This window comes from Hypoxylon trugodes, assembly GCF_022578975.1.
Source record: "Hypoxylon trugodes strain CBS 135444 unplaced genomic scaffold F4822scaffold_9, whole genome shotgun sequence".
Lineage (NCBI taxonomy): Eukaryota > Fungi > Ascomycota > Sordariomycetes > Xylariales > Hypoxylaceae > Hypoxylon > Hypoxylon trugodes.
Genome location: NW_026250024.1, coordinates 1,689,985 through 2,129,853, shown reverse-complemented (window position 1 = coordinate 2,129,853; position 439,869 = coordinate 1,689,985). Strand labels below are relative to the sequence as shown.

The window sequence follows — 439,869 nt, the reverse complement described above, 5'->3', positions numbered from 1 at the left end:
GCTCGGAAGCCAAGAGGTACATTAAATTTCATGAGTGGGACGGTGGACCCCCCACGAGCCGCCGTTGCGATGTAGTATACATTCATTAATGTAGAAGAGTCAGTTGCCATTATTCTATATCTCACTCTAGAACTTACTAGACAATGTCAAAAAAATGAGATGTAAAGATCTTATAGACAATTGGTCAAATGCACTTGAAAATTAACCTTAGCATATACATATAGTATCTGCATACGGGTAGGTACATATATGAAGGGTGATACCTTATCTCAGGGCTTCAATTGGATATAGGTACTTTAATAACAATGGGATAGATCTGGTTCGCTACAAGGCGTGCTATACAGCTCGCACGAGCCATCCAATGGAACCCTGTATTTTCTCGTATCCTTACCTAGGTACCATAATATGGTGGAAGGATTATATCTAGACTATATCTTAGGTAATACACCGCCGATAGATATCGTTAAGGATGCGCTCTAAGGATCTTATTGCTTCTAATGAGGATTTCCAGAACTTTACTGTAATTAATTGTGGCTGTTGTAATGAAATGTGTAATGAAATGGTAACTTGCATCGAATCTAATTTAAAACAGTCAGACTTGTCAACTGAAGTTTCTTAAGTGCTGTTATGTACATGCAGTTGTCCGTGGGATTCAATCGAAACTCTATCGTTTGAAATTTCAGGGTCTATACAGATCTAAGGTTAAGGAGGTGACAAGATTAACGTGGTACCTACAGTAGATTTGTTTCCCGTTTGTAAGTCCCAACTTTAAAAAAATTAAAGCGTGACAAGTTAAAGCCAATTTACCCATGCTCCATCATATACTAGAAACGCTGAGGTGATCTAGCCTAAAAAGGTATCATCGCTGATTCTAGATTTGCTAGGCAAGCTGCTAAGGTGGATAGAAACGGCTATCACGACTACATCTCTAGGCTTGATTAGCTGACTCTTGCCTTAGTGCCTTTCGTTTATGTCCACTCAGCTGCATATTGGAAATGACCCTGCGATACCTTCATTCTACCGTTCTACTACTCTACATGTACATCGTACACGAGAATATTGCTTAGACTAAGATTTCAATCTAAAACCTTCGCACTAAAGCCACGTAACTAGAAATGTTGTTAGTTAGCTAGCTGCTGACATCGTATGAACTAAGACTTTGTCAGATGCATTGATATCTATGTCAGTAGGTATTCCGCGGTTTTTTCAAACTGGGCTTCGTGGAGTGTAGGAGTTGGCTGCCTACTGCCTACATATTAACTAATCCGCATAGGTATTGTACCTCTCATCCTTCCTATCTGGAAAGGAAGAACATAACGCCATCCGCCTCATCGCGGCAAATTGGTGCTTATTCATAGCAATCGTTCGAGAATGATCGTGTTCTTATATGTTAAGAGACTCATTCGCTTATTAGCGTCCGTTAGGAATAGGAATTGGGAGTTGATGGTTTGATCCACAAGCCTCAAGCCTTTCTCTCACGGATGGATGCGCGTCGACAATTGCGTGAAAAATATCGAATAATCATGCGGATGTATCAATCCAAGAAAAGATCGAACATTTGCCAAGACAGGTTTTAATATCAGCGACAACGCCACTCAGGCCTCCGAGACAGGTGTACTGTAACTAGAATTTCTAGTTTACAGCCCGACTGAAACATGCCGACAAAGAGCTGATATTAATCTAGCGTCATGACCGGCGCCTTCGTACCACCGCTCTGGTTCCATATGATAGCGCTAGCATGAATAGACGAATTCCCTCAAGACACACGGCCGCTGTTCGGGTGCTACGGGTACTACAGGTACTACAAAACTTCCCGTGTAGCCGGGTCGAAATATCTTCATCTCTTTTGATTGAAGAGTTGATTTTCTTCGGCTAGCGGGCTGCTTAAACCCTAGTTCCCTCCAGGTATGAGCAGAAGATGGTTAAGTCCTTGTGCATCTGCAAGTCTGCATAGAGTGTGGGAGGGATACTGAATCTTGAGTGGCTAGTGCACAGCATATTGACGTGGCAATCCATATTAATCTTGAGATCGATTTGACGATGAGGGATGACAACTGGATCCCAGCCAACCAGTAAAGAGATACGCAGGTAGGCTTCTATGAAACCCACGTGATAATTTTTTATCGCCGACTCCCCGCTTGGTCTACGGCAGGAAGGTACTTGGTTAGCAGCCAGCTGAAGGAAGGACTTCTCTTTCCAATCCAATTTTTCAATTTAATTATTTGCGACAAGGAAGTGGGAAGCGGCGAAAAAAGCCCAGCCACCCCATTCTACTGTATCATTTTATTAGAGCGTAGCGCATTATGTGGGGCACAACCTTGACAGGCGGACAGGTTCAGCGACCGCTCAGCAGCTGGGCTCTCTGATTTTGGGCGGTTTTTATTATTATGAAGGTCCCCACAGCTGTAGACGGGATCTAAACAAAACATCGTTATACTCGACCTTCGAAACCGTCGCGACGGTATACCTATATACCTCAACCCTAATGAACGAACGAACTCTCACTTAGTATCAATTAAAGAGAGTTAATCTGAATGGACCCGAATATATGTAATTAGTCCATTATCTGCAAGATGATCCGTGAGCATCATCGCCGACGGAGCCCGGAATCCTCTCATCGTTGGACTCCAGAATCCTCTCGCCGGAGGCGCAAGGACGCGAGGGATTCTAGAGAACAGCTGATGCAGAGTCAACCAATTCCGGCGCCCATAGTACGATACGATGAACGCGCCGATCCAACAGACGAACGAACGCGTGCGCTGTCACCCCTTTCGTCTTCCTCCTCCACATCCTCCTCCCTCTTAAATATCTCTCGCCCGTCTGGAAGGTTTGGGCTTGGCAGATTCTTCACAGGCAATCGGAAGCAACATCGTGTTAAAAAGAAGCGAAGCCGTATCTTAAAATTTGGAAATTCTTCCTCATCCTCTGTGAATTCGGATCTCGCGTATGGAAGGGGTTACATCGAGCGTCGCAGGAGTCGCGGGGAGTTCAGTCCCCCAAGTAGTAGCCATGGGAGGCCTCAGATGTCGAAACGCGCACAAACGGACGAGGAGATACTTGAGTTAGGAAGAAAATTTGCTGAAATCGCGAGACAACAAAATGCCGAGGACCTTAGGGCGGCTGGGAGGACGCGGCCTTCGGCGCTGGTTGGTGCCGCTTCCGCCCTGAGTCATTTTCGCCGAACGAATAGTGGAAACTCGAATAGGGGGAGTGGAAGCTCCAAAATCCGCCGTGATTCTTCACCGGACGATTCTGAGTGGGAGTCCGCCTCCGACGACAACGATGAGTCTAGTGGCGAATTCGACTCTGGCCTCGCATATGGATCCAGCCATCATCTAGCAGGCCCTGCACCCAAATCTCCAAGTCCTCTCAACACCCCTCGACCTTTTTTCTCACCTCGTTCACCGCAATCCCCTCGATCACCTGTACCTCTTCTCTCACCGCGCCAAGACCAACCCCTCCATCGAAAACCTTCCGTAGTTGATCCAAGTCTCTTTGGACCCGTGAACTCTCTTCGCGGTTATGTCGAGGCTCCTTGCGGCTTCGAGAAGGTTGATCGGTCCACAATTACCGAACCGCGTCAACCATACGAACCTTCAATACCGCCTAGTGAAGCCGTGTCTGAATCCCGTCCATTACAACGGGTATATCCTGTCCCAACATCGGACCCGAGCCGGTTTGATGCACGGGGATCCGTTGTGTCTAGTCAACAGGATTTACCTATTCGGCCTCGGCCCGCTCCGGTACCCATACAACCTCCACCTTTACAACAGCCGAGGCCGATAGCACCCGTGTCTAGGAAAGTTCTTGATTCTGTGGATACAGATTCAAGATATTCAGACCGCGCAGCGTCTAAAAGTGCACTTGGTGAGGCTGCTGTTGGTGGGATTGCTGGGGCGGCGGTGAGTGCTCTATTGGGTTCTAGCCGCGGGGATAACCGCGACAAAAACGAAAACAGACGTGATCGCGATCGCGATCGCGACCGAGATCTTGGTCGTGACCTTGGCCGCGACTATGATCGGGATCGAGAGCATGAAGGTAAGCGCCGATCAAAGCGATCGGAGGCTGGCACCCAGGATGGACGAGGTGATAAACGCAAGAGTCGTGAGACTCTTCGTGAAACCCGTGAAGTTCGGGAGGTCCGTGACATTCGTAATGAGCGACCGGAAAAACGCCGAGAAAAGCATATTGAGCAGGAACGGGAGTCTGAACGAGAGAAAATTCGCCAGGAAAGGATAGCGGCGGAAGCGAAACGAGAATCCGAGGAGAAACGTGCTCGCGATAAATTCCAAGATGTTGTTGACGAATATAATCGATTACGTGACCAGGGTGGGAAAGACTGGGTGGACGACTGGAAACCTAAACGTGAGGATGGGCCAAAAAAGGAACGACGTGATGAGGATCTTTCTAAACGTCCCGAATCGCAACCAGAAAGTTATAAGCGTCTGGACGGCCCATCACATGCATCTCAAAAGGGCCCAATCGACCCATTCCAATTCCAAGTACCTGATGATGCTTTTCAAACTCCTCTTCACACGACACCGAAACGACCTTTAACGCCGAATGTGGTTACGGTGGATCGAGAACCGGATTTCTCTCGGTTTGAGCTTGATGAAGATGATATGCACCCTCCCGAGAGGTTGAGTCGCAAGGATTCCTATGAGCGAGAGCTTCGCGAGGCGCAGGCTTTGTACAGAGCTACTGAACACTCAACTGCTCCCGTAAGTGGGGCAGCATTCGCAGCCGCAGCCGCTGCAGTCATAGCCGAGGATCACCGTGGACGTAGTAGGAGCCGAGGTGGTGATGCTAGTTCCAGGAATCGATCGCGCCGGGCTGAGTCTCCGAGACGCCAGAGAGACATTGTTCAAGAAGACGCCAATCGCTATTACCGAGAGGCAGAACTTGCACGTCGAATTAAGGAGGATCAAGAAAGACGATCTGGTGCCAATGCCGAGTCTGTTGTGGATAAGTGGAAGCGAGACAAAGAGCCGAAGATCGTTGAAATCGCGGCACCTCCAGAGATGGATCATCCGACAAAGAAGAGCCCCTATGACAAGCCTAACGCTGATGTTCGCATTGATAATGTTTTGGAACATCCTCGTGAGCTTGTTCGCTTCCAAAGTCCTGAGGCTAAAGGCCTATTCCAGCCTCCTGTTTTTAGGGCACGTGATCCCTCTGCCGAGCGTGAGCGACCAATGCTTAATATTGTGCGACCGACGCCAGTCCCCACACCGAAGCCAGAAGAACAACGGCCCACGAGTGCATCCGCCGAATCGTCAAAGGAAGTGGATGCTTCTACTACTCGAGATATTACTGACGTGGTTGCTGATTCTCGGGACGAAGCTGTCCAAGCACCACCGACACCCAAGGCTGTCAGCTGGGGTGAGAATCAGACAAAACACTACGTGGTAGAAAGTCCGGAGAGAGAAGATGATCCATATTCTGGAGCTAAGATTGTGACGCCTGCCAAGTCACCAAGATCGCGACCGGGACGGAAGAGTGCTTGGGGCATTATCTCGGGAGCTATTGCTGGTGCTAGTAATGGGGCTTCGTCTTCGAATGTCCCAGACCTTAGTGTAGACACCAAGGAAACCGAAACCAGCCAGCGCTCGAGAGATCCTAAGAAGCCCAGGCACCGCAGGTCTGCATCTATAACTCAATTCGACGATAGCCCGCCTATTCCGGGTCCGAAGCCACCTAGCCCGAGAAGTGTGCAGATGCCAGGGACCTTTGCCGAAGATCCAGCTTTCACTGCCAACATAGCTGCTGCCCTTGAAGGTAGTGGTTTCGATCCTAACATTGTTATCAACGATGCAAACTTCCACAGGCGAGAATCGCCACCTAGCTCTAATGAATCGACTACATACCAACCGCCGTTCGTGGAATCGGTGACCGACCTGGGAATAATTGACGCGCCGCAAAACGGCCAGGACCATGGTTTTGTGATTGGAGAAGTAGAGACACCTTCCGACGAAAAGGACATACCCACGGAAAAGTCGCAAATTCTCTCTATGCTCAACAAACAGGAACGACGCAAGCAGGAGAAGGCCGCTGATCGGGATGGTGCCGAAAAGCCCGAGGTGGTTATTGATGAGAGTCGATCCCCGGAGACCCCACGGTCCACCGCCGACAATGACTGGGATTCCCCTTCGAGCAAAATAAGCAAAAAGGAAAGGAAGAGACGTGAGAAAGCCGCGAAAGCTCGGGCCTTGGAAGACGAAAAAGCCGCCAACGACGCATCGAGAAATGAGCAAGACCTTGAGGCAGAGTTCTTAGGAGCTGGTGTTGATGAAGAGGATGACTCTTCGCTCAGGAAGAAAAAGTCGAAGAAATCAAAGAAGGCTATTATTGTCCAAGAGGACTCGAGGCAACCTGACGTCTCTGATAGCTCGAAAGTCACAGTCCCAGTCGACGCTTTTCAGGATGTCCAAGACGCTAAGGCCGAAGAAAGCACCAAAGTCACTGTCCCGGTTGATGCCTTCCGGGATGTACAAGAAGCTAAGGATGCAAAGCTGGAAGACTCGCGGGACTCCCCGAAGAGGAGCAGGAAGGGATCCAAACGTGATGCGGAGGTATACGATTCGCCTTCGGTATCTACACCAAAGCCCGAGGTCTTCGGAGACAGGCCTAGGAAGTCCGTTGCTTCCGACGAATTTTCTAACCCTGACGACGAATGGGATATATCACGAAAGAGCGGCCGGAGGTCCAAGCGTGATCTTGAATCATACGATTCCCCCTATAGGTCGGCCCCAGCGTCGGAACTCTCTATGGAAAGCTCCTATAAAGTAATCGATACTGACAGTGTTCCCCCGACTGAGGAGGAATGGGACGCACCGAAGAAGAGCAAGAAGAAGTCAAAGCGCGACAGTGATATCTTCGATTCACCTTCCAGATCTGCGCCAGCTTCTGAGGCGTCTCTGGATCTCACTAGAAAGGCTACTGGCTCTGATACCGCTTCTCTGCCCGACGCTGAGCACGAATTACCGAAAAGGAATAGATGGAGCAAACGCTTTTCTGTCGATGATGAATTTGCGGCCCCAGTTATTCCCAGCCCGGACGATAGTGAGATGCCTAAAAAGTCAAAAAAGAAGTCTAAACGGGACTCGGCTGCATTTGACTCTCCTTCGCGGATAGAGCCTATTGCCGAAGATATTGTTGAAAGCCCCAAAGAGATATCCGGCCCTTTTAGTGACTGGCAAGGCGACAAGGTATTCCCTACTGAAGAGGCCGATACGCCGAAAAAGTCGAAGAAGAAATCTAAGCGTGGTTCTAATGTTTACGATGAATCACCTTCGACGCCGATCTCTCAATCTGCAGGTCTATCTGATGTTTCTCCGACTAGCTCGAAAAAGTCGAGGCAGGATGCCTTTCCCGATTCACCGTCGAGGTCCACCCCGACGACATCCGAAATAGGTGATGATGGTTCTCGAAAGAAGAGCAAGATGAAGAAGCGACGAAGCACTGCTGGCGATTTCCCCGGCGAAGAGGTCAATCGCGATGAAAGTGAGCCTCCCGATAGAGGAAGAGATCCATTCGGAATTTTGGATCGTGACGTCAGTTCGGTGGTGTCGGTTCCTACTGACCATCGCATAAGCCGACTCAAAGATGATATTGCGGATGATAACAAATCGGTTGTATCCGCCCCAGGCAGTCCTGATCGAAAGGATCGCAAAAGCTCCAAATCGGAAAAGGATAAGAGAAGTAGTGGGAACTCGAGCTTCTTTGATCGCTTCAAGTCTTCAATTGGTATAGCAGAGGACAAAGAGCGTGCACGAAAATCCGAAGAAGACAGGAGGAATTCTTTTTTAGGTAATGCCGACATCCTTGGCGCGGGTGTCGGCTCGACGAGCGTTGATGATACTCCATTTCAGGAGTCCCGCTCAAATGCCACCAATGCTCCCCTAGAAGAGGAAACCCAAACTGTCCCCTTCACTCCCGAAAGACAATCGACAAAACTGCTCGAAGCAGAGTTTATTGATCCTGAGATTGCCCCACGGGAAATTCGACCAGCCATAGATCCTAGATATGGCGACCTCCTACCTTTACCTCCAAGTCTCCCTGGGTCCCCTGTTTCCGAGCTTGGTGACAACTATCCTTCTCTCCCGGATAGTCGTCCTGAATCACCCGATCACGAACGACATCTACTTGAGATGCCTACGCACACTCGTCGACGTAGTACTTTGGAAACCCCCACAAGACCGAAAACACCAAGTCAAAGTGCAATACCTATTCAATTCCGTCTGGGACACAGACATACTCCTAGTAACGGGAAATCTTCCCCGACGGTATCACCAATTGTTGGTATACCGGAATGGGGAAGTGAACATAGACCCCGTTCTCGTCCAACTTCCTGGGAAGGCTCCCGGGAATTCAAACCCCTACTTCTTCTACAGAAAGCCTCGCGGGGATCTATTGGATCTATCGGATCGCCAGATGGAACGAGCTCTCCCGAAAGAGATGCTTCACCTAGTACAAAGCTTCAGGACGTGTGGCCTTCTGATTCTGACATTCGGCGAAACCGCTCCCGAGCATTGAGCCGCTTAACTCAATCTGAATCTCCTAACCGCAATATACAACTACGCGAAAACATATTTGCTAGCCCGGTGGAATCATTGCCTCAAGAATCTCCTAGAGAATCCGAATTTTCACATGAAGTCACGAGATCGCAGTTTTCTGAGGAGGCTTCGCACCATAAAGGTCGCAAGTTGGAAGAGTCTCACTTGCCGCCTCTTCCCGAACTATCTACTCTAGATTCTGTCGAAGACGTCCAATCCCCATCGCCAAAGTCCGTGCGCATGGAACCAGTACCTGCGGCTCCTAGTACAGATATTACCTTACCTCACGAAACGCGGGAATCTAGTGATGTTCAGATCACCTTGAGTCCGGCTGATTCACCGATTGAAAAGAAGACGCAATTAGATGACATCGCGGAAGACCTCCCTCAGGATGAAACCAAGACCGCTTTAACAGAAACGTTGGATCTTCCATCAGATGAGCTAGAAATCACGCCGGAGTTTGAAGACCGTGGCTTAGGCCAAGAGAAGGAAACTCTGGGGTCTTTGGAAGTTCCGGAAAATGATGTCCCAATTTCGGACGTCTCTGGAGTTAGGACGCCTGCATCGATTGAAACATTTAATACTGCTCAAAGTATAGCCGATGACAAACTAACATCGGAGCTTATACCCTCACTGGAACAGATTGAAGAGGATGACAAGGTACAGGATGCTAATCTTAGTGATGGCGAAGAAATGTTAGAGCTTTCAACCTACCTTGATGCGCTTCCTGCAATTCAAGAAGAAGGGAACTTGAGCGACGGTGAAGAAATGCTAGAACTCTCAACATATCTTGATGCCCTTCCTCACGTTGAACTAGAAGCTTCCTCTAGTGATGGCGCCTTAGAACAAGGTCCTGCCGCTGAGAAGACTGAAGAGCCTCTGGCGGTCGACGTTTCCGAAAAGGATGTGCTTCTTGTCTCAGAGCAGGATGCAGATAACGCTAAATCTATTGAGGACCCGCTCTCTGGACCAGCTACGGAAATTCAAGAGCTGCCCATTGAAGAAGCACTTAAAGAGGTTCCAGCTACAGTAGAGGAACAGCCTGAAGCTTCAAATGCTCAGCAGACTACGGGTACGACTTCGAAGAAGAGCAAATCTCAAGTTATAGAGCCCAGTTTAGACGAGCAGCCAATTGTACCAGATACTCGAGACGCTAGCTTGGATAAAGCTCCCGAGCAGCCGGTCGAAGACGTTACCCCTGCTAATGATCCTCCGGTTCCCGAAATTCAATTACCTACCGAAGAGACCCCTTCCGTTGTTCAAGAGTCTCCTGCCCATAAGGCCAAGCCGAGTACTATTGGCAAATCACCCATGCTTGAACCACAGGTTCCTACGACTAGTTTAGAACTGGCTACTGTTGAGCTAGAGCCGACGGCTATTGAGAAAGAGTTCGCGATTGAACCCGAAGAGGTTGCCCAACCAGAGGCCTCTAAAGTCGAGCCTGAAATTCCTTCGTTTGAATCGGAACCTACTGCTATCGAGAACGACGATGCTTCTACTCTGGTTTCGAAAGCTCCAACTTTTGATTCTGAGCTTACCACTGTCGAACCGGAAATGCCTGCTTCCATACCCGAGCCTCCAGCTCGGGAGTTAAAGCCGATTGTCGTTGAGCCGGTCGCCCCAAAGGCTGAAGCGAAGCCGGTTACGTCTAAACCTAAAGCTGGCGGATGGTGGAATGTGTTCGGCGGAATAGTGACAAATATTACCGGTGGTAAAGGGCAGAAAGAGACACCTACCGGCGAGCCAGGGGCCTCTACGATTAAGTCGGAAACTTCTACAACGAAACCGGAGATTCCTTCGTTTGAGTCAGAGCACACTGCTGTTGAATTAGATACTCCGCAGCCTTCGAAGATAGAATCGGAGACATCTAAATCTGAACTGGAAAATTTGGGAATTCCTGCCGCTCAAAAGGAAGGTCCTGATTTTGACGACGCACCTGTTCTCTTCCAGTCGCTCATCGAGTCAGAGTATGTTGACATCGAGGAGAAGCCATCCGTCGTCGAGAAGGGCGTTCCTTCTATTGAAAACGAGGCAACTTTGGTCGAAGAGCAGCAATCCTTCACCGGAAAAGAAACGGTCCCTGTTGAAACAGAGCCTGCTACCCTCGAAGAAAACAAGCTTGCGCCGCCTGCACCTATCCCGGATGAATCTGCTGACCTGGCAAAGAAAGTCACGAGGAAGCTGAGGGGCAAAAAATCAGTGTCGGAAATAGTACAGCATCTAGAGTCCGTTATCGCCCAGGGAGGCTCAAAGTCAGCAGAAGAGAAGGACATGGAAACTCGGGAGGTGCCGCCTATTGAACCCCAGCCCTCTAGTCAAGACCAGCCAGAAATTGTCACTTCCCAAGAGCCGATTGATGCCCAACCGAGCTTGCCTGATGAGACGCTAACCACCCCTAAGAAGTCCAAGAAAAAGAAGAAGGGGGAGAAGGCGCAGGTTGTGGAGCCCGAACTCTCAAGTCAGCAAATTCCCGATCCTGAGCAAGCAAGTCAACCCATTCCTGAAGAGCCACTAGTTGCCTCGACAACACAGGATGTTGAAGCGATACCACAAACTGAGGGCGAAGGACTCGAAAGCTCTTCGGCAAACCTTCCAGAGGTTCCAGCTAGCCGCGAAGACGCTACACATCAGCCGGAATTGCTACTTGAAGACAAATCAGCCAGCCAAAGCCAAGATATCCCCACGGAAAATTCTATAGAAGTTAGCGAAGCTAGTCGTGAGAATGAAGAAGTGTCTCAAGAAGTCATCGCGCCGAGCGAGCCGGTTGAACCAGTGCCAACTGAATCGAAGACCGATAGTCTCAGTGAGCAACAACCCATACTTCCTCCAAGTCCCGGGCAAGAGGAAGAATCATTCGAGATACCGAAACCGGTTTTGGAGGAAGCGCAGCTGCCTAGCCTTGATATAAAGCCTGAAGAGCCTGTGGAGGTTTCTGTTGTGCACGAGGACCTGAAAACTCAACAGGAACACGAAGGCCAACCCACTTTGATGGAGGCTAGCTCGGAAGGCCCCATTGAACAGGAATCAAGCGGCTCCAAATCATTGGAACACACCGACGTGGATGAATCATCGTTGCAGGTCGACGTACTTGGCGGTGAACACGCCAGGGACCAACAAGACCCTGCGTCAATCGATCCACTTGAGACTCCACTTTCCAAGCCCGAGTCGACTGAGAATTTGCAAGACAAGTCAGCAGTAGGAATCCAAGCGGTGGGGGAAACAGCAGATTTGGCCATCGTAACCGACGATGCTCAGCCGTCTGGTTCTAAAGATATCGTTGCCGAGGAATCTCGAGAAATGGCCCTGTCACCAGTGGAGTCCGTCAGCAAAAAGAAGAGCAAGAAGGGCAAGAAGAAGCGCCAGGATACCGTAGAAGTGGTTGACACCCCGGTAACCACTGAGGCGCCTCAAGAGGTTGCCCCTCCAGCGACTACCCCGGAAGACAACGTGGCCGACACCCCGGTCATTAGCGATGTTCCGGAAAAGCCCACTGAGGAGCCGATCCAGCCGGCCGATGACGATGCACATACTGAGCCGACAAGCACTGGTAAAAAGTCCAAGAAGAGTAAAAAGAAGCGCAAGAACTCTGAAGCCGCTGGTTTGATTGAGGAACTGGAAACACCAAAGACGGAAGAGCCACCTGTCGAATCTCAACCCGATGTAGAACCTGTGCAGGAGCCTGTTGTGGAACAGGTGGCGTTAACAGGTGGCGATGTTTTGCCCAAAGCGGATAGCTCAGATAAGAAATCCGAAGATGTGGCTGAAAAGACTCCCGAAGTTGTCGATGCAACTGCGTTGGGTGATGAACGCGAACCCTCCAAACCTGAGGAAGAGGTCGTTACCACAGAGGCTGGAATTGACGCGGCAGCTAGTGGCCAACTAGAAACAGAAGGAACCCAAGAGGCCGCGCCTGCAATTAGCAAAAAGCAAGCTAAAAAGGACAAGAAAAAGAAGAAGCGCGGTTCGACTCAAATTGAACCCGAGACTGAACTCGCCACTAGCGAGGTTACCCAGGATACGCCACAACCTTTGGAGGTGCAAACTGATGCGAACAACGAAGCACCCTCGCAAATTGAGCCTACCATCATTGACACGACTAGTAATGACGCACAGGTAAATCCGGTGCAAGAACTCACAGAGGATCTCTCGCCAACATCAAAAGAAATAAAGGACGACTCTAAGGAAGCCACAGAAGTGACAGAAACTCTTACTGTCGCCCTGGAACTCACAACCGAACCGGTCGCTATCTCTGATGAGCCTGAGCAGGCTAAAAAGGAAGACACTGAATTGATTTCGAGCCCAACCAGCAGCAAAAAATCGAAGAAAGGCAAGAAGAAGCGCCAAAGTGTCCAATTCACCGAACCCCCAGAGCAAGTCGCAATGGAGGCCCCAGTAGCTCCAGACGTCGAATTCCCTTCGTCTTCATCTGACGCATTCTTCAACAATGACTGGGCATCTACTGAGATGGCGCCCCCGCCAGCTTTCCACCAGGAACCCGACGATCACCCTGATGCTGCATCAAACAGTGTTGATGATTCGTCAAAGCTTGAACGTGAGTTTTCGCAGGATCAGCCAGTGGATCCATTAAATCAACTTCTCCACCACATTGAGTCTAAAATGCAATCAAACACTAATGGCAATGAAGAGGACAAGTCAATGCCTGAAGATACTAATGTACCTACAATAACCGAAGAACCTTCCATCCAGAGGGACACACAGAACACAGTTAACGCTCAGATTGATGAACCCAAAGTGGAAGTCGTGGAAGAAACTGCACCAGCCGATTTCCTTGGCAATGCCGAACAACTTGTGGATCAACCTGTAACAACCGAAAAGGAAGGCACAGAGGGCCAGATAACCGATGAGACGGTCGCCGTACAAGAGCCTGTACTCCAAGATGAATCGCAAGTTCCAGTTCTTGAAGATCAAGAGACTCTACCAAAAGAGCCTGATTCCGTAGATATTCCTCAGCCACTGGACGCCACCGAGCAACCCATGGAAATTCAGACAGGAGTGGTGCAACCTGATGAGTCAGCATTGGTTGCACCCACGACTGTTGAAGGTGAGCAGCCAACCGGTCACACAGAAGGCATTACGCCAAGTGATTCACATCCCGAAGTTTCCCCGCCGGCTGAAGATGCTGGCTCTGCCATCGTAGAAGAGGCCCCGGTTACTACGAAGAAAACCAAGAAAGACAAGAAGAAGCGCAAGAGTAAAGGCCAAAGCACACTTGACTCCACAGAAGGGGTATCAACCCCTACGGAAGAATTAAGTATCAATGTTCCTTCGTCGGAGCAAGCCGAACCACAACCAATTACACAAGAAGACCAGCCTGAACCAAGCCAAATTGTGCCAGATGTCCCGATAACTATAGAGCCCGAGGAGTTGATATCTCAACCTGAAGAATCTCAACCACAAGAACCCGAACCTCAATTATCCCAACCTCAAGAATCTCAATCCCAGGAGCCTCAACCTCAGGAAGATGCACTACAGAGCCCCGTATCAAAGAGGAGCAAGAAAAAGAAAAAGAAGAAGGGTAGCCAAGTACAAGAGGCCGAGCCATCCAATGTCCCAACAGAAGAGCCCATACTTGAGCAACCAGCTTCACCTGTTCGTGACAGCAGTGAGTCGCAAAATAAAGAGTCATCGGATTTACCATCTACCGAACAGGTTGAGGCCGACCAACCTCCTACTGAGCAGGAATCATCCGGTCAAACCGACCTACCTGCGCCTGAAGTAATTGAGCCAGTAGCAGACCTACCAGAAGCGCCCACCCAGGAAGTGCAAGCTCCCGAGCTACAACTACCAGATACTGTAGAAGTATCCGCTCAGCCAAAAGACGTTGAACTGGAACCGACCGTGGAGCCAATTGTCCAGGTTGAAGAGCCAGATGACAAGGTACCTATTGTAGAAACTGAGTCTGAAACTATCCCGAGTGGGGATATCACGGAGTCACGTGATCAGAAAGAACCATCTCAACAAGCTACTGATTCGACCGATAATGCAGCATTAGAGCAGGCGCCCATCATTGAGCTACCGACACCCAGCGAGGAAGTTTCTGAGGCCGTGAGCACACCCAAGTCTAAGAAGAATAAGAAAAAGAAGAAGCGTAACAGCCAAGCCAATTTAGACGATACGACATCTGTGCCAAACCAGGAACCGAGTCATGAGCCAACTCAAGACACGAGTCAAGATGCTCCCGAGCCAATCCAGGATATACACGCGCCTGTTAATGATGTGACAAGTCCCACAGAGGTTGCTGTCCCAGTAATCAGTGAAGATATCTCTACTGCAATCCCAGACAAGGCAAGCGAACCTGTTGAGTCAGCAAATACTGTGATTGAGCAAGATGTCTCTGAGCCTATCCCTGAAAATCTACCGGAGACCACTGTGGATGTCAATGACGTCACAGAGCCTGAGCCTGAGCCAAAATCTAGTGAGCCTACTCCCGATCAGCCAATTCTATCAACACAGGTCGAGGGGTTGGAGCCGCAGACGTCCTCGGGCGTTTCTAAAGAAGAGGCTAAAGAAGAATGTCAAGACAACACGCTCGCAATTTCCGAAGACTTTGAGAAGCCACAAGAGAGTCTAGAAAATCTGGCGGAAGATACGTCAACCGCGCTTCTTGATCAGCAGGCCGAAACAAATGTCACCACCCCAGTGGATACCCCCAAAGACGACGACATCAGCGGTTCTGTTTCAACCGAAAAGGGTAAAGAAGCTGAACTCAGCAGCATTCAGGAGGTTGTATCTCAGGAAGAGCCGAGCCAAATTTCTCCGGAAACTGCCGATAACGTAGAACAGCCAGAGGCTAGCACTTCTACTCCCCAACAGGAAACCAAAGATGTAGATACCGCCGATGTTGGGTCAACTAAGAAGAGTAAAAAGAGTAAGAAAAAGAAGAAGGCTAGCCGTGCGGATGATGCGCAGCCACAAGAAGAGCAGAGTCAAGTCGAGCCTGAACCCGCAACCGAGCAGATAACTGAGCCAATCACCGAACCAGTTGTTGAACCGACGATTGAATCAGCCGTCGAACCAGTCGCAGAACCAGTCATTGAGCCTGCGGTTGAGCAAGCGGTTGAACAAGCCGTTGATCTCGAAGCTGAACAAATAGCCGAACCTGACCTAGACAAGACGCCGGAGTCCGGAACACAGCCACCTGAAACTCCGAAAACTCCGAAAGATGAGGGTGTCGAGTCTATTCCTACCAAGAAGAGCAAAAAGGACAAGAAAAAGCAGCGTGCAAGCCTCCAGGAAGAAGCAATTCCTCAAGAAGCAATTCTTCAAGAAGAGCCAGCTCAAACTCCTAGCGAATCAATCGATGCTACGCCCGCGGTCGAAACCACAGAGGCGGAAAAGCCTGGTGTTCCAGAAAGCCCTCGGGATGAAGATACTCCAGATGTTACACCCAGCAAGAAAAGCAAAAAGAGCAAGAAGAAGAAGCGGGCAAGTACCATAGAGGCGGAAACTGAACCCGCGACACCGACAGAGTCAGAGCCACCCATTGTTGATCAGCCATCGGAGTTACCTACAGGAGCTAGTCATGACGCCACAACTGCCGAAAACGTCATTCTTGCTGAGGAGGGTATTTCGACCCGCCCTTCTGAGACACTTGGGGAACCTGCTAGTGTTGAGGAAACACCAGTTGTAGACACAAAAGACAATGTAGCCCTTGCCGAAGAAAAGTTGTCCACAACAGTGCAGCCAGCTGAGGTCGTCGAAGAGCAGGCCGCAAGGGAGCCACTGTTAGATTATAATGTCCACACGCCAGAGCCAATCTCTACCGATATCACAACGGAGTCTGATATCAATGAGCCTATCGCTGAAGTTGCCGCCGAACCTGAGGTTATCGACGATGTACCTGAAGAGCAAAGCAAAGATACTCTTCCGGTCATCCCCGAAGATCGGGAATCTCCATCTCCACATGAGCCTGTGCAGCCAGCTGAAAAGCCCGACGATGTCCTTCAAGACACTATCTCCGAACAACAGGTCGAATTGCAACAGCCCGAACAAGCCCATGAGTCAGAAGAGTCTTTGCAGTCAACGGAGTCTGTGCAACTCGAAGAGTCCCCGAAGCTAGAGGACCCCGTGCAGGTTGAAGAGCCCCCCAGGCCAGAAGAACCTACACAAACTGAAGAGCCCTTAATTGTGGATCCACCGCCAAAACCTGAAGAACGTGCAGAGACAGAAGGGGCCCAGCAACAGGGTGAACCTGCCCCAGCGGAGCCCCAATCTCGGGAGCCTTTGAAGACAGATGAGCCTGTGCAGCTAGAAGAGCCCATCCAACCTAAAGACACAGAGCCATCCGAAGAACTAGCGGTGGCTATTCAAATCGAGGAGACCCCAAGCTTCGAACAGACTCAACAAGTGGATGACTTCGTTCAACCTGAATTTTCCCGTGATGAGCCATCAGGAACAAGTGAATCTGTGCAATTAGAAAGCACCCCCTCTCAGAAGGACTCACAACAACTTGAGGAGCACGTACAAGCCGAAGAAACACCAAGGGTAGAGGATCTTGAAAAGTTGGGTGAATTTGTTCAGCCAGAATCTACGCCGCAGATAATTTCAGAAACACAAGAGCTTGTACAACCCAGTGATTCTGTTCAGCCGGAAGTTTCCACCCTACAGCCTTCAGAACCAGAGGAGATTGCACCGGTAAAAGAAATCACAACCACAGAAGAGCCTAAGCACTTAAATGAAATAGTCGAACCGGAATCTCTGCCACAACAGCTTGCGGAAACACAGGAGCTCGCGCAGCTAGACGAACCCCTACAGCCACAGGACCATGCAACCGAGCTATCAAAGCCGGAGGAGCCATCATTATCGGACATCCCAATTCCGGAGGAGCCTGCGCAGATGCCAGAACCCCCCAAGGTAGAAGAGCACACGCAGCTAGAACAGCCTCTGGAGTCAGAAAAATCTCTGGAACCTGAAAAGCTCGCAAAAACAGAAGAGACCATCGAGCCTGAAGAGGTTGCGCAGACGGAATCGATATCTCAAGAGCCCTTGACGCCAAAAGAGCCCGTGCATGTTGAAGAACCTTCGCAACCAGAGGAATCTTTGCAGCCACCTCCAAAACCAGATGATGCCGCGCTACTGGAATCTACACAGCTAGCAGAGCCTGTCCAACTAGCCAATGAACCGCCCGTCGTTCTGGATGAGCCCGAAATCGTATCGCCGAAGAAATCCAAGAAGGACAAAAAGAAAAAGAAGAAGGCTAGTCAGGCTGAGCCGGAACCCACACCGGAGGGCTCCCGATCGACTGAAGAGCCTCAAGCACAAGCGAGGACATTAACAGAAGAGCCTGTGGAGCAAGAAGCCGCCCAAGACATTCCAGTTCCATCCGAAAGCCTCCCTGTTGCAGAGGATCTTGCAACTGCTCCAAAAGACGACAAGGTCCCAGAAGACGTTCCGTCCTCTCCCGTGAGCAAAAAGTCGAAGAAAAAGAAGAAGCGAGCTAGTAAAGTTGAACCGGAGCTTGAACCAGAAATTACACCTATGTTAGAGGAAGCCACCGTGCAGTCATCGTCCCTTGAACAGACCCAGGAACCTCAACAAGTTGACAGTCAGCCAGCTGCCGACGATGCGGTGCCCACAACAGATGTTCCCATTTTGGAAGAGGTCGCCCCCGAGGTCCCTACGGGAGGAGAATCCGAGGAAAAGAACCGAACAAATGAGGTCGACGAAAAACTTCACCCGGAGACCTCCATTCCTTTGGAACCTCAGGAAGAGCGCACACCCATCGATGAGTCCCTAACCCAGGAAGTCGTGGAGCTACCTAGCAGCCAACCCAAGGCTGAAGAGCCCGTAGTCACTATAGAGGAGAATCCCGAAGAAGCCGCCCCTAAGGCTACCTACAGCAAGAAATCTAAAAAAGAGAAGCGCAAGGCAAAACAAGCAGCTTTGGCCGCCGAGGCCGAACTTGGACAAGGTTCACAGCTTGATACTGAATCTGCAACCCCCGAGGCGGCACCAGGTCACACAGAGCAGCCCGCAGAGCCGGTGACTACCATCGCGGAGGCAGAAAGCATCCCAGCGATAGACAAAACACCAGAGGATGTCGAGGAGAAGGACCTGCAGCCGCCAGCAGTAGATGAATCAACTCCTCAACTAGACCAAGGTCGCACCATAGTTCCCGTTCAAGAGCACGAAGAGAAACTCACCGAGCCCTTGGATCAAGAACAAATCGCGATCCCAAACGTCGCGCAAGAACCGGATATGTCTCAAACAGAGAACGTAGTCGAAGACTCACCTACGGACAACATTACTAGCGCTCCAACCAAGATTGTTGAAGGGTCAGTAGAGGATTTGCTTCAATCTCCTTCCAAAGATATTGAGGAAAACGACAAGGAGATCGTTGCTATTGATGTTCCTCTGGAGCCAAGCACCGAGGAGATCGCAGATTCCAAACTACAAACCGAAAGCCTACCAGATACGAAGCAGGATGAGGTGGTAGCCAGTGAACAACCCATTGTAGTAGAAGAACAGTTACCAGCGGAACCCAAGGACCTCACAGAACTCAGAAAGCTTCCCGAGACGAGCAATACCGAGCAACAAGAACAGATACCCACCGATCAAGAAGTCGAGTCTGAGGTTGTGCTACCAAAGGAACCAGAGCCTGAACCTTCTTCCCCGGTTTCACGGAAGAAGTCAAAGAAGAACAAGAAAAAGAAACCAGGCGCTAAACCAGAGCCGGAGCCAGCTTCGGGTACCCGAACGCCGTTGAATCGGGAATTTAGTGAGACTATTACAAGCGAGCCTATGACTCAGGAGCCAGAGAGCATCATAGCGAACGAGGGTGAGTGGCCAGAATCCCCGACGATATCCAAGAAAAACCAGAAACACCGCAAAGCGTCGGGCACTTCTACTCCTCTGGAGTCCATGGAAGATATAGCACACGCTCCTTCGGATACAATTAAAGAAGAGAACATCCCTGAAAACCCGACTCCGGAAGAGATTCTAGAAGTCGAAGGGCAAAGCTCTAAATCAAAGGAAATCCAGGAACAGGAAATCCTCTCCAAGTCGGCCCCCCAAGATCAAAATACTGAGGATGTCAATATCAGTCACTCTACCAAAGAGAATGTAGCAATTTCGGAGAACGATCAAGTAACCTCATCTGCACTTACAGAGGACGAGCAACTTGCACAGAACGATGAAGTGCCCGCGATACCTACGACACCTACGATACCCACGAGCGAGCCCGTACAAGAAAATCCTGTTCACGTCGAATCCTCGATGCTAACATCCCCACCTCGAACTCCTATAACTACCGCGCCACCTGCGATCGATGTCGACCTTTCGCCTGCCCAATTAAGTAGTCACGTAGAACACGACCGCCCATTCGATCAGTCATTGCAACCAGGCAAGAAGGCTAGAACCCGCTTGTCTAGTGATGCAACGATGATTCCCGAGCCCCTTTCAGCCCAAGCCGATGTTCCACCCCAAATCGTCGAGAGTTCGACCCACGAAGTCCCCGAAATCTCCGAACCCATACAAATTACGGAAGACCATGCAACCAAAACCGAAGACAATATTGCCGCTCCGCAAGATGTTACCCCCGCTCGAGAGATCGCAGCCTCGTATCTCGAAGCCAAACCCTTTTCAATAGGCGAAGAATATGGCACTGCTGAAGGGAACAAAACTACCAAATTGATTGGTACCTCTGGTCTACTTCCAGAAATCACGCCGCAAAGAGAGATTGCCGTTTCATACTTTGAAGGATACCATCCAATTGCGATTCCGAGCGAAGATAAAATGCTGGAAGACAAGATTAAAGAAGATACATTTGCTTCGGCGTTTGCATCGGGCAGAGACACTCCTGTCTCTCACCTAGAGTCACAAACTGGTCAGATAGTCCCAGAGCCGGTGGAAGAAAAGACACAATCAGTGGAACTTGAAGAAAGTAAACTACCAAGCCACATCCAAGATGCAGCCCCATCGGCACGCGAAGTCGCTGCAGACATTATGGAATCCCGCCCTAAATTATCCAAGAAAAAGGAGACGCCTAAAGACGAAGACTTAACAATTACTGAGGTTGATCCCGTCCTTTCTCCAACAAAGGCGTCGACACCTAGAAAGGGCAAAAAGGGAACGAAACAGAAGTCTCTAGAGAAGAGAATAGAAGATACGGACGATGTATCCGACGACGCGGCGCTCTGGAAAAGCTCCGAGGGCAAACCGTTGGAAGGCGCCCGACTAGACGCCGAACTCAGCGACTCTCCGATCGGACCAAGCACGGAGGTAGAAAATCAGAACAAAGCACCACCCTCCGATCCGATGGACATAGAACCATCAAGAAATCCATCGGTACAAGAAAGTGTCACTGAAACTGTCGAGAGTCCAATAGTAGGAAGAGAAGTCAAACGTGATCTACCAAAAGTTCGCGACACTGGTCACGATAATCCACCATTAAGAGAACTACCAACTACCGAAATCATCGAAAAATTAGATGATTTGGACACGTCAGAACGGGCAATCGAGTCTTCCGAACCGACAAAAGAACAGAAAGTTGAGGACGATTTATTCAAGTCTTTAAGTCCGAGACCTTCAACACAAGATTACTTGAGTCCCGGCCGGGCTTCTCCACGTGTTCTTGCCCCAGTAGAAGAGGAGACGCACGAAGAGCTAGAAAAGGAACAAAAAAGTCAAGAACTGGATACTAGTGACCAGGGCTCCATCATTATAGATCCCAACAGAGACAGTGGGTTTGTAACGGATTCACCAAATCCCATGCGGCGTAGTTTCGTGGACGACCTCAACTTGCGGGATAGCGGTGTGCATCTGCACGATACCCACGAAAGCACACCCCAGAAAAAAGCAGCACTAACGGAAGAGGAACGCGCCACCGTTCATACTCCTCTGCCCAATGAGAAACGAAGTAAAAAACTGGGGTTGTTGCAAAGCGAGACACCAAAACTGGAGACACCCAAAGCTCCAAGCTTAGAAGAAGAGCTGCGAAAATTGACGGATCCCAAAAAACCACGATCCGTGGGACAGCGAAGTGTATCGGAGAATATAAGTCGGGGCTCAACACCGCGAACGGAGGGTCAACCGATTCAGCCGAGACGATCTGCGTCTAATACGAGCATTTCGAGGTTGAGAACACCGGAGCCTCTGCAGTTTCGGCCTGAAAGTCCAGGCAGCTATTCTAGGATCCGCTCAGGCACCAACACGCCCCCGCTCAGACGCGTGGGCAAGCGAATGAGCGGTGACCTTAGATCGCTCAGTTCCAACCTCTCCAACGATTCCAATGGTAACCCATCAAGAGAAAATCTCCACCAGCCTAGCACCACACCTGTAGCTAACGAAGGCCGTGTCCGAGCCAAGGACATGACCGACGTATATGTAAGTAATAATAGCTAATATTCTTGTTTCCCTCCCTTGTATTCGCTAGACTAGACAAAATTTTACACGTCGAAGTCATGACGGCCGCCGTTCTATTTGCTGACCATTACATGCAGGATGGCTATGGCGAGGGCCGTATTGGCTCCCCACGGTCGCCAACGAGGCCACTAAGTAGTATGCGCCGTCGACAGAGCATGCAAGTATTAGAACTCGAATCGAGAGTGGAACAATTGGTAGCAGAAAATCGCGCGCTTACCGACGCGAAATCCCAAGCGGAGCGAAACCTCAATCAACACGCAGTCTCCGCCATCACTGAACGGGATGCCGAAATCGAAAGTCTCAAGGCATCACTCGAATGGCTACGTAAAGAAGTAACACGATTGACTGAAGTCAACGAGGGCCTCCACAGCGCCAACAATGTCCTCGCCCTTCAACACAATGAAAAATACGGCCGTCTCGAATCACAACATGCATCCGCATCCAAAGAACTCGAAGAGCATCGCTTCGCTCGTGGTCAATACACAAAAACATTACAAGAGAAAGACGCCGAAATTCAAGAACTACGCGCCCAACTCGAAGCGACCAAAGAGCAAGTCAGGGAAATGCAACGACAAATTCTCGCCCAAAAACCACCCGACGCCGATTTCCTCCGCCTTAAAGACGAGGATCACTTCGATCATCGGTGCCAACAGTTGTGTTCACACGTGCAACAATGGGTCCTTCGCTTCTCCAAGTTCTCTGATATGCGTGCTTGTCGATTGACAAGCGAAATCAATGATGAGAAGATCATCGACCGATTAGACAACTCAGTACTCGATGGCTCGGACGTCGATGACTATCTTAGCGACCGAGTAAGGCGGCGAGATATTTTCATGTCAATGACTATGAACATGATCTGGGAGTTTGTTTTCACGCGATACCTCTTCGGTATGGATCGAGAGCAACGACAAAAACTCAAGTCCCTCGAAAAACTTTTACAAGACGTGGGACCGCCACACGCTGTCCGCCAATGGCGTGCTGTGACTTTAACACTACTGTCTAGAAGACCAGCCTTCGGCGATCAACGAAACCAGGACACCGAAGCCGTTGTACAAGCCGTCTTCCAGACATTATCCATGATTCTACCACCACCTTCCAACATGGAGTCACAAATCCAATCACAACTTCGCCGTGTCATGCGCGAGGCAGTCGACCTCTCCGTCGAAATGCGAACACAAAAAGCCGAATACATGATGCTGCCACCGCTGCAGCCTGAATACGACGCCGACGGCGAACTAGCACGTACCGTTTCCTTCAACGCTGCGCTCATGAATGAACGGTCGGGCGATAACATCAGCAACGACGAGTACGAGGCTCAAGGTGCCGTTGTACGCACAGTACTCTTCCCTCTTGTCGTCAAGAAGGGCGATGACAATGGTGTTGGCGATGAAGAGATCGTCATCTGCCCGGCTCAAGTTCTCGTCGCGAAGCCTCCGCGCCACGCCACCGTCCGTATGGTCACCCCATCCTCCGAAGCTGGTGGCGTCCCACTATCTCGAGGCGCCACGCCTTCCGTCTCCGCACGCGGTGCACAAAGCACCGTCAGCCTACAAATGACGGACGCTCCTCTCCCAATCCCAACGCCTCCGCACGAGGATCAGTACCGCTAGAAGACGAAACAGACCTCGCGGACACATAAAACGGGCGATACCAGGGACAAGGGAAAAGAAAAGAAACATAAGTAATTGTAATAAAAGGCCAGGCCAGGCAGGGGAAGAAGACACAGGCCAGATGTTGATGAATACAATACGCGCGCACTAATGGAGGGGGCGGGGAAGCATGTTACAAATTTCCCTTTTATTCTTGTTTTTTCTTTGGCTCGTCATAAAAAAGAGAGATACGGACTTGGGGTCTCGTTCTGGAATTTGGTGATACCTGGCCGGCGTTACTTGCATTGGTTTTTGTTTCCAAGGAGCATGTCCCTCATACCGCCACCATTTTCACATATACATCGCATCTCATCTATCCGCATAACCTCATAACCTCGAGGGCGTTTCTGCTTGGAATTCCTCTCATGTTTCAAAAGGGAAACGGAAGTACGGAATGTTATAACGATGTCATGACCTAGGAAATTTTTTCTCTCCGACTCAAGATTTTCCCTTTTTTACTATTCCCTTCGACGATATGTAGTTACTCAGAATCAGAATTTTATATTGTTACAATAACTCTACCTAGATTGCTAAAGTTCTAAACGTGACGTGAAATTTAAATAGCCGCTAAAGCGCCTAGTACTTAAGCTTATTTATAGCCCTAAAGGTTAGATTTTTATCAACATCACCATATCAGGTACTCTTTACGTTAACTTATCTTGACATTAGTATTTTATTACAATCATCTCATCTTTAGATGTAGTGTAAATTTTCATAAATCCATAAAAATAAGTTGAAAAATGAGTACCCGAGTTCCATCTATTGTGGTATATTTGCCTTTCCTAACACCGTGTCTCATAATACTCCGCATGCCCCAGCCAAATATACAAAAAAAAAATTACAAAGTCCTGATCCACGAATTGCTTCATATCGTCGTCTAGATCCCAAGTTGTAGAAGAATAGACATCAAATAAATATTCATAATTTATCATATCCTCAAGTAGTCCAATTTGCAACAGTGAAATTCGGGTCGTGAAATCCTTGTATGACCAAGCCACCTGTTTGAGGGTCGTTGGGAAAGAGTGAGGTAACAGTAGGCTATATCTTGGTTAATAAGAAGTTCTAATTTGTCACATTTGCAAACCCTAAAGAACGAGAGTCATAATTTCAGGAAACATACCCAATCGATGGTGTCCATAATGGTGCCCTGGGCCATGCCCCTCAATCCCGCTGAGTGGATATTCTGTTGTCCTCCAAAATCTAAACTCGAGGTATCGCTCTCTGGACTTGAGTGGCTCGGCGGTAAGCTCCACAGTGCCTGTCCATCGGAAACACCAGCAAATACCATTTGCGGCCCTGGCACTGGGGGGCCAGCAGCCATTGGTGGGGTGTAGCCGGGCTCAGCCTTGGGTACATGTTGGGGCATTACCATGGGTGGTGGCGGCGGTGGTTGTTGAAGATGAGGAGGATTATGCATAGATTGCGAACTTCCCGCAACTACATTTTGTGCGGGGACGGCTCGCGAAAGAGTCGTCGGACCACGCATCTTGCGCATTCGCATGTATACCGCCGTCTTTCCTTGTATTTCGGATAGAATTTGTACAGCTTTGGTTTCAGGCGGGAGCCTGCGATCCATGTTGAAGACGTAGTCCAAGCACAACCATATTCGATCCGCGTGGTGAGACTGGGGGCGAAAATACACTTCGGTCGCCAACAGCAGCGCGATCTGATATTGGAAGTAAGCACCTAAATACCACGCCCAATCTCGAAAGTTGGGGTTAGTCTCAAGCTGAATCGCTAGCTCGACGATCATGATGCCAGATGTGATGAGGAGTTGATTCAGCCGTGGAGGCATAGGGTTGGCGGCATTAGAATGGTAGGGGTGTAATACCATGACGTGAAGGCGATATGTCAACAAATACATGACACATTTTGCATACCTTTGGATTGGTTGCGTAACATCCAGGAGATGGTCATATTTCTCTGTCATCCGTCGGCGGAAATTTTCTATTTTAGTGAGCACAGCCGTCAGTGTAGTCCGCCGAGTTTCGAGCCTCCTCCTATCGACCCATATGATACGCATCATCTCGTTGATTTCGAACCGTATTAAGGTAAGCGTGTTAGTGGTCCATACGTCTGCAGACTCCGGTGGCTTGACTGCATGTGTGAGATCATTTTCGTTGCAATTGATTGGCAATTTCGTATCATAGTCATCTCGTCGAATAACTGGTTTTGGTCCTTGTGCCTCGCAAGTCCGAATATCGAGGAAACATAATTGATGCCATATTAAGCGGCGAACGTGGGTTTCGAGCGGCGTAAGGCCGTATGCGTCTCCATCGCGATGTAGACCCATGCACTCAGCCATCCTTACTGCGGCCCCGACAAGCACTGAATGAGCTCTCGACACTTCACCCCTGCACAGAGGAAGCTGTTGCAAGGTTAACGCCGTAATTTCTTCCGTGGTAACAAAACTTACCATGTATATAATAAACGCTTGCATCGTTTCCACCTTAGTGGTTCGAAGGAAGTTTGCCTTGCTCAAAGCAGTTTCGGTGCCCAGTTTAAGACTAGCAACTAGATATGCTTTGGTATATCCGGTCAATTCGGGAAACATTGTGTTTTCATCCAAGCTGATTGCCCCACTGAACATGGCTCCAAAGATGACGGCTTGCATCGAGGGCCGGGGTTCAAATCCTAAATTGACTTCTTCCCAAAAACTCGCATAAGTAGCTTCCAGTGTCGGCCGATGAGCACAAGGAGCAATTGGATGGGCGGAAACAAAATATTGCTTGATCAGTCGGTCCGCGGCGGGCCTGAAAGGTATAAATTGGGCAATACTAGGCGATTCTCCTATTTGGCCGAAGAAGAAACCGCTGGTAGGAACAATGTATTGTTCGCCCGGTTTTAAAAACTCGGGTACTTCTTCCATTGAGGGCGGCGGGGGTTGTGAGTTCGCGATACCCGCTGATATCTAGTTTTCACGGTAAGTTGGCAACCTCATAACGATTATGCGCAGGTCGTACCTCTTCTGATATCCTCGGTCGCGAAAGCCCACCTATTCTTTCAGTTATGCGCATTTTGCCAATCTGAATCCCCAAGTCTATCATGTCACCAGCCCCATCTACGTCGTCTTCATACGTCACGTCTAAAGCTGCAAGCGGGGTAGCCTCTAGATCCTCGTCGTATTCGCCTGCAACATCGTCGGCCAGAATGCGTTGCTGCAACGTATTCTTCGAAGTCGTGGATTTCGCAACGTCACGCTCGAGTTCTCGTTCAAGAGTTCCTTGTTTTTCCTTGATTTCAGCAAGGCGCATCTGGCTGGCCTCGTCTAGTCGAGGGCCTATATACAGACAATCTCGGCCGGCCTTGATGCAATTTGTGCACGACGGACTTGTTTTGGAACATTTTAACTTTCTTCTTCGGCATTCTAAACAGCTTTATATGTACGAGGTGCAAGAAACAAAAGCATTAACTTCCCGGCGTACGTCTCCAGGTCCAGCCGGGAAGTCAATGTTTCGTTTCTAGGGTGCCTCGTACTTGGGAATTAGCATCCGCATTTCACATTGGCAAAGAAGGGAGAAGACTCAGGGGGGGTTAAAGCATGTTGGAAGTAGATATGCAAGCCTCAAAAACTTATCGCGGTCCTTGTTCCCCCATCAGGATAATATCTCCGTGCGAACATATCTCACCTATTAATCATGCGATTGCGCCGGCGAATAGGCTTTGCTTGCCAGCCGGACCGCGATTGGGCTTCCGGGTCTAAGCCGGCCACGTGTTCGGGTTGTTCCATGGCGAGGGGACGATGTGCTAAGCTGTTGGGAGAGCTGCCGGAGATCTCGGAGGATATAAAGAAATAGGCAAGCCCTAGTGCTGGTGATGCGCTGACGCCGCCCTGTGGATCGTCGCGTCGATCTCATAGGCCCATCTAGTCCCCCAGATTTCATGTCAGATCTCACCCAAACAATCGGGGATATTGGTATTGGTTAGTTGGGTATCGGGACCAATTTATTTGCTTCTTCGGATCAAAGAGGTATTCGTGGGTGGTTTTTTTTCCTCTTCCGACAATACGCGATACAAGAGAACGGGAAGGATACGGACGTAAAATAGCAGTGGTTCATTAGGTGTGTGGCGAGCGTCGCTCTATTATATGTGAATTAGATCTTAGATTAGGACCCCGATGAGGATCGCCGGCATCTGAGCATTAACAGTACATACATGTATGGCTATGTATGGTTATGTATAGCTATGGTACGCCTAGAAGGATTCAGGGCGCGTTGAGGGGGTGGTAATAAATGGTACCGGTCTCTTGGTGCCGTAGGCTCCCTTGCATGCAATCAGCGCCCATAAATGGATGCGACAGTGTTGTATGTCCTCCGTCGCCGCACTTGCTGCTCCTGCATGGCGGACTACCCACGAATAGTCGCAAAGGAACAAGCGAGACGCAGAAAGCGAGGGGAGTATGTAAGCAGGAAGAGGAAGAGAGAGACAAGGCTGCCTATAGTATCCACATATATGATCCAGCAGAGAGACAGACAAAAGATTGGTATTGGTATGTACTGGAGAGAGGTGGAGGAAGAGGGAAGAGAAATGAAAAAAAATGATTACCTAGGTAGGTACCAGAGTGACTTGGAGGCAGGCAACACGCTTAAGGTAGTGGGGTTACTTCAATGTTCTTTCTTTTCCTTTTCCCTTGTGCCTTCTCGCATATACATAGCGTCTATGTAAGTATTGTGCGACTTCCACATTTCTCTTCCAATTAAGCCACTGAGACACCAACTCTAGGTAGATTGGGGGAAGTTGCCTTACGAAATGTACCTACCTCTAGGCTAGATGAACGAATATCTTTAGCAGCTACACCCTAACTTAAGTAATATCAGGTACCGACCCGCCTGCTGCCTTCCATTCTATTTAAACTAGACCACTTAGTTAGACCTGCCTTAGTTTCAAGGTTAGTGGGCCGATGTGATAATCTTTCTCACTCGCTCTTCTCTTACTTCTGCCCATCCCACCCAGCTACCCGGATAGTGTATCCGATTGAACGGGGAAAGGGGTCTCAGGGAATAACCTTATGTACGAAATCCAAGCTAAGCCGTTTGTGGCCGCCAATGATGATCTCAACCAACATTTGAACCTTTCATAATGTTCTACTCCTTTTCCGTTTCCGTATATTGGCCATAACCCTGGAGGAAGAAAAGAAGAAAAAAAATCGATATGATTGGCCTCACTCGGGCGTGCCGAACTGTCCTCTAAAAGTATCGCACAAGCGAAAGCATTCCCAAAGTAGAGCCGAATCGAGCCACCTCTACATAAGTCGGCACGCTTCCCCTTATAGCCCCCCCCCCTTCCTATTGAGTCCTTTTACCGCATCGAGATGCTGTTGTAAACCCGCACCAAACCTTCGAGGAAACACCGGGGGGAGGCTGACGCTTAGTCAGTCACGTCGTAGACATACTGTGATCCCTTCTTTCTCTCGCTGTCTTTACTAACTGTCGTGTAACCAATGGTAATGTAATAATAAGCTCAACTCTTTCTAACGAAAACTCGAGGGCCCGACATAGACGCCAATCACCGCCCCCCTCTTTCGGTATCATTCACTGGTCCAATCGGCCAGGATCAGGCGACTCGACAATACATTACGTAGTCGAGTTCATATACCTCAATTTGTGATACCATCAAGACATTGTTCACATTAGTACCTTAGGTAAAGTACTGTTCGTATTTTATGTATATATACTTGGGGGTATATATCTACTATGTATATCCATACACCGGCGTGCGCGAATACGCCACACGCAACGGAATCCAAACACTTAAATGATCAACGTCTACCAAGTCGGCCCTCATCTCACGGGCGAACCTAACAACCGGCCTTGTCTCTGGCCCATCCCAGTTTCGGCCGGCGCCTCATCCGATTATTCTACTCTAATTTCGTGCGACCGCTAAGTTTCCGCCAGCGCCTAAGAGATATTGCTACCCGTACCATCTTCTCTCGACCCATCCGCCTTTGTAACAAAGACAGAAACCATCGCAGTCGGAGAGTCCTGCCGGGCCTGCCTTCGGGTAGATCCCTTGTAATATTGTGAAATAGCGCTTTTAAGGCTGCGCGTGGTACCATGCCGTCATGATTCCTTTGGAGGTGCTTAATGCACTGCGATATTAGTCTAAACGAAATCCTAGGTGAGACACTCGGCGAAACAGCAAACGCCATTGCTGCCTTGGTTGCTTTTGTAATCTCAAGCTTCCTGTGGTTCCGCCCCCCCCGTCTCGGTGAATGTCCTAGTGCTAACGCATCTAAAATTTTGATTGGGTTTATAGATCGACTCCTTGTGAGAGTTCTCAAGATCTCGGTGGAGAATTTAGTATTCCAAAATTCCCAACTATTGCCTTTGGCTTTTTCGTAGAAACCAAATATCTCTATAGCTAGTGCAGGATCGCCCGCACCAACGGCGAGATTTACGAGGGGGGTCGCTGGAGTTCTTGCTAAATTCCGAAATCCTTTGACTAGGAGCATTACGTCTTGCTCTCGTCCAAGCCTCTTAAGAAATTCACAAAGACCCTTCACATAATCGAAATGTCCCATCTGCCATAATGTTATACTGAGGCATTTATAGCAATCTCGATCGTCTTCATTTTGGATGGCTTGGCGTAATATTGTTTTCTCCTCAAAGGACAAACGATGCTTGACCAGAAAAATTTCACAGATTTCATGGTTTGAAATGGGCTCAGTCTCTCTGCCAGCTTCAAGTTGAGAGCAGACACTCGCTAGATAGTTCTCATCTATAATCGGCAATCTAGCCAGGAGTTGCAGCCAGCTAGATCGCATTTGGGGGTAGTTTAACTCCTTCGATCGCCTATGCGCCAAAATATGTTGAGTACATTTTTCAAATATGTGGGAGTGATTGGCCACATTGAGCCTTGCAAGGGGTCTAGCCATTTTATTGACCTGCCGGATCAACGTTGATGAGCGCTTGCATTTGGCCCCCGAGGCCATGAAGGCGTATAAATTCGCCAAAACGCTCGTAGACGTGTCGTCGAAGTAGCTACCTGGTATCCGCGCCATAGCTTCTGTGAAAATTCGCATGCTGTTAATTTGCAATTCGGATATTTTCTGTAGAATGTGGCCCCAAGCAAGGCAGTCCGAAGAGTCACGATCATGAAGCCCATGAGTTGAGCGACCGGACAGACCTGCAATTGTTGCTTCAAGAAGGCATAGCATGAAGTTATCGGCTGCTACCCTGTTTAGAGGTATCCCGTCGTTCGTATGTTGCGTGTCGAGGCCATTTCGGATACCTTCTAGTACGGCGCAGATGGTTTCGCCAGAGAAGAATCCATCGGCTAGATGGATTTCCCATGCGTCGCAAAAATGTGTGAAATTCGATCGCGTCGACGGCGAAGACAATAGGTCCCGTGAAATTCGAATCAACCCGACCTCGATAACTTCCACATGGGTGCTTTGGGCGTCCCAAAGAATTTTAGGTAGAGAATGCTCGGCAACCTCAGGTATATACGTCGTATTTCCCTCTCCTAAACTTTGTATAGATTCACCCGTATTTAAGCTTGTTACCGCGGCATTTGAGGATTTGAGGGTAGTTCCAGCAAGCCAATCTGTTATATGTTGTATCAAGTTCCGTTCTTGGGAGCTCTTATTTTGCTGGTGCCGAAGTCGTTCGTTCGGTGACGATGGTGGTTTCCATTGCCATTGTGATAGGTCGGGTAGGTTATCGAGTCCCCATAAAGGTGAGGCAGAATGTGATTGTTCAAAGCTCAACTCTCCCATGCGTCTTTTCCCCATACGTCTCCTGCTCTCCATCGGCCCGGGAACAGACGAGCCATATCGGGCAACCGTTCTCGACGTCACGCAGAATCGTTCGAAGGGAATGGCGAGGAGAGCCTCTGGGAGCCAGATGCTATCGTGTTGTGCATTGAGATGACGATGGGCGGCTCGACGACATTGCGAAGTCAAGACGGGAGACATAGGTGGTTTCCCTTTCGATGTAGGGAGGTATGGTAGTGTATAATCGCCGGTTCCGTATACATTTGGCGACAATGTATATGACTTGCGCCTAAGGCGTTTGAACGAATTTGAACGTCAGCCGTAAATTAAGAAGATTGGGTTAAAGAATTGAGGTGCAGCTTCGCAAACCCCGGAAACCAATTGGTTTGATTCTATTGGATCATGCTAACTCAAAACCCCCACATGGTGTATTCCGCGACCCCGACGAGATACCTTATGTAAGTTATATTACAGGGGACCCTCCCACCAAGCTTTAGCGATCGCGGGGTCATCAAGGCGAGACTTTGGCTGCTTCATCTGCACTTGCAAACACCTACCATCTACACACTCGGGTCTAATTCGAATCTGTTTACATATGTCTTTCATAATGGCCCACGACTTTGAGCCACTGAAGAATGATTTGATATTGAGGACAGCACGGGGTGTGTATAATATCATAATCATAATCAATCCGGGTGTATACTAACTTGAGATGTCGCATGATGTAGGTGAGGATGTAGAGCGTGCGCCAATATGGATCATGCGTCAAGGTATGCCCAATTGATATGATCTAGACAGAAGAACACCAATAATTGACTGTATTTAATTAGCTGGTCGATATTTACCAGAATATCACGAAGCCAAAGGCAATCGCGACTTTTTCGAATGCTGTCGAAATCCCGAAATCGCCTCGACCCTAACTCTACAACCCATTGAGCGATTCGCCGGTCTATTAGACGCCTCGATCATATTCTCCGACATTCTTGTGATACCCCAGGCTTTAGGAATGACTGTTGAAATGGTAGACAAGAAAGGACCACATTTCCCAGATCCCTTGAAGTCGCCTGACGACGGTCAATACGAGAAGGTTCTCAACAAGAACGTGGATGTCGCGGCCGAACTTGACTACGTTTACAAAGCGATAACATTAACACGAAAGAAACTGAAGGGCCGTGTACCTTTAATTGGCTTCTGTGGAGCTCCTTGGACCCTCTTCTGCTACATGGTTGAAGGTGGTGGAACGAAGCTCTTTATAGAGAGCAAGAAGTGGATATACAGACATCCCGAAGAGTCTGGGGCTCTGCTACAAAAGATTACAGAGGTTTGCGTCGAGTATCTAGCACTTCAGGTCCAGGCAGGGGCTCAGTTGATCCAAGTGTTTGATTCATGGGCGGGGGAGCTCTCACCCTCAACGTTCAAGATATTTAGTGAACCCTACCTAGCTTACATCTCGAAAAACCTACCGAGGAGGCTGAAGGAATTGGGCTTAGAAACAGTACCTATGATTGTATTTCCTAAGGGGGCCAACTACGCGCTAGATTCTGTTTGCAATCTAGGATACGATGTGGTGGGCTTAGATTGGCTTATCGACCCGGCAGAAGCTGTCAAAATTCGGGGGAAGAGGCGAGTTGTATTCCAAGGGAATGCGGACCCCGGTGTGTTATACGGGTCAAAAACAGCCATATCCGAGATGGTGAAAGCAATGGTTGGGGGTTTTGGAGGCGGTAAAAAAGGTTGGATTGCTAACTTGGGACACGGTATTACGCCACTCGTGAAACCGGATGATCTTAAGTTCTATCTTGAAGAAATCCAGCGCTTAACAAGTAGCTAATCAGAGTCCTCGCGATCTACGACGAGATATGCTCGGTGAGCGAACCGAAACTCGCCAAAATTCTACTCATTGGTCTGGGAAGCTCTGATCTAGATCTATTGTACTCCTATAGTTACTATTATTAGCGTGCTAGACAAAAAAGAAAAGTGAACAAGGAAGCGAGATATATGGTTACACTTACCACGATATTGACCAAGCCACTTTTCCACCTAAACTCCTACAAACTCTTTGGCTCTTGGGGTTGTCCGGAGCAACATCCGCCCAACAATGCTGATCGCCATCAAAGTCAATTAGGCGTTCCCGCAGGATCCTGACTGCCACTGCTTTTGCGAAACCCTTCCCACGCCATTCTTCTTCACAGTGCAAACTACTTAGTGAAGAGTCGGGGCCCAGCAAGGCCCAAGCAATAGGCGTACCGTCATCGCGGTAAACGGCCATACTTGGTAAAAGAACAATTGTTCGTCTATGCGGTTGTACAGCCCATTTGTTAGTAAATCCCCTCTCGGTAGCTGGCGAGAAAAATAAGGGAGCAATTTTGACTTACTCCTTCCTATTAATATTTGTCCTCGACAACATGAGCGGAATATCCTCTCTTTGAAACTTATCCCATCGCATATCTGTAGTAAGCGGGCTCTGCACATCCGGCAAGTTATCCAGCCGGAAAAGCCACTTGTCGTAAACAGACACATACGGAAACACGACACCGCGGTTCAACAACGCCAATCGTAGTACTTCACTCAACGTCCCCGCTAATATCGTCGAAGACCGCTCCCCTCCCACCTTCGCGAAATACGCATCACGCTCCTTCTTAACCTGGCGCAGAACCCGACGCGCGCATTCAGCCGCTGCTTCTTCCTTCTGCTCTTCGACTCCCCTCCCATTCTCATTCTTATCACCCTCACTAGCCGCCGAAGCCAGCGCGTCTGGGCGCCGTTCTAGCGACGAATATAACCATATCTGTGTCTCTGGCCCACGCGAAAGATCTAAATACGCAGCCGCAAAAGGCGTGTCTACGGAATCAATATCAGGTGTATTCGTCGCAGACGCAAATATAATGCGAGCATGCTCCGAAATTCCACCGGGGAATTGCGTAAACCGCAAGCGCCTTAGTAAAGGTAAAGCATGAGGAAGGTGATTTGTCGTTAGGAGTTGGATGAGGTTCTCCGGCGGCTGCGTGTATACGGCCACGTCGGTAGACATTTTGTCGTGGAGGAATTTCAATTGGAACAGGTGAGCGTATAATTAGGAACGAAGAAAACAAACAAAGCTAAGGAGGAGTTGCAACTAAAATAATGCATTTCATGGCGGACCGTTAAACTAATCGGCGTACTTGCAAATCTCCCCGGGCACCCCGACACCCCGGCATCGCCGGTTCGTCGTGACTCACGGTTATTCCGCGGTCGGAACCGGATGTGTCTCGGACTCACCATTCTTGGGATACGATATGTTTCGAAGCTACTTCATAGCATCTTTCAGTATCCTCGTAGATCTTAGAAAGAAGGTATACAAGTTTTATTTATACCTACGCTTAAATAAGCTCTTAGCATTACGTTCTATAACATCGTCATGGGGAATTCATTCTTCATCCAGGCGTAGAATTTCGTATGATAGAACCGCCTTATTAAGTCCAAAGTCAGCACACAATGAACAAAGCAAACCACCTTATGCAATAATGGAGCCAACGTTATACACGAAACTTGATTTTTCTCGGGCCTAATTCATGGGATTTGGTATCATAACAGCCCTCGCATTGCTTAAAGAACAACACCCCTAACTTCCGTAATCACCATTTTCCACGTCCATTTTCAACACAAAACCCTCCCCTACCCCCCGAGCAAAAATAAAAAGCGTAGAACCATAACTCCATGCTCGCCAACACCAATACATGCGCCTAATGGTATACCGGAAATCAGCAATGCTTAACCCCTCTTAAGACCTCGAAGCCTTGCTTTTAAGGGCTTTCTAAGCACCTTTAAAAAACTCCTTAGCCTTCGCCGCCAGGCCATTGGTCTGGCTCTTCTTGCTCCCAGGCACAGCGGATCCGTGTTCCTCGGTAGCAGCACCCATAGCCGCAGTCCCGTTAAGGTTCGACTTGGCAATCTCGGCTTCCTCGCTGCTTAGTCGGACGATGTTGGCAGCGCCGCCTCGACCGACATGTGTCGCGCCGTGGCTTGCTCGTCGCTCGATACTAAGCATTGAACATGTTAACATCTTCTAATTCTTAGGATTGTCTGGTTTGCGCCGTATTATTCTCATGTCTACTACCGCTACTAAATAATACAAAGTACGTAAGAGAGAGGTAAACTTACGGCCCAACGTCTTGCCGCGCACGCGTCTCAATAGGATCCTTATTCGGCGCCATGTTACCAGAGCCTCCGCGGCCAGTAGTGACGACCGAGGTCTTTAGAGTCGGGGTCTCGAGGTCGGCGGGCTGGATCTTGGGAGATCTGGCGGAATCGGCGATGTTGCCGGCGCCGCCTCGCCCAGTCGAGGTCATGTGTCCGGTCATTTTCGCGGCCGGGTGATAGAAGTAGGGACTGATGAAGTTGTAAATCGAATTGAGTTGTGAGGGTGAATTGTATTGTAAAGCGGCAGTTAAAGTAGGCTCGTGATAACAAAAGTAAGACAAATTGTAAATATGAAGTCGAGGACAAAGAAGTGCGCCTAGGTTGTTAAATGCGCAACTAGAAACACCTCCCTAGGAATTGCGCGATCTGTGTCGGGCAACAATACGGTCACTCGGTACAATTTTATGTGACTAACTTATATGTACCTTGATGTGTCAATGTGTGAGTGAGTCTGCAATAAGTTGATCCCCAAATTCTCAAATGATATATACAATGGATATCGTCACGGACAGGGCTTGTTTTAGGTACTTTTACGATCATGAGACGAATCAGAAATTTCCCGCCTTAAGCTACTAACCAGGGCACCTTACCAAAAAATTGAAGGCGCGCACCATTGAAACAACAATGTACATTCACTCCTACAAGGCAAGAAAAAAAAAGTTACATCACTCGTGCTCACAAAGAATTGAATCAACTAGAGGAAGGAAAGTTAGTGAGGTTCCACTTACAAGAAACCGGGCTGACCTTTTAGAGCCAACGGATGAGGTAACTAAGACGTAATAAAAACATCGGGTTCCAGCTGGCGCTAGCACGAGCTTTTTTCCTGATGGTGTCATTGTTCCTTCCCGTACCGAGTTTCGTTCTTGGCTTTCTTCAAGTAATAAGAACAATTGGAGTTAGTAAGGCACGAGGATATGTACCTTTCTCTCATTCCTTCCCTCTGGCTATACTTTTCACCTACTTATAGTTATCTTCCATTCCTACTAAGAAGAAACTATACTAAAGCCGGAACTTACCTACACATGGCCAAGATAGCCCAGCAAGCCCAGCCTTATCAGACAGACAGTCCCGAATTTTGACGAAGGCGGCCTAGCTCTAGTGATGTTTCTAGCAGATCGACTAACAAGAGTCTAGGCACCTTACCGGAGATATGGTTCACATTCCCCAGGATCGGGATCTGATACGAGAGATTATGATAAAGAAATCTGATCTGACCCCCATCCGAGCCGCTGGTTGGCCGGTGAGCTTCTCCTTCGCCTTGTCTTTTTTATCAGGACAAAGAAAAGTTGAACAATGTGATGATGCATGACAAGAAACATAGCCTTATCATAAGTGGAATATCGGATACGTCGATGTCAGTACTCTATTTATCTATTATACAGTGCCCAGGTATAAGTGTATATACGAAGAAGAATATCTATGTACCTACATACCGCCTAGGGAGGTACCTTGCAACCACCAGTCTGCCAGTCCGAGCTCGCATCTATATTGTCTGTCGATCAAACTCAAGTTCGCCATCAAAAATATCAGACGATTATTATCTGCACGGTTAATGTTAGTTAATACCACCTACTTACGTGGCCATGTAGATTAATCTATCCTTGATTCCGTGACAGCCAACCGGGGCGCGTCTGTCATCCCAACAATAAGGTAAAGTTACACCGTCTTTCTATACATAGTACTATATCCAAATCATCGGGGCGATCAATTTTCTGAGGCAAGTTTTTTTTCACACGTCGTCCATGTCTGCATGTCCACGCTACTTACTCATGTAGGTACTACACGTGCTACTTATTGCCCCCCCTTATCAGACTCGCCCGAATTATGTAAATGGGTTTCAAATGCCAATAGAGGGGGAAATGTCACTGTGATTGGTTTCGTAGGCCTCCTTTGGTTCGTTGTTTCGTGCCGCTCCGTACGTCTAAGGTGTGCCTACTAATCACAGATAATAAAAATTAGGTATTCATCAGTGGCATGAAAAAAGTTACTGCATGCTCCAGGAAACCAATGACGCGCATATCTTTTTTTTAAAATTCATCGCTTCCATACATCTCTGACCTTGTGCTTATAGCGGGTATATTGCAGAACCAAACCCTCGGTTTGCAAAACGTAACGTATAAACCTAGTCGACAAATAAATGCTAGGCTGCTCTGGGCAATTTAAAATTCGTCCCATTCGTCGCCTGACCTCGTTTTCTGTCGGCATCAAACCGGGATTTCTCTCTTTATTCCGTGCCAGGAATCTAAACTCCTTTCCCCCGTACGCCTCTTGTCGTAGGACGTATAGGTGCACGTGCTGTCGGGTGTATCATGATGTCGTAGGTCGCCCTACTCCAAGGCCAATCATAGCCGGATCTGATAGATGTCTCGTCCAAGGGAACTGACTTCGTCTATACCCGAATAACGCTTGAAAATGAATCCTAATTGTCGTCTTCATCGTCCGAACCTCGGCCCTTGCCCCCCTTTCCATCCTGTCCATCCTTCCTGATGGGGATTTTAACTCCTTGTACGGCGAAGCATTTGCTGAGGGCGGTGCTTTCGCAAACACCTGGGAATTTCTTCGCCGAATAGACCTGGAACTTTTCACTAAAAACCTGTGCCAAAACCGGTGCTCTGCCTCGGTTTAGAAGTTCAGCATCGCTGCCGCCGTTGGAAGTCGCATCTGGTCTTCGCAGGTTGATGAACGAAAATCGCAATCTGCACATCATGTAAGCGGGTGGCGGGTGGCTTGCGCTAAGTGACGTACCTAAACCAGCCTTCTGTTCGCACACTTAGATCCTGTAAAATAAACCAGATTCCTATCTTGTCTGTAGGATCTGTAAGGCGCGATGCACTAGCCGCAAGGCTACCAATAAGATTCCTCGTATACATGCCATTTGGCGACTGTGGTCCCATCAATCGATGTTGCGTCATCTGGTGTCCCGCAATGTCTTGGGAGAATCGGGGTCCAAACATTGATTGCGAGGGCAACTGAGGGACGCCCGGCACCATGTCGTTTCGGTAGCCACCCCCAGGATAACCATAGGCTTGGGGCTGCGGGGGGTAGCCGTATCCTAGACAAAATGTAAGAAATTGGACGTTCGGGAGCGCACGACAGTAATTAAGAGCATTTTTACCTTGGCCATATGGATCCGGCTGGTAGGGAGGCATCGCATGAGGATAAGCTGCACCTGGCTGCGCATAGTCCCGGTTTGACGGTACGATTGACTGGTACCCATAGCCCCCAGTCTGACTTCCTTCGATCACCTCGCGAAAAGAGGAAGCCTGAGTTGAGGAGATAGACGGCGACTGCTGAGAATGTTTGACAAGATTGACCTCCTTGTCTCCGTTCTCGGACCAGAGATCAACGTGTAACACATAATGCTGGTGTTCGACCTCACTGGGCTAAAATTAGTCGCTGTCTAAAACAAATTACGAGGCTGAGCTTTAACACACTTGCAATCTACCTCTTTGCCTGTGGTCTTGTCCATAACTACTAATCTTATACACGGTGGAGGGGTTATAGGCCGTCGATCCTGACAAGTCTTAGCCTTTCTTCAACAATGGGGAATTTAGAGGTGCATCTACCTTATCACCAAAACCACACATTCTTGCTCTGAGAGGTTGTTGGACAACTTCAAGTCTATGTCACTGGTCAGCCATGGGAAATGACAATTGCGTCCCATAAGAGCAATTGTTTGGGCCGCAGTATTACCTGTATTTTCTAGATGTGTCGGTACCCTCAATTGGCTGGGGAGCTGGTTTATCCTTCTCCTCAGCCCCGGGCTTGGAAGTAAGTGAATTGGAGCCAGGACCTCCCACGCCATTCTCTGTCGTACCTAGCTCAGCAGCCCGATCCCTCGGGCCAGGCATATTAGGAGGGGCCATATTCGTTCGTGGAGGAGGCATGTTCGCGCGGTGGGGGTTTGTGATGGGGTCTTGTTGGTAATTGAAAGGCATGGGAGGAGGTAGCTGGGCGTAACCTGGATGATGCGCAGAGGGACCAGACATCTCAGGCGGGAATGCCTGCGAATGGTGAACGGGCGGAGCTGGGTATCCTGAACTCATGTTGACTATGTTTCTCTAACACTTCCCCTTCAACGATATTACTCAGATTGTCCCTTCGAACTCGATGTAACTCGCGCGGTCGGGCTGACGGCGCGGGTTCTTTGCGCCCAAGAATTTACAAGCTGGGAGTCTAGAAATTACCACGGATGGAGGGTGGTTGTGTGGTCGGTGGGATGATGTCGAAGGTGAAAGGAGGGGAGAGTAAGGGACTTAAAGCGTAGAATATGCCGTGCTCGAAAACGTATAAGGTGGAGCGCCTATCCTCTAATAAGGATGTGAGCACTATATGTATATGGACCTGAGTAGGTAGATGATTGTGAATTGCAAATGTAGGGTGAGCGGTAAGCTGGTACTAAAGTTCATGCGACCAAAGAAAGGGTACCTCGGCGGTGGACCTTGCTAGACGGGTAATCCACAGTTTACCTTTCCAACGGGAACAAGGTATCTGTGTATGTACAAACTGGCGTGGCGTGGGCTTGGGAGAGTGGTGGGCGTGTGCGCGCAGGCGCGGGGAGTCTTGGTAACAGTAGTAGTGGTAGTAGTAGCACGGACGGTACGAGGGGACAGAGGGATCCGGACGGCTAATGGTTTAATGCTGCTTGTATGTATGGATAACGTCTAACGTCTACTAGCGTCTCTCTCTGGCTGTCTCAAAAAAAAAAAAAAGTTTGTTTACTATGCGATAGAATTAAGGTGGGATGATTGATTGATAATTTTTTTTGACTTGTTGGACTATGGAGAAACGTGGTTCGTGGTTGGAGAAAAAAAAGCATGTAAGACAAAGTCCCGCCCAGCAGCTTCAGGTCTCAAGGGACTTTACCTACAAACCGCCTGCTGTGATCAACCTGTAAACTGGGGACTGCTGGGAGAGGCGCAAACTTTATTAAAAGCAGAAGCGCCACCAGCCGATTGGAGGCAAGGGTCAAAAGGTTAGGTACATAAAGTAGACGCTGCAGAGAGACAAGCAGTAGCTTAGTTGAGCTTTTCGAGTGGGGATCGAAAGGGAAGGGGTATTGAAGTGGGGGGCGGGCTTCCGTGGCAGATTAAACATTGTATGTAGAGAGTGGAGGAGTAAAAAGGTGGATAGGTGGATTTACATGGGGACATGGGGGAGGAAGTATGTCTCCAAAGAGTATATGCTAGGAAGGTACGTGCCCTACGTGACACCTGCAACGGGTTAGCCTGGAAATTGTATGTAGGTACATCTTATACATCTTGTACCTATTATACGTAGAGTTGAAGCTAAAGCTACATATCCAATGTACCTAGCATAACGGCTAGCCCTGGTAGAAATGTAAAATGTGCTACTACGAACTACCTACATGTAGACGCTAGCATCCCCGGGAAGAAGGAATGGGTGCATCGGAACATTTACAAGGTTAGGGTAGATAGGTATATGTATGTATTGTTAAGAATAAAGAAGGGGGAAGCTACATAGGTATGTAGCTAACCAAAATAAGCATTATAGGTCCTATTATAATTACACGGGGTATGCCTGTTCGAATTGAGTTGACCATTTAAAGCTCGTGGCATCATGACAGTAGTTGGCCGTCATTATGCGACAAATTGAAAAACATCCAAACCTGCCGAATTAAGAGATTCGATTTTATGAGATATGAGAAAATACCTGTTCTTTAATTCCACAATACTACGTATTTACCTATACTATTATAGATTACGTTATAATGGGGGTATATCATTACATTGCCGATTACAATCGTCGAGGTTGATGTGGCGATGGAGAACGATCGGATGATTGGGTGCCGTATATTCGGAGTCGATGTAGGTTATCCCTTTTTGAAGCACTTCCTTTTTATCTACCTGCTAGATTGGTAGAGGAACAACAGGGAGGTCAGCCTGACATAAACAGAGCCTTGCCATCGCTAGTATAAGACAAGTACAGGGATCGAATGGGTGAGTGTCTGGACATGACTCGTAGCTGAGACGAGTTGCCTAGTTGTGTGGTTATAGACGGCTAACTATACTTGATATGATATGATAAATGCGCTATTGACAAGGCTATTCGGGGATACTATGGCAGTATGCTAGTAGACTTGGCAACTGAGCTGGCCTAGGTCCATCATGGCCTATCATGGCCCATCATGCGAAGAATACTTGGTGTATGATATACCTCTTAACACAGATCTTTAGACAAGATGCTTAAATTAACTACTAACCATTATACTACAGTATAATATATGACTAAGTGAGTGTCCATCTATGCCTTAATTCTCGATACCGCCTGTCGTGAATAGGAATACTCGTACGATAGATGCTGGCCATCTTTGACTAAAAAGAAAACCCAACATGCCCAGACTCCATCATGAACACTTCATACATATGTAGGTACCTGTTAATGTTCTAGAATCTACATATGCAAAGCCTAGGGTTCGCGGAGAAAGTATGTACCCATAATGTAGATGTAGGTATGTATAAGTTGACGATACGTTGCATTCGCGCCTCAAATCTTGGCTCTCTTTTTAAATGACTCTTATTATATTCATTGCTATTTATTTTGGTCATCTATTTCTACCGTAGGATGTGGCCGCTTTATTTCTTCTCTTTTTCTTTCGATGACCGGCCTACCAGATCTATCTATTAGACGGAATGGATGTATGTAGGCGTTACGGAGTCATACTTAATAATAGCAGACAAGACATCTCGCTGTATCCCTTGGTTCGCTTGAAAGCCCCGCATGCATACCACCTACATACCTGAACAGAGAGTACATTGGTATGTACATTGTCATTGTATCTCAGTGCATCGTGCGCCGGACCACTTCCCCCCCTCCCCCTATTTTCTCAGATCGACCGCTGCCACTACCTTGACATCGAAGAATGGCGCATCGCAACATCGATGTCATCGGCTTATTAGCAACATTGCCTCGCGGTCGCCCGAATTCTTGGAAACAAGGTAACTTACATACGTACATATAACCTAACGCGAGATCCTGGCTGCTGGATGCTGGATCGCCTTTTCTTTGGGTGGAATGGGTCGCGGAAGACCGAGCGTCGTTTTCCTTTGGGGCACGGGACTTGCTGGATCGGCTCTTTCGAGTAGCCCACCGTTGCGTCGATGTTACCATGCTATCTCGGGCCTTGTCTACCGAGTGCCACAGTCTGGGGTTTTCTGTCGCCTGTCAGTTTCTTCGCTTCTTCGCAAATCTCCCCGTCGATGAATAAGGTTGTCCGTCACTTCGTTGCCGCAGCCGTTATCACATGCAGGCCTAGGGGTATTTCTTATGTAGGTATGTATCTATGTACTTCTTAATATGTGTATTATTATGCTGTAATCTTGGCTTAAGGCTGTAGTCTAGGTATAAAATAATCAGTGCTTGACCTACATGAACCGAACCTTGGTTGATCAGATATCACTTGTTACAAAAGGACAGAAAGAGAACAAGAACCCTCGTCTACCAAGTCTACCTAGCAAGTCTTGGAAGCCTACTAGAGTACCGAAGTATGTGTTCTCTAACTACTATGCAGCTACCAAGGTAGGTAACAAGAAATACGACGGGATTGATTCATTCGTACCTACATACATCATATACGTTACCTTTACTACCTTCTCACTCGTCTATGTACTTCCCTTACAGCATCGCATTGCATCCCGAACCACCCCCGAACTTCGAGGGGTCACGATCCGTGATTGGCAAACAGGTGGAGATTCAGAGCCCAATGACATCCTTGTCAATGTATTTTTTCTTCAGTCGATTGATCGCTTTTTTTTTTCTTCGAAATACCTTACATAGGTACGTCCAAGCTAGACTTTCTATTTTCTTTTCTTTTTCTTCTTCTATTTTGTTACTATTCCTCAACTCCACTGTTTCCCGCTCTCCGCTAAGGCTTACGCCACGCGCCCCGAGCTGATACTAACAACCAACAGATCACTAGAAATATGTATATGACTTTTACTTTAGCGCCCATCCTTGTGGCCCTTGGAGTCCCGCCCCTGTAGTACACTAGTAGGTCTTGCTAGAGCTAGCTGGGGCTAGGCTGCTAATCACCGGGGACATAGGGGACATGCACATCCATGAGATTGACAAGAACGGCCAGAGCGCCAGAGCGGTAAGCTAGAGCCTACTTATCCACGCAGCGATCCACTATAGGCACTACAGACGGGACAACAATACGCCTTGCTTTACTATTACTTCTATCATGCGTCCATGTCCAAGCGGAGGGAGACCAAATGTGTCAAAGATACCAAAATTCGCCCCTTGTCCTATCCACCACATCGCTACCCATCATTACTATCTCATAACGAGATTCGTCATGCTTTGGACCATATGCATTTAAGATCTTCTGTATTGCGTTTATTATTATTTTTTTCTCTGGTTTGTTGGCCAGCCATGGATCTCTTGATTTCGTTTTTCTTTACGAGTCAGGCATGAACCGATCTGCCCCGTTGGTTAACTTAGGTGACGTTCCAGCGCATGCATTTGACATACATATATAACTATGCCTTGGTGGGTAGTATCTGATACATGCTAAGGGCCTAGGTGGTATTCTGTAGCTCCAGAAGTCGCTGTTATTGATCGACCGCCTACTAAATATTCGGCCGTGCCGTGCCGTTGGATTCGAAACCCGCGATTTTGGTATGAAAGTACCCATGCAGATTTCTTTTCTTTGCAAATGAGAATATTACATGGTGTGCTTTTTCCCCCCTTCGTTTTCCCATCTAAATCCCCTTCCCACGTCACTACCTTACCTAGGCCCTGGGCTGCTGGGTAACTTAGCAAAGGTTGCTTACCGCCCATCTGTCCATCTATTCCCACCTACTGTACACGATTTGGGGTTGCGTTACACCGGTAAGGCCGAGTGAACTACACGCATATACACACACATACCTACACCCTACATGCCTACATGCCTACTAGCCTCGTGTCGTTGTCATGAACTTTGTCCAACAGCACCTACCGAACCCCCAATTGCGGTAATTCGTCACCTAAAAGCCACCTCCAACACCCTACACCCAATAACTCGGTTCCCCTACCTAATAGTTCCCTAGTGCCTTACCATTTTCCCTTTCGTGCATACCTATCGCGCACTTAGATCGAGCGAAGGGATGGATGAGTGAGCAACTTACTCATTCCCTTTCCCCTATGTCCTTGTCCAACACACCTGGTGGCTAAATGGAGCTAAGTTTGAAGTTGACAACGCACCCCGCTAAGAGAAAGGAAAAGGTGCGGTCCGTGAGGCCGTGCCAACGTCCCAAAATATATCCATTACCTACACTACTAAACTCCACATACAATAAAGAAACTAGCAGGCAGAGCCTAGACTTAACACATACGAAACTTGAACCCCATCTGCAAGGGGAGGGCTTCGGTCCTTGGCACGCAAAGTCTTGCCCTCACCTAAAGTAGATATAGTACTCGATACAGCGCAGTAGATACACCGGTTATTGGACTGGGATACGGCCTAGACGATCGATCTATTGGAGCGTATATGACTTGTAAGGCGGCCCGATGCGGACGCGGCAGTCCGACTTGTGATCCCATCACAAACAGTGTTAATATTGGGCGATATAGTCACCTAGTACATGTAGTAAGGCTGAAGACATGAAAAAAAATCTTATAAAGATCATATCATATCATACATATACCCTGCCACTTATATACATACACATATCCCCAATCTAGAAATAAAAAAAGGCGGGCATATCTTCAACGTTACCAAAGGAATACCAGCAGTCAACCAACATTACCATTCCGCGTCCCAACCTACATAACCCGCCCGACAGGTCGGGTACGAAAGGAAGTAAGAAAAACGAAGGGCAAAGCAAAAACACCGCCCGTCCGGTACCGTCAGGCACATGGAGTCGCAATAATGAAAGGTTGCACAACATGACGACGACGCCGCCCGCTTGGAGGGAGGGGTTAGCGGTTTATTAGGTATTTCCCAAGCCTGTGGAACCTCTCGGCAAAAGGGGTCGTCCCATTGGGCTGGGAGTAAAAAAAGGAGGAGCCCTGGAAGACATAGCGTTGTAATGTGGACCTACCGCGCGATGGCGGCGTAGTATGGATGTAGTAGCTACAGGAGAAGCAAGTAAGCAAGCAAGCAAACAAACAAAAAAGCCAGATACCTAGGTATATCCATACAAAGAAAAACGCAAGCAAACTACCTAGTATATAGCCTAACAAGAAACGGGAAAAGATGGACGGAAAGAGGGAGAGGAAGGACCGTTCCGGACTATCCATACTTCAATAACGTAACATGCCGTCGTAATGATGCGCATGAAGCATGCGGAAATAGGTACATCGAGCAAGGGGATGTTTGTTGGCTAGATGCCATCGTGAGTAATCAAATATTAGGATGTAGAGCCCATATAGTAAGTGTTTTGTAGATGTTAATCGCCCGAGGAGTACCTCGGACTAGTAATTGTTATAAATTTTTTATTATAACTTCCGCGAATCTTGGATTAAAACTTCGGTTTTGATATCATCCACCACCCGCCACTTAAACCCGCCGCAATGTCCACACTCCATCCACCACCAGAGTCCCATTTCTAAATAACTAAATACAAGGAAGGTAGGTCCAAGACTTTGCATCGACCTCCAAATCCAGCTGCCTATGATCGAAAAAAATGTATGTTATCGTAATAGACAGACTTTGGAACCTCGGCGCCCTTGAACGCGATGATATGACTTCAAAAAAAAAAAAAACAAATTATTTTTCTCGCACTTTCATTGCTGAGATCCCTTTCTTCGCCCCTGTCCGTACTTTGAACAATATCGTATCCCATCGCGTCGTACAATAGATGATGCCCAACCAAAATCAAGAAACGCCACGCTCGCCCGCGCCTCGCCAGTAGAGCGGTGTACTGTTAAATAGTTCTTGCCGCGATTTTTGTGTTTTTTTACAGATGAAAATAGCAGATTCGATATGCCCATCCCTCTGAGGTTTATCTATTCTTGTTTCTAATAAGAACCAAATCGGGATGAATATAAAACGGTGGATGAAGACCGAATGGCCGTATTATTCCCGGAGACGCCATTGCCAGACTCCAATGTAATGCCGAAGGGCTGGCCCGTGTATGGAATTATGTGACTTAATCGTCTGCTAACTTAGCGAAGTGTTTAGACCAAAGCCATCCGACTAAGTTGTTGGGATCGTCTTGGTTTTTCGCGAGCCATAACTCGCCTTTTTCAGCTATGACGTCGAATATCTAGATGTATGATTTAGTAATAGTTTTCACCGTAGTAATTAGATATCACATACCTCTCCTGCCTGGTATGTCAAATAGGGATACCCGGCTTCATGTTTAGTAGTTTCGATATTGAATTCGAAGAGAGACGCTGCTAGCCATAGGACGTTATACCCATTTATAGGTTGTCGTTCCCGAGAGGATGCACGAGAGGATGCTTGAGATGGCCTTGGAAGACGCTCTTGACTATCGGAAGGAGGGAGTGCAGACTGGAACAATCCGGAGTAGCGCTGGTTTTCAGGTGATTGCTGCGGAGAGGGAAACATTGAATTGGAATGACGCCTCGAGTGCATGCCAGACTCTACGCTCTGCCTTGGGACACCAGTCGAATCGTAGCTATGGCCGGTTCCAGGTCGCACGGGTGCTGGCCCTGACGGCCGAGACATGCTGGCTGAGTCGGGGGTATGGAGTGAACCAGACCCTGGACGTGCCTGTATATTAATTCCGACATAATAATCGCGATAATTATAGTATGAATGGGGACTTGGAATAGAAGCAGTGGTCGGCGAAATGGTGAATTGACCACTATGGCGTTTCATGAAGTCAGGGGTAGGCAAACTCGGAGCCATGTCGCTGTTCAAAGACAATCCTCGGCCGCGAGCCGAAAGTTCAGATGGTCTCGGGCGGAGTCTTGCAAATGACTCGTCTGTGCTGGTCGACTGTGAAGGACGGCCTTTAGAAGCCGGATTTACAATACTGATAGTGTTGATTTGCTCATCCTGGAATTGGTAATCGCGCTGGAATGTAGAGATAATGTCGGCGATTTCTGGGACCTCAGGGTCCTCAAGTACCGTCTTCACTTTCTCCTTCCAGATAGAGAACCATCGAACCTGAATATTCACGAAATTCCCAAGGCAAATCTTGCCAACCTTTTCTGTTAAAGCGGAAAGCTTGGGTAGTTCCTTTTTAAGTGCTTCATTCAAAGCCTCGTATTGCTCAATGAAATCAGAGAGCTGCTTGTCGATTTTCTTACCGGTTTTCTTGAGTTGAACCGATTTTTCGTAGTCTAATCGGCGTTTAGCTCGTTTTTTCATCGCAAGTGATGGGTTGCCATATGACTTGATCACAAGCTCAAAGGGCTCGATCACTTGCTTTCGAACTTGTGAGAGCTGGAAGATTTGGTTAGCTTGGAAATGACGCAGATAGGAAAGGGGAAAAGAGAGGGGAGACTAACATGTTGCTCCAGTGCAACTTTTTCGATATCCCTCATAGACACGTTGAAGCGGACCCATTTGCTTTCGATTTCGGGATGAGGCGATGGTTGAAGTCTCATGACGAGTTCCATCGAAGACAAGTATTGCAGGAATACGTGAACGTATTCCGTAACTTGCCTTGTGTAAAATTCAACATCTCGCAAGACAACCTGTAGTCGAAGGTAGTCATCGCCAAACCTCTCATGGAGTTTAAGATACTCTGGATCTTCCGCTGGTTTGTTTGTGGCTTGTAATTTATCAACCCTTTTGCCGAAAGCCCTAGCAAAGCCAGCTCTGACATCGGACTCCTTGCGCTTTCTTCCAACTATTTGCCCAACTAATTCGAAATTCTTCTTTGTCTTGTTAATTTCCTCAATCGCATTCTCCAGATCAACCTTCGCGGACTCAAGGAATAGACGATCGGGATGGTCTGCCGGTGTTTCATGGAGAAGTTGAATAAGAAGATTTGGATATTTTGTAATCCTTTGCATTGGTTTGATCAGCAAGGAATCGAGATTCCACGCCTTGGTCAAATCTCTTGCAACTTCGTTACACTCATTCAACCAAAGTTTCACGATTGGATCTTCTTGGATCTGAATTAGTCGCTTGGCAGCATGATCACTATTTTTAAGGAAGGTTTCGTGTGCTGCCTTCATCTGTTCCATGTTCCGGATGAAAATTGGGCCGAGTGACGTTTGCCTGTCTTTACTGTCGCTCAAATGGCCAGTGGCTGTTACAGAAGGTGGCGAAAGATTTGTACCATCAGATGGATTTGGAGTGTCCCTTGGCAACTGAGTTCGGTGACCCTTGGGAGTATAAACACTCGAAACACCTTCCTTGAGCTCTGCTAAGAAACCCGAATGAAACTTGATGATCTGGTCGGTATTGCGGAAAATTAATTTAATTGTTCCGTCGTCAAGCTTTGGACAGGCTTCAGCTGTTCCTTTGTAGATTTCTTCGACGATATTCATATCCCTAACGAAAAATGCTTCGGTATCAATTAGTTCCTTTATAGTTTCGAGGCGTGTGAATAATCGTTTTCTTTCCTTTGACGAAAGTCCCGTGGCATCCTCAGTTTGATCAATGCTTTCTGCTAGAGTCTGCTGGCTATCTAAGAGAATGGTCTGAGAAGCGCTCTCGGAGATCTCCATGGAACCTTGGTAAACCGTACGAGAACCCGATTCGGATTGGTCAAAATCTTCACTCTCCCTTCGAGAAGGATCCAATGAAAACATGCTCTGATCATCTTTCCCAGGCTGAATATAGCTGCTAGGTCTTGTCTCATCGAAATATTCGCTCGTGGGTGCAGAACTACCAAGGCCACGCAGTGAAACCCCATCTGGAGGTGGTGGCGGAGCGTGGTCCGGTAATGCGGGGATAGAACTATTCTTACTTTCAGTATAATCTACGATGAAGCCATCCCCTGTGTTAAGCTCCGGAAGTTGGTGTGGAGGGTGCTGCGCTGACTCTGGGTCTTGAGGTCTGCTAGAAATCTCAGAACTGCAAGGCGTTTCCCTCGCGTCTCGTTCATACTGGTAGGGTTGCGATAGAGAGCTGGATTCCGATATTGAATGGCTGTCACGATAGGTAGAATCTTGGTTTTGTAAATCTCGATTCCTTATCTCATAGTCGGAGTAAGCTTCCTGGCTATTGATAGAATAATCAGTCCAAACAGTGGTTTGGCTAGCCCTGTTCATTGATTCCGAAGTCCTGGGTACCGTTAGACTTGGAGCTGTGCCCATTGTCCTCCGAGACTCCAAAGAGAAACGCGGGGCTTCCATGCTCTGTTGCTCCGGAATGTCCATATTATTGCCCTCCAATGTCTTTGGACTGGGGTCTCGAGGGATAGCCGCGGTGGGGTCCTTCATAATCGGGCCAACAAAGAACTCCTCGATCTCGCTAAGACCAGCACTTGGGCCGGGTAGTTCGTCATCTGGACTAAGTAAATTGCCATACGTCAAATTGCGAGACGGATCGGAAAGTTTAGGCTCTGAATCATCATCTCCCAAGTTCCGAGTATTAGAAAACGCCGTAAAAGTTGGCTCATCAATCTCACGCCTTGGTGACGAGAAATCTGAATCTCGGCCGATAATCGTTACTTTTGTGTGATATGACTGAGACGGAAGTGGTTGTGGAGAATATTCGTCGTCATCGTCTTGATACGAGCCTGGAATGGCATGATTCGTATGAGGCTCAATTGTAGTCGGGCTAGGCTCTATAGAGTGTGGTTTCATCGTAGAGGTATCTAATGAGACGTTGATAGAGAAGCCGTCGTCGTTAGGGCTTTCCTCTTCGAACGGAGACCGATATTCTATTTTCGAATATGTTGACTTGGCATAACCGTCATCATTATCAGTCTTACTGACATCTAGTCGCACAGGGATCTCTTGTACAGGCGGGTCGGTCTGTGGTTCATTGTCAAACTCCGTCGTATTCGAGATTGCTGAAGGGGGTGCTTCATCTTGATCCTCCGCGCTTCCTGGCGTTGGAAAGCTCCCGGGTATACCGAGTGTTGGAGAATCTTTTGGAATTGATATAGCCGCAACATTATCCACACTGGGTTTCCTAAGGTCTGTGGTAATTGTCAGTGCCGTTTGCTCTGGAGGCGATACCTCCGCGTCTATAGGGCTCTGATCAGAGTCATCTTCGAGGAATCGATTCTCTTCCTCAGGATCCAAGCGATTCTCCTGTTCCGCTCTACGCGCCTCTTCTAATCGCTGTTCTATTAGAATTTGTTCTTCTTTACGCTTCTCCTCGATAATCCGTTCGATTCTTGCTGCTTCAGCTGCAGCAGCAGCCGCCGCAGCAGCCTCGGCTTCCGCTTTCCGCCTCTTCTCCTCTTCAGCGGTCTTCCTGGCCGCAGCCTGGACCTCACTCGCTCGGACTGATTTTGTATACGATAGCTTGATCTGTTCTCGTCGTGATTCAAAATCAATTGGACCCATCGATATCTTCCGTCTTCGCGTTCCTGTTCCCTGTTCATTGAGCCTTGAACCTGGTCGCGAATCGAAGTGTGATGGTGAACGGCCCCTGTCGACGGCCTTCATTCTTGAACTGGCGGTGGTCGCTGTGGAGACGGGCTGGCGAGGCCGAGAGCTTCGTAGTTGCGGTGATAACTTCGGAGGGGCAGCCGAGATATAGGCGTTGAGCCTCGCGTTACTATTTGGAGTCACGGAACCTAATCGGTTTGGCTGTCGTGTCGCAGAACTGGAAGCACTGCTAGGTGTCTTTGCTCGTGCGACCGGTGTTGATTTGGTCGCTTTCCCTTGAATAACAGGTCGTCTCCGTGTGGACGGCGAATTTGATCGTGTCGACGTTGGACTAGAGGAGCCTGAAGGACTGTTGAGTTTTCGCACCGAGACGGGCAATCTCGAAGCCGTCGACGACGGGCCCCGTTCTATGTGGAGTTTTGGACGCGAAGGTTGAGGTGCTTTCGACGGTGCTGGGGCCGGTTTAGTTCCAGCGACGTCGCTGTGCGACCGGTTGTGGGCCTTAGTGGATTTTAGGCCTTTCGTCTCTGTGTCGTCATGAATCGCGGAACTTCCATTTGCGTTACGGTACCAATCACTTGGCGACGGTGGTTCCACGTCAGTATGTGAAAAACTTCTCTGGCGCAAATTATTCGAATTATGAATATTTGAATCGGATGTTCTCCTCGTTCGTACTCCCTCAATCCCAAAACCAGCCGTTCCAGCATCGAGTTCTGTGGGTGCTATCTCCCCGAATAAGAGACCGCGGGTTTGGGGAATCGGCGGGATCGAGTTTGGAGAAGCAATGGGGGAGAGATTGCCCAGGGACTTCGACCCTTGGTTGTGGGAAGCAACTGGGGCCCGTGGTTTCGCTATACGACTCGCAAAGGATTGTGAATTATTGGACAATTGGTCCTCCGGGACCGCTTTGTTCCTTTGCGTCGTTCGAATATCGGTCGGCGATCCAGACCCAGGCTCAATATCCCGCGTAACGGACGACCGTAACGCTGCATAGGATGGTTGGCCATTTGTGGGCGAAGATCCACTTACTCTACGATATCTAGCAGATGATGGCGACTCTCTAACTGGAATGCGTGGTATAGCCTTACGGGAACCGGGATTATTCGACTGTGCCGCGTTCTGGTCAAATCTTTTCTTCAAATCCTTTACGCTGGGTTGATGCCCGCTACGGCCCCCATATGGGGTTGTGGCTGTAGCCCTCGACTTCGAGGCACCATCGGGTTGTTTATCGTTGACGGGGGCGGATACGGAGCGTACACTGGGTCTCACATTAGGTCGTGCGGAAGCAGAAGCAATAGCGGGGTGTTTTGAAGCGGCTCCGGTTCCGTTTGCTCGTAGCGAGAGGTTTTGATCTTGCCTCGAGGCAGAAACGGTTGACGCCATCAATTCGTCGTGGGTCGGGTCTGGCACGGACGTATGGGCGCCACGGTAATTTCTATAGAAATCGTCCGGATCTACGACGGCCACGGGCTCGACACTCGTCGCGTTCGCATAGGCGGCGTGGAAATTGCTCGAGGCATAGGACGGGAATTCGGATTCGGGCGGAGGCAATAGGATGTGGTGCTGCTGATCGAAGTCGGGTTCGAAGTCGCGATCGTCGTCGTAGTCGGAGTCGTCGAATACTGCAGGGTTAGGGTTTGGACGATGATGGTGTTGGTGTTGGTAGTAGCGGTGGTAGTAGCGATTTTCTTGGTGTTGTGTTGGACTTGAACCTGACTGGGATTCAAAATTATGGGTTGCCAACGTCGCACCAAGGGGTTCCTCCTCTTCCTGCATCTTCTGGACATCACCCTGACATTCAGGCGCCGATAGACTATGTAAGTGTACAATACGACAAATGAAGGGAGTAGGTAGGTCAAGCCGAGCAAGGGTTCCGTCCCGGGCTACGTTGTCGAATAACGTTTTGCTTGCCCTGAACCCCGTTCCAGCCTAGGCTGCTTAGGCTTCGAGCCTCTAAGCAATTGGATGCCAATGAGCGAGCAGATGGGTGAGGTAGCAGCGAGAAGTGTGGGGGGTGGATAGGCACACACATACAAGCGTGCAGGCGTGGTCAGAGGAAATTTAGAAAGCCATTCGACGATACTAGACGGCAAGACCCGCCCCTGAAAAAGCTCGTAAGCTGTTTGGCCGTGTGGGATGTCTCCCGAGCTGATGCGCTGGCAACCTGGCATGCAAGGTGATTTGGTAGTTTGAATTGGTTTTTTACGTTTTACGTTTTTGGGGCGGGACGGGGGGAGACGAGAAGAAGCGGTACGGCTTCGATTGCTCAGGATGAACCTTATTAGCTAGGTACTTAGGTAATTACTAGGTACCTATCTTGGTACTCTTTCGGTGGAAGGAAAGCTGAATCTACCAACTAAAAGCTTACGCAGTTACTTAACTTCCTGACTTTGATCACTATCCGGCTAGGTGTGCTAGGCGTGCTAGGCATTTGGGGTACTAGTAACGAACGTGGTTAGCGTCCTCCACCTCGCATCGTATGGGATCGTCGTACATTGTAATAGGGCAACAGGGCAGCTAGGTACTAGCCCCATTCGCTGTTCCCTGGCTCTAAGACTCTCACGTCCGTGCCTTCTACTCCTCCTACCCAGCTGAGTAAGTTCATAAATAACTAACTGGGATCATGGTTGTAGGAGTTGTAAATTCGAGATACGAAAATGCCAGAGATCAAGATGATTAGTTCGGTGGTTTTTCTTTTTAGTTTCATCATTGCCTTGGAATTTTATCATATACAAGCAAGTTTCAAAACTGCGTTGTTTTATATGACGAAATCCTTTTGAATGGTGGAAAATATGATGAACTGTAGGCCATTTGCATGGTGATCGAACTGTCGGAGAACATGCCCCGGCCCGCTACGTATGGGTTGGTAGAACACTTATGTACCCTCTTCGTAAGAACATGGTACTTGATCATAAGGTAGGGAGATAATCGCAATACGGCCCATTCCAATGTTTATATAAGAGAGCAATATTATTTATTTGTTCTTCTTTCCACGGTGTTGAGTTCACATTTATATAATTTTAATTGGCATATCTACCTAGGTACCCAATAAACTCAAGTATCCAAGTCCATGTAAGTTATTAAGAAAAAAAGGTATATAAGCGGATACTTTGTGATATCGTGGCTGTTGCTAACACAGGCATATCCTAGGTCCGAATTTTCACATCGTCGATTTGACATATGGTAGGAAAAAATAATGACTAAAGTCGTCTTATGTGGTGTCAAGGTGTAGCAATACTATATGAGTGGTTGGTTAACCTCGCTATGAGCTTGGAGATATAGCCTATCCGTAAGCCTATCTTCTTGACACCACTCACTGTAACCAACCGAACGACAAGAAATTCAATTGCGTTTGGCGGATTTATTCTCCGTTTCCGGTGACTATTCGGTGCGTTGTACCTGTACCTGGGTCTCAGTTGACAACCTCAAGGGATAGAAACATTGGAGGAAGAAGCTGACCAGCGGGCGGTTGGCATACGGCATATACTCAGACAGGAGTGCATGCAGCCTGCATCTTTCCATCCCAACCAGTCGCTCTCCCACACTATCGGATAGCTTAATCAACTAGAGAAGCCACAATCTATACAAGACTCTTTTCTCTGGCTTGATGACAGAGTCATATATCAACTGACTACAACCATGACTAAGAGTGAAGGGCGTTGATCTCATTTAAAATATATATACTCAAGTAAGCGTGAAATATCAAATATGCAAATGGATGGCTAAATGTATTAAGCCTCGGTGCTGAAGAAGAAAGATGATGTGATCCAAGATTGGAGAGCAACCCCCTTTTGAAAACAACCCACCCTACATAGAACTTCACATTGGACCCCTACTACTACGACGACGGCCGGAATTGGAAACCTTTATTCGTCCCTAGCGTTTTCATCTTGCATGATAGTTCTCCTTTCGGGACATTCCAATGGATATTATAAAATGGCTCTCTTACGATGCTTTGCACCACATACGTTTCTTTTCTCCTACTGGGGAAGCTGTTAAGAATCCAGGGATGTACCTCTCAGGCGATGAGTTAAACCCGGTCGGCGCAAGTTAGCGAACCAATCCGGTATGACAGATCATGCGAATTAAATTGCGAGTCGTGGCTAGTAACTGGGCAAACAAGCTGTTACAATAACATGACCTCTCATATTTTTCTCTTCTTTCGATGTCCAACGAAAGTCTGACAGAGCCCAACCCAAATTCCGGCCGATCTCACCGGTCAAAAGGCTACCTTGGTGAGTAGTCGGCAAATGGAAGATTTTGGGAATTTTCACGGAGTAACATCGAAACCAGGGGGGGATGAAGAATTACCAACCATCCCTTGTAAAAATGTGAAAATTTGTCGAATCTCGGTCAAATTTATATGCTTGTCGACTTCAGAAACTCAATTTAAACCAGAGTAGTTGATATTTGTTTCAATAACATCTTTTGCGAATCAATTGCGTTAGATTGCGAAGAAGGATGAATTATCGAAAGTCAGGAATTTGATCAACTTAATTAGTCAGCACCTAAATTATTTAGTGCCCACTTTTGATATGGTCCAGAACCTTTGACGATGCACAGTGCTCTAGTGCTCTTTCCCCGTACCGGAGCCGCGCGGAACGGGTCCAAGCTTTCGCTGTTTAGAGTTCATACCGATGTACAACAGATCCATCAACTATTTCAACGCGTGCACAGGCATTGTACCTTTAGTCATACGCGTACAACCTTAATACATTCATCATTATACAGTCGCAATTATTACAATTATTACATAGAACCACCAGGATCTTCTCGTGTTATTGAACAAATAGTGCTTTTCTTCAAAATGACATGAGCATTGATTTTTGTCAGCATCAATACGATATGACTCCACAAGATGGCTCACCCAAAGAAGCGGAAGCGTGGGGGAACTACCAATGGCCATTCAGATAATGGGCTACCAATGAAGAAAAGGGGAACAGATTGTGAAAAGAATCAACCACCAATGCCTCCTCAAGCTCAACATTCCGTACTCAATCAATTCTATCCCCAAGTTTTGACATTGCGGAATTACGTTCTCTCGACACTGCCTGTTACTTCTAGGCTCCGAAGGAAGAAGGTATCTGCGGTCGGGATAATTAACAAAAATCCGGACTTACCTCCATCGGATATAGAACGGTCATTGGGAGTTGTGCTTGACACCACTCTTATCGGCATACAGGGCGAACTGAGGAGTCCGGAAGACACTTACTTGGAGGGGTGGAAGAATTTCTCCCAGAAAGGAGATGAGTCCTACGTCACTCTATCGAATGGCATTGCCGGTTTTGTCGAGACACAGGCACTTGTACGACCCAAATCCTTCCCGTCCTAATAAGACATATCTGCACACCATCATGTTGCAAGAAATGGGCTAATATAATGTCACATAGCTTTTAGAATATGTCGTAAGAACCCTATTCTCCAGAGAGAAAGCTGGCACATGGCCAAAGCATCTACTGTGCGAAGGCTTCAGCAGAAACCGTGGCTTAGGACTGCGTCTCGTCCGACCTAACCACAATTTTGAGACACTGAAGCAGCCACCATGGCCACAGCTCCTTGCCCTGATAGGCGACTCGGGCGAGCGCATCATGATAGACTTGCTTCTTGACTGCGCCATTTTCGTACCGGTGAAAGCGGGAGTCAATAATCTTTGTCAAATAAGTGGTAAGCTGCTTAAATTTTAGACGGTGAAGCATCAAAACTCATTCCAGACTAGGGAGACCATTGTCAAATGTTGAAGCGCTTGGCCGCGAAAAGTCCGGAATAGAGGCTGTGGATGACGTAGCAAAATCTCCGGCAGAAATTGCTTTTGTTCGTAACCGCATGCTCTATGCAAGAGCTGCTCTCAACGCCAAAGGAGTCGTCCACTTCGGACTGAGACATATTCGTACGGTATTCAGTCGTTAAACTTTTCAACAGGCTAACAATAAGTAGATGTATTGAATCGATCCCCCTATTGCCATCTTGATGATAAGGAAGAACATTCAACCGAGGACACACAGCGAATAACGCTACAGAATGATACACATACTCTCAGGGTTTTGATGTACATCTTCCCTCGTCAATTTAGGCTTCACAATGTTTTCACGTCTGAGGTCAATTTCAAAGAGACGTCTCAGCGGCTCAAAGACTATACTCTACGGGAAGAGGAGATTTTTGAAAAGTTCGGCCGGCTTAATGAGCCGACTACTCGAATCCGTACGCCCAAACGATTAAGAGGCACTGCCATAGAGTTAGTACGAAAATTACAGATTCTACATCAACGCTGCTCATACTCAAAGCTTCTGCAATATTACTGTCCTGTAAGTCAATATAGTCGTAAAAAGCCAATAGATACTGACTTTTTGGAGCTTCATGCTTCACTCGACCGTAGAGAATTGGAGCCAACTGAGGTTTCCAATACTCGTAAACTGTCGCGCAAAGTAGGCGTTTTGCGGACAAAGCCCGCACTACCATCACAGGCTCCAATACAGAGTGACCCGACGTCATCTGTTTTTGATCTGGAAACGCCGCCGGCGAAAATATCTGCCTTCTGCCAGGCAGTCTTAAAAAAGATCGTGCCAAATCAGTTTTGGGGCAGTGGATCCGTTGCCGAGCATAACGAGACAATGTTTCTGAAGAAAGTAAATCACTTCATATTGTTAAGACGCTTTGAAAGTATGTCGCTGCATGAAGTGTTACAGGGAATGAAGGTCAGTATTGTAGCATATACTTCGCTTGACGGTCGACCCCGCTAACTCTGAGAAGTTGACCGAGATAGACTGGCTTGCACCACCTTGGCTCAGGTCGAATAAAACCTCTCAGACGGATATTAAAAAGCGTCATGAACTTTTCGTTGAGTTCCTATACTTCCTGATTGACTCTCTGCTAATCCCACTCATACGTAGTAATTTCTACGTTACGGAGTCAAACGCCCATAAATATCGGTTATTCTTCTTTCGTCACGATGTTTGGCGCTATGTTGCGGAACCTGCGATGGCTTCGCTCAAAAGCAAAATGTTTTCTGAAGTCAACCTTGTTCGTGCTCGCCAGATACTTGACGCCCGTGCTCTCGGATTTAGCCAAGTTCGCTTGCTGCCGAAAGCGACTGGTATGCGACCCATCATGAACTTGCGTAAAAGGATTGCTATGCGAGGGAAGACGAAGGCACTGGGGCCCGGGATTAACAAAATCCTTGCGCCGGCTCACACAGTCCTACAACTTGAGAGGTTTGTCAACCCCGAGAAGTTAGGATCTACGATGTTTTCTGTCGGGGATATCTACAAGCGTGTAAAACCCTTCAAATCCAGAATACTCAAGCCTGGCACGAAGCTCTATTTTGCGAAACTTGACGTGCAAGCCGCTTTCGACACTATTCCTCAAGCAGCTATTGTCAGCTTACTCGCCTCAATACCCCAACAACGCCAATATCGAGTTTCGACTTACGTTGAAGTAGCGGCGAACCTGATAAGTCAAGCGGGAGATACTTCCAAGTCAAAGCCCATAAAAAGGTGGCCTTCCGCCGCAACAAGCAGCGATGATAATTCATCATTCATCCAGCTTCTTGAATCAGGGCAAGCGGCCACGAAGAGGAATACTGTGTTTGTTGACGGGTGGAAGAAGCACTATGAAACTAGCGACTTACTCCAACTTGTGGCCTCGCATATTCAGCAAAATCTCGTCAAAATCGGAAAGAAATTCTACAGGCAAAGGGAAGGCATCCCGCAAGGATCCATATTGTCATCGACGCTTTGCAATTATTTCTACGCCGATCTTGAAGTTCACGTCCTGCCATTTCTTAATTCTGAGGATTGCCTACTTCTGCGGCTAATTGATGATTTCCTCCTTATCACTACAGACAAACAGAAAGCTTCTCGATTTATAGATACAATGCATCGCGGCGTCCCCGAATATGGTGTCATTGTTAATCCACAAAAAACTCTTGTCAATTTTGACTTGAAGATCAGCGGGAAGCCCGTCGCCAAGTTAGTTGATGGGCAAGGCTTTCCTTACTGTGGTACTACTATCGAATGTAAGAACCTGGATATTTCTCGTGGCCGGGAAAAAGAACGAGAGACAAGTAAGTCTTCAATTTAGTTTCGTCGCGTTTCTTAGTAGTTAACATCGCCTAGACATCTATAACTCGCTTACGGTTGAGTTCTCTCGTACACCGGGGAGAACATTCCAACGAAAAGTTCTCAGTAAGTTATCATTTCGCCCCGAAGCTTATAGTTTTCCATTAAAACATTAATTTTACGATGCAGACGCCTTCAAGATCCAGAGCCACTTAATGTTCTTCGACTCAGAGCTCAACTCAGCTCCCACGATGCTGGGCAACATCTATAATGCATTTACCAAGACGGCTACCAAAATGTGGGCATACGCTCGTTGCTTGCCAGTGCAGAAACAGCCGCCTACGGCACTTATCATGCGTAAGCTTAGAACTCGAATGTTAGACATATGGTGCATGAAATGTGGCTAACCCTCGCCGCTAGAGACCATATCGCAATTAGTCGACACAGCTTACGTACTCCTCATCAGCAAGGTTCGTAAGCTCCGCTACCCAGGCTATACTTGTGACGTCAAGAAGCCTGAAGTCTCCTGGTGAGTTCGTTCTCCTATTATCGGAGACCACGCCTATGCTAACATATTAATTCTAGGCTTGCGTTTAACGCCTTTTGCAAGGTACTAGAGCGAAAGCAATCCAAGTACGGCGACACTCTTAGTTGGCTAAAAGCTGAGATCAAGAAGCTTAGCCAACATAAAGATATTCGAGAAAGAAGGGTCATGAAAGTTACTCGACCCTAAACGGGTTGTACATTAATGTATTGCTAATACCCTATTCAAGTGATCATAATAATGCCTAATGAAGATACCCCTTTGCCTTCTAATGTCCGAGCCGTTCTCTTGATATGCTATGCACTATGCCGCGTAGTCAAGTCTAAATGCTCAAACGCCAAGCCCCGTATCCCACCAATGCTTCCCCCAATACCATCTCGGCCAGAAATCCCTCTCATACCTCCAAACCCTACGGTCTTCCGTGGGACCGTAACCTAGCGCCCGGAAAACGGACACGGGAACTGGTTCGTATAACCATAACCCACAACGTCCGAAATCATCAATCAGCGCCCAACTCGTGGCCCACATCCACCCCAGCACAAATGCCAGGTTTCCTAACCGCCTTACCCAACGTGGCATACGTTCAATAAACGGCTTTACAACCGGGGCACGGCAAAGCGAAGATTGCAACGTAGTACCCACCCCCGCGAACACAAAAAACAGCGGCGGAAGCCACCACTTCGTATGCGTAGGCACGGTACTATAACTCCCCGAAGCATGCAAAAAGCCCGACGTCACAAACGCGCACAGCGCACCCGTAAGTCTAGCACTTGTACTCCCCGGGGTTCCGACGTATCCATTTCTTTGTAACCAGTTGGCCGGCGCCGCGAACCCGAAGCGGAAGGTCTGGTGCCACCAATCGCCCCAGAAACCCGCGAGTCCGCGGTCGAGAACGCGGGTGAAGGATCCGAAGGGCGTTGGTAGGAGGTGTGGATGTGCGCGGAATCCTAGGATTTGGGGGAGTGGGGGGAGGAAGACTAGGATTAGGTAGCCGAAGTTGAAGACTAGTTGGAGCGCGGATACGATGCCTAGGAATGAAAGGGCAGTGCGTTGCGCGGAGAGGGTTAGGGGGTGGAGGGTGGATAGGTGTGGTGGGAGGGGGAGGTTGTACTCGGGTCCTAGGATGAAGTAGGGGTCTGCTGTCATGTGGACTGCGCAGAGGTCTAGGAGGAGGTAGCTTGGGATCATGGTGAAGAAACAGGTTGTGAAGAAGTGCGTGTAGGAAAGCTGCCGTTCGTATCCTTGTTTGGTACGGTGCGGGCCGACGGTGTTTAGGGGGAGCTGGTACGGGCCTTGTTTAGGGGGTGGTGCGTAAGGTGGTATGCAGGGGATTGACCAGTTCCAGCCTAGTAACAAAAATTAATATGTCATTTAGTTTGGAGGTATGTAAACATGAATGCGACTTACCCGTCATTCGAAAAGTACTGACGATGTCGAATGCCCAGTCCAGTCGAGTCAAAAAGGGAGCGTCCGCTGGGTATTCCTGCCAATAATATTCAAATTCTTGTTTATCGGCTAACTCCTTAAGCTCGGACGATACTCGGATTCCATTTCCATTTCGCTCTAGCGGAGGCACTATATTTGGTGAGATTTCCTTTGCATTCTTTTTAGAGTCTTCATTTTGAAAGCTTTTTCTCTGTTGAACACTATCAGATAGTAGACTCTGCTCCTTGGTTGAAGATGAGTAAGCGCTCAGCTCATTATCTCCATCGTCCTTTCCGTTCTTCTGTTTCTTTTTCCTTCTAATGTCCACACGTTTAGCTTCCCACTGGGGTTTAGTCCAAACTAGTACAGTGAGATTCCACACGATACCCCAAGCGGCCGTAAGACCAACTCCATACGCAGAAGCAAAGTTATGGCTCGAGACGTTCAATATCATGTGGGTATTAAAAGCCACAACGCAAGCGAGGACAAGCCATCTAGCCTGGTATACCCATGGGCGATTTCTGTGCGGAATAGCCAAGTATAGAGTTGGCAAGATCCAAATGCCAAGGAAGTGTAAAGGGACTATGAAAGGTTTCGTGGTGCCGTTCAAAATATCGTCCCGAAACTTTGCGCGGTAGAGCTCTCGGTATGTAGCTGCTATATCCGCATTTTGCTGGGCCATATCTCAAGGGCCTTGGAAAATAAACTTCACCTCAGACTTTTGCTCGGCAACGCGCATCGCTTACTGATGTATGGCCAAAGCGGTGAAGTTTGATATTAAGACAGTTGGGCTGAGTCTAGCCTGTTTGTAAAGAAGTAAAAACAAAGGCTTAATATTTTGATAGTAACAGAACTGGGAGTTCATTAGGAAGTTGAAGATTTGATACGCAAAACAGAGAGAATGGAGTATTGAAGAATAATTATGTATTCGACGAAGCTTTTTTTTTTTTTTTTTTTTTTCGTTGACGTAGGTATAAGTTTGTTATACTTGTAATACAGCTTCGTCAAGTACTCCTTACTCACAATTCCAGGTCCTTTTACAGGGACCTTTTCACACTAAGGTATTGGGGTGGGTCTAGGGACCCGGTGCTGTGGCCCCCCACTCCCGTTGGAACTCATGATGCTCACATTGGATCCATGTGGTTGCCAATGATAGCTGTTACCTAGGTAGTCTGACTTAAAGGTTAAAAAATGGGTTGATTTTTTAATTCTATCTTCCAGTTGGATTTCATCAGCTGAGGCGACACTGACACTGTCTTACAATTTGTAACGGTTTTAAGTGTATCTTGGAAATGATCACACGAGAATTAGCTTGGAGGGGGGCAAACGCGGCACGGCAGATTTCATAGCGTTGGAAAACGAATGTTTTACTTTTTTTTCTGCACTAATTTTGAATGTGTACTCCTCTCGGTAACCATGACGTCAAATCGAAATTGTCAATCTTTCCTAAATACCTAGGTATACTACTTTATAGGGTGACGGTTGTCTGTATCTGATCGCTGTAAGATAAGCTTGCGTTTAATCTTTAGATCTTCCCTAGGGGATGATGCATGCAACGTTGAAGGATATTTGGTAGATCTAGCGTGGGGGTTCTAGAATCAAGCGAAACTATCGTAAGGATCTGAATTAGACAGATATAACGACCTAGGTACCTACAACCCGTAAATGAATACACACATAAGTACAATATCGTGATTCATCGCTTTCGATGCACGCAAATCATTCTGATGATGCCTTCGCTATGCTACAAAATCCAAACAGGAAATCCCCTCCTAAATCCGTAAACGCCTCCCATAGCCCACACGTAGTGACAGTAAAGCATCAACCCACGTACCAAGCCCAGAAACCACGACTCAGACGCCAAAGCATCCACGTTGCGCAGACTACCACCACGAGCAGCCCAAGTAAAATAGCACGTTGCAGTTCAAAGGCGTCTGCGGCTTCCATCTTCATAAGTTTCTTCTGCTTCGTGTGGAAGTACCATCTTTCCTTTCGCTCTCCATTAGTCGGTACCCGTGTCGGTGCCGACGTTCCCGGTTTGGTTTTATCAACCCATCCATACGGCTGTGGATGCTGTCGAAATAGTATGCGGTCTAGCCACGCTGGTAATAACCACGATGGCAGACGGCTATATCGCTCGGAGTTTTCTTGCATGCGTTTATCATGGTAATGGCAGTCGATGAGGTACAGGGATAAGAGGAATGAGAGGAAATGTATCGGGGTTAGGACTGCCTGTATGATTTGCCTTGTTAGTTGCGAATATAACAAAGATAGATACTTCTATAATAGCTCGACATAGTACATGTACGAAATGCATGGTTGTATCAGAAAGGCGGGCAAAACTCGCCTGTAAAATACTGGATTGCTTTCCCCTGCTAGCTTCAGGGCGAGACGCTGTCTTTGACGCCATGCTCACCCAGCCAAAGAACCCTGGAATTAATAGTGTGGGTACACAGCAGGGCTGTCAATATAATACCAGTAGTTGTGTAACTGGGATAGTTTCAATAGAAGTACCGCCAAAAATACCAAATATTTAGAGAATCAACTTCATTTCATAATCATCCAAGAAAAAGAGGAAAATAGGAGAATAAATACAACCCTAGGCCGATCCTAAACTCGGGATCCGCCCGGATCGCCGGGTACGAAGTTACTTAAAACTTACGAAAATTACGAGGGGACTTGCCTTCGATTGGATACCATCTTGCGACCATGACATGTCTTTTTCCAGCGACCTCTTGCCCTAACGATATAGTAAGCCGCGGGCCCGCGCCGCTCTCGCTTGCGTAGGTGCAAAGCCACTGAACCTGCGCTAGAACTTCATAACCCTTCCACGAATGTAACTATTCCTAGCGGAGTCAGCCTAGCCATTGCTACGATGTCTCATATTATAATTTTCTACATTGAAGATTGAGATAACAGGTAAATCCTTCAGATATCATGGTATTGGTCTAAATTGCGAGGATTTATAAGCGAGATAAAGGTTAAGTATCGGCATCGGTAAATAAAAAGCATACGCATGTGTCTCCTTTTTCCCTTCTTTTGAGAAATGCTCACTTTTCCCCTCCTATTTCTTTTTTTGCATGCACAATCCCACTCTCTAACTTCTGGTATTCGCAATGTCTAATACCAGGATGTCGGTTGCTCCAATTTTAGACAGTTCGTCCATTATCGGCGCAATCTTCTTCTTCTCAACCATGACACTCACAGCGACCCATCCCTCTTCCTCCAGTGAAGTTACTGTGGGCGCTCTCTTTCCTGGTGCGATCTTCGTTGCGGCCGCAAGACCGGTCCTCTCGACATTGTATTGACACAACACGTATCGTTGGGCAGTAATGACACCGCGAATTCGGGCAGCGATCAAGTCAACAAGTTCTTGATTGGAAGGCTTTCGCGACTTGATCAATATCGCAGAGGTTTCGACTACGGTATCGATTGGCTTTAGCCCCGCAGCCTTCATTGTCTCTCCAGATTCTGTGATGGTTAATAATGGATTTCTTAGTGGCCAAGACACTGGTTTGGGAAAACCTACCAACGAGATCGACAATTCCATCCGCCACGCCCAGGGCGCAGGCGGCCTCAACACTGCCACTCAACTCAATAATCTTGGTCCGTAATTTGCTGGTAAATTTGACCGGAGTGCCGTTAATTGTGTCGTTGCTAACATCCTGCTCCAATTCCAAGTTGGCAAAGTACTTTTGTGCCAGGTGCACAAAACTTGTACCGATATTTTTTCCAATTAGGTCCTTAGGCGAGTTATAGCTGCCGTTTTCAGGTACCTGAACCTGCAGCTTGCAGCCACCAAAGCCTAGCTCCATAACTGTTTCGCACCCTGAACCCCGCGAATTTCGTTCGGTTTCTTCTTCTGGGGTGATTTCTCCAGAGAATCTTCGCGCTCTATATAGCGCTCGCTGGCCAGCATCGTGCTCTTGCACTTGGTCCCATCCCGTGATTCCTAGATCAACTTGACCCTCTCCGACAAAGGTAGGTATGTCGGCGGCCGGGAGAAATATAAGAGCGATGGGGAGGTTCTTGACTAGGGCTATGTCAAGTCGGTTCTCTCGTCTGAATTGTATGTCTGCACCCTCCAGTAGGTTGAGGGTAGCTTGATTAAGTCGGCCCTCTGTCTGGTGAGTCAGCATCGTAGAATTGGGCGTTTCGAATCACAGTCGGGGCTTAACCTACTCTTGGGCACTGCAAACAATAACCGGCCTTCTAGGCTATGAGTGTTGATTAAAGAGTCAGCCATTGCACTAATGCCCTATAGTGATCTGTATTCTATCCAAACAGCGCGAAACAATCGGGGTAGACGAACTGGTTGACTAGATCCATGGTTGCGGTTTTGACTGGGCTTTGGGACGCAACCGGGTGTAACTGCGGGAGTGCGCAGGCTTTTTCGGTTCTGAATAGACCAATTGATATAGAATTTTATCGTATATATCCTACAAATCAGTGGTTGTATACTGCGATATTCTGATTGCGTCGCTTTGGCTGGTTTGAGTTTAGATGTTTAATTACTTTAATGAAGAATGGCAATTGATATTTTCAGATTTAGTCAAAATTCCATTGACCCCACGTTCCTGAATCGGAGCTCCCACTTCGCTGATTTACATATGGCGGGGCAGTGAGCTACAGGTACCTAACACTCAGGCTTGTACCAATTCCCCTAGTTACAATCCTAGATCTATAAACGTGGCATTTGCATGGTAGGATGATAGGACATCTGATTAAATTGAATATAACTAGCTGGTTTATATCCTTTTCATATTTATTAATAGATAAATTAAATAACTAGTTTTTCTTTGTATGTTAATGTGAATCCGGTCTATAAGGGTACTTGACGTCTTATGTAATATGTTAAAGTACCTAAAATGATGTACCTAAGCGAACCGACGCACCGGGACGCTGGCCGTGATCCGTGCCTGATACCCGGCGGAAGTCGCAAAGTAGCTTGGCCTTCTTGGTATAATCCGTGCCCAGCTGTGCCTAGCTGTACTAAATCAAGTAAGACAGCAATTGAGTTTCTAGGCTGTTGCCGCTTATCCGCTTTCTTCGATTTCAAAGCATGCTGCAACTTAAACTCTCCCTTCTTTTTTATTGTTTTATTCTCGATAAACCACGTTACTCAAGCTAATTCCTCATATGTATGGTAATTTCTACAAATCGGTATAATAGTAGAGAAATCGAAATTGGTTACACGAGAAAATGAGATGATAAGAAAACAGGATCCCGCACAGTTTGTCTAACGTCAGCACTTCGCAATCATATCTCGAGTCTACCAACGAAATTCACCTTCGTGTTTCACTTGTATCGTAATGCCGAGCCACACAAGGGTGGAGTGCCCTTGACGATCTATAGTCCAATCCTTGTCCCTTGGCATATTACAGTCTTGGGTCTTGGTTGTTCGCTAATAATTATCAATTGCTACCTACATATGTAACCTCCTAAACCTTGCCTGCCCTATGCATTTTCGCAATTCTCACGAGACAACTTTCATGAGGCCAGCTTTCTTTCAGCTCTTCTAGCTCACCATGGTCGCATCAACGCTCAGGTAACAACGAAACTTAACAATTAGTACCGACAGTCAAGACACTTTAGTCAGACAAGCTACACGCGTACGAACCCCCCGAATCGCAACGAGCTCGATAAGATACCTGCGATAGTAGCATTGCGCAAGGCTGACGGTGTATTCAGCTCGAAACCAGACATCACGAGCGCCGGGCTAATTAGCCCATAACAAGAGGGACAAAATGTCGAGATGGGCAGGGCAACCTTCCATCAAGGGGAGCACTGAAGCCGTGCGAATGGCTTTGCTCACCCTCAATACAATCGGCATTACGTACGTTGTGCATACATATAATCCAATAGCTAGTAAAGGTGGATGTTAACCAGTTTACTATCCGTAGATTCGTATGGGGTGTAGAACAAACCTGTGAGTTTCCAGATACCTTCAACGCAATGTAAAACCAATGACTAATGGTGAATATGTCCAGATTGTACCCCTTACCTCCTGTCCCTCGGTTTAACGAAGAGCAAAACCTCATTAGTATGGATCGCCGGGCCACTTTCTGGACTGATTGTTCAACCGATCGTTGGCGCGCTCGCGGACGAGTCGACATCAAAATGGGGACGACGCCGACCCTTTATCGTTATCGGTTCTATACTGTCAGCCCTAAGCTTGCTCACGTTAGGCTTCACGAAGGAAATAGTGGCCTTTTTCGTCCCCGATGAGAAGGTGGCGCAGACATTCACGATATCTACCGCCGTGCTGGCTATATATGCAGTTGATTTCTCGATCAATGCTGGTTAGTGGATGCTTCCAACGCTCAAGCGCGCTGGGAACCGTCAATCGCTAACGGTGCCACTAGTAATGTCTGCGGCAAGGAGTCTCGTAGTTGACACGCTTCCTATTGAGAAGCAACAGACGGGATCTGCCTGGGGTATGGAAGCACAATATCCACTTGCTGATGAATATACGTACTAATGACATTGATAGGCAGTAGAATGTCGGCTATTGGCCATGGAATAGCCTATGCGACTGGCGCCATCGATTTGCCTTCGCTTCTGGGAACCTCCTTGGGCGATACCCAATTCAAGCAACTGACTGTTATCGCTGCGGTAGGGCTCGTCTTCACTTGCTGGGTCACTTCCTGGGCTGTGACGGAGAGGGTATTGATTGCCACGAGACATGACCCTCGCAAGGAAGAAGGGGGTTTCAAGGTTGTTAGTCAAATCTGGTCAACCATTGTACATCTCCCGCCTCGCATCCGAGCGATCTGCATGGCGCAATTTTGGGCGTGGATCGGATGGTTCCCTTTCCTCTTCTACAGTACCACATGGATAGGTGAGACCTATTTCCGCTATGATGCTGTAAGTAAGGCGAAGGACTCCGGAGATGCGTTAGGAGAAATCGGTAGAGTTGGAAGTGAAGCTTTCATCATTTACTCTATTATCACCTTTTTCGGCTCATGGATTCTCCCTATGGTCATTAAGTCTCCGGATGATGAAAGTTATACCCAACGCCCCCCTCAGGCTCTTCGCGGCGCTGTGGAGAAGTTCAATAAGTATAAGCCGGATCTTCTGACCGCATGGATGTGGGGACATGCGACTTTTGCTGGAGCAATGTTCTTTGCGCCGTTTGCTACGAGCTTTCGGTTTGCGACATTCCTCGTTTGCTTATGTGGATTGTAAGTGTTCTGTTTGATTATATGAAGCTTGGCTCATCTAACTCTTCCCAAGGCCTTGGAACATCGCATCCTGGGCGCCTTCTGCTTTCCTCGGAGTGGAAGTCAACAAGCTTAGTGGTGCGACTGGATCCAACAATTCATATCGTCGGCTATCGCGCGACTCTAGTATAGAGTTAGAAGAGGTGAACGAGTTATCTAGCCCTTCGGTCTTGGATCCAGAAGGATCGCGCGCAGGGTCCAAATCAGGACCCACAGGGCAGTTGTCTGGCGTATATTTCGGAATCTTGAACATTTACACAACGATACCGCAGTTCATCGGTACAATTCTCAGCACTGTCATCTTCACCATACTTGAACCGGGAAAAAGCCCTGAGCTGGCGCATAACGCACATCCGGATGAGCACCATGGTACTGACGGACCTAATGCCATTTCTGTGTGCTTATTTATAGGGGCTTGCAGTGCGTTCGTTGCGATATTCGCGACTCGGAAGCTGAAATATTTGTAGATTAGGTGTGTTAATACTTTCAACAATCTGATAGCACGTAGCATCTGGCGGGCAAAATCCTTGTATTTGGGCTTCATAATGGCCATGGGGCTGTGTTAAAATGGTATAGGCGGGAGTTTAAGGGGTTCGACTTAGGGACACGGCGAATACCATAGAATTGACTTGAATTTCATTTCACTGTACCATTATATCACACATTATATAATTATAGCGATGCTAGAAATGTAAAGACTGAATTTTCTGAGTGATGGCACAGTAAATAAAGTTCCAACCGTCGAAATATTCACATTACATAAGCCCCCACTAAATTTTCCCTCACCATTCATACCATTTTCTAAATCTACATCCTCAACTTCTTTACAATACATCACCTTCAATTATACATTCCAAGGTCGCCATTCGTCGCCATAGTCACGGACAAAGCTACAATATGGTTCGTATCAAAATTCACTTATTTACCACTCCAGCCTCATACTAATATACTAAACTAGGCCCCAATCGCCCCCTCTAAACGCCGCTCTCTCCGCGCCAAAATCGCCGCCAAATCCAATTCCGAGCCATACGCACCACGACGAGCTCCACGCCCCGACGCCATCGACACAAGCGATTCCTTCATAAACTCAAAACGAGATAAACGTATCATAAAACACGCATCCTTCGTCTCGCGCATCGAAAAGGCAGGCACATCATCCAAAAAGCGCAAGCGTACTCGACGGCCTGGTAACAAACTCGTAGCGAATCTAGATTCACTAGCTGATGCGCTGCCGGATTTATTGGAGAACGGCGAGACGGAGGAGGGGTTGAGACAGTTAAGAGAGGGAAAGGTTAGGCATAAGAGTTTGAGGAGTAAGAAGGGTGCGTTGAAGAGGAAGGAGATGGTTGTTAAAGGGGAGGTGGAGAGGTTTGGGGTTAGTTTGGCTAGGTTGAATGCTGTGCCCGAGCAGAATATGGATGTTAAGGTTGAGAAGGAGGGTGAGGGAGAGAAACAACGGCAAACGGAGGCTCAGGCTCAAGCTCCGGCGTCGACTGCGAATCGCTGGGCTGCGCTACGAGGATTTATTTCTGCGACGATGGAGCAGAATCCGGCGTTTGTTGAGAAGAAGGATGGGAAATGAAGAGGCACCTAGCGAAAGAAAGGGGAAAAAAAAAGACCTATACACAGCGGCCTAGGACGAAGCGTTGCGCCGTCACGAGCATTGGGGAATCCCACATCCACTCTTGTCGCATACTCATACCACCAGAGCGAAATCCACGGCGCCGATGGCAGGGCTTCAAGGCCTATATCTGATTGATATCCTACCAATTTAAAATCTAACCCCAGAGCGAAGGATAGGTATTCGCTTTTGTGGTGCGCTTTTGGGGTGCTACGAGTCGATTGAGCTCGTTAGCTAGATTCTCCAGGCGAGCAAGGGTTTAGCCGCAGAAAATCTATAAGTCCATCTGTTAGGACGGGATATTTCTAGCCACCTATTCTAGAACCCATAGTAGAACGAAAAAAAAAAAGTTTATATCCAAAACATTCACATGTGGACTATGAGCGAAAAACATAAGTATTCGGTTGAATTAAAGATGAGGTGTGTTGGTCGCATCGTCATATTGCTATTCGCGTCCCCATAGGTACACCTCTATTCCTTCTTATCAAACGTTTCCTGGGTCAGAGAAGGCTCGCCACTACCATAAGCGTTTGTCTGGAACTCTACAGATATAATACCCAATTTGTCCGCCTCCTTGGTAGTGAAGGTGCCATATATATCAACTTCATCGTACTCGCCAAGCCCTGAAACGGGGAATAACTTGTTGAGAATGATGAAAATGGTTGCGCTGATGAAGAAGCCTGAATAAAGGCACGACATTAGATATCAGCGTGTTCGGTTTTAGCAGATACACTTACCTATGAAGAACGCCATATAGTACAACTCGAACAAGCCCCGAGGTGCGTTCGTGTCCTGATTAACAGTAACAACGAGACCACCAATGGTCGGGGCCCAACCGCAAACCCATGCAACGGGCGCTCGCCAATTTATACCGTTCCAGTACCAATACGAGGAATCCACTGTGGCGTATAGATGGCTTAATCGGACTTTTCGATCGCGTAACACATAAAAGTCGGCGGCCATAAGACCGATCACCGGTGATAGAAAAACAGAAAAAGAACTGAGAACCTGGATGAAAGTGACGGCCTTATTGACAAGCTGCCAAGGTTGGACCACCCAAGCAGCGACGAAAGTGATGATTGCACCTCTTCGTATGTTAATATAGTGAGGCCACAAACCGGCAAGATCGATACCACCGGCTACCGCATTACCGCAGACGTTCTCAAACATGCTGGTAAGTCCAAATCCAAAGGCGAGGAAGAAAACACCAGCTCGGGATGCTGAAGATCCATTTCCATTATCCATCATCGTCATGAGAAGGTCTGGTGGATTCCAATACACCTCGCCGTAGATCTTCTGGGCGGCACTGGTAGTCACTAAACCAACAAGACATACGAGAACACCAGTGATCCAACCAGATGTGATCGTCCCAATCACATAGGCTTTCCAACCTCGCGCGTATCGCGAAAAGTCCGATCCATTAGTGATTCCCGCCGCAATACTTCCGATGGTTTGGTTAATGCCAGCCATCAGGAGCCAGGAGATATTCCACGGCGAGGTTGCAGGGAGAGCCACGCCGGTGTATAAAAGCGGACCGGCACCATGCGCAAACGTTAATGCCCAGATCATCATCGCAATCATGCCGCACGCAGTATAGATTGAGGTAATCAAGAAGGGAATCTTGAACTTCTCTGGTGGGAGCCATAAGAGCGGGGTTGACAAGACCCAAAAGACGATGAAACCAACAAATTGGTCACCGGTCGTTGGCATACTCTCAGGCAAGAAGTTTCGCATTCTGCCGTATGATGGCCAGATAGCTGTCAGACATACAGCGGCGAGCCGACCACCATTCCAACATTGTATAGCGTTCCAGATGAAATTCAGCAGGATGCGCTGTAGTAAGGGGATGTAGCTTGCTCTCATCCCCCAGGTAAACCGGTTCTGGATTGTGAAACCAATATGCCATTTTATACCACACCAAGCGATCAGAGTTGAGAAACCAGCTATTAACAAGCGAGCAACAACGATGATCATCATAGCCTGTGAAACGGATAACCCTTGAGCTATAACCACCCGTTAGAATTGGGGGTCAACGACAAGACCAATTAAGACATACTCAGAAAACTACTTGGCGTCTGCCAATTAGTGATGTTCAAAGACGATAGCGTCCAGAAGCCGAAATAGTGAAACCACCCTGATCGCACTGTAAGTATCGTTGCGTCTCCGCGTGGTACGATATTTCGGACTCACCCCATGTTCTTCGGCTTGGTGGCAAGGGAATTAAGTCACGGTTGCTCCATCTATCCGTTTGCTCATGTTGAGCTTCATCCCCATGCAAACGAATCTTCTCCTTAACATCTGCAAAACGAGATCTTATCCCAGCGGCCATATCTATACCAAACCAAACTTTGGCCCGACATAATGGGAATAAATCGGGAGCTCAGCTGAGCTCAAGTGCGGCCTAGCTAAGTAATATACCGATAATGGGCTGAGACATGGGCCTTGTAGGTGTAACCACAATACCCCCAAATAGAATCCCCGCCCGCTGATTATCTACATCTCCTACCTATCGGGCTAGGATCCAGGGTCTAGAGATAACAGCAAGACGGGGAAGACGTATGCTTCTGGCCTAGCAAATACATAAGCTAGCAAGGGGTGTGGCAAGAAAATGGGTTACACCCCACGCTGCCGTTCAGTTGGAGATTCGGAGTCGAAGATCAAGTAAGAAGATAAAAAGGAGAGTTCTTTATCTGATTCGTCGGGATGTCCCCGTTTGCTCTAGATTGATAAGCTTCGGGGAATCGTGCCTGCCTGTGTGACCAAGTCGATTCATCAATGGCTTTTCGGCCCCACATTCCTTTGTGATGCACTTCCCGTATAGGTGCTCCAAAAGTCTAGACGAAAGTTACTACCTTTCTATTTTTGAAGGGTTAGTTACTTGAGAGAAGGAGCCTTTAAGAGACATTTGATTCATTAATTAACTCAAAGTTAAACATAACAATGGCCTCTTATACACAACTTAATCTCTCTTTAGCTTCTAATGATTCCCATTAATATAAACTACCTAACCAGCCAAATACCGATTATTATGGGTAGCTAGCGGCAATCCTAGTTTGCTCCAAAGTGCCAAATCAGGCAATCCACAATGTGATAAGTTACAAGTCGGGGCCGAAGCCGGTTTCGGTCTGAATAGGCCGACAAGGTGACGAGGGTAGCTCGGCTCAGCTATATCTAAGAAACCCCGGCCACAGCTGAAGGATTCATGTCTTCCCTACCATCTACTTGGCGGAAATATTCGCTAAGTAAGACCTCGCGATACTCAGAAAATGGCCGATTCTACCAAGACATTGCGCATCGGTGTCGATGTCGGCGGCACCAACACCGACGGCGTCATTCTCGACCCGTCCCGCGCTCTGGAGCCGGATAAGGGTATTATTGCCTGGCATAAGGCCCCGACGACGACGAATCCGAGTCTTGGAATTAATGATGCTATAACAACTATGTTTAAGGCCTCTAATGTTAATCCCGACAGAGTCGCTAGCGTCACTATTGGAACAACTCACTTCGTCAATGCTGTCGTTGAGAGGGATACCGCACGATTGACCCAAGTCGCAGTACTGCGACTTTGTGGTCCGTTCTCAAAACATGCTCCGCCGTGCGTCGATTGGCCGGATGACATGCGTGAACTCATCCTCGGCTACTATGCGCTCCTAAAAGGTGGTTTAGAAGTTGACGGATATCTCATCTCAGATATTGACGAGGACGAGATTAAAAAGCAATGTGCTATTATCCGCGAGAAGGGCATCAAGAGCGTAGTCGTGAATGGGGTCTTCAGCCCCATTGACACCATTGAGCAACAAGAGGAGCGTGCAGCCGCCATTGTCCGTGCCGAAATTCCTGGTTGCGATGTGGTATGCTCTAAAGAGGTCGCCAATTTAGGATTTCTAGAACGCGAGAATGCTGCTATTCTAAATGCTTCGATCCTCGCATTCGCTCGTAAAACGATTCGCTCATTTCAAGAACCAATCAAGCGCCTAGGGCTTGATTGCCCAGTTTTCATCACGCAAAATGACGGCACGATCCTATCTGGCGATATGGCGGCGAGATTACCCATTAGAACTTTCTCTAGTGGTCCGACGAATAGTATGCGCGGTGCTGCTTTCCTGGTGCAAAATGAGCTGGACGAAGCAATGATGGTGGTTGATATTGGTGGTACGACTACGGATGTAGGGCTTTTACTTGCGAATGGCTTCCCTCGCCAACAAGCAGCATACAGTGACCTAGCAGGCGTTCGTATGAATTTTTCATGTCCGGATGTCAAAAGCATTGGCCTTGGCGGTGGCTCGATCGTTCGAAATGGCGAGACACTCACTGTAGGACCGGATAGCGTTGGCTATAAGATCACGGAAGAAGCCCTAGTTTTTGGCGGCAAGGTTCTTACTACTACCGATTGCACCGTACTAGCGGACAGTACAGTCGAAATTGGGACCAGGGAACTGGCGAAAGACGCCTTGGACAATGAAGGGATCGCAAAGTTCAAGGCTGCCGTTAAACATAAACTCGAGAAAATCATTGATACGATGAAGACTTCACCAGAGGATCTTCCCGTGCTCCTCGTGGGAGGCGGTGCAGTAATAGCACCCAACGAACTAAAGGGAGCAAGCATGGTACTTAAACCGAAGTGGTCGGGAGTTGCCAACGCTATCGGAGCTGCAATCGCAAGAGTTAGCGCCGTTGTCGATACGGTGAAGTCTACAGAGTCCAAGCCAACACAGCAGATTCTAGAAGAAATATGTCAAGATGCTATTGATCGAGCCGTAACAAACGGGGCATCCAGGTCAACAGCTAAAATTGTCGAAATGGACACTCTACCTCTACCAGTATGTCACCCAATCCTTAGTAATTGACACCTGCTAATTATAATGATAGTATATCGCAAATAAGTCACGTTTCACTGTTAGAGCAGCAGGAGATCTTGACTACTCGCGCACAGACTTTGGGACTCTCCATTTTGAAGACACATCTACGGAAACGGACGTTCAAATGGATGAATACGAAAAAGCTGCAAAGAATTCAGAGAAAAAGACAAAACCGGAGGCTGAGGAGGATATCGATATTGAAAATTACGAGCCTACAGTTAAGAATCGTGTTTGGTACATAAACGAGACGGACCTCGATTGGATTACGATCGGCTGCTATATTCTTGGTACTGGTGGTGGCGGTAGCCCCTATGCGTCTATGATTCGTCTACGACAAATGCTGCGCAGAGGCGATGTGGTTCGTGTGGTGAGCCCAGATGATCTACCGGATGATGCAGCTATAGCGACTGGAGGCCACGCTGGCTCGCCCACTGTTGGTATAGAAAAGCTAGCTGGTGACGAAATGACCGAGGCCCAGGAAGAGTTATATAAAATCTGCGATAGCCAACCGTCGCATATAATTACGGTGGAAATCGGTGGTGGCAATGGCCTGCAGAGTATGATCGTTGGTGCAAGTACGAATATGAACTTGCCCGCCGTAGATGGCGATTGGATGGGTAGAGCGTATCCTACCAAGTGGCAGACTACGCCGGTTGTCTTTAACGAAAGATCGCTGATCTGGTCGCCCGTCGCAATGACTGACGGCAACGGAAATGTCGTGCTGGTGCCGAAAGCTACGTCAGACCTTCAGGTCGAGCGCATACTTCGTGCGGCGTTGAGTCAAATGGGCTCAGGCGTAGGTGTTGCTGACCCGCCCGTAACTGGTTCGGAGTGTAAGCGGTGGGCCGTCGAGCATACTATCTCGCAATCATGGCGTATCGGGCGAGCGGTCGTGAATGCGCGAAAATCTAATCGAGTGGATAATGTGGCTGAGACTATCCTCGCAGAATGCGGTGGACCTGAAGCAGGCCAGGTCTTATGGAAGGGGAAAATAGTAGGTGTGGAACGCACATTACGCATGGGTCACATCTACGGAGAATGTATCATCGAGGGCGCGGACGTGGTCGATGAGGAGAACGCTACGAAGACCGGATCCGCGGAGAGCAAGTCGCAATTTCAAGGCAAGATCAAGATTCCGTTTAAGAACGAGAATATTGCTGCTATCAAGATCTCACGATCGGTTGTGGATGGAAAAGTCGTCGAGACCGAGGACGAGGTACTAGGCCTAGTACCCGATCTAATCTCGGTGATCGACGCACAAAATGGCGAAGCCATAGGTACTCCTGAGTATCGGTACGGCCTTCTGGTTATCGTCCTCGGCATAACGGCGAGTGAGCGGTGGACATCAGAAAGGGGTATTGAGATAGGGGGACCGAAGGCCTTCGGTATGGATCATCTGACGTACAAGCCCTTAGGCAAGTTCATCAAACCTAGGAGTGTGATCGATGAATTTGATGTTAGCGAGGAAAATACCGAAGAAGGTACCTCTGATCAAGTTTCCGGGAATGTTCCTCAGAAGGGTTTCCGTGGCCTAGTTCGGCGTCTTACTTCAAGTGGTAAGAAACTGATATAGTATCAGTTGCGCATCATTGTATAAACCAACACCCAAATAGAAGGAGTTTTATAAATGTGAAAAAAATAGTAAAATTCTGGCTATATATATGTCTAACGGAATATACTCATAGAAAGCACACTGATACGAGGATCTAATCTTACCACATTAATAAGTAACGATAGCCTCTAGCCAGCGACGGCACCACCACCACCGTCGCCCGCTGCTCCTCCACCGCCATCACCACCACTACCATCAAACCCTCCTAAATCTGCGATCGTATCTAACCTCTTCGCAAACTTCGCCCAATCCTTAACATCGCCCCTTTCTTTAGCCCGCGCTACTGACTTCGCCGCCGTATCCATAGTCACCACTGCCGTGACGACTAACTCTTCCATCTCTACTCTTCGTCCTGGGTTTAATAACAACCCAGCATCAAATAAGTCACAGCGGCCGATCACAATGCCACCTCCATCTCTCCCTCCACTTGCGCTAGAACTAGCACCACCACAACCACTTACTTTCTTCCCCAGCTTCCAATCATACGTCATCGAAGCGATAGGTATCAAAAAGTGATCAATCTTCGGATCACGCCCACCCTCGAGGTCCGCAGCGCGGTAGCACTTCCAGTGACCAGCTGCCGCATCCGCAGTATCCACACGCCAACTCCAAAATTCATTTCCATTGGGCACTCCACGCACAGCCCAGTAGTCGAGTGATGTGCTGGCCCATCGATGGTATCGGATCGCGCCGACCTCGTCGTTGGGGTTGGTACCGGATACGATGACGTAGTCTGGCCGTGCGGATGTGGACATGGAGGATTTGTGCGTGTCGATGCAGCGGTATACGGGCCGGCCGGAGGGGTCGGTTAGGGCTAGGGTTGATCCGTCGGGTTCGCGTTTTAGGAGGAGGGAGAGGGGTTGGTGTTGGTGCTGAGGTTGGGCATATGGGTACCCGCCTTGCGCGGGCGGGCCCGGAGGAGGTGGTGGGAGGTAGCTGTAGCCCGGAGGCGGAGCGGGATATGGGTTGTAGACTTGTGGATTCTGGGGCGGGGGATAGGGACCCGTCTGAGGAGGGCCGCCGTAGTAGGGTTGATTCGGTTGGTATGGACTGTTTGACCGAGATGATGGTGAAGAAGCTGGGTGGTATGGAGGTGCGTAGTTGTTATGTTGAAGAAGATTAGAACCTAGACCACCTGACTGAGGCTGTCCGTACTGAGATTGCCACGAATTTGGCCTCCCATATTGTGAGTTCTGCATTTTCTTATACGTCTGTAGAAATTATAGAATGATCTTGAAAATGAAAAGCTCTCTAGGTCAATTAGAGATACGCGACCTACTGAGTTATTATATTCATGCCATTACTATCGTTAAAGCTCGTAGGATTTTCGAGGGAGCTCCCTACGAGGGTAGCTACCCCGGACAAGCTGAATTACCTAGGGAGAAACGAATACCAACGCCACTAATCTGTTCCACCATGAGAGAGTATATGAGATGTCCATTTTCATTTCATTCGCCGAAATGGTGTAAAATAACTTCAAATGGATGCCAAGCCCTTGACCTGCCTCGGGGCTTGTACATATACGCCGTAATTCTTCAACCCATCCCTGTCTGAGTCAGATTATCACTCCTATACGCCGCGAAAGGTCTCCGTAGCCCCACACACTACTCGCATTAAGGTATAGATCTTTGAATGTTTCAGATTGTGGGAAGATGAATACTGCTCAGTTCTTCTTGGCATGAAGAGATCCAATACTGAACCTTGGGCAAAAGCTGGTCTTCATTGCCTCTTGCTTCTCAGCGCCTAATTATTTTTGGTAGCGGAAAATTTTCATCATTCTTGTCAAGTTTTATTGTGACCAGAAAAGCGCCACGTCGTCATCTATACGGAGCGGAGTTACTCAAAAGGAGACAGAGAACAAGTCCAAATAGATGACTAATCTGGTATAATGAGATCCTATTGGCTGCTTTACCCATGTTCCCTTTATTCACAATTAACTCGGCAAATCCATCCAAACTTCCATCTCACTTCATCAAATTCAAGACAGCATACATCTATTTCATTTTGTAACTAAATATGCACTAAATCGCCTATACCTGGTAACAATACCGATGTTTTAATAGTAGAATTTGTTCGCTCGCCTAGTAGCAGCATGCGTTCCGAGGCAACATATCGCGGAACGGAAAGCTGATGTTCCTCCCAATGCCTGATGGCCAACTCCGGCAGACCGTTAGCTATGTGAACACCCTGGATTAGAGTCTCATAGTCACAGTTATTACCATCCAAATTCGGATGTCAATAAACTCTAAATAAAGGATTGTTTACGATGACTTCGTCGGAAGAAACAGACCGCGAGAGCGAGCCATTGCTCGATTCAGAGTCTTCCTTAGTGGACGAAGAGTCAAGTCCACTTCTATCCCAAAATGGGACATTAGATCCCGGCAAGCAGACTGACGGCTCGAATCCCCGACGCTCAACACACGTTCTATTCCGGATCGGAGCTGCTATGTTCTCTTTCATAGTGTTAGGGATGATGGTCTCAACGCTCGGTGTCATGGTCCCGCAATTCGAAACCTACTATAGCTTATCAGACCTCCAAGTATCCTCCATATTCCTCGTATGGCCAGTAGGATATATTCTGGCTGCCTACCTCAACGGCGTCATTCATGTCAAATTCGGGCAGCGCGGCATTGCTACTATTGGTCCACTCTTTCATATCATCCTAGCCAACATCGCGTCTTTGCATCCCCCATTCCCGGTACTGCTTGTTGGCCTAGCTATCGGCTCGCTTGGCACAGGAGTTCTTGATGGCTCATTCTGTGCTTGGGCCGGAGGTATGGGGAACGCCAACGTCGTACAAGGCTTTTTACACGGTTCTTTCTCTGCTGGGGCAGCCTTGGGTCCGTTTCTCGCTGGTACTATGCTCTCAGTTGGGCATACACCGTGGTATTCATGGTACTACGTCCTCGTAAGGCCCCTATATCCCTTATAACCCCCCCCCCCCCTGAATCTTAAATGTTAATGCCATATATATAGTTCGGCGCCTCCATCCTCGAAGCCATAACCCTAACCCTAGCCTTCCGCTTCGAAGACTCAGCCAAATACCACTTAACCCACAAGCAACTCCCCCTCCCCCAACCGCCTCCCGAAACCAAAACCTCCATCTTCACCCACCCCGTAACCTGGCTCTGCGCAATCTACTTCCTCGCCTGCGTCAGCACCGAAAGCGCGATATCCGGCTGGGTCGTAGTCTTCATGACGCGCGTGAACCGAGCCTCACCCTACCTATCCAGCCTCTCATCTTCCATGTTCTGGATCGGACAAGCAACAGGCCGTCTAGCGCTCGGCCCCGTGACGAATAAACTCGGTGTCCGGACCGCTACGATTATATACCTTATTACCGCTCTCGCGTGTGAAGCCCTCTTTGCATCAATCCGCGTCCCAGCTATAGCAGCCATCCTTATCGCATTACTGGGTTTCTGCCTCGGCCCGTTATTTCCAGCCGGCGTCGTCGCAGTCACACGCCTACTACCGCGGGAGTTACACGTGGGCGCTATTTCGTTCGTAGTCTTGGTTGGCCAACTCGGCGGGGCTTTATTGCCTTTCGCTCTCGGAGCTTTGGCTGACATCCTTAGCATTCGAGTTTTCCAAGTCGTCATTTTCGTACAGTTACTCTCGACCCTTCTTATATGGCTTGCGTTTCCAAGATTGCCGCTAGACAGCGTTCATCGCGGGGAACAAAGAAGAGAAGCAGTTCAATAGTATACCCTTGGTTTGAGCTTATGAATAGAAACACCTCACACGGAAATATTCGAATTGTCCGAGAAGTTCCCTCGAGCACGCGAATGCCGTAGGAGCTATTCTATGAATAAATCGCTATTGACAACACTTCGATAAGAGTATCTAGCAACTCGATTATATGCTACTTCTTAAGCTAGTCTAATAATGTATGGAGATAAGTGCAATAGACCCCGGATTAAATTCGTGACAGTTATTTCTATTTGTCGCAGGATGTTGAGCAACAAGATTCCAGCTAATTGAGTTCTACGTGAACCTTTGAAATATATCTTCTCCCTTCATGATTAGAATCGACTTTCGTACTAGCAAATCTTCCTTCATATCGACGTCATGGATAAATGAATTCTCAAGACGGGAGTTGGAAACGGGGATGCGTCGGACCAGCTCAACTGTCTTCAGCTTAAAGCCGCCTTTTCTCTGGCTGCACGCACAGAGCCCTTAACGCGTGCAATTTCTCGCTGCCATTCTGCATACGCCTGATTGCGATGTTTGGATAAACATTTAGCTCGGAAATCTTGTGTCTTCTTAGATAAGTCGCCGTATAACGCCGCAAGCCCCAGACACTTCTGCTCTGCTACAGCTGATGCATTGAGCAATTCTTCTGTCTGGCGTTTAGCTAGTCTATCGGATATTTTAGTACCATTGCGCTTATACTCGTTCACGATAGTAAACACGTTTTCTTCGCGCGTTCTTAGGTGTTCAACAAGGCTCTATATGCTTATTAGAGAACCTCTCGGCCGACAGAAAACCCAGATAAACGAGAGCGTACCATAGAAATGACGTGGAGAGTGTCTAATACTCCTCCGGAAGCGGCATCTACCGCATCTTGCCATCGCGACTCATGCGTAGACTTTGAAGTTGGACTACTTCGTCGCATTCCACGTTTAGGCAATGGTTCGCCAAGGGGGGCCACTGGGTTCTCAGCATCAACAGGATGTGATTGAGAATTGGCCAGGCTCTTTGTTCCAGCGTTTAATTGATGCCGTGGAAGTTGTTTCATAGCTAGATGGTTGCCCCTTTGGTTCAATGGTCTATCCTCATCCTCCTGGTCATAATCCATCTGCTTCTGCCGCTGAGCTACTCTATTAGCAAAATCTATAGATTGTGGGAGAAGCGGTGGTGCTCGGGGGGTAGGATTCCTTGTCTTTTCCGCAGATTGCTTGACAGTTGAGCTCGGACTTAGCACTATTCGAGACATGGAATTAGCTGCCGTTTGAAAATTCTCCGAGTTGGTCATGGCATCTAGACTTGGTGCATTGCGAACCGGGGGCCGCGCACGCCTGGCTGATGGAAGTATAGACATCGGAAGTTGTTGATATCCAGCTTCCAAACTCGTCTGTGGTCGCCGAACCAAGTGGCTGTCGAAGGGTGTCCGGGTTTCCATTGAGACTTCAGGCCATTTATCATGGTCAGCGGGTTGCTGAAGTTCCCTCAGTGGGCTGCGTCTGAACACTGCTGCATTTCCACTACTCATCATCGGACGTTGTACGGGGCTACCTAATTCATTTACTATCCGCCTGCTGCTCTGCATGGGTATCTGGTTGGGTCGTTGGTAATCACTTGGTTTCTTGGAAAATGACCGGTGCTCCTGGGTCAAAATCGGATCTTCGTGCGGCTGGTCAATATATACGTCAATGCTACCCGGACCTTCCTGCACGTTTGGGGGGTATGCTTCTCGAGGGTCCCTTGATCTACTAGGATTTTCTTGCGCTGCAAGGAACTGTGCTACCATTGATGTAGTCCCATTCTGTGCAGCATCCTCAGCGGATGTAATGGCCGGTGATTGTTCCTTGGAAACCACAAGGACATTGGATTTGGGATACCCCGGGGCTGTATTCGCTCTAGACTGGGAGCCACGGCCGTAAATAGTGGCCTTCGATAAGGGCCCTTGTGAAATTGCTTGACGGGTTTGTTCCTTTTTAGTGGTTTGGATCTCGTCTTTGACGTGAGTAGAGACATTATCCACTTCTTCCGATGCGGAATTCGCACTCTTATCGGAAGGATTTGCCTCTTGGTTCTTGGCTTGAGCCCGTCCAGTTGCTCCAGGTTGTTGGCTATGTTTGGCTACCTGGCTCCCAGCTTCATGAAAATATTCACTACTGCCCAAGCTTGGAGTAGCCTTCTGCCCATAAGTGCACACCTTGTTCTTAGAACTTCTCTGCTTCAGAACCGATTGAACTGGGCTTCGCTTCCTCTTCGAATTGGGGCCTACCACCGAATTGGGTGCTACTGGTGAAACTTGAGTTTGGGTTTGTACTTTTGGAGGCGAATTAGGCTCCCGCGCTTTAGGCGGTTCCTGTAGGTCCAATAAATCGTCATCATCCATGCCGCCATACTCGTCATCGTTAATTTCGATAGGTGAGGCAGGGCGCATGTGACTTTGGTTGCTCGGGCTCTCCTTTTTATCGGCTCCCGGTTTGGAACTAACATGAGACCTCTCGGTCTTGTTGCTAGGTGCCCCTTGCGCTGATGGACTTCCCTTTGACTCATCGTAATGAGGCTTCTTCGGGTGCCTTGAAGCTGGCGGTTTCACTTGTTTACCTGTGGAAAAATTCGTGGACAGCGTTTGGGAATCCGGAATAATCTGACCTGGCCGCTTTCGATTAGCTGCTTTGTTGTCATCTCGAGCGCGGCCCGATACTCCATTGAGCATATTGGCCGGGGCGGTGGCGTTAACAATGGGCTTATGTACGCCTGCTACGCCCACGATCTGTTTCGTGGGCTTTGATGCAGTCTTAGCCGTTGCCTCTTTTTTCTGAGGCTGTGCTTTTGTAGTAGTGGCTTGCTTAGACTTTTTAGCAGGCGCTGGCTTGTTTTTTGCATCGCCCTTAGGAATAGTTTGTGGTTTATCATTGGGTTTTCCGCGAGTATTCTTTCCTGGGACATTCTTGCCGCGGCGCTTGGGCGCCTCCGCAACATAGGAACTATCCGAATCCTCTTTGTCGTCTTCGGCTACGTCGAACTCAGAGCCTTCTACGTCAGACGCGGCGGCTTCGGCATACTTCTCACGAGAGACGTTCTTCGCATCCCGTCTAGGAGGCTTCATGGCCCCTGTTTCATTTGTGCGAAGCGCTGAAATATGGTCATCAAAATCTGATGCTAGGGTTGGATTGGAAGGGGAATTGGGAATGAGCAAGTCCTCGGGGTCAGGAAAGTGATCGTCACGAGGAATAGGTACCGTTTCGGCTTGTGCTGCATAAGAAAAGCTATCACCACCTATTTGACGGGCCGGGCTGCTCCTGGGACTCTCCGCCTGCTCGCCTCTTGTGGTAGGCGATGACGAACGTTCGTCTGGATTGGAACTTGACGAATTTATTGGATCGTGTGGAAGTTCTGAGGGTGGATTACTCTGTGTCATTTCCCATTGAGTTTCAGAAGTTCGTCGCCACTCGCAAGACATTGTTCACTGGCTTCGCTATAATTGTAATTAGACTCAACTTACCCGAAAGCGTGTTTGAACTTTCTATATATTATTGTTGTCTGTGGTGAGAGGAGGATGACGTCGAAAGTGCGAATTGGTTCATTTAAATCGTGGCCTGGAATGCTTCCATAGAAGAAAATTATAACTCACAAGTCTGTCCATGAAGCCCGAAGGTATTCCTAAGGGGATATCTATGGTCTCCTAGGCATATAGAAATTATGAAGGCTTCGAAGTGAGTTTGATTTAAGAAGAATATCAGAGTCGCTTTACGAACGACGTAAAGAAGGATGCCAACTCGAATATTATGAATAATCAACGATACATATTATGAGTTTTGGGATCGGCAATTTAATAGTACCTAGAAGGTATGAAACCATGGGGTTTAGGAGAATCGGGAACAATATTGTTTGTTGGACTCGTGTGTAGTTCATAATCGCCCTGAAAAAATCTGGGACAGAATGTAGAGGAAAGGAACGCCAAAATTTCAAATGAATGGGAGGGGTTGTGCATTTACCTCCTGCGAGATTGAATATAGAAGGTGCTGCTTGAGGGTGTCCATGCCTTCCGATTCTAGAGTTGCGTAAACTGGACCAACTCGCACTTTCCTCTGATACTTGATAATATATGTACTTTTGGTGTAGAGGCCTAAGTACTTAGGTACTTAAGTCTACATACATGCGCTCAGGAGTAGAGCAGAAGACTTCCAATATTAAAGGAAAGACATTACAATCCATTTTCTTTTGCTTTGGACATTGAATATCAGCTAATATTTTATGCGACGGATATGTTTTGGTGAGATAGGTACACCCAGAAACGATCCGCAAAAAAGAGAACCGTTAGCAGCATACATACATCTAGATAGAGATCTTGGCCTGTTTGAATAACTTCGGGGCTTCATACGACATCGATTGAAACGAACATGAGCTGACGCCTGGCTTAATAACCGAGTCACTCGCTTGCCTATCTGAGACCGCAGCCTGCAGTTTCCAAATCAACACAGTAGAAACGTAGTGAAACTCAATGGTTCAGACGTTCTCAAATCCAATGAAAAGCAAAAATTCGTCACGTAATATTCATTAATGCGTGGGAAAGCCGGCAGTGTGCCGGTCGGTCTCTGAGGCCGCAGCTGACTTAATTCAAGCCATGCTAGAATGACGAGATAACTCGCCGAAATTCAATAGGTACAAGTCCATGAATCGTTTTGTCCCAGGTTCCGCCTGAATCAATGCAACCAGCCAACGCCGTGTAATCCTTCTTCCTTATTGTCCAATATTGAGAATTTATCGGACAATGCCATCGAAGCGCTGCTTGAACCACTTGACGGTCTCGTCACGGTTGATGCGGTGACCAGAGCCGATTCTGCTCTTGCATCGGCGTCGGCGGGTAACTCGCTCACCGGGGCGGGTCATGCAGCAGTAGAAATCCATACCGTAGATACCGATGGCGGGGTCGTACTTGATACCGAGATCGATGTGCTCGCTGATACCGAAGCCAAAGTTACCGGTCTCGCTGAAGTTACGCTTGCGGAGTTCGTACTCCTTGACCTTGAGGCCACGCTCGAGGATTTCCTCGGCCTTGGGGCCACGGACGGTGACGTGAACGGCAATCTTTTCGTTACGTCGGATACCGAAGGTTCGGACGGTGTAGCGGGCCTTGCCTATTAATCGGGCACTACGGTTAGAAATGAAGGAATTTTCAGAATTTGGCGAAATTGCGACTTACTGTAGACAGGAGTCTGACCGCTCAGCTGTTCCAACACCTTGGCGGCACGAGTCAATCTGTCACCAGATTCACCAACCGAGATGTTGAGGACGAGCTTTTGGATGCGAAGCTCTCGCATGGGGTTCTGGGCCTTCTCCGACTATACGCAAAAATCATTAGCATTGGATTTATATGAGTAATTTGTATTCGAATTGGGCGTACCATGGTGGCTGGTTGTTGGTTAGTACTGATGGTGAATGTGTACTTGGAGAAGGTTGTTGTCACTTGTCGCAAAATTTGACAATTGAAAAGTTCTAGGAAGAAACTTTCAAAATTTCAGCGGTGGTAGAAGGGTTTCCTGCCCTACTGTAAGCCGATGTGGGGATCAATGTGGCTAGTAAATGGAAAAGTGTGGCTTCCTGAAACAAGAATGTGGTGGAGTCCGAGCTCCTTATTCATAGTCTTACCTATCTTGGATTAGTGCTAGTTAGCACAGTTTTCTGGAGCTTAGTGCTTTCAGCCTTCCACAGATGTTACTAGGTACTTGCTGCCTCGTCGATTTTTTGTTGATTGAGCTCCGCCTATCTATCATATCGAAGCTTGGACGTTGACTTCACACGCATTTTTACGGCGACTCTGACCTCAAAGGCCATCTTTAAGGTCATTCTTATTTTGCTCTACGTAGAAGAGATTTTTTATAGACATTCGCGGAGCTCCATTGGAGCTAATCGTCGCAAAGATGTCGAACAAGCAAGGCAAAATGGTATGTCGCCTCCCTTCACCACTTCATAGCTTCGACGTTGACATTACAGGCTGACTAAACGGGTGTCCTCTAGGCCGGTTACGTACGTACACCCTTTATCGCGTGTTTCTGCGCGATGCGATCGCTGTGGCTATTGTACGAATGCTCATTGTTATTTCTAGATCAACTACCGAATGAGGGTCACGCTGATGGACGGTCGCCAGATGACAGGACAAATGCTGGCTTTTGACAAGGTAATACACGTTCCATCATGGCTTTCTAAACACTTGCTGACTTTTGAATAGCACATGAACCTCGTCCTAGCCGATACCGAAGAATTTCGACGTGTAAAGCGAAAGCAGACAAAGCCTACCGCACCCGGCGCATCTAGCTCAGCCGCAACCCAAACGATCGAGACGGAAGAGAAGCGTACTCTGGGATTGACAATCCTCCGAGGTGCTCATATTGTATCTCTCTCCGTTGAGTCTGCACCGCCGGCCGATCCTAGCACACGACTTGGGAAGAGTACCCCGAGCGGTCTACCCACTGGTTTAGCCTCCGGTCCGGGTGTCGCTCGTCCTGCCGGGCGCGGTGCGGCTCCTTCATCTCTTGCTGTGAGTACCCTCGCTACAAAATCAGACAGCACTTTATACTAACTTATACTAGGGTCCAGCGGCTGGCGTTGGAGGTAGTGCTCCTCCCCCCTTCCCTCAATTCGGTGGAGCTCCTGGGTTCGGACCTGGCAGAGGTGGCCGTAAGTGTCTCCCAAGTTATTGAGAATTAAATAATTATTGATTACACACTAACAATTCACTAGCTCCTGCACCCGGATTTCCTCCTGGTGGATTCCCTCCGCCAGGCTTTCCTCAGAACACCCAATTCCCACCCCCTGGCTTCAATCCTGCCGGTGGACCCCCCCCTGGATTCAATCCTCCGCCGCGAAGATAATTGTAGAGGGGGGCACAGTTTTAAGGAGGCGGATATAGCAATTGCTGAAAGAATGAAGTCCTTTTTGAGTGACGAATGGGGATACCATTGGCGTTTGGGGTGGTAGCTGAAAACTATGGATAACACCTGAAAATTGGTGAAAATTGCATTCCGTACTTTACATAGGTCGGAAGCCCACGAATACAGCACCGCATGAATCTCAAAATAATACATCCAAATATTGCTAATGTCGCTACTATAAATTGCCTAGAGGCAGTACATAGGATGGTAATCCGTTGCCAATTATAGAAATTGGTTGTTGGGGTTTGGCTTACGAGAACGCTTACGAGAACGGCCTAGAGATTGATTATGCCACCTATCGGGAATAAGCAGTAGCAGCTGACAACAGCTGAGTAGTGGTTGGTTAGTGGGCGGGTTCTAAGTAAATCGATAAATGCAGGTGCTTCAGGGCTAATCCAACAAATTTGGACCCGCCAAAGCGCCCCCATTGGAAAATTTCCATGGGTTCCGAGTCGGACACCCGACCTTTTCCCTTTCGCCGGCGCGCAACTTCAACTATACAACATTTAGTTACTCTTACCTCGCAAACATTACTACCGCCTCTTGCGAATTGATACCCCGGTGACTGAACAAGATGGCCGCTTTTGTTAAAGCAATCAATGCCAAAATTCGGTCGAACCCGACCGTGAGCTACTTCTGCTCTACACGTATGTGAATTCCCAGGGTACTTTTCTTTTCTAGCTGTGCGGACTTTACCCCCGTAATGTCCGAAGCCATCATGATGGGACAGAAGAGTTGCTACTACTAGGTAGAACGATGCTCTCGAGTAGCATATTACGCCGGATCATGTCGGAATAGCTTCCAGGCTTGCTAGAGACCTCTCAAGCGACGACTTGTAGTGATGTGCTGTTCTGCTGGCGGAAGTTTGCTATTGCTTACCTACTCAACACATTTACCACGATGAAATTAGCTGCTGACACAATTGTGTAATAGACTTTTGGGGGCCTGCGTCGAATTTCGGTATTCCAGTGGCCGCTGTGATGGATGCGCGGAAATCGCCTGAACTGTATGGTATCACCTTACCTATGCTATAAAGATGCTGTGTCGGTGTGCTCGCTATGTAGCAAACCACTATGCTCTCGTGACCCCTTGTTCCAGACGAATTTGCAAGCTAAACAATCTCTCACCTATAGGATCTCCGGCCAAATGACCTTTGCTCTCGTAATCTACTCAGCAACGTTCATGCGATACGCTCTCGCCGTAACACCTAAGAACTACCTCCTCTTCGCCTGCCACTTCATCAACGAGGGCTCGCAGATAACGCAAGGATACCGATACCTGCAATGGCACCACTGGGGTGGTAAAGAGAAGGCAGGCGTCCTAGGCGCCGTCGAAGGAGCGAAAGAAAACGCCGCCGCCGCCGCCAGCGATAAGATCAAGCAAGTTGCCTCAAAATAAAATGGTTCACGGATACGTGGTGTTCATGGCGTCAGCTATTTCTCTTGTGCAGCCTGTCACCGGGGACAATGTGCATTCAACAACAAAAAGGGATCGCAAGTTTGCGTATAGAGTGATCTCGACGTCTTTGGCGGAAGAGTCGAGGGGATGGTCTAGATGGGACTATGCCTTTTTTTACCTGGGGGCATGAGGTAGTGCAATGGCTTTGTACTTATACTGCATTAACTGGCATATTGGGTTGTTGCGTGATAACCTCCTGAATTAGAAAGTCTGTTTGTTTTGATCATGCTAGTTTATTGGTGCCTTTATGCGAGGAGTGATACTTGCAACACTTACGGGTTTCTCCTAGCCTGGGGGTACGCCTAGACATAATTAACATGCAGCAAAAATAACAGTGATCTATTGATGTTGCGTAAGTAACTGTGCGCGTAGAGTGGAAATCTGTTGGAGGGCAGTAAAACATCGGTACGACATGCCAAGATATAAAACATTCAAAATCATAAACATGATCGTCAACAGGCTTGGTGTCGTCTATATTTATCTGTTTCTCAAAACATTTACATGACTACCCAAGCAAAGCCAAGGAGTAAGCCCCATATAGATGAAGCCGAATGTGCCTCTAACACACGTAACACACGTGAAAGTCTCAATTGGTGTTCAAAGCTCATTTCCACTTTTGGAAAGTATAGCAATGATATAACCCCCTAGAGTAGTATTATTGTCCGATGTGCGTAAACATCAAGTAGCAAGGGAATAGCTTAATGAGTGCATACGACGAATTAAGGACTTCAAACAGTGCGTATGGGTGCGTTTGGACCAATCCTATAGACGTAACGGAAACCCCCACGCTTAAAATCAGTGCTCTAAGGCCTGGTCCATGGCAGTTGGTCACATGCGCACCCTGACGACGCTTTTCGTGGACCCTAGGATTGGAGCGTCTCGATGTACTGTACATCCGCCCCCCTCCGTGAAGGCTTCCCCCTTTTCGGGGAGCCTACAAGGTTTCCATAATGCTTTGGCCCTCTACACCATTCTTCTAAGACGGTGTGTTGTGCGAAGCTATGCAGTAGAGGGATTCCTCTGACACAATTCGGGGTGGAATGTATCTGTAGTACCGCCTGTACTTGCCTGTTGCGAAATTCTAATGTATACCTAAGTCTAGATGTAGGGGGGTGAAAAGAAGAAAAACGAGGGTTATTATACGAAATTCGGCCTCTAAAATCCATTCAACAATTGTGTGGGGTATCGGATGGAACGTCAGACCAGCCACGACTTATGTAGTACAATTGGATATATACTACCTACACTCACTCAGCATACGCGGTTATGTCAACATCTCAACCGGAGTAGATAACCGGCCAGATCCTTCAGCCTTACATAGTATATTAAAATCAAATATAATAATGAAGATTTGAGAGGAAAACCGGGCAGAATGATTCTACACGTCTCAAACATCCCAAAAATTAGATATTTCTTGATGAAGAAAATCACGCATACGTAGCATCTAGACTTCTGCCACCCGACGCCAAAAATTATATAGCTAAGCCCCCGGAGCAAAGTGCGGATATGAGAGATGATATAGTACCGTAAATGCGGTTGGATGCATAAGATCCATACCTAGGTAGCTTGGCGACAAGGCACAAGGAAGCGAGGGAAAAAGCCTCTTTGCGTTTCTGATGATCGACAAGCTAGTAGTAACTCTGGTCATCTCGCCAAGCGACTGGTGAGTAATTAATAGCGCAAATCTAGATAAGCTGTCAGATGGAGGTCATACTAATGCTGCATCCGTAATGTTGGCGCGCTCTACCATGGCACTAAGGAGGCAAGCTGCACGACCATACCTGGCGCATTAACGCAATATTCTATTGCATCTTAGGTCGGGGTAGAAGCCGAGGCGGTGGGAGTTAAGAGAAAAGAAACGAAAATGAAATTAGTAATATATATTATTTCGTATTAAGCCGCAGGTATGTTGTTGACCGAAACATGAACGATGAGTTGCGACGAATAGTGAAGAGAAATTGAGAAAGCCAAGATATCTGCGGCGTCCATTCTTTTCATCGATGACACTGTAACTTATTAAATTACTTCACCGCCATCCTCACCGGAGTATCTATTTCTGATATTTGAGCTTGGCTGTCCCAGCCAAGGTGTGTTGGCGGCATGGGATGCATGCGAAGGGGACTCGCTCTTCCAGTAACTCCTGTCAGAACTGTATGCCATCGACTTGCGTGTTCGAGTTATAGGAGTATATCAAAGTAGAGGAGTATAACTTAAAGATGATGTAATTGTATGATGTACCTACCAATGAGTGTCAGCACATTACCCGAATAGGTAAGCTGTACCTATCTACCTCCCCTCCTTTTCAGAGATCCATCTACCAACCAGGTGTCTGGATCATCTTCATGTGTTGGGGAGCAATCGGTCATGTGCCTACCTCACTTGCTACCCCGATGATGGCAATAAACGCAAAGCTCGCGAAAAAGAGGAAAATGATGCGAAGGAGGGGGAAAGAAGTGAAAGAAAAGAGAAGGCTTTGCCGTGGAGCGACATAGGTGAATAAAAGAATAGGGAAACGTAATGAGATGCCCCTCAACTAGATCTGAATTAGGTAATAACCTCTTTCATTAGAGCTATCAGAAAGCTGGTGAAGTAACCAGTTTATCCAGCTCTTCTAATTGGTCAATTTGGAAACACTCAACGAAGTAAGAACCTTCAACACTTAATATACTGCTTACTCTTTCCCCAGGGTCTTAAAGCTTCGAGGCACAAAATGAATGAGTCAAGGTTTCTCCTTCTACTCCCCCCTCAATTGTGACGGTGTAACTTTACCAATGCATGCGAGGTAAGGAAGGAAGGAGCCGCGGAAGACAAATACGTCTTAATGACAGGGATGGCCGCTGCAGTTAATAGCTCGTAGCCCTGGAGCTCGTGCTAAGGTTGTGATGTATCTTTCATTTTCTGCAAGAACTTTCAACCCCGCCAAAAAAAAAAAAACCAAAACCCCGCTACACGTTTCTTCCAATCCTTGTCATTTTCCTTTCTAACCCCCCAAGCTTGCCTCTGCTACGACACTTCGTACAGGATATACCCTGACACCCTACAATCTGGAAACCAATCCCGAACGTGGTCCATATTGCTTCGTCAACTTTATGTTGTCCGGCCTCTGTGCGTAGATTGAGGCTAACGCTACGGCTACTAAATTCTGCCGTAACAAAGCGCGACCTATGCCATACCTAGTAAGAGGTATCCGTCATCTGGAGCCATGTAGGTTTTGTACTATACAAGCCGATACCTAGGTATAGAAGAGGCCAAGCTCAGAGCTTAGCTCTGGCGTCTTAGGGGCGCCTATACCGGTAATTACTTCTTCTGGTCAACTCGGAGTGAGTTCGGCAAGCCGTATTGGTTGTTTCATCAACCGCAGCTTGCCCTGTAATGACTCAGACTCGGTAGGTAATTGGAAAAGAGCAACGACGACATCATCGAAATACTTATTTGGTGGTACATGCTGTGCCGGCTCGTTCTGATGCTTGGCAGGGGTGAGACGAAAGATTGATCGCCCTGAGAAAGAAGGGGGAAGGAACGAGGACGATAATCCGCTCAAAGAGCATCCCGCTTGCCCGCCCGCGGTCTATACGGACAAGACAACTGGAGGAGGAATTATCAGCCAGCCTCCACCCTCCACCACCCGTACCTTCCTTACCTGCTTCCTATGTCATTTCCGTACTAGACTACATACATTAATACCAAGGGTACTGTACATACATGTAAAGATGCCTAGGTAGACCAGGCGCTATCATCTGCATCAAGCTCTCTTGGCCGCAAATAGTGGAAAATAAAAAGGAAAACCTTAAAAGAAGCGCTTGGTCTCCTCTTCCGAGTCATTTTTTTTTTTCCTATCAACTCTGCTCTCCATATTTTCGTCCACCTACCTAAGGTAGCCGAGACAAAGACAGCTCTGCTTTTATCTCCTCCGATGTGGTATACCTAGACCCTTTATTATATCTACCAATATCTTTTCTCTATTGGTTTTCCATAGGGAACTCCATACGGCGCGTTCTTATCGAACCCCACAATCCTAGAGCTAGCCTAGAAACTCTTACATACATACGTCAGCGTACGAAGGCGTGAGGGCGCCGAGTTAGCAGCTCACGCTCGTGCTGCTCACACTAGTTGAGAGCCAAAACCCCCCACAAAACTGACTTCGACGTCAAGCTCAACAAACCTCTCGTTACCCCTCCTACGTCACACCGAAAAAAAAGCTATCTTTACGCGGACCTCGATTGCTTCGATTCAACTTCGGAATCGTTGCTTCCTCGACATTTATACTTAATCAACATGGACTTTCAAGACATTCAGGACTTGGAAGCTGCGCGGAAGGCTGCCGTCGCCGAAGATGCTGTCGATAACAATGACGAAGATGTCTTTGAGGAGGGCGTCGGGCCAAAGGAGGCCAAGACGGCGCACCATATTCGCGCAAACAGCTCGATCATGCATTTGAAGAAGCTGCTCGGTGAGTTGTTCTCCATGCCTCACAGCTTGTGCTGTCTTAAATCGGAATCTTAGCTCGTCAGATCGCTCAGTTTGCTAACCCCTCTATTTCTGGATTACAGTGGCCAACAGAGGAGAAATTCGTAAGTAGGACCTATTCCCGCGGAATGATCCCTTTTTGCTGATCTTGAATTACAGCTATTCGTGTATGAATCTTTCCAATTCAATGATGATATCTAAATATTTATTTATTGTTATTTCGTGGCTAATCTTTGCTTCTTCCTATGTTTTTAGATCTTTAGAACGGTATGTCAAATATACTGCACCCCACCTTCTATCACCAGGTTCTCCCCGCAGAGCGCAGAGCGCAGAACAAGTAGAGGACTAATTAGCACACAGGCTCATGAATTGTCGCTACACACTGTTGCAGTCTTCAGGTGAGTAGAATAATTCAACTAAATAGTAATGCGTTTGAGACTAACTTGGGCAGTTATGAGGATCGACTTAGTATGCACCGGCAAAGTACGCAAATACCTATCCAACCATAGAAAAAAAATTTGAATAGTATAAAACTAACCCAAACCTATAGAGGCCGATGAGGCTTACGTCATCGGAAAGCGAGGCCAATATACCCCGGTCGGAGCCTACCTTGCCGGTGACGAAATTATTAAAATTGCCCTGGAACACGGTGCTCAAATGATACATCCTGGTAATACTGGTGCTTTACATCTATAATTAATCATTTTGTCTAATTCAACGTGACAGGATATGGTTTCCTATCAGAAAATGCTGAATTTGCACGAAATGTTGAGAAGGCCGGTCTTATTGTGAGTCAATTCTCCAGCTATTCCCACACTTGGTTCGGAGGTCCGACTAATACGTCGATCTGAATAGTTTGTCGGCCCCTCTCCCACCGTTATCGACTCTCTTGGTGACAAAGTTTCCGCCCGAAAACTCGCTATCGCTGCAAAAGTCCCCGTCGTACCCGGAACTCCAGGCGCAGTAGCCACATTTGAAGAGGTTAAAAGTTTTACCGATGAATATGGTTTCCCTATCATTATTAAGGCTGCCTACGGTGGTGGTGGCCGAGGGATGAGAGTTGTACGCGACCAAGCAAGTCTCAAGGAGTCCTTCGACCGAGCCACGTCCGAGGCAAAGACGGCCTTCGGCAACGGTACAGTTTTCGTTGAACGCTTCCTAGACAAGCCTAAGCATATCGAAGTTCAACTTTTGGGCGACAACCACGGCAATATTGTGCATCTCTACGAGCGTGATTGCTCGGTTCAGCGGAGACACCAAAAAGTGGTTGAAATCGCACCCGCCAAGGATCTTCCCGCAGACACCCGAGATGCTATTTTGGCCGATGCAGTTAAACTGGCCAAATCCGTAAACTACCGAAATGCGGGTACTGCAGAATTCCTGGTTGACCAGCAAAACCGATACTACTTTATCGAGATCAATCCCCGTATCCAGGTCGAGCATACCATTACCGAGGAAATCACGGGTATTGATATCGTTGCCGCCCAGATCCAAATTGCCGCGGGCGCTTCGCTACAGCAGCTCGGGTTAACTCAAGACCGAATCTCAACGCGAGGTTTCGCGATTCAATGCCGAATCACGACTGAAGACCCATCCAAACAATTCCAACCGGATACCGGCAAGATCGAAGTATACAGATCCGCTGGTGGCAATGGTGTCCGTCTTGATGGTGGAAATGGTTTCGCCGGTGCGGTCATCACTCCTTACTACGATTCCATGTTGGTCAAGTGCACATGCCATGGTTCAACCTACGAAATTGCTCGCCGGAAGATTCTCCGAGCTCTTATCGAATTCCGTATCCGCGGAGTCAAGACGAACATTCCGTTCCTTGCTTCGCTGCTGACTCACCCGACCTTCATCGATGGTAACTGCTGGACTACTTTCATTGATGACACTCCTCAATTATTCGATCTTATTGGTAGTCAGAACCGTGCCCAGAAACTACTAGCCTATCTTGGAGACATCGCTGTCAACGGAAGTAGCATCAAGGGCCAGATCGGCGAGCCCAAGTTCAAGGGTGATGTTATTATCCCCGAACTTCTTGATGCCAATGGATCTAAGATTGATGTCACACAGCCTAGCACGAAGGGTTGGAGGCAAATCATCCTTGAGCAAGGGCCGAAGGCATTTGCTAAGGCTGTTCGCCAATACAAGGGTACTCTGCTGATGGACACGACCTGGCGTGATGCCCACCAGTCTTTGCTGGCCACTCGTGTGCGGACGATTGACCTCCTAGGAATTGCTAAAGAGACAAGCCATGCCTTATCAAACCTATACAGCTTAGAATGCTGGGGAGGCGCTACTTTCGACGTCGCCATGCGCTTCCTCTACGAAGACCCGTGGGAACGTCTTCGCAGGATGCGAAAGGCTATTCCCAACATTCCATTCCAAATGCTTCTTCGAGGAGCGAATGGTGTAGCCTATGCTTCGCTTCCCGATAATGCTATTGACCACTTTGTCGACCAAGCGAAGAAGAATGGTGTCGACATCTTCCGAGTTTTCGACGCATTGAACGACATCGACCAGCTCGAAGTCGGTATCAAAGCCGTACAAAAGGCTGGTGGTGTCGCTGAAGGAACAGTGTGCTACAGCGGTGACATGTTGAACCCTAAGAAGAAGTACAACCTTGAGTACTACTTGGACGTTGTTGACAAGCTCGTGGCATTGGATATTGACGTCCTCGGTATCAAGGATATGGCCGGTGTTTTGAAGCCTCGTGCTGCCACCCTTCTGATCGGATCTATCCGAAAGAAGTACCCAGACCTTCCAATCCACGTGCACACTCACGACTCCGCCGGTACTGGTGTCGCCTCCATGGTCGCCTGTGCTCAAGCTGGTGCAGACGCGGTTGATGCCGCCACAGACAGTCTTTCCGGAATGACATCGCAGCCCAGCATCAACGCCATCATTGCATCACTTGAAGGTACTGAGCACGACCCCGGCCTAAACCCCGCCCACGTCCGTGCTCTCGATACCTATTGGTCGCAGCTCCGCCTCCTGTACTCGCCCTTTGAAGCTCACCTTATTGGCCCTGACCCTGAGGTCTATGAGCATGAGATTCCTGGTGGTCAACTCACAAACATGATGTTCCAAGCTTCTCAACTCGGTCTCGGTTCCCAATGGGCCGAAACTAAGAAGGCTTACGAACACGCCAATGATCTCCTAGGTGACATCGTCAAGGTCACACCGACCTCCAAGGTTGTTGGTGACTTGGCTCAATTCATGGTTTCCAACAAGCTTTCTCCTCAGGATGTTGTTGATCGTGCTGGCGAGCTCGACTTCCCGGGCTCGGTACTCGAGTTCCTTGAGGGTATGATGGGTCAACCGTACGGTGGTTTCCCCGAGCCTCTACGTTCAAAGGCTCTCAGGAACCGTCGTAAGTTCGACAAGCGACCTGGTCTTTACCTCGACCCTGTCGACTTCAAGAAGACACGTTCCGAGCTAGTGCAAAAATGGGGCCAGGTCACCGAAACTGACGTTGCATCGTACCTCATGTACCCCAAGGTGTTCGACGACTACAAGAAATTTGTACAAAAGTTTGGTGATCTATCGGTATTGCCGACCAAATACTTCCTCTCTGCACCACAAATCGGAGAAGAATTCCACGTTGAACTAGAGAAGGGCAAGGTTCTAATCTTGAAGCTATTGGCCGTCGGACCCCTATCCGAGAACACCGGTCAACGAGAAGTATTCTATGAAATGAACGGTGAAGTGCGTCAAGTCACCGTTGACGACAAGAAAGCCAGTGTCGAGAATGTCAGTCGGCCTAAGGCTGATCCTGGCGATTCTAGCCAGGTTGGCGCTCCGATGGCTGGTGTTCTCGTTGAATTGAGGGTCCACGAAGGTTCGGAGGTCAAGAAGGGCGACCCTCTAGCGGTGCTCAGTGCCATGAAGATGGTAAGACATTCTCCGCTCCCCATATCTAGAAGAATTCGCGGCTAACAACTACTACAGGAAATGGTTATATCAGCTCCCCACAACGGTAAGGTATCAGGTCTTCAAGTAAGGGAGGGTGATTCGGTAGACGGATCGGATTTAGTGTGCAAAATCACGAAGCCTTAAGCGCGAATTGCTACTATGTGATGATGCGCAGGGATTCAAACAACGGAGTATCGGAACAGGTTACCTGCGAGGTTCGAGCTGAAATATGCTCCAAATATGGGGATAGAATATTCGGATTGGTGCGGACTTCTTTTAACGTGTATGCTTTTTATCATAGGTTCTCCAAGTGGCAAAATACCTAGTTTTTATATTGATAGGAACATATCTAGGCATTGTGTTTTCCTTCCGTCATTACTCCGTTCTGCCTCTCGCTATGGATAATCCCAGGAATTCTACAATTATGCATCGAAATCCACATCATCTAGCTTGAGTACAGGTAGTAGCGACATATGCAATTTACTAGACCCGTAAGGCACGAAACGGGCCGCAAACGGCTTCCCCTTGGCCTTCACTTTAAAAGTACCCGGGTCCGCGGCTGTGTCCAAAGCAACGGGCCAATCAATCTCCACGGCAGCGACGCGGAGTTCTACAGGCGGGGCACCGAGCTCCCAAATTGGGTTCTGGAGTTCATCTGCTCCGACTTCGAGGATTTCATTGTCGTAGTCGTGTTCTTCGAATGAAGAGGTTGTGTTCGAGGATGAACGTCGTTGGACGACGCGGATCTTTTGCGATGGGTCGATGGCGATGTTCCACCGGCTGCCTTGTTTGGGGGTTAGGACAAAGTCTCGGGTTCGGCCGTGTGGGTCAGTTGTTGATGAGGGTACTGGGGGTTGTTAGTATTTCGTAAACTCGACTTACTTAGAAACAGTAAAAAGGAGGAAAACCTAGGGTTACGTACACGTTTTTCCACTGCGATACTCAACGGGTGGCAAGACAACGGTATCATGCTCGATGGCTAGAGCGTATAAGAGAGCACCGTAGTATATAGCCGCAGTGTTATTGGCGCGCCCAACGACTCGCGGGGCCGTGGCTAGGCGTAGAGTCGCTGAGGACTCACCCGCTGGGACCCTGATCTTCTGAAGACCACGATCGTCGGGTGCGACGGTGCTGCTACTGTTATCGCTGCTGGTAGCGCCGGCGCTGATGGTGCTTCGCTTAGTATCGGCCCACGTCGGCACACGGACGTATAAGTCAAATGGTGCAGCGGTCGAGACGTTGTATGTGATTGTGTGGCCAAAGGGGTATGTGGTTTCAGCGGAGACGAATACGGCGTTATCTTTGGCTTTGCTATCTCCTTGAAGACTTGCAGCGGCAGTTCCTGGGATGAGAAAAACGTGTGCCAGACCGCCGTCTTCCGTGGTGGCGAAGGAGTTGGCTAGGAATTTGGGGTAGGCCTGTGGGTGGTTTACCGTGCAGCAGGGCTGTTGGGGGTTAAGAAAGACTGTTCATATCAAGTGGAATGTCAAGGAGACAGAGGGACCATGTGGAAAGGGGTAAGGAGAACTTACGTAATTAGGTTCAAGGCCAAAGACATTGGCGTATGAGTTGACATCCCACCAGAGATCGTCTGTGCTTAAGTTTCGGGACCACGGCTATTAGATAGTTAGATAGGAGCTCGCTGTGGTATGTATGTACACACCTGGTTCTCCTGTTGAACATATTGGTGTGACCACCAATCTGCCGAGACCGAGACTGGGAAGGCATTAAAAGCTGTCTGTTCAGCCCAGTCGGCGATATCATTATCACCTAGGTACTGGTATATATAAGCGGAGGAGAACATGACCTCAGCAGCGATACATAACTCAGCTCCACGGCTCGGGTTTAGATCTGCGATATATTCATCGGCAAGGATTGTGCCTGCAAGCGAACGGTGATAGGCCGCGAGCAGGTCAACCGCTTTCCGAGTTTGTGCCCTGAGTGCCTTGTCTCCGCTATTGATGTATAGTGATAGGGGGTATCGCAGTCCTTCAAAGTAATTCCCATTAGCAGCGAGATAAGGAGGGTGGCTTCGCCATTTCTTGCTAGGATTCCTCACCTTGTGCCATGTTCACTCCGTGGATAAAGACCCAGCTCAGTTCAAACGGGGTATCCTCGTATAGGACTTTGGGGTACGCTTTATCCGTCCAAAAGTTCCTCCAGTCAGCTCCCCACTGTAGTATTCTGAATTAGCTATTGTAGAATTTGAGGACTCGAAACGAGGAGAAGCTTACCAGCTTACCGCCCTCTATCATAAGGCCCATGGTTTCCCAGAGAATTTGAGAGTTATTCCTTGGATAGCGCTCTAAGAGCCACTGCAAAGGGATGTGCATCTCGTGTGTACGACCAACGCCAAATCCGGCAACATCATATGTATCATTACCATGGACTAGGAGGCCGGTATAATTATTTTGGAGCACTACCAATAGTATAATTAGCAAAATTTCTTTATGCAATCATAAAATACTTATCAAACTCTTCATCATCTGGATTTTTATAATTTTCAGGAGGGTGAAAATTTATTTGCCGGAAAAGGTCGAAAAGGCGTGAACTGGGGAATAGCTCGCGGATTTACTTACTGCTATGCGCAAGAACCACATAGCGATGCATAGCATCCACGATGCGTTCTGTTTCATTTGGATCGGCCTCCGCATATTGAATGAGCCCTAGTAGAACCAAGCATCTCGCCCAGAGTCCTCTCGTGGCTTGTGTCGTTTCCCAGCCAATCCATCCATCTTCCTGCTGGTGGTCGAGTATATAATCTAGATAGTACTTCACTTGACCACGAATCCGTTCATCACCTAGTCCAAATGCCAGCGGTACAAGGCCATTAAACCAATAAGGGGATGCTTCACTGTCGCAGATGAGAATTAGTATACTTCGGATTCAGCCTTGCTGGCGGTTCGGCTCAACGACTATCCCCTGTAGCCCTTTACGTCGGCTAAATGAATCATAGGTCATATACCTACTCTAAACCCGAATACTCGGTGGATCCACCTATATACTTCGAATCATGAACGAAGCGATAGAAATCAAACATGTTTCCAGACAATCCCGCGGCTTCAAGCTCGAGCTGGTCTTTGAACCAACCAAGGGGCTTAACAGAGCCCAGATCCAATGGTTTGTACACCGGTTGCACAACTAGGAAAAGTCAGTCACTCAGTCCACATAAAGCATTGGGTCTTAGAATATTATCTTGATAACTCACGCTCAGTCCCATCCTCTCTGGGAAGCACTCCCGCACTAGCACCAGCAACCGCCACAAGAGCGACAAGAAACCCAGAAATAACCATGCCGATCAGTAATCACAAAACGCAGCCAACCAAAGGGGCAAGTTGAATCACAAAACCAAGTCAGCCCCCGAACCATCGTTCGCGATGTGCTTTTTGTATACCCCCTTGTACCTATGTACGGTACTACCCTCCGGTAGACCCCCCGAAATTCCCCCTCTCTTCTATACCGGTCAATTTCTCCCCCCTCGGCGCAAAGCGGTGCGATAGATAAGGGTCAGGAGGATTGGAGCTATGCGAGCCTATCGGAATGGGATATGACTATCCACCACCTCGGCCGTCACCCTGCAAGGTTACAACAGACGGACAAACAGGGATCATCAAGGCTAATATACTTGAACTTGATAAGCTCACTGGTGACAAGAATTGAGTGGTCCTTTTTGACGTTGAACAACAGCAAAGCGGATGGAATTTTAACAATGCATTTTAGAGCTCACCTATGCCTTCGAAATACATACAACCATACTGCAATGCACTAGAATTATTACGAAGTAGTCAAATGACCTGCTAGTCTCAAACCGTCGAAAAGGTCTCATTATACTATCATACAAATACACAGCAAGTGTAATTTTCACCATAGCCAGATATCCGACATATGAGAGATGATCAGAGTATCGTCTGGTCTGGTCAAGTCCGTATTCCTCACTTTGGAAAGGTTGATCTCGGACTGGCCCAAAATCTCTCAGACTAACTCATTATTGCAAAATCCTCAAAGAACTTTTCTATAACGAACTCCCCAGATTTCCACCGCACCTATCATCCCGACGGAATCAGTGGTGCCGTTCGGCTAGATGCTTTGAAAGAGACGCCCAAGATGTGTTACAGGGTATCACAAATGCTCCCGCAGTGGCCTAAATTTGCTGTTATCGTTTTTGCAACTCAGAACCTTGTTGCAAAATCATCTAAAAGCCGAAGCCGGTAGGTTGAGGTGCGAAACCGTTGGTCTGTGCGAACGGCGCCGGTGACACTCGTCCACCAGTAGCGGCGGGTCCAGCCGTGATCATAAGACGGTTACCTCCGAGAATTGGCGTCTCATCTTCATGTTTCTCCTGGGCGGTCTCCTTAGCCTTTCGCGCCTCGTTATCGGCCTTCAATGATGCGAGTTCCTTAGTCTGCTGGCAAAGGAGATTGATCATGTACGGCATAGTAAAGTCGTTAAGACCGTTTCGCCACGATAATTCGAGCACTGTGTCGGGGCGAATAAGGTCGTAGCATGCATAGAGCATACCAACATAACACTCGCGACTACCGATATCGACGAACTTTAATGTAGTTAGCATAGGTGTTTGGTGTTGAGCAGAGTTAGGCAACTTACGTAGCGAATGAGCTCCTCAACAACCTCTGATTTGGCGGAGATAGCAGCTGTCTCAATAGCATCCTTGTATAACTTGTCTTGCTTTGACAAGGCGATTGACTTCTCCCATCTCTTGGTCTTCCGGTAAATGTTGGCGGCGATTTGTCTAAAAAAGACAAGGTCATGTTTCTCTAATCGAGAGGCTAGATCAACAGCGTCGTAGTTATCGTAGTTCTCAACCGAGTCCCGTAGTGTTTTGTAGTCTTCCTCTTCAATAAGGAGGTCGTTAATGGCGTCGTTCACTGTTCGCTTGTTCTGTGTCTGGACATTGAGCAAGAAGGGCTTGATCAATGGGAGGTTATCGGACTTCTGGAACATACGAACAACTCGGTTGACGTCAATGCGAGGTGTGAGAACTTGGAGAAGGTCGGTCAAGAGCGATGGGTGTTGCTCCAGGTAGAAGTTGATGGCACGGTAATAAATTTCTAGGTTCGCTACTTTGACAACAATGTCCTTGAACTGTTGGTGTTCCCATGAGTTCTGCGCACGTTCCATCACGGCAAGAGCGGCATTGTCAAATTCGTCGTAATGGTAGTAGCAGAAGACCAACTCAGGCCACAAATTGGCATCCTCGCAAGCACGGATTAACTTGGGCAAGTTCATTCTGCTCCAGAACAGTTTGATGTGCTCCATGAGTCTCTGAGGGTGATACTTCGACAATGCAATACCCAACTCAGTGAACATTCCCATATGGGCACGCTCGAGGCCAAGTCCTTGCTCAAGCAGATCTATGAGTTCATCGAAGTAGCCTTCATGTTCGTACTGCTTAACGAGAGCTTGAAGTTGCTCAGCATCGACAATCAAGTTGAGACCGCAGATCTTGGCAAGTCGGAATTCCTTCTTAGCAACGCACGCAGCGTGCACCTGGTTCCAAACTTTGATATTGTTGGCTTTGCGAGCACATTCGACTGCCGCCTGGTAGTCCTCAAGATGGACCAAGGTGGTAGCAAGTTTTGACCAGTTGGAGATGCTAGTGTAGAAAATCTTGGCGGCCTGGTGGAAGCCTTCTTCAGCAGCTTTATCACCAGACTCTTCAATATTAGCGACATTAGTGCCACGGAGGAAGTCCTCCAACTCTCCAAGTTGATCAAGCCGAGCATAGCAAAAAGCAAGAGCTGTGTCAATCGGCGGCTCTCGGAGAGTCTTCCGGGCCATGCGGAGATATTTGACAAGCTCTTCATCCTTGCCGGCATGAGTGGCAACCTCGATGACTTCGGCGTAGTTGCGAGGGTCTCCAGCTCTAATGTACGATTCTATCGCATCCGCCACTCGAAGGCCATCAAGCTGGGCCTTAGCAACTCTGCTCCAAACTTCAGGGATGTCGACGTCCTCAGCAAACGTACTCGCGCGGTCAATGCTTACAACGTGTTCAACCAGGACCTCAACAGCCGCTGTCTTATTGCCGACCTTCTTGTAGATCTCAAAGGCTTCCTCGTGGAGGCCGACGTCGATACATAACTGCGCACACTCATCAGGGTTGAACGAGTCCAGACGATGGATATAGTCCATAACTCTACCCTTGTCTGCTCTGGCCGCGGTGAGAATAAGCAGGTTTTGCAGACTAGGGTTGTCGTTGAACGGCGAGGGTTCTAGGACGATCTTCTCTAGTAGTTCGATCAGCTCACCCGGGAGATCGGCTGCTAAAAATGACGCAACAGCTTCGGAGACCTTTGCGGGATCGCTGCATTCGGGAACTGCAGTTGCGACAACCTGGTCAATGACTGATCGGCGATGAATGTTGTTTTCACTGAGTACGAAGGTCCATAGCTCCCGGTCCGATCGCTCTAATACGTAACGAGCTTGAGCACGGTACATGGAGTTTTCGTTTGTGATGTTAATTAACTCCAAATCGTTTTGTCCCTTCTGGTATGCGATGAAAGCTAGGTTGGGATCTCGCTTCTCGCAGTATTTACCTACGCTCAAGGTATCGTACTGGTCGTTCTCCTTAAGGAACTTCTCTGGGTTGTTGTTTGAGTCGATATAGATCTTGGCGAGGGCATTGAACACGGCTTGTTGCTGATTGCCAGCGGCCAAAGTAGCCTCGAGGAAAGGAAGCAATAGCTTGAGGCGGTTACGTGTCTCTACCTCGCGCACCAAGGCATCAATGGGGATTGATGCAGGGTTGATAGTGCTAAGGAGGTTCTTAATTACCGACTCATCGCAGTCTACATCGAGAAGGCCACCAATAACCTCGGGGGTTCTTCCAGGGTTAACACGCTGCACATATACCTCAATTGCATTGAAGCGCTGGTTTTGATAGAGGTATAATATGAGATCATGGACGAAGTTATGTCTATCGCAGACAATGATCAATGGAAGCATCTCCGTAAGCTTAGCTTCCTTAAGGAAGTTCTTGACTTTCTCGGGGTTGTAATAATTGCTGTCCCTGCAAATTCTCTCGACTTCGTTAAACTGGCCCATTTTTGTAGCTGCTTCAATATACTTGAAGTGGACGTCCGCATCCTGAGACAGATTGACGATGCTACCCAGGTAGAAGAAGAGACCTTCGTGGGTCTTGTATTTCTCGAAAAGGTCGATAAGGTTCGTAGGGCCAAGGAGCTCGGAGTACTTGGTGGCAACCTGAACAACCGATTGAAGATTCTGTCGGATATTCGCTTTCATCATCGCGTCGAGGCAGTCTAGGGACTGCTCTACCGAGAGTTGGCCGAAGTAGTTGACCAACCAGTCTGAGTTGAAGTTTGGCGTGCCAGGAATACCCACAATGACTCGCTTAACCGCCGCAGGATCTTCGTAAAGCTCCAATGCCTTTTGGTACAGACCAGTCTGCTCGCACAAGTTTGCGATGCGCGCCTTGTCGAAATGCGAGAAGAGGTTGTTACCCAAGATTGCGTCTGCTACCTGAGGTGCGTTCATTAGATTCATCTCTAGCAATCTTGTCTGTAAGTGGCCATGTTCCGGCTCATTCCCCTTCAAGGCTTCAAGCAAAAATGCCGTGGCTTGCTGGACCATTCCTTGCGCCTGGAAAACGTCGACAACACGCTCAATGTCCACCAAAGGACCGCCCTGGTGACTAGCCAAAGATGTTGCAAACTCCGCACCACGTTCCGGGTTCGTACGAACGATGTGTTGCAACAGTGTGATCCAGTCGGGTTGGTAACCAGCCTGATCGCAGTAGGGTAGGATCTTGTCGAATTGGCCAAGCTCCGCAAAAGAAGCGACCACCTTGTGAGCAGCATTGGCTTTAAGGTAGACTGCGAGAGCCAAGTTGGCATCATGCGGCCGAACCAGATCACCAAGTTCCTCGGAAAAGTCAAGCTTGCCCTCTTTCGCCCACTTCTCAAGAAGGTGCTTGCGATTCTGCGATAGGACAGGAACAGCAAGTTCTAAAGTCTCAGTCTTGTTAAGTGGGGTGGTCTTGTCGAGGAGCATGCCGAAGTACTGCAGAATATAGGACATTTTGCCTGGAGGAGTTGGAACATTCTTGAACTTATTGATGGTATCTGTTGTTCGCAGGAAGCCTCTAGGTGAGTTTGCAGCGACCTTAGCCGCAGCCTCGAAATCGCCGGAGTTGAATAACTGCTCAAATTGGCGAACATAGAGTTGATCAGCACCGGGAAGTCCAGCTCGAGATGCCATCTTGATAGCAATTTCCGTGTTTGCTGGGTTCTGCAAGAGATAGTCTACCATGGTGGATTCGTCGACCGAAACAAAGAGTACCTGGCCCTTCCTATTAATGCCGAGAATGCCGGTGGATTCCATGTCCGGGCAAGTTGTAAAGATCGTCTCGCTCGAAATACGGTTCATGAATATAGTAGAGCCGGTTTCGAGGTCGTAGAGGTGAATGAAACCATACTTCGTGACCATGTAGACAATGCCGTATTTCTGAGAAACCTGCATAGCAACTGGGAAGTCATTCGTGGCTTCAGGGGGGAAGAAAATGTCAACAGCCTTCTTCTGGAAGGGACGGTTTCCTTCGGGGTGATCGATCTCAACGATGTGTAGCTTAGCGCCCGTAGCGGTACGAACAGCGAAGGAGAACACCTTGGTATCTGCCGGCTCTCCTTCTAATCTGAGGGTGCCAAAGGTAGCCGCATGACCCTCGATAGCCTGACTGATGCCTCTATCTTTGGAGTATAATTGTAGACTGCCAACCACGCGACCTGCCTGTTGGGAAATGCCAACTACTGCCATCCATTTTCCATCACTGTTAGTTCGATAGTTGATGATTTGGCATCCCTATTACAGCAAAAGTTAGCTAATTAGATTTGAGGCACAGCCACTAGGCGTTATAGAAAATGCAAGTCAGAAACATACGTTTAAGTTAGCATTGCGCTTGAAGATCTCTACAGGAGCTGCTTGAGAATTGTCATATATGTCCCAGTGGAAGACGGAAGTTTCTGTGACTAGACCCAAGGTTGATTCGCTAACCCATTTCCAGAAGACAACATCTTCATTCATAGTGGCTGACTTCAACTTTGCCTTCTTCTCTAGGTCGAAAATCTGTAGTGTTCTTGATTGCGCACGAAGGGCGATGATCTGTTTCGACCAGTGCATGATTGCACTATCGGCCTTGATGGGTCGGCGGGTGACATTGTTTCCTTGCTTCAGATCGATAATGATAACTTCGGGTTGTGCTGTCTCACTCTTCTTTTCTCGTATGCAGATGAAGGAATCGGATTCTAAGGTCTAACGCGACATAACGGTTAGTTTCAGGGCGATGGTAAAAAGCCGTTGCAACGGGCTAAAACTTACACAGGAGTTAAATCCAATAGCGCTTTGATCAACACCGATGTTTCCGAGCGTTAATAGCTCTTGAAATTTGATAGGAAGCGGCGCCATGATTCAGGAGCACATGGATCGATCGGGTCAACAATCAGGAAGCGCAAACGCGGAATTGAACGGCAGATTGTTAAAGGCTGGGTAGTCGTCCCAGGTGTAAGGTATTGAGGAACTCCAGTCCAGTAGATGGCTGTGCTTAATAGACGCGATGGTATGTCGGAAATGTGCCTAGGCAGATGTTTACGAGAAGGGGGTAAAACGAAGGTATTAGGTGCAAGACTAGCAGAAGAAACCTCCAGGGATTGATTATGTTGGCGAAAAGAGTAAATTGAGGAAAACACGCATGCAAGCGTTAGTATGGGCAAGTTTGGACGAGTACGCCGATGGTATGAAGTATTGTACAAAGGTAGATGACGGCTCAAGAGGAGAAAAGGTGGTTACGGTGGTTGATAGATGACGATGGTGAGAATTTCCAGGAGGAAAGTACAAATTATTGCGATCCTTTTTCTGATGTTACGGGTTACTTGTTCGCAAGGAGCACCTGAGGCTGCAAGCTACCTGAATTTTGCGCACGGACCATATAACGAACAGCTACCGCTACGTACATACACAAATTGGATGCGCAACTTCCAAGTTTATGTTTGGCAGGTCCAGGGGGGGGGGGGGGAAATTTAGTACAAATTTCGTTTGTATTTCCACCTGCATGATAGGACCATTTCAATTACATTCGTTGTACCTATCCTCAATATCTACAAAGTATGTGTGATATACTTTCTACTTTATTTATACAGAGTATATAAAAGGCAAGAGCCAGGGTTATTCCATTGATAACTTACATGCAGATTTTGAATGTCTTAACACAAAGTCATCGCCGAGTCGTACTGAAGCTAAACTCCAATTGGTAATGATATATGTACCTAGGTACCCCCTTTATGTGGTGCAACACGTGTGTGCAAATTGTAGGCATCTAAATTATGGATTCCGCGTAAAAAAACGAACAGCTACCGAATCACGAAAAAAGGGCTGCCTGCATTACGAGCTGTTTAATGGTTAATCAAAGATACACCCAATCGCATAGGTACGCAATTACAGTGGACCAGACACGACTCCAACCATGCGACGAAAATCGCTAGCATCTTGCACATTGTCGTAATCCAAGTGGCCTATCGAATAAAACATTGACATCCGATACCCAAGAACCATGATAAAGATTATTCCCAAAAGGCATTGAAAGCTAGAAAATCTCACTCCCGATTTCGTATGGGATAATCAATGAATATCTACCTAGGTAGATAGCCTATTTCTATCGTCGAAAAAAAGGGAAGCGTAGAAATATCTTGATATGTACGTTCAATCATTGCGATCCTTCTCATAGCCCTCGAAAGGACAGAGAAGCACCGCACCCAAGATTGTTCGTTGGGAATTAGTCTCCATTCTGTCCGAGAACTTCAGTGGTCGTGGGCCACCGCAGAAGAGAGGATACCTCGCACCAAATATGCTGTCTCGAGAATGTGATTTTTGCGTTGTTCATTTTGAATGAAGAAGAAAAGAAGAAAAGTTCCAAAGCAGCAACGGTTCTCAGAAAATTTGTATACCTGCTAAGCTCCAGCCACCACCCTATCCCATCCGCTAAGCTTCATTTGCACTAGCTCAACTGCAAATACCCACAATATGTATTCCTGGATCTATTTCTGGTACCTAGGTACGTATTTGAAGCTCCGAATATCGCGAACACTTCCCTCATCAACTGGGCACATGGATATTTCTCTTTTAAACATACCTATTCTCATTTAAACCAACACGTTTCTAATACAAATACGCTTACAAAAGTGTAAAATATGGCCGGTGCTCCTATAAATGCGATTCAAACACTACCTAGATTTCTTCTGCCACGGCTGAGTTGGACAGGAGTTAGTGGACCTTCATCAGTACTCCGAGCGACAATTCCCTCAGACTTCCAACTGTCACGACACAGACATGGAATGGCTTCTTTTCACTCGTGTCTAAATGCAAATGCGGAACGAAGATTTCCGAGAAATGTACCAACGAAACCATCTTCAATACTTCAAAACCATCGTCTAAGACGATCATTCCATGCAACCGCGCCGCGGGGTAGAGACCACCATTTCGATACTCTAAAGTTCGTCCAACGACTACAGAGTGAAGGATTTACAGAAGAGCAGTCTGTCGCTATGATGAAAGTTCTCAACGATGTAATTCAAGAGAGGTAAGCCCTATACACTATATTAAACATATTGATCACAACTAACCAACCGCCTAGCATTCAAAACCTAACCCGGACGATGGTCCTACGCGAAGATGCTGCCAAAGCCACCTATACACAAAAGGTCGACTTCGCCAAACTCCGTTCCGAGCTCCTCTCCGCAGACAGCACTGAGTCCAATACAACGCGCGTAGCCCACGAGCGATTAACGAACGATATCACCAAGTTAAATAACCGCCTTCGCGACGAGATCGGCCGGACCCAAGCCTCGGTACGACTAGACCTGAACTTAGAAAAGGGTCGCATACGAGAAGAGGCCGTGAGCCAGGAACTAAAGATCAAAGAAACAGAGACCAAGATCGAGCAAGAGGTTGCGGCTCTAAGAGAAAAATTAGAGCAAGTCAAGTTCCAGACACTTCAGTGGCTCATGGGTGTCTGTACTGGTTTTGCCGCACTGCTCCTTGGTGCATGGAGATTACTCATGTAGAGAGAGTGAAAGTAATGGTTTGCGCGATTGTTCAACACTGCGGCATAAGGAACATGCATTTTGGTTGAAGTTAGAGTATTCCCAGTCGCGAGACGTCAGTAAGATATCATAGACGACAGGTATTCAAATCCAAGAGGGGTTACAACCCTGCGCCACTTCCATTAAAGTGATCGTTATTATCAGCTAGACGTTTGTTCGACGCCACAGAGCCTAGGGAAGCATCCTAACTTAGTGTGTCTCCTTAGCAATCGTCCACGCTTAATATACTTAATAGAGCTTGTTATCTGCAAGAGGGACTATTATATCTAAATTACGGCTCGATTAAAAGTAAGAACATGATTAATTTGATACTAGCCTATGCAGCAACGTGAAAAGGTGAATTTACAATATGCCTAGTCATTAGCTATAGTTATTGACATACTCATAATCCATGTGGAAGTCCCAAGCGACTATTAAGGACACGATGTAGTGACTGACATGCCTAAACAGACAAATAAGTTTATCGTTATCGCAATGAAAGCTAAATGAACAACTATTAGATCGTCACTTATCATACAATCCATAATAGAATGAAGAAATAGAGAAAGCGCAGGAAGTTTGGTAACTCTGGTTCAAGTGGTTTCTTGTCACGGTTAGGTATTTAAACCTTCACTTCGCAAACTGAACTAGTTGCCTGTATTTGGGTGACTACTTTGAGGGCAAGTTTCTTTTTTTTTTTAAACGAGCTACCTAGCTAATAATACATATCACTCAGATACGACTTTAGGTAACTAGAGTTGCCATATACTTAAATACCTACTTAGGTGTAGCTACTTTCCGCCGTATGGGCTGGTGGTTTCGAGAACTCATGGGAAGACTAAATAAATCATGCCCTTGAGGGACCTGAATCGTAAGATGTGGTTGACTGCGTCGACAAGTGGAGCCCAGAATTGTTAAATAAGACAGGAATTTAATTTGTCTTATGCCAAGCTTTCAAGTACTGCGTGGAAGTTCTTGTGTACACTCCTCACGTACCTCCATAAGTAGATTATATAAGGCATATCGAGACAGCACGTGTGGGGTAAGTTCCTCAAGAGAATCTATCTGATCCTCGTAGACAATCTGTTCTAGACTTTCCTACCTTATGTAGATGAAGACACACATAATGTAAAGGCTGCGTACCTATATCATGGGTGGTATGTAACATATCCAACCAACTAGTCAGGTATTTCCACGAGTGATGCGAGATGTTGCTCAGCCTCGGCCAATGTTCGTCATCTCGCGTGGCTAGCTCTTTTAGATTTAATGATAGGGCTCCTATGATCTGACTAACTGAAGTGTACCTAAGCACATACATAAACCATAACTATAAGTGAGGGAGCCCGGCCGTTAGCGTAGTAAATACATGAATGTACATGTGTTGTCACCGTATGATACATGCGTTATGTAGTGCCGCAAGGTGCCAGAAGCACTACAGACACCATCGATTCGCTGCGTTGGGTGTCAGGCGACCAGCCTGTCTGCTCAACATCATTTAAGCATGTACGTAGGTTCATAAGGATATACCGGTACATTACATCGTTTTGGGTACATAATGTACAAGAGACGGGAAGCGAGGGGTTCCGCGCATGTACCGATCACTCGAACCTTGCTACCTCTACGTACTTGATCAGGTGTAATTTAGGGGCTAAGTACGCAAGATACAGGGATTATGATGGTAGTGAGTACGGGAAGGTACCTGAGTTTCTAAAGATGTAAGGTTGTTCCCACCCCCGCAGTTTTAGCTTTCCCATCTCTTAAAAAATGGTTTTTATTCCCTGGGTTCCTTTCTCTGACCAACATTACTCGATTAGATAGAGATCCCATCCCTACTATTCAATTACCCTGTCTTGTCCTTACTTCACATTCTTGACGATAGAAACAATAACGTACCTAAAACAGTCTGCTTTTTTGTGCGTTGGTCTTCTCTCGATTTTCCGGAATTCTCTCCCCTTCCCTCAATTAAACGAGAACAACCCCCATATCCTTTTTTCTCTTCCTACTTGCGTTTTTAAACACATACGTACTGTAATTATATTGATACTCTTGTGGTTGTTTCTTCGATACTACGACCACACTCGAATCTCGGCTTTCGTCATTTCAGACTAGTCGTTCTAGACCTTGTTATAAGAGACTCATCTGTGAGTATCTTCGAAGATACATGGAACAGCTACAAGGCTTTGAACACTAAACATCTCTTACCTAATAGGAGTTTGCGCCTAGCCCATCTTCGACGATACCTTCAATTCTACCTGTCCTTCTCTCGTCCTCTCCTATAACCCCCGACTCGAACCACCATCGCCCTCCCCACATCCTCTACCGCGCACCCCTACAATCGCCCGAGCGACAGCCCCCCTCCCGCGCATTAGGTCACCGCACGAAGAGAAAAGTAAATTACTTATTTTGCGAGCCGTCGTTTTGGAAATAGTCAAAAATGACACTGTTACGCGAGAGGTTTACTCGCTTGAACGAGAGGGTCAGTCCTGGTCGTAGAAGAAGCCCCTCCCGGCGACTTCGCTCAAGAAGAAATCAGCTTTCCCCGTCCCCTCCACCGACGCAGTCTTATCTATCGTGTAAGTATTACAGTCGTCCCTACTGCACCTGTGTGTTTACTGACCAAGTCTTTAGACCATGATATTCTTCGTGCGTCCCTCTTCGCCGATTCCCCTCCGATTTGCGATACGACTGACTTATTTGAATTTTAGTCACATGGGAAGATATCAAAGCCTTAAAGAATGACTGGTTAACGGATAACGTATGTCTCTATTGTCAATTTTATTATTTCCGGCCCGTTGCTAACACCCGGCTCTTATATAGAATATTGCGTTCTGGGAAGAGTTCCTTGAACGGGAAATACTTCCCAAGTATCCCCAGGCGCATATTGTTCTACTAAAGCCGTCGTTAACATTCTTATTAATGAGGAACAGCAACACTGAGATGGTTCGGACCGCGTTGCCCGACTTCCGAAGGATAACGCACATCTTTCTTCCTATTAATGATAACCACAATGTTAACCAAGCTGAAGGCGGAAGTCATTGGTCGCTACTACTCGTCAGTATTATTGATGGGGTAGCCTTTCATTATGACTCCATGAGCAATGCCAACGATAAAGAAGCCTTCCTAGCAACCCAGAGGCTGAGTTCATTGTTAGGGAAGAGCCTACGATACCATGTTCTCCCCGACAGCCCCCAGCAGGAAAATGGAAGCGACTGCGGGGTTTTCGTATGCATCATTATGCGCCATCTGCTCATCAAACGCCTATTATCGGCGAATGCGGGAGAAAAAATATCAATGAGCATGGCTCATAAGGCCATCGACAGTGCTGGGGCGCGAAAGGAGATGTTGAAGATCATCGAAAATCTCCGCCAAGAGGGAGAACGGCGACGGCTTACTCCCAGCAATACGCCACCCCGGATCGAATAGATTACGGGGCGTGCTTCTCCTGTCGTCCCCACCCTACGCACCTGGGTCACCGAAGAATTTGGCCTACGGGCATCATTACGTTTGCATATTACGGATTTGGTGGAGTTTGGAACTAGCGTTTTGTTTTTGCCTTTTGTCTTTTGTTTTACGCATTTATGAGTCGATGGATTGCATTTTGACGAGACGACGTGCGATATCACCGCCAAGTACGGATTGTATCCTATAGCGAATTTAGAAGTTCATGACTCTAGCGCGGCATTCAGCAAAATTTGTATCTAGTACGCTTGATTGGAGACGTAGGTTATCGTTGGCCTTTACTTTGGTGTCGCTCCTCTATGACTTCCGTCTCTGCAGCGACAAATATGAAATATGAAAAAAGTTACATCTGCAAAGTTATTTCGAAACAATCGAGTTGACACCCCTTGATATAATCATTTGCCTGCTCTATAACGAGTGACATACCCTACTATATGAGCTAAAGACCGATGACTTGTTATCTAACTAGAAAAGGCGTATTGACAATTATCTAGCTAAACAGGCCTGCGTTCGCCCATGCAACCTAGCACTGATATGTTCGGCATATGATTATCAATTATGTTCTGATTGAGTTAACAAAGGGCTGATCCTCTACCTTCAAGCTTTTTCTAAGTTAAACAACTAAGCATATAATCAGTTATCAATTATACGCCGACATCGTGCGCGGAGTAGATGCGAGAATGTAAGTCTAACCTGTTAACATCAGCTAGTAAATAACATCTATCTTTTTAAGTTAACTGGAGGGTTGTTTTCTTGAAAATCATAATCACGGCTAAGGCAATTCTACTATGAAAGCAGTTTGTACCGATGGTAAATAATAAATACTCCCTCAAGACTGAATGAAGAAAAAAAAATGTCTCGGGGTAGTCGGGGTGTCTCAGACGCCTAGTAGCAATGTTCGGAGGCTTATTGTCAGTGTTCATATGTCTGAACATGCTCCACTATTAGGCGACTCTTTGACTGAACCCACAAGAATACGGTTGGTCCTAGAATCGAATCGAGGACCTCCCGGGGGAGGAGTCAAGATATGAATAGTAGTGGTTTCTAGGAGACTATCTCAACTAGACCATCTATCACTCATCTCTCGCTCTCTCTCAATCTCGAAATCCATACAATCTATTGGCCCTTATGAGTCTAACGGTTGACTAAAGTTGCGCAAATTGGTTTGTCACCTAGCAACCCCTTTATAATAGCGCTTAGAGGGGCTGGCCGTACGTTTGTTGATTTATAGGTTTATGGGTTTATAGGTTTATACTCTAGGGAATGAACTCCCATGGCGAAGTGGTTACCAAGGTAAGTGGCCGGTTATCTCAGCGAAACAATGCAAGTAGGTTCGAGTTCCACAAGTGCCTTTTGACTAGGCAGACTCGGCTTGGTTTTTCTCTCGTGTAACCGTCAGCAACAGCCACGAGACTTTTGAATCACTTGCTGAAAAAGACTCAGGACTGACACGGGCTCTAAGGTGTCTCACGTACCGTGGTAGGAATGGTAGTATATTGTCTATTTAGATTTTAGACGTGAAGAGTCTCATTATAACTCTTGGGGACTTTAAAGACTCGAATTAAGAATAGAGTTACGGATCAGCCCGAAAGTAAGGGCTATTACACTAGTATTGACAACTCAAGAACGAAAAAGTAACTCAACCTACCGCGAAAGTGAAGACTTGACTACTAACATCTTACTTCACCTTGAATCCAAATACAGATCGCCGTCACTGTCGATATCATCGGATCTGGGGATTTATGAAGTTGTGGAGGATGCGGAGCATTGTGGACTGGTTCCGCACGAAGCTAGGTCGGGGTAGGTACTTAAATCTTGAGAGCTAGAGAGCTCATTACGTCACTGTGCTTGTACGATAGCTCTAGAACTTAGGTACACAACTACCTAAGCAGAGCTGCCCCGCCTTCGCAATGCTGGAGTTATGTACTTAAACATGTGGTGAGGTACAACTCTTCCCATCATTCTCATTTGTATCGTCTTAGCTACAATTATTGTGCGCGCCTCTTTTTTTTTCTCCCACTTTCCTGCTATACAGTCGCACTAGCTCTGCTCTGATTACTTTGGACTTCCCATACTAAAGTCGAGCTTTGTCTCGACTCTTATCCCCTAGGAGGTCACTCACCTTACATCCCTTAGATTCATGCAGATTCACTGTGCTGTGTTGAATTAAAGGCGGAACTGCCCACCATGATTCCCCGAATGGTGACCTCTAATGAGGTCTACATTCTACCTCTAAAAGACAATGGCGCTCCTGATGTCCCTGGCGAATACATATACCTAGCTCCCAAGTCTAACGATCCCTTAACCATACGATTCACTATTGAGGGTACTTCGTCCATATGTCGTCAGGGAAGTCTATGGGTCAACATACCAGATCGAGGGTCTGAGTTTCATAGAGACCAGTTCCGCGAGTACAAGTAGGCGAACGGATCATTCCTGGTCCTTCCAACCCTACCAAAGTGCTGTGTTAATCGATCTCATAGGCTAAACCCCGACTTCAATCGAACCATAGAAATCTCAATCCCCATCTATGAAGCAGGCGCTTTCGCCTTTTATACTACCTACGCTGAACTACCTGAGTTGTCTTCTACCTTGAATTCCAACAAATCGGACTCAGTTGGCCCTAAAAAGACGCCGCTGTATTACATCGATGTTGCTCCCCGATTATCACTCGATGGTCGCCCGTTACCATTACCGGCCCTATCGATATTCTCAGTCATAAGCAAATTTATGGGCAAATACCCGAATGATTGGGAGAAACATCTAAGAGGAATAAGTGGTCGCGGATATAATATGATACATTTCACACCTCTTCAAATCCGCGGTGCATCCAATTCTCCATATAGTCTGTATGATCAGCTTGGCTGGGATCCGGAATGCTTCCCTGAAGGCGAGAAAGATGTACAACAGATGGTGGATAGTCTGGAACACAACCACTCTCTTCTCAGTTTGACCGACATAGTCCTCAATCACACCGCAAACAACAGCAAATGGCTGCTAGAACATCCTGAGGCTGGATATAATCTCAATACCGCGCCTTGGCTAGAGTCTGCTTACGTTCTCGATACCCAACTTCTGGTCTTCGGTTCCAAGCTGGAGGAGTTGGGATATCCTAAAGAGCTCCAATCTACGGATGACCTTATCACCGTTATGGATGGCATTAAAAAGCACGTTGTTTCTGAAATTCGCTTATGGGAATACTACGCACTTGATGTCGACAGAGATGTAGACGCCGCAATTGAATCCTGGGCTGTCGGACAGCTTCATGTTCCTGAGGGATCTGTCCGTGGCGATCTCGATAAGCTTAGAGATGACACCGTTAAAGGCCAAGCTGCATACCTAATTCAGAATGGCCTAATTGGGAACGATTGGCTTGGTGCACGCTTCCGACGACGAATTGATCCCAAAGTCTCAGCTGCTTTGGTCGCTGCTTTGTTCGGAAAATACAGAGGCGAAGCAGATGAGACCGCCATTCGTTCTAAATTAGTCCAGATTTTGGATGTGGTCAATGTTCCATTTTACGAAGAGTATGACAAAGAGATTGGAGAAATCTTGCAGCAATTATTCAATAGGATTAAGTACGTGCGCCTTGACGATCATGGCCCAAAACTTGGACCAATTGACCAAAAGAATCCTCTAATCGAAACGTACTTCACTCGCCTGAATAAAGAAGAGGCATCCGGTCATCTAAAGCCTGAAGACTTGGTTCTTGTTAATAACGGATGGGTATGGGCTGGCAATGCTTTGGTGGATAATGCTGGTCCCCAATCGCGAGTGTATTTGCGACGCGAAGTCATTGTCTGGGGTGATTGCGTCAAACTTCGCTATGGAAGTGGCCCTAAGGACAGTCCGTGGTTGTGGGAGCACATGACGAAATATGCCCGGATGTTGGCAAAATATTTTGCTGGTTTCCGGATAGATAATTGTCATTCCACACCCCTCCATGTTGCTGAACACATCCTCGATGAGGCCCGCCGCGTCCGGCCTAACCTATATGTCGTCGCAGAACTGTTTACAGGTTCAGAGGAGATGGACTATGTCTTTGTAAAGAGACTTGGTCTGAGCTCGTTAATCCGAGAAGCTATGCAAGCTTGGAGCACGGCGGAGCTAAGCAGATTGGTGCATCGTCACGGTGGACGTCCCATTGGTAGCTTCGAGGTAGATGAGATTTCGAGGCCGAACTTCGGGAGCGCTCCTACGAGTCCTGGAGTAAACGGCTATTCTGAACGAGAGCTTGTTCGAAAAATCAAGCCTGTACCTGTGCAGGCCCTGTTCATGGACTGCACGCACGACAATGAGGTTCCGGCACAGAAAAGAGATGCTCGGGATACATTACCAAATGCTGCATTGGTATGCATGTGTGCCAGTGCAACAGGAAGCGTTATGGGGTATGATGAGATATACCCTAAACTTGTCGACCTTGTGAATGAGACTAGACTATATACGTCCGAATCTTCTTCCGTTAAGGAAATCAAGGTCGGTGATGGCAAGGGTGGTATTGGCGGCGTCAAGAAGCTTCTCAATCAGATCCACACGTTAATGGGGAAGGATGGCTATGATGAAACGCATATTCATCACGAAGATCAGTATATCACAGTCCACAGAGTACATCCCGAATCAAGAAAGGGATACTTCCTTATTGCTCACACCGCCTACCCTGGCTATGGAAATGGCAATGGTGCATTTAGTGCCGTGCGCCTTGGCGGTACAAAAGCGCGACACCTAGGAAGTTGGATGTTGGAAGTCGACGTGAGTGACGAAGCTAAGCGAGATGTCGAGAACGATAAGAAATATCTACGAGGTCTTCCTAGTCGCGTGGTCGATGTACCTGGTATTCGATTAGAGGTCAAGTCGGATGAGACAGTTATCACGGTGCGTGATAAGTTTCCGCCTGGAAGTATCGCCCTATTTGAAACCTGGATTCCGGCCGCAGAACACTCATCGGGATTGGATACCTACGTTACATCTGGAGCTAAGGAAGTTATGGCTGGATTAGATTTAGTTGACCTCAATTTCCTACTATATCGTTGCGAAGCTGAGGAACGTGATGGCAGTGCCGGTAGAGATGGCACTTATGATATCCCAGGCCATGGCAAGATTGTTTACGCCGGGCTTCAGGGTTGGTGGAGTCTTCTGAAGGATATCATAAATGACAACAATTTGGCCCACCCTCTTTGCCAAAACCTCCGCGACGGCCAATGGGCTCTGGATTATACTGTTGGGCGCCTCGAAAGAGCTAGTCAGGAACCAAGCTTTACTGGTCTTGCAAAACCTGCGGCTTGGCTGAAGGAACGTTTCGATGCTATTCGCAGTATTCCTAATTTCCTCTTGCCACGCTATTTTGCTCTTGTCCTGCGGACAGCGTATAAGGCTGCCTGGGAGAGGGGTCTTGAGCTTATGCACGAGAAGGTACAAAGTGGACAGTGGTTCCTCCAAAGCCTAGCTATGACCAGTGTACAAATGACCGGCTTTGTTAAATCTGGATCGCTATGGCCGAAAAAGCTTGTTCCATCGTTGGCCGCAGGATTGCCACATTTCGCTGTGGAATGGGCAAGGTGTTGGGGTCGCGATGTCTTCATCTCTCTCCGTGGTTTGTATCTCGGCACTGGCCGATTCGATGAGGCTGCAGAGCACATCTTCGCATTTGCTAGTGTCCTCAAGCATGGCATGATTCCCAACCTACTTAGTAGCGGAAACCTCCCACGATACAACAGTCGAGATTCTATTTGGTTCTTTTTACAAACCATTCAAGATTATACTCGATATGCACCCGATGGGCTGAGCCTTCTTACAAGGAAAGTCAAACGACGCTTCTTGCCGTACGATGACACTTGGTTCGACTCTGAAGATCCAAGAGCATATTCTACGGAAAGTCTAATCCAAGAAGTCATCCAGGAAGCACTCCAACGCCATGCATCTGGATTGAAGTTCCGTGAGGCCAATGCTGGACCGAGCATCGACTCACAGATGCGTGACGAGGGCTTCAATATCGAGGTTAACGTCGATTGGTCGAATGGTATTATTTTTGGTGGTAATCAGTTCAACTGCGGTACATGGATGGATAAGATGGGCGAAAGTGAGCGTGCTGGCTCAAAGGGTATTCCGGGCACGCCTCGCGATGGCGCCGCTATCGAAATCACCGGTCTACTCTATAGCACCCTTAAATGGCTTGCGAAGCTCAGCGCTGATGGCCATTACCCATACAATGGCGTAAAGAAATCTGACGGTTCCGAGATTACCTTTTCTGCCTGGGCGGATCTGCTGAAATCCAAATTCGAGTATAGCTACTATGTGCCGACCAATCCATCGGAGGATGCTCAATATGCCGTGAACTCGACCATTGTCAACCGCCGCGGTATTTACAAGGACTTGTTCCGTTCTGGAAAGGAATACGAGGACTACCAGCTGCGACCCAACTTCGCGATCGCGATGACGGTTGCACCAGAGCTCTTTGACACGGATCACGCGATAGGAGCGCTCGCTATAGCGGATAAAGCACTACGCGGGCCGACGGGCATGGCAACACTAGACCCGGCCGATCTTAACTATCGCCCGTACTACGTGAACAGCGAAGACTCAACCGACTTCGCCACATCCAAGGGCCGCAACTACCACCAAGGTCCTGAATGGCTCTGGCCTACCGGTTTCTTTCTTCGCGCCTTACTGAAATTCGATCTTTCCCGCCGCGGATCGAATGATCCGCAAGGTCGCGTTGAGGCGTTCCAACAAGTCACGCGCCGTCTCGCCGGGTGCAAGGATTTGATTCGCCAGAGCCCGTGGGCTGGGCTCGCGGAGCTGACGCAGAAGAGTGGTGAATTTTGTGGTGATTCGAGTCCCACCCAGGCTTGGAGCGCGAGTTGTTTGATTGATTTGTATATGGATGCTGCCGAGTATGGTATGGAGTGAGGGCTTGAGGGGGTGCGTATATTACGATGGGGTTGGTTGGGTATCCTGGATAGGTGAAGGAGGGACGTTGGATAGGGTGTGGGGAGTAATGAAGTAGATACTACGAGGAGGTTGGAAAAGCATCATTTTGGGTTTACTATCACGAATTCATATATCAAAGTCAAGGATTGCATCGCATCGCAACGCAACGCATAATAAGCGCCTAGCTAGGAGATTTTTACTCGCATATACGTCGAGGGATAGACGGTATTTTGTTCATAAATTAACGAAAGTCACGTAAATAAATACACGAATACGAAGTATGATTACGGAAATTTTTAGGTGGTGTTCTTGGTATTGAGTGCTAGTTCACGTGCTTATTCTTGTTGGTGCTTGGCTTGATGGTGATGAGGAGAGGTAGTGGTTGAGGTAGGTGTGTGAGGCTTGGTATGCGGTTAGAACTCACTTTATTCCTTCTAGCGACGTTGTACGATGCTATGAGTGAGCTGAGTAGGTAGTTGGGAGCAATATATCAGAGGATACAGGACTGTCATCTGTCAGGCGTATAAGGGTTGCCTTCTATTTGTTGCCGACCTAACGGAGATGCTCATTGGTAACACAAACTCTTACAAGCCATTCATTTCCTCTTGAACCCTTCGCAGAGATACCCGTTACACGACGAGCACAAATAAGATCGAAGCTAAACCCATCCGAGTCCTATTGAGGCTATGGCCAAGTTATACGCGAGATTCCTCCTCTTTGGGCTACCAAGAAATGGATTACGGGGCCGGTCATACGTATAATTTACATATGTAAGCCTTATAATATCCGTGCTCATAACCTTGGAACCCCTTTTCGATCGAGATATTTGTTTGTGCTGACGACAGCCCGATGTATTTTGTGGAACGTGCTGGTAAGTTACTAGGTTGCACAGTAAAATGTTTTACTATCTAGGTTAGTTGATAATAAAATATCCATGATGCAAAGTGTACAACATCGCTATAGTGGAATTGAAGAGATGGCCATTCGAAGGTAAACCAAATATGAAGCCGTAAACCAAAATCTTTGTACAGAATTAGCATTGGCTCGCAATCTCCTGATATATAGGTAGACAAAGCAACAGTCCTATGGGTATAGGGCTAGTTCATCGATCCAGCGAGACAATAACTAACATGGCCCATCATGGCCTTTTCCCTTAATCCCTCCTACTCCTGAGCATCGGGGCTTGTAAAGTGATATCAAACCATTCCATGCTGCCTGGCCCGTTTCCCTGGTCTATCCAGATCAAATCCCCACGCCTGATTATTCAAAAAGCATAGCAAGAACCCTCATAAATATAATATGGCAACAATACCACCTTTCCACCCTTAACGCCCTATATATGTGAAACTCGGAACAGACAATGACACGCTAAGGAATAATCCCACGATAGTGGTAGGGAAGCGGCGTAATATACGGCGAAATCGGTGGTGATATGATGTTGAAAGATGAAAGGAGCGTCGCGAAGAAAATTCGAATGTTCTGTCGAGTTTATCGGGGTTATGTTCGTCGACCGACGGTCCACTTCTTGCGTTCCTTTTTCGGCTTTTCATTGTACCCATTGCTACCGGAGCTCGTCATAAACGCACCCGGGTTTGAGTAATTGCTATCCCTCGCACCGGGACCGACCAAGTTGCCTTGGGTATTCACTGCGACATTGCTTGGGAGACCCTTGCCGAGCTCATACATTCGGTCCTTCTTCCTAAGATACTTGCGACGCCATATGCAGGCGCCAACCCATATACCTATAATACCAACGACAACGATTACGATCATAATGACCCATTTCCAATGGGTCGAGAGCCTGTGGGGCGAAAGAGTCAGTGTTATGAAACAAGTCAAACCGCTATATGGATGAAGCATACCAGTCTCCGCCACCACCGCTACTGCTCCCTGCCGCACTTGTGCTTGAGCTTGTCGCCGAAGTGGATGTCGTCGTAGCGGCGGCAGCTTTGTCACAGAAACTTGTGAACCAGCCTTGTATACTCGATAGGCCAGCATTGTCTCCCGTACACGCACTATCACAAACTCCCGAAGTACCCTGTTTGAATGGTTGGAGTGAGTTGTAGGCGCAAAAACATTTGTCATAGGTAGTTTCATCGGCTTGTGCGGCTGCTGGTGGCACACAAGCACCGTTGGCGTCGTAAAGAGGACCACATCGGACCGCACACGAGGGCAGCGATGCAAAGGGTACCACGGTTGTCACGGGTTGGGCTTAGAATAATGTTAGTTTTTCAGGGTTCAATATCTACCAGTAGAGAAATCAAGTCTGTAATGATCGTCGGATAAACCCGGTTAGACTTATTGGGATCAGGGGACATACACATGGTGTTAGTATATCGGATGTGATGTTATCAGTCGTTTGTAGAGGTGAATAACTGAACGATTCGAATATCCTCGCTATAAATTCCGACTTGTAGATACAGAAATACGCGACGTTGAAGCTTCCGATATCCGAGAGTATCACGACAGAGAGGAAGTGCAAATGATCGTTGGACGTTTCCTGTTTTGGTCCAACCGCAAATGAGGATTGCGGTTCAAATCGTCAACCAGGTTGATTGGAACAACACCTGGATTCGTCCAAACACCGTAGGGTTGGAAGTTTTTGTCGTGTTCGTGGCAGGTATTGGTGTTGTTGTCGGGGGGGTGGAAGATCCAGAAAAACGAATCGGCAAAACCGGCAAGGTCCGTCGTATCTGCTGTGCTAGTTATGGGCTGCGGAATGCAGAAAATGAAATAGTTGGAAGACGGTGTCTTGGCTCGTTATCCTCCTCTTGTTCAATTCTGCGACATGGCCGCGTTCTTCCTCCACCAAAAAATGGGTTCAAACGAATGTGAAGGGCTTCGATCCTGGATGTCGTGACACTGGACAGAAGAAAATCTACGGGAAGGGAGAGAGACGAAGAAGGGAAGTGGAGAGGAGAGGAAAAGAAACGAATGAATGAATGGGGAGGGAGAAGTAACAATTAGTGCGTATGAGAATGGTGAACGAATCGAAGTCTAGGAAGTCTAGGTACTCTAGGTACCTACACTACCTGTATGTAGGTAGGCGTGTGACCTATTAGATGAAGTAAAATGGAGCGGGAAACCGGTGTCGACGGTTACCTTGTATAGGTACCTAAACTACCCTAAGAGAGGACAAGAAATGGGAAACCTTGAATTTAGCAGCCAAGAGGGACGAGGAATGGCTTGGATTGCTTGGAATCGTGCCAAATTGAGGGAAGTGGGAGGGAAAGGACGAAGACCAGTAAGGAAAAAGCAACAAGGAACGGCGTATCGGCATAATGGAAGCGATTGGTTGCGAGGCACTAAACCAATCCCAGCTAGACCGTCCATACATTACGCATTGTCAGCTGCTATTGCCTGCACCCTGTACATATGTACAACTGTGTAATGTATTACTTACATGTAGTAAGTACATGTTTCGTACTTTACTGTATTATACCTTCATATTTAACACGGCGGGTGTGTACGGGTCAATTACATCTATAAATGCAGATTCCCGTCTCATTTTCCCCTTGTACCTATGCAAGTGCAACACACGTTGCATCATTCCCAAGCCGTACATCCGGCAACCGTGACTTGACTTATCCCCAATGCCATTAATACTGGGCACAAAGTCAATTGTTTCTCTACAAGTATTAACTGCGATACAATATTAAACCTGCTCATCGTCGAATATCTCTATTAGCTGCATACCTAAGTAGGCTTAGCTTAACGAAACTAGGCACCTAGGTACGTAAAGCTACCTAGGGACGGAGGGAATAATTACCTGCATGCAGAAGCAGGTACAGCCTTTTATTTATAACCACTTATGGAATGCTGCTCACGTCATGCTAAGATCCAATTTCCTTAATACTTTTACTGAGTCTTGTCCTAAGAAAAACATAATTCCTACCAACTTACAATTTTGAATCAGTATTGGTATATCCTAATAGTACATTGACGTTCGATTACTGTCGTACTTTTTGATTTATAAGATTTGTTGACAAAGCGACCGAGCCCCATTGACAAGAGACGAGCGCGCGCCAAGTTCAATTTGCCTCGTGTTCTGGAGATTGAACCTTCGGACTTGCAAGCTCTAGCGGTTCTAGAACGATATTCGTGGACGCGCCAGCACTTGTCCCAAAATGGCAGCCTGCATTACCGCCTTAGGCAAGTACGTAAGCCTGGCAGTTTTTATGTTCCTTAGTGGTTTCTCCTTTAAAACTTCACACCGGTCGAATACAAATTACGCGAGGGTTAATACACACAGCCACGTTTATGCAAACTCAAATTTGACCGATCTAGTGTAAGACGCCGCCGACGACATGATCGTATTACTATGTGTGTAACCATCGGCATAACCTAACCGATGTTATCTATCGTGCGGGAAGGTACCGATGACTAACCGAGATAAAAGCCAAACTTTAGTCTCTGGCTAGAACTTTAATTCTTAGAGTTAATTACCCACTTCTATAGTATTTAGGGAGTTAATATAATCAACACGATACTTCGAAACTTTAGAACAACACATGTATGTACTAATAAACGACAAACACCAAGGGAGCCATGTATCAATGCATCTACGCCTGGTTGAGTCCCTTCTTTTTTATCCCCCTCTCTTCTTCCACCGTGACATGTGTTGTTCCGTGGCCCGCCGGACTAGCTCATACTGCTCATTCTGGAGGACCAAGACATCTTTATAAGGACAGCCAGAAAGTTGCTGAGAAGGAATCGTGATCCATTCCGCACATTGAATCCTACGATAGGCCCTACGAATTTTACCATTAACAAAAAAGGTAGCACTTTCCACCGGTTCCAGATGAATCAGGGGAATTTGCCATTGACCCGTTGGCGTCTGCACATCACACTGCAATGCCGCAAGGAGTCGCCCATCATCCGGAGGTTCCTTGAAATTCCCTTGGACGCGTATCTGTTCCTCGTCGGTAATGTTCACTCGAATCGAGAGTCCGACGTTGGTCATTGAGAATGGTGCAAGGCTCCACGGTGCCCAGAGCCGCAACGGCGGGACAGTCGCAAAATCAGCGGGAGACTGAGCCAAGAGACCACTACTTTCATAATCTCCACGCCACGCAAAAATGGACATATCGAAGGACGACTGCATGATCTCGCGCTGTAATCTCCCAAATGCGTTCGCTGCTCCTTCACCATATAAAACCGGCATATTGACTTTGCAAAGACCCATAAGGCTATACGCCATGTCTTCTTCCCGTGTTGTCTGCCGTTTGGCTATCCATTTTATTCGCTCCCCGACGCAGAAACCAAAGACCTGGTCCCTATCCTCAAGCAATGCCCTACTAATCTCTGTCGACTTGGCAATGGCGTCGAGCAAGTCAACTCCTCCATCGATTTCAGACCAATCAGCAGCGAAGAAGCGTCGTTGGCATGGTGTTACTAATTCCTGCAGTGTCCAACCCCGCGTTAGCCAACGTGAAGCGCACACCCCAGCGATTAATTGTTCCCGTGTTGCCAACGTGCCCATTGATTGTGCGACGACTTGTACATCTTCGAGATGTATGAAGCAAACCGCGGCGTCATAATAATATTTATTCATAGAATTAATCGCTTCAGATAAGTCGGCGCTATTCCGTTTATCGATGCAGCATGTATCCATCCACGCATACGCAAATCCGCACTCGAGTGCCGTGGCGCAAAAACTGGTCGTTTTTGTCCATCCTGCCCTGTGCTCTACAGCGGCTCGGCCTCCTTGCAGCTCGTGGAAAAGGACCTCTTCAGTTCCCCACGTATGAGAAAGTATCGCGTATGGGCGCTCCCGCACTTCTGCTTCGCCAAATGCCTCGAGCGAGAGCGTCTCTGTATTCAAGAGCCACATTAATTCGAACTTCAGGTAATGTTAATTGAATTATTTAATGAAGGAGTACAATATCGTGAAATGGCAACTTGGTGAGCTATTACACTCCTAAACATGCAGGACGACGCGCCCAGAATCTCCACAAAGCATGGCATGCGTTCATTGGATGACTCTACGATGGCGTACATGAGATACAGTTATGACATAGGATTTAGCGGAATTGCCCTATATTTAACGATAATCCCATCTTGCAACCTTAGTAAGCACTGATAAAAGCTTCAAATCGGATATTCGATATTATGGAAGTGTCTGGAATATCTGGCGAGCAATCGTGGCCGCCGATTCCGCATGCCAATACATGTCAATCAATCCCTCGAGGAGATTGATATTCGTTTCCACGTCCTTCTTAGCCATCATCCTCGTACTCTCCAATGTGGTTTGTTGCATATTTCGAAGAGTTACCGTTAAGGAGAGTGACGCTGCGTATGGGACGAAAGGGAATTTGGACGTTCCCATGCTAAGGAGAAGCAATATCTTTTGAGCGCAGTACTTATTCCTGATTTTGGCACTCTGTATCGTCGGGAGGGGTGTGGTTTCGGAAGTGCGCTCTTCGCCGATTGGAGCTTGGGGTGGTCGGTAGGATATAATGCCTATGGTGTGGTAGAAAAGTTCTAGGCAAGCTTGTAGTGACGGTTGAAGGACTTGGATGTTACATTCCCTGGCTAGGTCGTCAAATTCGGGCCATGACGCTTCCCAGATACAATCTTCTCTTGCTAATTCATCGGGTGCCCGGGCTCGATAAAGGTCTAGGACGCGGTCTAGCATCTGACAAAGTCGATATAGCAATGCGAGACCGGGAGAAATACTCTTTAGTACATCGTCATTGTGGGCTGGCAGGCAAATCTCGTTACTTCGAATCATTGCCGGTCGGCCGGTTATTACGGCGACGATCTTGTCGAGGGCAAAAAGGGAGCAAAGTAGTTCGACACGCCGTATTTCTGGAATAGGATCTTCTGGTCGCGAAGGGTAATGCAGGCCGACGGAGAAGGCGTAGTGTACGGATTGACCGCATAATCGAGCAACTTCGTCATCGCCATCAATGCCATAGGAATGGAAGGTCATCAGCGCGAGGACTTGGATCAGTTCCAGCCTATCATCGACGAGACCGATGTCTTGGGCGATCTTCAGAACGCCGAAGAGTCTATCAGCAAATAATCGCGGCGTATACGAGGGAGTCGGTGCTTCTTCGCAATCGGGAAGATGGAGATGCTGTCTAGCCGAGTCATTTTTGCAAGCAGCTAAGCATATAGCCTGCCTCAGAACGATGCTCGCCGGGTTTTCTCGATTTGCGGGTTCCGTAAGCGCCCGTGTGCTGAAGTCCACTATAGGCAGAATAGGGTGGACTTCCTCTTTGAAAATCTGTATTAGGGCATCAAGGTCAGGCTGAGGAGGAAGGACTTGGAGGCATTCGATCTCTAGATACGGTAGCACTGCTCGCACTACCATAGGAAGGTAACCAGGTCTTACTCCGGGTCGACGCTCAGAGGCAGGTGCTCTCATGTCCTGGAAGGAAGGGCGTAAGAGACGAGAGTGCGGGAGATTGTATGCCCCGTCCATTTCTACAGGGCTAGGTCCCACTGTATTAGGGGCGACATAAGCAGATAGGAGAAGAGAGCGTGCTGACGAAGGGCCAGTGAAAGGGAGTACCGGTCTTGGCGATGATACGAGGGAGGATTGTTGGTTTTCCCCATATGTCCCCTTGAAGTTCGGTAGGTCTGGTAGTTGGTAAGTCTCAGGTTCTGGAGGGTTGCGGTCATCGAGTAGGACCTCCGCAATCATTGTTTCGTTAACCATATCCTCCTCCGATTGCACCGAGGTTCCTTCGGGAACATGGCGACACTTGCGTTTTCCTTTCCTGCAAGCATCACAAGCTCGCCGCACTTGACTACGTTTCGCCCCATTCCCATTTCCGTGGTCCCCTAGGAACCTGATTCTCTTCATGCTTTTCTTGTTTGGTAAATAGTAGGTTGAGTTTCTCAGTGACAAAAGTCCACAGTTCAGCGGTGTGCGGACCTGCCCAATCCGGTAAGTCCGGAGATCGTGCGTGCGATTGTAACGCCGTGCTGAGCCCCTATATAAATAGGAGATTACCAATCTACCATTGTCCTAAAAGAAGTAATGCGAGGGGATTTTGCGGACCCCTCAGTATTTGTAGGAAGTTTGCTAAATAAGATATCGAAATGCTTCAAGATGGATCAGAAGACCCGCAGTGTCTTGGTGACGCATATATATAAGGAGGGGGTATCGGCCGATGTCTGCCTGGACATTCCGGGTTCACTGTAGTTCAGCGCAATTACTCCAGAAATAACCCCTTTATTGAACTCAACTCATAAGGATATAAAACCTCCAATATGCATCTGTCAACACATACGTGGATGCGACCGGAACCCCTTGAGGTAACCCTCAGGAGGGCAGCCTCACTCGGCTACACTTCAATTGAGATCGCCGGTGAGCCAGATCGATACGCCATCGATGAGACGAAGGCTCTCTTGAAGAAATACAACATAGCTTGCTGGGGTGCCGTCACTATAATGTACGGCTCCCGAAATCTAGCGGCGGCCGATAAGGCCGAGCGGGAAGACACAATTAATTATATGAAGAAAGTCGTCGACCTATCTGCGGGACTAGGGGGAGAGATTATAACACTCGTCCCTGGAACCGTCGGCAAGCTACAGCCAAGCGCGAGCTCCCAAGAGGAATGGACTTGGGTCGTCCAAGGTGTGCGAGAAGTCGCTCTGTACGCCGCGGAAAAGGGGATCCGTGTCGCGGTAGAACCGCTCAACCGTTTCGAGACATACTTGGTTATGAACACTTCCCAGGCGCTACAGGTCATCGAGGAGGTGAATCTGCCAAATGTCGGCGTTGCATTTGACCCCTTTCACCTCAACATCGAAGAGCCGGACCTCTTCGCCGCCATACGGAGATGCGGCGATAAGATCTTTGACGTGCATCTCGGAGATAACAACCGTCTTGCCTGTGGTGACGGGACTATAGATTGGCCCAAGTTCATCAAGACACTGCGCGAAGTCGGATACAAAGGAGGCTTAGCGCATGAGTCTATGCCGCCGGTTGATCGGACCTCGCGCGGCGCCTTCGGCTCGAAGCAGCTTGAGGAAGAGCCGTGGGATGTGGACGCGGGGACTTTGCAGTTTTTGAAGGACCATGCTAGTGGTGTTCTCAGGGAGAACTATTACCATGGATTGTTGGCGAAGACGGCGGAAACCATATTGCCGTTGATCAAGTAGGCGGGATAGGTCAATGGTTGGGAATACGAGGTGCTTCTATCGTATCCTATAACCGAAGTATGATTCCCTCGCTTAGTATCGTTGGTCCTATCCCTAGCTTGGTACATACATTGTGGGGTTAGGTAGTTTATAGACTTCATAGATCTCGTGATGCTATGACATTGTGTCATTGCGTATGAAGACGAACGTGATATAGCGACACTTGAGTTTATCCGATATAGGAGTCCAATTGTGTCCTCTGGCGCGTCGTAAACGCGTAGTGCCATGTGATAAACTTGATCAAACTGGTTATAGCTCGAGCAACGATTTCGTATAGGGGTGCTGAGTAGCATCTAGAACCACCCTGGTTACACAAGTCAACCCAAGTATATGCATCGCCCTATTCCAAGTAAAGATCCTATTATATTAACGTATAGCTGTCGTTACAAATCGATATGACACGTGCAAAATTAATCTATGGCGTCTCGCGAATGGTATACTAGAGCTGTATTCGACACTAGACTGCTTGCACCATTTCACTATGAAGCTCATCAGGTACGCTACCGGTTAATTTACAAAACAGATCCAAATGCATACATCCCACGTCACTAAACAGGAGCATTGGGAGTTGTAGAACGTATAGCGTCCCAAGTTATAGGAATTTACAAATTTCATTCGTCGAGAGCTAGCTAAGACCCCCTCAACAGCTCACTATTCAGCTTGACGTTATTCGCGGGGTATCTGATCTCATTTGGAGATGGCATCATTGCATCTTGACGATTCGTCAAAGATAGCAATGGTAAGATAGCAAATGCATTGACGTGATTCTTCTGGATTGTTGAGATAGCTAGAGTACTTGGCATGGAGTGGAGTCTAGTTGTGAATTTGATATGTATAAAACGACGTAGAAGGTCGAGATATCTCAATATTTAACTTGGAAAAATAGTACCGCTCACAATATCACAATATTAATTGAACACTTAATACCATCTTTCGCAATTCATTCATCATCATGGCTCCTCCCGCAGCAGATGTTGATGTGCAATCGGATGTACCAGTTGAGCAGATCAGCAAGAAATCTGTCGGTGCTGTTCCCATTAGAACCGCAACTAGCAACAGACTCGATGGACCTTTGAAGTACTCCGGAAGCCTTGACTCATACGAACAATTTGATGTCACCAAGGTTATCGGTCGGGAATTTCCCAAACTCCAGCTAAGCGAGATCTTACACGATGACACCAAGATCCGTGACTTGGCCGTCCTAGGTAAGATACTACCTTTAACTATGAGGCTTCGATTGGTGGCCTAACATTTGATAGTGTCACAGCGAGGAGTGGTATTCTTCCGCAACCAGGACATCAACATCGATGATCAGAAGATCCTAGGTGACAGACTTGGTCAACTCACTGGCAAGCCGGAATCCTCCAAGCTCCACCGCCATGCTCTCTCAAATAGCAAGCGCGGAATTCCCGTAGATGAGAATGGCCGCCTCGATGATGAAGTATCCATCATCTCTTCCGAACAGAACCGCAAGTTTTATAAGGACCGCTTCAACGCGTTCTCGAAGAAGATCGCCAGCCAGGGATGGCACGCAGAGTAAGTGCCAACATTCGCACGACAGCCAAAATTTAGGTTACTAACGTATAAGTCAGCATCACGTTCGAGCACATCCCTTCGGATTACGCCATTCTCAAGATTATCCAGCTCCCCGAGGATGCCGGTGGTGACACATTGTGGGCCTCTGGCTACGAGGCGTACGACCGTCTATCTCCGCCCATCCAGAAGCTAGCAGAGAGCCTGACTGCTACTCACAACCAACCGGGCTTTGTCAAGGTCCAGAATGACTTTGGCGAGGAGCTCATCAACACAGACCGTGGTTCCCCCGAGAACAATGGCCTTGACTTCAGGGCGGAACAGTAAGCAGCGGAAGTCCTTAATCAATAGTTTAAGGATGCTAATTAAATTTTTAGCCCTCTTATCCGTACCAACCCTGTAACGGGATGGAAGAGTCTTTTCGGTGCCGCTGGCCAAGTCGAGGCTGGCTGGATCAACGGAGTTACCGAGAGGGAGAGCGAAATTCTCAAGGACTACTGTACGTCGCCTGACACCATTACGTTTCTTTGTCTAGCGAGGCTAACAATGCCGTAGTCCTTCAACTTATCGTTGAGAACCACGACCTCCAGGTTCGATTCAGATGGAACAAGAATGATCTCGCGATCTGGGACAAGTAAGTCATCCGTATTTATGACTCAATATAATTGTGCTGACAAATGCCATCTAGCCGCTCCGTATTCCACACGGCTACAAAGTAAGCCAAACACTCCTAGATGTACAGATTTTAGTAGGAAGAAGCTAACCTCGGAATAGTGACTACTCCGGAAAGCGACAAGGTAACCGAGTTGTCTCGATTGGTGAGAAGCCATACTATGACCCCAACTCGAAGTCCCGCCGTGAAGCACTCGGACTTGTTGACGCTTAATTCTTTGCGCCCATATACAAGGTGTCACACACAACGCCTTGTGCCCCCAAACTTCCAACTTAGCGAAGTAATGAGAAACAATTTGATCGTGGGAACAGGCAATTTGACTCACTTTCTAAGGCCCCAAAGCGTAATGAGTAATTTAGCAAATATGAGTTACGAAGTAAATGTTAGTATAACGAACTATTGAATTTAATATAATCGAATAGTTTATATCCCTATAGCAACAAACAAACCTAAGAGCTCGAATATTTTGCTTCCTTTAGTAATGGTTTCGGAAGCAGGTGATGAACAGGTGAAGGTTCGAGGGTAGGATTGGTGCGGGGAGGAAAGTTACCCGTTTCGGAGATAAAGATAAGAAGCTAGCTCAATTGATAGGTACATGCTTTCCAGGCTGAAAATGGCCTGTACTGGCGATCTTGGACCAATTAGATTTAGTCCTGTGACTCAAATACAGGCACTTAAGGTGTAAAGTCAATGCGGATGGCGGGGCATTTGGCAGCTAAAACACAAATTTTCGATCAACTCGTGCCCCACCCAAGAAAAATTCAGTGGACCCTTGCTTTTTGGAGCTTCCTCTCCATCGCAAACTCTCTGTACGACCTAGCAAGGTAGCCAAAGCTTCTTCATTCCGCATCTCAAGAGAATTCTTCCCTTCTCTCTCTTACAACTTTCCCACCAAGCGAACTTGGTAAAACTCAAACAATACCCCTTCTCTTCTACCCAATTCAATTGAACCTTATTTACAGGCACAAAACATACCATTTGACAAGGGTTTTCAACTTTAATCCATCTTGTCGCATTGTCGCTCAGAAGCTTATTCGCGTGTGACTCCCCGCCGCGATTTCTTCTGCCCCGCGACAATACAAAACCAACAATAAATATACAAATCAATTACTCACCCTTTCAAGTCCTTCCTCTCTACATTTTCGCATTCACCATATAAATACGAGACCTGCATTACGCAAGGACACATACTTCTATTGTCTAGTCTTTGTCTGAATCTCCGTCCTTACAAACCGTACTAAATCAACCACTTGTCAAAAATTCTCCCTCCGCCCGTTTGCCATTATGAGCGACCAAGAAACCAAGCCCGCCGAGGGTGTCACGGCTCCGGTCGAGAACCCCGACGCAAACAACAACGAATCTGCGACCGCCCCTGATGCTATGAATGTAGATAATCAAGAAATCGCCGACGACAAGGCTGCGGACGCTAAGGATACAAGTGGTAATACTGAAGATGCTGCCAAGGAAGACAAGACTCCTGATGTAACTGAGGCTCAAGAAGACAAGGTCGAGACCAAGCAGGAGACACAACCGTCGACTACTTCGGCCAAGCCCATGTTAAAGGTTAACAGAAATGGTTGCCCCACGCGAGAGAAATCGGACCCTTCCATCCTCCCCGACTCGGACGACGCTAAGCTCATCCGCCGTCAGGTAAGATATTCCTTGGCACGATGAATTACTCTGGCGTAATGGTAACTAACATTGGTGTCCTAGGTTCAATTCTACTTTAGCGACAGCAACCTACCCCAAGACAAGTTCCTCTGGGAGAAGACTGGAGGCTCTGAGAACAAGCCGGTACCCATCTCTTTGATTTGCAGCTTCTCGCGTATGCGTCGATTCAAGCCTTACTCGGCCGTTGTCAATGCGCTTAAGGATAGCGAGGTCCTTGTTGTAGAAGGTTCCGAAGGCGAAGAAACGGTCCGTCGAAAGGGGGCTTTTCAAGAAGACCCGGATCGAGAGAAGAAGATTCATGAGCGCAGCACCTACATCAAGGGCTTTGGAGAGGAGAAGAAATCCACTCAATTCGACGTCGAAGACTTTCTCTCTAAGTATGGAGAATTCAACACAGTCCGTCTACGACGATCCGAGGATTCGGAGAAGGTTTTCAAGGGTTCCGTCTTTGTTGAGTGGATCGACAAAGAGACAGCGGATGCCTTTCTAGCTTTAGATCCCAAGCCTCTATGGTTAGGCGAGTATGAGATGTCAATCATTCCGAAGACAGAATATGTAATCCAACAGGCGAAAGAAGAAGCCCGTAAGGGGAAGGGTCACGGACATTCACAACGCGGCCAGCGCGGCGGTCGAGGTTCTCATCAATCGCGAGGTAATCACCGCAACACTGATGTGAACGATTGGAAGAAGCGCCGCCAGGAGGATCATCGTAATGGGTTTGATGATCGTCGTGGCCGTCGCGATCACCGTGGACGAGGACGAGGTCGAGGTGGCCGTGGCCGAGGTAACGATCGTGGCCAGAACGGTAACGGTCGTGCCGATGAACAGCAGCGCACCGCTCGAGACAATGGAAGACCTAAGATTCACGCAAGCAAAGAAAGCATTAAGGATATGAAGGAAGAGGCCAAGCGCAATTCCGAGGCGCAGGCAAACGGAAAGCGCGCTAGAGACGACGATGGTACCACCGATGCTCCTCCTACAAAGAAGGTCGACACTAAGGAGGCTGCCGCCAACGCTGCGTGAGCAATTTGAAGCAGCTTATTATTTGCCTCAATCATACCATACCCCTTACACATAAACTTGTTTCCTACCGATTCTTCGTGGATTCCCGTTACTACTGCGTCGAGATGCTTTTGCCTCAGATAAAAGCGGGTATAGATTTGCTTACCTAGGTAGCTACTGCTATCTTGCTAAAGATCCGAATGGGTCTTAGAGTACGCATGAGGGTACTTTGCACGAAGGTGTAGGATAACGCAGGTTTAGGTAATTGCCTGCTAAATTCAGGGATTCCTAAGAACCAGCTTTGGCAGCACTTGGTTTCCGTTGTGGAAACGGAATTGGCATTGGCGTTTGCTTCGGACTTAGGTATTTGCTGCCACTACAAATAGCGCCAGATAGATTTGCCATAAAATGAAATTTTATGATTGTAAAATATGAGTTCATTGTCTTCTATATGATGATAACTCCGTGTGCGATACCCGTCTAGATGCCAAAAAAACATGACGCTATTCATAATGCTTCATCTAAATGTTAGTAACTCAGGCCATGATCCATCGTGTTTCTACCCTTCCCTGGATTTACCTCAGTAGCCGCCTTTTTTTTTTCCATCCCTCAATCCAATTATGCTCCCGCAGCGAACGGACTCCTCTTCCTCAATATCTCACCGTACTTCCATAGCAATATCGGGCCAGGCCAACCTATAACCACACCCAAAAGCGCCATAAGCGTATTTCCCCAACCATAACCCAATCGATCATACATATACGGCGCGAAAAGCGGGAATCCGAAACCAGCGAGCGAACGTAGTACAGTATTCGCACCAACAGCACTCGCAGCGTATCGTTGATACGAATCCACCAAAAAGCCCTGAAGACACTGAAACCCGATAATAGCACCGGAAGCGAATATCATGGCGCCGATATTGGGGCCTATCCAATGAGTTTTGTACTCGGCTGTCCAACCGTAGATAACTAGCCCCACGGGCACAAGAACGGCGCCTGGGACCATCATAGGGACGCGGAATTCGGGCTTACCTATTCCGTAGCGCCGTTTTAGGGATACGTAGATGCGGTCTTGGAGCGGAGCGCAGATTTGTGCGCCGAGGAAAAATCCTAGGCCTAGACTTATGTAGTTCAACCCCCCGATTCCGACGCTCATACCATAACCATCGGGTTTGGGGGTTGTGAAGAGCGTGGGGAAGGATGCTAGCATGAGGTACATGAGGCCGTAGAGGTACATCGCGTATACAGCTATACATTGTACGATTATTTGCGTGGCGAGGAGTTTAAATGGACGTGTCATTGCTGTGCCGAGGGTTTGGATTATGCTGGCGTCTTTGCGGCCTAGGTCATCGTATGGTGTTCTCAAATCGGGATTTCCGGTTTCCGCTACTAGTAATCGGCGTTTGCGGTCGAGGAGAACTGGGGCGTAGGTTTCTCGTAGGAAATACAGGCCTGCGCATTGCACGATGCCGTCGGCTATGCACGTTGCCCAGAACGCCCACCGCCATGTTGTGTTCTCGGTGATGAAAGCACCGGCGATAGGTCCGACTAGATACTTCTCATTAGCTCAAAAGTAAAGCAGGGTATTTTTGATATCACGATTGTGGTCCGAATCTCGACGTGAGAGTAACTAAAATAGATACTTATAACTTTATAACTATTTCTTTTTGATTTGTATTCGATAGGTCCTTTATGTATGATAATATATGATTCGAAATATGAAAAATGGACGTTTTACATACCGGCAGGACCCAGAAGTGGGGCAAGTGAATACATGGACATGGCACGCCCGCGATGCTCGGCTATAAAAAGGTCACCAAGAACGCCTCCGCCAATGGCTAAAGCCGCAGATCCGCCTAGTCCTGAGAGGAATCGGAAGGCAATCATTTGGCCCTTGTTTTGTGCAAATCCGCAGCCCAGAGTGAATGCGAGAAAGCCTAGGTTAGAGAGTTGGAGCACCGGGACACGCCCGTAAAGCTCGGAGAGGGGACCCCAGCATAAAGGTCCTAACGCATAAGCTAACACGAATGCGGACAGTATAATGTTTTGTTCAACTGTGTAGAAGAAATCAGTTGCTACATTCGATTTTGCCAAGCGAAAAGGGGGGTCTTGGCTTACAAGCTTCGGAGATGTTAAAATCTCTACCTATAGCCGTCAAGCCAGGTGCCACCATGGACGACGAGACGGGGGAGACGAAGGTGAACATAGAAACGATGAAGACGGCACCCCATTTCTTCGATATTGTCCAGTTCTTGGGGTTCTCTGGGTCGTCGGGCCCGCTCCATGTCACGAGACCTGGATCACCTGGATCCGGGTTTGTAGCCGCCGCTGCTGCGTTCTTCTCATTTTCTTGGCCTTGTTCTAAGTCGGGATCTCGTTGTGATTCAATGCCATCTCGTACTTCGGATACAGTCCGCGAGATAACTCGCGAAGGAACCTGAGACGGAACTTGGAGGTTTTCGCGGCACGAATATGTGCTGGCGGTCTCGGTATTGCTGTTGCTATTACTATTATGGTCTAATTTGTCCTCGCGAGTCTCTGATTTCTCTAATCCATTGTCGCCTGTTGGTCGGGCTTCGGCCGTCGCCGTGATTGATTCGGTATCAGACACGCCATCTTCGGCTCCGGCCTCCTTTTCTATGCCGGAACCCTTCATTCCCACTCTCTTTTCCACCTAAAGGTATACAGGGAAATATCCAAAATAGCGTTGCTCCTAACTGATGTTCTTTTTGTAGTCTCAAGGGGCTTTAGTGTAGGTAAAGTTAGGTGACGCTCAACTGAAGAGAATCTAAACGGGAAGTTCACACTAAATAGCGAACGGAGGGAGCAAAGAGCGGAGTAATCAGCGAATGAAAACTCGACCGAATAGACCTAAAGGTTCTTCATATACGACGTAACCTCGCATCTTCGGGCTGGGTGAGCTGCGAGACCGCACAGTGGGGAACATGACGGGCATGGGACATGACGGTATAAACGGGCCTATTACGAGTTATACACTTGTATAGACTACAAACTGGAAGAGCATATCCCGATTGCCCAACAAACGCAACCTTGCCGTAGACAGCCAGATTGGAGGGGGATCCCGACGTGGGTAAGGACATGATAGATGGGGATGATGTTCCATTGTCCAATCATAGGGGGTTAACGGCATTCTAACCTCGTTTACGTAACCCTTGTCGGATAAGGCATCCGGATATAAGCGACCTATGAACTGGTAGTTTAGAGTAGATATTCGCCTAAGTTAGTCAACTTGTCCGGCAGTCGGTACCGAAGACGGCTGCATTGTAACATTACTCACAGATAATTCCCGAAGTGCGGTTAACTTACATGAGCGTTGTGGGTGTGTTCGTAGTCGGTGAAGAAATTTCCGTCTAGGAGGATCGGCCGGACAGTGACGGACGGTAACGGAGATAAAAGCTAGTAATACCGGCATGTGTATACGGACTAAACGAACCGGAATAATTCCATCTTTCGAACCCAATGACTAAATTGATATATCCGGGGGTACATTGTGGTTTATAGACTTGTGAAGGGCGATCATTGAGGATCGGTGATCAACCTCATGCTCCGTTATGACACTGCAATTGGTGATTATATTGACGTAAGACGTTTGTTCTGACAACTTTGGCTTACCAACCTATCCGAAATCTGTAAGCCGTAGGATTATGATTACCTTGTAGACCGCCGCAATACCGATGTCCACAGATACTTCATGTGATGAAGTGGGTTTTGAATGCTTTCGGAATGCTTTATCAAAATATCTTCTCGCTTGCTGCATGAATGGAGGCAATTCGAAACGTTATACACTACCGACTAATATTATGAATAAGCAGTACTTATTCTATATCATAACTAGGTGTTTGATAGGATGTCATATCACCATAATGTTACACCTGAATTCCGTGTCCGGGGGCGTAATATAACGATCACCATGTGCCATGTCAGAAGCTCAATGCTAGGTACGATGATGGGCTGACGTCGTGATAGTATTCGGCTTGTTGAGCGGGTTTCAAGCCTCACATAAATACCGCCAAGTCCGATCGAAGCCGAAGCGGATACCTAAGTTTTGAGGTTGATGGACCTCATAATCGATCATCACGGAATTCTTGATCACGGCATCTAGTCAGTAAGCGAGCCGGAGGATGGGATCCTAGTATTTTATAATTGCGGTGTATAAGTATCAACGGAGTAGAGGAAGTACCGGTAATATTACGAAGTCTTTTCATAATTCATATGACGATGACTGTATATCATAATAGTACATATTGGGAATGCCTTCATAATTGGAATGTGTAAGTTGAATCGTACATAGAAATAGATGTTCAAGAGAGAAACGTCGCCAAGAATTACGCCGACCCGACCGGCTGAGAAAGATGGGCCAGTCTTATCGATAAAGAAGATACAGACCCATAATAAAATCAATTGCGCTCCCGCGGACTTTGATAATGAGCACGTGATCGTTTATCTAGAAATTTTTGGCCGGTGCGGTGCAAGTAAAAGTTCAAGGGTGTCGACAACATAAGCCCATCCATAGCTGTTGTTCATACATAAATCTCGGAACAACAGCCAAGATGAAGCCGAGGAGATTTCACGGTCTAAGAAGACCGGTAAGTTCGCACCAATCCGATTCAATTGCTACTAGAAAAGAAGAATTCAATTGTCTCTAATTTCTATCCGTTCGAATTTATATAGAAACTCCGGCAAAGCTGGAATAAATACAACCTCTATAACATCGCTCGGCTTAGGGACCCCAGGGTCGATGTCGCCCCCATAACTTTCTTCCAGCAAAAATGGAGGGCCAAGGGTTTATTACGAGGTTACCACGGCGAGCACGTCGTCGAGCGCAAATGGGTGCGCATGTTCAGTCGACGCTTGCTGGGTGTCACTGATATGGACACCAAATATATGGCCAAGTACGACGGTTCCGAGCTAGCCTCCGGTAGAGGATCCGGGAAGGATACGAAACCGAATTGGGATAATCGGAGGGTAAAGGAGCGTACCTTGACGCCTTACATGCAGATGACGTTCGCACCTATGGAGAGGAGGTTAGATATTGCGGTTTTCAGAGCTATGTTTGCAAGTAGTACAAGGCAGGCCAGGCAGTTCTGTGTCCACGGCGCTGTGAAGGTCAATGGCAAAGTTGTAAGTACCATCCTTCTTACACCTTCCCAACCTCGAAAACCCACAGCATGGAGAGGCATCTTGCTAATCAACGCTCTCGTTGTGTTATAGATGCCATACCCCGCCTACCGTCTAAACCCCGGCGACATGTTCTCAGTCGAGCCCGAACGAGTTCTACACGCAACCGGCGCCCCCAAAATCGACCCCAACAAAATAAAACCGAATAAAAAGCGCGCGAAGGCCAAAGCGGAAGGGAAGGAAGTCGTAGAGGCGGGCGCAACAAAAGCCGCCGAAGAAGAAGATGCCGAAGCTCAACCCGAGGAAGCAGAGGCAGCCGAGCAAGATCCAGACACAACAGACGCGCCGGAGCCTGTCAAGCAAGATATGACATTGACAAAGCAAAAAATCAAGGAGCTCATAGCAAAAGCCAAATCTACCCTAGAGAACGAACAGCTTAGCGGGTCACAGAAGCAGGAAATACGGAAAATCGTCAAGCAAATGAAACCCCTCCTCTCGCGCGCCGGCCGTGATAGCGCGGATCCTCAACAGATCACTGATGAATTGACGAACCTCTTCTCCGAGCTTCAACTCACTAGAGAGTCTACGACCACAGCCGAACGGCAAGAAATGTCATCAGAGGATGCCCTCTCGATTCTCACCGATAGCCAGCTTAAGCAAATATCCGAAAATATGGCCCAGGTCCTACGTACCGAGCAGGAGAACCCTTACGATCCTAGCAAGCCGTATAGAACGCCCTGGCAACCCCGTCCATACATGGGGCCTTTCGCCTTCATACCCAAGTACCTGGAGGTCAACCAGAATATCTGCTCTGCCGTCTACCTGCGCCATCCCGTTGCTAGGGTTGGCTATGCTGAGGTGCCCACGCCCTTCGCTTCGCCTGTTAGTCAACTGGCTTTCAACTGGTATCTAAGACGGAGGTAAACTAATCACTACGGATGGTGGTTTCTGCTACGTCTGGGTTCTCGTATGGAGGGAGAGGATATACGGTCACGATCAGGTAATGAAAAGCCATCTACCGAGCAAGGCGGGAGCGCTTTGGGTTATAGAAAAGCCTACAATCTAGCACTATACCCAGTTTAGCTTACAAGACTACTCCGGGGTGGCGAGAAGGCATAAGGGCAAAGACCCTTCTCTGTGTATATACAGCAGGTATATAGAGACAACATGTACAATAATGATGTATACCATCACAATCAAAAGTTTACGTGAGCAATTAAGTCAACCTAGCATGAGAGTAATGTGAGCTCAATATTTAATGTCCGATCGGCACAGCGTGTATAGGCCTATCAACAGGACCGAAAAATCCAATACTACAAAAAAACTGGATGAATTAACTCAATTATTTTTAACAGAATATTTCGATGAATAATTAAGGACCAGGCGAGAAAAGACACGAATCCTTCAATAGCAATACAAGTTAAGCAGGTAAACTTCTAGATGCCAACGTAAAGCTCCCACCAACCGAGTATTACACCACTACGAATAACTATCACTAGGGACAAGCCAAATAAGACAACTCACAATTGTATTAACATATCACAGCAACAAAAGGCACACATCATTTCTACACCATAAACAGCTAACTCAATTCCTAAGAAAAAACATCATCCTTTTTGATTCAGACGACCTAAGCTGAAAAAACACATCGAGGCTAAAAACACAAGGAAAACACAGGACTGTGGGTTTGACGTAAAAGGAAAAACCAAGAGCAAGCCAAAGTTCGTGGCCAGATGTGTGTGGGCGTCGAGGGGATTAGTTTTCCCTTCCTCGTTTGGATGGCACTAGCCGGCGAGACTGGTGTGGAAAATACCCATCCTTGCGAGTCAGAAAGGATTACTCCTAAAATACAGATTTCTAATTTTGCGGGAGCATTTCTTTTTTTTTCTGACGTTCTCCTCCGTATCCTCCACGAACACACCGAGCCGCCTATCGACTTTCCGTCAATTCCGGGTATTTTGTCGTAACAGCTGAAAATAAAAAGCACATATGATCGTGAAGGGAAATGAATGTGTATGACAGACACTCCGACGATGGCGACGAGACTCAAGTTGTCCGGAGAGCTGTTTCGTCTTAGGAGGCGGGTTCTAACCGATTGACAAGGGATATAATAGATAATGCCTCTTGTGCCTATTCGCCATATGCTATACCTGCCCCTTCTTTTTTTTAAGGCGGCCTTAGTGTGCAATGTTTGAGGGAATAGGATACAGTTCGTCAAAATCCAGAACCAACTATATCTCACCGAAAATGTTCAAGAACGCCGGAAAAGCAATCCCAGACAACAGGAAATCCCGCCTCCCGGAAGCCACCTTTTTGTCGTTTGCATGGTAGTTATCGAGTAGTTTTTTTGGGGTACCACAAAACCACGGCCAGGATATTCTCATCAAATAATGGTTCTGGTGAACAATTATTCGATGAGGCGCATTAGGTGATTGGTAATTAAAAAAAGACAGTTTGAATAGACAGAGAAGAAGTGAAAGGACACGGCAGGCCGGTACTGTATAGGCATCATGAAGGCTCGGGCGTGGATCGTAGATGAGAAGGCGTCGAAGGTTAATTTCGTAAGGAGAAACCCTTTCGCTTGCCTTCTTTCTCTATCGGCCGTCCGCTTTCGACTCTGGCCTTCTTTTCTTCCAGCTCTAACCGTTGCCGCTCCAATTGCTCCTTCATCTCTCTGTGACGAGCATACAACTCTTCTTCGCTCTGCTTCAACTTGCTCTCCTTTTCGGCCACCTTCTGCTGGAATACCATCTTCATTTCGGCCTCCATCTTGGCGAGCTTCTGCTCGTGTAGAGCACGCTCCTCTTCTTGCTTGACGGCAGGGTTAACCTCTTTGAAGACGCTTGGATCCTGAGCAACACCCATGGCGGTAAGCTTGTCTGTTCGGTAGTTCTCGTAGAGTGAGTTGTTGGTGTGCTCCTTGAGTTCCTCCATGTGCGTCCTGATAAGCATCTGGCGCAGCTTCACGAAGTCGCAGTGCTCCTCGTTGTCTACCTCGATAACACCCCATGGGTATCGACGGCCGCGGACCTTGCGTCCATCGGCGTTGGTAACCTCATTATTGGCACCGACAACGGCGAATGGAACCTTAGACATAATCTCGTTGTTCTCCGCAATCGTCTCCTCATCATCCAATTCATATCGGGGTCCTTCGAAGATCTGAATGCCGTGGTGCTTGATATCCGCGAGAATCTATAGCGGAATTAGTTAAGATACAATAACACAAGTAGTCCGTTGAACTTACTCTAGACTTGAATCCGGTGATCTCGTCATCGGTGAGGGTATCCGACTTAGCAATAACAGGGATCAAGTTGACCTTGGTGTGTAGACGACGCATAACCTCGATGTCCAAAGGCTTTAGGGAGTGACCAGTGGGTTGAATGAAGAAAACACAGGCGTGGATACGGTTATCAACGATGTTCATGCGGTTCACCTTGTTCTCGGCATCTAGGTAAGCATCGTAACGCTGCTCAATGTTGTCGACGATGGGTCTCCATGATTCGTCATTGTTCACAAAGTCACCGAAACCGGGAGTGTCAACGACAGTTAGGCGTAGACGAACGCCAGCCTCCTCAATATCTGCACTGATGGATTGGATAGAGACAGTCTTGGGTATTATGTCAAGACTAGGGCCCTTTCGGTCCTTGGGCGGGTATAGGGAGGTGTTGAACAGAGTGTTGACAAGCGTAGATTTACCAAGTCCAGATTCACCTGGAAACCACAATTAGCATCCGTATAGATAGACACAAGCCTCTAAAACGTACCAACTACCATGACATTGAAGTTGAAGCCCTTTCGGACGCTCTTACGGTGCCACTGGTTTGGCAGGTTGGCAAAACCGACATATCCTGTCAGCTTCCTTCGAACGATGTTCCTGCTGTCGTTGACGATAGGACCCGAAGAAGTAACCGGCGCTGTTGGTTTAAGGTCAGAACTCGGCGGAGACGACGGTTGGGGTGAAGATTGCTTGCCCTCGGTCGGCGCAGGCGATGCTATCGAACCGTTTGCAGCTAATTAAACGTCAGCATAGATCATCAATCCCAGACCCCGTGTAGAAGAGCAAATTGCAAGAGCATAGCCAAACGTATATACCAGTAAGCGGCGCGTTGAAGTAGAGCTCATCGTATGACATTGGCTTGTGGGGGCCAAGAGATGGAGCATCAACAACTAGCATGCTACGGAAATGACGAACGGAGGGAGGCTGGTTTTCTTGGTCCACGAGGCTACTTGGCCGAACAGCGAGAGCTGGAGGTGTTGACGACTCTCTTTGAGGCAAACAGAAGTTGTCCATGAAATGGTTGTTGTCCAGTTGTACGCTGCGAGCCCGGGCCTTGCCATGTGGGTTGAGAAAAGCCGGCATTGTGTAACAGTTGTTGCTTTATTGTTTTCCGTTTTTTTTTTTCTGGTTTTTGATTGAGGACAGTTGTTCCTAACGATGACCGAGTATTCCAAAGAACCAAATAGAGGTCGAGAACCAAGAAGTGATAGATCAACCCAAAAAACAACGGTTAAGGAGGTTGATAGGCGAGCGGATTGATGTTGATGAGATGGGAGAAGAGAAGTGATCGATCCAGCGAAATGTCTGACCAAGTAGGGAGATATGAACGCCAGGCCAGACCAATGTTGCTTCCCATAATTACGGCGACTCTTGCAATATGCTCTCCTCGATGAAACGGGCGACTGCATCATCCAGTGGTAGAAAGTGCTTACCCATAGTGAATATGTCAATAGATGTTAGGACTTAAGAGATGCGAGCGAAGGAAAGCGCGAAATCTAGTCTAGAGATGAGGAAAGATTAGTCTTATCGTCCAAAGCTGTTGTTCTTTTGCTTTTCATATAGTAGGGAGGTGTAGTATCCCGAAGGAGAATAAAAAAGGAGAGCCGCAAGCTGTCGCAACGACGTGCAACAGAAAAAAACTAGTTGCTGCAGAGGAAAGGGGAGGGAAGCTAGAAGCACGAGACGCGAGATGCGAGCAGTGCATAGACGGGAGGTTTCTTATTCCCATGTGAAGCTGTATTAGAGAGAAAATACTTGATGCTTACGTACCCAGAAGATGACTTAAAAGTCGCGTGTCGATTCACGTCGCAGGACGTTCTAAAACGATTTTCGATATGAAGCGAGTGGAAGAAGTAGATAGATGGAGGAAATGAACCGAGGAGGCCGACTCTTGCGCGTACCGGTTATCTCTTCAGGAACTAGAGAATGTCGGCTTGCAATAAGAAGAAAAGATAAATTGGAGGATGAAGGAGATGGTAGAAGCAAAGGCCGTTCTACCAAAGATTAGGAGATTGTAGATTAACGTAACGGGAGGGAAGAATTTACGTGGGAAAATGAGGTTGAAGGTGTGCGACCCGACCTCCTGTTTCTAGTCTCTGTTTCTAGTCTCCTCATTCAAAAAATCAAATTTGGGGCCCTGGCACCCCTGGCACCCTGTCCTTTTTTGCTTCAAAAGGGGCTTGGGGTCAGTGTACTCAATGTACTCATGTACTCAATTTGTACTGCTGTACACCCCCCTGTTACCCGTCCCTGAGTACTCCCTTCTCTGTCCCTTTCCTTTCACTATCACAAATCAGTTAGACTTCCCACTAATTATTGTTAGTACGCTCGGACCAGTTTAAACAAGGTTACTCGCTGCACTTCAAGCACTCGTGGGTATCAGTGTGTGGCTAGGGATCTTAACTACAGGGACCTAACGGCAGGGATTCTCACTAAGTTTGAGCTAATTGATTGGTCAAAATCTTCAATTGGGCGGAGGATTTAATCAACTGCAGAGGTTGGTAGGAGCTTCGCTACTGCATCGGCTCTGCAAGCTTCTTCTGCCACCTCATCATAACTTTTTTTTTTTTTTTAATCGTATGGCCTTATCACTTTTTTTTGTCTTTTAATTTACTCGATTCGCTTTCCATTTTCCATGCACTCACTCTTTTGCGAGAAATATTTCCACCCACTTCCGTATACACTTCCGCACGAAGTCAATAAATAAATGATCGGAAGCACATCTGCAGCTATTAATTAATATTCCCAGATGAAAGTCCGATTTTGTATCTCATAGGTGAAATTGTAATTTCGATTTGCTGGGTACCGGAAGACGCGTCTGGACTGGACTCCACCTAAAATATATATAGTAGAAATTGACCCGACATGATCAAAAGCCGCACGGATACGAAGGAATACAGAAGAATACCTAAGCAACTAAAAGTATCGATAAATACCGGTAGATCCCATGATCACAGATGTCCCGTACGCCACAATTGCCTTAAGTGCACTTCTGCAAGAGATTCGTATTCCTATCGTACGTAAACCGGTCTACCCGTGTGTATTGTATGGTACGCATGTACGTACTTGCAGTATGTGACGACTTTCTGCTCGTGTTCATTGGAAAAGGGAGGAAGGGGCAGAAATCTAACGATCCAACTGGTTGGTGTTCGGTCGCAATCAAAGGTGACCTTTTTAGCGTGAGATGGCATGTTGTTTGTGGGGAAACCATTCTAAACCCCGGTACGCAATCTACCTTTATTCATGTAGCTAAGACCTAAAACGTACTATACGCAGGAACATTTGTCTTCCGTTTTCCGATCCTTGTCCCTTAAGTACCTCGATACATGTACTCCTTCCAAGGTTTGGGGGTTACATCCTTCCATATCAAGATCTTCATCTCTAGCACCCTTACTTCTTGACACTATTGTCAGTAAGCAAATACGTGACGAGCTAGGGATGCAAGTAATACGCCATCCTCATCCTTATGATCATATATCTATAGATTACCTAACCGAGTATAAATAGGTGCTACAGCATACATATAACCAATCCAACAATTACGAAAAGGATCCTGACCCATAACAGATAGTAGTTTGTTTACCAAAAAAATACGGCCATCTGAGTACTTATTAAGTATATTGACCTGAACGAGGACGACAAGTCTGAATATCAAATTATACTCACGTCTACCATCTGACAAATCAGTGTCTATTCCAATGGACAAGCGCAGCATTGGTCTAAGAGGGTAGTCATAGTTATTGTTTTATGGTTTCGTTTTTTATGAAAATAGGGGTAGACTCATAATGATGTTCCTCGATGGTCCCTGTCTATTTGCACCATCTATAGGCATAAGGGAAATAAATACTCCCGTATTATACCATTACCATCTATAAGCTTCCTAGTTCTTCGGCTCTGCCTACCCTACCATACAGCCAGGCGCTTTACATGTGGTATTTTATATGACTAGATCGTAATAATTACCAACTACACAATTGGAACCCTTACTCCTTGAAAGTCGTGATGAGGGACTATCTAGATTTTGGGTTGAAATTGCGTTGTTGTCTATGAAGTATTCCGTCTACGTGATAGGCAATGAAAAAAGGGCAACGGCCTATCGCAATTGTGAGATATTAAGGTCACGTCGGCCATTCTACAGTGAGCGTGAGTTCGGGGAGCAAAAGTAAAAAGGATCGAAAAGGCCCAAGCACCTAAGACTTGAGCATCGTTGAATTATTATAATTATAGTATGTTACCTAAATACCTTTTTCATGAAGTCGGTTTCCCCTTGAGCAAAAAGCTAGCAGATACCTATCCAAGTACCTCAGTTGGGATGTAGGGTAAAGCAATTAGGTATTTGACCTACTATATAAGAGAACGTATATACGATATATTCTAGGTTGAGAGAATTATATTTCTGACTTGGCGCAAGCATTGCTTCAGAATATGGTAATTCCCAAATTAAATGGATTCGTTTAGGAAGGGCTATCACAATGCATTGAAATAGCTATGCTATCAACGTCAAAGTAGTCGTGAATCTGAATTTATTTTTGTTAAGTTACCCTAAGCCCAGCTCTCCATCGCGCCAAGTTTTGGGCTCTGGACACTCCTCGATGGCTCCGTGGGTGAAGTCTCCTCGGCGGCAGCGCCCGCATCTACTTCACTATGTTCCCTAAGCTTCTGAACACGCTCAAGTAATTCCTCCACCTCAGCATCGATAGAAATCCCGCGCCTACGGCATTCCTCGATAAGTTCCTGTGCCCTGATATCCTCTGCTTGGATACACCGTCTAATAAGTGCTAGGGCCGAAGCTTTGCCCATCCACCAATTATTGGATATACCCGCCGTTTTGCTCGTTTTCATCTTCTCAAGGAATTGGAAGGCTTGCTCGTAATTATCTTGCAAGCAGGAAATTCGAATTAGATGATTGTAGGTGGTCTGAGTAGGTTGAATAGAGAAAGCCTCCATCTCCGCGAACAAGAAATTCATGGATTTTCTCATCGTGCAGTGTGCAAAGAGAATATGATACGTTTCGAGATCTGGCCGCTCGTCACAGATACGGCGCACACTCCTATATAAGTCTAAAGCTGTTTTGAACCCGTGGTGCAATTTGGTAGCCTCCAAAACAACGTTGAACGCGGCAATGGGAATATTGCGCTGTGACCTTAGTTCATCGAGTAACCCCATAGCGTTGTCAGTCTTCTCAGACGACTCGCGTAGCACGCGGAAAATAGACCGCGTGCTAGAGAGATCGGGACGTAAGCCTGCCTTAGCCATGATGCATAATGCCATGAAAGCTCTTCGGATATCTCCCTGGTGGACATGGATATCCACGAGAGGTTCGTAATGATGTAACTCGAGTTTCCGGCCGCGATTCGAGAGCATTTGAATTGCACTTATGGCCAAGGTGGCGTCCATATGGTTTGCCGCAGCGTTGACTATATTCGTGATGACGCCATCTGGAGGCGTTGAATCCCCGCGGGATACTGAACGATCCCATATGTATTTGATCCCCTCGTAGTAGGCGTCTCTACTGAATACATCAAGGAGAAATTGCCATACGTTTGGTGACAGGGGCTCGTGAGATATGTTTGCGACTTTGAATCGATGTTTGAGGATCGAAAGTGTCTCATCGTGAAAACCTAGGTCCCCAAATACGTAAAGGAAAACATCATATAACCAAGTTGGGACGGTAACTGGATCTTTATGCATTTCCTCTAATCTTTCAAGCGCAAGCTCATACTGATTATCCCTTAACAAGCCAATGATGATATTGATCAGGCTGTCAGATGTCTGTGACTGCCATCGATTTCTCATCTCGAATAGTACCTTATTTCTAAGAACATAGTCGGGATGTACGGCTGTTACCTACGTTCTAATGTTAGTTCACAAATGCTTGACTACGTAATGGATCATCTCACTTCTAAGAGGGCCTGATAAATTTGCGGCGTAATCGGGATCTGCAACTTCTCCATTTCCTCAAGGAGTTGGCCTGCAATGGCTGCGGATCCATGATTTCTATCAACATTTGCCCTTATGAGGCTCTCATAAAGCATGACATTTGGCCTTTCTTTCCTCTCTGTTATTAGGTATTCGATTAGTGTTATAGTTGATGAATAGGTGCCAGTGGCGTTTGAAAGCTCTCTGAGGGCGGTATATATGGTTTTGGTTGGGATCGTATCGAGCTTGGTAGCAAAGGCACCGACTCTCCCGAAGAGAACTCCGGGAATCCATGGGCTTCGCTTCGCTATTCGTTTGAGATATTGGATGTGCGCTTCTTCGACCGACTCGTTATTAGGTTGTTGGTTGATCAGGGCGCCAGTAGCAACGCGACGGAATCCTCGCCGACTCTGTCTATCGGTGATTGAAGTGTGGCTGCGGGAAGAGAGAACCGGTCGTCGTGGAGGGCTACGGAGGGGTTCGATTAATCTCGAGAGAGTCGTTATATCTACTGAGGGGCATAAACATCGCCAAAGTCCATCAAAAACAATGCGCTCCCCCGGCATTGCGGAGTTAGAAGCCAATTGATGTTGAACTGGCTTCGTACTTGTTGCTGACAAGTGCAGGTTGCGATGTATGTACTTGAGCCCGCGCATAGAGAATATTGATAAGAGAAAAAAGATTAAGATAACCAATCTTGGCAGCTGACAGCAACTGCCAGGCAGTTGTGAGCATCATTATATGAATTAGTCTCCCCTTTATTCTTCATGAATTATAATATCGTCCTTAGCCTAAACATTCTAGTTTTTAATTTAATAATTATATTTATTTTAAGGCTTGTTATGGGGTTTGGTGTGCGTGTTGCCCTTAACCTAACTTTGTGAGCTTTTTAAATTTTGTATTGAGCATGTCAGCTTCCAGCTCGCTGAACCCCCAGGGACAATGCCTTGCAGAAACAATGGCTGGAATGATTGAAGGCAGAGGGATATATGGAGTAGATGAACGTCCGGGTCATATCCTGGAGGGTATTTCAATTGCTACCCTAGCTCTCCCATCTGATCTGCCTCATGTCTATGTGCAATAACAGTCAGAAACTGTTTGCATCTTCACCATCTCGGTGGGTGGGTATCTTCTTCTGCTAGAGCAGTTGTATCTCACCACTCTCTTTCAACTCTGTCGAGTTCTTAAAAGTCTATCCATGCGTCTGCATGCCCCCAGATGAAGTCTTCAATGGTTTCATCGTTTTTTTACGCATGATTTTTCGCATTGATCTCAGAGCATCGGCTCAGTCTCACGCACCGCGGCCTCTACCCCGACCTCGTCCTTGGCCTCGTCCACCACGGCCACCTCTGTCACCACCCCTTCCACCATGATCTCCTCTTTGCTGGCCATGTCCACCGCGGCCACCTCGGAATCCGCTTTGTTGACCGTGTTGTTCTTTGACGAGGTCGATGATTTCGTCGGGTACCCGGAGATATTTGATCTACCATGCCTTGTCAGCTATCCATTTCTTGGCATGCACATACTACTGTGTTGAATTGGAGCGAATGCTTACATTATTCCCCTTCACGTATACTTCGGGTAGACGAACGAATTTGTCTGCTTCCTAATTCTCCAATATTAGTCAAGGCGCTAGCTCGGAGGTAGGGAAAATGGTCGCGTACCGGACTCGTCTGGATAACTTCCTTCAGTGTCAAGTTCATCCATGTGTCGCATTGTATTAAGTGGCCGTTGAGGGTTTCTCCGTTCTTTAGCTCGACAAGCATCGGGTGGCCTTGGGCGGCATTCAAGAGCCCGAGAGGTAACTGAGACAGATCTGCATTAGCGCATAAGTCTACTAGAAAAGAGAGCCGTATATTACCATCTTTGCGAAAACCGCACAACGATTTGGGTGCGGTGACTAAGCGAAGCGCAAATTGGTTGTTGATATGGAAACGCGCAACAAGGAATCTTGCTATGTGATGATGGTGACAGCTGCTAGAGCTGAAAGTTAGAAATTGGTGGGGTCGTAAAGTCTCTATCCACTCACATCACACGAGCTAAGCTATATACAAGCCACATTCACCAGCCCTATAACCAAGCCACGTCATTAGTCATTGCATGAAAGATCCATTTAATTCTATGTGGATCCGACCCGCCAGATCTTGAAATTCATCATCAACATCATCACAAGCCAACCATCTATCTAATTACCGTGTTGTGTCAAGCTTCGAATCTACCTAACCTTTCCGCTGGTAGATGCTAATATTTCAGTTGGAAATCTGTAACCGGAAATTTTCATTCTGATCTATTTTACTCCCCAGAAGGCTTAGATGACTGTTGTTATAATCAAGCCTTAGTCTACTATTTCAACCGAAAATCCAGGCAGATTGCAAAACGAAACAATGGCTTTAAAATTATTTCGAATACATTTTAACAAAATTATCATTGATTGATTAAATGGCTTCTTTCACTTGTTTTTCAGCACTTGCGTACGAATCCACCCCCCTGATTCTTGGTCGGCAATATCCCAGGCCAATGCAAGCCTGGTTAGAGGACTCGTCAGCTAGTTGACCCTCATTGGTCGATTTTCTCCACCATCCCTACCAAGCGGTAGTTAGGCTTACACAGCCTCCTACAAGCAGATACTAGAAAGTCCTCTATTATTTCCTAGTAGCCCTAGGCGGATCGCTGGCAAGTCAAGGCAATTCTCACGGGGACTTGGTTTTCGATTGGTTCGTAGGCGGTTCTTTACTACGCCTTCTCCGATTTTGTACCTATCTGTTGCGTCTTGTTTCGTTTTATCCCCCTGGAAAAAAAAAGAAGTGACCGGGTCGAACATTCGAGGGTGGGTATATTACCTGAAGTGAACCTGTCCGCGTGGCACCCCACTCTATTCCGCGCCCTCACGGTCAACCCGGGCGTCTTACATATTCCTTACAGCCCGCTTCTGTAGGCAGCCATTTTATCTCTTCTTCCATCCGGGCTTTCATTGAGCGAGGATATTTCGTAGTCTTGCCATGCCAAGGCAACCTCGCTCCATTTATTGTTTTTCTTTATAATTTATAGGTGCCTAGTTAAATCATGCGCGGCCTTCTAAAGGCTCAGTTGTTGCTAGCGCCGGTGCTGGCGGCGGCTCTTCCAACTAGACATGAAGGTGAGATCAATCAATCAAGTATCATCAGAGGTTGTGTTGTGGTTCTAACACGTAGCTACTCAAGTCTATACCCCACGTGCTTTAATAAACATCAATATCGACAAAACATCGGATGAAGTCGCTCTCCAAGACATAGTAAGTCAGACAAATTCTAATGTCTAAATTATCTTTCATATTAGAGTAGTCAACTTACTAAATTATCTTACTTAGAATCTTCGCCTCGACATCCACGAGTCGACATCCCCATGTGGTTACGGAAATGTGACCCTTAATGACCAAAAACTCGCACAAGATGAGAACGGCGCTGGATCTGGATCGATCACTACCGAAGATGGCAACATCATCATCGCTATCTGGGCGTTTACTTGTGTTCACCTCGAAGATGAGTTTCAAGGACAGATGATGGCTTTTGAAGTCGTATCCATGAATAATAAGGAAGTCGAAGATGCTAGATTCGTCGTTCAATTCCAACAGATGGCACCAGTTTCGGTTTCCTTCATCAACGCCACCGGGTCCATTGTTGAAGTCCCAATTTCTACCGAGGAAAAGGATGACAGCTCAGATGAAGAGGCTCCGGCAACTCTAGATGAAGAATTAGCCGAGTTGAAGTCCATGATGCGACAACTAGCATCTCTCGAATACGCAATTTCTTCCAAGGTACACCGTATTGCTGAGATGGGCCATGATTTCAAGCCACCTCACGAATTTCATTCGTTCGCTGAGTGCGACAGCCTGAAATGCATCGTGAAAACGATGTACAATCGGGCGAAGCACATGGCTAGCAGTTTCTATGGACACGGACTTGGAGATCAGGGCCCCTTTGATGGTCGACCTGGTCGACACCATTGGCCTTTCCATGGCAGAGAAGGGAAACACCCACATCACTGGTTTCCCCACCATCACGGCGGGGATCATGGGAATCACACTTTCCCACATCCTCCTCACCATCCTCATCACCCACCGCCCCCTCATGGTGACCATCCTCCTTTCCCTCCCTTTTGTCATTGTGGACCTCCACCGCCACCTCCAAACGGCCCCCCTCACGGTCCTCCTCCTCACGGCCCCCCTCATGATGGTCCTCATGGATCCCCTCATGGCCCTCCTCATGGTCCACCCCATGGTCCCCCTCACGGTCCGCCACCGCCTCCTCCGCCTCCACCACACCATGAGTTCGGCGATGAACGCCCGCCTCACGGCCACCCACCACCAAATCACCACGCAACAGAGGATGACGCTCAAGAGAAGCCCGAACCAGCTGAGGAATTCACACATGAGATGGTAAGCCTAGACAGGAAAAAATGCTCCCTATATTATCGAATACTGACTTGTTTAGGGACCGAGTGAGGATTTTGATGGCAGACCTGAACTGCCCCTTCACCCCCCTGAGGGCGAGCCCCCTTTCCCTCCACCACCTCCTCCAGGGCTAGACGGACCCCATCACCCCGGCCATATGCCTTTCGGTGGAAGGCCACCACACCCACCACCCCCTCCTGTAAGTTTTTAATATACAAGAAGTATTAAATGACCTACTTGCTAATTTACCAAAGCCCTTCCGTCACCCGGGCTTATTCCACGCGATATCGACCATCCACATTGTAGCCATCGTCGTCCTACTTGGTCTCCTATTTAGCGCCATACACACACGTTGCTTCACTACCACGCGCGAGGACCGACGTCGGGCACGCGAAGATCGTTGCCGCCACGACGACGACCATGATGACCACGAAACAAAGCATATTACTATCAGCACCAAGTATAGCAAAATCATCAAGTGGTTAAAGCAAACCGTAAGAAAGCAAGAGATCGAGGACGAAGAAAAGGAAGCTATGATGAGAAGGCTACACGGAGCTGAGAGCGAGGAAGAGGACAATCTCTCCACGACTATGGAGCAGGAGATCGCCCAGTTCCGCGCCGTCGCTAGTGTTGTAGGCGATATTGTTGAAGCGGAAGAGGGACGCTCTCGGGAATATGCCCGAGAGATGCAACAACATAGTTCTGCTCCCACTCCCCCGAGTCCGACCTCGGCGTTCCCAGATTACGCGTCTGTGGATGAGGAGCTTCCGGCGTACGATGAGGGGATGAATGATTCACGCTTTGTTGCTGATGGGTTTAGATATACCCCAGGAAGCTCATGCTATACTTCGACTGATACTTCAACGGAGTCGTCGCTTGATGAGCATTTGGGGAGAAAGGATTAGGGTGTTTAAGGTTGGGGTGGTTGATCTTGGGGAGAGGATTAGCATTATTTGGGTTTCTTTTCGTGTATAAATAAGGGCGGCTATCTATGCTTGGTGTTGCTGTAAGGTAGTGGTTTTGGATAAGTTACCGCGGGCATGGCATATAGAGCGTAATATAATAAATGCTTTATTCCAAAGAACTTATTAATGCTTGACTCATCATGAGTACATGTTAGAGTGCACCTGCTTACACGGGTGACTACTCTAATAGGGGATTATGGGTAGTTGTTGCTCTATCGCTTTTGCTGATTGAGACTTTCCTGGTAAAAGTTTCTTAGTGTGATTGCAGAACTGCGGGTTGTCGCTTCCCTTGAGCAATATCATCAATATAAGCAGGAGTACTTCATGCCTGATTATGTCATTGTTATCATCGCTCCCTCTCCTGAGAATTTACATAATCTTTCTTCTCTCCTTGTCCCCATTATATTGTTGTTCTCCAAGGCACGAATATGGTTTCATCGTGTACTTCTACTATGATTGACATCCACATCAGCGACAGCATTAGATTCTCTTAACTTAGGTGTATATACTTCAACATGGGAGAGCAGGCCAAGTATGATTATCCTCAAATCCCCCAGCCCTAACTCCAATGGTCTAGTCCCATGGTTTTAGGCCACCGTATGCTAAAATATTCGATCGTAGAGCGTCGGATTTAGAAGAAGTTTCCGATGTCGCGGTCATCTGTGGTGATACAGAATGGGACCTCCATCAATCGATTCTCCGCGACGCCTCTACACACTTCCGCGATATACTTGCTGATTCAAAAATTGTAAGATATGACCATGAACTTACCTAGATGGATCCCTTAAAGTTACTAATTATTGGCTTCTCGGGATAAGAAGTCGCCTATATATTTGCAGTCTTTTAAGGATCCCGTCAAATTTCAGTGGCTCGTTACATACATATACAGCAAAGAAGGTATGTACAATATCGACTTGTTTTCCTTGTGGTTGCTATGCTCAATCGTCGATATTGCGGGCTAATGGGTCATGAACAGTCGAGCCAGACCTAGCACAACTCCTGGCGAAACCTAAGACCATAACGCGAGCATGCGTGGACGTTCTTTTTATGGCAACCCGCTTCGGCGTAGAATCCTTCCAGGATATAATCCATAAACCACTTCGACGTTTATTCAGCATAGAGGCCGTGAAGTTTCAAATCCATCTTCATTGTTTCATCATGGATAAGGGAAAAATTTCCGACTGCCCGGCTCACGACGATCATTTCACAAATAAGTTCTTTTTCCTCGCTCGCCTCGTTTACACGAACGAAAGCTTCAGGAGAACTCGCCGGATTTTTGTGCAGTACTTCAGCTTTACTTTGTATCAAGCGCTAAGGACGGATCGATACCGTCGTGAGATTGAGGTCACACCGGGCTTCGCGGAGGAACTTTTGTTCGCGCTGGTAGATGATGATGTGAATTGCCAAAATGGCACGAAAGAATTGAATAGCAAATGGCATGGGGTGGTATCGCCCTGTTCATCTGCACCATTTCTCTCACACCTTGTATAGAGGATTTGGGGAATAGTATTGCGAATTTCGAATTGAACAGTTTTATCTAAGGCCTCTGCTCAAGCATATTATCTGATAGATGAAGTGTACTTTGGTTGTAACAGGAGAGGATAATATTTATTAAGGAGTAGGAAATATGCTGATGTCCACCATAACGCTATGCTATCCTAAGAATCATGATCTTCCCATCGCCATCAATGTATCGGGCACTTCGCCCTCCTGAACGCCAGATCTATATCTTAGTCCGTCTCGAGTTTATCCCCCATCCAATATACACTATCTATTATTATGGCCCAGTCCATGAATTATCTATATACAAACCCAATAATGAATTACCAAAACGCCTTTTTAGAGATAACATGAGTTTATACAGCGACGGGCTCGAGTTTCTTGCCCTTGACGCTCTTCCACTCAATCGTCGCACTACCGAAAATAGTGAAAGCGACTAGAGCCGTACCAACGATGAACGCTGTTGTCAAAGCATTGCTGTATGATATTATCACGTTGGGAATAACATCGGCTGGTAGACTGTGCTGTAGGTTTGTCGCACCGGCATTGAGAATCACGTTGGGGTCGATGCTAGGGACGTTGGCGGCTAGTTCTTGAACGAGCTTGTTGCTGAAGACTGTCTGGCCTACACTCACGAATAGAGCGCCACCGACAGTCTGCACGAAGACTAGGATCGAGGTACCCGTAGGTACGTCCTTGATATCCAGTACGGTCTGTACGGCCATTAGGGGTTGCTGCATAGCCATACCGACACCAGCGCCGAAGAGGATTTGGTATCCGATCCAGACACCGGAGCTAGCATCGGGTTTCCAGGTAGACAGTAAACCGCCACCGATCGACATAAGCACCGTTCCGATAATCATGAACGGCGCGTAGTACCCAAAAATTGTGACTAGAACACCTGCACCCATGGCGAATACAACGACGCTGATCAGCATAGGTAAGTTGCGGATACCGGATTCGACGGCGCTAACGCCTTGGACGGATTGGAACCAGATCGGGACGTAGTAGATAAAAATAAAGAACCCGGAGCCGACACCGAAGGAGAAGAGACTGCTGGCCCAGATCGTGCGCTTCTTCATGATGCGGGGAGGTACGGTCGCGTTTTCTTGTTGGATGTGTTGGACGTATAGGAATGCGATGAAGAGGACGCCGAATACGACGAAGAGCCCGATGATGCGCCCGTTGCTCCATGGGTACTTGGTACCACCCCACTGCAGAGCTAGGAGAAGGCAGATGATGGCAGGCATGAATAGGATTGTGCCGATGGGATCGAAGCGCTTGAAGCGCTCCATTAGTGTTTCGTCCTTGGGAATAGCTTGGACTGGCGCGGGGAAGAATAGGAGAATGACGAGGATGGTCACGGCGCCGATTGGTAGGTTGATGTAGAAACACCATCTCCATGTCTGTATTTCGATCGAATATTAGTAACCCGCCTAAAGAATAGCGCAATAGTAAAGGGGAAATTACGTACCACTTTATCCGTGAATACACCCCCGAGCAAAGGCCCAGCCACCGATGCCACACCATACATACTGGCGATCAGGCCCCTGGTTTGATTATTAACAAGCTTATATCAAGGATTGAAGATATGAAGCACTTACGTGTACATGGGCCGCTTAGCCAGCGGGACACTGTGAGCGAGGATAAGCAGAGCGCCGGACATGATACCAGCGGAACCGGAGCCGGCAACGGCACGACCGATGATCAGCGTGACCGAGTTCTGTGCCACACCGCAGATCAAGCTTCCGAGCTCGAAGATTCCGATTGCGGTCAAGTATACCCATTTTATGCTTAAGAAAGTGTAGAATTTGCCGAAGAGGAGTTGTAGGGCTGCAGTGGTTAGAAGGTACGCGCTTCCATACCAGCCTACATCGGGTAAGCTGTGGAAAGCGTCTGTGATTTTGGGAATGGCGGTTGTGATGATAGAGTTGCTATTTTGAAGCATTAGCTATTGTGAATTCTCTAGCTTGACTATAAGACAGAGAAGGGGGAAAACTTACTCAAGGGCCATTAAGAATACACTTAGACATAACGCTAGGGCGATTAATACTAGCTTTGCTCCTGTTGGATATTCTGTTCCATCCTCTCGGGTCTGAATCTTCTCCACAGCCTCATTGTGTCGAGATAGAGCGGTTGTATGTTGAGTAAGGTCGTGGGTCTTTTCTTGGTCGGCGGCAGCGATCGAGTGTGAATCTTCGATAGAGCTGCCCGAGCTAGATGACAGGGCCTTTTCGTTGTTGGCCCTATCTACTATGCTGGAATTGCTTTCCGCCATTGTGAATGTTTGGGATGACACTTCGGATTGAAGTTGGCCTTTAGAATCGGCCATTTCCGTGGGAATTCTCGGGGCAGGAGTCGTCGTTTGGGATAGGCGCATGTAAGTACCCGGGAGGGTAGATATATATATCTAGTATAAAGTAGGGTGGTTTCTCAATAACTATTAGTTAATATAGAGACATCTGTGTTACCTGGGGAATATATAGTAGATCCATTTGTACAACTTCGTGATCTCAATTATCGCGGGAACTGTACTACATGTATATACATAGATGGGCCTCCACTATGTGGGTCCATAGACGAGCCAAGCCTATTAATAATTATGATTCATTTTGAATCGATTTTACGGGTGGGAACTACAAAGACGGGAAAAGGAACTACGAAAAATTCTACCTATTTCGCTGACTCTTCGCGGATAGTTAGGTCTCCGTCTACAAGTCTAGGTCTTCTTAGGGGAAAAAAGGAGGAAAGAAAATAGACGGAAATTATGGGCCTCGGGGTCCTCGTCAAGTCCGTCGAGGATCTAATTGTCCGGGGATTAGGTGATGGCCCTGGAGTTTAAGCAACATGCGTCCCACAAGGTGTTCTATTGGTCTATTTCCATTTATTTCGGGTACTTTCTTCAGTCCGTCTACTGAAAATATTTTTGTCATAGCTGAATCTGGTTTCGGGTCGCGCAGGGAATCTTTGCCTATGTAGCACTGGAACTAATCTGACGGAGCTAATGTATTTGGATCTCGGCTTTGTATGACTCGATCGAGAACATTTATCTCCGGGGTTTACCTCATACAGAGTTAATAAATCCGACTTGAATTGATTGGCCGAGAGTGATAGATTTCCCCTAAAACGGTAGGTTGTACAAATATCTGTGTTGCCCGAAAACATGTCTTCATATCACTAGGAAACGGTGGCCGGCGCTTTAGTCTTTTCATCAAGTATATTGGAATGGAAGAGAGATATTCAGAAACTTGATTTGGCGACAGCATACCTAGGCATACAGTAATACGTTACTTAGCTTATCGTGAAGGAAGACTACGTGTTGCGGCTGTTACCGAGATTGTGGCTTCGAGCCTAGACCTTGTGAGGATTTAGGCGAAGCCCCTGCAAGAATTGTATATGACTCAAGCTGGCACTAGCTTAGATCAGATAATCCTTGTCTGTCGCTATGTTAACGGACTTTCGGGACCCTTCATCGTCCCGTATTTATTTACTGTCCGAATAATAGTAGGATCTATACCCCTTTTATTAGTAATTGAAACCATCGCGTGCTTGTCTTCCTAGCCTTAATCGTCCTGGCTTATTTAAATGACTGGTTTATGTCGCCGTATGTCGTATTCTAAATTGTTGCTTACAATAGCAATGTCTTGAAGGACTGTTACTCCATTCATCCGACTGGCTTTCTCTTGTCGTGATATAGTGCTCATGAGTTACGTTTTATCGCGTGATACACTTATATACTTCTTCAGCCTGGGTTGGATTGAATATTCTGGAATCACTTAGGAGTTGATTTTCATCCTGAGACCACCCCACTATGTTGTAGCGAGCGCTTGGTACCTAATCAATATTTACGAGCGTACTCCTTGGAAAACCCCACCTATATTTCCTAGAGGATAGGTACTCGCGAGCCCCTTAATGTCCTTGAGTGCCCAAGCTATTGGTAACTGCATGAAATCGCAACTATAAATCAATGTATGAATACAGCTTCGCATGATATCATATATTTCACCCTTTTCCGGGAGATTGCTCGCTAATCCAATTGTGTATGATAATGCGACCGTATGTTTCCTGCGATTATAAAAGAGACCGAAGTAGCATGGGCCGCTACCGAAACTACCTAGGTACCCTATGGTAAGGCTTTATCTGGGCCTAAAAATTCGGGGATAAGGGATATACCTACCTACCTAGGTACCTACAGTTATACAACGAACTAGCCAGTCTTTATCTCCGGCTACTCATATTATATAGCGGATATGATTATGGGCATATTTAGCGCTGTAGGACTTGCTATGGGCACCTACACCCTACCAAATATGTTTCGACCTACTGACGGCTATAAGCCCAACGAAGCTTCATTCAGCAACACACTGGATTCATTCGACCTCATCTGTGATACTTTCAAATACCTAAGTGCCCTTTTCAAAAACAGTAACGACACACTCAAATTACCCCAGTATAGCCTCCCATCGGCACTTCAAACCTCAAACCTTTTTGATTCATAGCCAACTCCGATTTGGTCCCTCTGTCAACCTGCATACTTCAAATCCTCATGCTTGGGGTATCTGCCGTGGCCCGGCCAGTATCGGTGTAGGAATCCCTTTCATACTAGCCTCTACTCTCCATCTTCCTCTTAAGTATCTACATCTCCCTGGGCCTTTTATGCATATTGTTATCGCAAAGGTTTGGGATGGTCTTCACTCCGTTCTTGCTATTATGTGTATGTCTGCGGGCTGGGTAGATCTTTGGTCCCTATTTTCCTTATCGCTATTGCTTAAAGGAAGCGCTATAAAGAGGAGGCTATAGCCTTTATAAGGCTTGTTGAAGGATGTGCTAGAGGAGCTATAAGGGGTTAGCGGTGCGGTGGTGTACCTGGGGCGCTGTTCTGTGTAACCCACAACCCAAAAATAATGCACGCATAGGGACACCATTCCTTATTCCTCTGATTTCTTTGGTCTCTGTGATTTCTCTAATTCGTCTGATTCCTCATCGGAATCCGCTGGTCCAGGAGAGTCCCGGTCGTTCTGTAGTCGTCGATCTGACGTGGTATTACGCCTTCTTGGTCTCTCTTCATCCTCATCATCCGAACTAGTGAACAGAGACCACACCACGAACATGGCGGGGAATCCCGGGGCGAAAACTGGTGGAAGATTAACCTTGGTCCCCACTATTGTGTTGCTCATTGCTCCTTACAGATGGGCGTTGTCTCTTCCTTTGAATCTTGAATGGCCTTGAGACACTTGGGTCAATCAATGGAGGTGTCTCTTCTGAAGAATCAAAGAAGGTAGATGCCAATATAAGTAACACTAGAGAGTTGAGAAGAATGTAGGGCGCTAGCATAACTGGGCAGTAAATACGCACTATATATGCTACGTTTTCCCGTCGTACATCTACATCTTGATTCTGGCGTAACGTGGGGTCGCCTGATTTGTTCGGGATCTCGTAGCATTTGCTAAGAGTATTGCATTGCATAATTACACCAAGTTCTTCCATGTGATCAATAGCACTCAAAATCTAGCTTGAAAATGCCAGTGAATTCGAATAGATCACGATGCTCTTCAACGTGGTGCGGGAGGAGTGGGGCTTTCGGAGTCCCTAACAGTGCCGGGAATTAATAGCGAATACAAATCCGCTCGGGGTACTGCGGCAGAACTGGATTGGGAGGGTAGCGGCTTCTAAGCAGCTATGGGGTGCGCCGGGAGGGTACCTGGGTAATTATACATCGCTTCTATATTATAAGGGCAATGCGGGTGCGAATCATGCGCGATGTGCTTAAGTGATAGCATCTTCACAGGCGTGTTAGCGAGTTATTGGGCAAGTTTTGGGCATATCGCGACAAAGTGGGCACCTACCTAGGTAGGTAAGTTTCTATCAAGACGATATAATGTAGAATCTTGGTTTGATGTTGATTTGGTCCTGGGAGGTTCGGTGCGAAGCTACCCCGAAAACGAAGGCTGCCAATTACTTCACATACGGGGCATCATCGTACCGGCACTAAGTCTAGCATTAGGCCTATTCAAACTTGGAGAATTGGAAAATTAAGATGATAAGTGAACGTTGAATATACATAATGTAGTTCATATATCACCTGGGTGCTGATGAATTAGGCCTATATTGAGTGAAGAGTTCCATACACCATGGCGCAAGAAAATACTGGCGAGCGGGCAAAGCTCTTAGCTATTCTCCCCTTTCCGGAGCCAGACGGGTTCATTTCTCGCATCGAGAGTAGACACCCGTGGCTGAAAGTTGTCTGGGTGCATCAATCCTATGGGATCACGACTTGGGATGCAAACGAAAAGATTGACGAAGGTAGCAACCGTGGAAAAAATGAATATGTAAGGTGTACTGACACTTACTAGGATTGTTTAAAGATGCCACAATACTCACAACATTATCTGCCATACCAAAACCACACCTAGCCCCCGCGCTGAAATTCATCCAACTATTGCCAGCCGGAGTCGACCATCTTCTCGCCGAGCCTATCTTCCAAAAAGAAGACGTTCAAATCGCGACCACTTCCGGTATTCACGCACCGCAAATTGCAGAATGGGTTATCTTGCAGATCCTTGCCTTCGCTCACCACTTCCGCTACTTGAGTGCACGACAAGATGAGGGCCGTTGGGTATCTCACGGTGAACTAAAAAGTACTGCGGGCCCTGTAAGAGACATGACTAGCAACCGGGTGGGGATCTTGGGATATGGGAGTATTGGAAGACAGATAGCTCGTGTCTGTCATAGCATGGGTGCTCAAATACTCGCTTTTACGGCGTCCCCGCGGCCGACTCCAGAGAGCAGATACGATTCTGGTTTCTGTTTACCGGGAACGGGGGATCAAGAAGGTCGATTGCCGGTTGCGTGGTTTGACGGTCTTGATAAAGCTTCTATTCACAACTTCCTTCGCCAGGATTTAGACGTGTTAGTAGCATGTCTGCCATTAACAGAGAAATCTAGGCATTTAATCGGCGAAGAGGAGTTAGAAGTTCTCGGTGAACGCGGTAGCAATGGTTTAGGGTCGGGAACACTTCTGATTAATGTTGCGCGGGGCCAGATTATTGACCAAGCGGCGTTGATCGAGAGCCTGAAGAAGCCGGTAGTTTCTGGTGGACTGCGGGGTGCTGCATTGGATGTGACGGACCCAGAACCGCTACCAAGGGGTAACGAGCTCTGGTCTCTCCCTAATGTGGTCGTTAATCCCCACGTAAGCGGGTTGACCGATCAGCATGAGAAACGCTATTTAGCTGTACTAGAGAAGAATTTAGCACGATGGGAAAAGGGTGAGCCGCTACTAAATTTGGTGAATAAAAAGAAGGGCTATTGAAATGTACCTAGGTACCTAGAATATGTATTAAACCTGCTGTAAACATGAATTTATGGATTTGGAGAACGCATAGTGAGTCCAGGTCGTCACGCGTAACAGCTATGGAAGTAACCGTAAATAGCCTAGATAGATACCTCCCTGGTAGCTAAAAATGGGGATCCAACCCCCGAAAAATAAGTGATACTACGCTAATGCTTTCTCCGCATAGGCGGAGAGGCGATCAGCGGCGTGGATGGTTGACTTCAACTCATCTTTTACACATATGTCTACTCAATATTATGATTAAGGACTTCATTGGTATCTATTTTCGTAGCTCGGATCATCTCCCGAGCGGACTTAAAGATGGAGCCACCAAAGAAGAAGCAAAGGCTTCTATCGAAAGCGTAAATACCCATATTCTAAATTACGAAAAATAGACGACTAATTGAACTGAAGTTGCGAAGGCTGTAAAGTAAGAAAAGCGAAATGTGACAGTGGGAGCCCATGCTGTGGCGCATGTCGCAAAAGGGGTAATTATCAACGGTTTGCGCTGTTATATAGTGGTCATTGGCTAATGATCAGGCCTCGTTAGGGACCGAATGCGTATACAAAGAAAAGGAACAGCCGGGACTTCGCCCAGGGTTTGGGAAGAGCTTAGAACAGCGCCTGATTCGTATGGACGACACCCTACAGCACATTCAGCAAATGCTTCAAACTTACCCACATCCATTGAACTTCCCTGGGCAGCCGATGAATGATGCATACGATTCAAATCAACTACATCAGCCCCCTCAGGCTCCACCAAATCCGGACCCCTCGAGTCCTCAGTATGAGCCGACGGGTTCTGGGGAGTTCTTCGTTGAACAACCCGAGCAGGATGATGAGATGCCCGAAGGTCTTCCTCCACGTAAAATGTTGCGAAAACTGTCGGACTTATACTTCCAATTCGCGCACCCATGGGTGAATATCTTCGACCAAACGCATCTTGAAGTGGACATATTTAATTCTGATAACCTTACTCTTCTCCACGGCATCACCACATTAGGATTGACACACTGGGATGAACCAGCATTCGATGCGGCAATGAGACAGCAATATATCGATAATTCACGGGGAAGGCTGTTGAATTCTGCACTGGAAGATATAAGTTTCACCTCAGCACAGGGCCTAGCATTTCTTGCACTCGATGCGTTAGGCCAAGGTCCTAGTAGCAGGACGTTGAATATTATGGCCCTACTCAACACGGCCATGACACAACTTGGTTTGACTCGAGATATAATTCAAGAGACGGAAGTTCTCCCTGATAACCGCACGAGAATGGTCAAAAACCAAATTATCGAATCGGGCCAAGTTCACAGTCGGGTTGATTATGAGCAGAGATGTCGCCTGTTCTGGACTGTATACACGCTAGATCGCATTGTCGGCGTTTCTCATGGGTTTGAATGTCGGATAGCGCCTGATTTATTTCAACGCACCATGCGAACGGAAGAAATTTGGACACCCCAGCGAAGGATTGAGGCGTTGATCGAAGATGTGCAAAGAAAAACCGCTAGGGCTGGATTATCAGATTCATGGCGTATTCTTGTCCAGATTAGCACTTTAATGGAGAGGGTTAACGACTTTATACTGAATCCCGTTGACCTCTGTGACTTTGCTCAGTGTCAGCAGTGGAAGAGTCATTTTAGGGCCCTGGATGCAGCACTTACCGCCTGGAAGGAATCGCAACTTCAACCCGCATTCCCCGGGGAGCTTGACCCCGTCTTGACTACCGCTAACGCCCTGTATTATACGTAAGTTCCGCCTAATATACGCTATAATCTCTTCTATATCACAGCATATCTAACCTATTACTTATTCATAGTGCGATAATTCGAATACAATCAGTCGCAGCGTTTCCACCGAAATCCAGCTCTTACTTAACGGCATCACCAACTGCTCCTAAGAGATGTCGCGAGGCCATAGAGAGTATATGCACAATCTGCGAATCTATGAATCCGGGGGACTTTTTAAAATTAGGACCCCTATTTGTATTTTCCGTATGGGTGGCTGCTCGAAACATGGTTACGCTATGGACATCTGGGTGGGAGGAGCCCACAGCAGCTGTTCCACCCGAATTAGCGACGCTGAGAAGTAGCCTGCACGCGCTATCACAGGTATGGCAATGTGCACAACATTTTACTAAAATGATTGATTTTGTTGTGGATTCGAAAGGAGAAGCTGATGAACATTCAAATTTGGCTGTCTTTAATGATGTATCCAAGACTGCGTATGGTTTGCAGACTGTTCTTGGCCCGCGCATGAAATATAGTGGAGATGCTCAGATGGCTCAGATTTGGGATTGGTTTTCTATTCCTGGTCTGGAGTTGGATAATCCTTTTGTATGATATGCATTTTTCTGGCTACATAGGGAAGCGAGATATGTATATATCACGGCAGATAGCAAACGGTGCTTTGTATTGTTGAGAAACTGGTGAACCGTGTTCTGACAGGTATCGAAATTACAGGGCTTAGAGCCCTACGATTCCAACATGATCTGCGTTAAAGCTCGCTAAAATCTCAAGCACTCTAGGTGCTATAAATTATTTGCTAAACCCAGGGCTCCTATAGGCTTTAATTTATATGCGGTGCCATCCTACGGGAGTAGTCACTGTAATTGCAGGGCATCAGGCGCTAGAGATTCTTGAAATACGGCGAGCTTCAGCGCATGACTTCTGATAATTGTACAGTACTACCGCACTAAACATCAACCAAATTACAGTAAAATTGAGGATACATGTTATAAAAAGGCCCCGATAATCTCAGTATAATTCAAACATCCTCCGCTGTAACATCCTTACTATTGCCCTCAACATGGACCACAACCCCACCGTCACTTTTCCCCTCTATCTCGAGACCAACCTCCTGGCGATGTTGGTGGGGCACGACGGTACGGCCCCCTTTCGAAGAGAAAACACCTCCGGTAAAACCGCCTTTCTCAAAGATATGATCGATATCTTCGAGGGAGAGACCCTTGGTTTCGGGGAAGAAAAAGTAAATCACCGGGATCCATGCAGCGTTCAAGACACCGAAAATGATGAATGTGCGCCAGCTGAGGTTTGCTACAATGATATTAGTATTTCCGCAGACAATGAAGTTGTGCGTGCGAGTACTTACCAATCGCTATAGGTGTGATCTTAACCACGACGAATGTAGTCATCCAATTCGACGCAGCCGTGATAGCAGCGGCTCGACTTCGTAAGCGGGTAGTATTAATCTCGGAGGGATAGAACCAAGCAATGGGATGCCATCCGATTCCAAGAAAGGTCTGGAAAAGAAATATCATTGCGGCGGCACCATATGCTGCGCCTACAGTTTCGAAAGATAATAAGATGGTGGCTACGATGAAGCACATGGATAGACCGGCCGAGGACCACATAAGTACTAAGCGGCGGCCGTGGAAGTCGGTGGTGAATAGTGAGATGAATGATCCGATTAGGTAGGCTACGCCTGTGCAGCCCCCGAGAATTAATGATGTGTGGCGTGAGATCTTCATGGTGCCCTGATAAACGACGGGAGCGTAATAGTTACTAAAACGTTGTTAGACAAGAATATTAAAAACGCGTATAGAGGAATCATACATCATGTTGGCACCTGTGAACTGTTGCATAATCATAATCACTACAGTTAATGTAGTTCTGCGCCAGTTCTGGAGTTTACCACCAGAGAATAGTTCCTTGTAACTGAAAGGACCTCCCCTGGAGGCTAACTCTTGAGCAGTGTGGATTTCCTGCAGGCTGAGTTGTACCTCGGGATGATCTTCAGGGAGGTCGTGAAGAGCTGAAAGTACAGCTTGGGCCTCTTGTCCGCGGTCTTTCAAGACGAGCCATCGAGGGGATTCGGGCAGGCCAATGACCTGAACGAGAAGGCCTAGGGCGAAGATGCCCTGAAAAGCTAGGGGGAACCGCCACTGGAAGTCCGAATCGTAGAAGCTGGTGCCGTAATCAAGCCAATACGCTATTAACAAACCGACAATAGCTAGCAAGCCCTGGATTGACAGAATTGCCCCGCGGTTCTTAGGTGGACAACATTCTCCGAGATAAACGGGTGATGTCGCGCAGTTGATTCCCATGCCCTGTACATGGAGAAGTCAGCGCCTAATGGATTATCTTGTAGCATGCAGCTCAGGGGTTCTCACCACTCCGGTTATAATTCTACCTGCAATTAATTGGGCGATCGAGGTCGAGCTAGCCAGTATAATAGTCCCTATAATTAGGGTACTACCGGCAAGCATGATCATTCTCCTTCGTCCGAGGGTCTCGCCAACCACGTAACTTAGAATAGCTCCGGCTACTGCACCAATCTATTTTTTCAACGTCAGTTAACATGCACCAAATAACTATAATTGGAATACTTGCATCAAAAAGTGCCGTGATATTTCCTTGCACATTAGGATCTGGGCTGTTGAAGTAATCGCCAAACGCATTGTCCGCTCCAATGATGCCGCTCATAACACCTAGCAGAGTGTTAATAAAACTTGATTCATTCATACCATTGGAAATTATTAGAGAATATTTTCGCACCTTGATCATAACCAAAGACTATGAAGCCTTGACAGGTGCATGCTAACATTATTGTTAGTATAAGTCTTTCGTGATAGTTGAACATTGACATGTATACCTGTGATGGCAGCGACGAGCGCATTGCCACGGAAATTATGTTTCCAGAGCGGCATATTGTGTCTTGTTCTGGTAGTAAATTCGCAATTTCTGGACCGAGCGTAGCAAACTGGCGACCTTTAAAACTGGCGTAGGCCGTTGGAATTATATAGCAAATATTTGCACTAAACTGCCCAGCCTAGACTTCAGGGCTTGAAGTGTTGCCAATGCCTATATTCCCCGCAACTCCACAATCCCCAGATTATGCCCCAGATCCAGACCGACGGTAGCTATCCCATTTATTATACGGGATTAACGGATAGAGTTGCATTTTTGGTTTGATTCATCAGGGGGTTTTCAGGTGACGACGACGATATTGGGCTCACGGCGAAGCTTTGCGCCGGATTCCTGATTTTAGTTCGTCTTGGCCGGTTCGAAAATGTCCCGTTAGTAGAGCGGCACAAGTAGTGCGGTTTAAGATCGTACCGGAGCAATAGGGGCTAATAGTTACTATACCGGGCGAGTGCATGGGTATACCGTGGATATTGCGTAGCTCCCGAGGTATCTTGCTGAGTAAGGGATTATCTTCGTTATGATTGATCCGGGTTCCTATAGCTACAAAGAGGGAGACTTTCCTGTTTTTGTCCCTTCGGATTACGCACTCATGGGTGGTATGTGCTGTGTTTTCGACAGGGTTAACATTCAAGATGGACTTTCCTAGGATCAAGGCACTTAGAACCTTCATCATTGATGAAAAGGGAAGCGGTGGAGACTATCATAATGTAGGAAATTATTTTCCTCGTTTATAATAATAACTTGCTAACTTGGTCCTTAGGTAGAGTCGGGCCATTGGTTAGTAGATAGCGATATTGCGACACCCATGTCCAGATGGGAGAAATATCGAGGTTCTAGAACTAGTTGGGGCGTCAACGCGCTTGGTTCCTTGTTCGTCGAGATCGAAGCGACAGATGGGACCAAAGGCTTTGCTACCGGGTTTGGCGGGGTTCCAGCCTGCTGGCTCGCAAGTAACCACTTTAAGAGGTTTCTTATTGGAGCCGGTGCGTAGCCCTAAGAGGCAATTCCCATATAGTATTTCGTAATACTGATAGCGAATGAGACAGACCCGAGGGACACGAATAACCTGTTCGAACTCATGTACCGAGCCTCCATATACTACGGACGAAAAGGTCTCGCGCTCGCCGTTATTTCAGCTATCGACTTGGCTATATGGGATCTTCTTGGAAAAATTCGAAACGAACCAGTGTATAAATTGATCGGCGGTGCCACCAAGGAGCGCCTCGAATTTTATTGTACGGGACCACAACCCGCTAGCATCAAGGAGTTGGGGTTCACTGGTGGGAAAATCGCGTTACCATTTGGTCCGAACGAGGGCCAAAAAGGTTTAGAGAAGAACATCGCCTTTATCGCAAAGCATCGAGAGCAGGTCGGTCCTGAGTTCCCGCTGAGGGTAGACTGCTACATGGCACTCGACGTCTCTTATACCGTTGACCTCGTCTCGGCTGCGAACCGGAGAAATTTGAATGTGGACTGGTGGGAAGAATGCTTATCTCCTGACGACTTCGACGGCTATGACTTGTTGAAGAGAGCGCACCCGTCTGTGAAGTTTACCCATGGCGAACATGAGTACTCGAGATATGGCATGCGGAAATTGGTTGAAGGGCGTAATGTCGATATTTTGCAGCCGGATGTTACTTGGGTTGGTGGACTAACGGAGCTCCTTAAGATCTCAGCGATGGCTGCCGCCTACGATATTCCTGTTGTACCACATGCGAGTGGCCCATACAGCTACCATTTTACTTTCTCGCAGATAAATTGCCCCTTCCAAGAATGTGTCGCGGCAAGTCCTGATGGGAAATCCATTCTACCTGTGTTTGGCAACTTGTTTCTCAATGAACCAATACCAGAGAATGGCTTTCTTCACATCAGCAGTATCAGCAAGCCTGGGTTCGGGTTGGAGTTGAATCCCAAGGCAAACTTGGTTTCGTCTGAGCGTCTCTTCTACCCGTCACCGTCGAAAACCCTTGAGGCGCCTACAAATGGAGATGGCCTAAAAGGAGAGAACCATTACGTAGGATCATAACAGTTGTAAATAGTTGAAACTCGGTATATAGAAAATTAACAAAAAGATAACATCATGATTCAATTTGACGATCTGCCTGACTGCTCAGCGGTGGATAGCGAGAGTCCCGTGAAAGTCTTTAAACCACTAGTGACGCCCTTTTATCGCGGGAGTGTAGCGCGTAACGTTCAATGAAGTCCACTATCACTTTAGGGCGTATAGCACCTAGGTACCTAGAAATTAGGTGTTTTGGGTTGGGGGGATACCTGAGCGCCAAGGAAATATTAAGATTTAGCGATTGAACGCAAGGATTAAATCGTTTCGCCAGGGAACAAGGCGCCATGGTTTAGCGCAAGAGACCCTAGGATGTCATGGATGTCTTGAAAGACAGTCGACAGCTCTAATTATATAAATTATTCTTACCACAGCCGAAGTAAGCAGTAATTGAAATTTACTTCCCAAATCCTCAGAAACCCGCTAATGTTTAGGTAGTCCGACCGTATATCTCGAGAGCGTTGGTTCACTGAATTTGTTAAACTATCAGAATTTACTGGTTGATATCCACTTGTCCGCTCTATTTCGGCGCATCTTTGCACCGGTGTCTGGCGTCGGTGTAGGTAGACCGTACTAACTCGGTGTATCGTCTGTAAACTAGAACGTCTAACTTGAGGTGAATCATACGACTAGATTTGACTGGATGAAGTACATAATTGCTGGTGATCGTTGGTAGAAAACTGTCAAAGAGAAACCGTACCCAAATAAAGTCTCCGGGGCTCGAATTAGGTACTGACCTAAGCACTGATCAACCAGTAACGCCCCTAATTTACAGGGCATTTTCTCAATCATGGCTCTCTCAAACATGATCTGTATTCGCGACCTCGAAGTTGCTGCAAAGTCCATTCTTAGTAAAACAGTATTGGGTACGTATGTTTGCCTACCTTTCGCTAAGTCGCTAAAACAGAGTAAGATATTGGCTAATACGAATGATAGAATATTTCAACGATGGCTCTGAAGAAGGACTTGCCGTGGCCTCAAACTTGTCAGCGTTTGACAAGTACAAGATTCGACAAAGGGTTCTCAGGGATGTTTCTAACGTCAAAACTGAGAAGAAGGCATTTGGGAAAACCATGTCTTTCCCACTAGCTATCGCACCATCTGGAATGCAATGCAGTAAGTTTCCTCCAATAGACCCGGCTGTTTGGTGGTATTGAAAGCTTTTCAACGTGAGTTGAAAGTCTTAGGATATCAGTGCACTGTTGTAGAGAGTTAGCGGCTGAATTTGTGTATTTTAGTGGCCCACGAGAATGGCGAGAGAGCGACCGCGAGAGCTGCTACTAAGGCGGGAGTTTTCATGGGTGTATCAACCTTTGCCACAACTGCGCTCGAGGATGTCAAACGCTCGGGAGACGAATTCGGCGAAAATGTATACTTGTTGCAGTTGTACATCTTCAAGAATCGCAAGACCACGGAAAACTTGGTCAAGCGTGCTGAAAAGGCTGGTTACAAGGGTATTCTGCTCACCTGTGACACGCCTAAGTTGGGTAACCGTTATAACATGACTCGAAATAACTTCAAGCTCCCTCCGCATTTAAACTTGCCCAATTTCGGCAAGGAAAAAGTTGGGCCACTTATTCAACATGTGGTTGGAGATGGCAGCAAACAGGAAGATGATTCTAACATCAACGGTTAATAAACATACCAAGTTTTCATGCGATCGTAAAGTTAACAAGTTCTTAGATGATTCAATAACTTGGGATGAAGCCTTACCGTGGTTAAGGTCTATTACCAACATGGAAATCTGGCTCAAGGGCATAAGTACCGCGGAAGACGTGCGACTTGCAGCCCAGTCACCAGCAAATGTGGCTGGTATCGTTGTTTCCAATCATGGAGGTCGACAATTGGAATCTGCCATGGCGACCTTGGATTCACTACCCGAGTGCGTCCAAGCTGCAAAATCAGGAAATAGGCCATTGCAAGTATGGGTTGATGGAGGTATTAAAAAAGGTAGCGATATTTTCAAAGCGCTGGCTTTAGGGGCTGACGGGGTTATGATTGGAAGAATTCCTCTGTGGGGGCTAGCAATAGCTGGGGAACAGGGGGTTTCCAAAGCCCTGGAGATACTGAAGGCAGAGTTCCAACATACAATGGCTCTGGCTGGGTGCAAGACTTTGTCAGATATTACACCTTCGAGTTTGGCGAGGGTTACAGAAGGAGGTTTTTATGCGAAATTGTAATGATATTAATGGACTTGTAATGAGAATTTCCATACTATTTAGTCGAAATTGTGTTCCAGCCATCTGTTCCTTGGCTTGGAAGGGGAGTTTTGAAGATCAGTGCTTGACCGTGCGCTGATGGCGTCGCTGTCCGCCCAAGCGTCATCGCATTGAGACATTGGAAGAAATAATTACGCACAACTTTCCGCTCTTCATATTATCACACGGATGTGGATTTTTTTGGGCCACAGATCTCTATGCCGTGTAGTCATTTTTAGTATATCTCTAGTACTTAAATTATGATCTGTTCAGAACTGCCCGGACGACAAAGAATCTTCTCCGCACATATGATTCTTTTACAGCTGGTGTGGCTCGATTGAGTGCTTACTCCTGCCCATGCGACTCGCTAAATGTACGATCCGCCATATTACCGTATTTATTCTATCCAATTAGTATTCTTCATTATTTCGAATACCGACACGCTGTAAGTGGAGTGTTCATATCGTGAATGTATGACATAATTGCTGACCTGCGTGGCTTCAGTTACATCCGTCATATTAGCTGAATTATATCATGATAGGCGTCACTATGCGCCCGATAGCACCCGAAATGGCAGCTCGACCTGCACTGCACGCTCCCCCGCACCAAAGCCCCAGATCTTCGCCTGGAGATCCGTACCGGTAGTCCCGGCGTTGCAGTCATGATAAGCCGGCACGTAATATGAGCTAACAGGCGGTGAATTGAAATTCAGCCCGTGGGGTCCTAAGACAGGCTTACTAGGGCCCGGACTCTAGACATTTATAAACCGGGAGCTGCCTTGGATTTGGAGCGTCTAGGTCGCTTGAACTAAGCATCACCCCGTGCAGTACTATCACGATGTGGCTCGGATCCGGTAACGGTTGGTGGTTTACCGCTCTCTTTCTCGCTCGCTCTAATGCGTGTTTACACGAGAGGCTCCCAACCTCATCCGTGGTAAAAAGGCAAGATACTCCCCAGGTGCCTTTAAGTCCACAGGAAGCAACCCTCGTAGACGCTATTTCTAATACCACCATTTCGGAATGGTCCTATTATTATACCCATGGCGCCCATCTCGCCGGTAAAAATCAGACGATGGCGGAGTGGACGGCGGAACGGTGGAAAGAGAATGGCTGGAATTCGAGTGTTGTTTCTTACGATGTCTACCTGAACTACCCTGTCAACAAGTCTCTAAGTTTGACGTATTCTAATGGTACCATTTTAACACCAAATTTGGAGGAGGCTGTGCTTGATGAGGATGAGACGACTAGCTATCCCAATCGAATACCTACATTTCACGGGTACTCAGCTAGCGGAAGCGCTGATGCAGAATTCGTCTACATCGGGCGCGGGCAGCAGGTTGATTTTGATAGGTTGACCAGTCTGGGCGTACCGCTGGAAGGCAAGATCGCTATTGCTAAATACGGGGGGCCGTTTAGGGGATTAAAAGTGAAAAATGCGCAAGAGAATGGAATGATTGGCGTGGTCATTTTTACAGACCCCTCTGAAGACGGGAACATTACCGAAGCTAATGGGTACACCGCTTACCCTGACGGCCCCGCACGGAATCCATCGGCTGTCCAGCGAGGGAGCGTGCAATTCCTGTCAATATATCCGGGCGATCCCACAACCCCTGGTTATCCTTCAAAAGAAGACTCGCCGCGCGCTGACCATTCGCAAGTAGTCCCTAGAATCCCTTCGATTCCAATATCATATGTGAATGCTATTCCAATTCTTTCCGCGCTCGATGGACACGGGACAACTGGTGCAGAAGTCAATCGTACGGGTTGGGTTGGCGCATTGAATGTCTCATACAGCACCGGACCAGCCCCCAATACGAAGATTAGCCTATCGAATCTTATGGAGGACGCATACACGCCGATTTGGGATTCAATTGGGATAATCAACGGCACGATCGCAGATGAGACAATTGTGATAGGGAACCATCGGGATGCATGGATCGTAGGAGGCGCCGCCGACCCAAATAGCGGAACTGCTATTATCGTCGAACTGTCTAAGGCATTTGGAAAGCTTTTGTCTCAAGGATGGAGGCCGAAGCGAAATATTGTTCTAGCATCCTGGGATGCTGAGGAATATGGTCTCGTTGGCTCAACCGAATGGGTTGAAGAATACATACCCTGGCTTACGGAGACTGCGGTATCGTACTTGAACATCGTAAGTAGTATTCTAATATGTTTAAAGGGCCCAGTTAGGAATGACTACTTCAAAGCGGTGGTTGGTAACATAATATTTTAGGATGTCGGCACTTCTGGGCCCTGGCCGTACATTGAGGCAACGCCCGAGCTCCATACGATCGCCACGGATGTTATGAAGAAGGTTTTGTGGATGAATACGACCCGTACGATGTACGACGCTTGGTTCGAATATACACAAGGTGGTATGTATCAAACTTGCCCCTTTATTTCACATACTTAGGTACCTTGGTGATGAAGCTTAGCTAACTTTTATATAGTACGTAGAACAACAATCCCCTAACCCCACTATCTGGGACAGGGGCTGCCTGTAAAATTTTGATACTGGGTTGCTAACAGGTATACCAGTCGATTGGTGTATTGGGCAGTGGCAGCGACTATACATCTTTTGTTCATAAAGGAATTGGCGCTGTAAGTCTGCTTCCATGGTAGAGAACGACTTTTAGGCTGCTATTAACAGCTTGTAGATTGACATGAGCGCTGGCCCGGGCTCGACAGACCCCGTCTACCACTACCATAGTAACTTTGACTCTTATCATTGGGTGAGTAGTTGACTTGTACGACGGCTACTTTCGGCGACAATGTACTAAATCTGAGAATTATAGATGTCGACATTCGGAGACCCTGAGTTCCTAGCGCATAAATCTATGGCTCAAGTATGATCGCCCATTCATTCATTCGAGTGTGGTCAAAGCAGTGCTGACCGTAGCTTAGTATCTAACCCTTCTAGCATATGCTCTCGCAGATGAAGACGGAATTCAATTTGATTTGCCTAATTATGCTACCCAATTAGAAACCTATTACGACGATCTTCTTTCTACGATAGATTCAGCATCGCTGGATTTGGATACTTCTACGCTCCAGGATGCGATAAACGAGTTCAAAACCGGAGCTGCGGAAGTGCAAGACCTTGAGAATCAGGCTATCGCAGCGAACGACTCTAGTCTCCTTACCTTGGTAAATCACAAGTATAAAGATTTCCAGAGGGGCTTTACGTCACAAGGCGGTTTACCCAATCGCGAGTTTTATAAGCACCTAATTTTTGCGCCAGGACTTGATACTGGTTCGTATATCATCTCCAATTCACTGATGAGTACCTAGGTAAATAGCCACTAGGCATGGTGCTGACATTTTTCTTTCCCAATAGGTTATGCGGCTACGACGTTCCCCGGTATAACGGAGGCGGTAGAAGTTAAGAATGTGTCGCTGGCAGCTCAATTTGTACAAAGGACTGCAGACGCTATCTTGGTAGCTGCGAACATAATCAAGACTTGATTTAATGTATAAAACAAAATATCCAGCCCAAACAAAGAGACTGTATATTCTCGTGGTGTAGTGTTGTAGTTAGAGAATGAAGTTGATGCGCTTGTTTGCTGCTGGGTATAAAGACAAAACCGGCTCTAGGCGGTAATGTTAATCATACAGCCTACTTGGGTACTATAAATATGTTACCCGTTTCCCTGCGATGGCGATAGTAGAGCGCTAAAACTTACATGAGTAGGTACCTACAGTACAGGGCATGGATGGTGGGATTGGGCGCTCTGTACTACCCCTTAGTAGGTACATGTTCATCCCTGAATCGTCGAGACGAGTAAAAAAACATTGAATACAAATTAAATTTACATTATCCACGACTTGGAAGCTCCTGTATACATAGCACATTGGATTCGCGTAGTTGCGTGTAATAATTTATGATAGAACCAAAGAGCACACAAGATACTTGTTCGAATCAGCCAAACGTTGTCTTCCCATCTCAATACATTTGTTTATCAATCATGAATGTATATATATGTAGAAACCCGCGATGTCGTATGTTCACAAGGAGGCGACTTCTCAACAGAAATATCAGTTTAACATCTCTATATTCTATATTCGTTATTTATTTACACTTAATACCCTAGCTACGCCTAGACGGAAAAAATGAGCACTGTGCCTTTTGAGGTCATAGAGGTGGAGGCTCACTCTACCATAGCACGCGAATTAGAAAAACATTACTACAATACCGTAAAAGATATAATAGAAGGGCCCGGTAGCGGCCCATACACCCCAAGAGGGAGGTATGTGCGGGTTCGTGAGGACCCCGATGGCCCCGATATCCTAGCCAATGACTGGTACAATAGAAATGGGATACCACACCAGGTTTCTTTGCCCGGACAACAAGGCTGGTGGCCTCTTAAGCTATGGATGATGGGATTAGCTCGGGGGGTAAGTGGTATTGTTTCTTCGCTCTTGTTCACGTTTATGTGAATGATTTGAAACCTCTAGCTTAATGGGAAATAACTAATTTTTCCTGTTCTAGTGGACTGACTGGGTGAAAGATAAAACGAATGATAGGGATAATTTTGGTACCTACGAACTTAGGTACTTCAATTTTTTTAATGCAATGAAAAAGCGCATTGCTGTCCAAAAGATCCAAGCATTTTGGACGCGTTTTGCACATAAACGCCAGGTAAATGCTCTGACGCGTGGCCCGTATTCAGAAATCCTCGGACCCTTGAAAAGCCGAGTAGAACTGATTATGGTCACTCTAATTGGGTTGAACAGAGACCCCAGCGATGTGGATCACGGCAACACCCTAAGAGAGTTCATAGCCTCATTGGTCGTTACGGAACCGTTTAGGGAATACCGGTTGAGTTACCTCGAACAAAATCCACAAACGAAGAACCCGTGTTGGAACTTAATCCAGCCTGTTCTAGGAAATATTGATATCCATGGCTCCTTAAGGGCGACTTACGGCACGGGCGACGAAGTTGAAATGATTGATGTGGATAAAAGTTCATGGTCCCATGAAGACCATGCATGCAGATTCATACGCAGTGTTTATCAACGTGCTCTAATTGCGTTAGAGTCTGAAGGTTTACAGTCAGGGGATTTTGAAGGGGGATTCATGAGTTATTTCTTCATGGGAGATGGCGAAAACACAGTCGACATAGGTAATAAATACGTGAGTACTAACACCTCCTACCTCCCTTCCCCTTATTTCGCTTCCTCGTATTCCTGCGCAAAGACTCTCTTAAACCCGACACAGATTGTATTATCCAAGTTTCCTTAAAATCAATGCTAATTCTTCTTTTCACAGTGGTTTGGATTTTCTTTACTATGTTTACTTATAAAAAGTTGGCAATTTAATGAACTTTATCCGAGCAACGACTTTGAGCGCGTACTTGTTCCAGCCCTTTACCCACTCTACCAGCCGCATAGATATAACTTCCCGGCCGCTGAAGTTGGTCAAATTGATCTATCGCCCGAGACGCATTGGGTATCTGCAGGAAAGGACACTCCCATTGATTTTGAGGATTTAGCACGGCTAGGTCTTGCGGATGTGCTTGAGGAGGACGATTTAGACGAGCCAGAAAGTGATACGATACTCCCGGAAAACGGGTACCCTGACAGCGACCTGGGCGAGAGTGTCAGTGGTAACGGGGAACAAAGAGATTACCGTACTCGGTATCGTGATCGATATGGCAATTTACTATACCTTGAGCAAGTGAGCCCAACTCCAAGTGAACTGGAAGGAGAGTAAGGGGAAGGGAAAGGGGACGCAAGTCCAGACACGCCTCCAGGTTTTAGTTCAAGTGAGAGCGCTGGGTACGTTTAGCGAGACTCCGAAATAAGCCTCTTGTTTCCTAATAAACAGTAGCTTATATCGTCTCATGATAATCTGAACTAAATGTTTTATAACTAAATATTATATTATATTACCTCTAAAAATTTGATGTCATGCATATAACAACCCCCAAGAGGACAAAAGAGGCATCAGCTTCCTTTTCCTACCACGCCCAGCAAAGGGGAAATTTTAAATTCGAAATGATGTAGCGTCCATGTGACATACATATATCGGCTCTATTTGTAATTGATTCTATAAATAAAACATTTTATAGCATAAAGCCCAACGCCTACCTATACCTACCTAGGTACTTGGGATACTCATATAGAAAACAACCATAACAAACCCAGACTACCTACACGTAATTACCCAGATACGTATCCGATCCAGGTTTATCATGTATTCACCTTGGCCCAGAATGCCATGAGGTCTTGTCCAGCCCGTAGTAGGTCTCGTTCGTGTACTTGTTCATAATAAATTCTGTTTTGCATATAGGAGTCCCTATCATCAAAAAAGTGCCTTTGTCGACGTCTCCATGCTCTATACATGGCTAACTCTACCACAGTTGGTTTTTGTTGCTCTTCTTCTCCCTCAACTACCTCGTTGTACGGGTATCGGGTAGGTAATCGTACTCCATGGGTCCGAAGTTCCTCTATGCGATGGTCTTCTTCAACATCCTCAGCTATTGGGGAAGCTTGCGCTTGTTTGATCGTAGTTCCCTTGTCTCGTTCTATGGCGGGCGATTCCACTCGAGGTAGCATTTGTTGCATCAGAGAAAATTGGTTCATTGCCTGTAATTCCAACTGAGTACGGTCGTGGACTTTGCAATCATACAACTTGATAAACCGATTCGGTTTTCTGGTTCGTTGCATGATAACTGTTTTACCACGTTTCCTCTTCTTGCTGGGAGTATCTGTGGAATCTTCTTCATCTTCGGATAAGAGACCTTCGTCGGACGATAGATCCTGAGGGCGTGGCATTATATGGGCATTTTTCGCTGCGAACTCCGCAAACTCGATGTACTTGCCCGCAAGCCTTTTCCTCTCGTTTTTGAAATGCGGCCTTGGGACAAACTCGGGAGTTACATGGCGGCGGAGTAGTCTCGGGTCTAAGATGCCACTTTCTCCTACATAGACTCGGGCGTTCGACGGATAAGAAATTTCGGTCTGCTCGAACCACAAATTCTCGAGAAGTAATGGGGGCCTCCATTCCGCGAACCCTGATTTATATATAGCTTTATTTCGTGCATCGTGTCGGCCTAGATTATTTGATATCCACGCCTGATGGAAGACAGTAACGTGCCATACTTTACCACCTTTAAGAGTTTTGCGCCGCTCCTTAATTGAATCGAACAAGACCCTGTCACGAACCCTTCTCATTCCTTCTCGAATCCTCTTGGTCTCATGTTCTTTGCGAAGAGAAGCCCATAGCTCGTCGTCGAAGTTACGTGTGTTGGGAGGCGGTTGTTCTAGTTCGGCGTTGACCTCTTCGAGGGCCAGCTCGTAGTTTACCAGTGCTATACACCTGTTGTCGAGCCTCAGCCGCATCGAAGTCCGGAAAAGTGGTGAGTGTGACATTTTCGCGAATATTAACCCTCGTGGACGGAGTAAAATATATACAACAGGTGTAGGAGGAGCGTGAGGTGAGTCCCTGACTATGAAAACGCCATATACGGGGTTTTATATTTATGGCGTAACAGCTTTGAAACGAACTTTCTCGTCTAAGATAGAGACATATGGTCGTTAGTCTGGTCCAGACAACGGCCCTTCCTTTTCTTTATACCTCCGTAATGAATCCCTTTATGTGCGAAGGAACTCCAAATAGTCTATTGTATTTCTATTTAATCTTTGTGTAGGGCCATACTTCGTTATAAATCGAGTCTTAGGCTTTTAGTTATTAAAAAAAGGAGGTTATTTCATTAAGTTATGAATGTGACCCCGAAACAATACCTCTGTTCCACGTATAGGGCTGGGTTTCTTTTTGTCGTTTGAACAAATGCCTGTTTTATATTCATCTTATGTAGAACAGTGTCTTAAATCATATACCGGAATGTGACTGCCTTGTCGCCCTTCGCCGAGAGTTCTTCCGCAGTGAACTTGGCCTCGTGGCCCCTAAGCATGGCCTTGTCTCTCTTCTTGTTGACGAAGGTATATCCAAGGACAGCGATGAAGGCGGCAACAAGACCCACACCGAGGAATCCGAGTTCTAAGGCATGGCCAAGTATGTACCGCGGAGAGTCTTTCTGACGGTAGAAATTTGACGCCATAGCCCCGCCGAGATTTCCGATTCCAATTTGAATGGCCATTCCGGCACTGCGCTTGTAACTACCGGCTAGATTATTCGAAAGCCATGTAACAACGCCCGGGAAGGCGGGGTATATGGCACAAGCTACCACGAAAACGCCGCCGTATACTACTCGAGGGTTGGAAGTTGATATACACCTGATACGTGTAAATAATCATGTAAGACTTATGTGGTACCTGGTTGGGATTTTGACTTACATTGCAAACCCGACGATCATCATGATGAAGAACGAAATGACGAACGGACTGCGCTTTCCCACACGATCGGATATAAACGCAAAAACGACGGCTAGAATCGCAGCCGTAATGTAAATTGGCACAGTCATGAGCTGGGCTGTGCTTGACGAGTATCCTAAGTTTTTGATAATGGTAGGGAGGAAGAGGCTAATGCCATAAAGTGGACACACGACCTATGAATGTTAGAAGATTAGTTGCAGTCTGCGAGATGTTGTCAATGTAACTTACACCCCAGTAGACGACGAGGTTTACCCAAACCTGCCAGTCTTTAAAGGCCGCCAAAACATATCTCCAGTCAAACTCATCTGCTTGAGCCACTTGTGTCGCGGTCTTTTTTTCCCCTTGAATCTGCCCCTGGTACTTAAGACGGAACACGACGAATTCTCGTTCCTTTTCGGTAAGAAAAGTAGCGGTTTCAGGGAAGTCGTATAACACGAAGAATGCGATGAGTGCGGCGACAACCTGAAGGACTTAGATTTATTCCGCGCAGTGTGCTCATAGGTTCTCACTTACTGTCGCAAGCCCCTCGAGGATGAAAATCCAACGCCAACCTTCTAAATTCCCAATGCCATCCATTTTCGCAATCGCAAAAGCTAGAAGCCCACTGAAAGCCCCAGCTATTGATGCGGCCGAGAAGAACATAGCCTGGTGAGTGGTCAGCAAGTTGACGACATAAGCAAGCAAGCGGGGCAGTTAATGATCGACGATTTATTCGTACCTGGCGAAATTGAATCTCGTGTCGACAGTACCACATAGTAAGATAGTACTTGGCAATATGTTAGCATTGGCTAGTTGGGTTGGGCATTGTATATCCAGATACTCACAGCGCATCCGGGATACAAGCCTGCTTCAGTTACGCCAAGAAACAATCTAGCAACGAGCAGGCCCTGGAAACTCTTAACTAAGCCCATCAATGTCATTACGGACCCCCACTACAATGTGTGAAGTTAGTTAATGATCAATTAAATAGATATGAAGAAGCGACTAGGGAAATATAGGTTGTAAATTCTTGGTGTATATATGCAGCGACTTGTGTCGATCGTGAAGAGATAGGACTGAAATACGTCTGTGTCTAAGCACTTACCGCGACCATGATAAGAGGGATCCACCTAGATGGACGTAATCTCTTTAATAGTAAATTGCTTGGGACTTCGAATGCCGCATATGTAAAGAAGAACGCCGTCAAGCACCAATTATATTCATCGGGGCTCATCCCCAGGTCTTCTTGCAGACCTTCGATCTTGGCGTTACCGATGTTTCCTCTGTCCAGGAAGGACAATAAATACAGAATTGCAAGCATTGGTATTAGTCGTATATCCATCTGATAGAAGGTATTAGGGTTAGTTAATGGTTCGTATGGGCTATAAGGACTCGCCAAACACGAAGAAGGGTCTCAACCTTTCTTAGTATTTTTTTCTCATCTAGATCGGCAAAGGACTCAAGCGTGGTCCCAGCTGCCGTAGCAAGGGCATCAATTCGATCAATCTCATTATAAGATTCTTTTCCGCCATTGAATTCATGATGCTCGACATCAGACGGATTAGAATCTAGAACCTTATTGCTAGACGCCATGATGATCGGAGCTGTTCCCACGCTATGTGGACGTTGGGTGTTTGGCGAGTGAAAGGGCCGACTCTTTTTTAGCAGGACGGGGGGACCGCGCCATGGGAATGAACACTTATAGCTGCTGAGCGTAAGATCCTTCCTTTACTGGAGCATTCCAGTGAGAGGCACTAATAAACCATTCCCGCGGGCTACACGTGCGGGGGACCTCGGGGGGTCGATTACATCATTAGATAGGTACTGAGACAACAAAGGACTAAACAAAGGAGCACGCGAGTTTATTGGAGGTTATGAGTTCATTCCCCGCTGATTCGGATACTGGAGTTAAGGGATCTTTGTGGAACATAACGCCGGTAACCAGTGAAAATGAGCTAGCATAATTAGAGGCTTTACATCCCTGCTTCTATCAAGCCTTCTAGGTGGAAGCGGGCTGAGGGAATACTAATTCGGCAGAGCTATCGGCAGTCTTTATTAAATACTACCCAGTTAATCAGGGGACTTTACGAGCGATTCTCGCGGAGACTGTGGATACTCCCCCGCGAGTCCCCCAAGCTAGCACAATGTTGCGGGGGAAGTGGGTGGTGCTAAGTCTCTATTCAGATCCTTGCGGGTACCTGGGCGGTGTTCCTATCATGGCACACCTTGGTAGTGTAGTTCGGGTTACTGAGTTGGGTGGGACCCTATAAGATTACTTGATCACACCTGTTTGAATTAATATTTTCGATCGACTAACTACCTAGGTATCTACTCTCCGAGTTATGTCCCATGAGGCCGCATAGCGGTGCCTCCAACAAAGAGTTAAGCGACCCAAGAAAAACCTGTTCACCACCGACGTTTGTGAGAGCGGTCGGTTATCTTTATTTCGAAGTACAGGAGAGCCGCTCGCTGTCAGAAACTGCTTTTTACCGGACATAGTTCCTCCAATTATCGTTCCTGTACACCATCCGTGCTACCTTGGTGGATTCGATAGAGGGTCATAGCTGAGACAACTGCAGCCCCGACTCCACTGCCATCTTCCGCGCTTGTAATGATAATGGGATCTTCTCTCCTATCTTTGTCCCAACGCAGAATTTCACCCAGCGCCTTCGCCCATCGTTCTTTAAATTTTGGGTGCTTATTCGCCACCGTCCCATCCGCCGCGACGTGACCTGAGGTTATATTCTTCATTCGGCAAATAGCGGCAATACCACAAGAGCAAAGCCTTGCTCCGCGATTCGCTATAACGCTCGCTAGGAAGCAAGCCATCTTCGTTTCGCTCAGTGTAACATGGATACCTAAACATTCTTTGAGGCGGGCGCAACACGCATCTAGGGGATCATCTTCGAGGTCAGATAAAAGCCCGGTGTCTAGTTTGTAGGGTTCGTTTAGATCGGTTAGATCTTGGCCTGGAAAAAGCAGACCCTTGTCATGCAGATCCAGGATTATAAGCCGAAAAATCTCCCCAAGGTACAAGCCCGCACTCATTTTCTCGAAGCTTTGTTCACCCGGTCGCGGTGATTCTTTGTCAATTATCAAGTCGTATTTCGTCCGCGGCAGTACGCAATGGGCGTTATCAAAAGCGCCATATTCGCAGTTAATGACCATGGGAGTATCTGGAGGCAAATTTGTCTGCAATTTGGATATCGAACCGACGTTTTCTACGTATGCTGCGTTGCAACCAGTACCGAATATTGCACCGATGATCGTCTTGGGATCCTTGTATGCCGAAGCCACCATGGCCCCGGTTGTGTCATTAACAAGTGCTACTAGTTCCAAAGGTAGGCCCTATATTTTTATTAACTCTTGGCTGCGATAATAAAGGTGATGGACGATATCTTACTCGCTTCGACAAAGCATTCCTTAATTGTGCCGCGGCATCCCCACCCTCCACACCATCAATGTCGAACCCTTTCGTCCACGTCTTCAACTTTCCATGGTCGATATATTCTTGCGACGCTGGATAGGAGAAGCAGAAACCCAACGGCAACCTAATAACCAGTCAATTTAAGTACTGCTGCGAACAAAGTCTAGATGACCTGGTATAATACGTACCGGTCTTTGCGATTTGCTGTAAGTTGATGCGCTTTAAGGAACTCTTCAAGAGAATCCGTGAGGAAATTCCATAACGCCCTAGCATCACCCGTCTTTATCGTTGGGGGTAGGCGACACGCATGTTGCTTGACGTCGATTTCTTCAGGTTGTCCCTTGAGCCTAACCAAACATACCCGTAGGTTGGTGCCACCCAAATCTACCGTCACGAATTCGCCAATCTCGTGGCCAGAGGGAAGCCCAAGTACCCAGGTGACATTCATAGACTATTTAACCGTTAACACTTTCGATGCGATGGTGGATTAAGTTACTGGCCTACAATATTGGATCCTTCATTTTCGAGGCCCTCTCGCAACTCTTCCTCGAATCTTTCGCTTATTTGCTTGAGCTTTTCCCCGGTGACATTGAATTGACTTTCAATTTCAGCGAGCTCTTTTCGAAGGCTTGGTGATATATCTTCTAAGTCGTTCATTTTCGCTTGTAGGTGAGCTTCCCACGTCGGTATTTCTCGGTAACTCGCTTAAGTACCCTTTAAAACAGAGAATAATTATATTTCTCTCGAACAACTTCATAAAAACAAGCTCGTTTGATTACTTTATTATCTAGATATATTCACTATAACTTGAGCACCTAAATATTGCTGAAGCTGAGCGACTTGGCCCACTTTGTGGCCAAGACTTGACGTAAGACTTCTCGAGTTGAGTCTTGGGTCCATGTTTTGTAACTAATAGATAAATTAGGTGGAAGATTTCATTACTGGAAAATTACAACTATCTGACCAAAAAAACTTCATGATTGGAATGTTGAAATTAAAACCAAGCTTGGGAATTCACAAGGGAGAGACGCACAATCCTCCTTTAAGACGTCAACCTCACGTCACAATTGGTTAACTTAGTCCAATTGAGAAATAATTCCACCAGGCGAAGCCAACGCTTACCGTTTAAGTAGTTGAATGACGTAATTGAAGGGTTTTAATATGTACAAGGTCAAGTTATCGCCAAGACATGTCTCAGTAATTATTCTTGAATTTTGTTCTATGAAAATACATATAATCAACATAAACAGAGTAGGCCCCTGAACATAAATACCCAGATAATTATCGCATATGCTGACAAACATAAAACAATAACTAAGAAATAACAACACAACCTTCCCAAATTCCCCTTAATTAACCTATATGACCAAGGACACATAAGAAAGGCGAATCAGAATAGCCTCAGCGAAAAGGTGGAAGCTAAAGATGTATCCTTAGTAGCAGGGCTTACAATTTTCCTTATCTTATATGCTTAAGCGCAGTTTCCACCACAGCCAGAACATTTGACCATACCCAGTCTATCATGTCATCAGCGGCATACCTAGGGTGCTTCGATCTCTCATTAAGCTTGCGATAGGCTCCTAGACTTAGGCCCGGAAGTCGATAGTCCCCATGGTCCGAACTGTATGAAAAGTATGTCTCCCTCACGAGCTGATGGTTTTCCGGTTTTACGTCCCTCTTAAGGCTATCGTAAAGTTGACCCCATGTGGACAATTGCACGGACGCGGGATCCGCACCATAATGGAGTAATACTTGGATGCATGGGATTTGCTGACTCCTGACAGCATCATCTAACGCTGTAGCGGGCGGAGCAGATTTAAAGGTTGAAGTGTTTGGAAGAACGGGCAGCTCGTCTTCAAAAGATATTCCTTCCCTCTTCCACGAACCTGCGATCGCGGCGACACCTACAAGGTGGTTAAATTCGATTGCGATTCGCATAAGGTACGGCGATCTGAACCCCTCTTGTACCGCGTGGAGCACGATTTGTCGCGAATCCTTACCGGCTTTAAATGCTGTCTCGACGAGCCGCTGCTTTCTTACTTCGAACCGGTCTGCGACGTCATCTGTGAATTGCGAGTCCTCTGTCATCCATTCTAAGTACTCTAAGTATGCGATGAAGAATGGTAAGTTCCGATCATCACTCGCCGCTCGGGACTCTATTATATCGTGATCTAAAAGGGCTTCTACGTAGTCTAATCCCTCCGACGTGTTCGCATAGTCAAAGTACTGCAGGAGGTGCAGTAATCTCGACGCATTTTCCGGTTTAAATTGATCTAGACAGTCTGCGAGGGGGTTAAAGTAGGTGGAGTATGGGTTTAGCGGCATTGGGAACATGCTGTTTATGAGAGACGTGGTAACGATGTAGTTGACGATTGGGTTATCGTCTGGCGCGGACTCTAGTCGGATCACGTAGAAGAGGACCGAAGCGAGTCCCTTTAGGACTAACAGTTGTCGGTGTCCAAACTCCGGTGGTTGCATAAGAATTCGATGTAAAACGCCAATCACATACCTATTCATGCCTGCTACAATTGCCTGCTCAAAGAAAGGAACAATCGTATCGTCCTCTGTCACCGGTGCTGGGAATTCTCCGAAAGCAACAAGAGCTAAAGCGCAATCTTCAATATTGTCGAGCAAGTTCTGGTTGTTCTGATTGTCAGGGTGCACATAAAGCTGTATAGCATACTCAACCGCAGTCAAACAGGTCGTAGTGAACGTATCAGGATCACACAAGGGTGGGTGTGCTTGACCCGCAAAATCACACTCGTCCCCTTTAGCGGAACGTGCGGTGTGCCTCATGGTGGGCTCGATGAACGGACTACTAAGCAATTCTTGAACGATATCAGCTCGGCCAGCCCGTACAGCGGTATGGAGTGGAGGTTCAGTAGTCCGAAGGATTTCGTACAGGCCGTTTATCGCGCTGGGATATCGGTCTTCGAGTCCACGTAGGAAAGCACGGATTAACCAAAGTGGAGTGCCCTCACGTTCTATCGCAAAACTGAGGTAAGGGCTGGGATCAATATTTCCTAGGGGTGTGCTAGTTTCCCCTCGCCCTTGGCCTGGGCGAAAGCTCATATGATCGTCAGCGTCTCGTTGACCGATATTGTAATCTTTCCCGAAAAAGACATCGGGGTAAGCTATACATAAGTCAAGAATTGTTCCCACATCATTTTGGATGGCAAGATCGTTTACATGTCGAGCCAACTGTGATGGCGACATGGCACGAAAATCGATTACTTGTGACATTTTGGCTTTGGTCCAATATGGTGTTCTTCAGGTCGAATAAATGCTTAGACTTCACGGGATATAGTGCAATGGAGGTGAGAATAAGAGTATGTGAGAAGAGTGGATATCGGGACTATACCTATCTAGGTATTCGGGGAGAATTTATATATACCGGCGGACGTAAACAGCGTATTGATTTTACAACAATGTTATTAGAGAGAGAGCATCCAAAGTGATTGTTGTTGCTCTTTGTATAGCAATCCTTTCCATGAAGCTATATATATGTTATCTATTGATGCTACTCTCGGTTTTTATCTCCACCAAGCGTCCTTTCATTTGGCCTTTTCTGAAGGGATATTTACCTATACACTTATACCTAAATTAGATTTTCATATGTAACCATAAAGGAAGTATATTATTCAAATCTTCAATCAACGGTGACGAGTGTAACGCATTTCTATTGCCACCTGCATTCTAGAAAGAGCCCACCGTTTATAGAAGTGCTTTGAAGGGTTTAATACTACTAGGCACGTAAGTACCTGGAAACGGTTGATTATAAATATAAATACCATCGTGGCAGTCTGATGATAATGAAAGAGATTGATATAGATACTACTAATGATGGTTTATATCCTGGTCCTTCCCATTGTTGTTTGTGAATGTCGAATATACGAAGTAAGAGGTACTCCCTAGGTTGGTCTACTACCTTATAGTGAGCAAGTTTATTGAGAAGAAATCGAACGATCAATCATATCCTATACCAGAAATAGACTCAGGTAGTCGTATAGCATTCAAAATTGCAACCACATCCGCAAATTGCAGCATAAACATCTCGAGGCACGAAAACGGTGCTCGCTTCCGTGCCATCAAGTTATGTCGGTCGAAAACTAATCCCTGTCATCGTGTAACAGCGTATCTACGGTCAACCAAACGGGTTCTTTTGTTTTATATTGATTTGCGCTACTACCCGTATCAGATCACACTGTAGACAATTATGACATCCAACGGGCTGGGAAGGCTTACTCGAGCTTGTGTAATATCTTGGTCATCTATTGTGAGGAGGCTGGATCTAGTAAGTCCTAGATAGCAAGCGTTTGAGTTGCATAATCCTATTGGCTTGTCATTTAAGCTATATGGAGGATTATTGGCTTCATTGCCAATAAGAAATTCTTCAGAGGAGTATATATACTCATGATATGATAAATTTTGACAGGTTTCAGGGGATTGCAGCAATAGGTAGTATTTCTGCCCTAAATAGACGCATCATAATCATTTAGTGCAGGGTTCCATTCGGGTTATGCGATCAACCTCTTCTGCATCCCGTCTTGGGTGCCATCGGTATTAATATGGGGCCGGATGTGCTGCAACGTATTGTAGGCGCGGGATAATGCGACGTCGGAATTCAGATAGGTCAACAAGAATCCTACCGGTCTACCGAAAATTGGTTGGCACCAAATGACTACAAACACTTAGAGCCTCGCACATAGATACATATAAGGGATGCAGATGGAGTTATCGACGCATATCTGTGCTACCCTAGATTGACCACAAAACAAGTCAACAGGCTAGAAAAGCCATTCGCGCAAGGAGAAAACGGACATCCCCAAGAGGTAACCTTCCCGTCGCCGAGACGCCTCGCGCTTAGTGCCATAGTGTTCCCATCACGGGTTTCCATTAAGCCGCAGGAATCAATCGTTCTGACATGGCTACTTTAGGTACGATCTCGGCAACGAAAAGAACTGGTGCGCTCAAAAGCACAGACAGACGAATTGAGAAACGGTTATTCGCTCTTCGGCCTTCTCCAGTTCCTTTGAACGGGGCTTAGGTATAGCCAAAAAAACGAAGCGGCGCCCTAAATGTGAGCGCATCAATAAACGGGGGTAATTTTCGTGTGGCTTCGATCTAAGAGAGGCTCACCGGAATATAGCCTATGAGAAAAGGCGGTTTTGGTGTTGGATATGTTCACATGAATATGCGAGCCATAAGCGGTCCACCATATCCGTCAGCGTTGGCTACAAGGGTCTGTAAGCGCTACGCCTCCCCCCCCCAGTCGTCCCGTCGGAGCTCTAGACCACATTCGAGCCCATATCAAATGGATAGCGGCTTCAAACTCAAGGAAGAAGGCTTGTGGCATTACCCGATGGGACGATTGAGGTCCGGTTGGAAATTCTTCTATGATGCTGATTTACCCTTGTACAGCAGAGGCAGGTGTTGATACCTATCGGACTCCGAACGCATGGTGCCGATTCAGGATCGTGTCGGATTTATATCGAGTATAAAATACTGACGTTACGCTCGTTATTCTCCGTGGAGGGATGTCTCTTCTATCATTCCAAAGCCTTCTGGTAAACCACAACTTGCTCAACATGGAAAGCATTCGGATACTCATCTTCTATTTGGCGGTGCCGAGCCTCTTGCTCTCCGCCATGAGCCAGATTCTCTCGTGGAGGAAAAAGGTCGGACGGCAGACCAAGAAATTCCCCGGACCTCAACAATTCCCCATTGTTGGAAGAGTCCATGATATAGATAGGTTCTGTATGTGGAAGAAGTTCAAGGAGTGGGCCGACATCTATGGACCTATATACCGGACGAGTATGCTGGGACAGAATTTCATCATAATCTCAGACGAGAAGATCGCCGAAGAACTCCTGATGAAAAGGGGCCACATATACTCCGGGCGCCCTCAGATCAGGGCTCTTTTCGATCATAAAACTGGACCGGGTTATGTCGCACTGATGGATAGACACGGTACGAAAATCCATGACTTCGTAACTTCATGAGTTTATTGACAGAATGGTCTCTAGAAATTTGGACGCGCCAACGGAAATGGGTTCATGCCGCCATGGTTGAATTCCATCGATCTCATTTTTTTGGTATTATCGAGAATGAAGTCAAGAGATACTTGGCAGTACTTCTGCTCGACCCGGCCAAGTTCCATGGTAACACACGAGAACATTGTGGACGTATCATGAGCCGACTAGCTTGGGATGATGCTTCGCAGGGCAAGGAGAATGGGGATAGTGCTGATTGCACATTGACTCAAATGTCTGTGTCGGGACCAATCGTCAATACAATGACGCCACTGTGGGAGATCCCGTGGGCTTTTAACCCATGGAAGAAGTATGAAAGGGCACGTGAGGATCGACAGCGGGCTTGGTGGCTCAACTCTTTTCATATTGCGAAGCAAAGATTTCTTCGAGGAGAGTTACCCGCGGACACATGGTCGAACCGGTACCTCACAGGACTTCAACAACAAGGCAACCTTAGCCTAGAGCAAACTCCACAAGAAGAAGAGTTCGCCAGCTGTATGCTTGGATTCCAGAATCTTGTGGGTGTGGTGACTATTAGTGGTCCGATGCTGTTTTTCTTAATGGCCATGGTACTTAACCCCGAATGGCAGAGAAAGGCCCAAGAGGAGATCGACAGGGTTTGTGGTGACAAGATGCCCACAACAAGCAATATGGCCGACTTGCCTATTATGCGGGCGTGTTTAAAGGAAACAACTAGATGGCGATCTGGCGTTCCTCTTGGTAAGATATCCAACCCCCCTATTATTAGCTAAGTACGGGATTGGTTAACTGTTCTTGTGTTACACAGGTGTACCCCACCAAGCTGAGCAGGATGACGAGTTTCGCGGCGAGAAGATTAAGAAGGGTACCATTATTTTGGCGTGTGAATGGTGAGTCGACGTTCGTATTAGCTAGAACAACTCATTTGGATCTAACTTAGTGCTTAAGGAGTATAAATCGTGTTCCAGAACGTTACCCAGACCCTGAGAACTTCCATCCAGAACGGTACTTAGAAAAAGAGTGGCCGACCTACCAGGAACCGCTCTCCCGGTATCCCAACCTTCGCGAAGGAGTGGGGATGCATACATTCGGGTGGGGTCGACGGACATGTCTTGGTCAACATATCGCGGATGACGAGATGTTCGTTACAGGGGCGGGCGTGTTGTGGGCTTTCAATTTAATTAGGAAAAAGTGTCCTAAGACGGGTGAGGTGATCGAGTTCGATAGTGAGGCTACCAATGCCCACGTCATTCTCGAGCCGTTGCCTTTCCCATGCGATTTCCAGCCACGAAGTGCTGAGAGAGCCTCGCAAATCTTGTCTGGATATGCCGAAGTGAGGGATCAACTTCGCGTTTGAAACGAAACACGGCATCGAATAGATCTGGTCCCCTAATGTGGAATGGCCAATGGAGCTAAATATGCAAGTTATTCGTACAAATAGTAGCGGGCGGGGAGTCATTAGGTATCTAGTATGGCACCTAGGGATATGAAAATTAGCACATATTTTAAATGGCATAGGATAATTTCCACAATAACATCCAACGTTGATCGCGGTTGAAGAGGTCTAATTAAATTTCCGCGACTTTTTTTGTCAGTGAATGGCAAGCTTATAGCGCCAATTATGGGGCATCTTAGGTACCTACCCGGCGGCCCGGGCACTCTTAATATCGCTGCGGCGCGATACTATTATCAACCTAGTGAGTATACCACTTATATGACTATTTGTAAATGGGGATAGCATGGAGTTAATTATACAATTCATTAATGTTATGTCGCAATATCTTGTTAATACCTATCGTCTAAAAAGTAAAGTACATTTCTTTAGCGTGGATTTTGAGGCTATTGAACCCATACCTGAAGATTCTATCGTGGAAGAGTACCTTCTATATGTAAGTGTATTTAAGTGAAGAAAAGATACGTAATTCGAAAGCGTCCCAATAAGTTTAAGGGTACACTTCCGTAAGTCAAGAAACTACCGTAACTTGAATTGATCGAATTAAGTATGATTCTGTACTAGGTACCTATTGTATGTCTATTGCGCGAGCTTTGAGATCGTCGGAATAGTGCCGTGTCGAGATTCTGGTATTTGCGAAATAAGGTAACGAAGCGCTGACGATAGAGTTCAGCGTATTTGGTGTAGAGTACAGATTACATAAGACTTGCAGAAGAAGGGATGGTGTGCTGTGCTAGGTAGATGACGTGCTCGCAGATTTGGCCAAGTGAGGTTTCTATGCACACCTCTGAAATATTGCAGCGATCTACGTAAAGCCACGGGCGCCTGGCTGCCCGATATGAGTCAATGTGAGGTACTACAAGTAATTACTTACCTGCCTTTTTGAACCCGTGGTCTCGCTTGTTTAAGGTACTCGCAGCTGCGGCCACGCCACTTAACGCATTACTGTCTCACCCAGGTACTTGAGCAACGCAATGGCAACCGGTACCGATTCAAAATCGGTGGTCAATGAGACGACGAGGCTCCTACAACCAGATACATCCAGCATCGATTCTCATTATGAGGATTCGAGTCAATCGTCCAGCGACGACTATAATGACAGCCCTTCCATAGCGAGCTATGGTACTCCTACAAGATCTGATGAAGAGGAACAACGTGAACAGGAGACACCCGGCAACAAGCCGACGCAAACTTACAGCAATGGCTTCATAGCTAAAGTCGTAATCGCTATGCTCGTCGGTAGGTTGCGACGCAACATTACTAATCTGATTTTTTTTTCTTTTTTTTCCTCCTCCCTTACTGACGGGCACTTTCGTAGGAGTATTCACATCGAGCGCGGACAGCTCGTTAGTAATAGCAACCCATCCCATAATAGCATCGGAGTTCAACGATCTAGAAAATTCAACCTGGCTATTTATTAGCTTCCTCCTCGCGGGGGCAGCCACGCAATCGCTCGTGAGTAACACCCCAATTAATATCACCTGCAGGCACCAGTATCTAACGGCAATATTGCACAGTATGGGAAATTGAGTGATATATATGGTCGGAAACCTGCGCTGCTAACCGCCTACGCGCTTTTCGCTGTTGGATGGTGAGTTTATGCACTGAAGTTCCTGTATCGAGATTAGTTAGCTAACCCTTTCTAGTGGTTTAGTGTAAGGCAGCTCTTAGTATACCCCGAAGCCTGTGCACGAATACTAACGACATACTTCAGTGGCGCGGGCCAGACCATGTGGCAGGTCATAGTCGGCCGTGTGATATCGGGCTCTGGAGGAGCCGGCATTATGTCTTTGGCAGGTGTGATAATAACTGGTGAGTCAGCTTGAACGCCCGTTGTTGGTTGTTACACTCCTTAGCCCCCCCTCCAAAGGTGATTGCGCATCAAGACTAAGGCCCCTCTAGATATAGCTCCTTTAAGGGACGTAGGCTCATGGCAGAGCTATCTTAACGTCGTAGCTACTGTTGGGCGAAGTTTGGGCGGCCCAGTGGGAGGGTTCCTTGCTGATACGATCGGATGGAGATGGTGCGTTCAAGAATTCCCAGATTTGAATACTTGATAAATGCTGACGATAGTGTCAAGGTCATTCTTTGGGCAAGCACCGATATTCTTGCTTGCTATGGTTCTTTGCGGAATTATACTTCCAAACATGACAACAGGACGGATCAGAACAGACGCCGAGTCCTCGAAGAGTCGACTAGCTAGGATAGACTTTTTAGGAGCCTTTTTCCTTGGCGCTGGACTCCTATCCATTCTATTGCCTTTAAGAATCGCCGGGCAGAAAGTACCATGGACGAGCCCAATAGTTCCATCTCTCTTTGGGCTAGGAGCTGTTTTGTTGGCACTCTTCGCCGTAACAGAGGCTCGATGGGCGAAGGAACCTATATTTCCATTGAGATTGCTTAGAAACAGGGGCATGGTTTTAGGGTACGTTATTATGGTCTGCCAGACAGCCGCGCAAGTTGGAGTATGTCTTCCCGTCATTGAAGTACTCTTCAGACACAATTGCTAACATGAACAGATGATGCTCTCCGTTCCTCTTTATTTCCAGGTAACGGAAAGGTCATCTAGCACGGTCGCAGGCGCTCATCTGATGCCTGCTGTTATCGGAAATACTATCGGAGGCCTTCTAACGGGCGCATGGATACGGAGGTTAGCGATTTCACTCATAATTCTACCCCCGTCAATAAATGTTGCTAATGATAAAATCGCCGTAAAGAACCGGTTACTTCAAAGCACCATTAGTTTTCGCGGGAATTATATCATTCGCCTGCTATGCGCTTATGATACTTAGATGGAAGGGAGAAACCAATTGGGCAGAATCCCTATATATCTTTCCTGGGTGAGTGTGACACGAGGGGCATTTATAGACTTTTACTCACTAGGCGTGTCACAGTGGCTTCGGTACCGGTATTTCAGCAACTGCGACTTTTGTCGCTCTTCAAACAGCAATAAATCCCGCAGACAAGGCTGTGGCGATATCTGGCCTATACTTATCTGTACCGATTGGATCGATTCTAGGTATGGCTACTTGTAACACGGTGATGCAAGCGGTAATGCCTGTGGATTTGGCTTCAAGATTGCGCGGTCTCGGCATAGAGGGGGAAGAAGCTGAACAGGTAAACGACCTGATTTACACACACCCCGATAGTCGTAGAAACTAACAACGTCTTGAAGATCATTAAGCAAGCCACTGCGCGAGTTGACTATCTCGATGAAGCGCCAGAAAGAATATCGCATGCAATCGCGCAGGCATATGTTCGTGGTCTTGAATACAGCCATGGTAAGGCCCTTGACGAGGTTGATTCTAATTTCATCTTGAGTAGGTACTGACGATGTTTAGGGGTTTCATTGTTTTGCGCTGCGCTCGCGATAGCCGCCGCTTTGCTGATGAGAAGCAAAAAGTTGCATGGTTGATTATACCCAAGTTTGGGTCGACAATTTAAAAGGAGAAGTTGGGGGGTTTAAATTGAATCATGAAAACAAGTCAGTAGGGTACATAACCCCAAATGGGCGGATGTAGAGCGGATGGGTTATAGCGGGTTGACCCCCGAATTCGCGTTATCATCTGCTGGCTTTTGGTTGTATAGCCCCTGAAAATCATGGCAATTTAGGTACACAGCCCCCCACCACAAGTGTAAAAAGGGGCAGAATATAACATGTGAGAGGGAATAAAAGTCGATTAGTAATCATGACATTTATTCTGATCAGCAATTGAAAACTCAAACCTGAACCCTTTCCAATACAACTATCAAACATCAACGTAAAATATTTATTCTATGTGTTCAAGATCACGGACACTTAAGTACTTACGCATATAATTGACAACATAGACCCAATCATTGGAACACAATATCACGAAGGCGAATTATTCTTCCACAGGACCCAGCGTGCGTAAGCCAAGACTTATGTGTAGAATGGGCGGCCTCAGCGTGGCAGTGTTAAACAACTAGATGCCTGATACAGCTATACACCTTATCACCAACAGATTGCCTGAAGTACTAGGTAAGTAAGTGTTACTGGAAGACGAATATATAGAGATGTACAATTTAAGGGAGGTTTTTTTTTTTTCAATTCTAGTCTACCTACTTACGCCGATATTCAACAACAAGTACCTGAGTACCGACCTAACATACTAGTCCACGATGGCTTCAATTACAGAAAGGATTAGAACAGCGAGTGAACGCCACAACGAGTTATTGGCTATTCTCTCCGAGACAGACCATGCCCAGCCCGCACTACAACAGCAGACACGCTACGTCAGCGATCTCAATAATGAGCTCTCAGTCGTCCAGCAGCGTATTGCCACGCTAGACAAACAACGAGCTAAGGAATTCAAGGAACATAAGAGGTATCGCGACTCGGTTATGAAGCGCTTCGCCTATCGTGTCGGAGGTAAAGCAGAGAAGTTCCAGGCCAAAGCCGAGAAGGAAGAACGAGAGTACTTCGATGTCCTGCAACAAGAACACCAAGCCAAAGAGCAAGAGAATACTCTGAGGGATATGCGCTCCAAGGCGATAGAAGTACAAAGTGACTTAGAAGCAGGGGTCACCCGCCATACAGATGCCCAGCAGCAACTCGACAATCTCTACGACAGCATTTTCCAAGGTCCGACGCCGGTCTTCCCCGAAGAAGACCGTTTGGAGGAAACTGCCGAGAGTGCTTTGCAGATTTATCACAACTCTCGTGTAGTGATGGAAACAGAGCTTCAGGTCGTCCAAATTTTAACAGAAGCGCAAAACCGGCTTCGCGAGTCTATGAACTATACCGAAGAGGCACTAGACCACAGCCGGATGGACATGTTTGGTGTTGGTGGGTCTCTAATGGATATGATGGAACGTGATGCACTGCAGAAAGCTGAGATACAGGTCAGCCAGACGCTATCCCTCGTACGTCAGGCACAGCGCATGTCACCAATTGTGCGGGATCTCCCACCTATCAACGTTGCGGAAGGCAGCCTCATTAGCGACATCTTATTCGACAATATCTTCACTGATATGGCATTTCATGAAAAGATCAAGGACTTCCAATTGGATCTTCAACGAGCTCTGGATAACATACGGGGCCAGCTAGCCTCGGCTACATCAAGATATCAAGGGGCTGAACAGGAGATGACCGCCCACGCAGCGACCCTCAAAGCCGCGAGGGAGGAACTGCAGAAAGCGAGAGAACGTATCTTCGAACGAATAATCAACGACAATGTGGCTGAACTGCCAACCCCTGCCGACGATCCTCCTCCATACTGAATAGGGATCTTGTAGCACACAACGGTCTCTCAAAGGGAAAAGACGAAGAGGGCCCACCGTTATTTAGGCATGCGAACGCTATAGGCTATCAAGTTCCATGCTTCTATCCATAGAGCCGAGACGAATATTACTCGCCTTACCACTTGACGATGAGAACAACTGACTAGCCGAGTTCCGGAGTTTAGTGAAGGAAAAATTGCGCGTGACGCTCTCCTGAATCGGTCGGAGGGTGGGAAGGCATGCGCTCAGTATACCGGCATTGGTTTCGATGATGGTCCAATAGTAGACTGGCGCGTATACCCCTATTTCGCGTGTCAGCTTCCCACAACTCAGCTATCATCTTATCGTCGGATTGAAACATACAAGTAGTATCGGGGTGATAGCCGCTATTGAGCACGTAGTAGATTTGGGTTAGGAAGTGGATTCGAATGATTCCTACAATACTAACCAAACCACCGAGGAGGAATATGCATACAATCACCACCTTTCGCGTAAACTTCATTTTCAATTGCCACGTTTTATAAACTGGTAGAAGGAGGACTAGGACTATCGCACGAGTTAGTCCTCATTCATTAACGGAAACGCACCGTAGCGCTTTCAGAAAACTTACAATCCGTAGCGACATCTGTTGCTAGGGCGGTGGTGAAGAGCGCCACCTCATCAACGCATGTGTACGGGAGACTGTCATCCCATTGCGAGGCAATTGGTGAACATGAGACTAAGCCGTTAGCAACTGAGTAGAGACATGCTACACCGATAAGGGTATGATACTCACACATGAGCGCAAATGTAAATGTGGTTGTCCAAGCAATGGAGACTCCAATCATGATCCAAGTTACTGCTTTGAATCTTGGGGTAGCGAAGATACGTTGGTACATTAGAAGGACGCTGATTTTGGTCATCCACACCACTGAGAATTCCGTTCAAAATAGATTACACCGCCTGTCCCGCCCCCGACTACTCACTACCATCCTGATTCCTCATTTAATATTGTAAAAATTTTATTACTCATAAATGATAAATGACTCACGTGATAGCTTTACTTTGCCTCGTTTGATCTCAATCCGTGTCACTTATCCCTTTTTAAAAATTTGCTGACAACCTCGGAAATATCGGAGTTTCCGTCAGCTACCTACCTACATCTCAAAACTTCCTACCGACAACAGTATGTTTCTTGAGACAGTTATAACGATTGCAGCAACGTGCTTTTTAGTAACAATTCTCGATAGTTTTTCCCAGTTTAAGACTAAATTGCCGAGAGTTGGTAAAGATCCGGGGCCTTTCGGGCTTCGGACTTGGTGGGCTAGATGGAAATGGACTAAACTTGGCCACGGGGATGTGATGCGGGCGTACGAAGAGGTAAGACGTTATCCTATTTTAGCCTCTTCCAAACGGTATATGAATCCTATTCTAATAATATTCAAGTCCAAAGACTCGAGCTATGTCGTCCAAACGTTGATGGGCGATACCATTGTGCTGGCTCCTAAATTTTTGAATGAGCTGAACATGCTTCTTGAATCGAAGCTGAACTTCATTGCAGCATTGGTGGAGAGCGTCCTGGGTTAGTATATTGGTGTAGATCTTCTTTTACAGGATCATCTAATTGTCGATATTTGTAGAGGCTCTCTTATGAGAAATCTATGTAAGATCGTTAAGAAAAACATGGAAAGACCTCCTTCGAAGCTGACTTAATAGCCACATTTCTTCCTCTAATGGAGGAAGAGTTTCGTGCAGCTATTGTTGAGCAACTTGGTCAAAGCACAGTTGAAAGTAAGCCACGCAGTACACTGTACTTTGAACGAGATCATGAAGTTAATTAGCTAATTCCATAATCTACTCGCAAAAGGCTCGATTACTTGCAATGCATACGACCTCTTATTCTCTTTCATCCATCGCATTTCATCCGTGGTTTTTGTCGGCAAGTCACATTGCCACAGTCCAGTCTGGACTGATGCCGTGACGGCTTTGGCTGTTGATGTTGAAATCACCAAGTTCATTCTGCTACCATTCCCGTCCTTTCTTCGGCGCTTCATTGCACCTTTGATCCCACAGCGTAATCGTGTCTTCCGCCAACGGACTGCGGTGCGCAATGTTCTTTTTCCTCGATCGGAAAAGATCGGCATTAAAGACGAGCCAGCGTGATGAACCTATTTCTAAAAAGTGGGAAAGATTCAGATCCGGACAGGATAACAGCTAGACTTCTGATCTTGACGGGTGCTGCGGTAAGACCCCGCCGGATTAGACGAATATGATACGCGACTAACACTGAGATGCATTTAGCTCCACACATCATCGATGGCGATAACACATGCGATATTCGATCTCTGTTCCATGCCGGAATACGTTGAACCTTTACGATCCGAAGCAAAAGAAGCGCTCGCGCAAGATAACGGGAAATGGCAAGTTTCGACCATCAAGAGACTCCGTCGATTAGACAGTTTTCTCAAGGAATCCCAACGCGTCAATCAATCCACCTTACGTAAGTAAAACCTCACCTCAGCTCTATACAATTTATTTAACGGTTCTCTATATAGTTGCTTTTGATCGCAAGGTCATGTCACCAATCGAGCTATCCGACGGCAAGATAATTCTTCCACGCGGGGCGAAAATCGTCTTCCCTGGAGGGCTCATGTCGCGCGACTCAATGTTCTATGATGATCCTCAGCGATTCGATGGATTTCGCTTCTATCGCCCAGACGAAGACGCAGACACGACCTCCGCTAATGCACAACGTGATTTTACTGGTATTGAGCCGGGTAATCTCTCTTGGGGAAGTGGCAGGTTTACCTGTCCCGGGCGATGGTACGCAGCCACCATGATCAAGTTGATTGTGGCAAATTTGCTGCTTGACTACGATATTTCCTTTCCTCCAGGCCAAATGAAACGACCGTCAAACACAAAGTATGATACTGACGTACATCCGGATTTTGAACAGAATATCGTCTTCAAGAAGAGGCGCAATACCTGATCACTCTCACTAATACCTACCTAGGTACTGATTAAACGCCTTTTGGGACGTTGGGCAGAAAGAATGGATAAATAGTATTTAGCTAAATTGGATTAAATTAAATTGGTGTTTACTTAACGCTCCACCCTTTTCTTCAAGTATGATTCCATTATGGATGTTAAAAGACGTAATAAGAGAATTACGCGAAGGCCTCAGTCTGCTTACCGCACCATTGCACGAATTTAGCGGCAATGCCCCCTTTCACCGCATTCTCAATTCCGGCCGGAAGGTCACCTAATCTCCCCCAGGGATAAACATAAGCACCGCTTCTGTCCGGTGTCAATTCGGGCGCAAGTGCAGCCCAGAGCTCGGTGTACGCCCCATGAATAGGCGGATGAAGTATGAAAGTGTCCTTCGGTCGTATTCATCATTAGTGAACATCCTAGCAATTTGCCTAGAAAATGCGATTATGGGATTGTGTTACTTACTGTAACCCAATGATCAATACCCGTCCAGTGCCGCTGCAATTCCGTGCGCAAGTTTCCTGGATTGAAGGCGGCGTGTACGACTCCAGTCTGTGGCGTCGTTTTGGCGAATTCTCGTGCAAAGAACACGTTGCCGACTTTAGTCTGGCTGTAATTGGGCTTCACACCTTGGTCCGTGGGTTTACCATCATCGTCAATGACGACCCCATGAGGTTGGGGAGAGGCAACGTGCACGCCGACAGAAGCAGCCCATGCGACGCGTACACTAGCTGTTGGTGACGACGAAGCAGTCCTTGTCAAGGTCGGTAAGAGGAGCTGGTAGAGCAGATAGGGACCCAGACAGTTAGTGCCTACTTGTAGGTCATGTCCCTGAGCATCGGTACTCCCTTCAGGGGGGTACATGACCTAAAAGCTTGTTAGATAAACTGATTGGTGGGGTGAAGGCAAGGGATGCAGAAAGCTAGGACCACCTACGGCGGCATTGTTAACAAGAACATCTAGGCGTTGTTGTTTAGCATTGAAAGATTCAACCGCGGGTTTAATCGTGGAAAGGTCGGATAAGTCCAAGTGGAGAAACTCTACATGGCCTTTACTAGCAGACGCTGCCTTTTTGATGCCCGAGATGGCCTTCTCAGCTTTGGATGTAGAGCGGCCTGCGATGTAAACAGTGGCATTGTGGGTATAGAGGATTTTGGACAACTCGAAACCAACTCCGACATATCCGCCCGTCACTATGAAGACCTATATGCGATGAGCGCGGAGGTATCGGAAATACGAAGGAGGTGAACGCCACTTACTCGCCCTGTTTGATCGGGACAGTTCTTCTCTGTGAGAGGGGCGGTCGGAATGAAGAAAAATTGGCTGAAAGTGTTACCCATATTGTAAGTACGATGGTATTGCTAGGATGTAACTGCGATTGCCTTGGTTGAAATCCTTTGCGGCATCAGGATTTTAGAATTGTAATTTCAAATGTTCAAAAGTCAAGATCTTTGTACTGCTGCATGGAATTTTGTTTTTTAGTTAGATTTCCTTTTTGGGGGGTAGGACAGAAGATCCTAGACATACGTAACGTGCGTCCCTTGATTAGAAAATGCGTACGTACCTCGGTACCCTAGGTAGGTTCGTAAATTACACCTCACCTAGGTATTGACCAGGATTAGGCAGGTAGGTGGTAAATAATGATATCCCGAGAAGCGTGGTGATTTCGATTTCATTACTCTGTATGCAAGCCTTAATTGCAAAAGGACCTTGGTGTAATGTCGTGGCGTCATAGGAATCTTGATGGATGTTTAGTCAACTGTTGTACAAAATCCTTCGTTGGAAACTATAGCTGCTATAATCCTTCTCCTATACTCATTACCCACCGGACCCGACTGAATGGTAACACGAGTTGGCTTGAGTGAGACAAGAACATACCTGGCTAACTGCCTAATAAGAGTAGGTGCGTAGCGTCACTACCCGTGTTGTTAATGAATGCAACCAAGCCATCGATCATTCTTTATGATATATAATATATGATATATGATATGATATTACTAAATAGTAAAATGTTCAAGTATCATTCCGCCTTCTTTCAGCCTACTTCGAATCATACTCGCTCCTTCATCAAAACTGGCAAGGCAGGCTGAATCCATCCATTATAGATGCGTTGACCTAACGCCCAATTCTCTGTATCCTTACCTAGTTCCAGGTCAAAACGCCACAATAAATGTGTAAGCGCTAATTTAATATTGTAGAGTGCAAATCTGTACGAAACAGGGAACATCAATATTTGCTTTTCGTGGCTGATGGAAGCGGAGTTTCTCACCGTTGGCCAGGACAATTGCGAGGTCCTACAGAGAATGGCTGGACTACGTCTCTCCGATCGGTGGCATACTTGGCATCACCCATCCATCGATCTGGAATGAAACTCATAGGATCGCGGAAATTGGAGGCCGAGGTATTCGAGCAATAGTGGTTAATTGTAACTACGGTCTGGATATGATTGTCCGTTAGTAGACCCGACCTATGATCAATTGCTCCTTCAAAGTCTTGCGGTGTAGTTACTCACCCCTTGTGGAACATGTTTTCCGCAGATCGTAGCCCCATCTCTATCGGGCACCCAACGAGTGAAGCCATTAGCAAGCGGGGCGTGAATGCGGAGCGTCTCTTGTACCACGGCATCCAAATATGGCAGCTTATTTAGGACATCCTGCAACTTGATATCCTCGACAGTGGCAAAGGTGTTTCGGATATCGTCCCGCAGTTTCTCGTGGATTTCAGGGTGCATCAAGATATGGTACACTGCAGCAGTCTGCGCCACCGACGAGGTCTCGCTGCCAGCTAGGATGAGGACTGTAGCCTGGGCCTCGATTGTTTCCGTTGAAAGATTTTCCTTCTTTGCCTGTTGTAAAAAGTAGTACATAAAATCATGACGGTCGGTGTCCATGGCCATGCGTTTCTGGACGCGCTGTAATGATGCTTCATGATGATTTGCCTGCATTTCACGGGTTGAAGGTGGGATGCAAAGAGCAAGCAAACGGTTTAGGGGCCAAAACTTGTGACATTGATGCAAGAGGGTCGCGGCGTAAAAATAGTCGATGACAAATTTTACCCATTCATGGTAGACTCCGGTTCTGACACAGCCCATATCTTCACCGAAACCAAAGTCGCTATTGATATCGAACATGGAAAACGTGAACCATTCGCGCACATCGATTGGGTGTTTATTAGCACTGTGCTTCTCAAATTGTGCCATCAAGCCGGCGATGTGCTCTTGTATCATGGGCTCCTGTTCTAGGAGCGAACGATGTGAGAAGGCGCTGTTTAGGGAACGACGGATTGGAATTGCATCATCGTCGCTTACGAGTGTGATCGTATCCTTACCAAGCATCATCTCGTTGTAGAAGCGTGGGTCTTTAGGGAAGTTTGCGCGGCCTCCGCCGTTTTTCTTATATCCATAAATCTGGGACCAAGCCTGTGGTTTGATATACGAGAGAGTTCCGGGAGCAATACGGACAATGTCGCCGTATTCGTCATGTGCGGCTTTGAGCGGGTATTGGCTGATACCGAGAAGCGAGAAGATCGCCAATGGGATATCCGACACAATGAGATAGAGCGGTCCAGGATAAGATGCCAATGGGTGGAAATAAACATTGTATACTAGTTTAGTTCCGACGACGAGGACACACTACGATGTTAGAGCCAGCATGGTTAGGCTATTCCTCTGCTGATGCCAACACGATATCAGGGAAAATACCAATATGAGAATATTCGCCGACGTCGACCTAAGAGTCGAGTCAAGATAAGACGTGGCTTGGCTATATTCCATTTTAGATGGCGAATATAATAGATTGAAGAAGATTGTCATAGGACGGAGAGTAGACTGAGGCGATAGGGCAAAGAGGCAGGCTTGCGAGTGACGTGCCAAGTGGCATTTAATAAATGACTGCAGACGCCGCGCTATAACCGGTCAGTTACACTAGACCATCGGAGTTTCTAAAACGGAAAAAAGAACTTTCCGGACAACCATTGACCTCAATTCTGATGTCAGAAGGTGGCTTGCATGTGGATTCCCATACTGGAATAGGCTGGGGTGTCATTTCGTGATACCTCTTGTACGTGGTTATATGAAAGTCGTGACCATGGAGGATGACGAGTCGTACGTTTGAGGTAAACCACTGGCGGTGAGGAGAAACCCATTGATCCTGTCTGCCTGTAATTACGTACGAAGGAATATGGATTCGTATATACCTGGGTATGTACCTAGGTATATATATAGACTTATGGTGATAGTGATCCTCGTGGGCTGGGTCCGAGGTTAGGCTTGGGCCATCTTAGGATAGTAGAAGCCAATTTTAGGTATCCATATCGTTTGATTTCCCGGTCAACCGGCTTTCCCTTTAGACAAATCTGTTATAGGTAAGTACAAGCTGTTCCCTCGTCCGTAACATGCGATATAACAGAAAGTGACTCGTGTTTAGTATTTGAGGGGATTCGGTATCATTCCCTTCGCATAGTTGCTAAGCCAGACTGTAAAGAGGATGGATACTCAGCAAGAGCCCCCTCGGGCCATCATATTTGACCTTGGGGATGTTCTCTTCACGTGGTCCGCCAATACTGCGATTATTCCAGCTCAAAAGTTGAGAAGTGTCCTCTCGACTTCTATCTGGCATCGCTATGAGCGGGGTGAAATCACTCGAGACACCTGTTACGAGCTAAGTGCTCAACAATCTTCCCTCTCCGCGTCTGAGATTGCAGGAGCCTTCTCTAAGGCCCGCGAGTCTTTGCAGCCTGATTATGCTATCGTCTCCTTCCTTCGCGAGTTGGAAAAGGATCCAGCCATTCAAGTGTATGCCATGTCTAATGTTGGTAAGGAAGACTTCGAGGAGCTCGCAACAAAGATGGAATGGCCACTTTTTGATCAAGTGTTTACCTCGGCAGCGGCGGGCATGCGAAAACCGGAGGTGGGATTCTACCGTCATGTTCTGGACCATATCGGCCTAGCTGGCAACCAAGTCGCCTTCATTGACGATAAAGAAGAGAATGTGCAAGCAGCACGAACATTAGGCATCCAAGGCTTCGTATTCGGGCAGTCGACAGTTCACACATTGCGTAGCATGTTTGATAACCCAGTCGGCAAGGGCTGGAGATACCTATTCCTGAATGCAAAGCATTGTGACTCGGTTACGGACACCGGGGTCACCTTTTCAGATAATTTTGCGAAATTGTTGATTGTTGACTCACTGAATGACAGGTGAGCTGCCCCCAGGGTTCTATATGACCAATAGCTAACAACACGCCGCTAGGACGCTTGTGGATGTAAGTTGGGGATCTAGAAAATCATGGAATTTCTTTACCGGTAAGCCAATCTTCTTAGGTTTCAGAACCTGTTGACGAATAGAGGGATTGACGTGGATACATTACCAGATGAGAAAATGCTGGTCCCAGGAGGGATTTTCCCGGATGATCTCGATACCACGTCTCTCGCTCTCACAGCTCTTCGGCCGGAGTCGACCGAGCTTGTCTCTTCTGTCCTCGATGCAATGGCTGAATATGTTGAGGGTGATGGTAGTTTCCAGGTAAGTGGTTAACTTGTTTAATGTTGCTGATATATCAATGAACCTTTCGCTAAATAGCTTATTAGACGTATTTCGATCGTAACAAGGCTCGAGTAGATCCAATTGTTAGCGGAAACATTCTCGCCTGCTTTTACGCCTACAATCGCGGCCGCGAGTTCGAGCGTACCCTTAATGTCGTGCGCTCCGTACTCTCAGACCGTACTTACGAACAAGGATCTCGGTACTATCCTTCCCCAGACTGCTGTTTAGGATTCATCGGACGTCTACTCCGATCGTCAAGCGACGCTCACCTTCAGGAGACACTAGGTCCGCTGCTGAAGGCGCGAGTACGCGAACGCCTCAATCTGGGAGGAAGCGCATTGGATTTGGCAATGCGCATCATCACTTGCACCCAGATGGGTATCGCTTGCGAGAATGACCGTCGTGTCTTGGTAAATTTGCAGCGTGAGGATGGCAGTTGGGAAGGTGGCTGGATGTACCAGTATGGAACCACACGAGTGAAGGTTGGGAACCGCGCAGTGACCACAGCGATGGCGGTTGCAGCGCTTTCTTCTCCAGGCATCACCTCACAGGCTGATAGCGGAAAGAAGTTGGATGGTACCAATATATTGGTCAATATGATTGACGTCAAGTGAAAACACGACTTGCGGGTTTTCACTCTCCTTTAGCTGCCGTGGGGTTAGTGACCGATAGATTCATATTAGGAGGCAATAGGAACGATCAAATATTTACTACCTTACAGCTAATGATTTCGAAACAAACGCTCTTACTGATACATACCTAGGTATTGATATTGATGTTGTATTTGACAAGAATTACATAAGTTGAAGGGTTCATGTTTCAATTTGGAGGGACGCACTTCTACAACTCTATGTAACTAACCGGATGTGACTCATCATATCTCAATAAATGAATATGACCCCACACATGCCAAGATCTGAGTTGGTTATGTAAGCACTTGACGATCTTACCCATATATAACAGGGTCTATTTTATGGATCACATAAGACATAGGGAAACTCCAATTTTAAATTCTGGAAATCTCCGAACCTTTACTGCTACCTAAATTCAATCGTGAAAGGTTCAATGTTCCGTGCTACGAAGGCTTCTCTCGTACTCATGGATATAAATTAACAATAATCACAGTTACTGTCAAAAGCCTCTCTTCATACAATGGCATATACCAGCCAAGGTGAGAAATTTTAAAAAAAAAAAAAAATTAAATAAAGCAAACGTTCCAGGTGTCTGCTTAAAGCTGCTGCTAATGCCAATTTCATACATCTCATACACACGTTTCCTGCCCTAACCCTCTACCTTTAAAATCTTCGGGGGCGCTTCTTGGACTTACTTCCAGATTTCTTCTTGAGCAGAAGGTTGTCTTCGATAGTTCCGCGGACCACTTCTCCGTCAACCATCTCGCTATTCATGTGAGAAAGGAATTTCTCTTGCTCTTCAAGGAAGGCCTTGAGCTTATATGTAGCCACCTTGCGACCGACGCTCTTGGCTTCGCGCAGATCCTTCAGCTGCTGACGAATACGCTCCTCGAGAATCTCGAGACGGTACTCACTGAATTGGTTATACAGCTCCTCAAGGTTCGAGATGGGACGTACAGTCGTCAAGACCGTATCATCACGCACCGTCGGGCATCGAGGCCTGAACGACGTCACCATACTGATGCGCTCCGCCGTGCCAAGTGCCCGCAGAGCTTGATGCTCTATATACCTTCCCTGTAGCACGACAGCGCATCCCTGGTTTACAACATTAGTCGCAGTATCTCCAATGGCTCTGACGGGAAGTAAAAACTTACCATCTGTGGACCTCGCACTTTCATGATCTCGCCCGTACCGGTACGAAGAGCCGTCTCGCCACCAATCATGGTGGTACAGTCGCTGAGCATGGTCACACAGACAAATGGGTAGCTGTCAGTGTGCCAATCTACGATGGGCTTATCGTCTTCCCAAGGGCATCCTGCGATGCCTTCATCTGCCTCATACTGAGCTCTGTCACTGAAGGCCTGCAGCTCTTCCTGCTTCTCTTCCTCGGACTTGACCGAGATATTGATATGGCCAATCTCAATATCCATCTCAGTCACCAAGTCAATCTTCGCGATTTTAGAGATGATAGCCAGCGTCTCTGGGTTTTTCCACACATCATACACAAAGGGAGCGTACCTGAAGCGATCTTGCGTCAGTCATACTCTGCATGCGCTACCCATTTGGATCCCCTAATGCGATGAACTTACTTGTTCGCAAAACCCCTCAGCTGACACTGTGCTAGATGGCTAGAGTACTGGCAGTTGCCAAGCACCTCGGCGCTCAAGACCTCTTTCCTCATCCTCATCACAGCTTCCTCCGTGAAGAGAGGAAAGGGTTCCGAGACAGCAACTGGGGAGATTCCAGTATCCTCTGGCAAACCTATGTCTTTCATGGTATATACCTTTGGGTGGTCCTTGAAGACAAGGTGTCGTGTGGGATCAAATTCATCATTTCCCAACTCCATGCTAGCAGTTTCTGTGATAATCGGACTCCAGTTCCGCTTAGCTTCAATGGAAGCTGGCGATACTGCTGTAGCTGCCATTGCTGATATGCAGATGCAGATGTGTGAGGAAAGTGTCTTCTAGATGGGGGAAGATGTGAGCTCGCTGAATGCAGAGGGTAAGTGTGTGATACGGGACAATATTTGCTCAACGATGAGATCGAAGTGTATTGCCAGCGCTCCGGCGGCCTCCATTTATCAATTTATCATCGTGAAGCCAACCGGGGTCTGAGCTTATCTTCAAGGATTTGACTCTAATCAATAGTCCACTTCCTCTCGCCAATGCGAGACCACGGGGCCCCGGAATCTGTGTCGCTGGTATCATCTATGACGAATCCAATCGAAGGTTGGGCATTGTGACCATAGATAGGCAAGACATGAGTTTGTCCATTGTCAGGCATATCAGCGTCTCAAAGTAAAGCAGCGCTACGGTGGAACCAGCGACGAGGACGTGTTGGTCCGTTCTAGTATGGGGCATCTCTCCAATCAGAATTTTGGTCCGGAACTCTATCTCGATAGGAATTACTCGCCAACTTACGTGGTTCGACCTGGCGAAGGGATTGCCAGCTTTGAAAGGTGTGGAGGGGCAACCCCAGCGTTACCGGATAACTAAAGCGGCATCCAGACTATAGCTGCGATGCCACCTGAGAAAGGAAGAGCCGCGATGTGCAACTTAACGCAACTTGGGAGCGAGAAACCGAATCCCGAGTCATCGCGCATTAGCTCTCGCGATGTCGGTTAAAGGAGCAGGATGCGATCGTGTTTGGGGCTGAATGAAGAAAGCCCTTATTTTTTCATTTTTTTACATCCCAACCTGGTTCTTTTCCCCGTTGAACCAAGACACCCCGCTGATGGCTGCTAGCTTTTTTGCATGCACAAAGGTATGTATTATTCTATACATACTGTATACTTACGTGTTTCACAACAGGGTGCTTTCATTCACTTCAGATCACGCAAATTGTCTAGTTTTTTTTTGTTTTATTAATAGATACATCATACCTTGAACCCGATTCGAGACCGACAAATACGCCACTTACATATTTAAATCTCATCGGTCCGCCATCATGTTGCCATGTTCCCATGCGACGTTATCTCCGTTGGTACAATGGCTCGGATCAAAGCGTACGACGCCCGATAACGGAGATAAAGCGAAGGTGTCCAGAGGAACCCAGCGCTTTCACACCTGCGGCTAGGCCTTGCTTATCATGTGGGTTTGTGCCCGGATGGATCTCTTCCTTTCCGCTGATCTATCTTGAAAACGTGACCGCCTGTCGTGATATCTTGTCACTTTTCGTGTTATATTATTCTTTGGACCCCCTGTAATTGGTTCGTCTAGATGCGGAGAGGGATGATGCGTTCCTATAGGTTCGTCAATTTAGAGGCGCAACATCTGCCGAACCGTTGCATAGAAAACTGGTAGAGCTAATTCTATCGTAACACTATACAGACTTCTTTTCTAAGAAGAAAAGTTCTTTTCGTTTTCTCAAAACTCTGACTAAAGTCAACCAATTTCATTCAGAACCCGGCCTACCATACCGTTTTTCTTCACGATACTACCTGGAATTCAATAGGATTTTCTTTACCCGATTTCTAGGCCCTCGCATAGGTATGTACCATGGTACCTGGGTATCTGCCTGCTCTGTCTGACCCACCATCATTTTTACTGTACTCAAACAAAACACTAAATTAGATATTTTTTGAAAGCTGACATATATTGTCAGCCTCGGTCTATCACTTCCACGTGAGATGCGCCACTCAGATCTTAATCAAGGTACTTAACTCGGCGTAATATACAGGTAACAAAATGACATTAGAGATGCAGAATGGATTTGAAACCCAGAGTAATCAAGATGCATTTGATACATCCCCGGAAGCGTGGCGGGTCTGTGAGCTATACGCTGCCGATCCTTATGGCAACCGCCGCTCCGCGTTTAATTGCAGATAGGTATATACACTTCTGACCAATCACAACAAGCAATGGTAATAATGACATGCAAGATGAGGGTCTGGAACCAACCTTGGAATCACTTGACGGGTTGGGGAAAATTTTGGACCCTGCACAAATACGCTGCGTCAGGGGTACGTATGTAGTGTGATTATGGTTGGTGCTTGGCATAAATGTTACACCAGGTTACCAGAACTAGATTGCTATCGAAGAATATATGCCAGCATCGTTTAAGAAAAGTTCTACTGCATGCGGAAAGGAGTGCAGACGGCAAAATAAAGCGCATACTCCCGTAGATGTCAAACGATGATTTAGGTATACAGCATTAGGGCGGCAAGTCTATTACGAAGATGATGGCGTCTTATTAGGCTATCTTGCATGCAGAAGACGATCATTCCGTTACTAAAGAGACTACATTCGTTCATACCAAGGTAACTTTCTACGGAAAGATCATGATGACAAAAGTTTTGATGTGAAACCCGGAAGTTTAGGGCTTACTAGCTATATATTAATAGATTGTAACCTACAAGTATCTCGGTGACCATAGGTGGTAGTACCTAATGTCTTGAGTTAGAGATTTTAGTAGTGCTCCACAACTCTATATATCCACTTCCTCTCCTACGACCTTGTATAGATACCCAAGCTGTGGATGATAAGGCACGAGAATCGAGATCGAGACTAAGAAAGGGTCTGGGTAAGAAGAACAGGCTCGGATAGGAAATGATCAGGCTTTGCATACGATCATCCAGTAGTTTCCGTTGATCAGGTTTTCTTTAGCTGATAGAATTATCTTTTCCTGGAAATCTTCTATCCTTGACCTCTCGGAAGCACCCTATCGCCTATGTCCGTATAGCTTGTTTGTACCTAAACGGTTGTATAAGAACATCAATAAGCCTGGTTCTATCTCCGTATACCTATTTAGGTTATAATAACCTTGGAGGTTCCTGAGTCAATTATAAGCAATAATCCAAAAACCTAAGGCAAGTCTCGCCGATTGCTTATCACATTATTGTGTATTTTATATCATTAAACTCATCGGTATAGTTCAACTTTCATAGGTAAGCAGTCTACATACTCAGACATGTCTCTATTATACCTTGTATATCGGAACTCCAGTGAGTTACTGAAGATATGATAAGTTACAAGTGCGTGTATATTACTGTGTAACATGAGGTTATTTTGTCTTGCTCTTGTCAAAGTTCTTTGGACTTTCTTCCCCGACATTCTTCTGGATCCAGACCCACATCTTTCTCACCCTTTCGCAAGTTAAAGGTTGAATTTCTCTTATTGTCTCAGATAATCGCGAAGTTGAAGTTATATCAAATGCAGGAGAATCATCTCTGCTCATACTGCTCGATACTTCTGTCGCGTGGGCATACCTGCGTCTCCACAATCCTAAGAGAGCTTGGCATGGATGTCTTGACTGCGATCCATCAAGAGCCTGTTCTAAACACTGTAGCCATTCCGCAGGCTCAACTACTTGAAATTCAGGGTCCTTTAGGGTTTCTGAAACCCAATCAAGTAGTTGATTCCATGTGGGTGATTTGTGTGGGTTCAAGACATGATATACGGGCATGTTTGAGCGAGTTGACTCTCGGTTATTATTACCTGGTAATACAATTTCTAGAACAGCCTTCGCCGCCTTGTCTACCGGTAACCAGCTGAGAGTTTCTTTCGGTAAGTTTGGAAGACAACCTGTAATTCCAGCTGTCGATATCATCAGCGGATAAGCTTCGCTCGGATTCCATATACCCGCTTCATTCCCGCAGAGTTGACCGACACGGATAATCGAAACTCCTGTATTTCTTGCATCTCCGGATGAGCTATCCTTGTAAAAGCATTCGTAAGCTTTGGAACAGACTTGTTCTGCAACCCACTTAGACCTTGAGTAACCAAGCGAGGATGCATGTGATGGATTCGAAGATAACTTCTCAGAAATGACTGCTGATGGATCAGAACTCACTGCCGCCGTTGAGCTGATGAAAAAGAATTTTGCGCCACTTAAAACAGCCGCATTGATCATGTTACGGGTCCCAATTATATGACCCTCAAATGACATAAGGCGAAGACTGAAATTGACGGTCCAGGCCGTATGTATGAAGATTGTGGCTTCTACCACGATGCGTGTCCATTCCTTGTTGGGGAGACCCAGATGGGGGTCAGGAAGCCGGCAAGGGAGGCAGACTACCTTGTCATCGAAAACTTGCAATCCAACTGAATCCCACGGTCCTAATAACTCACGTTTTGACAATGCCTTCAATACACGCTCTCGAGATGCGTTCTGCGTCTGTCCGCGAACCAGACAGTATACCTTAGAGACCCCGGGGTTGATAAATAACGCCGATAATATATGTGCTCCAAGTGCCCCAGTGGCTCCCGTAAGTACAATTACGTCGCGTTCTTTCTTAACTACGTCTGCGCTGTCCGCCTCGTAAGATCCGTATTTTTCGGAGAGTTCTTTCATTAATCTCCGATCACCGACGTCGCTCTGTGAGCAGTAAGGGTCATCTCCCTTGCGTATCCGAATTAAATCTCTAGCCAATGCGTCGACATTCCCACTATCATAGATAATGTTTATCGGCAACCCGGAAACACCTTCGGGTAGGATCTGAGATCCAATAAGTTTTCTAATCTGGATGCATGCGATTGAATCGACCCCTTGCTGAAAGATATCCTGGTGAGGGTCAATTTCTCGGCCTAGAACTTGATTGAACAAGCTGAGGAGTGTGGAGGAGACATCCGTGTCGGATATGTCCCGTGTGCTCGTATAACTAATCCTTGTGTCGGAATAGGTCCCATCAATTATATCGGCGTACCGAGCCTCAGCTTGCCGCCTTAATATGGTCCCCTTGCTACTCTTCGGAAGAGGTTCTTCATCCTCCCTTGTTTCAACGGGTATTAACATTGACTTATCCAAGCGACAGTGACTTTGCACCTCCAAATTTAGTTTTTGCACATGGGGCCAGATTGTGTCAATGAATGCTTCGTCCGAGAGGTTTGCCAAAGTCTTGAATATTAAGGCACCTGCGCATTCTTTTCCCGCCCCGAAAACCAAAACATCTCTTACTGAATGTATTGATGCCTTAACATGTTCCTCCAGTAGCGAGGGATCGAATTTTTTCCCATTGGCTAAAGTGATTTGAGCGTCCGACCGGCTATGATATCTCCACGCATTCGTGGTAGACGGGTGTTTTTCGAATAAGTCAGCAGTGGCATACGAACCGTCGTCGCGGTTCGTCTTTGATATTAGCGGCCACTTAGACTTGACCACTAGTTCAGATAACCTATCAGCTCTCCCTTCAAAAGATAAAAGCTCAGGATCCTCAATTGGTCGTAGGTACTGCCAGTCCTTATCTTCATCGTAGTCGCGATGCGATGACATGAGAAAACCACATTCGGCGCTACCCATTCGCGAAATGAGCCTAACACCCAGGTCGACTACCCTATCGCCGACAGAAGGGGCTAAAGCGGCGCCGCCAACGCCGACTAAGTCCATACTCCTCAAGACGCAGATACCTTCTGGTTCTTCGGCTAATGATTGAAGTACGTAGGGAACGGACGAAAAATATTGTACAAGGACTGAACTTCTTTCGCGGGCATAGTTTACCGAACGAACAATGTTGGTCCCTGTGATCGGCACCACGCCCTCGGGAAATAGCCAAATCATCGCTCCGCTAGTCCAAGCCCTGAAGCAGTCTGCGAGGCCCCCATGATATAGAGGCGTAGTCGTGTACGTGGCGGGCTGGTCTTCACGCCGAAACGATGGTAAGCAACCCACTGCTCCCCACTGAGTCTGGAAAATCGGTTTCGGCAAGCCGGATGATGTCCCCGAAGTATGTCGTATATAAGCTATCTTCGAATCTTCTTTGTTAAGCAGTTTATTACCGTTATGATCATTATTTTCGTTGCGACAAGTTCGAAACGACGGGATCCTGATTGTGTTGACCTCGTTGAAACGCCCCACTCTTTTATCTTGCGCTTCATCAACGAGAACTGTTTTCATGCCAGAATTTGTATAGAGATGATGCAGCGCTGGGTATTCAAGTTGAGGACTTAGTATAAAATAATTAGAGCGGGTTCTTAAGATGCCGAGTGGATTACTCACGCGAGAATAAATGTTCTACATCCCAATCGCATGAGACCTAGCCATGCTAAGACGAAATCAATTCCACTGGCGCATAATAACCCGATTGTAGGCGGCTCATCGCTTTCCTCTCGGAGTTCTATAACATTCTTTAAGATCGAAGCTGCTGATATGGACAAGTTGCTGAGTTCCAAGAAGGTCACTTGTTCAGGAGCTGCACACGATTAGTATTTGAACGGTTAATAGACAAGGGCGAGCAACATACGCCAATTAGCTGAACTTATGCGCGTATGATTCGCTATTCCAAGAGCGGGCGAATTAGGAAGATTTTTTGCTTGTCCTTCGATCAATGTAATCACCGTCTTGAATGATTTTCCGCCGTCAGCGTATCCCCTCTTCAAAGAGGAAGCTTGCCCTAGGGTGCAGGTGAAATAGTTCAATTGACTAGGCGCCATGAGAAGATCGAAGTTACCTGGGTAAATATGGTCAAAGAGTATATCTAGATGATCTCATAAGAGAAATGTTATTTTATTGTCACGGAGTTCATGAGGTCATTGACTCGGCCAGCTACGTTCTCCCTTTTTCGTGCTTGGGGGATACCTGGGTACATGGGTACATTAATACTTACCCCTGAATCAGATACAATTCTGTATGTATGCAAGGAATTCGACGACGTTAAAAATAATCTAATACTAATTGAGGATAAAGAATCACTTCTTATCATTATTACTACAACGAAAAAATATAGTGCCTATCCTATTCAATTGTACCTAGGTATATAAGATGAGGCCAGTGTTATCTCCGAGAACGCCGGCTCTGGCATAATAGGTACCACATTTATCCTCAGCACATAAACATTTTCGTGGTACTGACATTCACTCTACTCCAGTGTTTTCCATGCCACCAGGCGGATAGAATTGTCATCGGCCAGTAAACATGGTAAAGAACCATTGCGGGTAACGGATCCCATACTTCAAAAGTGCCCTCCTTCCATGAGAAGAGGTGTGATACAAATTCAAGAAGACTTGAAAGCATAGACCTAAAGTTGATGGATCCGATACCCCATAAAAGTATGGGATGAATGAGAAGGGCGACAATATTATGTCCTATCCAATATCTTGGTTTCGAATCTGCCGCAGGCGTGACTGGTGTGTGAACAGTGCTGAAAGGCGCACCAATTCCATCTATTAAGTCCGTTTCCGTCTCTTTCGAGTTGATTCCGACAGCCGTGAGGTAAGCTTGCACCATAGCTTCTATTTCTGGGTTCTGCTGTCCAAAAAGGACGACCGCGGTATGGGCGCGGGGATTGCACTCGATGGCATAAATATCCTTGAACTGGTTATGATCGGATTTTCGATCGCTTGCCATAAAGTCAAAACTCAGATGACCCGTCATAGGATTAAACTTAGATGAGCGCTTGACAAATTCGACAGTGAATGCTAGCATTGATTGCCACAAGTGCGAGTCTTGAGATAACGGTCTGTAATGCATCAACAACTCGGCGCTCGGACATGCCACAAAGCATTTGACCTCTCCTTGTATAATTAAGGCATGTGTACAATATTCCTCGTTACCTGGAATGAACTGTTGTAGAATCCACGGGTTTTGTTCCGATATTGGTAACTGGGAGACATATTTATTGGTTTCTACTTTTGATGCAAGAGGTAGGCGGGTCATATTCCCGCGGTTCGCATCGTCAACCCCGATGGGTTTAAGTATAAATTTTCGTTCTGCTGTGGATGTTGTAGAGGCTGAGAGAATCCGGAGAATATCGCGCTTGGACTTGACTTCATGAGTTTCCGGTACCGAGAGCGAGAGCTTTTTACATTCTTCCATAAAGGAACCTTTATCGTGCAGTATGGAAGTTTTCTCCACATCAAATTGGATGCATTTACACGAAGTATGTCGCTCTACCAACTCTTTTGCGTGTGCATCTTCTACAGCGCTAGCCACGCCGGAACAGGATACCCAGAGGTCCAGCACTTCGATTTGAATTATATCAATAAGGCGTTTGGTGTAAGCCTTGGCATTATCTTTCGCGTCCTGCTCTGGTAAACGATAGAAAGCCGAAAGGCTTCGCGAATATCGACCCGGACATGGGATACCGGCGCGTTCAAAATCGGCTCCGATGACACGATGTCCTGAAAGATAGAATGAGCGAGCTAATGCCAGCCCCTTTGCCATCCCAACCCCAGTGACCAGCACGGTCCGTTTAGGTGATTTGGCATAGGAACTATTCCGGGGCGTTTCTTCTGGGTTGTGATTGGAAAGGATTCTCCTCATACAAAGAAGACATACAATCGAAGTTGACAGCGGTAGAATAATGACACTAAGTAATATGAAACCGAAACATCGTGCCGCCTCCCACTTTGGTGAGCTATTCGTCATATCAATCTTTAATATGGTAACGTAGAAACTTGTAATAATCCGTGAAGGAGCAGAGAGAACAAATGGGAGGCATAGCTTATTTCTCATTCCATATTACGGCAATAGATGAATTCTTTCTGAGGGCTCTCTGTGCCGTGTTCAACTTCCAAGACGTCACCACTTTGCATCCCTTTCTTCAGAGTTCCTAATTATTACAGCGAGTTTACGCCCTGCGTTATAGTGGATTTCAGTGCGTAGCTCTACGAATTTAGTGGCTTCTAGGCATCTAGACGCGCCGGGGATGGTGTACCTAGGTACCTACTTAGGTAGCTAGGCTAGGTACGCATGCACCCCGCAAGGTAGTCAGGGGTATGTAAGAAGGACTACTAGAACAGCCCGTACTGCTTCCTGACAGCTATTGTGGGTGCTAGAATTATAGGCACCCATCTGCGAGAGCTCACTAAAATGTGGCATTTTAGCGCTCAAGCGTCGCATTTACAAGTCTGTTTAGTGGACTCAACGCTATCGTCTATTGAAATGGCTCCTATCTACCTAGATATTTAGGTGCTTGTAAAGCTCAGCACGACGATCGCCAGAAGCTTGCTGACGTCGGCGGCGGGAAACTAGGTACCTGTCACAACTAATTTTTACGCCTGAGCCCTTATCCCGTTCGTTTGCCCATTAATAAGTCCCTCCGATAAATCTGCTGAATCGCCAACGTTAACCCCAAGCAAGCTTACATGCCCATTTACTGACTCGCTCATCATATGAGCACCACCGAGGCCATTGGCAAAGCCTTGGTTGTCTCGCAATACTATAATTAGCGGGGTTAGTGACAACCCGAGATGATTGTGTTAGATTGAACAGTACTCACCGCCAGCTTCCCTTGCAGCTATCTCGACACTCAGATTCTCCGCATCGAGATCTGTATAACCAGTATCGCTGCTGTCAACATAAGCCTCAATACCAGCACCCTCTCGAGGGTATGCCCTCATAATCTCTTTGTGGGTTCTCAAGGCATCTTTTAGCTCCTGTGTTGACACATCATTCAGAAACACGCACGTCCCAAGAGGGCTCGGCACGGGAAGGCGTAGCAATCCGTCACGAGTCTTTAAAATCGCGACAGTACCTTTTTCCAACACTTCGTCATCGAATTGGGGGTGGTCGATTGAGAGACCAGCTCGTGAGAACAACTTGAATAAACGGCTATGTTCTTTATCCGACAGTAACCCACGTTGTTTTGCCAACGTAGCAGAGTAAGCCATGTCGATCGAAATTGCGTGGCCATGGCGTAGTGGAGTTTCTGGGACAAGTTCGTGCGTTGGCGACCATCTACATCGAAGACGCGTCAACAAAACATCGTGATATCCAAAAAGCGGATTACTTACGTGTGGCCATATGCGATTACTCTATCAAGGCCGATCTCATGAAGATTAGGTGATTCCAATTTGAGCATTTCATAAATCCCCTCACGATTGATCTAACTCGAGGTTAATTTGCATTTTCAATCGATATTTCTAGGGTTACTCACGATGTCCGCGGCCTTTCGAATCTCGGCTCTCGACCCGTCAGCTCGACCGAACTTTGTCTCGATCAGCTGTTCGCAAAACTTGTCTAAAAGGTCAAACACCTGGAGATGAGAACAAGATGATATCTTGATCAATTCGGCAAATCCGTTTCGAACCTGCGCTATCGGTAGCGTTCGTAGAAAAGTGAAGTCAAGAAATGTGTGTATTGGTGCGTGATATGCGCCAAGACGGTTCTTGTATCGCCCATAATTGACTGCCACTTTGATACTAACGCTTGCATCGCTTTCGTGGAAGTATCATATGTTAGCGGTTTTATCCTTGAAACATCTGACTTCCACAGAGCTCGGAAACGGGAACATTTTCGTTTACTTACATTAATCCGATTACTGTAGTAGGAATCCGTATGAAGTTCGTGTTACGCCGATAAGCGGCACAGGCAAAACCGGCCACATCGGTCACGAGTCCACCACCGACGATGAGGACGGGCTCCTAGTACGACGCATATATATGTCAGCTACAAGCTGCGCACAGCAGAGGCGACATGAAGCGCACTTTTCGAATGATCCCAAACTCAGTCATACTGTCAACAATTTCGAGAAACGTATCGATGGTTTTCGCCTTCTCTCCGATAGAAGTTTGGTGAACCTTCAGTTTGAGATTATAGTGATTGAAGTAATTCTCCATCTTTGGGCCGTATAAGGCGAAGACATTCTTGTCTGTAACCGCTAGAACCCGGCCCCAAGCCTTATAACAGTTTGCCAAGTTCGGGTTAGCGATGTCAAAGACTCCATCGACAAATGTGAAGTCATATTCAATCTTCTCGTAGCCTTCAACGTGGAACCCATTCTTGGTCTCTTGAACATTCGCTTTAAAGTCCGACATTTTGAAAAGAACACTAAGTGGGCGTTATAAAGTCCTTCGCTAGAGTCGATGAGGTAGTACGAGAGGATGAGAGTTCTGAGATACAGAAACTCACTGTAAGGAAAGGGACCCAAGGGTTCAAGTATTACTACTTCTCATGTTGGTGACTCTCATATTCCATGATGAACTCGTCATTACTTCCCCTCTATGGCCCTTGAATGCTTTGTCTTATATCTATTTCCGTCATGGTTGACATCATGTTTCCCATCTCCCGGTATGGTAGTTTTCGCAATCTGCATGTAAGTCAATGCCAAGTAGAAATAAACTCCATAGAATCCTTGACTTTCATGCCTTCAAAATCTCGAACTAATCGAAAGGAGGAAAGATAGATCTCAGAACTATCAGCTAGTAATTTAGAGGCAGTTTCTACGAGATAATCTGATCTCACCGCTCCTCGCGTGACCAAAAGCACCCTCTGGTACCTAGACGGTTCATCTATGTCATTGACTTCTACATATGAGAGCCACCACGTGGAATAAACGGGCTCTTATTGTGCGACAATCTCTTTAGGCTGGGTAGTCGTGACCCATGCGAACCCTTTTACCCCCCTTTTCATTGGATATTAGCCCCATAACGTCGCAACACCTCAACGCATACCAACACTCAACCCGCATCCTGAAAATTAGCACGAAAAATAGTAGAAATTTTTGGAAATTTCCAATTTTTTATTTCATTCCGGGAGTTTACGGATACGAAATGCTGCAAGACATCCTTACTCTTTAGTGGCATGCTACTGCACCTGCGAAACCTACTATTTATCGTGTGCCCAACCGGAAAAGGAGTCAATGACCTCAAGACTCCAAAATACGTACTTATAACGACACACCATATACCGAGACACCTTTAGATCATACATCGAGTAATCAGTGAGTATCGAGGTAGGGAATTTGCTGGATTGTCATCTACGCGGACTTTTTATCCTACTCATACCTATACACTTACAAGCGGAACCGGAATAATGAGTGGACTAAAGAAATACTCATTCACAGGCGAGGCCTATCAGCCTCAAGAAGAATTATACGTTAGTACACATACCACATTGACTGGCGCACGCTAACCCGTCCTACCAGTTCAATGATGGAAGGGAAATCGAATTGCTTCATTTCATTTACGACCATGCGTCCCTTGAAGAAATGAGAGGAAAACCACAACGAGTTCTAGACGCAATTGACGAATTTGGGAAAACCAGAAAATATCTTAGTATGAATCGCCTTAACCTGTATTCATTCATAATTGAAATCCATTTAGAAATGGCACGACCTGCTTGGGGAGTGTACTTACGGGGGGCTCGGGGATACGCCTTAGGCCTATCTATGTTGTAATCCCCTACTAACTACCTCGTTATAGTGAATATTGGCGAATATAAAGCGAAGGCAATCACGAAGTTAATAAAAGATGAAAACCCACGAGTTATCGTCGAACTAGGTGGCTATGTCGGATATTCAGCCATCGCATTCGGTGCAGCGTTAAAAGGTGTCGGAGGCCAGCGATACTACAGTTTGGAGATGAACCCCGAATTTGCCGCCGTAATGTCCGTACTTGTCGACCTAGCAGGACTTAGCAATGTCGTCAAGGTCATCGTTGGTCCTAGTTCCAATTCTCTAGAACGTTTGGTCAAGGAGGATACGTTAAAGCATATCGACCTTCTATTCCTCGATCATTATAAACCTGCATATACTACCGATTTAAAACTCTGCGAAGAGCTCGGGCTAGTGTCAGTTGGTTCTATATATGCTGCGGACAATGGTATGTTCATTTGAATCGTATGAGAGCTTTCTCTAATAACGCTACAGTGGTCAAACCTGGCAACCCATTATATCTAGAATATGTACGAAGCACGGTGCATGAGAAAAGGCGAAAGGCTTCCGACTATGATCAAACCGGGCCCAAGGGGAACCCAAATTTGATATACGATAGCCATTTTATAGAAGGTTGGGAACCCAGTGGCGTACCCGTAAGCATCCAACACCCTACACTATCCAACCCGTGTCAAATTAACAATTGATAGGATGCGATAGAAATCACGAGGTGCGTTGGAGTACAGACATGAGGAATTTATGCGGCTATGAATGGTCTGTATATCAACAACGGGTTTAATTTTGGGGTCCCATCGTTGACTGCCCGCCTTTGCGGCAAGGAGCTGGGGGTAATGAATCATCAAACGGAGTTCCCGTCCCAGGTGCCTGAATACTTCAACATGACGTATTCATCTGATACTATAAACTCGCAATTTAATACTTCCAATATTACCTGTCTAGAAGTTTAGTAAAGTGACCAGGCCCACTGGTTCTCTTGATATTGACGGCGCCTACCTAAAGCCCTGCGCAATGGTTTCGACCACCAAGACGCACAAGCCATACGCATATGCGACTCTTATTACCCGTGGAAGTTACTTAGCGGGTGTAGTAACATTAGCTTATACTCTTAAGAAGCACAATGCAGCGTATCCTTTAGTTGTACTCCATACACCAAGCCTCTCTCAAAATGCACTGAGGGCCCTTGAGCTCGAGTCGTTGCGGAGTAACCTCATTCTTCGCCGGTGCAACCAACTCTTACCACCACAGGATGTTGAGATAAATTTAATCGCCCGACGCTTCGAAGATACATGGACGAAGCTTCGCGTATTTGAGCTGTTCGAATTTGATGCCGTCTGCTATCTCGACGCCGACATGGCTGGATTCCACAATATGGATTCCATCTTTGACAAGCTGGGTCAACTTCCGACAGACTGGTTAGGCGCAAACCAGTCCTGTGTATGTAACCGCGATCACGATCCCTGGGCACCGGAGGACTGGCATCCAGCGAACTGTGCATATACACCGCTTTCTAGCCCCACTCAACCGACCGATATAAGTCCAAGGACGCACCACCTCATAAACGGCGGTATGTTCTTATTCAGACCTTCTGAAATAATGTGGAAGTCTATGATGAAGCTCTTCAACTCATCTCCTTTGCTGTCCAACTTCAAATTTCCGGATCAGGATTTCCTTGCACTTTTCTTTGCCGGAAGGTGGAAGGCGCTAGGGTGGCAATACAACGCTTTGAAGACGATGAAGTATTGGCATCCTAATATCTGGCGTGATGAGGAAGTCATCTGCTTGCATTATGTCGTGGACAAGCCTTGGGCGGCGCGCATCGCTGCGGACGGCACTGCGGGGTATAAAGGGCGGGATGGACTCACTCATAGTTGGTGGTACAACGCATACAGCGCTTGGGAATGCGAAAGAATGGAAGAATTTGGCGATAGGTGCGAAGTAGTCTCTTTGGTAAGGACAGGCGTCGCGCCTCCAAATGAGCGAATTAAGGATTGGGTTGACATAGAACAAGATCCTGATATGACCGCAATAGGAAATAGAGTGCAGGCATTTGCAAATAGTCGTAATGCGATAGCTCTATGACATAAAGAAATGTTAGCAATTGGTAGTAATTTCATATCCAACTCGAAATACAAATTGTACCAAACTTCTATCCTACATCTATTTCAAAATATCTTGACTTCGTCATTTCACTTTATGTTAATCTAGGTGCCCCCTGCCAACACCCCTAGATCTCCTTTACAAAACCAACTTCGACAACTCTATCCATCGCAAGTCGCAAGTTTGCAATCTTAGCTCGTGTATTATCCCTTATCCAGAGGAACGTCGTCAATATGATACGCCGAGGAAACGACACGGGGTGATCCCTAATACGCATCTGTTCCTTACCAACAACATACACGACCTTCGTAGCGAACGCCCGATCTAGTCTTCCAAGCTCCGCTTTTGCCGCCTCATCCGCGAGCACGCGAACCGCCAAATTCCTCTCGACTGGCCTCGCCGCAGCGGGTGTGGTGGTAAAATCAAGTCCCGCCGTAGACCCGTTAGTTTGGCTTTGCTCCTGCGCCCTATCCTCTACGGTACCAACTTGCTCGTCTTCATCGCCACTAGTAGCCTTGCGAATAACGAAGTCGCGCACTTGCTCGTAAATCAGGGCTGCTAAATCTGGAGTGATAACTTCGTCCATGAAACCGCGTCGCACGACGAGTCTGTAACAGCAGGGGATGGCGGGGATGCGCGAGATGGCGTAGCGTTCACTCGAGGGAACAGATGGGGCTTCGACTGGGTGTAGGTGGAAGAATACCATGGCGTCGGGTACCGTACCGAATTTGCTAACGAATTGTGTAAATACGGTTGGTGTGAGTATACCTGTCTTGTCGAAGAAAATACCGAAACCTCTGAAGCGGCTAACTGCGCCGCCACCCCAGCGAGGGGCCATAACTAAGGGGCTATCGAGGGTGTCTTCCGTTCGGTGGACTAGTTGCCCGGGTCGGAAACGGTCTTCGGCTTCAGCACGCCATTGGTTTTCCTTGCCGAAGCGCCAGAGCAGGAAGATGCAGCCAAGAATTCCGGCAATGGTGATCGTGAACCAAGCTCCGTCGGGGACTTTTGTGAGCGCCGACGATAAGTATAGGCCGTCGACAGTGGCGAAGAAGAGCCACGGTATGAAGACGAGATATGGTGAAAATCCCCAGACGATTAGAGACGCGAGGGTTACCATGCAGGTATCGAAAAACGTCACGAACATAACACATACACTGGGAGCTATCAAAACCAATTTTGCAGAAAGTAAAGGGGGATTGTAGGCTGGCTTACCCGTATGCATTTCCGAGGCGAGTTGTGTTGGAGTAGACGCAAGTGACAAGAATAGTTCCACACAATAAGATCCAATTAACGAATGGTACATAGAGTTGCCCATGGAATTTCGTCGATGTGTGGACGACTTTCACTTGAGGACAGTATGATAGTTTCATCAATTGACTAATGAGCTATGGTGATGAGTCAGGTCAATGTTCCTAGAGAAAGGGGGCATTTCTCGGCATACCTGAAAAACTGCCGTAATCATAGCTTGCGAAGCAACAATAGCTGCAAGCACAGCTACAATTAAACTGGGGTACAGCATACCAGGAGGGACTGCATTGTAAAACGGATTTGTGTACGCGTCAGGATGCACACTGATATACGCAGCCTGTCCGACATACGCCAGCAGCAAGCAAGGGTAGCACCAGGACAGCCAACTAATCTGGATGGCTCTCATACTAAACGCGCCAAGGTCCGCGAACAAGGCCTCTACACCGGTAAATGCGAGTAAGATCCCACCGAGCATCTTCCAGCCCTCCGTTTTCTTCTCCATGAAGAAGTGGATAGCATAATACGGTGAGAAGGCTTTCAATACTGAATGATCATACTGGACCAGGTTGTAAATGCCAAAACCAGCATTGAATCCGAGCCACAAGATCACAATTGGAGCGAAAACGGTGGCGAGCTTCGTAGTGCCGAGAGGTTGGATGAGGAAAAGCACGACTAATATTCCACATGATGTACCGACGATGGTGGGACTGGTTATGTTAGAGCTTACCACCGAGAGACCTTGGACTGCACCAAGGACGGATTGCGCAGGTGTAAGAACACCGTCTGCGATAACCATCGAGACCGCGAGCACACCAATAGTCTTTAGTAAACCACGCGTGAACATACTTCGCTCAATAGTTGAGCGAACGGTTCTATTACTCGGGCGCATATCCTGAGTCTCATGACGCTCCATCTTTATAAGACGAGCTTCGCGCGGATCGCGATCGGTAATATTCGCCTAAAAGTGTCAACAAAAACGAGGACACATTCGTAAAGTATTCAAACTCACATATCGAGTGAGAAGTGAATAGCAGCTGAACGTGCCCCCTTCTCCCTGGTTGTCGGCGTGTAAGATGATCAAAATGTACTTCAGCGTCACCATAATGGTCAAGGACCATACGACGACCGAGAGAACTTGAAGGAGGTCGTCATAACTAGGTTGGTCGGTGAAGGTACTCGAAAACACGTATAGAGGACTAGTCGCATTAACTGAGTTTAGTGACCCAGTACCACTTGTTCGCGATTGAGAAATGCCTCACCTCGTTCCACTAAGGGTATTTGAGTTAGCAATTACTACCACATTCACATTGTAGTTGAGGGTAATGAATAAACCAGAAGATCGCTTACATGTCCCCGTAAATAGCACCAACCGATTGATACGCCAACCTTCACGCAATCGATCAGCATCGGTTTACAACGCATCAGTACTCCATAATCAAACGGGAGCTATGATACCAAAGCAGCGCAGTTCCCTTGAAGACCTGTTTCTTCCTGCCGTCATCGCGAAGCCAATCATCCTCATCCTCCACATCGAGATGTTCGCTCCGCCTCTCATGAGAGGGGCGGGAATTCGTTCGACGACTACGAGGTCGTGATAAGCTTCGCGTGTGGAATACACCACCGAGATTCGGCGCGCTACTCGAATCTGCGGGCTTGATGGACAAGTCGTCATCGGTCGCAATTGTGATCTTTGGCGTCGCCATGGTTGTGAATCCGCATTACGAACGTGGTTTCAAGTACGTAAAAATATTTTCCGACGGTCACTCACTGCATGTCACCACACTTGCAGACGATGGGGAGGTATTATTGAATGGATGGGAGGGCTGTGCTATAAAAGAACAATACAGGACTACTACCTCTACCGACCTGAATAGTGTGTTGCGACCGACCTAGCTAGAACCACTACCGCTGACTCTCGTTCTTTCAAGATCCTAGATCCCAGGTGAATTGGCCTATCACCTGTCAGGCATTCAAAAGATAAGCCGCCATCTTCAAGCAGCCAGCGTGGGGAAAGCTTTTTCTTCATGTCTATCTTGCTCATGGAAACCAACAAAAATGCAAGTTGCTTATTTGGGAGCTGGTGAGAAATGATATCAATCAGTTGCCAGGATTGTGCTCGAGAATGAAAGTACCATTGGCAAGCTACATTACTTGGACAGGGTGAGCTCTCTAGGTTGGGGTAGCTTCTCCTCCCTATACCGAAGTAAACAATGGGCATCTAGGTGCTAGTATGGTGGCGCCAGGGGTATACCTTTGAAGAGAATTTGCCGGGGAAGTTTGCTTGTTTGAAGACAAAGGTAGGACGAATATGACGGCGCTTCCGCCCACTACTAGTTTCAGTCTCTATGTCTAAAGTAACTTCTCGTTTTCTTAATTATATTATCGCAACTCGAAGATATTCAGAAGTAGAGAAGATAGTATATAATAATAGCAGTACATTCATAGACTACAGAGACGTACAATCACATGACGGGCGGCCTCTTGATAAGGGGTTGCAAATGTCAAGATCCAGTCCCACGGATCGACATCCGGGAGGATTACGACAGACATCAATTTCGGCGCGTCGAATCGGAAAGCTAGAAATCTTTATCTAAGGTAAGCTTCGTGATAAGGAAAAATAGTCACCGAAATAAAACCCAGAGCCTGCTTTGTGGAAATAAGTTGGGTGACAGTTCAAGGTTGTGGCACATGGTTTCAGGGGTCTTGATGGGTATGAGTAGAGAAAATGGCTCATTCCGATAATATGCGACACCGAACCGACGAGGCTATGAAAATGGAAACATTGTCTTAAAAATATACACCCCTAATAATTATGAACCTAGAAGTTTTTGTTTTCTGAAGAAGCTAAAAGATAATAAAATCAGTCGAGGAAAGGTTTATAACTCGTTCGCTGCTGTTGAATTTTCGCCGAGGATTATGATTGTATTGCTTTAGGTCGGTAAATATCGGTACAAGTAGATATCTCAAGACAGATACCGTAGATGTTATTGGATGTCACCTGTAAATGGGTGGCTTGCGGCGTTCGTATACCGCGGCTATGCGAGCAGCTTCCGATTCAGATAGCTACCAACAAACATATACATACCACATCAGTCGCTGTTTTATATGACCTGCCAGTTGCTAACAATAACATGTCAATTGTCTAATAGTAAAGAGGAAGCGAATCTTCATCCATTGCTGATTTTAATCCCCGTTTTGACTCTTTTTTGTCTTGCCCATAGGTAAACTCCACATATAAGAATCATCTAGAAAATACTCATTTCTCTCAATTAATCCAATTGATCAATGGATTCTCCATTTTTCGGCACTCCATTCCCATTTGTCCCGCCAGTGACCTCGACTCCGTCTTCGCGGGTGACAGGAAAGCACCAGCCGAAGTCATCCTTGACCTTTCCTAGCTGGATGCCTTTGAGTTGAGTCAACAGTCGCAGACATATTGGACCAGCATCTTCATTCGCATCGGGGATATAGGTGACTTTTTCTAAATCACCCTCAGTCGATACACGCGAGCTAGCAGACAGAGGCAAAGCGGGGTCGGAGCGTCGCGAGATGGACCTTATTGGTACCAACGCCGCAGCCGTACCTGCAGCCATAACCTCGGAGAACTTTGGAAGCTCGCCGTATTTTATCTAGGGTAAGGTTAGTACAACTGCTATAACTTACATTCTGCATAAAACGAAACTCACTTGTCGCTTCTCTACTTTCCATCCGAAGCTCCGGCCGATATCCGTAATACTATCGGCGGTTACACTTTGGATCACATTCTTCGAGTCGGGTACCACAAGGGTCACGTTGTCCCCGTCCACAAGTGCTCCGATGAAACCACTTGTGCTGAACTCATCGATTTCCGAATGTGTCGCACTGTCCAGGTGAAGAGTGATACCATATCCCGCTTCTCTTGCCTTGTCACTCCACCTAAGCACCGGCGCATAATTACCTCCGATCTTTGCGCTTCCCGTACCGTTCGGCGCTGCGCGGTCGAAGTCGTCTAGAATCAAGGCCTTGACGGGATGCGTACCGTGGTACACACCGGTAGGTATAACATAAACGCAGAACATGTATTCTTCGGGAGGGTTAAGTCCTAATTGCGCGCTCGATCCGTAGATTTGCGGTCGGATGTACATCGCGGCGCCCGTCTCGTGAGGTGGAACATACTCGGCATTTAGAGAAACGGCAGCTTTTACGGCTTCAACGAATAGGTCGGAGGGTACAGGAGGAACCGAGATGAATTCTGCCGAGTGCTGCATTCGAATGGCATTGCGGTCAGGTCGGAAGACTTTGATGTTACCAGATGGATCACGGAAGGCCTTGAGACCCTCGTAGGCTTGTTGGCCATAGTTGAGAGCCGGAGCCATGCCATGGATACGGATGTAAGGATCGGTGACGAACTCGGGTGTCGACCATTTTCCGGTTTTCTTAGAGAAGTGCGACTCGATATGTCCGTTTACTGGTGACACAGAAAAGTCAATTGGAAATTAATTTTTTTTTTTTTTTGAGTAGGTTAAAAAGTAGACACGACCTACCTTCACGAACTCGGAAGCCAACGTTAGACCAATCAATGGTATTGACTGGTGGAGGTGGGAATGGAGCCATTGTAGTGTATGTTTCTTGCTTTCCCAATCTTCAATTGAATATTACGAAAAGTGTAATTTCTTTCTTTCGGTATGATGCACTGGAAGGCACGGTGAGAAATCTTGAGCTGAGGATATGCAATTAGTTCATTGGTCCTTCCACGTTGGTGCGGTCTCTTCCAAATTGCGTGGTGACCAAGCACTCCGAGAATCGGAATCGCGGGGTTATGTTTCCTATTCGAGTACGTGGGGTCACTGATCCCTGAACGTCAGCTTAGTCACCTCCTTACTCAGCTACCCTTTCGACTAGGTACTTGAAGATAATTATAGTCATTCACGATCAATCCATTTAAATCGACAGGTTGACTTATCAAGTTTGCATTGGAAAAGTTAACAATTTGAAAGTGGACAAGATATATCCAGTTCCTTGAAAATGAAAGTATTTACATCCCCAATCACGGCTTTGTCACCCTAACATCCTTTGATACCTCGGCCTCCCCGTCCCGGTCCTTTGGTCCTCGTTCAATCATCAAGGTGGTACTTGATATTGCTTTCTTCCATCAACTAGATCACTGAACCCCCGGCGCAAATAACCCGAGTGGGATGGCGAGTTCATAGACAAGGAATCAAGCCTGCCCCACTGCTACCTCGGATCGGAAAAGGTGAAGATGATAAGGAATGGAAATCCGAATATCTTCGCTGACCTCATCCACCGGCTCCTTTAACCGTGTTGCAAAAGCTAACATAATATTTAAGTAGCTCGTGTTGCAGTGGGCGATATAGAAATTTGGCGAAGTAGTCCCTTTCCGACCAGTCAAAAACGCTTGTTGGTGCGGGGAACGCATATCTCCTTAATACGGGGATACCATTCTGTACCATGGCCGTCTCAATTTGAGGATATGCTAGTATAGAGTTGGCACCATTCACGTATTAGCTGGCTTATATGGTTTGCGCCAGCAGTTTCAGAAGGTATTTAGCTTTCACCATTGCAGGCCCGGGCTCACTTTTATGGAGCAACAGGACTAGTCGAATTTCCTCACCACGCTCTCCTCTTTCTTTGCCATGGCCGGTATGGCTCAGCGATCTCGTTGATTTTTCATGATTGTGGAGGGTTCAGTTGGGGTACGAGTTTGTAACCCAAGACCAGAACCAGCTGTCCGACTCGACAGCTGGCGAGGGGCTAGTGGGGTTTGTGGGTTCCATTTTGTTGATATGAATTATGAATTTGAACAGAAGATTCCTTTCTTATGCCGATTCTTTGTTAGGGTGGTTCTCTCGGATGTTGTTCCCTTATTCTTGCCGTTTTGATTGTGGTGTTGCGCGGATGCGATCGCCCGAACCAACAGTGGTTCAAGAGAACTTGAAATTTCGCTGATTATCTTTTGGGTTCTGAAAAATAGATGAGCCCGATATCCTACTTATATAGACCTTCTCCGACACGCACGGGCGGGGGGCTTAACTAACCTAAATGTAAGAGCAGATCTATGCAGCCAACGAAAGTCCGGATCAATGAGGGGGGGGTATGGGGTAGGATGCCACCTCCGTTTTTATTGAGAATCTCGAATCAGCTTGCGATGTTCAATATTGGAGAAGCACCCTCGCATTCGACAAGATTCTGTATGGAGGAGAAAGGGGAAAGCGTTATAAGAAACAACAAATTTAAGAGGAGGGAAGAAATAGAGGACCGATATTATTGAGAGGGATGCGTGTCGATGACGTCCACGCGCTATCAATTAATATCCACCATTTATATATGTATGTCCTAACGTCGGAGCTATCGTTCGGAAGTCCGCTAATACCAGGGAAGGATGCCTAGCGTTGCCGGCCCCCTTTCCACTACCCGTGAACAGACGGATTCTGAATTAATTACTCTCGGCCGAAAAGAAATCTGGAGTAAATGGTGGTATGGCGAGTTTCTCGTCCCAACCTCATACGTCGCGTTCTCAACGACCTACCCCACCAAACGAACCGTTACAACGCGGTGGGCAATATATTAATGCGCCGACGTGGACAGCCGACGATCACTACGACTCGGGGATTTCCTTCCTATGACATTACATGATCAAGGCGGAGTTTCTATCTGCCGGGTAACATCTAAACCCCGTGACTACCACACCTCTCAAAGCGGAGATGTAAAGGGAGATGGTAGGCACTGTCTTGTCTGGTTCCTACTACGTCCGTGTTATGGGGAACGTGCCGGGACGTCAAATTACGTCTGCAAGATTCTAGATCCAAGCCGGCATTTCAGAAATCCATCCCTGTCGTCTGATTCTCGCATGCTCATTCCCAGGAATCTCAAACACATCTGATTCATCGCCTTATTGGAAAGGTCACTATGATTATTATCACATCTCCCCCACAGATGGTCAGTTTCCAATCTGCTGATATAATCTAAGTATCGAGCCATGATGAAAGGCTCGCGTGGTACCCGATAAAATACTGCGACGCTATATAGTAAGGTAGGCTGGGATTAATATACTGATATCGACATTTTCATCCCAGTTAGTTTCTCCTGTTACTTCACATGGCATTAGGATACTAGATAATCAATTCACGACGCAACGTGACCTCATTGAAAATGCACCTTTGAGCTCAGGACCGGTTACAGAACCACACCACACTCATACCTCTTCGTCCAATTATAAACACCGTGATGTCGTTTGATTGGTAGGGCCGCTGTGGTGAAACAATGCTTTCTATGTCCGCCAAGAATTGCCTGCCTACAATGGATAAACATTTCATAGCTCGTTGGCGCGGATCTACGGATAGGATAGAAACTGCCATTATATATCGCGGGCCTAGACACCAAACCACGCCATTCCTAGCAACGTAGCTAAACGTAGTTGAGAGTATACTAATAACTGTTTGTTGGGAATAAAATGGTACAGTACCTTACGATACTACCATAGCCTCGATTACCACCCAGCACCCATGTAGCGAATCAGGCTTCACTAGGTGTCCTATATAGGAATGTGGAAACGCGGCTGTGTAGGGGTACCTAGGTACGTTTTGTTTTGTGTTTTAGATGGGAATTCTACAAGGCGGTAGCGAAACAACATGGTTACAATGATATCAGCACTCTTATGATTTCACCAGTATATCATGCGGTTCCAATAACCCGCCCTCGGAGTCCTCGTCCGACCAATATCATTCAACATATATCACCCTCGGAGCCACAGTCCATGATGCATTAGGAGATTTGTCTATTTTTCTTCTTCCTTTCGTACCTACACTCTCCCATAGCCGATCCAAACGGATGAAGATCCGGACCACTTAGACATTTCGATGATATACAAAAACCAATCTAAACCTTCCATGTACCAAACCAAAATCAACGCTTCCCATGTTGCTTCGCCAGACACCATTCTAAAATTCGTTCATTAACCCATCCAAACGTCGTTTCGTGTCGCTATGGAATGTATGTATGTATGTATACAAGGCCCACCCACCGCATTACTCGTGTCAATACGACGAAACCCGTCTTAACTACCCTATACAACCCCACGCTATCCATCTTTTTGAAAAATAATATTCCTTCCCTTGCGAGTGGATTGTATGCAGTTCTAAGACGGGCCAAAAAACTTGGTAAAAAGTGAAAAATGTAGATACCCCTCCAAACTCATCAACACCGCTCTAATGCATGTATCCTGATTCTAATACAAGGACTCTAATAAAAGAAGGGTGGGTGAGTCTTTGTTGTTGTTGCGGCTATGAAAAAAACAACGCAGATACGAATTAAGCCTCCGTAGTCAAAACGCCAACCAATAATAGGTAGACCAACCGGTAAGAACGCCAGGACCACCAATTACACCCAGGCGCGCCAACTACAGTGGTGCGGAACGTGCCCGCCCTACCCCAGAGGCCAGAATACTCTCCAACTAAGAAAGTCCGGCAAGCTTCTGAAGTGTTACAAGTACACCTGTTGTCTGTATTAGTAATGATTCGGGTGGGGTATCATAGGTCTTGACTTACCGCTGACACCTTGAGTCAAGGTGGAGGTGGCTTCGGTATTCCGGTTACCTAAGCTCACTGTAATAACTTCTTTTACCCGTTTAGCGCCGTGTAGGCTGTTTGCCCACTTGTAGACCTTTTCGTCTTCACGGCCGTCGCCAACAACCATGAGGAAGTCGATTGGGCTGTTTTGTAAGTCTAATGATTCTTGGTTCGTGTGGCCGAAGACCTGGACGGCGGCGGTTTCCTTGGTCCAGTCAATTGATTCGACGACAACACAGTTGTCTAGCTGCGTGGCATGAACTCGTTGTTCCTCGCAGGATTCATTAATATGACCAGTCCAATCGCTTGCTTGTCGTTCAGCGTTAGCGTAATCATCGGCATTTTTGTAATGGAATATTAACGAGGAATTGCGATCCTCGATTTCCGATCCTGGAGTACGTTCGAGGTAGTATTGAAGGATTCCTCGAACCGATTCTTTCCAAGCAGCAACTTTGTCGTGGTCTGCCACCTCGGTCCAAGTGGTCTTACCGGCAAACTTAATGAAACTTCCATTTTCGGCTATGAGACCAAGGTTAGGAACCAGACGGAGAAGTCGGTCCAACTCCTCGGGTCTACGTCCAGACATCACATATACAGTGTTCCGGGGGTCATCAACAAGATCATTTAATACATCCAGAGTACGCTACAGACACGTCAGTATCCTCTGCTAGGAGATGGTATATAAAACTTGCCTCACTAACCTGAGGATTCATGGGGATGATCTCGTTCATCGGACCATAAGGTATTAGTGTGCCTTCCAGGTCAAGGAAGAAGAGTCGGGTTTGGCTTTGGGAATACCTCTTGCCAAGAGCGGTCAAGTTCAATCGAGGAACGGACGTCTGATCATGACGGTGTTGCTCCTCGTAAACTTGATCTAGAGAGTCTAGGAATCCGGAAAACCAGTGGCTTCCGGTGTGATGGCCGACAACTTCACGAAGTGCTTCCCATCTTTCTGTCTTCTCGCCCTCGAACATTTCAAGGGCCTGCTTGATAGCCTCAGAGCACTGTCGGTAGCTCCATGGGTTTACGGATAATTCCTTGTTGCCAAAGAGGGACGAAGTACCAGTGAACTCGGATAGAATAAGAGACCCGTGCTTCTTGTCACAGTACTTCCCGTCTTGGCAGACGATGAATTCGTGGGACGTTAAGTTCATGCCCTCACGCTGACTCGTGATCATGAGCGCATCGGCAATCGTTAATAGAGCGAGGTATTGAGGGTATGGAATATCTTGCTTTAGGTACACAAGAGGTAGGTAGGCGAGGTTAGCCCAGTTCGAGTTCACTCTGGTGACAATGTCACCAACAGCAGCGTCAAGGTCGGTCTTCTCACCAGTCGACAGAGCAACTTGGATAAGGACAACCTTGTCTCTCCACTGAGGGTTCTTGTTAAGAAACAGCTCATAGGAGAGAAGCTTTTGTCGGACACCACGAACATGATCGAGCTTGTCACGAGCAACAATGATTTTCTTGCCCTTGTATCGTTCCCTCATGATCTCGATCCACCTCATTACCTCGGCTTCCTGGCGATGGGTATCGAGGTTGATAGGGTCGATACCGATAGCGTGATTCATAACATTGACGAACCGGTCCTCCAACTGAACGCCGTCGGGTGTCGCCTCCACGGCTAGCAAGCGGCTACATGTCTGAAGGAAGTGACGGGTATACTCGTGGATTTGAAAACCAATCAGATTGGCGCCAAGCATGCCCTCCAACAATTGTTTTCGCACGGCGAGGCATCGGAAAACTTCGGATGAAGGGAAAGCGACGTGCAAAAATAAACCGATCTTAGCATCTGGGAGCTTTTTACGAATCATGCCAGGTACCAGCAGGAGATGGTAGTCGTTAACCCAGATGGTGTCACCTCGTTTCCAATTTTTGACAATCTTATCCGCGAACGCTTGGTTGAGGTTGACGTAGAATTGCCATGAATGATCTTCATATGCCTTGCTCTTCGGGTTATCTGGGATCTGGTAGTGGAAGACAGGCCACAGAATTTGCTTGCAGAAGTGTAGGTAATGACCATCGAAGTCTTTATCGGAGCAGAACACAGGGTACATGCTAAATTCGGTTACGAATCTGTCGTTGATGTCTTCCTTCTGCTGTGTTCCCTCAAGTGCATCTGTAGGCATACCCAAGGTACCGACCCAAGAGTATTCTTCAGGGTGGCCCTCTCGTGCCGCGGCTTCAGCAGCATTCCTAAGGCCGCCGTTGCCCTGGTCAGCGTTCACGATACGCCAGTTGGCGTGAGCGAAGACCCTGTCATGACTATCGCTTCGGGTTACTCGAGGTTGGAGGATTCCTTGTCGTCCAAGTTCCTTAGCCTTTTCCAATGTCCTCGCATGCTCTAACAGAGAGGCCGGGGGTGGTGAGTTTGCTCGAGACTTCGGTTGGTTCGCTCGACCGCCCCATTTTGGGGATTCCTTATCCGTAGGGGCTGCTCGGAATTCCTCGTCGTCCGAAACGTTGAGTACACGCAGGCCGTCTTCGTTCACGAAAATACCATCGTCAAGGTAGGTAGTTTCCTCCTCTGGCGTCTTGGGAGGAGTGATAGTAGGATCGGGAAATAGACTCGTACGAAGCTCGAGGGGGGGTCGTTTCGACGATTTCTTGTTGTTCTGTCTTTGGCTATGGCGTTCGCTGGCAGGCGGTGCATCTGGTAACTTGAAATAGACCGTTTTCGGCAGGAACCTAATGAAATCAAAAGTTAGAAAACACCCAGGGCCCAGACATATTTTAAATAGTCGGTGAATGGGTCGAGGTTATGCATTGGCGTTCGATTCTCATGCAAGTTGGTAATAGCTCAGCCTGGAGTACCAGGGTAGGGAATGCGGGAGCTTGATATGGAACCATAGATGGCATCATAACATCAATGGAAATATAAAACAATATTTTGAACTAAACAAGCTCAAATATAGAAACAGAAATATCATATGATATATTTAAAAGGTATTAAAGGGTTGGGACTTACAGCGAGGCTAGGAAGATGGTCATCGTGAAAATAATTAGAGATTAGATCTCTGCGGAATTATGTTGTCTGTAATGGTAGACTAGACTCAACCCAGACTGCAATACCAAAAGGCAGTCTGGTGAAGTGAAGGGTCGCGAGTGAAGCAAGAAATTGCAAGTTCATAGGAGAGGATTAACTGTTTAGAGGAGTCGTGTGTTTTTTTTTGTGGTTCGTATGTTGAGTTCTTAAATATTTGGTTGGATTCGCATGTCTAAATAAAAAATTAAAAAAGTTTTGGAGATCGGGTGTCCTTCCTTTAAGAATCGGATGACCGTTACGGCGGAGGGGAACGGGACGTCTTAGATGGGTTACTTCCCGGAAAGGTTAGTCAGAAAGGTTATTCATAAGTGATAAGTCAAGGTGACGCAAAAGGATAGAAATTGCTTGGGAGGGATGATTGCTAGCCAGCATAATAAAGCTGGATAAGCTGAGGAGCTGTTGGATCAAATTGATGTCAGTGAATGTATCGATTGGGAGCTAAATTTTGGGTAGAGTTGTTGATTTGTACTAGGATGGCATCCACAACACCTACCAAACCGCTAATAGAATGAGCGACCAGTGACGTACTTCAAAGGTATAAATTATCAAGGATACCAGACCTATTGAACCTTACCCTCCCCTGCTACCTTAGGTACCTACATAGCGCCAAGTTTTACATAATGTAGCAGTAGAGCTTCTAAAAATTTGAACCAACAGGGTTTATGATGCACAAAGTTCGCGGGCTTTAGCGCACCTGCCGTCAAAGTTCTAAGGTTTAGGTATATTCCAGCCATGCAGCCGTCCCGCAGTAAGAAAGTTAATTACATGAACCTGCGCATCCAAAGAATCGAATCGTCTACAAAATTCCAAGTACGCTAAAGATTTCTTCTCCACTTCATGTTGGTGCTTCTCCAGCTTGATGTGGTTTTTGTTTCGATACACCCATGGGATTGGAACAATTCCCATTTCACATATTTCATACCTGACGTAGTTGAGTTACATGGAGAAGGAGTGAAAGCTGCCTCTGGAGAAATGCGTCCGAATATATGAACAGAAAATGTTTGTATGACTTCATATCTACTATATCAATACCTCCTTTTCCACATCCTAACAATTTGAATCGAATTCATTCGAGATATTCTAAGGACTATTTGCTCCGAAGCGAATACTTTTTTTTTCTTCACTTCGTCGAGACGATGTATGGAATTGATGGGAATCACAGCCCTATGGGAAATCGAGTTTTCTAGCAGATTCCCCCCTACCAAATCTGCAAATTCCCAGCCCAGTTTTTCTTGTTTCGCCTTTACCCAGGAGGTTTTGGTCCGAAACTAAGACGGATACTACATGTGAAATCCACAGTCTAAACCACAAAAGGGCAAAAAGAGTGATCGAACTTCGGGTCCAATGAGCTTGGCTACTTACATGGAGGTAAACCGAGTGGATCTTCAGGGTCATCATCACCGAGCTGTTATCAAAAGAATCACTTTTCCAACAGGCGGGAATGGATGCAACAATGGTCTTGGCCATTCTTTGATCCCGTATTCCAAGTTGTTGCCGAAATGGCCGATGATTCATCTCAGATTTTTTTTTCCCTCACCACCTGCAGAGAAGGCTCCGCAGTTTGAGCATCGCCCTTCTCGTTTCGGATCGATGCTGTCCTGCGCCTAGCTTACTACCATCGCTATAAATTGTGCTTGAGATTCTGAGCACATTGTCTGTCCGAGGGGTCCCATTGGTTGTTTCCATTTGTTTCCCGGTTCGGGCCTTAAGTGAACGACCGGAATTCCCCGCAATGTAACCTGTATGACCGGGTTTTTACGGAGAAGGACTCAAGACGTGATAGCTTCAAAAACCATCGGTTTTACCTCAGAATCTTTTGACCGCGAGGTATGTATCGTCGACTACCCAATACCGCGGCTATTCCTTTAATCTCTCCCAATCGCAAACGATGTTACCTAAGTACTTACCAGCCGTAAGGCAACGTAAGCAACCAGCCCGGCGGAATTGCTAACATAATTGGCCGATTTAGCCTACCAAGACCCTCATGCATTAGATGCATTAATACCTGAGTTAAGTTCCCTTAAGCCGCACCTATCGTGAAGATCATTAAAGATTCTACTTAGATACATTAAGATACCCACCACAAAGATATAGATGCGAGTAGCCTCGAAGCTCGTTGAAAGCCTGGAACTTTCTAACATAGGTAAACGTATGCAGGATCAATGCGGCTTTCCTGAAAAGGTGAATCCTTGATGCCCAAGAAATTCAGGGAAGTTCACATGCTTCAACGGCCTGCCCGCGAGCCGGGTCCCCGAAATATGAATACGCATTGTCCTGCAGGGGAGTGCGAAAATTTTGATAGGCTCGTCTAATTGGCGCACACCCTTCAACGTTTGAATAGACTGATGCCTTCGAGCAACTTCATCACAACATCTGATAGGAATCGTGAGAGGAAGCTTTAAGGGAGTGCATACAACTTGGGGACCCCGTACTGATCACGCGGTAAAAGATAGATCGCCAATAACTACCGGAGCATGCTTCTCGCATGCCCCATATCTATATGCACACGTACTGCCACGGCCAAGAACAACAGCACGGTCTCAAGCACGAGCAAATGCTTCGTTCATGTACATCGTATGTGGAACCTGGGTATTGGCTGGATACGTACCCAGAAACGGGGACCTCACGAGTAAACAGCGACGTATTTTCAAAATGCCATGAAAGGTAGCTTACTAGCTCCTGGTGTAGTGGTGCGGCCGAGCTCTATAGGCGTCAGGTAGTACCTACTAAGTACCTAGTTATCTAACCTAGGTAGACACGAACCACATACCCGGAATAGATCAAAGGTCAAGAAGCTATCACATCCTTGGCACACAGTGTCGAGACCAGTCCATCAGGCTATGCTAACTCCTTCTCATTCAAATCCATTTTCCGACAAACCACACACCAATTCATTACCCCGCCCTGCCCTCAACAAGGTAATTTTGACTTGTAGTGCCTCATGTGGGTAGACCTGCATCATGTATCGTGATACTCATGTCGTCCACATTGGGTTACCTTTCCCCTCTTTGTTACCTCTGCAGTTAAGCGCGCTCGAGACGGAATAGGGAAATAGGCGCTTGATTGTCGCACACATCGTAAACACCAGTCAGAAATTATCATGACCGGACTATTATAGTTATAGTCTAATAGATGAATTACGAGTCGGGAGTTTTCATACTAATAAGCAAACGAACTACTTGGTGGAAATACTTATGTATGATAACATCATGACTTGATTTGAAAATCGGATCTAGAGTTGGATCTATCGACTCGGCTGCAATTCCGAGGTGCCACGGGGTCAGGACCGACAGAGACTTATGCAAGGAACGGCCCGCAATTCGTGTGCCATTTGGTTGGATCGTCGAAAATCGTGTCCACTGCTACTGGGGAATGGGGACAAGCGAACAAACTAGTTACGATATGTTACGTGGTTTGAGTTTTTCTATTCCTTTCTCCAATGCCGTTCCGCATTTTCATTTCCTTCGGACCCATCTTGTCACGCTGATGACGGGTTGCTATTTTATCTTTCGCAATAACAAAATTAGTAGGTGAATTCATGCAACTCGATGGCCCAGAGCGGTCCAACTCTATAACATTGTGGAGACAAGTAATGAGTTTATCTCGCTCGACTCGCTTCTGAATCTATCCATGTTTTTCTTTTTCCAATCAATTGCGCCAGAGCCGGACGGCCTTGTCTTTTCCCCCGGATCCAACAAGCCGGCCGTCCACGGACCAATCTAATGCATATACCTCATCTTCATGACCGGGTAAATCAACCGATAACTTGAAAGATCGCATGTCCCATACCTTCAGAGTAGTATCCTTCGATCCAGAGCAAAGAAGTCGCTGTAGTCACATGTCAGCTCCAATTTGAAACCGCAACGGGAGTGTCTGAGAAAAAATTTTTCAAGGGTTCCAAAATATTTTCTGCAGGAAACCAAAGTAACCAAGAGGTTTCACTTACCGAGTCAGCTGAGAAGGCACATTGGTATACTGGTGCAACCTATTCATAATTAGAAATTAGATCGTCGATCCATAGAGACCCGCTTCAATAATGAAATTGGGATCATTTCGACTTACATGACCCCGTAACGTTGTCAGAAACTTCCCATCCCTGCTCATCATCATTAGTGATTTTCCACTTATACCAACCCCGGATAACTTGGACGGGGACATCGGGACACGAAAATTGATTGCTTACCGGGTCCATATCTTGATGTGGTTATCCCAACCAGCACTAGCAATCAGGTTGCCGTCTGGGGAGAACGACACGTGGTTTACTTGTTTCTGATGCCCCAGTAGTCGCGCTAAGGGTTTTGTTCCTTGCGCAGGGTCCCAAAGATACATCGTGAAATCGTCACTAGCTGAAATAACTCGTTCAGCTATTTTGCCTTGTTGTTTGGCCGCCTTTTCAAACCGCTCTTTTGCCTTTGCTCGCTTCTCTTCCAAAGGGGTCGGCACGTTCTTCGTATGGTCGTAGAATGCTGTCCGGAGTACAAAGTCGGTAGATAGCGCAAGATGATTTACCCAATGAGCATGTGATGCTAATGTATGTTTCAGGGTCCCATCTGCGGCATTCCATACCTTGACGGTCTTGTCTTGGCTAGCACTGTAAATGAGATCTGTTCCACCCCATCTCACGCAGCTCACACTACCCTTTTGTTGATATTAGCCTTTGTTGACATCGCCGATTTAATCAATGCTCACTTTATGTCCTGATAGAACATGCTCAGTTACGCCAGTATTCGCGATCCATATTCGTATCGTTGCGTCCTTGCTGGCGCTCGCCAATCTCGGCGTCTCGTCACGCCATAGGTGAAATGGTTGCCACGCAATACTTGTGATCCATTTAGAATGGCCATTGAATGGCCTCCCAACGGATTGGCCGGATTCGTCCCATATTCGTACCGTCTTATCCATACTACCAGTCGCTAAGTTTAGGCCATCGGGTCGCCATGCTAGCGCCAAGACCCAACCTGAATGACCTTTCAGAGTATACTTCGGCGTGCCGCTGTCCGTGTTCCATATTCTAGCTGTGTTGTCACCCGACCCAGTAGCCAAGAGACCACTCGTCTTGGGAGAGAATTGAGCTGCTAGGATAGCTTCGCCATGCCCAGGTATTCTATTTGACATGCGTGTTACCGCTTGTACTTTGAATACCGCTTGCGGCTCAGCAGCCAATGTGATTGTGGTTTCGAAGGGATTCTCGATGCCATGTTTACGAAGGACGGCTAGGAACTCGGCAGGCGTGGGGTATGTATCGATTATTGTATCGGAGCTCGGTATATGTATACGAAAACGATAAGGTGTGAATTCTTCTCTTTCCTGCGTAAGTAAGAGACATTAGTTTTCAGCCATTCTTGGAGCGCATCGTCTAAACGCTCGACATACCCTTCCTAGTAATGTGTTAAGTAGTAGAGACACATTTTTCTCTGTCGCATCGGCTAAGGGCACTTCTATTGTATCGGCCAATTGATTTCCGTCGTTATCTATGAATCGCGCTTTGAAAGAACCAGCTTCAACAACCGCAGGTGTAACGTCTTGCTGAACTTGAGTGCGCTCCAGAACTTCCCGTCGCTGTCGTTTCGACGGTGGGGGTACTACGGTCGCCATTCTGTTGATTTTTCAGTTTAGTCAGTATTCAATTTTTTCCCCTATGATATTGATCCTCAAGACGAATTCATCGAACGATTGAACAGACTGAATACCGTCTGTATGTGTAATAAATCGTCTTTTTCCTAGCCGAAATGCTTCGCGGGGCAGTACAAGCCACAAAAAGTTGAAAATCTATATCTTATCGTTATCTTATCTTAGCGTCCATAAGCTTGCCCGGTGGGGACGTCCTTCAACCAATAAGCTTTCATCGACTACATAAGATCGTCGCTTATATAATATCGAGATCGGAAAGTGTCAAGGATATTTATTTCCCATCCTTCCTTCCATTCACGTAGCTTCGTCATGGTAAGATACATTTAAAGTTCTCATCTCATGGTCAAAGTATATGTAGGTGAAATGTCTATTACAAAACTCTCCTTCATCTCTTTATGATCCAATCTATCCAAGCTTGCTATCTACGTAGATAGAAGACAAAGCTGAAGCTCCAAAATTCAATCATTTATTTTATCGCGATCCTTTCTGTATGATGTTCCTGTAACTTCCACGATGGAATCACTACCCGGGGTACGAAGATCTCGACCATCTTCAAGCAAAGAAACACCTTCTCGCTCAAGTCAACCCAATTCCAACCGTTCACTTTCTCGTACTACCTCTTCTACCCCTCACCCAAGTGCTGTACAAGATGTTCTTACAAGACCAGGCACTTCTGCCAATCAGTTCTCATCCGCGTCGCTCACAGGTAGTCGCTCTGCGACGAGCTCGTCGCGTATCCCAAGACAGCATCGTCAGAGCAGCACTGCATCAGGACGTAAGTCTCGCTCAACCTCATCTGTTTGGGGCTCCGAGTCACATGAAGTCATTTGCGCAGTGACTGAGTCTCGTGGTGTATCCCCTACCGTTGGTCTGGCTTTCATCAATATCACCACGAATGAAGCTATACTAAGTCAAATTTGTGACTCCCAATTCTACGTCAAGACCGTTCATAAAATCCAGATGTATGAACCATCTACGATTTTACTAGTGAACACGGCATTTCCCCCTAACCCCAAGTCTAGCCTTCTCTCCATCATCGAAGAAGAACTTCCGGACACACTAATTGAGCCTCTTGATCGTAAGTACTGGTCGGAGAATGCAGGCCTTGAGTCCATCCAAACTCTAGCATTCAGAGAAGATTTGGAAGCTATTCAGGTGGCAATTGAGGGCAATTTCTACGCAACTTGCTCGTTCGCCGCTGTAAGCGCGGTCCTCTTTGATTCACCTATTCATACTGCTCACCGTCATTAGGCCGTCAAGTATGTAGAGCTCTCTTGCCGTGTATCGATAATGTCCCATTCGCTTCGGGTCAAATATCAACCATCAGAGAATACGATGATGATCGATATATCCACCATTCACTCCCTTGAACTTATACAGAACTTACAGAATGCGAAATCTAAGGATTGTCTCTTCGGGCTCCTAAACGAAACACTCACTCCTATGGGCTCGAGAATGCTGCGAAGCAATATTCTTCAGCCGTCATGTCAGGTTGACAGTACGCTTGTTCCACGTTATGACGCTCTAGATGAGCTTACCGTGAAGGAAGACATGTTCTTCGAAATTCGCAAAGGTCAGAACCGGTTCTCTTGCTTTAGGACTTGAAATTGACCTTCTGCAGCTCTGAAAGGTTTTGTGGACATTGAGAAGCTATTGACGATGGTTAGTATATACACTCGTGACCCCGTACTTAGCTGATTTGATAAAGCTTGTCATCGTGCCAAACCAAGCCTCGATATATGCCTCGGAGCAAGCCATTAACAATATTCTAGGCGTTAAATCTTTTCTCACTACTGTCCCTTCTATATATGAGGCGTTGGCTACTGCACGTACAGACCTTCTGACAAGGATCCGTGAAATATGCCGCCCAGAACTCACTCAACCTGTCACAGGTCTTATTGCAGCTACAATCAACGAGGATGTCACAGCAATAAAGTCACCACTTGATATGAGGAACCAAAGGACATATGCTGTCAAAGTGAGCCGTTTCTCAATTGACCGTGTCCCCCTCCACTAATTGTATTCAAAGTCGGGAGTCCACGGGCTATTGGATGTTGCTCGTCAAACATACAAGGAGGCAACAGAGGATGTCCACCAACATGTTGAAGACATAAACAGTAAGCTGCGCTCTCATTCAGCCATCAGCCATCAGCCATCGTACTCATCGGTTTCGTAATACAGGGGAGCATGAAATCAATGCAGAGCTTAAATTCGATACCAATCGAAAATATTGGTTGCGATTGAGACAGACCGACTTCGAAGATCGCGCTGTCCCAGATATACTAATCAACACAGTCCGGAAGGGCGTTTGGATTGAGTGCCAAACATTAATACTAATCCAACTAAATCACCGCATCACGGATTCTCACAATGAAGCGATCATGCTTAGCGACAAAGTTGTCCAAGAACTTCTAGACGCCATTCGAGTGCACGTACCAAACCTCTTCCGTGTCTGCGAAGGCATTGCCCTACTAGATATGATCGCGGCTTTTGGGCAGTCCGCTACTACTAGAGACTACTCAAGGCCTGAAATTGGTCATGCATTGGCCCTCAAAGGCGCAAGGCATCCTATTTGCGAACGTGTCAGTAGTCTTCTAAGTTCAATCCGACGCTTCTATTTTAACAAGTTTTAGGCTAACCCGGAACGATTTGTTCCTAATGATGTCTTCGCTAATGAGCAGCATCGATTTCAGATCATCACAGGTTGCAACATGAGCGGTAAAAGCACTTATATCAGAATGATTTCGCTTCTCCAAGTAATGGCACAGGTGGGTTGTTTTGTACCCGCCCAGTATGCGGCGTTCCCGGTGATCCAACAACTCTTCGTGCGGATGTCTACAGATGATAGTATTGAGGCCAACATGTCAACATTTTCACTTGAGATGCGAGAAATGGCTTTTATACTAAGGTATGTGTGGTGCAACATCGTAAGCGCCTTCTAATTCCTAGTCTAGGAACATAAATGGGAAGAGTCTAGCTATTATCGATGAGCTTGGTCGTGCGACTAGCACAAGGGATGGGCTAGCAATTGCTCTCGCCATGTCTGAAGCCCTAATCCAGAGCAATTCCCTTGTGTGGTTTGCAACGCATTTTCAACAGCTTGGTAATATACCTGAAATTAGTGCTACGTGATCTTCCTAATGAATGAGCAGCAAAGGTCTTGGGTAGTAGACCCGGGGTTCTAAACCTGCATCTTGCTACCGAACTTCACGACATGGAAGGCGAGAGCCCAAAGATGACAATGTTGTACAAGATCACCTCCGGGCCAGTTCAAGAGGAACATTACGGGCTGAACCTCGCGCGTGCTATTGGATTTCCAGAACGATTCATTGAAGTTGCAGAAGACGTTTCGAAGACGCTCGCAGAAGAAATCGAGAGGAAAAAGCAAACTTCGCAATCCAGGAAACTGCTTCGACGTCGAAAACTAATCTTGAACCTGCACGATACTCTTCTTCAATTGCGAGAATCGGAGATGGATGACGCTGCATTGGGCAGTTATCTTAAGAGGCTCCAAGATGAATTTGTTTCGAGGATGGACGAGATTGAAAACGACACACGAATTGAAGAAAACGCCCGAACAATTGAGGAAATCGATTAAATGACGATATTTAAGAGTTACCACCCTACGAGGGTTATTTCGCATTGTTCTGGCTTTTAAGATCGAGCTTCGTTCATGGCTTGTGCTCATTGTACATGCTGAGCACTCTTTTATGCTGTCAAAATTAGCTCCTCTACATGTTAAAGTCCTCGCCCGGGTTTGCCCCGCCAATATGATTGGGATTTGTCTCGTTATACCAAAAATAATATGAGTCACTTTGATGTCGTTCCTTGACGCCAGGATGTCGCGACTTCTTCATGATCTGGACGTATTTGTCTAGGTCAAGACCGTTCTCTTTCCGGAACCTGGTGAGCTTCTCGAAGTTCATGCATTGCCGATTTATCGACCTATATTCCAGTTATATGTTAGATCGAATGTGTCTAAGTTGGAATAGTTGTGGACTTACATGTCGGGTTGTGGATATTCCTGTCCCGCAACCCAGTGGTACGTCATAAAATTCACGTTGCCGCTGCACTGCAGCGCCTGTAGGAGGATATCGACACAGTGATTGACGTGGATCTCAGGCAAGCCCATGACTGAATGGTTTCGGGTGGTGATGTGGTAATAACCGCGATAAGCGTTCTGTCGAAGCGTGTTAAGGCAATGGATTTGGTGGTATACATCGAAGGCCCCAACGTAGGCATCGTCGCCCAGTCCCCACTCCGGATCCTCGAGTTTCGTTACCGTGGACGGGTCTTTCCCCATCCGCAAGATATCATCTCGTGTCAGAGGGTAAAAGCGACTTAGCTCCCATTCGTGCCATAACTCGTCGGCCTCCTTATTCGGTAGCTCCCGCGCTATAGAAGCGCCCTCCTTTGCTGGAAATAGCGTTCCCTGAACCACTCGCGGCTTCATCTCCAAGTCTATCCCATCGAACACGGGACCTACCGTCCTGATTTAGCCAATCATTTCGATATGATAGTTCTTAATGCTTACTGTAGGTAGATGCTTGTCGCAACTCATGATTGAGCAGGGCCTTTTTGCTCCCCGACGCAGAGAAAAGCGCGATCGAAATTGCGAACAAAATAACATTGAAAATGGTTATAAGTATAGCAGCGCTTGTGTACAGGCGTTGTCGGCTAGAGCCCTTCGAGGGCGTTGGTTTTTCACTCAACAGGCCTTCCGCCTCTTCATTTTGACCCTCCATGGTGAAGGAAGATGATTGTGATAGGATTGATTCAATTGAGATTCCATCTCGTCCGGAACGTTCGGGCGCACAAGCAAACTTCGAAGACGGCATCTTTTACACGCATATAGAGTGGTTCTGATAACTATGAGGGTCCGATATCCCTTACTCGATCGGAATGACTGAATACGAGCACCGCGCGTTTGACGGCGTCGGTAAGCTCGGAGACCGTGTCGGAGGTTGTAAATGTCGATATCACGCAGTGTAGTCTATTTCGCTCGTCATTATCAACTTAGGATTTGAGGCCGATCACGACTCCATAAACCCAATAGGTTGGGTGGCCCATTTTTATACGTAAAATGTTCGTTTCTGGCGGGGAACGACTTGTGGGTTGGTAAGAATGTCTGGCGGGCTGACTTACACAAGAGATGCCCCCGGCCCGAATTAATAACCCGTATGAACTATCATGGGATCCAATTGCTCATAACGATGGTGTCAATTATTTGTTGGATTGTGCGAGTCTGGCGCAACATGTCATAATATCTAAGAGGCTACAATACTCAACACATCAGGAATATCGAAAGTAACGCTCTCACGACATTGACGTGATGGGAAAGGGGATCAATTAATGTTGCTATTTAAGTGAGACTTAATGCTACATATGTAGGTGTTCGGTCACTTTAATATGCCTGTTCTCCTGGATGATGATCGTCATCGCTGTTCGAGGAAGGTGAGGAAATAGTATACTAAATCACATCACCAACAATTTATTTCGGACGCATGTTTTCTTACCAAGTTAGAAAAGATCTACACACAACGGCGTCTTGATCGGTCATGCCAGGCGGAATGGCGGATGTGCGGGCGGTACTACCAACGCGAAAACCCCGACGAGAAGTCTCTCGCGAGTGTATATATGATCCCTCGGATCTTCGATGTCTTTCTCCATTCTCAAAAGATCCAAACCAAACTCATTCTCGAACCAATTTAACGTGAATCCCCCTTCAAGTGTGCAAACGCTTATAATACCTATCCACCACACCCCCCAATCTAAGCTAAACACGCCACCATGCACGTATCCGCGATCTTCCTCACCGGCCTGGCAGCCGTCGCCCTGGCTGCACCCCTTGATGTAAGTCCAGCAACTAAGTACCTAGAGTTACCGAAGACTTTCCTAATAACCAAACGCCAGGCTTCTACCCAATTGGCCGAACGCCAGTATGATCCTATTGAGAAGGTACATGCGTCCTTGGAGGGAGGGGAGTCCGACGCCACAAAGCGTCAGTACGAACCTATTGAAAAGGTTCATGCATCTCTAGAGGGAAAGGAGTCGAAACGTCAATATGAACCCATTGAGAAGGTTCATGCGTCGCTTGAGGGCAAAGAGAGTCAATAAATTTGGTGGAGATAGAGCGTATCCGATGGGCGATGCCCTGGTCCGTGTTGTTGCTCGGCGGTAATGGGTATACTATTGATATGCTGAGTACCTCATTGAAGGTTGCTATATATTCATCTAAGTATCTGGGTAAACTTCGAAGATAGTTTTTGGAAATATGATCTAGAGACTTACTATGGTTTGGTAAGTTGTTGTGGGAGGATCACGTCTGAAGCTCTTACTACAGCACTTTACTACAGCACTTTGTTATAATTAACGCCAAAGCTGAATGATAAACGAGGAAATTACTTACCTAACGTTGGGCACTGGAGTGAATTGAAGCTTGCAAGATGCCCATTATATCATAACTAGGCACGCCGAAGATAATTTCATAGCCCTACGTACCTGGTACATACCCAGGTATGTAGGTAGCATGTTCATGGAATTTCGATAGTTATTTTCACTCAATCGATTCAGTGTAACGACCCCAACAAAATCTAATGTAACTGACAGGTAATTTAGTGTAGACAAGTAAATGCATGCATTTCCGGCCGTGCTAAAAGGCACTACAGCCAGGGTTAGATACCTAGGTAACTTCTTAAGAAACCTTGTCTTTTGGATCGGTTGGCTCACAAGTAAAAGTCGACGACCTGTTCTACAAAGACTTTCTAACGGAATTTGCATGCACAATCGAGTAGCCTTGTAGGTGCTAAGGCGATATTGTAAACGGTACCTGAGGTATGTGAACCGAAGTGCCTATGTTCTTCTACGCGGCCGGTATCGAGTCAAACATACATTCGCTTGGTCAAATAAATAGCTGCCCATATCTCACGATAGGCTTCTCCCTGAAGTAATTATCGCTCGCTCTAAGAAGCCCACACATTGATCTAGATTTATTGGTGACAGAAACTCAGTATTGGTCTTATGAAGCGGTCACCTAGCTCCCTCATTTTCAGTTACTACTGGCCCTTGTAAAACTTATCACTTAACCATGACGAGCTCTAAAAGCGAACCGAAGACAAAACGGTTACCTAAAAGGAAGCGTACACCGGAAAGGAGACGCATGCTGGGAGAGTCAGATACGACATGTGGAACGTGCGCTAAAGAGGAAATCAGCCTCATTACTTGTGGAAGCCCCCTCGACTATAAAGAATGATGACCTGGAGAAGGATAGCATGGAATTAGTGGATACCAGAAATATGAGAAACGGTAAAAACGCATCACCTGCCACTTCCTTCCATCGACATATCGTCAACTGCAAGCTCAAATTCCCGATTATCATCTCCCCTTCCAGCCACAACTTGGGCGGGAAGAGTAGCGCTAGATATTAAGACGACTACATCCAGAGAATCTATTACGATCACGAAGGCCTTCCACGAAAACCGGCTTTCAACCAAGGGATTGGACATTTTAGGCCTACACTTGAGCGTGGTCGGGTGAATCGTATCATCATGTACCCCGGCTGTTTCCATCCTCCGCACCGTGGCCACCAGGCAGTACTCAACGAAGCATTCGCGGCCACTCAAGACATCGATGTCATCGCTGCTTTTGTTGTTCCAGTAGTTTCTGGTATCCTAGACGACAAAACCTATGGCGACCAGCTATCACTTACATTAGCCGATAAAACTCGACTTTGGACAGGGGGCGAGCCGCATGATTGGCTTTGGGTCTTCGAAGGTGGTGGCCCCGATGAATGGGAATGCTTTCGTAGCCAGCTTGCCTTTCTGATTGCAAAGGATGGGTTTGACGTGGATTTTATCTATCTAGCTGGGCCAGATCATGTAGGAAGAAATTTCATTAGTAATACGGCATGGAACTGCGATCATTCTATCGTCGGCGATGCTGGGAGAGATGCGGACTTTATTCGTGGCGATGGATCGTTGGCTCGTCTGAAAGACTGTGAACGTTGGGAGCGTGTTGAATTGGACGGAAATGCTATGTTTGAGAAGTCCAAGCAAGCAGCGGAAAGTTTCCTTGAATCACTGTCCTTCACGATAATGGGAGCGAGTGAGTTGAAACCTTTAGTACTTTTTCCTGTTGTTGAACTAATTTTCGCCCGTGTCTAGCGGCCTTCGAAGGGTTGTGCACCGAAATTTATGAGGAGTTTCGGAATAGAAGTAAGTGTTATCGGAAACCCTTTACAATCTCATCTGTATTGGAAGCCGACCTATCCCAATCAAATTAATAGAGGAACTGCGATTCCTAAGATACCTTCGTCGTTTAGGTTCCTTGAAGGATTGCTAACTCTGGTGATTTAGTGAAGAGGGTCAGAGTCTGCCGGCGTCGTAGGGACCCCCGACGCTGGGTGCGCTTCGTCAGGTGCGGTGATGGTGTTAAGTTGCGCTATAGCTCAACGGAAATTCGACGTATCATAGCGACATGCCCACTAAATAAGTTGCTTAGAAGACTCAGGGACCAAGGGGCGGCTCTTCATCCGGAGTTACTTGTTGAGATAATCAAAAAGCAAAGTTGATACGATGACTCGATGGGTACCCGAATGTGGGGTGCTCACAGGGAAAACGAGTGCGAGGCTGCGTGGGAGGTTGGTTCGTACGCTTTCTTGGCGGATACTTGGGTAGGAAGCTCAAATCGGGGCGGACCACGGCGAAAGGACGGTAACGGGGAAGAATCTATACAGTCAAAGCTGGTGAAGCAATCAATTAACCTCGCTCCCGTATTTCAAGCTCCGCGCCTCCGTATGGTTAACGCTCATATTGGCCCATACGTACCTAGGTATCCAATTACGGTAAACCGCCGGGGTATTCGGCAATATCTAAGGCATCTTAGGCAACTACATGAGATAGAAATGCTCCATCATCAATCAGAAGTCATCTGACTTGAGGGAATTCATCGCCGCGGGCGCAACATCGCGGAGACGATGGTCGGTCTCGCGTAGACCAACCTCTCCGTTGTTTCCGCCTTCTAGGCGAGGAATGCCTTGATATAATAGGAGAAACTGATCGTATTCTCATGAATTCACCATTGTTGGTAAAACTATTGGATGACGAAAATATGTACGTCATCGGCGTAGCAATTTGAATGAGTGGCGCACTATTAATGATTGTTCAGCTACCTACTAGGAAGGGGGCAACGGGAGTCCGACAAACCGATATTAGGAAAAGGCTGAAGAAATTGGCCAACATGATGCTTCATTTTATGGCATAATTTCATAATCAACCATGATGTAGGTTACTAAAGTGCCTAGCCTTAAGGTTGTTGTGATTGAGAGAAAGGAATCTAGGCTGCCCTATGTAGGTATCTTAATGTTGTACTTTCAGTGTTTTTTCTAGGTGCTTCATTAAATGCCTGGCAGCCCTTGGTGGTACCTAGATACCTAAGACAGGGGTTAAGTAACGACCGACATCCCTAGATCAAAAGCAAAGTGCTTAGTTTTACGGCCACTGAGACATGTCTCCAAGGTAGCTACACCATTGGTTAGTCGGCGTGTATACAGTGTCGCAAGCCGAGGACGTTACAATGATCCCCTAACATGATAAGCGAATGAATCCCATATCCAACAAACAACAATTGTTGGTTCTTCCTCCGCTGCAGGGTCCCTTTGTTTGTTAATGCCGACTGATTGATTTTGAGCAGGTCACCTTCCTTCGCCGGAGTGCTTCCGGGGAAACCGCGTCAAATCGTGCGGGCGGTGCGATGATGCTTAAGGCTGCCTCTATTGGAAATATCTTGAGCCACCATCGGTCTAGGCAGCATCACGATCGCCCTAGATCGCGCATACACCCCTACACCCATGACCATGTAGGTACCTAGTCTCCAATGTATCCATAATTCTCCGTCTCACCGGGCAAGTTGCAATCGCAACCCTACGGAGTTTTCGCTACTAGTTTTCTAATACATCTTAGCATGCATCGAGAAGGCTATCGGACAGGATCGTTATTTTACCATTTCTGAAAATAGATCTTCGCATCATGAGGCATTTGGGAAATGCAGGTTGTCGATCGATCCCGTCGCCGACATACCGATATTTGCCCTAAGCAATTCTTGATTTAAATGCCAATACTACCTAACACATGTGTTTCGGACGTCTAGATCAATGTTTTAATTGGTTATAATCACCTCCAAAGACGCGAAATCTTCTAGCCAACGTTCTTCACCTACATTTCAGAGAACATCGCGAAAATGCAAGAGACGGATGTGTTAATTGTGGGTGGAGGGCCAACGGGAATGACGTTGGCCCTAGAGCTGGCTGTAAATGGGATACCATTTCGCATAATCGACAAGGAAATACAAAGATCAGATAAGTCCAGGGCTCTGGGTGTTCAACCACGCACTTTAGAACTTCTAAATCGACATGGCGATGTTCGGGAGTTCATTTCGCGCGGCAATTTGAGTAGCGGCACCACATTCTACCTCAATGGAAAGAAAGCGGCGGATATCGACATCTCTGGTCTCGCAGAAAACACTGCATTTCCCCTCATTCTCATTATATCCCAATGCGAAACGGAATATTTCCTAGATGGATGTGCTAAAAAGCATGGCTTCGAAGTCGAGCGCGGGGTTGAAGCAAAGTCCATCGTCCAAGCTGCCGAAGGAGCCACGGCTACATTAAAGAAGCCTGATGGCACTGAAGAGGTCGTCCGGGCGAAATACATCGTTGGTGCTGATGGAGCGCATAGTGTCGTGCGACACGCCGCCGAAAGACTTACTTTCCAAGGCGCGGCGTACCCACAGGACTTCATTCTCTGTGATGCTTCCATAAGGAACACGAAAATGGCCTGGAATAGGTTTTCCCTCTGCATGGGGAGGGGATCCTTGGCGGTATTCCCGCTCAAGGATGGTACATGTCGAGTCGTCGTATCGCGCATAAATGCCAACCCTGATGTCGAGCCTACGCTGGAAGTCTTCCAAAGTATGCTAAACCAACTACTCCCCGAAGCAGGCGAATTATACGACCCCACCTGGATCACACAATTCCATCTACACCATAGAGGTGTAAATAGCTACCGAGACCGCCGCCTCTTCGTTGCGGGTGACGCGGCGCATATTCATTCTCCGGCCGGAGCGCAGGGTATGAATACCGGGATACAAGACGCCATCAATCTAGGCTGGAAGTTAGCCAAGGTGATACGAGGAGAACGACCAGGTTCTTTCTTGGACAGCTATGACCGCGAGCGTCGACCAATTGGGCAGAACCTACTGGAAACTTCCGACAAAATGTTTACTTGGGGTTGTTCTTCTAATCCGTTCTTCGTTTCCTTCCGTAACGTCATGTTCACTTGGGTTCTACCCTGGTTCGTAAGCAGTCGAAATCGTCGGGCCAATATCTTTAAGTTTATATCCGAGTTTGGCATTAGTTATAGAGCAAGCGATGCTGTGGGTACGGCTTCAGGATATTCGGGGCCAGTGATGGGAGGAGACCGAGTTCCCGATAGGAAGATTAAGATTATGGGAGACGAGAGGCATTTTCTAGAGCTCATCACGCCAGATTTCCACCACCTGGTATTGCTATCGGGAGTCGGTGAGAATGCTGCGGCGAAAGAAGTTATGACAGAAGTGCAATCTATGCTCAAGGACAATAACCCGGACAAAGCCAAGCTACATATGGTATTCAACAAGGACGCTAATGCTGATGGCCACATCGACATTGAGAACCGTTTACACAAAGACTTTGGCTGCTCTAAACCGTCTTACGTCTATATTCGACCCGATGGGTATGTAGAGCACATTGGACTGCTTTCCCAATTAGAAGAACTTTGGGACTGGGTTAGATAATATCTTAATTCATGAAGTTGGCGATGGGCAGTCAAGTCAGGCCTTTCACCCTCCAGTATTGTATTATTCAACTAAGCAAAGCGTGGAATCAGGTCATCTTCACAAATATAACAAGTAGGAATATAACATGGGAATATTTATTTGACGATTCCAATTGCTTTCGTCATGTGGGCTGATTCCAGTATACGCACCCGAGAGGTAGGAGCAAGGTAGTCAGTCTCCTGTAGTCTCCCATTGTAGATTATTTACTGGTTTCTGTCATGATTACCTACTGATATAGGAAACCCGTGACTTCTACAACCGCGACTTACAGGTATCTTGACAAGCGAAAGGAGCTATTGCTATACTTTAGCAAACCCACTAGCTTTGGCAACTTACATGAATGATTAGTCATTCCTTTTATGCCTAAGCACCTACATATGTACATATGCCCATAACTTTATTACTACCTTGAGATCGCTCCTGCTTCATTATTAGTAGAAGCAGGAGTCATCGATGTAAAGCACCTCCTTCCATTATACTAGACCTAGCCTCCCCCCTCAGGGATATTTAAACACCAGCCTTCCGCCCCTGGCCCCGCCTATCCTTAACTTTTCACTTGTCGACTTTCATCTTCCCGATTACCTAGGTACTCTGAGTCTTCTTCTGGTAGCATCACAAATATTCGCAAGTCCGCATCTATCACATAGAAACTAATAAAATCCGACATCTTAATATCATCTAACAGAAAATATGTCGTCGACCAAGTGTGCCGTGTGCTGGAAGGATGGCGGTAAACTTTGCACGACCTGCAAAAGCTGCCACTATTGTTCTAAGGAGTGCCAGAGCAACGACTGGAAGTCTCACAAGCTTTTGTGCGAAGCCATCGTAACACAACCCAACCGTCCATCCCCCGCTCACGTTAGAGCTATCCTCTTCCCGGATGATAAGCCAACTCCGGAACTTGTGTGGGTTCCCTGCCGCCCACAGCATATCTCCTCGGAACCCAACATCCCCGAATACAATGCAGTTCGTGACCTCGTGGTGACCGACAGCCAGAAAGATGACGCCGTCTTCCTCCGAATTGATTACGACTACCGACACAACGAGTCTAAGTACCCAGATCGACTCCTCGAGATCTGGCACCGCAGCCACCACCGCTCTGATGGATCCACTCCTACAACCAGCTACTACAAGACGGTAAAGCCCCATGGCAAAACCCAACTGGACTGGCGAGGCCCGCTACTCGCCTTCGGCATCGCTACCAAAGACCCCCTAGGGGACGATGATCAACGGGTCAAGCGATACGCCGACGCTATACTAGCTGACCTTCGAGGCATTGTCGATCACGCTGTGTGTTACCACCGGGATAATGATAATCTAATCAAGGATATGCTCGAACTCTCGAGTGCTGGGGTGAGAGTTATGGCGTCGTCGGGCTTGATACCATCAGTTTTGCCTCGTAGTGGAAAGAAACAAGATGATGGACGTAAGAAGGGAGGTAAGGGAGACGATTCTAAACGGGCATCATCGTGAACTTCACTCTTCGACCGCCGAAAACAATTATTTATGCTAATTTGCGTCATCCTAAAGAAATTAGTTGCAATTCGCGACTTCACGGCTAAGCTTACAACACCATAATGGCACGAATGGTACATGGTGGAGAAACGATGGCTAGGGAGCATGACCTAAGAGAGCGCAGACTTCTTTGATCTCGTGGGGTATGTGATAAGCGAACTCAGTAAGGGCGATGGATTTCTCTGTTAATGAAAGAAATGGAAAAGAAAATAGCAAAAATTTTAGTGAGGCTGTTTTCGAGTAGTTAGGCGCTGATTTAATAATATATCGCGACGGTTTCGATAAAGGCACTGTTCTTCTCCAGGCGGTCTTGTACTCCTTAATAGAGAGAACGTAGCCCTGATTTATAGGGGAGATTCTAACCACAGCACGTACCTAGGTAGCGTGGGGGTTACGGTAGCTTCCGAAATCTAGACCTCGTTCCCCGCCCCCTATTTTCCTTCATTACAGGGGTTACCCCGCAATCCCAGAGATTATAATGCAGATTCATAGATTTAACTCCATCAACCACATCTTTGGGACGAGATCTATTCTATAATTCGCGAATATATAGTTGGACTAATAAGCTAATATTAATTGTAGATCGTCTTATTCAGAATGGCTGCTAAATCCGTTCTTATTACGGGCTGTAGCGAGGGTAGTATCGGCGCTGCCTTAGCTGCTGAATTTCAAGCCCAAGGATGTCAGGTCTTCGCAACGGCCCGTGATGTCAGTAAGATGCAATCTCTTTCCAAACTCGGAATCGAAACACTTTCTCTCGACGTCAATTCAGATTCATCAATTGCTTCTGCTTTCGCATCAATACAAAAAGCCACGAACGGGTCCCTAGACTATCTCATCAATAATGCCGGCATCAACCGCATAATGCCCTTCACCGACTCAAAGGTCGATGACTTTAGGCATGTCATCAACACCAACCTTATTGGTGTATTAGCAGTTACACATGCTTTCCTACCGCTATTGATCCAAGCAAAAGGCACTGTAGCGACCGTTGGAAGTGTTAACGAGATTTTCTGCCCGCCATACCAAGTGGCTTACAACGCATCCAAGGCCGCTGTACACGCCATGTCCCGGACCCTACGAGTGGAGCTTGCGCCACTGGGCGTCAAATTTATTACACTAATGACGGGAAGTGTACGCACTAAGTTATTCGAAAATGCGCCCACCAAGATCCCCGAGGATAGTTTTTATCATCCTGTAGCGGACAATATAGAGAAACGCGACTTTCTCAAGGAAGCCCGTTGGGTCGAGCCGGAAGAATTCGCGAAACAGGTTGTTTCCGATTTACTCAAGCCGAAGCCGAAGTTGGAGATTTGGCGCGGAGGTACGTCGACTATTGCTTGGGTCCTCTCATGGCTGGGTTGGGAGGGTATGTTGGTAAGTTACTTAAGATTAGGTCCCTTTGGATACGTTACTGCGAGACTAAACAAGTATTGCAGGACCACGCTATGATTAAGGGTAATCAACTTGATAAGGTCCATCAATAATAAGGCCCTACTTATTTGTTGTGGGTTCGATGCAAAATACCCTTGTTTTCATTTGAATTCTTCATCTTTTGGTCAATTGAGTATGGTGTTTGTAACGGGTGGGTGCCTTTAGGATACATCGCTATCGAACAGACGCAGAAAGGTCATCATTCTAATACTATTAACGATGGAGGTTGCGTTGGAACACCTCAGAACAATTTTAGTGCCTCAGCTTGATTGCTTTCAACGTAGAAACAAAGGCTCTGTGCCTAAACACTTCGCTGAGAAAGTTGTTTCCATACAAACGACTGTTTATTCCTCTATATAGTCGACGACGTAGCCGCTAACTTTTAGCACTATCCCAATTTCGACTGACCACCTACATACTTATTTCAACAAGACCTTTCATACTTTACTTATAACGTTACGTACTACTTGTATACACTTTTATTATTACCTAATTTCTCACAATGTCTTTAAACAACATGGTTCAATGCTCTCGAGGCCACCAGCACTACGGAAAGAATGGAGCGGCTGGTATTATCTTATACCGATACCGCGATGATGGCCAGGTCGAAATGTTACTTTCACAGCGATCTGCCAACGTCGATCACCCGAACACTTGGTGCACAATCGGGGGCCTTGTAAACGACGGAGAACAAACCTTCCAGGCCGCGATACGAGAGATGCAAGAAGAGACCGGCTACCTCATTCGACAAAGTAATATAGCTCTTACAGGGGCGGCACAAGACAATCACGGAGGTTGGACTTACACTACCTATTTCGCTACACCAAACCATAATGTTAAGATCCCCGACGCGTTCAAGTTGCAGACGTCCGAAATTACGCAAGTTAGGTGGATAACGCGCAAGGAGCTCGGACACTACCCATTGCACCCTAGCTTCTTGGATCATACCGTTCGCTTGATGAATACCATGCTTCAGCGCGACTACGATCCGGCCACTGGAGCTTTTTGTCCCACGGTAAATTTCACCTCTATCTTGCCCAAGCGTTGGACCCAGGAGTAGAAACCTAGATTAACCGCACTTAATGCACACCAGTGAGTAGTTCGCGTACATAATTAATATAACAAAGCTATTCGCTTCCAAATTGTCATTCCTTCCGGTGAATTGCAACTTGATTATTGTCTTTCTTATGTGATAATATGGTGTGTGAAGTCTACATTCTGACATTGAGATACCAAGCCGTCATTTTGTAGTTCTGTGAAAGCATCTAGCGCCCTCTATATACTTGACAGCGTCTTAGTTCCTCGAAACCACAGAAAGACATTGAATACTGCTATTCTTTCATTGGTTACTCTCCGGAGAGAAGGTTTTGCTTCCTTGAATACTTCCTGATCCGTATCCCGAGTCGGAAGGTCGGCCTATTTGTCCATCTGAAGACAGCTCGACCATTAGTTGAGAGGGCATCGAACGGAAATCAAAATCAAAATCATATTGGGATATTGGCGGTCCAGCAGGGAGCTCATCATCGTTAATACCAAACGTAAATGGTTGCTCGATGGTTGTAGTTAGGTTATCAAGAGAGGTATGTGAGGACCCGAAAGCTCCCCGGGGTGCTTCGAGATACACTTCATCGGTATTGGAAGGCCCGCGGTCAGATGGCATTGCCGATGGTGTTGTATCTAATTCTCTTGATTTTCGGAAGTCATCTAGAAGTCTGAGATGCGTCTGTGTGAACCATTGGACCACTCTTCGTTTGGGCTCGTCTTCCACAATATTTAGATTGGCTTCTACTTCCTGTTCTAACGTAGTTTTTAGATCGCCTTGCATTTCATAATGAAAATATTCCTCATAGTCATGAATACCTATAGAAGGTACATCTCCGTAGTCATAGACTAAAAGGAATTAGTTCGTCGTGTAGATATCAATGCTCGTCGCACTCACAAGGGGATGGAACCTGAATATCGGGTACATGAGGAAACAATATTAGGTATGTCTGCTTCCACTTTTCGTTTTCGGATAAAGGAGTCGCTGTTCGTTTTCGAGATTTGAGCTTTGCCTCCTGCTCTGAATCAAGGCCGTCAATAGGGCTCACTTCTCGCAGCGCGCAAGGCCGGATCGCTCTAACGTGATCGGCTAGGGTTCTTTTCTCTTCAAATGGTTCGCCGCAACGCTCGCACCTGAATTTTGATTGGCGATGGCGCCGATAAATATGCTCTCTAGAGATAAATAAGTCCAGCTAATGATAGTACAGTGGTTTGGGAGACTTACTTCATGCGATGAACTGTCGTCCAACCGGGTCCACAACACCCCCTCCATTCTCTGCCAATATATTTTCTAGGGTTATGCTTAAAATACGGACAAGCCAAGAATCGCGAATCGACGTCTTTGGGGTCCTTGTTCTTCACTCGTGGTCGGCGGGGTCCGTTTTCGTCGTCGTCGTCGTCGTCGTTATCATCGTTGCTGTCTTCTTCGGGTTTGTCTCTGGGGTCATCCGGTCCCGTCACACTCTTTCTGCCCTTGGTAGAAGACACCCCGCCATTCTGTGTTCGCCAAGACGACCCGGGTCTTTGACCTTGCTGCGCTGGTGCCGCATTCACAACACCCAAGTTTCTGTTTAAATGGTGTATCTCGAGAGTCGGCCTTTCTTTGCCCAGCGTCGAGATTCCGTAATACCTCAACATCGCTTTTGACTTCTGGGGTGGACTTACTATTGGAATATTTCGCTCCGAAGCGTTCGAGGGCGGCCGGATTGCTGCTAAATGAGGGCTCAGACTGCTCTTTGGATCCATTAGAAGAGATTTCGCCCCCCACTAGAGGCCCCCGAATAAGTCGTTCCTCAATCCATGAAGCTCCAATTGATTTCCACGAGTCACGAGGTATAGAACTGAGTAACCAGTCATTCGTTCTTTTCTTCTTTTCATTCAGAGCTGTTATGGACTCCTTTTCGACATACCCAAGATTCTTCTGGACACACGTAAGTAGTACATCTTTATTCGGCGACCTCTCTGAATTGTGATTATGAATTTGCAGAGGTTTTATAGAATGTGACGCTGCCTAGTAATTTATTAGCGTAATTTGCTCACCAGCCCAATAGAGAATTTCTCATGTTAGTAACATACATTTACATCTTAGTCTCTCTGTAGGACGTGTCTTGAAAGCAATCCATGCAGATATATACTTAGATATGAGCCCGGAACTCGTATTTTATTTCGAGGTTTCTTGTGAGCGTGCCAATGTGTTAGCATTACTGCTATAGGGAAGCTTGTGATACACACCTACTTCAGAATTCTCATCTCTGTGTGTAACCACATCATACTGGTTCGATCGCGCCCATACTGGCGTTTCTCTTTGCCCCGCATTTCCACTAACTATGGTTGTTACTTCGCCGTCGTTCCCCCATCGCGCCACTTCCCGAGGTCGTCGAAATTTTCGTATCTCCTTTGCCGATATCCCATGAACCGTTTGATTGGAATCGTGGGGTATTTCTTCGTTTACGTGGTATGAAGAGAAGGGTTCCCCCGGTGTATTAATTGAAGTCGAAACGGTAGGTTGGAGAGAAGTCTCGGAGAATAAGGATGAGTTTCGGCTCGATCGAGACGCAATGGAGCTACATGGCTGTGTTAAGGGTTCCGGGGTAGTGGTCCCTTTGCATCTGACCTGTAAAGCTTTGTGTATTGACGGAGGACGAGGGGAGCTGTTGGATCGTACTACTGGGGCGGTCGGAAACATAGCGCTAGTTCTGGGTTTATAACCTGCGCGTACGGTGAGGCACAAAAACACGCTGAAAAAGGCAATGAGTATGAAAGAGACTTATGAAATTTTTGCATCTTTGGAATAGAAGGAGGGAACCCACACATGAAATCCGACGGATGCTTTTTGCTTACAAGATAGTAAGGCTAGACTCTGGGAGACAATCACAAAACTTCCCTCTTTGCATAAAATGTAACTCTCTATAGGCAGCCAATTACTATGTGTAAAGGCATCGGTAAACCATGGCGTTTTGCGCCGTCTACGCAAACCATAGCAGCGGTCAGCGGCGTTCAGAGTGGGGCTTTAACACCACATAGTCGCAGATCATCTCTATCGCCAATCTGGCAGAACTAGGAAATGAATCAGCCGCCGTCGCGATTCAAGATAACTCAGCATGAAGTCGAGGTATAAATATATAGATACGCAACTAAAGCAAACAAGAGAGTGGTTGGAGAAAGGAGTAACCTAGATAACGCAATCCTGTAAATAATCAGCAACTATTACATTTCTATCATACTTCTATCATGGCATCTTCGTCCCGCCAATCTTTGTCGGGTGGGGTACTGATGGGGGCGGTATGTACGCCGGATGCGCACCCGGGTAGGTTATCTTGTACCAATACCCCCCAAGCCTATTAACTAACACTTATTTTGACGACAGATAAAATGCCCCGCGTTCAAGCCAGTCCTAGTATGCTCAGAAGATACCTTGCGCAGGCTCCAAGCGCTTCAGGAGAACTTGTACTCCGAGATAAGCAGGCTTTTGAACGTCACAAGGAAGCGATTTCGGCACAAATCCAATATACCGAAATAATCTTGCTAGGTAGGACTAAGAAGCGAACATGAAATGTTCTGATTAGCAAGATTGCTTAGGATTTTGCACCCAATACATTTTTAAATACCGACTAGGGAGTTGGGAAATTTCCTAAGCAGGTGGAGGAGGGAGAGAAATTGTACGAAATTAATATGGGAAGCATGTAGTTTTATACAGGAGCGAATATGTTCCCTGCTTTCGGTCTCTAGGATCATTCTCGTTGGGGACTCTGCCTGCAACTCTCTAAACAAAGTCCTTTTAAGATTTATTTAGACGCTTTAACGCCCTAATAGAACCCCACGGGGGGCGTCATACCCGCTAACTTTACCTAACTTATAGGGCCTGACTTATATGTGTAGCTTGGACCGGCAGATGTAACTAAAATAGGCGCTAACGGGACATCCCGCCGCGGCATTTAACCCCAACAGGAAGGCGAGATAAGCATATTTTACATCCCACCCCACCTAACCTTGACATTAACACATTCCGTTTGTTCTAGCTTTGAGTTTATGGCACTTGGAGTTTAACTTAAGCTACTTTCGCGCGTGATTCGCATCATGAAGGTACGTTTAAGCTATGGATGATCTAGTCAAGAGACTTCAATGAGCTTGGCATGTTACTACGGTGATATCAAGCTTAGATTTATACACAATGTATAAAAACATCAGTCCCTCTACGGCGACGCAAGTCCTTCTCTTACTATTCAATCTAATGTTAGACCCTCGTCATTTACAGTTATCATTTCAGTATAATATGTTAAGAAACAATATTATTTTCTCTCTATCTACCTAGAGGATTTAGTAAGTGCCAAGGGTGCTTTTAGTGAGAGCACTTAAATTTCCCTTCCAGGAATCCCCACATCGAAAAACCGGCCAAGTATTGGAATGTTCGTCATGGCCTACATATCCCCGCTCGAGCCGACGGCAACCACTCGATCTTCTATCCAACTTTGGTTAATATTTCTTACTAAAATCTTCGTACTTAATCATATCATGGGTTTCGCAATGTCAAGGCCTACGCAAACATCACTAATCAACAATCAACATGATCAGATTATACCTGATTACACAACGTCGGAAGCCGGCAACCCATTCATAGAGGGTTGGTATGCTGACCCAGATACGGAGATCTACGATAGCATCTACTGGGTCTACCCAACTGCATCTTATTCATACGAGCAACAGACATATCTCGACGCTTTTTCTAGTCCGGATCTGATTAAATGGACGAAACATCGTAACATCCTCACTACGGATAATGTTTCTTGGGCTGTTAATGCTATGTGGGCGCCAGCACCAATTTATAGAAATGGCAAATATTTCTTATATTTCGGAGCGAATGATATTATGGAAGATGCACCCGAGGGAGTAGTTGGTGGCATTGGAGTCGCGGTCGCAGATAAACCGGAAGGTCCGTACGTCGATGCTATCGGAGAACCTCTAATTGGGGAATACCACAACGGCGCACAGCCAATCGACCAGGATGTCTTTATAGACGACGTGGATGGACAGGCTTATATCTACTACGGCGGTCATTCGCATGCTAATGTGGCGAAGCTAAATGAGGATATGATATCGATCGGAACATTCGATGATGGGACACAATTTAAAGAGATTACCCCGGAAAACTACGTCGAAGGTTCCCAGATGATCAAGCGCAACGGCATTTATTACTTCATGTGGTCAGAGGGCGTTTGGACAGGTCCCGATTATTCGGTATCCTACGCGATGTCGGACACCCCACTAGGTCCGTTCAAAAGAGTGGCCAAGATCTTGGAGCAGGATGATTCGGTGGCTAGAAGCAGTGGACACCACGGGGTCATAAATATTCCAGGCACAGATATATGGTACATCGTCTATCACCGCCGCCCGTTAAGCGAAACCGACGACAACCATCGCGTTTTAGCATATGATCGTATGTACTTCAACGAGGATGGGACCATCGCACCAGTTACGATGCTAGTCAAGGACAATTTCGCTAACGGCGAAATGTTCAACTGGAAGACGTATGGCGGAGACTGGTTTGTAGTGGACCATAAACTCAACGCTGCCGAGTCAATTGGAGCTCGAGCGTTCCTTGATACCAACTTCGCGGATCTAGTCTTTGATGCGACTATCTCTAACATCACAGGAGACAGCGGGGATGCGGGGCTTGTTTTCCGGGCTACAGATCTCTCCACTGGGGCCGATGAGTTCAAGGGGTATTATGCGGGGATCTCGCCAGCCGGCGTGGTTTTCCTCGGGAAAGCCGACTCGGGAACTTGGACGTCTATTTATGAAGCCGGCATAGACATATTCAGTGATGTGCAGTATAGAATCAGGATAACAGCGGTCGGGAGTAAAATAAGTGTCTTTGTGGATGATTTGGATAATGCGAAGATCGTTGTTACGGATGAGTCGTTTACTAGAGGGGCAACGGGGGTAGGGGTTCGGTACGGCGGTGCCACTTTTGACTCCGTTTCTGTAGCAAAACCATAGGAAGACAATATAATAAAGCTATAATAAAGGCGTGAAGTTCCTCTTGAGAACAAATTGCAGGCAAATATTGACCTAGGTATGAGCTACTTGGTCATCAGCTAGGTAGGTATTTAGGGCTAGGGTTAGGGTTGAAGCATGCAAAACAAAGGGATGCGAAAGCGCAACCATCAGGATCCTTTCTCAGGCATCGGTTTACCTAAAATCGACATAGGTATGGTCTATACTCTAGGAAACTTCCACGATAATAACTTTCAGATTTCTTGAACATGACGATATCATCAGGAGCTTTGTTGTCGGGCCTGCAGCGGGAGATGTAACACATGATTAACCCTAAGTAACCCTACCCCTAACCCCAACTTTACCCTATCTTGCCCATTGTGTAACACTCTAAGCAGCTATGCCGTCGATGAAAGGCTGAAATAACTGAGCAAAATTTGAATCTTGAACAAAATTGAGATTTAGCTTATCGTTGCGGCAGTGGTCCCAGGAGCCTTTGACGTAAACATTATGGTTTGTAGCTGATTTGCAGAAAGGTTGATGTAACGAAATCGCCATACCGGTGAGCAGTCCTCAAAGATTAGCACCCGAATAGCACCCGAAAATTAGGAATAACGCAGTATCTCCATTTAATTCATAAACACCACCAGACGAGCCGATAAAGATCGTCGAGGCGATCCGTAGTTATGTTTCCATCCCGTCTAAAGTGACAATTGAGAGACCTCGGGACCTACGTTCCGCGACTCCCCAAAATGGTATTACCCTGCAATCTAGATACTACTTACAATTTCGTGTCCCGACCGCGAAATTCTAGATTCGAATTCTTCTCTTATCAAATACTGTAGATGGTTTCTTGTAGTTAAAATATCGTCACGGCGTGTCTAGTTAAGCTACTTGAAGCCGCAGGGCTAGAGGCATGTAACACGAATGACTACCCACAACCTAACATAAGTCGCACCGGCTTACCTGGGCATTGTACCAATGGCAGCCATCGAACCCCTTAAAAAGCCAAGCACCCGCCGACAAGTCGCCGCCTTACTCCTCATATGCACAATTGGGACGCTCCTCCTAGTCCACCAAACCCTCCTGCCAAGCCCCGGGCGGAGTATCCCATCATCCCTCTCCTTCGCACCGCAACGGCCGCCCTCCGACATCCTCCTCCAACAACAAGGCGATCCCAACCGGGAACAAGACATCGACCTCTCAAACCCTCGCGCCCCATTCATAGCCTGGCCGCTACGCCGCGTCTGCGCGGAGACTACATACATCCCCGGTCTAACCTTCATATGCGATAACAACAGCGGCGGTCCGGGGAACATCCGGAATTACATCCTAACCTGTCTGCGGTACGCCCTAGACGGCGGCGCCACAGCCCTAGTCCTCCCACGCATCCGCTCCCGTTCCCCATCCGACCCGGCGAATTTATTCCGCGAGTACCAGCCCTTCTCATACATGTTCGATGAATCACACTTCCGGAACGCGATAGCGGATTCCTGTCCCCGCCTCACCATCTACGAGAATCCCGAGGATGTACCCGGAGCTACGGAAAAAGCACGTCGGGAGAACCGCGATGTGGATCGGATTATAGAACGCGTCACGCCGAAAGAATTCGGCGGAAGCCGCGCGGGGTGCGATCAGCGGGATCCGAATCGCCATACGGATCGCTTCGGTGCTGCGTTCCGGGATTGGGTGAGGGGTAGTGCGGTGGAGAGAGGCTGGGCGCCTGCTAATGATGTCGATAACCCTCGTTTAATCCGTCTGTCGTGGGGTGTACTGTGGGATTGGCCGATCTACCGAGATGGGCCTGAGTTTGCCGCTACGTTTGGTGGGCTGCTTAAAATTCGGGACGATATCCAGGATATAGCAGATGCCATCACGGTGTCAATGCGAACACTTGCGACTTCGACCAGGGGCACCGAAGATGCAGCAGGACAATCGTTTCTAGGAGTGCATCTGCGTACGGAGGCAGATGCGTTATCGCAGTGGCCTTCTTATGAAAATCAGACCAAGGGCTATCTCCGCGAGGCGGCGAGCCAAGGTTATCAAGGGCGCGCAGCATATCTAGCCTCCGGAAATGAGACCGAAACCCGTAAATTTGCTCGGGAGGCCAAGGCGACACTACAATTAGATGTACGATCCAAATACGACCTCCTCGAAGGACACGAGAGCGAATTGGGAAAATTAAGGGCGTTGAGTTGGGACCAACAAGCGCTTGTAGATTTTGTTGTACTACTGAACTGTGATTACTTCGTCGGCGTAAGCCCAAGTAGTTTCAGTATCAATGTGGCGTTAAAGAGACATCTGCAAGACGAGGGGTTATATACCCGACCGTGGAAAGTAGGAGGGCGTGGCGATGGGAGAAGTTGGCTTGTCGGGCGCTATAATCAGTATTGGGAAGATTGGTTATTCATGTTCGACGGCATGTGGCCGTAACTCAACGAGCAGGAAGATGAACGACGAGGGCGCACCAGCGCTAACACATTTCCCCAAAGTATCTATTTCACTCGACTATTCGCTTTTGTCGGTTTAGGCGTTGGGCCAGGATAGACAGGGCGAGGCGGCATGATCTCGTTAACACACATAAAATATCTAATACAACGCTGAGGAGTAGGTCATCTTCTCGGGACGGGGGACCTTTCAATCTCTTTGTAACATGCTTCCAAGTATATAAAACATCCTGATTCTCTTGTCATGTCATTACACATTATCGCCGTTATCCCGCCAAACATGGGTATCTCCAAGACTAAAGGAACTAGCAACACTACCACCACTACCCAATCCAGCATTACGCAACGGTGTCGTAATGCGGCTATCACCATTACCGTTGACGCTCCCCGTACTAGAGTCCACGGATGACTCTTCCAGCGGTGGAGGCGGATCTTGGTAAATCCAAGGCTGTTCTAGGGGGACGACAAGGCTTGGATTGATAAATCTCATTCCTTTCTCCTTGTCTTCATCTATTGTGCTCATGCGTCTCGCTAGTCGAGTTTCCCGCTGCGCTTGTTCCGGATCCCGATCCGGTCGACTTTCTGAGCCAGGGTCGGAGGCTCGCTTGATACTTCGAAGCGCGATAAACCTTGCCAGCGGCGTAAAGCGACGTCGGGAGTAAAAATGGTACCAGAATGTTAAAACAACTAATGGTACGACGAAGGCCGCAGAAATGAAAGCAGCCTGTAGCACCAAAATGGCAATCATGATAGCTTGGAAAGCAACAAGTCCGACAATAATACGCCCACAGATGATTGGCCACGCTCCTCCAGTAGCATGCTGGGGCTGATCCATTGAATACAGCAATTGGTACTTGTAGACAAAGTATCCTAGCGCAAAGTAGCAAAGACCAAGGAGTAAAACGATATGTGCACCTGGGAGAATGCTATAAACTAGACATAGAATGAACACCAACAGGGCCGTTGGCAGATAAAACCCATAATTGAATAAACTGGGCTGTACAAGTTCAGCGAAATCTCGAGGCGTTTTCGCTCCCATACGATATATAGCGTAGAGCGATATGCTTCCAAATTGCAAGAGCTTAAACGGAAATAGACCGAGACCCTGAAGCATGATGAAATTGAGGTAAAAGTTGTTCAATTTCTGGATTGAAAGTGCTACTTTCAACGCAATAGTTCGCGTATCACTCAAAGAATCTCTGATTATCTGCCAGAAGTCGGCGAGAGCCGCACTACCCGAGACTGCATAAACAACGAAAATGTTGAAGAATATGAAGAAGAAATTCTTCTTTATTGTCGAGAGTTCAACATCGCCTTGCGATACCATTCCCTGCATATTCGAGAGGTAGTCGTAGAGATATGGTACTAGCACATTGAGCAACGAGACCACCAAGGTGGGCAGGCCAGTCCGTACGAAGGCTTTGGAGATGTCATGCCGTTGGAGTGATTCAGCCAATGATGGCCATATCTGTTGGATGGTGCAAATAGAAAGCAACGATGCTAGCGCAGCTACTGGGAAGAACCAAATGATTGATAGGAATGTGAAAAAGATAGTGACGACCCAAGACTGCAATCGGCGTTTGTAACGTGGAGCGTACGTGTTCTTCCAAAGCACATCCGAAGGAGCCGGCGCAGGCTTTGTTAGCAAATGACCAGGTCGAGGATCTACAGCGGCTTGGATAGCCATCTGGCAAGCTGCAATGGAATCCATCGTCACGAATGCTGTATCTGTTGAAGGGTATTCTTTCCTTCTCGCATTTCGGATCTCATCGTCGAGACGGCGCAATTTCTCTTCATAGTAATCAAGAGCATCGATTTTGCGACTCCGTATCTTCAGAAGTCCAAATCGGAGGCGAATCTTTGGCCTTTGCCTTTCGGCAGCGGCGTTTCGCAGATTGTCCTCGGCCAGAAGGCGCCCATCCTCCTGAAATTCTTCATCGTTATCTTCACCACCCTCCGCGGTATCATCCGTTGCCCCGCGTCGTCCGTTACTAGGCGCTGAAGGCAACAGTGGCAACCGAGAAAGGTAAACGCTCCAGGCTTCTTCGAGTTTTCGAAGAAGTACTTGACGTTTGGCCATCAGAGCATCGATCTCGGCCCAGTTCCGACATAACGTAACGCTCCGAACATGTCCAATTTCCAAATTCTCCACGAAATCTTTGATTTTATCCTCTGACCTGATATCTCGAGGTATTCCCGTTAGTCGGAAGGTCCGGTCGGTTATAGTCGACTGAGTACCCAAATAATCTTGTCTTACTTTGATCACCTTTATGGTCTCAGAATTCATGAAGTATATGGTCAAGAAGGAAAAGAACCATGTGAAGGCCAGGTACGCCCATAGATAATATTTACTCTTATCGTCAGACTCGGGTTCCGCCAAGATTAGATTAACACTCGCGGAATATTGATGGTACGAATTTTCTATGGTATTTATTTGGAAAGAGTCGTTTCCGGGCGACTTATCGGGAGGATTAATCGTGCCGGCATCGAATGTCGAATGGATAGGCCAAAGTACGACGACAGCGAAGAAGAATATCGTGGTAAATAATCGGAGGGACATCTTGAAGAAAGATAAAAACTGCGATAAAACTCATTAGCATCTATGGTTAAACCCGTACTCATCACGTTAAAACATACCACGAAGGCATCTAGCCCTGCAGATGCCAGCACCTGCTCTTCCGTCACTCTGTACAGCGCTGGTATCCATCCGAAGAAACTATCTGGAAGGGCGGGTAGAGCAATTTGGGGATTACTTTGGCGTCTTCGAGCGGCGTAAAGGGTCTTCCATCGAGGTCTTAGGATCTGTATGGAGCGGAAAAGTAATTAGTTTACCTAATATATCGATTTAGGTGCAGGCGCCGTAGCAGGAGTGACGTACACAAAAGCCGATAAAGGCTGTGATACCCAAGGCGAGGGAGATGACCAACTGCACGAAAATATCTTTGCTACCCGGAGCCGCAGCGGTCTCGCCGTTGCAAGCGCCATCCTCATCATCGTCGGAATACATAGCTTCTACATGAGATGGCGAAACCAAAGGCGAAGGAAGATTCGAACATTAGGTGCCTAGGTAGTTTAGGTAGCAGGCAATTTAGGGAGATATGAGTTTGAAAAAAGATGATGTTTTTGGATGGATCTTCGGCAAGCTCCAGTAACATGTTAGAAGCTATAGTGGGGCATTTTACAGGTGACGTGCTCTATATGGTTAGGCGCCAATATAGCGGAAGTCTATTTGCGACGCTATACTTATAGTGGTCTTACAGGGTATTCTGCACCTAGGGACCAGAGTCCTGTGCCTGACATCCATTGAAACCCCATTAGCTGTATCCTCCGCAGCGATGCTCCTACTTTGGTTGTTCAAATAGGCACATCAATACTAAGAATACATTAAATACCTTCATAATTTAATTTAAAATGTTTCCGTAATCAAGAAATATTTAGCATTTCGTTGTACAGTAAACTCAATTCATTTTAGTTTCTGTAACCAATGAATCCATTCCATCTCTGCATCTCTGATTATCCTAGCTTCTCACGCACCACCCTCTCTCTTCGCATACTCATCTTCGATGCGCTCTTCGTACAATTTATCATTCTCGCTTTTCTCGTCGGAGACGTCTTCAATGCGACGGTTTGAGTCAACACCATTACCACTACCCAAAGCTCGACCTTCAGAAGAGATTAGGCGGCCCGAGTTGTCATACTCGTGGTATTCGCGACGTAAAGGTTCGCCAGAGCGTTGAGATGCGACGTGCCTTGTGGTACCTGACGGGTCACTTGCGGTGTGTTCGGCATAGCGTGACCCAGTGGTCTCCCCGTTGCGGGTTGTAGACGACGAGAAGGAAACAGAGGATGAACTGTAACTGTAGTTGTTCGACGACATGGTGATTTCTTTTTCTTGGTTTCTATGCTGTAGAGAATCGAAGACGTAAATTCAAGGTGGCAGGAGATACCTGGGTAAGCTCACATAAATATGTTGACTTCTACCTAGGCAGCTAACGTCATGAGTGGCGCACTGACATACGTCATATAACTTGTATGCTCTTCCATCTCTTTGCCATCTGTTTCTACTTCTTGCCACTCATCTTAGACCTAAATTTCAAGAGGGAAAGGGGAATTCCCAAACAGGCATAGAAAACTGGAAACTTCAAGAAGTAGGCACACAAGCTAACAGGCTAGGTGCTAGTTTACAGCTTTTTGGCTGCAGTTGCCACTCCCTAAAAGCCTAAAAGGAAACCGCTATATCCATCCGGAACTAAGCTCCGACAGCTCCATCGCCTTACCAGCTTACTTACTCCCCACAGAGTACTAAACTTTACTTGCACTACACTCCTTCCTCAAACTATTCGACTGCCTGCTGACGATCTAGTCTGATCGAGTGTAGCCTGTCACCTTAATTATGAACCTAACTCTATCCCCTTAAGCTAGCGCATTCGTCTATTAGTATCGAATTGTCGATGGCTGAAGTGCGGGGCTGGCAGCAATACCCACCACCTCAGGTAGATATAACACCACGGTGAAAACTCAGGTATGGGGCTCCTTCGGGGGCCTTCTAGAAGAAACATTCGCGTTCCCCTTTATTTCCTCCAGCATCAAAGTGGAGTGATGGTTCGAGATAGTACTACCTCGAAGCTAAGCAGTGTAGCCAAAATTCGACGAGTTAATGCAAGATTTCTGCACCCCATCAATCCCAAGCAACGTTCCTTTTTCAGATTGTCATCAAGTGGATAGTCGCGAGCGTTCTCGGCTATCCTACTCGGTCATATCGCCTGATTTTTCCAGTCTGTTACGCTGTTATCCTAGCAAGAAAAGGCCATATAGTCTTGTGTACAGCGTTCGCCTTATTCACTGTAACATACAGTATGCTCACATGACAAGATCCATCACAGTAGACCTCCGCTACAGGCATGGCCTTCCAACTTAATTCCTTCTCTGATGTAATGTATAGCGACCATCGTCCAGCTGAGCGCCGAGGATGTAACGACTCATAAGCGATCCTGGAACGATTCTCCTTTTAAGCCAATTGCACTTCGTTAAAGAGACATCAGCTTCGCGGGCCTAGTCCGCATCGACGATTCACGAATTGCCATCCTCAGATCAAAATGCCATGCCGCTAGCACCCACCGTCGTCTACTATCGCTATACTTGTTACACAACTCTAAGATCTTCAGCCTCTGTGTTTCTCGGATACTAATATAGCAAACTTCCGGTACGGGGCGTGAAACCTCGTACTTCTCGAACACTTCCACTAGAAAGTTAGCTCCCAACGTCTTAGGAAGGTGGTATAGTGATCGGCGATCAAGTACGCTGTGATCTTTGCCTAGGTTATCTAAATGCACGTGGTAGAAAGGCTCAGGCGGTGAAGTATATGGATTGAAGCTGTATTCTATAGGCTTATCTCCTCATCGATAATATCTGGTGAATAACTTTTGTATCACTTCAGTCATACCTGAGTTCCTAGTCTGTTGAGTACGTGGAACACTTAAGCGTTAAAAAAATCCGTCTATATGGCCATGCGGATGTTATAAGGTCACTATAACTTCTATACAGATACACAACCGATACCTTAGTAACCAGCCCCGGCGATGCCGATGCAGTGCCGTATATCAAATTAACCAATAAGCTTTACCTAGGTATAGTACAAAAATGACATCAACCATAAGGTGATCAAGAAATAATAATCATATGGCTGCATTTCGTCAATATTTTTGGTTAGAAACAATCCATATTACATGACGAAGCCACATAAGACCTACCATCTATAATATTTGGCTTAATCGAACCAAATAAGAAGTATTATAGATAACAATCGGCGACTGATGATTGAGAATTAAGCCGCACGTAATATTGACATTGACTTAAGGTGTCGAGTCTGATTCTTTCCCCTGTGTGACTAGGGCTAGCTCGTGGGTGACCGTCACGCAAACACAAGCATATTAATCCCGACTAGCTCCGCAAGACATCTCGGAGAGAAGAAGAGTCTTGCATTCAGAATTCAAGGAAGTAATGACTAGCCTAAGGCATCTTTATGTGTACTCACCTTTAGGAAGCAGGATGGTGCTTGGAGAAGTCTCGGTGAGCCTGCTAAGCTAGGTATAGCTCACCTGGATTGTTCGCTTCATACTGAGCTATTGGACGAAGACTTCATCTGATGTCAAGATTACAGCAAACACTATGGTCACCAGGGAGGCAAGAAGTTATTAACCTAGAGGTTTCTGTAGTTGTACAATGTCAAGGAGCATGACGGTGAGGCCTTCATGAACTTGTCCGACTGTGGCGTCTATAAGAACCACGATAGATCCTGAAGGATTAATGTCAATCAGATCGGAATCAACAGCTCTATTGTTATATACTTAGTATAATATATAATAGGCACAATTTTCTCTTATCTTACCTTCAAGCCCTCAAAATTCAATCAGAATGAGAGCCTTTTACTTACACCTCATAGCTCTGGCTTCGTTGGCCTTAGCTAAAGCGCCCATCGTGAACAGAGATGTCGCGGATGGCATTGACAATAACTACATCGTAGTTATGAAACATGCCGACCACAGCACGATCCAGGCGCATTACCAACAAGTCCATACCGACTCCCAGCGCAATGACGCCGGAAAGAAAGGAGTAGTGAGGACTTACCAGGTCCCCGGGTTCAACGCCTACCATGTTGAATGTGACGATGCAACACTCGACACTATTCGAAAGAATCCGGCTGTAAGATAACACTCCGATTTCCACCCATATGTTCTGACACGAAATAGGTTGATTACATTGCCAAAGATGGCAAGGTAACAGCGCAAGCCGCTATCCGTCGTGATGTTCCTAAGAGAGATACATCACCTAATACGTGGGGTCTCGGCCGAATTTCTCATCGAGATGCTGGTGTCGCTTCATATGTCGACCTAATCTCTGCTCCAACCCATGCTTACATATTGGATACCGGAATTCGAGTGACGCATCAGGTAAGCTCCTTTTCACCCAGCTTTGGATACTTAGGTCTAATCTGGAGTAGGAATTCGGAGGTCGTGCGACGTTCGGTAAAAACTTCATCAACGGAGCCCAGGTTAGTTGTCCCCGTGAAAAATGCTGTGACTAGCTTTCTAATACGAGCAATAGGATGTTGACGATAACGGCCACGGTACCCATACGGCTGCGACTGTTGGTGGTAATACGGTTGGTGTCGATAACAGCACTAGACTTATCGCTGTCAAGGTCTTGGATCAAAACTCATCTGGTAGCTGGTCTGGAATCATCGCTGGTATGGAGTGGGGTAAGTACTATACAATAACCAAGCCTTTTTCGATGTAAACTGACTTTGGCAGCTGTGAATGATGCCCAGGAACAGGGAAGAATCACTCGATCTGTAATCAACATGTCGATAGGTGGTCCCACGTTCCAGGCTCTGGATGACGCAGTCAAGAACGCGGTAGCGGCTGGCATGACAATTGTCGTCGCAGCTAGTAACTACGGCGTTGATGCATGCACTTACAGCCCAGCTCGAGCCCCCGAAGCAATCACAGTAGCGGCAATTGATGAATCGGATACTCGTCCCAGCTGGTCAAACTATGGTGCTTGTGTCGATATCTTCGGCCCTGGAAACAACATTTACTCCGCCTGGAAGGACAGCGATTCAGCATACGAGACGATGAGCGGTACTAGTATGGCTAGTCCCCACGTTGCTGGCCTTGTGACGTATTTGATGTCGCGCGAGTTCATTTCAGGGCCCGCGAACGTTGCCAGTCGTTTACACCAACTCGGGACTCCTAACAAGGTGCAGAACCTCAACGGAAGCCCCAATCTGATTGCCTTCAACGGTAACAGAGCTGAGCTATAGCGGAGTTGAGCTGGGACAGGGTGTCGGGTGGATGACTGAAAATTGAGATTGAATTGGCCATATATAACAGGCTCGCACATAATTTCCTACTGTTAATTATTATAGAATAGAGTAGACCAATAGACGATGGATTTCCTAGACATGCGATTTTGATTTTGTGATGCCAACTACTCGGAAAGGTGATTGAATGATGATTTGGAAGGTGAATTAAAGAGGGTTTAAATCAATTGGAATCGGAAGAAAGGATGGACGCTAAAGAAATACTACAGCGGAGAGCGGGCGGAATTGGCGCGGTCGGGAGCTTAATATGGGGAGTAACCACCCTGTAAATTAACGATGTATTGGCGCAGGGTCCCCTGAAGGCGAAATTACGTCTGTGCTAGAACACTTAACGCGTCCGCCAATTTTAGACGCGTTAAACTTCACAATTGCAACCTTTCATCTAAACTCCCTAAGGAGCTACTGTAACTCGTCATACGAGGAATCCCCATCATCAAGATGGCTAGCCAAGCTAAAGGCAAGAAACAGCAATCTCTCACTAGTTTCTTTACTCCGAAGACCGTTAATGGTCTAAGTGCATCCCTCCGGAGTCCCCAAAGCCAAGATGCCGCGAGCCCCGGCGAAGCTCCTGACAGCTCTCGCAAGCGACCACTCCAAGAAGACACCGACAACGGAAACGATACACCTCTAAAGAAGAGATCGAAAGGAAAAGACATCGAGAACGAAGATGAAGACGTAGGCAGACCTGATCTAAAATCCCCGACGCTTGCTATTAGAAGGTCAGGGGCTCGCACGGAGCATTATGTCTATAACAGCTCAGCCTCGCGGGAAGAGGCAGCTGAAGAGGAGGACGATAATGCAGCCGAGAAACGACGCAAAGAAGAGCTTCACCGAAAGTTTGTACAGAAGCTCGGTCGACCCGACAGTATGCCATACGGTAGACATCGAAACGGACAAGACGACGATACACAAGCCGCAGACGAGGATGCCGAAGACGGCGAAGAGGAAGAACCGCCACCGCCACCTACAAAAGGCAAGAAGAAGGGCGCTAAGACTGGAAAGCTTACACCCATGGAAATCCAATTCCTAGATATCAAGAGGAAGCATATGGATACCATATTAATTGTTGAAGTGGGATACAAATTCAAGTTCTTTGGTGAAGACGCCCGCATCGCAGCCAAGGAACTTAGTATAGTATGTATACCTGGCAAGATGAGATACGATGAACATCCCTCCGAGGCGCACCTGGACAGGTTCGCCTCAGCAAGTATTCCTGTACATCGATTGCCAGTCCACGCCAAACGCTTGGTAGCAGCGGGCCACAAGGTCGGAGTTGTTCGCCAAGTCGAGACTGCCGCATTGAAGAAAGTGGGAGACAATCGCAATGCCCCTTTTACGAGAAAACTCACCAATGTCTACACCAAGGGCACGTACTTGGATGAGATTGGAGAGTTCGATCGAGGGGACAGCTCGGGAGCATCGGCAGGTGGATATCTACTCTGCATTACGGAAACCAAGGCCAAAGGTTGGGGAACTGACGAAAAGGTCGATGTTGGTATCATTGCAGTTCAACCTGCCACTGGTGATATTATATATGATAACTTCGAGGACGGCTTTATGCGAAGCGAGATCGAGACCAGGTTGTTACACATCTCACCGTGTGAATTCCTGATTGTCGGCGATCTCTCCAAAGCTACGGACAAGCTCCTTCAACATCTGTCCGGTAGCACAACCAATGTGTTTGGAGATCGAACTAGGGTCGAAAGAATTCCCAAATCTAAGACCGTCGCTGCCGAATCTTACTCCCATGTTGCCCAGTTCTACTCCTCCAAGCTAAAGGAGGCATCCGAGGGCAACAACGAACAAGCTAGCGCCCTTTTAGATAAGGTATTAAAGCTACCTGAACCTGTCACCATCTGTTTGTCTTCCATGATCAATCACCTGAAAGAATATGGTCTTGAACATATATTTGACCTTACCAAATACTTCCAGTCCTTCAGTGCACGCCAGCACATGCTGATTAACGGTACCACGTTGGAAAGCTTGGAAGTGTATCGCAACCAGACCGATCATTCTGAAAAGGGTAGTCTCTTCTGGGCTCTTGACAAGACCCTGACTCGCTTTGGTCAGAGGCTCCTTCGCAAGTGGATCGGTCGCCCCCTTTTAGATAAAGAGCGCCTCGAGGAACGGGTCGCTGCTGTCGAAGAGTTGCTCGAGAACGCCTCGACCGCCAAAGTCGATCAGCTAGAGCACCTCCTAAAGAACACCAAGACCGACCTTGAACGCAGTTTAATCCGCATATACTATGGGAAGTGCACACGCCCCGAACTCCTAGCTGTCCTCCAAACATTACAAAGAATAGCAGTGGAATTCGCAAGAGTAAAATCACCAGAGGATTCAGGATTTAGCTCAAAGTTGATTGGCTCGGCGATTACTTCCATCCCTCTCATTCTACCCACTGTCTTATCATACCTCGATCGCATTAATGCCGAAGCTGCACGCAAAGACGACAAATATGCCTTTTTCCGTGAAAACGAGGAGACGGATGACATAACGGAGCAAAAACTTGGCATCGCATCTGTAGAGCAAGAACTAGAAGCCCACAGCAAAGTCGCCGCTTCCACCCTAGGCAAAAAGTCCCCTATATCCTACGTTACGGTTGCCGGAATTGAGTACCTTATCGAAGTACCCAACGCCGACCTCAAGCGCGTTCCAGCTTCCTGGATGAAAATCAGCGGCACCAAGAAGCTTTCCCGCTTCCATACCCCGGAAGTCGTGCGTCTGATGTCTGAGCGCGACCAACATAAGGAAGCACTATCAGCCGCCTGTGATACGGCCTTTACTTCCATGCTGAGCGATCTTGCTGCCGACTACCAACCCCTGCGGGACGCCGTTTCCTCCCTTGCCACCATAGATTGTCTCCTTTCCCTTTCCAAAGTTGCTTCCCTCCCGGGCTACTCCAAACCCACCTTCCTCCCGACGGACTCCCCGCCTACTATATCAATTGACGGCGGTCGTCACCCCATCGCCGAACAGACACTTACTACATCCTACATCCCCTTCAGCACAACCCTCTCCTCCCCCACCCCTCTAGCTCACCTAATAACCGGTCCCAACATGGGCGGTAAATCATCCTTCGTCCGCGCCGTAGCCCTCCTAGTCCTGCTCGCGCAAATCGGTTCTTTCGTACCAGCTACATCCTTCAGCCTAACCCTTGCCGACGCAATCCACACACGCATGGGCGCGCGCGATAATCTCTTCGCAGGTGAATCTACATTCATGGTCGAGGTATCCGAAACAGCCCGCATCCTGCGCGCCGCAACCCCACGCTCCCTCGTCGTCCTCGACGAACTAGGTCGTGGCACAAGTACCCACGACGGCGCCGCCATCGCACACGCTGTACTCGCGCACGTCGTACAAGAGACCCGCTGCCTCACCCTCTTCATCACACACTACCAAAACCTCGCCCGCGTTGCCGATGGTCTCGCGGGCGGTTGTAAGAACGTCCACATGCGCTTTACCGCAGCTAAGCGTAGCGGGGGCGAGATTGAATCCGCGAACCCACAGGTCGGGTCGGACAATAATGGCGATGCGGATGACGATGAGGACGACATTACTTTCTTATACGAGGTAGGAGAGGGCGTTGCTCACAGATCCTACGGTCTAAACGTGGCCAGACTGGCCCGCATACCACGAAAGGTACTTGACGTCGCAGCGAAGAAATCCAGGGAGCTTGAAGATACGATCAAGATACGAAGATTGAACGGCGCGGCAAGGCTTCTAGTTGATGTTTTAGGGGACAATTCCGATCAGCTCGATCACTTGGTATCAAGCATCGAACAATTGTGAAATTTGATAGACTATGCTGCATTCTCGCAAGAGGAAAATTAAATAAAAAAGAACGGAATTAATAACGAAACACAATGCAATTCGTTGGCCGCAAACGAGGCAAATAATAGCTATGAACTATTTTACATATCTGTGCCCATGAAGGTCAACCACCAAAACAGCTACGATGATGCAACCTCTTAAACTGATGTAAACGTGATTCATCGTTAAGGGTGTCAAGTTCCTCCGTGCTACGTTAGCTGTTTTATTCGCATATATGAAGTTGATCCTAGTTGGGACGCGCGCGCCATAACCGTTTGATGGAGGCAAATGACCATCCATCTCAGAAAATTACTCATACAGTTCACAAGGTGTGAGGAAGCCGATTTGGCCTCAGCAGAGTAGAATACTCTAACAAACATGTACCGCCAGCTAGATGGCGGAAAGATGACCCAGGGATAGGACCATGAAAGATGATGCTTGGCGAAGATAATCAAACGCGAAACATTTTTCATCAAGAGGCCCCATTTTAAGGATACGAGCTTCGTGTCCTAGCAGGCCGAAAATGATTTGTGGTGAAACCGATAGAATGCATCGTGCGCGAAGATGCCATTGTGCCGACTGGCGAGTGACCGGCACCGATGCCAGAGTCGCGATAGAAATCAATAGGAAAGAAGCAATAGGAAAAGAGTTCGGACCCTTATGACAAGAACGGGCCATAGTCGTTGAGAAAGTGAAGGTGTCGGCGTGAGGAAGTACTAATTGAGCCACAAACTAAATAAATGCCCGAATTAGTTCGGCGGCTGTCCTGGAGTTACTCATTCGTGTGCAAAAGTCTAGGTTCCTTATAATCTGAGATTCGAGACGATATATTGCCATGCTGAGGAACCAATTCGAGTAACAAATATCGAAGGACTGCAATGTCTAAATGTCGAAATCGGTGGTGCCGTTGTCTTGGTTTGACGAGTAGTCATTGTTGTGGGATGACGGCACCTGCAAAGCGTTGAATCCACCATGACCATTGATAGGTTGGAAGCCAGATCTTCCCGGCTTCACTTCGTCATCATACGACGTATACATGCGAAACCCGGTCCCTTCTTGGGGCTGGACGTAAAGCGGGTTGTAGCTCTCTCCATGAGTGGAGGTAGGCTGCAAGTACGGGTTCGAAGAGGCATTCACCGGTTTTCCCGGCAAACTGTCGTTCTCTTTACCCGGGAAACGTGAAGCGGAAGATCGTTCGAGGCTACCGGCCGACGATGCAAACGAAAGGTTCGGGTTTCCAGGCCGTAACGCGAGACCTGGCAAGCGGTCCTGGCTGTCATACATAGTGAGCCCATAGGACACGGATGTAGGGGCTTGTGGCATCGGCAAGAACTCACTGCCGTCTGCGTCTTCCCGAAGCATCGGGTCTAGGACCTGTTCCTGTGCATCGAAGTCAGCCGGATACGCCCCGGCGAAGGCCTGGGGATATGCCCAACCTATTCCACTATGCACACCCATAGGATCATGGTACATATCCATTCCTCCTTGAAACCCATGATTGTGTAAGGGTAGCTGTTCATGCGACATCGAACTATGACCCATAGCGGATCCAGCCATCCTTCCTCCGGAGTCTAATGCTCGAGTGTGCGTAGGCGAGTTAGCACCGCCCACAAAGCCAAGTTGTTGTGCAGCAGCTTGAGCCGTCGCTCGTGTAGCACGTATGAGACGTGACTCATGAGAACTAGTGGAGTTTCTCGCGCTCCTAGTAGCCGTACCGCGGGCCTGGGTGTTTCGGCGTTTTCGCCTCTTATCTTGGTCATCGTCGTCTTCGTCACCCTATAATATAATTAGCACATCATTCAGCGGATAACTTTGTCCTTTTCCACTAACCTCTGTTTCACCAGCAGATGGGTCATCGTAGACATCCCTACTTCGTTGGTAGCAAAAGTTACTATCATAAACATCTTCCTGGGTGTTTACCAACGTTGAGTTGATGGCGAGTCGCCTCAAGACAGCGGGGTGCTTGCGTTGGTTTCTCTTGCGGCGTTGTTCTTCTTCGGCGGCGTCAAATAGACCCATGCCAGGAAGGACAACACCTTTAAGAGTCGGAGTATTTCCATCGATCTCATTGACCTCTGTGCTCTCCGTGACGTTCTCCGAGGGGTAGGAACTTCCGCCCTCCGATGGCTCGTACCTTGAGGAACCATTATCGTCCCCCTCCAAATCTGCGAAACCCATCTGAGACATTGAACCATCTTGAGCCCCACCAGACATCATTGTATCGAAGTCGTTCGTCCATTGTTGCATTGGCTGCATCGGGGTTCCATCTAGACTACCAAAACCGCCCGCGAAGCTCGTGGCTTCATCCGACTCGTATTTAACGTCGGGAGTCTCTTGGATATTGCGAGCACGACCACGGGAACCCTGAGATATAAAGTATTAGATTATCCACATATTTGAGAGTTAGGTTAATACTTACGGTGTTGGCACCACGGCCACGAGCACGGCCGCTGCGACGTGTGGCGGGCCTGCCCGATGCTGCACCTCTTGGTGTTCGGTTCCGTTGTTGGGACTGCAGACCCTTCTCGCCTCTTGCTTCCATGCGCTGCAAGACCAGTCGGTCAATCCCCCATTTCTTATTCCATTCGTCAAACTTTTGGCATCGTTCAGCGCTGTCTTGGTCACTTTGGCTGAGGATGCGAAGGTTGTAGAGTTCCAATAAGTGTGCCTTGGAGCTAACGTGAGTAAGCAGGTGGGATAAGTCTGAGAATCTCTGCGACTTCTTTTTTTTCTCGCAACAATGACAGATTAGAGGAATTCCTGCCTGGTTACCGGAGTGCGGCGGAAGAATAGGTACTCCAAGGGCTGGAGTATCATGAAGAGATCCACTATGGTCTCCCATCATATAGGTCGGGTCCATCTCGAGGTATGAGGCCATTGCCTACGGGACGACATTGTTAGTAGATGATGGATATTAAAATAAACAAACCAAATTATTATGATAGAAGTAGAATGTACCAAAAACCTAGGTTGGCATGGACAGAGATAGGTGCGTCAAAGGAGTTGTAAGTATGCTCGGCCAAGGGTATATGACTCACCAATGTAGCTTGTTCAATAACGGTCGTGTTATGGATCGATTAGGGCGTGGGACGGAAAGTTTCTAAGTAAGGCGTTAGTTAGGCTAGATATGGCGAACCAGAGAGTGAAAGGGCGGTCGAAGGGTCGCAGATTGGGATAGAGATGACAAAAAGGAGAAAGGATCAGGACGAAAAAATTGATTGCCATATGGTAGTGACAAGATAAGATGAATTATTGGTGAATTCCCCAGATCTAATTGGCATTGGTGCGAATATGACACTGTTGATTGACTTGCTATTGGTTTCGGGATTATTGATTTGGTTTTGGTAGGATACTGGATGGGTAAGAGATTGAAAGATGCGACAAGAAATATTTACCCGGTTACTTGCAAACTTATTGCTAATAAGCTCCTATGATGTAGATTTTTAGGAACGAGACCCGCGGTCCAGCTGCGGGTTACCGGTCTGCTAAAATTGCAAATTGCACGCGTAGGGTGAGTCGACGTCGAGCACTAGTCCCGGTGACTTGGGCGTCCGGGCCTCTTCGTTATTAGTTGACAAGGGCAAAAAGCCCAGGCTTAGTACCTAGCCTATGATTGTTAGTTATTGTTATTTAATATGTTATGTTCGAATTCATAATCGTGTAAGATGATGAGATACAAGAACAGGAAAGGGGTGTAAGAGAATATATGGTTCGAATCAAGTAAGAATGTATCGATGAAAAGGAAATGAAAGGTGAAATTGGAATAATATTGGGAAGTCAATGGTGTCGGCTCTTATTGCCCAGTTCATGTTGAAAGGAGAATGTAGCAGTAGAAAATATATTTGACGTTGAGCTGGGGGAAGATATTTTTGAATTTGTGTAGAAGAATAACAATGCAACTGGGTAGGGAGGGCATAGTAAAGAATTTCAAGTTGCAATCAGTCTAGATGAATCTCTAGGAGAGAAAATAGGTAAATAGGCATGATTCCTTTTTGAAGAGGAAACCCATTAATGGGCGGTGTTTCGAAAATTGAGCGTTGGGGAGGAAGCTCGATGATGAGTAGGAACTGACCTGTTTGCGATGGATTCTTTCCACTGCAATTGCGAAGAAGGCGTTGGCTTGTTGATTAACTGTTCAGATTTAAGAGTAATACAAATTGTTTGGAAGAATTGTCTGGATACACAGGGCGAGACTGCCGTGAAGGTTGTGAAGGTTGTGAAGAATGGGAGTCGGGATGGGGAGGAAGAAGGAAAGTGGTAGGGGAAATATTATCTTGTATGAATTAAAGTAACTACCTAGAATCTAGACTAGATTGCATAGAGCACCTTTGCAACTACCCAAACCCCTGCTCCTTCCTTCCTTTGGTTGTTCATGCTCAGCAGGTACAACCAGGGAAACATCTGTAAGGTTAGGGAAGTTGATATCAAGCTCCCCTATTCTAGTACCTATGGATAGCTTCGACCAATAGAAACGCGGGAATTCATCCTATTATAGTAATGCTGCTAGATCGGAGATACTAGTGTGATAACCGATGAACTTATGGCCCGTGCACAAAGTTTACTACCCCAGGGGTGACAGATCACGCTAACGATATCGGGACTAGCCAACCATGGAACGTTTGAACTCTATCTATTTCGTTGTTTTCATGCGATTGGTCTGCTTTCGGTGTGAGAAATTACATAATACGTCTTCGGGTGAGGATGTGAACGTGGTGCAGTTCCGTATAACACGTAGATTTACGGGCCTGGAAAACGTACAATCGATACTCAAGAATCTTTTTTTTTTGCATTTGTTGTTTTATTAATCACCGTAAAACGCTGATAAATTTTCCTTTGGAGCGGGTACTAAGCTACATATCTGATAGAATTTAGGCCTATAACTGGCTTTGCTGGCGCTCACATTGAAGTGAAAAACAAGCATGAAATTCTTCTTTACCCCAGAAAAGAAACTGGGTACTGGGGCGGGGAGCGGTAACAGCTTACACCCGAGAATGTCCCGAGGTGGTCCAAGCATACGTCATTTCGTAATTCGTACTCAGCCAAGATCTATTTCTAAAAAATACAACATAATTCTGATCTTAGATTCGAGAAAAATATCTGTAGGACGTCTGCAATTCAATATCTTGCACAGTCTCCGACTTTGATGGTTGCTACTTGGGGAACTCGTTCTACATTTATCACATTTCCTACGCGGACCTATATGTTACGCGAAAGCTGCTTTGGTTTTCATTGGCAGCCCAGCATTTCACTATAGGTATAACAGAATTCAAATTTCTCTACAATCAATCAATAAATATTGTACTGATATTCATACAAAATTAGGCTCTTCATCGAAATTTTATACAATTTAAAAAGTTGTTCGATGTTATTCCTGGGCAAACCTGCCTTTCCTGATACTTGTAAGTTTTCTGTTTTATGCAGTCCTCAAGATATTTAGTAACACCTCGTGTTACCTCAAGCTTGGGTTCAATTTTCTGTTGATTTTGACATCGAACTTAATACGTAACCCTAATCAATTTCGATTATATTGAACTAGAACTAACAGTTTATATCTCCTTGCCCCGGCACATAGCTAGATACACACCCCATAATAAATACCGAAAACAGAGGCACGAAAAAAGAACCGTCGAAACGAATCGGTCCACCCCGGTGGGCGATTAGATCGAACGATATCCTGGGACAAACGAGAACGCTTCTAACCATTTAAATCCCCTTTCAAATAATTACGCGGGTAGACACCGAACCGTGATTTTACGGGCCGCTTCAATACCGAAATACGATGCCGAGAGTTGTTGAGATTGGCTCTTCAATTGGATTCCTGCCGATAACGCATTATTATAAGATCAATCCCCAGTGAAATGTACCAGAAACTATTGCCTACAACACCAATATTTGGGTGCCGGGTTCCGAATTACTATTAACAAGGGAGTATCACATTGGCTGGCCTTAGTTGTGGTTAATAGGTTGTATGCCTATACGCATATGGACGAATATCTAAAGGCCCCGACGCAAACAACTGATCGAGAGCAATCTTATAAGTGTAAAAAAGTATGCCAAGTATACGACTTGGTGGGGATAATAGAGGCTTCACGTCTTTAGCAATAGCCTGAATCCATAGCGATTCTTATCCCCACATCGCTCTAGAACATCTACCCTCAAACGACGGGGTTCTCTCCGGGAAGAGCGTTTAGCCCTATAGCAAACAATTAGTCACTTTGAACCTTGTTATGAGACGAAGAGATCTGTAACTTACAGCCATCGATGTTTTCACCGACCATGTCTGGAACCTTGCACTTGTTCTGCTGAGCAATGGTCTGAGTCTTGAGTGTGGGGGCCGACACATAGTTGTGGCCGTCCATAGCCTTCTGGAGCGAGTCATCCTTCCAGCCAAAGAGGTAGTCAGCGTGGCTAGAGTAGCCAGTGGCGTCACCCGTGGACCAGACAAATGGCTGCTTTCCATCGGCGAAGTCTGCCGGGTCGTTGAAGGCTCTAGTATCCCAGACGGTTTCCAGCAAAATCTGAGGTAAACGTACGCTTTACAAAAAATAGTTAGTGCTTACTATCCGGGGCAATTGAATTGGAAGTTGAGGAATCACTTACGGGTGAGTAGCAGGGCAAGGACCGCCCGACTCAAATGTACCAGACTCGGGGTAAGCTACGTGGTCTTGGTGGTTGGGAGAGTCAAGGTTCTTTCCATCCCAGCATGTGGGGAATCTGTTTTCATCAGCACTCTCGCTCGGCACTCGAGGATCTTTGATGACTAACCTGTGGTTGGCCATTATACCGCCAGGGCAAGGCTTGGTAGGGAAACCGACATATTCTGGAGCACGAGTGCCTTGGTTCTCCATGCAGATGTAGGTCAGCTGTCGGAACTTCCTGGCCTGTTCGCGGTCACGGAAACCTGCGTCGCCGACGAGCATACGGAACCCAGGTTTGAAAGCAGTGACAGTTGACTTTTGAGCAGTGTCAAACAGGGCGTCTGTCATGTAGTAAACGACCTGAAAGTTGGGTTAAAACGCTGACAATTTGTTTGCTGCACTAGATGATGCTTACCATGCCGCCCTGTGTACCCTCCATACCAGCCTGCGCCATCTGCGGGACCCTCTTCAAAGTGCCATTCTTGGCGCGATAGAAAATGACGGCGGTCCAGTAGTTGGAGAAATCCTCCGTGAATTGGCAACTGGTACAAGTGGAAAGCGAAGCAAGATCGTGTGACTCTGGTGGCATTGACGCATTGAAGGAATCCTATCAATGGTTAGTCATAATTCCTATACCAAATCAAACCTAACATAAAACATACACCTCCGATAATTTGATGAAGGTGAGCTGACGGGTTCATTCCTAAGATGCTGTCAGTACCGAACAGAATGTCGATCTTTGTCATTCAAAACTTGCCTGGGTTCACCAAGGGATCCAGGCGCTGGACGGTCAAGCCAGCACATCCAAATCGGAGTAAAGCGCTTGCGGGCGTAAATAGCCCCAAGGCGGCGATGAAGGCGTTCAACTGCATTTTGGCGATGATCCTCTGAGGTGCCAGTATAGAGGTAGAACTTGTGTTGAACAAGAGGCGTGAAATGGAAAGAAAACAGTGGTTATTATGATCCTAGTCATGGTGAATATTTCAAATCATTCGCCTCGCCGTAGACTACTGCCGTCTCTTCCACACCTAACCAAAAGACAAGCATGCTTTTTCTGGTCTCGGAAAATATTATTCATTAATATCAGAAATCGTTTCGATAGGTGAGCAGACTTCCGGTTAATGTGGAGACCTTCTACTGGTTCGGGATTTATTCACCAAGGCCAAGCCGCCGATGACCTGAATAGAAAAGCCACAGATAGCCTTACCTACTTTGTTGATATCTGTGACGTATCGATCTAGTTAGTATTAACGTTTATTCGGTAGTTGAAATTACTCTTTTACGATCACCTTTATTATGTATCCTATTATTTACATGCTTGATCTACACTAAGCCCCAGCGGTTTGGACATTGCTACATTCAAATCAAATAACAAGGCATTATAGATTCAATAAAGTATTCAAACGATCATTTCCATGAAGTATTGATGGTAGTTGAGCTTTCTCCATGGGTCGACTTCCGGGATATTTTTAAGATATATATTCCGAAAAGTTTGCCTAGAGTTCACGGTGCTCTATGGTGTCCCCTATTAGACCGGAACGGTTGACCCCGGACCATTCTCTACTCGCCCCGCACTATACCCATCACATAATATAAAATATTTACTATTCTCGGCGAATGAGAATAGACATTGCATTCTTAGTTATTTCTGACACATAATCCGGAGGCATGGCCTAGGTTGCAGCTGATATGCTCGGCTAAAGTCAATAATTAAAACACACCGAGAATCTGGAATGCGGTAAACACCATATTACTAGGTAGATCAAGTTACTATATCTGTTCTGGTGTCATCTGGGCAGTTCTTAAAATACTAACAAGGACTACTCACGCGTTTGTCGAGTAAGATTGCTTCATCTTAGCTTTTTATCTCCTAGGCTATCTCAACACCATACAACACCTTTATTAACATCATGAAGCTCTCGCTTGCATTTTCGCTATGGCTTGTTGCGGTTCTCGGTCAACAATTTCCTGAATGTACCCGCGATGTTGCGGCGACTGATGATTGCGCCGAGTAAGTGGTCTAGGAAAGAAGGCATGACTAATACTGACTTATGACTTGTTAGTGTGATTGACGCCAATGCGTGTTACAACCAGTTCAGATTCCAAAACAACCAGACCCTCTCATGCATTAATGGAAAAGACAACAATGAAAGGGCCCTGAAGGTAAGATTTACATCAAGCAAAGCTATTGAACAACGAATTTACTAACCCAGATAAAGGCATGCAAGTGTTGTAGCTGCGTTGGGAAGGTAATGTGCGATTGGGTTACCAAACAACGATTCCAATGCTAGGATATATATGAACCTCAATAAAAGTCAAGATGAATAGGGGCTGAGGATGCGAGGCGAGGAGTGTTGAAAAGGGGTTTGATTATGTAATTATATCGAGGAGAATGCTGACGTAATTTGGAAGTACAAATCTAGCCCTACCCCTAACCCCAACCCCTTTTCTGAGAGTGAGACATTGAATGACCTCGTTTGCTTAGGGTTAGAATAAATAATTCAATTTTTTGGGAAAACCTGTGGTACGGTACCTACCCTAAGGTTATACTCAAGTTACCAATTATATTTTATTAGGTGTTTATTCGCACAGAGCGATGTTCACTAAAGAGGACGTTCGTCTTGTGTTCTATCTTGTAAGATTCCGCACCCAGTCTTTTTGGCTATCCACGAGATTTCCCTGTCCGGCGCTCGGCTTCGGGGTCGGTTTTTGTTGTGATTGGGGTAAATTTCTTTAGTATAACCTCCGTAATCCAGGTCTCGGAGCTCGGCTTTCGTGGATACATAACTACTTTCCTATTCTCGACTCATCTATTAAAAACTTGGGTAAGGCTGTAGTCTTTCTTTCCTCAATCATTATTCTTGTAATTTCTTGCAATTGGCATCATGTCGGATTCACGTCCACCCCTTGGTATAAGGAATGCGGATAGCATACGAATCTCCGGCCCGGAGTTCGCCGCTCAGGGGCCAGACCCCGATTTTAACGTGAAGGATCTGGAGAAATACCTTACACAAGATGGAGTCATAACGAACGATCCGGATTTAGGAACTACAGGAGCTATAGATTCATATTTGGTTGGTAATTTTGTTTTTCGCTTGTATCATTTCTCTTTATTCTCCTCAATATGTATCTTCTCATATATGTCTGCTTACACCTCAATCTTCAGGTTACTTGGGACTCGCCAGAAGACCCCGCTAATCCGTTCAATTGGCCCCAATGGATGAAATGGGCGGTGACACTCCTTACCTCCCTAGGGGGTATGGTGACCCTGATGTCATCGACAATGATGGCACCCGCCCTACCTGCCATCTCCCAGGACCTCCATACTGATGATGCAAGAACGCAATTGACATTATCAATATTCGTCCTTAGTTTCGCATTTGGACCAATGGCTTTGGCGCCTATGACTGAGGTCTTTGGTAGAAAACCGGTTTGGCTTTCGTCCTGCTGTTTCTACATCTTGTGGAATACCGTCTCCGGTTTTTCGCAGACAAATGAGGTTATGATTGCGAGCCGTTTCTTCGCCGGACTGGGAGGTAGTGTTCAATATGCTGTGGGTATACTGATTGATTTGCTGGGAATGCAGTGAGTTGTTAACCACCGTCATAGATCGAAAACCCAGTTCTAGCCGACTGTTGGCGACCCGAACAGCGTGGACTCTCCTTCGCGATCGCTACTTTCCTTCCCCTTTTCGGTCCTGCTCTTGGCCCAATTATCGGTGGTCTACTTACTGGTTCTGTCGGGTGGCGATGGCTTTTTTGGGTCTTATCCATTTTCGACGCTTTGCTCATGGTCTTGGCATTCTTCATTTTCCCTGAGACACACGCTGATACTATTCTCCACCGGAAAGCTAAGAAATTGCGCAAACGGACAGGCCATGCGTATTATACCGAGCATGAAAGGGGGGGTAAATCTCTCTCTCGAGTCCTTGCGGTTAGCCTAGTACGCCCATGCCGATTGTTGGTAACACAACCCCTAATTCAACTGATGTCTTTCTATCTTGCCTACAATTATGGTATCCTCTATATCGTCCAATCCACTTTTGCTACTCTCTGGATCGAACACTACAACCAGTCAGTTTCCGTATCTGGGCTCCACTATATCGCTATAGCAGTCGGTTGCATCATTGCTGCTCAGGTTGGGGCACGTGTGACGGACCGTCTTTGGCAACACCTTCAAGTACGCGCCAAAGGGGAAACACAGCCCGAGTACCGCGTCCCCTTAATGATCCCTGGCGCGATAACCATACCAATTGGACTATTCATGTATGGTTGGACGGCACAAGTAGGTGCTTTCTGGATCTTACCTGATATTGGTATTGCCATCTTTAGTTGCGGGATTATACTTGGAACTCAGGCAATGCAAGCGTATGTTATGGACTCTTACCCAAAACACGTTGCCAGCGCCAGCGCAGCAAGTCAACTACTTCGGAACGTTGCAGGCTTCGCTTTTCCTCTATTTGCCCCAAAAATGTATCAAACTCTTGGGTATGGCTGGGGTAATAGTTTGCTGGCCTTTGTTTTTCTTGGGGTTGGCCTGCCTGCACCACTCATATTATGGAAGTACGGTGCTAAGCTAAGGGCCAAAGGAGGCCCCCAGATATGAAGAGGTGGGTTTATGCGATATAAGGTCGTGCAGTCAGCTCCGTATAAAAGAAGTTATTTGTGTAATGCTCCCCCTATTGACGCTTGCTTAGTAAACGCGCTTAGTCACTCTTATAAGCCGACTCCCCTTTACATAATTCGTGCAACACGAACAGAACCCATAAAGACATTTTGAACAACTCAGGGGTGACTATATTTTTAGAAAATGTGTTTTCTTAATAGTCATCCAGGTATTTGAAACTCGACGCTGAAGTAATGCCCTGTTCGTGCCTTTATATCTTTGACTAAATACGCTAATATTGTTCTGTGGGTGGATGGTAGGTCGCTGCTTAGGTCGCGAAACGGAAGTCAAGTCTACAAGTAGATGGGTTAGATAGTTTCAAAGTTAGAGGGAGAAATAAACTCACCTCTTGTTGCCCTCATCGGTTGTGTTCTTCCTGTAATGCTCTTGCTCTTCGGGAGTCATGGCGTCCCACTTCTTCGCTTTCGAATTGTTTCTCCACCTGTAGTAGAAATATGTAGCTGGATATTGTACAACACACATCCATACGCAGATGACTAGTAGACCTTTGTTCGCTTTGAAGTAGCGTGGTGCATCGCTAGATTGGTAGACTGTTTACTCAGCACACATAGTCCAAGCATTGGCGGGGTGAAACACTCACTGTTCGCTCCAATCATTCCACTAACTTGAACCCACATATTGTAAATCCTAAGAGCTCGTTAGTAACGTAATTGTGGAAATATGAGATACTTGACGTACGCAGCAGATACTGTTCTGTTCTGAACGGATCCAGCATTCCTACTTGTCCAGGCGACTTGGATTGGATGCGTGCTTATTTTAGTCAGCTCATCGTTCGCTTTACCAGCAGAGATTGTTATTGGTACTTACTATGGGAATGATAAAAGAACTGTTGCGATTGCGAAGTATACCCATGGGCTGATCGGGTCGCCCAGAGCTATCAATGCGGCAAAGCAGGGCAATAGCCAAGCATCTTCCGCCATCGACACGAAACTCCTATTATTTACCAACTCACTGACGGCCGTGATGATTAACATTGTTATACTGGAGGCTACGACGTTCGGGATTGTAAGTAAGTTGGTCTGGATGACGTTGAATCCTAAGCTTCGGAAGGAAATCGTCAGGTATTGGCCGACGGGGTATTTTGGTATGCCGAATAATAGTCCCAAGGCGTATAAGGGCCACATGTCGTAGTCTTTTGAGCATTCCCAGATTTGTCGGACGGAAAGACCTTGTCGATTGTACATCCCTCCTTTTTGAGGATCGTCTCGAATGACTAAGCTGAGTTAGATACGATTCGTGCGCAGGTCCGTAGGCTTAAGGCGCCTCACCTGAGTTGACTATAATCTTCTCTTCCCTTTCGGTGAAATACCCCTTGGGGTTCCACCAGCTTTTTGTTCTTGCAGGGGATTGAGGCATGAGAAAAAAGGAGGCGATCCCCACCAAGACTGCAGTAAAGTTAGAATGATCAGTATCGTAAACATTGGACTCCTCTTACATGTAAAAGCACCCCTATAGATGTTAGCAATGATTGTATACTCATTTGTTAGGATTGCGACTTACTCGATAAGGAACAGCCATCGCCAGCCTTCATATCCGAGGATTCCACGCATCGATAGAAGACCAACGGCACTAAATCCGACACCGATATCGACTGAAGGAACGTTAGAAGAACATTTCAAACAAAGGAATGGATCCTACCTAGTTGCGAAGACATCCAGTACCAAGCTAACCTAATTGGGAGCTACGAGAATAAGTAAGGGTACTCGGAAATACCGCTCGTTATGAAGGGCGCTTACTGTTTTACCGGTGTAGAAGTAACTAAGGTAAAGAATCGTATCGCTATCGATAAATCAGTAAAGATATTCCTAAGGTTTCTAGAAGGTAGTAAATACTTACGGGATAAAACCGCCTTGGAATGTTGCACTGGCTAGGTGAGCAAGGGCTTACGTTATTGATGCGATGCAACTTACATCAAGTATCGGGTTGCAAGGAACGATGCGCGACCTTTAAGGAAGAACTGCATGGCGGAGATGACGCTGAAAATGCAAATTTGCAACGGGATCCAGACATCAGGCCCGATACTATGAAGGTCAGCGAAACTTCTAGTACTTCAGCCGAGATCTGACTGACCGTTTAGAGATGAGCTGCGACGGGAGTTCGGCAACAAGGAAGCCAACTCGTGCAATAGTTTGACCCAAGTTCTATGACTTATTAGTATTGAGGCCTTTCTCCTGTGCACGATACCTTAGCATCCAACTTACATAGTCGCTCTTAGAAAGGCCTAGATCGTCAAGCATGTTATCCGAGACGGCATTGGAGATGTTTCCTCGATCGATATTCAAAGCTGCGAACATGATGCACACCCAGACCATGATCTTCCAATCAACCTTACGTCGCACTGCCCTCTCTTCCCTCCAGGTCCAACGGAAATTGGGGTCGAAGGCAGTCCAATTTTCCCATTGTGGATGAATGTAAAGTTCCTTGTATTCCTCTACGTTTTCGGAATCCCAGATACTGGGTTGCGTGGCAATCTTCATTAGTTTAGCAGCGAGTTGCATTTCTTCAAGACAAGACACCTATCTAACGTACCGCGTCGAGGTCATACTCTTCTCTTTTTGGACCCTTTCGAATCCTAAGGAGGCGTAATACAGCGTCACCGAGGACCGATTCCGTGCGCTGGGTCTCTTGAACCGCTAGAGCCGTTGCTGTAGGGGGCGTTAAGTCGTCAGAACGTCCATCGTCAATCTTTCTAGATGATGCCGAATCATCTTTGTCGGACAATGTGGCAGTCGTTTGATGAGAAGACATCCTGTCTCTCTAGGTATTCGAATGAAGATAAGCTCAGTGTCACACTTATTGCGCCTCTCATGTATATAGATTAATAAAATATATTAATAGACCTTCCAAAACTGACATGCGCAATAAATTGCCAGATTTAGACGAACGAAGCGCATTTATATCAGCATAAAGAATTGAAGGTGATTTCCGTATTTTCACATTTCACGCTTCAGCTCGTTGGTACTCCACCACAATAATGGCGACATCGTGATTATTTAGGTAATAGCCCAGCCGAAATTTTAGAACCATCCCGAGGAGATCTGAAAAGTGGCAGAAATTGATATATGCCAAGTATGTTACGCCACTTAAATTCTGTCTTGCGCAATTGTTCGCTGTTGCCCCCGTTGTTCATCATTGTCCAGTTGAATGTCGTGCTTCGTATTAAACTAATTCTGTCAGTAACCCGTGCTTAGTCTCAAGCTATGTCCAGGGGGGTCTCCGTTTTGGAGCCACACTAGTTGCCCTGTATTATAATCAGGGTACCATTTATTGGCAGAATACCGCCGACCCGAACACCAATGTTATGATAGATCAATGCAATCGTCGAAAAATCGGCATAGCTTCTTGCGGTACTCAATTGTGTCTCATTGACCAGACTGAGCTTCAGCTTTGGTCGCTCGAATGGTTCAAACCATCATAATCTAGCTTCATAATCTTGAAGGGTCTGGGCTGGCTAGATCGTAACGACGGGGATGAACTGACGTGGCCCGGGCTTGTCGAACGGCAACCAAACTGATGTTATCAGTCCGAAGAACCAATGATTTGAAGGAATCTACAACCTTCCCATATCGTCGGGTGGGGGTGTGATCACTCGGACAACATACCAATCGAGACACTCCCGCTTATAACAGGCAATCCCGCCTCTTTGGTACCGACTGGGCGGGAGGGTGAGATACTGGACTAGAATGATTCTAGAACAAGATAAACTAAAGGATTCCGATAGTCATGGATGGACAAGCCATTGCGCCAAGGTAGTGGTTGGGTCCTCTTGGGTAGCAGGTATGTAGTACTTGAATTCTAGCGACATCAACGACATATCTTAACCCGACATTGAAACGTTCTGTGCGGTATACCAGCATCGATACTGAAGTGGCAAAGTTGGAACCGAGCTAGGTGAATTTTGCGGAAAGGGGGTGGGGGTCAACCTGTTTACTTCCAATATGCCTGTCTCGCCATTACAACAGTCACCGAAATAGATCCTCAAGGCCAGCTTTTAAAGTGCAGGAAACTGCTATATTCCATTACCATTAGCAATGCGATCATATAGTCATAAAAAAGGAGCAGTCGTACTCACTTACTAGAGTTCCCGCTCACTCGTTGCATCCGATCCCTTTTTCGTCAGATACCCCATTCCGTTGCAACCCTTAACATTCCCCACCGTAATATTCATCCTGTCCCAGATCCATGGATTCCGAAGCCCCGGCGCCGGTTTTCCTTCTGCAAGAAGAACAATAATGACAAGGGTGGTGGAAGCAGCAACCGTCACCTCACTCGCACTCACGTTCTAGATCGCAGCATACCCATAGCCATATACGCTTACGGCCGGGAACGCAGTACCACGTGGATCGTACATTCTTCGGTACTCCGCCGCGATGCCCTTGATATGTTAGCCACAATATAAACCGCGCGAAATAGCGGGGAAGCAGCCTCCAGGCACGAATTCCCTGACAATAGAGACGACAGACAGCCTTTTCGACTCCCGCGCTCGTCGTCGCTCTAGCAGTACAGACGTACGGGGACGCGTCTAGTGAACTTGCCAAGAATCTGAACGTCCCATACCGCCTGTCTTTATGCTTAATATGGCCCATGCTGTCACTCCCGAGTCTCTAAGGCCGGATATGACACACACTCCGCACGCCCGGTTGAGCGAGCATCGAATTGGAGAGCGTAGTTTATATGGAAGCCGAATGCAATACGGGTCGCCGATGCTCCTCGAGACGAGAGCAGTGCCATAGCGGCGGGGATTTGAAGATGATATAGACAACAATGGGCGTGTTCCAGGAAGTTATAGATATGACTTAGATGCCTAAGTACATATACTGCATCTTCTACCCTTCGTTTCTAGCTTCAATCTAACAAGGGGAGTTTGCGGGCACACAGAGGTTGACATCCACTGCCACGGAAATATTGGCAGACCACGCGTCAATTGCGACATATTGGACGACATCGAGGGGAAATGTGGGTATCGAGTCGGTTATCGAATAGTTCCCAGAGCCCGGTTGAGGATTATGAATACCTCTCGGGTGCTTGAATCTCGGAGTCGATCATCTCAAAGACAGTCTGCAGCCCAATACGGGTCAGAAATTTTGATGTCCGTCTTGAAACGGTCACTATTTCGGTCGGTCAATCGCGTTCGAGGAGCTCCCAAAGATCCGAATAGACTAGTAGTCTCGATGCGATCAACATAGTCGTAGGGGTTCTCTATTGGCGATGGTTCCCGAGTTCTTGACGACTCCGTTCTCGCCTTAGTATACACGATATTCTGTTGAGAAGATGCACCCGTCGGAAGAGTTACGGAGATTTAATCTCAGCTCGGAGAAAAGAAAAGCAAAGGCAAACGCCTCTCAAGTATCTGCAAGCCTCCTTCGTCATCGATATCAGGACTAACCACGAAGGTAGAACATTAACATTTATTCTACTCCATTATATCTCCGTAGCAAAGCAATGTGACGATGCAGAGAAGACTATATTCAGAACTAGAAATAGGGGTGTGATAAACCGGATGGGGGTGAGTCATACCGACGGGAAACCTGAGGGTACCCGGACCAAGACCGGAACCGCCCGCAACACCAAGAAAATACAACCTAATTACACGAAAATAAAGGTTCAGAGCTTCATGTCTCCCCCATAACAGAGCTTAGATTTTCATCGCGGCATCACATCTGAACATGCGATAGATAATTTTACCGCTAGGGGTATCTGGTGGCCTCCGAACAAGACACAATGGCTCACGGCCACATAGCAAGGTAAACACACGCCGGCGTCATATTACCACAGCTGCTGACACGCCATTTCTAGCGAGGAATAGACGGGCACATGTAAGTTACCTGGCGTTATTGTCGTTGCGGTAGTGCCTTGGTGAAAGACACAGGGAGAAAGGATGATCCCCCCAACCCTGCAGCTATAGCGGCCCGCACTTAGCCTACAGCCACTAATGCACGGTAAATTACAAGGGATTTCCACTACATCCATCTTGTAATTATAAGAAGTAAGCGCTATAACTTGACCATGCATTTCATCGCATGCCTCGAATGAAACCATCCAACTCCGTATACGAATCCAAACACCATCTGACTTTTTCAATTGCAGCTTCGCAATTGGTACTCATGGATTCCGACGTACCGAAATCCCATTTATGCATTGTCAATTATAGGATCATTCTTCTCATTCGACAGAGACTACTTCGCGCAAGCCTTCGGAAGCATGATCTCTTGAAGGAAATGAGGCGTCCACGTCTCGTTCCCATCTACTTTATACACTTTCTCTATAGTTTTATCTTAGGGTAATCATCTTCGAGATGATAGAGGTTCTTTGATTTTTGATTGTAGCCCTTTTCCGAGTAAACATGTCTTTTCTCTGGGGTCAACGGAAGTTTTCTTTCGGGGCTCGCCAAGAGTATTCAAGGGTGATTGATGCTTCACGAAACTCATCCGAAACTTCCCAAGATAGTTTATTGGGAAAGGAGATAGAATTCTTCCGTCGAGAACCTTCATTTTGGAAGCGCAATGCCTCATTAATAGTAGCAAATTCTCTTCTGTTTGTCGTCTATATCGCAATTCTTGTCGCCGTCGCCTCCTACGTTCCACAACAGTGTCGCCAAGGTCCCAACCTGATAATTTGTTAGTTCCCCCGTCGAACCGGCGTTAATTACTGCATCGCTAATAAAAACAGCCCCCGCCTATGAAGCTCTGGAGTGGGAAGAGTATACCTTCCAGGAGAACTCGCAGCTACATGGTCCCTTCTCTGGCTATCCGCGGCCGGAGATTGATGAAAATTGGGATAAGCTCTTGGACGGTATGAAAGCATCAACATTCCAGCAGCACCGGCTGACAACTCTCTTATAGCTGAGAATATTATTCTGGAGCCCGAGGTATTAAGGCACTACGATCGCGAAGACCTAGGCGTTGCCGTTCCAGAGGGTGGGGGATATCTAGGTACTCTGAACGTATATCACGAGTGTAAGTCTCCGCAACTTAGGCATATAGGAAACATGCTGACAATATTCAGTACATTGTATTGTACGCCGCATGTTCTGAATTCATCTCATTTAACGCACACCTCAATTCTAACCTTTCCAGAAACGACTTTGGCAATATATGTATCCCGAGCATTATTGGTCTGACCTTTCGGATGCTCAGCGGGAGGTCAATAGACTCCATAATGGCATGTTTCCAATTCAACGCACGCATCGGTACTAAGGGCTAACTATACTCAGAGCATTGTCTCGACTTCCTTCGTCAATCCTCCATGTGCCATGCAGATATTGGTCTCATTACCTTCCAATGGTCTCCAGATAGCCGCATTCCCGTCGCGAATGCTACAACGCATCAATGCGCAAAGTGGGATAAGATTGATAAATGGACTAAAGCCAGAACTGTCGACATGATGAAACCCGGCTGGCTCGTCCATCCTACGAAAGGTACGTGTTATAATAAAATCATCCTCGCCAGTAAATACTGACTGTTGCGGGGAATTCAGGCCCTTCCTTTCCTCTAGGTGAGGGTAACCGCCTTGGCGCTGTAAGGAAGCCTCAAGAACCACATTTAGTTGGCCACGAAAGTCACGAAGGACATGCCAGGCGGGGCCATTGAACATGTTCTAGATACATAACCTAGCAACACGTGTGGTATCTATATAAATAGGGTAGTTCAATCCTCATAAATCTGGGTGATAGCAAACTTGACAAGGAGGAATAGGAGTTTAAAGGTAGTAGAGATTATCATCATATTTTCATAGGAGGTTACTTAGGTTTTTTGGTTATACCAGTTTTAGTTCCCATCGCATATTTTACGCTCAATTAAAACGTTCGTTCTCGGCATTAAGAGCACAGTTAATCTCGTCAAAAGACTCATCATGTTCAGTAAAGGGGCATTCGTGAGCCCCCGCCTATCTCGCCCCTGGCAATGGTGACTAGGTAGTCTCAAGATCGTCATCTAAGAACCATACAAACCCAATCTTAACATGCAAAGTCAACCGCTTTATCAACTCTATACCTAGGCCAAGATGAAATCGAAACCGATGACCGCGGGGTTTCTCTTAGTCCACTAGGAGTAAGATTATATGCAGTCATCATAACACCGCGCGTAATCATTACCCTGCATATCACCATGCTACAGTGCATTTGTATTGCATCTCAGTCCACACCAAATAACTAACGCTGAGGCAGCTTACGTCTTTCTATATCCGCATCAGAACGCCGACTTTTGCCGTGAGCCGAGGAATCGAAAGAATGGACTATTTTGCTCTCCAATGGACTCCTCCCTACTTCGAACCTGATCTCTCTCACACTTAGATGCGACAGAAACTCCAACATGTATTTTCAAGCGGGAATTTCCTTCATCACGCTGTTTACCAGTATTCTCCCTCTTCTTAGCATCGCTGCATCAGAACCGGTCCAATACTGCAAATATGGCGCTGGGACTGGAGTGATCGACTTCTGCATGGGCATGTTGATGCACCACAATGTCACTACGGACTCTCATGATCTCTATCTATCCATGAGCGTCACCCGATCAGAAAGCACTCCGCTCGGATGGACCGCGCTCGGGCTGGGTGAAGTCATGGAGGGGGCTCTAATGTTCATCGTCTACGGTGACCCAATTTCCTCCAAACAACCCATCGTCAGTGTCCGGAAGTCCATCGGCCATAAGCAGCCAACTCTCGTCACTAGGGAGGACATGAACGGGTCCGACGTACGCGTAATCCGTGCTGATTGGCATCCATCGCCCTCGTCGCCAAACTCTGCTGTGGCGATGGTATCGCTTGTCTGTTACTCCTGCCATCTCTGGCCCGGCACCCAGATCTCCGCGGCTTCAACATCCCAGCCTTGGATGTGGGCATGGAACTCCAAGCAGGATATTTCTGATTATACGTACGACGTTCATTTGAAAATGCATGCGCATCACGCCGGAGCAGGCGGGTGGGGGATTTTTTACGTCGACATGTCGCGATCGATCAATAATTGGCACAATGCACCTAGTTTCCCGCCTATCAGACCAGGGGTACACGCCTTGGGTGCTAGCGATAACCCGGAACTGTCAACATCCTACGGCTCGGCGTGGTTTAAGCGCAACCCAATACTTCACCTTCACGGTATGATTATGGGAATCGCATTCTTACTGCTTTTCCCAGTTGGGGTCTTAGCCATACGGTCGGGCCGCACCAAGGCTTTCAAATACCACTGGATTATACAGGTTGTTGCGTCAGGACTCACACTTGTCGGCTTCGTCTTAGGACTTGTGCTTAGCCGCCAGATCAATACCGTCCATCAAGTGGCTGGGATCTCTCTCGTCACATGCCTTGGTGTTCAGAGTATTCTCGGCTGGCGCCACCATATTGTCTTTCTTCGCCTTCGTCGCCGTACATGGCTATCCCATTCTCACATCTGGCTTGGAAGACTCATGATGATCGTGGGCTGGGGTAACCTCTTCACCGGACTTCTCCTCCGTGGGTATTCCGGTATAACTATCGGATTAGTTGGATGTCTAGTGGGGTTGGAAGCTGTTGGGCTCACAGCTTGGTTATTATGGATCAATATCAAAGCTTCTCGTGAGAAGCTAGCGAAGGAACCACCTAGTGACGGACATAAGAGTAACGGTGTCGGCTATTTTGCCGTCGGTGAAGAGGAAGAGGAAGAGTGTGACACTTCTTCATCTTCAACTAATTTAGAGGATGAAGAATCAAGACCCATGATAGAGAAGGCGTAGGTGACCAGGGTATGCTGTTTGAGGAGAAACATGAGCATAGATGGATCCATACTAAGATCTATTGACGTTTAATATTATACCATAACTTATCGATTAATTGGTTACAAGTTAACACATCGAGCCTTTGAGATTTACAGGAACAGTTGGACCCCTTTTTCTATGAGTGACTGCTTACCCAAATGGACATCCATAACCCGGCGCCCCAAAGTTCCATCACGATCCATTAGATACTCCGCGGGCACAATTTTCACCGGGAATGGTTCTATTTGCCATATATCACGACAGACACATGACACATGTGGAACTCAGATCCCTACAGGTTCAAATTTGTTTTCTCTAGTTGAGCGATATCTATCTCATATAACATCAAATAACACAGCCACTTAAAAACTAATTGTCGCCCTATTGCTCCGGTGGCACGGGTGGTAGAGTATGCTCCTCGTAGCGCGGACCACCATGCAAAGGCTCGCCATCCGGGTATGCGGGTCCTATTTTCAATTATCAGCATTTTCCTCACCCCTACGAAGCGCGCAACTCACCTAAACTAGGATGCACCAAGTATCCAGGCTCAAACATATTGACTGCTCTTTCGGCAGTCCAGTTCGAAAACCTATCCCAGTCGATACATCGATGTTCCGTTGCCCTCGCCGTTGGCTTTACATGATGGGGGTTCCAGCTATATGTAATAAGTCCGACATCCCCGTGGCAAATAGCGAATTTTCGCAAAGTACTCAAGCAGTGTTCTAGGGTAAAGTGTTAGCCCCCGTGGCGAGACGTACGTTTTTATAGCAAGCTGAAGCAATACCACTATGAACCCTATTTTTCTCCCTCTGAATATCATCGAGCTGTGGCCAGTAGATCTCTTGATAAAGATGTTTATGAAGCCACCTCTGAGGTCCGGTTAGCGCCGTGTGCATAAATGCATGGGTGTTCTTCTTACAATGCAGTGGATTTCATGGTAAACGTTCAAAGTTCCGATGTACCCGGAGCCATCCGGTAAGGGAATGGCGGTTTCCTCTCGCCCAAAACGACGTACGTCTTCCTTAGATATCCGGATGTTCATATCTGAAGCCTATCAGTATTTCGATAAGTACAACCATGCCATTATAGGACTTGCTTTTTAACAATCCTTCCCATGCTTTTTCTAGCTCTGGCCTTGGATATCCAACATACGGTTCAGTCAAACCATCCCCCTCAGGCCATGGACCTGTATTCCACTTCAGTACCTCGTTTGCAGGAGCTATAATTATCAGTTAGCATACCTTAATATCAAACGTTTCTTGTGTAACTTACAGAATAAGATTTCCTTCCGTAGACTCGAGTTCCAAGCGACCAGGGTAATTACCGTAATGCAATACAAAGAAAATAAGACTATATGAACATAGATGGCGCGAACATGCCGTCTCCAAAATGACTTTCTCTGTTTGAATTTCCTAGTATCTTGTGTAAGAAGTGTATCGTCATCGCTTGAGCCACCTAATGACTTTCTCCATACATAATCATCTTCATGGGAGTCGTGGGCTGTTGCTAATCCAGATTTCTCCAAGGTGAAGTTCATTTTGGGAGGGCTTCACGTAGGCCCGCAACACACTTCCAGAGAATTACCAAAGTCCAAAATTTCCGAATGAATTCATTCCTTTGCCAAAGACAAGAGATTGAACATGATTACCATTGCGCTCTTGATTGTCTAGGAAACTTACAACGGTCTGGCAGGAACTCGTTCCCGTGAGATTTCTAGAATAGTCCGTAGCAACAGGATTTTACCGTACATGAACGCATTGTCACCCGCATCTCCACCTCCAGCCTCCTGTCCGTTTACTCGTGTAACAATCTCGGATCCGAGCTTATTTTCGCCGAGCAAGTCCTGCCGCTGCATATGGCGTAAGACAGGTAATCAAAGATCAGCCGGCTCCCATTGGGCTCCGGAGTTTTTCTTCCTGCTACTCTCACAGCTACCCCTCCCCATCTTACCGTCGCATAATGTCTAGATGAACCCTCTCGATGTATTGTCAATCTTCGGTAACGTAAAGTAACATGAGGCCGCTTACAGGGCATAATACGATTACTTGACGAAGCAGGTAGTACGACAAAGTACCTACTATCCCCTTATGCCAGGGTTGGGTACCTAGGTAGCCACCTCCCTCGTGATTCAACGATACGGTCGCGTAATGGCGAAGAAGACTTAGCCCGTCACTGAATAGTCATCACCGGGTTGATTCTTGGTCTGCAAGATAAGGATATTCATGCGCGGTCAGAGGGGTAACAGAAACAATGGAGGACGCAAGCCGAGATGATTCGGTTTTAGTGACGTGCGAGACTTTCGTGAGTGAATAGTGTTGACAACCCAGCTAGACGAACTTCCCAATAGATCTTCTCGATAGCTCGATATAAGGTCACGATTGAAGCCACTGTTAGGATTCCAATTTGACAAACCAACCTTGGTATCACGACCAATATCACATTGAGACTCATCTTAGTTCAATAACAACAAGCCGCAGTCGACGCCAACACGTTCTCCTCGCATCATTCACAATGAAGTCATCAATTCTTCTCGCTCTCGTTCCCTTCTTCGTCGCCCTCTCCGGCGCCGTGCCTGTCGGGAGTACGTACCCAACCATCTCCAATATTCCTCTCTCACTTCATTCCAACTAACCACCACAAAGACAACTTAACTCCAGCGATTGCCAGAAGTGCCGACGAGGCCACCGAGTATGTCACCGACAAGCGCAGCGCCGACGAGGCGACAGAATACGTTACAGACAAGAGAAGCGCCGACGAAGCCACGGAGTACGTAACCGACAAACGTAGCGCTGACGAAGCAACCGAATACGTCACCGATAAACGCAGTGCCGATGAAGCCACTGAATACGTCACCGATAAACGCCGCAGCGCGGACGAGGCCACGGAGTACGTGACTGATAAACGCAGAAGCGCCGATGAGGCGACTGAGTACGTGACGGACAAGCGCAGAAGCGCCGATGAAGCTACGGAATATGTCACCGATAAGCGCAGCGCTGATGAGGCTACGGAGTATGAAACCGACTAGTGGATTCTTTCATGGCCTGGTAGTTTTCCGGTTGTCAAAGCAAAGTCCCTCTTATACTAGGAAAGGATTTATGACCGGGCTACATCATACTAAGCATATATGTAAGGCGAATTCTGTGGGAAGGGGTGATGCTTCATGAAGTTAAGCTCTGGAGTTACGTCGGGCTTTGACAACATAGATTATCTATTGAAAGGGGTACTAAGAGCAATGGTACTTCTTCAATTCTAGTCAAATTAACATGCGGCTTCTGATTATGGCCCTCGTTTAATCTTGGCATGCCCCTTATTTCCTTTTCTTGGTTGAAAAAACTAGTGGCAAGACGTGTGACACTGGATTTTAAAATCACGTATCTATCCAGGGGAGTCATCGTAAAGTCAAGCCCTCCTCTTGAACATCAAAATTTCTAGATATGTTTTCAATAGGAATATACGTTTTATTTCCTAACTAATGTACTTAAGAATGAAGAAACTAGTTGAACATTTTGTGCTGGCCGTAGACCCATGGCATTTCCTAGCTCAGTTAATAAACTCCAAGTCTCGGGTGCCTATTTATACATCAGTCAATGGCGATCGTATTGCAGCAATTCTTGGTACACTTACATATTGTTTAAAAACCCTTCTGTGTTCTTTGGTGGCTTCATGGTCTTCTCTAGCTGATATCGAATCGAGCTTGCCAAGAAATTTGTCATCATCTGCCCCTTTAGTGCTAACCAGATCTAACGACTTCATCTCATCAATAAGTATGTCTTCCGCACTTCGCATAACTCCCTCATGGAAGTTATGCGATTCTTGTGCATCCCAGCGCTTAGAACTTTCATGTAACGCTACGAGTAGTTTTCTGAGATGTCGCCTCTTAGACAAAGCTTGTGCAGAGTGTAGTGGAGATTCTGGTGGGAATACAGAGGTGTAGTAGGCAGTAGCCATAGAGTCGACGCTGTCAAACCCAGCTTCGTCTATTGCATCGAGAACTTTCTCAAGTCGTAAAGCCTCGTCCTCTTGGGGGCTGTGCCGGAAGGATTCCGCCCGCATGATATTCGCGGCCTGAAAAATATGATCTTCAGACGCAGTTAGTCTCGAATCCATCGGTGCGTATGTAGTTGATGTCAGGAAATCCCCGGCTTGATTAGCGCCTGCATTAGACACAGCGGAGATTGCCTGTGAATGCCAATGCGGTACATCAGATCTATCAGAACCTCGGGAACTGTCTTGAGACGCAATTGAGTTATGGCGATCCTTCGCTTGACCCTTGTGTCCCATTCTGAGAGATGTGGCTTTTTCAGGCGAGATTGGGGTTGCACAGTTGGTATCGGGCGATACCGAACCGTGGGCGCTGCTGAAAGGAGCTTGAGACACACAGTCGTGATTATATCCTGGTAATATTGAGTTATTGGATGAGGCTATACGGCCATCCCGAGACAGTAGCTGTATCTCATCCTCGTAACTCAAGGAAACGGTGCTGAGGATGCTAGGGCTCATCAATGTGCCTATTTCTCTTGGGAAGCTCCATGGTCCTGAGACGTCCATTGCCCGTATAGATAGATCTTGCGATACATCCGTACTACGTAGATGAGTTAGCAGTTTACTAGCAGTGTCTCGAGGCTTGAAATGTGTACCCTGGGCTTGTGATGTAAAGCTCATGATCGCTACCCGCCTCTGGAGGAATTCGGCCGTAGTTTCCAAAGACTTCTTCATTATTACGACCATAGTTTCTTAGCGAGTCTCCTTCTATAGCGACCATATGCGGCCACCCCTGTATCATCTCGGGAGGGTCTTGGCTTTGCTCGCTCGCCGCATTGCTGAGGGATTTCTTTTCTATCGAGTATGTTAGGTTGGGCGAGGCTCCAGCGGCGCAAAAATTGCACATCCTTTACGTACTTTGTCTATGCTTCCTCTGAGCAAGCCTATTCTTTTTTCGGGCTTTTGCTAAGGCTTCGTCCTCCGGCTCGAAGGATAGAGCTAAAGGTAGAGACATAGACACTTGCGGAGCCTCCTCCCCTGCCAGCCACGACACCTGTGTCTTCCGAGATTTAATTAGCAGCTCGACGAACCCTACCTACCTACCTAAGCAGTTTGCATAAGCTTTTTATCCCGCATAGGAACTTGGATTCGTAATAGAACACCAACGATAGGATAGCCTATTCACTCGGTTAAGCGCCTCTTCTGATGTTGTCATACCTTTTCAAAGCCCCATGGGATGCCATGTCTCAGTCGGCAGAACGACGCCTCGTTCCGCAGCTAATGCGCAACGCACACCATACCGCTAGTCATAGGACTTGATTAAGCTTAAGTCCAGAAGGTTCAGCTCGATTTTGCAATCTAGTATGCTGACCACCCATTAAGATGACTGGCTCTTGAAGTTTCAGGGGCATCACCCACAGTTCAGGTTAGTCCGAGCCGACAGACATCTAATTGGGCTAGCATATCGCCACATTGATCGTCGCATGGTATTGGTTCATAAATAATGGCCGAGACGGTCGTGTTTAAGATGTCATCCTCTGCCCGGTTCGGTTGAACGGTGGGAAGCGGTAAGATCTGGCGAGAAACTGGCCAATTCAGGTTTAATATTCGACGCCCTGTACGACGTTGTGTGACGGTGCCAATCACGTCGACTACGCCGCTTTCTCACTGCAGACCGCTTGCGTAAACCTGTCCGAGCTTTCGTGCTCGGAAGTCGGAGTACGCGGATGAGTATGCCGAGACACCAGTCAGCAACTAACAGCGAGTTCTTCAGGGCCTCACAACTTGCTGCACGCAATCTATATGGCACACCAATTAACCCACAGCTTGTGACTGAAGGATTTCAACATAATGCCCCTTTGCTTGTTAGACGGTTTACCACGAATTATCAAATTCTTAGGCCGAGTAATAATTCTCTCGTTGTTCGACGCCCTATCAAGAAAACTCATAATCACAGAAGCCCTGGTTCCCTGTCTATCATAATATCGGCGATGATGTTCACTTCTTAGGAACCATTCTTGCGGGATGAATGTCGCAGAGCTATTGGAGGTTGTAGTGATAGTAGAGTCAAGACCTCCATTGAGTTTACCTAGGTACCTAGGTATGTTAAAAATGCTCTTTGGTTTGAAACTGGATCGAGATCGATAATCTTAGAGGCTGAAAGATGGCTGGGTGGCGCCATTTATACCCCTCTAGCTTCTTTCCCTATGGCGAGATTAGCGGAGTTTCAAGGGTTATTTTAAGCCACATCTTGGTAGATCGCCGGTACAAGTAAGCCGCTAAACAAACTGGAAAACTTAAAAGGTCACGAAAATGAAACTGAGAAACTGAGAAACTGATACGATTCCGTGACAATAGCGCCTTCTAATTGCGTCAAGACATATTCACATCACTAAGAAAAAGAAAAGACGCTAATCCCAAATTCATTAGGAACGTCCTAAATACTAAATACCTAGTGCCGATTCAATACTCATCACAATCCTCTAAACCTCGACTAGAAACTCAACTAGGTCAATCATGATTTATACAATATCAACGATTAAGATACAGTTATTCATATGACCAATTACTTGTATCAAAACGTACAATGTGCGGGGTGAGTTTTCTCGCGATGCAAGGAAGACTATAAGTAGGTCACCATCCTTTGTCAACGCAGCGATGATCACGAACCTCCGCTTCGGAAACGACGCCGCCCTAAATGACTACTCATGATAGAGTTGGAACCCCAGAATATAGCTTATCTGTAGGTGATGCCGAATCATTTCCGTCCAATCGGGGTAGGCAATTGAAGCTAGGTTAGGCGCAGATCCTGGAGCTGGCCGAGATAATGCAGGGGCACACGCCCAACCAGAGCTGTCGACCCCGCCGTAAACGGAAACGGTCCAGGTGCGCATCGCCGGTCGAGAGTCTTCCTGTGTTAAAGAAAACAAAATACTACTCTTATCTCCTGACCGGAGGTAGGAAATAGCAGCTAGGGAGCTTGTCCCGGCCGAATTCGGGATTGGAGACGGAATGTTCATCGGAATCTATTAGATGTCTACTAAGAGACAGATAGGAAATGTGACGTATAAGTATGCTTGTTTGCTCGACTCGGGTTGAAGAGTCTACCAGTGGTAGCTCGCTGTGAAAAGAAAGCTTGGAACAATGGGATCGATCTTCAGTAAAAGCAAGGACTCGCCCACGGGCCCCGTCGCCATGAGCCATTACGCCAAAGCACAAACCGTTAAGCCTCCACTAATTGCAAACGACAACGCTTTTCTAGGAGACGTAGCTTCATCGTGAGTTCCATAAGCCTACCAATGAATTGAACTTGGAGGTAGATATAGAAAACGGTCATAAAATTGCTAACCTCACAATTATAGCGAGACAATCGACCCAGAAAAGCCGATATCAGCTGGGTTCTACCGCTTGGAGAAAGGAACCCCTCTTGTGTACGAGTATACATACCACGAGAGTAAGCCACATTCTATTCAGAACCAATGGTAGGAGCTTAATCACTAATCAATATTTCCATGTGTGAAGTGAAGGTAATTGTGGAGGGGAGTTTCGACATTAGTGACGAAGCAGGCAATAAGGTGCATGCTGTCCCTGGTGATGTCTTTTACTTTCCCAAAGGGAGTAAGATTACATTTACGACGGATGACTATGGGCTTGGCTTTTACTGTGGGCAACGTAAAAGGGATACGGCGTAATTGTGTATCTTTAGGGAGACATTATGGTGTTATTACATTACATAATAATGAAATCATATCCCCATGGCGTCTTGAGTGGACTTGGTTGATATAATATTGAGGAATCGTGAATAAAATGTACAAATGTAGCCCTTGAGCCTAGCCATGATATAAGAGGTTAGGGGTGGAAGGAGATGACAATTGAAGTTTAATCTACTCTTGCCTTGTATCCTATCTACCATTTGGTTGAGTTATAGTAGGTTATTAGATTGCAAGAGACGAATTTATATAGATACTGACTACCTAGACCCAGGCAGTGTTCATTGGGGGCGGAATCCTTTAGTGAGGTTGAAGGAATCGTGCATGAAAAAATATAGGCATTGATTAGCTGCCATAATGAACCTTTGTTAGAAGCTGTTGCGAACTTAACTTGCTTTCCCGAATACACGTTCTATAGTGTACTTCGGTAGGCAATACACAGGATCAATAGCTTCCACGCCGGGATATTTCAGCAAGCTCAAGCCGGTCAGGCCGAACATGGTGTGCCATACGTCAACCATATCACCAGGTCGATCTGAAAGACCACCCTGTTCGGTGTCTTGACAGCTAAGCGTAAACGCGATGAGCTTTTCTCGATCGATCCAATGCGCGCGACTGAGGATCTCTAGGCTGCTAAGTACCCACCAGTTGTAGCATACATCCTCTTTCTTTTCTGGTCTCCCGTTTAGGCCACCGTTGGGGACTTGCCTCTCGCTTAACCAAGCAGCTAGCTTGTCAACATCAATCAGATCTTTGCGCCCGGCTATCGAGAGAGCGGCCAAACAAGTAAATATCTGGCCCGAATGCGACTCATCCCCAGGACTGACACCATACCCCCCATCGGAGTTGGCGCAAGAGACGATATAGTCAACTGCCTTATTGACATCGACTAGATGCAATAGGCCCATGAGGGATAGGGCGTTCAAAGCGCCATATAAAAACCTTGTATCTTCTTCTCCCCATTCGTCGCCAGCGAATGTGCCTGTCTCTTGATTTTGTAGGTCTGCTATGACTGAAGCGTGGATCAGCTGAGGCAACAGGAGAACCAGGATGAATTGGTGACTCACACTTGCCCACTTGAGCCTTACCATTACCCTTGCCGCGTTTTTCTAGCTCGTCTAAGGCATCAACCAATACTAGAATCTGCACAGCACTGACGGTATACAACATATGTGCATCATGACCTGGCGCAGCTCCAAAGCCACCGTTCTCGTGCTGGCACGAGAGGACAAAGTCTATGGTCTCGTCTCGAGGAAGGGCATCGGGATGTCGGAGCATATGTAAGGCGTTCAATCCCCAGTATAGTCCGTTTAATCGAAGATGTTCGGTAAGCCAGTATTCGTACTCATCTTTCCTTGTGTCTAAGCTTTGTATGTATTTGACATGTGCTTCGGTCGCAAGTTGGAGCTCGTCTGGAAGGTTCTGGATTCCTGTCATCTTTTCGCGAGGAAAGTGCGCCGATGGAAGAGGACGTGGAAGATTGGCGACGTGTGAGTTGGTTAATGAATTGATTGTGTTCGATTGATGCCGCTACCTAGGTAGGCAACAGGACGCCTGGAGCAAACAAAAGCTTAGGCTTCTACGGCGGGGGTAGGCATCTACCGACTAGTGTTCACCGCCCGGCAGAATCTAATATATTAGCTTAAGCTTCCCGCTTGTATGCCTAGGCACTTAAGCTTTGATACCTACATCATCTCATACACACGATTCCGACACATCTAATCGTATTACTGAGACATTCAAGATGCCTGCGAATACAGAAGGCGATTCCTTCTCAACTGATAAGTTCGTTTCCCGATTCAAGTCAGTCAAGTGACAAAGCAGGATTTAGCTCCTTAGTATCGTTATAAGTTGGCGCTGAAGCATTTTGATAGCAGGGTTCTTCCTGCCGGTGGCCATTCCCATTTTACTCGAGATGACTTTGACCGTGTCAAGGAAATTCTAGAGGACATTTTGGACAGCCTAACACGCATGCCAAATGAAGCCACATTGGAGTTTAAAGGGCTTGGATGAAATATTTTCAAAATCTTGAATATTTACTTAATACCCAACCTATTTCCACTATCAAGCACGTATTGAGAAACCAATCTGAAAGGGTCGCCAACGTCCCTTCCCTTCCCATACGAGTTAAGCGTTTACGAACCAGGCAGAAAAGTATTGGGTGACTTTCTAATAGAAGGCCCGGCAGAATACAGCATTAGAGACGGGTGGCTAAGTATCCCAACAAGGTCACTCACTTTTCGCGACTCTGTGGCTATGGATTTGACCGAGTATGTTAGAGAGTGCGCTACCGAGGCCATTATGTCGATGCAACTTGGCTCTAGATTCCACGCGAAAACAGGCTGGAACATTAGTAATGGGATGGCATACGTTAGACCCAACGGCGCTCTCTACTACCTTCAAGGAAATGAGAAGTGGGATAAGAGGACATCTCCCGACGTAGCCATCGAAGTTAGCCATTTGAACCCGATCACCGAAGAGAGAATGCGTGTGTTATTTCAAGCAGGGAAATCTCGCCTGCGAACGATTTTACATTTGCATCTAGCGCGCGACGGCTCTGATGGTGGTTTGGCTTCGAAGTTTCGGACTACTGTTAATATACGAGTTTGGGAAGGTAGGGTAGATGAGACGACGGGTGATTTTACAATTGCACCTGCCTGCGACATGCTAAACGTACGAGAGGCCTTGCGCCAGAATCCGCAGGCGGAGTTAGAACTTACAGGGAAACAATTCTCTGCGTCTCTTGAGCAGGTTCAAGACCTCAAGATTAAAATTTCTCTACGACTGGTGTTGGGGATAGTTGACGGGGAATGGACCTTTCACGAAGACGAATCAGATTCAGCAGAGGATGAGCCATCTAGCGAGCACCCCGGTGAGAGTCGCACAGTTGCCCCAGTAAAATTGGGCAGTTCAGGGTGATGGGCTTGGTTATTGACAAAGGATTCTAGTAAAGAATACGGAAGCAGATGAGTGGCATCAAGTTGGCCGTTTGGGGGGGTACGGTATGGGGATATGGCCCTTATGCTTTCTGTGTAGCATTTCCCATCGCGTCACTGCTATAATTGATGCGAAAATTTCATACCTTACCTAGGTGGGTATGGTTTTCATTATTATCCCAGGTTCTCACCGAGCAGTGAAGAAGACTCATTTTTATAGGTAATTACCTACTTATATACATGAGTTACGAAGCATGATAATAGAAACGAATGCCTAGTAACCTAAGTAGTTCGCTTCGGACTAATTTTAACACTGTAAATATGAGCATCTTACTACGATTTCCAGTAGTTAGTTTGGTGATTTTATTGATTCATAGACTTTACCCAAGATCTCAATTAGGAGGATGAAGTGTATTAATAAAATTGTACATATATTTAGTGATGTACCTACTAATAGGCATTCACGTATTTTTGAACAAGAAGCTTCAATTATCCTCGCAAACCTATGTGTTTTGGGGAGAATTTTACCACTGAGGCAACCAAATTTCTATGGGATTATTGTATTGGTCCCCTAGCGCCTTGTATCGTTTGGATGGGTGGGCGACGAAATTTTGGAATGTTATAATTAGCATGCTAAAAGGGGGGTACCAATTTAGTGCCGCGCGTGTGATACGAATCCAAATCTCAGAATTCGACCGAGGCAGATCAGGTTCAGAAACATCGATTGTTTTCTGGAGTGATAGTTATCATTTATCATACACTCTCACGTGTTGAACCGTTAAAACCGTATCCGTTAAAGAGTGTTAGACCTTTTTATTCCTGCATGTTTTGAGGAATCATTAAGAAGCGCGAGTCTCGTACACGTGTGTGTAGGTACCTAGGTAGGTAGGGATAAATAATGCCTAGTCACTTACATTTAACTTTCTAAAATCGTGATGATTATATGGGACATCTGTGATGAGCTCTCGAGATTCTTAAACGGTTTAATTGTGAGATGGAAATATTATACCAATCAATATTGTCGGCTCCTACTGTAAGGTGATGTAATGTGTTCGTATAATTAATACATGCATGTCAGATGGAAGGTAAGAACAATCAATCAATATCACCTAGATCTACATCGTGTCTAGGTACCTGGGTAGCGCTAAGATAGGCCAAGGGCGGCTGAGGTCAAAGGCGGGAAAGGTGGGGATTTGGGTTTTGCGTGGCCTGCTTGGGAACCTTGGAACCTTGGAAGGATATTTTGGTACCTATCTAGGTACCTAAGGTATGGGAGCATGTTTCAGATTCGGAATTCTTGCAACACGCCTTTCCATAAAGGAGGTGGATCCGACAAGTTCGGTATATTAAATCTGACCATTGAAACTTACCAGATTGTTTCGATACAACTTTTTCTTCATGATATCAAAGCCCTTTCCACCTCATCTAGGCATCTGTATAAAGGTATTAATACGTAAGTGGTTTGTTTAAGCGAAGGATTCAAGTTAAATTGTTTACCTACCTAGTCATCGAGGGCTGCCTCTTTTCTCTTACGTGGCTACCTGTCAATACCTAGGTGCCGAAAAGGGATGTCATTGACGAAATCAGTCTTATTATCACATATTCCGAATTACAATGGATTATGAGCTATCAAGTCTTAAACTGTTTCAATACTTTATTCTGAAAAAAGTGGTGGTGAGTCAAATAGACGTTGGTGTTAGTTTATGGGCTGTAACGCATCAACTAATTGAATTCTGTTGAAGTCATAACCCGAATAATATTGTTTCTCTTATGTACACATACTCGTGTAAAAGCTACTGCCTTGTGAGTCGATCCTACCCCCCTTAAGGTTAGGAAGCAGGCAAGTGCTTTCCCAAATTAATAATTAGATGTATCTGTAGCTTACTTTATGTGGGCAATGTAGACAATACAGATGAGGTATAGTATGTACGCTTAACCCCTGAGACTTAGCGTATTTTCCCAGTCGTAGACTCGTCAGGTACGACACCACCAGCGCTACTATACGTTGGTACCTAGTGTAATGTACCTATGGGATTATGTGGATACCCCATCAATCCCATCCATCCATCCCCTGTCGGCACTGCACTGCCAGGTCCAGTCCCAGACTCTCTTCATCAATTCGTCAAATCAATTTCAATCTTGAATATTCAATTCAATTCACGAATCCTTTCCCTTGGGAATCTTGAAGTTGGATCTTTGGGTCGATCAGTCTTTTTTCTTCATTCTTCATTCTTCATTACTTCTAATTCACTGGTAGAGGGTATCGTCACCAAAAATTCCAAGTTACATTACCATTATTTGTACAATATTTATTCCCATGAACTACCATTGCTCCGTTGCTCCCTAAGTACCCTTAATCAGCTCTAGTCTGGCGCCTCCTGTCGCAGGTTCTCAAATCTGCCCTATTTCACCTTGCTAATCCCTCCTGCGATCAGTCTGATACACTGATATTTGATACATATAACATTCCACAGCGCACGACTCAGCCTGTCCTGCGGCAGAGAGCGAATCAGGATATTCCCCGAATCGGGTGTTTGACTGGAGGGCAATAAGGGGAACACATACCATCCATAATGCGCCGAAAGCCAGTTCCCAACCCGCTGTCCCTAGTTGGCGATTCGGATTCCTTGGGCGAACAATCCGCTGCCAATCCTAACGCCCTTACCTCTCCCGATTCCAGCGTCTTGGGAGTAGACAGACCAAGCCCGCGCCCTACCCCTACTCCTACACATGGTAGCGAACCTATTCTTCGAATCACCTCGCCGACGTCTTCAAGGTCTCCCAAGTCACCGCGTTCCCCCTTTGGCAAACTCAGCGCGAGCACGAGCACGACCGGGAATCCCCAGGCGCAACAATACCAGGCCTACCCTGCCGATGCACACCACCCGCTGCAGTCTCCCGACGACGTGCATGTTGCCCAACATCGTCGACACCAATCCCCCCATCGTTACGACCCGGGATATCCGCCTCTGACTCCCCTACCGTCGTCCAAGACCGCGCCCATCGCCACAGAAACATCCTCTCATCCCGAGAGCGAAAAACATTCACGAAGTGGTAGTCGCTTCTTTGGCTTCGGTAAGACGTCTAGGTCTAACAACCAGCTACATCACGCCCATACCGGCAGTACGAACGCTAGCGACGCTATGTCTCGTGGCACAGACAATACCGTTATGTCAGATAGGGGATCCAGTAAAGCTTCTAAGAATTCAGGTACGTCAAGTCGGAAGTCAAAGAAACCGTTGTTACGTATTACATCAGGTTCGTGACGCTAATTCTTTGTTGGATTCTGATTAGACCTATGTGCCGACCCCTCAAACCAAAAGTCAACGACCTCTTTACCGTCTAGGTCCGAAGTTTCATTGGCGTCGACAAGCGAGCAGGAAACAAGTTCAACGAAAAAGAACAAACCGAAACCTTTCACAATATTAGGACGTAACAGGTCCTTGAAGGATAGAGATGGCCATAGCCCAAAGGAGTCAATTACAATAAAGCTGAGCGAACCTGAACGAGATAATTCGCTGGCAAATATGCAACCTTTGAGGACGGCACCTATGAACACCGATGGCTACGATAGGTCTTTCAGGAATATGATGAATTCGGCTGTTCGGAACCATTCCGCTGACCGAGCACCACTTCCTCGAGAAATGCCGGGAAACAAAGAGCACCGGCATGATAAAGACCATTATAGGGGCCACCCTCCCCCGAAGGACAACAATAGTTCTACATTTTTTAATGGTCTGAAAAGCTCTGGTAGCCGTGCGGCCGACATGATTAGCAAAGGATTATTCGGAAGGGGTGCTCGTAGTGCTAGCACATCTGATAAGGACATGGGAGTTGACGACGAGCACTATGTCTTGAAAGTCATTAATCTACCATTAGTCGAACAGACTCGATTGACGAGGTTATCTAAACGACTAGAAGATTCGCGAGATAAAACAGAATTTTGGATGCCCGCTTTCCCGTGGCGAGTAATTGATTATCTCAATCTCAAGGGGACGGACGTTGAAGGTCTCTACCGTGTGCCTGGGAGTGGTCCTCAAATCAAGAAATGGCAGAGGAAATTTGATGAAGGTACGTTTTAAGTCCCTTGTTGTTGACATCATCGTTTGCTAACAGTGCGAAGAATATGATGTCGATCTATTCGCCCAGGATGATCTTTACGACATTAATATCATTGGTTCAATGTTTAAGGCATGGCTCCGCGAACTTCCCGACGAGCTTTTCCCGAAGGAAGCTCAGGAACGAATCTCCCGAGAGTGTGCCGGCTCAGAAGAAGTACCACAACTGTTGATCGAAGAACTCTCCAACCTGTCGCCGTTCAACTACTATCTCCTTTTTGCTATTACATGCCACCTCAGCTTGCTTCTCGCACATTCCGACAAGAACAAGATGGATTTCCGCAATCTTTGCATATGTTTCCAACCATGCATGAAAATCGATGCGTTCTGTTTTAAATTTCTTGTGTGTGACTGGAGATCGTGCTGGCAAGGATGTAGGAATGAGGCCAAGTACATCGAAGAGGAATACCAATTGTTTCGACAACCCTTACCCCGTGGGTTGAGTCCTGCGGATTCTCGTAGCCAAAACGGACGCGACACTCCCGACGATCGGAATCTGTCTTCGTCGGATAGCAGTAAAATATCAGCGCCGCCTACCGAACCGAATAGCAAGCTAAGAAAAAAGGCGCTGGGAGTACATCAGTCAAATGGGAACATGACATCAAACTACCCGACTACGTCTAATTCGTTAACCGTGAATGGCGAACAAGAAACGCCTCGGCGATCTGGAGAGCGAGAACTCAGGCCGCTATCACCCATCAAACCCCTTTCCCCAATGAATTTCTCTTAGCCGGAGGATTTACATGATGGCCTACACAACTGGAGAATGAGGCTGGGGTTTTGATCCTAATCTGATGATACCTTTTTCTTTTTCTTTTTTTGTCTTAATAATACCCCCAGGAGATGAATGTGGTGCATATGATGGCATATGGCCTGGCGGACCTTTTTAACGATATTACGCTCCGTTTACGATTTCCCCCTTTCTTTCTTATCGTACCTTAGCGCTTGACGTTTCATCCTCTTACTTCGACGTTGCCTCGTGTGGATCAATATTTGATTTGCGATATCGTCTAATTCACTTCGACGGGATGCTTGGATATTGGAGAGGGGAAGAGTCTGGTGGGGTGACCTCTATTATAACACAACATTAAAGTCATGGCCTACTTTTTTGCTTACGTTTCTTTCGCGATCAAGTTGGCCTTCTCAAAATACCCTTGATGCTACGGCATTGATACGAGGATGGCGGTGGTTTTGTAGCGACACATCACTTCCTATTCTCAGCGTCCTCGATACTTGAATAACGAATTTCTACTTCTGGTTATTGGGTGGAAGCTACGGGAGTGTAAGAGATGGGGCAAGGCCAAGAGTGAAGTATGTCGTAGCGATGGAGTTTGAAAAATAGGGAACGAGAAAAGAATCTGTACCATATACATGGGAGGAGGTTGCGCAATACCAAATATAAAATATATGCCTAGTTTACGAATTCCATTGCCTATGTGCCAAGAACGCCCGACTCCTGTGTCATCTAATGTGACTCGTAATGTGTTGGGTATCAACGTAGTGTCCCTAAACTTTTCCGCCGAAGCAACAGTGCCTTGTGCTTTTCAGTTTTTCCTTTTTTTCTTCCGAAGGTAATCATGCTTTTCCTCGCTTCTTCCCACCTTTACCTTTACTATCCCTCTCCTCCTGCTCCTTCTTCTCATCTACCTCGACAAGCCAATCTTGCTGCACCATACCCTCTTCCCTCCGCTTCCGCGCACCGCCCTTGTCATAGCCCCACGTACGCTCCCATTCCCCGGTCTCCTCGTTGTACTTTTGCGCCTTGGCGCGGCGTTGTTCGCGCGTCTTCGGCTTTATACCCTTGCGCGCGGCGAATTGCTCCCATTTCGTCGGTTCCTTGGGAGGGGGTAGGGGTTTCTCGCGGGGTAAGGGGGTGCTGGGGGGTGGGAGGGAGAGGAGAACGCCGGAGGTTGTGGTGCTGAGGGGGAGCGTGGAGAGGAGTTGGTTTATTAGGGCTTGTGCGCCGTCCCGGGCTGTGGCTGATAGTTGCGATTCTAGGTCTGAAGAGGAGGGGTTGGTGGGTGAGAGAGGGTTGGGGTCGTTGGCTAGGAGGAGGCCGAGGTCGAAGGTGTAGGGTGTGGGCTTGGTGACGGTGATGTCGAGCTTGGGCTTGGATGGCGTGGCCATTTTGGATGTGGTGGTTTTTAGTAAACCCTGTGAGAATTGAAGAATATTGCTGTTTTTATAGGATTTGGTGGTTCGGAATGAATTGATTGTCGTCGAAGTTGTGAAGTTTTATGTTGTATGGTCGAGATGTTAAGCGGGATGGATTGTTAAGACCAAAGAAAAAGTTCTATGGATCTCTAGGAATCCCAAGAATTTTTGGATGGACCCCTGTAATTACGGGGCTATCAGTTTATCGATAGCGGATCGGGGAGGGTTTATCCGCTGTTTTATAGCGGGCCACGGACATCGGAGCAGGGGACCGATATGCAACCTATCAGAGGCCTAAGAATTAATTTTCGCGATTTTGAACGCCGGAGCTATCAAGATATTCGAATTCCTTCAACCACCAAGAATCGACTTCAATTCCTACCAGCAATGGCGAGCGCAAATTGCTGGAGGTGCCTATCACGGCCCTCACAGCGATTGCTTATGCCCACATCCTTGTTAACACCGATATCGATGATACCGACGGCAGCGTTCACGACTTCGGCGCCGAGCAATGCCCAGAAGATTATGGAACCGGGAATGTCTAGGCATGTTCGTGCTGGAAAAAGGTTGACATTAGGAAAGAAAAAGAAGAGACAAGCCGATAGGACTAAGCCGCCCGGAACAGGCGAACGAAAAGCGTTTCGAAAACGAATTCAGCTCAGTAACGACAATGCGCTGGCAGTGGAGGGTTTAGACGAACTTACAGGCGAAAATATCGTAGACCCTAGTTCTATAGGCCAGGTGGTCAGTCTTCCAGCGACGGCAGTGGACCAATTGAGGGCTAGTGAGGCCTTCAAACCGACACAGAATTGGGGTCTGTTTCGGTCGCCACACATATTGATTAGGCAGGAAACAGTCGATCTAGCGAAGCAACTCACGGATGCTGTCGGCAAGAAGGAGACGCTGAGACTGGTTATCACTGGAGATAGGGTCGCAGGAAAGAGTATGTTGGCTCTTCAGGCCCTAGCAACTGGATTCTTGAACAATTGGATTGTGATAAATATTCCAGAAGGTATGTGAATACATCACGAGGTCCTCTATTTGGGTACAGCAAGAGATTGACTATCGATTTATAGCACAAGAATTAACAACCGCCGCAACCGAATACTCTCAAATACCCAACTCGGAGCAATTCTCTCAACCCATGTACATCATCAAGCTCTTCCAATCCATATTCAAATCCAACCAACGGATCCTATCACAATGCAGAGTTGAGCTAGACCACATACACCTTCCCATCGCCATAAACCGCGGTGCGACTCTCGCCGCCCTCGCCAACGCCACAAAGGAGCCCGAGTTCGCCTGGCCCGTATTCCAGGCCCTCTGGAAGGAACTACTTCTCCCAGGTCGGCCTCCTATCATGTTTGCGCTCGACGGTCTCAGCCACATTATGCGCATTAGCGACTACCGCAACCCCGCTTTCCAGCTCATTCACAGCCACGACCTGAGTCTGGTCCGCCTATTCACCGATGCTCTCGGCGGCAAGACGAAGTTTGTAAACGGTGCGGCTATCCTCGGTGTAACCTCCAAGGGCAACTCGCCTATCATACCATCTATGGAGAAAGCACTCGAACAAGCCGCCGCAGCCCAAGCCGGCCAACCAATTCCACCTCGCGACCCCTTTTTCGCCAAGTACGATGAGCGCGTATTTGAATCGCTAAAAGGCGTCAAACTCCTAAACGTCTGCGGTGTGTCTAAGGCAGAAGCTCGCTCGCTTATGGAATACTGGGCTGCGAGCGGTGTGCTACGTATGCGCGTTGATGAGAAGAATGTCAGTGAGAAGTGGACATTGGCGGGTAACGGTGTACTCGGCGAGATGGAACGGGCTTCGCTGTATGATATTCGGGCTACTGTGTAAATCTCATCAAAAATTTGCGTGGGAGCACCCGGAGTGACGAATAAAAGAGATGAAGGAGCTTGTAAACTTGTATAAAAAGGCCTACTTATATACTAAGTGAAATATATATGAAACGAAGTCTACAAATTTTATCAACGCCAGAGGTAATAACCGGTTCTAATCTGATAATTGCGCAGTTGAATCTTCATCTTCTCGTACTACACTAAGACTTAAGCAACATACCTCAGTATACGTGGCTAAAACCGTCAATTACTTCAAAAAGGTCTCCTAAATCCAGGTAATTGGTGTTTAAACTCATTCATGGTTTCATTAATGGACTATTCCTCATTTCGACACAAATCAAGCATGTGTCTGGATGGATAAACTAGTCGGCTCGACTTAAAAAAAAAAAAAAGTTTCGCCCTTAATCCCAAATCCATAACGCCATACGTATCTCTTCAGGTCTCATCCTCATCTCTCCGCATCATGAAGCTTCGTTCCTTGTTTACTTCTATATCGGCATAACCAATTATTGGTCATCATCCTCTTCCCCAGCGCCATCCGTCGCCGTGATAAACACCAACCTACTACCATTGCCAGCAGTTTGCCAAACCTGTTACACCGTATTAGTAATCCATACCTTTTGCTTACTAAAAAGGGAAATTCATAAAAACTCACATCAAGATGCGTGTACTCATCCAAAGCATTCAACCACTGATCCTGAGTAAATCCCTTCGCCAGCACACGTTCCCTGACTTTACGCATGCTCATCTCAATCGTACCCGCATCATCCTCGTCTTCATCAGCTCTGCAAGCGCCGCTATCAGCTAATGCTTTGACCAAGTTGTAAATGCGACTAGCAGCGTTGAGAGTTCTCCTTCTACCGGCACCTCCATGCGCCGCCAAGCTCTCCTTGCTAGCTTCGATGAGGCGGAGGGCCTCGTCGACGTCGTCGCGCTTGACTTCGGTGTCGAAACGCAGACGGGCTAGTGCCTGCGCAAGACGTACTACACCGAGGAGTGTTCGTGGTGTTGTGTGGCTAAATTGCTTGTTCTTCTTTTCCGCGCGGCGTTGTGCGTCTCGTAGTCGTACATATGTCTTGGTCAAGTACTCCGTTACAGTTTCAGGGACTGTGGGTCGATATGTACGGGCTTGTGCTACGTATGCTCGCACTTCGTGAGGAGTAAAGACAATGTTCGGCTGTTGCACTGCGTCATCATCGCCGTCCGCGCTGTTGTTAGTTGGGTAAAGGTCAGGATGCTTGCTGTGCATATGCACGTATGCAACGTGCTTAGCTAGTTGGGCATCACTCTCGCGAGTAGGTGTGTCTAGTAGTAAGAATAGTACGTCGAAACGAGAGAGTAAAGCTGCCGGTAGGTTGATATTCTCGACGGGCGATATGCGTGGGTTGTAGCGTCCGTAAATAGGGTTAGCAGCTGCTAGAATCGAAGTTCTAGCATTTAATGTAGTTGAGATACCGGCTTTAGAAATAGAGATAGTCTGTTGTTCCATCACTTCGTGGATAGCTGTTCGATCGTTTTCGTCCATCTTGTCGAATTCATCGATACAGCAGATACCGTTGTCGGCTAGAACCAATGCACCACCCTCGAGAACCATCTCATCCGTTACGGGATCACGCATAACAGCTGCGGTGAGACCAACACCACTTGACCCACGACCGGATGTATAAACACCGCGAGGAGCGACTTTTGAGATGTACTTTAGCAACTGAGATTTGGCAACACCGGGATCACCCATCAAGCAGATGTTGATATCGCCACGAATTCGCATTCCATCGCCCATGGTCTTTGTGACACCACCGACAAGGAGTAGTAGTAGGGCTTTCTTGACGTCAAGATGGCCGAAAATTTCAGGGGCAATAGACTTCGCCAGCATCTCGTATACTGTACCTGACTGGCTAACTGAGTTAATACGTCGTAATAACTTATCATCGATGATCATCTCTTCATATGCCTTTTTATGTTGGACAATGTGGTGTGCTTCGAGGTATGTGTCAGTTAAGAGTCCAGCTCGCATAGCCTGAAAGCCCGTGTACGGTGTAGGTAGGAAAATCCCTGAGATATCAACAATATCACCAGGGTTGATCTGGCGGACCGCGCTACCATAGCACATAACCGTAAGGGTTCGAGGAATCTGACCGATGGGAACCTGTTCTGCCAATTCTTGAACCTTGACCTCCTGGAAAGGTAGGAACTTAGATGCGCGAGAAGACTGGAAAAGTTGACCTTTCGATTGGTTCTCCTTGCATTCTTGCGACGGGCAGCTAGTGAGAGGTGCATATTGCTTGTCGTTGACAGGTTGGAAAATTTCGCATCCACAACGGTCGCAGGTATATGCGCCAACTTGTACGATGGGCTTGACGTCTGAGACTCTGGTCGCGATACCACGGATAGTAATAAGGTGGCCTAAGTGCTCTCCTCGTACTTGTCGTACAGCGAGGGCTTTCACCGGCTTTTCATTGGTTGATGTTCTTGGCTTGAAAACAAGCGTATACCGCCTTGTAAGCTGAGCGGGAAACGTGGACTCAAGGAGATCCGGATTATTGGTGTTAGCTGCCGCTTCAGCGAGATCGCGGTTTCGAGCTTGTCTCTTTTCCATTATCACATCTAGAACGTCGTCCTTAAATCTAGATGAATGTTAGCGAATTTGAGATAAAAAAAGGAGCTGTTCGGCCGTACGTGATGCCGTTTGCCGGCGTAGGCAATTTGCTATCGATAGCTCTAGAAAAGATCTCGACATAATGCTTTGTGTTAGCCTCGATAGAGTCGACCAGCTTCAATCCCTCATTTGTATCACTTTCCCACTACCCTGTCATTAGTCTCATCTTTCCTAATATTGGACCGAAAATCCAATCTTACTTGGGCAAGGTCATCCAATTCTATTAACACCTCATCGATTGATCGATCCGCAAGCTTTTGTAATATGTCAGCATATTTGTGCTTTGGCGACTTTGCCGCAGCCTTCTCTCTTCGGCGCCGTTCGTGTTCTTCGTCATCCTGGTCCATAAAATCGTATTCGTCACTTAAGTCATCTTCGTCAATGTTGATCTGGCCGATGGCATGGGTCAACGTTTGCTCCGGCGAAGTCTTGAATTTTTCGAGGAAATTCTGAAAGGCGGCTGTATGCGAAATACTCCATTAGTTCGGACATAGCAGAAAAAGCAAATCAGAGCTGGCTGACCTTGTTGTGTCTCGTAATCGACTATATTCCTATATTGAAGGAGCGCCATTGTCAATTAACAATTAGCTTAATTACGAGGTATCTTGGTGAATTGAGGAGGGGAATATCGAAGAGTTGCGACAGAATTGAGAAAGTTGTAAAGGAAATTGTGCCACAGTTTGAATCCGTAACGGATTGAAGCGGTGGAACGCGGAGTATGGAGGCTGGAAACGCCGACAGGGGGGGCAGAGGGGCTGCCGAAAAAACACGCGTTTACGCGAATTTTCGCGTGGCTACCAGCCCCAGTCATTAAACTATTTAGTGGACCCAAGCCACTTGAAGCTTGCAGGGCCATTCCCCGCTTGTAAAGTACATACCCACTCCCATTGCGACGGCGATTGTACCTGTTCCAGCTCTTACCTTTACCGATCAAATTGTCAATTATGGAATTGTATGCCTCGGTCCACGGCACATGCTAAAAACAAGACCAACCCGTCTTACGAACACCTGGCTTGTTAATGGTCCAAAATCACCAATAGCTTCACGAAGACAAACATTCTTCGAAGGAGCTGCCAATGGTTTTGGTGCGGCTTTTTCTATATGATATAGCCCAAAATGGCTCCATCTCGAAAGAACCCGCAGTCAACTGCTGAGATCTCTCTTGTACACCTTAAGAATTGTCTTGTAAATCTTCCCACCTCTTTAGTCAATTTACTTGTAACTATTAATACGGTAAGCTTGTTCACTCCCGTCCCGCGATTTGACCTTCAATTCATGTGCTAACTAATATTTTAGCCCGCTCAAAATGTCATCGTCGAACTGAATTACCGCCTTCCCTCGCCCACGAACGGTTCTTCCCAAACCAACGGCTCATCCCCCTCCGAGCGTTCGATATATGTCGGATGGACTGGAATGCCCAGCAAGAGAAAGATTGCACCCATTGTAGATCGTGATGGTATAAGTGGTACACGTGGCAGTGGTAAAGACCAAGAGGTTCCGTCTGTCGAGATAGACGCCACCTTAGCTGCGACTCTTGGAGTGCCAGACGGCCAAAAGGTTATGGCCATAATACACGTCGATCCACCTTTAGCGCATACAGTCAATATCGAACCTCTAACGCCGGAGGACTGGGAGATTATCGAATTGCATGCGACGTTCTTGGAGTTAAATCTGTTGTCGCAAATTCGCGCCTTGCCGAATCCAGCATATACGGCTCCGCAGGGCCAGAGTGCTAGCCCACATCCGCTTACACTTCACCTTACGCCGACGTCCACGGCTAATATAAAGATCCTCTCCCTCGATCCGGCTCCTTCGGCCGATACCCCATTCGTGAAAATCGCACCCGACGCCGAAGTTATAGTTGCACCTAAGACCCGCTCCAAACCATCTAAAAGCTCTCGCGAGGACCGTAGTGTGGGAGGTACATCCAGAAAGAGTGGGAAGAGCTCGGCTAGTACAGTCCGAAGGAAGAGTACGCGGGAAGAAAAGAAGCCGACGTTGTTTTTAAGAGGGGTAGATCGTAAATTTTGCGACGAGTGGTTTGACGAGGAATCGGCTCAGGAAGATTTGAGTATATGGGTCGACCGCGACCTTCTTCAATCCAAGGATTTTCGAGGGGTGACATGGGTTGCTGTTAACATTGTGAAACCAGCCGGGCTTCAACCCCCACTTGACCCTCAGAAACAACAAGAAAATGCAGCGAATGGGGAAACTGTCAAGGCTACCGAGAAAGTTATTGCTCAATTGCGGCCATGGGATGATCCGCCTACCACTCAAACAGCGGCTCTTTCTACACCGTTGTGTGCGGTGCTTGGTTATTCGGGAATTGTTGGAGGAATCGCAAAAATCGAACCGGCCCCGCCGCCGTTATCGCGCAGCGCAGTGCAGAAATTGAAAGTATCCCCATTTTCTACTGAAAGTCCAAAGTCTTCGGATGGTTTGAAATTCGGAGGTGAATCAAAAGCGGAGAAAGAAGAATTGTCAAAGAGGATATCACATATTTACGGCGGGAAGGGCAAAGTGAATGGCCTTCTGCGTGGACCATTGACTGATGGGATGATGCTACCAGTATACGACAGTCTCGAATTATCTCAAGGTTGGGAAGGTGGTATCGCCAAATTAGAAGCGACAAACGCGGATTCCAAAGACCAATTGATTTGGCATCTTGGGTCCGAAAAGCCCGTCCCGATCGAAATACAAACGCCCGTTTCTCCCCCAACATGGTCCACAGGAAGCGACATAGGCGAATCAGCTCCTCCAAGTGACTCGGTTCTAGTTGGAATCGATTCCCTACTAACTGATTTGAAATCCCATCTCTCGCACATGTCGTCAGTCCTCCTGACCGGTGCTCTGGGAGCCGGTAAAACAGCTGTCGTTCAATCCTTAGCGGAGACCCTACGAGGGGAATTTTTATTCCACACGACTTATTTCCCATGCCGAAAGCTTGTTAACGACGAGAGTAGGATCTCTACCATAAAAGAAACATTAAATAGAGTATTCATGAACGCAAGTTGGGGCGCGAGACTTAGCGGAAAAGCAATGGTGATACTCGACGATCTAGATAAGCTATGTCCGGTTGAAACGGAGTTACAAGTCGGAAACGACAATAGCCGAAGCCGGCAGGTTAGCGAAACAATAAGCTCTATTGTACGTCAATATTGCGGACATGATAGGGGAGTCGTTCTTCTCGCGACTGCTCAGGGGAAGGAATCGCTGAATAATGTGATTATTGGTGGCCATGTTGTTCGGGAAATTGTCGACTTGAAAGCCCCTGACAAAGAAGCACGGAGAAGAGTCTTAGAAACAGTCGTCAAGCAGCAAACTTTGTCCCCCGACGCTATGCAGGCTCCTGGGCCATATAGTAGTCGACCGACTACTGCTAACGGCAGCGTAGGTGGTGACGACTCTGGTGCATGGATGGATGGAGCGGACCAACGCAGCCGCGGCAACTCGGTTTCCACGACCGGAAAAGTAGATGGCTTCCTATTAGATCCAGAACTTGACTTTTTGGATCTTGCCGGAGAAACCGACGGTTATATGCCAGGAGATTTGATACTCCTAGTCTCCCGAGCCCGTAATGAGGCCTTAATACGATCTGTTAGCGAGGAGTCGTCGAAGGATCTATTGGATATCATTCAGCTTAACCGCGGCGATTTCGATAATGCTCTAAAAGGCTTCACCCCAGCATCACTGCGGAATGTTCCGCTACAAACCTCCACGACGACATTCGACTCAATCGGTGGCCTCAAAGAGACACGCCAAATTCTACTCGAAACTTTGCAATATCCTACAAAATATGCGCCGATTTTCGCACAATGCCCATTACGGCTTCGTTCCGGATTGCTTCTGTATGGTTTCCCTGGTTGCGGCAAAACGCTTCTAGCGAGCGCGGTGGCTGGCGAGTGTGGGTTGAACTTCATATCGGTAAAAGGACCCGAGATTCTGAACAAGTACATTGGTGCTAGCGAGAAAAGCGTTCGTGATCTATTCGAGCGCGCCTCAGCTGCAAAGCCATGCGTCCTTTTCTTCGATGAATTCGATTCCATTGCACCAAAGCGTGGACATGACTCGACAGGTGTTACGGACCGAGTAGTCAACCAGCTTTTGACGCAGATGGACGGTGCGGAAGGTTTGTCTGGAGTTTATGTTTTAGCTGCGACTTCTCGACCGGACTTAATCGACCCCGCGTTACTTCGTCCTGGACGATTGGACAAGAGCTTGCTGTGTGGTTTCCCCAATTTGGACGATCGTATCGACATCCTACAAGCTTTAGGTAGAAAAGTTAAGCTTAACGACGAGATACTTTCTTCGGAAGAGGGTATGTTTGAGTTGGCAAAACGAACCGAAGGCTATTCCGGCGCCGATTTGCAGGCGCTGATGTCAAATGCTCAGTTGGAGGCTATTCACGACGTACTCAGCGACATCGAGCTGCAACCCTCAGGCGATAAGCGTGGTTCCGGGAATTCCCGATCGAAAGAGACTAATATTCGAAGTCGGAATTTCCTGCAGTTTCGTTATGGCGTTGAGGCTGCCTTGGCCGAGACGGAGGAAAGGGCGAAGAAGGGATTCAACAGATCATCCCAACTTGCCGAGAATGCCGCCATTGCAGCCAAGCTTGCCGAAATTAAAGCGGCAAGAAAACAATCAAAACTAGTCCAAAAAGGACCCAACCATGCAGCAAGTGATAAAAATGAAAAAGGAAAAGAAGGAAAAGATACCGAAGTCCTAATTGGTTGGAAACATATGATGAAGGCATTGGAATCTACCCGGGCTAGTATCAGTCCCCAGGAGAGAAATAGGTTAGAACGAATCTACCATGAATTCGTAGTCGGACGGAGTGGTGAGATGCGTGATGGTCAAGGTAGTATGGAGATAGGTGGGCGAAGCAGCCTTATGTAAATGAGTTCCTAAGATTTTAGGAGTCCTAGGCCAAAATTCTAATATAATATTGCCTGATCTACAAGACAATGTGGATATCAGAAACCTCTCATCAATCGCCCCAATTTTTCGGATGGTCATGTATTAGGCCCACATCTTAATCCACCCAAATGCATAGACAGACATTACAATTGCATTACAACCTTGAAAATTCCAATGGGTTTGGTTTAGAAGGCGTTCACAATACTAATCGCATGCCGACGAGGCTGAGCAGCCTTGTACAACTGTGAAGTCAGCCACGATTGTTCTCATTGGTTAATTTCTTGGTTTTATTCCTTGATTGGACTAGTGCGCTCCCTGCACTGGCGTGGGTCATTGTCTTTATTGGAGGTACAACTCAGAATAAGTCTGTCAACCCCATTTCATCCTCGCCAACTACTTCGAAACGCAAACATCGTGGAGGCCCAGGAACACCAACCACCAAGCCGTATAAATAAATAAGGTATCATATGAAATCGAAAGGAGATAGTAAAGTAGCTCCTAGTTTCTCCGGAATTATTGGTCACCGATAGCGCTGGGCATTGAGCTCTCTATGACAAGAGGCACAGGGCTGTGTTGCGGTCTTGATACATATCAGACTGGCAGCACAAGGTAACTCTGGGATACGTCCCTTACAATCTGCTCTGGATTAAATTATCGGGTTTACTGATTTCAATACCAATCATTTGTAAGTATGTTTTCTATCTATTCTATTTCTTTTTTCTTTCTTTACCTCTTCGCCATCAATCCCTCATCTTGGCTGTTCATCGCCAACCCACCGCCACTATGGCTTCCCCTTTGCCATCGCCCATCTCATCATCGTCTCGGCGACCATCCGGGAGGCATTCCATGGATTCCCCCATTGGACCGATGAACATGAATCTCTTTCTTGATGAACCTCGCTCCCCAGCATGGCAATCCAATATTCCCTTGGGCCAGAACCCTGGTCTTCGTGGTGGCCCCTACGTTGCTGCTTTCATTGATAACCCCCCTTGCGAGATCCCAATGCGCGATAGATCACCAGCTAAAAGGCGAGTCACGATTAAACCGGGTCTTAATTACAATACGATTGTGTTTTTTTTTTGTTTTTTTTTTTCTCTCTCGTCGTGTTCGCTACCATTTCACACTTCCAACTAGATAAGTATCGTCTGCTAACTAATTATTACAGCCTTCCACCTCAGCCTGATTCAACATGGCAACTTTGCAAGTTTTTGGCGGCGGACCTGCGCCAACGCGCCAAAAAGCTGTCGAAGACGCGCGGAAAATGGAAGAAGCTGTTCAAGAAGAATGTGCCAAGTCAGGAAAACCTGCCCCCCAGTACCGCCTCACCGAACTCATCGGCAAAGGAAGCTTTGGTCGCGTCTACAAAGCCAACGATTTAAGGACCGCCAACGTGGTAGCCGTCAAGATCATAGATGTCGACGAGAGTGATACCCTCAACCCGAAACTCGCGGATACTTATAGCGAGATTCTCAAGGAAATCAACGCATTACATCGATTGAGTCAGTCTGGCGCCAAAAATATTAATCACGTTATCGAGGCCCTACCGGTGGGCAAGGCGATGTGGATGGTTACAGAATATTGTGCTGGAGGAAGTGTTGCTACGTTAATGAAACCCACTGCACCTGGTGGACTACAGGAGAAATGGATAATCCCGATATTGCGAGAAGTCGCCGTAGCAATTTACTGGGTTCATAAGGAGGGAATTATACATCGCGATATTAAATGTGCTAATGTGCTAGTTACCGAGACCGGTGCGGTGCAACTTTGCGATTTTGGTGTGGCTGGTATGATGGAAACCAAGTTGGACAAGCGATCAACGTTCATCGGAACACCACATTGGATGGCTCCGGAACTCTTTGACCAGAACGCCCATTATGGAACGGAAGTTGATATATGGGCTTTTGGATCCATGGTATATGAGATTGCATCCGGGTTACCGCCAAATGTTAGGGCAAACGTAGGCCTCCCCCAGCTGGGAGATTATCTTCGGGAACATCTACCGCGTCTTGATGGTGATCAATATTCCGATGAATTAAAAAGCCTCGTCGCCTTCTGCCTGGAAGAAAACCCGGCGAGACGTCCCTCCATTGAATTGGTCCAGCAACATCCCTACATTTCTAATACTAGCTCTAGATACCCTACTTCGTCTCTCGCAAATCTTGTTAAGGCATTCAAGCTCTGGGAAGAGCGAGGTGGAAGCAGAAAATCTCTTTTCGCAGCTGGAGGGGCTCAGGCACCTACCGATTTGGGATCAACATCGCTAGCAACGGATGAATGGAATTTCTCTACGACTCTCGCCTTTGATGAACAGCTCCACGATGCTTCAGACGGTAGATCCGATGCTGAGGCAGTTCGAGATGTTTATGGCTCTGCTGTTGATTTCCCTAGCACATTCGGTGAAGATACTGCACGACCAAAGGCGTTAGGAAAAGGTCGACGACGACCCCCACCACAAGCCTTAGCCGCGACCAAGGTCAAAGCACCTCTTGAAAAGGTCTTTGATCCTAACACAATATCAAATTACGATGAGAATTCTCGCATGTACTATGGACGCCCACCACCACCTACAGTGTCAGATCCACCTATGACCAACGAACATACGGCATCCGATCTTCCGCTCCGTAACGATTCACTCCATGCGACGCTCCGCGAATCTTTAATTGACCTTGATGCTTCACTTGGTGGTGCTGATATCTCGAATTTCGTCGACATGGGTACCATTAAGCCCGGCCCAGGTCCCCGAGCCTCGATGGATAACAATTGGTCTTTCTCATCGGCCACTGAGGCATCATCACACGATAGAGCACCTTTAAGCGATCCTGCAGATGTAGGGACTGGTCGCCATCCAGCGCCTGATTGGTCTTGGCCTACTAGTATCCCTCCCGCCTCGGCAAATCCCGAGGTATCACACTTTACATTTAACGAGGACCGTCCACTAAATAGCGGCGGCCTTGAAGGACGTCCCCGTCTCCAGCATCATCCCACCGAACCTATTGGATTACCTTCACAAGGTTATGACATGCAAGATACGCAGACATCGGCAGCCAACGACCGCATGTCCATGACTAGTCTAATCGATCTAGACATGAGTATGATGCCAGAAACCATCCAACCCCTCCCAGAACTCACACGCCCCTCAACCGCCAACTCGGACATCGCATCGGTAACCGGTTCAGATATCGGCACCCGCGAACCCTTCGAGCTCGAGCGCCATGCCTCCGTATACGCACCCCCGCACCTCTCCAGCCGCGAACCCTCAATATACGTCTCCGACGGATCTGAGTTCTCCGCACATGTCGCCCAAAAAATCGCCGAAGTAGAAGAACACGACGAAAACGGACACGTGGATCACGATATGAACACAGCGATCCCGCATAACACATACCAACAACAATATACCCAACAATACAATCTACAACAACAGCAACAATACCAACACCAGCACCAAGACAGCGAGTTCACCGTCGCTTCGTCCGAAACTTATGTAGATCGTGATGACGGCGCGTCGTACCGAGCTGGTGTTGGCGGAGGTGGAAGCTTCAGTATAAGGACTAGTTCCCTACCGCATATTCCACCTGTACCGTTTCCGGCGAATAATGTGGTTGAGGCCCGCGCTACGGCTGGCGATGTAGCTAATGAAATGCGTCGCTTGATTGGTAGTCTTGGGGATCATCTTGCGATTATTGGGGAGCAGGTTGCGGGTATGGAACCCCGGCGTGCGGCTGCGGGACGGAATAATTACGATGGTGCGGAGTAGACTGTGCGTTACTTACGTCGTCCTGGGATGGAAGGATGAGGGGAGGGAGGAGGGAGGAGGAAAAGTATACATGAGACCTGATTCGCGCTGGAGTATATCGCATGCATTGCGCTGCTATTGATTTGGTTGAGTGAGATACCACTACTTTCGTCACGAGGTATAAATGAGATTGCTATGTTAATTATTACCAAAATTGCTTGCCGTTTATGTTAATAAGAAGGTTGATACATCTACATATTCGCGAATCGCTCCTATCACCATAGTTTCAAGGACCTTCATGGCGATTCGTAAATGATCTTCTTCTTACATTCATCTACGTAAATCCTATCAAATCCCCCATCAGGACAGCTTGATACTTATCAACGGCCTCACGTAGTCTAATAAGGACACCCGCCGCCAGCATTTTCACCTCATTCTCCTCACCCCCACCTTCGCCACTTACATCGCCACCTCGTGTGTTACTAAAAACACCGTTCACCCACTCAGAACTCTCGACCACCTCCCGGCCATGTCTTTCGCAAAGTCCACGCATATCAACTTCATTCACATCTAGCAGGGCTACGAGTCCGAATAATACCGCTTGCGTGACGCTCAAATCACCAACGCACTGACCTCTTACTCCCAGGAGTAAATCCCAGAACTCAGCCGTCATTTGTGGTAGCGCAAGTGTACTAGGGCCCGCTGCGTGGAGCAGCAAAGCTAGTGTTTTGAGGTATAGTGTTAAGAGATACGGTTGGAAAAGAATGCCCCTCATTGTAGCGGATGACGAGTGCATCACTGCCTGAAAGCGTGATGTTAAAGGGAAGAAAAATGACGACGCGATAAGTGAGGCTGTAGTATTGGGTATGGCGCGAACGCGAGGTTTCGCTTTGCTCTTCGCGGAGTTAGAAGCTGGTGAATTTAGTCGCGATGTAAATGATGACAGTTTCAGAGCGTCTGGCCCGGTCGCTACATCAGCTGCCTCTGCGGCAAGCGGGGCGAGGAATGTTTGGGAGAGGGTATGGGCAAGGTTGTCTAGTGCATTGGGAGGGAGAGGCTTTAAATTGGTTGTTGAATTTCCCAGGTTATTCGTGGGTAGAGATGCGATGTAATGTTTTTCAACTTTAGCGGGTAGAGCTTTAGAAGGGAACTGTGCAGAAGAGGCGTATTCTGATGTTTCGAAGCCAGCCAATTCTCGGCCGCTAAGACCCAGCACAATTAGCACAGATGCCCGCTGAGACAATGAATAATCGCCGTCGAAAAATGTTTTTGCAAACCACTGTCCCATTTTTTTCGGTTGTGCAACTACAATCGCGACCATTCCCTGAAGCCGCAAATTGTCGAAATTGTCAAGGTCGTATTTATCCTGTAAGCCAACAAGAAGGGTAGCAACCTCTTCAGCATGCGAGCTGACTTCCGTGCCGTAATTCGCTTTTCTGCGAATAAGCGTGGGAGCCGTCGTCAGCGCCAGTTTCTGCCTGTCATAATTCTCTGTATCTCTAAAAAAAGAAATAAGGTCTCGGATATATACAGGGGCCTTCGGTTTGTTGCGATTAATGAGTGTAGGGTCATCATCCGAATCTTCGAGGTCGGAATCCGGCTTTGCGTAGGGTACCAAGTCTGTATCCTCTCCTTCGTCGTCATCTTGTATCTCTTCGATAATAAATCCTGTTTGGGCAGGGGGTTTTCCAGGCCTTCGAGCAGTACTCCCTATAGGTTTTGTCGACTTAGGTTTTCCGATGGGCTGTGGAGAGGCAACCAATTCTTTCAATGGATCTAGAGGACCGGCTTTATCGGACACTTGGACCAACGACTTATACCATCGTGCTTCTTCAGTATCCATCTCGTCTATTTTGAAATCAAGTTTAGTTTCTTTTCCGTGTACAAGTCCCGAGAGTACCTCGCCAACAACCATTCCTAAAAAGCGAGCGCGCTGTTGAGGAGCGCCAATGCGGTTAGAAACAGCATTTAGGTAGGCGCTTGATCGTAATAGTATGGTGAGTTTAATGGGTGCAGTCCTGTGGACATATCCGGCGCTGAGAAGCAATACTTGAGCATGGACTTATTTCTGTGGTTAGATTCGCTGATGCAAAACTAGACAGGAGAGACAGGAGAAGACTTACCGTCCTGCTGGAGCAATGGCGCATGCTTGATGTACAGCTGGTCTCCAAATTGGCCAAGGCTTTTCTCCAAAATGGTGGTCATTGTCTCCTTATCGTCAGAAAAGACAGCAATAGCAGCCCTTCTAATTCCGTATCCCTCACCAATTCCAGCACCAGATCCACTAGTCAACCAGTTGACAAGAATGTTCTTTCTTGCCTCGTCATTTTCGGCAATTGTCTTCAAGACTCCAGATACTGCTGCAATAATAGATGCGTCTCTTTTCGCGTCGCTGCCCTCTACAGCATTTAGATATTTATCTGAGAAGTGCTTTAAGATCAGCCCAAGTATTCTGCGCTGCTCGAGTGGGGAAATAAATCCAAGTAATTCTCCGAATTTTGTTTGTTCATTTAGATCTCGAAAAAGCAATTCTGTAGCTAGAGAAACGACAAGATTTTCTACAACGATTATTAGTAAATTCCAACATCCAAAGTGAGACAAACAGAAAAGCGTACCAGGATTCCCCAACCGCATTGCTCGCGTCGCTATCTCAGCGCATAACTTCAGATCATCTTGGCCGACCGCCGACCGAACCCAATCGACTATATTTCGACCAAGCCAATCAGTATATGACTTAATATTGCTTATCCAATTATCATGCTTGAGTTGACCGGCTTGGCGGCAAATATCTTGGGCTTCCGCAGAGAGGGAGACAACTTTCCCGCTTGTGAATAATGAAAGATACTCTTGGCGCATAGGTCGTCGAAGTTGCGTTGGGCTGCCCAAGGAATTGATGCTGCTCCAGATCACTCTCAAGTCATTGTCAGCATAGAGGAGGCTAGAGAGCAACTCCAGAATAAAACCCAGGTTAAAACCAACGTGAGAGTCTTTAAGCGCTTTCAAGTCTGACTTTGCCTCCTTTAATAGAGCACGCAGATATGCCAGCACGGCATTAATACCTGTGAGGCTTCGCAAGCAAGAGACTAACTTTCCAATGTCCCCTTCTCTTGAATTGGCAGACGTATCTCGCAACACAGTCCAATAATTGGGGACAATTTCGGTGACTAGGACATGTACGATCTGTGCACTTTGTGGCGCAGGTTTTCGTATATCGAAGCCATGAATACCTTGCGACCCCCTTTGTAGGTATTTCAATATAGATATAAGGATGTCGTAGCTTGGCTGGTTCTTCAGAGCTTCGAGAGCTTCCTCTGGTGACGAACCACGAAAGTCGACCTTGACTTCAGGGGAAGGGTTGGTAGGTTCAGATAATTTGAATAAATCATCATTTTGGCTAGTCTTGCGATAAGTATGGCGCACGGGAATGAGTAGCTCTTCCATATTCCCAAGCTTGAGGATGGTATCTCATTCATCAAATTGCGTCCATGGAATTGTCTGAAGTTGTTTACTTCTCAGTGGAGGATTTGTTGTTCTTTGATGGGGATAACATGTTCATTATCAGTTACTGTAGGTCATATATTAATTCAATAGTGAAAATCAAGAGGAATATCTCGACCAAGAATTAACATGGAAAGAAGAAGTGTTGGTGAATGGGTGAAGCTTCCACCAAGTATCGTAATAAGTACCTACCTAGGTAGGTAGGTAGAAGAAAAGCGGGGTATGGTTCAAACCGTAGTTGCCTCTAACACATTTATACAACTAATCAGCTAAGACATCCCACTTATAGGGGATATCCTCTTATCACCGATAAGGGTGACATCAAACCGTCGACTTACCTAACAGCGCTGGAGCTAGGTAACCTTCCTTTCTAAACATTCCCAAATCAAGTCAAATCAACACTCAAGACACCAAACATGGCGGCCGCCGCAGTGGTTGCGGGTACTTCGAGATGGCAATATCTAGATCGAATTCGCAAGACAACTGGTCCATTCAACGAAGATTCCGACGTTAGCGATGATGCCCTTGCCGCACAGGACAAGGCCAAGATCTTGGTCATCGGAGCTGGGGGTCTCGGTTGTGAAATACTCAAGAACCTTGCCCTGTCTGGTTTCAAGGATATACATGTTATAGATATGGGTACTCTACTGTTTTTCGTCCTTTTCCACTCCCTACGACCTCAATATGAAGCTAATTAACCCGCCCTTTCAACTAGACACCATCGACATCTCCAATCTAAACCGCCAATTCCTCTTCCGTAAAGACGACGTGGGAAAGTTCAAGGCAGAAGTCGCTGCCAAGTTCGTCGAGAAGCGAGTCAAAGGAGTCAAAATCACACCTCACAATTGCCGAATACAAGAGTTCGACGAGGACTTCTATATGCAATTTCAACTTGTTGTTTGCGGTCTCGACAGCATCGAAGCACGCCGATGGATCAACGCGGCCCTCGTGAATATGGTCGATATGGATAACCAAGACTCTCTAAAGCCACTTATCGACGGCGGAACCGAAGGTACCGAACCACAATACCCAAATCATCCATGGCTCGAAGTATTTTAACATTGAGTAGGATTTAAAGGCCAAACCAGAGTCGTATTCCCTACCCTAACACCATGTATCGAGTGCCAACTAGACCTTTATACCCCCAGAGCTGCTGTACCTCTGTGTACCCTAGCCACTATTCCACGTCAACCCGAACACTGCATAGAATGGGCTCATATCATTGCATGGGATCAAGAAAAGCCGTTCCCAAGCCTAGACAAGGATGACCCCGAGCACATCACATGGCTTTACCAGAAAGCCCTCACACGAGCCCAAGAATTCGGTATCACCGGTGTTACCTACTCATTAACCCAAGGCGTGGTTAAAAACATTATCCCAGCAATAGCTTCCACCAACGCCATCATCGCCGCCAGCTGCTGTAATGAGGCCTTGAAGATCGCTACCTCCGTGGCGCCGGCGCTAGGGTTCGAAGAAAATTATATGATGTACTCCGGCGATGACAGCATTTACACCAATACCTTCAAATATGAGAAGAAAGAGGACTGTGCCGTGTGTGGCAACATGGCCAAGCCTCTTCAGGTTGACCCCAGTTGGACATTGAGAGAGCTCCTTGCTTCTTTCTCCACAAAAGCCGACCTTCAGCTGAAGAAGCCTTCCATCAGAGCCGAAGGTAAGACCCTGTACATGCAATTTCCTCCGGGTATCGAGGAGCAAACACGGCCGAACCTAGACAAGACTCTGAAGGAGGGGCTGGGTTTGGATGTAAACCACGAGATTGTCGTCACAGATCCGGCGTTCCCGGCCTTGACCTTCAAATTCATTCTTCGTTTCACATAAGCAAAAGGAGTTACGACGGCATGATACCAAAGTCCAAAGATAGGGCCAGAGCTTACTTGTTTAGCTAATGAAAATAAATTCATTCGTGATACCAAAGTGATTCATGTAAGTCCCTAATCATACTCGCCTATAGATCTTGTTAGCTGTACACGAGATTGCGTACGTATTTGCTTTAGGGTAGGTACTTCAGGAGCGAAAGAGGCCAGGCACATCCCCACATCAAACACCAATAACCCGCCCCTACCCGCCCAAGAAGGCTCAACAATCACTATATTAACGATTGATGCCGCTTAATCCGATCTAATCTTTCTAACTCGCGTCCAGTTACCCTCTTACTGTAACATAATGCACATATTGCTATTAAATGCACTATGTAAGGCGAATCACCCCTGAGAGGCTGGCTGAATCCTCCGGGCTATCGTTGGGGACCTTCCGAAAGGTGATCTTTTCGCCAAGAGCCAAGGATGTTACCAGAGATATCGACCGCCGTGCCGAACATATGCTAGATCTCATGACTGCAACCCGGTCAAATACCCTCCAGTAGCTTTAGGAAGCCCGATAGAAATACTACATTATCGAAGGCAAGGAAGATCTAATCTAAGACATCGGTATCGGAATGATTATAGTTTAAGGAGAAGAACGTTCGACAACGAAGGCTCAACTTGCCTATTTAGGCCTTCTACTACATCCACGGCCCTTCTCGCCCTCGCAGACTCTTACCAACCCAAAAGGTGCCATTTTTCGCTCGGCACTACCCGACGTATTGGCACGTATAATGTCGAATTATATTTTCCTACTAAGTATCATGTAGAGGTATCCAAGTACTTTTGTGAGACGTTACGCCAAACCGACTTCCCGGTAAAGCTGTTGACACTAAGCCTCTCGGTGAAGGATTCGATGTACGATACCCGCGCCCGTCGCCCGTCACCCGTCTTGTAGCACTCCATATCCAAGGATATTCCCAGTTCTTCCTGTTGTGCGACCACCCCCTTTTTCACATAATATTGAAAAGAAAAGCAAAACTTCAGGACAAGAATACGTAATCCCATCCTGTCCATCGTCTCCAAAACCAGACCTTCCATCTTAATCGACCGTCCTTCCCTTCTCCGCCTAACTCGGCGATACGGCGCAGCTTTTTGGAGTCCTATCTAGCATTCTTGAAAGACACATCCCGGGGGACACATCTCCGCCGGGAACGTCACATTCGCGACAACCTCGGTAGGCAGGATCTTATACATCTTATCCCACTCACGGCTCCAGACCGCGCCGCTGCGAAACGGGCCGCACTTCTTAAACAGAAGTTCCTCGGCTTTCTGTAGCTCGTCTTTGGGCAAAGGGTCCGCGTACGTCAGTTTGCAGTTGCAGACGTACCAGACCGTGTCCCTGACTTCGGCTCGACGGAGGCATTTCGGGGGTACCATGTGATCTTCTCCCCATTTGACGAGTTCGGCGCGCGCTTTGCGTGTTGCGTCGGGTTCTAGGTCGGAGGCTGTGCATTCGATGGATGTCACGGGAATCATGCCTTTGAGTTCTTGCGTGGTGGTGTTGTTGTTTGACGGTGGGGAAAGGGGTGAGGGTGTTGTTAGGCCTGCGATGCAGGTGAGGATTGCTAAGAGTGATAGACGCATCGTGACTTTTGGGTGTATGAAAATATTAGTTTTTCGATTTGTTCGTCGACACTTGCTTGAATGTTGATTTAATTTCAACTAGGTAATCTTTTTTTACAAGAGCCATGATGAGATGATATCACGAAATTTATACTCGCGACTTGGGATAACCTAGACTAAAATTGTTTATAGTTCTATAGTATAGAGTTGTGAAGTTAAGCTTTGGCTTTCATCTAACCAACTCCTTTCCGCCAACCTAACTCTACCAAAACACAAGCACTAAACGTACACTACGTATTAATCTTTTGACCTATTTGACAATATATGATAACAAGCATACATACTATTTACTATCTAATAAAACTCTACCTTTTACATTGGGCCCAAGAGACGGGTGCCCGCTTCCATTTTGAAGGATATTGTTGGTACCTAATCAAGCTGTGTATCCCATAGGTACTATTCCTATAACAAATTCAAAATCCTCGACGATGATTAATAGATGGATGTCTTCCGGTTGGAGCGACGAAGTAAGTAATATATAGGTTGGCTTCCTATTACGTTCATAGATTAATTGATATATACGTTGTCTATGAACATACATCATTCAATGCACACAGCCCCCTAATCTCCACATCTAACGAGCCCAGTGTCTATTTTTAATATCAATCAATTGCTTGGGACCATGTTCAATTTGCATATCCCTTTAGTGATACCACGTATCCCTTCAGGTCCAATGTCCAGTCTCTCATCTGGGAGACTCCTAACAGGGTGACCCCAAGCTTTGACGGCCGTCTTATCCTTCCTGAATCTTGCCTGGAAGTATCTAGAGTGCTCAACTGCTTGCGCACCGCGAGGTAGCATTTCCGAGTAGAATGTAGTCAGGGCGCGGTACAGAGCGGCGTCGTCTGGGGCTTCCAACTCGGCAATCAATTCACCCAAATGCAACGCATCGCGCATTGCGTGGATACCGCCTTCGGCTTTATATGGCATCATCAGGTGCACGGCGTCGCCGAGAAGGGTCGCCCTGCCAAGTGGGATCTCATCAAGGTGACAGTCCGTTGGCACCCAGCCGCCGTCGCGAACACCATCCGCGATCGTTGCCTCGATGATAAGTCTAAATTTAGGGTCTATATGTGCCGTCATCTTCTTCGCAAGCTCAAGGCGGTCTTCTCTTGAAAGATCATTGACAGTACAACGACCTGTCTGCTGGGCGACAGGGTCGTGCCATGCGAGTACCCAGAAAAAATCACCAGATTGGCCGTCTGGATGTACTTTGGTAAGGCCGGTGAAGAGGTTGTTCCAAGCATCATTAGTAGTCACCGGGATGATGGCCATGCTGTGAGCGACCTCCAATTGGCGTGCGAATACCTCGCCGCTTAGTTTGGTTTCTCCTGTTATTGAGCTGATTGGGACGTTCCTGAGGACCTCCTTATTTGGTTTGCCCAGAACATGCTCCCGCACTATTCATGTCTTAGATAGGTAGTCATGGACGGAGTATGAAAAGGTCTTACCAATACTGTTTGCGCCGTCGGCCCCGACGACGATATCACCTCTAACGATGCTGCCATTCCTAAAGGTGACGACCATCTCGGTGCCTACCCTCTCAACTTTGGCAGCGACTCTACCATATTGAACATTTATCTTGGTCGCTAGCCACTTTCGGAGTAGCAGGCGGTTCACTCGTAGCATAGGAGTAGAAGGCGACGCTTCTGTACCAAGGCGTTCGTTGTGGTAATAGAAGACTACTTGACTCTCTAAGTCAAGCGGGTTAAGGTGATGGACAGACTCCCGGAACTTTGGCATATCATCCGGGAAGGCCTTCAGTAAATCATCTAAAATACTAGTAGTTAAGAGAAAAGGGGTTAGATTACTCTATGCTGGTAGTAGGTTAGGGGTTTCTGTCTTACCTGTGAATAGTTAGGGACCAACCCTGAGTTCTAGCAACTTCGTGCTCATCACGCTCAAAAATCTCAAAAGGGATTCCATTTTTGCGGAAGATCTGAGCAAGTGTCAAGCCACCAAGGCCAGCGCCGACAATGAGGACCTTTGGTCTGTATTTTGTCTCAGTCATTATCGGTTCGGTTACTTCCTTCATATTTACGATAATAGGTGAGTCGGTTTATGCTGGCGACCGGAAAATGCGGCAGGTCAACTTCCCCGCGGATGATTGCTACTCTACCTTTTATATATATATATTATACTTATCCCTCCCCTCCGAAATATCCCAACCAACAGCAAGCAAACATCTAACCCTCTCAAGGCTTATCTTTCTGGCGGCGGCCGACGCTCGGCAACGGAGTATCTCTCTATGACCCTGTATAACAGTTAATTCCATACTTGTCATTTATGCCGAGGCGAAGGATTGCTAGGTTGTGCCACTCAGTCATCCATGGGTCATTAGGTTTATTCATTCGCCGGCTGACCAATGATAAACCATCAGCCAATAAGGAAAAGTGCAGAACAATAGAAATCCCATGATAATACCATGGGTTCCCCGCGCGACGATAACTAAGATAGATGCATTTGTTGTTTCAGTAACTCCGTAACAGCCAAGACTTTCCAGCCGTGATTACTTGGTTGATAGTTTTGTCCTTCCGTGGCGCTCTCATGATCTCGTACAAGGGAGGCTAGACCTGCCGAGCTGGACGGGAAACGGTACCTCGGCGTTTTTGAAGACCCTATCCTGGTCATGATTTTCAGCTTGACCTCATGAATCTATGACGCGGAGTTGCACAACACATGCATCTTTTCATCCAATCTCCTAAAGGGGAATATAGCTACAGTTAGTATTATTTTAAATGGCATTTCGAAGACTAACCAAAATTGTCTTAACAGTCATAAAGACCCCTTACTTAATTGGCTACATGGAAATCAGTCACAGGTACACGGAAGACCCGCATCCTTCGCGTGTTCGTGCAGCTCAGCCTTCGATTGTCTTACCCACGCATTAAAGTACCTAACTAGGTACCTAGGTACCTTTGAAAGTGCATTTTTAGAGCTTACCCACCTATACGGGTAGTTACGACATTCCGTATTGTTTGTCGTTATTCATATTTATGAGGCGTGTCCCAGGGGGTTGTTGGTCAGTAAGTCTGTCGGGAGTGTCGATCTCAATAGAAAATGCCTTACACGGGATAACCCGTACTACCTAGTAGAACTCCATGGGTAGGGCTGAGCTAAGCCCCTAAATCCATAAAGCTAATCCGCTTCGCTGGTTTTATCTTCTTTGAAATCTGGGGCGTATTCATTGTTAGTCTTATAAGTCTAGAAACGTCTTGGGGGTGGTGGTAGAAATAATTGGATGTAGATAGTAATGATTAAAGAGAAAGAAAAAGAGAAAGAGAGAGAGAAAGAAAGAAAGAAAGAAAGAAAGAAAGAAAGCAAAAAGAACTCCGAATCGGGGAATCGAACCCCGGGCTCGGGAGTCTTTCTCTGAGAGTGAGAATCCCGAATGTTAGCCACTACACCAATTCGGATGTGCTTAATTGCTTGGTATGTCATGAGCAATTTTTAATTCAAAAGCTTTATGCTTGTTGATGCAAGTGGTACATCCAGATGGAAAGAGCAAACCAGCTCGTTTGATGATACTCAGAGTTGCCGTCAATTAAGTAGCCCTCTAATCGGGAAGGGACTTCCTGCGACTACCCCGCGACAAAAGAAGGCGAGCCCAACTTTAATGTTCAAGGTACCTGCATAGACTGCTGTGTGACTCGTGCATGTTGACCTTTTTCCTTTTCTTCCAACATTGAATTACTTCATTTTCCGAGAACCCTACCTAGGTACCACTACAGATCTCGGATGAGTTCTGAATCGATCCCCGACGCGATATAACTAGGTACGTACCCGAAGTAATCATGATATGTATCTTGGCGATGTCTGATTTAATTGCGGCTCTGTTAAAGAATGTCGATATTCCCCCCAATACCCTTGTTCGGCTACTCGTCTTCGCTTTCCCACTTACTCGCTCTGGGTAGGTGTGGTCTGTCTCGACGCCTCCTCTTTGATATCTTTGAGGGATATGTTCCACTCCTTGGCAAGCGCTTCTTTCCACTCCCCCAAGTTAATCTCTTTACCGCCGTCTTCGTCGTAACAAATTTCTAGGATATTCTCATCACCTTTCATAGGCCTTACTTCCTTAGGCACGGGTGCACTCTTCGCCCTCGGCCCGACATACATAGCCTCCCCTAGCGGCGGTATTCTCATCCACCGGTGTTTCGCGCTGCAGACCGAAACTTGCGCGTTAGAGTTAGCACGTAACCGTCCGAGACAGTCTCCACAGAAGTCACAGTCTGCACAATATATACAGTGGTAGAAGTCGTGTTCAAAATCTCCCCAATTCTTGCAGTGCTTGCCATCTGGGGTGCGGCCATCGCAAGTCCAGCTGTATATAAACGCGCTGTTGATCTTTGGCTCGTGTATTCGTCGTAAAGAAGAAATGCGAGAGTGGAGTAGCTTGTGCGCAGCCGAGTCAAGGTCTTCGGATCCTGTTGCCTCATTGTTATCACTGTCGGCTTCTGGGTCCGATTTAGTCTTTGAAGCAGCTACGAGTGAATCAATGTGCGCTTCAGCAGCTTTCATACGCTGAAGCTGCTGTGAGGCTTTCGGGAACTGATCCTTGACGATCTGTATTGTTTCCTTGGCCAGATTAGCAACAACATCTAACAGCTGATCCTTGTTCGCGCATTCGGTTCCTTTGATGTCATTATCCCCGGCCTCGAAATACAGCTTGTCGGTAATAAGATCCGGCTGGCCGCGGAAGGACAAAGCGATGGCCGCGCTCTCGAAATCTAGGAAATGCCCTAGTGCCCCGCGTAGCATCCAGAATCCGGTCGAGTCATTCTCAGGCATATCGTCCGAAAGTATCTGCAATGCTTGTATCATTTGTGGCATGAGCGTGGCTTTAGCCTCTTCCTTCCTGCCCTGCAGCGCGTACAATGCCCCCAGTAACGCAATTGAGTTGCCGTTGTGGTCAATCATAGAGCTAGGCCCGACCAACTTAGCTAAAGCGTCAGTATGGTCTAAATGGCCCCCGTCTACCATGTTATGGAAATAATGTTGTGCTAGCGCCGTGGTGGCGTCCTGCCATGCGGTAGACGCGTTATGTCCGCCTACTTTGGATAGTATCTCGCGGCTTTCCTTCCATAACCGCAAAGCTTCGCTGACGGCCTCGGTGCCATTAGGTGACACCCCATACGTGTAGGCCGCGACTCCCCTGTCGTAAAGGAGCACCCCCCGGCTTTCATTCTCGGCGAAGAGGTCGTCTCCTGTCATCCCATCGACGCGGTCTTCATACGGCGTGGGTGTTGTCGTCGCTATTTCCATTGCGCGCACTATTCTCTTGAATAAATCCGACTCTTCCTTAGCCAGAGTGAACATCCTTGGGATAACGGTATCATGATCTGGGTCCCTGGCAATCTCCTTCAGAATTTCCACCATCTTCGCTTCGCCGTCTTCCTCATTAAACGTGTTCTTCAGCCACAGCCGCGTCTCTTCCACGTCTGCAAAGCCCAGTCTAGCTTTCAGGTAACCCACCCGGCCTTCCATCACTTGGTTCAGGTCCTCGCTTTTGCACGAAAGTGTGTAAAGTTTCGCAGCTCTTTGTGCATTACCCGCTTCATAGACGTATTTTGCTAATAATAGGTTTAGCTCCACGATATCTTTGGGTTCCGGCTCTGGCGAAGCGCTCTCTTGCTCTACTCCTTTCAGCGCTAGTTCTGCCTCTACGATAGCTTCCTTTATTCGTTCCTCACGAAAGTAAATCCTTCCTAAATCGCGGTGGCACAGCCAACTAGCCGTTCCTTTCTCAATTGCGCGCTGGTAAAATGAGATTACGATGCCGGCCTCACTCAACTGCTGTAATGAGATTTCGGCGAGACACTCGTACCAGAGCGAGTCGAGCTCTGGATCTGGCATCTCCAAGTAGTCCTGGCACCAGGCACTTACGCGGACCCAATCGATCTCATCCGCGGTGCCATTGGGTGAGAGGCCACCAGATCCAGGTGGTTCTGCATCATCGGCTTTGGGAAGTTCGACCTGTCTCTCATCCTATTTTAGGTAAGTGGTTAGCGTAACGCTGCTGATTACTTATGCCAAATTCGTATTGAGAGCTAGGAAACTCACAACTTTCATAAACTCTGCAATCCAATAGTAAGTATTCCAGGAAGTCCAGTTTCTTCCCCTCAACGATCCTTCGACTATCAATTTCACTAGCGCCTTCAAAAAACCCCTTGTTGGCCGAGTAGCTAATCGTATCTCGTCCCGCCACTTCCCGTCCAATTTTCGCAGAACGGCTGAGTCCATTAACCACTCCTGCGCCTCCAGCATTTCATCCGCTTCCCACCATACCTCCTTAAAGCTTTCCCTGTGGCGCGAGAACATTAGGCCATCTTTAAAGAGCCTGTACAAGTTCTGAACAATCTCTGATTGCTCGTCTCGCGTCAGTGCCCCTTTGTCCTCGTCCTCAAGCCGGCGCAGCCTGCCTAGGTGATAAGGAAGCCAGCAGGTGAGGTATACTCCAATCTCCTTAGTCTGCTCACTAGGTTCCTGATCTAGAAACTTGAATGCGCGATTTACGATGGTGTGGTGTGCTTCAAATTCGTCCACTGCGATAGTCGTCTGACCACTGTTGTGAAAAGCGCCGCTTAGAGAAGCAGTATCGAAGTCAAACCTGAACTTATCCCGGATAGCCTTATGAGCAAGGTCCCAAAGGAAATGGCCACAGAGCTCTTGATCTACGTTGTTGATGGTAATTGTCATGCTGATGGTGGCACGATCCTTTGAGTGGGATAATTTGCTCGAGGCACCTGCTTCCTTTTGCAGGTATTCCTTGACACCATCTCGACCGTAGACAAAGTAGTCTTCGACTTTAAATACGGCGGAATATTTGCTCTGGATGATGTATTCCAAGGATGCGAGGGACTCTGTGTCCGAATACAGGAACTCGAATCCTGTTAGTAAAGCGTACATGTGCAAATTGGGACAGGAGAGCTTACCATAACGCCCTCGAGTTGCTCCAAAGTCAGAGGAGTGTTGCTAAATAGCACCCACTTTAGTAATTCATTCAATTCGTTGATCTCGTCTACCGACAGCGACCGCTGCAAATCCTTTATGGCCGCCTCGTGACTGCTCATAGGCTGGTCCAGCATGCGATCAAGCTCCGAGGTTGCAATACGGGTGCTCAATGAGCGCGTCACGTCATTGAGTCCGAACTGCAGGATGGAATAGCTTCCACTGACTTTTTGCGGCAGTTTCTCGAGGATCTTATCCCGCGCCTTTTGCTGGTCTGAGCCTGGTTTCGCATGCTGCAACATGCCTCTCTTGGTGAGCGCATCATCAATCACAATACGCATATCCGGTCCGTTATTCTCCTCCATACGTATTCGTAGGGCGTTGTTGATTTGCTCAATCCATGGTGTTTTGGTGAATTGGTCGTTCGTCCCGCTTAGTAGCACGCGCACCCGACCGGCCGATTCCGCGGCTAACCCAGAACCGAATACAAACGCAAGCAACAGCTCAGTCTCTTTGTAGGGTAGATGTTCGAGCCCATCAAATACAAGGTAGTACACAGCACCTGATCCTGAGCCCCCGATCTTCAACTCCCTCCATATTTTGTCTAGACTGGACGAGGAACGAAATGCGCCGGGCTCGGTTTCGCACGCCTTACCGAGCGCCTTTCTAGCAATACTGTCGACGCGCGCGATCTGGAACGCCATATACTTTAGGGCTGACTGCATGGGATTCTTTTCGTCGTCAGACTTTTTTGTACTGGCAGGGAAGAAGTAGTGCGCCACAAACGTACGCCCCTTTTGCTCCTCGAGGCGTTTTGTGATAAGCGCACTGGCTAATGTCTTTCCAGAGGACGAGGGCCCCGACAAGAGAAGCACGTGGGAAACCTCCCTATCCTTGTTAGCTGCTGTCCAAGCGGTGTATGAGTCGTGCTCCCAGATCCAAGACCCCGTATTGGGAAGACACCTCTCATGAATATCGACACATGTCTGCGTTGTGTTAGTATCGAGTCGCACCTTTGATGTTACACTAAGCGTGTCGCGGATTTTAGCGAGCGTCTTGGTACGGTCGGCATCGGCATTAAGGGCACGTACGCCGTCCTCGGTCGTCTTCTTAAAGTCGGTGAATATATCGAGGAACGACGCAAATTCGTGCTTTTGCTCGACTACTACCGCAAGGGTGATGGTCCCCTCGACATCGCGCTGCTGCTGAAGGACCCGTTTGAACTCATTCAGCTCATCAGCTAGGCCCGAGTCATCATCAAAGACGGATTTTATCTGGTGTAGGAGGCGGACCCGCCTGCTACCTTGGCGATATTTCACAACGTGGGCACAGATCTTGACAAAGCTGATCATGACGAGATGAATCTGTTGGATGAGTGCGGGGTCGACTTTCTCCATCGATGTGTAAATTTGGAATTGAGACAGCGCTGAAGACACATCGCTGAACACTTGGTTAATAGCATCATTATAGCCTTTGATAGCCTGGGGAATGTCGAATACGAAGCAGAGCGCGCTGCATGTGACGTTGGCTACCGAACCAGGGATTGGGATCTAGAAGGATCAGCGACAATCCAACCAAGAGCATGGAATACAACACACAAACGAAGAAGCCTGAGAAGCAGCATAGACAAGCCCCTTTAAGTATTTAAGAGACTCGAGCCCAAAACCCTTTGCCTTCTTCCATTTATCCTGCTCCTCTGGATCAGCGTCATAAGACGCCACGCCAACAGCTTCGATTCTTTCCCGCAAATCGGCAAATCCTCTCACATCACCTTTCTGTAGCGACTTGCCGCATATTTTCTCGAAAGCCTCGGCGGCGGCTGCCCATATCTCTTCCATTCCCTGCTTCGATACTTCAGCCCCAAGAGGCTTCGCGCGCATTTCATCCCTCATTGTGTTATGCGTTTATAAGACATTCGAGATGGGTTGATATGTTAAAAATTGTCGAGCGAGAATCTTAGAAGAGAATAATATTGCTGCCTCAGCCGCTTCACCCGATTTGGGTAGTAGGACTAGCGGATCGACTGATCAATCCCCTGCGCAGCCTGTCGATAGAATGCATCGATTATCTAGCGTCTGTGATGTTACAACACAGCCTCGACAACCCCGCTGCCGTTTCCGCCTTCTGTCAACCTTGCCCATCAGCCTTATTTTCCCCAGTTCTCGTCCTTCCCGCCTTTCGGCAATTCTTTCGTGATTTTATTCATGGTTTATAGCCCATGAAAGAATTGTGTAATTCATATGCAGGTAAGACTTGGAAAAGCTAGCGGACCTAGTATTCCCCGGCGTTATAAATGAAGAAAAAGCAATTGTAAGATCATGTATAACAGAGTGGGGGTGGAACTTATGGTGGGGGTTTCGGTGCGACATTCAGTACCTCGTCCGCCATGCTAAATTAGGTGCGTACCAATGTCACTAGTATTCTTGTCTCGTTACGCGACAAGCCACTGACGGCTCGTGCTATCCGAATGAATAAAAAAATTAAGAAGAGAAATAAAATGAAAAATAGAAAGAAAAAGAAGAAGAAAATAAAGAAAAGGAATAAAAATAAAAGAGAAAAATAGAAGATAAAAGATAAACAGTACACTCTCCACAATGAAAGAAAAAATATTGTTTATATAATGGACTCAAGGTCGAGGTTCAATCCCACAGTAAAAGATAAAAGTTAGGGATGCGTTTGGGCCACGTGACCACCTTGGAAAGCACCACCTAGAAAGTTTGCAGGTAATTGCACATATGGCAGGTGGCACCTACTCCTTTGCTACTTCCAAAAGCTTTTCATCCACTGTCAGTAGAGCAGTCTTTCAAGTTGGCCCTTCCACAACTAAACAAGAACATTTAATTCTGCCTTCCAAGACCAATCCTAACTGAAGCTTCCTTCCCTCTTCTCATCTTTCCAACAGCTGTCCACCCATTCCTACAAAAATTCCTACCGCTTAGGACTTCCTCTTCTATTAACCCCCCTAGCAATTCCCATCATTGCCTAGATAATTCGTCACGGCTTTTAAAACCAAGGTCTCTATCACCACCACCACACCCACTCTCAATTCTACAACGATAACAAAAAGAATATTTGCCATTGTCAATCTTGACAACTATCATTGGAAATATTCGCCTCCCAAAATATTAATCCTGCCAACCTTTAACTGCCAATTACAATATTCGCCATGGGGGATGGCACACGAGGCACCTTTCCCTTCTCAGGAACTCACTTAGTAAGTCAGATAATGCTTCTTCCCCTTTACCTCCTCACCTTCTATATTCTTGCCTCCCATCATATTCAATCATGCTCAATTTTTTTTATTAAGGTGCCTTCTCCTAATTTATCTAGCCGCCGCGACCTTCGTTCCATTACCCACCTTGATACTTCATACGTCCTATGGTTTCATTCCTTTCCTAGCGACAAAAAACTAACCTCCCTCACGATCCACAAGCCACTAGACTAGGGCTTCATCCAACTTTTTATTTTTTTTATTACTCCTTCGCGAAGGCAAATAAAACATGCTCAGACATTTAGGTCTATTGCAATTGCAATTTGAAGAGCACCTGTCACCACCACCACAGCTGAACAACTACCAAAAAAACTAACTAATAAATCACAAGAAGAGAAAATTGTAAGCCCTCCAAATCCTCGACATCAACTGATTCAATTGCTTAATATTTATTGCTCTTCCTTTAGCCACAACATCCGTCTTCCTCGGACCCATTGTTGCTCGTCACGGCGACAGCAGAGCTACTCCCCCACTCATCAACAGCATTCCTTGCTCTCTTATATCTCAGTATGGCGAAGCCACCCTAGGAAAAGATTTGCCTTACAAGCTTGCACATGCAGAACTCTAGCGCCCCTGTGGCTGCAAATGGCTCTTCTGCGCAGCGACTTCGCTTCTTGCTTGTCAGTCGAGCGTGTCCTTGACACAGCATATTGCATGGCAGAGTGATTTAATGTAAGAGGAAATTATTCCAGGGCGGTGGAGATCAGGAAAGGATAAAAAGAGAGTTCAAGGTCTTCCTGTTGGCTTGTCGGGACAGTGGTGTCTACTTGTCAATGTGGCTTGCCAGCTGGCAATGTGGGAGACCGAGTCAACTGTAAGAAAGCGACGCCAAAATGGCCCCAAAGGTATAATTACATCCTCTAATCTTCATTTACACTCACACTAAAACTTCAGTTAGCCCTGTCCGTCGCCGCCGTGAGTCTCATACAAGAACTATTCTTGCAAAAGAAGAACCAAAGCAAAGCACATGTCTTTTCCAACATCTGGGGCACCAAAGAAAAAAAAGAAAGATCAAGATAACTAAGCTGAACTGCGGAATCCTCGAAATGGGGACTTCGGAGAAGTAGCAGCCAAATGACCGAGGTACCTACTACAAGGCAAGGTCAAAAGCTTAGGGCAAGGGTACACTACTAGGTAGGCATGGAGGAGAACCAGGCCTGGCGAGATTGGCTTCCTGGGAGATAGACCCTAAAGAAGGGGTGCGGGATACAACGGCGTGAGTCGCCTAAGGGCTTGGGGACGAATGGTTACCATTCTTGGATCACGGATCTTGGGGTTGGGAGGAGAGCTACAATTGATAGCTACAACCGTTACACTGATACATCCTTCTAATGAATGCTGCACCATCAATACAACCCCCCCAACTCGATGCCAATGTTGGTACCGAAATATCACATACATATCGCCACTGCTCGCATCGTGTCTCATGTTCTGACTTTTCATTCTCGTGAGATATTTTTATCCCGTCGTGCATCCGTCCGGCCCTTCCGTTCAGCAAGTGTATCTTTCCTAGACTCCCATAATTCTACATATATATATCTCGTAGTAATTTCTGGCTGGCTGGCTGGCTGTTCTCTGTGTTAAAACTTCCCAGAATCGGGTACGTATGAGTGAGTATTCCGCAACACTAGTCTACCTCTACTCAAGCTTTCTACTTAGTAATATCACGCATCAAACACTCTAACTTGAAGACGCGATGTACATATCTACTGCACCGAAGTCCCCTTAAACGTCCCAGTTGATTCATATCGTGTCTATCATACCATCATCACGAACTCACAACAAGGCACAAGAAAACGACTGCTATCCGGTCACTGCGGCCACGTACATCCAATTCACCAATGCGCCTAAAGTGCAGAACAAGAACATATGATATTTAATCCTTATCAACAATCCCGAGTACCGGAAACCTTTTATATACCTGCCACAAAGGTATATACAAAACCGAGAAGGGTATGTGCCCCGAGTCCCTCCCAAGCCATTACCGTTACTCCCCCATATACATCCCACATGATAATAATATATAAACCCGAAGAGGAAAATAAATAATGATAAATAAAATAAAGGTAGAATGTACATATACCTACTGCCAGGCAGCAGCAGCTTGCGTGGGATCTTGCAGTGGCGCCTGGTTCGCATAGGCGTTCATCTGTGGCGGGTGGGCGATGAACCCGCTGTATTCCTGCATCAAGTAGTTCCAGTCCATCTCCCCAGGTAAATTGACGTCCGGGAAGGCGGTAGCGAATTGCCTATTCATATCAATATGTTGCAAATTGGAGAACACATCGGACTCGGAGTATAGCGGAAGAGCGCCTGGTATAGCTTGCTGTTGTTCTGGTGGCGTCTGCGCTGATGCAACGTAAGAACCACTTATGACGGGGATCTTTGGGGAAGGCGTCGGGGCTGGTGTTTGCTTTTTGGCAGCCTTTGGCAACCTTGCCGCCACTTGTCTCATATGCGTAATGAGACGGGGTGGCGCTATGGTTCGCCCAAGGGCGGCTTCGGCGGCCTCACGCGCGTCCCACGCCCTTACGAATAGCGGACTAAAGGAAAGATGCATTGGGCTTCGCATGTGAGCTGTCATCTTCCTCAGGTCGGCATTTTCGCATATGGTTGCCCATGCGCGCTCGCATAAATCACCAGTAGTGCGATGGCGTAGGTCAGCGAGCAAGCAAATGTAAGCCGGGAAGGGAAAATGCATTTGAGTATACCAGAGAAATCCTTTCAAGTTTTCTCGAGCTTGCATCATGCTATCGTATTCAATTGTCTTAATAGCCTCGATGAAGAGGTCTTCCCTCTCGACCGCCGGCAAAGGCGTAGGTGCCGTAAGCGCAACACGGAAGAAACCAGACACTATCTTTAATTTGCAGATATTTGACCTTGTCATGAGTAGTGTCATATAATGCAGTGGAACTTTAGGATCGCAGTATCTGAGGTAAGTGTCTTCCATGTGAGTTGAGAACCGCTCAAGGTAGCCTGACAACCGATAGTCAGCCACACTCGCAATGGCATGCGGGTTCGTCTCCGATGATTGGCCCTTCATCTTGTCGTTCCCCGGAGCTTTGGCGAACTCCAGACGCGCAAGAGAGAATATCATCTCAGTTGCACCGGTGTGTGGAGGAGGTGGATCCTTAGCATGTAGATGTAGATCGGCGTCATTGATATTAAGGGGCAGCTTGCAGTTGCCTCCATTGGAGATGGCCGTGATAATAGAGCCACTGAGCTCTCCGATTCGTCGATCAAAACCTGCAAGGGTCCACCACAACCGCCTCCTCTCTTCCACCTCGAACGGAGAGAGATTAAATTGAGCGCCATCGCGATGTAACCCTATGCGCTGAGCGAGCCGCACACCAATCCCCGTCAAGCAGAACATAGTCCGGGGATCCGTATATTGTCGGGAACCCAACTAATGTATGTCAGAGCAAAGATCTCAAAACGGAAGAGCTGGTTATTGGTCTTACGAGATATAGTAAATATGCCTGTACTAAGGTGATATCTGGATTACGCATGAAGCCTGCGTTTAAAAGGGCCTGCTGTGCAGAATAATAATATTTGGCCAATAACGTATTTCTTGATTCGTTGAACGTGGCCTGACATTCTGCTTCATCTATGCTTGTGATGGCCATCAGGTAAATTGAAAACATCAGCGCCTCTAGCGACCGAGACACTTTGTCAAGATTAGCTCCGGCCTCGATTATCCGCACTTGCAGCGTAGGTGTGTGTGTCAGCTTGAGTAGGGGGTTGACATTGTCTAGGTAGATCTGCCATAACTGAAATATTTGGATGGCAGACGGATGCTGATCAGTGACACTTCCGAACTGGCCACCCACCACAAAAGGGAAACCGTCGGGACTATCAAACATTTTATCGTACGCTTGGTTAATTGACGAGCCAACGTCTTCGTCGTCGGAAGAGTCTCTAAGGGCTTCGTCCACCGGCCGAAACTACATGGGTATTAGTACTTATGAATACGGAAGAGGGAATAAGCAAGTACTAGCCTCCTTCTGGAAAGGAAACCACTTGAAGGTTCTAATGATGAATTGGCGTCAGTTCTCAGGCTTGGCGATTGAATTGAAGAGAAACACTCTTCGGCCAAATCGCGGCGGGACTTACCTAGGGACGTGAGCAGATTCGCCGGGCGAAGAGATCAATTCGGGATCTACACCGGCAGGCGATTCTTTACTTCTCTGTCTTATAAACTCGGGTTCTAGCTCATCGCCGTCCTCGACGGAGCCGGGGTCCACAATCTTAACGTCCGGACCTAACGAGTCGAACTCGATACCATTCTGGGATAGCAGTGCTTCATATTTCCGTAGGCGCTCAACCAGGTCTCGCTCGGGAATGCGCTTCTTGCGCCGCCGAGGTGGTTGAGGTGGCACGACACGGCACTCGACGCCGGCCTTTACGCAATTGGAACAGGGCTTGCTCTTGTCGCAGCGGACTTTGCGCTGTTGGCATAACACACAGCTATGCCCTCTTGTGACTTTAACCATGGAAGCGTCTGGATTGGGCGGCGCATTGCTAAGCGAGGAGCCGGCTGGCGGCGAGGTATCATTGTTAACCGAGCCGTCGCCCAGCTGAGACTCTGGGGTAGGGGGCATGGCGATGTTTTTCATGAGTCGGTCCCGAGGGCGCGACGGGATCGTACACCGCTAGCGTTTTGGCGTGCAGGAGGTTGCCGTGTGGCTAATGATCGATCAAGCTGAACCAGGTCTCGACCAGGCTCAACCAAGCTTAACCAAGCTCAACTAGGCAACAGACGTGACTCTGTTCTACATGAGACGAGAAGCTTTGATGCCGGGGCACAGCGTTGATTGGCAACTGGGCGCGAGGACAATAACACAATTGGCGTCGATGCGGGAATTTCGGGACCGAGATGGGGCACGGCAATTAAAAAAGAGATGGGCTAAATGGACTTAGAGGCGGGCGGGCGGGCTCGTGCAGGGCTTGTAGCTGTTGTGTCGCTCTGAGAAATGCCACAGACGGGATAGATACAGATAGATGGACGGGGATTGGAGGGTAATGGAGGGGGGGAAGGAGAAAAAAAAAAGTAGAGAAGGGCGGGATCAGATCGTCCCATCGACACCCATCCGGACTTTTCTTGTTGCTGAAGAGGGGGGTGGGAAATAATTATGCAGGCCGTATTAAAAGGGTATGATGCGCCGCCGCATTTCGTTACAGTAGGAGTTGTGACTTTATTGTACGTTTTGTTATGTTATGACTTGACAAAAATTGACAAGACGGGAAACATAGAAACGCGGAAACGAAACTAGGAGGGTTGAATGATATGACAATATGACAAAATGTCAATTGGTGAATCGGTATTGGATAGATAGGTAGGGTTCTATTCCAAGATCAGGGGTACCGGGGTTAGGATTTGCTTTTTCCTCGCCATTTCATTGATAACTTGATACCTGTTACAGATACAGCAAGTCTTGATTGCTTTGCTTTGATTGTTTGTGCGGGTATATGGATTTTAGGCAGGTATGTATATATGTATATGTGTATAATGTGTATAAAGTACGTAGATAATTGTATGTAAGTAATATTGGCGACACATGTAAGTAAGGTAGACTAGACAAAGATAGAACCACACAACAGGATTCAGGATTAAGGATTTTCTGCAAGTAGTCTGTGCGGTCTAGGATGGGGGGGAAGGGCGGCAGCATCAAAGGTTAGGTGTGTGTGTGTGAGTGTCTGCAATCTGCAAATTGTATGTAGCGAATTCAATTTAGAAAAATTGCCTCCCCTTTTAACACATGGTCAATAGCGTTGAAGAAGAGAGAAAAAAAGAAAAAGGAAAGAAAAAAAAAGATAAAATGTCAATATCTTTCCATATTCTAGAATAAAGACCTCGTCGCAAACCATCAATTGACCAACACCAACTTTCAGGTCATTTCTTTCAGTTCAATCTATCGAGGCTCTCGAGTGTCGAGTCGGCAGTATGTAGTCATCAAACGCCGACAAGGTTCAGCTTACCATTGGATTGTGAATGACGATATGCACTTTTTAGCAAAGAAATCTAGCAGTAGTGAACCGGACTTCAGGACTTCAAATAAGAACCGGATACCGAGCACCGACAAGGCAGGAAAATTTTCCAACATCAGTCCGTCCTATCGAAGGAGAAAAATGAATTTGATAGGACAATATTAAAGCTGTTTAGGTAAGGTACGTCTAATTGTACTAGGATAGATGGGTAATTTATTAAAGAGTTGGTGAATTGAAATGGGGATTGCAATTCTCGTTCCCCGTTCCCCGTCCCTTTGTGTAGACTCGGGTATGAAAAGGAAAGGTTCGGGACCGAAGCTGATCTTCTCCTAAAAATCCCTAAAAGTGGAGATGGTACATACTCGTAACACGAACCATTGCAACCAACAACATGCTTCTTTCCCATCGGAATAAAATAGCCATCTCCATGTGGTTAAGGTTAGAACACAATGCCTGCGCTAACCTTAAGTAAGCATTCTTTGTATCACGTGGAATGTACTTCTTCTGTACTCAATTAGTGCGAGTTTTGTACGGGGTCGGAATTTAAAAGCCTTCGGTCATCCCAGACTCGATTCGCTCCCGATTCCACACCCGCCTGCTACATCGGGCCTCCCCAACTCTGGTTACGCCCCTTCGAATTCGAAAAGCAATAGAAAAAAATCAGCCTAGAACTACGTAAGTACGATGGGTCTTCGACAAGGCCCGTGGCATAATGAGTCCGAATTACTATTCTATCAGGTAGGACTATAATGCGACAATATTTCGTGTATCCACTATTATACCAGCTATCCTACTGTATCCATGATTTTATCCCCTTACTGGTTGATCTAGTATCACCTTGAATAGGTAGGTAGGTTAGTTCGTGTACGTGCGTGGGTGACGAGGTTCTCTGGTGACTCGACACTCGACGCTAGAACATATAAGACCATATATAACTACCTAGGTATATAATAGCATAGAGAGATAGAGAGGCGCATCTTTAGCATCAGAGTTTGCTAAACTGCTGAACTTTGTGTTGCCTTCATTAGATGTAAGACACAATACTGAGCCCTCCCTTGCTTTGGCTTTCTACCTTCTTGTCATTCCCCGTGTCTCTTTTTCCTCTCTTGTTTACTTTGTACTCCGTCATCCGCCCCTCGTCCCCCACAAGATACCATGGCCGAGTCACCACCACGGAAGTCATCCGAGAAGGAGGTTAGCCCTGCGACGGCAGCCGTATCTAGCGATGTAGAACAGACAGCCGGTGCCAAGCCGCGAGCCGAACTCGTCGACGAAGCCGAAAAGAATTTCCAGCCTAAGAGTATGAAGTTTTGGTCTGTTATGCTCAGCATATTCCTCGCCCTATTCATAGTCGCTCTTGACCGAACCATCATCGGTACCGCCACCCCTCAGATAACACAAGAGTTCAACAGTCTGGGAGATATCGGTTGGTATGGTTCGGCTTACCAGTTAACATCGGCAGCTTGTCAGTTATTGTTTGGCAGAGTGTATAGGTTTTACGAAGTCAAGAAGTACGTCTGTCTGCAGCCCTATCCTCTATGAAACCTACCCGCTTGCAAACAGCTCGGGAAGTACCGAGTGTGGTGGTATTAACATGTGCCTCTGCCTATCAGGACATTCTTATTCTGCATCGCCTTCTTCGAGGTCGGTTCCGCCATATGCGGTGCAGCACCGAATTCCATTGCTTTTATCATCGGTCGGGCCATCGCTGGTGTAGGTGGCGCGGGTCTCTTCACCGGTGTCTCGGTTGTCATGCTTCCTTTAGTCCCCCTTCGAAAGAGACCCATGTTTCAGGGACTCTTTGGGTCGATTTTTGGTATTTCGTCCGTTTTGGGGCCTTTGGGTCAGTATCTCGGTTTCTTATTGGTTTGTTGACTTTCGATTTATTGTTTCTGTATATGTCAGACTTTCTGTTCTGTATCGGGCTGGATAGACCTTTCGAAAGGCAGTTAGTCTAAACCATTTTGAACTTTTTATTAAAACAAATACTATTCTTCAATGCTTTCTTGGGTCTTTATCTCTTAAGATTCTTAATCTACTAACCTGATATTCCAGTTGGTGGTGCCTTCACTACCCACGTCAGTTGGAGGTAAGTCTTGATCTTTTATGCTTATTGCCAGGCCGAGTGGGCTAACATTGCACGTCTCAGATGGTGTTTTTATCTCAACCTTCCCATCGGTGCAGTCGTGGCGCTATGCTTTCTAGTAGTCAAGATTCCAACGAGAAAACCAGAACCCGCCAAATTCCGGGAACATTTAACTCGACTAGACCCCCTCGGGACCTTTTTTCTCGTCCCAAGTATCGTCTGCCTTCTTCTCGCATTACAGTGGGGTGGATCAACTTATGAGTGGGGAAATTGGCATATTATTCTTCTGCTAGTTCTGTTCGGCGTTCTCTTTCTGGCCTTTGCGGCAGTTCAAATAACGATGCCAAATACCGCGACGGTCCCCGTTAAGGTGATCACACAACGGAGCATTGCGGCAGCGACCTTATTCATGTTCTCGATTTCTGGGCCAATGATGATGGATACCTATTTCCTACCAATATGGTGTAAGTATCATCGTGAAATAGTGACAACGTATACTCACACATAGATATAGTCCAGGTTGTCAATGGTGTAAACGCCGTACAATCCGGTATCGATACATTGCCTCTCGTATTAAGCATGGTAGTGGCCAGCATCCTATCCGGTATAACGACGCAAAAACTCGGATATTATGTACCGTCGATGCTCCTCTGCCCCAGTATCTTGGCTGTTGGTCAAGGGCTGCTGAGCACCTTGAAGGTCGGCGATTCGTCTGCGCATTGGATTGGATATCAGTTTCTCGTCGGTTTTGGAATGGGAACAGGCATGCAGGCCGCCGGTCTTGCCGCTCAGGCCGTCCTTCCCAAGCCAGAAATCCCCACCGGGATCTCCATCATGTTCTTCTTCCAACAATTAGGAGGATCTGTCTTCACATCAGTCGGGCAGAACCTTCTGAGCAGCTACTTGGTCAAACATTTGGCGGATATCCCAGGATTGGATCCTAAGCAAGTCACCAGCGAAGGCGCCACAGATGTTCTCACCAAGGTCCCGCTCCAATACCAGGGGGCCGTAAAGCAGGTATACAACGGTGCTCTTTCCAGAATATTCCTTTGCGGTATGGGAATAGCGCTAGTTGGTTTGCTGGGCTCATTATGCATGGAATGGAAAAACATTAAGAAAATTAGACAAGGGCCTCCACCGGAAGCAAACTCTTCCGATGAACCAAAAGAAAACGGTTCTACTCCCACGACCGAAGAGCAACGCACTCCGAATACGCTAGATACGATAGAAGAAGCGAAGCGAAGTTCCATCAAAACAGACAAAGAGGATAGTATATCTAGCGAGCCAGCGCGCCAATCCTAGACGCTTAGGTGCTTTCGAGTGGCCAGCAGCTCGGACACATTGAAGATATGAGGAACCCTTAGAAATTTTTATTACGGTTGACCTTGGGTGTTATATTGGCATGAAGGTATAGAATGAATTGCCACGGCGCATTAGAATTATACCTCATTTGCGGTTGTAATGTATATAGTAGATAGATAGATTAGAGAGAATCTCCATTTTGGTTGGGATGGGCTGGGAGGGGATTGGCAGGTAATTCCACACCACTCTCAACATGTAAATAATACGACAATACCTATATATAATTCCAACTCGAAGGCGAGACAGAAAGTAGAAAATGATGCATTGCCGAGGTGCATACAAAAAGATGACCAGTAAGCTTATTGGGGGAGTTAAGGGGTAGATTCTCACTCTTCATTATGTAGATACGCATGGTGTTTGTACAAGTTTATGGGTCTATCGGAAATAAAATACATCTATGACGTAATATTTTCATTACGGAGAGGTTATCTAAAAATAGATTACCGTTGCTGATGCTTAGTAAATTGACCGGTAGTCTTGGCAGTCTTCATTGCTACAACAACGCGAACATCTAGAATATATCTTCCAAAATAGACCACTACTTTGTGATTTATCTGTACTATTTCCTGACTATAATTTAGGTAGAAAATACAATTCAATCGCTATTTCTTTTAAATCCTCGATGTTGCTTCGTTCTGATTCATTATATATAGTATTTCGGATCACCCCCAACTGAGATGGCGGTATCACGGTCGTAGATCTTCAACTGAGAAATTTTTCTGGGGGCTTTTGGATTGGCCGATCTTGTACGGGATGTCCCTACCCCAGTTTCCTTTGTTCCATGGTATAACTAGCGTGGGGGAGCATAGTAACAGACTAGCGAAGACGAGATTGTTCAGGACCCGCTGCCTTGAGCATTGACGATGTCCTCCTGTCAGCGGCTTGTGACAGGGTGTGCCAACGAAATGGAAACACTAGGTCCCTCTTTCACATTTCAATATTACAGTAGTCGTTCAGGGAGACCCAATGGTAAATTCAAGCACGGAATATTAGCCAAGAACCACATCTTCTGCTTGTTGGCCCTCTCATGATATATTCCTTCATCAGCCTCAATACCCTGGCCAGCTGAAATCTAAATGGATCACTTAACTTCTCTTTAGCTGCAGAATATTGTTACATTTTTCTCCACCCGTTCTTTCTGGAATCATTTCAACAGCTTTATACCAGGATACGGTGTATCTGAGGGGGTGGAGACAAGCTTGCCTTGAATACTATACCAAATACGCCACCAATCATGTCTTTTGCTAAACTAGCATCCCAATTTAGCGTCGCAGTGTTGAATATTATTTAAAATACTTATCGTATAGGACCGAATTATCCAAGGGGCAACAAGCAGAAGCGACCAAGATTGTCAACTACCTAGGTGAGGACGATAACGGACACACCGTACATTCGTGCATGGCGACATGCCATGGATCTCCTTGAGCCGGGACCAAAGCATAGCTTAACTACTACCTATACCTGGGTATGCCCTTGCTTTCTTGAAGGAATATCGGCGATTACTCGTACCTATGTATAAGCCGTATACTACGATGTTTAAGGACTTACCACCTCCCTAGGTATCTCAAGCGAATATTCGCCAAATTGAATATCATTTTCTATTCTCTCCCTATTAATCTCCAATCCAAAAGAGATTAGAAGATACTACACAAGCTTGACACGAGCCAGTATTGGACTAACCTATCATGGCTGGTCAACTTATTCCCTACCCCAACGCTACATAAAATTCATATCTCATGCAGGCAGCCCCATTGTCAGATGCTTGGTAAAGCTGGAGATAAAAATGGAACATACTGCGTTTATCACACTACATAGCAGATCAGACCCCGATGTCCTTAGTCAGAATGGAGTTCCATATGTCACCTTACCATTCGAGGCAAACCAGCCCAGTTAACCCACCGCTCGTGCTGATTCTATAGGACTTCCCAACCTTGTCTAAGCGAGAAGCTGGTCAAAATAAGGTTTGAGGTAATACTAAAAGGCTATTGATTCAGGAAAAGGATTTGAAACTTCCCGGTAAAGGGCATAGCAGACGATCGGTGTACAATGTCAGATAGACATGGGTGAGCAAACTACCTAGGTACATCTATCTACCTTACGTGCGGGACGAAATGCATACCAAGGTAATCTAGACCATGAGATTAGCATAGGATATATAGAATCTTCATCTTTTTATAAGTGAGATCGATTCACTTGTTGACTATAATAGGGGAAGATCAGAGAATGCAGTAATACGTATAATAAATACGTCGAAGTTCTTCGTGCCCTCCTTTCCAGTTGGACGTGCGTACCCAAACTAACGCATATGATACATCGAAAGATTAATACGGATTTCTGATAACGGATACTACCCTCCAAGCTCGGGGGAAAAGGGGAACACCACACAACCACAACCACACATATTCTAATCCACATTGTCGGGTCTTCAATAAAACCTGCCGCTTACAATGGTGCCTATGAACAAATATTGGGAGATGACAGACTCAACATCTTCCATCAACGTGGTGGTAGAGCCAGCCTCACCATCGGAGAATTCATCCGTGGACGCAGGACCAGCGAAACGAAAGCGGGCAAGCAAGCCCAAAGTTCGAACCGGATGTATCACTTGGTAAGTCCATCCATTCTGGAAGAATATTTTATCTTCTAGACAATGCTAACCATCATCATCATATAGCAAGTACGTATCCTCTATACATTTGTGTGACGAGACTATACAACCCACTCGAGAATTTCGCCTAGCTTGCTTTCTCTCGCAAGATCACTCCTAATCCGGCCATTTCCTACTCATCATCCATCATCCCTCCACCTTTATTTACTACCAAATAAACTAACACCAACCAACCCCAGAATCCGACGTGTAAAATGCGACGAGACAAAACCAAGCTGCACGCGCTGCGAAAGCACAGGCCGAAAATGCGACGGATACGGGGGTGCTGCGCCGCCGCGGCAGCGGAAGCGCGCCCCCCAGTCGTCGGTTCCACTTCCACTTCCCCCATACGCGCCAACCTCTTCACCAAGTCCCTTAGTATCGCCGACCAATCTCGACCCGTACCTATCTAAGCGGCACGGGTACGCAGCCGCGTACCGGCGTAGCGGATCAAACCTCCGGCCCCTCGCTGCCGATATCGAGGGCACGGAGGAAGAACGCTTGTTCTTCCATCGCTTCCGCCTTGCCGCTGAAGCCGGGCTCGCGATGCATGCTTCGAGCCTTGGGCCGGGGTTTTGGCGGAGGTTGGTGCCGCAGGTTGGACAGTCGGATCCGGCGGTAAGACATGCGCTTATTGCGTTAGGGGCTGCGTACCAGAGTGCGCAGTTACGACAGGAGCAGGAGGAGCGGATGAGGCAGTTGACGGTAGCTACTACGAGTACAGCGACGACAAGAAGTGGGAAGAGTCCTGGGTTAGGTGGTCCCCCGCGAGGTGGTACGCCGGACTCGTATATTTCTACGCCACCACCTGAAGACGACGAGAATCAACGGCATTACCAACGTCTGGACCAACTTGAGCTGTTTATGATTCAGCAGTATAACTTGTCGATTTATCACTTACAACAACATGTACGCCCCGGCTCGCCGCCTTCTAGCGTCGAGGTGACGCTGATCTGCTGCCTTGTATTTGTGTGTGTGGAGACATCTCGAGGAGACGAGGCGGCCGCTCTGGCACACGTCGCCAACGGTTTACAGATCATACATGCGCTACCGCCAGATTTTGAGCCTGCGGAAGTACCGGCTACTGTCCAGAGTAGCAGCAGTATGCCAAGTGCAACAAGTGGATCACCACCGCGTATGCTGCGTGCCGACTGGCGCCGCCTTCTCGACTTTTTCTTAGGCCTTGGGCCTAGCGCTGCGACTTATGGCTTTACGAGTAGCGAGCCGCCAACACCGCCGTGTCCGCCCGTTGGCACGTGGGAGAATCCATTGGAGTATTCGGATGAGTTGGTGCCGCGATGGGATATTGATGATGGTAAAGTGTAAGCAAACATAAATCTAGTTTTAAATAGTAACAATGAAACATGAAAATAATCGAAGCCGAATGATATCGCGTTTGTGATTGAGTACCATAACAAAGACTTGTATAGGGACGGAAATCTCAATTTTTGCGACATGTCTTAGGTAGCTTGAACGCGTAACACGTAGATGTCCCATACTTCACATTGTTCCGGGGGACATCAGTGAAACCGTTGGAAGCACAACCAACTACCTAGGGACCTAAGTACGAGCATAGGGACACATATGCGTGAGCCCTCGGCGAAAGGAAAAAAAACCAACGCCATCCCAACGGCTAGCAAAAGGGGTATTCAGCCGAAGTGGGAAATCAAACACCTATAAATCCGTGAAACCAGCAAGTCCCATTTCATAAGCATTCCTTAGCCTTCATTCACAACCGACCACTTTGTACCTCCTTCTTGAAGATCCGAACGCCAAAGACGTCGTAGAACGCATAATCCTCGATCATCTCTAGCTTTTGTCCTAAGAATGGGCCATCATCCTCGTCGTCTTCGCTATCACTTGGGACGTCCCACACGGGAACCACAGGAAAATGCCCTCCGTTATAGTCGTGGCCTAAGTTGAGAGCAGGCTGCTTGCCTTTAGACGGTCCTTTCTTCGGTTCCTTTGGCGTTTCTGGCTTTCGAGTGATCCTTACGGTTCGCTCATGCTCATTCTCGCCCAGTGCAAGCCATTCTAACTTGAGCTCGGGATGATGGGAAACGGCATCGACGATGAAGCGGCGTGTCTCCCGCATAACTGACAGGCAAGTATCATCTGTCCTAAAAGAAACAAGCTGCAGTGCACGAAGATTGACGAGATTTGGCATAAATTGGATGAATACATGCTAAATTTTGTCAGCTATCTCACAGGGTATCATTATCGTCGTAGTAGAATGAGACTTACGATAGCACGCATTCCCATGATCACAGCCAACTCTTCTAATTTCCTTCCTCGTTTGCAGATAAGCTGTACTGTTTTGTCGTCCACATCCCATGAACTATCGGCCTGGTTCTTGATCATGAGACGTTTTAGAGAATGCAAGTCTGCAAATACCGTTAATAATCTTTCCCTTGACAACATTTGATTATTCATTAGGCCTCTTCGCTGGCGGTTTCATAATAGGACTTGAAGAATAAGCCGTAAGAGTATAACAAATGGTTTGGGTATATACGTACGCTTCTTCAAGACGAACTTTCGGATTTGCTCGATAGTAGTACCGGGGTTTGGCGCGAAACTCTCCGGCTTATATTTCGCCGATCGTTGGAGCATGAACACTTCGTTGACATGGCTTAATTGCGAGACTAGCTGTAGAAATGGTAAACAGACGTCGTCAGTGAAAACCTTCCGTAGTGCGAGAGGTTTTTGATTGTTCTCCTTCGTCATCAATGACCAGAATTTTTTCTGTTCGCCAACATTGAGCAGGGTAACCCGCCTCAGCATGTGAAGGTCAATGGCCCTCCCTAAAACAGAGGCTTTGATAGGAATGAGATGAATGCTAAGGGAGCGCAGGCCAATGCCTCTCGTATCTCGCGTGTATTGGCTGACACTAGAAAGAAGCTTCTCCTTCTCATTAGGAGGCAGTGCGTTTTGGGTGCGGGCGTCCTGAACTTCTGCCGCTATGGCAGTCAATTCACGTTCAATGCCCCTCACGTCCTCAGTGTTAGCCTCTATGCGGTTTACGGTTGCTCTCAGCTGAGCTTCGGCGTCTTCGTCGAGAGGGTTGAATTCTCGCACCTCCTTGAAAATGGCGTTAGTATTTCTCTTAATTTGAGACATTGCATCAAGTAAACTCTGGAAATTATCAAACTGGACGATTTCATTTCCTCTTGTTGCACTAGGTGGAGCAGTGCTTACTTCTGCTGAGTTAACTGTTTCCTTCGACGGTGTGACATCTGTCACACCTGTGTCAACGGCCAATTGCTCTTCGGGCACCGTGATATCGATATCATCTGGGTCTACATCATAGGCGGTATCCTTTGTCTTGCTAGTCGATGGTTGTGTCTCAGTCGTGCCTCCATTTGAGGTCGACTTTGACTCAAGTTCTTTCGACGAAACGTGGGACTCCTCGCCGGTGGGCTTATCTTCTGTCGAAGGTTTGGGGTCGGTCTTTGACTCCTCGAAGTTGACGTATTTTCGGGCGGCCTTTGTGATCAGGTCCAAAGCATCTTGCTGTTCTAGATACGTAAAATTACTTGTACCGTTGACATGTGCTGCCATACGTTGGAAGACTTTGGTGACGTCATCGATGAATTGTTGGCCTTCACGAGAAGGCTGTTGCTCTTTAGGCTTCTCCTCCTTCTTGTTGTTGGCCGTTATGCGGAAATCCCTGACTCGAAATTGTTCCAACTCGAAAATGCGACCTAAAACAGATTCCTGCGCCTTCCGTTCTTCCTGAGCCCGAAACACCCTTGCCGGACCGTTGTTATCGTAGTTAGCGGGCGTGGATAGGGGAACAACTTGGAACTCTTCATCCTCGGATTCGTCTAAATCTGGATCTGCAGTGGGTTTCCGGGCTTGCATAGCAAGATTATCGGAGAAAGAAAGCTTCAGTTTTCTTAGAGTCGACGAAGAATTACGTACGCAAGCCTTGATCTCTGTCACTACGTCGAGATTGTCCATGTCAAGAACAGACAGTGTTTCGAGATTTTTGAAGCCAGAGATCGTAGGTGGCTCTTTCTTAACGTCCGACTTCTTTGAGGGCTTGTTCTTCCACGAAGGCTTAAATACCGGTGATGGAGGCGCCAAGGCAGGAGGAGGAGGACCGTACAGCGAAAGAGGATCGAGTGGGCTAGTATTGGGATTTACCCATTGCGTGGGCGACGGCGACTGCGTGCCTGAGTAAGGAAGAGGTGGGGGGGCTTCATAAAGTGAGGGACCAGCTTGCAGACGAATGTGGAGGTGTCTCAGAGACTTGATGCTATGCAATACTTCGTAGACCGGTCTACTGAGCTCAACCCTAATATTCCATCTAAAGGTATCTAGAGATTGTGCTTTACGCAGTGTGAGAAGGAACAATGTATTCATAAACTTCCCACAGCTAACGTTGGCAAGGTATGGCTTGTAAGCAATAGCAGCCCTGTCGCCAACACTAAGGGTATCGAGGGAAACTTCTCGCAAGTGTTTCGCATAGTTGTAATCGCTTGTGACAAAGGTAGATAAACCGCCGGCGAGCCCATCGATGGGCGAATCGAAGCAGGGATCGTCTTCGTCGGGGAATACAATACGAAAGTTGCGATATAGCTGGGCGGCGGCGAGATCTCGAAAGCGCTTGTTAACTAGTGATAGACAGACCCAGTCGGGTTGATAGCACTATGAGTAAGACACTGGTAAGCAACGTGTATTCGCATGCTGAGGGTTTGGAATTGGTAATCAAATGCGAGTTGGGACTTACATGACCGCAAATTTCCTTCAAGATCTCATCGGGCAAGTCGAGAATGTTAGAGATTTTGATGTGCGTCATAGCGCGATCGTCGTTGGTGGGAGTGGGCGCCATGATATATGTATTCTGCAAGCCGATGAATTCGGCCGCGCAGGCTACAAGCTCCTAACAGCAGACAACAACAGGAAAAATGGTTTTGACTTGTCGATATTTCAGTCCTAGTAATAAATGTCGGAATCAAAAGTTGTATCTAGTCGTATTATTATGGATGTGGATGGTTCATGCGACAGAAGGCTGGTGAAATATGTGGATGTCTCTTTTTTGGAGGATGGCACCAAGGGTCTTTGACTAAAGCAGCTTCAAGTGCTTTAAGTGGTTGGAGTGGATGTTGGATTGTCCACCATAAACCTTAAGAAGTGGAAAGGTATAAGAGAAGAATGTCCTAAGCTTAATTAAGAGTCTTTTATGTGACTCTGATTATGCGAAGGATGGGGAAAGAAAGAAGCACACAAAATAAGCATGCAAACAGAATAAGGGAAGGGAAGGTTGTGCGCGTATGTAGGTAAGGTACCTAAGGAAGGTAAGGAAGGTAGGAAGGTAGGCAGGCTGAGTGAGTAGTAGAAGGTACGTCACGTCACTGGTAAGAGGCAACTACCGGGCCTACCTACCTGCTTCCCCGTGCGGTGAGACTAAAGTCAAAGGTCAATAGGTGGTGAAAGACGGAAAGAGATACGCTCTAGTCATGCACATAGCACTCTTAATCGGGGAGGGTATCCAATGGATCTGGTCAAACTCGGCAAGACCCCGCCGGTGCGCGGATGACGGATGACGGGTCGGCCTGGAGAAACTTGTCAGCTTTCGATGTTGTCAGCTAGAAGTCGTGGATAAAGTGGGGTTCGTACCTAGGTACTCACTTTCGAGGGTGGGGTAAACTCGAGAATGGTGGTACGTACACATTATGTATGTATTGACAGTACCTGGAAAAATGTACATGTAAATTAGATACATCTACATAATTCATCACCTCTACGTAGTTACTCGAATTGGGTACATTATCTATTGATTTTGATAAAAGGGGATCTAATTACTCTACTGTTTAATCTCGAAACTTCACTTCGAGCAACATCTTTTAAGTAATTGTCCCGGCTACCTAACCCGGGTACAGACAGCAACGGCTCGGCTTGTTACCTGCAGCAATCTGTACCTTAAAACTAATTTGACCGGACATTCAACGAAGATCCCAGAAGAACCAACAACTAAACGAAAAGAAATACTAATATTGTACGTGGCTAGATAGATATGTACTTTACATTTTGATAATTCTGTTGAAATTCACGGCCTTTGTAGTAAGGTTGACGCTCTATAGCAATCATTACCTGACAACATTGAAGGTAATATCATGTATGTGACATGCGTACGTTTTAGTCAAGGGGGCAAAAACGTATGATGCTTTGCATTACCTTGGTTTGATTTGATACTTTGTCGTGTATTTTTCAACGAAGGTTACTTGAACACTATTTGACTTCGAGATATATAAAATCTCCATTGTTCATATGGGTGGTATTAAATTCCCGATGGACTGGGAACCCTAGTGAGAGAAAACGGGGGTCCTCGATGTTATTCGTAAGAGCTGATACTAATCCGCTAATACCATTCGATACTAGCTTAGATTTTCGGTTCAGTTAGCATCTTGGTTAGTACAATAAATTAGAAGCAAGTCACCGAAGGATCGTCACTCCCCGCTCTCACAGGGCTGTGCTAGCTGTGCCGCTCCGCCTCTATTATCAGTCGAACTCTAAAACAATTTACCACTAATTAGACCAGACTTACCAGACCACTAGCATCCGATATACTTCCATCCTTCAACAAGAAATACCTTAAACTTAAACCCTCTCTTCATTGCTTTTCTTACATGCGTGTTGGCTTAATAGATCCCCGCGTTGGTTACTTTTCGCGGTCTACACATTCTCTAGATTCTGACTTGTTTCTTGTGCCAGTCAAACTCCAACAGTCTCTCGTTCTTAATCCCTTACCAACTAAATTTAGCGTCAGCCCTTTAATGTTACCAACGTTACGAATTTAATTGACACGACACTCACATGGACGAAATATTGACATTCTAATCGATCACTAACTTGAGAGGTTTAAAGATACATTCTGTTACTTGTATTCAAAATGGCCGACGTCGAAGAGCCCAAGTTCAACACCCTCGCGGATCGTATCGCGGCTCTGAACCAGCAGAAGAATTTCACAAGTCCTCCAACTGCTGGGAAAAGACCACCCCCACCACCTCCTCCCGCAGCCGGCAAACGTCAACCGCCTCAGATTCCAGCCTCGAAAGCGAATAATAATGTCCCGTCGCAAAGTCCTAGCCTACCTGCCCGGCCTCAAAAGCCAAACCCTCCAAGTCTACCGCGACGAACCAATACATCCGCGTCCGCCGTCGAATCCCTACAGGGACGTGATGCGCCACCACCGCTTCCGAATCGCGCCAGTACTATGCAACCATCACCTGCTCTTCCAACCCGCAGACCATCAGCACAACCATTGCACAGCAGAAGAGGTTCTAACTCGTCCGAAGTATCCCACGTTTCAACAATTTCAAACCTATCGTTGAACCCTGCCTCATCTCGCACGAGCACAACATCCACCGACACACAACCCGCTCGAAGAGTCCTCGCCCCAACGCTAGATCAAGCGAAATTGCCACCCCTCCCGCCATCGAGAAAAGAAAGAGAGGCACAAGCCGTGAGGGACGCCGCAGAAAAAGAGGCTACCGAAGTTGTTAAGGCACCTCTTCTAACGTCACGCTCTGCTCCAGCAGTGCCCGCTGTCGGTGGATCGCGACCTGGTCTACCCCCTAGACTGCCTTCAAGACCCGGAAATTCTACCATGCATTCGCAAGTTGATGATAGCCCTTCTGTAACCCCACGACGTCTTCCTCCTCCGCCTTCGGCATTTGTGCGCCCAAGCACTACATTCGAATCGTCCTCGAGACCCGGTCCGCCTGGCCCAAGACCAGGGCCGCGGCCCAGTGCAGACGCCCCGCCGCCAGTCCCAGTCAGCTCGCGACCGACATTCGCCCAAATCGACGCAGTCGCCGAACGAACAACTGCTGATTGTTTAATATGCCGAGACTTTTCGGGTCCCGATAGCGTAGCCGCGCAATATCCTAATCACTCGCTTCCAAGACACGACCCAGTCGGTTACTTAGCAAACGTGCTTTGTGGTCCCTTTTCATCAGCCACAGATAAAGCAAGAGCTATCTTCACTTGGTGTCACCACAATATTGCTTATAACGTAGAAGAATTCTTTGGGAAGTGCATTAAGGGTAGGAATGTGGATGATACCATATTCTACGGGAAAGCTGTTTGCCAAGGCTACGCAGAAGTATATCAAGCAATAGCGCAACGCGCTGGGTTGCAATGCGTTGTGGTCGGTGGTCATGGAAAGGGTTACGGATACAAACCGCTCGGGAGAGGCGAGGCGCCTCCACCTAAGGATCCTTCAGGACGTGCGTATATACCAAATACCCGCCCCATTTCTCCCGTAAAACCATCAACCTATGATATTATTCCCTCTCGTCTAACATCGTAAACCCACGATCTTAAATCTCCCATCAACGCAATCGCTAATCACAAATACTATAGACGCCTGGAACGCGGTTTGCATAGACAATGGCGAATGGAAATTACTTGACGCTTGTTGGGGTGCAGGCTCAGTAGGTGACCAGAAATATCACAAGCAGTTTAAACCACAAATGTTCTGCTTAAGCAACGATTTGTTTGGTCTCAAGCACTACCCGAGGGACGACCGATATTTCTTCCGGAATGACGGGCGCATCCCGACTTGGGAGGAGTACATGATCGGACCAGTTCAAGGCGAGAAGGCCGAGTTCTTCGGCACGGCAATGGATGAGGGTATGTCCGAGTTCAATTTTAGCCCCGCCCTGAAACACATCCCCGTTTACAGCGGTGAGGTGGTACGGTTCCAATTATCTAAGGTCTGTGAACACTGGATCCCTGAGCGGCATGGGAAAGGGAAGAGTCATCTGCTACTCATGAAGATCCAAGGAGTAGACGGCAGGAAGGAGGATTTCGTGCCTATGCAGACGGATGGGTTTTGGTGGTGGGCGGATATACCGGCAAGGGATTTGGGTGCTCCCGGACAGGGCATCTTCTTATATGCGTTGGCAACGCTGAATAACAAGGATGCCAGAGGTGTTTCAAAGGAGGAGTATTATCGAACTATGGCTAGCGGTAGCTATAGCATGAGCTGGGCGATTTATGCTAAGTGGGAATTGGTGTAAATGTGTGTATTAGACATGGCTTTGGACGAAATATTGGAGATGACATCTCGGATACCCCTTAATATTTTATACATTGCTCGAACACATGGCTCTTCACTTGTATCATATCTGTATTATAATTGCGTATATAATGTATTATACGTCCTCTCGCCATTTGTGTTTAAATGATCCAATTCACTGATATGAAAGTCGGAGGTTCGGAGACAGGCCCGCTCGGAGTTGAGACGGCTAATTTTAGGCACTGTCTCCGGGTATAGAGGGGCAGCATCGGAACTGTAACTCTAACTGTTCTGTATTTTCTAATTGATAGTAGCTTTTTCCTACGTTTAATGAACATTTATACTTAAATGTTTGGCAAATGGAATGTATTTCCCCCTTTTAAAATAATAAGCATGCCGAACTCGGCTTCGAGTGATTCTTAGTCAGCACAGCTCCGAGATTGTTTGCTAAATCTTTGTAAATCGTGTGGCTTGGCATACCTAATAATAAGGAAAACTCCAGCTACGAACATCCCTTCCTCCTAAACGAATTTCCAAGGGATTGCTCCCTCTTATGGTTCAACCGAGCCAAACTCATTTTGTGAAAAGAGTATCGTAAAATTGAATTCACCATGGGACAAACGCGTTCGACTTTCCAGAGCATATTGCTCTTCCTAGCTGTTCTTTTCGTGAGCGGTGTCGTAGCTAGCCATAGCTCCGAGGGGAGTTCCGAGAGCGCGTCGCGTGCCTCGTTTAGCTTGGATGAACTGGAGGAAAAGCTTCAAGTACGATCTCTAAATCATTCCAGCTCAATGATATTCTAATATTCAGTACTAGACTTGCTCAATTGTACAAGAGCTCAACGCCGAGAAGCTTGCAGGTGCCTCCGAGACCTCGACTTTGACCTCCCAGATCTTCGCAGTACTATTCCCCGGTAGCCCCGCCGTAAATGCTCTCCTCGCAACACTCTACATCTCAGGACCACCCAACTTTCTATTAGCACTATGCCCGCCCAATATCGATCCTTCTTCGTTGTCAGTTATGGTGGCATTTGCTGTGGGAGGATTGCTCGGTGATACGCTCTTCCACTTACTTCCCGAGATCTTCCTCGGAGAGGATTCCCCCGAACATGTGCGATTCGTCCTTGTTGAGCCTAACCGAAACCTCCTGTTGGGTGTTGCTATAATGGTCGGGTTTATGACGTTTGTGGCTATGGATAAGGGACTACGAATAGCAACGGGCGGTGAAGGACATGAGCACAGCCATGGAGGTCATTCTCATGATGCACCAACACAGGCCAAAGCTACTTCAACCTCCGTAGAGGTTTCGAATACGGAACTTACAAAGCGTAAGAAGGGTGAAAAGAGTGCCCCTAAAACTAAGAGGGATGACGAAAAGGAGATCAACCCGAGTGCCAAGCTGGGAGGTTATCTCAATCTAGTGTGAGTTATGGGTCCCGTCTTTGAGCCACGTTCTCCAGGGTTACTCATCTATAATATAGTGCCGACTTCACACATAACATCACCGATGGGCTCGCCATGTCGGCGTCTTTCTATGCCTCACCTACTATCGGCGCTACGACTACGGTAGCCGTGTTCTTCCACGAAATCCCCCATGAAGGTAAGTCGTCGTGATTTAATTCCTTCGTTGCTCATAATAGGTCCTAACCCCTTCTCCCTTATAGTCGGAGACTTTGCTCTGCTCGTACAGTCTGGTTTCTCAAAACGGGCCGCGATGGGCGCTCAATTCGTCACGGCCCTTGGAGCTCTCCTAGGAACCCTAATTGGCATTGCTGTTCAAGAATTCGGCGGCGGCAGCGCAGACGGCAGTGGAATCGGGATGACTGGCGGTATTTGGGGCACTAGCCTTACATATGGTGACCTCTTGCTCCCCTTCACCGCCGGGACATTCTTATATGTCGGGACCGTAGCCGTGATCCCGGAACTATTAGAGACTGGATCTAATAAGGCTCTCGAGCTTCGGAAGATGATTGTGCAGTTTGCTACTATTGCATTGGGTGCTGGTATCATGCTTTACATTTCATGGGATTAAGCATTAGATTCGGTGACATAGAGGGATTGGTTATAGAATGGGGTTTTGGGGGTAGATATGTGAATCTATAGATTTACGAGTCACATTTGCTTACTATGAGATTCGTAAGTTGATGTGGATCGAGAGAATACTTCATTTCACTTACTAAATCTGGTTCCACTATTTTACGCGTCCTTTACCCAGCAAGCAAATATTGCGAAACGGTGAACATCTCGAAGGGCGGAAAGACCCATCACCAGATTTTCGATCAACCTTCGGTATCCGTTGTAAGCCGTGCTTGTAGTGGAGACGGCCTAATATACTGACGAGAGAGCCAAGGGGCGCCAAGAAGATCTAGCATTGCAACCCGTTCCTGCAGGTCTAAGTCCCGTTTCGACTGCCTGGAAATTGTTCTGGACCTCGAGGATTTACAGCACATACATCCACTATTGCCTGCCTAAGTAATTTTTATCAGATCAGTCCACGTGGTATGCTAGTATGTTATGGTATCACAAACATTCGAAAGATCGAGGGATCGTTTTGTCGAATTGAAGGACTATTTACCCACCTGACTGAAAGAATCAACCCATTGATATATATTTGTACATAATGAACTCGTAATTGAGAAATTCTTTTGTAATTGGAAACAAAAATAACACCCACATCGCCGTGAATTGATCAGCTCCACGTTTCCGCTTCCTCTTGGTTGGTTGGTTCGCCAGCAAGGTATTGGACTTGTTACTTAGCAGAGCTAGGGTTTCTATTTGCAGGGCTGGATTGTTAGAAGTGGAGAGCCGAAGTCGGAGTGGATGCTTTACTAGGTAAATACAGTGTCGATTTTAAGCTCTAACTAGCTAAATAGTAAGTACTTAGTTAGAATTACAGCGAAAAATACCGTGTGTCGCATACAGTATTATTTACATGTCCTAATTCTAACGCCAGCCACTTTCAGAATTATCGCGCCTTTTGGAAACAGAACTTTTTGCGTCTTATGACTCTTCCGGTCTGTAAAGGCAAAATATCCATTACCAACCATGGTATGGAGATACCCACCAACGTTTATGCAATTAGGTAATTATAGCTCGTCGCCGCTTTAATAGCTGTGCAGACTCAAAGAACCTTTAGGACCACTGTACTGGGATCACGTCTTTCTATTGCTAATAGCAACATCATCCTTTTAAACATCACATCATCTATTTGTTTTATGCCACCATGTAAGAGGCAATCCTTCGTTAGGATCATGACTAATGAAGAAATGAAGAATTGCATCTAAACTAGAAAAAGAATTTGATCAAAAATTGCCATCTTTTTAAAACTTGAATATAGTATCATTGAACATATGAAAATGAGGAGGTAATGCTCCATCAATGACTCTTCGATCGAGATTTAGCAACTACCTTAGGTAGGTTTCTTCCCGATTAAGCAATTAATAGAGCCCATGGCTGGATGCGATAGGTCAATAGACAAGGTTTTTAGGCGAGTTAGCGCATGTCAAAATCGAAAGGGCGCGCGTACCTAGGTATAATAATAAAGTCTCTACCAGATTATTACGTTAGGGGGTCAAAATGTGGATCTCAGCCCCAGCAAGAAGCTGAAGCGGTCAGGTTTAGGCCCTTAAAGTTTAGGGCTGGGGGGTTAAAGATTTATACTAGGCCCGCTAGGGGGCTGACGGAGGTCTTCCCGGGAAATATTTTTTTTCTCTCTTTAAACTTCTCCGTTCAAGGAACATCATGTAAGTTCATTCAAACCCCGTTGTCATGGGGTAGTAGAAGCCGAAGGAGGGCGTGATACCCTTCTACGAGCCGCATGACTGACGCAAGTCGATAACACATAATCAGAATGATTATTAGACCAGGTTTGTTTATGATGCTAGATGCAATAGTGTCCTCGAAAGGCGTGGTAGACTTTCTTACTTCTCGAAGACTCGAACGTCCTCCTCCTTACTCCACTAGCCTCCCATTGGAACATTTTACGTACGATAATTGGATGGATCTTCCTTTGGAGGTAAAGCTTCGAAATGGTCACCTTTAGAGGTCAAGCGTGCAACTAAAGGATATTGTCAAAGATACACCATCACCAATACCTACAGCATCCAATACACCCCCAAGCTCCAAAGGAACAAGACCCAAGTCCCCCTCTCCGGACCCCAGACCCCGAATCCAAAAAATCAAAGGCAGGCCGGATTGACAAGTTGATTGCACTTCTGCAATGGCGCGATAACCCCTGCTCTTGGGCAGATCCGCTTCTATGTCAGGCCACCAGGGTCTCCATCCAGCGAAAGACACGAAGGGCGGAACCTATCTAAATAACATAGTTCTCCTTACGTCAGAACGGAGATGCTTTGGCTTTGTAACAACCATCTTTTATAACTGATACTAATACCAAAAAGAGGTAAACATTCTCAAACATCAATTTTTTCCTTTTATTTTAAAGATGACTCAATAATTACCATCAAGCAAGATTACCCGACTATACTTCATCTATTTGATCTATAATTATATATAAATTGTTTCATTCCCATTCTCATCGGCTGTCCTATACATACCACCTGGGGGCTGCATCAAGTCACATCCAGTCACAACATATTCTATATTAATAATATTACAACGTCGTACTACTATCACCACCAATACCGAATACCACAATATCGCCATTCAAAGTAACGCGGCGAAGTCGAGGCTACGGCAACATCTAATTATATAATTAATTATATACCAACATACTTTTTGACGGTTATTGGAGATAGAAAGCTACGCGGACAGCACTTATATAATTATTACTTTCCTACCGCCTGACCCCGCAAGCTACTGTCGCAAACATCACTGAATCTCAGAGGAAGCGCAGGCTCTACACTATTTTGAAGCTTCTGAAATTGGCATACAGCTCCAAAAATGTCGTCTACAACAGCTTCAGAAAATAGCAAAACCGCATTGGGCGGTTACGCTCGCAAATTATCCATCATCCCCAAGAACAACATCAGCATTTCTATCAACAATCATTACCACTCTAGAGTTTACACTACCGGTTCAGAAGTATCGGGAACCGTTACCATTAACTCTCAGACCGATACGCGCTTTGATACACTTCAGATTGTACTACTCGGAACTAGCAAAACTCGCATAGACGCCGTCAACATCCCGCATGCTACTTCTCACACATTCCTAAAGCTCATCATGCCTATTCTAGAATCTTCATATCCAGTACCTCGAAAATTCGAAGCAGGCATGAGCTACACGATACCATTCACATTTGTTATTCCCAGCACACTCACACTCAACGCGTGCAACCACCAAGTCGCCAACGATTCAGTTCAAGAGCATCACGTGCGGTTACCTCCTACTGTTGGATCTTGGGAAAAGGACGATTTTGCGCCGAATATGAGTCGCATTACGTACGCGGTCAAGGCTCGGGTGTATAAAGACGAAGTGGCGGATGAGACTAGTACGAAGCTTATGGAGGCCAGCCAAGAGATCAAAGTTTTACCCATGATCCCGGAAGATGCACCGATAAACGTCACCAAGAACGATGATTTATATACCATGTCGAAGAGCAAGACGTTACGGAAGACTATCATATCACCCAAGACGGGGAAGGTAACGGTTACAGCCTCACAGCCTAGCGCCGCTATGTTGAGCCCTGATGGACAGACGATTACCCCGGCTACGGTACCACTCGATCTCGTGTTTGAACCAGCTTCCATCGATGCGCAGCCGCCGAAGGTAACGGGAGTAGCAGCAAAGGTCACAGCGGTAACGTACTTCAGCGCTGTTGGTATCAACCATTACCCAAACCTCAAGGATTCGCACCGCACATTTGGTACCGAGGGCCGCGGCTCATACTCAGGGACGACGTCTGTAGCTAGTGGACCGTTGGAACAGGTTCGATGGGGTCGGCATCTAACGGCGCAAGCAAGGAGAGATTCAGGATACGGCAGTGACGGTGGAAGCCCCTCGTCTTCGGACTCGGAACATAACACTCATCGTACTACCACCACTACTAAGAAAGGCACCAAGGGACGTCTGCCATCACCGATCTATCACTCGGCGCACATGCGGGTGCCAGTACAATTACCGGCGCATAAGAAGACTTTCGTACCGACTTTCCACTCGTGCATCACCTCGCGCGTATATGTTTTATGGGTTACGGTTACGTTGGTCTCAGGAGGAAGCAGCGCGCATTTAACTCTCGGCGTACCGTTACAAGTCGGTGTTGGTTCCGCAAGCGATCCGCACGGAGACGGCGGCAACGAGGCCATATTAGCATCCCTAGAACCTCCGAGTTTTGAGGAAGCGAATGCAGACGCATATCTACGCCCGCGCGTTCTGAGCGTGCCTACAGTCGAATTTCACCGCGATTACAACCAAACCCAGCATCGTGGGGGTGCTGTGTTACCAAATTATGCCGATTTGGATTACTATCACCATCGGAGACGAACGGTAGCTACTCACTGAGCGAGCTACGACTTGTCATATACTATATAATGTTTGTTTTGTTCGGACTATTTTTCGTCTTGCCCGGAGGCATCGGACACGGGGCTTGATACCACGATCTTTGGATACGATTTATCTTGGGTGGAAATTTGGCGAGCATGGCGTTTTGGAATAAGGACAAGAATTAGAATGACATATTATTGTATATACTTCTAAGACTCTGTTTTACATTCGATTATGTCTACCTAGGTAGTATTTGGGGTGGCTGGTTTCAACTTCAGGGGTTTTAGGTACGGAAAAGTTTCTTTAGGTGGCTATTCATTTTCAGGACGCATTCATGAGCTCGAGATCTCGAAATTCAACATATTAAATAATGGTAGTTACATTACACACACATAAAATTACTACGCCCATCATCCTTATTGTGAAATGTTGGTGATATTTCAAGTTTCAAATTTTAACCCCCTTACCTTTCTTTGTTTGTGTTACCAACCCGGAGTTTGTGATACCTACATAAATCCAAGGAAAGCCAAGATCATCACTTATTTAGTCAGCCAAGGGATTCTAGACTAGGCGTGAAGATCCGCATTAGGTAGGCTACGGAAATGACCCTTCCTCGAGTCAGGACAAAGCTACCTCACCGATGTCGGTAGCGAAATTTGGGTTACCAACCCGCTTTGTTCCCCCAGGCTCGATACTACCCTCCGCATCCACTTAATAAATGCATTAGGGTCCCGTCCCGCGAGCCTTGGGACTTAGCGTCTTCTTGTTGGGATGTAAAAGATCCTATCTCTGGCGGCGTGACTGACTAGCTGTACGCCCTTGCGTAGTCGAATTATTGAGTGCCACGCTTAGGTATACCTTACAGGGCTTAGTCGGAGATAATGAGTATTAATCAGCGAGTGACTACTGATCGTTAATAATCTGGCTGTGACTGACAATAGGGCGTGTGATGGAGGGAACTAAGTAAGCTCGGGGTAATGCATCACGGATGAGTCTTATTTGATGAGTTTGATAGTTATAACTTCACTCACGCCGATAAAGGGTATCGAAAGCAAGTACTTGCGCGGATGCGAGATGTACGGCTCGTTTGAACGGCCTCACAACGACCCATTGGTTATCAAGCTAGAGTACCGGAGTATCTCAATATACGATATTGCGGATATGGGAGTAGTTCCTAGAGTCCGTAAATACCGGTATTCCGATTCTAAGAATCAACCAACTCCAGTTGGTATCGTCACGAATTTGTGCCTTTCAAACACCACGCCGAAAAAAACGACAACACCGGTATTATTGTTCTTTAATTGGAATATTCTAAGTACTAAGATTTGGGTTCGGAATATTTATATGTCTCTTTAAAACTCTCGAGCTTCGGGGGAAATGTATATTCTCCCTGTATATCTCTTAGGACGCGCTGTGTAATGCGACTCATTCTTATGAAAAATCGCTACTCTGCTTAAGCACCTGGATTGAGGTCGTCTCATTTACTTTATTCATTTAGTATTTTTGTTGGTCACTACATAATGTCAATTTGCCAGGTATAGATCTATTCCCATGTTGAACTGCGAACGCTGAACTCTGTCTCGAGAACTCCTTGACAGTACAGACGAAGTGACTGGCTATACACATCTCAAACATGACCTGGCGTCACCATAAACATCAGTGGTATTTTGGTCTTTTTACGTAGTGTATTCCTTCTGGAGTAATTTGGCAATCGTATTTAATCTAGAATCATTGTTAGTACCCACGTCTCGTACTGATTTAAATGGATTCACTTACTGGATATTGCTCGTTCCCTCATAGATGGCTCCAATCTTGCTATCCCGCCAGAACTTCTCAGCAGGCCCTTCACGTACGAATCCCATACCACCCATCCACTCAATCGCCAAACCGCTCACACGTCCTGCGACCTGGGAGGCATATAATTTCGCCATAGCCGCATCGCGCACAAAGTCCTCACCGGCCTCCTTCTTGCGGGCGGCGTTGTATACTAGCGCACGTGCGGCTGCGATCTCAGTGTACGATTGAGCGATCTGGTGTTGCATACCCTGGAACTCACCCACCAGCTTGCCAAACTGCTTCCTGTCATTCCATACATACTTGACCGCGTTCTCCCACGCACCGAGTGCTAGGCCTGTCATTTGGGCAGCGATACCGATACGTCCTTCGTTCAGCAGACCAATAGCGTACTTGTATCCCTCGCCCTCCTTACCAAGGAGATTATCCTTAGAAACCTCAACATCGTCGAAGTTAAGCGTGCACGTGCTACTCGCGCGGATACCAAGTTTCTTCTCCTTCTTAGCAATCGAGAAGCCCTTGGTATCTTTCTCCACAATGAAAGCCGTGATACCCCGGTGTCCCTTACTCGGATCCAGATTCGCGAATACGATAAAGAAATTCGCTTCCTTCGAATTCGTAATCCACATCTTGCTCCCGGAGATCTTGTACCCATCCGCGGTCGCCGTGGCCCGGGTCTGTAGCGCGAAGGCGTCGGATCCGGAGGCCGGTTCGCTGAGGCAGAAACTACCGACGGTGTTTGTGGCGAGGGCGGGGAGGTAACGTCGCTTTATGTCGTTGCTACCCCACCTGAGGATGGCTGTGTTGACTAATGTGTTGTGAACGTCGACCATGACGCTTACGCTCGGGTCTACGCGGGCTAGCTCCTCAATGCCTACTATTGCGGCCGTGAAGTTCATCCCGGCGCCTCCGTATTCCTCGGGTATTTCTATTCCCATTAGACCCTGCTCGAAGAGCTGTTCTACTAGCTCTGGGTCCATGTTCTCGGCTTCGTCCATATCGCGGACTTTTGGTAGGATCACATCGTTGGCGAACTTGGAAACCGTTTCTTGCATGGCGGTTTCGGTCTCGGATAGGTGTGTTATGGGTGTGGGTGGGATGTCTGTTATATCTGTCATCCGACGGGCCGTGGCGGATAAGGGCCGTATTCTGTAGAGGTCGGGGTGTTAATGTAAGTCGTTGAAACAGAAATTGCCTATAATTGGGACGCTTACTGCCGCGCATTGAAGCTCTGCGCTGATCTACTACAACATCGTGGCGTTAGGGAATTGCTGCGAGCTGCTATACTACTACCCCGCCGTAAAGCCGGTCGAAGTAATCTTGCAATAGATGACATCTTGCGAACTAGCAATTGATAGCTAGAGGTGTTGTTTCAGATCCTACAATTATCGGTTACACAGAGAGAAGCTAGAGGGTTTTGTAAGATTTTAGAGTAGGTAGAAGAAGAAAGTGTATATATTTACAACAAAAAAAAAAAAAAAGCAAAAGAAAATAAAAAAAGTCAACTGACTTAGTTTCCCTTCTGCCCCGGAGTTTGCTTTCCCCCCTTGACCGCCGAGCGGCTTTATTCTGCCGAGGATAGCCATAGCTCATGGGCCGTGGCTGCAGAAACAAATGTCCACTGGGGGGAAGTCGCGCTGACGTCGATCAACCGAAAGGTACAAACCCATGTATCTGGGGAGGCGACAAAGAGCGAATCAGATCCCCGCACCTTCTCCGCCCCGGCTAGGTACAACCTAGGCATGTGAATATAGCTTAAATTTAATTGGGTCCGGAACCAACAGATAAGGAACGGAGCCGCGATACGAATTGTCGGTCCGATGTCACCTGACACTGAATTTTCGAATCCTTCGTCAATTGCAATTGGCATTTTCCTTGGCGGCAGCGCATCGTGCGAAATTCCCTATATCAAACCGCATAGTCGGACCTCAGCCAACGACCAACTACGACACATTATGGCTGCACCATTATTGAGATATCTCTGGCCGTCGCTTGCGAGGCGGCCAGTTGCGATACTGACGTCTCTCCCTAAACTCCCCGTGCGCTCATTCTCGACCACACCCTCACCGAATGCGACCCTGAACCAAGTTCTTCGAGTACGTCTCCCCATCCTGCCTCGACAACAAGACCCGACCGGATTTGTACGAATATAATTAACTGACGGAAATGAAACAGGGATGCCGTAAACCCCAACGAGCCCGCCACGCCGTCTCCCCAGCTCTATCATCGACGAATTGCCCGCAGCAAAAAGGCGTATGTCTCAAAGTCGGTATCACGCGTCCGAAGAAGCCCAATTCAGGCGAGCGAAAAACTGCTCGTGTGCGTCTCTCAAGTGGCCGTTTGATTACTGCATATATCCCCGGGGAGGGTCACAACATTCAACAGCATTCCGTCGTTCTTGTCCGTGGTGGTCGAAGTCAGGATTGTCCCGGTGTGCGGTACCATTTGGTTCGGGGGGCTTTAGATTTGGTAAGTTGGCAATTTCCTCCGTGATAATTAAATGGGGCTTATAGTCGTAATCAATGGTTTGTGGGTTATCTTTGCTAACTGGTGTATTTGTTAGGCTGGTGTCGCCAATCGTAAGTCAAGTCGAAGTAAATACGGAACGAAGAAGCCAAAGAAGGCATCAGTTGGCACATAGAATAAGACGGGGGTATATTATCACGAAGTTATATGCGGCTGGTCTTGCAAGATCTTGAGGTATACAACCCGGGATTCTAGGCATGAATTGTACTCTTACATGATGGGATATAATAAATAACTTAAGTACTTCCATTTCAGATGGCCACACTGTGAACTTGTATCTACAGATGAAAAAACAACTAATATCGTGGAATTGACGAATCCATGGACGCCACCTCCCTTAGCCCCGGCCAATACCCCTATTGAGCCATTGTGATGCATTTATGATATACCCTCATAATTTGAAAATGATTAGCATCTACTTTACAATCATTTTTTTTGGTCTCGGCTTTTCTTCTAATCCTGTTCTTCCTCGTAACCTTTTGGTTTCTCGAGCCCGTTGACCTCGAAATACCTTGAAGTACCTGGTAAAAAAAAAGTTAATAAAATCGATTCTAGGACATGAATAGATTGAGGGACACTCACAGGAATATCCCTTCCAGTCAAAGTTTTCCTTAGGATTGCAGTGGCAGCGAAGATCTAATCTCGTCTTCTCGCCTGTCGGGCAATGAGTGAAGGGAACGTGGTAGTAAGCAATATCGTCGAAGAAGTGAATTTCTTCCTTCTTCAACAATAGGGCGGCGGCAATGGAATGTACTGGCGCATCGCCCCACCGCTCATAGAAGAAACCGCCATCCATATCAAGCGATTCGAAGAAGTCGACGTAAGCCTTAGATCGCAACCAATCTAAGTTACCAACCTCAAAATTGGACCACTAGAAAATAGTTAGTTAAGTTATTAGTATTTTCCGAAAGGTTACGTACGAAATGGCAATGGTTGTAAGTCTCGCCGCCGTCGTCACTCAGGAAACCCATAGAGTTACCCTCTGCGACATGCTCGGGATAGTTCTTCATGAATTTCTTCACGCTATCCCAGAGCGTAGGGATGGTCTCAACGTATTCGTACAAACTAAGGACGAAACTGTACTTCTTCTTGTTCTCGGCCATGAAACGGAAGGGGTCATAGTGGACATCGCAGAAAAGCTCAATGCTAGGTTCGACTCTCCAGTACCATTCGTAGTTGAGCATAAGCGGTTGACGGAAGAAAAAGCCTGACTCGAAACGGCACATGTGTCGGTAACTAACGGAATCGCCGTAGATGATCTTGCGCTGCGCCATATCCTCACGAACCTTCCTTGCCTTGTCCTGATCAATGTGGTCAGGAAAAGACCAATGTTCGTGAGGAATTTCGCCGTAGTAGGTCTTTCCGGAAACGAGAGAACTGGTGACTTTCTTGAAGGTAGCATCAAATGGCTTATCGTTTAGGAAGACCCAGTCGTAGTTGTATCGGCGATTGAAGCGATCCTCGACTTGGCGAATAGAGCGAGCGATCTCCCACACGTCGCTGTTTCGGGCAAGACTGACAAAGGTAGCGTTCATACGAGGACCAGGGGCAGTTCCTAATAGCTCATCCCATCCTTGGTCTGATGGCGATAGGGCCATCGGGGCTTCGGCGAGGTCCTGGAATTGCTTGGGAGTACCAGTAGCTGGCTTCGATGGTGAACCCTTTGTAGATCCCTGCGCATTGTTGGATGTGTCACCCGACTTTCCTCCCCAGCTGGACGATACTCCGCCAACATCGCCTGCCAATTTTTCGGGGTTCGTAGAAGATGAGGATGGACCTTTACCGACTCCGAACGACGACGGCCTCAATTGCTGTACTCCTTCGTACGAGGAATGGGAAACGAAGTAAAGGACTGCGAGAAACTATATGTTGCGATTGGGGTTAGTCCTTAAGATTAGACTCCAAATATGATTCATGGATAAATAAATATCTGGGTGACTTACGAAAAAGGCAAAGAGAATATATCTCACGATGCGCGCGCTGCCGGCGGCCATGATATCGAATTTCGACCGACGACTCACTCGCTGTCGAAAAAATGTAGCGGAAGAATACTACCTAGATGTTTTTGTTGTTCCAGGGGCTAGAATATTGCGCCGGCCGGAATAGGGCGGGGACCTCCAAAGGGGGCAAAAGTGGTTAAACTCTCTTTGCTAATTGTTACGAAAAAAACACACAAAGGAGGCAATTAAGTCATCACTGGGGACTCAATGCAACTGACTCGACTTCGTACACATGAGCTGGACCGTGACGTGAACAGCCAAATTGGCCAAAGGAGCGCAAGAAGAAGAAAATAATGAAGAAAAAAAAGAACAACTAGTAGATTAAGGTAGAAACAGGTGAGCAAGTAAAACACGATCTGAATACGAAGTTGGGAGACAAGGTATAAAGTGGATTAGGGGTATGTACAGACTGTACATACGCATGTATAATAGTAGGAGTAGGGCTATCGGTGCTATCGACTATGTAGATAGGCAGATGGAGGCCTTTTTGCAGGGTACGAGTGGACTGGAATGGTTGAATCGAAAAGGGAAAATGGAGACAAATGGATTTAAAATTTCGACTTGAATGGATCGACGCGTCAGTGTGGAAGGTGTAGAAGTGGGAAGGCCTAGCGAACTTCCCCTATCCCCTGTCTGGCCTGTACGTTAATCTGTTACTTGTACCTATCTCCCCACTTTTTATGAATATTATGTACGACCTTAGAACCTACGGTAAGTGCGTCTGGATCTGTGGAACCACCTCCCTTGCCTTCCGCATCAGAGTAGGAGGTATTCTTAGGGCTTGGCACGCCGTATTCCGCCCTCCGTGCTCCGTTGCCGACCTTTTCAAACATCTTACCAATTCACGTTATCGTCTCCGGCATCTCAATATCTGCAAGACCGAAGTATGAATAATAGTAGATAAACGACGATTTCTGAATGACAATCATGATTACACTTGCCGTCGTACCATTCTCAGGAGCATGTGTAAAACGCTTGGGTAACCTGTCGAGTTTGCTTCAAACGCTAGTCTTTATGTGGTTTTCCGTGGTCATGGCTTAACTGTATTGAATGTACCTTTTTCGACGTTGAAAGTCACCAACATCAATCAAATATTATGAGAGATACATATAAGTATATACTTAGCCTATCTCACAGAGCTTCTTAGTCTCCAGGGCTATCGCATCTCCGGCGGGTCCGCCCAAAGGCTAATGCTGACGTACTTTACTAGGTACATGGTGATAGATACGCGTCGCATCTAATTGAACCAGACTGATAAAATAAAGCCACCGCAACACGTTACTCATTGGATTTATCTGTAAGTAATTAGGGGATCTCCCTTAGGCGCAGAAGGATGCTATAAGCATACGCGTACGTAAATGAGGCGAGACCTTAGAGAAATATATCAATTGTAGGTAAGTGGCAGGTTGATGGAATGTCTGACGAGATGCTCGAATTAGGGGGGTACATTCAACATTGTTATTTTGCATGGTTACTAATCCAACATCGCACATTGACCCTTAACTTTGTGGTCAACATTGAAGCCGGATTTCGCTTTCCAAACCAATACATATGCACCTAGGTAGGCACGTGACCAAGACCGAACATTTCCAGGATTCCTGAAGCTTATTCTAGGGTAATTTCTGAAAATACGAATAAAAAACCGTATTATATCTAGGCAGTTTCGGGTATTACATAAGATCCACGAGTGAACTGTATTAAACGCCGAACTCTAGCTCATTATGTAATATTGCGGGTACTTCCCTGTACCCACCTACAGCTACAGTGCGTGAAGAGCTTGACTTCTCAAGCTTGTGGTCAAAGCTCATCCATCTAGAAATTCACCACGTGATTCGGATCGCATTAATATTTGACCCTACCTTTAACCTCTTCGGATTATCGAATTGATTGGCTCATCCACCCCAAGCCTGACGCTCTCTCAATTCCACCAAATTGGTTGCGAATTGTTGCCTTTCTGATCTGGTATGTCTATTGTCTTTGGTAGAAGTTGACGACATTCTTCTTCAATCAAGCTCCTTTAGCGTCCTTGTGTTTGTCGCAAACTTTTTTTATTATATTTTCGCAGCAGCAGGAGTTTTCTCTTGTTGTTTCAGCTTCTCGCACTGAAGCTTTTTTTTCTTTTCCTAAAAAAATATTTCTGTCGCATTTCTCTGCCACCTTGACTTATCGTCACCCCTCCCTCTACCCTGAACTTATTTCACTCCCGCATCATGATCCAGCAAGGATTTTCGTCCATGATCTACCGAGTTTTCCAGTTCTTTTAGTTGTGAGTTTCCATGAAGCAGATACCTTGCAATCAATCAGATACTGCTTTGTTCCTTTCCCTCCTACATTTATCATCACCCCTCACCTCGCGCCTCTCGCGCCTCAGCCGTGCGCGGATTCAACCCTATCCCAAATACCTAGCTCCGCTTACATACCTAGGTACTATAAATGATTCTCGATAACTACGCGCCGCAAAACCAATTATTTATCCCATTTCTCCTCGCGCACGGCTCTTTCCAAATACTATTTCTAACGTCTCATATTATCTCCGATTTCCTATCCAACCGAAATCTTATCAGGTCTAATATCATCTATATCTACATTTGTATTTCGTACTGACTAGCTACGTTAGTTCCTTTTACCTAAACCCTACAACCTACTTACTCGCCTACTGTAATTAAGACGAAATTTAGGAGTGTTCTACGGCTTGCACAGATTCGTCATGGCTTACAACGCGAGTACTTCGCGCCATGATATGGCCGCCCCTGGCTTCGGCCAATCCTACGATCCCTTCGCCGACCTTTCGCGAGAGGCGGATGATATCGATGACGCTCTAGACTTTGACGATACGTATGATGGGTTGGGTGACCAGTTGGATGAGACAGACGATGCTTTCAATGACGACACTTTTGGTGGTGCTCCTGGCAACGTGACACATGCGCCAGTTGGCAAAGATTTTGATTTCTTTGGTCAAACTGCTAAAGTCGCGAATGCTATCGAGGAAGAACATCAACGCTTCAGTCGCCAGCAACCGCCCCCGAAATCGATCCCGGTTGCCTCGGCACAAAGCTACAGTTCCGGATACGCGTACCAGCCGGCACCGAAACCCCATAGAAGTGGTTATGAGAAATACAAGGAGCCCGAACCTATTTCCGACCTTCAAGTTGACGCTTCGATATGGGGAGTTCAGCCGAAACGCGCCACTCCGGTGGTAACAGCCCAACCTCAGCAGCAACAGCCACAAGCACCTCCGCAACCAGTAGCTAGTCGGAAGATGATGAGTCTAGAAGAGGTTGAAGCGGCGATGCGAGCCCAGGCAAAGGCTCCTGCTCAGGTCCAACAGCCTCAGCAACCTCAAGCTGCCCCCATGGTCGCCCCTGAGCCTCAGATTCCATACCAACATGGTCATTATCCTCGTCATGAATCGGCAGACTACCGTCAGCAGCCACAACAATTGGACAACAGCCGCCAGCCCCAGGGATTTTTCCCTGTCGACAATCACCAGGCCGCTCAGGGGACAACCCATGGGCATCCCATCTCAATCTTGCAACGCCCCGGATCGAAGAGCATCCCACCCACTGGTCCGAGTATTCCTGGTCCTCCATCTCAACAGCCCCAACCTCCTATGGGATTCCCAACACAGATTCTCCAGAACCCCAATCGTCTCCCCGGAGAGGCTGCTAGGATTAATGTGCCAACTCACCCGGCCCATCGACCTCAAAACTCGTTCTCCCGTCAACCTCAAGCAAACGCAAACCAGCCCCACCTTGCGAACTTAAGCGAACAGGAGAAATCGGTCTACCTTGAGGCTGAGGCGAGACGAGCCAAGAGAAACCACAAGATCCACGTGCTTTCAAAAGATAATGGTTTGATGACCCCTCAGGATAAGAGCTTTATCACTAGAATTCAGCTTCAGCAGCTCGTTTCGGCTACAGGCGATCCTAATGAGCATGGAACCGATGCTGCTCTCGCAGAAGATTTCTACTACCAAGTTCTTAGCTCTCTACGAGCAGGTCAACGCCCAAACCCAGACCAACCCTTGAACAACTTTGCCCAGACTTACCTTTTCCAAACCGGCACCCGCCATGGAGGCATGCGACGCCAGGGACGTGGCCCTGAGAATCACATACAACGTATGGAACAACAGGTCCTACGTGCTGTTGAGGCTGCTAAGAGCAAGCCCAAGAACAAACAGCTAGTCATTGAAGGTAGTCTGGGAAAGATCTCGTTCAGCAACGCAAAGACACCTAAGCCTTTGCTCAATATCAAGCGAACTGAGAGTGGCACCGACGCAAATCGTCCTGGTAGCGCACACCGTTCACACCCAACCGCGAACGGCACCGACAAGAAGGAGACATTGCGAAGCATTGAAAAGGTCTACCTCACTCTGATGAAGATGGAAGACTTGGACCGTAACATGCCCCCACCCCCCGTTAATGGTAGTCCCGACCCCGACTTTGAACAACGAGCTGAGCTGCAACAACAACTCCAGCAGCTAAATGAACAGCTTTGGGGTGACCTCAAAGTTCATGAGCCTATTGGCGCGACATCCATACACCCTTTCATTGCCTTCCTATCCTATCCTAAGGGCAAGAAGGCTATCGGTCGCGTATTCAATCATCTTACGCTCGAACAACAAACGACTATTCTGACCATGATTGTTATACATCTAGACCAACTAGATGTCGTCCGAGGTGCACAAGTCCAGACCGGGGAACCAATTAACCTCAATGCCGCTACTCGGGAGAGCATTGAACTTTTTATTGTAGCAGTTATGCCCAGCCTTCTGCACCTTCTAAGCAAATCCGAGCTTCACATCGTCACTGGTGTGCTTGGATTAATCACCCAGAATTTGAATGTGGACCTTGTTGCACGCACTCGCATTGGTGTCTCGATGTTGACTATGATCCTCAGTCGGGCTGAACTTGCTAAGCAAGCCGGACAGGCGAATGAGCAGTCCTGGCAACAATGGTGAGTTTGAAGATGATTTTCATTTTATATTTCATAGCTAACGACATTCTAGGGTTAACATTTTCAACCAATTCTTTAACGCCTTGGAGCCGACGCTCCCCAACATCTTCCCCGGTACCGTGGCGTCTGGAGAAGATATTTATGTTTGGCAGTTCCTAGCTGCTATTGGTATTGGTGCTAGTCTGGAAGAACAGCAACGACTCGTTCTTGCTGTGAAGGAACGCGTCATGGATACATACAGTCTTTCTAAGACTCTACCCCCCGACATGGCAAAGACGCGACTAGACAATGTCAATTTGTTCATGCGATCTATTGGACTTGATGTTGAGTTATTGGAGTAAGTCTTGAACAAGAGATTGAACGAGACCATTCCAAACGAAGAAGAGTTTAGTCCATCCGATCGATTTATTGGCGGGCGATGCGTTTAAACGAAAATGATGAAATGGAAAGAGGCGATGGATGGGTGGATGTTCTCAGTACCGCTGCGTTATTCAACCAGATATACTGCAAAGAGACCTGTGCGAAGGATTTCTAGCAGATTGGTGGGTGTTTTAATGCCTAGGATATGGATTGTAGACGGCAAACGTCATGTGAACTCTCGCGAGTTCAAACAGCAGTGCCTATATCCAACTAGCGGGATGATAAGTAGAGAGGAAGGGGGTCGAATTTATAGCCGATGGTTTTGTCTGTACTACCAAAATTAGGTAGCATGTATACGGACAGTTATTGGGGGAAGAGGCACTTATTGCCTATATCGTGCAACATAGATGCGTCTGGCTTAGGGGTTTTGCTAGAACATATCCGCACGTTGTTAACACGTAGGTAGTAGAGTTAAAGAGACTCAAAAATAAACCGTCTGAATTACGGAAAAACTGATCAAATTAACATGGCAACGTGAATGCAAGGTGTATCATTAAAATATCTGAACGCCGACCCATGCAGTTCCCTAAAACTCCTGAACATTGCAAAACCTAATGAATTTTCCTATCCTCCTTTTACTCCTTGAAAGCAACTGACTTGCCCCTCGCCCCCGGCCCTGCTGCTCTCTTTGCTGTAGATGTAGCAGACGGTCCAGGAGTCGAGGTCGTAGCGGCAGCTTTACCTCTTCCTCTGACTGGACCGGGCTTCTTCGCGGCTTCAATGGGTGCCTGGTTCTGTACCTCAGCCTTGATCTCCACCTCATCATCTTGGAGTATTCCATCTCCTTGTTGATTATCGCTCAATCCACTAACAGCCTTCAAGAATTCATCTTCACCCCATTGCGCAGTGTATTTCTGCGGCGCGATATCCTCCATCGCCACATTACCCTCTTCCTCCTTGTGCTCACCATTAGCTTTGCCCTTGCCCTTGGCATCTTCCGGTGCAGCACTTGGGTTTACGGCTTTCCTCGCGCCGCTGTATACGAGGCTGTTGCTGAACATGCTCCAAGCCTTCTCACTGTACTCGTCTTCGTACTTTAACTTTGACCAAGGCTCGATCTGGACTTTGCGCAGGCGCTCGACCATGGTGTCGACGCTAGCTTCACCGTTGCCGGACCCTGCGCTCTTGATCGACATGTGGATCGCCTTGGCGGCGCTGGTGCTGCCTTGTGGTTTGGCGTTGTCGCCTGTTGCGCCTTCTTTGCTAGCTGCTCCTGCTGCGCCGGATGAGGGGCCTGCGGCGGCTTCGCGGGGGCGGCTTAGGCGTTCTTGTTCTGTCCAGGCGTCGAGGTGGTGCATTTGTGGGCGGAGGTGGATTAGGGATGTCGCGGGGGTGAGATGTAATTGATCTGAAGCAGATCACTCTTGTTAGCCATAATCGCAAATTCGGATTGTAAGGTAAGAGCAAGAATATTGGTTACTAACCTCCTTTGAAAACGCCGACCATCCATCGACAATTCGTCTCCTTCTCAGGCGAAAACTGACCACCCAACGTCTGGGTTCGGAGTACCTTGTCCTGACGCACAGCTTCGCTCCAATCTAACATGCTTATTTCGCGCTCTAGATCATCCGGTCGCTTTGCGCCGCCACGACCAGCACCTCCTGCTGCTCCTCGAGTAGGAACACCAACACCGAAACCACCAGCGAGACCGTGTGTCCCTCCATTCTTCGCCGCGACACTACGCGCAAGTGCGCTGCCCCAGCGCAATCCTTTCTCGCGATCGTATGCAGCGTGGCCGTGGGACATAGGAACATCGACTTCGAGGAAGCCAGAGCGGTCTTTGACTCGGACTTCGCTGATTCGTTTATAGGGCATACGAATGGTGCCTTGTAAATTCGGGTGTTCGAGAACTAGGAGCTTGCGGTTTTCGGGGAGTTGAGGGTTCGTATAGATGTCGTAACTCGCGACGATGGGATCTAGCTCTGCATCGGTGGGTTTGTTATCGGTCTTATTGATCCCACCATCGACGCCGTCGCTATTCTTATTAGTCTCCGTCGTGCCGGGCGTGGAGGAGCGCGAGTCGATTTCCATTGTCGACATGGTCGCTATTTTCTTTCTTCCAGTTACGTGTTACTATCCAGGTATGGAAATCAATATGTCGACTTGGATTGTTGTGGTAAGGGAGGTGAGTCAACTCATTTTCCGATGTTGAAATTGTAAGAAGTGATGAAATACGGCGGCAGTACAAAATTATGATGAACTTTTTGGCGGGGCACTTGCTTATCGGATCCTATGGGGCTTATCAGACCGCTAAGTTAAGGTTGTGCCTTGCAGTTTAGGAGCTCCATCCCAGGTACATAGGCCCTGTAAAATGACCCCTCCAGCTAACCCCTCAACGGCTCCCCCCTTTTTTGTCGTAAACAATTGTGTTAACTTGAGCTTCAACGTTCGTGATTATATTATTACGGTTTCTATATTTCTTTCATTTCATTTATGTACGCAACTAAATGTCCAGTTAGAACATGATTGACCATTTTCAATCCATCTGATTTTTTTTAACAATGGTTAGTTTCGTTTATATAACAAGGCGGTTGCTTTCATTCCCAACAAATTCTCATACTTTTCCGTGAATCTCCTGAATAACAACACTCAACCACCCAGGCACCATCTATACTTAATACAAGACTAACCCTGTGAAATTTTATAATAATGTCCACTTGATTTTTGTCCTTAGACATTGAATTAGAACTACCTAGGTATGATTTAATAACAATTGCATTGCAAACTCAATAATTATACCTAAGTAATTTTACAAACGCTGTCTGGGTACGTAATTAGCTTGCTAAGTTACTTAACCCAGTTAGAGGTGCTGTGGTTGTACCGCTAGATGATGCATCTCTAGTGTTGTGTTCCGCTATAGTCCCTTCCTCTTAGTGCTGTATGGCTAGAAGTCCCCCTCAGACGGTCTGGGCTTGAGTTTGTACTCCCCCAGCGACCTCTTCTCCTGGGAAACCCTCTTCGAAGTATGTCAGGACCATATCATCGTAGTAGTCCCATCCTTGCGGCTTAACGAATTCCAAGGAATGAGGAGCTACTTCCCACGGCTGCTGACCGTTTAGGATCACATCGAAGTAATTCGATGCTAACTTCATGAGTTGACCAAGTGTGTTTCTAGAAAAAATGCGGCCAAGATGCTTCCAGAACTTGCCCTGGTCGCCTGCCCGCGAGAAGGTGTATTTGTATCTCAAGGAAGGAGATTGGAAGACAAATGAAGTAATATGAACACAGAGGTTAGTTCTCACCGCCAACCAACTAGACCGTTCATGAAGCGGGACATCCCATTTGAAAGGGGCCCAAATATGAAACCCAGACAATTCAAGGACAAAGTCTGGTCTTGAAGGCTTTTCGACAGAAGTTGTGTCGAGTCGTAGTACCCATGATTCTTTATCGCCGACACGTCTATCCGGCCATATCCCGTAAGGATTTTTTCGAGACTTCTGTATATCCTCGCGGATTGGTTCGGTCCGCATACGCCAGCCGCGACCGCTGTATTGACGGTGCAGATCAGTCCATTGCCAGTCCACAGGCTTGAGGGGCAAAGTCTCATGGTCGAGGAAGGTCGACCGAGGGAATATCGAATAGGCTTTATTCCAAGATATAAAATTGAGGCTGGCAGTGGTAGGCGAGGTGTGTAGTATCACGCGGAGAGGTATGTTGCTCGTTACTACGATCTTTATGCAGGGATTCGCAACTCTCTTTCTGGAACCAACCATTTTCCAGCGCAAAAGTATGAGATTCTGGATTGTCGGTTAGTTCAATTTAGAAGCCGCAGCTCCTTTTTAGCATATTACCTCGTCAACGAGCTCCCCAAAGGAGTGATTGGCGTCGAATATGACGTTCGAGTCATACTTTTCCACTGTTGTAAGGTACTCAAGTAATCCTTCCAGGTCCTTGCCCTTCTGAACTACAATATCCAAGCCACCATCAAGCCACTTTTTACGATCAAGGAACTGTAACGCGAATTCTCCCTAAATCAGGGCGTTAGAGTGACCTAGTTGACTTCTAAATCGAAGCGGGTGTTTGACAAAGCGCTTTAATCTGGTATTGATATCCCATTCGTTGTAAAGAAAATGATGTCGCATACTCCATGATGTTTGGTATAAGTTGAGGGCGCTTTTTGTGTCAAGGTGTCTCATAATGATCGATCGTGGCTCATAGAGGTTAAAGATCGTCCAAAGGTTCGGGCGCTTTCGAGGTTTCTGTTCCATGATGTGGAAAGGTCAGATAACAATAAATTGTTTAGCAGGTTTAGGTTAGGTATTTAATCAAGCATATGGGGGGTACATGTGGTGTATGAAAATGTAGTAGAATAAAGTATGGAGTCGTTCTAAAAGGAGAAAGGTATTAAGATATGTTGATTAATGTCCACTGGCAGGGACTCTCGGGTTAAGGTTTAGCGGGGTGGCAGGGTGGTAGGTACTGGGCGCTATAATAGTACCTAAAGAAGCCCTTGTGGCTTCCTAATAAAGCACCGTAGAGCCGCTATAAAATCTTGTCTACATTACTATATACGCAGCTGTTAGGCTCTCTACGACACCTAAGGCAAGTGCTTAGGTACCTGTCAGCCTAGTTCCCATCCACACATTTGGCTTTAGTTATGAATCATTAATAGCATCACAGACACAACGTACGACGAAATACAAGTAAGTGAAATATGAGGCTCCATTATGCTCAGAAGGGAAACAAAGCTCATAAAAATATATGTAAAGGATAGTACGGGTAAATATGTCGACGTAAAGCCGAGTACAGAGAATATTACAGAATGAAAAGTGTCCACCCCGATCCCAGGCTGCTACCGCAGCTCAGTTAGTGAGCAGACGTCTAAAATTACCCCAAACCACCCTCCTGATTTTGGTTTTAAATGAGCCCCCCTGGAAATTTTTAGGTCAGTTAGTCATAACTCCGAACTCCCTGTTTATACGCCAGTGCAGAGAAGAGCGTCGCCGAGGAGGGGCAAGACGCAGCACTCGGCGGTTAGGCCGATGGCGGCGCAGACCTCGGTGAATTCTTCGAGGCTGTTAAGATCTTGGGCAGCTATTGATAGACAAGTGTTAGTGAATGGTTAAGTGAAAAGAATGTGTGCTATGGGTAAGAAGGTCAGACTTACGGCTCTCGCAGGTAACATCGAGGATACCGTCTACATCAAGCTGGCAGCAGAGGGGCTATATTAAAAAGAATTAGCGATCGGGTTCTCACTAAATGATCGATAAAAGGCGGTAAAGGAATTCTTACAGTGTCACCTCCAGGGCAGATCTTGCCAAGGCCACCTGAAGGAGCAGCGCTGGAAGATGCGGGGGCAGGGCTTGAGGCTGCGCTGGCTGATGGCGTGCCAGCAGGGCACCCCGCTGCAGTCGTAGGCGTCTGTGTTGGGTACTGAGTGGTTGGGTAACCCTTCTTCTCCTTGGACTTTGAGTGCTTTGGCTCCTTGGTCTTAGACTCCTTAGGTTCCTTGGTCTTGGTGTGCTTCTCCTTCTTGCTGCTAGAAGGATAGGTCTCTGGAGTGGTTGTAGGGTAAGTCTCCGGAGTGGAAGTGGAATACTGGACTTCAGGAGTAGAGGTCGAGTACTGAGCCACTGGAGTAGAGGTTGAGTACTGGGCTACTGGAGTTGATGTAGAGTACTGGGTCTTCTTCTCAGTAGTGGTTGGGTATTGCTCCGGAGTGGAGGTGGAGTACTGGGGGGTAGAAGTTGGGTATTCGGCCTCCTTAGTGGTGGTTGGGTACGTGGCTTCTGGGGTAGACGTCTTGTAGTTGGGGTTTGCTACCGGGCTAGCAGAGGCCACGGCAGCGAGGACAACAGGGAGAAGAGTCTTGATCTGCATCTTGATGAGGTTTGACGAAGTCTGCTGTGCTTGGGGAAATTAACGATAGTGCGGAGCAGATAATACTGTAGATAGGATGGCAGATGTTGTACTTGTGACTGATGATGTTATAATTCTTGATATAGGCAACGATACACAATGGGGTTCTTATAAGTTGTCACCATCGTGGAATTTCTCCCCTTGCCATGTATCCTCGGATATCCGGCCATGGAATTGTGAGATGGTTCGCTGCGAGTTTGTAGATCCCATTTTCAATAACTTACACGCTATCATACGCCTACTTCTAAAACATTCAACCCTGATTCAGCCTTGCGGTTAGGATTGACGCAAATCTTCCACGTTTGTAGTTAGAAGCCACATGGAAACGAGGCATTAGTTAGGTTAATGATATTTATGGCATTGTATTGACTGCTCGATGCTATTCGAGAATTAGTAATAATTAACTCAGACAATAATGTTATTTCGTTACGTTGTGGCTAAATACGATGAATAATACGTATAGAAACCAACAGTTGGACTGGTGATGCTCCGTGGATGGTGGGCATGCAGTGGTAGGGGGACAATTACAATGGACAAAGCAAGATCAATGCAAGATCCGGTAAATTGCATGGTACCGCATCGTTGGGACTCTGGGGAACTAGGTATGTACCTAGGTACCCAGTAGTCTCATAATTCAGGGGTGTTCCAGGCCTCGAAATTCGTCGCTAGCGCCTAAGACAGGCAGCCACTCTTACAAATATGGACATATACATGCTAGAAATCGAAGGATTATAAGCCACTCAGCTAACTAAAAAGAACAACCAAATCCATCACCCCAATGAAGGCTTCTATATGGAATTGTTAGAAGGCATAATAAAACCAAACTCGAGTTTTTAAGACAATTTAGAGAGTGATCGCCATGAACCTAACAGTTGAGAGGTGGGAGACGGAAGACAAAAGGGGAAATTGCCTATTTAGGCGATACTTATTCCAATCTGACCAGTCTGAGCCCGCTAACGCAGCGCAACACGAGAGCTACTCTACGAAAAGCATCACTTTCGTATTCACATTTTACAGGGCCAAGGCATCTAGACAGACAAAGCAAATCCGTAATTTGAGAACTAAGTCGCGCTCTGGAAATGGGACTCGACAAGAATAACATTATTTTCGCCAACCTTTAATTTGAAATGGCTATCTATTTTCTGAGTCAACACACCGAGACGTAAGTCAGTGCTGCTGATTAATATTAGCTAGTCTCATCAATGTAAATAAGACCGCAGATGTATTGATTATTACTGAGTAGTTATGATCTATTGGCAGCATGGGAGACACCCTCTTCTCTTATTCTATACAAAACACACTTTGTTTACCATTAAATGTTACCAATATTCCAAAATTTACGAGAGAACCTTAGGTATCTTGATATGCCAATTTAAAATGTCAGATTAAACACTTTCTCCAACAACGCCATTTAACCACCCATACTTAGTGGTGTGTTGTCCCTCTTTTACTTATGAAGGCTTGACGGGGACGCTGCCGAGACTTGTCCAAGGACCGTTTTGACCGGTAGTATCTGAACCGCCGCTGGTGGGTATTTGCCATTCTTCAATTTCTGCCCCATTACCCTCATCATAAAGCACATATACCCTGTCGTCGACGAACGTAAGATTAGCTGCTGACGTTGTTGAAAGCCCTAGGTATGTCCGATTTGGTCGTAATAGCTTTTCAATGCGACTTTGTGCATCCACGAAACCGCTCGTACAATTCCATGAAACAAGCGTGAGGTTCTTTCGGTCTATAGACGCAAATAGAATAAGGTGAGTTATGAAAGCGCCCGTATTAGTTTGCGCACACTCTGGGAGGGTGTCTGGTGTGAAGTAGTTTCGATTATCTTCGGTGGTGACACATATTGGCGTATGAGGCGCAAGATCGTAAGCGGTATCTGGGGTTTCCGTCAGCACTACCGGACTATATAAACCATAGGCGGGCGTCGCTAGACATTGGGTTCAACTTACTAGTAGCACTCCCAAGGGCGTTCGTTTCTATGTTGTATGGGTATTGCTTCATCGTCCCGTCCGTACCGCCAATATACAAACGCAAGTCCCGTCTGCTCCCCACTGGCGCGGCGGCAATAGATGAGCCATCCTGGATCGCGATGCTTTGCTGAGTCTTTTGCCAAGGTTCATCATCTGTGTTGTTTTGAACGTACTTGGCCACTGTCAAGGAGTTCGCCCCAAGTTCTTGGAAGAATACGGCCAGTACTTGGAGTTTCGTGTCGAAGTTTTGGTACCAATATGAAAAGAGTGATGAAGAGTTAGATATTGTGTAAAGTCCGCTAAAATTGTCGTCGCCCCAAAATCCGACTTGGTCTTTGTATGGAGATTCGCGTTCGGTCATTGATCCACCAGGTTGAGCAAAATACACATTTTTAACCTGCGACGGAAATTTTACGCATTAATACCATAAAAATGACATTGAGAGCTAACAAGCGAAAGAGACTGATAATACATACTAACGCATTGCTGGTATTGGTATGAGGATATCCCGCCGCGGCTGCGAGTGGTGTGCCCTTTTTAGCGTTACTATTCAAATCGCTGATCGCCGATACCGACCATGTATGATTGTCGGATTCCCAAGCGGACTCAAAGATGTCCGTCTGATTGTCCAACTGATAGTAGACGCGATATTGGCTCGTATTAGATCCGTCAACCCAATGAAGAGCGGCGATACTTAAGTTTTGGTACGTGCTTGCTGAACTGGAATCTTTACTGTTGTGAGTAGCGTAATATCCCCCTACTCCACCTCCAACTGCAGCGGCGACGACGACGAACGAAACGACACCAACTACAATCCAAAATGTTCTACGACGGATTCCACATATCGTCGGAGGCGGTGGCGGAGGAGCAGGTGGTGGATCACCATTATTTTGATGCGAATCTCGTAGTACTTCGGGTGGTTCGCTGGCGGGAGTTAGGATTTTGCCCTCTTTGGACGATGGGCGCGCGATAGGGAGACCGTTGGGGTCATTCTCAACCCATACTGCCTCTGGGTCTGTGTTATGACTATATACCTCGAGACCGTGACCTTGAACTAACGTATCCGAGTTCTGGACGACTTCGAGATTGCTGTAATCCGGCCTCGAATAATATAATCCGGATGCTGCCATGTTAGGGCTGCTGTATTTAGATAGGAATCAAAACATTATGTCAAATGATGGGGATAGTAGTGGAAATACAGAACTGAGCAGACACTGATAGCGGCAAAGGATTTGCAGAGATACTCCTCTTTACATAAGTCTCTGTTCTCCAGTATTAACCCATGCCCTGAGCGTCATTGGCAAAACAGAAAGTCCTACATATCATGACAGAGGTAGCTCAAGATGTTCATTTCCTAGATGGGCCAAGCGACAGCATCATAATGCTTCAGCTCCCCTATGAGCCCTGTGGGACTATGAAATACAGTTAGCTTTGGTAGGTTCCGTCGTACTACAGAAGCTACAGTGGCACAGATCGAGATTTTCTGGGGTTTCAAGTGATCCCCCAAACCAATTAGAACCGTGGCTGCTGAGGTGAGATTAATCTCGGTTTGCCGATCGCCCTGTTAGCCTAACGAATAAGGCCTGTAGACCTAAATCGTAGAGGTTACCACCTCCATCAATTGAATCCTCTGCAATGCATCGATTTTTCATCCTTTCAAATATGGATGGCAAGCCGAAACTGTTAGGATGTTGCGTAACGAATTCCTGAATATTGATGAACATTCTCCAAGTTGTGCGTATCTATAATTCGAACGAAACGAAGGAAGCTGAAGAACGCGGACGACGATCTTTAGCTCTATATTCTAAGTATACCTAATGTACCCTTGGTTAGGTAGCTGGGTCCTCTAAGCGACATGCGCCATGTATGCTGTGTGATTGGGCAGATCGCACTCTACGCGAGCTTCACCGACAAGACTAGGACTACGGATCGCCAATGCCATTGCACCACATCTTGGTCTTTTGAAATACATATACTTAAAGGGAAATATTTCGTTAAACTATCATTTTTATATAATGATCACATTGAAATTGGTTTCAACTTACATCAACAGTGCCATTAGTATCATTAACTATGATCACAACTCTAATGCATCACTTATTCCCGAGTCCTCCCTGGTAAACCCCCACTAAACAAGGTTCCGGGACGGAACGCTGCTTAAGGTTAGGTGCCTAACGCACTGCCGAGATATACTGAAGTCGCACTACATAGCCCGTTTTTAGTAGGCCAGTTCCAGGTACACAACCCCCCTATCACCCCTACTAAACATAGCCCTACGTGCGTACCACAGAGCCCAGCCCTAGAGATCGTCGCCGTTTTTATATTTGATTTACCCACTTATCTCAAACCCACTGTTGCGTATTCGAATACGGTATGCCATAAGGCTAGGCCCTGATCTTTTCATCCCCCCAATTATTCTTCCTCTCTTGTTCGAGTATGGTCGCCAGCGCAATATGTTAGTCTGGAGCATAGTGACCCTTTTGGTCTATTATTTCTGCCCTGTGTCTCTGGCTGCTGGAAATGGGATCGGAGCACATTCCTGGCAGACATGGGGGCCTTACCGACCAAATCTCTATTTCGGAGTCCGCCCGCAGATACCCGATACGTTCCTGATGGGGTTGATGTGGGCCAGTGGTGAGAATCGAAACAAGATGTTAAAGAGTAAGTGCACCACCACACTTGTTCCTTTCATGTTCCCTTACTCAAAACAAATCCACAGCTCTCCGTGACACGTGCGAGCAAGATGATGCTGTTCAAAGATATGGCTGGACTGCTTACGATACGCGTGTCGGCGGTTCTCAAGTTATGCACGACAAGGAACTTCACATTGGTTTAGAAACGGATTTTATCAAGACTAGAATTGGAGACAATTGGGCTGTTCGCGTCGCTGGAACTCCTAGACCGGATGCTCCCCATAATGTGAAGACAACTGTCATCTTCCACACAGCCGTTGAGAATTCAAATGACGCGAAAACCATTATATGCGGAAGTAAAGATCTTGAGGGCACAGACAGAGAAATAACATGCCGTGGAGAAGTTGATGCACTCGGCTCGTTCGAATTCTCCGTGGTGGGGGATGCCCAGAATAATGTCATCCACGCCACCTCAGTAAATAGCATAGAGGTACCCGAGGACAAGATATGGCAAGCCAAATGTAAGAACCTCAACAACCTAACATAACCCAACTTTCGAAAACCAAGTCTGACAAATAAGCAACACCCACATAGCTGTTTTCAAAGATCGCGTTACCGCACATATTGGGAGTGGGGATGATAATGTGATGATCGCCCATGAACCAGGCATTGGTAACATGCATTTCATTCAATTGACATTTGAAGGCCCCTTCGCGCTCACCTTTATGTATCGTGCTTCAGGTGCTGTCGTCTTGCGCCGTGAGTAGCCCTTCATACCGATTGGATTGAGAGCATAACCTAACTTATTACTTCTTTTCAAGCGAACGTCGTAGAAAAGGGTCTTGAAACCTTTCGTTCTGCGTTTCCCACAGGCGTCGACAAAGTGTTTCCGAGAGCGGCTCCCTTCGAAGATGAGAAGTACGCGAATTTTTCGCAGGCATTATTATCTAACCTTTTAGGTGGATTGGGCTTCTTCCATGGAGACAGCAAGGTGGATTACTCCCGCGCCCCCGAATATGAGGAGACAGATGTCAAATTCTGGGAGAAAGCTTCAGCAGCAATGGCTCGTGCCCCGATCACGACCACAACGCCCACATCGCTTCTATCCTTCACTCCCTCCCGACCATTCTTTCCTCGCGGATTCCTCTGGGATGAGGGTTTTCACTTACTCCCGGTAATTGAATGGGATTTGGATTTAGCTGTGTCCGTGCTTGAGAGTTGGCTAGACCAGATGGACGAGGATGGATGGATTGCGCGCGAACAGATTCTAGGCCCCGAAGCACGCAGCAAAGTGCCCGAACAGTTCCAAGTTCAATATCCGCACCACACTAATCCACCTACCCTCTCCCTATTGTTCCCAGTATTGATCTCAAAACTCGCCGGAACATTCACGTATACCGGTCATCCATCTGATTACGTACCATTACCTGCTCAGGCTAAGGTCATGATGAAAAGGTTGTACCATCCGCTTGCGCGACACTATAAATGGTTCCGTCACACGCAAGTTGGGGACTTTAGCGGTAAATACCCGCGACCCGAGGGCGCGGTGGTGGGTGAAGGATACCGATGGCGTGGTAGGACACCGATGCACAATTTAGCTAGTGGATTAGACGACTATCCCCGAGCGAATCCGCCCCACCCCGGCGAACTTCACGTTGACGCGCTCGCGTGGGTCGGAGCTTCCGCGCATGCCCTTCATCAGGTAGCAGTATATCTCGAGGAGGAGGAGGATGCGGCCATATATGAGAAACATCTAAAGGAAGTAAAGCATAATCTTGATGTGTTACACTGGGATGCTATGGAGCAAGCTTACTGCGATGCGACTATTGAGGGTGATAAGTATAAAAGGGTCTGCCATCATGGATACATTTCTCTTTTCCCTCTACTTCTCGGTCTTATAGACGCAGATCATCCGAATCTACCGGCCGTCCTGAGTTTGCTATCCGATCCTAGAAAACTGTGGTCCCCCCACGGGCTGCGAAGTCTAAGCGCCGCGAACGAGTTCTATGGAAAAGATGAGGACTATTGGCGTGGCGCGGTATGGATGAACTTGAATGTATTGGCTGTGCTACGTCTCAAGGATATAGGTTTGCAAGGCTACACCAGCGGCAAAGAACCAACCCCCACGCAGAGTGAAGCACTGTCTCTCGCAGCCCAGCTAAGGGAGCTTGTGGTGGAAACCGTGTATAAGAGTTGGGAGGAGACAGGCTTCTTCTGGGAACAGTATAAGGATAAGACTGGCAAAGGGAGCCATAGCAGAGCTTTTACGGGTTGGACTGCTTGTGTAACCCTCCTATTAGGTGTCGATCTTGCAAAATACACCGGGAACAGCCCGGAGAGTGCTGGCGCCTCGTCGTTTTGGATGTCTAATTGGGCTTTCATGCTCGCTTTTGGTCTTCTAATAGTTGCCATGGCATCTGGGAAGCGGGTGGTAGCTCGGGTAATTCGAACGATGAGACAGTGGCGAACGTGGAGGCAGGATTGGACGAACGGGCGGAGGTATGAACAGGTTATAGATCTGAGCGAGCGCGAGCCCCAGTACTAGGGACTCTAGTTTATGATTAGCTATGCGTTTCAAAAAAAAAATGAAGAAAAAATGTATTGACCAATAACATTGGCTTTTACCTACTACGGTACTGGACGCTCATCTCAGCACCGATATTCTTGACCATATCGAACCATCCCCCACAACAAAACGTACAATAAACTAGCCACCTAGAGGCGATGGTGAGATAGTAGGTACACTAGGCCCCGAGACCCTTTAGGGACATGCCCAGTAAAGCAAGCCGTTACAGAATCTATATGTAGCGCTTAGGCGTCCTGAGCGACTGGCCAGATATAAATTGTAATATCTCATTGGGCTGTGTGACGATCGGTCCGTTTCTTTCTCCGGTGTGGCTTTTTTCTAAGATCTTCCATAGGTGCCCAGTATCCAGCCTGCGTTATTTCCTACCATACCAGGTAATCTTCAAGCCAGGGACATTCGATTGCTCGAAAACATGTCATCGTCTCATCGTTCCATCCCTCAGTGGTTGAAAGACCGATTTGAACATCGTAAACACAAGCGATCGTCCAAGCAAGGCACACGAGTATCCGACCATAATGCCTCCATAGCCTCTGAATACGGTCCTCATCAAATCATTGCGCAATCTATTGAGCTTAGGACCCCCCAAGGATCTTCAGGGTGCCAAAATAGACCGACGGAACAAGAGGCAATCCCAGCAGAAGAGGACGCCGCGGTAGCTGCCCAGCCACCTGACCCAGGGCCTAAATTGTTAAACACCCAGACTCCGATATGGGCTAAGTAGGAAGAACGCTTTAGAAAGGAGAATCCAGAGTTATACGAAATGTTCCAACCCTTATGCGAAGATGTCCGGAATCTAGACGCCGATCACTTCGATACGTGGTTGAATAAGCCACATAAGGGATGGAACTCTACATGGCTCAGCCGATGTAAGGCGTACCTACCACAATTAAAGTCGTTTAGAACCGTCGCACTGAGCTTAAGCAACTTGGATCCGCACAAGATCGCGCCTTGGGTTATTACCGGCCTTTATCTCTCCGCTGAAGTATTTTAACTTGATCTCTACTACGAGTCGTATCATGTATCTAACCCGATAACGACAGGTATGCTTCGGTACAGTTGACCCATTGACGCGCGATAAGGCCATGAACACAATATTGAAGACAAATATTATTTTTATAAAATGGCTTGATAGTGAACCTGATATGAGGGTTATGAAAAAGAGGAAACCATCTTCAGATATAACAGATATTGAAAGTCGACTTGAGAAACTATATTTGGGCAGCCTAGTGTTGATTTTCACGATTTACAAGTCCGGAAAGACGCGAGGTAGTCGTGCTAGTATGTCCAGCCCCCCCCCCCCCTTTTTTTCCTTAGTTGATTTTTATTAGACGTTTCTGCACAGATACTCCTCCATAGGAGGATTGGCGGGCTATTCTTTCTGCCTTGTAATCACATACGTCGTTTTTCAGTGGCCTAAAGAGCTACTAGGAGTACATCTCTAGATATACCCTTGGAGGTACGAAATCTCTACATTGCTAACGGTAGCCTAGGGGTAGTCCTGGCCGCGGATGAACTGGAATGGGAACGGAAATACAATTTGTTAGAAAAGGAAAACTTAGCGTGCGTCGAGAAAAAGAGCCGGGTCGAGGCGAAACTAAAAGAACTTTAGGAAGTTGTCAAATGGATCAAACCCAGCAGCGAGGACCCCGAGCCTGCGCATCAAACGGTCATGGAGCGAACAGGAGTTGACGATCCTGGATCAAAAGCTGGGCGGCGGTTCCTTGAGACAAAAGAGTTCACTTCGTGGATAGATCAAATCCGCACGAATGAAGCAGGAAAGAAAGTGTTTTGGCTGAAAGGTTCAAGTAGGTCTTCCTTTTAATGCGTCAGCCAACACCACTATCAGGTTGCTAAATGGATGATAGTGGGAGCGGGAAAGACAACCTTAATGTAAGCTCGTGAGACTGATATCCTTTCTTTTTCCGGGCTAAGCAGAGTCTACAGATGTCGAGTAATCTCCCACTTTGAAGAGCTTCCTCTTAAGGGAATCAGATTCGTACGATACTACTGCTTCGGTAGCCAAGCCGCAACGGAGTCAAAAGCACCTACGTATGAGACCATACTTCGTGCATTGTGTTACCAGTTAGCGTGGAATGGCAACAAAGGCGTAGCAGAACCTGCCAAAAGCCTGTACGAAAATTTGGCGGCAAGAAATCAAACGACCGAACCACTCACCAGGAAGAGACTGGAAGAGCTTCTCAAAAACCTACTCGATTACGTTCGTCCTACCGAAAGCCCAATAGTATTTGTAATTGACGCTCTTGACGAATGTGAAAGTAAGGATGATAGCAAGAAACTGCTTGCATTCCTAAAAAGGCTACAGCAAGAGGTCGGAGGCGTGTACTTCTTCATTTCATCTCGGCCCCATATAAACGTCGGAGGTCACTTTAAAGACTCCATACAGGTTTTTAACCCTGTTCAACTTCAAACAGAAAAAGATATGGAGGTTTTCATTAAAGAGCCAGATAGATTCAAAGAAAGAGGATGTCGAATGGAGAAAAAGCATATTCTGTAGGTACCTGAACGATGGAAAAAAGAAAGTTAACGGTGCTAAAATTTTAACGGTTAGGGACGATGAGCTTCGCAAACAATTAGAATTGGCATTATTGAAGTCTGCTGGTGGCATGTATGTGTGCATTCCTCTTCTGGGAGTTATGGATTGTCGGGTACTAATAATTGAAAAAAGGGTTTCGCTGGGTACAAATATGGCTGGGCATTTTTTTCCCTAGGAACAAGACGACTATACGACGTCCTGAATATGCGGAAAACCTACTCAAGGATCTAGGGAACCCACAAGGCTTGGGTGAACTTTCGGGTGGGAAGACGAATCCCTGGAAGAGACCAAGAAAATCGAGAACGCTTACAGACGACTTTGGAATATTACCGACGATCAGTATAAGAAATACCAAATTCGCCTCTTTAGGATAGTTATGGGTTCGTTTGAACGACTATTGGTCCAGCAGCTCCTTGAGGCTGTCTCCTTTAATCCAGATAACCCCAGTAGCTGTGAGGATCTCGAGCTTGACGAGCTTGAAGGTCTGTACTGTAATTTCTTCAGAATAAGTGTCACGGGCTTCCTCGAGTTTGAACATATTTCGGCTAGAGTATTCATTTCCGAATTGAAGGAAGATGGTTCTAATAAGTTGATGTTCTCTGCGTATGAGAACCAGTATACCCTAGTAGATATCGCCATCAAAACAATCGAGCGGCCTAATCATTGGCTCTGAGAGACGGCTGGGATTTCCTTGGCGGACATGTGTAGGAAAGTGAGAGACAGCCTTAAGACAAAATATCTGCCGTCGAGGTATGATCCGATAGTGGCTGCAGAGCTGGATATTCGCGTAACAAGACCCCATAAACCGTTGTCCCAAACATCTATATCATCAGTAGATGAAGCTTCAGTAGCTGAAGCGCCGCTTGACTCTAACACACTAGATCCTAATCACTTCGGTACCTATATTTTTGAGAATTGGGCTGGCCACTGCAAATCGTTTTGTGGTGATGGGCGGTTCACACAGCGGATTTACCAATTCATTCAAGGGGCACGATCTACTCTTGAAGCCTGGATTTTCGAGGTTAGAGCGGTTTGCCTCGCAGTCACTCGATTGATTTACCAAAGCGAAGAAGTTGCGTGCATAGATCCGCTTCTTTGTGTGGCAAGTTTCAACTTCCCGTTTTTCCATCATGATGTTAGCCATCGGCTAGCTCTTTCGCTGGACCTTGGTGACACCACAGCCCAAAACTTACGGGGGTGGACAGTGTTCCATATTGCCTGCAGATTGTCCAATAGCCTCACCGTCGAAGGTCTACTTCAGTTTGAGCGTGCCAACCAGCGGCCCTGTCGCTCTCTTCTATTCGTGGAAGATTACGGAGGTAGTATTCCCCTGCAATATTCGTCTCGGAACAAAATCGTCAAGATACTATTGGAGTATGAGATGCTTGAATCACACCGACCAGCCGACCGCAGCTTGCGCATTAGCGAACTCATGGAACACAGAGACAAATTTGGCCATACTCCACTGGAAACCATAATAGAGAAGTGCAGCGATGAGTATATCGAGCAATTGCTTACAGAATATCGCTTGGGACCCAATCAGTCACGATATGAAATCGTACGGCACGCGACATGTTACCAGAAAAGAAAAGCGATTCGATGTCTCCTTAGAGCAGATACCGACGCTGAGAAGAGCTCTGAAGAGCTACCTTGCTCCCCGCCCCTGTACGTAGCCATACAGCAGGGCGACTTAGAAATGGTGGATCTCTTCCTTCATTGGAAGAGGGGGACGAAGGGTATACCGAAGAGTATATTGGATCATGAAGGGACACCCGTTTCTATAGCAGCAACTACCGGAAGTACAAGTGTTGTCCAATATCTTCTTGATCACGGAGAGGAAATAAACGGGATTGGGGGTCCTTGTGGAACAGCTCTGGGAATGGCAGTCTGTGAAAACAATATGCAAATGGTAGAATTTCTACTCGCAAGGGGGGCAGATGTCAACGCCAGAGGGAGTGACCATGAAGCGCCCCTAGGGGTAGCCGCGTACCGGGGGAACGGAAAAATGGCAAGGTTCCTTTTGATAATGGTGCGCATATAGAACTATTGAGTGAAGGATACCAGAACGCGACTGAAGCGGCATTGAAAATGGCGCCGTGAAAGTAGTTAATAATGTACTTTACTATTAACTTATTGCTTCTCTATTACGCCAATAAACATTAAAACGGCGTTGTTTAGAACTTTGGTATAGCGACTAAAACATTACCTACCTACATATAGGTAGTCTTGATTACCTTAGGTACCCAGGTACTAAAAACATAACACAATCCCAAGATAGGTATACATGGGAAAATCCCCTAAACCTTCACTCCATCTCATTCCATACCGTAAATATAGTCTAAGGATAATATACTACTAACCCCAGATGGATCACCGACCCAACGCATTCCAATGCTGCGAAAGTATAGTCTCCTCCGTCCACCTCGGAGCAGACTGTCTACGATAACCATCCGCCTGATTCAGAGCCTTAAGTAAATACGTCCGCATTTCCGGACCCGCCGCTTTATACGACACACAAATCGAGCTATTAAACGCGATCGCGCCCAGCGGTCTTAACATCTGACTATACTGTACCGTCCTCCAGACTTTAGCGCTCCACTCCAGACAGTCTACTTCTAGCGTCGGGTCGGCGATACCTAGGATATTGTTGATCTCTTGCTTGGCCCGAGATAGCGCGACGATGAATGTGGACATGTTGGCGCAGTGTAGCGCGATGATGCTACTTGGGAACCGGTAGCTTATGCCCAGCGGACAGTCTGGGTCTTCGACTTCGTGGATCATGTTGTTCTCGAATAGGGGCTGGACGGTGGATTCGTCCAGAGAGTGAAAACTAGCGCGTAACTCATCGATGGTCATGCTGAGAGTCTCGACTTCTTGCATGTCCCGGAGATGAGCGGGGGTCTTGCGGATGATGCAGAATTCCCTTACAGCGTCTGCGACACGCGTTGATTCGTATAGAAGTTTAGACATCTCTACGACCCTGGGTGTCCGGGTTTTCCATTGCCCGAAGAAGGCCACGATTGCGTTGTACCAGTCCGGCTTGAGGAAGAAATTGTCGATACGACCCGTCAAGATTGGTTTGAACTATGAATGATGTTAGTCGGGCGAGTATATAAGTGTTAAGAGTGGTATTAATTACTAAGTAAGCGAAGGAGTCGAGGATGAGTTGGCAGCCGAAGTTGTCTCCAGGCTTAGGCGCCCCTCTCTGCATCATGATGGTGTGGATCCCATTGGAGTGGGATATCCGGTCGATACCGCTAGCATAATCAAATAGAAACTAACCAATAGTTAGGAGTTACTTCTCTTGAGTGGGCGGGAAAATGAATAGGTACTTACCTCTGCCGTTTGAAGATAGATGGTCGCAGCCAAGGTAGCGGTGGAGGTCTGCTCTTGTGGATCATCCAGTACCTTCTGTAAGCTGCGCAGCGCACGACTATAACTTCTCAGATCGAACATCTCCTGTGGACCCGTTCCTTGGCATAGATTTAGCCACGTGGATACCAGGAGATTGGTTGCGTCGAACAGAGCCTCATGTCTCTCGAGCAGGGGCGGCGTGTACACCAAAGTGCTCAGGAACATGCCAAGACTATACCCCGTCCCCTCACTGGACTTCAGGTAAGTTATGATTTTACCAGCCAATATGTCGGCTTGACTCCCGGGCAACTTATTTGGTATCGCTGACTTCCGATGATATAATCTCAGTTTGGAGAACGTTGCGCCGCTTGTAGTAGTCCTGTTTCTAAGACTCACAAGACTCGTTGTTGAGCTTGTATCCGATGCTTCGTCTGTCTGACTCGTATCGGTGGTACTATCTCGAGAGAACTCATCTACCGATTTGCCCTGGCGAGAATGTCTCCCATTGTGTACGAATTTGACACGCTTAGACGGTCCCGAACATTCCTTGCCTGCTTTTTTGCAGGTTCCACAAGTTGGCCATGCTTCATCACACTACCGATCAACGCATTAGCAAATGAAAGAATGGATTTTGGTCGATCACCACATAATGCGGTCACTCATACATAAACACTTACCTTAGTCTTCCTAAACCTGCAGAATTCGCACCTATTGCTCTTCGGGATGCCGACCATGATGATTATGATTTAGACGATTTGAGAAAGTTGTCGCGACTTTGACCGCTCGGACGCATGCTCATTGTGCGAAAACCATCCTTCCCGAAATTTTTATATGTTCCGGTGTCAGGCTATGCTCGGGGGTGCCGCCCGTAGGCCTTCGTCACGATCACCGTGGTGCTCGCATCATGGTATCCAAAAGTCGTAGCGGAAGGCATATTCAAGGGGCCAGGGGGGCTGAGCCATGATACTTAGTAACCAATCGCTTACGTTGACGAGATAACCAATTATCGTCCTTTGCTATGGTTGTGCTTAGCTTAGCATGGCTCAGCTTCAGCGGACCCTGGGATTGACGACATATAGGACCCCGCTGAGCTGGCATCGGGGGCCTCGGGGAGAGAAATCCTACCAGGTATACCGCATCATAAACCCGAAATGGACCTAGATTCAATTCTGCAGTCAGTAAAAGTTCCCGTATCGCACCCAGTAGAACCGGGGTTATGTGGCTTCATACTGCTCCCCGTGAAAGTTGAACGCCACGAATGAGAGGATTCTTTTCGTGCGGCATTTTTTTCGTGTCCCTCTTTTGCTCTAGCAGATTGTTTGCTACTATTTCTGATTCAAAGACCTATGACTATCAGGATAGAGGGGGCCAATACGCATGAGACCGGAATTTTCACAAGGATACAAAAGAAAGTAGGATTCATAACTAGGGGGTGTCATCATAATATTGTATAACAATCCTGGTAATATTTCATAATCCCGGTCTCGCTAATCGGGAAAGATGCTTGGCGTGTCCTGTAAATCCATCTATTGCCACCTCTTTAATAAATCTAGCCATTCTCTATTGTCCAAGATGTATACCTAAATGCTCAATTCGAACGTACTAACAAAAAACCAACCTTGGTCATTATACATTAATCCTCGTGTATTCCAAGAATAAAACATCGTCACCGCACATCTGGGTATATATCGCCACTACCACTTCCACTGCCACTGCCACTATTACCAGCCTTCTCATCCTCATTAACATTAGTATAATTATTATCGTCGTCAAGCGGCATACCGCGAATTTCATCGCTCGCCGCGTCATCATTCGCTTCGCTCTTGCGACCTTGTTCGAGAGCACGCTCGGCCTTGAGTTGCTTCCCAACGTCGCCGTGTTTCTTGCCGCGGGAGCGTAGCTTGTCGAAAGCTTCGCGCGTCAGGTCCTGGCGGAACATGCGCTCCACCACATCCTTCTTTCGCGTACGTCGGCCTCCGATGCTAATCAAAATGCCCGCTGTAATATTGACTGCAATTGAACAACTAAGAATTGTCGCCGTTAGGGCCATCGGTCGCTTGTTATAGTCGATACCCCACGTCGTCGCACCCAGCGCGATCTGCAGACACGAATGCATATCAAGCAGCGTCACGATAGCCACCAACCAATTCAGCGGAAACGCATAATGTGTCTTAGTCTCATGCGGCTTGTAAAAAGTGTGCGATTTAGCGAACTTGGTCTGATGGTGCACGAGCCGGGCCTCCTGCTGCGGGGTCAAAACCGACAGCTCATCGCGGGCCGCCTCCAGGTCAGAATTCGTGGGTAAGTCATTCTTATCGCGCAGTTTTCCCATTTGCTTCCTCCTGCGCAATTTCCATGTCAAGCGGTGATAATGCGCGATGTAGATCATGTGGTACGTATCCACGGCACGGAAGGGAGCGAGGCCGTCACCGACGATCGCAAAAAGAGCAACTAAGACATAGTCTATGATGTTGATGGCGTAGACTTGCTCCTCACCGACATAGATCCAGCCAATCAGAAACAAAACCCAGGCCAGACCGAATAGGGTAATGAGCGTGGCGTACAGCGTTACTAGGAAGCCCAATGGCTTTCGTACATACTGGCCAAACGCCCTCATGTTCCGCTTGAATTTGGACCGCCGTGAGTGCAGCATGTGGCGCACGTAGTCGTTTAGTTCAGCCTTCTCTTCTTCTGTCCATCCTTCTAGATATACACCGTCGGGGAGGACGGCATGATTGAAATTGAATTCTTCCTCTGCCGTCCTCTCTTCTCGAATAGTGGGGGCTTTGGGTGATATGGAAAGTTGGTATGTCGGACGCCGGTTGACAAATTTGCCAAGTGATGGTATAAAAAGTGAGTTTTGAATATTGGTCATGCTATTTAACGTGGATACTTCGGGGTCTAATAAGCGTAATTGTTAGTACTTTTGCTGAGACAGGTCGTTGGAGTGTCATTGTCGCTGGGACTAATCTCAGGGGTAATCCACATACCGATCACGTCGAGAAGGTCGGCGACATTCTGGTCGAGATGATTACGCCCGTTCGTATGAAATAGAGCAGTGCTAGTCGGTCTCGCATCCTCAGGGATTGCGGGCATAGCAGAGCCGTTGGTTCCTCTACGAGGGCGTATTACGGCCAACCCCGGCCGTCGCCGACCTTGACCCGTTGGGTCTGAGCTCGAGCGGCGGCGCCCACTAACTCCATCATCCTCATGGTCCCGCTGCTGCGGCTGCTGACGTGGGGGATTTGCGGTTGCTGGCCGGTGTAAGTCGTAATACTGAAGGCGGGAATCATCAGACATTATAGTCTAAGGAAAAGGATCTAAGGAAAGAGAATGAGTCGCGACGACACACGCGCCCCAGAAAAGTTTAGTTTGCTAGAATCCGACTTGGCTCGGAACATTTTGGATATCAGAGATCAAAAAGGTGAGAATAATTCTAGCGTGCCAGGTTAAACGATTAGTTTTGTATAGTTGGGTGGCACTAAAGCAATGACATCATACATATTGTTGCACTTTCCTCAGGTTTTAGATGGCCACCTTGGTGTGGTGTCCCTTCCAGGGATTAAAACTTGGATGCTACCATAAAATTGTTTATCAGTCTTATCTGACTAATCAGGTCTAGGGAAAATCTTACTCCAAGCGCCCCCTTTCTTTAAAGATTTGGTTTTTTATTTTTTTCCACTGAACCGATGAGAATGTGAATCAATAAAATCCCTTTTTATCTTCAATCTTGTCTGTCGTCTAACGTCATAAGGCGCAAGTAATTCATGCTTCAATCAAACTCGAATTCAATTCCCCATGACCCGAAAACTCCTACACAACATCCCGTTACCGCCGTAACCTTTAGAAAGTGGACGTAGTGGGGGGGACTTTACCCATAACCCCCACCGCTATCTCTCCAATCTCCGATGCTCTACTGCGATCCGCGCAAGACTAAAAATGATGCCAAACTTGATCGACTCCAATAAAAGCATCCTGCAGAACGTTGCCCGCACCTAAAACCTGTCGAGACGTTTTAATTTAGGAGGGCATCAAAATCTTGGCGGTTCATATGACATTCCGTATGTTGAAAGAACTCGAGCTTGTCAAATTGGTGTCACATTGTGTGACCAATTCGTTGGTTGGTGCTAATTTATCGCATTCGTTCTTCACGCCCATCAAGCCAGCTGGTGCAGTTCACACACCGAATTGCCTAAGGTGGTCAGAGAGCGCTATTTCTGACAATTTCTTCTCGGAAAAGAGGACACGAACCTTGGAACTAACACGCTTCTTACAGTATCGACATTTAACAGTGTGTTTGATGATGGGGTCCTTTGCTAGGTACTGGTATAGACTCGCTAGACCGTAGAGCGCTAGGCCAAGACCTAAGAAGTTGACAACTCGGTTGAGGAATACACTAGTGTACATCGAGTTAACACTTGCGGATTCTAATTTAAGTAGCGACGGAGACGTTCGAGTTGTCATACCCGTAAGCCAGAACGACAGCGCCGTCGTTTCGTGCCTGCTCGAGAGTGTTGTAACCATCTTCGGCGTCGTAGTTTGGTCCTTCTCTCAACACCGCGAATTTCTCGTTCATGTTCCTCCGTAATGGGAGGATGACTGATAGCGGTGGGAGGAGTATGTCGCTCACGAGTGAGGTAGTGAGAGCTGTGAACGCTGTCGCAAGGCTGTTTCGAGGAAAAATTAACGATTTGCCCACCTGGAGAACTAAATACCTAATCACACTAACATCAAACCAAAGGCAATTTCGAGAATATTACCCGAGAACGCGAAATCAATGAAGCCGGAAAATATCCGCTGCGCTTTCACTTCGCCTTCTCGCAACAAAGTTCGTCTCTCTTCTTCTGGCTGAGCGGCCTCCGAGTTGAAGTCCCACGGGTTAGGCATCGTATGAGGGCGCTAGAGTGAGATCGGAAGGTGTCGCGGGACTATGGACTTTTCTATAGGTATGTAATTCTGTAAAGATGTCTATTAGGTAAAGAAGTTGAATTTGGTAGGTAAAATTAAAGTCGAAGAGTTTCATGACACAAGATCCTCTAACATGTGCAACTTCCTCAACTACCATGATCTACCTACGTATGTAACCAGCTAACTTGACCTGCTTGACCTACCCATGTGCCTCATGTGCTCCTTCTGTGGAGTACAAGAAACGATGATCGAGGAGTTATCTAGATTAGTACACACTAGGCATTTTCAGGGGTTCTCATTGGATCCCCGCATGCGAGGTGGGACACTAAACCATAAATTGAGCATTTGAACTGCCTCCTTGTATGTACCCAGCATTACATTATGAAGCGTTGCTGCCATCCAATGCTGCATTCAATGCTGTCTTTTCTTTCCTCCCCTGAGCATGGAATTTATGCTTATTTACACGTTGTCACCCTCTTTAGGACCTGACATATTTAACTCGGCCGGTTTCTTAGTTTCTTCTAGCGTTCTAGCTAAGAGGATATACCTACGATCAATAGATGACCAGGCGCCCATATCAACGTCGCATTTAGTAAATGAGCTTCTTTTGAAAATTATTGATATGCCCTAACAGACGATAGCGAACATTAACCAATATGATTCTTCCGGTTATTTTCTCTACACCTAAGCCTCCCTTTAGCTCTTTACTTAGGTGGTTATCAATCTAAAACTACAGCTTTTCCCCAAACCAAAGGCAATTAAAAAAGTCCAAGCACTATTGCCTTAAATTGAAAACTCTAGTTTCGCACGACGAAACCCAAGCCCAGCTACAGGTTTTTATTATAATAACACTAATTCTGGCGTTGATTTCATCTCGCACACCAGGGTTCGCCATCAACTTCTACTCCATCCCGTCCGCCACTTTACCTTTTCGAGGACCGGGAAAATATGGGCCTCGGTGTTGAACACAACTTCGGTAAGAGGAATAAAGTCGTTAGGGCTGAACAAGAGATATAGATACTTAAGAGTTTCGGCCTAGGATAACTAAGTTAATACAAGCACCATATCTTGCAAGGTTAAGGGTCATAACCTACCAGCCAAAAGCTCTCCATATTATCCCTCGAGGGTGGCGGAATAGCGTTTACGTCGTTCACGGAAGTATAACCCTGCTCTTGACTTATCTTGGTGTGCTTTTCAAACGCGTTGAATATCTTCCAGCCCCATTCGCGATAAAGAGGATCTTCGGTGATACGCCACATCATAAATAGACTCTCTACAGTTTCCGGTCGCTGCAGGTTATGTGCATCGAGTGGTTTGACGATGTAGTCTTTCTTCCACGCTGTTAACGAGTTCCGAGTAGTCGCTAGAGGCCTATCACCGGGCGCCGGTTGAAGGTCTTCCTCATTGGCATGAAACCAAGCGATTTCCGGCGCAAGTCCTGTCTCAGTCACAACATACATCCCCCAGCAGGTTTTCATCAAATCGCGAGCGAGTTGGATCTGATCCTCCTTCTGATCACTCCAGCTGGGCCAATTGCGTGCCTTGGATAAAGTGTGACCTCGTGTGGCCCCGAGAGCAATTAGTCCAGGTAAGAAGCAGACAAGGTGATCCATCTTCGGCGATAATGGCCCGCCGATTCCTTGGAGAAGTTCAGCGACGAATTTAAGACCTGAATGTTTAGTAGTGGTGATGAGATGATCTTCGATTCCCGCCAAGGCCTCTTCCCACATGTCCTGATAAACGGGTTCCTGCCCAGATGTCTGCAGGAATTGCTTCACTAAGTATTCTTGAATACGTTAGTGATCTTCTGCTAGATTGCGGGTATAGTGCCAATTCGAACCATAGTATGAGTCGCCACGACTTCCGAGTCGAATTTCCCTCGATGTGAACCTCCCCGAATCTGGGTTTACGAAAATGGGGACGAGACCAGCTTTGGCGTGATTATCGCTAAGTACCTTCATCGCCATTTCGGCCTTTCGCCAGTAGGTTTCATTGCCCGTTAGATAAGATAGATATTTCATTTCGAGTTGGAGTGTCGCAGCTTCGGCCGTCGATGATGACCCCCCATCTGAATGGGACGGCAAACCCTTTGCTCTAGACAGATGCACGCTAGCATAGGGGATACCGGTGCGTGATTCGTAGGCTGGCAGCAATCTATCAGCGACTTCCACTGCCTTGGCTAGATATATCGAATCTCTGCGTGATGAAGCGTCGGGAAGCTTCGTGGCTAGATAATGTGCCGACAACAGTCCTCCGAGCATGCGAATCGTCATCTCGAATGTGTTCACGTCTTGGTCTTGGTTGTAGTTTAGCGTACGTTGCAACCATTTGCGAGGCTCGACTAAACGGTCGGTAAGGTTCATTAACATGATTGTGTCGAGGCTATCGATGATGATCCATCCGAGCCCATCGGGACTCATCTGGGAGCCCTTTTCTGAGACGGGATGATATCTATCGTGCCCTAAGTTATTCAGAGGTCAGTGCTGCAGTGATAAACTTAAGTTGTCAACTAACCCCAGGCATTGGCACAGTATGCGTCCCAGCTGGTGATGAAAGCACTCTTGACTCTTTCTCGTCTAGCGTCCCAGTTCACATAGCTGCCGACATGGTGATAGACTCCAATAGGATTATCGTTCATCCATCTGAATAAAGCTAATGCCAGGGCAAGAACCAAGATTACTACCGTTGAGAGTCTAAATTGATGTTTCGAGTACCAAGGGGAGCTAGAATTCCGTGAGTTACGGTAGGCCTTCGCCTTCTCTTTTCGAGAAGCCATATTTTCCTAAAAAATCGGTAGCGCTAGATAACATTCGAGCCGAGTATACGCTGCAATGCAGTAACTCGTAAAACAAAATGGGTGCGGTCTGTAAGGGGAAAAGGTTGAAGAGAAAAGATGTGAGGGATCCAACCTGAGCTTGAAAATTCAACCAAGTATAAGGCATGGTTTGCCCCGCGGCTACGGATCTCCCGAGTCCATGGTTCTGGAGTCTCTGGTCCGCGTTGAGTATCATTTGCCAACTAATCAACTGCATGTTGGTTGATAACCCGAGACCCGGGCGTCTATCCTTGGATACCCCTGAAATGCATGGCTCATCTAACTCAACTATATGAGTAGTCGACTCGTTCGCCACACGACTGAAGTGAATTTCATTAATCATAAACTTAAGAGAACTCGCGATGGCAGCAGTATATCCAGCAATGACTAGTGATGGCGTGGTTACCTCCTTTATTCCTCTGACGGCTTTATTCACACCATCGGCTAGATGTAGCGATTATTTTCGACTTAATGGACCAAGCCTTGTGGCATTCGATCCTGGATATGGGTTAGATATCGATACTGCCGTACGTTGCGTACCTTCGGCTGTAACGACGTGGTGGGAACAAGGTCGGTTGGGGGCTAACGACGAAGGTCATACTGCTATCAGCCTGGGGCCGTTAGTATGTCCTTACGAATGGCGGACAGTGGCCACCTCGGTCGAGAATGAATCCAAAACACTTGCTATGTGTTGTCCCTCGTAAGTTTGATCTTGATCTCACCTGTTAACTGTATAAGGCTACCACTAAACCATTCAAACTTAGAGGATACTATCTGGGGAACGGTATCCCGGGCTCTGTCGTTGGAGACTGTATGTCAGATGTATCGGAGGGTATGCTGTTGACTTATGCGTCAACATCAACAGCCAACTCGGATGTTTGGCACACAGAGACAACAAGCCTCACGGAAAGCTCTACAGTGGGTGCCATTGCTATTGTAGGCTGGAATATTCAATCATCAACGCCGACGCCAACACCAACACCCACGTCCACGGCTATTTCCACGGCTATGTTGAGCCCTGCTGTAATCCTCTCTAGCCCTACGTTTACTTCCAATTTCATTCCTACATCTCCTTCCCAAGGAAGCACCTCATCACCGAGCCCCTCATTATCCTCGAAGAATTCTTCTCAGATCAGTCCGGGGGTAGCCACTGGTATTGGAGTAGGAGTTGGATTGGGTGTCATTGGGATGGCCGCACTGTTGGTTACACTCTACCTGATGCGAAGGCGGAAAAAGAACCGTGCGGAAGCGACACAAATTGACGATCAAGGCCATGGCACAACGCTTACACAACAGATCGCAACCCCCGCTAAGCACGAGTTACACGACCCACAATCTGGGCGCCATGAGCTGCAAGGGATGGTTTATCATCTCGGCCAATACCAAGGGTCTCTGCCTATAGCGGAACTTCACGAGTGACACAATGCGTAGCCCAGCGGCTAACCTACCTATTTCCTGTCCCGGCTTGGCAAAAATCCCCCCCAGTGTTTTGAGCAAGCATCGTATGGTGGTACGACCAGAAACACGCCCGGGCTGTTATTATTTAAAAAGCAAAAAATACAAATATCATAATATTACTGACCTGGTCTACAATGTAACCTCGGCCCGAAATCAATGTCGGCAGACCATGCCATTGGTTTACCGTAGATTGCGTTATGCAGTTAGTTCTACGTACATAAAATGCCTTGACCTTACGGGCCATTTGACCATGCCCTAGTTAACTCTCCAACTAAAACTTGTCTTATGGGTTATGTATGAAACTACCTAGATATATCCACTGCTATATTTACCATCGCCTTTTCTCATGTCGTTAAAAACTCTTATTGTGATATACAACACCGCCTGCTAGGTATCCACCGATACCAGAACAATTAGCATCGATTTCTTCACAATGAACGGTCCACAGCAGCCGTCTCTGCTCCCCCTAGATGATAGTGGGGTTCATGGTCTCCCATGCTCCTCATTCTAAGAGAAATCACGAAACGTATTCATCCAGAATCTCCGCCAAAGCCGTTCGAATACTTTGACATGCTAGGAGCGACGAGTAGTGGAGAGTGAGTTTGAGAATGCTGTCGGGAAGGTTGTGGTTGCCTGAGGATTTTCTGCTTCTACGAAGATTCAACATTATAAATTTAAAATGCCTCCATTTACTTGACAAGTTGGCCAATTCTTTGAATCCTTTCATTAGAAGCTTAGAAAGATTAACGAAATCCCAGACTTAACTCCCCTCGAGTCAAGGCCAGTCAAATAAATACTGCTCGTAATATTACCCCGCCATAGAAAACCGCACAGGTTCGAATCCCGCTACTCTCTCCAGAACGAAAGAACGTAAATAGACAGATTCGAATTATCCAAACTCATCGAATACGCCCCGAATCCCTCGCCGAATCCCTCACCATCCGCAATATTCAATTAGGTGACGGAGACACTAATATTGCTCGAGGTTTGGAGTCTTCACCTGGAGTCCAGATTGTGCGTCGTGTAGCTCGGGTGCGGCTAGAGCTAATTCAGGTAGCTCATTTGGGGTTCGTTGCTCAAACATCACGCCATGGTCTTGATGGATTTGGGGTGTCTCCGCAAGGGTCCTCATTTTTCGTCTTCTCATGAAGAAGAAAGTAAGTAATAACGAGGCTATCGCAATCACACCCAATCCAACCCCCACCCCAATACCGGCAGCTGCCCCTGCGCTAATCCGAGCTGAGGCGGTTGAAGCCGGCGAGGTAGGCGTAGACACAGTCTCCGTTGTTGTTGGTGTTGGTGTTGGTGCTCGGACATTCCAACCGAAAATCGCATCAGCATACACCGCAGCATATGGCGACACAGTCGTTGTGTTTATATACCAAGAACTGCTACCACTTTTTATCGACCATGTCGCATAAGCCAAGGTACTAGTATCTAGGAATGAAAAGCAGGCTCCGTTTTGGATGTTTGAAATAGCTTCAGCATCATCAGTCTCCGTAAACGTATCGTAGTCGTATGCATAATAATCTCTAGATGTGAACGACTTAGCCGCGGCTTTACACGACTATTAGGTTCGATGATGTTAATACGTACGAAGGACAGCACATGGCAAATGTGCTGGACTGGTTCAAAGTTCTACTAGTCGCCGTGTACCAATTACCAGGGCACGCCAAGGGCCCTAGGCTGGTAGTTGTAAAACCTCTGAAGTTATTCCGGGAAATCGAAACAGCGGAAGGCACGCAAGTTACGCCAGGGCCGATATTCTTTGGATATCTGGAGTCGAACGCCAAAAGGGGCGGTCCAAGTATGAACATAGTACTGCAATCATAATCTGGTTGGGCTTCTGCCGTGAGAGGGATGAAGGAAGTAATCCCACTCGAGCCAGTGATCGCCGGCAATAACGTTGTCATCATGTGCTTGTTCAGACAGACTCTTGGAGCATATCCAGGTATTCGTTTCTACGAACATTTCGCTTGCGATCGCAAGACGAGCAGTTGATTGAGTACCTGCTTAAGTATATAAGTCCCAATGTGGGGGGCATGGGACAGATGTTGGATGGTTTTGCACAGGGTTCCTCCATATCGCTCTGGGTATACAGAACTCATCCGATCTCCTGAGTAGGCCGCATAGGGGGGAGCACGAGTATCTACCCTAGCTCGCAGCATTCTCACCCTCCTTTCGTTTTGGAAATCCTTGCATGGGTCCCGAAGGTTAGTTGATGACTGGGGTATACTGATATGAGGCCTCTTGGAGCCCTACATTAATCTACGCCACGATAGACACTACACCACCCCGAAGGGTAGTTTCTCAAATGAACCTTTATGAGCTGGTGCGGATTATTGTTAATACTATTAACATAGCTATGTTTATGAATAAGCTTTACTGACAACTAAGAGCAAGATCTGAAGTAATTCGGGGTGACTATCCGTACCTAGGTATGTTGGGAAGGCTGCTGCCTGCAGGCTCTGTATAGGTGTGAAGCTAATGTAGTGGAACTCATCAAAAGGTCATCGTCGGCATACGAATAAAACTCCGAGATTACTTGCTCTGGTGCACATTTGATGCGAGGGGTATGCTATCCCGCACATGTAGGGGATTGTCGTCTACGCCCGAGGCTGGGGCAATACAGGTCAAAATGAGGTATCTATCATACCTTGCCCCTCTGCCAATCGTTTAGACCTCAAATTCGATACTGAACTAGTCTAGTGAAGTAGCAGATCGTTACCCCTAAAGGCAAGCCAGCCCGTATGTTTCTTCACCAGTATAGGCACTACCGGGGGGCCTGTCCTGTCTAAGACACGCATGCGGCTTAAGAGAGGGGCGACTAATCAAGACAGACCCGACCGATATATGTTGTGTTTGATGCAGGACTTCTACCTGGCATTACGTAGTTTAGGGGTAATAAGGAAGGTTTACATCCGATGCTTAAACTACCGGATACATATGAGCCGTAGAGACCGGAAGCTGTAGGAAACCTTGTGACGTGGCGTACAGAAGAATCCTTATTAATTTGTAATAAATGGAGTTGGAAGATATCCACGGAGTTCTAGGGGTACACTAAACAGGGCTGAAATCGGTGTTACCCTTCTGTGAATGGAATATGGGGGGATTTTAGCTAGTAGCTCATGAGAACGCTTACCATGAAAGCCTACATTATCCGAGCGGGAACTTTCAAACATTTGATTTTCAACCAAGGTCTGTATTTTTCTGGTCTCGATAGGGCAAGGTGGCGGGTTGGATGGGCTGGACGTTAAGGGTGAGGTTTGAGGCGGAGACAAGACGCGTCGGAACTAGGCGATGGTGCAATTTCCTGGAATCATCATCATCATCATCATCATCATCGATGTATCTCATGCTAATACTCAATCTATTATTAGCTTATATCGGAACACGCTACCAAAGATGCGAAAGATAGCCTCCTATACTTAGGATCGCACTATTGGGACACTAGAGGTAGAAATACGAAGTATATCACGCCCTCCGATCACAGAATGGAACTCCCTGGAGCATAGAGGCAATTTTATGCAGTAGTGTTGATCATCTTATCATGAAGAATCCCATTTCGCGCCCGACGCCGGCTCCTTTTCTATATGGTTGCATTGGACCTTGCATCTGCGTCGGTAGGATCATGTAACTCAACCGCTCTCGGAAACCCGATTGAGCGTAAGGGAAGAGGTAATAAAAGGACTCAGGAACGAAACACGTGCCCTTGGTCTAGTTGTGTTGTATCTATCGGTCGGCTGCGCTTGGATTGGCGATTTCTACGCCGACATTTTTGCCTCACGTCGCGGCTCTACGGTTAGAAAACTTGCGGCAAACGCGCTCGTCGTGGGGCAACTTACATGATCAGGAAAATTGAAAAGCATATCATTATTCTCTTTTTCTCATGATTTGCGTTGTCCGAGAAGGAAGAAAATGTGTTTTTTTTGTCGATCAGGACTTTGGGAAAGGGATGTAAATAGGATGCAAATCGACAATGGAAATACAAACCCTCTCAACTCACAAAATTTATCCCAGCTATTCTCTATTTATACCAAGGAGCACATTCGCCTAGACCTTCAAAGGAAGATGAAGCGATTTCATACAGAATTCTATGACGTTCTTATCGAATCGCGGTGCTCGATGCCAATGTACATTAGGACGATATGGCTCTTCACATACAGCGACATGAAAACCATCGTATTTCCGCAAAGCATATTTGGTGTCATGACGGCGTACGCGGCCTCGGTATTGGATCAACCTACTGCCTCTCATGGAGCGCTGAGCTGGGTATTGGTTCGCTACCCACTGGCTCTTTTCTGGACGTGGTCGAATTTACTCCCCTTTGACATTTTCAACCAGCTTAGTGAAGATGCAATCGAAGAAGACCGCATCAATAAGCCATGGAGGCCATTACCGTCTGGTATTGTCGACAGAGAGCGCGCGACAACGTTAATGCTAAGGCATTACATCTTCGCTATCATCGTTAGCAGCAGTATTGGTGGGCTGCACCAGTCACTTTTCCTTGTCCTCCTCGGTACTTGGTACAACGCAGGGGGCGGCGCCGATAGAAGCTTCGTTATTCGGAACCTTATAAATGCAGCAGGGATACTCTCGTTCGCGTCCGGCGCCATGGAGGTCGCATTAGGCACGCCGTTGCTGGTAACCGAAACTTCTGCGCAGTGGATAGGGATCCTGGCCTCGGTCATTTTTACCACCATACAGACCCAGGATCTTTACGATACGGAAGGCGATGCTTGTCGTGGTCGGAAGACTATGCCACTTGTTATCGGCGATTCGCCAACGCGCTGGTGGACGGCGGTAATCGTATTGATGTTCAGCATATTGTGCCCCTTATTTTGGTCTTTGGGGCAGTTAGCTTGTGTCTTGCCATTGGTTTTCGGAGTTATCATTGCTGTTCGGACATTGACTCGTCGCACTCCCGAGGCAGATAGGAGAACTTTCCAGTTCTATAATGTATGGATGGTGTCTATTTATTCGTTGCCCTTGATACGATATCTCGTTTTGGGAAGCGAAAAGGGGGTATAGGGTAAATGGTCTAGGGGTTTACGTTAGGGCTTAGTGCCGGTGCCCCGCAATGTTGTGTACGGGGACAGCACACGCTAGACATGTATGTACATACCTAGGGTCTTCAGGGGAGATAGGTAGCGAGTTTGGGCCTAGTTGTACATACCATCAGTGATAGTAACGATGATGTAAGGGTTGATGATTGTGTTTCGAGAGATGGCGGTATTGATTGACATAAGTTCTCCAGGGAAAAAAAAAAAGAAAAAAAAGGAAGTCAACGGGAATAAATATTTTACAGTACATATTTGGAAAAATCGTCTTCGTATTCATAAAACCACCGTTCATAGTGATGATTTCAAAATTGAACAAATAAGTTCAGTAATAATGATAACATTATACATTTCATACTTTACTAATTCGTACTTTAATGTTTAGAAACTGTTATTATGGCGGGTTAGCTGGCGTTAAAGTCAATTGAATGAGTCTTCTTTCACTCATTTAGATTCATCTACGCTAATCCGTTCTAGGTTTAGAATGCTGCGACTCCCGCATTTAAATGGACCGGGGATCTGTCACTCCCAAAATGTGATTGGCCAATGGCTACTTTCCTCCCTAAGGCCTATGAATCGGCTGGGGGATACAAGTATAATAGCGTCTCGAACGCTTCATCTTGTTAGATTGACTTTTAAGAGTCTGAGTGAATATATGAGTATAATTCCGAGGGCTGATATAATAGTATCGGAGTAGGGCACACCAATGAACATGGCATCCGACTCAGAAACCAAGGCCATCGCCCTTCAAACTCCTGCCCAAACCGGATCACAGAGTTCCCCACAGGGAGGCGGAGGCACAGAGGAGAGCTGCCACAACGTCGAACAGCAATCTCGTGACGTCGAACAGCAGAATGCTACGCCCATCCACGAGCCTCAAGAGAATATCTCTGCCTTCAAAGCTCTTGGCTGGCTTGACCGATACCTAGCCGTCTGGATCTTACTCGCCATGATCGTCGGCGTCCTATTAGGCAATTTCGTGACGGAGGTTGGCCCGGCCCTACAGAAGGGGCAACTTGTCGGCGTCTCTGTGCCTATCGGTATTTCATATTTTGCTGGCATCTAGAGCTTTCTTGCTGACTCCTTTTACAGCTGTGGGCCTCCTGGTCATGATGTACCCTATCCTCTGTAAGGTGCGGTATGAGTCTCTACATGAGCTCTTTTCGCATCGGGATTTGTGGAAACAGATCGCATTTAGTGTCTTTGTGAACTGGGTTGTGGCTCCGTTCCTTATGGTAATCGCTCACCCTACCGAGATTAAAAGTACCTTTACTGACTGGGTCCCTAGCTTGGTCTCGCTTGGGCATTCCTTCCCGACAAAGCCGAGTTGCGCACCGGTCTTATACTCGTTGGCCTTGGGAGGTGTATCGCTATGGTTCGTACCCTAACCTGCCTTTAGATATAGAACCTCGAAGACTAATTGGTAGGCCGTAGGTCCTAATATGGACCGGACTTGCCGGTGGAGACGGAGAATACTGCGCCATTCTCGTTGCCTTCAACTCCATTCTCCAGATGGTTCTCTTTGCCCCGCTTGCGATCTTTTTCATCCGAATCATTGGCCATGAATCTGGCGTTCAAGATATATCATATGCCGTAGTCGCCACCAGTGTGGCTGTTTTTCTCGGCATCCCCCTTGGCGCTGCGATAATTACACGCTTCTCGCTACGTGCCATCGCCGGTTCAGCTTGGTACGAGCGTGTCTTCCTCCGCTTCGTAGCCCCCTTATCACTTCTCGGCTTGCTATACACAATTCTCGTGCTCTTCGCCTCACAAGGTCACCAGGTCGTGCATCAAATAGTGTCGGTGGTGCGAGTAGCGGCTCCGTTGGTTGTATACTTCATCACCATCTTCTCTGCCACATTAGCGGTTACTTACTGGTCTGGCTATAAGTACGCCGTTAGCGTGACGCAGAGTTTCACGGCGGCCAGCAACAATTTTGAACTAGCGATCGCAGTAGCAGTAGCAACCTTTGGTCCCAATAGCGACCAGGCCCTTGCAGCAACCGTTGGGCCGCTTATAGAGGTGCCAGTGTTACTTGCCCTGGTGTATCTTGCTCGGTGGATTGGCAGGGGGTGGGCATGGAAGAATTGAATGGATATATAGGATCCTAGGCATGAGGCAGGTAAGCGAAGAAGCGAGTAAGATGGGAAGATAGTTAGTTAATAGCTGCTGAGAGGCTGATAGGCAGGACTGTCGTGGATATCTACCACTAGGAGCGGTCGGAGTTTAAACCCGGGCGTCGGTGTAGGTTATCGTTGTAGATAAGACGCAGATATGTCTAGAAAGATGATTGGTCTCCACCAGAATTGAATTGAGGAAATATGCAAGATATAAACACAAGTCAGACCCCGTCGTCCATAAGCTGAAATAGCCTCGTGTTCTTGACGATGCAGTTACTAGATCCAGGACATCCCAACGCTACTAACACTTCGGCCGCGTTCTTATGGCCATGAAGCTGAGTGATAATATCAGCTGCAACTATACATGGTGTCTCCATTGACGCTGTTGTGAAGTCATGAGGAGCTGTTGGTGTAGGTGGATCGGGGGAGCGGCGCACACTCGCCATTCCGTCTCGCTGATAACACGGCACGTGCGCTCTGTCGCTCAATTGCTGGACATGAGAATCTTCACTGTATAGTTGGGTGACTCGGGTGTGGTTTGGTAGATTTTGTTGACAGTGAGAGACGATCGGGACAGAAGGAGTCGGCAACAATATCTCGGATGGTAAGCCTGGTGTACTAGCCTGGGTTTGGAATACCGCTTGATCTTGGATAAAATCACCCACTGCCCCATTAGGCAATCCTAGGAATGTCTGTATCTCCTCTGGAGAGACACCGTGGTTCTCAAGTAAAAGGCGCAACCGCTTATTTTCCCTCGCGACTTCGCGAGCAACGCGTTGCATTTCTATGGAGGCCTGAGCTCCACGTAATTCGTACTCCTGTAGTTGCTTGCGCATTTCCTCTACTGATTCACGCTGTCGGGCGCGACATCGTCGTTGATTGTCGCGGTTTTGAGCGACTGAGGCGGGCGTCCTGAACTTAAGCCGTTGTCAGATGACAGGATTATGGTGGCCGCCGACGAGAACACCTACCTTGCGCGGCATGTCTTATTGGGTCCGTAAGAGGCAGTATAGTTAGCTACACAATGGTAGGAAAATAGTCCATGTTGGGGTTATTTAAATATGTATGTAAGATTAAGAAATGAGAACCTTGGAAGACATGATAAATCCAGACAGCGCGAATATTGCATTCCAAAATAAGTTACCTAGAAATAGCACGTGACCTATGCAAATTTACAGGGCTTTAAACCCTGTAATTACTATAATGCGCTATAACTATAGCGCCTAGAGCCCTGTAATTCTCTACAGGTAATTACAGCGCGCTATAGCGCTCAATTGAAATGTCCTATAAATCCATCTGTAAATAAAATATGTACTGCAATTATAGGACCTTACAATGTGCTATAGAAGAACTGTAATTACAGCGCTCTACAGGATAAAAGACACTATAAATATAGCGCCCTATAATCACAGGGCGCTTTAGTGGGATACTGTGAAGTCCTGTACCTAGGTATAGGGGGGTAGATGCTATAACTCGAGCCACTATAGTACTGTATGTACATATATCGCTAAAACCCCCTATAATCACAATAACATGGTAGAATACGCCACCACACTATATATTCACACGGCATTTTGGCACATTGACGCTTTTACACCCATTGGACCGCCGTAAATTATATACGTTAATTACCTAAGAAGGACAGCCCAACTAATTAAGATGTCGAATGACTCTATTCAAAACATATATACCCATCCCTAACAAGTATATATATCATCTAATACTTGACATGCTGAATTACTTATATAGACCCCTTACTTCGAATTACTTATTTCATTGGTTTCGTTCACCTGGCGCTCTTCACTCTTTATTTCCGTCACTTCTTGTTGTCCAATCGTTTGAGCTTTTGTACCATCAAGAGCTTCATTCCTGCCTTTCTTCATAGAGCCCCATCGAGCCCCCAAAGCTCCCACAGCAGACATACAGCTCAAAGCTAGCAAAATGTAAAGTGTCAGTATGAGAGAGCGGCTGTAAGCCATAATTGCTGCCCCCTGGCTCTCTGGTGGTAGAGTAGATATTGAGTCACCGGCATCTAAGTTTAGGAGCAAGGAGACGTCCAAATCGGGAATTATGGACTGAAGATGGGAGTGCAGCTCGCCTTGTAGGATACTCTGTGCCACGGCCACAAAGATCGATGAACTGAGATTTTGGACCAGCGTGATAAACGTTACACCCACAGGTATGTCCGCACTTGGCAGTACGGTTTGGACTACATAGCTGGGCTGCCCAAACCCGAAGCCGACACCAAACCCATATAACAGCTGATACCCGACAATTCTAGCTGTAGAAGAGTTCAGGTCTATCGTTGTTAGCAGTGCAGCTCCAGCTATTGCCAACGCAGTGCCTGCGATCATCCCTGGATTATAGTACCCAACCATGCTGGTGACTGCACCTGCAACGATGGAGCACACGACATATCCAGCAATCAGAGGAGAAAGCAACGCCCCTGACGAAAGGGCTGAAAAGCCACGCACGGTTTGGAACCAGACCGGACTTTATCAAAGGGAGTCAGCAATTATTATTTTCAGCAAGGCAATGGGGTATATCCCAGGAGCAGATATCCCCTTTAGAGATTGATGACTTTCAAGATAGACTAAAGGGGTAAAAGAATAACTCTTGAAATCACTTACAGGTAGACCACAGCGACATAGACACCGCCAGTAATACACATAGCATAGCTAGCGGCGAGCCATATGTCACGGTTCCGTGCTAAGCTCGAAGGGATTGTACGCTCAGTTCCGGTAATTGACGTTGTCTGAATTGCGACAAATACCATCGCCAAGACACCAAGGGTAACAAATAAGGCGACAATGCGTCCATTCTTCCAAGGATATGTTGACCCTCCCCATTGTAGCGCGAGTAAGAGACATATTAGGGCCCCAACCATACAGGCTGTCCCTGGTATATCTAAATGCTGGCATTTCTTGACGAAACTAGTAGCTTGCACCCCTTGTTCCTTGGGCATACGAACGAACAGTGCACACAGGACGACTGTGACAGCACCTAGAGGCAGATTGATCCCGAAACACCATCTCCACGTAGCTCTATCAGTTAGTGCTCCGCCGAGAAATGGGCCGATAATGGCCGCAAGCCCGAATACTCCAGACATGATCCCTAAGTAAGCCGCGCGGCGATCAAGAGGAATGAGCTTAGTTGTAATCAATATGCCACCAGAGAAAATGCCAGCGGCCCCGAGGCCAGCAATCGCTCTGCCGATAATCAAAGCCACCGAACCGGGAGCTGTGGCACAGATCAAAGATCCGACCTCGAATAAGGCAATAGCAGCCAAATACACCAGCTTAATGGAGAAGTGGCTGTAAAGTTTCCCGTAGAACAGCTGGAAGCTACTCAAGGTAAGGAGATAAGCATTTGTCCACCACCCAATGTCTGCTAAAGCATTGAATTCGTCGCTAATGACTGGTGTCGCTGTAGCTAAGATGGTTCGATCCTGTGATGATCGTCAGTGTTGTTTCGATTGCTAAACCGTGCGTCCGTACCATGCCCGTCAAGAAGACAGCTAAACAAAGCGCGACGACAATTAGTATCAATCGAAAATTCCCGGGCTGCGCGGCAAGCTCAGTCGCGTTTCGTTGTGATTCCATTGTGGGGGGGTGGAGGGGTTAAATGAATAATGATGTGGTTAATGGAAAGAATGTTGAATGCACTCATTGCATGGAACTACGTATCCTCGGATGACACAGGCACAAGGACTGTCATTTTTAATTTGTTACATGTTGGCAATGTATCTCATGAGAGAAAAAAACAAAGCCAACAAGTACCTCAACTGTTGTTGTACAGATAATTTATAGGTACCTAGATTTGTGTGCCCAGATTACGATAGGTAACTTGGGTGCTGGGATTCGATCTGTATGATTGGTGCTACGGGAAGGTAGCGTAAAAATACTCGTGAATCGTTGAAATGGCGGTTTGGAAGGGTTTTTTTTCAAATGGACCGGGGTGTCCGGCCAACCAGCTTTGCTGCACCTCTAGAGCAGCTAACATCAACCTCCCTTCCATGCTGCTCAAGCCGGGCTGGCAAGCTTGTACGTACAATATGATCGATCTGCGTGTTAGGTGGTGAGTTAACCAACTGGTCCGACAGTCCGACCAGTATATGTTCTACTACTACCTAGGTAGGTAAGGGATGTAAGACTCAGACCAACCCTCAGACTAGTGTTTAGGGCCCCTTCGTCGTTCTACTTATATTTGAGGATGCTTATGTATTTTTGATCCGGCGTATGGTATTTATTCCACACTTGGTTAATTCGTTCATGAATGGGCTCTTGGTTAGCGATGGATCTTACTTCGTACTATGACTTTGATGCTTGAGGTTTATGGTTATGAGTTCAGGGCTGCCAGGACATTACCTAGCACAATAGCAGGGTATACAGTGCCTAAATGCCCTAAATCAGCCACCCCCTCCCACAATCATGTGATACTGTCGGAAACAATAAGAAATGTTTAGTGGTGGGTAACCTTGGAAGTTACATGAAGTCATTACATCCCGTAGCTCTACCCTTAAAATTCATCATATTTCCCCCCCTTTTCTCTCCCCCAATTCCCTCTTTCTTCCCAGTTGCCTCTAGCTAGTCGATGCTTGGTTAGCAGCCTCCAAACTAGCAGTGCGTGCCTTGCACAAGGGCCTGTGTCGTTTAATCCAATCCTGTTTCTGGCATTCCTTACTGCAGTAGTAGACGGAATTGCACGCGCCACAACAATGGAGGTCCCCTATCTTGAACATCTCGTTTGTCGGACACTGGGAAGAAGTCAATCAGCATCACTATCGGAACTGGATAACATTTTAAACACTAGGTGGTAGAAATATGCGGAATCCGAAGGGGAGAGTGTAGATCAGTAAGTACCTTGAAGTTCCCACACATCATCTCACCCTTCTCCCGACCCCGAAGCCGCATCTGCCTCGCCTCATCAAACCGACCCTGAGCCTCGCGCACAGCGCCGATGTTATCTCGTGTGGCAGCTGCATCCGCCCTGGGGTCCTCGCGCTCGCGAACGGCAAGGGCCTTGGCGAATGCCTCGTCGGCCTCATCCAGGCGACCGGCGCCGAGAAACGCTTCGCCTAGGCCGTTGAAAGTAATGGCCGCCTGCATCGAGGTTTCGGGATACGCGCGGAGCTTAAGCTGTAGAGCTTGTTGGTGTAGACGGATGGCTTCGTCGTATTGCTCGGTCTGGACAGCGACTCCGGCTTCGTTGGAGAGCGTAATAGCATCAGTGTTGGCGCGGATCACGGCTTCTCTTTCGGCTCCGGATATGCCAGGGAGCATGTAGTTCATATGAAAAAAGGGGGGCGGCATCTTGTTATCTGGTTTGGCGATGTATAGTTGGTAACCAGATTTGTGTCTAGATGGAGAGGTGGCGATTCAGGTTAGTTCGATCAATTGGTTGAAGAGCTCGTGATCAGAATGAGTAAAAGGTAACAAATTCAAAGATATGTGTTCGCGGGAGCAGTTATTAATACTAAAGCGAGCGGTGTTGGTCGACCTCGTTTGGCAAACAGCAACGCATCGCGTTTGCAAGGCAATTACACGGAAAGCAGCAGATACATACATACGTCAAACACACATCCGAACGGACAAAATTAGTGGGCCTACGAGGAGGCGCATCATTGAAGTGGCAGGTTAGCAGGTGGCTTTTAAGTACCTAGTCCGAGGTGCTTTCCCGTCGAAACCCCCGATTCCACCGACCCCCATGGCGCCACCTACGATGCCACCTACGTAAGTTAGCCGTCGGTTCACTTCAACGAGACATATTCCGAAACTCCGATGCATATATGTTGTGATTCCCAAGTTATCCCTAATTTAAAATACTTAGAATCACCTAAATCAATGATGGTGGGTTACCATGAGCAATTATGTACGCATTACGATCCAAAATAATAGACTAAAAAAGGCAGGAGGAGAGTCCCCATACTGATCGATCGCCTCCTCCATTATGGTCTGATTATCCTTAAAAATCGCCCTCCATGCAGCTTCTGTTCTCTCCTCCGTGTAACAATGTTCAAGCTGGGGGAGGTAAGCCTTCATGGATTCCGCCAAATCAAGACCGATCCGCGTCCCGCCTTTCTCTGGGATCGCCGCCGCCTGCTCGAAAGACTCCCGACGCTCAGGAAGGTTTTCGTCCCACTCGTCGTCTTTATGCATAAGCGGCGCCAGACTTGCCAATTCAAACAGTATATGACTGTAAGCTTCGAATGACAAGGCTGGCATGTCCAGGAAGTCCGCGACTTCCAAGATCATCGCTACCTCACTGATGGTCCCGAGGGAATGCCGGTAGGCGCTGTCGACACTGTAATTGCGAAAGGGGCGGGTACCGTCCAGTACTTTGTCGACTAGAAGAGTAAGGGTTAGTGATTATAGCTTAGAAAATGTTATGAGTAGGTACGCGATGCCCTACATAAATTAGATATTCATGGTGGGTGAAACTTACAATCGCTGGAGGTACTTGACCACCATCTCCATCGACCGAGCATCGAGACCATGAAGCTCCATGCTATGGGAGCCTCGCTCCTGGTACTAGGGTAGTTATGTCTTCTTCAATTGACGTCATTGTAACTTACTCGGAAGGAGCCGGCCAAGGCGCGCCGGAAGAAGTTGCTGTGCTCCGTGATCCGGTCTCGGTGGACTTTCCAACGATGTTCGGTGCCTGCGAGGGTGATCTCCAGATCGGCGGTCCTGGAGAAATTAGTATGATATCTTCTTGTCGTCGTAGTAACTCACTCTTCGTTATATTTGATTGGTTTTAGACATTTGAAATTCTCGCCGACCATCATCGACCGCTCTCTGGATGGTGAGCCATGGTCGTGGTATCGGCGATAGAAGAGCACCCTCTCCTCCGCATCGTAGTAGGATATGAGAAGTCTACGGATCGTCCTCATCGCGAATTATCCTTCGGAAAGATATAAGGATGACGATCGGAAAACCACGAAAAGATCTTGAGTTCTCGAATCTTGGAGCTGCTTGGAGGGACAGAGGTTTGAAGGTTGGAATGGTTCGGTTCTTCGATAGCAGGTTAGAAACTAGAGAAGAGTTTGAAAAAAGAAGGACAGGAAATTGGTTTCTCGGTCGAATTACCTAGGTATATATAGAAAATTCAACGAGTGCACAGTAGCCGGAATCACCGCGTGGTCTCGATCCACCAACGGCCACCATACCTCGTTAGGAGCGAAGTTTTCACAGTGTAGGGGGCTATAATAGGTATAGCTATAGTACGAAGAAGAAAATTCCTTAGTGATATGGGAAGAAGCTATTTATACGAGCCACCAGTTATTTGCCAGTCAGAAAGTAAACAAAAGATGAAAATACAAACAGCGTGTGTAGAGGCCAACTAGAGACTATACGCTTGCTCTTGGGCGGCTTATTACAGTGATTAGGTACGCACCTACCATATAGGAGTCGAGAATACGGCGTTGTCATCCGTCCTGATTAGGGGCTACTGTGCGCGGGCGGAATCAAGTGAATCGTCTCTAGCCAAACTTCGCTGATTCCGCCGTACGCAACATTGACCATTTGCTGTTGATGTATGGAAGATGTTTGATCCTGTCAATACCATCACCACCATCCAATCTAGAACCTAGCCGGCGGTTGAGCAGCCCCATAGTCTGTGCTCTGGGTCTAGAGGATACTATGATAGGATAATGCTATCAGACGTCACATGCAGTTCTTTCAAATCGATCTATACTCCTATCAAGAGGCTATACTTGGATTGTGGAGCGTGAACCGGAACTTTGAAGTTCGGTTTACCTGCACCGTGTGGTGAACCCTACCTAGAACGGGGCCACTTTTCCTAGGATAAAGGGGTATCCGCCTACATCCATCCTGCTAAGGACATCTCGAGTAATAAATTCAAAATATTCAATTAAATCTATATCATATTCCGTAAAAGCGACAAAGCGAATCTAAGCATGAAAGCAATCATGGTATCATCCGAAATCAAAGGCACCACCCTCCGGCTAACCCATCATCAATAGCATCACTACCATCATAACTCATTCATATCCTATCCGTCCGCTCAACGCCGTCGTCGGAAAATCCCGAGTAAACCACGGTTACTATCCGTACTCCCTCTCGGCCCCTTCTCCCCATAAGCCCCCACCGCCCCAAATCGCCGGCGCGGGAGACAACACGAAGCGCACCAAAACAACATCGTAACGAACATAACCGCGAACGCAACCCAAGATATCGTCATAAACTTCGTGCCCTCAACAGCCGAGATGCCTACATCATCACCCGCATCATTGATCTCCGAGACTCCCTTCTTCGAGATCGCGGTTGCGATCGCGCTGCTGAGGGCCAGGGTTAAGGTGGCTAGTGCGGCGACAGCTATATTGATTATGATTGTCCCTCGGCCGATGACGTCGCGTCGCAGGGTTAGGATTACGATGCATGATAGAAAGGATAGGCCTGAGAACCCGCTGCCGAGGACGTAGAGGACGAAGGTTGCGAGGAGGAAGCTGTTGAGGTAGTTAATTGCTTCCCGGATTTTATCTGGGATTGGGATGTCGGTGGCGTTGATTTTGAGGGGGCCTTGGTCGATTTCCCTCTGGAGAATATCGGTGAGGTTGAAGTTGACTAGAAGACGATGTTAACTTAAGATATTCTAGGGATAAAAAATAAATGTTGGTGGATGTATATACCTCCTGGCGATTGCGCGGTACAGTTCGTGGTGTTGTACCAAGCACCCGACGAAGTAGCATTCGGCGCAAAGTTTCCCTCGCAAGCGGTCATGATATGGATGCTGTACCATTGAGATATTCCAAGTTTCTCAGACAACTTATCGGCAACATCATTTGCGATATCATTTAGTTGGTCCGTGATTTCACCTTCAATATCGTCAAGCCCATTTTCGATGTCGTCCCAGCCGAAACCATCGCTGTCAGTTGCTGTGGGTTGAGAACCAGAAGATGTAGATGTTGGAATGAGATCGTGTCCAAAGTTCGACATGTTGAGCTGAATCCGAGTTAGCTTATAGTATTCTATTAGTACTGCGTCGATCCAAGACCTACGGCAATAAGATGGTAGTCCTCCAGTGCCTTCTGTTGTGATCCAGAACCGGCGAATAACGCCAACATCGCTAGTACGAATCCCGCGATCGACAAGATAAGCGGGATTATGACCGCTATGGGCCTAATACTGCCGTCCCTAATGATGGCCATGTTTGCGCAGTAATATTGATGGTGTTCCGATAGCTGTATTGTTACCTAGGTAGGGAAGTAAAATGTTACTATAAGGTGAGGAAAAGGGGGGACGTCCGCCGGTGAGGGTTGGCCGATTGTTAAATAAGAGTGACCTAAAATATGAAGAACAAAGAATATTATTTCATTGCTTAGCATAAAGGGCATTTTACAATAACCCTGGCAATTAATACAATCACTAGGCGATTGTCCCGATATCTACAGCGGGTCCCACCTACAAGGCTTTAAACACTCACCATTCATTCGCTAGAATTCCATCTGAAGATTGGGAGGCCAACACATCTTGGTCAATTCTAGCAATCGATCGATTTTGCCGCTCGCTCGGCGTACGTACACGTACAACGCTCCCCTGGCCAGATTATGTCAAGACAGGGGAACAATCACTTTGTACCTATCATCCAACCAGGAAGCGAGGAGAACCGTTTTCACGAGCGGCATCTGAGTGGACGGAACATGCGTCACAAAGTGATTTTGCCTCCTTTCGTCCAAGTCTTCAGCGATGATTGGCTACGAATTAGCGTTGCGTCATAAGGGTCCATCTAGAAATAACCCCTGTAAAACCGGTTCGGCACCGTACTAACCATTCAACCCTAGCACGCTATTCGGTTAATGATGGAGACATAGCCCCCAGCCCCCGTTGGCGTCCTTTTTGACGGTTGCTGATAGCCACAAAGTCGTCTTGCTTGGCTGTTCTTCAAACTGCTTCGTAAGAGAAGAGCGTCTAACGACAATACGCGGTAAAATTTGACGCTATTCCGTATATGGAAGAATCTAGACCATCAGAACGCATCAATCTATTCCAAAATTAGGGATTCTTTGTCCTCACTGAAGAATGAAATAATGGCTTGTTACTGGTACCTAGGTAGTTTGGTGTAGTCCCTGAAAGCGTTGTATTTATTTTTATTTTAGCGTATTTTAGTGGGGGAATCGCGAGTAGAGCGCGGACTCCTTAGGCTATGATAAACTGAAAAGCTCAGTTTCTAGGGGCGTAAGCTGTAATTTTCGTGCAATGTGATTAGTATTAAATTGATTTGGCGATAAATTCTGCCCAGCTTATATAATACCACTAAGTTGGTGACTCTCCACAACCGCCTTCGCGCCGTCCGTTAGGGTATCCTTCTCGACTGTGATCCAACGTCCCCTCCCGGATCGCTTCGTTCTAATATGCTTTTCAACTGCCTTCGCGGATTCTACCCATTCTGCAAATCGAAGTATTTGGCCTCTCGATGATTCATCCGTGAGAGCGTAACCGGAGCAAAGTCTTAATGTTGTGATTTTGCCCCAGTCCCCGATCCAATCGACAAAGTCGAGAGTGAAGTCGCCATCTGACTCTTTCATCAGCGCCGGGAACCAATCACTACAGCCGGTTAAGTCGAGATACTCGAGGCGATATAGGAATTTGCTCAAACGCTTGAGAATTAGGATTGCTTCGGACCAATCGCCGTCTAAATTGTGACTGTATGGCCCGGTGCCTCCGTATTGGATAGTTCTCCCGGTCACCGAAGATGAAACTTTGGCGAATTTCGCATTTGGGGTTAAAGATGGTTCAGGCCAGCCGGATAAGTTGAGATGCGAAAGTGTTGACAATTTACTAGCCAGTCCGAGGAGTTGCTTCCAAGAAACATTAGGTGCATTCTCAGGGTCAACTGCGAGGGATAGCCGTGTTAAATTCGGTAAGAGTTGAACTGCTCCGGCAACAGGTTCCGGTGCATCCCACGAATCCTTAAGATCAGTCTCAATGGCGACTTTGGGAGGGTGAAGTAATTCGTTCAACTCCTTTATTGTTAACGACTTTCCGACCGAGCTAGTCAAATCCAAGCAAAATATGTCCGCATTTAGTACATTCAGATCAGGCTTTTCGATGCCGTACTCTGCAAGCATCTCGTCCGCAGGGCCAGCCAGGACTAGTCGTAAGTCTTTAGCGGTCAACCCCGGCCCATAAAGCTCAGAAACATAGCTGAGCAACGCCGCTCGCAATTGATTGGGGAGTGTATATAGATAAAACTGGTTCCAATGGCGTTGTTGCTCCCAATCTAGAGCCATCCGTCGAAGAAGCTGATCTATTAGACTACCATCTTCGGGTGCGTAGGCGCCTGGCAGAGGCCAGTGCTGAATCCAACTTCCAACATCGGCGTTCGGATCGGGCGGAGGAGCGTGTTGCGACTGTGCTAGTGATAGCCAACTTCGTGGTGGCGGGGGGCCTGGAGGTGCGCGACGGCCACTAGCATCGCGACGCTGTGGTCTTCTGGGCAGTGGAGCGGGTGTCTCGGGGATTTGGAGAATCTGGCGGATCGAAGGAGGGACAGTGGGTGTCGCTACCGAAAAGTTGTTACGGGCGCCATTTTGATTTATACTGGTCCGTCGCAGTTCGGAGAGGATCTGATTTACTGAGCGCTCATGTTGTTCTACGCTTTAATCATCAGCAAAATATTCGCGATCGGAGTTTAAGATGGTTGAAATGGCGCAAGTTGTGTACTTACCGGGCGTCGATCGTGACGAGGAGGATAGGGTAAGCGAAGGCGGGGCTACTGAAGGCGGTTTTGAGTATCGGTTTATGTGTCTTTTCTTAGGCATAACAGTTGAAGATGGCGAAACCTATCTTGCCTGCTTGCGAAAAGAAGATTTCGCAAAGTTTAAGAAGCCCGACAGCATTTGAAGTGCTAGTTGGTAAAATGGTGAGATAAATTGGAGACTTGAAGAATTTAGAGGACTTAGAAAGGACTTGGAGATGACTCAATTGATGAGTCAAAATTGATTACGTAACAAAGAAGGAAGCGACTAGGTAGGTAGATGTCGCTTAACCCGTATCTATCCCGTAGATAGCTCCTTCGTCAATAAATTTCTAATTAAATATCACTCGTAACTTTTTAACTAATACATTATTATACATCGTCATGACTCTTTTCTTTTCTTGGTCATTAAGAATCCCAAACCCGACCGGAGTAATAAAGAATGTCTAAATAGCAGTTTGCCCGCAACCTGCTAACCCCTCCTTTTACACCTCTGGGGGAGCATGAGCATTGTCTTGACCAGGATTGGCTTCTTCGTAATGGCAAATCTTAACGAAGCGATAGTATCCCGCCGCGATTAAAGCGCCTAGAAGAGGACCGACCCAATAAATCCAATGGTATCCTGGGAATTGAGGCGCAGCTACGGCGCAACCAAGACTACGTGCTGGGTTTAGTGAGCCGCCGGTGTAATAAACGCCTATTAATAACCCAAATTAGTCCTATTGTTCACATTCATCGAAACATTGACTCATTTACTCACCAGGAATCTCGGCGACGAATAACGCTAATCCAATTCCAATCGGTGCCAAGAATGTATCTTTAGACTTTTCAGCTGCGAGCATGAGAATTACAAACACAAGATAGCAGGTGAAGAACATCTCAGCGAAGACGCCTTGCGCAAGATTCATTCCGGGTGCCAGCGTTGTGTTGATTGCTGAGATGTCGCCTGGAAACATTACTTTCACCACAGCGCCCGCGCACATACACTATATCAACGATAGTTAGCAAAACTTTCCACTCCTAACATGCGCCAAAAGGAGTAAGAAAAACTCATTTACTTACGGCAATCAATTGTGTCGGTATGAGGAAAGCACCTCTGACCCAGGGTAATTGTCCAGCGATACACATACCCAGAGTTACCTATCGCGCGTCGGAGTTAGTCATAGTCAACGAGGCCATCATCACCGGACTTCAACATACCGCCGGATTAAACAGTCCTCCACTAATCCTATAAAACGCCCAAACAGTAACCAACAACGAGAAACCATAAGCAAGCGAAATGTAAATCACTCGCGAACCACTCGGCGTAGCAGCACCTTGGTCAAGTACCATGAGGTGACCTGCATATCCGAAGAACAAGAATAAGAAGGTTCCAACAAATTCACCTGTGGCCGCCACGAGATGTTTTTCGAATGGGTTCAAATGTTGGAAATGGTGATGGCGTTGTTGAATATGCTGACGAGGTCGTGCATAGCCGCTAGCTGGTCTGTCGTAACCATGCGAACGTCGCTCATAGCCATTAGGATTTCTGTCGTAGCCGGTAGCATGTCTATCGTAACCATTGGCGTGTCGGTCGTAACCGTTAGAAGGCCTACGGCGACCGTCTACGGGTTGGTGACGTTTTTCGTGGACGTGAGGCATTGTAAGAATGTGATGGTCAGTCGTAAGTTTACCTGTTCTCCAACCCTTCGGTCTCTGGTTGATGATTTCGAGAATTCATGATTCTTGGGAGCATTTCGAAATTTTCTTCCTTCTATATAACATCAGATTTGCTAGATCTCTTTTGACGGTGACTTGACGATCCAGTGGAGTATGAATGATGCAACTGATCGAGTATCTAAGGAGGTTGGCATTGAGAGTCTAACGTTAGCTATGTTAGATTTACTAACTAAGGAGTTAGGTGAGTCTCTAAAACGCCAACTAGTAACAATTAGTCGCTGGCTAAGACTAGATTTGTTACCTAAATGGTTAGAGGCATAGGAGCATCAGCTCCCCGATCTACCTAGGTAGTAATGCCTTGGAAGTTGCGGCCATTGACGCGGCAGGTTGAGCTACGTAAGTAAAGACTATGCATAAACACTAATTCGATCGACCGATGAGAGCGTGGTGGCCGCCGGAGGATAATACCTCCGGAGTTACTCGGATGAGTAAAGCCGTGAATGAGCTTCAAGCCACAAAATCTATATATTTTGATGTTTTAGATCCGATCGAAGGTGGTGTATGTGAACAAAATTCATATCAACGGTTTACTCCTAGGATCTGCAGTAAATATCTGTACCTAGTCCCGTTCTAAACGCCATTCAAGATCATTCATAACTATATACTCCATTTTGTTTGCCTGATTGTAGCCTTCTAACCACTTCCCACCCAGTCAAATACCACGGCACCAAGGGACCCTTCCTTGTCCGTTTATCGTCCGGCGATAACATTCAGCACTCCTCCATCAACCGCAATAATCTCACCATTAACATATTGGTTCTTGGCAAGATATAAGACAGTCATCCCCATCTCCTCTTCACGTCCAGCCCTCATAAGCGGAACATGTCCCTTATCTTGAATCTTCTCTGCCGGCACATGACTCTTCTGCCTATCATCGCTACTCTTAGCCGTCACTGTAGTAAATGGAGTTAGCTAACCATTTCCCAGAGAACTTCTATTATAAAGAGAGTATGTTATAAAAAAAATTCCGAAGTTTACTCACTCTCACTAGGAAAATACCCGGGCGCAATCGAATTAACCCTAATCTCCGCCTTCTGGAACTCAGCACTCATAAGCTTCGTTAAATGTACCGTCGCCCCTTTCGCCGTATTATAACTAAAATGGCCCTGGGCATGTCTCATAATCCCCGACATCGAAGAAATCGTAATCACCGAGCTGGAATACGGTTCCAACGGGCCCTTAGGCCGTAAACCAGCCTGCAGCAACGGAAGGAAAGCCACTGTAGTAAAATACACAGCCGTCACGTTCGTGTTGAAGTTCTCGTGCCAATCGGAAGGATCCTCGTTATTCCATAACCGCGCTTTTAGGTCGTCGGCTTCGGAATGCTCGGGCTCCGCTTTTGGGCCTGAGATCCCGGCGTTGCAGACGAGCAGGTGGATGTACTTTTCACGTTGGCTTAGGTCTGCGACGAGGCGCTCTAGGTCTTCCTTATTTGTTACGTCGCAGGGTCCGATTGGGATGATTTGCCCGCTTCCGCGTGCTGGTTGGTGGCTCTTTGCTGCGTTCTCGAGGACTTCTTTTCGTCGTCCTGTGATATACACTTTGGCGCCGTTGGCGGAGAGAGCTTGGGCGGCCATGAGCCCGATGCCGGTCCCACCGCCCGTGACTACGGCGACGTAGTCTTTTACTCCGAAGAGTTTTGTTACGTCGAATTGGTGTGTATCGGCCATACTAACAGCGATACGTATATCCTAATACGGTATTGTTTAGGACGATGAAGTGTTGGGCTAGGGAATCAAGTATGGTGGCAATAATTGGGTATATGTAGGCGTATAAGGAAAGAGATCACGAGTGCGGGCTAGAAAAAAAGGATAGAGAATTAATATTGGATTATTCGCAGCAGTGAGGTCACATCCACACCTTTTTAGAAATGGTGATATCAAATATGCATGCTCACATGTAACAACGAGTGGTGACGTAAGGGTACTATTTACTTACACCACGTGGGGCAGGGATCTGTGTGAGCAAGGGAGGTGAGATGATGAGCAGAGGCTCCGCTGCAAATCTAAAAATGGAATATGAATTTTCGCCTTCAGTCGAATCTCTATTCTTTTAATTAAAGAAAAAAAAAATCAATTGCCTATTGTCGTGGTAGGCTTGTGGTGGCTAGCGGGTTGGCAGTCATACCCAATTTGAAATACCTAATATATCGATACAATCACGTTGCGCTTCGCAAAAATTTCCATCAAATATCTCTACAACTTCGACACCATCTTGGTGCCTTCCTTCAACATCGCTGAAGCGTCTTCAATGAACTCATCCACAACGGCCTTTGCGCTCTTTTGTTCGTTGACTAGGGCGGCGCATTTACCCATTAGGTATGGTCGGAATTGGTCCATCGCATCATCTATGTCCTCATCGCTGGCACCATCGCCGGAGCCTGAGCCTGTGCCGTTCGCAACCTTCTCAAGGTCGTGTTCGTAGGGAAGAATTCCCTTAGCAGTTAATTCCCTAATCTCGGCTTGACGCTCAGTTTCCCAGTTCTCGATATACGGGTTCTTTCGCACTCGTAACGGACGTCCGGTAAAGATGAGTGTTCGGATAGTGTCGTTGAATCCAGCAGTCCTTACTGATTCCTTGTGCGATTCAGGTGCTCCAGCTTCGTCGACCAGGATGAATCGGGTACCAACCCAGACGGCGCCTGCGCCCATCATGAGCGAGGCAGCTAGCAACTGACCGTTATGGATACCACCGGCGGCAATGACTTGAACCTGCTTTCCTGAAACGGGGCTCTTCTTTCCCTTGCAGATTTGCACGCAGGCGGGGATTAGGACAGTTGTCGGGACATCTCCTGTGTGACCACCACCCTCACCACCTTGCGCGCAGATAATGTCGCATCCAATATCTAGCGCCTTCTGTACGTGCTTAGGGTGTCCAACCATGTTCATGTAGTAAATGCCGTGCTTGTGCAACTTGTCGACGACAGATTTGGGTGGTACGCCAACCGCGGAGACGAAGAGCTTAGCTCCCGATTCGATGATTATGTCGACTAATTCGTTAAGCTTGCCTTTCGTGTAATCGTAACTGTTACAGGTTCAATTAGTCAACGGGAATTTCTAAATGGTACACATTGTCATTGGGCAATGAGTACTAAAACCTCGGAGAGCATACTTTGTTTTCCTAGCATTACCACCAACTTGTGGCAGTAATAGGTCAATACCGAAGGGCGCATTCTTATCGTGTAAGTAAGATTTCAACTCGTCGATTTGTTCCTTTAGCATGCTCGGGCTGTATGACATGCCTCCAATAACACCGAGACCGCCAGCATTTGTGACAGCTGCTGCTAGCTTGGGACCAGCAGCAACATTCATACCAGCCAGGAGGATTGGATGGTTGATCCCGAAAAGATCGGTGATGGGTGTTCGAATTCTCTCTGAGGAACCATTCTTTTGTCAGCATGCGACCCCTAAAACTAATGTTTGCTGCTGCTCATTTTGCAACTTACGTGGTGATGCCATATTGACTCTATTAAATGATTATGCGACTATAAGGCAAAGAATTTCGTATATTTGTCTTGGGGGGGTTGGTCCCAGAACTTCAGAAATAATAGAGTGGTATATATAACGGAAAAATCAATTCTAAAAAAGAAAAAGAAAGTCAAGTTGAATCACAAGATTTCGGCAAAGCGGGCGGCAAGGGGAATTTCATTGATGGACAGTGGAGTTGGTGGAAATTGGGGTAGAACAGACGGTCCGTAGCATCTCGTATGGCTGAATAGCACAGTAGACCCTTAGTTCGTCTGGGGAACCGAGGCATCTTTGAATGCCTAGCTTCAGTGACTAGGATGTCTAGCTGAGCAGCGCAGCTTCCCAAGAACGAACCAGAATATTGAATCACGCGGTACCGCAAACAAACATTTGAACAAGTGGAACTTAGCCGAGGTTTTGGCTTAATTCGGTTAGACTAAGGGACTTGTAGATACGGTACTTTTGCTTTTTTTGGTACCATTGTCCGCGTGAGAATCTACGGACCAAGCATTGCTGTAAGGCGCCGCATGAGTATAATTATGTTCGGATGACATTTTGAAGAAGCTTTGATAAAAGTTACAAATTGAGTATAATGTTGGAAGTTAAGTGTTGGTTAATTGATCTGATAAGTGAGATTTCCACGTAAGCATGTTCCTTGTGGTGTAGGGAACGGATCGGATCGAATCCATGCGCGTCATCATTTTTCAAAAAGTCCGGGGCTGTGTATTACATAAGGTTATTGCATTAGATAATTCATAATTTTATAAATCGGTAGGTTATGTGGAATTATGTAAGACATCTTAATCTTGCTTGCTTACATAATGTGATGAGACGAGACGGAAATCGGTACGTACCTTGCTTACAGTGGAACTTTGGAAAAATTGCAGTCAAATTCAAACAAGTCGAAATCCAAATCAGTTTTAGATAGTAAAGAAAAATTATCGATAATGTGTAATCATCCAATGGGGGATTTGACTCGCGGTTGATTTCCTCCATATAGTGTCAAATGAATCTTTTATCATCGAGACTTCTAGGATGGAGTTTTTCATCTTACCGCGCTCGAGTATCGTCGTCTTCCATTAATTCGTGGTGGTCATCTCCAAGTGACTCGACTCGATTCCCTTTTCGCGACATACCGAATCATACAACCTCCCAAAAGAGGACAATGGATCGCCAATTCTCAACCAATCCATCTCGTAAAGCATGTGGTTGTGCCGAACGTCGCGGTAAGAGGACCGCCTACATTGCTCTAGGTAGCAATGTTGGTGATCGGATATCTATGATTGAGCAAGCATGCAAGGAAATGGACTCGAGGGGCATCAAGGTGAAGAGAACCAGTAGCCTCTGGGAAACTAATCCCATGTACGTCCTAGATCAAGATAGGTTTATAAATGGAGCATGCGAGGTTTGTACCGTAATTCTCACCTCCTAGACCTAAGCTGAGTGATCTTAACTAGGTGGAAACCGATCTTGAGCCGTTGCCATTACTCGATCAGCTACAAGATATAGAGATATCCATGGGACGGCGGAAACTCATTAACAAAGGCCCTCGGAATATTGATCTTGATATTCTGCTCTATGAAAATGAAAGTGTTGATCATGAGAGGCTGAAAATCCCTCATATTGGTATCCCAGAGCGTGAATTCGTTCTCCGTCCCCTTGCCGAACTCATACCGCATAAGTCAATAGACTCCTCCAAGCCTTGGAAGTTTATCCAGGACTATTTGAACGAACTACCCCCAGCTCCTGAGCCTCTCTCGACTCTGACGCCGATTTGTGACTCAGTGGAGCCTTTAAATGCCCTCAAGGCGACTCGGAAAACGCAAGTAATGGCCATCCTTAACATAACGCCCGATTCTTTCTCAGATGGAGGTATCCACACCCCCGATTCGCTAAGGGATACAGTCATGGCTTATGTTCGAAGGGGCGCCACGATCTTCGACATCGGCGGACAATCTACAGCACCGGGAACGCTCGAGGTCAGTGCTCAAGAGGAAATGGATCGCGTTCTGCCCGTTATCGAGCTCATTCGTAGCCTACCCGAAACACGCGATGTTGCTATTAGTGTAGATACATACCGATCATCAGTCGCCGAAGCAGCCGTAAAGGCAGGTGCAGACATTATCAACGATGTCTCGGCCGGACTTATGGACCCGGAGATGTTCTCCACAATGGCCCGATTAGGCAAGACTGTGTGCTTTATGCACATGCGAGGAAACCCTAGTACGATGAGCAAATTAAACGAGTATCCGGAGGGGTTGATTCCTACTATTGCCCGGGAGTTATTGGAGCGGGTAGCGGCTGCTGAAGCTGCGGGTATCCGTCGGTGGCGTATCATCCTTGACCCCGGTCTCGGATTCGCCAAGGTAGGCGAGCAGAACTTACAGCTCCTGCGCCATTTCGATGAGCTGCGAAGCTGGCCGGGATTAGAAGGTCTGCCATGGTTAGTAGGGTCTAGTCGTAAGAGCTTTATTGGTAAAGTCACTGGGGTACCAAAACCAATAGACCGCGTATTTGGTACGGCAGCAACCGTCACCGCGGCGGTGCAGGGGGGCGCAGATATAGTTCGCGTTCACGATGTTGTGGAGATGGGACAGGTAGTAAAAATGGCCGATGCCATCTGGAGGTATTAGATTCACCTCTAAGCTGCAGCCGCAGCCGCAAACGAGTATACACCTCACCTCTCACGACGAGTTTCCATGGTCATCCTTTTACCAATCTGTTCTTATCCTCTCGTCCAGATCTCGTCCATCTTTTCTTTTTCTTCACTTAAACTCCGTATCACAACCACAAACCGTCTCTCGTTCTAGTAACCCGTGCAAGCAACCAGTATTCATCCCAGACTTAACGTCCTAGCAATCATTTTTCCGAATTTCTCTCCGTTTCCTTCGCGAAATTTCAGTTGCTAGCAGAGCCGTCAAATTGTTCCTTCTCTGATCCTTCGTGACTTCGTGTGCAGTTTCCTCTTCTTCCTGCGACCTAGACGCTAGGTCCAGGCATGACGTGAACAAACGAAGTAGTCGAAGTAGACGGAGTGTTCTCGTCAGGAGTCAGAGGGGTGCCTTGGTCAGAGGTGATGTCGAAACCAACAGGACCGCCGGACTCAGTTGAGGCATAGCCCCAAGGCTTTTTACAAATGTTAGCGACTATTACACCACGAAGCTCGGATTTGATTGAGAGGCGGCGGGGGGGATAGACAAGGAAATTACGAACCTCTCGGTGGCTGATAGCAAGGGCCCGACTAGCGATGGCGTCGGTGTTGCCCGTAGAATAGTCAGGAAGCGGGCATGCGATGGCCATGAGTTGGTCGATGTCGATCTGGACATCGTTACCACTACCGAAGTCAGGGGTGTCGGTAGAACGAATTGCCGACAGAGTTTCCATACTGGGGAAATGCTCGAGCCAACGAGTGCCCGAGGGGGTGGCGTTCAGAAGGCCACGGCTGGCCTTGGGTCGCACAGCAGTGGGTAGCTGGGTGGTGGTGGGAGCCGCAGTAGTGCTGTAGCGCGCCGGGTAAGCGGACGGGATAGGGTTATGGGCCGGTCGAAGCGGCGATTGGAAGAGGTCGTTCAGCGGTTGAGGGGGCATATGTCCAGGAAGCTTGCCAAGGGAGGTGGCGTTTGCGTCGACCTCGGGCTCCTCGAAGTCATCGGCACGGCCGAGGCAACGAGAGAAACAATTACCCATGATGGCTAGAGAACAGCGTCAAACGCACAAGAAATAAAATGTTCAATGGATTGTCAATGGGTGAAAAAGGGTTCCAGAAGGTACCGTCAAAGGTTGTTGGGAGGCACAAGATGAATATGCAACTAAAAATTGCCTGTAGAAAGAAGAGCAGAGCGTATGCTGAACCTCTGGAGAAGGCCGGCTGTAGGGTCTGAGGAATGGTGCAGGGCGAGAGAAACGAAGAAAGGAACGAAATGCGAAGTTGGAGGGTTGCTAGAAAAAAACGAAAGGTGCAAAACAAGTTGGCATGGCCAGTCAGGTTCTCTTTTGGTCTAGGAAAGCAGTCCCGGAAGTCTCGCGCGACAGTGAGCTCACTTCGGCCAGTGACGCTATCACAAAAATCGGAGCCTTTTACGGGGGTATCATAAAGAGGCAAGCACATCCCTATGCGCGAGCACCCGCCCTCTGAGCATTAAAGATCCAAAGCGGTCATGGCTCCTGAGTGGCCCTAGTGTCGAAATCGACGACATAATCGATCCGCCTTTGCTCTTTCTCGTATAGGACTTGGCTCCGCTAGATTAATATTGCCTCGTCGAGCCTCAAGACTCGGCGTCCCAGCACCCCAAGACATGAATCAAAATGCCCTCCCCTAATATCGACCCTGAACGAAGACATCGAACGAACGAACGAGAAGTACGATCAGTACCCAGGTAGCTAGCCATGCTTCAACGCTTAGGCATAATAGGAGTTACCCGTTAAAATATTATCAGATATCACGTTGATATGCTCCCACGAATCAGCTTATATCTATCTCTGCCCTAACATCTAACATGTACGGGTCCTCCATTCTAGTTAATTCCTATAACACTCATTTACCTCGAAGCTAGATACCGAAACCTGGTGCCTTTACGCTACGCAGGGAGCCCTATACAGCCACCGCTACTCCTTAGAGTATGCAGCTCAAGCGGCATTATGAACCCTTAACTAATGCACTTCCCACCCTCCATACCATACAACAAGACCCTCGCCGATTGCCACCATTTATGTCCTAGTCAGTTCACATTCACTATACATTAAGCAATACCATAACCACAGCAAGGCTCTCTAATGACTTTCTCGACGAGAATTGCCTGCTTCCGACTTTATTCGAGTGGGTGTGGCATTAACAGGAAATTCCCCAACTTGAGCTCATACACAGGCCCGAACAACTACATACCAACTACGCTGAATTCACTGATTAGTCGCATAGGGAAAAAAAAAAAAAGCCACATAAGTGCGTTCAATTCTTTTGACCGAGACGTCCAGTTAGTTGACATACCTAAGCATCCGTGAACGCACGGCTGATTGATATAATCAATACCTATCTCTTTTAGTATCTCCTATCAGGCTATGAAATTAGAATTACGGCCCAATTCCACCCTTTATACCACAG

The 439,869-nt window shown here is 47.1% G+C and overlaps 153 protein-coding genes and 1 non-coding gene across 154 annotated transcripts; 74 read left to right on the top strand and 80 right to left on the bottom strand.

Annotated features, from left to right (window-relative positions):
* Positions 1-17,339: 17,339 nt before the first annotated feature.
* F4822DRAFT_417084 (uncharacterized protein) lies at positions 17,340-24,103 on the top strand. The gene is made up of 2 exons (XM_051459408.1): positions 17,340-21,899; positions 22,016-24,103. The coding sequence occupies exons 1-2, from the start codon at positions 17,412-17,414 to the stop codon at positions 23,546-23,548; spliced, it is 6,021 nt and encodes a 2,006-aa protein (XP_051310806.1). The 5' UTR covers positions 17,340-17,411; the 3' UTR covers positions 23,549-24,103.
* Positions 24,104-24,523: 420 nt separating this feature from the next.
* On the bottom strand, positions 24,524-26,841 carry F4822DRAFT_433559 (uncharacterized protein; the record flags this gene model as incomplete). Its single annotated transcript, XM_051461858.1, has 4 exons — positions 24,524-24,625; positions 24,708-25,955; positions 26,004-26,498; positions 26,551-26,841. The coding sequence occupies 4 exons, from the start codon at positions 26,839-26,841 to the stop codon at positions 24,524-24,526; spliced, it is 2,136 nt and encodes a 711-aa protein (XP_051310805.1).
* Positions 26,842-29,208: 2,367 nt separating this feature from the next.
* Positions 29,209-31,693, bottom strand: F4822DRAFT_417078 (uncharacterized protein). Its single transcript, XM_051459407.1, has one exon. It carries the CDS (start codon positions 31,500-31,502, stop codon positions 29,445-29,447), a length of 2,058 nt encoding a protein of 685 aa, XP_051310804.1. The 5' UTR covers positions 31,503-31,693; the 3' UTR covers positions 29,209-29,444.
* Positions 31,694-31,810: 117 nt separating this feature from the next.
* F4822DRAFT_380961 (uroporphyrinogen decarboxylase) lies at positions 31,811-33,602 on the top strand. Its single transcript, XM_051456405.1, has 2 exons — positions 31,811-32,071; positions 32,132-33,602. Exons 1-2 carry the CDS (start codon positions 32,014-32,016, stop codon positions 33,130-33,132), a joined length of 1,059 nt encoding a protein of 352 aa, XP_051310803.1. The 5' UTR covers positions 31,811-32,013; the 3' UTR covers positions 33,133-33,602.
* Positions 33,166-34,454, bottom strand: F4822DRAFT_380958 (uncharacterized protein). The gene is made up of 3 exons (XM_051456404.1): positions 33,677-34,454; positions 33,314-33,595; positions 33,166-33,238 (listed from the first exon to the last, which is right to left on the bottom strand). Exons 1-3 carry the CDS (start codon positions 34,330-34,332, stop codon positions 33,199-33,201), a joined length of 978 nt encoding a protein of 325 aa, XP_051310802.1. The 5' UTR covers positions 34,333-34,454; the 3' UTR covers positions 33,166-33,198.
* Positions 34,455-34,971: 517 nt separating this feature from the next.
* F4822DRAFT_380946 (uncharacterized protein) lies at positions 34,972-36,179 on the bottom strand. Its single transcript, XM_051456403.1, has 2 exons — positions 35,442-36,179; positions 34,972-35,320 (listed from the first exon to the last, which is right to left on the bottom strand). The coding sequence occupies exons 1-2, from the start codon at positions 35,639-35,641 to the stop codon at positions 35,095-35,097; spliced, it is 426 nt and encodes a 141-aa protein (XP_051310801.1). The 5' UTR covers positions 35,642-36,179; the 3' UTR covers positions 34,972-35,094.
* A 1,613-nt stretch (positions 36,180-37,792) lies between these two features.
* On the bottom strand, positions 37,793-39,987 carry F4822DRAFT_380867 (uncharacterized protein). The gene is made up of 6 exons (XM_051456402.1): positions 39,174-39,987; positions 39,047-39,101; positions 38,915-38,994; positions 38,596-38,858; positions 38,226-38,532; positions 37,793-38,176 (listed from the first exon to the last, which is right to left on the bottom strand). Exons 1-6 carry the CDS (start codon positions 39,524-39,526, stop codon positions 37,900-37,902), a joined length of 1,335 nt encoding a protein of 444 aa, XP_051310800.1. The 5' UTR covers positions 39,527-39,987; the 3' UTR covers positions 37,793-37,899.
* Positions 39,988-44,963: 4,976 nt separating this feature from the next.
* On the bottom strand, positions 44,964-45,861 carry F4822DRAFT_417064 (uncharacterized protein). Its single transcript, XM_051459406.1, has one exon. The coding sequence runs from the start codon at positions 45,723-45,725 to the stop codon at positions 45,405-45,407; it is 321 nt and encodes a 106-aa protein (XP_051310799.1). The 5' UTR covers positions 45,726-45,861; the 3' UTR covers positions 44,964-45,404.
* F4822DRAFT_417062 (uncharacterized protein) lies at positions 45,862-53,295 on the bottom strand. Its single transcript, XM_051459405.1, has 3 exons — positions 47,907-53,295; positions 46,747-47,841; positions 45,862-46,693 (listed from the first exon to the last, which is right to left on the bottom strand). The coding sequence occupies exons 1-3, from the start codon at positions 52,689-52,691 to the stop codon at positions 46,577-46,579; spliced, it is 5,997 nt and encodes a 1,998-aa protein (XP_051310798.1). The 5' UTR covers positions 52,692-53,295; the 3' UTR covers positions 45,862-46,576.
* Positions 53,296-56,779: 3,484 nt separating this feature from the next.
* F4822DRAFT_380756 (uncharacterized protein) lies at positions 56,780-57,932 on the top strand. The gene is made up of 3 exons (XM_051456400.1): positions 56,780-57,217; positions 57,266-57,572; positions 57,663-57,932. The coding sequence occupies exons 1-3, from the start codon at positions 56,960-56,962 to the stop codon at positions 57,707-57,709; spliced, it is 612 nt and encodes a 203-aa protein (XP_051310797.1). The 5' UTR covers positions 56,780-56,959; the 3' UTR covers positions 57,710-57,932.
* F4822DRAFT_380760 (uncharacterized protein) lies at positions 57,519-58,870 on the top strand. Its single transcript, XM_051456401.1, has 3 exons — positions 57,519-57,607; positions 57,803-58,123; positions 58,753-58,870. Exons 2-3 carry the CDS (start codon positions 57,891-57,893, stop codon positions 58,820-58,822), a joined length of 303 nt encoding a protein of 100 aa, XP_051310796.1. The 5' UTR covers positions 57,519-57,607; positions 57,803-57,890; the 3' UTR covers positions 58,823-58,870.
* Positions 58,871-59,776: 906 nt separating this feature from the next.
* On the bottom strand, positions 59,777-61,988 carry F4822DRAFT_417049 (membrane bound O-acyl transferase family-domain-containing protein). The gene is made up of 2 exons (XM_051459404.1): positions 60,921-61,988; positions 59,777-60,859 (listed from the first exon to the last, which is right to left on the bottom strand). The coding sequence occupies exons 1-2, from the start codon at positions 61,618-61,620 to the stop codon at positions 59,844-59,846; spliced, it is 1,716 nt and encodes a 571-aa protein (XP_051310795.1). The 5' UTR covers positions 61,621-61,988; the 3' UTR covers positions 59,777-59,843.
* A 518-nt stretch (positions 61,989-62,506) lies between these two features.
* Positions 62,507-63,631, bottom strand: F4822DRAFT_417045 (uncharacterized protein). The gene is made up of 2 exons (XM_051459403.1): positions 63,286-63,631; positions 62,507-63,170 (listed from the first exon to the last, which is right to left on the bottom strand). The coding sequence occupies exons 1-2, from the start codon at positions 63,346-63,348 to the stop codon at positions 62,760-62,762; spliced, it is 474 nt and encodes a 157-aa protein (XP_051310794.1). The 5' UTR covers positions 63,349-63,631; the 3' UTR covers positions 62,507-62,759.
* A 173-nt stretch (positions 63,632-63,804) lies between these two features.
* On the bottom strand, positions 63,805-65,473 carry F4822DRAFT_417042 (ATP phosphoribosyltransferase). Its single transcript, XM_051459402.1, has 4 exons — positions 65,251-65,473; positions 65,121-65,155; positions 64,468-65,058; positions 63,805-64,409 (listed from the first exon to the last, which is right to left on the bottom strand). The coding sequence occupies exons 1-4, from the start codon at positions 65,265-65,267 to the stop codon at positions 64,036-64,038; spliced, it is 1,017 nt and encodes a 338-aa protein (XP_051310793.1). The 5' UTR covers positions 65,268-65,473; the 3' UTR covers positions 63,805-64,035.
* A 496-nt stretch (positions 65,474-65,969) lies between these two features.
* On the top strand, positions 65,970-68,872 carry F4822DRAFT_417036 (MFS general substrate transporter). Its single transcript, XM_051459401.1, has 6 exons — positions 65,970-66,774; positions 66,842-66,867; positions 66,929-67,240; positions 67,304-67,375; positions 67,432-68,122; positions 68,175-68,872. The coding sequence occupies exons 1-6, from the start codon at positions 66,686-66,688 to the stop codon at positions 68,626-68,628; spliced, it is 1,644 nt and encodes a 547-aa protein (XP_051310792.1). The 5' UTR covers positions 65,970-66,685; the 3' UTR covers positions 68,629-68,872.
* Positions 68,873-68,980: 108 nt separating this feature from the next.
* On the top strand, positions 68,981-70,123 carry F4822DRAFT_380615 (ribosome biogenesis protein SLX9-domain-containing protein). Its single transcript, XM_051456397.1, has 2 exons — positions 68,981-69,061; positions 69,120-70,123. Exons 1-2 carry the CDS (start codon positions 69,059-69,061, stop codon positions 69,741-69,743), a joined length of 627 nt encoding a protein of 208 aa, XP_051310791.1. The 5' UTR covers positions 68,981-69,058; the 3' UTR covers positions 69,744-70,123.
* F4822DRAFT_380611 (NCS1 nucleoside transporter family protein-like protein) lies at positions 70,026-72,507 on the bottom strand. The gene is made up of 4 exons (XM_051456396.1): positions 71,973-72,507; positions 71,839-71,916; positions 70,520-71,785; positions 70,026-70,462 (listed from the first exon to the last, which is right to left on the bottom strand). Exons 1-4 carry the CDS (start codon positions 72,109-72,111, stop codon positions 70,254-70,256), a joined length of 1,692 nt encoding a protein of 563 aa, XP_051310790.1. The 5' UTR covers positions 72,112-72,507; the 3' UTR covers positions 70,026-70,253.
* F4822DRAFT_380617 (DUF917-domain-containing protein) lies at positions 72,405-76,298 on the top strand. Its single transcript, XM_051456398.1, has 2 exons — positions 72,405-74,602; positions 74,652-76,298. The coding sequence occupies exons 1-2, from the start codon at positions 73,049-73,051 to the stop codon at positions 76,212-76,214; spliced, it is 3,117 nt and encodes a 1,038-aa protein (XP_051310789.1). The 5' UTR covers positions 72,405-73,048; the 3' UTR covers positions 76,215-76,298.
* On the bottom strand, positions 76,299-78,033 carry F4822DRAFT_380618 (uncharacterized protein). The gene has a single exon (XM_051456399.1). It carries the CDS (start codon positions 77,450-77,452, stop codon positions 76,382-76,384), a length of 1,071 nt encoding a protein of 356 aa, XP_051310788.1. The 5' UTR covers positions 77,453-78,033; the 3' UTR covers positions 76,299-76,381.
* A 383-nt stretch (positions 78,034-78,416) lies between these two features.
* On the top strand, positions 78,417-80,113 carry F4822DRAFT_380567 (MFS general substrate transporter). The gene is made up of 2 exons (XM_051456394.1): positions 78,417-79,161; positions 79,230-80,113. The coding sequence occupies exons 1-2, from the start codon at positions 78,520-78,522 to the stop codon at positions 79,953-79,955; spliced, it is 1,368 nt and encodes a 455-aa protein (XP_051310787.1). The 5' UTR covers positions 78,417-78,519; the 3' UTR covers positions 79,956-80,113.
* A 4,194-nt stretch (positions 80,114-84,307) lies between these two features.
* On the bottom strand, positions 84,308-85,481 carry F4822DRAFT_380572 (ribosomal protein L5 domain-containing protein). Its single transcript, XM_051456395.1, has 3 exons — positions 85,336-85,481; positions 85,135-85,273; positions 84,308-85,069 (listed from the first exon to the last, which is right to left on the bottom strand). The coding sequence occupies exons 1-3, from the start codon at positions 85,336-85,338 to the stop codon at positions 84,693-84,695; spliced, it is 519 nt and encodes a 172-aa protein (XP_051310786.1). The 5' UTR covers positions 85,339-85,481; the 3' UTR covers positions 84,308-84,692.
* A 141-nt stretch (positions 85,482-85,622) lies between these two features.
* On the top strand, positions 85,623-87,105 carry F4822DRAFT_417025 (Sm-like ribonucleoprotein). Its single transcript, XM_051459400.1, has 6 exons — positions 85,623-85,876; positions 85,950-85,958; positions 86,038-86,109; positions 86,161-86,469; positions 86,522-86,609; positions 86,673-87,105. Exons 1-6 carry the CDS (start codon positions 85,853-85,855, stop codon positions 86,801-86,803), a joined length of 633 nt encoding a protein of 210 aa, XP_051310785.1. The 5' UTR covers positions 85,623-85,852; the 3' UTR covers positions 86,804-87,105.
* Positions 87,106-87,153: 48 nt separating this feature from the next.
* On the top strand, positions 87,154-88,667 carry F4822DRAFT_417020 (UPF0041-domain-containing protein). Its single transcript, XM_051459399.1, has 3 exons — positions 87,154-87,510; positions 87,797-87,869; positions 87,997-88,667. Exons 1-3 carry the CDS (start codon positions 87,438-87,440, stop codon positions 88,259-88,261), a joined length of 411 nt encoding a protein of 136 aa, XP_051310784.1. The 5' UTR covers positions 87,154-87,437; the 3' UTR covers positions 88,262-88,667.
* A 3,929-nt stretch (positions 88,668-92,596) lies between these two features.
* Positions 92,597-97,258, top strand: F4822DRAFT_446111 (pyruvate carboxylase; the record flags this gene model as incomplete). Its single annotated transcript, XM_051463474.1, has 8 exons — positions 92,597-92,771; positions 92,872-92,892; positions 93,132-93,186; positions 93,240-93,271; positions 93,339-93,458; positions 93,515-93,576; positions 93,644-96,685; positions 96,743-97,258. 8 exons carry the CDS (start codon positions 92,597-92,599, stop codon positions 96,848-96,850), a joined length of 3,615 nt encoding a protein of 1,204 aa, XP_051310783.1. The 3' UTR covers positions 96,851-97,258.
* On the bottom strand, positions 97,012-100,149 carry F4822DRAFT_380349 (uncharacterized protein). The gene is made up of 9 exons (XM_051456393.1): positions 99,915-100,149; positions 99,676-99,847; positions 99,286-99,560; positions 98,941-99,125; positions 98,766-98,880; positions 98,370-98,695; positions 98,239-98,322; positions 97,629-98,151; positions 97,012-97,553 (listed from the first exon to the last, which is right to left on the bottom strand). Exons 1-9 carry the CDS (start codon positions 99,997-99,999, stop codon positions 97,129-97,131), a joined length of 2,190 nt encoding a protein of 729 aa, XP_051310782.1. The 5' UTR covers positions 100,000-100,149; the 3' UTR covers positions 97,012-97,128.
* A 181-nt stretch (positions 100,150-100,330) lies between these two features.
* On the bottom strand, positions 100,331-106,668 carry F4822DRAFT_417010 (clathrin heavy chain). Its single transcript, XM_051459398.1, has 4 exons — positions 106,064-106,668; positions 105,626-105,997; positions 101,312-105,547; positions 100,331-101,258 (listed from the first exon to the last, which is right to left on the bottom strand). Exons 1-4 carry the CDS (start codon positions 106,148-106,150, stop codon positions 100,899-100,901), a joined length of 5,055 nt encoding a protein of 1,684 aa, XP_051310781.1. The 5' UTR covers positions 106,151-106,668; the 3' UTR covers positions 100,331-100,898.
* Positions 106,669-107,819: 1,151 nt separating this feature from the next.
* F4822DRAFT_417008 (DUF1640-domain-containing protein) lies at positions 107,820-109,154 on the top strand. Its single transcript, XM_051459397.1, has 2 exons — positions 107,820-108,317; positions 108,372-109,154. The coding sequence occupies exons 1-2, from the start codon at positions 107,929-107,931 to the stop codon at positions 108,799-108,801; spliced, it is 819 nt and encodes a 272-aa protein (XP_051310780.1). The 5' UTR covers positions 107,820-107,928; the 3' UTR covers positions 108,802-109,154.
* A 1,450-nt stretch (positions 109,155-110,604) lies between these two features.
* Positions 110,605-112,673, top strand: F4822DRAFT_417002 (cysteine proteinase). The gene is made up of 5 exons (XM_051459396.1): positions 110,605-110,960; positions 111,029-111,392; positions 111,448-111,462; positions 111,525-111,574; positions 111,637-112,673. Exons 2-5 carry the CDS (start codon positions 111,254-111,256, stop codon positions 112,240-112,242), a joined length of 810 nt encoding a protein of 269 aa, XP_051310779.1. The 5' UTR covers positions 110,605-110,960; positions 111,029-111,253; the 3' UTR covers positions 112,243-112,673.
* Positions 112,674-114,239: 1,566 nt separating this feature from the next.
* F4822DRAFT_380062 (glycoside hydrolase family 13 protein) lies at positions 114,240-119,546 on the top strand. The gene is made up of 2 exons (XM_051456392.1): positions 114,240-114,695; positions 114,762-119,546. The coding sequence occupies exons 1-2, from the start codon at positions 114,466-114,468 to the stop codon at positions 119,182-119,184; spliced, it is 4,653 nt and encodes a 1,550-aa protein (XP_051310778.1). The 5' UTR covers positions 114,240-114,465; the 3' UTR covers positions 119,185-119,546.
* A 3,787-nt stretch (positions 119,547-123,333) lies between these two features.
* On the bottom strand, positions 123,334-125,176 carry F4822DRAFT_380029 (HET-domain-containing protein). The gene has a single exon (XM_051456391.1). It carries the CDS (start codon positions 125,036-125,038, stop codon positions 123,794-123,796), a length of 1,245 nt encoding a protein of 414 aa, XP_051310777.1. The 5' UTR covers positions 125,039-125,176; the 3' UTR covers positions 123,334-123,793.
* Positions 125,177-127,223, bottom strand: F4822DRAFT_380028 (uncharacterized protein). The gene has a single exon (XM_051456390.1). It carries the CDS (start codon positions 127,016-127,018, stop codon positions 125,315-125,317), a length of 1,704 nt encoding a protein of 567 aa, XP_051310776.1. The 5' UTR covers positions 127,019-127,223; the 3' UTR covers positions 125,177-125,314.
* Positions 127,224-128,510, top strand: F4822DRAFT_380027 (xylose isomerase-like protein). Its single transcript, XM_051456389.1, has one exon. The coding sequence runs from the start codon at positions 127,429-127,431 to the stop codon at positions 128,320-128,322; it is 894 nt and encodes a 297-aa protein (XP_051310775.1). The 5' UTR covers positions 127,224-127,428; the 3' UTR covers positions 128,323-128,510.
* A 452-nt stretch (positions 128,511-128,962) lies between these two features.
* On the top strand, positions 128,963-130,810 carry F4822DRAFT_380003 (taurine catabolism dioxygenase). Its single transcript, XM_051456388.1, has 7 exons — positions 128,963-129,566; positions 129,621-129,897; positions 129,954-130,217; positions 130,272-130,393; positions 130,450-130,528; positions 130,583-130,609; positions 130,669-130,810. Exons 1-7 carry the CDS (start codon positions 129,314-129,316, stop codon positions 130,778-130,780), a joined length of 1,134 nt encoding a protein of 377 aa, XP_051310774.1. The 5' UTR covers positions 128,963-129,313; the 3' UTR covers positions 130,781-130,810.
* A 570-nt stretch (positions 130,811-131,380) lies between these two features.
* F4822DRAFT_416970 (uncharacterized protein) lies at positions 131,381-133,672 on the top strand. The gene is made up of 2 exons (XM_051459395.1): positions 131,381-132,217; positions 132,281-133,672. Exons 1-2 carry the CDS (start codon positions 131,852-131,854, stop codon positions 133,259-133,261), a joined length of 1,347 nt encoding a protein of 448 aa, XP_051310773.1. The 5' UTR covers positions 131,381-131,851; the 3' UTR covers positions 133,262-133,672.
* F4822DRAFT_379924 (MFS general substrate transporter) lies at positions 133,560-136,061 on the bottom strand. The gene is made up of 3 exons (XM_051456387.1): positions 135,358-136,061; positions 134,982-135,293; positions 133,560-134,787 (listed from the first exon to the last, which is right to left on the bottom strand). Exons 1-3 carry the CDS (start codon positions 135,893-135,895, stop codon positions 133,859-133,861), a joined length of 1,779 nt encoding a protein of 592 aa, XP_051310772.1. The 5' UTR covers positions 135,896-136,061; the 3' UTR covers positions 133,560-133,858.
* A 1,664-nt stretch (positions 136,062-137,725) lies between these two features.
* Positions 137,726-139,594, top strand: F4822DRAFT_416966 (alpha-L RNA-binding motif-containing protein). Its single transcript, XM_051459394.1, has 3 exons — positions 137,726-137,846; positions 137,932-138,381; positions 138,472-139,594. The coding sequence occupies exons 1-3, from the start codon at positions 137,811-137,813 to the stop codon at positions 139,300-139,302; spliced, it is 1,317 nt and encodes a 438-aa protein (XP_051310771.1). The 5' UTR covers positions 137,726-137,810; the 3' UTR covers positions 139,303-139,594.
* Positions 139,595-140,638: 1,044 nt separating this feature from the next.
* Positions 140,639-142,994, bottom strand: F4822DRAFT_379881 (Septin-domain-containing protein). The gene is made up of 4 exons (XM_051456386.1): positions 142,471-142,994; positions 142,143-142,388; positions 141,623-142,089; positions 140,639-141,570 (listed from the first exon to the last, which is right to left on the bottom strand). Exons 1-4 carry the CDS (start codon positions 142,736-142,738, stop codon positions 140,932-140,934), a joined length of 1,620 nt encoding a protein of 539 aa, XP_051310770.1. The 5' UTR covers positions 142,739-142,994; the 3' UTR covers positions 140,639-140,931.
* A 2,978-nt stretch (positions 142,995-145,972) lies between these two features.
* Positions 145,973-148,209, bottom strand: F4822DRAFT_416959 (uncharacterized protein). The gene is made up of 2 exons (XM_051459393.1): positions 147,556-148,209; positions 145,973-147,502 (listed from the first exon to the last, which is right to left on the bottom strand). Exons 1-2 carry the CDS (start codon positions 148,138-148,140, stop codon positions 146,198-146,200), a joined length of 1,890 nt encoding a protein of 629 aa, XP_051310769.1. The 5' UTR covers positions 148,141-148,209; the 3' UTR covers positions 145,973-146,197.
* A 108-nt stretch (positions 148,210-148,317) lies between these two features.
* On the bottom strand, positions 148,318-149,548 carry F4822DRAFT_416958 (like-Sm domain-containing protein). The gene is made up of 4 exons (XM_051459392.1): positions 149,436-149,548; positions 149,239-149,379; positions 149,130-149,180; positions 148,318-149,057 (listed from the first exon to the last, which is right to left on the bottom strand). The coding sequence occupies exons 1-4, from the start codon at positions 149,436-149,438 to the stop codon at positions 148,866-148,868; spliced, it is 387 nt and encodes a 128-aa protein (XP_051310768.1). The 5' UTR covers positions 149,439-149,548; the 3' UTR covers positions 148,318-148,865.
* A 968-nt stretch (positions 149,549-150,516) lies between these two features.
* Positions 150,517-153,366, top strand: F4822DRAFT_379774 (uncharacterized protein). Its single transcript, XM_051456385.1, has 5 exons — positions 150,517-150,710; positions 150,775-150,845; positions 150,921-151,988; positions 152,044-152,202; positions 152,258-153,366. The coding sequence occupies exons 1-5, from the start codon at positions 150,638-150,640 to the stop codon at positions 152,906-152,908; spliced, it is 2,022 nt and encodes a 673-aa protein (XP_051310767.1). The 5' UTR covers positions 150,517-150,637; the 3' UTR covers positions 152,909-153,366.
* Positions 153,367-153,399: 33 nt separating this feature from the next.
* F4822DRAFT_446105 (uncharacterized protein) lies at positions 153,400-154,459 on the top strand (the record flags this gene model as incomplete). The annotated part of the gene is made up of 4 exons (XM_051463473.1): positions 153,400-153,500; positions 153,590-153,716; positions 153,787-153,865; positions 153,945-154,459. The coding sequence occupies exons 1-4, from the start codon at positions 153,484-153,486 to the stop codon at positions 154,457-154,459; spliced, it is 738 nt and encodes a 245-aa protein (XP_051310766.1). The 5' UTR covers positions 153,400-153,483.
* Positions 154,460-154,824: 365 nt separating this feature from the next.
* F4822DRAFT_438560 (putative efflux pump) lies at positions 154,825-156,746 on the bottom strand (the record flags this gene model as incomplete). The annotated part of the gene is made up of 4 exons (XM_051462533.1): positions 154,825-155,874; positions 155,943-156,018; positions 156,073-156,402; positions 156,472-156,746. 4 exons carry the CDS (start codon positions 156,744-156,746, stop codon positions 154,825-154,827), a joined length of 1,731 nt encoding a protein of 576 aa, XP_051310765.1.
* A 1,965-nt stretch (positions 156,747-158,711) lies between these two features.
* Positions 158,712-159,602, top strand: F4822DRAFT_416955 (uncharacterized protein). Its single transcript, XM_051459391.1, has one exon. The coding sequence runs from the start codon at positions 158,719-158,721 to the stop codon at positions 158,965-158,967; it is 249 nt and encodes an 82-aa protein (XP_051310764.1). The 5' UTR covers positions 158,712-158,718; the 3' UTR covers positions 158,968-159,602.
* An 892-nt stretch (positions 159,603-160,494) lies between these two features.
* Positions 160,495-161,849, top strand: F4822DRAFT_416952 (uncharacterized protein). The gene is made up of 2 exons (XM_051459390.1): positions 160,495-160,771; positions 160,822-161,849. Exons 1-2 carry the CDS (start codon positions 160,600-160,602, stop codon positions 161,778-161,780), a joined length of 1,131 nt encoding a protein of 376 aa, XP_051310763.1. The 5' UTR covers positions 160,495-160,599; the 3' UTR covers positions 161,781-161,849.
* Positions 161,850-161,992: 143 nt separating this feature from the next.
* On the top strand, positions 161,993-164,230 carry F4822DRAFT_416950 (uncharacterized protein). Its single transcript, XM_051459389.1, has 4 exons — positions 161,993-162,163; positions 162,216-162,289; positions 162,352-163,549; positions 163,621-164,230. Exons 1-4 carry the CDS (start codon positions 162,123-162,125, stop codon positions 164,141-164,143), a joined length of 1,836 nt encoding a protein of 611 aa, XP_051310762.1. The 5' UTR covers positions 161,993-162,122; the 3' UTR covers positions 164,144-164,230.
* A 225-nt stretch (positions 164,231-164,455) lies between these two features.
* On the bottom strand, positions 164,456-166,880 carry F4822DRAFT_379724 (general substrate transporter). Its single transcript, XM_051456384.1, has 7 exons — positions 166,416-166,880; positions 166,319-166,360; positions 166,154-166,251; positions 165,934-166,098; positions 165,377-165,870; positions 164,913-165,325; positions 164,456-164,857 (listed from the first exon to the last, which is right to left on the bottom strand). The coding sequence occupies exons 1-7, from the start codon at positions 166,468-166,470 to the stop codon at positions 164,568-164,570; spliced, it is 1,557 nt and encodes a 518-aa protein (XP_051310761.1). The 5' UTR covers positions 166,471-166,880; the 3' UTR covers positions 164,456-164,567.
* Positions 166,881-166,923: 43 nt separating this feature from the next.
* Positions 166,924-168,519, top strand: F4822DRAFT_379722 (enolase C-terminal domain-like protein). The gene is made up of 3 exons (XM_051456383.1): positions 166,924-167,175; positions 167,229-167,451; positions 167,515-168,519. The coding sequence occupies exons 1-3, from the start codon at positions 167,101-167,103 to the stop codon at positions 168,492-168,494; spliced, it is 1,278 nt and encodes a 425-aa protein (XP_051310760.1). The 5' UTR covers positions 166,924-167,100; the 3' UTR covers positions 168,495-168,519.
* A 798-nt stretch (positions 168,520-169,317) lies between these two features.
* F4822DRAFT_446100 (FMN-dependent alpha-hydroxy acid dehydrogenase) lies at positions 169,318-170,933 on the top strand (the record flags this gene model as incomplete). Its single annotated transcript, XM_051463472.1, has 4 exons — positions 169,318-169,393; positions 169,464-169,643; positions 169,766-170,158; positions 170,211-170,933. The coding sequence occupies 4 exons, from the start codon at positions 169,318-169,320 to the stop codon at positions 170,705-170,707; spliced, it is 1,146 nt and encodes a 381-aa protein (XP_051310759.1). The 3' UTR covers positions 170,708-170,933.
* An 80-nt stretch (positions 170,934-171,013) lies between these two features.
* F4822DRAFT_416942 (glutamate carboxypeptidase) lies at positions 171,014-174,546 on the top strand. The gene is made up of 8 exons (XM_051459388.1): positions 171,014-171,170; positions 171,230-172,876; positions 172,958-173,098; positions 173,263-173,325; positions 173,382-173,456; positions 173,520-173,570; positions 173,629-173,977; positions 174,062-174,546. The coding sequence occupies exons 2-8, from the start codon at positions 171,563-171,565 to the stop codon at positions 174,187-174,189; spliced, it is 2,121 nt and encodes a 706-aa protein (XP_051310758.1). The 5' UTR covers positions 171,014-171,170; positions 171,230-171,562; the 3' UTR covers positions 174,190-174,546.
* A 268-nt stretch (positions 174,547-174,814) lies between these two features.
* F4822DRAFT_446098 (uncharacterized protein) lies at positions 174,815-176,437 on the top strand (the record flags this gene model as incomplete). Its single annotated transcript, XM_051463471.1, has 3 exons — positions 174,815-175,119; positions 175,214-175,858; positions 175,994-176,437. Exons 1-3 carry the CDS (start codon positions 174,835-174,837, stop codon positions 176,435-176,437), a joined length of 1,374 nt encoding a protein of 457 aa, XP_051310757.1. The 5' UTR covers positions 174,815-174,834.
* A 386-nt stretch (positions 176,438-176,823) lies between these two features.
* Positions 176,824-178,326, bottom strand: F4822DRAFT_379672 (uncharacterized protein). Its single transcript, XM_051456382.1, has one exon. The coding sequence runs from the start codon at positions 178,096-178,098 to the stop codon at positions 176,917-176,919; it is 1,182 nt and encodes a 393-aa protein (XP_051310756.1). The 5' UTR covers positions 178,099-178,326; the 3' UTR covers positions 176,824-176,916.
* F4822DRAFT_379651 (MFS general substrate transporter) lies at positions 178,326-180,756 on the bottom strand. The gene is made up of 8 exons (XM_051456381.1): positions 180,460-180,756; positions 180,146-180,382; positions 179,886-179,993; positions 179,780-179,827; positions 179,575-179,706; positions 179,290-179,523; positions 179,023-179,234; positions 178,326-178,962 (listed from the first exon to the last, which is right to left on the bottom strand). Exons 1-8 carry the CDS (start codon positions 180,631-180,633, stop codon positions 178,554-178,556), a joined length of 1,554 nt encoding a protein of 517 aa, XP_051310755.1. The 5' UTR covers positions 180,634-180,756; the 3' UTR covers positions 178,326-178,553.
* Positions 180,757-181,312: 556 nt separating this feature from the next.
* Positions 181,313-183,650, bottom strand: F4822DRAFT_416935 (uncharacterized protein). The gene is made up of 4 exons (XM_051459386.1): positions 183,393-183,650; positions 182,657-183,335; positions 182,458-182,592; positions 181,313-182,381 (listed from the first exon to the last, which is right to left on the bottom strand). The coding sequence occupies exons 2-4, from the start codon at positions 182,913-182,915 to the stop codon at positions 181,549-181,551; spliced, it is 1,227 nt and encodes a 408-aa protein (XP_051310753.1). The 5' UTR covers positions 182,916-183,335; positions 183,393-183,650; the 3' UTR covers positions 181,313-181,548.
* F4822DRAFT_416934 (uncharacterized protein) lies at positions 182,835-183,650 on the bottom strand. The gene is made up of 3 exons (XM_051459385.1): positions 183,393-183,650; positions 183,193-183,335; positions 182,835-183,136 (listed from the first exon to the last, which is right to left on the bottom strand). Exon 3 carries the CDS (start codon positions 183,122-183,124, stop codon positions 182,960-182,962), a length of 165 nt encoding a protein of 54 aa, XP_051310754.1. The 5' UTR covers positions 183,125-183,136; positions 183,193-183,335; positions 183,393-183,650; the 3' UTR covers positions 182,835-182,959.
* Positions 183,651-183,925: 275 nt separating this feature from the next.
* Positions 183,926-185,784, bottom strand: F4822DRAFT_446096 (uncharacterized protein; the record flags this gene model as incomplete). Its single annotated transcript, XM_051463470.1, has 1 exon — positions 183,926-185,784. Exon 1 carries the CDS (start codon positions 185,708-185,710, stop codon positions 183,926-183,928), a length of 1,785 nt encoding a protein of 594 aa, XP_051310752.1. The 5' UTR covers positions 185,711-185,784.
* A 2,271-nt stretch (positions 185,785-188,055) lies between these two features.
* Positions 188,056-189,835, top strand: F4822DRAFT_433512 (cytochrome P450; the record flags this gene model as incomplete). Its single annotated transcript, XM_051461857.1, has 4 exons — positions 188,056-188,437; positions 188,494-189,219; positions 189,287-189,368; positions 189,427-189,835. The coding sequence occupies 4 exons, from the start codon at positions 188,056-188,058 to the stop codon at positions 189,833-189,835; spliced, it is 1,599 nt and encodes a 532-aa protein (XP_051310751.1).
* Positions 189,836-190,711: 876 nt separating this feature from the next.
* On the top strand, positions 190,712-193,656 carry F4822DRAFT_416915 (MFS general substrate transporter). The gene is made up of 12 exons (XM_051459384.1): positions 190,712-191,170; positions 191,250-191,386; positions 191,449-191,522; positions 191,578-191,586; positions 191,646-191,743; positions 191,834-191,954; positions 192,012-192,396; positions 192,451-192,581; positions 192,649-192,771; positions 192,826-193,048; positions 193,107-193,212; positions 193,273-193,656. The coding sequence occupies exons 1-12, from the start codon at positions 190,906-190,908 to the stop codon at positions 193,344-193,346; spliced, it is 1,746 nt and encodes a 581-aa protein (XP_051310750.1). The 5' UTR covers positions 190,712-190,905; the 3' UTR covers positions 193,347-193,656.
* Positions 193,657-193,914: 258 nt separating this feature from the next.
* F4822DRAFT_379175 (uncharacterized protein) lies at positions 193,915-195,265 on the top strand. Its single transcript, XM_051456377.1, has one exon. The coding sequence runs from the start codon at positions 194,075-194,077 to the stop codon at positions 195,173-195,175; it is 1,101 nt and encodes a 366-aa protein (XP_051310749.1). The 5' UTR covers positions 193,915-194,074; the 3' UTR covers positions 195,176-195,265.
* Positions 195,215-196,209, bottom strand: F4822DRAFT_379315 (uncharacterized protein). The gene is made up of 4 exons (XM_051456379.1): positions 195,951-196,209; positions 195,786-195,893; positions 195,539-195,721; positions 195,215-195,477 (listed from the first exon to the last, which is right to left on the bottom strand). Exons 1-4 carry the CDS (start codon positions 196,075-196,077, stop codon positions 195,254-195,256), a joined length of 642 nt encoding a protein of 213 aa, XP_051310748.1. The 5' UTR covers positions 196,078-196,209; the 3' UTR covers positions 195,215-195,253.
* A 133-nt stretch (positions 196,210-196,342) lies between these two features.
* On the top strand, positions 196,343-198,143 carry F4822DRAFT_433508 (cytochrome P450; the record flags this gene model as incomplete). Its single annotated transcript, XM_051461856.1, has 7 exons — positions 196,343-196,534; positions 196,601-196,736; positions 196,871-196,945; positions 197,022-197,313; positions 197,361-197,397; positions 197,456-197,654; positions 197,710-198,143. 7 exons carry the CDS (start codon positions 196,343-196,345, stop codon positions 198,141-198,143), a joined length of 1,365 nt encoding a protein of 454 aa, XP_051310747.1.
* Positions 198,144-198,232: 89 nt separating this feature from the next.
* Positions 198,233-199,823, bottom strand: F4822DRAFT_379170 (NAD(P)-binding protein). Its single transcript, XM_051456376.1, has 5 exons — positions 199,710-199,823; positions 199,405-199,604; positions 199,082-199,348; positions 198,611-199,012; positions 198,233-198,534 (listed from the first exon to the last, which is right to left on the bottom strand). Exons 2-5 carry the CDS (start codon positions 199,483-199,485, stop codon positions 198,322-198,324), a joined length of 963 nt encoding a protein of 320 aa, XP_051310746.1. The 5' UTR covers positions 199,486-199,604; positions 199,710-199,823; the 3' UTR covers positions 198,233-198,321.
* On the bottom strand, positions 199,824-202,329 carry F4822DRAFT_379339 (cytochrome P450). The gene is made up of 6 exons (XM_051456380.1): positions 202,123-202,329; positions 201,846-202,048; positions 200,658-201,776; positions 200,415-200,581; positions 200,024-200,352; positions 199,824-199,884 (listed from the first exon to the last, which is right to left on the bottom strand). Exons 2-5 carry the CDS (start codon positions 201,954-201,956, stop codon positions 200,196-200,198), a joined length of 1,554 nt encoding a protein of 517 aa, XP_051310745.1. The 5' UTR covers positions 201,957-202,048; positions 202,123-202,329; the 3' UTR covers positions 199,824-199,884; positions 200,024-200,195.
* On the top strand, positions 202,263-204,552 carry F4822DRAFT_379181 (Haloacid dehalogenase-like hydrolase-domain-containing protein). The gene is made up of 5 exons (XM_051456378.1): positions 202,263-202,507; positions 202,570-203,342; positions 203,395-203,447; positions 203,516-203,667; positions 203,733-204,552. The coding sequence occupies exons 2-5, from the start codon at positions 202,630-202,632 to the stop codon at positions 204,300-204,302; spliced, it is 1,488 nt and encodes a 495-aa protein (XP_051310744.1). The 5' UTR covers positions 202,263-202,507; positions 202,570-202,629; the 3' UTR covers positions 204,303-204,552.
* A 371-nt stretch (positions 204,553-204,923) lies between these two features.
* F4822DRAFT_379150 (uncharacterized protein) lies at positions 204,924-206,763 on the bottom strand. The gene is made up of 3 exons (XM_051456375.1): positions 205,910-206,763; positions 205,475-205,838; positions 204,924-205,415 (listed from the first exon to the last, which is right to left on the bottom strand). The coding sequence occupies exons 1-3, from the start codon at positions 206,242-206,244 to the stop codon at positions 204,984-204,986; spliced, it is 1,131 nt and encodes a 376-aa protein (XP_051310743.1). The 5' UTR covers positions 206,245-206,763; the 3' UTR covers positions 204,924-204,983.
* A 2,469-nt stretch (positions 206,764-209,232) lies between these two features.
* Positions 209,233-212,933, bottom strand: F4822DRAFT_379130 (acetyl-CoA synthetase-like protein). Its single transcript, XM_051456374.1, has 3 exons — positions 212,497-212,933; positions 212,253-212,445; positions 209,233-212,199 (listed from the first exon to the last, which is right to left on the bottom strand). The coding sequence occupies exons 1-3, from the start codon at positions 212,684-212,686 to the stop codon at positions 209,322-209,324; spliced, it is 3,261 nt and encodes a 1,086-aa protein (XP_051310742.1). The 5' UTR covers positions 212,687-212,933; the 3' UTR covers positions 209,233-209,321.
* A 54-nt stretch (positions 212,934-212,987) lies between these two features.
* On the bottom strand, positions 212,988-214,735 carry F4822DRAFT_416863 (uncharacterized protein). The gene has a single exon (XM_051459383.1). It carries the CDS (start codon positions 214,704-214,706, stop codon positions 213,075-213,077), a length of 1,632 nt encoding a protein of 543 aa, XP_051310741.1. The 5' UTR covers positions 214,707-214,735; the 3' UTR covers positions 212,988-213,074.
* Positions 214,736-215,245: 510 nt separating this feature from the next.
* On the bottom strand, positions 215,246-217,009 carry F4822DRAFT_433502 (Dehydroquinate synthase-like protein; the record flags this gene model as incomplete). Its single annotated transcript, XM_051461855.1, has 6 exons — positions 215,246-215,412; positions 215,473-215,930; positions 215,987-216,078; positions 216,130-216,409; positions 216,501-216,616; positions 216,680-217,009. The coding sequence occupies 6 exons, from the start codon at positions 217,007-217,009 to the stop codon at positions 215,246-215,248; spliced, it is 1,443 nt and encodes a 480-aa protein (XP_051310740.1).
* Positions 217,010-218,006: 997 nt separating this feature from the next.
* F4822DRAFT_433501 (S-adenosyl-L-methionine-dependent methyltransferase) lies at positions 218,007-219,098 on the top strand (the record flags this gene model as incomplete). The annotated part of the gene is made up of 5 exons (XM_051461854.1): positions 218,007-218,069; positions 218,119-218,248; positions 218,396-218,794; positions 218,842-219,002; positions 219,057-219,098. 5 exons carry the CDS (start codon positions 218,007-218,009, stop codon positions 219,096-219,098), a joined length of 795 nt encoding a protein of 264 aa, XP_051310739.1.
* F4822DRAFT_379106 (nucleotide-diphospho-sugar transferase) lies at positions 218,667-220,519 on the top strand. The gene is made up of 2 exons (XM_051456373.1): positions 218,667-218,794; positions 218,842-220,519. The coding sequence occupies exon 2, from the start codon at positions 219,376-219,378 to the stop codon at positions 220,444-220,446; it is 1,071 nt and encodes a 356-aa protein (XP_051310738.1). The 5' UTR covers positions 218,667-218,794; positions 218,842-219,375; the 3' UTR covers positions 220,447-220,519.
* Positions 220,519-223,599, bottom strand: F4822DRAFT_378780 (potassium transporter). The gene is made up of 7 exons (XM_051456372.1): positions 223,171-223,599; positions 223,063-223,101; positions 222,975-222,983; positions 222,725-222,911; positions 221,909-222,673; positions 221,680-221,852; positions 220,519-221,621 (listed from the first exon to the last, which is right to left on the bottom strand). Exons 1-7 carry the CDS (start codon positions 223,416-223,418, stop codon positions 220,592-220,594), a joined length of 2,451 nt encoding a protein of 816 aa, XP_051310737.1. The 5' UTR covers positions 223,419-223,599; the 3' UTR covers positions 220,519-220,591.
* Positions 223,600-224,917: 1,318 nt separating this feature from the next.
* On the bottom strand, positions 224,918-226,631 carry F4822DRAFT_416834 (branched-chain amino acid aminotransferase II). Its single transcript, XM_051459382.1, has 3 exons — positions 226,239-226,631; positions 225,402-226,162; positions 224,918-225,344 (listed from the first exon to the last, which is right to left on the bottom strand). Exons 1-3 carry the CDS (start codon positions 226,306-226,308, stop codon positions 224,985-224,987), a joined length of 1,191 nt encoding a protein of 396 aa, XP_051310736.1. The 5' UTR covers positions 226,309-226,631; the 3' UTR covers positions 224,918-224,984.
* Positions 226,632-230,164: 3,533 nt separating this feature from the next.
* F4822DRAFT_438546 (glycosyltransferase family 20 protein) lies at positions 230,165-233,270 on the bottom strand (the record flags this gene model as incomplete). Its single annotated transcript, XM_051462532.1, has 4 exons — positions 230,165-230,205; positions 230,259-230,922; positions 230,981-232,967; positions 233,248-233,270. 4 exons carry the CDS (start codon positions 233,268-233,270, stop codon positions 230,165-230,167), a joined length of 2,715 nt encoding a protein of 904 aa, XP_051310735.1.
* A 3,703-nt stretch (positions 233,271-236,973) lies between these two features.
* Positions 236,974-239,267, bottom strand: F4822DRAFT_438545 (YVTN repeat-like/Quino protein amine dehydrogenase; the record flags this gene model as incomplete). The annotated part of the gene is made up of 7 exons (XM_051462531.1): positions 236,974-237,153; positions 237,272-237,310; positions 237,388-237,421; positions 237,509-237,963; positions 238,015-238,632; positions 238,699-238,907; positions 239,255-239,267. The coding sequence occupies 7 exons, from the start codon at positions 239,265-239,267 to the stop codon at positions 236,974-236,976; spliced, it is 1,548 nt and encodes a 515-aa protein (XP_051310734.1).
* A 202-nt stretch (positions 239,268-239,469) lies between these two features.
* F4822DRAFT_446090 (DNA mismatch repair protein-like protein MutS) lies at positions 239,470-242,800 on the top strand (the record flags this gene model as incomplete). Its single annotated transcript, XM_051463469.1, has 9 exons — positions 239,470-240,156; positions 240,208-240,529; positions 240,578-240,618; positions 240,665-240,934; positions 240,986-241,073; positions 241,138-241,538; positions 241,590-241,864; positions 241,911-242,059; positions 242,109-242,800. The coding sequence occupies 9 exons, from the start codon at positions 239,470-239,472 to the stop codon at positions 242,552-242,554; spliced, it is 2,679 nt and encodes an 892-aa protein (XP_051310733.1). The 3' UTR covers positions 242,555-242,800.
* On the bottom strand, positions 242,170-243,701 carry F4822DRAFT_446088 (uncharacterized protein; the record flags this gene model as incomplete). The annotated part of the gene is made up of 3 exons (XM_051463468.1): positions 242,170-242,901; positions 242,961-243,438; positions 243,491-243,701. 3 exons carry the CDS (start codon positions 243,699-243,701, stop codon positions 242,688-242,690), a joined length of 903 nt encoding a protein of 300 aa, XP_051310732.1. The 3' UTR covers positions 242,170-242,687.
* Positions 243,702-244,746: 1,045 nt separating this feature from the next.
* F4822DRAFT_433493 (uncharacterized protein) lies at positions 244,747-245,073 on the top strand (the record flags this gene model as incomplete). The annotated part of the gene is made up of 2 exons (XM_051461853.1): positions 244,747-244,809; positions 244,870-245,073. 2 exons carry the CDS (start codon positions 244,747-244,749, stop codon positions 245,071-245,073), a joined length of 267 nt encoding a protein of 88 aa, XP_051310731.1.
* A 1,430-nt stretch (positions 245,074-246,503) lies between these two features.
* On the top strand, positions 246,504-247,525 carry F4822DRAFT_433492 (uncharacterized protein; the record flags this gene model as incomplete). The annotated part of the gene is made up of 3 exons (XM_051461852.1): positions 246,504-247,059; positions 247,119-247,169; positions 247,311-247,525. 3 exons carry the CDS (start codon positions 246,504-246,506, stop codon positions 247,523-247,525), a joined length of 822 nt encoding a protein of 273 aa, XP_051310730.1.
* A 950-nt stretch (positions 247,526-248,475) lies between these two features.
* F4822DRAFT_378532 (FAD binding domain-containing protein) lies at positions 248,476-251,135 on the top strand. Its single transcript, XM_051456370.1, has one exon. The coding sequence runs from the start codon at positions 249,193-249,195 to the stop codon at positions 250,783-250,785; it is 1,593 nt and encodes a 530-aa protein (XP_051310729.1). The 5' UTR covers positions 248,476-249,192; the 3' UTR covers positions 250,786-251,135.
* Position 251,136: 1 nt separating this feature from the next.
* On the top strand, positions 251,137-252,369 carry F4822DRAFT_378535 (uncharacterized protein). The gene has a single exon (XM_051456371.1). The coding sequence runs from the start codon at positions 251,518-251,520 to the stop codon at positions 252,298-252,300; it is 783 nt and encodes a 260-aa protein (XP_051310728.1). The 5' UTR covers positions 251,137-251,517; the 3' UTR covers positions 252,301-252,369.
* Positions 252,370-252,939: 570 nt separating this feature from the next.
* F4822DRAFT_433489 (putative short-chain dehydrogenase/reductase) lies at positions 252,940-253,829 on the top strand (the record flags this gene model as incomplete). Its single annotated transcript, XM_051461851.1, has 2 exons — positions 252,940-253,719; positions 253,782-253,829. The coding sequence occupies 2 exons, from the start codon at positions 252,940-252,942 to the stop codon at positions 253,827-253,829; spliced, it is 828 nt and encodes a 275-aa protein (XP_051310727.1).
* On the top strand, positions 253,770-254,975 carry F4822DRAFT_378431 (uncharacterized protein). The gene has a single exon (XM_051456369.1). It carries the CDS (start codon positions 254,279-254,281, stop codon positions 254,834-254,836), a length of 558 nt encoding a protein of 185 aa, XP_051310726.1. The 5' UTR covers positions 253,770-254,278; the 3' UTR covers positions 254,837-254,975.
* On the bottom strand, positions 254,906-257,173 carry F4822DRAFT_416789 (uncharacterized protein). The gene is made up of 4 exons (XM_051459381.1): positions 256,894-257,173; positions 256,043-256,828; positions 255,716-255,990; positions 254,906-255,666 (listed from the first exon to the last, which is right to left on the bottom strand). The coding sequence occupies exons 2-4, from the start codon at positions 256,561-256,563 to the stop codon at positions 255,116-255,118; spliced, it is 1,347 nt and encodes a 448-aa protein (XP_051310725.1). The 5' UTR covers positions 256,564-256,828; positions 256,894-257,173; the 3' UTR covers positions 254,906-255,115.
* Positions 257,174-258,048: 875 nt separating this feature from the next.
* F4822DRAFT_433486 (uncharacterized protein) lies at positions 258,049-258,369 on the top strand (the record flags this gene model as incomplete). The annotated part of the gene is made up of 2 exons (XM_051461850.1): positions 258,049-258,124; positions 258,185-258,369. The coding sequence occupies 2 exons, from the start codon at positions 258,049-258,051 to the stop codon at positions 258,367-258,369; spliced, it is 261 nt and encodes an 86-aa protein (XP_051310724.1).
* A 494-nt stretch (positions 258,370-258,863) lies between these two features.
* Positions 258,864-260,941, top strand: F4822DRAFT_416778 (carbohydrate-binding module family 66 protein). Its single transcript, XM_051459380.1, has one exon. It carries the CDS (start codon positions 259,222-259,224, stop codon positions 260,812-260,814), a length of 1,593 nt encoding a protein of 530 aa, XP_051310723.1. The 5' UTR covers positions 258,864-259,221; the 3' UTR covers positions 260,815-260,941.
* A 240-nt stretch (positions 260,942-261,181) lies between these two features.
* Positions 261,182-263,376, top strand: F4822DRAFT_378407 (uncharacterized protein). Its single transcript, XM_051456368.1, has one exon. It carries the CDS (start codon positions 261,793-261,795, stop codon positions 263,242-263,244), a length of 1,452 nt encoding a protein of 483 aa, XP_051310722.1. The 5' UTR covers positions 261,182-261,792; the 3' UTR covers positions 263,245-263,376.
* F4822DRAFT_378401 (DUF221-domain-containing protein) lies at positions 263,377-266,445 on the bottom strand. Its single transcript, XM_051456367.1, has 3 exons — positions 266,137-266,445; positions 265,896-266,060; positions 263,377-265,836 (listed from the first exon to the last, which is right to left on the bottom strand). Exons 1-3 carry the CDS (start codon positions 266,263-266,265, stop codon positions 263,509-263,511), a joined length of 2,622 nt encoding a protein of 873 aa, XP_051310721.1. The 5' UTR covers positions 266,266-266,445; the 3' UTR covers positions 263,377-263,508.
* Positions 266,446-266,455: 10 nt separating this feature from the next.
* F4822DRAFT_416770 (uncharacterized protein) lies at positions 266,456-267,433 on the bottom strand. The gene has a single exon (XM_051459379.1). The coding sequence runs from the start codon at positions 267,133-267,135 to the stop codon at positions 266,785-266,787; it is 351 nt and encodes a 116-aa protein (XP_051310720.1). The 5' UTR covers positions 267,136-267,433; the 3' UTR covers positions 266,456-266,784.
* A 2,239-nt stretch (positions 267,434-269,672) lies between these two features.
* Positions 269,673-271,080, top strand: F4822DRAFT_433481 (subtilisin-like protein; the record flags this gene model as incomplete). Its single annotated transcript, XM_051461849.1, has 5 exons — positions 269,673-269,960; positions 270,008-270,208; positions 270,259-270,309; positions 270,363-270,516; positions 270,569-271,080. 5 exons carry the CDS (start codon positions 269,673-269,675, stop codon positions 271,078-271,080), a joined length of 1,206 nt encoding a protein of 401 aa, XP_051310719.1.
* Positions 271,081-271,510: 430 nt separating this feature from the next.
* Positions 271,511-275,041, top strand: F4822DRAFT_416766 (muts domain V-domain-containing protein). Its single transcript, XM_051459378.1, has one exon. The coding sequence runs from the start codon at positions 271,579-271,581 to the stop codon at positions 274,927-274,929; it is 3,351 nt and encodes a 1,116-aa protein (XP_051310718.1). The 5' UTR covers positions 271,511-271,578; the 3' UTR covers positions 274,930-275,041.
* Positions 275,042-275,628: 587 nt separating this feature from the next.
* Positions 275,629-277,828, bottom strand: F4822DRAFT_446086 (uncharacterized protein; the record flags this gene model as incomplete). The annotated part of the gene is made up of 3 exons (XM_051463467.1): positions 275,629-276,726; positions 276,781-277,314; positions 277,370-277,828. 3 exons carry the CDS (start codon positions 277,826-277,828, stop codon positions 275,833-275,835), a joined length of 1,887 nt encoding a protein of 628 aa, XP_051310717.1. The 3' UTR covers positions 275,629-275,832.
* A 3,277-nt stretch (positions 277,829-281,105) lies between these two features.
* Positions 281,106-282,460, bottom strand: F4822DRAFT_438539 (uncharacterized protein; the record flags this gene model as incomplete). The annotated part of the gene is made up of 7 exons (XM_051462530.1): positions 281,106-281,143; positions 281,204-281,484; positions 281,551-281,664; positions 281,716-281,948; positions 282,004-282,195; positions 282,251-282,291; positions 282,346-282,460. 7 exons carry the CDS (start codon positions 282,458-282,460, stop codon positions 281,106-281,108), a joined length of 1,014 nt encoding a protein of 337 aa, XP_051310716.1.
* Positions 282,461-283,381: 921 nt separating this feature from the next.
* Positions 283,382-284,223, top strand: F4822DRAFT_416759 (uncharacterized protein). Its single transcript, XM_051459377.1, has 3 exons — positions 283,382-283,599; positions 283,652-283,751; positions 283,808-284,223. The coding sequence occupies exons 1-3, from the start codon at positions 283,499-283,501 to the stop codon at positions 283,877-283,879; spliced, it is 273 nt and encodes a 90-aa protein (XP_051310715.1). The 5' UTR covers positions 283,382-283,498; the 3' UTR covers positions 283,880-284,223.
* A 164-nt stretch (positions 284,224-284,387) lies between these two features.
* Positions 284,388-286,595, top strand: F4822DRAFT_416758 (MFS general substrate transporter). The gene is made up of 3 exons (XM_051459376.1): positions 284,388-284,662; positions 284,755-285,141; positions 285,198-286,595. Exons 1-3 carry the CDS (start codon positions 284,474-284,476, stop codon positions 286,191-286,193), a joined length of 1,572 nt encoding a protein of 523 aa, XP_051310714.1. The 5' UTR covers positions 284,388-284,473; the 3' UTR covers positions 286,194-286,595.
* Positions 286,358-289,045, bottom strand: F4822DRAFT_378290 (major facilitator superfamily transporter). The gene is made up of 15 exons (XM_051456366.1): positions 288,804-289,045; positions 288,476-288,745; positions 288,345-288,415; positions 288,185-288,295; positions 288,111-288,137; positions 288,011-288,053; positions 287,913-287,955; positions 287,775-287,865; positions 287,710-287,723; positions 287,543-287,659; positions 287,082-287,487; positions 286,953-287,024; positions 286,855-286,901; positions 286,600-286,804; positions 286,358-286,546 (listed from the first exon to the last, which is right to left on the bottom strand). Exons 1-15 carry the CDS (start codon positions 289,020-289,022, stop codon positions 286,522-286,524), a joined length of 1,761 nt encoding a protein of 586 aa, XP_051310713.1. The 5' UTR covers positions 289,023-289,045; the 3' UTR covers positions 286,358-286,521.
* Positions 289,046-292,462: 3,417 nt separating this feature from the next.
* On the top strand, positions 292,463-294,023 carry F4822DRAFT_378185 (uncharacterized protein). The gene is made up of 7 exons (XM_051456365.1): positions 292,463-292,891; positions 292,944-293,066; positions 293,117-293,230; positions 293,280-293,290; positions 293,351-293,435; positions 293,488-293,691; positions 293,751-294,023. The coding sequence occupies exons 1-7, from the start codon at positions 292,618-292,620 to the stop codon at positions 293,861-293,863; spliced, it is 924 nt and encodes a 307-aa protein (XP_051310712.1). The 5' UTR covers positions 292,463-292,617; the 3' UTR covers positions 293,864-294,023.
* A 401-nt stretch (positions 294,024-294,424) lies between these two features.
* On the top strand, positions 294,425-296,059 carry F4822DRAFT_416745 (iron reductase domain protein). The gene has a single exon (XM_051459375.1). It carries the CDS (start codon positions 294,584-294,586, stop codon positions 295,976-295,978), a length of 1,395 nt encoding a protein of 464 aa, XP_051310711.1. The 5' UTR covers positions 294,425-294,583; the 3' UTR covers positions 295,979-296,059.
* Positions 296,045-297,786, bottom strand: F4822DRAFT_416741 (uncharacterized protein). The gene is made up of 6 exons (XM_051459374.1): positions 297,272-297,786; positions 297,096-297,218; positions 296,919-297,043; positions 296,784-296,868; positions 296,518-296,721; positions 296,045-296,466 (listed from the first exon to the last, which is right to left on the bottom strand). The coding sequence occupies exons 1-6, from the start codon at positions 297,534-297,536 to the stop codon at positions 296,381-296,383; spliced, it is 888 nt and encodes a 295-aa protein (XP_051310710.1). The 5' UTR covers positions 297,537-297,786; the 3' UTR covers positions 296,045-296,380.
* Positions 297,787-297,929: 143 nt separating this feature from the next.
* F4822DRAFT_416740 (uncharacterized protein) lies at positions 297,930-299,436 on the top strand. The gene is made up of 2 exons (XM_051459373.1): positions 297,930-298,580; positions 298,642-299,436. The coding sequence occupies exons 1-2, from the start codon at positions 298,511-298,513 to the stop codon at positions 299,022-299,024; spliced, it is 453 nt and encodes a 150-aa protein (XP_051310709.1). The 5' UTR covers positions 297,930-298,510; the 3' UTR covers positions 299,025-299,436.
* Positions 299,437-299,457: 21 nt separating this feature from the next.
* Positions 299,458-300,995, bottom strand: F4822DRAFT_433470 (uncharacterized protein; the record flags this gene model as incomplete). Its single annotated transcript, XM_051461848.1, has 4 exons — positions 299,458-299,568; positions 299,624-300,581; positions 300,637-300,835; positions 300,899-300,995. The coding sequence occupies 4 exons, from the start codon at positions 300,993-300,995 to the stop codon at positions 299,458-299,460; spliced, it is 1,365 nt and encodes a 454-aa protein (XP_051310708.1).
* Positions 300,996-303,036: 2,041 nt separating this feature from the next.
* On the top strand, positions 303,037-303,699 carry F4822DRAFT_378120 (uncharacterized protein). Its single transcript, XM_051456364.1, has 3 exons — positions 303,037-303,258; positions 303,343-303,434; positions 303,503-303,699. The coding sequence occupies exons 1-3, from the start codon at positions 303,125-303,127 to the stop codon at positions 303,670-303,672; spliced, it is 396 nt and encodes a 131-aa protein (XP_051310707.1). The 5' UTR covers positions 303,037-303,124; the 3' UTR covers positions 303,673-303,699.
* A 42-nt stretch (positions 303,700-303,741) lies between these two features.
* On the bottom strand, positions 303,742-305,225 carry F4822DRAFT_416732 (geranylgerany transferase type II beta subunit). Its single transcript, XM_051459372.1, has 2 exons — positions 304,758-305,225; positions 303,742-304,702 (listed from the first exon to the last, which is right to left on the bottom strand). The coding sequence occupies exons 1-2, from the start codon at positions 305,125-305,127 to the stop codon at positions 304,077-304,079; spliced, it is 996 nt and encodes a 331-aa protein (XP_051310706.1). The 5' UTR covers positions 305,128-305,225; the 3' UTR covers positions 303,742-304,076.
* A 147-nt stretch (positions 305,226-305,372) lies between these two features.
* On the top strand, positions 305,373-306,953 carry F4822DRAFT_416728 (uncharacterized protein). The gene is made up of 2 exons (XM_051459371.1): positions 305,373-305,475; positions 305,568-306,953. Exon 2 carries the CDS (start codon positions 305,947-305,949, stop codon positions 306,607-306,609), a length of 663 nt encoding a protein of 220 aa, XP_051310705.1. The 5' UTR covers positions 305,373-305,475; positions 305,568-305,946; the 3' UTR covers positions 306,610-306,953.
* A 2,143-nt stretch (positions 306,954-309,096) lies between these two features.
* Positions 309,097-311,718, top strand: F4822DRAFT_377864 (uncharacterized protein). The gene is made up of 3 exons (XM_051456362.1): positions 309,097-309,836; positions 309,921-310,697; positions 310,750-311,718. The coding sequence occupies exons 1-3, from the start codon at positions 309,200-309,202 to the stop codon at positions 311,472-311,474; spliced, it is 2,139 nt and encodes a 712-aa protein (XP_051310704.1). The 5' UTR covers positions 309,097-309,199; the 3' UTR covers positions 311,475-311,718.
* A 500-nt stretch (positions 311,719-312,218) lies between these two features.
* Positions 312,219-313,023, bottom strand: F4822DRAFT_377854 (ribosomal biogenesis regulatory protein). The gene has a single exon (XM_051456361.1). It carries the CDS (start codon positions 312,869-312,871, stop codon positions 312,320-312,322), a length of 552 nt encoding a protein of 183 aa, XP_051310703.1. The 5' UTR covers positions 312,872-313,023; the 3' UTR covers positions 312,219-312,319.
* A 262-nt stretch (positions 313,024-313,285) lies between these two features.
* On the top strand, positions 313,286-314,756 carry F4822DRAFT_433464 (mitochondrial ribosomal protein; the record flags this gene model as incomplete). The annotated part of the gene is made up of 2 exons (XM_051461847.1): positions 313,286-313,910; positions 313,975-314,756. The coding sequence occupies 2 exons, from the start codon at positions 313,286-313,288 to the stop codon at positions 314,754-314,756; spliced, it is 1,407 nt and encodes a 468-aa protein (XP_051310702.1).
* Positions 314,757-315,037: 281 nt separating this feature from the next.
* On the bottom strand, positions 315,038-318,104 carry F4822DRAFT_416725 (DNA replication licensing factor MCM7). The gene is made up of 5 exons (XM_051459370.1): positions 317,937-318,104; positions 317,615-317,874; positions 317,435-317,559; positions 315,414-317,382; positions 315,038-315,348 (listed from the first exon to the last, which is right to left on the bottom strand). The coding sequence occupies exons 1-5, from the start codon at positions 317,983-317,985 to the stop codon at positions 315,265-315,267; spliced, it is 2,487 nt and encodes an 828-aa protein (XP_051310701.1). The 5' UTR covers positions 317,986-318,104; the 3' UTR covers positions 315,038-315,264.
* Positions 318,105-318,236: 132 nt separating this feature from the next.
* Positions 318,237-322,495, top strand: F4822DRAFT_377842 (AAA-domain-containing protein). The gene is made up of 2 exons (XM_051456360.1): positions 318,237-318,647; positions 318,711-322,495. The coding sequence occupies exons 1-2, from the start codon at positions 318,531-318,533 to the stop codon at positions 322,311-322,313; spliced, it is 3,720 nt and encodes a 1,239-aa protein (XP_051310700.1). The 5' UTR covers positions 318,237-318,530; the 3' UTR covers positions 322,314-322,495.
* Positions 322,496-323,099: 604 nt separating this feature from the next.
* On the top strand, positions 323,100-326,248 carry F4822DRAFT_377837 (kinase-like protein). The gene is made up of 2 exons (XM_051456359.1): positions 323,100-323,362; positions 323,500-326,248. Exon 2 carries the CDS (start codon positions 323,524-323,526, stop codon positions 326,089-326,091), a length of 2,568 nt encoding a protein of 855 aa, XP_051310699.1. The 5' UTR covers positions 323,100-323,362; positions 323,500-323,523; the 3' UTR covers positions 326,092-326,248.
* On the bottom strand, positions 326,248-329,928 carry F4822DRAFT_377630 (telomere length regulation protein-domain-containing protein). Its single transcript, XM_051456358.1, has 4 exons — positions 329,907-329,928; positions 328,686-329,812; positions 328,194-328,628; positions 326,248-328,131 (listed from the first exon to the last, which is right to left on the bottom strand). Exons 2-4 carry the CDS (start codon positions 329,509-329,511, stop codon positions 326,405-326,407), a joined length of 2,988 nt encoding a protein of 995 aa, XP_051310698.1. The 5' UTR covers positions 329,512-329,812; positions 329,907-329,928; the 3' UTR covers positions 326,248-326,404.
* A 56-nt stretch (positions 329,929-329,984) lies between these two features.
* F4822DRAFT_433459 (uncharacterized protein) lies at positions 329,985-331,407 on the top strand (the record flags this gene model as incomplete). Its single annotated transcript, XM_051461846.1, has 3 exons — positions 329,985-330,207; positions 330,284-330,580; positions 330,638-331,407. 3 exons carry the CDS (start codon positions 329,985-329,987, stop codon positions 331,405-331,407), a joined length of 1,290 nt encoding a protein of 429 aa, XP_051310697.1.
* A 689-nt stretch (positions 331,408-332,096) lies between these two features.
* On the bottom strand, positions 332,097-333,358 carry F4822DRAFT_377597 (uncharacterized protein). Its single transcript, XM_051456357.1, has one exon. The coding sequence runs from the start codon at positions 333,033-333,035 to the stop codon at positions 332,556-332,558; it is 480 nt and encodes a 159-aa protein (XP_051310696.1). The 5' UTR covers positions 333,036-333,358; the 3' UTR covers positions 332,097-332,555.
* A 170-nt stretch (positions 333,359-333,528) lies between these two features.
* Positions 333,529-335,169, bottom strand: F4822DRAFT_416713 (FAD/NAD(P)-binding domain-containing protein). The gene is made up of 3 exons (XM_051459369.1): positions 334,922-335,169; positions 334,526-334,854; positions 333,529-334,474 (listed from the first exon to the last, which is right to left on the bottom strand). The coding sequence occupies exons 1-3, from the start codon at positions 335,107-335,109 to the stop codon at positions 333,681-333,683; spliced, it is 1,311 nt and encodes a 436-aa protein (XP_051310695.1). The 5' UTR covers positions 335,110-335,169; the 3' UTR covers positions 333,529-333,680.
* Positions 335,170-336,365: 1,196 nt separating this feature from the next.
* On the bottom strand, positions 336,366-342,298 carry F4822DRAFT_416709 (uncharacterized protein). The gene is made up of 4 exons (XM_051459368.1): positions 341,621-342,298; positions 340,007-341,572; positions 339,135-339,953; positions 336,366-339,059 (listed from the first exon to the last, which is right to left on the bottom strand). The coding sequence occupies exons 1-4, from the start codon at positions 341,912-341,914 to the stop codon at positions 336,972-336,974; spliced, it is 4,767 nt and encodes a 1,588-aa protein (XP_051310694.1). The 5' UTR covers positions 341,915-342,298; the 3' UTR covers positions 336,366-336,971.
* Positions 336,405-336,490, bottom strand: F4822DRAFT_t117. Its single transcript has one exon. It is a non-coding gene; the product is annotated as a tRNA-Glu (tRNA).
* A 2,391-nt stretch (positions 342,299-344,689) lies between the features above and the next one.
* Positions 344,690-347,429, bottom strand: F4822DRAFT_416701 (fungal-specific transcription factor domain-containing protein). Its single transcript, XM_051459367.1, has 3 exons — positions 347,292-347,429; positions 346,755-347,237; positions 344,690-346,699 (listed from the first exon to the last, which is right to left on the bottom strand). Exons 2-3 carry the CDS (start codon positions 347,154-347,156, stop codon positions 345,377-345,379), a joined length of 1,725 nt encoding a protein of 574 aa, XP_051310693.1. The 5' UTR covers positions 347,157-347,237; positions 347,292-347,429; the 3' UTR covers positions 344,690-345,376.
* F4822DRAFT_377159 (uncharacterized protein) lies at positions 346,858-348,054 on the bottom strand. The gene is made up of 4 exons (XM_051456356.1): positions 347,407-348,054; positions 347,288-347,322; positions 347,124-347,237; positions 346,858-346,960 (listed from the first exon to the last, which is right to left on the bottom strand). The coding sequence occupies exons 1-3, from the start codon at positions 347,907-347,909 to the stop codon at positions 347,212-347,214; spliced, it is 564 nt and encodes a 187-aa protein (XP_051310692.1). The 5' UTR covers positions 347,910-348,054; the 3' UTR covers positions 346,858-346,960; positions 347,124-347,211.
* Positions 348,055-349,779: 1,725 nt separating this feature from the next.
* On the top strand, positions 349,780-353,047 carry F4822DRAFT_416688 (MFS general substrate transporter). Its single transcript, XM_051459366.1, has 5 exons — positions 349,780-350,792; positions 350,895-351,124; positions 351,337-351,370; positions 351,431-351,831; positions 351,882-353,047. Exons 1-5 carry the CDS (start codon positions 350,437-350,439, stop codon positions 352,667-352,669), a joined length of 1,809 nt encoding a protein of 602 aa, XP_051310691.1. The 5' UTR covers positions 349,780-350,436; the 3' UTR covers positions 352,670-353,047.
* A 1,839-nt stretch (positions 353,048-354,886) lies between these two features.
* F4822DRAFT_416684 (uncharacterized protein) lies at positions 354,887-356,784 on the top strand. Its single transcript, XM_051459365.1, has 2 exons — positions 354,887-355,337; positions 355,574-356,784. The coding sequence occupies exons 1-2, from the start codon at positions 355,177-355,179 to the stop codon at positions 356,700-356,702; spliced, it is 1,290 nt and encodes a 429-aa protein (XP_051310690.1). The 5' UTR covers positions 354,887-355,176; the 3' UTR covers positions 356,703-356,784.
* F4822DRAFT_416682 (uncharacterized protein) lies at positions 356,785-360,921 on the bottom strand. The gene is made up of 5 exons (XM_051459364.1): positions 360,109-360,921; positions 358,572-360,026; positions 357,893-358,454; positions 357,621-357,760; positions 356,785-357,561 (listed from the first exon to the last, which is right to left on the bottom strand). The coding sequence occupies exons 1-5, from the start codon at positions 360,208-360,210 to the stop codon at positions 357,106-357,108; spliced, it is 2,715 nt and encodes a 904-aa protein (XP_051310689.1). The 5' UTR covers positions 360,211-360,921; the 3' UTR covers positions 356,785-357,105.
* Positions 360,922-361,853: 932 nt separating this feature from the next.
* Positions 361,854-364,553, top strand: F4822DRAFT_416679 (uncharacterized protein). Its single transcript, XM_051459363.1, has 2 exons — positions 361,854-363,610; positions 363,747-364,553. The coding sequence occupies exons 1-2, from the start codon at positions 362,272-362,274 to the stop codon at positions 364,403-364,405; spliced, it is 1,998 nt and encodes a 665-aa protein (XP_051310688.1). The 5' UTR covers positions 361,854-362,271; the 3' UTR covers positions 364,406-364,553.
* A 326-nt stretch (positions 364,554-364,879) lies between these two features.
* F4822DRAFT_376783 (Zip-domain-containing protein) lies at positions 364,880-366,675 on the top strand. The gene is made up of 4 exons (XM_051456355.1): positions 364,880-365,168; positions 365,221-365,825; positions 365,885-366,003; positions 366,068-366,675. Exons 1-4 carry the CDS (start codon positions 365,016-365,018, stop codon positions 366,433-366,435), a joined length of 1,245 nt encoding a protein of 414 aa, XP_051310687.1. The 5' UTR covers positions 364,880-365,015; the 3' UTR covers positions 366,436-366,675.
* A 2,512-nt stretch (positions 366,676-369,187) lies between these two features.
* Positions 369,188-371,249, top strand: F4822DRAFT_376770 (uncharacterized protein). The gene has a single exon (XM_051456354.1). The coding sequence runs from the start codon at positions 369,306-369,308 to the stop codon at positions 370,863-370,865; it is 1,560 nt and encodes a 519-aa protein (XP_051310686.1). The 5' UTR covers positions 369,188-369,305; the 3' UTR covers positions 370,866-371,249.
* A 1,274-nt stretch (positions 371,250-372,523) lies between these two features.
* F4822DRAFT_433448 (short-chain specific acyl-CoA dehydrogenase) lies at positions 372,524-373,977 on the bottom strand (the record flags this gene model as incomplete). The annotated part of the gene is made up of 3 exons (XM_051461845.1): positions 372,524-372,569; positions 372,624-373,790; positions 373,856-373,977. 3 exons carry the CDS (start codon positions 373,975-373,977, stop codon positions 372,524-372,526), a joined length of 1,335 nt encoding a protein of 444 aa, XP_051310685.1.
* Positions 373,978-374,523: 546 nt separating this feature from the next.
* On the top strand, positions 374,524-375,390 carry F4822DRAFT_416670 (ribosomal protein S12). Its single transcript, XM_051459362.1, has 3 exons — positions 374,524-374,737; positions 374,817-375,110; positions 375,205-375,390. The coding sequence occupies exons 1-3, from the start codon at positions 374,597-374,599 to the stop codon at positions 375,280-375,282; spliced, it is 513 nt and encodes a 170-aa protein (XP_051310684.1). The 5' UTR covers positions 374,524-374,596; the 3' UTR covers positions 375,283-375,390.
* Positions 375,391-377,798, bottom strand: F4822DRAFT_416669 (glycosyltransferase family 15 protein). Its single transcript, XM_051459361.1, has 4 exons — positions 377,111-377,798; positions 376,088-377,029; positions 375,750-376,038; positions 375,391-375,688 (listed from the first exon to the last, which is right to left on the bottom strand). The coding sequence occupies exons 1-4, from the start codon at positions 377,159-377,161 to the stop codon at positions 375,621-375,623; spliced, it is 1,350 nt and encodes a 449-aa protein (XP_051310683.1). The 5' UTR covers positions 377,162-377,798; the 3' UTR covers positions 375,391-375,620.
* A 2,076-nt stretch (positions 377,799-379,874) lies between these two features.
* F4822DRAFT_433445 (topoisomerase II-associated protein PAT1) lies at positions 379,875-382,464 on the top strand (the record flags this gene model as incomplete). The annotated part of the gene is made up of 2 exons (XM_051461844.1): positions 379,875-382,123; positions 382,176-382,464. The coding sequence occupies 2 exons, from the start codon at positions 379,875-379,877 to the stop codon at positions 382,462-382,464; spliced, it is 2,538 nt and encodes an 845-aa protein (XP_051310682.1).
* Positions 382,465-382,963: 499 nt separating this feature from the next.
* F4822DRAFT_416659 (uncharacterized protein) lies at positions 382,964-384,698 on the bottom strand. The gene is made up of 2 exons (XM_051459360.1): positions 383,968-384,698; positions 382,964-383,891 (listed from the first exon to the last, which is right to left on the bottom strand). Exons 1-2 carry the CDS (start codon positions 384,581-384,583, stop codon positions 383,119-383,121), a joined length of 1,389 nt encoding a protein of 462 aa, XP_051310681.1. The 5' UTR covers positions 384,584-384,698; the 3' UTR covers positions 382,964-383,118.
* A 498-nt stretch (positions 384,699-385,196) lies between these two features.
* Positions 385,197-386,838, bottom strand: F4822DRAFT_416656 (uncharacterized protein). Its single transcript, XM_051459359.1, has 2 exons — positions 386,335-386,838; positions 385,197-386,280 (listed from the first exon to the last, which is right to left on the bottom strand). The coding sequence occupies exon 2, from the start codon at positions 386,254-386,256 to the stop codon at positions 385,441-385,443; it is 816 nt and encodes a 271-aa protein (XP_051310680.1). The 5' UTR covers positions 386,257-386,280; positions 386,335-386,838; the 3' UTR covers positions 385,197-385,440.
* On the bottom strand, positions 386,411-386,838 carry F4822DRAFT_376672 (uncharacterized protein). Its single transcript, XM_051456353.1, has one exon. It carries the CDS (start codon positions 386,749-386,751, stop codon positions 386,512-386,514), a length of 240 nt encoding a protein of 79 aa, XP_051310679.1. The 5' UTR covers positions 386,752-386,838; the 3' UTR covers positions 386,411-386,511.
* A 173-nt stretch (positions 386,839-387,011) lies between these two features.
* Positions 387,012-388,893, bottom strand: F4822DRAFT_376653 (fungal hydrophobin-domain-containing protein). The gene is made up of 3 exons (XM_051456352.1): positions 387,776-388,893; positions 387,651-387,705; positions 387,012-387,577 (listed from the first exon to the last, which is right to left on the bottom strand). Exons 1-3 carry the CDS (start codon positions 388,361-388,363, stop codon positions 387,459-387,461), a joined length of 762 nt encoding a protein of 253 aa, XP_051310678.1. The 5' UTR covers positions 388,364-388,893; the 3' UTR covers positions 387,012-387,458.
* A 687-nt stretch (positions 388,894-389,580) lies between these two features.
* On the bottom strand, positions 389,581-392,153 carry F4822DRAFT_416654 (uncharacterized protein). Its single transcript, XM_051459358.1, has 4 exons — positions 391,698-392,153; positions 390,855-391,640; positions 390,358-390,775; positions 389,581-390,284 (listed from the first exon to the last, which is right to left on the bottom strand). The coding sequence occupies exons 2-4, from the start codon at positions 391,506-391,508 to the stop codon at positions 389,854-389,856; spliced, it is 1,503 nt and encodes a 500-aa protein (XP_051310677.1). The 5' UTR covers positions 391,509-391,640; positions 391,698-392,153; the 3' UTR covers positions 389,581-389,853.
* A 206-nt stretch (positions 392,154-392,359) lies between these two features.
* On the top strand, positions 392,360-395,811 carry F4822DRAFT_416652 (glycoside hydrolase family 63 protein). The gene is made up of 5 exons (XM_051459357.1): positions 392,360-393,039; positions 393,098-393,532; positions 393,606-393,770; positions 393,833-395,561; positions 395,637-395,811. Exons 1-4 carry the CDS (start codon positions 392,832-392,834, stop codon positions 395,554-395,556), a joined length of 2,532 nt encoding a protein of 843 aa, XP_051310676.1. The 5' UTR covers positions 392,360-392,831; the 3' UTR covers positions 395,557-395,561; positions 395,637-395,811.
* A 157-nt stretch (positions 395,812-395,968) lies between these two features.
* On the top strand, positions 395,969-396,955 carry F4822DRAFT_376577 (uncharacterized protein). The gene is made up of 2 exons (XM_051456350.1): positions 395,969-396,464; positions 396,941-396,955. Exon 1 carries the CDS (start codon positions 396,011-396,013, stop codon positions 396,317-396,319), a length of 309 nt encoding a protein of 102 aa, XP_051310675.1. The 5' UTR covers positions 395,969-396,010; the 3' UTR covers positions 396,320-396,464; positions 396,941-396,955.
* F4822DRAFT_433439 (uncharacterized protein) lies at positions 396,359-398,825 on the top strand (the record flags this gene model as incomplete). Its single annotated transcript, XM_051461843.1, has 8 exons — positions 396,359-396,580; positions 396,639-396,876; positions 397,212-397,403; positions 397,464-397,488; positions 397,543-398,109; positions 398,168-398,224; positions 398,285-398,295; positions 398,422-398,825. 8 exons carry the CDS (start codon positions 396,359-396,361, stop codon positions 398,823-398,825), a joined length of 1,716 nt encoding a protein of 571 aa, XP_051310674.1.
* Positions 398,514-400,242, top strand: F4822DRAFT_376604 (ankyrin repeat-containing domain protein). The gene has a single exon (XM_051456351.1). It carries the CDS (start codon positions 398,853-398,855, stop codon positions 400,191-400,193), a length of 1,341 nt encoding a protein of 446 aa, XP_051310673.1. The 5' UTR covers positions 398,514-398,852; the 3' UTR covers positions 400,194-400,242.
* A 28-nt stretch (positions 400,243-400,270) lies between these two features.
* Positions 400,271-402,914, bottom strand: F4822DRAFT_416637 (uncharacterized protein). The gene is made up of 4 exons (XM_051459356.1): positions 402,184-402,914; positions 401,489-402,100; positions 401,292-401,429; positions 400,271-401,236 (listed from the first exon to the last, which is right to left on the bottom strand). Exons 1-4 carry the CDS (start codon positions 402,238-402,240, stop codon positions 400,523-400,525), a joined length of 1,521 nt encoding a protein of 506 aa, XP_051310672.1. The 5' UTR covers positions 402,241-402,914; the 3' UTR covers positions 400,271-400,522.
* On the bottom strand, positions 402,915-405,003 carry F4822DRAFT_416635 (uncharacterized protein). The gene is made up of 2 exons (XM_051459355.1): positions 404,497-405,003; positions 402,915-404,407 (listed from the first exon to the last, which is right to left on the bottom strand). The coding sequence occupies exons 1-2, from the start codon at positions 404,804-404,806 to the stop codon at positions 403,173-403,175; spliced, it is 1,545 nt and encodes a 514-aa protein (XP_051310671.1). The 5' UTR covers positions 404,807-405,003; the 3' UTR covers positions 402,915-403,172.
* A 78-nt stretch (positions 405,004-405,081) lies between these two features.
* F4822DRAFT_416632 (gated mechanosensitive channel) lies at positions 405,082-406,740 on the bottom strand. The gene is made up of 4 exons (XM_051459354.1): positions 406,236-406,740; positions 405,973-406,173; positions 405,758-405,902; positions 405,082-405,698 (listed from the first exon to the last, which is right to left on the bottom strand). The coding sequence occupies exons 1-4, from the start codon at positions 406,391-406,393 to the stop codon at positions 405,639-405,641; spliced, it is 564 nt and encodes a 187-aa protein (XP_051310670.1). The 5' UTR covers positions 406,394-406,740; the 3' UTR covers positions 405,082-405,638.
* Positions 406,741-407,308: 568 nt separating this feature from the next.
* F4822DRAFT_446050 (glycoside hydrolase family 47 protein) lies at positions 407,309-409,190 on the bottom strand (the record flags this gene model as incomplete). Its single annotated transcript, XM_051463466.1, has 4 exons — positions 407,309-407,449; positions 407,509-408,191; positions 408,255-408,875; positions 408,929-409,190. The coding sequence occupies 4 exons, from the start codon at positions 409,188-409,190 to the stop codon at positions 407,309-407,311; spliced, it is 1,707 nt and encodes a 568-aa protein (XP_051310669.1).
* A 401-nt stretch (positions 409,191-409,591) lies between these two features.
* F4822DRAFT_446049 (uncharacterized protein) lies at positions 409,592-410,648 on the top strand (the record flags this gene model as incomplete). The annotated part of the gene is made up of 2 exons (XM_051463465.1): positions 409,592-409,929; positions 409,994-410,648. 2 exons carry the CDS (start codon positions 409,592-409,594, stop codon positions 410,646-410,648), a joined length of 993 nt encoding a protein of 330 aa, XP_051310668.1.
* A 324-nt stretch (positions 410,649-410,972) lies between these two features.
* F4822DRAFT_416629 (uncharacterized protein) lies at positions 410,973-411,583 on the top strand. Its single transcript, XM_051459353.1, has 2 exons — positions 410,973-411,283; positions 411,446-411,583. Exons 1-2 carry the CDS (start codon positions 411,183-411,185, stop codon positions 411,507-411,509), a joined length of 165 nt encoding a protein of 54 aa, XP_051310667.1. The 5' UTR covers positions 410,973-411,182; the 3' UTR covers positions 411,510-411,583.
* A 40-nt stretch (positions 411,584-411,623) lies between these two features.
* Positions 411,624-412,600, bottom strand: F4822DRAFT_446047 (uncharacterized protein; the record flags this gene model as incomplete). Its single annotated transcript, XM_051463464.1, has 2 exons — positions 411,624-412,219; positions 412,284-412,600. 2 exons carry the CDS (start codon positions 412,598-412,600, stop codon positions 411,658-411,660), a joined length of 879 nt encoding a protein of 292 aa, XP_051310666.1. The 3' UTR covers positions 411,624-411,657.
* Positions 412,601-414,653: 2,053 nt separating this feature from the next.
* Positions 414,654-415,718, top strand: F4822DRAFT_446046 (UbiA prenyltransferase family-domain-containing protein; the record flags this gene model as incomplete). Its single annotated transcript, XM_051463463.1, has 1 exon — positions 414,654-415,718. One exon carries the CDS (start codon positions 414,654-414,656, stop codon positions 415,716-415,718), a length of 1,065 nt encoding a protein of 354 aa, XP_051310665.1.
* Positions 415,719-416,145: 427 nt separating this feature from the next.
* Positions 416,146-417,963, top strand: F4822DRAFT_376454 (sodium bile acid symporter family-domain-containing protein). Its single transcript, XM_051456348.1, has 4 exons — positions 416,146-416,787; positions 416,840-416,982; positions 417,036-417,122; positions 417,182-417,963. The coding sequence occupies exons 1-4, from the start codon at positions 416,454-416,456 to the stop codon at positions 417,836-417,838; spliced, it is 1,221 nt and encodes a 406-aa protein (XP_051310664.1). The 5' UTR covers positions 416,146-416,453; the 3' UTR covers positions 417,839-417,963.
* Positions 417,964-418,958, bottom strand: F4822DRAFT_376457 (uncharacterized protein). The gene is made up of 2 exons (XM_051456349.1): positions 418,839-418,958; positions 417,964-418,784 (listed from the first exon to the last, which is right to left on the bottom strand). Exons 1-2 carry the CDS (start codon positions 418,848-418,850, stop codon positions 418,089-418,091), a joined length of 708 nt encoding a protein of 235 aa, XP_051310663.1. The 5' UTR covers positions 418,851-418,958; the 3' UTR covers positions 417,964-418,088.
* Positions 418,959-419,470: 512 nt separating this feature from the next.
* F4822DRAFT_376415 (major facilitator superfamily domain-containing protein) lies at positions 419,471-421,627 on the bottom strand. The gene is made up of 3 exons (XM_051456347.1): positions 421,365-421,627; positions 420,498-421,315; positions 419,471-420,360 (listed from the first exon to the last, which is right to left on the bottom strand). Exons 1-3 carry the CDS (start codon positions 421,467-421,469, stop codon positions 419,622-419,624), a joined length of 1,662 nt encoding a protein of 553 aa, XP_051310662.1. The 5' UTR covers positions 421,470-421,627; the 3' UTR covers positions 419,471-419,621.
* A 571-nt stretch (positions 421,628-422,198) lies between these two features.
* F4822DRAFT_376413 (uncharacterized protein) lies at positions 422,199-423,456 on the bottom strand. The gene is made up of 2 exons (XM_051456346.1): positions 422,730-423,456; positions 422,199-422,623 (listed from the first exon to the last, which is right to left on the bottom strand). The coding sequence occupies exons 1-2, from the start codon at positions 423,177-423,179 to the stop codon at positions 422,450-422,452; spliced, it is 624 nt and encodes a 207-aa protein (XP_051310661.1). The 5' UTR covers positions 423,180-423,456; the 3' UTR covers positions 422,199-422,449.
* A 2,262-nt stretch (positions 423,457-425,718) lies between these two features.
* On the bottom strand, positions 425,719-427,209 carry F4822DRAFT_416612 (uncharacterized protein). The gene is made up of 3 exons (XM_051459352.1): positions 426,887-427,209; positions 426,518-426,830; positions 425,719-426,452 (listed from the first exon to the last, which is right to left on the bottom strand). Exons 1-3 carry the CDS (start codon positions 427,034-427,036, stop codon positions 425,893-425,895), a joined length of 1,023 nt encoding a protein of 340 aa, XP_051310660.1. The 5' UTR covers positions 427,037-427,209; the 3' UTR covers positions 425,719-425,892.
* A 716-nt stretch (positions 427,210-427,925) lies between these two features.
* Positions 427,926-429,993, bottom strand: F4822DRAFT_376322 (uncharacterized protein). Its single transcript, XM_051456344.1, has 2 exons — positions 429,556-429,993; positions 427,926-429,480 (listed from the first exon to the last, which is right to left on the bottom strand). Exons 1-2 carry the CDS (start codon positions 429,647-429,649, stop codon positions 428,129-428,131), a joined length of 1,446 nt encoding a protein of 481 aa, XP_051310659.1. The 5' UTR covers positions 429,650-429,993; the 3' UTR covers positions 427,926-428,128.
* Positions 429,994-430,070: 77 nt separating this feature from the next.
* F4822DRAFT_433424 (aquaporin-like protein) lies at positions 430,071-431,226 on the bottom strand (the record flags this gene model as incomplete). Its single annotated transcript, XM_051461842.1, has 4 exons — positions 430,071-430,282; positions 430,346-430,571; positions 430,648-430,725; positions 430,786-431,226. The coding sequence occupies 4 exons, from the start codon at positions 431,224-431,226 to the stop codon at positions 430,071-430,073; spliced, it is 957 nt and encodes a 318-aa protein (XP_051310658.1).
* A 710-nt stretch (positions 431,227-431,936) lies between these two features.
* On the bottom strand, positions 431,937-433,236 carry F4822DRAFT_376328 (NAD(P)-binding protein). Its single transcript, XM_051456345.1, has 2 exons — positions 432,287-433,236; positions 431,937-432,197 (listed from the first exon to the last, which is right to left on the bottom strand). The coding sequence occupies exons 1-2, from the start codon at positions 432,972-432,974 to the stop codon at positions 431,995-431,997; spliced, it is 891 nt and encodes a 296-aa protein (XP_051310657.1). The 5' UTR covers positions 432,975-433,236; the 3' UTR covers positions 431,937-431,994.
* On the bottom strand, positions 433,109-435,426 carry F4822DRAFT_376307 (2-nitropropane dioxygenase). Its single transcript, XM_051456343.1, has 3 exons — positions 434,750-435,426; positions 434,416-434,677; positions 433,109-434,328 (listed from the first exon to the last, which is right to left on the bottom strand). Exons 1-3 carry the CDS (start codon positions 434,760-434,762, stop codon positions 433,500-433,502), a joined length of 1,104 nt encoding a protein of 367 aa, XP_051310656.1. The 5' UTR covers positions 434,763-435,426; the 3' UTR covers positions 433,109-433,499.
* A 510-nt stretch (positions 435,427-435,936) lies between these two features.
* Positions 435,937-437,404, top strand: F4822DRAFT_433421 (Dihydropteroate synthase; the record flags this gene model as incomplete). The annotated part of the gene is made up of 2 exons (XM_051461841.1): positions 435,937-436,176; positions 436,229-437,404. 2 exons carry the CDS (start codon positions 435,937-435,939, stop codon positions 437,402-437,404), a joined length of 1,416 nt encoding a protein of 471 aa, XP_051310655.1.
* Positions 437,405-437,750: 346 nt separating this feature from the next.
* F4822DRAFT_433420 (uncharacterized protein) lies at positions 437,751-438,458 on the bottom strand (the record flags this gene model as incomplete). Its single annotated transcript, XM_051461840.1, has 2 exons — positions 437,751-437,897; positions 437,985-438,458. 2 exons carry the CDS (start codon positions 438,456-438,458, stop codon positions 437,751-437,753), a joined length of 621 nt encoding a protein of 206 aa, XP_051310654.1.
* Between the last annotated feature and the right edge of the window lie 1,411 nt (positions 438,459-439,869).

What these genes read in the sequence shown, in the direction of transcription:
- F4822DRAFT_417084 (XM_051459408.1), top strand. Translation starts at nt 17,412, where the DNA reads ATGCCAGAACCCCCCAAGGTAGAAGAGCACACGCAGCTAGAACAGCCT. An exon ending in AGGACATGACCGACGTATAT is followed by an intron (nt 21,900 to 22,015) that starts GTAAGTAATAAT and finishes CATTACATGCAG; the next exon opens with GATGGCTATGGCGAGGGCCG.
- F4822DRAFT_417078 (XM_051459407.1), bottom strand. Translation starts at nt 31,502, where the DNA reads ATGTCTCCCGTCTTGACTTCGCAATGTCGTCGAGCCGCCCATCGTCAT.
- F4822DRAFT_380961 (XM_051456405.1), top strand. Translation starts at nt 32,014, where the DNA reads ATGTCGCATGATGTAGGTGAGGATGTAGAGCGTGCGCCAATATGGATC. An exon ending in AATATGGATCATGCGTCAAG is followed by an intron (nt 32,072 to 32,131) that starts GTATGCCCAATT and finishes GTATTTAATTAG; the next exon opens with CTGGTCGATATTTACCAGAA.
- F4822DRAFT_380958 (XM_051456404.1), bottom strand. Translation starts at nt 34,332, where the DNA reads ATGTCTACCGACGTGGCCGTATACACGCAGCCGCCGGAGAACCTCATC. An exon ending in ACAAATATTAATAGGAAGGA is followed by an intron (nt 33,596 to 33,676) that starts GTAAGTCAAAAT and finishes ACAACCGCATAG; the next exon opens with ACGAACAATTGTTCTTTTAC. An exon ending in GTGGCTTGGTCAATATCGTG is followed by an intron (nt 33,239 to 33,313) that starts GTAAGTGTAACC and finishes TAGTAACTATAG; the next exon opens with GAGTACAATAGATCTAGATC.
- F4822DRAFT_380946 (XM_051456403.1), bottom strand. Translation starts at nt 35,641, where the DNA reads ATGACCGGACACATGACCTCGACTGGGCGAGGCGGCGCCGGCAACATC. An exon ending in GCGCGGCAAGACGTTGGGCC is followed by an intron (nt 35,321 to 35,441) that starts GTAAGTTTACCT and finishes TTCAATGCTTAG; the next exon opens with TATCGAGCGACGAGCAAGCC.
- F4822DRAFT_380867 (XM_051456402.1), bottom strand. Translation starts at nt 39,526, where the DNA reads ATGAGTTCAGGATACCCAGCTCCGCCCGTTCACCATTCGCAGGCATTC. An exon ending in GACACATCTAGAAAATACAG is followed by an intron (nt 39,102 to 39,173) that starts GTAATACTGCGG and finishes CCAGTGACATAG; the next exon opens with ACTTGAAGTTGTCCAACAAC. An exon ending in GCCGGATCCATATGGCCAAG is followed by an intron (nt 38,533 to 38,595) that starts GTAAAAATGCTC and finishes CATTTTGTCTAG; the next exon opens with GATACGGCTACCCCCCGCAG.
- F4822DRAFT_417064 (XM_051459406.1), bottom strand. Translation starts at nt 45,725, where the DNA reads ATGGATAGTCCGGAACGGTCCTTCCTCTCCCTCTTTCCGTCCATCTTT.
- F4822DRAFT_417062 (XM_051459405.1), bottom strand. Translation starts at nt 52,691, where the DNA reads ATGCAGGAAGAGGAGGAACCCCTTGGTGCGACGTTGGCAACCCATAAT. An exon ending in AAGTTGCACTGGAGCAACAT is followed by an intron (nt 47,842 to 47,906) that starts GTTAGTCTCCCC and finishes CAAATCTTCCAG; the next exon opens with CTCTCACAAGTTCGAAAGCA. An exon ending in TGACATACCAGGCAGGAGAG is followed by an intron (nt 46,694 to 46,746) that starts GTATGTGATATC and finishes TCATACATCTAG; the next exon opens with ATATTCGACGTCATAGCTGA.
- F4822DRAFT_380756 (XM_051456400.1), top strand. Translation starts at nt 56,960, where the DNA reads ATGTACATCTTCCCTCGTCAATTTAGGCTTCACAATGTTTTCACGTCT. An exon ending in TTCTGCAATATTACTGTCCT is followed by an intron (nt 57,218 to 57,265) that starts GTAAGTCAATAT and finishes GACTTTTTGGAG; the next exon opens with CTTCATGCTTCACTCGACCG. An exon ending in ATTGTTAAGACGCTTTGAAA is followed by an intron (nt 57,573 to 57,662) that starts GTATGTCGCTGC and finishes AACTCTGAGAAG; the next exon opens with TTGACCGAGATAGACTGGCT.
- F4822DRAFT_380760 (XM_051456401.1), top strand. Translation starts at nt 57,891, where the DNA reads ATGGCTTCGCTCAAAAGCAAAATGTTTTCTGAAGTCAACCTTGTTCGT. An exon ending in ACAGTCCTACAACTTGAGAG is followed by an intron (nt 58,124 to 58,752) that starts GTTTGTCAACCC and finishes TTATCACTACAG; the next exon opens with ACAAACAGAAAGCTTCTCGA.
- F4822DRAFT_417049 (XM_051459404.1), bottom strand. Translation starts at nt 61,620, where the DNA reads ATGGCCCAGCAAAATGCGGATATAGCAGCTACATACCGAGAGCTCTAC. An exon ending in CAGTACTTTTCGAATGACGG is followed by an intron (nt 60,860 to 60,920) that starts GTAAGTCGCATT and finishes TTTTGTTACTAG; the next exon opens with GCTGGAACTGGTCAATCCCC.
- F4822DRAFT_417045 (XM_051459403.1), bottom strand. Translation starts at nt 63,348, where the DNA reads ATGGCGTCAAAGACAGCGTCTCGCCCTGAAGCTAGCAGGGGAAAGCAA. An exon ending in AGCAATCCAGTATTTTACAG is followed by an intron (nt 63,171 to 63,285) that starts GCGAGTTTTGCC and finishes CAAATCATACAG; the next exon opens with GCAGTCCTAACCCCGATACA.
- F4822DRAFT_417042 (XM_051459402.1), bottom strand. An exon ending in ATTGTTTGCAGTGCCCAAGA is followed by an intron (nt 65,059 to 65,120) that starts GTAGGTTAAGCC and finishes CTCACCAGACAG; the next exon opens with AGGGCCGACTTAATCAAGCT. An exon ending in TGGAATTGTCGATCTCGTTG is followed by an intron (nt 64,410 to 64,467) that starts GTAGGTTTTCCC and finishes TAACCATCACAG; the next exon opens with AATCTGGAGAGACAATGAAG.
- F4822DRAFT_417036 (XM_051459401.1), top strand. Translation starts at nt 66,686, where the DNA reads ATGTCGAGATGGGCAGGGCAACCTTCCATCAAGGGGAGCACTGAAGCC. An exon ending in TGATTTCTCGATCAATGCTG is followed by an intron (nt 67,241 to 67,303) that starts GTTAGTGGATGC and finishes CGGTGCCACTAG; the next exon opens with TAATGTCTGCGGCAAGGAGT. An exon ending in ACAGACGGGATCTGCCTGGG is followed by an intron (nt 67,376 to 67,431) that starts GTATGGAAGCAC and finishes TGACATTGATAG; the next exon opens with GCAGTAGAATGTCGGCTATT.
- F4822DRAFT_380611 (XM_051456396.1), bottom strand. Translation starts at nt 72,111, where the DNA reads ATGGCCGCTGGGATAAGATCTCGTTTTGCAGATGTTAAGGAGAAGATT. An exon ending in ACCAAGCCGAAGAACATGGG is followed by an intron (nt 71,917 to 71,972) that starts GTGAGTCCGAAA and finishes CAGTGCGATCAG; the next exon opens with GGTGGTTTCACTATTTCGGC. An exon ending in CTATATGGCGTTCTTCATAG is followed by an intron (nt 70,463 to 70,519) that starts GTAAGTGTATCT and finishes GCCTTTATTCAG; the next exon opens with GCTTCTTCATCAGCGCAACC.
- F4822DRAFT_380617 (XM_051456398.1), top strand. Translation starts at nt 73,049, where the DNA reads ATGGCCGATTCTACCAAGACATTGCGCATCGGTGTCGATGTCGGCGGC. An exon ending in TGGACACTCTACCTCTACCA is followed by an intron (nt 74,603 to 74,651) that starts GTATGTCACCCA and finishes TTATAATGATAG; the next exon opens with TATATCGCAAATAAGTCACG.
- F4822DRAFT_380618 (XM_051456399.1), bottom strand. Translation starts at nt 77,452, where the DNA reads ATGCAGAACTCACAATATGGGAGGCCAAATTCGTGGCAATCTCAGTAC.
- F4822DRAFT_380567 (XM_051456394.1), top strand. Translation starts at nt 78,520, where the DNA reads ATGACTTCGTCGGAAGAAACAGACCGCGAGAGCGAGCCATTGCTCGAT. An exon ending in ATTCATGGTACTACGTCCTC is followed by an intron (nt 79,162 to 79,229) that starts GTAAGGCCCCTA and finishes CCATATATATAG; the next exon opens with TTCGGCGCCTCCATCCTCGA.
- F4822DRAFT_380572 (XM_051456395.1), bottom strand. An exon ending in CGGTCAGACTCCTGTCTACA is followed by an intron (nt 85,070 to 85,134) that starts GTAAGTCGCAAT and finishes CCCGATTAATAG; the next exon opens with GCAAGGCCCGCTACACCGTC.
- F4822DRAFT_417025 (XM_051459400.1), top strand. Translation starts at nt 85,853, where the DNA reads ATGTCGAACAAGCAAGGCAAAATG. An exon ending in AAATGCTGGCTTTTGACAAG is followed by an intron (nt 86,110 to 86,160) that starts GTAATACACGTT and finishes ACTTTTGAATAG; the next exon opens with CACATGAACCTCGTCCTAGC. An exon ending in CGGACCTGGCAGAGGTGGCC is followed by an intron (nt 86,610 to 86,672) that starts GTAAGTGTCTCC and finishes ACAATTCACTAG; the next exon opens with CTCCTGCACCCGGATTTCCT.
- F4822DRAFT_417020 (XM_051459399.1), top strand. Translation starts at nt 87,438, where the DNA reads ATGGCCGCTTTTGTTAAAGCAATCAATGCCAAAATTCGGTCGAACCCG. An exon ending in GAGCTACTTCTGCTCTACAC is followed by an intron (nt 87,511 to 87,796) that starts GTATGTGAATTC and finishes ATTGTGTAATAG; the next exon opens with ACTTTTGGGGGCCTGCGTCG. An exon ending in GCGCGGAAATCGCCTGAACT is followed by an intron (nt 87,870 to 87,996) that starts GTATGGTATCAC and finishes TCTCACCTATAG; the next exon opens with GATCTCCGGCCAAATGACCT.
- F4822DRAFT_380349 (XM_051456393.1), bottom strand. Translation starts at nt 99,999, where the DNA reads ATGGTTATTTCTGGGTTTCTTGTCGCTCTTGTGGCGGTTGCTGGTGCT. An exon ending in CAGAGAGGATGGGACTGAGC is followed by an intron (nt 99,848 to 99,914) that starts GTGAGTTATCAA and finishes GACTTTTCCTAG; the next exon opens with TTGTGCAACCGGTGTACAAA. An exon ending in CGGAGTGAACATGGCACAAG is followed by an intron (nt 98,696 to 98,765) that starts GTGAGGAATCCT and finishes ATTACTTTGAAG; the next exon opens with GACTGCGATACCCCCTATCA.
- F4822DRAFT_417010 (XM_051459398.1), bottom strand. Translation starts at nt 106,150, where the DNA reads ATGGCGCCGCTTCCTATCAAATTTCAAGAGCTATTAACGCTCGGAAAC. An exon ending in AGCGCAATGCTAACTTAAAC is followed by an intron (nt 105,548 to 105,625) that starts GTATGTTTCTGA and finishes TTGCTGTAATAG; the next exon opens with GGATGCCAAATCATCAACTA. An exon ending in TTGAGGAGCTCATTCGCTAC is followed by an intron (nt 101,259 to 101,311) that starts GTAAGTTGCCTA and finishes ACTACATTAAAG; the next exon opens with TTCGTCGATATCGGTAGTCG.
- F4822DRAFT_417008 (XM_051459397.1), top strand. Translation starts at nt 107,929, where the DNA reads ATGGCCGGTGCTCCTATAAATGCGATTCAAACACTACCTAGATTTCTT. An exon ending in AACGATGTAATTCAAGAGAG is followed by an intron (nt 108,318 to 108,371) that starts GTAAGCCCTATA and finishes CCAACCGCCTAG; the next exon opens with CATTCAAAACCTAACCCGGA.
- F4822DRAFT_417002 (XM_051459396.1), top strand. Translation starts at nt 111,254, where the DNA reads ATGACACTGTTACGCGAGAGGTTTACTCGCTTGAACGAGAGGGTCAGT. An exon ending in ATGACTGGTTAACGGATAAC is followed by an intron (nt 111,575 to 111,636) that starts GTATGTCTCTAT and finishes GCTCTTATATAG; the next exon opens with AATATTGCGTTCTGGGAAGA.
- F4822DRAFT_380062 (XM_051456392.1), top strand. Translation starts at nt 114,466, where the DNA reads ATGATTCCCCGAATGGTGACCTCTAATGAGGTCTACATTCTACCTCTA. An exon ending in GACCAGTTCCGCGAGTACAA is followed by an intron (nt 114,696 to 114,761) that starts GTAGGCGAACGG and finishes TCGATCTCATAG; the next exon opens with GCTAAACCCCGACTTCAATC.
- F4822DRAFT_380029 (XM_051456391.1), bottom strand. Translation starts at nt 125,038, where the DNA reads ATGTGGCTCTTGAATACAGAGACGCTCTCGCTCGAGGCATTTGGCGAA.
- F4822DRAFT_380028 (XM_051456390.1), bottom strand. Translation starts at nt 127,018, where the DNA reads ATGAAGAGAATCAGGTTCCTAGGGGACCACGGAAATGGGAATGGGGCG.
- F4822DRAFT_380027 (XM_051456389.1), top strand. Translation starts at nt 127,429, where the DNA reads ATGCATCTGTCAACACATACGTGGATGCGACCGGAACCCCTTGAGGTA.
- F4822DRAFT_380003 (XM_051456388.1), top strand. Translation starts at nt 129,314, where the DNA reads ATGGCTCCTCCCGCAGCAGATGTTGATGTGCAATCGGATGTACCAGTT. An exon ending in AGCCAGGGATGGCACGCAGA is followed by an intron (nt 129,898 to 129,953) that starts GTAAGTGCCAAC and finishes CGTATAAGTCAG; the next exon opens with CATCACGTTCGAGCACATCC. An exon ending in GATCTCGCGATCTGGGACAA is followed by an intron (nt 130,529 to 130,582) that starts GTAAGTCATCCG and finishes AATGCCATCTAG; the next exon opens with CCGCTCCGTATTCCACACGG.
- F4822DRAFT_416970 (XM_051459395.1), top strand. Translation starts at nt 131,852, where the DNA reads ATGAGCGACCAAGAAACCAAGCCCGCCGAGGGTGTCACGGCTCCGGTC. An exon ending in CTAAGCTCATCCGCCGTCAG is followed by an intron (nt 132,218 to 132,280) that starts GTAAGATATTCC and finishes TTGGTGTCCTAG; the next exon opens with GTTCAATTCTACTTTAGCGA.
- F4822DRAFT_379924 (XM_051456387.1), bottom strand. Translation starts at nt 135,895, where the DNA reads ATGAAGGGTTCCGGCATAGAAAAGGAGGCCGGAGCCGAAGATGGCGTG. An exon ending in TTTTAACATCTCCGAAGCTT is followed by an intron (nt 135,294 to 135,357) that starts GTAAGCCAAGAC and finishes TCTTCTACACAG; the next exon opens with TTGAACAAAACATTATACTG. An exon ending in CCCACTTCTGGGTCCTGCCG is followed by an intron (nt 134,788 to 134,981) that starts GTATGTAAAACG and finishes AGAAGTATCTAG; the next exon opens with TCGGACCTATCGCCGGTGCT.
- F4822DRAFT_416966 (XM_051459394.1), top strand. Translation starts at nt 137,811, where the DNA reads ATGAAGCCGAGGAGATTTCACGGTCTAAGAAGACCG. An exon ending in TTCACGGTCTAAGAAGACCG is followed by an intron (nt 137,847 to 137,931) that starts GTAAGTTCGCAC and finishes GAATTTATATAG; the next exon opens with AAACTCCGGCAAAGCTGGAA. An exon ending in TGAAGGTCAATGGCAAAGTT is followed by an intron (nt 138,382 to 138,471) that starts GTAAGTACCATC and finishes GTTGTGTTATAG; the next exon opens with ATGCCATACCCCGCCTACCG.
- F4822DRAFT_379881 (XM_051456386.1), bottom strand. Translation starts at nt 142,738, where the DNA reads ATGCCGGCTTTTCTCAACCCACATGGCAAGGCCCGGGCTCGCAGCGTA. An exon ending in CTTCAACGCGCCGCTTACTG is followed by an intron (nt 142,389 to 142,470) that starts GTATATACGTTT and finishes ACGTTTAATTAG; the next exon opens with CTGCAAACGGTTCGATAGCA. An exon ending in TCACCGGATTCAAGTCTAGA is followed by an intron (nt 141,571 to 141,622) that starts GTAAGTTCAACG and finishes ATTCCGCTATAG; the next exon opens with ATTCTCGCGGATATCAAGCA.
- F4822DRAFT_416959 (XM_051459393.1), bottom strand. Translation starts at nt 148,140, where the DNA reads ATGCCGGGGGAGCGCATTGTTTTTGATGGACTTTGGCGATGTTTATGC. An exon ending in TTTATCAGGCCCTCTTAGAA is followed by an intron (nt 147,503 to 147,555) that starts GTGAGATGATCC and finishes ATTAGAACGTAG; the next exon opens with GTAACAGCCGTACATCCCGA.
- F4822DRAFT_416958 (XM_051459392.1), bottom strand. An exon ending in AAGTTATCCAGACGAGTCCG is followed by an intron (nt 149,181 to 149,238) that starts GTACGCGACCAT and finishes TTGGAGAATTAG; the next exon opens with GAAGCAGACAAATTCGTTCG. An exon ending in TATACGTGAAGGGGAATAAT is followed by an intron (nt 149,058 to 149,129) that starts GTAAGCATTCGC and finishes AAGGCATGGTAG; the next exon opens with ATCAAATATCTCCGGGTACC.
- F4822DRAFT_379774 (XM_051456385.1), top strand. Translation starts at nt 150,638, where the DNA reads ATGCGCGGCCTTCTAAAGGCTCAGTTGTTGCTAGCGCCGGTGCTGGCG. An exon ending in TCTTCCAACTAGACATGAAG is followed by an intron (nt 150,711 to 150,774) that starts GTGAGATCAATC and finishes TAGCTACTCAAG; the next exon opens with TCTATACCCCACGTGCTTTA. An exon ending in CACACCCACCACCCCCTCCT is followed by an intron (nt 152,203 to 152,257) that starts GTAAGTTTTTAA and finishes AATTTACCAAAG; the next exon opens with CCCTTCCGTCACCCGGGCTT.
- F4822DRAFT_416955 (XM_051459391.1), top strand. Translation starts at nt 158,719, where the DNA reads ATGATTATGGGCATATTTAGCGCTGTAGGACTTGCTATGGGCACCTAC.
- F4822DRAFT_416952 (XM_051459390.1), top strand. Translation starts at nt 160,600, where the DNA reads ATGGCGCAAGAAAATACTGGCGAGCGGGCAAAGCTCTTAGCTATTCTC. An exon ending in AAACGAAAAGATTGACGAAG is followed by an intron (nt 160,772 to 160,821) that starts GTAGCAACCGTG and finishes GACACTTACTAG; the next exon opens with GATTGTTTAAAGATGCCACA.
- F4822DRAFT_416950 (XM_051459389.1), top strand. Translation starts at nt 162,123, where the DNA reads ATGGAGCCACCAAAGAAGAAGCAAAGGCTTCTATCGAAAGC. An exon ending in CAAAGGCTTCTATCGAAAGC is followed by an intron (nt 162,164 to 162,215) that starts GTAAATACCCAT and finishes ATTGAACTGAAG; the next exon opens with TTGCGAAGGCTGTAAAGTAA. An exon ending in TGGCGCATGTCGCAAAAGGG is followed by an intron (nt 162,290 to 162,351) that starts GTAATTATCAAC and finishes AGGCCTCGTTAG; the next exon opens with GGACCGAATGCGTATACAAA.
- F4822DRAFT_379724 (XM_051456384.1), bottom strand. Translation starts at nt 166,470, where the DNA reads ATGCCGCTCTGGAAACATAATTTCCGTGGCAATGCGCTCGTCGCTGCC. An exon ending in GCTCGTCGCTGCCATCACAG is followed by an intron (nt 166,361 to 166,415) that starts GTATACATGTCA and finishes CAATAATGTTAG; the next exon opens with CATGCACCTGTCAAGGCTTC. An exon ending in TTCACAGGTGCCAACATGAT is followed by an intron (nt 165,326 to 165,376) that starts GTATGATTCCTC and finishes ACAACGTTTTAG; the next exon opens with TAACTATTACGCTCCCGTCG.
- F4822DRAFT_379722 (XM_051456383.1), top strand. Translation starts at nt 167,101, where the DNA reads ATGGACTTTCCTAGGATCAAGGCACTTAGAACCTTCATCATTGATGAA. An exon ending in GCGGTGGAGACTATCATAAT is followed by an intron (nt 167,176 to 167,228) that starts GTAGGAAATTAT and finishes CTTGGTCCTTAG; the next exon opens with GTAGAGTCGGGCCATTGGTT. An exon ending in GAGGTTTCTTATTGGAGCCG is followed by an intron (nt 167,452 to 167,514) that starts GTGCGTAGCCCT and finishes CGAATGAGACAG; the next exon opens with ACCCGAGGGACACGAATAAC.
- F4822DRAFT_416942 (XM_051459388.1), top strand. Translation starts at nt 171,563, where the DNA reads ATGTGGCTCGGATCCGGTAACGGTTGGTGGTTTACCGCTCTCTTTCTC. An exon ending in GGTTCGAATATACACAAGGT is followed by an intron (nt 173,099 to 173,262) that starts GGTATGTATCAA and finishes CAGGTATACCAG; the next exon opens with TCGATTGGTGTATTGGGCAG. An exon ending in TGCGCCAGGACTTGATACTG is followed by an intron (nt 173,978 to 174,061) that starts GTTCGTATATCA and finishes CTTTCCCAATAG; the next exon opens with GTTATGCGGCTACGACGTTC.
- F4822DRAFT_379672 (XM_051456382.1), bottom strand. Translation starts at nt 178,098, where the DNA reads ATGTCACACTCACCACTTTTCCGGACTTCGATGCGGCTGAGGCTCGAC.
- F4822DRAFT_379651 (XM_051456381.1), bottom strand. Translation starts at nt 180,633, where the DNA reads ATGGCGTCTAGCAATAAGGTTCTAGATTCTAATCCGTCTGATGTCGAG. An exon ending in GCTTGTATCCCGGATGCGCT is followed by an intron (nt 179,828 to 179,885) that starts GTGAGTATCTGG and finishes CATATTGCCAAG; the next exon opens with TACTATCTTACTATGTGGTA. An exon ending in ATGATCGTCGGGTTTGCAAT is followed by an intron (nt 178,963 to 179,022) that starts GTAAGTCAAAAT and finishes TACACGTATCAG; the next exon opens with GTGTATATCAACTTCCAACC.
- F4822DRAFT_416935 (XM_051459386.1), bottom strand. Translation starts at nt 182,915, where the DNA reads ATGAATGTCACCTGGGTACTTGGGCTTCCCTCTGGCCACGAGATTGGC. An exon ending in TACAGCAAATCGCAAAGACC is followed by an intron (nt 182,593 to 182,656) that starts GGTACGTATTAT and finishes GACTGGTTATTA; the next exon opens with GGTTGCCGTTGGGTTTCTGC. An exon ending in CGCGGCACAATTAAGGAATG is followed by an intron (nt 182,382 to 182,457) that starts CTTTGTCGAAGC and finishes TATAGGGCCTAC; the next exon opens with CTTTGGAACTAGTAGCACTT.
- F4822DRAFT_416934 (XM_051459385.1), bottom strand. Translation starts at nt 183,124, where the DNA reads ATGAACGACTTAGAAGATATATCACCAAGCCTTCGAAAAGAGCTCGCT.
- F4822DRAFT_416915 (XM_051459384.1), top strand. Translation starts at nt 190,906, where the DNA reads ATGGCAACCGGTACCGATTCAAAATCGGTGGTCAATGAGACGACGAGG. An exon ending in GGGCAGCCACGCAATCGCTC is followed by an intron (nt 191,387 to 191,448) that starts GTGAGTAACACC and finishes AATATTGCACAG; the next exon opens with TATGGGAAATTGAGTGATAT. An exon ending in GATACGATCGGATGGAGATG is followed by an intron (nt 191,955 to 192,011) that starts GTGCGTTCAAGA and finishes GATAGTGTCAAG; the next exon opens with GTCATTCTTTGGGCAAGCAC.
- F4822DRAFT_379175 (XM_051456377.1), top strand. Translation starts at nt 194,075, where the DNA reads ATGGCTTCAATTACAGAAAGGATTAGAACAGCGAGTGAACGCCACAAC.
- F4822DRAFT_379315 (XM_051456379.1), bottom strand. Translation starts at nt 196,077, where the DNA reads ATGACCAAAATCAGCGTCCTTCTAATGTACCAACGTATCTTCGCTACC. An exon ending in AACAGATGTCGCTACGGATT is followed by an intron (nt 195,722 to 195,785) that starts GTAAGTTTTCTG and finishes CTCGTGCGATAG; the next exon opens with TCCTAGTCCTCCTTCTACCA. An exon ending in CTATCACCCCGATACTACTT is followed by an intron (nt 195,478 to 195,538) that starts GTATGTTTCAAT and finishes CACGCGAAATAG; the next exon opens with GGGTATACGCGCCAGTCTAC.
- F4822DRAFT_379170 (XM_051456376.1), bottom strand. Translation starts at nt 199,485, where the DNA reads ATGGGTAACACTTTCAGCCAATTTTTCTTCATTCCGACCGCCCCTCTC. An exon ending in GTCCCGATCAAACAGGGCGA is followed by an intron (nt 199,349 to 199,404) that starts GTAAGTGGCGTT and finishes CATCGCATATAG; the next exon opens with GTCTTCATAGTGACGGGCGG. An exon ending in TTCTTGTTAACAATGCCGCC is followed by an intron (nt 199,013 to 199,081) that starts GTAGGTGGTCCT and finishes ACAAGCTTTTAG; the next exon opens with GTCATGTACCCCCCTGAAGG.
- F4822DRAFT_379339 (XM_051456380.1), bottom strand. Translation starts at nt 201,956, where the DNA reads ATGACAATCTTCTTCAATCTATTATATTCGCCATCTAAAATGGAATAT. An exon ending in GAAAACATGTTCCACAAGGG is followed by an intron (nt 200,582 to 200,657) that starts GTGAGTAACTAC and finishes AATCATATCCAG; the next exon opens with ACCGTAGTTACAATTAACCA. An exon ending in CGCAATTGTCCTGGCCAACG is followed by an intron (nt 200,353 to 200,414) that starts GTGAGAAACTCC and finishes TGTTTCGTACAG; the next exon opens with ATTTGCACTCTACAATATTA.
- F4822DRAFT_379181 (XM_051456378.1), top strand. Translation starts at nt 202,630, where the DNA reads ATGGATACTCAGCAAGAGCCCCCTCGGGCCATCATATTTGACCTTGGG. An exon ending in GTTGACTCACTGAATGACAG is followed by an intron (nt 203,343 to 203,394) that starts GTGAGCTGCCCC and finishes ACACGCCGCTAG; the next exon opens with GACGCTTGTGGATGTAAGTT. An exon ending in ATCATGGAATTTCTTTACCG is followed by an intron (nt 203,448 to 203,515) that starts GTAAGCCAATCT and finishes ATACATTACCAG; the next exon opens with ATGAGAAAATGCTGGTCCCA.
- F4822DRAFT_379150 (XM_051456375.1), bottom strand. Translation starts at nt 206,244, where the DNA reads ATGGCAGCTACAGCAGTATCGCCAGCTTCCATTGAAGCTAAGCGGAAC. An exon ending in CTGAGGGGTTTTGCGAACAA is followed by an intron (nt 205,839 to 205,909) that starts GTAAGTTCATCG and finishes AGATCGCTTCAG; the next exon opens with GTACGCTCCCTTTGTGTATG. An exon ending in AAGTGCGAGGTCCACAGATG is followed by an intron (nt 205,416 to 205,474) that starts GTAAGTTTTTAC and finishes GTTGTAAACCAG; the next exon opens with GGATGCGCTGTCGTGCTACA.
- F4822DRAFT_379130 (XM_051456374.1), bottom strand. Translation starts at nt 212,686, where the DNA reads ATGGCGCCTAGTCAATTGAACTATTTCACCTGCACCCTAGGGCAAGCT. An exon ending in CATAAGTTCAGCTAATTGGC is followed by an intron (nt 212,446 to 212,496) that starts GTATGTTGCTCG and finishes AATCGTGTGCAG; the next exon opens with CTCCTGAACAAGTGACCTTC. An exon ending in TGTAGAACATTTATTCTCGC is followed by an intron (nt 212,200 to 212,252) that starts GTGAGTAATCCA and finishes TTTTATACTAAG; the next exon opens with TCCTCAACTTGAATACCCAG.
- F4822DRAFT_416863 (XM_051459383.1), bottom strand. Translation starts at nt 214,706, where the DNA reads ATGAGAAATAAGCTATGCCTCCCATTTGTTCTCTCTGCTCCTTCACGG.
- F4822DRAFT_379106 (XM_051456373.1), top strand. Translation starts at nt 219,376, where the DNA reads ATGGTTTCGACCACCAAGACGCACAAGCCATACGCATATGCGACTCTT.
- F4822DRAFT_378780 (XM_051456372.1), bottom strand. Translation starts at nt 223,418, where the DNA reads ATGGCGACGCCAAAGATCACAATTGCGACCGATGACGACTTGTCCATC. An exon ending in AAGGGAACTGCGCTGCTTTG is followed by an intron (nt 223,102 to 223,170) that starts GTATCATAGCTC and finishes GATTGCGTGAAG; the next exon opens with GTTGGCGTATCAATCGGTTG. An exon ending in CGCCTCGGAAATGCATACGG is followed by an intron (nt 221,622 to 221,679) that starts GTAAGCCAGCCT and finishes GATAGCTCCCAG; the next exon opens with TGTATGTGTTATGTTCGTGA.
- F4822DRAFT_416834 (XM_051459382.1), bottom strand. Translation starts at nt 226,308, where the DNA reads ATGGCTCCATTCCCACCTCCACCAGTCAATACCATTGATTGGTCTAAC. An exon ending in TGGCTTCCGAGTTCGTGAAG is followed by an intron (nt 226,163 to 226,238) that starts GTAGGTCGTGTC and finishes CTGTGTCACCAG; the next exon opens with TAAACGGACATATCGAGTCG. An exon ending in GGAAAGTAGAGAAGCGACAA is followed by an intron (nt 225,345 to 225,401) that starts GTGAGTTTCGTT and finishes ACCTTACCCTAG; the next exon opens with ATAAAATACGGCGAGCTTCC.
- F4822DRAFT_378532 (XM_051456370.1), top strand. Translation starts at nt 249,193, where the DNA reads ATGCAAGAGACGGATGTGTTAATTGTGGGTGGAGGGCCAACGGGAATG.
- F4822DRAFT_378535 (XM_051456371.1), top strand. Translation starts at nt 251,518, where the DNA reads ATGTCGTCGACCAAGTGTGCCGTGTGCTGGAAGGATGGCGGTAAACTT.
- F4822DRAFT_378431 (XM_051456369.1), top strand. Translation starts at nt 254,279, where the DNA reads ATGTCTTTAAACAACATGGTTCAATGCTCTCGAGGCCACCAGCACTAC.
- F4822DRAFT_416789 (XM_051459381.1), bottom strand. Translation starts at nt 256,563, where the DNA reads ATGGATCCAAAGAGCAGTCTGAGCCCTCATTTAGCAGCAATCCGGCCG. An exon ending in ACGACAGTTCATCGCATGAA is followed by an intron (nt 255,991 to 256,042) that starts GTAAGTCTCCCA and finishes ATTTATCTCTAG; the next exon opens with AGAGCATATTTATCGGCGCC. An exon ending in TATTCAGGTTCCATCCCCTT is followed by an intron (nt 255,667 to 255,715) that starts GTGAGTGCGACG and finishes AATTCCTTTTAG; the next exon opens with TCTATGACTACGGAGATGTA.
- F4822DRAFT_416778 (XM_051459380.1), top strand. Translation starts at nt 259,222, where the DNA reads ATGTTCGTCATGGCCTACATATCCCCGCTCGAGCCGACGGCAACCACT.
- F4822DRAFT_378407 (XM_051456368.1), top strand. Translation starts at nt 261,793, where the DNA reads ATGGCAGCCATCGAACCCCTTAAAAAGCCAAGCACCCGCCGACAAGTC.
- F4822DRAFT_378401 (XM_051456367.1), bottom strand. Translation starts at nt 266,265, where the DNA reads ATGTATTCCGACGATGATGAGGATGGCGCTTGCAACGGCGAGACCGCT. An exon ending in CAGCCTTTATCGGCTTTTGT is followed by an intron (nt 266,061 to 266,136) that starts GTACGTCACTCC and finishes CGCTCCATACAG; the next exon opens with ATCCTAAGACCTCGATGGAA. An exon ending in CAGGGCTAGATGCCTTCGTG is followed by an intron (nt 265,837 to 265,895) that starts GTATGTTTTAAC and finishes GTTTTATCGCAG; the next exon opens with TTTTTATCTTTCTTCAAGAT.
- F4822DRAFT_416770 (XM_051459379.1), bottom strand. Translation starts at nt 267,135, where the DNA reads ATGTCGTCGAACAACTACAGTTACAGTTCATCCTCTGTTTCCTTCTCG.
- F4822DRAFT_416766 (XM_051459378.1), top strand. Translation starts at nt 271,579, where the DNA reads ATGGCTAGCCAAGCTAAAGGCAAGAAACAGCAATCTCTCACTAGTTTC.
- F4822DRAFT_416759 (XM_051459377.1), top strand. Translation starts at nt 283,499, where the DNA reads ATGAAGCTCTCGCTTGCATTTTCGCTATGGCTTGTTGCGGTTCTCGGT. An exon ending in GCGACTGATGATTGCGCCGA is followed by an intron (nt 283,600 to 283,651) that starts GTAAGTGGTCTA and finishes ATGACTTGTTAG; the next exon opens with TGTGATTGACGCCAATGCGT. An exon ending in ACAATGAAAGGGCCCTGAAG is followed by an intron (nt 283,752 to 283,807) that starts GTAAGATTTACA and finishes ACCCAGATAAAG; the next exon opens with GCATGCAAGTGTTGTAGCTG.
- F4822DRAFT_416758 (XM_051459376.1), top strand. Translation starts at nt 284,474, where the DNA reads ATGTCGGATTCACGTCCACCCCTTGGTATAAGGAATGCGGATAGCATA. An exon ending in GAGCTATAGATTCATATTTG is followed by an intron (nt 284,663 to 284,754) that starts GTTGGTAATTTT and finishes CTCAATCTTCAG; the next exon opens with GTTACTTGGGACTCGCCAGA. An exon ending in GAGGTAGTGTTCAATATGCT is followed by an intron (nt 285,142 to 285,197) that starts GTGGGTATACTG and finishes CCACCGTCATAG; the next exon opens with ATCGAAAACCCAGTTCTAGC.
- F4822DRAFT_378290 (XM_051456366.1), bottom strand. Translation starts at nt 289,022, where the DNA reads ATGTCTTCTCATCAAACGACTGCCACATTGTCCGACAAAGATGATTCG. An exon ending in ACTTCTACACCGGTAAAACA is followed by an intron (nt 287,956 to 288,010) that starts GTAAGCGCCCTT and finishes TTATTCTCGTAG; the next exon opens with CTCCCAATTAGGTTAGCTTG. An exon ending in TGGAATGATTGGAGCGAACA is followed by an intron (nt 286,805 to 286,854) that starts GTGAGTGTTTCA and finishes CTGAGTAAACAG; the next exon opens with TCTACCAATCTAGCGATGCA.
- F4822DRAFT_378185 (XM_051456365.1), top strand. Translation starts at nt 292,618, where the DNA reads ATGTCTTTTCTCTGGGGTCAACGGAAGTTTTCTTTCGGGGCTCGCCAA. An exon ending in AGGTCCCAACCTGATAATTT is followed by an intron (nt 292,892 to 292,943) that starts GTTAGTTCCCCC and finishes TAATAAAAACAG; the next exon opens with CCCCCGCCTATGAAGCTCTG. An exon ending in GCTCGTCCATCCTACGAAAG is followed by an intron (nt 293,692 to 293,750) that starts GTACGTGTTATA and finishes CGGGGAATTCAG; the next exon opens with GCCCTTCCTTTCCTCTAGGT.
- F4822DRAFT_416745 (XM_051459375.1), top strand. Translation starts at nt 294,584, where the DNA reads ATGTATTTTCAAGCGGGAATTTCCTTCATCACGCTGTTTACCAGTATT.
- F4822DRAFT_416741 (XM_051459374.1), bottom strand. Translation starts at nt 297,536, where the DNA reads ATGAACTTCACCTTGGAGAAATCTGGATTAGCAACAGCCCACGACTCC. An exon ending in ACGGAAGGAAATCTTATTCT is followed by an intron (nt 297,219 to 297,271) that starts GTAAGTTACACA and finishes TGATAATTATAG; the next exon opens with CTCCTGCAAACGAGGTACTG. An exon ending in GAAAAATAGGGTTCATAGTG is followed by an intron (nt 296,722 to 296,783) that starts GTATTGCTTCAG and finishes ACTTTACCCTAG; the next exon opens with AACACTGCTTGAGTACTTTG.
- F4822DRAFT_416740 (XM_051459373.1), top strand. Translation starts at nt 298,511, where the DNA reads ATGAAGTCATCAATTCTTCTCGCTCTCGTTCCCTTCTTCGTCGCCCTC. An exon ending in CGGCGCCGTGCCTGTCGGGA is followed by an intron (nt 298,581 to 298,641) that starts GTACGTACCCAA and finishes ACCACCACAAAG; the next exon opens with ACAACTTAACTCCAGCGATT.
- F4822DRAFT_378120 (XM_051456364.1), top strand. Translation starts at nt 303,125, where the DNA reads ATGGGATCGATCTTCAGTAAAAGCAAGGACTCGCCCACGGGCCCCGTC. An exon ending in CTAGGAGACGTAGCTTCATC is followed by an intron (nt 303,259 to 303,342) that starts GTGAGTTCCATA and finishes TCACAATTATAG; the next exon opens with CGAGACAATCGACCCAGAAA. An exon ending in CGAGTATACATACCACGAGA is followed by an intron (nt 303,435 to 303,502) that starts GTAAGCCACATT and finishes CCATGTGTGAAG; the next exon opens with TGAAGGTAATTGTGGAGGGG.
- F4822DRAFT_416732 (XM_051459372.1), bottom strand. Translation starts at nt 305,127, where the DNA reads ATGACAGGAATCCAGAACCTTCCAGACGAGCTCCAACTTGCGACCGAA. An exon ending in TAAGGCTCAAGTGGGCAAGT is followed by an intron (nt 304,703 to 304,757) that starts GTGAGTCACCAA and finishes TCCACGCTTCAG; the next exon opens with TCATAGCAGACCTACAAAAT.
- F4822DRAFT_416728 (XM_051459371.1), top strand. Translation starts at nt 305,947, where the DNA reads ATGGATTTGACCGAGTATGTTAGAGAGTGCGCTACCGAGGCCATTATG.
- F4822DRAFT_377864 (XM_051456362.1), top strand. Translation starts at nt 309,200, where the DNA reads ATGCGCCGAAAGCCAGTTCCCAACCCGCTGTCCCTAGTTGGCGATTCG. An exon ending in TAAAGCTTCTAAGAATTCAG is followed by an intron (nt 309,837 to 309,920) that starts GTACGTCAAGTC and finishes GATTCTGATTAG; the next exon opens with ACCTATGTGCCGACCCCTCA. An exon ending in GCAGAGGAAATTTGATGAAG is followed by an intron (nt 310,698 to 310,749) that starts GTACGTTTTAAG and finishes AACAGTGCGAAG; the next exon opens with AATATGATGTCGATCTATTC.
- F4822DRAFT_377854 (XM_051456361.1), bottom strand. Translation starts at nt 312,871, where the DNA reads ATGGCCACGCCATCCAAGCCCAAGCTCGACATCACCGTCACCAAGCCC.
- F4822DRAFT_416725 (XM_051459370.1), bottom strand. Translation starts at nt 317,985, where the DNA reads ATGGCGCTCCTTCAATATAGGAATATAGTCGATTACGAGACACAACAA. An exon ending in AATTGGATGACCTTGCCCAA is followed by an intron (nt 317,560 to 317,614) that starts GTAAGATTGGAT and finishes ATGACAGGGTAG; the next exon opens with TGGGAAAGTGATACAAATGA. An exon ending in ACGCCGGCAAACGGCATCAC is followed by an intron (nt 317,383 to 317,434) that starts GTACGGCCGAAC and finishes ACATTCATCTAG; the next exon opens with ATTTAAGGACGACGTTCTAG.
- F4822DRAFT_377842 (XM_051456360.1), top strand. Translation starts at nt 318,531, where the DNA reads ATGGCTCCATCTCGAAAGAACCCGCAGTCAACTGCTGAGATCTCTCTT. An exon ending in TACTTGTAACTATTAATACG is followed by an intron (nt 318,648 to 318,710) that starts GTAAGCTTGTTC and finishes CTAATATTTTAG; the next exon opens with CCCGCTCAAAATGTCATCGT.
- F4822DRAFT_377837 (XM_051456359.1), top strand. Translation starts at nt 323,524, where the DNA reads ATGGCAACTTTGCAAGTTTTTGGCGGCGGACCTGCGCCAACGCGCCAA.
- F4822DRAFT_377630 (XM_051456358.1), bottom strand. Translation starts at nt 329,511, where the DNA reads ATGGAAGAGCTACTCATTCCCGTGCGCCATACTTATCGCAAGACTAGC. An exon ending in AATGCGGTTGGGGAATCCTG is followed by an intron (nt 328,629 to 328,685) that starts GTACGCTTTTCT and finishes TAATCGTTGTAG; the next exon opens with AAAATCTTGTCGTTTCTCTA. An exon ending in GCCATTGCTCCAGCAGGACG is followed by an intron (nt 328,132 to 328,193) that starts GTAAGTCTTCTC and finishes CACAGAAATAAG; the next exon opens with TCCATGCTCAAGTATTGCTT.
- F4822DRAFT_377597 (XM_051456357.1), bottom strand. Translation starts at nt 333,035, where the DNA reads ATGCGTCTATCACTCTTAGCAATCCTCACCTGCATCGCAGGCCTAACA.
- F4822DRAFT_416713 (XM_051459369.1), bottom strand. Translation starts at nt 335,109, where the DNA reads ATGAAGGAAGTAACCGAACCGATAATGACTGAGACAAAATACAGACCA. An exon ending in TGGTCCCTAACTATTCACAG is followed by an intron (nt 334,855 to 334,921) that starts GTAAGACAGAAA and finishes CTTAACTACTAG; the next exon opens with TATTTTAGATGATTTACTGA. An exon ending in CGACGGCGCAAACAGTATTG is followed by an intron (nt 334,475 to 334,525) that starts GTAAGACCTTTT and finishes AGACATGAATAG; the next exon opens with TGCGGGAGCATGTTCTGGGC.
- F4822DRAFT_416709 (XM_051459368.1), bottom strand. Translation starts at nt 341,914, where the DNA reads ATGAGGGATGAAATGCGCGCGAAGCCTCTTGGGGCTGAAGTATCGAAG. An exon ending in CTTCTCAGGCTTCTTCGTTT is followed by an intron (nt 341,573 to 341,620) that starts GTGTGTTGTATT and finishes TGATCCTTCTAG; the next exon opens with ATCCCAATCCCTGGTTCGGT. An exon ending in AGCAACTCGAGGGCGTTATG is followed by an intron (nt 339,954 to 340,006) that starts GTAAGCTCTCCT and finishes ACAGGATTCGAG; the next exon opens with TTCCTGTATTCGGACACAGA.
- F4822DRAFT_416701 (XM_051459367.1), bottom strand. Translation starts at nt 347,156, where the DNA reads ATGTTTGATAGTCCCGACGGTTTCCCTTTTGTGGTGGGTGGCCAGTTC. An exon ending in AGGCATATTTACTATATCTC is followed by an intron (nt 346,700 to 346,754) that starts GTAAGACCAATA and finishes GACATACATTAG; the next exon opens with TTGGGTTCCCGACAATATAC.
- F4822DRAFT_377159 (XM_051456356.1), bottom strand. Translation starts at nt 347,909, where the DNA reads ATGAAAAACATCGCCATGCCCCCTACCCCAGAGTCTCAGCTGGGCGAC. An exon ending in GAATCTGCTCACGTCCCTAG is followed by an intron (nt 347,323 to 347,406) that starts GTAAGTCCCGCC and finishes ATTCATCATTAG; the next exon opens with AACCTTCAAGTGGTTTCCTT. An exon ending in TCCTTTCCAGAAGGAGGCTA is followed by an intron (nt 347,238 to 347,287) that starts GTACTTGCTTAT and finishes ATACCCATGTAG; the next exon opens with TTTCGGCCGGTGGACGAAGC.
- F4822DRAFT_416688 (XM_051459366.1), top strand. Translation starts at nt 350,437, where the DNA reads ATGGCCGAGTCACCACCACGGAAGTCATCCGAGAAGGAGGTTAGCCCT. An exon ending in AGGTTTTACGAAGTCAAGAA is followed by an intron (nt 350,793 to 350,894) that starts GTACGTCTGTCT and finishes TCTGCCTATCAG; the next exon opens with GACATTCTTATTCTGCATCG. An exon ending in CTATTTCCTACCAATATGGT is followed by an intron (nt 351,832 to 351,881) that starts GTAAGTATCATC and finishes ACATAGATATAG; the next exon opens with TCCAGGTTGTCAATGGTGTA.
- F4822DRAFT_416684 (XM_051459365.1), top strand. Translation starts at nt 355,177, where the DNA reads ATGGTGCCTATGAACAAATATTGGGAGATGACAGACTCAACATCTTCC. An exon ending in CGAACCGGATGTATCACTTG is followed by an intron (nt 355,338 to 355,573) that starts GTAAGTCCATCC and finishes ACCAACCAACCC; the next exon opens with CAGAATCCGACGTGTAAAAT.
- F4822DRAFT_416682 (XM_051459364.1), bottom strand. Translation starts at nt 360,210, where the DNA reads ATGGCGCCCACTCCCACCAACGACGATCGCGCTATGACGCACATCAAA. An exon ending in TGAAGGAAATTTGCGGTCAT is followed by an intron (nt 360,027 to 360,108) that starts GTAAGTCCCAAC and finishes TCTTACTCATAG; the next exon opens with TGCTATCAACCCGACTGGGT. An exon ending in AAAGTTCGTCTTGAAGAAGC is followed by an intron (nt 357,761 to 357,892) that starts GTACGTATATAC and finishes CGGTATTTGCAG; the next exon opens with ACTTGCATTCTCTAAAACGT.
- F4822DRAFT_416679 (XM_051459363.1), top strand. Translation starts at nt 362,272, where the DNA reads ATGGCCGACGTCGAAGAGCCCAAGTTCAACACCCTCGCGGATCGTATC. An exon ending in ACCTAAGGATCCTTCAGGAC is followed by an intron (nt 363,611 to 363,746) that starts GTGCGTATATAC and finishes CAAATACTATAG; the next exon opens with ACGCCTGGAACGCGGTTTGC.
- F4822DRAFT_376783 (XM_051456355.1), top strand. Translation starts at nt 365,016, where the DNA reads ATGGGACAAACGCGTTCGACTTTCCAGAGCATATTGCTCTTCCTAGCT. An exon ending in GGAGGTTATCTCAATCTAGT is followed by an intron (nt 365,826 to 365,884) that starts GTGAGTTATGGG and finishes TCTATAATATAG; the next exon opens with TGCCGACTTCACACATAACA. An exon ending in CCACGAAATCCCCCATGAAG is followed by an intron (nt 366,004 to 366,067) that starts GTAAGTCGTCGT and finishes TCTCCCTTATAG; the next exon opens with TCGGAGACTTTGCTCTGCTC.
- F4822DRAFT_376770 (XM_051456354.1), top strand. Translation starts at nt 369,306, where the DNA reads ATGTCGTCTACAACAGCTTCAGAAAATAGCAAAACCGCATTGGGCGGT.
- F4822DRAFT_416670 (XM_051459362.1), top strand. Translation starts at nt 374,597, where the DNA reads ATGGCTGCACCATTATTGAGATATCTCTGGCCGTCGCTTGCGAGGCGG. An exon ending in CCCTGAACCAAGTTCTTCGA is followed by an intron (nt 374,738 to 374,816) that starts GTACGTCTCCCC and finishes GAAATGAAACAG; the next exon opens with GGATGCCGTAAACCCCAACG. An exon ending in TTCGGGGGGCTTTAGATTTG is followed by an intron (nt 375,111 to 375,204) that starts GTAAGTTGGCAA and finishes TGTATTTGTTAG; the next exon opens with GCTGGTGTCGCCAATCGTAA.
- F4822DRAFT_416669 (XM_051459361.1), bottom strand. Translation starts at nt 377,161, where the DNA reads ATGGCCGCCGGCAGCGCGCGCATCGTGAGATATATTCTCTTTGCCTTT. An exon ending in ATATTCTCTTTGCCTTTTTC is followed by an intron (nt 377,030 to 377,110) that starts GTAAGTCACCCA and finishes CGCAACATATAG; the next exon opens with TTTCTCGCAGTCCTTTACTT. An exon ending in CTTACAACCATTGCCATTTC is followed by an intron (nt 376,039 to 376,087) that starts GTACGTAACCTT and finishes ACTATTTTCTAG; the next exon opens with TGGTCCAATTTTGAGGTTGG.
- F4822DRAFT_416659 (XM_051459360.1), bottom strand. Translation starts at nt 384,583, where the DNA reads ATGTCGACAATGGAAATCGACTCGCGCTCCTCCACGCCCGGCACGACG. An exon ending in GGTCGGCGTTTTCAAAGGAG is followed by an intron (nt 383,892 to 383,967) that starts GTTAGTAACCAA and finishes GATCTGCTTCAG; the next exon opens with ATCAATTACATCTCACCCCC.
- F4822DRAFT_416656 (XM_051459359.1), bottom strand. Translation starts at nt 386,256, where the DNA reads ATGGTTGGTTCCAGAAAGAGAGTTGCGAATCCCTGCATAAAGATCGTA.
- F4822DRAFT_376672 (XM_051456353.1), bottom strand. Translation starts at nt 386,751, where the DNA reads ATGGAACAGAAACCTCGAAAGCGCCCGAACCTTTGGACGATCTTTAAC.
- F4822DRAFT_376653 (XM_051456352.1), bottom strand. Translation starts at nt 388,363, where the DNA reads ATGCAGATCAAGACTCTTCTCCCTGTTGTCCTCGCTGCCGTGGCCTCT. An exon ending in TCTGCCCTGGAGGTGACACT is followed by an intron (nt 387,706 to 387,775) that starts GTAAGAATTCCT and finishes TTTTTAATATAG; the next exon opens with CCCCTCTGCTGCCAGCTTGA. An exon ending in CGATGTTACCTGCGAGAGCC is followed by an intron (nt 387,578 to 387,650) that starts GTAAGTCTGACC and finishes GTCTATCAATAG; the next exon opens with CTGCCCAAGATCTTAACAGC.
- F4822DRAFT_416654 (XM_051459358.1), bottom strand. Translation starts at nt 391,508, where the DNA reads ATGGCAGCATCCGGATTATATTATTCGAGGCCGGATTACAGCAATCTC. An exon ending in CCAATACCAGCAATGCGTTA is followed by an intron (nt 390,776 to 390,854) that starts GTATGTATTATC and finishes TTTCCGTCGCAG; the next exon opens with GTTAAAAATGTGTATTTTGC. An exon ending in CGCCCTTGGGAGTGCTACTA is followed by an intron (nt 390,285 to 390,357) that starts GTAAGTTGAACC and finishes CGGAAACCCCAG; the next exon opens with ATACCGCTTACGATCTTGCG.
- F4822DRAFT_416652 (XM_051459357.1), top strand. Translation starts at nt 392,832, where the DNA reads ATGTTAGTCTGGAGCATAGTGACCCTTTTGGTCTATTATTTCTGCCCT. An exon ending in TCGAAACAAGATGTTAAAGA is followed by an intron (nt 393,040 to 393,097) that starts GTAAGTGCACCA and finishes ACAAATCCACAG; the next exon opens with CTCTCCGTGACACGTGCGAG. An exon ending in CAAGATATGGCAAGCCAAAT is followed by an intron (nt 393,533 to 393,605) that starts GTAAGAACCTCA and finishes ACACCCACATAG; the next exon opens with CTGTTTTCAAAGATCGCGTT.
- F4822DRAFT_376577 (XM_051456350.1), top strand. Translation starts at nt 396,011, where the DNA reads ATGTCATCGTCTCATCGTTCCATCCCTCAGTGGTTGAAAGACCGATTT.
- F4822DRAFT_376604 (XM_051456351.1), top strand. Translation starts at nt 398,853, where the DNA reads ATGTGTAGGAAAGTGAGAGACAGCCTTAAGACAAAATATCTGCCGTCG.
- F4822DRAFT_416637 (XM_051459356.1), bottom strand. Translation starts at nt 402,240, where the DNA reads ATGGTCGGCATCCCGAAGAGCAATAGGTGCGAATTCTGCAGGTTTAGG. An exon ending in GCAGGTTTAGGAAGACTAAG is followed by an intron (nt 402,101 to 402,183) that starts GTAAGTGTTTAT and finishes GTTGATCGGTAG; the next exon opens with TGTGATGAAGCATGGCCAAC. An exon ending in TCGACTCCTTCGCTTACTTA is followed by an intron (nt 401,237 to 401,291) that starts GTAATTAATACC and finishes CATCATTCATAG; the next exon opens with TTCAAACCAATCTTGACGGG.
- F4822DRAFT_416635 (XM_051459355.1), bottom strand. Translation starts at nt 404,806, where the DNA reads ATGTCTGATGATTCCCGCCTTCAGTATTACGACTTACACCGGCCAGCA. An exon ending in CGACCTTCTCGACGTGATCG is followed by an intron (nt 404,408 to 404,496) that starts GTATGTGGATTA and finishes TACGCTTATTAG; the next exon opens with ACCCCGAAGTATCCACGTTA.
- F4822DRAFT_416632 (XM_051459354.1), bottom strand. Translation starts at nt 406,393, where the DNA reads ATGCCTAACCCGTGGGACTTCAACTCGGAGGCCGCTCAGCCAGAAGAA. An exon ending in GAAATTGCCTTTGGTTTGAT is followed by an intron (nt 406,174 to 406,235) that starts GTTAGTGTGATT and finishes TCCTCGAAACAG; the next exon opens with CCTTGCGACAGCGTTCACAG. An exon ending in GCTGTCGTTCTGGCTTACGG is followed by an intron (nt 405,903 to 405,972) that starts GTATGACAACTC and finishes GATGTACACTAG; the next exon opens with TGTATTCCTCAACCGAGTTG.
- F4822DRAFT_416629 (XM_051459353.1), top strand. Translation starts at nt 411,183, where the DNA reads ATGCTCCTCATTCTAAGAGAAATCACGAAACGTATTCATCCAGAATCT. An exon ending in GGAGCGACGAGTAGTGGAGA is followed by an intron (nt 411,284 to 411,445) that starts GTGAGTTTGAGA and finishes ACGAAATCCCAG; the next exon opens with ACTTAACTCCCCTCGAGTCA.
- F4822DRAFT_376454 (XM_051456348.1), top strand. Translation starts at nt 416,454, where the DNA reads ATGAACATGGCATCCGACTCAGAAACCAAGGCCATCGCCCTTCAAACT. An exon ending in CGGCGTCTCTGTGCCTATCG is followed by an intron (nt 416,788 to 416,839) that starts GTATTTCATATT and finishes CTCCTTTTACAG; the next exon opens with CTGTGGGCCTCCTGGTCATG. An exon ending in TTGGGAGGTGTATCGCTATG is followed by an intron (nt 417,123 to 417,181) that starts GTTCGTACCCTA and finishes GGTAGGCCGTAG; the next exon opens with GTCCTAATATGGACCGGACT.
- F4822DRAFT_376415 (XM_051456347.1), bottom strand. Translation starts at nt 421,469, where the DNA reads ATGGAATCACAACGAAACGCGACTGAGCTTGCCGCGCAGCCCGGGAAT. An exon ending in CTGTCTTCTTGACGGGCATG is followed by an intron (nt 421,316 to 421,364) that starts GTACGGACGCAC and finishes CGATCATCACAG; the next exon opens with GATCGAACCATCTTAGCTAC. An exon ending in TATGTCGCTGTGGTCTACCT is followed by an intron (nt 420,361 to 420,497) that starts GTAAGTGATTTC and finishes CCTTTGATAAAG; the next exon opens with TCCGGTCTGGTTCCAAACCG.
- F4822DRAFT_376413 (XM_051456346.1), bottom strand. Translation starts at nt 423,179, where the DNA reads ATGCCGCCCCCCTTTTTTCATATGAACTACATGCTCCCTGGCATATCC. An exon ending in TGATGTGTGGGAACTTCAAG is followed by an intron (nt 422,624 to 422,729) that starts GTACTTACTGAT and finishes ACTTCTTCCCAG; the next exon opens with TGTCCGACAAACGAGATGTT.
- F4822DRAFT_416612 (XM_051459352.1), bottom strand. Translation starts at nt 427,036, where the DNA reads ATGGCCATCATTAGGGACGGCAGTATTAGGCCCATAGCGGTCATAATC. An exon ending in AGGACTACCATCTTATTGCC is followed by an intron (nt 426,831 to 426,886) that starts GTAGGTCTTGGA and finishes ACTCGGATTCAG; the next exon opens with CTCAACATGTCGAACTTTGG. An exon ending in TACCGCGCAATCGCCAGGAG is followed by an intron (nt 426,453 to 426,517) that starts GTATATACATCC and finishes ATCGTCTTCTAG; the next exon opens with TCAACTTCAACCTCACCGAT.
- F4822DRAFT_376322 (XM_051456344.1), bottom strand. Translation starts at nt 429,649, where the DNA reads ATGCCTAAGAAAAGACACATAAACCGATACTCAAAACCGCCTTCAGTA. An exon ending in CTCGTCACGATCGACGCCCG is followed by an intron (nt 429,481 to 429,555) that starts GTAAGTACACAA and finishes ATTAAAGCGTAG; the next exon opens with AACAACATGAGCGCTCAGTA.
- F4822DRAFT_376328 (XM_051456345.1), bottom strand. Translation starts at nt 432,974, where the DNA reads ATGGCCGATACACACCAATTCGACGTAACAAAACTCTTCGGAGTAAAA. An exon ending in CGGGTATTTTCCTAGTGAGA is followed by an intron (nt 432,198 to 432,286) that starts GTGAGTAAACTT and finishes CATTTACTACAG; the next exon opens with TGACGGCTAAGAGTAGCGAT.
- F4822DRAFT_376307 (XM_051456343.1), bottom strand. An exon ending in GGTAATGCTAGGAAAACAAA is followed by an intron (nt 434,329 to 434,415) that starts GTATGCTCTCCG and finishes AACCTGTAACAG; the next exon opens with TTACGATTACACGAAAGGCA.